This window comes from Botryllus schlosseri, chromosome 3, assembly GCF_051294905.1.
Source record: "Botryllus schlosseri isolate E-star chromosome 3, Bs_hap1, whole genome shotgun sequence".
Taxonomy (NCBI): Eukaryota; Metazoa; Chordata; class Ascidiacea; order Stolidobranchia; family Styelidae; genus Botryllus; species Botryllus schlosseri.
The window spans coordinates 1,396,203-1,899,653 of NC_137238.1; the positions used below are offsets into that span (position 1 = coordinate 1,396,203).

Consider the following 503,451-nt stretch of genomic DNA (forward strand, 5'->3'; position numbering starts at 1 on the left):
AGTTTTTCGGATTTTCCACGGATTATCCTTGATCGGCGATAATCCGAGGATTATCAACGAATACTCAAATAACTCCACTTGTACGGGTTGGAATCGAGCCATATTTGTTTTGCATCCTTTTCGAAGACAATTCGATAATTTCATGGGGTTGATCGAAAAATTTGAAATTATTTTAAAAAAATTTTACGTAATAAATTAAGAAATTTAATTGGCTCTGCGAAAGCTTAGACTTGTTAGAATTGAACCAAATTTGGTATGCAGGCTTTGTCAGGGTAACCTGACAATTTAATCAGTGAATGACTGGAATCCGGAAAAAAGTTATTTTTGAACAGCCGTAATGACCATTGACCAATGTAGTCGAAACACCATGCTTATCTAAAACAAACAAACGCAGAGTAACTCGGATTGTTTGACTAAACAGGCTTCTCCGGAATTCAAACAATCCAACGCACAAATCAAACGACCAATCGGGTGAATCGTGCCTACATAAAGTTACAAATTTACAATTACGAATTTACGCAACCGTTACTACGTGGCGGCAAATACGCTATTCTCATAGTTCAGTCAACTGCTCAACATATAGCAACTGCGACATGTAGCATCTGTATATAGTTTGTAGTTAGTTCGAGATATGATTTAGAAGTCGGTTGTATAAATGTCATTGCGGCCAAGGTCTCAGTCAGTATATGGTTACATTTGTTTAGTGTTGTGCTTTCAGGCATCTCGGTTTATTTTATGCAATTTACGGCGCTGGTAGGTAATACATCTGGAAACAATCGACAGTCAGACGAGTTTTCAGAGTTGTTGTCTCATTCCGAAGACGCGTTCATCGTCTCTTGTAGAATTGGAGTAGGCTCAGCTCTTTTAAAGGACAAAACACACAGGCTACTTTGCTACTTGACCCATAATGGATGGTGAAACTGAATACAATATGCATATGTAGCCTAAGGCTTCCCGGTTCGGCTCTGTCACGAGCCACAATACCATAGCGTGAAATCTTGGAGATGAATTGGATACAACATCAGGCATTGCCCTACGATACTGCCTGCGACGTTATAATTAGTGATCTCAATAGGTGAATAGATGAAGGCCTGAATTAGCGTTAGAATAGGCCACATGAATATAAAAATACTCTGACATAGTCAAGGGGAATGCGATGCAAATATCAATTCATGAATGACTGGTGAGGATTCGGAAGTGACTTCGTTGTCGGCTGCTACGAATACGGATTGATCGTTAACTGACTGCTGTTCAGATTCTCCTAATATATTAATTACGTCGTAGAGGACATACTAGTCGTTCCTAGTACGTATAGTAATGTAAGTGCGGCACTTTCGTATACATACCATGGCCTATGTGTAAATGTCCTGTCCGTAGCAGTCAAAGGTAGTCTCAGAATGTTCCTCACAGAACGCTGTGAGGAATGTGTCACATCGTGTTAAACTGGGTTGTTATTTATGTAAATGTATAAGTCTATAAGAGGTTTGACACGGGGAAAATGTAGATAGTATGGAATGCATACGCCTTGTGCGTCGACAGTTTTTGGACCCATAAATCACAACGTTTAAGTACACAGTGTACAGGCTCTCTCTGGCAGAAAGTAGTGTTTTTAAGGTTGCATATAATCAAAAATCAATTTAAAGCAAACGTGTTTGAAAGATGGCCCCAATTTAAAACATGTTTTTTATTTTTTTCAAGCCATGACGTCACGGACATTCAATTGTGAAGTCATAGGGGATTGACATTGGCAATTGAAAATATAGGGTAAATATCTTCTTTGACGAAATATATGTAATATTGCTAGTGAACCGACTATTTTGAGGGTTCCAACCGTCCCATATTGATATACGTCGGCTACATCGGGTCGTAATTGTCCGTAGGCTCATACAACATGTTTTTTGTGAAGTATTTACACAATTATGGCGTAATTCTAGAACTTGAAAAAACATGATTTTGTTTATTAAAGGCCGTTTTTGAAAACGCCGTTTGTTTTAAATGCAAACCTAAGTAATATGGGCAATATTGTCCGGACAGCGAAGTGGCATAACCTCTACAAGTCGACAATCGCACTTATTTGCGATGCTGTTAGTGAATCTGCACTTGTTGTGAAGATGCATCTTGCAACTTTCAATGATGTCAACAACGATCGACTGACATAAGATTGTCAAATCTTGTCCCAATCTAATTACCTGAAATAAATAGCCCGAGTAATTGCAATACTTCCGTTTCGTACTTCGACTTTCAATAAGTAAATAGGCTTTTATTACACTTTGACATTGACCTGTGTAATCGTACTATGATCAACTATGTGCTACTGACCAGATGACTATGTTCAAATGGAAATATGTAGCGGGAAAACAAAATATAATCAGCCTATGCGATTTAATTAGCGAGCAGATGGATAAAGGTTAACTATTTTTGTTGTCATTTGAATGTGACCGGCATTAACGAAATGCTTCAATATGACAGGTAACTAGAAAACTAGTTGCTAATCATCACGCGAATACTACAATCAGACAAGATATCAAACGGTTTCAATGGCAGAAGGAGGTCACGACCCACGTGGTCAGAAAATCAACCCGTCATCTGAAGGTATTGTCGCTCTTGAGGTCATATTTTCACAATTTAGCCGTAGTAGGAAATATAATTCGCATACGAATGTCCGTATTGCAGTCGCTTCTTTTGTACATATCATTTTGAACAGTATATTCATATTGAAATGAGCCCGAATATTTTCCGCGGACACTCGTCAGTGGTGGTGGTCGTCAGCAACTAATATGGAATTGGAAAGAGCATTGCATATTGCAGCAGTATAGGGACTTGACGGCATTCATGTAATAACAAAGTAGCTGACCGATTCAGGGTTGTAATGACTCGAGTCACGATTTTCTGACAACTCGACTTGACTCGAGTCATTTTCTCAAAATTCTGAAATAACTCGACTCGAGTCAATCTGTGTGTTGACTCGACTTGGACTCGAGTCATTGCGCATGACTCGAACCAAGTCATATGACTGGAGACCGACATTTCATTGTAATTTCGAGTAATAGTGAAGTAACAGCACTATTGGGATTTCGTCTATTGGTACTGGTACTTGAAAATGCGACCAGAAACTGCTAAAAATGAGGAAAATTAGTAGCCTATATTATAAAAGCGAACCATTCGATATCATAAAACAGAGTTATAAAAAAGTGGGTTTAACAAGACTTTGACTGGAAACTGAGCAGTCAACACAGTGACTTAACTCGGACTCGAGTCATAATACCATGACATCGGACTTGACACTGTTATCGAAGACTTGGCCTCGGGCTTGACTCGGTGGTGAATTGAAAATGACTCGACTTTACTCGTGTCAAAACTATAAAAGTGAGATTGACTTGTGACTTGGACCCATGTGACTTGGAGCCATGTGACTTGGTTACAACCCTGGACCGATATATATTAGGTTACCATTTCTGGCTACATAACCCTGAGGTTTGCGAATTCTTCAATCCCCAGATGTTTACTCCAACACGAAGTATATTTGGAGAGAATAAGACGTCCTTGGGGTAGCGGTTATCAATGAGTCTGCGAGTATTTTTCAGTTCACGCGTTAAGTAGCCTACTCGACAAATGAGAGAATCAGGTCATACTCATGGCATGCATTGCGTAACGATAGCTGGGCTGGACAGTGACATTAAATATCGGGATAATAATCCTAAGTCCAATTCAAGGTGACACAATCAACTGCAATATCAACAATCGTATCACGAAATATGACGTCACCAGCATGGAATGAAGTCTCAAATAAAAGAGCTTTCAATGTACAAATTTAAGGTGGTACACGAACTCCTTCTGTAGACGAAGCTTGGGCTGATGTATTTTGATAAAGGTCGACTCCAACACGCACATATGAAAGCAAGACCGGTCCCTTCCGACGACGCGGAATATGTCGTCTCGATAACGTTTTGCACATACGCGATTATTCAACAGATGTTTGCCAATGGCAGAGTTCATGGGCTTTGATCGCTCAGCATCGAGCTTGAGCGGATGGGTCAAGGGCGATCTTTTCACCGAGCGTGATGCACGTGATCTGAAAAATCTAGGGGACATGCATGCTGGTTTATGCAAACGCTGCGACGTTCTATATACGTGGCTACAATCACAATGGCACTACATTACTTCGTTGCAGTGCAGGAAGCACGTCTTTCCGTGTTGAAGGGAGCTTATCATTTTATTATAATGTACAAAATTGATCAAAAGATAAAGTTGTTGCCATATCAGCAATCTTAGCAAGTGTCAAAGTATCCTACTTATTCATGCGATTTTCATACCCTTGCAATTATAATAGCACCAGAGTGCATTTGTTTCGGTTCCTTCGCGCCATGATTCGAATTCCTGCATTCATTCTTACACTGCACAGTGCACACCTCATCTGTTGCCTTTGCTATCTACTTATTCAAACACTGGCCTCTCATCAAATCTACATACCTATCATTTTCTTTGTTTGATTTTATGTCATCTTTCGTTTACCAATGATATATATTGGCCACACACATACAATGTACATCAATACGAAATTGTGCACACATGAGAAAGCCGGTTGGCGATTGATATAAAGGCTTTGCGGTGAGTGTCTGTCACACCATCGTCAATTAAATTTGCAACTGCACTTTCTTGGTGCAAAGAACAAATATATTTATCTGTTAAGCGACACGATGGCTTACAATATTCCTACAAAGTCGATTGCGGGAGTTCTTGCTCAATGTCAGATTAATTATTTCCGTTATTATCTAACAATCCTACATCGAGATGGCACTAATCGCGTATTACCAATCTTCTTTCGAAATATGTATCCGCGATCTGAAAATAATGCATGAATACAACGTTGCGTTGAGTTTCCTTATCCAGCTCAATTTGAACAATAATTTCTGGATTCATATTGCGTTGGTAAGTGACTTCATACCTGATAATTACTAATTTACTAGGGAATATTTTCTGTGCGGAGCCTAATTGTCGTGGTGACGATAATCGTTGTGATTCAGCCGACAAATAAGTAGCCGAACGCTGTATATAACCTCGAGTTAGACAAGACGTGACGAAGTTGATCATCGATAAATAAATTCCGCCAACGATTTTTTTTTCGGCAGGCGTGTTCAACATTATAATCGCGGCGGCATTTCACATACTTTCACACTTTCACAGCCGCCAGTTTCGCTCGGACGGCACCGTATCGGCGCATCCAAAATCTCGCCCAGCCAGTCCCATATAAACTTTAATGAATTATTGCGGCAAACTCGACTCATCTGCTTTATTGCAAAATTCCATAGTATTCGTACATTTCGTAAAAATCAGGGCAGCAGCTACCCATGGGCACAAAGGCATTTCGTGACATATTCTAGAATCTAGAGCAGTGATTTCCAAACTGTGTGCTTCGAGAGATTAGTCTGCCGCCAAAGATTATCAGATGTGCCGCGTATCATTTTTTTCATAAATTTTAAAAATGAGGCATTTAGGCTAGCATATCCGACTTGAACGCGTTCAAATTGCTTCATTGCTGATGAATAACCACACGTCGTGGCCATTACAACGGAACCAATCCAATCACGGCATTGCCGATGAGTTGGGTAATTGGCACATCGCAAGTGGACTGTTTCAAAGCAAGTCTTTATTTGTTTCAAACTCCCAATGAATCAACTCATAATCAAAAAATTACTCAGCATAGCGTTGGCACACGGCCTCGACTTCATCGTACACTGCAATATATATTTTCAGAATTTGTTGTTCACGTTACGTGGGTTGATTGTCTGTCCAGCAATATTTTTTCAGAGCAACAGATGATTGATTTACGAAACTCTACGTTTTTTAAACGGTGTTTGGGTGGGTTTTTGCTGTCTTCTTCCAAATCCTATACCGGTACCATGATAGGTACAAAAGCAATCCGAATTTTATTGCGATATTGATCTTCATGACTTGATATGAAGATTGATTTATTGGTTTATTGTTTTGGCTAAAATTAGGAAAAAAAAACTATTTAAGGATTATGAAAGACTACTTGAAAATGAAATTGACGACGATATGTTTGTCAGAAATGCAAGCTGTTTCTGTCGTATAAAGAAGAATAGCCATCGCATTACCACGTATAATATTTTAAAAATGCAACTTTCTTGTAACTGTGCCAGGGATGTTTTATAATTTTTCTGGTGTGCCACATACCGAAAAAGTTTGGAAACCACTGATCTAAGTGTGTATTTGTGGGGTCATGTGATCATCACAGTCCTGATTTCATAGAGTTTTCACAGAGGACGCTGTTTCTTAATAATTGTCCATTGCTGTCTTCCATGTATACGTAGCTGCTCAGCATTTCTGGTGAATGTTCCCTGAGATCATAGGTCTTTTTGAGTAGCCTAATACCAGTTCAAAATTACAAGACAGAAATATTAATTTACGGTAGCGACATCTAGATATCCCTGATTTACAGTAGCGAGACCGCTGTTGCCATTTTCACCATAAACAAACTACGCTAGTTCTGATGTAGCTATTGTCTGCTGATAAAATACTCGTCCTGAATAGTGGTGATTTATTTTTATTCGTCACCAGTCTAAAATTATGTGTATCTTAGTACACAGTAGACGGCGCTTATGACTTCATAGATCGGCAATCGGCAAGGAGTTCTACCTGTGGCAAACAATGACTCACGGACGATTAAATTTGCTTTATGAACCCGTGACAAACCATACAAATCCAGGAAAGATGGATATAAACTGGACACTCTCTTGGTACAAGTGGGTTTGCTTATGTAGGCTATATCACGCAGAGTACCATAAATAGGTAAATCGACCGTCCTATGAAAATCCAGAAATTTAAGAACCTAGCCGAACGCAACGAACTACTGAAGTTCTAAGACCGAGAGAGTTCGGTCTGAGTGACCTCATTACCGCTGCACAGTAAATCCATTTACTTGTTCGTACTACGTTGTCTGCAGTCTGCACACTACTTACATTGAATATGTCACACCAAGTTCAAAGATAATAGGTCTGAGATTCTGAACAATTCACTATGCAAACTTGCATTTTTAGATAAGCAACGAATAATACGTGCTGGAGGAAGCGGAAGAAGAGGAGCACCAAACGAAACAGGTAGCCTAGATTTGTTTTTCCGACCCTCGCGATATTCATCAGCTGATATCAAGTAATGCTAGCGTAGCGTGCATGATACGTATAAATCTTTATGCTCACAGCATTAGCTGTACCGGCTCGTGGGTGTATCTATCGTTCATCTGCGTAATTCCTTGATTTAACTTGGTCGCAATGTTACCTCTAAGCCGCGTACGCGCGCAATTGCTCAGTGCTGACACGGTCTCTGCGCACAGAAAATCTAAGCTGCGCACAAAAATCCGAAGTGATGACCTCTTTTTTAATCGTTACGCACTGTTGTCCAAGGGACCGAGCAGTGAGTTGATGAGTGTGCGCAGACTCGTGAAAAATTAGAAAAAAAACCTATTTCTTCAATTTGACCGTTCTTCATTCACAATGATAGGCCAATAAAGTAAGCTACAAGCTGTAAAATGTCATATGATAAGTTCCTCCATTAAGCCTTCATCGACAGTGTAAACAACTCCGATACAAACGAAACGCAGGCTGCAAATAATTGATTTTGTAAACAAATATTACAATTTTGACAAAATTTTGACTTATTGTGACACGTCAAATTGCCCTAATTATCAGTTCTATCGCTTGTGTGTAAATTAGGTACGGCTGCGGTTATTGCAGGTTCACGGTTTGATGTAGGCATCAATTAATCAACTTTGCACTCAACTGTGTATAAGGTGTTGCACGAGTAAATTATTTTCATACAATATAATCGTAAAAAATCGAACTTTCCATATTTTAGGCATCACTCTCAGATATAGTTAGCAACAAAGGGCTACTTATTTTGCAGACTACTCAATTATGTGTTGCCTACTAGTAATAGGCCTACTTCCAAAAATTGGTCATGTTTTTTGAATGCTGAATGCTTCCACTATTACTCGATAGTAATCCAAAGAAAGTCAACTCACCATTGTACTTTGAATTTTGTTATGTAGAGTGTAGTTTTTGACATGTATTAGAAATCACCTCTTCTAGTTGTATTTAATAACAAATTTATGGCATCACCTGTATTTGAGTATCCACGCTGAGTAATACAAACTACTTTATACCTTAGTATGAAGTACGTTTATATATGTCAAGAGGCGTCATGCAATGTCATAGCATTGCAAACTTGGTCTGCAATTTGCATCCTTATAATACTACCCATCCCAATAAGAGTACCCTCAGACATGATTCGTACTTTAAAATATACTTCACACCATGAATACTCTATCAGATTACGGTCCACTCGTGTGATTCGAACGTATCAGTAAGTTAATTTCTTAGCGTCACGAATTTTTTCTTTCAAATATAGTATTGAACCCCTTTAACACGTGGATTCGGCACGTCCGATGCCATGACATACGATTGAATTTCAATTTCAAGTCTGGATGATTCGAGACTGAACTCAATAATGGTGAAAATGCAGCCTTTGCGCACTTTATTTTTCGAGACAAATAATTTTAAGCCATCATTCACTCTCAGTGACCGCGGGCCATACGTTTGACACCCGCATCTAAAAACTTGTCATGTATAGGAAATCAGAGAGCGCAGATTGCTGTGATATCGATTCAATCTTCGAGGAATATCATAATATGGAATACTCACTCGGAGACCAATATTTGCGGTTCCACTATGTCTCAGCATCCCTGCGCTTTTTACACTGGTCTATATTTCAGACCTACGTCAATCGAGTTCGGTGCAATGTCTCATCTTTTAAGAACGTTGCGTCTCTTCAATAAAATTATCGACGAGTATACCATATAAAAATCTGACACATAAAACACAGACTTATAATAGCCACCAGTGTTGCGAGTTGCGACAGTGTCGATGTAAGCACAACGCGATTCACGTCTGCAGTCTTTGTGATAAGAATACACAATTGATTACAATACGTTTCATATATGACTTGAAGATGAATGACTGGTATTTAGTATAGAATTCTCTCGTGCTTCGACGTCACAGTCACGAACGGTGTCTGACTGGTTCAATTGCTATAACAGGACAAGTTCAGCGAGGTCGGGATTCTAAGGAATCACCCATACCTGATGCAGCAAGTAAGTTGTTACTATTTATAGTCGATATCACGACAATGCCGAATGATTCCTTATAGTAATACACTATTGCTATGTAAATACTAGCTCTCGTATCAGCGTTGAGGAGCTCAAACAAGCTTCAAATACTTGAAGAAATCTTGGGGCCGAGACCTAAACAAGCTCTGGATTGTGTGGTGACTGTTTCACTACCATCACGACCACTCATTTATTCCCTGTTTCTGTGATTGATGGAATAAAATCATGATTCATCGAATCTGAAGATGCATTTCCCCCGTAACACGATTCATACAAATGCCCTGAAACTTCAAATTCTCTCATTATCCGTACTTTCTGAAAATTCCATCCGGTGCAACTCATCAATTTTCCAATAAGCAACTATAAACCACTATTTACCGCTGTATCGTTATTCTGACAGAACTGTTTTCACAATATTTTTGTGGTGATTTCATTCACAGATCAAAGTTGATTGAATTTATATCGTTAGAATACATCAAATCTACAGATGAGCGTTTTCTTTTTCTACAGAAGAGGCGGCATTGGCAGAAGGTGATAAAGTATCACAGAAATTCAAAAATACTACCGTGAGCGTTATTGCGGGAGACCAAAATATCGGAACGGATAACAATGGTAAGCTATGTGATATTGTGAGTAGCACGAAAAGGAATACCCACAAGAGATATGGAGTTGTAACGCAGCAATAATATACTGGCCTATGTATATTATATATACTTCTACCATCCAAATAGAAGGATAATATATATTGATCTTGGGAAGTAGGCTCCAAAGTCGATTTACCAACGGTATGATAATGTAAGTATGTCTAGCTAGGCCTATACTTAGGTGTGGCCAGTGCCATATCATGATACTGTGACGTCATATTAACTTGTCATCCTCTGTAATAGTAAAAATACGGCTTCAGATTCACCCACCTTCGCTCACATGCGCGCACAACTCTGGAAGGGTTCCTGTTTCAGCTAGGAATTTATAATCTTTTAAGCGGTAGGAAATTTATGGAAAAATATGGAAGTTGGGCTTGAGTCCGTGTATGCGCAATTGCACATTGTGCAGTACATGCAGAACAATGCTTTGGATCAGCCAATGCTACATCATTCCAGCTCCGGTGAAAATGCACGGCTGCGGGGCTCCGCCTCCAAAGCCCTGACGCAGTAAACTTGCACAGGTTTTGATCAAGCATATTGTGGTTGTGAAAATTATTACATTGGGTTGTTTATTTAAATCGGGATTCCATGCAAATCTTATTCAACCTAAAAATCCATAGATTTAATCTCTTGGGGGCATTTGAGGCATAGGCCATCCAAGGTTGAAATCTTGACTCACCCACCACAGCAGGCTGGCATGTACGGTACATCATTACCTCAGTTGGTGGAATTCGCAACTATACAATGGCCAATTGAATAATTTTAAAAATACTGTACCACCTACCGCCATAGTTGCCGGTTATTTAGGATTGATTCGTGGGTAGGATGAAATCACCAGCGGACATATATCTTTGATACCACTGTTATAGGTCTTATCATTGTGTCCTCTTAAGGACTCGTGGTGATTGCGTATGGGTATCACATTAGGCACAGACTCACAGCCTCATTGCCATTGATCACTTTTAGTAGTTTTAAAGTGAAAATCAGAATTTGGATTCCTTTAATTTTGGATATATTTCGATCACAGTCCTCTTTCATCTCATTTTGCTGCGGCACAACTGAATAGTCCCTTGGGCACAAAGGGTACTGCGGCACTCCAATTGAGCTCCAGTGGGATAGAGCATGGGCAAAGTCATACCTGAAATAAACCATTTTATGGCCATAAACAAATGTGACGGTTAGTTTGAGCTCTGAAACAAAGTTTTCAAAAATGCAAGTGCATGCTCTCCTAACTTTTTCTAGGCAAGTATTTGCCAACAATCATACCCTGTATAGCTGTTCGTAACCCACGTAAAACAACCTCAAGCCTCAACTGCCGCATACGAGTTCGATACCTTTGAAAGCGAGAGGCACGAAACCGTCGAACATAGAATCAGCCGTTAGGAAATTCAACAATATTGAATGTCTATGTTCAGTCCACTCAAGGATCAATAATCTCGAGTTCTGGCGTAATTACAAAATAAACAGCGCCTGTAGTTAATATTATTGTTATCAGTATTATTATGGCACCACAGCAATTGCGCTTGTGGCATCTGTAGACCTAATACCCCACTACAATGTATTTTGTAATGCTCAAATTTTATATTATGGAGGAATAGTCATTCATACGCGTTCACTCACTGAACTTCGTAGCTCTGGTGCGGGCATTAATCGATATCGGTTCGATGTCTATACTCTTTAGAACAGGGGCAGGCAACTTCTCCGGTCGGCGGGCCTGATGTGGGGAATTGAAGTTCTTGCGGGCCGGATTACAGAATCAATACGATTATCGCGTATTTAAATGATATTTAATGTAAACTTTAAGTTTAAAGCATAGCGACTAAAATTGAATTTATAAGCTTAATGTAGCCACTTCAATAGCTATTGAAGTCAATCAGACATCTGTGGTCGATCAAAGTCGTGTGGCCTAAAACGTTTTTGAAATCTGGTTGTATGTCGGATGTAGAAACGCTTGGTGAAGCATGCATCTGAACATCATTTATATTGGAACGCAGCCTTGTCTTGTTAAAATCCTGGTAAAAAATGTTTGCCCGGACAGAACAAGTGTAGTTTCATGACTATCTTTCTCATGTTGGCAGACTTGGGATCATGCTCTGACGCAGAACATTTGTCAATACTTTCAGATTAGAATTTCACTTTCACGGTAGAAACCCTCTTCGGGTTACTCAAAATCCTGTCCATGTCCACGCGGTAAGAGCAACACTGAGGATTGCAGATACACCAAACTAGCAGTCATTCGCGTCATGAAATTGTATTTTACTACCAGCGGAACCATTCATTTCCCTAGACTTCCTCATCAATCGACATCAATTATTATTCAAAGAAGTGATTTTTTCCTATCTCTAATGTCGTTTCTGGGGCACGGCTGAGAACGCTGTCTGACAGATTCAATTTCTATAACAGGACAAGGTCAGCGAGGTCAGCTTACCAAAGAATCACCCGAACCAAATGTTGCAAGTGAGTTTTTATTTACATAAATTAATCAATATAACGGATGTACCTATTGGTTTTCAATCAATCAATCCATTGATAAGCCATTTCTAAACATACACCAGTTATTGTAGTTTAAAATTACTTATATTATTTCAATCCAGAATATCGGAAATTTCTGTGTACATTCTCACATCCTTACTTCACAATATCACTGCAACTGCTATTTAACATCTGTATATGTCTGTATAGTGTGTGAATAGTATGGATGGTTGTATGCTACGATACTGATCAATATACAAATGTTCAAAATATTCTAATATGGATTTTTTTCGTCATGTCAAAATGTGGGGAACATGCTGGCCCCTTTCGCCGCCCCTGGCTCAGCCAATGCGTTGTAATTCAAGGTAGAATTTGAAAAACTGTGCAATATTAATAACATTCAAAAGTCAAGAATCGTTGCGAATGTATCGGGCCACCTTAAGATGAAATCATTATAAGTCATCAACATTCCAAGTGTCACGGCTAGGCTGATCAAAGTTTTGGTTGATCATGCAAGTTCACAATAAATCAAGTGGTCAATTTATTTTTGATAATAAAAGTAATTTAGAAAATTGCTACGCAGGCCAAACAAAAATTTCTCGCGCGCCACACGTTGACCACACGTGGTCTAAAATATCACCAACGTTGAGTCAAATTCACGGTCTCGTCAACCTGACCTAACCGCAAGCTATGTCCCTGCTAAAAACCAAAGTCCTAATCTGAAAATTTTAAATGACCCACTATTATGACGATATTTTTCGTAACATTCTATATCAGTGGTTCCAAACCTTTTTCAACTCATCGCTCATCATTCAAGCTTTTCACCGATTATCGCCCCCAAATACTGTGAACCGAAAATGGGCATACGAACTGTTATCACCGGTGGGTAGACTAAAAAATAGGTCAACTTTTTGGCTTGATCTCGAACTTATACACTTTTACAGCTAAATTTTCTTGAGTTGACTACAAAAAGGTCATTTCTCCGACTCGACTCCAATATAGCCCTTTTAACGCGTCATCACTCCCGTTCGCACCTTCGTTATTTTCGCCCCCTGTCGCCCCCTTTGTCCGTTTTCGCCCCCCTATCGCCCCTTCATTTCATAGTTTCCAAGTTGTTGGTAAGATACTTTTATTACTTACATTTTACAATTATTCGATAACAAATACAACAGTGGACCTATTCCTTATAATATAATAGCCATCGCAGTCACAATTTAAAGTCGATGGTATTTACGAATTACTGGAATATTTATTGACAATCAAAGTATGTGGCGTATTTCTTTTCAACAGGACATGCAACATTGGCCACAGGTGATCATATCATTCAACATTTTACCAATTCCAACATTTACGTTGCTGCTGGAGGTAAGCTTTATAGCGGTTATACATTCAGCACGATATTGACCGGCGTTAAACGTAAGTTAAGGTGGATAGGAGAATATAAAGCATATCGTGAGCGAAACTGCAGTTTAGTGTATGTAGTGATCTTCCGAATAAAGCAAAAATGCTTGTGATAACAGAAATAAGGCTACATTCGACCCCAAGAAAATAAAACAAAGACTTAAAATCAGATATAAGAAACTAAGAATGAAATGAATCGGCGGAACGAAGATATCGTGATTAGTAATCAGCGCTTCCGCCTAGATGCCGGCGCGATATCACCACGTGCCTACAGCAATCACCACAGTTACATACCAATCCATTATTTGTATTCATATATATGGAATACATTTCGTTTCAGGTCTCATGAAACATCGCTAAAACTAAATAAATATATGAGTGGCAAGTGATTTGAAATGGTATCGATGAAAAAGGACTAACGGCTATTGAGTCCTCTCATATTAAGTTGGGTTTTTCACGTAAAAGATAACATTGATATGTATGCATATTGAATACATATTAACATGTAAATCCTCGAGACCTGACTAGACTTGCGGCGAAAAGTGACGTAATTACAAATTGAAGCAAACCACCGAAACCAAGTCTATCTAGGACTCCTGTATCCGTCAAAAAGTGCGAAAGTTATTTTCGGATGACCACATTTTGTATTTAATTTTGTACCTTAAAAATACAGATACTTTTAGTTATGCATTTTGGCGGAAAAGCTTCAGAGCATCTTTTAAGTACCACGGGGTCTCACTCTGAAAAGTGGTACAGTGCCTCTCCGATTTCGACATGCGAAACGCAACATCCACATCGCCCCCTGTGGAGAGCTGGAGCCCAGGAGAGCCACTGACTTATTGGTAGAAAATCTACTATCCAAAAAACATCTCCAAGACATATTCGTAGCACGAGTGTTCCTCAGGTACGGCAAGTTACTTCCCACTATAACAGAGTATGCATAAAGCAACTGCTAGTAACTGCAATAAGCAAGAGCTAATAAGGTTTGAAACTCTGTTAGTTAGAGTATAGGAGCCCATAACGTGTTGAGTAACGTAGGAGTTGAAGCAGACATCGTTGAAGTGAAGGCATAGCATGTTTCCATGACCAAAAAGGAGGTCCAGATGAGAAAGAAATGCTGGCAATATGGCACGCTATTCAATTTTGCAAAATAATATATTGAAATATTCCTGGAGGGCTTTCTTCAACTCGATTTTTTTGCGTTTCGCGTGATTCCCCTCCAAAACCCTTTGGTTATAATAAAAAATACCACACAAGTTACATAAATGGGTCTGGACTTTTTTTCGCAATTGTGAGAGAATGGCGCCTTGAGGCCGTTAGGTTCCGTTGGTCCAGGGGTTAAAATCTGCGGAGAAGGGACTGCCACACTCTCACATTTCGGCGCTAGCCCCAACGTTCGTCCAGAACACGCCAATACCTATGAAACCTCGGTGCATCGCCGCCGGCGATTAACATTTGGACCCTAAAATCACAACACATCAGCGAAACCTTCGATATTAATATCTTCCGTCATTGGAATGTATCCTGTCCATGAAATCCGCATAAGTTGTGTTGACTACATTATGGGGCCACTGTCAGCCTTTTGAGTGGCTTGAAAAAGTGCCCAGTGGTAGAATTACACGCTCCTGGGAATTAATTTACATTGGACAGGTTAATGTGTCCCGTGCAGTATATATTTAATCAGTCTTCCGATCAATTTCGATGTGTCACTTATGAATTCTATTTATGTCATTAATTTAATAATGATCAAAGCCGCACTCCTTTATATTTCAATCATCAATCATATCTGTTGATCTATATATGAACTCAGATAGTCACGCAATTAGACGTTTTTATAAACCATGAAAATATAAAATCAAAAAATACAAAAAATATATCAGAAGATAGTTTCGCATTTGCAGAGGACGCTCATGAGTCATTACAAACTAGCTTTGGAATGTAGGTTACACATAATGTCACTTACGCTGTTTTAAATGCTGTGCGTAAATCAAATTTTTAATCATGCGGTAAAGTGTTTTCTGTTCTGACTATCTTTGCCAATGATTTTACAATCACGTATGAATAGAAGCCAGATGTAACTAATGTTTGTTTGTGGTATTCATGGTGTTTGTCGACTACTGTAGTCATTTACACCAGGCCGATATTGATCATTATTTTCCGTATCTGCCGACTCTTTGTAAGACACCGCTTACGCGGATGAGGTGGCGAGGAAGAGCCTAGGTAAACCTCCAACACTTCCGTATCGGAATTCTGAAGTCGACCTCGGTCGGACGCGAACCCGCACCCATTGGTGTTGCGGCCGCGGATTATACCACTGCGCTATTTCGCCACATATAGCTAATGTAATGGGGGTATATTTGCGCTCCTCATCGTTGATCCCGCTGTTAACGCAGCGTCTTGAAAAGATCAGAGAAAGATTAAGCCGAGCTCCAAAGTCGGCAGCAAAGACCCATAAATGGACGCAAGAAATTCGAGGGTGAATGAAAGGGTGGGAGTGCGCGAGCGTGAAAAGTCGTCCCCAAGAATAAAATCAAAGACAACGAACCTACCAAATGCATTGTCGTGGTGCACAAGACCTGTACAGGCGATAGGCGCCACTGTCGTTGTTGTGTATATAATATTAATATAATAACTAACATATCTCACAGTCAGGCGCCCTATACTAGCGGTTTTCGCCGTTCATGTTTTTTGACTAATTTATTTACTTTAACATTCGTGACAGATATCCATGTTGCGCCTCCATGTCAAAGTACAGAACATAAGTTGAATCAAGAACGACTGAGATTACAAGCGGGTAAGTTACCAAAGATTGATTTCATATTATTGTGCAATATGGACCGACTATTAGTTACGAGAAATGAATGAGAAACGAAATGCTTGCGCTAAAGCCGTAATTGATCTAGATGTGAATAACCACGACCATTACACTTTTTCTGTAGCGTAAATGTTGTTATAGCATCCATTTATGCTACTTGTTCGAATTATAGTGGAAAACGCAAATCGTTGCGATGAATAGCAATGATCGGAAAGTTCTGACGGACAATAGATTGAGTATAGACGACATGGCACGTAGGGTTGTATTAAAACAAACTTTGTTTTAAAACACTTTGTTTAAAACTGTTTTAAACAGTGCTTAAAAATGCCTTTTAAAAAATCGTGTTTTTTTGAAGTTGTAAAATTATGCCATAATTTTGTATATGCTTTACCAATAACAATAACAATTACCACACGATGTTGCCGACGTATATCGATATGGGATGGTTGGAACCCTCAAAATAGTCGGTTGAACAGCAATAGTACATATATTTCGTCAAATCTGCTCTTATATACCCTATATTTTACATTGTCAATGTTAATCCCCTATAACGTCACAATAGAATAATCGTGACGTCATGCCTTAAAAAACATTAAAAACAATAAGAAGCGTGTTTTAAATTAGGGCCTTGTTTGAAACATGTTTGTTTTAAATTGATTTTATTTTTAAATGCAACCCTAATTGCACGCATTAATGACTGCGCTACTAATTAATGTCAAAACGATAACCAAAACAGCACTACACAGTTCGATAACGGGAAACGAGACTCTTCACGAGTAAGCATTAAATGAAATACATCTGCATTTACAGCTTATGTAGTAGGTAGCTCAACTTTATTACGCATGACGATCTGAGTAGGCTACATATAACTTGCCCAGTATAACTACTAGCACCAGTGTTGTATCAATTAGCAAGGTTCTGGGTCACAAGTCAATTTTATTCTGATAGTTTTGAGCTTGATCACGGCTTTCGTTGTAGATGCAGTAGTATAGAAGATTATTCTAATAGCAATGTATCGCTGTTTATTAGATAGCTCTGTGCTTACGTTGCACAGCGCCCACCTTTACCAAAACTCTCTGGTATGATTGAAATCGAACGATTATAGTTTATGCGTTTAATTTCTCACGAATGTGTAGATCAGGGGTGACCAACCTTTTAGCCCTTCACGGCCGCATTTCGACTACTCATGTAGCCTACGGCCGCATTCGAGGGCATGGTCGTGATGAATTAGCTGGACGCCAAATGCCCATGTTAAAGTGTGCATGTCCATTGTCCATTTCTGGTGAACTCCGGACTAATCTATTCAATGATATATAGGCATATTATACCCACCCCAATCGCGAGTGGTGACTGCTCATTATACGGGATCCGCACACAGCCGCGCCAAGCGCGAATTTTTTTCATATTGACTATTGAATTTTGTCATTAATATTAGTAGTTTTACATATTACTATCAAACATTTATTTTTTCTCAGCCCATGTGATCTGATTTAGCGGTATACGGAAGGGGTGTTTCCGAAGATTTAGGGCGGATATGATAAAGTTGGCGGATCCGGGAGAATGCTAATCATATGATTAAAAGCTGCTAATCGAGACGCATTTTAGGCGGAGATAATAAAATTAGCTGATCTGGAAGAATGCTTATCGTGTGATTAAATACTGCTAATCGCGACGCTTAAAGTTGGAAAAGGTTACGCGCGATGGTTCGTCGAGGTGTTCCGAATTTTCAATCAAGTGGCGTTATCTGTTACATCATAATGCGAAAACGCGTAATTTGCTGTCAGTTGTCAATTTGTTGAATGAAACAGCAGCCTGCTGATAACGATACTACCACTGTAAGGTAGAATTATCTTTATCGCGATATGAAAGTCGTCTTCAATTAGTACGGTACAGCTAAGTATCGAATTATGGAATATTGATCTCGCTCTGCAATGGTGGTTACATGATTCGTTGATTGTTTAGTGAAGTCATTATCAATCGGCACGGTCATTATCGGTAATATTTGCGCGTAGGAATGGTACGCAGTGTTCCGGTTTGTTAAATCATGAGAATACCACTGACTTTATGCGCCGGGATCAACCGGTTTCCTTAATCCTGGGTTGACAAATCCTGACGAACGCGAAAATCGACTTTGTTGCTAATCCAACTTTATCATCTCCGCCCTTAGGGAAAGTCATAAATGATGATGCATCTTCGGGTGGGCCAATTGGTATTATTCACTTTGTTGTATGCTATTATTTCTTAACCTCCCATCAGGGATGTCAGTATAGTAGAGGAGCACACGATTCCGAGTTGATATTTCTTTATGGAACGCATCATTATCCTCTGCTGTGCGAATCTATGTACTGTGGGCTGTGATTGCAAAGGGCGCTGCTATAATAAAATCGTCACGTTGAATCGCGCGCGGCGCGAAGAAAATTTGGTGAATCATTATAATCTCTCGAAAAATCGGTAGTCAATTCGTAAATTCCAAGTGCATGTTGACGGCCGCCCACACATACTTATTGAATTACAAGTCCACGGCCGCACAAATTCCCTTCTGCGGCCGCATGCAGCCGTACGGCCGCTGGTTGGCCACCCCTGGTGTAGATGGTTAAAGTATTATACGATATCAATTCCTTTCAACGTGTCGAGGCTTCGTATTCGATCGTCCAATATTGGCTGATAATAGAAGAATGTGGCATGTAATTCAGAGTTGTCAAGCTCAACGTCGCAGGCCGGATTCAAGTATTCAGATCACTCGCGGGTCGCACCAGTCAAATGATTCCAAAATATTACCTCAAAATCCATCGATTCCATAAAATGAAATATTTATATGCTCCCTTTGTATACTGGTGCCAACCTCGCGTATGTGTTGTGATGCATACAAAATATTTAACTGTAAACGAAGGCGTTGGAATTTGGCATCGGATTCCTCTGGACCAGGGGTCACCAACCTGGTGCCCGCGAGGACCAGATGAGTGAGTGGCCCGCGAGCCTGCTCTAAAAATAGATCGAATAGCAGCATTTGCCAATCTTCGTAAGATATCACCAGTGAGCTTTTAAATATATAAATTGAGTTATTTAACTATTCTTGTTTAAATCAAACTATAACATGTGACTTAGAAATGACAATATATATATAGAAACACTTAAAATGATGATATAAAATATCCCCAATTAAAATTAGTAATATACCAACATGTAATAGAATAACAAGAGATCGAAGACGTAGAATACGGCGTAGGCTACTGCCCAATGCCCATACATGCGATATGACGGCATGCCATCCATGGTCTTCTTGAAATAGTGGGGGGCTCAGTTCTGGTAGCCCGACGTCCCGGACGATGCGAAAGTAGTAAACAACATTACTATCCGGTAGCAGATAGCGGCGACGTACTAGCAGATGCAGTATATGCTCATTACTTATTGCATCTTTTGACACAGCTCTTACACTCAACGCAGTTTATAGTACCAATGTTTCTAAGTTTCTGTAATCGATGCTGCTGTCAGGTATAATGCAATATGTCATGTCTGGATGCTGAACAGTCTGAGATTGAAATTGTACCACTGCAAAATCACCTCCACCTCAAAGCCCACAAGGCTTGCAGCAAACTTTTGGTGCCCTGTTGACACGGAAAAGTACAGTGCTGATTGCGCACTTGTGCAACAGCGATGAAGGTTGCAAGCGTGTTTGGTTGAACTTATCGTTCTGTATCAGCCTTTGCGGACACGACATTGATCAAAAAACAAACACAGAACACGCCTCACTAATGCACATTGCACATCTGCAACACTCACTCAGAGTTGCAGTGTAAGTTACATGCCAGATTACAGCGCACTAGTTGATAGCATTCAATGACAGGCCTCTCACTGACTGGTATAGAAACAGATAACACGATGTCCAGTCTAACGTATGACATGATTTGTTTTAAAATCTGAGCTTACATTTGTTATATACCAATTTATATAAACACGGTGCGAAGTATTTCGTGATTCCTTAAAAAGTATTTGTGACTAGCTGGTTGTAATGAGATGTTTTGAATTAAAAGAATCTCTTAGAAGTCTTACTGCTATGCGATACCTGCCCAATGCTATGAATATCAAAGCGGAAATTCCGTCTGACACGGGTAAACGGCGGGAGTAAATGGTAGCCCGTCGCTTCAATCAGTATCCAAAAGTAGCCCTTGGTTGCAAAAAGGTTGGTGACCCCTGCTCTGGACTTTTTGAGTCAGAACTAATACAGCAATGCGACCTGTGTAACTACTATATACTCCATGTTACATGCATGGATATTATAACGGTTTAGCATTGGCCTTTCCACATCCATGAATAACTAGTTTTTGGTAAATGCTTCCTACCCCTAACTCAATATATGCTCTTTTCCGCCGGGTGTCAATGTCAGCGACATGCCCCTGTCGATGATCAGAATCACAACTCCACCGTGGTTATAATGCGGCCTGTGAAGACATACTCGACAGTTGCTATATTGATGAAATAATTATTAGAGGTATTTCTCACTACAAATTCGAGAAATGTGCTTGATAAAATAAACACTTTTTTCAATCTATACTCAGAATTGCTTCGCAGGCCGGATGAAATCATTATGCGCGCGTATGTTTTACACTCCTGATTTCGATATACATTTACAGACGTATTTTATTAGCAGTTCTACGTGTGCGTGAGCGATACAACGCCTCCTTGCATGTATATTTAACTTAATATTTGTTATTTGATTCAAGATAAATGGCCAATTAATCGGTCTTTACCGCAGATAGCAAAATGTACTGACTTTGAATCATCACCCATACTTCGAAAATTAAATTTGACTTGAATTGTGAGTCGACTCCACTTGACTTGAGTAAACTCCAAAAAACGAGTGACTTGACTTGAGTCGAGTCATCTTCAAAAATCAATTGACTTGATTTGACTCGAGTCGAACGAGCAATGACTCGAAATGACTCGTGACACGAAGGTAGTGACTTGATACCCACACGTCGAGTCGACTCCGAGTCATGGGTTGAGACGCGAATCCGAGTCCAAGTCATAGAGTTCAAGTGATAGAGTTCACTGTTCATTATTGAGTTTAAGACGGGTTCAACTCAATTCTGTAAAACTCTTTGGAGGTATCAAAGGCGCCGCTTTCATAATATACTCATTTTTATACTCGTAACATATTTATTTAAATAGATGACATTGAGTTTCTGCACCCAATTCCAAGTATAGGTCCTGATACACCAGAATTGAATAAAGTCATATAGTGGGTCTCGAGTAATATGACTGTGTCTAGTCATTCCCAATGATCCTAGTACAAATGTACTTCGATGTCAAGTCATTACGACCCTGAGTATTACACTATTCACTGACATCAATCTAACACTTAAAGGGGCACTGCGCTCTAAAAATGATGTGGTCTTAAATTGAAGAAAAAAAATAAAGAATCATTTTGGCCGCAACCATCTCGCTGAGAACGAACTTTAGATAGTTGTCAGTCAATGTTATGTAAATATGTTTACACGCCAAGGCGGTTTAGATACGGCTTTGAACAAACGATGTTGCGATGTTGTTATGAAAAGTTGCGCGTGACGTTGGCCACCAATTCCTCTCTGGCGATATATACCGGTATGCTTTTTGATTAGGCTGAGTTGTGGGTTCAGGTTGGGTTTGCGTACCGTTGGATTACGGTTAGGGATGATGAATTTTACTACAGTACCCGAACCCTGAACACAATTTTGAATGTCATAAATTTTGTCATGTTCATGGGGAACACTGATTGGTGGTATTCGTGTTGTGGATAAGAAATTTCTGTTATCCTCAAAAAACGTCTACAGTATTGTCTTGCTCCACCCAGAATCTTCATAATAAGTTTGTTCCACTTTTTATTGAGGATACGGTATACCAATGCATTGACATTATTGCAAGCTGCAATGACAAGATGTGCCGTTACATCGTGTGAAGTTACAACGAATGACGCAACGCATACTCTTCTGTTTGCTGTGTCCATGACATGTCTGCAAGTCAAGGTACTTGGTTGGTTACTTACCATATATTTGTTTAAGCAGGTGTTCTACGATTCAAAAAAATTTACTCTCGGACAGCAAAAGAGTGGATCTTGAAAAGCATGTATGAAAAGAAGACGAACCACTATGCGAGAGAGTTTTTGAGACGTACTGTTGAGAATCGCACTGACATCAACTTCCGCAGTAACATTTCTAGAAATGTGCATCCAGTCAGCATAGCACCAGAACCAGCTCCCTCTACAGAGGAATTACTTTCGAAACGGCGTTCCCTAACATGACTGAGATATAATAATCTTTGTAATTCTTTGCCAATAATAATCTTGGTTATTCTTTGCCATTGACTTTGTATTGCAGTGCTACTTAGGCAGCTTACTAGCTCAATTAATTTCTTCCACATGTTTCCAGTTACTACTAATTGCCCCGTTGTAATACCCCAGCTATGTTCCAATTGTCTGGTATTTATTAAAAATCAAAGTAGCAATGTATGAAACACAGCAGCCACTGTTGGAATATAGAATGCAGTACACCATACGGAACTGATTTCGACTTATATTGCAGAGCCGCAGTGTTTTTAATCACAGTTCGTTTTCTGTCGGCCATTTGAAACCGACATACAGTCCATCATCACTAGGGTACTTCTGTCTTATAGCAGTGACGATGCAGGCTGGCAAGGGCATCCGGTTTTTGCTACCCAGAACTTCGCCATCCATAATCCATTCCAGTATGTGACGATAAGACACCAAGCGATATTGTCTGCAATTGGAAAATCTGAAAGTATACTGCAGCGATAAAAAATGCTGAAATCTAATAGCAGCATAGAGATGACCGAGAATATGATGCTCTCAAATTAAAAAGTGTAGGCATTTTATGGAAAGTATTCGATAATAGGTTAAGAATGCAGGAAACTGTAGTCATCTCCAACAACCATGTCACGTCACATATATATAGGTCCAATACTATACACAATACAAAATGTACTAGGACAGAGGCCTCAACCCAGCGAGATAGTGTAATGGTTATGCTTCTGGCTTCTCGAGCGGTAGGTTGTGGGTTCGATCCCCGGCCGGGTCATACCAAAGACTCGAAAATTGGTATCCGCAGCTATCCTGCTAGGCGCTCAGCAATCACGAATAGCATGGAGGAGAAAAAAAAACGGGGCCGCAGACTACATTGACCTCATGGGGCCGTATCGCAACTCCGTCGTCAAATCATCTTGATGGTGCAGGCGAAAAAGAATATCACATCCCTCTCTCTCTCTTAAACACGCGGCCTGCACGCCGCATGCTGCCCTTGAGACCATTTTGTACGGCCCGCGACAGCATTTTGGATTTGGAAGTATTCGTCAATATTTAACTACCAGCAAAAAGTAGGAAATTGGCCGACGAGCACATTTGAATTTGAGACATCTGTTCTAGGACCTACTTGTTAGAAAGTCTTCTGCCAGGACCGTGCGGTTGATTGTTGTTATTCCAGTTTTTTCTGTTCACTTTGAAAAATGTTTCAAGAATGGAGGGTTGTATATGTAGGATAAAATCGTCATGTTCTGTTATGCAAGGCGACCCTCCATTCCCCAGCAGCTCCATTATTTGTTGTATTTCCCTGCAGCAAACACACTCATTCTCGTTTGGCATGCGTGGACATTTCAAGCAGCTGCATCATTCATTGTCAAGTGTCCGAAGTTGACTCTGGTTTTCTGACGATTCCTTTGACCAATACAAATACATTGATAAATTGCATTTAAGAAACACAGTGCAATACTTACAGAGACATGAGTTTGTGCTTCTTGAGTTGCAACGAGACGGGCGAATTCCTCCTCTAAATATTGTGGTTCGAATTGATACGGCAGGCTCTCATCAAATATCGTGATATCTTCTACATCTGTGTCTTCATCAGAAGTTAATTCATCACACAGATCTTCTTCCATACCAGTAATAATTTTAACAAATTATATATTATCTACGTGTCAAAGGAATTGCATAAATGAACTGATGGAAACAAAAATTCATTTGTGAAACTGAGAACAACATGATACGATAAAAATATCACACAACAATATTTGTACAAGCCTGTCTGCATCCGTTCTCGACTTGCAAGTTGCAACTCAACGGCGCTTCTTCGAAGTACGATCCAAAACAAGCCAATGTCAATCGTGCAACCAATGCTTTCCATGAACACGATAGACAGGTTGTGTAGAGCAAAACGGAGATGAATACGGCCGTTATAGGACTGCATTCAAGTACAATTTTGTAAACATAGCTATTTTATTACAATATCCAATCACTACATGGCCGGTTTCAACTGATAACGCCACAAAAGCTATGAACCGGTGACATGGTCGACATTGCAGATCCAGTAGTAAGGAGAATTGCCTCGTGGACCTTTAGGGGCTCCGAGGGAAAGGAAGACACACTACACTTTCATTTGAAATTAGCCGAACGAAGTTTCCAGACAATTTTTCAACTATGAACAACCCTTCTGTGCAATCAGTAATACGCTGTAAAATCACTGCTTAAAATTTACAGCTGTATGAATAGCTTTGCATCAATATATAACTGCAAAGGCATCTCAATTGTCAGCATCAGTCATCTGGCAAATATTATAGAGTCATAACAAGCTTCAGACACAAATCCTCCTGACTTAACATTGTACGCTGGTTGAGCGCCGGTACCATACGCATATACGTAACGTAACTAAACCGCCCTGGCGTGAGACATAATTCCTCCATAATATCGGCTGACAACTGTCTGAAGTTCGTTCTCTAAGTGACTGCCTTATCGGGTCGAGCAAGTGCGACAATGAAGATAACAAGCAATAAATTTTGTCAACGGGTTAAGAAACGATGACGCACAGCCGCGACCGCTGGAGCGTTCTGGTCCTGTGGAAATTTCATTAAATTGAACCTCCTTTACGTTGGCGTTCTAAAGAAAATGGTTGCGGCCAAAATGTTTCTTTATTTTTTTTCTTCAATTTAAGACCACATCATTTTTAGAGCGCAGTGCCCCTTTAAAGCCAAAAATTCAAAGTAACTTAACTTTAATGGCGTTACATAAACCAGCTAAGAACTCTGCTGATATCCGAAATATAATTTTATTACCAGTAAAAATCTAACCAGACACGGAAAAAAAATCCGTGAATTGCCCGTGTGGTGAATTCTCCCTGTCGGTTGTCCAGTCTTTCACATTTAGTTAACTGATTACCTATCTTCCCTACTATATTGTGTCGCTGCTAAATTGTCCTTTCTTGCTACATTAGTTGCTGTCATACTGTTGTGCTTCGTAGTATAGGCTATTGCACTTTTCAGCTTACTAATGCATCAGATACTTTGTGTAATAAAGGTCATAGGTCTTAAGCAGAACAAGCAGAAAAAACTGATTGTGTGCCATAAAAAATAAATTCATCGTTTCCGAGCGATGTTGTCGGGTTTGTGCATTAAAGGACTGAAATCATTTTCCAGAGCAGGGATTTGTAGCCAAGACCAAGCGTCATCTGCAAAACGAGATGGGTGAAAATCGCACCATCGCAGCTCGACCTACCATGATGGTCATCGACATCAAGGGTACAAGTGCTCAAGGACATGGTGACGAGAAGTCATTATTCGGCCGTGATCTGGAAGAAATCAGTCTCGATCAAATTCACGATCCACAGGATGAGAAACCTACCAATCATGTCACTATCCTTGGGGAAGCGGGTGCCGGGAAATCCACCCTGTCCAAAATGTACAGCTTGGCTGTTGCCGATGGCAACGTTAAGACACTCAAAGATATCCAACTCGTTCATTTCATTTCTGCCGCAACGCTCCAAACTCGCAGCCCCACGACCGCGTTCAATCTATTATTCACGGAACAAATGGCACACGACCCTCAGACTGAATTGAGTCCCAGTGAACAAGAAGCTGGTGCAGAATGGTTAAAAAATAACTCGTCTAAAATATTAATAACTATCGACGGTTTGGATCAATGCCTAGAGGAATTCGGCAATGAAAAATACCCTAGACTGACCGTGACCACTCTCGCAAAAGCTAATGATATCATCGCTAACATCATGTCCGGCAAAATATGGCGTGGTGCTAGGGTTCTCACCACATCGCGGTGGAACACCTATTGGAACATAAAAACTGATCAGAAACCTGACAAAGTAGTATGTTTGAGAGGACTAGACGACAAAAACTTGAAAGAAATCGCGGTCTCCCAATCCATTGATGGGGATTCGATGTTCGCTCAACTCAAAAATACTTCGCCCAAATTGCTAGGTTTGTGTCGAAATCCAATGTTTCTGAACTACACCACAAAAATATTTCAAAACAATCGCAATACGTTACCCGATAGCCTTCCTGGTCTCATGTCAGCATTCTTTCGCGAATTTCTTGACTCATCATCCGAAAAATACTACGGTCAAATTACAAGGCTAGGTTATGACGCAATGCGAGAAAATAAATTCGTTTTCCCACACAGCTATTTGAGCAGTCGCGGAATCGATCCGAAGCTTCTGGATGACTTCTTGTCTACCGGAGCTATTCTTGAGGGTGGTCGCGACAACGTGAAGTCGTTCGACAAGTCCTCCGAGTTCTCTCACCAGACGATGCAGGTTAGTGTTTATCTAATGCAGGGGTGTCCAACCGTCTTGCTACTCACTGGCACATGCCGATTACTTCGATGAAGTAGGGCCACATTCCCGTGGACAGTCGTAATTTACCACCGGAACGCCAAATATATCCATCCATTATTATTGGCTACAGGAAGATTTGGCACCACCTACAGTTCTCGTGGTTTATTTACCATCACCGTTTCTTTGTTATATACTTTGCACATGAAATTTTCCAATTGTAGAAACAGAACGCCCCATCCGATAAACAGAGAGGCCCTTTTGGGCGGCACAACAGACACCCACGTCCAGTTTTGGCATGGTAATTTGTCAGCATTATCATCAGTCTTCTAGATCGATTTTGCGAGGTTGCGTTTCGGATAATACAAACTTCAGAGAATTCTTTACGTTTTCATCGGGTATCAAAACGGGCACATTTAGAATAAAGTACAACAACAAATTCACGACTAAACTTGGAAATAAATTTAACTATCCAACCACAAAGTTTTGGACAATCACACTAAGAAATAATGTGGCGAGATAGCGCAGTGGTATCATCCGCGGCTGCAACACCAATGGGTGCGGGTTCGACTCCGACCGAGGTCGACTTCCGTATTCCGATACCTAAGTGTTGGAGGTTTACCTAGGCTCCTCCTCGCCACCTCATCCGCGTCAGCGGTGTCTTACAAAAAGCCTAGAGGTGGGCCGTGCTATAAGTCGACAGTTACGGAAAATATGAAGAATATCGGCCTGGTGTAAATGACCATAGTATTCGTAAAACACCATGAATATCCCAAAAACAAGCAAACAAACACTAAGAAATATATAACTAAAAGCCCGTAGTTTAACCATCCACACTTACGGCGATGGTGGTGACCTACAATTAAACCGTAGTTCGTCAGCACCCAAGCCCCACAAAAACTTTGGGTTCGGGCCTCCATAGGGGATCACCAGAACTTTTTGTGTCGAAGCAGCCCAGTTATCTACAACAGGTCATTTCAACAGTTACTTTAGTGCAGTGGTTCTTAACCTTGCCCCCAGCGCCCCCCAGGGGGCGCTGGCGATTTTGAAGGGGGCGGAAGCGCTCAGGGGGCGATATGGGGGGCGCTGGGCTCAGGGGGGCGCTGGAGAAAAATGGCTTCGCAGTAGATGATGTGGTGATAGGACATATCCTTGATGAGTATTCAGAGCAAACTAACACCGAAAATATAGCCTTCAAAATACATATAGGTTTAATTGTCCATGGGCGCCTAGATGACTGACACCGAATGTTCCTGTCTTGGCAATCTGAACCCAAGAAGACGAATTCCATCTGGCAGGGAAAAATTATATGTCAGTGAAGAAATACCAATCTGAAATCGTGTGCGTCTTTTAGTTTAGTACGATTGGGCGACAGGGATATTCCTGTTGGGCGATATCCCCGTTGAGCGATTCTATATTTTTTGATATTGCAGACAGGGGGTCACAAAATAACATCATGCAACGAAGTCATACCAACGGGTTCGCCCGCCCGAATATGTTTAATTATTAGTAACGGGCCTTACAGTTTCCAAGAAACCTCAGAATGTTCGCTTCAAGTTTTGATGAGTCTGCGCACACTCCACAACTCACTGCGCTGAACCTTGGACAACAGTGTGTAACGACTAAAAAAAGGTAATAACTTCGTATTTGTTGTGCGCAACGTAGATTTTCTGTGCGCAGAGACCGTGTTAGCACTGCGCACGTGCGCAGCTTAGAGGGAACATTGCACCTCACGCAGCTCTACCGGTAAATGTGTTTACGTGAGCAGAGAGAGGATAAAAATTGATTGCAATTCCCGATGATATTGACCAATTTAATCATTAATTAGTGAAATTTTTCGCGCTTCGCGAGACTAGGCGAGAATAGCTGCCGCAGTAAATGGACACCCAATGTAGATACCTAATAGGCTATCAGCAAATAGCGGACAGCCTAATGGGGGTCTGGTAGGGAAGTTCCCCGGAAGTTTGGTTTATCACCCTCTGGGGGCCCTGGACCAACGTTTTTTGTTTGGAGGGGGGCTGACCAAGTGCTGTTACGGCCCTGGTAACGAATAATTGTACCTGCGGGCACGCCGAATATGTTTAATTATTAATTACGTGCCCTTTATTTTCCTATACAACAGCTCACTCAGTGCTACTGGTAAATATGATTACGTGGGCTGAGAGGATAAAAAGTTTATAGCGTCTTATTTATGTAATTACCACCTATTCATTCATGCATTATAGAAAATTTTGGTACCTAGGGCGACCAGGCCACACAAACTTTGCTGACCATCAAAATCACGATATGGGATTCCTGGGGGTGAAGCCCTCAGAGTTTCAGTTTATCACGCTATGGGTGCGCAAGGCAATCGTTTTAGGGGGGTTGACGAAGTGCTGTTACGACCCTCCCTCATACTCAAAAAGATTTCCTCTATAACCTACAAATTTCTCATTAGTGTGTGTTGTCTCGTACGTGTACTGTATAACTGTTTATTTATGAATTGCGTTGCTACTATAGTACCGTATGTCCGTATACTTCATAGTTTGTTATTGTTGCCATTGGTACAATGCGAATTTCATGGTCTGTGATTTTGATTGTTGCGTCATACTTTGCCTTTTTGGTTTTGCTTTTAAATCTGTTTAAATCCCTTAGTGCAGTGGTTCTCAACCTTTTTCACCTCGCGGACCGGTAAAATTTCGAAACATATTAGACGGACCGGTGAACCTTAAAAAATTGAGATCAACCCCAAATGTAATGTATCCAGTCGTTTTTCTGCAAGTATGGTAGTAGAGCAGGGGTGGCCAACCTTTTTGCTATTCAGGGCCGCATTTCGATTACTTATACGGCCCACGGCCACATTCCAGGACATAGTCGCAATGAAACAACTGGACACCATACCCCTGTTAAACTGTGCAGTGTGCATGTCCAAGTCCATGCCCATTTCTGATGAACTCCGGACTAATCTACTTTTTTATATCGTCTTAATATAGTCATCGAAATCGCTACATCGTGGTAATATTATGAATAACAACTGGGATCGGTTCTGGGCGCACAATGCGCGAATTTTTTTCAGATTTACGACTGAATTTCGTCATTAATATTCGGATAGTTTCACATATTACTATAAAATATATTTATCCTTTCTCAACCAAAGTGATCAGATCCTTCGGTAGAGTTGAAGGAGGGAGTGTTTTCGAAAATTTAGAGCAAATGGATGCATCTTCGGGTGAACCAATTGTTAGTATAGACACTTTGGTCCGTGTTGGTGTTTGTTGGCCTCCCAACTGGATTGTCAGTATAGTGGAAATAGTGGAATCTCCCAAATGTACCAGAAATCAATTTCTTTCGTCAGGAGCGCACGATTTCAGATTGTTATATCTATATGGGGTGCATCATTTTCCTCCGCTGTTCCCATCTTTACTGTGGGGCTCAGATTGCAACGGGCGCTACGACTACTTCATCAAATAACTTTCAGTTGCGAGGAGAGTATAATTTCATTACCCGAAAAAATCGTATTTTGCTACTCGACTCGAATCATTAAAATAATTACTCGATTCAGATTCGAGTACTCGAATCATTCTGCCCAGCCCTAGTCATCTCATCGCACTCGTTGTCGAAGGCGAATTTGTATTTGAAGTCGTAGTAGAAGCCGCCGCTAATTGGCGTTCGTATGCGTGTATTGTTCATATCAATTCTTTGTAGTCGTAACTTTATCGTTTATTATGGTTGGTGGATAATTTGGGTGGGTATTGGTGGGGGAGTGATAGAGGCTGGGAAGGGTTGGGATTATGAGATGGGACGGGAGGTTAGGATGCTTGGGATAGGTTGTGGGGGAAATGGTTGGGTTATGTGGGTCGATAAATACAATTTATCATGCACTATCGGATAGCTTTCATCATTGTCGGAGCTTGCGATCCGTCGTATACATTGCGCATGAATTCGTCGAGTTTAGCGTCGATAGCCATTTGCAGGTCTGTATATATTGTTCCAGATCTTGTATTCGATTTGATAATTCACTTACATTAATCAACGTTAGTTTCCTGGCTTAAGCAGGGACCCTTTATGAAGTTATTACTGTATAGGTCACACTTTACAAAACATTTGTGTTTACCTTTCGGCATTGTTTGTCAACCCCGTTATATCTAGATATGCAAAAATAATTCTTGGATATGGCGAACAAAAACACGTGCGTTTCAAATAATTCAAACGAACGTATTCAACAACAACAACAACAGCAAGATGTTATCGAGCGTTGCCAATGTAAAATAACATGACGTCATATCAAAGTTTTATCAGGTTATTCTTTATCACATTCTGTTAATCCAAGGACGAACCTTACGCATCGCTATTTATATACAACATTATCAGGGTATTGATTCAGTTATCATTGAGAATTTTTTTAATATTCAACGTACCTAAATTTTCATTTTGGTGCAAATTAATTCAGCTTTAATGTATGTTTAAATACAAAGGAGTACTGAAAAACTGTATATCCAATTTCTTTGAATGGATCGCGGCACAATCGTTACGCGAGAACCGTTCCAAGAAAGCTTAGTGTAACTATCCCCGTGTGGACACTCTAACTATGACGCGAGGAAAAGAATTGAAATCAAATATCCTTTTCATGCACAATGTATCGATGAATTTTTAACATGGTCAATTTACATATTAAGGAGTTTTGCTGCGCGTTGCACGTCCCGAACCTGACGAAAGAAGAAGTGAGGGAATTTGTCGCAACTCAACTGAGCGACAGTAGAATGGAAATGACAAGACAGCTTCTGTACGGGTTGATTTTGGATGACAAAGTTACGAAACCCATGACTAATTACCTTGCAGGTATGTGTATTAGGGATGGTGTGAACGTGAGGTCCACGTTCGCGTTCTTAGTGTGAACCTCAGAAATTTAGAGGATCGCGTTCACAATCGAACCTTGGCACGCTCTGCACTCTGAACCTTATTCATATATTGCAATTTTCATTTTTGCATGGTTACTATAATTAAAGGTCGGCGCGTCTGCCCAGACTTCCTCGCGGCCAACTTCGTTCAACATCGTCGCGATATCGCGAACCCAAGAATAAAGGCGGAATGCCCCCAGGTTTAGAACAACTATCTTTGAATAAGGCATCCAATCGGCCTAAACCGACTCTATGGATATACCGTTATCTTTTAATTGCGATTATAATTAGACTGATTTTGGTAAATGAATGTTTTAATTGTTTATTTTTAATCGCAGTTTCCGCGCGGTTGGTAGTTCCCATATTAAAACCAATATAATAATAATAATAATTGGTACGATTACAGCCCAGCACCAGTGACAGAAAACGAACAAGTAAAAATTCTGTGGGATGTACCAGTTATAACTGACCGCGAAATCAGGAGCAACCGCCCGGATATAATCGTCAAACTAAAAAAGAAAAGAGAATGCTTATTCATTGAACTGGCTGTCCCAGCTGATCACAACCTACTGCAAAAAGAATCAGAAAAACACTCCAAATACGCAGACCTCAAAATGGAATGTGAGAAAATGTGGCGATGCAAAATAAACATTGTACCGATAGTCATTGGTGCTACAGGGGTCGTGAGCAAAAAACTCATGAGGCATATCCAACAAATTCCGGGTAACGTTCGATTCGACATGATCCAGAAGATCACATTATTGGGCACTGTGCACATTCTTCGGAAGGCCTTGAATGCACCACTGGACTAAAATTACAGTTGTGAATCACAGCATAATTTCTGTAATTTCGATTCTTCATCTTCAATCATCTCTACCTCTGCTCTGTAACCCTTGCCAATTCTTCATCTGCTGCAATTCTGTAATCTGACCTCTCCGTGTATTGCATAGGAATAACAATTTGAATGTATTACTGAAATTTTAAAAATTTACTCCAATCTCGCCATTTTCCTTTGGGGGCAGGTTGCTCCCCGGATTATGTGTGTATCTACCAGTTTTACTGTGAATAAAGAATATAATAATAATAATAATCCCCAGAAAAAAAGGTGGTCGAGGACTACAAGAAATTGAACAAACTTTCAAAACAGAAATCATCGGCTTGTCACAGTACATCAACAACAGCGAAAACATTTACTGCATACTCATTGCACAGGAAGACAAACAGCGCAAAACAAAATCTCTGAGCTATCGTCACGACAAGTACGTCAGAGAAGTCAACATGGAAACAGCTAATCTGTACACTGCTGAAAACACTGTTGCCAAACCCACAACAATAGCAAAAGCAGCACGAGTTCAGTACAAAAATGCAATGCTCAAAATGAGAGAAACGATATGGGAATCGATGCCTCTTCATGGACAGCACAAGAAGTTAACTTCACAGCCCCATGTAGACGAGCTTTCATGGACCTGGCTATCCAGCTCAGGCCTGAAACCGGCAAGCGAAGGATTCATTTTCGCAGCACAAGACCAATCGCTTCCTACAAAATACTATCGCAAAAGAATTCTGAAGCAAAACACGGACGGCAAATGCAGAATGTGCCACAACCAAAATGAAACTGTAGCACATCTCATGTCCGGCTGTGGTGCACTTGCAGCTACCGAATACACATTGAGACACAATAGGATTGGTCACTACATTCATCTTGAATTATGCAAACATTTTAACATCACCACTTCGACAAAAAATTGGTACGATTACAGCCCAGCACCAGTGACAGAAAACGAACAAGTAAAAATTCTGTGGGATGTACCAGTTATAACTGACCGCGAAATCAGGAGCAACCGCCCGGATATAATCGTCAAACTAAAAAAGAAAAGAGAATGCTTATTCATTGAACTGGCTGTCCCAGCTGATCACAACCTACTGCAAAAAGAATCAGAAAAACACTCCAAATACGCAGACCTCAAAATGGAATGTGAGAAAATGTGGCGATGCAAAATAAACATTGTACCGATAGTCATTGGTGCTACAGGGGTCGTGAGCAAAAAACTCATGAGGCATATCCATCAAATCCCGGGTAACGTTCGATTCGACATGATCCAGAAGATCACATTATTGGGCACTGTGCACATTCTTCGGAAGGCCTTGAATGCACCACTGGACTAAAATTACACTTGTGAATCACAGCATAATTTCTGTAATTTCGATTTTTCATCTTCAATCATCTCTACCTCTGCTCTGTAACCCTTGCCAATTCTTCATCTGCTGCAATTCTGTAATCTGAATTCTCCGTGTATTGCATAGGAATAAGAATTTGAATGTATTACTGAAATTTTAAAAATATACTCCAATCTCGCCATTTTCCTTTGGGGGCAGGTTGCTCCCCGGATTATGTGTGTATCTACCAGTTTTACTGTGAATAAAGAATATAATAATAATAATAATAATCATGGACCTGGCTATCCAGCTCTGGCCTGAAACCGGCAAGCGAAGGATTCATTTTCGCAGCACAAGACCAATCGCTTCCTACAAAATACTATCGGAAAAGAATTCTGAAGCAAAACACAGACGGCAAATGCAGAATGTGCCACAACCAAAATGAAACTGTAGCACATCTCATGTCCGGCTGTGGTGCACTTGCAGCTACCGAATACACATGGAGACACAATAGGATTGGTCACTACATTCATCTTGAGTTATGCAAACATTTTAACATCACCACTTCGACAAAAAATTGGTACGATTACAGCCCAGCACCAGTGACAGAAAACGAACAAGTAAAAATTCTGTGGGATGTACCAGTTATAACTGACCGCGAAATCAGGAGCAACCGCCCGGATATAATCGTCAAACTAAAAAAGAAAAGAGAATGCTTATTCATTGAACTGGCTGTCCCAGCTGATCACAACCTACTGCAAAAAGAATCAGAAAAACACTCCAAATACGCAGATCTCAAAATGGAATGTGAGAAAATGTGGCGATGCAAAATAAACATTGTACCGATAGTCATTGGTGCTACAGGGGTCGTGAGCAAAAAACTCATGAGGCATATCCAACAAATCCCGGGTAACGTTCGATTCGACATGATCCAGAAGATCACATTATTGGGCACTGTGTACATTCTTCGGAAGGCCTTGAATGCACCACTGGATTAAAATTACACTTGTGAATCACAGCATAATTTCTGTAATTTCGATTATTCATCTTCAATCATCTCTACCTCTGCTCTGTAACCCTTGCCAATTCTTCATCTGCTGCAATTCTGTAATCTGACTTCTCCGTGTATTGCATAGGAATAACAATTTGAATGTATTACTGAAATTTTAAAAATTTACTCCAATCTCGCCATTTTCCTTTGGGGGCAGGTTGCTCCCCGGATTATGAGTGTATCTACCAGTTTTACTGTGAATAAAGAATATAATAATAATATAATAATTTATAGAGCGCCGAATATAACAATATATCATTACTACACTAGGGCGCTGTACATAAAAGGCAATAAAATACAAAAGTAAACGATATGTATAAAAGAAGAAGTGCATAGTTGTAGGGCGGAATGAACACTAGGCCTACTCTAGTTCGAACGCTCGTGTGAATAAAACGGTCTTGATTTTGCGTTTGAAAACATATAGCGATTAACATAGTCTGATAGAAATTGGAAGATTGTTCCACAGAATGGCGGCCGAGGAAGAAAAGGTTCTCTCGCCGTAGGTCGATGTTCTGACTCTTGGAACGGACCAGAGCTTTTGCGACTGAGAACGTAGCGCTCTTCCGGGATTATACATTGACACTAGCTCACGAAGATACGCTGGTGCACTTCCCTCCATGCATTTGAAGACGTACAGAAGAAGCTTGTATTCAGACCTAAATTTCACGGGTAACCAATGAAGGGGTCTAAGAATCGGTGTTACGTGATCACGCTTCCTTGACCGAGTTACCAAACGAGCAGCGATGTTTTGGATCTTTTGTAGCTTGTCGATGCAATTTTGGTTTACCCCGTAAAGCAGAGCATTTCCATAGTCGAACCGTGATATCACCAGCGACAGTATTATGGCTTTGCATGCATCCTCAGATAGGTAGTTCCCGATTCGACTGATCTTGTGGATATACATGAAACAGATTTTTGATGTATAGTCGATATGTTTTTCCATTGAGAGCATGCCGTCAAAGTGAATACCTAGGTTACGTACGCAGGTCTTGGCTTGGATGGTGTCTGGTCCGAATCTGATGGTGAATTGATTGTGGTCGATGGGGCGTCTGGTTGGCGTAAAAATTATGAGTTCAGTTTTCTCTTTGTTTAACTTGAGACGATTTTGTGTCATCCAGAGCTCAATATCAATAAGACATCGCTGTAACTTGGATGACACGCTCTCCCAATCATTGCTATTTCTCATAAGACCGTAGACCTGTGTATCATCCGCGTAGCAATGGTGGAAGAAACCATGGCGACGGCAAATATCTCCGACTGGCTTCGTGTACATGAGGTAGAGCAATGGGCCGAGAACAGAACCCTGTGGTACGCCTGATTCGATTTGAATCTCTGACGAGCGGACACCATAACAATTCGTGCGCAGCGCGAAGAAATATTTCATGTAGCAAAAATCTGCCCAACAATACTATTGTCTGTGTTGAATTACGAAAAAATATGAGTTTCCTTCAAGCATTCAGAATTCCAGACATTTGGGCAGATTTTAGAATTTCCTCCCGGACGCAGTTTTAACAGTGAAATTCCGGACGTATGGCAACCCTACACTAGAAGATCATGCACCTAGACCAGGGGTTCTCAACCTGGGGGGCGGAAGGCTCTCAGGGCGGGGCGAGAAATTTTTGTCAATTTTGTCAATGTCTGTATAAATTGTGACTAAACATGTATTTCACAACCATTCTGAAGAGATGATTATTGAAGATTAAACCTAATTAGTATTCTAGAAAGCTTGCCAAACTCAAACTCCAGCAGTCGCGCTCAACGGAGTATAGGCTGACTTCAACTTCATTTGAGCAAATTTTTGATATTCTTTGAAGATTTAGAGAAATTCCTATACGTGCAAGTCATTCATTACTTTATAGCAGGGGTGGGCAAACTTTTGAGCTCGCGGGCCGCATTCAACATCTGAATCCATTCGCGGGCCGCACTATATAAAATTGAGATTTGTAAACCAAAACGCAATATTGATATTTGATTATATAGTGAGGACATGGAGATAATATATGTGCTTATTTAAAACAAGCCGAACATTGCTTTGATGATATCGTACACGCGTCAGAAACATATATTGGCGAGAGAGGCTAGCGGACCTCAATAACCAATTTGTCAAAACTATAGAGATGAAAGTCGGTTGGCCCGATTCTTAGAACAGGATTGAAAATTAAATCTGTGAGCAGCGATCTGTACATAGATTTACTAATTCCACTTTTGGTTCAGTTCCAGGACACACAATGCTGACAGCACCATAACCATGTCAGCTTCAATCACGCTTGCACTATGTGTAGATCAAATATAAATACCCTGATTCTACCCATACAGACAACGAATCTACCTAAGACACGCCCGAATCGTTTTTTACAAGCACATCACTGAAGTAATTAAAAATGGAGTGGCCAATCTGAAATCCCACTCGTGATCCAAATTATGTCAATCTCATTGCAGCTATCCCGCTGTGATATTAAGTATTTACCTTAGATCAGTGGTTTTCAAACTTTTTAAGACACGCCCCCCAACCTTATGATGCTTTCACGCCCCCAAGGGGGGGAGGGGGCGCCCACCAGTTTAAGAACCACTGTCTTAGAATTATCATGGTGAAATATACTACGAAAAAGTTAATCAAGTCCCTGCAATAATTCGATTTTTAGTACGCATTTTATCAATATTTTTTAAAAGTTTCTTTACACTCTCGCGAGCCGCACAGAACGTGTTGCGGGCCGCATGCGGCCCGCGGGCCGTAGTTTGCCCACCCCTGCTTTATAGCCTTGGCAGTAGCCCAAATCTCTGTGCGCTAGGTAGCTGTTGTTGATAGTTGGCGAACTGCACTGCCTAAAACAGACTTAGATGCAATATGGGTTGCCCGGTTTTGCCCTCAATTTGGCTATAAATCAACACAATTTATTTCATTTCCAAAACTGATCAAATTTAGCATGGCAGGACAGGACGACGCCGTGCTCTCTGTAGCATCAGGATTAGTCTCATTAGTCTCAGTGCAGCCTGCCTTGAAATTAATTGATGTCCTTTTCAATGTTTTTTTTGTTATTTTCGAACAAGTTTGGGGAAGTTTGTCAGTAATGTAAAAGACTTGACAACTGGAATGTGGGCAGCCCGTACGGCCGCATGCGGCCGTAGAAGGGAATTTGTGCGGTCGTCGATGCCTAATTCAATTAGTATGTGTTGGCAGCCGTAGACATGCAAATTGCAATTACGAATTCACTCCCGAATTTTCGAGAGATTTTATTTAATCTTGAAATTTTCTCCGCGCTCCGCCCAATTAAACAAGACTTAATGCAGTAGCGCCCTTCTTACTTTGAGCAGGAATGGGAATCGTCTAGAAATAACAATTCATTCGCGGCTCTGAAAAATTTCCGCGCTCCGCGCGACAATATTCACTCCCAGCAACTATTCATAACATTGCCACGCGCGATTTCGGTGCGTACAATAGGCCGTTGTGAAAAGTTGAATAGTCAGGAGTTCACAGGGAATGGATATGGACAGTTTACCATAGGTATTTTGCGTCCAGATCGTTCATTGCGGTTATGCACTGGAATGCGGCCTCGGGCTACATAAGTAATCGAAATGCGGCCATGGTTAGCAGGAAGGTTGCCCACCTCTGTATTAGATGACGTGCACTTTTTGACATGACGATAAATGTAAGGGGGGTTAGGGGGGCGCGATGTTTTTGATCATCTCCAGGGGGCGCCTGTCAAAAAAGGTTGAGAACCGCTGGTTTAGACAATTCGCTGCGATGCGCATAAGTAACATAAAATTCGAATTCCTCTGTTCCTCTGTTCCTTTTAGGTTCAGTGCATCACATCTTCGTATTGTTTGGGGTGGATCTTGGCCACGAATGTGCTACGTACAAATATCGAGATACGTATAATGCACAAGATAGCTCAAGTATAAAACAATTTGATCAATTTGGTGTCATATTATCACTGGTTGGGCGTTGTATATACAGTACACCGGAATTGGACTGAGTGACATTCAAATATTGCAATGCAAACCCCTGCGACCCATGACTAAGACGAGACTAATATTGTAGCCAATCGCCTCGCGAATAAAATTAACTTGTACTATATTTTGCAACCCCAGATTCGGTTTCCAAGTTTCTTGATGAAGTTTGATGAAGTCAGAATCAGGAGTATTCGTTGAAGTTGTACTTTGCTGTGTAGTAGTGTCGTAGTTGAGTATGGATGCATCTTATAATATCAGCTAGCAGTAGATTTAGTGTTTCTGACTCTCTGAAGAGACACGATCGTCCGATGAGCTATCTATTTTTAAAACTTTATTCACCAAACCTAATTACAACCATATGCTAAGCATAAAGTGTTTCCTGCGTGATATCTGATATACTGCCCATATGGAACACTTTCATCATACTTTCAACTGCGATCTCTAGTTTGCAATATTATTAATACAAAATTCTTTATAACAGATAGGAAAACGTCTATCAAGGAGTGCAGAGAAATATTGATCGAACAACTTGATGGCATGACAGAAAATGGCATCATTCGAGACATTCAAACAATCAAGCTTCTGAGTGGATGTGGAGATGGGACTATAGAGAATATGAAGCAAAAAGTACAAAGAATCGTCATCGAATATCTGCCATACCTACTACAGAATGATCGCATATTATTGGCTTCAATGATAAAAAGACTATCACCTCTCGCTGAAGTGAAATTCAATCAATTCAATTTGGATCCTTCCCTGATTCCACTCGTGAATGATTTTCTCTCTGCGGTTGACGTGTTCGAGGTAATATTATCATAATTATGGTATTCAAATCAGGTCACAATCAATTGGAATTGCATATCCACGAGATGCTCCATGACGTATCCCTCATTCGCAAATTACCGGTTTTTATAAGTATTTCAATAGGATTGTGCGCTTTCACCCTGTGAATCCATATGACGAGATAGTGTGATAGTGGTACGGTCGACAGTTTAAAAACCAAGGGTTTGCGAGTTCGAGTCCGAACGAGGTCGACTCTGGTATTCCTGCCAAAGTGTTAAAATTTTTAGGCTCCTCCGCGCCATGTTATCCACGTCTTAAAAGCCGAGAATGAAACTGACCGTGCTAAATTCCGGCTGATTAGGAATCTTAATAAAGATTATCGACTTGTTCTAAATGACCATAGCAGTCGACAACCGACTGAACTCTTTTAGTTTCATCAACCCTTTGCTAAACTACTGTTGCTGATAAGTTACACAAAAACGCAACGACACAGCCAATCAATTTAATTACCGGACTGTGACGGTGAATCGTGGTTTCTTCCCGGTTTCTCGTGATCGAATATGCAACATCGAGGAAAGGATATTTTTCGATTGAAATTTATATTTGTCCCCATCATCGTGTTTTCACAATGATTACTGAAATAAGATATATTCTAATGATCCGAACCGTCGTTTTCGTCTCACAACATTAAGAATATGACACCGTTCTATTTCCAGCTTGAATGCATGGCTATCGAGGATACATCCTTAGCGCACGAAAATATTGTTGGGTATTTGGATATTTGGCGACATTGTCCTAGCAGTGAAATCTATCTATACGAATGTAATCTGACTAAGGAAAATCTCACCATGATTGCTCAAGTCTTCCAGAATTTTAACCAGGTATTGATTCTCATATCGTTATCTATACCCTTGTAGAAGTATATATTCACCTTATCCTAATTAGCAATATCTGCATCCAATCATTGGCGGTGTCACAACCGATTCACACCAAGAAAATCACCGATTCAATGTTTAATTATAGATAACTAACATACGGATGGATGAGGGGCTCAGTCATTACACTTGAATAGGCCCAGACCTAATGATGAGTCGGCTAAAACCAGCATTATTGGTAGCCGCATACTTGGCGATACGAACCCTGAAATGCAATAAAACTAGTTTTCACTGAAAGCTAGTGTCAGTAGTTAGTATGATCGGTCGTGAGGTGCGTGGGGCTCTTATGGCGGGGTGGTGAGCGGCTGGAAAACCGGGGGTGGTGAGCGGCTCCTTATACCTTATGGCGGGGTGGTGAGCGGCTATTGTGTCTTATGGCGGGGGTGGTGAGCGGCTCTTATTTCTTATGGCGGGGGTCGTGAGCGGCTGGAAAACCGGGGGTGGTGAGCGGCTTTTATGTCTTATGGCGGTGGTCGTGAGCGGCTATTGTGTCTTATGGCGGGGCGACATGCGGCTATTGTGTCTTATGGATGCGGGATAGCTCGCACGCGGCTTCGTTGTTGGCATGTCGTACTTCGTGTTGAATATGTATCAAGTAAATAGTCATGTGATTGGTCCTTAGGTAATGTGTATATTCCAAATTACGGCGAGTACGACAATGATATATCGTTATTCTTATGGGCACGGCGATGATTCGTACTTTCGTTTATAGACTGCGGGTGGCATGTCGTACTTTCAGCAAAAAAGGTGTGAAATAGTTTGCTAAGTCTAGGAATCACTTGCAAGGTAATGTTTGGGTAATTAGATTACCACAGAGCCGGCGTAGACGGCAATTCGAATATCAACAATAACCACGCTCACAAACTAACAGTTCAAAAATGTGTGAAATAGTTTGCAAAACTCCGCGATCGCCCACAAGATAATGTCTCGGACATAACCATCTTTAGTGACTTGGTGTTACAGGCATATCGATCACTCACGCGGTGAAATTTTCGTAAGCAGTTTGGCACAGAGCTTGATTTCACTCGTAAGATTTAATAAGTAACGAATAACAGACCGCCAGTGTCGGTAACTTGAATAGCGACAAATTGTCACTTATTTCCGCTCTAACCCTAATCCTTTGTGAAGTGAACGCTTATTCAAAAGGGTGTGATATAATTTTAAAATCCGACGACCACTCACCGGATAATGCTTCAGACGCTCACAAGGTAATATTTCGGTAATTAGTTTGTCCCAGAACCGTCGCAGGCGGTGATTCGAAAACCAACAATTTGTCACTCGCCCGCGATCGCTATATGTTTCACACCTCCAGAATAGTGGCTGACTTTAGTTGCGTGATAAGATCCATGAAAATATTCAATCAATGTGTTAGTTTGTCAACTTGAAATGAAACTCACTACACAAATCAAGTCGATTCGTATCTGAATGTTTTAAATCGGTACAACTCTAATCCTTTGACAAATCCCTTAACGCGTTTTTGTTGAATCGACCGTAACCCGAATATTACTGACGCCGACTTTCAGCCGCATCGAATTATTCGCACATTCCGCACCACTGTTTCACACTTATAGAATCAATACAAGAATCAAGAATCACAAGTATGTGCATTACACAGTTATTGTCTTTATTAACTTGAAATCAAACACTTAACAAAAACACGCAACTAATCATTTGGCAACTCTAGCATTACCAAAAAATTCCAGTATTGTTGATTGGAAATCCTTGAGTCATTATTATCAAAAATGTTATAGTACCGCATCGGAATCCATTCGCGGGATGTACTAAAGGTAAATCCAGATAATCCAAAATGAAATATTTGGACTTTGACAAACATGACTACCAACTTTGATCCAGTCACATTTCAAGATCATACTTTGAAACAATCCTTGAAACTTACAACTCTATTCACGACTGAGTTTTCCGTTTATCAAATAGAGTTTCAGCAAATACTATCGCGATATTTTAATGTGTTACTACACACAATAGAATCAATCAATGAAATAGCACCTGTTGTAAATATTTCTAACTTGACAACCACGATCGACTTGTGACGCGATGAGTTAAATCGGAATATTTCAATCTATTTGTCGAAACCTTGAACAAACTATCAGGTTATTTTTTGTTGCAATCGAGTGAACGGAAATAGTATTACGTCTCAACATTTCAACATCTTCCCATACACAAAAGAGTAAAATACAAAAAACCTTGTCAAGTCAATCCGTTTGTAACTTACCCAACCAAAACAAAAAGTATCCTTACGAAAAGTAGACAAGACTACGCAAGTAATCACTACAACCAACAAACATATCAAGTTCGGTTTTAGGCATATACCACCAACTCGTCTTATTGGAATGTCAGCAACTCTTTACGGTCGTAGTTACAACCACATAAACTAATTTACCCTGCCCACACGTCATGATCATTCCTGAAATCAACACAAACTCGACCACTGACTTGAGTTAACCACAAAACGGCATCAAGTTTTTAATCCACGTATAGCTGACAGATTATTCGAATACATCGATGGAGAATATTATTGAACTCGTCGGTATTGTTACTTCAACAAATTACACCGACTGCGAAAGTTAATATGGAATGGTAAGACTTGATCACATATTTGTTGAACACAGACATGACAAAGAACATGATCGGGATTTTATAAACTAGTCATATTACTTTTCACATCTATCAATATCAGAATACAAGTCATCAAACTTTTTGTTAAATGTAACATAGCACTTTTGGAATCGGATTCGTTATAGTCGTACAAATTGTATTAAACCCAACATCAAAACAAAAGGACTTTTTTAGTTCATTGAAATCAAACCATTCGTCTTCGACTTGTGCTTTTTTAGATTGCCCGCGACAATTCGTTTCGAGTGAGTTGTAACCAAAGTCAAGATATCTTTGTGTCCACAGATATGGAAGATGAATATAGCTAACACAATCACGAATCGACGTTTCAGAGTATTTCACGGATGTAATAAACTTGTTAGTGTCACCTATCTAAAAGTACGCACGCGTTCGATTTCCATACCGACTGTTGCGATGTTTAGGATTCACTTACAATAACCACGGGTGAGGATTTAACATCAACGTCGTTACTGGTGGTATTCACAACAGAGAATCGAAACATTACACAGTGTGAAAATATATCTTTGATATCAAAGCATTATCCCAAGTATACGATTAATAGTCAACTCCGTTCACACTTTCTATAGAACGTGCTAAATGTAAAATATCAGGAGGTTGCACTCTAAGACTTTGATCATTACAAAAGTAAATTGGAATATGTTTGCTGGATGCATTCAATTCAGCTAGAAATGTCTAGTGCACAACAATCGTAATATCAAGGAAGTACTTGCTATCACTAAACGTGTTTTGTATCGTTGTTCATTTGTAGTATTTATTGAAATTGTTTTTGAACACTCAAATAATAATTCCCGACATGAAACCAAGCCGCTGAAAGTCGTTACCATAACAAAGAAACAATTTGTACGATGTTTGGCAAATGTACCCTATAGTTAGGTGTACTAGAATTATTTGTGTAACACATACACCGACAATGCAATCGAAATTTTTTCCGTTGTCATTCGCTAAAGTAAATGTCATCACAATACTCTGTCACTAAAAGACGTTACTCGGACGTGCTTGAATTCTAGGCATAGTTCTGATTTACCCAACACAAGACCCAAGGACAACCCTAGTTTCAGTCGAACACAGATATCCAAAATATCGCACACTTCGCTATTCCTAAAGCGCAAACAGCCGATATAAAATATTACTGGTTGTGTTGTTGCGGCATCATCTTCACAATATCACCCTCAATACAAATGATGTTTATGTGTAAAATGCTATTGATTTGAATCACACCCACCTGACGGAAGAGGATTTACTCAATCTTTACAAAATGGATATTGACCAACATCACATCGCCGGATTGTATCTGTTTTGCTGGATACGAGTTATGTTAGTTTAACAGTAAACAAATTTCACCCTCTTGGATTATGAACTCAATGCGTTAGCAGTCATTCAATATTTTGTTTGTGTCAACTAATAGTTACGTTGTATGATACGACTGATGACCCCCGCGACTTTTCAGACCCCAATATGAAAGATATTTACATCACACGAAATACTCCACTCGACATTCTCACACTACGAAACTAAAGAATGGTTGGTTAGACTATACAAACTGTTTTGGTATCACAAGAACTTTTTTTACACGAATGGTCACGCATCTAAATATTCAAATAATCCAACAGACAATTATAATACTTACAGAAATATCATAGTTCTTGTAACAAAGTTGTATGTGTACAATGTTTATCGTAAGTCCTACACATTCATGATATCCGACCGAGTTTGACTTTTAGAAAACATTATACCGACATCGCGACATCTTTCAAAATCAAAACCATGGTCACTGCTTGAGATACCTACCATGTCATCACAGTAATCCAGTTACTTCCACAAAAGATTATGTATTCGACTTACGTTCCACAAATCTAACGCGCAAAACAATTTACTTTGCTAACGAAAAGTGCTTAGTCATCATATGGTTGTCCTCACAACAATGCAACTAAAACATACTATCATACAAAATGGTGGTTATAGTTTGCACACCAACGGTACATCGTACAAGTAACAAGTCTCGAGAATCTGTTAATTGAAAAAAAACGTGAAAGTGTTTCTCTTGCGCCAAGTCGTTATGTTGACGAAAGCGTATATTGTGATATCACGATCAATTTGCATTCGTTGGTCACAAACTGTCACTACTCTAAATAATTCTTTTTCACTCAAACACAAAAGCATACTTGTCACCATTCGTTTTCATCAAACACGAGTTCAAGAAACTTACTTACCACGACATGAATTGTTATTTTTATGTTGAGTAAATAGGTAATAATTAATTCAAGTAACACTATATCAACATCATCGAGCTGTGCGAATAGATTTACAGGTGGTCTTGTGGTTTTAATCGAAGCATACAGCATGGTCTAATGTAGACTCTTCTCTCTTGTACAGCAACTCGCTAATCGAAATGCATGCATTCACATTTGAACAACGATCTTGTTTCGTCGCACCAAAAATATGTTCACTGTCACAATACTCTGCACATAACGTGCAAATCCTTTTCACCCTCGTAATAGTATACCAACGACCACCGACGACAACGTTTAACAATACCAACGACACTGGAAACACTGAACCCACGACACTTACCCAAGTAAAAATACATTTTCCTTTGGCTACATGACGCTCACCAGAGTAAAAAATATCATTATCACCTGGAGATCCACCGTTACCCGAACAACAAAACCATTTTCCTTTGGAGATCTATCGTTTACCCAGTGTAACAATACATTTTCACATGGTGATCCATCGTTTACCCTGAGCAACAAACCTTTTTCACTTGGAAATATATTTTTTCCCTGGGTAACAAACCTTTTTCACTTGGAAATATATTTTTTCCCTGAGTTACAAACCATTTTCACTTGGAAATATATTTTTTCCCTGAGCAACAAACCCTTTTCACTTGGAAGTATATTTTTTCCTGGAGCAACAAACGTTTTTCCACTTGGAAATATATTTTTCCCTGAGTAACAACCCCTTTTCACTTGGAAATATATTTTTACCCTGGATAACAAACCCCTTTTCACTTGGAAATCTATTTTTGCCCTGGATAACAAACCATTTTCACTGAGTACCAATACCGTTTTCACTTGGAAATATATTTTTTCTCTTGGTAACAAACCTTTTTCACTTGGAAATATACTTTTTCTCTGGTTAACAAACCTTTTTCCCTGAGAAACAAACAATTTTCACTTGGTGGTCCATCGTTTACCCGAGTAAAAATATCATTTTCTTTTGGAGATCCGGCGTTTACCCAGTGTAACAATACATTTTCACTTGGAAAAATACTTTTACCTAGAGTAACTAATCATTTTCTCCTGGGTAACAAATCCTTTTCATCTGGAAACTATCATTTACCTGAGTACCAATACCGTTTTCACTTGGAAATCTATCTTCTCCTTGGGTAACAATATCATTTTCGTTTTGAAAACTGATAACCACACCGGCCAATTTGATATTTTTGTATATTGTTACAACGGGCAGTGACAAAATATACACCAACAACGGCTCCGGTACATCTGTCTAATCAAATATTCACTTGCTCTGATGCATCCCATCAAAATCATCGGTTACTCACATACAATAACAATGAGCTGTTGTACATCGACATGTATGTTTTCGGAATTGGTGAATAAAGAGGTTTCCGATATGTCCGTGATGTCCGGGTTCGTGCTTTGGATTTTCCAGAGTCAAAATGTCTGAATAAAACACCTCCTCGACTTTGGTAACTGGTTGATACACGGATAATGGCGTTTGGAAAACGGATGAATTTATGTTCCCCATCGCGCTAACAACTCCGAGTTACTTGTGAGTTTCCTCAGGTCTGTTTACTATATTGTGTCTTTACTGATCAATACATGTCGCTCCAGTCAGCTGAAACCGGATCACTAATATGAGAAAGTGTGCGGGGGCCTGATCCGGATATTCACTCATGAACCAACGAGCAATATTCAAGTAAACATGCTACAGACCGTGTTTTGTCTCCATGAAAAATACCAATGCATACACCACCACATACAAGTAACGTCACGATTGTTCACAAGTATTCGCGTAAACGAGGTATACATACAATGTGTCGGTGTACAAACATCATGGAAAACAAATTCATGTTCTCAAGTCTCATCATGCGACGACTCTGTACATTCAATGTGGGTATAGATGACACACGGCATGATACAACGGACAGTGCGTTATGCATACCGATATATTCTCAGTCAAATATGCGAACCATACACAACCATATACCCCGATTTTCGCTGAATATCCACAACACCAACAAATCTGTACATTTCTTTTCCCTCAACCTTGACGATAGAGTTGACCTCCCAATGTACCAATCGAGTGTATGGTTCATCAGGTGTAAAATCCAAATCAAATGTCACCAAGGTATCGTTTTTCATTTTTAATATTTCCACTGCCGCATCTTGTCTGTGTCGTAAAACCACGGCGTGGGGCCAGAGGAATCTATGGACAGTTACGCGTAGTCCCATATTTACTCGTGGATATGGTTAGGTTATGACGACGTTTTCTCAATGGTCTGTGTGGGTGCACCGTTTCAATACGTAGCTGGATCAACTAGATCAAAAGTTTCCAACCGTGTTTTATAACGACCTGTAGAATTACGAGATAGCACCCTCTTGCGGTGTGATTAACACGAAATAAACCTTCAACTCGCAGAGACACACCTTGGATTACATTATCTAATCGTAATCGAACTCGAGATTCACACACACACACAGAGTCCCTGTTTACGATTTCAATCCGGAGTCACTGCTCACGATGTTTATCTGTAGTCCGGATCCGGATCAGGCCCCCGCACACTTTCTCATATTAGTGATCCGGTTTCAGCTGACTGGAGCGACATGTATTGATCAGTAAAGACACAATATAGTAAACAGACCTGAGGAAACTCACAAGTAACCCGGAGTTGTTAGCGCGATGGGGAACATAAATTCATCCGTTTTCCAAACGCCATTATCCGTCTATCAACCAGTTACCAAAGTCGAGGAGGTGTTTTATTCAGACATTTTGACTCTGGAAAATCCAAAGCACGAACCCGGACATCACGGACATATCGGAAACCTCTTTATTCACCAATTCCGAAAACATACATGTCGATGTACAACAGCTCATTGTTATTGTATGTGAGTAACCGATGATTTTGATGGGATGCATCAGAGCAAGTGAATATTTGATTAGACAAATGTACCGGAGCCGTTGTTGGTGTATATTTTGTCACTGCCCGTTGTAACAATATACAAAAATATCAAATTGGCCGGTGTGGTTATCAGTTTTCAAAACGAAAATGATATTGTTACCCAAGGAGAAGATAGATTTCCAAGTGAAAATGGTATTGGTACTCAGGTAAATGATAGTTTCCAGATGAAAAGGGTTTGTTACCCAGGAGAAAATGATTAGTTACTCTAGGTAAAAGTATTTTTCCAAGTGAAAATGTATTGTTACACTGGGTAAACGCCGGATCTCCAAAAGAAAATGATATTTTTACTCGGGTAAACGATGGACCACCAAGTGAAAATGGTTTGTTTCTCAGGGAAAAAGGTTTGTTAACCAGAGAAAAAGTATATTTCCAAGTGAAAAAGGTTTGTTACCAAGAGAAAAAATATATTTCCAAGTGAAAACGGTATTGGTACTCAGTGAAAATGGTTTGTTATCCAGGGCAAAAATAGATTTCCAAGTGAAAAGGGGTTTGTTATCCAGGGTAAAAATATATTTCCAAGTGAAAAGGGGTTGTTACTCAGGGAAAAATATAGTTCCAAGTGGAAAAAGGTTTGTTGCTCCAGGAAAAAATATACTTCCAAGTGAAAAGGGTTTGTTGCTCAGGGAAAAAATATATTTCCAAGTGAAAATGGTTTGTAACTCAGGGAAAAAATATATTTCCAAGTGAAAAAGGTTTGTTACCCAGGGAAAAAATATATTTCCAAGTGAAAAAGGTTTGTTGCTCAGGGTAAACGATGGATCACCATGTGAAAATGTATTGTTACACTGGGTAAACGATAGATCTCCAAAGGAAAATGGTTTTGTTGTTCGGGTAACGGTGGATCTCCAGGTGATAATGATATTTTTTACTCTGGTGAGCGTCATGTAGCCAAAGGAAAATGTATTTTTACTTGGGTAAGTGTCGTGGGTTCAGTGTTTCCAGTGTCGTTGGTATTGTTAAACGTTGTCGTCGGTGGTCGTTGGTATACTATTACGAGGGTGAAAAGGATTTGCACGTCTTGTGCAGAGTATTGTGACAGTGAACATATTTTTGGTGCGACGAAACAAGATCGTTGTTCAAATGTGAATGCATGCATTTCGATTAGCGAGTTGCTGTACAAGAGAGAAGAGTCTACATTAGACCATGCTGTATGCTTCGATTAAAACCACAAGACCACCTGTAAATCTATTCGCACAGCTCGATGATGTTGATATAGTGTTACTTGAATTAATTATTACCTATTTACTCAACATAAAAATAACAATTCATGTCCTGGTAAGTAAGTTTCTTGAACTCGTGTTTGATGAAAACGAATGGTGACAAGTATGCTTTTGTGTTTGAGTGAAAAAGAATTATTTAGAGTAGTGACAGTTTGTGACCAACGAATGCAAATTGATCGTGATATCACAATATACGATTTCGTCAACATAACGACTTGGCGCAAGAGAAACACTTTCACGTTTTTTTTCAATTAACAGATTCTCGAGACTTGTTACTTGCACGATGTACCGTTGGTGTGCAAACTATAACCACCATTTTGTATGATAGTATGTTTTAGTTGCATTGTTGTGAGGACAACCATATGATGACTAAGCACTTTTCGTTAGCAAAGTAAATTGTTTTGCGCGTTAGATTTGTGGAACGTAAGTCGAATACATGATCTTTTGTGGAAGTAACTGGATTACTGTGATGACATGGTAGGTATCTCAAGCAGTGACCATGGTTTTGATTTTGAAAGATGTCGCGATGTCGGTATAATGTTTTCTAAAAGTCAAACTCGGTCGGATATCATGAATGTGTAGGACTTACGATAAACATTGTACACATACAAATTTGTTACAAGAACTATGATATTTCTGTAAGTATTATAATTGTCTGTTGGATTATTTGAATATTTAGATGCGTGACCATTCGTGTAAAAAAAGTTCTTGTGATACCAAAACAGTTTGTATAGTCTAACCAACCATTCTTTAGTTTCGTAGAGTGAGAATGTCGAGTGGAGTATTTCGTGTGATGTAAATATCTTTCATATTGGGGTCTGAAAAAGTCGCGGGGGTCATCAGTCGTATCATACAACGTAACTATTAGTTGACACAAACAAAATATTGAATGACTGCTAACGCATTGAGTTCATAATCCAAGAGGGTGAAATTTGTTTACTGTTAAACTAACATAACTCGTATCCTGCAAAACAGATACAATCCGGCGATGTGATGTTGGTCAATATCCATTTTGTAAAGATTGAGTAAATCCTCTTCCGTCAGGTGGGTGTGATTCAAATCAATAGCATTTTACACATAAACATCATTTGTATTGAGGGTGATATTGTGAAGATGATGCCGCAACAACACAACCAGTAATATTTTATATCGGCTGTTTGCGCTTTAGGAATAGCGAAGTGTGCGATATTTTGGATATCTGTGTTCGACTGAAACTAGGGTTGTCCTTGGGTCTTGTGTTGGGTAAATCAGAACTATGCCTAGAATTCAAGCACGTCCGAGTAACGTCTTTTAGTGACAGAGTATTGTGATGACATTTACTTTAGCGAATGACAACGGAAAAAATTTCGATTGCATTGTCGGTGTATGTGTTACACAAATAATTCTAGTACACCTAACTATAGGGTACATTTGCCAAACATCGTACAAATTGTTTCTTTGTTATGGTAACGACTTTCAGCGGCTTGGTTTCATGTCGGGAATTATTATTTGAGTGTTCAAAAACAATTTCAATCAATACTACAAATGAACAACGATACAAAACACGTTTAGTGATAGCAAGTACTTCCTTGATATTACGATTGTTGTGCACTAGACATTTCTAGCTGAATTGAATGCATCCAGCAAACATATTCCAATTTACTTTTGTAATGATCAAAGTCTTAGAGTGCAACCTCGTGATATTTTACATTTAGCACGTTCTATAGAAAGTGTGAACGGAGTTGACTATTAATCGTATACTTGGGATAATGCTTTGATATCAAAGATATATTTTCACACTGTGTAATGTTTCGATTCTCTGTTGTGAATACCACCAGTAACGACGTTGATGTTAAATCCTCACCCGTGGTTATTGTAAGTGAATCCTAAACATCGCAACAGTCGGTATGGAAATCGAACGCGTGCGTACTTTTAGATAGGTGACACTAACAAGTTTATTACATCCGTGAAATACTCTGAAACGTCGATTCGTGATTGTGTTAGCTATATTCATCTTCCATATCTGTGGACACAAAGATATCTTGACTTTGGTTACAACTCACTCGAAACGAATTGTCGCGGGCAATCTAAAAAAGCACAAGTCGAAGACGAATGGTTTGATTTCAATGAACTAAAAAAGTCCTTTTGTTTTGATGTTGGGTTTAATACAATTTGTACGACTATAACGAATCCGATTCCAAAAGTGCTATGTTACATTTAACAAAAAGTTTGATGACTTGTATTCTGATATTGATAGATGTGAAAAGTAATATGACTAGTTTATAAAATCCCGATCATGTTCTTTGTCATGTCTGTGTTCAACAAATATGTGATCAAGTCTTACCATTCCATATTAACTTTCGCAGTCGGTGTAATTTGTTGAAGTAACAATACCGACGAGTTCAATAATATTCTCCATCGATGTATTCGAATAATCTGTCAGCTATACGTGGATTAAAAACTTGATGCCGTTTTGTGGTTAACTCAAGTCAGTGGTCGAGTTTGTGTTGATTTCAGGAATGATCATGACGTGTGGGCAGGGTAAATTAGTTTATGTGGTTGTAACTACGACCGTAAAGAGTTGCTGACATTCCAATAAGACGAGTTGGTGGTATATGCCTAAAACCGAACTTGATATGTTTGTTGGTTGTAGTGATTACTTGCGTAGTCTTGTCTACTTTTCGTAAGGATACTTTTTGTTTTGGTTGGGTAAGTTACAAACGGATTGACTTGACAAGGTTTTTTGTATTTTACTCTTTTGTGTATGGGAAGATGTTGAAATGTTGAGACGTAATACTATTTCCGTTCACTCGATTGCAACAAAAAATAACATGATAGTTTGTTCAAGGTTTCGACAAATAGATTGAAATATTCCGATTTAACTCATCGCGTCACAAGTCGATCGTGGTTGTCAAGTTAGAAATATTTACAACAGGTGCTATTTCATTGATTGATTCTATTGTGTGTAGTAAGACATTAAAATATCGCGATAGTATTTGCTGAAACTCTATTTGATAAACGGAAAACTCAGTCGTGAATAGAGTTGTAATTTTCAAGGATTGTTTCAAAGTATGATCTTGAAATGTGACTGGATCAAAGTTGGTAGTCATGTTTGTCAAAGTCCAAATATTTCATTTTGGATTATCTGGATTTACCTTTAGTACATCCCGCGAATGGATTCCGATGCGGTACTATAACATTTTTGATAATAATGACTCAAGGATTTCCAATCAACAATACTGGAATTTTTTGGTAATGCTAGAGTTGCCAAATGATTAGTTGCGTGTTTTTGTTAAGTGTTTGATTTCAAGTTAATAAAGACAATAACTGTGTAATGCACATACTTGTGATTCTTGATTCTTGTATTGATTCTATAAGTGTGAAACAGTGGTGCGGAATGTGCGAATAATTCGATGCGGCTGAAAGTCGGCGTCAGTAATATTCGGGTTACGGTCGATTCAACAAAAACGCGTTAAGGGATTTGTCAAAGGATTAGAGTTGTACCGATTTAAAACATTCAGATACGAATCGACTTGATTTGTGTAGTGAGTTTCATTTCAAGTTGACAAACTAACACATTGATTGAATATTTTCATGGATCTTATCACGCAACTAAAGTCAGCCACTATTCTGGAGGTGTGAAACATATAGCGATCGCGGGCGAGTGACAAATTGTTGGTTTTCGAATCACCGCCTGCGACGGTTCTGGGACAAACTAATTACCGAATATTACCTTGTGAGCGTCTGAAGCATTATCCGGTGAGTGGTCGTCGGATTTTAAAATTATATCACACCCCTTTGAATAAGCGTTCACTTCACAAAGGATAAGGGTTGGAGCGGAAATAAGTGACAATTTGTCGCTATTCAAGTTACCGACACTGGCGGTCTGTTATTCGTTACTTATTAAATCTTACGAGTGAAATCAAGCTCTGTGCCAAACTGCTTACGAAAATTTCACCGCGTGAGTGATCGATATGCCTGTAACACCAAGTCACTAAAGATGGTTATGTCCGAGACATTATCTTGTGGGCGATCGCGGAGTTTTGCAAACTATTTCACACATTTTTGAAGTGTTAGTTTGTGAGCGTGGTTATTGTTGATATTCGAATTGCCGTCTACGCCGGCTCTGTGGTAATCTAATTACCCAAACATTACCTTGCAAGTGATTCCTAGACTTAGCAAACTATTTCACACCTTTTTTGCTGAAAGTACGACATGCCACCCGCAGTCTATAAACGAAAGTACGAATCATCGCCGTGCCCATAAGAATAACGATATATCATTGTCGTACTCGCCGTAATTTGGAATATACACATTACCTAAGGACCAATCACATGACTATTTACTTGATACATATTCAACACGAAGTACGACATGCCAACAACGAAGCCGCGTGCGAGCTATCCCGCATCCATAAGACACAATAGCCGCATGTCGCCCCGCCATAAGACACAATAGCCGCTCACGACCACCGCCATAAGACATAAAAGCCGCTCACCACCCCCGGTTTTCCAGCCGCTCACGACCCCCGCCATAAGAAATAAGAGCCGCTCACCACCCCCGCCATAAGACACAATAGCCGCTCACCACCCCGCCATAAGGTATAAGGAGCCGCTCACCACCCCCGGTTTTCCAGCCGCTCACCACCCCGCCATAAGAGCCCCACGCACCTCACGACCGATCATACTAACTACTAGTGTCGCGCTCTTTACGAAAATACAAATTAAAATGTGGTCAGGGCAATGGAACAACTCCCAAGTAGCCGTAAAACTCGATTCATCTGAACAATTGGAGCGCAGTATGACAATGAACAAGAAAATGGCTGATTCCATCGCGCGATTTTCTGACTTTGACGGCAATTTCAGGGGGATTCCATTTCCCTGGCCAGATTTCAATCTCCATTTTTGTAATCAGTGCGACCCTAGCTTTCGATTAAGACCAGTTATATCACATTTGAGCGTTCGAATCTCCCAGATATAGGAATAACAATTATGCTGCAACTCCCACCGTGAAACATCGAAATATCAATCAACTGTAACCCCACCAACAAAAATTGGCGACGTCATAGTGGCACGAAATCGACGTTCAGCACATAGCATCTGTCCTGGTCGGTATATACTCCCGTGTCACAAAGTGATGTGATGTAATAAACCCCTGGCTATTAAGATATACACTCGGTCATCGAGAATCAACATTGCATGACTAGTCGTGATACATTCTGATTCGAAGGAATGTAGACCTTCATAATAAAACGTTTGTCTCCTTTGTTAGCTACAATTCTACGGGATTGATATGTCCGATGTAAATGCAGAAGTTTTGAAGAATGAAATTTTTTCTCCGTAGTTATTGCGATCATTCCTCAATAGATAACAATTCACAATATGAAAATGTATTTGAATGTAACATGAATCTTGCTATTCCTTATTATATAGGCTTACCATATTTTGGAAATCAAAAAAGAGGACACTTTTTCAGAAATTTGCAACTTGCAAAACCGGAGTGGAATTCTCAAAATTCGGTTAATTTTTCCCACATTGTGATCGGTTGACTAAAAAAAAAAAAAAAAAAAGTCATCTTTTCGCTCAGAGCTAAATTCACCGTTTTTCAACCGTCGGAGCTTCACTTCTGTGCCAATATGTGGCATATCACTCGCAATTTGCTCTAAATCTGCTCTAAATCCTAAAAAAGAGGACAAAATCTCAAAAAAGAGGACAAAAGGGCGTCCTCCGAGGACACTTTCAAAAAAGTCAAAAAAGAGGACGTATGGTAAGCCTATTATTATATAGTTTCGGCTTTGTAATTCATATGCATTGCATATGCATACCAATAAATAGAGAAGAGCTTTCGCGGACTGTTTCCTATAAAGTAACAATTGATCCTATTTCTCCACAACTAAATTCCATTGGTCCAACATTTTTATTTGTCCATATTGTTATCAGGACAATCAGTGACAATAAATTGCGTGGAGCGTGAAGAAAAAATCCCAATGTGAATGAATTTTCCTGGAAATATACTCTACTTTATGCAGATGTGCGCAGTAACGTCGAACCTAATTCGTGTTTTTGCTATCAATGAGGCAATTAAGTAGTAGGATGGGATTCGTTTGTTACCGTCCAATCACAGAAGGCCACGTCGCCTTAATTGCCACGCCTACATTGCCACATCATCCGCCCATTTATTTAGAATGTAAACACTCTCATAATATAATTTGCGTCGGACTATGCCTGGTTTATGATGTCATCACAGAGGAATTAGGCGACTGCAATGCTTTGTGAATTTCAATACCGATTTTCCATGTGTATTTAGCAATATGTATTGAATACCTTTGCGATTTTGAGCGCTGCGACTTGATAATATCAATCCCTACGCTTCTGATGTATGATTTTTTTTTGTGTTAAGGACCTTGGTAACATTCAGAGTCTGCAACGATTGTTTGGATATACATTATAGCAATACCCCACCAAACTATAGGCGGTTATATTACTCTATTGGCCAGAGATAACTCATCCGTCCATATTTTTAAACTTGATTTTATGTATACAAGTTACGGTCTCTGCAGCCTCAACATTTTACGACTTATTTTCATTAGACGCAGGCAAGCGGTTCTCCAGTTCGGAGCTACGAAAACAAGTCACTTGCATGTGCGCGTTCCGAATAGTCTTGTAGAATTTTCTAAAGCCGTAACAGCTAAGTAGCATATACGCGAATCCCAAGGCGAAAATAATCGAACAATAATTTTCTAAAGTCGTAACAGCTCAGTAGCATATACGCGAATCCCAAGCGAAAATAATCGAACGAACTATAGCCGCAGGCGTGCGATTCGCGGGACTTTAATTATACAAACACTTCCGATGCCTGTACGTGAACCCCGGCGTTATAACGATTAGATCTAATTAGCGCGTTCTGAAGCCGTAAATTTAGTCAACATCATTGAGATAACCCTGATTTAAAGATGATGATCGAGTGTGACAATAGCACTCGTCAAGGTTATACTAACATACCCTTAAACTACTCTCTACTTCACAAAATATAAAGTTAACGATTCCTAACTCGCAGTTACGAAGCAAAAGTCGATATTGCTTTGTGATGATTTTGATGTTGTTCCATACCGATTGGGAAGATAGCACACCTAATTTCGTAACTAACTACATAATCCCTAGTAACGTAGTAAGACGCATAACGGAATTTACGCAAAATCGGTATTGCTCTGCGATAATTTTGATCACTATGTTTTGATAATGACTTGCTTCCAAGAAATAAATCACATTCATTATACGTTAGATGATACTTTTCCTTGATATTCTATCATGTGTATTTAGGACTAATGCGACATCACTATGTTTACGGCAGGTCTGATTTGAACACACTAATTTTGCGTATCACACCACAAACTGCGAGAGCCTTCAAAGTTGATAAGTAAACAAGTATTTGCACTCCATCATAATACTAAAGTAGCTTTTCGCGTATTTGTACCTAATACTAAAGTGTTTATGATTTCAAATTGCTTCAACTTCATGACATTTTCAGTATTAAACAGAAATATAGACCTAGAATACTAACTTTTATTCGTAAATAGCTACTTCCTATACCTTAATTTAATGGATTTATCTGAGATCATTCCTTTACTTAATCTCTCCAAAATGTGCATTATACAAGTACGTCACCATCGAAACCCTCTCGCTATAACTATCTGGCAGTATAATTGCATTTAAGACATTATGGCAATGTACCATGTCAAATTTTGTTACGCATTTCATGATTAAACAACTTTAAAACCAACGTAGTTCTATACCGACATTTGCGTGAATCTGTTTTGCGGGAGCGTAGCACATACCTATGCGTAGTCAACTTTAATGGCGGAATTACAGATGCAATTAAGTTTCAACACTTTTACAACGATTCTTGCTTCCTATAACTTCCCACTCGAGGCCCTCGTTATTAGACTATGATCTCAGCCTGAGCTATGTCTTGAAGCCTACGGGACTCTGCTAATTGTTTCGATTTATTCTGCCCGTTTTAATTTAAGACAAGGAAGCCCATTTCACTCAATGTATCGATGCCTACGGTACTCTACAAAATTTCTTGAATAATTCTCCCTATGTTAATTTACGATAAGAAAGACAATTTGACTCCTGAAGTCCGAAATACTTGTTCGCTTGAGCTCAGCCGCAGCGCCTGGAGTGGAATTTTATAGTTCTTGTAAAAAGTTGTTTGTGCACAATATATGTTTAAGGTAGGTCCTACGCATTCATGATTTAGTCCGAGTTTGTATTTTAGTACTACAATTTTATCGCGGAGCGCAACAAGATAAATCGTATGAATTTGTAAACTACTTATTCATGACATAGTAATAATTCTACTTGTGTACTTTTTCATATTTTGCAGCAATTTTAGTAGTACTTAAATAAAATTCGGAATATAAACTAATCGAAAAATTCGGTAACCAATTTCGCATAGGCTATGCATACAAATGAGGAAAGTTACATCAACGCGTGTTAACTAATTGAATTATGTAGCTTGTAATTCATGCAAGTTTCGAAACTTCTACACTGAATCCTTTAAAGTAGATAGAATCGAAAAAACTAATCGAAAATATTCACGAAGTTTGGATGCGACATATTTGGGTTTTTTAAAATCATTCATACCCATGATTCGAAATACTTTAACTAACTTATGTTTTCGACATAAGATAAGCGTGAAATGTACAAATTTCTATGTTGCGCAAATACCACAAACTTTGCTTGCTTTCAGACCCGGCAACTAAATGCAAGACAGAATTTACGCAAAAGTTGCTATTCTGAAAATTTTGTCAAGGTAATAGTTTAAAAGTTTACACTTGAGCACTACGAAATGTTCAAGTACTTTATCTTTACACGACGTTTTTTGTAAAATGAATACCAATATTATTGAAAAAATAAAAAATAAAAAGAGCGAATAATTACATTTTATCCCGGAACGCAACAAGAAAAATCGTATGAATTTGTAAACTAATAAACATTAATAATTCTACTTGTACACTTTTCCACACTTTATAACACTTTAAGTAGTACTTAACAGTTTCAGTTTTAAATAAAATACGGAATATAAACTAATCGAAAAATTCGGTTACCAATTTCGCGTAGGCAATGCATACAAATGAGGAAAGTTACATCAACGCGTGTTAACTAGTTGTATCGAGTTATCGAATGACTTTTTTTTCTTTACATCAAAATAACTAGAGTGTGTAACTACATTAAAAACGTATCTAAATGAGCTCCAGGTCATTGTGATTATGCAGCATACCAAATTTCATCACACATTTCATGATGGAACAACTTTAAAACTAACGCAGTTCTATAGCAACTTTTGCCTAAATCTGTTTTCGGTAGCATGTACATATCCATAGTCAGCTTTAATAACAGAATTACCATGCTAATATGTGACTCCTCACCTTGAAACTTGGTACGTAGTTGTAGGACATTGTGATTATGCAGCATACCAAATTTCTTCACGCATTTCATAATGGAACAACTTTAAAACTAACGCGGCTCTACATCGACTTTTTGCGTACATCTGTTTTGCGGGAGCGTATAGCACGTACCTATACATAGTCAACTTTAATAACGGAATTACCATGCTTAACATTGAATCCCAACTCTAAACTTGATTCGTAGTTGTAGGACATTGTGGCAATGCACCATGCTAAATTTCATCGCACATCTAATGATGGATCACCTTTAAAACTAATGCAGTCGAATACCGACTTTTAAGCATATCTGTTTTGCGTGAACATAGCATATACCTATGCATAGTCAATTTTAATAGCAGAATTACCGTGTTAAACATTGAATTCCCACCTTGAAAGTTGGTACGCGATTATAGGACACTATAACGATGCACCATACCAAATCCCATCACACATTTCATGATGGAACAACTTTAAAACTAACGCGGCTCTACATCGACTTTTTGCGTATATCTGTTTTGCGGGGGCGTATAGCACGTACTCATACATAGCTAACTTTAATAACGGAATTACCATGCTTAACATTGAATCCCAACTCTAAACTTGATACGTAGTTGTAGGACATTATGGCAATGAACCATGCTAAATTTCATCACATATCTAATGATGGAACACCTTTGAAACTATCGCAGTCGAATACCGACTTTTACACATATCTGTTTTTCGTGAACATAGCATATACCCATACATAGTCAATTTTAATAACAGAATTAGCATGCTAAACCTTAAATTCTCACCTTGAACGTTGGTACCCAGTTGTAGGACATAATAACAATGCACCATACCAAATTTCGTCAGGCATTTCATGATGTAACACTTTCAAAACCAACGCAGTTCTATACAGGCTTTTGGCTAAATCTGTTTTTCCGTAGCGTAGCACGTACCTATACATAGTCAACTTTAATATCAATACATGTTTATCGTAAGTCCTACACAGTCATGATATCCGGCCGAGTTTGACTTTTAGAAAACATTATACCGACATCGCGACATCTTACAAAATTGAAACCGCGGTGACTGCTTGAGAGACCTACCAGTGATATCGCGGTAATCTAGTTACTTCCACAAAATAGTATGTATTCAACTTACTTTCCACAAATCTAACGCGCAAAACAATTTACTTTGCTAACGAAAAGTGCTGAGTCATCATATCATTATCCACCCAACAATACACCTAAAACATACTATCGTACAAAATGGTCGCTAACCTCTTTGTGCACCAGCTGTAAATCTCACAAGCAACAAGTTTCAAGATTCCAGTTATTGAAAAAATGTTAAAGTGTTTCTCCTGCGCCAAGTCGTTATGTTGACGAAAGCGTATATTGTAATATCATGATCGATTTGCATTCGTTGGTCACAAACTGTCACTACTCTAAATAATTATTTTTCACTCAAACACAACAGCATACTTGTCGCCATTCGTTTGCATCAAGCACGAGTTCAATAAACTTACTTAATACGACATGAATTGGTATTTTTATGTTGTGTAAATAGGTAATAATTAATTTTAGTAACACTATACCAACATCATCGAGTTGTGCGAATAGATTTACATGTGGTGTTATGGTTTTAATCGAAGTACACTGCACGATCTAATGTAGAGTCATCTCTATTGTATAGCAACTCGGTAATCGAAATGCATGCATTAACATTTAAACAGCGATCGTGTTTCGTCACGCGAAAAATACGTTCACTACCGCGATACTCTGCACAGGGCGTGCAAATCCTTTTCACACTCGTAATAGTATACCAACGGCTACCTGCGACAACGTTTAACAATACCAACGACACTAAACATACGATACCTACCCAATCTGCAAATTGTTTCGATTTATTCTGTCCGTTTCAATTTAAGATAAGGAAGCCCATTTCACTCAATGTATCGATGCCTACGGTACTCTACAAAATTTTCTGATTAATTCTCCCTATGCTTATTTATCACAAGAAAGATGATTTGACACCTAAAGTACGAAATACTTTTACGCTTGAGCTAAGCCGCAGCGCCTGAAGTGGAATTTTACGGGGTATGTGGACTCATTTCGTAGGGCTCTATGCCATAGGAGCATACTTTACGCTCCAATTCGATTCCCACACATTCCATATAATTACTAACAGAACCATTGAGTACCAGCCTTGACATTTTCCGTAGTACTAGATGGCATGTATACAATTTCACGACATCCGACATTACGACGAAGACTATCAAAATATCGAAAGAAGCCCTCTATTCTTTTCTGAAATAATCAAGGTTTTATCAGGACTTCCCTTCATATAAACTCCAGCAGAATCACTAATAACCTCTCAAGTGTACTCAATTTACTCTAATTTGATACTCGTGTACCAAATCCCTATTTTCCGCAAGTATGATAGAGGCTATCGCTCGATACTCAACGATTCGTAATTTTGCTGGAATACAAGTACAATTAGTTTAAAGTAGTTTGAGGTTACGTTTGTATCACCTTGACAAGTGCTATTATCAAAAAATGCTTTTGCTAAACTCTTACCCTTTCACTAAACTTCTACACGGAATCTTGTAAAGTAGATAGAAAAGGAAAACTATTAACATAAGGTATGTGAGAAGCACGCAAATTTCGATTGCATACAAATGCCACAAACTGCGCTAACTTCCAGAGTTGTTAAGTATAGAAGTACTCGTACGTCTTGAGAATACCCAAGTAGGTTTTTTGCCTACATGTACCAAATACTCTCTAGTCCTTATGATATTGGAGTACATCAACTTCATGATAGCTACAGTATTAAACAGAAATAGACCTAGAGTACTAACGTTTTTGTGCAGTGAGAGTTCGCAAATTATCGAAGTATTTTTGTTATTTTTATTGCGATAAGTCATTCTGCAGCGCAAAAATGCGTCGTAGGATATAGATGAAACTAGCACCACTCATCAAGACCGCTGATAACAGTACATTTCAACATTTAGTTGCAGTAAATTTCGAGTAAAGTACAAGAAGTGATGATTTCCGAGTGAGTTAAAAAGTAAGTATTGCAGGTATAGTTTACCTGAAAACCGAATACTCTGAAATAGAAGTAGATGCAGTGTAAATAGTTAATCACTTGATTAAGTATAGCGAAAGCAGATAAAACCTATACTTGAGTACTACAAAATACACGAGTACTTCGCTATCGACTCCCTCCACGTAATAAGTGACTACGGTTTAAGACTGCTTTTACCGATACTCGTCAGTTTCCGTTTTAGATAGAATTCGGAAACCAAATAATTTCATAAACATAAGCTAATTAAATGAATTTACTCGAATGTACTATGCCGCGCTGATAAGATTAATTATAATATACTTATCATGTTAGAGCGATTTTTCTAGCGTAGAAAATCTTTAAAATGTAGTAAGCAGGCCAAAATGAAGATATTCGTTGAGCTGAATAAACATAAAAAATACTCTAGACTACTTTATCGGTACTTTACAGTTTCAGTTTTAGATAAAATTTGTCCATTTCACTCCTCGCTATCTAAACATGTTTAGAATATATTATTTGCGATGATACGAACCCGTAAAGTACTCAAGTAGCTTTTCGTTGGATATAGATGAAACTGACACCACTCACCAAGACCACTGGCCCACCGACAAAAAGTACATTTCAACATTTTAGTAACAGTAAAGTCCTACTAAAGTACAAGAAGTCATGATTTCCGAGTGAGTTAAAAAGTAAGTATTGAAGGTATAGTTTGCTCGAAAACCGAAAAACTCTGAAATAGAAGTAGATGCAGTGTAAATAGTCAATCACTTCATTTAGTATAGCGCAAGCAGGCCAAACCTATACTTGAGTACTCCAAAATATACAAGTACTCCCTCCACGTAAAAAAGCGACTAGGGTTTAGACTACTTTATCGGTACTTGACAGTTTCAGTTTTAGATCAAATTTGGTGAGACTTTAAATTTTGAAGTAGTTTGAGCTTACGTTTGTATCACCTTGACAAGTATCATTATCAGACATGAAAATGATACTATCACCTAATACAGAAGTTAACACACGTCAATGTGCTTCGGAATTCACGAGAAATTGCTTACTAAGAGAAGTATATTCTTGTATACACAATAGTGGAGAGAATCTTTAAAATGTAGTAAGCAGGTCGATGGGTATTCATTGAGTTGTATAAGCATAAAAAACATTCCCGCGCGCTCCTAAACCTAACACTTCCTACCCTACCACCTTATACTAAGACGCGCGCGGGAATGTTTTTTATGCTTATACAACTCAATGAATACCCATCGACCTGCTTACTACATTTTAAAGATTCTCTCTACTATTATGTATACAAGAATATACTTCTCTTAGTAAGCAATTTCTCGTGAATTCCGAAGCACATTGACGTGTGTTAACTTCTGTATTAGGTGATATTATCATTTTCATGTCTGATAATGATACTTGTCAAGGTGATACAAACGTAAGCTCAAACTACTTTAAAATTTAAAGTCTCACCAAATTTGATCTAAAACTGAAACTGTCAAGTACCGATAAAGTAGTCTAAACCCTAGTCGCTTTTTACGTGGAGGGAGTACTTGTATATTTTGGAGTACTCAAGTATAGGTTTGGCCTGCTTGCGCTATACTAAATGAAGTGATTGACTATTTACACTGCATCTACTTCTATTTCAGAGTTTTTCGGTTTTCGAGCAAACTATACCTTCAATACTTACTTTTTAACTCACTCGGAAATCATGACTTCTTGTACTTTAGTAGGACTTTACTGTTACTAAAATGTTGAAATGTACTTTTTGTCGGTGGGCCAGTGGTCTTGGTGAGTGGTGTCAGTTTCATCTATATCCAACGAAAAGCTACTTGAGTACTTTACGGGTTCGTATCATCGCAAATAATATATTCTAAACATGTTTAGATAGCGAGGAGTGAAATGGACAAATTTTATCTAAAACTGAAACTGTAAAGTACCGATAAAGTAGTCTAGAGTATTTTTTATGTTTATTCAGCTCAACGAATATCTTCATATTGGCCTGCTTACTACATTTTAAAGATTTTCTACGCTAGAAAAATCGCTCTAACATGATAAGTATATTATAATTAATCTTATCAGCGCGGCATAGTACATTCGAGTAAATTCATTTAATTAGCTTATGTTTATGAAATTATTTGGTTTCCGAATTCTATCTAAAACGGAAACTGACGAGTATCGGTAAAAGCAGTCTTAAACCGTAGTCACTTATTACGTGGAGGGAGTCGATAGCGAACTACTCGTGTATTTTGTAGTACTCAAGTATAGGTTTTATCTGCTTGCGCTATACTTAATCAAGTGATTAACTATTTACACTGCATCTACTTCTATTTCAGAGTATTCGGTTTTCAGGTAAACTATACCTGCAATACTTACTTTTTAACTCACTCGGAAATCATCACTTCTTGTACTTTACTCGAAATTTACTGCAACTAAATGTTGAAATGTACTGTCATCAGCGGTCTTGATGAGTGGTGCTAGTTTCATCTATATCCTTCGACGCATTTTTGCGCTGCAGAATGACTTATCGCAATAAAAATAACAAAAATACTTCGATAATTTGCGAACTCTCACTGCACAAAAACGTTAGTACTCTAGGTCTATTTCTGTTTAATACTGTAGCTATCATGAAGTTGATGTACTCCAATATCATAAGGACTAGAGAGTATTTGGTACATGTAGGCAAAAAACCTACTTGGGTATTCTCAAGACGTACGAGTACTTCTATACTTAACAACTCTGGAAGTTAGCGCAGTTTGTGGAATTTGTATGCAATCGAAATTTGCGTGCTTCTCACATACCTTATGTTAATAGTTTTCCTTTTCTATCTACTTTACAAGATTCAGTGTAGAAGTTTAGTGAAAGTGTAAGAGTTTAGCAAAAGCATTTTTTGATAATAGCACTTGTCAAGGTGATACAAACGTAACCTCAAACTACTTTAAACTAATTGTACTTGTATTCCAGCAAAATTACGAATCGTTGAGTATCGAGCGATAGCCTCTATCATACTTGCGGAAAATAGGGATTTGGTACACGAGTATCAAATTAGAGTAAATTGAGTACACTTGAGAGGTTATTAGTGATTCTGCTGGAGTTTATATGAAGGGAAGTCCTGATAAAACCTTGATTATTTCAGAAAAGAATAGAGGGCTTCTTTCGATATTTTGATAGTCTTCGTCGTAATGTCGGATGTCGTGAAATTGTATACATGCCATCTAGTACTACGGAAAATGTCAAGGCTGGTACTCAATGGTTCTGTTAGTAATTATATGGAATGTGTGGGAATCGAATTGGAGCGTAAAGTATGCTCCTATGGCATAGAGCCCTACGAAATGAGTCCACATACCCCGTAAAATTCCACTCCAGGCGCTGCGGCTTAGCTCAAGCGTAAAAGTATTTCGTACTTTAGGTGTCAAATCATCTTTTTTGTGATAAATAAGCATAGGGAGAATTAATCAGAAAATTACCGTAGGCATCGATACATTGAGTGAAATGGGCTTCCTTATCTTAAATTGAAACGGACAGAATAAATCGAAACAATTTGCAGATTGGGTAGGTATCGTATGTTTAGTGTCGTTGGTATTGTTAAACGTTGTCGCAGGTAGCCGTTGGTATACTATTACGAGTGTGAAAAGGATTTGCACGCCCTGTGCAGAGTATCGCGGTAGTGAACGTATTTTTCGCGTGACGAAACACGATCGCTGTTTAAATGTTAATGCATGCATTTCGATTACCGAGTTGCTATACAATAGAGATGACTCTACATTAGATCGTGCAGTGTACTTCGATTAAAACCATAACACCACATGTAAATCTATTCGCACAACTCGATGATGTTGGTATAGTGTTACTAAAATTAATTATTACCTATTTACAGAGGTGGTCAAAGTAGTCAAGAAAACTACTCAAGTAGAAGTAGAAGTAGCGACGAAAAAATCTACTCAAGTACGAGTAGAAGTACTTTTTCAATAAGCCCCCTAAAACTACTTGAAGTAGAAGTAAAATTGACTGACGTTAAATCTACTTTTAAGTAAGTAAGTAGTTTTGAAAACAGTCATAATTCGTACGCATGGACTGTCAAAAGCTGCGAATTCAGCTATGCTGTAGGTGCAGAGAGCTTGATTCGTATTGATGCATTCCAGGAGGTATCAATTTTCGACAGCATAAGCATTGTTTCGCGCCATGGGATGAAAATTATAGTATTGATATGAGAATGCAATACTAACCCTTTGTTTACTAGAAGACCCCGTTAGATATGGCACCCCACCCCATATTATAAGGCCCAAGTTCAGGCGAAGAGCAATACGTAGAAGTTGTATCGGATACGGTTTCATCACTTTTCGCGATTAGGAAATAACAAATATTGTGCATCGTAAAAGTTATATTTAGTGTATACCTTTTATTTCGGAAAATAGAGGCATTGCTACACTTGCTTTTAAGGTTCAACATGTTTGTTCTGCAGACAAAAGAACTGAAAATAATTAGAACTCAAAGTATGATACTCGCAATTGAAAGTGAAACACAAATACCACTTTTAAACAGCAGAAAATATATTTCATGTAATTTGTCCATAAAGCTTCAAAGGTGATCTTCTGAAACAGGTGTAGCGTTAAACAGCTGGATATTCGAGATTAGCAAGACACGTAATGTGCTGCTAGATTACGATGTGATTGGTAACTGCTAGATTGCGAATCGGTAGTTTCAAACGTCATGATGGGCCATATTTACTGTGATGAAATATTTAATATGGGCGACAATGAGGTGTGAGAGGAACCAAGCAATCCGGTACCTGAATTATATTCACTGATACTTTCATGAAAACATATTTGTCATTCCACCACTACTATGCGCGAATCACAACAAAATTATAGGATTTACTTGACTTTTATGAAAATTGAATGTTGATACTCCGTGAAAACAGCCCCGAAATTCCTCAGGCTATCTTTCACATTAGGGGTAATAAACTACTTCTACTTGACAAACTGAAAATAGCGAAAAGTAAGTAAGTAGATCACAAAATTTTACGAAGTAGAAGTAAAAGTAGAGAAAATCAGATCTACTTGAGTAAGTATCAGAAGTAGAGGAAAACTACTTGAGTACTTCCAAAAAGTAGAAGTACTTCGTTACTGACCACCTCTGCCTATTTACACAACATAAAAATACCAATTCATGTCGTAGTAAGTAAGTTTATTGAACTCGTGCTTGATGAAAACGAATGGCGACAAGTATGCTGTTGTGTTTGAGTGAAAAATAATTATTTAGAGTAGTGACAGTTTGTGACCAACGAATGCAAATCGATCATGATATTACAATATACGCTTTCGTCAACATAACGACTTGGCGCAGGAGAAACACTTTAACATTTTTTCAATAACTGGAATCTTGAAACTTGTTGCTTGTGAGATTTACAGCTGGTGCACAAAGAGGTTAGCGACCATTTTGTACGATAGTATGTTTTAGGTGTATTGTTGGGTGGATAATGATATGATGACTCAGTACTTTTCGTTAGCAAAGTAAATTGTTTTGCGCGTTAGATTTGTGGAAAGTAAGTTGAATACATACTATTTTGTGGAAGTAACTAGATTACCGCGATATCACTGGTAGGTCTCTCAAGCAGTCACCGCGGTTTCAATTTTGTAAGATGTCGCGATGTCGGTATAATGTTTTCTAAAAGTCAAACTCGGCCGGATATCATGACTGTGTAGGACTTACGATAAACATGTATTGATATTAAAGTTGACTATGTATAGGTACGTGCTACGCTACGGAAAAACAGATTTAGCCAAAAGCCTGTATAGAACTGCGTTGGTTTTGAAAGTGTTACATCATGAAATGCCTGACGAAATTTGGTATGGTGCATTGTTATTATGTCCTACAACTGGGTACCAACGTTCAAGGTGAGAATTTAAGGTTTAGCATGCTAATTCTGTTATTAAAATTGACTATGTATGGGTATATGCTATGTTCACGAAAAACAGATATGTGTAAAAGTCGGTATTCGACTGCGATAGTTTCAAAGGTGTTCCATCATTAGATATGTGATGAAATTTAGCATGGTTCATTGCCATAATGTCCTACAACTACGTATCAAGTTTAGAGTTGGGATTCAATGTTAAGCATGGTAATTCCGTTATTAAAGTTAGCTATGTATGAGTACGTGCTATACGCCCCCGCAAAACAGATATACGCAAAAAGTCGATGTAGAGCCGCGTTAGTTTTAAAGTTGTTCCATCATGAAATGTGTGATGGGATTTGGTATGGTGCATCGTTATAGTGTCCTATAATCGCGTACCAACTTTCAAGGTGGGAATTCAATGTTTAACACGGTAATTCTGCTATTAAAATTGACTATGCATCAGACATGGGGTGATTACTTTATGAATGTAATCGATTGCGATTACGATTACTTCGGAATCACGCGATTACGATTACGATTACGATTACAGCAAAATCAGGAAGTAGTCGATTACGATTACGATTACATTGAAAAAGTAATCACGATTACTCACGATTACATTTGTTTTGCTTAGGACTATAATCTTAAATGATATATGGGAAGACAATACAAGGATTGTGATGAAAAGGCTTAATGAGATATCAACTTTCTTCATACATCTTGCGTCATTTGCTTATTACGTCATAATATATCAATTGCCAACTTTATAGTGGATGATTTATCGCATCCAACGATTTGCATTATTGCCAGGTCTTTACCTGCCGCACCCCAAATTCCTTAATAGAGTGGGGAGCGTGCTCAAACGGGACTCATAAGTATTTCGTAAACCAACATAAATTATAGAGTATTTTCGAGAATTCAATTAATTCTTGTAAATGTTTTTCGAGCTTTGCGATTCAAATATTTCTAGTACAGGGGTCATCAACGCGGACCAAATGAGTCGCCCGCGGTCGCTGTAGTAGTGGTGGCTTTTGGGGTGGGCGAGGTGGGCGGTCGCCAGGGGGGGCTGGTCGAAGGGCTCCCCTATTTGGATTATGCGCTTTTTTCAAGGATAATAACGGATAAACATGGAAATCCGTGTAAGGCAAGAATAGGATTCCGTACAGATGTGTCAATCAGCATCAAATCTCTGCATTTGTTAGAAAAGTACCATATCCCGATAATCATCACGTCTCTGCATGTGGTAGAATTACTTAGTTTTAATGTCGTCTATCTTTGCACACATGAAAAAATAGACATGGCCGAATCCAGCACCTGGCCAAACCTTGATAGATAGATAATAATAACAGATACGAAAGAGGGGTCTGGGGGGCGAAGCCCCCCATAAGTTACGGATAGATACTTATAGGGGCCCCGGTAAGTCTCGCTCAGCCCCCCCCCCGTTCGTATGGCCACCACTGCGCTGTAGCAATGCAATGTAATAACAATGCAAATGTCACCCGGCGCATCCACAAATGAATAAAGCCATGACAATATGTGTGTGCGTTTCACAAAAGATATTCTTTTAGTCTGCTACGTTTGGGCGAGTATAATATCTTGTGATTATACAACGGACTGGAGGTCGCGAATTAACAAGATACAGTAATTATAACAACATACCCGATGCTATGAATATGAATTACGTGCCCCAGCTTTACAGGTAAATCTGACACTCGGGGCTCAGAGAGGTTATAAATGAATAGTAATATAATGCAATTACCATTATTATTGACGAAATTCACTTTTGAAAATTGACCAACGGTTGGACAGGGGAATTGCTGTTTTGGCTGAATTGCTGATTCTAGCTACCTACAACCCACGCTAACATGTCAGGCTAAATAAGCGGATGGCTATGGCGGCAGGTCCAAATGCTAAGTAACGAACTGTGAAATAACGATTGACGCCCGTTTCAAGTAGTTATATGAGAATAAGATATGGTTAACATAAAAATTCTGCCTTCAACTTAATACATATACAGCGAACTGATGTTACGAGAAACGGCTAAGCACGGCTCGGTTATGATATATATCAGCAGCTGTTTATTTGTAATGCTTCGTTGTGGAAACTGCAATGTCTTATTCGACGAGTACAGAATTCCGAATCTTCGTCAGGTGCACGTGCGTAAGTAGGCCTCCTGCTCGCCAAGCAGCAATGGTAAACTGCGTTTAACTAAGCATACAACCAAACATTAATACATAATAAGTTACTATTTGAAACTATAGGCAGAGTGGTGATCAATATCCTGCTGCGAGGTAGCGGCTTCTGTAGTGTATTGATAACCTGATATACACCACGGGAGGTATTCTTACAATCACACTACAATGTCCATCGCATGTCTGTTTACTATGTGTGGATACTTGTTGCGCAATGACGAGCGGAGCTAATACTTCTGACGTAATAATGAGTCAGTGGCGTTTGAAAACAGACGTTTGTGCTATCGCTAACGTGGTATATTATCTCATTCTTGTTCACGAATATTCAGTTTATATCATAGTCCTTGTACAAACAAAAAGTAATCGTTCTTTCACAAACTAATCGATTAGATATGGGAAGTAGTCGATTACGATTACGATTACTTCGGATTTTTTTCGAATGTAATCGATTGCGATTACGATTACTTCAAAATGCTGTAATCGTCGTAATCGATTACGATTACTAATCGCGATTACCCCATGTCTGCTATGCATAGGTATATGCTATGTTCACGCAAAACAGATATGCTTAAAAGTCGGTATTCGACTGCATTAGTTTTAAAGGTGATCCATCATTAGATGTGCGATGAAATTTAGCATGGTGCATTGCCACAATGTCCTACAACTACGAATCAAGTTTAGAGTTGGGATTCAATGTTAAGCATGGTAATTCCGTTATTAAAGTTGACTATGTATAGGTACGTGCTATACGCTCCCGCAAAACAGATATACGCAAAAAGTCGATGTAGAGCCGCGTTAGTTTTAAAGTTGTTCCATCATGAAATGTGTGATGGGATTTGGTATGGTGCATTGGTATAGTGTCCTATAATCGCGTACCAACTTTCAAGGTGGGAATTCAATGTTTAACACGGTAATTCTGCTATTAAAATTGACTATGCATAGGTATATGCTATGTTCACGCAAAACAGATATGCTTAAAAGTCGGTATTCGACTGCATTAGTTTTAAAGGTGATCCATCATTAGATGTGCGATGAAATTTAGCATGGTGCATTGCCACAATGTCCTACAACTACGAATCAAGTTTAGAGTTGGGATTCAATGTTAAGCATGGTAATTCCGTTATTAAAGTTAACTATGTATAGGTACGTGCTATACGCTCCCGCAAAACAGATGTACGCAAAAAGTCGATGTAGAGCCGCGTTAGTTTTAAAGTTGTTCCATTATGAAATGCGTGAAGAAATTTGGTATGCTGAATAATCACAATGTCCTACAACTACGTACCAAGTGTCAAGGTGAGGAGTCACATATTAGCATGGTAATTCTGTTATTAAAGCTGACTATGGATATGTACATGCTACCGAAAACAGATTTAGGCAAAAGTTGCTATAGAACTGCGTTAGTTTTAAAGTTGTTCCATCATGAAATGTGTGATGAAATTTGGTAGGCTGCATAATCACAATGACCTGGAGCTCATTTAGATACGTTTTTAATGTAGTTACACACCCTAGTTATTTTGATGTAAAGAAAAAAATCATTCGATAACTCGATACAACTAGTTAACACGCGTTGATGTAACTTTCCTCATTTGTATGCATAGCCTACGCGAAATTGGTAACCGAATTTTTCGATTAGTTTATATTCCGTATTTTATTTAAAACTGAAACTGTTAAGTACTACTTAAAGTGTTATAAAGTGTGAAAAAGTGTACAAGTAGAATTATTATTATGTCATGAATAAGTAGTTTACAAATTCATACGATTTTTCTTGTTGCGTTCCGGGATAAAATGTAATTTTTCGCTCTTTTTATTTTTTATTTTTTCAATAATATTAGTATTCATTTTCCAAAAAACGTCGTGTAAAGATAAAGTACTTGAACATTTCGTAGTGCTCAAGTGTAAGTTTTTAAACTATTACCTTGACAAAATTTTCAGAATAGCAACTTTTGCGTAAATTCTGTCTTGCATTTAGTTGCCGGCTCTGAAAGCAAGCAAAGTTTGTGGTATTTGCGCAACATAGAAATTTGTACATTTCACGCTTATCTTATATCGAAAACATAAGTTAGTTAAAGTATTTCGAATCATGGGTATGAATGATTTTAAAAAACCCAAATATGTCGCATCCAAACTTCGTGAATATTTTCGATTAGTTTTTTCTACTTTAAAGGATTCAATGTAGAAGTTTCGAAACTTGCATGAATTACAAGCTACATAATTCAATTAGTTAACACGCGTTGATGTAACTTTCCTCATTTGTATGCATAGCCTATGCGAAATTGGTTACCGAATTTTTCGATTAGTTTATATTCCGAATTTTATTTAAGTACTACTAAAATTGCTGCAAAATATGAAAAAGTACACAAGTAGAATTATTACTATGTCATGAATAAGTAGTTTACAAATTCATACGATTTATCTTGTTGCGCTCCGCGATAAAATTGTAGTACTAAAATACAAACTCGGACTAAATCATGAATGCGTAGGACCTACCTTAAACATATATTGTGCACAAACAACTTTTTACAAGAACTATAAAATTCCACTCCAGGCGCTGCGGCTGAGCTCAAGCGAACAAGTATTTCGGACTTCAGGAGTCAAATTGTCTTTCTTATCGTAAATTAACATAGGGAGAATTATTCAAGAAATTTTGTAGAGTACCGTAGGCATCGATACATTGAGTGAAATGGGCTTCCTTGTCTTAAATTAAAACGGGCAGAATAAATCGAAACAATTAGCAGAGTCCCGTAGGCTTCAAGACATAGCTCAGGCTGAGATCATAGTCTAATAACGAGGGCCTCGAGTGGGAAGTTATAGGAAGCAAGAATCGTTGTAAAAGTGTTGAAACTTAATTGCATCTGTAATTCCGCCATTAAAGTTGACTACGCATAGGTATGTGCTACGCTCCCGCAAAACAGATTCACGCAAATGTCGGTATAGAACTACGTTGGTTTTAAAGTTGTTTAATCATGAAATGCGTAACAAAATTTGACATGGTACATTGCCATAATGTCTTAAATGCAATTATACTGCCAGATAGTTATAGCGAGAGGGTTTCGATGGTGACGTACTTGTATAATGCACATTTTGGAGAGATTAAGTAAAGGAATGATCTCAGATAAATCCATTAAATTAAGGTATAGGAAGTAGCTATTTACGAATAAAAGTTAGTATTCTAGGTCTATATTTCTGTTTAATACTGAAAATGTCATGAAGTTGAAGCAATTTGAAATCATAAACACTTTAGTATTAGGTACATATACGCGAAAAGCTACTTTAGTATTATGATGGAGTGCAAATACTTGTTTACTTATCAACTTTGAAGGCTTGCGCAGTTTGTGGTGTGATACGCAAAATTAGTGTGTTCAAATCAGACCTGCCGTAAACATAGTGATGTCGCATTAGTCCTAAATACACATGATAGAATATCAAGGAAAAGTATCATCTAACGTATAATGAATGTGATTTATTTCTCGGAAGCAAGTCATTATCAAAACATAGTGATCAAAATTATCGCAGAGCAATACCGATTTTGCGTAAATTCCGTTATGCGTCTTACTACGTTACTGGGGATTATGTAGTTAGTTACGAAATTAGGTGTGCTATCTTCCCAATCGGTATGGAACAACATCAAAATCATCACAAAGCAATATCGACTTTTGCTTCGTAACTGCGAGTTAGGAATCGTTAACTTTATATTTTGTGAAGTAGAGAGTAGTTTAAGGGTATGTTAGTATAACCTTGACGAGTGCTATTGTCACACTCGATCATCATCTTTAAATCAGGGTTATCTCAATGATGTTGACTAAATTTACGGCTTCAGAACGCGCTAATTAGATCTAATCGTTATAACGCCGGGGTTCACGTACAGGCATCGGAAGTGTTTCTATAATTAAAGTCCCGCGAATCGCACGCCTGCGGCTATAGTTCGTTCGATTATTTTCGCTTGGGATTCGCGTATATGCTACTGAGCTGTTACGACTTTAGAAAATTATTGTTCGATTATTTTCGCCTTGGGATTCGCGTATATGCTACTTAGCTGTTACGGCTTTAGAAAATTCTACAAGACTATTCGGAACGCGCACATGCAAGTGACTTGTTTTCGTAGCTCCGAACTGGAGAATCGCTTGCCTGCGTCCAATGAAAATAAGTCGTAAAATGTTGAGGCTGCAGAGACCGTAACTTGTATACATAAAATCAAGTTTAAAAATATGGACGGATGAGTTATCTCTGGCCAATAGAGTAATATAACCGCCTATAGTTTGGTGGGGTATTGCTATAATGTATATCCAAACAATCGTTGCAGACTCTGAATGTTACCAAGGTCCTTAACACAAAAAAAAAATCATACATCAGAAGCGTAGGGATTGATATTATCAAGTCGCAGCGCTCAAAATCGCAAAGGTATTCAATACATATTGCTAAATACACATGGAAAATCGGTATTGAAATTCACAAAGCATTGCAGTCGCCTAATTCCTCTGTGATGACATCATAAACCAGGCATAGTCCGACGCAAATTATATTATGAGAGTGTTTACATTCTAAATAAATGGGCGGATGATGTGGCAATGTAGGCGTGGCAATTAAGGCGACGTGGCCTTCTGTGATTGGACGGTAACAAACGAATCCCATCCGACTACTCAATTATTCTTTCACAGCCGCCGAGTCTGACCATAACCGATGCCAAAATGTCAGCCGACGCTTACCGCGAAATCGCATTTACACTCAAGTCTATGGGATGCAAAAATATAATCTTTCAACAATGTGATTTGACAAGATCGAAGCTCTCTGAATTCTACACTGGGTGTAAAGATAGCAATATATCAGTAAGTTTATTTACTCAAGCAACGATGGACAGATTTTGGATCAGGGATGCTCATTAGGGTGATCGCCAATTCATTCCCGGCTGATCGTAATACAATTTCGATGGAAATTGTGTTGTTGTGCGGACTGATCTGGTAAATCATACATGTGATAATTAAAGATTTGTGTGTGCGACTCTAGCACGTAACTCGAGCTAGAGCTTATTACGATAGGAATCACCGAAGTTGGACAATATTTCAGGAGCATCTCTCTCATTTGCGGCTTTTCCACTGTTTAGGTCAATGCATCAAAGTAGTGTAACTTGCTACGTAAATGACTTTCTAATCAATATCAACTTACAAAGTCGTAATAACAGATAATATGTCAGGTTCAAATTGAGATATTTTGGCTAAAATAATGCTTGAGACAAACAAAATACGGTATTTCATCCTGAAGAATCGAGGGTTTATTTTCGATTTCCAAAAGTGATTAATTCTGGATCCTAAGCCCAGCTTGTGCGGCATTGAAGCTCCATCACTGTGATCAAAACGGTCCGGTATGAAAATCGCAATCATAATATCTTCGTATATTGCGCTTTGAATGTGCTGCTACTTGGATGAGGAAACGGAGCAATGCTGTATCCTGTAAATACGCTAAGTATTCGATGCTCATTAGTCACCCACCTGCGTCACTCAACGTACGATGAATCACGTTACTGTGGGGTAGACACCATTACGTGTATGTGATGTACAAATGCATACCGTGTTGGGAGTTGGGAATGGAGACTGCGCTGGAACTGGTCGCTCTTATAACTTATTCCACAGCGTTTCGATATTTTATATTTACACAAGATATCTCTAGTTAGAGACGAACTAATAACAACAGGGTAACAACCCCGGCACGCGCTCAGTGTTACTGGTTTTAGGAGAACTTTGTCCCTTTGCTGACGCGAAAGCTTCGCTAGAAATATCTGTACCAATGAGTGCGCCTGTACTGAGGAGGTCTTTGAAAACTTGGTTCAAGGACATATGTCGCTCCGTATCAAACTCTGGAAACGGAACATTAACCCAAACGCGATTGTTCTCACTCTTAACACGTACCCGTGTTACAAGCTAACGAACCAATTAACACACAGTAGTAGTGTAATTAAGGGGCGGTGATGTGCTAATATAATAAATAAACAAAGAATTTGTGATTCGTAATATATAATAAACAATTAAACACTTCCGGAGTCGTAAATGTTGCATTTTGGAGTCACAAACACTGCATTTTGACATGCTAAAAGCGGTCGATATCGTTTCGCAAAATATAAAAGATAAACAAAGATTTCGTGATTCGTAAAATATAATAAACAATTAAACACTTCCTGAATTGGAAATGCTGCATTTTGGAGTCACAAACACTGCATTTTGACGGGTGTGACACGCCGATATCGTTTCGTAAAATATAATAAGTAAGCCGACACAGGAAATTCACTAAAGCGCGCTTCGTGCAGGCTGATTTTGAAAAACAGATGTTTGCGGTTGCGTTTTGACATGTGTGACCCACTAAATACGTCCGTTTCAGAAATTCGGAAACGCGGCCCGTTGTGCAAGAGGATTTCGAGCGCGCGCGACCTATATTTCGAATGACCTGCGCACTGAATTGTTTCCTGTCCAGCTGCATGTCTTGCGCTACAGTATACTGAACTATCGTATCGATTATTACGACCTGAGCCAGAAACAATCGCTCAGCGCCAAACTGACTCACTGTGTTAAGTATATCACAAATCACAGATGTATACATTTAATGTGTTTATTAGTCACCCGCAATCAAGCTCTTTACAAATGCACGGCTACAGTATACTGGACTATCGTTTCGATTATTACGAACTGAGCCAGAATCAATCGCTCAGCGTCAAACTGACTCTGTATAACAATATTACGCATGTGCGGTATTTCAGAATGGAATGATGTCATTATCAGTAAATATTTCACAAACTTAATCGTTTACACCAGTGATTCCCAACCGCGGCCCTCAGCAAGCCTTTTTGCGGCCCCCACAAAAATATTGAGAAATCTATTTAAGAAAAAAAAAATATATTTATAAAATAATCTTGCTTGGCTTGAAGTCAGGAGTTTTCAGTTAGGATTGCAGGAAAGTTGTGAGTAGACTGCTAAGATTACGTCACTGCTGTTTCAATGCAATGTGCCCTAACTTTCCAGTTGAACGAGCAGTATCTATAGATATAGGTATTGACACGACCGTAACTGCCGCACCCCAAGCCCCCAATTAGGGGGGAGCGAGCTCGGAGGGGGCCCAAAATTATTTAGTGAATTAGCATAAATTATAGAGTATTTTATGAAATTTTATGCAACTTTTTCAAATTATTTTCGCGCCGCGCGCGATTTCAAGTTTCCAAGTACCTTAATTATTGGGTACTCCTCCAACAAGATAAAATACGCAAGATCTATAGAAGTGCGCATATCGGCATTGGCCATTACCGCGCCACGACGCACGAAGACATATAAAGTTTTAGCCCATGTAACATGCGACTCCAAGAAGTGTGCCAGAACGATCAGCAGCGAGAAAACCCTGACCGAAAAGGACTGCCCTTACGCTGTCGGAAAACTTCGTTATGTATATACAAAATACATATAGGTATAATTGACCATAGGCGCCTAAATGACTGGCGCCGAATGTTCCTGTCTTGGCAATCTGAACCTCACGAGACAAATAGGCTACCACCCCACAGGGAAGAATTATATGCCAGTGAAGAACTACCAATTTGAAATCGTGTGCATCTTTTAGTTTAGTACGTTTGGGCGATTCTATATTTTTTGATATAGCAGACTGGAGGTCACGAAATAACATCATGTAACGAAGTCTTAGCAACGGGCTCCGCCCATCCGAATATCTTTAATTATTATTTACGGGCCCTACAATTTCCAAGACACCTCACTCAGCTCAACCGATAAATCTGATAACGTGAGCAGAGAGGACACGTAATTGATAGCAATATATATGCAATTCCCGATCTTATTGGCCTATTTTATTTTGAATTATCGAACATTTTCGTGCTTCACTCTGGCTCACTAAACGGTGATCCTGATTTCGTGGCAGAAGCGAACAACGGGACGGGGGTTTGGTTTATCGCCCTATGGGAGCTCAAGACCTAATAAGTGTTTGGGGGGCCTGACGAAATGCTGTTTCGTTCCTGCCAACGGGTATACGCCCGAAGATGTTTAATTAATATTGAGTGGTCCTACCTTTTCGAACACAACTCACTCGGCTCAACCGGTCAATATGATTACGTGAGCAGAGAGAGGATAAAAATTGATACCAATATATATGCAATTGCCGATTATATTGACCGATTCAAACATGAATTATATAAATTTTTCGAGCTTCGCGCAATTAGTCGAGAGTAGCTGCCTAAAACGGACATCCGATTTAGATGATAAATAGCGGTAAACAGCCGTCTATAGCCTGAGGGGAGTCTTGGGGGCTTCGAAGTTCGGTTTTTCACCCTTATGGGGGCCCAAGAGCGAAGTTTTTTTAGGGGGGCTGACGAAGTGCTGTCACGGCTCTGGGTATTGATAACTAATTTACAGATAGATGTGCAACAAGTGACTCACGATTGAAAACGCCGAGATGCGTACTGCTTAGCCGGCAAAAAGCAACATAATTGGTAGTCCTATAGCTCGCGACCGAAGGGTCCGAATAATTTGATATGTCGGTGTTTATCGAAAGCAAGTGTCGCACTGATTCCAATAATACGAATTGAAATCTCGCCAGGGCAATAAAACTACTCTGAAATAGCCACCAAATGTTGATTGTTATGAACAACGGGAGCGTGGCAACACAATGGCCAATGGCGTCAAGCGAATGATCGGAACAATGCCAATTTTCATATTTTGGTGACTATTTTGGGCTCCTTTCACTGCCCTGGTATTCGTGCGGCCCCGACCGTACTCAGAAATTCTAAATTTGGCCCTGCCACCGAAAAAGGTTGGGAACCACTGGTTTACACGATTCAAAGCTAAAGTTGAAACAGCAATATCAAGGTTTGAAACCTTGCAACTCGATCAGTGATTTTTTTATTTAACTGTAAAATAAGTTTATATTCTGTAAGACACAGAAATTATTGCTCGGCCAATGTGAATTTGAGATTACCAAATTGTATATTGAGTTTACGAGATTTGAATTTTTGACTAGTGATAGATTGAAAAATATCTCACAAGAGAATCCATGTGTTATAATGCAGGATATCGTGATACAAACAAATTCAATACGGAATACCTATTAACCAATTGGTCCGCAACCCGAGATTCGAGTGTTCGATCAGCGCTCGATAAAAATTATTTTCATGTATACCACCTCTTGCGTTGTGGTGAAGGGCGTTATGATATGAGCAAACTTTTAATAAACACCATTATCACCACCCCGATTGGGAAAAAACTTGTCTCGTATGTATGAAAAGTGCTTGACTGGGAATTTATCTATTTCTCACAATCCCGCCACTGTTTTTGAGGACTGGTGTTATATGATTATTAAATAATATTTCACAAACTCAAGTCACTGTTTTTGAGGACTGGTATTATATGATTATTAAATAATATTTCACAAACTCAAGCCTCATCGTAAGACTTGAGAGAAATCACGTATTCGCTTGACGATAACACGCATGCGACAAAAAACATCACCGCGATTTTGTAAACTGATCATACTAATCAAGATATTTACCATCGCGGGAACTGAGAATTAAATTACCACAAGTGAATCCGAATATTACACCGTAAAATATTTTGAATGTCGGCAACTCTTTACGACATAGTTATTACCACATTAACTAAATTAACAGCTACCCCGTCATGTTCATTCTCGAAATCAACGCAAACATGATCACTGACTTGAGTTAACCACAAAACAGCATCAAATTTTAAATTCTGCTTGTAGCTGTCGGATTATTCGCATTCGTCGATAGAGAATATTACTGAACTCGTAGGTATGCTATTTCAACGAACTTTCGTTTTATTCCAACCGCGAAAAATAACGTCTAATCGTAAGACTTGAATCAAATCACACATTCGTTTGATGATAACACACATACACCCAAACATTATCGTGATTTTGTAAACTGGTCATACTAATCAATGCATTTGTCAATATTAAAATACAAGTCGTCAGACCATTTTGTTTAAAGTATCATTTTGTAAGCTTATCATGCTAATCAACGCATTTGTCAATATTAAAATATAATTCATCACACCATTTTGTTTAAAGTATCATTTTGTAAGCTTATCATGCTAATCAATGCATTTGTCAATATTAAAATACAAGTCGTCAGACCATTTTGTTTAAAGTATCATTTTGTAAGCTTATCATGCTAATCAACGCATTTGTCAATATTAAAATATAAGTCATCAGACCCTTTTGTTTAAAGTATCATTTCAAATTGTAGAAATAGATTTGTTGTTGTCTATGTCATTCATACAAAATTACATTTCTGCGAGACCGAGGCAAAGTATTTTTTTTTATTTGGACAAAACAAATCATTCATCTTCGACGTGTGGTCTTAAATCACATTCGACAATTCATCACGAATGCGTTGTAACGAAGTTACGAAACAGTTGCACAGCAAAATTTTTGAAAACATTGTTATTACCATCTCTATTTGTGAATCTATCTAACACAATTGCGAGTCGATGTTTCCAAGTACACGGCCGCGTATTAAAATAGCTAGAATTTTCAATGTAAAATTACGTGTGTGTTCGAATTTCATAATGAAATATTCTTGATTGGGAATTAATCCATTACTCACCTCTGTATGTATTACAGAATGCTATAATGTGCTTGCTAAGATTTTACAAATCGGTCAGTTGTAATCGCCATGATCAAATGTAAAGCAACAATATGGTTAATGTTGAATTTACAGACCAACACAAAACATATTTTAATAATTTTCGTTGGCAAGTCGTTATTGATACATTTAACAATCGGTTCAATATTTTATTATTAGAGTGTGTGGCGAGAATTAAAACACTTACGCACATTTCTGGGTTTCAAGATATCACACTATGTGAATTGACATACCGCTCTAAATGTAAAATATCGCGAGGTTACACTCTAAGACAGTGGTTTCCAACCTTTTTCCACCCACGTACCATTTCCAGGTTTTATGCAGTGCTCGCGTACCACCTACATCCACCATTTATGACGTCACAATCACGTATTTGACCTATGCGAGGTGTTATAAGAAATTCTATTAAACTAGGCATTATCAGCCAGGGTTGATGTTGAGATGCATGGAATTGTTTTTTCACCACCAGTCACAAGAAGAACAACAACTTAATGAAATAAAAACAAGCAACATAAGCTCATTATTAATGCAGGGGTGGCCAACCTTTTTGCTATTCACAGCCGCATTTTGAGTAGTCATGTAGCCCACGGCCGCATTCCAGGACATAGTTCGTAATGAACAAACTAGATGACAAATACCCATTTTAAACTGTACATGTCCATTTTCGGTGAGCTCCAGACTAACCTGTTTATTCATATCGGCGTACGTACCGAAATCACGAGTGGTCATGTTATGAATGATATCTCCGGTATAAAGTTGATGGACGGCGTGTTTTCGAAAATTTAGGGCATCAGTTATAAATGATGATGTATCTTCGGGTGGACCAAATGTAATAAGTCACTTTGTTGAATACTGCTATTTCCTGACCTCCCATCAGGATTGGGGGAGGGGTATATTGGAAAGATATTGAAATCGCCCAAACGCAACATAGAAATAAATTTCTTTCGTGAGAAGGACACGATTCCAAGTTGGTATTTTTATCTGGGGCGCATCAGTTTTCGTTGCTGTTCACATCTGTACTGTGGTGCTCAGGTTGCAAAGGGCGCTACTACATTAATATCGAAAAAAATGAAGTAGAAGAAAATTTCAAGGTTAATCAAAATCTCCTAAAAATTTGGGAGTAAATTCGTGAATTCAATTCTCATGTCGACGGCCGCCAACACATACAAATTGAAATACGTGTCCACGGCCGCACAAATTTCCTTCTACTGCCGCAGGTTGGCCACCCCTGGTCTATTTTTCGACATGCCGGTACGAGAGAAGGGTGCCGTAATTGAAACCACGATATATTACATATTAATCGTGCTAGGTCGTTGTTGTTCATTTCTGTGAATAGATATTGTTCGTACAAGTTCATTGATACCTTGTTATTTGATATTTATTATATCGAAGACGTCAAAATCGTATATCAAACACCGTAGATAATTATGTTGCAAAATGCACTGTGTCGGCAATTCGCGCGTCATTGACCACAATCAGATAACGTTCTGTATGTTTCGTTCTAGCCGCCTTCGGGCATAGTTGTTTCATTATGTCAATAGCTAGTGTCCATACAAGTCCACACATATCTTCATATCTGATATTAGTTACATCTAAGCTGATCAAAAGCTATGTGATAGGCCGCGTGACAAAAATATCCGCCGAAGCATCATTTCGCAGACACGCGCGTTCCTCATACCCGCCATATACACTGTCGTTTAGTTGGTTTTATTCGTCATAACCAGCTGTAGTTTGTTGCTATGAATAGCGATTGTCAGTTTCTGTTTATATTGTGCTAAAGCAACTATACTAGTTAGTTCTATACCGCTCAAGGTTTCATTTGAAAACCGGGAAGCGAATTCCGTCAGACTACCATACCAGCCTCAAGCACACGGCTGAATACCCGTCACATAACGTGAAATATATCGTGTTCTAATAGGCATACACCTTCATAGATTGTGTCTGTGAATTGTTGTTGTCTATATGATTCTAAATAACGGCAAATGGTAAAGTATAATTCGGAATACATACAATATTACTCAGCGATTATACCTACGCAAAAGCGTGCGTCTGGGTATACAAAGAGCTGTCGTACATCGATATATATCTTACGTTGTAGTAATGATAAGCATTTGCAGTAAATCATTATGGTAAGGACTGTAAATATCCGTCTACGAACACTAAAATGACTAATATAGGGTCACAACAGTTAGAGTTATGCAGGGTTGCCATCGACATGGACCAAAAAATAAGGACAGTCGAAAAATTAAATTAGCATAAAAAGGCGTTTTTGTACATACTTTGTATTTATACAAGCCGTGGGATATCACATTCCATACCTTTCACCAGAAACAATCTGCTCCAGCCACTCCCCGTAATTAGAAAGTGCTTCATGGATCTCGCGACATCTCAGTTCTAGGTTTACCTTTATTGATGGCCAAAACAGCACTTTGTCAGCCCCCCCTAAAAAAACTTTGGTCTTGCCCCCCTGGCGTGATAAACCAAACTTCTTCATCTCGTTAGAGGCGTCAACCAAGATGGAAAAACGCCGTACACCAAGTTGAGACAAAATCATTTTTGAGCGTATGGAGCAAAAACTCCAGTAACAATGCTTGTAGTCTTGGTCCTGGCCGAAGAAAACTTATTTGCAATGTTGGAATCGGGGAATTGTGCTTTGAACAATTGCGATGTGCAATCGTTGGTGAGGAATGATCGCTGGTGTTTGGCAATATGGCATGCCCAGGTACCCTTTGCAGCAGCTGCCTTGTAGTCTGAGGTTGTTGGTGCTGATCGACTTGAGGAAAAATTATTCATCGACTGCATAGCTCAAATTAATCATCATGACACACTTATTGTGTTTTGGGGTATCAATGTAAGTTGAAGTCGCGGTCTTTCCTATGGCCTCCAGGTTAATGTCTGAACTGTAGATATTGCTATGTGCGAAACACTCGCCCTTCGTTAGATACCTTTGAATTCTCTCTCATAATCGTCACGAAAAACGTTTTTACGCCTGTTTATTTCAACTATTCAGATTTAGCCTTATTTGTAGCTAAAACTATATGCGCAAGTGCAATATAATTTAGATAAATTTATCAATGATTTATAGCTTTACTACTTTTTAACCAATGTGTCGACTGCACCGCGCCTTTTTTCACTACGCAATAAATGCGGCTTTCCCCACAGCTTGAGCTTATTCTGCTGTAGACCAAACAGCAGTAACTTGACATTGATGTTTACTGTTAAAATGGCGTCCGCTGAGGTAGCTTGGTACAGCCGAAAGAGCTGTACCACCACCCACTGCCCTAGCCATCTCACCTCTTAGAAGTCAAATCTTGTGGTGTGCGTGGCGAGATAGCGCAGTGGTGTAATCCGCGACTGCAACACCAATGGGTGCGGGTCCGGGCTGTGGAGTCGGTAAATTTTACCACCGACTCCGGCTCCGACTCCGACTCCACACATTTTCAATATACCGACTCCGACTCCGACTCCGACTCCTGAGTCTTTAAATGTACCGACTCCGACTCCGACTCCGACTCCTGGGTCTTTAAACGTACCGACTCCGACTCCGACTCCCGACTCCGACTCCAGCATTATTACCAATTTATATGCCACATCATTGTCCGTTGAAAGACTATCATACAACCATTAAACATATGTAAACATATGATTAACTGTGGCATGCTAAATTCTTTCATTGTGGCACAGCTCGAATTATCCACTATGCAATTAAATTGAAATAAAGATTTGATAAATATCCTTCCTTATTCAAGTTATTATAAAATGGACTCTCTAATATCCTGAAATGTATGAATCATTCAAATATGGCAGATAGGCTATCCAGTCCTGTATAATAAAAATGTAGATCAAAAATTCAAGTGTATCTCTTGTGTATGACTCAGCAACTAATAAAGAAATTGAACTTACCAATTTTGTCATTGCACACTATCCTGATTACAAGCACAAACACTCTTACTACTAATAATAGACATTGGTCATAAATGGAATTTAGTTAAGTAGTCAAAGACCATAGCCTATGTCTAGTCTACATGTATTTAATCAAGTATTCAAGGATTGGGACTTGTAGTCTTTCTTAATCATTTGTTCGACCCAAACAGCTAAGCTACACTACAAATATTTTTAATTTTGTCAAGTGGGAAGCATCGTTTGGTGATATTTACATAATTTTTACAATTTCACAAAACCAGCCGATGCATTTTCTCTGTCACAGTATCATGGTATAATTCCAAAAATTGCATCAATTTTGACTGCATCGCGAAAACGCATCTTGTGATTTTCTTCTCCTCTGCAACTGAGTTGTAATTTGCAAGTAATGTCTAATTTTATCTATATCAGGGGTGGGCAACTTTTTGGGCGAAAGGGATACCTGAGATTTACGAACCATTGCGCGGGCAACTGGAATGTTGATAACCTTTTTTTAGTCGTCGATAGGAGCGAACCGAATTAGGTAACATTGCAAACAAGACTTTACGCTCTAAAATTTATAACAATATGTCATGCAACAGTGCAGTGCGCAATCAGGCCCTGGTCGCGCCAAGCGCGAATTTTTTTTGAAAGATAACGACTGAATTAGGCTATAGCTATATCAATAAATATGTCGCTAACATACATTGGGTGTCGCATCTGCATACCACTGGGCTCATTTGGCAAGGACGGGATTACTCGACGTTTAGACATAGCAAAATCGACGGTATCAGTGAACATGCCTCTATCATTTTGTGCAAATGTTTTGTCAACGACCTCGCTGCGAGTGCACAAGCGAAGCCGTATCTCCTAATTGCGAATATAGTTAGACTCAATTCTGTGAATAATATGTATTTATAATTTTTAGAAGGGGGCTCAAATGCAAGAAATCTAGTGACAATGAATCGTGCGAAGTACCGGGAAAAAGTTCAAGTCAAATAAATCTGCTATGAAATATTCTACTTCATGGTCATATACGAAGATCTGGAATAAATGTGGCTGACCCCTGGATACGTCAATGCGTCAGAACTGTTGTTTTAGTCATCATCAAATTTCGCGGTCATGCTAATCAAATTTTGGTTGGCCTTGCAATTGTACCTCATGTCATAAATAATTTCGAGAATTACCTCGCAGGCCACACCTAACCTACTCGTGTGCCAAATTTGGCCTGCGGGTCACGGGCTGGCCGCACCTGATCTGTATGGTTAATAATAACAGTGATTGGTGGTACCTAAAAATTATATTGAAAATTCTTTGAAAGCAAATGTTTTCATGATAGAGAAGTTGGAGTCGGAGTCGAAGTCATAGTCATTCTCACAAACTCCGACTCCGACTCCAGTCAGTATTTTCCCACCGACTCCGACTCCGACTCCGACTCCAGCTATTATAGTTTTCACGACTCCGACTCCGACTCCGACTCCATCAAGCGAAAATTACCCCGACTCCGACTCCGACTCCACCGACTCCGACTCCGAATCCACAGCCCTGGTGCGGGTTCGAGTCCGACCGAGGTCGACTTCCGAATTCCGATACCTAAGTGTTGGAGGTTTACCTAGGCTCCTCCTCGCCACCTCATCCGCGTCAGCGGTGTCTTACAAAAGCCTAGAGGTGGGCCGTGCTATAAGTCGGCAGTTACGGGAAATAAGAAGAATATCGGCCTGGTGTAAATGACCATAGTAGTTGACAAACACCATGAATACCCCAAAACAAACAAACAAATCTTGTGGTGTATGTCACGAGAGTTCCTTTCATTCATGATTTAATAAAATCTCGACGAAAAAGCATACTTTAGAATATTATGCAACACAGATACCATAGAAAAACGACCGAAGTTCTGTAGCGGTTGAAAATAAGACAAAATAAGGACGCAAGTCGAAAATAAGGACATTTCTTAGAAATAAGGACAGTCGAGTTTTCTAAGACGTGACCCTTCAAAATAAGGACAAATCTTAGAAATAAGGACGGTATGGCAACCCTGGTTATAAGCCTTCGAAGTTACCATACGCGCGCGAATCATGCACCATGACTCACTCTCTCGGCGGTCTGCCGCGAGCTGACTAAAACGCTCGGCATTGTTTTGATTAGAAATTAGCGCCTGCTAGACGTAGACCGTCGACTCAGGGCTCTCTAGAACGATGAATTCTGAGCATATACAATACACCAGACTGTATGGTCGTCGAATACCTATACTAAGGTTCATAAGGTCCGCAATTTAGCATTTCTGTTTCCAACCAACGTTTTCACGGCTTGCTCTTGATATAAGTGGCCAGACACAGAGCTCGAAATGATTTGAGTGGCGCAATCGGATCCGCGTTGAAATTCTGAATCGAACGCTACCTTGTTTACCGGGCTCCAATCCCATTAAGGCACAGTTTTTCGATTTTGAAAATTGAAGTAAAATCTTTCGAAAATTGCAGCCGTTGCCATTCGGTTAATGCGATGGCTGCATTTGTTTATTTTCCACTAGCTGGTCGATGCGTGGCATACGTTTGCTCACAGCGCATCGAAAGTCATGCATGAGCGCAACAAGTCGGTTTCTTTTGTTCGCCGTACCTTACCACGACGATGACGGCGGCTTCAGAAAACTCAAAATCAACCCCAACTGAACTAATAACTCCCTTCGGTCGAAAAAAAGCAGAATCCACTCGCGTACCACCTGGAAGACCTTCGCGTACCACTAGTGGTACGCGTACCACAGGTTGGGAACCACTGCTCTAAGACTTTGATCATTACAAAAGTAAATTGGGATATGTTTGCTAGATGCATCGAATTCAACTAGAAGTGTCTAGTGCATAACACTCGTAATATCAGCCATTCACACGGCCAAAGGGTCACATTATCGGCAACGTTGGAAACAAGACTTATGTTACTATGTTTTAAAAATGATTACAAATATGTCATGAAAACAAATGGACAGTGGTCATTCATCGCGCGAAATGCGTTCAAAGTTGATGAATGAATTTGATCAATAAATATGAATTGTTACGGAAGACAACACCATTCGAGCAATCTCGCGTCAAATAAGTAATATATTTGTACGTCATAACAAGGTTCTTTGAATACGCATAGTTTCACGTTCGCGAAATGTCATCACAGTTAAAATCAGTAAAATCTGATGCAACGTCCTGTTGCATCGTGCTGTCAGAGGGTCAACGTAAAATTGTGATTCGAGTCCGACATACAAAATATGACGTGTAGTTGGGAGGAAACTGTACGTTGAGAAGCGTCTCTGTTGTAACTTCTTGGTTTTATGACGTATCGAACTTCTACGTTTAAACAAGAGATAGTTCTGGTTAGAGGTGAACTATCTGATGAGCCCTGCGCAGGCGCACCTGATGCCAATTCTTCAGGTGGAATAGGACCTTTCACAGCGAAACTAGCTAAAGTACCTATCTGGCCATGCACATTAATTAGGGTTACCATATTTTGGAAATCTGATAAGATGATTCTCTTTCATAATTTTCAAACTTTAAAATCCGGAGGAAAATCCTAAATGATGGTAATTTTTTCCCACTTCGTTGTCGATTGACTGAAGAAAAAAGTTAAACTTTCTAGCTCAACTCTCGAAAAATCCTTTATCTTTAACATTATCAGGTGCGTGACTAAAAAAGGCCAACTTTCCGGCCCAACTTCCCGAAATAACCGCCGGACCGTTCTTATATTGCTGACTTATTGTATGTCAGTCGAATGTGGCCCTGTATTTAACCAAAATTATCAAAGAAGAGGACAAAATCTCAAAAATGAGGACATTTGAGCGTCTTCCGAGGACACTTTTAAAAAAGTCTACAAAGAGGACAAATCCTCTTAAAAGAGGACGTATAGCAACCCTAACATTAATCAAAGTCTAACCAACGAAGCAAGCCAGGCCCAAGCTAGCCTAACCATATTCTGATATTGTGGTAAGCTTGTATTCTTCTCATATCCGCTAGTTAGCCTAGTATATTAATTCAGACGTCATCCACATGTGAAATATGGTTCAAACGTTAGTGGAGTTGTGATCATATGCAAAAATATTCACGATAAATGGTATTTCCCGTTATAATATGATATCGATAAAATCATTTACGATTAGCATTATCGGTCCAATGCAATTGCTACTTTGCTACATTACAGATTTCGGAACTGCGCATATTTGATAATACGATGCCTTCCGACGCATATTCCGAACTGGCAGCTGTTGTTCAAGCTTCGAAGTGCGCATTTGTCTCATTCGGGAATTGCGATTTGTCAAATCTCAAATTGGAATGCTTCGGGAAGGGATGCAAGGAAAATCAAGTTTCAGTAGGGCGAAATATGGTCCTTTACATTTGTAAATGCTTGTGTATCATATGGACGACACGAGATGCAATCAGTAGCGTTTACATTCCGATATGCTAAGAAATATGGTATATTTCATGTTAACAGAATACTACGATTGAATCGGCAACATATGTGTTACTGAGGAGGTCGAAATTCCAAGTTGTGAAAGGAAACAAGCTCATGAGTTATCCTCGCTTCATCCAATAGTTTATTCCACAACATGCTAGGGTGTTTTTGTGTCATCGATGATATGAATTCTGATTTTCGATGTACTTATGCTGGAACGAATGACTTGCATTTCATAACTAATTCCCAAAACACATATTACATAAAAGATTTTGTTGACTATAGTTGAGGATACGTCGAATGCTTTGGTCGGCGTTTAAATCTTAGCCCGCATCAGAACGATCTCCTTAAAAATTAAATAGAACCTGGCACCTTTCGTGCTGGGCAGTACGATTCGGTTACTCGAATACGAGTCCGAATCAGTCATCATGGTTCAGGCCGAGTGTTGCGTGCAGATAAATTCGATTATTGAAATTATATTCTCTTCACTCCAATACATATTTTATCAACAGAAAAAATATAGCTTGGTATCCGAAACAAGTTGCATACACCTATAAGCATGTTCGTTTACACGAAATAAGAGTAAGGAATCGACTCGCGGCATCTTCCAAACACGGTATGAAACAGCCATGGTCCGTTAGAGATATGTCGCTTGACTTGAAAGTAAGGCTTATATGCCTGTGACCGCAAAAACTACACATTTTTCAGCTTTCCTGGTCATCAGTAATCTTGTTGTAATGTCGTGATCAGTGGCACTTCAAACACTCGACTCCACTCGTTACCTAATATTCGATTTGGCTTCTTCATTATCGCAGCACAGTAAAGGGATGGAGATAATTTTACGGATAGCTGTCATTAATATATACTTCCTTATCGCTAGGGCCATTTTTATATGACCTTGAAAAATCCATAATATGACTTTATTTTTCGGAAAATATGACTTTATATGACTTTATTTGAAAATAGTGTATTTTTACATGCGAACAACGTCACTCACGGAACTAAAGAGTAAAACATACGCAACATAACACATCCATTTTTATTTGAAGCCACTGTTGTAGTACAGTTTCATGTAGTGCGGAATGTTAGAGTCTTTGAAGTTACGATTTGGACGTAAAATGACTGTAGTAAGGAAAATGAGCGCTCCACAGACGCTGATGTGGGTTGACACTTCTGCAGTTTTGCATAAAGCGATGGTGAAATGTCTCGTCTTTGTAGCCCCATAATTTGTTTCACATCGATTTTGTCCAATTGCTTCTTGATGTAATTTTTGAGCTCAAGCGGATCTTTTCCGAAATCAGGGGCATTTAGATCAGCATGGGCGTTCACGAAGGCTATAACTTTCCATTACAACATCACATCTGTTTGACGGTGTACGTAGGCTATAATTTTCCATTTTCAGTATTAAGTTTGAAATATTGTTATAGTGGAGGCAAATTGACTGAATAGTCAACTTTGGATCGTTGACTGAATTTTTGATGCCATTTACAATAACTTCACCTTCCTACGTCTTGGCATAATATTGAGCAGCATTCGACCAGCTACCCCAACGAGTAACTGCCGTAGTTTCTTAGTGCATGATTGCTTCACCGCTTAAATTGGTACTTTTTATTTAAACTATACCAAAAATATGACTTTATAACTTTTTATGACCTAACCAGCAAAATATGACTTTATATGACTTTATAACTTTCTTAATATACCCCATAGGCATGCGGTTTTTGCGTTAAAATTGATTCCACGACTTACTGATGCATAGAAAAAAATATGACTTTAATGACTTTAAATGGCCCTACTTATCGCCCTCAATACAGTAATTGTGTAAAATATTTATTTGTTTTAGTTACAAAAGCTCGGTATCCGTGAAAATTCAATGAAAGAGGATGGATATGAAATACTCTCTGACGTTCTGAAACTGTCAGGCTGCAAAGAGTTGGTGTTCGACCGCTGTTGTCTCACCAAGACAAAGTTGCAAGGAGTATCGAATGGATGCCAGATTCAAAACATTCAGGTGCGTCATATATTTTTTTTGTTGTTGATATTTTTTTAATTGGCGATTAAAACGCACGTGGTGTAGTTCGCCATTTCCAAAAATCTTTTTACATCGAGGGATGGCGGTGCGTCCTATGAACAATCCGTCATACTTTATCTGTCATATCACCGAACGATTCGAAATCTTTGGTCATCTTACTCCTCATGAAACACGTCGCTTGATAAAACTGCTAGCGGTTGATTCAATCTTTATCAATACTCCTGAGATGTAATTCCAATACTGTGGGTTTTAAGTATTTTTAAACACTTAAATCGCTGCATATTTTTGAAAATAATTCCCGGTAGAATTTGGGATGAATTGATTTTCATGCAATCGAAATTTAAATCATTCAAATTGCTTTATCCGGGTTCAAATTCCCATTTTTAAAATCCTCCACACCAAATTTTGTAATGTAGAAAGAAAATAACTTGTACTTATGTATCGAAGACTCAACACTAAATTTTGTAGACATAAACGTGTGTGTACTCAACTACTAAACACTCCAAACAATATTTATAAAGTACAACGAAAAGTACTTTTATTTATCTATTCTAACTCTGCATTAAATTTTCTAAAGTAGATATAAAACTGCTTGTACTCACTATACTAATCACACTACACCCGATTCTGTAAAGTAGAAAAACGACTTGTAATTGATTATTGAACACTTTGGACTCAATTTTGTGAAGTAGGAAGAAAACTTCATTTACCAATCCCCTACGCGCTATAGTCCGGATTTCGGAATGTAGTGCATTGTGCAGGGATGTTTGGGTATTGCTGGGTAAAAGTAGAGCTATCCAGAGTATTTGGTTTAGGTGACTGGTTACGTAACCTGGAAGTCATATCCTGTACGTATGAGAAACCCTTACCAGGTGGGTGTATTATACATGATATGGCATGTCTCCGTTACCGATTTCTCTATGTTGACACGCCCTAGACATCGGGTACTACGGTTTTTGAAAAGCTGGGACTTTTCCAGTGCATTTGGTACCTTACTCAAAAATTTTGGTTTGTAGAAATGAAAAAAAAAAAATTAATAAAAATATGGTTATCACCTAAAATTTCCAGATATTTTCCGAGTGGTAAGTATTGTCGGAAAATCTGCCAGAACATCAGAAGTCGAGATGTAGGCCTACGGTATTTTGTGTAAATTTTCAGTTTCAAACATCAAAACATGTTCTGGAGAGTTTTCTGATGGGGATATGTTAATTTTGGTCACGCTTCAGTGATTTTCAATATCTCGATCAAGTTCAAGTCCTAATTCAGACGGCATATGAGTCATAAACAGGTTTACTATGCCTGCAAATGGTTGAATATGACAAGAAAAAGCATATCGCGTTGTTTTATGCCATAAATCGGACTATAGGGGCCGACTGAGTCTTGATCATGAACCTGACCTCGATGACTACTCACTGACCACGCCCATTTGTAAATATTATATGTGTTTTCCGTTTTTCTATATCTGACGAACCGAGCGATTTACAACCATGGTTCACGGCTTGTTTGAAACCAGGCAACAGTGGCTACGCACTGAAGCATCATATTCATCTCTCTGACGCCATCCTGAGGGTCAGCCTTGAAAATTGAGAGAGAGAGAGATTTTTGGGGAGAAAGTTTGTTTATTTAAACTTATTAAAAAACCTCAGACATGTCATAGGGTGTCGATCAAAGGTGGAATCGGTAGAGGGCTATACTCCGCCCACTTTTAAACTGGAACGGACAAGATTCAAGTCCTGGTGGGGTCACGGTGAGAATTTGAAAGGTGATGGTCAATTTTGCAAAATATGACCCCACCTCATAAGGGTACCACAGATATTACTCAATACATACGAATATATTTCAGACGTTGATCCAAGTAGGTTTTCCAATGAATGTCCTCGATTCTCTCGAATTCTGATTTAATACATGACGTAAGTTGAGACAGGGTGTAATCATTGATTGCCACCTGTGGCGAGATAAATACACATGATTGAGACATCCATGGTACTGCTGCAATATGTATGTGATAGTTGGTTAATTTCTTGCGACAAAATATTTTCGTCCGGCCTTGCGCGATATCCTGTACGTGTCAAAGATCACTGTATTGACCGTCGCTTTTTGGTGAACACCTTCGATACTGATATGTTCAATTGTCGAAATGATCGGCTACTACTCTGCTTCAGTCCTTGCAAGCTGAGTAGACAATAGTAGATATGCGATACCAATGTGACGTGCAGAAGAAAACAATACACTCTGGTTGAGATCGCGTGCGTGCGACATGTTCTATGGAGCGGCGTTGCATAAAACTGTTTGTCTCCACGTTCTCCATGTCATACATACCCGTAAAACGTAGCATATAAATACTAGAAATGCATTATTTTTATTGTGTGAGTCTTTGGTCGCGACTTGCCACTTAAACGATCACGCGGTTTTAAAAGTTCCAGAACTAATGTTATATATGTTGTACCAACATCTAAGGCAGTGACTCCCAAACTGTGTGATGTCGCATATTCTCAGCTGTGATGCTAGTCTTTTAGGGACTTTGGCAGCAACATTGTATAATATTGAATACCTTACATGCATACAAGGAGATAAGACTATAAATCAGGTTAATATCTTCAGCAGGCTGATATATAAGCAGATTTGGCCATTTTTATGAAACTAATCGCGACAATGCCGATGAATGGGTTGATATCTACATCATCACTAGGTAGCTGGATGAACCTTTTTAATTTGATTCATATGGACTCATGAACTGGAAATCATGCCACAAATCATGAGCGCAGCGTTTGCAAGTCCATACTTACACTTCAACAATAGTTCTCAGGATTTGCTGCAAACAGATGTAGGTCGGTACTCGGTACTTAATCCATTGGAAAGCCTCATTGATTTATGAAACGCCCCGACTGTTCAAATGCTTTCTCCACGTAAAGTTTTGGATGTATCCTTCCAATTCATGATCCATAATGCATGCAATCAAACTTTATCATTTACACCTTATTTGGTGTGTAAACATCTAGTTTTGACTGAAATTAAAAGCAACGGAGAGACATTGCTCGAAAATAAAAGAAATGCGACAATGTTTGTTAAAAATTAAACATCGGTTCAATCGTATATACATGTTTGCAAAAACAAGCATGGCCAACGCGTCAACACGTGAATAGATTTTAAGCTATACTTTCTTGTAAGTGTAATGCGAGAGTCAAATAATATCTCTAACGTACCACAAGCCGAAAAAGTTTAACCCTCATACTAATAACAATGATGTTGCGCGATGCTCGTTATGGCGATCTTGATATGAATGTAGATCGTGAATCCATTGATGGCAGATCGCTGGAGCTATATAGCAGAGAGCGCTGTCATGCGCATGATAAGTTACAATGGACGGAGCATGTCATAGTCAATGTTCCGTCTAAGGTGCGCCCGTCCATTAATGCGCAATGCTGGCACGGTCTCTGCGCAAATAAAATCTAAGTTGCGCACAAAAAATTCGAAGTGATGACCTTTTTTTAGTCATCACGCACTGTTGTCCAAGGGCCTGCGAAGTGAGTTGGTGAGTGTGCGCAGTATTGTCACAAATTAGAGGGAACATTGGTGATAGTGACACTCAATTAAATATATTAGTAAAGACAAAACAAACAGTTTAAAGCGACAGTGATAAATCAATGAAATAAATAAATCGAAATCAGCTAAATAGTTGGCACTGCAGCATCAGATGTTCGGGTTCGCATGAAAGCGATCTTTATTACAGGTTCGCTCGCTCAAACTCGATCTTAGCTTTAAGAGGTTTCGAAGGAACTTTTGCACCGACATTAACACACCGATCTCCATATTTGAAGATCCAAACGGTGCTTTCATCAACATCTTCCGACTATAGACACAGACATTATGTGTTTTCCCTCTTCGATCCCGACTCCACAGCCCTGATGCTAACGGATTCCTAACGATATTTTCCATAGATAGGCCTGCACACCGACACACTTATTTTTCGCAGTTTTAGATCCGTACATTCTTAGCGAAAAGAAGGTGTATGCACAAGCACACTCCAAAAGGTGGTGCACGAAAACAGAACAAATCCCCGTTGCCTATGTACGTGACCAGAACTCACCCCATTTATAAGGTGTACATTGAAAATTTCAGCCCACCGATTAGAATTGGAATGGGTGTAATTTCCGTATTAACTGCAGTCAGTTCCTACTACTCCTTCGATACGCCATACTTGTGCAAATAAACAACAGATCCGACCTTGATTGCGTCAATTCTTTATGAATTGCACCGTAATAACTAGTGCGTTTTTTTTTTGACATTTCAAAAATAGTCAAAATTTTGTCAAAATTGTAGCGTTAGGTCAAAAATGTCAAAATTGTTTACAAAGTCAAAATTATTTTGCAACCTGCATTTCGTATGTACCGTAGATTTTGCACTGTCGGTGAACTTGTCATTTGACATTTTACAGCTTGTATCCTATTTTATAGGCCTACCGTTGTAGACTGCGCGTTGTATGCTCATTGTGAATCATAAACACAAGCAAATATAGGTTGACACGGTGTTATGCTCAACGTACCGCAATATCCTAACTAAAGCAAGACTGCGTGGGCATTGCATGATTCTTATATCAAGAAGCGCATGATGAAAATTATTATGTAGACACCATTGAGAGAATGAACCAACACGGTTTGTCACCAGCAGTGTACGCACAATATCAGTGTTGTTAGCCAACAACTGCTGCTGTTGAACGTTCTTTCTCCATTCATGGCAAGCTACTTAGTAAAAACAGACACTTTCTACCCGAGAATGTATGGAAGTATCTTTCGTTGTACCAAAAGAAATTGCATTTATTTCTACGATAATACGTGATGTAACTACTGGAATTCCTCATAGGGCAATGCAAACATTTGTCAGTTTTTCAGTCAAAAAAGTTTTTTCAGGCCGAACTACTTCGTAAGGACAGACAGCCCCAACCATAAATGAAGATAAGTAGTACAATTCTAACATTATATGAAAACACACCTAATTGGCACATTGCACACGTTTGCTCAATATTAAGTTTTTTGAGGTAAAAAAAGTCCAAATTTTGATTTTTTTCACTTCAAAATCTTCCGTTTTATACGAGAAAAAGATCGATCTATCTATACCATAAATAGAAGGATATTTCGTGAAATAATGAAGAACAGAGAATCCGACAAGGAAGAAACAAAATTCAGTGAAAACAATCCTCGAAGAAGATTGTCGTGTAATATCGAGAAATCGTCTTCTCCTGATTTTCATAAAACACTCTTGAACCGTCGAACGTTGCGTCACTGTCTTTCAGTAAGAACTTGTGGCAGTATCCTGAAATCAAACCGAATATTCACAACGCAATCAATAGGCACATAGGCTAATACAATTTCAAACTGGAATGTTGATAACTAAGGGTGGATTGCACAGATGTCGATTAATCCCTAATCGCCGATTAAACGTCAGTAATCGGCTGGCTTCCGTGACACAGATGCCGATCTGCAACTAATCGGTGAATTTTAATCGGCCAAATGTTATCCGCCGAGAGAGGTGTCTAGAAAGTTAATCGGCTGTGTGCTTCGCGTTGACTGCGGTCCGGGCTGGCTATAGGTACACTAGTATTTGGTATTGAGATGGTGTTAACTGGATGCTCTGACGTGCAGTTGCGGTATTACCTGAAAATATTGTACTCAGACACTACTACAACTGTTGGCGCATATTATGGGCGTGGGCCTACCACAGCCGATAGTACCTTATGCTATGATTACCGGTATGACATTTTTTACAGACTGTACACTGTACAGAATTCGATAGTATACTTTGGTAATAAAATAGGAGGACGGAAAATTGCAACAGACAAGAAGAGTTTAGAATAATTGAATTGATAGAAGAATATATTGAAAACAAGGAAGACAAAAAGACTGATGGCAAAACAAAAGATGCGGCCTGAGATGTAATGAGTTAGAAATATGCAGCTATGAATAGTAGTCCTGCGCGTGCAGCCGTACAACTGGCCAAATCCAGAATGTATTGAAAAATTTGAAACGAAAAGCAAAAAAGACATATGCATCACAACACGTCGAACGGGCCAAAACTGGCCCACCTCCAGTTGACGAACTCCTTGGAAAAGGTTTTTGATAGGTAATTTTACTGGCAATTCTTTAAAATTCGCAGTAGGAGATGTATTGTTTCCATCGGTGTGTATCGTGACTCTCTGCGTGCTTCATACTCACGTTTTAACGCTCGTTTTGAACTGAATAGACAAATTTTGATGATCATGAAAACATGGATTTATTGTCTTTTTGTAATTCCCAACAAACTAACCATAGCCAGAGACTGCTGCACGTCATCAGCTATACGAAAACGACACATGGGGAACACTGCTCGGCAAATTCCTAATCTGAAATTGATTTTTATAGCACTGGTATATTTATTATCACTTTTCAGACCTTATTCCATCTCAAATTGAATGTTTGAAACATCGGTATGACTACGATTGCGTATTCGATAGTCACATGAACAATGGTGAGTGCATTTAGGACATCAACTTTTTTAATATGTTACAACCAACGGCAGAGGAACTTGCATCCAATTTTAACTTGCAACAGTCTGGCTTTGCTACTGTGCGTGTGCAGGTGCCTGAGCAGTATCGTTGGCCATTATTATTGTTAGGCTTGCAACTTGACTTGAAGATTTGACTTCGAGTCAGGATTTCTCATACCGTATATCATATTGAAGCAGTGACTCGAGTCAAATCCATTCATCCTATTACAACTCGAGTCAAGTCATGATTTTAGTCCTCCATGCTTCCTATGTTTCGCGGGGTTAAGATAAACCGTGAAAAAATCATTTGAAAGTAACTTATCTAATGTATTTCTAACTAACATTTTTAAATAATATGTTTATTCAGATGCATATTCCGAAGATTCAGTTTGCACCTTCATCGTCGACGAGGATGTGAACACAGAGGCTGGTTCTTCATGTCACAACAGCGATGGTAAGTTGAGGTACTAATTTGAAATCCATATGAATAGTGTTGGTACTAACATAGCCACACGAATACTTCAAATAGAACATTGCGGGTTGTTCTGATTGACATTAACATTGCTCTATTGAATTTGAACTCTATTGAATCAATACAACTGTTGTTAACCATAGTTTTCTTGCAGCAAATGAAATTGCTGCCTTTTCGTTGCTGATGGCGATGTGACGCTTCCTTCAGTTCCCTCGACAGACTTCAGGATGGAACACCAGACCGGTAAGTGTTAGCATACAAAGATGGTGATGCAACCCACAGTTTATTCATTACTACATTCAGATATGCAAGATGAAACAGAGAACACAAAAAGCTCAACGGCAATTGTCTTGAAAAAGAGAGCCAGGTGTGTTGCTGAAAAATCATATTTTAACTATAATGTTGGTGATCAAAATGTGGTGTTCAGAAATGAGCGTCCTGGAAATGGCAAAGAAGCAGCATGATATCAGAATGAAATATTTTGAATTACAGATGCATATCAAGTACCAGAAACTGGAAATGGAAAAAGAACTGCAAAATTGAGAAAATACAGCAACAAATCGAAATAGCACAAAAACCAGACTTGGACAACTAGTTAATTGGCTGTATAATTAGAATAGTAAGTGCAAAATGCCAGTAATATATTTCTAACTTAATTTATGGTTTTGCTGAAAATTCTACAGTACAACTCTAGAATACTTAGTAGAGTTGTGCAGATTTCCAAATTTTGATATAATTGAAAAATGACTACTGTGTCTATAATTCTATTCTAATTTGGAAAAATATGCAGCCATAATTATCATCATAGTCTAATAATTTTGAAAATCTGATTTTCTAGTTGTCCAATTCTGACTACAGCATAGGTTACTGGATCTCGTAATAAAAATAATCGACGAGGAATTGAATGTGTGGTTATTGGTGTTCAAACACGAGATGAAATACTCAAGACATTGTAGAGAAGTGGTTTTGAACTATCTGTCTGCGCTGAAGTCGTGCTCGGTTGTGCCTTCACGTTATCGGTGTCGCTAACCTCCAGGGTATATTCCAATGGATTTGCTCGGTCTTTGACCAATCTTCTTGGCACTCTCTGTTCTGCTAGGCTATCTAACATCTGGAGGGTAGCAAGAACATTGAGGTATGGATCCATTGTTATTCTCAGTCGATATTACACTATATTAATGTAGCTCTCTATAAAACAGGTTGTATTGAATTTTATGGTTGACCAAATTCTTGATAAACTGAAGTGGGGTTTGGCTGTCAACAAACAAGATTACTCAACTGGGTAACAGCAGATAACTTTGCATTGCAAAATTGTAACATAAATGCTTACTGTTGGTACAGCACTTGAGCACATGTATGCATATGACTTATTATATGATAACATCGTCACATTGCTCAACAGTTAGATCCTTGCAATGGCTGAAATTTACTTCTACACTCCCGCAGAGCCAATTGTCATTGGTATGGAGAAATCAAAATGGTACGGTATGCAAATGTGTGTGTATGAGCTCAATTTGTATATCTTCACATTGGTAAAGCGGCTATCATGACTAATGCACCAATAAACGGAAAATATAGTTCTATCTGAAAAGTATCTATCTAGATCTAGATCCCTGAGTAATGAGATAAATGTCCTGCAATATACGAAATTTGTAGTAGAGTTTCTGGCACAGCAATACCGGTATAAGACGAAGATTTTGGTACGCTATTCCTACAATACCTCTTTTCATAACCTCAAAACGTTTGTTCTAACGTTCATAACCTTACACTGTGCAGTAGCAACAGCTTAGTTAGCTGCTATACGCACATGACATCAACTAAATATACATATCTATGAAGAGCTCATCTCTCCGTTATGACGACACACTTCATATCGCCACCGAACGAAAACAGCTGATTGCTAACGTACGTCATTTGCGTCGATTTGCGTCAGTAATCCGCGATAAGATAACTCACAGGCGAATCCGTATCTGTACCACAGAGTCACCAGGTGACCTTGCTCGCTGATTAAATTATCGCCGATTAAGGCAATCGGTGATTACTTTTCAATCGGCATCTGTGCAATCCACCCTAAATGAAAAACAACAAAAATGGAAATCGTAATGAAGTTTATATTTTCAAAAAGTACTGGCAAAAAAAATGATGTTTCACTTGATACGATATTGCTAGCATTTTGCTAAAGGTAACTCCAATGACTGAATGCATTTCTAAGATTCTGAACCTTTTAATTTGTGTGTTTTCGGCTACATCAATTCTAGTAGTAAGTGGAATCATACCAGCTTCAATTATAGAGTGCGATCACAATCTTTATTTATTATAATATAAATTCTGATGCTTGTTGAGGACATAGATTCAAATTAATCATCGTAGTTGGCTTCTAACTTGCGATCCTGTTTGATGTATATATGTCAGGGGTGGCCAACCTTTTCATCCAAAGGGCCACATTCGATTGACCAGCTATTGCGCGGGCCACTAGCCGCGCCAAGCGAGAAAATTTTTCGAAGTTCATAGGTCAATAATATTGTCACTTGACTATATTGCGGGCCTGCTGTATATCGCTGCGCTCAGTTTGCAAGGACTGGACTATTCGACGCCTGGACATATCGATATCGAAAGCTTCGATCAACATGCGTCAATCATTTTGTGCCTAGGTTTCATAGTCGACGTTCTTTCTGCGAGCGCAAACATAGGTCGCATATGTTGAACGACACTTTGTCTCGTAATCGCGAATATAGTTAGACTCAATCTGATACATTAGGCGTTATTTCATTTTCACAAAGGGGTAACAATACTAAAATCAAGAAATCGCGTGACAACATGTTGCGCGAAGCGTGTAGAAAATTTTTACTTTTGATAAATCAATCGCAAATTATTCTGCTTTATTGTACTGTACGAAGATTTACCAAAATGTGACTGGCTCATGGATCTGCCAATGCGTCGAAACTGATATTTTAGTCTTCACATCTCAAGTGTTGCGGCCAGACTATTCAAATTTTTGGTTGGCATTTCAAGTTCACAATCTGTGCAATCCATTTTTGATAATATTACTAATTTCGGAAATTACCTCGCGGGCAACCGGTTGGCCAGCCCTGATGTATATCATCTTTCAGAAATGGTCAGTGATGATGAACCTATTTTTTGAAATTAATTTTGCCTACTCTCAGTTCTTACTCAAGTATAGTTATGTTTTCAAATTACTTGAAGTTGCTTCTGGCACGCGTTATTTTGCAAAGTAGAAAGTAGTTTTGTAGCGTTTCGATTACATTGCGCGATATTTTTATTGTATTCGAACAGGCATATCACATTGAAAGCAACTAGGAAGTTACAAAGCATATTTGTAATGAATGCGACGCGAATTCCAACGGAATGATTTCGTGAAAGTCGTTACATGTCTGCCAATCCACGCCCGTACGCGAGTTTAATTATATCATAGACATATCGCTGGCGATAAAAATCTTGAAACCATACACTTGAGCTACTACTTGAGCACGGATCTCAATGCGAGCCCTAAGCGTGACACACCTTAATCAACCAATGAACAAGTCAAACCCAATCTCTAATCTCTAATGTGCATATCATTAACATTGCATTCCTACCCAAACCGTCGATAAGTATAGATAACTATAAATTAAACTTTTATGTGTCCTGAGGTCACAAATGATGAACTTTTGTGTCCTGATTTCAAAATTCACAAAACCTAATACTGTTTAAACAAAAAGCTCCGCACAAGAAAAATTCAGCGATCTAGAAAACCGATTAGAGCAGTGGTTCCCAACCTTTTTTTAGACACGCCCCCCTTTATGATAGTCAAAATTTTCGCCGATAATATCGAAACGATATCACACTTTGAAATAATTATCGGTGTCGGCCATTGGAGCTGAAAAGTTATCGGCAATTTTCAGGACGTCACAACATGGCGGTGGGAAGTCAGAAAACTATAATCCTTGACTGCTAGACTGAAAATATTGATATATTTAATAGCTTAGACTTTAAAGGTGTCCAGATGCAGCCTTCCTAGTTTATTTCATTTTCAGGTATAACAATGGATGTGAAGATGTTCAAATAAATGCTCTGAAGCTTTAAAAATGTGCATATGTATATTGAACTTCTATTGAAAAACGGTTGAATGTATTGGCTGTATGACGAAATATAGCAGGGGTAGCTAACACGTGGCCAGCCAGCCGCACGCGTAAGCCTAATTTGTCGAAAGGATGAGATATGGACATTGGACACTATAGCCTAATCCAGGTTTGTAATATTGTAGCAGATAAATTGACACATAAATATAATTATCAATGTGTCATAGTACTAAAATTTTCCAATCGCCGAACAGTCCATTGGTGTTACAGCCGTCTTTAACCGGCGATAATAACATCGACTACGGGACCCAAGATGCAACTGACCATATATTAAAGGGACAACAGAATGCTAATGCTTGTAATAAAGCCTTGATTTGAGAGCAAAATACAATGCTACGACATTTTGATCTATTACTACCTCCCTGGACAAGCGAATAATAATGTGTAGCTTACATAGTTATGACCATGTCAAGCCGAGTCACTCGGAGTCAACTCGAGTCATTCTCATATTGTCACCGAGTCAGTCCGAGTGACTCACAATTTTTAGTCTCGAATCGTAATAAGGATCATGTTTTATTGTCATAATTAGGCTATCGACGTAATAGCAAATCTTCCATTGCATGGTAGCATTTCAAAGTGATATGATATAGTGGAGTTTGATCAGTAGTTTCGTGTTTTGGGGTCAAATTTAGAGTGATTTGTAACTTTCAAATCTGATAAAATGAAATGTAGCTCTTAAATATTGTCAAGTAATTGGAAATTCAAATTTCGACGCGGGCTGCGCAAGTTGTACTCGCAGTTCGCATATTTGAGAACCCTGGCTTAGAGCATGCGGATTACTACTTAAAAATCCAATGCTGTTGTAAATACGGAAGAGAATATGTAGCTTTGGCATGGCGTTACTGGTATATTGCGAAGTAATCGGAAAAATATACGTGACAAGATCGTGCTTACGACTCTAGACCTCAAACTAAGAATTCCTCCCCGTGCAGGTCTGCAGACTAAGTTCGCATTTAAATTACGACGGAGTGACCTATATGCTGAACCATACCACCGCGTACACGCAGTCTGACATAATGCATATTCTTTACTCGGACAACGGTCACTAAATGTCGCTAAATATTCACCACAATAATTATATGTCAATGCGAGCGCCGGAATAGGCGTGCTAATTGTGCTATCGCCAAGCGCGCACCGATCCCGAAAAAACTCTTAGAATCTAACCGTAACGCAACAGTAGTTATTATGATCGCTCAACCGGTGGCAGGGGGGCAACTCTAAACGGCGGACCGCGGAACAGCGGAACATGTAATACTAAACGGCGGACCGAGCGGAACTGCGGACCGGGCGGACCATAACAAAATAGCTCAATACTAAACGGCGGAACGAGCGGACCGCGGAACTAGCGGAACTTGCAAAACTAAACGGCGGACCGAGCGGAACTGCGGACCGGGCGGACCATAACAAAATAGCTCAATACTAAACGGCGGAACGAGCGGACCGCGGAACTAGCGGAACTTACAATACTAAGCGGCGGACCGAGCGGAACTGCGGACCGAGCGGACTACTACAAAGACCACAATGTAAACAACGGACCGCGGATCAGGCGTAACTCGCAAATGTCGCAATGCTCCTAATTTCTGAAAGGGTGCCTTTCATTTTGGCAATAAGGAGCATACCGAACATGAGGACATCTTGTCTAGGGTAACTATGGGGTGTCTTCAAGTGTGGCAACGTAGTACCAACACACCCCAAGCATACTCCAGACTTGCTGTTCAGGTTGCAATGCATTACGAACACACCTCAAACATGATGTCCGGGATGTAACACAGTACGAACACACCCCAGACATGATGTCCTGGTTGCAATGCAGTACTCTACTAGACACATCACAGACATGGTATATATCAACTATATCTCTGATCGATGGGAGATTTCTCTGTCTGTTTCTACTTGAGTAGTAAATATAATGAAAAGTAACTAGCTAACTCTGATGCTCTCTTGTCGATGGATGTTTCCATCACGACGGTGATGGTGCTCTTAGTCTATCTAGCTAAATAAGGAAAGTACTTATTATTTTGGAACATGCCAGTAGGTTTTCATCTGCTCACTCTTCTAGTGGTTACGATTCTGGACTATATCCAAATTAACCGATTAATTTAAAGTTGAAATACGAACTGTTTACTTTCTGACATGTAGAGAGTAGTATTTTGCTCGAACACGATAATTTGGCAAGGGAAAGTTATAACAACTTTCTATATAAATCCCAGAAGGATTTCATCATCATCATCATTGGTTTATTGGCAATTTTATCAGTTCAATACACCACAAAAATGTGATACAATGAAAAGAGGAAGGTGTCGAAGCGACTTGGAGTAGTCTATGGAATGAGACACCAGCCTTGGCCTAGGCCAGGGGCGGGCAACTTCTCCAGGCGGCGGGCCGGATATAGAAAAATTAAGTACTTGGCGGGCCGGATTTCTGAATCGCTACATTATTCGCCCATTTATCCACATACACAAGGAATATATCGTATTTAATGGATGCATTTTAACGACAGCAATGTCACTTCAAAGCAATTTGTCGCCGATAATGACGAAGACAATGTGGATTTGAGAATAGCATTGTCATACAGGCGCCGCCATGTCTCCTTCTATCTGATCAATCAACACACGAGTCACGATGCAATCCTTTATTAAGATTTCAAGAAATTCGATAACCCTGGTACCCCTAATTTACCAAGATATCAATTCATTATGGTGGAGTAGGTGACGAGATAGCGTCGTTGTTCAACTGTGTGGCCTGATTAATCTCGATATTGAATTCATGCGGTCCGCGTCCTCTACGAAATTTGAAAAGTGGCCTGCGACCCGTTTTGAGTTGGCGACCCCTGGTATAAGCGGTGTCCTACTAGGATTACCATACGTCCTCTTTTAAGAGGATTTTTCCTCTTTTTTGACTTTTTTGAAAGTGTCCTCGGAGGACGCCCAAATGTCCTCTTTTTGGATATTTTGTCCTCTTTTTTATTTGAATTTTGGTCAAATATATGGCAAAGTCGACTGAGATACAGTGAATTAGCACTGAAGTAACGCTCCAGCGGCTATTTCAGAAGTTGAGCCGGTAAGTTGACCTTTTTTTAGTCAACCAACTGATAATGTGAAAGGAAAAACTGTATTTTGGGCGCTGAGCAAGAAAGTTGACCTTTCATTTTTTTAGTCAACCGACCACGAAGTGGGAAAAATTTACCATTTTTCAGGATTTTCCTCCGGTTTTGCGAGTCTGAAAAGTTTTAAAAAAGTGTCCTCTTTTCAGATTTCCAAGATATAGTAACCCTACTTCTTACAAAAGCCTAGAAGTGTGCCGTGCTACAAGTCGGCGGTTACGGAATGAAAAATAAGAAATATCAGTCTGGTGTAAATTATCATTGTAATCGACAAACACAATGATTACCACAAACGCAATTATGGTTGAGTACATCGTAAATGCCGATAATGCAAGTCTCGCTTCGACGAACTTCAGCGTAAGCTCCACTCTTGCACGCTGCGCATACATGTTGTATATCATAACATTCAGTCACTAAAATTGTAGGTAGTAAGCAAGTAGTGGGAAAGCTCGGCCGACTGGGGCCGCGGGCCACATTATCATGTAAAACGGAAAACTCTCCGCGGGCCGGACAAAATCCCTTCGCGGGCCGGATCCGGCCCGCGGGCCGTATGTTGCCCACCCTTGGCCTAGGCGATGTAAAGAGGAGGAATGCACCCTGAATGAAAAGTAAAGAAGATAGTATAGAAAAAAGCAAGCGACGAAATGAAAACGACGGGTCAGACAACAGATTACACAAACACAAATCGTGGACAATGTAATAGCAGACTAAGATGAATATGCTTGTCTCAAAGATTATAAGCCATGCAGGTGTAAGTATACGAACTGAACGTAAAGTGAAACTGCGAACGGCTCATTAAATCATTGCTTGAAGGTGTGGAAACCCGAGGTTTCCAGAATGTTCTGTATTTGCCGTTTAGAATATTGTTGCGCGTGGTATGGCTGGAGACCGCGTGTTGAGTGGGTTGAGTGGAGAGTTGGCTGAGAGCGTGACTGAAGATGGATGCGAGTGAGTATGTCTCTGTGTTTGGTAGCGTAAAGTATTAGTAGTCTGGGGCAGCAGCGTGAAGTAGTGGTGGTATTCGGCAGTTAGGGCGTGAACTAGTAGGTAGTTGGTCTTGTATTGGCGGGCTTGAGTTGGACGTACCGGTCAGAATCTCTGCGCGGATGGTTGGTTGGGGCACGGCCTAGTCACTGACGGTGCTGCGCGAGCACCTAGGGAGTGATGTTGCCCCGTTGGTAGTCCGTACTCGCTTGTAGATGGCAAGACTGCTGCTGGGCTAGGTTTAGGCTGATGGGTATATGTGTGCTTGGGCGTGAGGCTTGTGTGGAGTTTTGTTTCAGTTTCCTGTGCAGTGTGTATCGTATAGGAGTTATAGATCGTCTGGGTTCCGTTATATGTGTCCGTGAGTATCGTTGTTATGAGTTTCTTGTGTCGTATTAATATACTCTTATAACCGCATAGACTTGTGGTGTTGTCGGTTGTGTCGAGATTGTAAGTGTCATTTTGAGCAGGCGGCAGTCGCAAAGAGACGAGGTCCCGAGCCCAGTAACACACCCGCGATCCCGTTAGTGCTACCGGTATACGCCGTAACGGGGTCGCTACAAATTTGGCGAGCACGCCAGGACCTTGTTTATCTTTGTGATTGCCGCTGCTGTGCATGTGCATGTGTATTATGTCGACTATCGAGTGCCGGTTTATCGTATGAGAGACGAAGAAATTTGAACGAACGTTTGGAAAAGCAATTTTGTTATTGTGTCTTGCGGTGGCCGAGTGTTCAGTGTATTCGTTTATGACGTGAACAATGGGAACGAGCGTTCGTACTGGTTTGGCTACTACGAAGTACGAAGCGGAGGCCAATTATAGTGAGTGGATTGGCTGTGAAGAACTGCAACCAGCGCTTGGAGTACTTGAGCGGGACTTGAAGATACGACTGAGCCTGGGGTTATGTGCTGGCGGAGTGCAGTATAGCGGCGAATAGCTGAAAATAACTGGACAATTGACGTTGATTGCGGAAGCTTCAGTAAATGTGTATGCTGGATTGCTGGATGAGCGGAGTATCGGGTCGTAACTGATAGCCCTGGCGTGGGCCGTGTCGAAGCGCAGGGTTGGCTCAGGCACTGATGGCTGATGACGGTGACAAGCTCGTCAGTGTGTGTCGGCGGCGGAGAATCGGGCGTCTCCTTCCGGGAACCTTAATTCGTTGATGGTGGGCTCGCATTCAACCGATGGCAGCTTGGACGGGGGCCATGGCAAGCTGTGGAATGCAGTCGGAACTAGCGCGACGGACTTTGATGTCGTGGAGCAGTCTGTGAGGTGGAGCGTATTCCTGTTATTGGAAGCTGTTTGTGGACTTGGGCGTACTGTTTTGGAATTGGGCAATTAGTGATTTCGATTTTGTTTGAGAAAATCTCAATCAAAATAGGCCGGGGTAGTGTGGAAACCCGAGGTTTCCAGAATGTTCTGTATTTGCCGTTTAGAATATTGTTGCGCGTGGTATGGCTGGAGACCGCGTGTTGAGTGGGTTGAGTGGAGAGTTGGCTGAGAGCGTGACTGAAGATGGATGCGAGTGAGTATGTCTCTGTGTTTGGTAGCGTAAAGTATTAGTAGTCTGGGGCAGCAGCGTGAAGTAGTGGTGGTATTCGGCAGTTAGGGCGTGAACTAGTAGGTAGTTGGTCTTGTATTGGCGGGCTTGAGTTGGACGTACCGGTCAGAATCTCTGCGCGGATGGTTGGTTGGGGCACGGCCTAGTCACTGACGGTGCTGCGCGAGCACCTAGGGAGTGATGTTGCCCCGTTGGTAGTCCGTACTCGCTTGTAGATGGCAAGACTGCTGCTGGGCTAGGTTTAGGCTGATGGGTATATGTGTGCTTGGGCGTGAGGCTTGTGTGGAGTTTTGTTTCAGTTTCCTGTGCAGTGTGTATCGTATAGGAGTTATAGATCGTCTGGGTTCCGTTATATGTGTCCGTGAGTATCGTTGTTATGAGTTTCTTGTGTCGTATTAATATACTCTTATAACCGCATAGACTTGTGGTGTTGTCGGTTGTGTCGAGATTGTAAGTGTCGTTTGAGCAGGCGACAGTCGCAAAGAGACGAGGTCCCGAGCCCAGTAATACACCCCGCGATCCCGTTATTGCTACTGGCTTGCGCCGTAACGGGGTCGCTACAAAGGTATAAAAGATTATGGATGTCACCTAGCTACTACGCTGGTTAACTTCTTTTATGAAAATGACTTAATTTTCCCGCGGGGCATCAGATGAAGTACCTTTGATCTGTGTATTCTGGGTCTGGTGTAAACTGTTTACCACTGCTCCCGCAGCCCAAGATAATAAGAGGATAATCGTTGGGTTATATTTTTCACCTGAAGTCACACACAATGTACAATGCGATAACACACAATACGATGTAATGAACAGATAGGAGGATGTTGAACGACACGCATGCAGTTGCGATCCTTTTAATCTAGCATACACCTCGGTCTAGAGCAGTGGTTCCCAACGTGGGCGATATGTCGGTCCAGGGGGCCAAAATAGCCAAGGGGGCGATAGAGGGGCGAAAACGGACGAAGGGGGCGATAGGGGGGACGATGGCGCGTTGAAATGGCTATATTGGCGTCCATGACGGTAACTGTCACACCCAAACCTTAAATTGGGATGTGGGGCCCGAGCTCGAAGGAGGCCCACAATTTTTTCCTGAATTAACAATAATTATAGAGCATTATTTTAAAAATTTAGGCAACTTTTTCACAAAGTTTCGCGCTGGCGCGATTCCGTATCGCATATTTCTTGCTTATCGGATACCCTTCCTCCAAGAAATAATACGCATGAGTTATAGAAATGGGCATCTCGGCGTCAGCCATTGTCACACCATGACGCACCAAGACATACGAAGTTTCAGGCCATGTAACGATGTAATATGCGACTCCGAGAAGTGTGCCAGAACGAGAAAACCTTGGCGGAAAAGGACTGCCTTATTTATGCTGACCGACTTCGATATATATACAATATACATATATATTTAATTGTCCATAGACGCCTAAATGGCTGGCGCCAAATGGTCCTGTTCTGGCAATCAGAACCCCACAAAAATGCCATTTCGCAGAGAAAAATTAATTGCCAGTGCAGAAATGCCAATTTGAAATCGTGTGCGTCTTTTAGTCTAGTACGTATGGGCGATTTGAATATCTTTTGACATAGCAGACAGGCCACGTAATGTCATTACGTAACGAAGTCATTATACCCACGGGTCCGCCCGAATATGTTCAATTATTATTTACGGGCCCTACATTTTCCAAGACACCTCACTCAGCTTTACCGGTAAATCTGAATACATGAGCAGAGAGAGGACAAAAAATTGACAGCAATATATATGCAATTCCCGATCATATGGACCGAATCAATCATGAATGATAGAAATTTTTCTCGCTTTGCGCGAATCAAGTCGACTGACTAAAGAGTCCAACAATTTGTGCTGAGAAGTAGCGGTAAAGAGGTATCGGGGGAGTTTGGTCTGAGGGGTGCAGAAGTTTGCTTTATCGCCCTATGGAGGGGGGGTCAAGGCCAACTGGCCAACGTATTGGGGTGGGGGCTGACGAAGTGCTGTTACGGTCCTTTGGAATCAAGTCGGAGAAATCATCTTTTTTGTTAGTCAGCTCACCCAAATTTAGCTGGAAAAGTGTAATTTCGAGGTCGAGCCGAAAAGTTGACCTTTTTTCTTAGTCAACTCGCCGGTGATTTCAGTCTGCATGCACATTTTTCGGTTCCCAATATTTGGGGGGCGATGATCGGTGTGGAGTTTGAAAAGGGGGCGATGAGTCGAAAACGGTTGGGAACCACTGGACTCTAGAGTGCCCGATGTCGCAGTCGATCTTGATCTCGATGAGGCCGCGGCCCTTTCTACTAGTTCAGTGGTTCCCAACCTTTTTCGACCCATCGCCCCCTTTTCCAGCTCAAGACCCGATCATCGCTCCCCAAATTTTGTATACCGAAAAATGGGCATACAAACTGTAATCACCGGCGGGTTGACTAAAAAAAAAGGTCAGCCGTTTTTACGCGTCATCGCCCCATTCGCAATTTTCGCCCCCTTTGTCCATTTTCGCCCCCTTCGTCATTTTCGACCCCCTAGACCGCCAATTCGCCCACGTTGGGAACCACTGTACTAGTTATTTCCATTCCGTGCGAGCGCTTTCTTCCGTCGGGTCTTTTACTGGGCTTTTTTGTCGCCGTAAGAACGGCAACGGCGGGGGAAGAGGTACCTAGATAAACCTCCGACGGGACTCGTACCGGGTCCGCCAGATTGGTGAGCGCTTATCGTTACCACTACGCTATCTCCCCCGTCCATTCGACAACTTCCTATCTTTTCATTGTCTCGCAGTGTTGTAGTCTTTTGAAATGATGGAATTGTTAATAAAAGTTCTATTATAGAACTGACACTGTGGTCCGGTGATAACAGATTATAATGTCATAACCATTAAAAGTTTACAGCATTATAGAAATAAAGTTGAATAAAGTACAAAACGACATGGACTAAAGTAAAATTGTGTCGTAATTCATAACTAGACGTTGAAGAATTACATTACTTGACAATAAGCTTCAACAAAGTCCAGAAAAAGATAACTTGAGAAAATTACGAGATGCGCCTGAACCGCGGTCCGCCGGTTACATTGCAAATTTTATAATAGTCCGCCGGTCCGCAGTTCCGTTCCGTCCGCCGTTTAGTATTACATGTCCCGCTGTTCCGCGGTCCGCCGTTTAGTATTGAGCTATTTTGTTATGGTCCGCTCGGTCCGCAGTTCCGCTCGGTCCGCTGTTTAGTATTACATGTTCCGATGTTCCGCGGTCCACCGTTTAGTATTGAGCTATTTTGTTATGGTCCGCTCGGTCCGCAGTTCCGCTTGGTCCGCCGTTTAGTATCGCAAGTTCCGCTAGTTCCGCAGTCCGCTCGTTCCGCCGTTTAGAGTTGCCCGTGGCAGGGGCTCTTATGGGCCCGCTGGTGATTCGCCGCGAAACTCGTGTTGGTGATTCGCCCTTTTGGACCCCCCCTATCGCTGGTGAGTCGCCATGTGTTCTTATGGGTGCGGTCGTGATTCGCCCTTCCAGGTATAGCTCGTGGCGGTGATTCGCCGTGAAAACTCGTGGTGGTGATCCGCCTTTTTTGATATAGGCTGTGGCGGTGATTCGCCTGTCATGTATTCTTACGTGGTCTCTGGTGATTCGCTATGTGTTCTTATGGGTGCGACGGTGATTCGCCTGGAAACTCATGGTGGTGACTCGCCTTTTTAGACCCCCCTCTCGGCGGTGAGTCGCCATGTGTTCTTATGGGTGCGGTCGTGATTCGCACTTTCAGGTATAGGCCGTGGCGGTGATTCGCCGTGAAAACTCGTGGTGGTGATTCGCCTTTTTTGATATAGGCTGTGGCGGTGATTCGCCTGTCATGTATTCTTACGGGGTCTCTGCTGATTCACCATGTGTTCTTATGGGCGTGGCGTTGATTCGTACTTTCGAGTATAGGCAATAGGCATCTCTCGCGCGGTGTTGAATATGTATCAGGTATGGTAAATAGTCACGTGATTGGTCCTTACTTAATGTGTATATCGCAAATTATTATATATGACCAAGTTGAAGTAATCCCAACGTTTACGGTGAGTGCGACAATGATATATCGTTATTCTTATGGACGCGGCGGTGATTCGTACTTACGGTTATAGACTGTGGGTGGTATGTCGTACTTTGAGCAAAAAAGGTGTGAAATAGTTTGCTAAATCTAGGAATCACTTCCAAGGTAATATTTTGGTAATTAGTTTACCACAGAGCCGGCGTAGACGGCGATTCGAATACCAATAATAGCCGCGTTCACATACTAACACTCCAAAAAGGTGTGAAATATTTGTAAAATCCTACGACCACTCACAAGATAACGCATCAGAATAGCCATCTCTCGTGGTTTGATGTTACAAAGGTAGGAATTACGCACAAGTAATATTTTGGTAATTAGTTTGCCACAGAGCCGGCGTAGACGGCGATTCGAATACTAACAATAGCCGCGTTCACATACTAACACTCCAGAAAGGTGTGAAATATTTGTAAAATCCTACGATCACTCACAAGATAACACATCAGAATAGCCATCTCTCGCGGTTAGATGTTACAAAGGTAGGAATTACACACAAGTAATATTTTGGTAATTAGTTTGCCACAGAGCCGGCGTAGACGGCGATTCGAATACTAACAATAGCCGCGTTCACATACTAACACTCCAGAAAGGTGTGAAATATTTGTAAAATCCTACCATCACTCACAAGATAACACATCAGAATAGCCATCTCTCGCGGTTAGATGTTACAAAGGTAGGAATTACACACAAGTAATATTTTGGTAATTAGTTTGCCACAGAGCCGGCGTAGACGGCGATTCGGATATCAACAATAGTCGCGTTCACAAACTAACACTTCAAAAATGTGTGAAATAGTTTGCAAAACCCCGCGATCGCTGACAAGATAATGTCTCGGGCGACATGATAACGTTACAGGTATAGGGATCGCTCACACGGTTTCACATGAAGACGCCGTAGTTTAGTCGTGACAAATGACCGATCGTGTTCTAACTCAAGTCTTTCCTCGCTGGTGATTGATTCCTACGTAACCTGAATAGTACGCCGACTTTCAAATCGGATTATTCGCACCTTCCATACCGCTGTTTCGCACCTACAGAATAGTCTGCTGTTCACAGTCGCGACAAGAATCACAAGTATACACATTTATACTTTGATCGAGTCACATTTCAATATTATACTTTGAAACAATCCTTGAAACTGACAACTCTATTCACGACTCCGTTTCCGTTTGTAAAATAGAGTTTCAGAAATACTATCACTATGACAACTCAACATTTTAACATCTTGCCATGCACAAAAGAGTAAAATACAAAAACCTTGGTAAGTCAATCCGTTTGTAGTAACTCACCAAACCAAAACAAAAAGTGTCAGTACGAAAAGTAGACAAGACTACGCGAGTAATCACGACAACCCACAAACATACCAACTCAGTTGTATCCATATCCCATCTTTTTTATTCAACTGTAATATGAAGTAATTACTACTTGGCGCGCGACTTGAGATTAACATGTCTTTTGAATATACGACATTTGAAAGTCTGACCAACGCAGTTAAGAATTCATTTCTTACGATCAAACGCCGGTGTTACATTGAAAGTTATCATACTGTAAACATAAGGATTGACACAGTGATTTGACATATGACGTATATTTTGTAATGCTCGACCATGACTTGATTATTAAATTATTCACGGTAATTAGACTCGGTGTTTTGGTAAAGGTTATTATGACAGCAACAAACTTTTCACTACCATGGTTATTAAAACATCAATTTTGCTCGTAAGTATAGTATCCATTAGAATTTTTCCATTTCCTCTCGCCAAAGTAGATGTAATTATAGTCACTAAAGAACTTACTTGGACGTGCTTGAATTCTAGACATAGTTGTGATTTACCCGACACAAGACCCAAGGACAACCCTAGTTTCAACCGAGCACACATATCCAAAATATCACACACTTCGCTATTCCTAAAGCGCAAATACCCGATACAAAATATTACTTGTTGTGTTGTTGCGGTATCATCTTCACAATATCACACACAATACGGATGATGGTTATGTGTAACATGCTGTCGACTTGAATCACACCAACCTGGAAGATTATTTACTCACTCTTTACATACCGGATATTGATCAACATCACGTCATCGGTGTGTATCGGTTTTTCTAGATACAAACTATATGTTAGTGTAGCGGAAAATAATTTAGTGTAACAAAAACAATTTTCACTCTCTTGACTCATGAAAACAACAGACGAGTCTTCCTTCCATATTTTGTTTGTGTCAACTAGTTGCTTTGTATGATACGACCGATACCCCCGCGACTTTTTCAGATCGCAATATGAAAGATATTTACATCACACAAAATACTCCACTCGATATTCCCATACTATACTAAACCGCGGAATGATTGTCCATACTCTACAAAATGTTTTGATATTGTTTTTACACGAATGGTTACGTATCTAAATATTCAAATAATCCAAAACGTAACTATGGTACTTACAGAAATATCATATAGTTGTTGTAACAAAGTTGTATGAATATACTATTGAATTGCATACTAAAGTTTTGTACCTTCAAGAAGCTCTTCAAAGTTGTATGTGTACAATGTTTATCGTGAGTCCTACACATTCATGATATCCGTCCGAGTTTGACTTTTAGAAAATATTATCACTTATTATGTCGACATACTGATGTCTTTCAAAAACCAAACCGTGGTCACTGCTTGGGAGACCTATCAATGTCATGACAGTAATCTAGTTACTTCCACCAAAGAGTATGTATTCGACTTACGTTCCACAAATCTAACGCACAAAACAATTTACTTTACTAACGAGAAGCGCCGAGCCTCACATCAAAACAACTAGAAGGTGGAACTATATTAAAAACGTCGCTAACCTTTGTGCACCAGCTGTAAATCACACAAGCAACAAGTTTCAGGATTCTGGTTATTGAAGAAACGTTAAAGTGTTTCTCCTGCGCCAAGTCGTTATGTTGACGAAAGCGTATATTGTAATATCACGATCGATTTGCATTCGTTGGTCGCAAACTGTCACTACTCCAAATAATTATTTTTCACTCAAACACAAAAGCATACTTGTCACCAATCGTTTTCATCAAGCACGAGTTCAAGAAAGTTACTTGCTACGACATGAATTCCGATTTAGTTTTGCAAATATTTTATAATTATTTTTAGTAACACTATATCAATGTCATCGAGTTGAGTGTTTACGATATTAGTGTGTATCTGTTTGTGTGTCATACTTGGGGGATCCGTATTACAATTGATTCGAATTGACTAAATGCAAGAAGGGTTGAAATGTTTCGAATCGATTCATAAGTGGTCTTCGTTGTGCTTTTTATCGGGACATACAGCACGAACTAACTGTAGACTCTTCTCTGTTGTACAGCTACTCGGTAATCGAGATACTTGCGGTCATATTTAAACAACGATCTTGTTTAGTCACACCAAAAATATGTTCACTGTCGCGATACTCTGCACAAGACGTGCAAATCCTTTTCACACTCGTAATAGTATACCAACGTCAAGCGATAACGTTTAACAATACCAACGACACTAAACATACGTTACCTACCCAAGTAAAATTACCATTTTCACCTGGAGGTCAGCCGTTACCACAGTAAAAACACCATTGTCCTTTGGAGATTTATCGTTTACTCAGAGTAACAATACATTTTCACTTAGGGGTCTATCGTTTCCTAGAGTAACAAACCCCTTTTCCTTTGGAAATCTATTTTTTCCCTGGGTAACAAACCTTTTTCACTTGGAAATCTATTTTTTGCCTGGGTAACAAACCTTTTTCACTTGGAAATATATTTTTTCCCTGAGCAACAAACCATTTTGACTTGGTGGTCCGTCGTTTACCTGAGTAAAAATATCATTTTCCTTTGGAGATCTGGCGTTTACCCAGTGTAACAATACATTTTCACTTGGAAAAATACTTTTACCTAGAGTAACTAATCATTTTCTTTTAGAAATATATTTTCTCCCTGGGTAACAAACCGTTTTCGTTTGGAAAACTATCATTTACCTGAGTACCAATACCGTTTTCACTTGGAAATCTATCTTTTCCCTGGGTAAAATACCATTTTCGTTTTGAAAACTGACAACCACACCGGACTATTTGATATTTTTGTATATTGTTACAACGGGCAGCGACAAAATATACACCAACAACGACTCCAATACATTTGTGTAATCGCATATTCACTTGTTCTGGTGCATCCCATCTAAATCCTCAGTTACCCACATGCAATGTGATTTTTACCTAAAAAATCAGAATAGTGACATTTTTAGCGTGAAAATCTTAATTTTGACCAAATTTCGACCTAACTTATGCAAATTAGGTGTTTTACCACATAATGTTGGAATTGTACTACCTATCTTCACTTCTGGTTGGATCTGTCCGTTCTTTCGAAGTGGTTTGGCCTGAAAAAAACTATTTGACTCCACAGGATAATAACCCATGCTAGAAATCTAGCCGCCAAGGCCGACTGAGTGAGAAAAATCAATTTAGTGTTTGATGTTTGACTCAAATGTACTCGGGGGCCAATTTCCTAGTTTTCTATCACCCCGCATGCCACAACGTCAATATGGGTATTCAATGTATTTTTAAGTAGATCATATTTGACGAAGTGAAATTGTCCGATTGAAGGTTAACTGAAATAGCAGACTGAGATGAGTGAAATTGTGATTTACTACTTATTTTAGCAATTTACGCGTGGCACGATTAAAAACAACATTTATAAATATTTGACTAAAATTTTCGTTGTACTAGGCAGGTAGTACGCATCATTTGGCGAAATTATGAGAAACAGTTACCATAGCCTAATCTAGGTTCAGGGCACACTATTGATAAGAATAAGCTATTGATCATGACATTGCAAAAGTCAAAATAAAACAACGTTGGATTTAACTTCACTGGTGTTGCAGCGGTTGAGCGTGCCGCTACAGTATTCGCCATCTTAAATCGGCGATAAAGCTATGGATATATGGATCAAAGATGCAACTGACTACACATTAAGGGGGCAACATAATGCTTGCGTTGATAGCGATATACTATGCCAATAGCTTATCATCTAATACGATCCCCTGGACACGCGAATAATATATATAACCATGTCACGACGTTTCGAGTAACTCGGAGTCAACTCGAGTCATTTTCATCTTCTCACCGAGTCATCCCGAGTAGTTGTGCAAAAGGTCGCGTCCAACTCCAAGTCACAATCTTCAGTCTCGAATCATAAACGATTAATGCATTATCATCATGATATGGCTATTCCATGTAGTCACAGATCTTCCACCGCATGGTAGCGTTTGAAATTGATGCCATATCGCGAATTCTGATCAGTAGTATTGAGTTTTTTGGGCAAATTTAAAGTGAATGATAACTTTTCAAATCTGACAAGAAGAAATGTTGCACTTAACTTCTGCCAAATAGTGCAAGTATAGCCTACTTGGATATCCAAACCTTTGACGTAGCTGCGAAAAATGTCCTCGCGGGCCGCGTGTTTGGGACCCAGCCTTAGAGCTTTGTCGAACAATAACAGAGAAATCTAGCGTGCACGCAGTGCGGCATGATGCTTATTCTTCGCGTCGGGTTTTCAAGGTTGCTGATTACGAATATCACATTTGTTTTACCAAATTGACTCTGGAAAATAAGATATTTATACCCCTAAAAAAGCTTCAAAACACTGTATTTACTCTTGAATATTTCACTTGGTAGGACGTTATTGTCAGATTTTTTATTTTTCTACTGCGAAAAAATAGATAAATGACTATGATGAACATTCATGTCATTCTCAGTTATTCCATCAATATTACCATGACCTGATGCGAAAACTTTGTTTGTTAAAAAATAGTTTGTCAAGCCTAAAAAATGTACTTTTGCGCAATGGTAGGCTAATATATTTTCTCCTGTACCGATCGGTCATTCTACCAAGATTAAGGAGGAGTATAAAGCTATCAAGTTTGTCTCGGGAAAGCTTTACTAAAATACTCATATGCGTCCCATCTCTTTTCACTTGTAAATATATAATTTTCCATGAAGTCAACAAATTGGGTATACCCCGTATCAATATCAAATGAGAAGCTCAAATACGGAATATTTGATGGATTTCATATTCGAATACGGACTAAGGATTATAATTTATTGTTAACAAAGGTGCTCTCTGCATGAATCCATTCTATGATGTGCATCTAAAACTTTATGGAAGATCACAAAGCACCCAACTGCAAACAGTTAGTCCTAGAATTGGTATTGCAGATGGAAACCTTGGAGCAAACATGAGCATTAAATTTCACTTCCTGCTCAGTCATCTTGATATTCTTTCTGTTATTATTGTTCATTGGAGGGAATAGAAAATGGAAGGTTCCACCAATAACAATAGAACGATATCAGTGCAGATGCGACGAGCATATTATAACAGGCAATTGTAAGAACCTTTCGAAATACTGCACTAAATTGCTTACAACCGAAAATATAGTACAATAACCAATTTTGCTTCAGGTTAAGTTATTAATATTATACTCCAACTGATTATTTTGAATTTAAAATAGGTGGTTGACATGAAACTGATACAATTAATGCAACGTTATTTGAGTATTTAGGTAAATACTTATATACAAGATTAAAGTTTATTAATGTACATGATATACGCGAAAGTCTCCAATTAAGATTAATCTACTACCTCGAAATATAATTCTGTTGCTGTATTTTAATTTAAAACAGTCTTCAGCGTATCTAAATAATTAGATTTAATTTCTGAACTTTATAGTGCGACCGAGCTGATTTTTTTTATCTAGCCCATACAACGAAAATATGAGATTTCAGTCAAAATAGCCCCATGGATCATCTCCAAAAATAGAGGCAATTTGAAAAAACTATGGTCATATTCGGAATCAGTGCTCCTCAGAACCCTCAAATCCACTCTTATTTTCTATGCCTAAAAATATGTGTTAACCAGTGTAATCAAACCAAACCGATATTTGATAAAATCAGATGAATAGTATATAATTGAAATCCGAAGCGAACGTGTTTTATGATAACGCATTATATACAATATACATTACTAACTCACACAGATATATGGAACATTCGGATGATAGGTGCAAAACGTCCGCTTGCACGTAAATACCATACTAATAGCGAAAAGAGTGTGCATTCCTACCCGTATACCACCCTTACTGCACCGGTATGAATATACGCTCATGGCGCACGGATCCTGAACCTTTCTCAGACTTACACCGCGGCATATATTGAGTACAAAATTTTATGGAAATTACATATGCACTCTTCAGTAGAGCCCGACCGATATTGGATTTCTGAGCCGATACCGATAAGACCGATATCCAGTACCTCCACCGATAACCCCGATATATTCAGCCGATATTCAAAAGATATGGAATCTAGCTCGAGGCCCATATTTAACACATCAGAGCATTTATTTCAACAACTTTACAGCCATTGATATGCTTGAACATAAAATATATGATCTAGGGGCTATAAAAATATATCAAAAGCACCAATCCAGCAGTTGCAGATTACAGTTCACGAAGCACTATTTCTCGCCCCTTTCTCCATGGAGTGAACTTCTGTGGTCTTCCATAAATGATGTATATAGTTCTAAACACAGTGAGCAATCTTTCACTTGGTACCATAATTAGTGGCACAGCAAGAATTGGAAATCTTTCACCATTTCGGTTCCACCGCTCCCTTGCAGGGGATCTTTCCTTTCAATGGTTTCACCAAATATTGATATTCTTTTGGCAGTGCACCTGGAGCCTTCAGCACATCATTAACAAATAGCTGAATAGAATGTGCAAACAACTCAAATTGTCCACGTCTGCAACTGCAACTACTCCACCCATCCCCCTTGGGCATTGAGGTGACCATGACCAGCATTTCAATAATCAATTGATCAATATTTTACGCTTTTTGGCAGTATTGGCCAATGTCATCATGGAATCAAAAATTTTCGTATCAATTATTGACTTTACTCCGCGTTTGCTTGATTTTTCTTCCCCTCTATGCTCGCATATTTCCTATCATGGTGGCCCGCATGCCTCAGTCAAACGACTTCATGGTGCATCACTGGTATAATTAGCTCTGTTGGTACCGAACCAATAGCACTATCTTCAGAGATAGGTTTCGACGCGACGCTTTTCTCTATCATCACGAGGGTCAGTCCGGCACGATTGAAGTTCTCATTTCTCATACTGATTGAAAACTTCTGCAGACAACTATCCATCCAGCTGCTCTCTGCCTTTGGTGCAGAGATGAGCGGATTTGAAATTTCTATGTCCTAATCCAATCCAAATCCGAACCTTCAAATCCATATCCAAAACCTAATCCATACCTTTTTCATATTCAAGTCCATGTCCAAACCTAATCCGATTCCAACTGGAAATTCAGAAAAAAACTAATTTATGCAATGGAGGGATTCGAAATTTTTCTTTCACAGCCAACGATTTACTTGATTCAAGATAACCTAGTAACTATAACTACATTAATAACTGATCTGAATAAAGTTTGTCGCAATTCGCCACACGACATTTCAATCTCCCAGAAAATAGGTATATCCAATCCAGATCCTAATCCGTTCTGAAAAAAATGTCTAATCCAAATCCAATCCAAATCCGACAAAATTTCACAAATCCTGTTTTTTCAAAACCTAATCCTAATCCATGCTCATCTCTGCTTTGGTGATCGATCACTGCCGGGGAATTCCCACGAAGTCAGTGGGGCATAACGGTGGTTAGTTATCTATGATATTTTTCAGATTGGCACGCCTACTGCCCTGTATGTAGTATGCACTATATGCAGGTTGGCCATCTATTTTTATAATTTACCGTCCTGACGTCTTCTATCGACTTCTCTGACTCCCTGCCACCATGTTGTGACGTCACGAAAATGGCCGATATTTTTTTACCTTCAATGGCCGATACCGATATTTCTCTCCAAGCGTGATATCGACTCGATATTATCGGCGAGCCGATAATCGGTCGGGCTCTACTCTTCAGGACCCGCAAGATTTATGACCGCGATATAATTCTGAGTTAAGTTCTCTTTTCGTGTACCACGACTACCACCATTTTCAGCCCTTTTTGTGTGAATAAACCCTCGTTTCGCTTATAGCGCAATCGAATAAAATATTCAGTTTACGCACAGAACGTGTAGTATAGCATGCCTGTTAGAAGTGGGTGTCTACTTCACCAGTTGTAAAGCAAAGGGTATCAAAGTCCACTGCATTTATTGATTCGATATACGTGCAATTCCATTGTGATTCAGCGAACCTAACTAAAATATGAGGACACTGCAAAGTGGTCGATTGTCGCTTGATTACATAAGACTCGTTGTACACATCGATGTACGCAACTCGAATTCTCCTCTGCGATTGGCAATACGGCGCAGTCAATTGTATTGGTTTCGTTTTATTGCTTTGTGCCGAGCTTGATTTAGTAGATATTAGAGCGCGGCAGGTAGTAGAAAGGGGGATTTTGTGTCGACTCAATTCAATGTCTTTTCTATGTACTTTAATAATGTAAGTATTTAAGTATTACGCAGATACTACAGCGTTCATCAGCGCGTGGGATGTAGATCCGCTGGTTAAAATACCACCCTGTCACACTCCTTCCCGCTTCACCTAGTTAGGCATACCTGATCATAATAGCATGCCGTCACATATGCAATGGTATCCACTACCCATTACCTTGTATTATATAAAGATCATAAAACAGATAATAACATGAAATGAGTTGGAGAAGCGAAAACAAATTAGAATTGGCATTATTGAAAAAGCCAAGACAACTAACAATACAATAAAACGAGGATTAATTAAGAAACACAACTGAGTGGATAATATGTCTCTGCAATGAGTAATAAAGTTGCTTTCAAGTGTAGGCAGATACAAAATATTACAGTTATTATGACAGAAATGCAACTTACAATGAAAAAAGATGCATATTAGGATACAGCACATGAAAAGTTGACTATATAGTCAATAGACCGAACCAAGAGCACCCAAATATCAACATATTACGGAAGTAGATTAGGGTTGGATTATCCGGATAACGGTTAACCGGTTAACCGGTTAACCGCAGGTATTGTCACTATCTGATATCCGGATATTTTTCTGCCGGTTAACCGGATAAAAAAGAATCGTTGCTAATGCATTTTACACGTTTTAGTAAGCTTCAATAAGTCGTATTCAGTGTTGGCGCGGCCGATTAACGATAAGCGTGTTGCCAATTAGCGAGATGCGTCTGTACACATTGCACAATGTAATGTGACGCGATCTCCTGCTGAGAAGATCGTTAAATTATGTCATTGATTGCCGCGCGCTCGGCTATCGTCTCTGGCCTGATTTATCGCGTCTTCAACAAGCCGATAGTTCCACTGGATTGAAGAATCGCATTTGCAATGGGCCATGTGCAGTGTACACACTATTCCATCGCTGGCCTGCACAATCGCATCTTCATTGGCTTGGTGCTCATGATATTATCGTTGACCTACACAATCGCATCTGCAATAGGCCTACGAACGATATAATCGCTGGCCTAACCATCTCGGACCCAGCATGCATTGACTCCTATCTCTCGATGGCTTGTTGACGATACGCCGTTAAGTGTATTCTAATTAGTGATTCTGAAAGTGACACCGCGAAACTGAATGACATCGAATGTTCGCAAAAATGTGCGTGCGTGCAAGCGTAATTGATTTCCGCTGATGATTAATTCGAAAAAAAAAATCGAAACCCCCTGATTTTATTTCAATCCCCCTACATTTTCGGCTGGCTGCGTGCCTGATCACGTGAATTAGAGCGAGGTATCATGTCGGCATCAATTCCAGTATCAGCTAGTCGTCCTTCTAGTACTCCATACCTAAACATAAGGATGGTCAAAAGGATGTAAAGGCGTTGAAGTTTCCGGCGTACGACCTGCCAACCTTTTGACTCTCTACGAAGCGCTGCTTTCTATTCAGCCCACTTCTGTGGAAGCTGAAAAAGCATTCAATGAACGTGGACTCTTTGTTACAAAATTCCGGTCCCCGCTACAGGATCCCACAATTGATGCATCTGTGCTTTAAAAAGTGGGCATTGCAGAAGCAGTGAACATTAAATTTGCGTGGTTTTTCTCGTATTCGCTCATACTGCGCGCGTAGGTAGGTACTCTACAATAACACTGTGTAATGATTTTGCGATCCGTTTTACATGCAGACCTAATGAAATCGATTGTCTCACTTAGCAGTTATTATCCGGTTAACCGGTTAGATAAATTTCAAAATATCCGGATATATCCGTTATCCGGATAGTGAAAATTATTGATATCCGAACTAACCCTAAAGTAGATACTGAGGTCAGCGGATTGCATGGATTCAGTGACAGAAAGGTTTATGTAACAGTTATGGCACAGTGTGCAGGGATTAGGTTGGAGAGATATATACTCAAGTCTAGAAAGTGGAATGATACTCTGCCTGGAAAGCTGAAGACCTAACAATATTGTGTACAGAGAACAAAACATTTGAGTGCCTGCACTGGTATAGGCATTAACAAATTATTAGAATTGACAGCAAGAGAACCAGCAAGACATTAAAATGAGAATTAGTGCAGTTTCTTAGGCTGTAGTGATACTCAGCCAGGAAAGTAATTGACCTAGCAGAGAGCAAAACGTTGTAAATAAAGCGAGCGAAACCTCCGACAAATGATACGATAAAACATTCGAATCGACAGTCTTACTAGAAGCAGAATAACTATCATGAGGGGTTAGAGAACAGAAGCCTGGGAAGTGACTATCAGAAATTACTGCATATTGGCCGAACAAATCCATGACCACAAACAAATGGACTTTTAATAGTCAATATTGATACCAAATGACACCACCCCTATTTCACCGCAACATTTAGCAAATACAGCGCTGGGGTCAACCTTATATAAGCGCTAACCAAACGCCCCGTTAGTTTTCCCATCTACTACTTCGCGGATGGAAATACGCATTAAAGCGAACGGACGCGACTTGTCACACTCTTGCTTTTTCTGTCCTTTCTTTCTCTTAGTTCCTCTTCTCTGTCGCTTCCGCTTGAGGAGAGAAACAGTCGGACACGTTTACGGATCGTGGATTCCCGGCTTAAGGGTGATTCTTCCTCCAATGGTCAACACCTTGAAAATTGAGAACAATGTTGTTGCAAAATGCATGACAATTTGAAAGTTACGTCATTCTAATTATTCCAGTTATGGCCGTGAATCGTTACAAGTGCGGTAACCATAAGAATTATTACTATACTTCAACTACAAATACAATATATTGTATAAAATAATTAACAATTCTTTTACGTTGATCGAGTCCCAAATAGATGAAATACGTCAAAGAATTTACTATTATTTTTTGTATAATTTGACAGATTCCGAAATCCTCTCCAAAGTGCACCTTTCAAAAATTTGATATCAAGACTCCTAACATTTTACAATTCGAAGTTGGATGGCTTTACCAATACAAGCGAACAGTTTGTATCGCAATTGACAATTATGTAGAGAACGCTGCGAGACATGTGAGTAGGCCTACCCTAAAACGTTTCTCTGACATGGACATTAGGGCTCTTAAAAATGACTTTTTTTCTCAAATCGTTCTGGCTACTTGATAAAATTGTTAGGTTACCTAATTCAAGCCTACACACCAAATTTAGCTCAATTCCAACCAGTAGCCGCATTGCTACAGGAGAACAAAGTTTCTATTTATTAAATAAAAAAGAATAGAAAAAATTTGAAAATTTTCTGTTCACCCCATGAAAGTGTTAGGTTATGTATAGAAACGATGTTCATCAAATTTGGTTCGATTCAAACAAGTGGAAGCGGAGTTATTGCCATCGAAAAATTTTGATAAAATAGTATTTACGGTGGGCACCACTATAATAAATAATTAAAGAATTGTGTCACGCTGTCATACTTTTTTCCGCAACCGTTGTTACACACTGCATTGTTGCTGTGTTCTGGCTCCATTGATGTTATTTCTAAATTCGACATTAATGCGTCCTAATTCTCCATTTGGTTTTGAATTCAACTCTGTTTTGCTTCTTTATCGTGCCGGTAACTCTTGATAATTGGCACGCAAAAAGTTCTTCGGGTTTCAATAACGTTTATCATGAAGGTACTTTTTAAAGCAGTATTAAAATTTTGTACCACCAACCATTACTATTTATCTTCAAAGTAGAAGCTCATAGCATGAAGCAGGGTTGTAAGACTCGAGTCGCGATTTTCTGTTGACTCGACTTGACTCAGGTCATCTTCTTACAGTATGGAAATGACTCGACTCATTGCGCATGACTTGAGACTCAGACGGCCAAGACCAACATTTCATGGTTATTTTAAAGAATAGTACAGTAAATCGCTATTGGGATTTCGTCTATTGATACTGGTATTGGAAAATGCGACCAGAAACTGCTAAAAGTAAGGAAAATTAATATTATAAATGCGACCCACTCGATATCACAAAAAAAAATATAAAAAGTTGGTTTAACAAGACTTAAATTGGAAACTGAGCAGCTAACACAATGACTTAGAATCTGACTCGAGTCATAATACCATAACTCGGAGTGGCGAGACAGCGCAGTGGTATAATCCGCGGCTGCAACACCAATGGGTGCGGGTTCGAGTCCGACCGAGGTCGACTTCCGAATTCCGATTTTTAAGTGTTGGAGGTTTACCTAGGCTCCTCCTCGCCACATCATCCGCGTCAGCGGTGTCTTACAAAAGCCTAGAGGTGGGCCGTGCTATAAGTCGGCAGTTACGGAAAATAAGAAGAATAACGGCCTGGTGTAAATGACCATAGTAGTCGACAAACACCATGAATACCCCAAAAAACAAACAAACAAAACCATAACTCGGACTCGGCCCTCTGCTCGCTGACATGGACTTGGACTTGACTCGGTGGTGAATTGAAAATGACTCGAGTCAAAACAATAAAAGTGACATTGACTTGCGATTCGGAGCCTTGTGACTTGGTTACAACCCTGGCATGAAGCCTCAATAGTTACATGAGTGGGGTGACTAGACAAAGAACACAGTCACATTTGCAGCATATCATGAATATCTCTTACAAAATGTGATCTTGTTCAAATGGAGGTTGATAAAAGCGTATTTCTCATTCTTTCCGACTCTGCTATAATCACACCAGACTGGCAACCTTCTTCATGATGCTTCTTGCTGACTGACCAACATTGTCGCCACCAACGGTACTGAGTGCAAATGTCTGATATGTCAATATAGGAACAGAATTAGTTGACTGTTCATGACCGTCCACGTTCAGAGTTGCATCTCAAAGATGCTAAAATAAGCCTAAATATAATCCAAGCAATACGATCGTCCACTTTGACTGACTGAATTTCTAAAAATAATAAACATAACACCATGATAGCTTCCACATCTTACGTTTATATATACCGTCTGCTATCGGCACAACAAAGTATTTAAAAATAACAAAACAGATTCTACATACCACATATCTTGCAAAGGCTTTTGCTTTCATTCAATTTGTCATCAAACTTCTTTAAATCCTCCTTTGTGGTGAGTGGCTTTGGAATTCTTCTAGGATTAATTCCGATATCGTTTTATCATATACAATCTATGGCGGAATAAAAGTTTCGGATAAGTTCTAAAACGAACACAATTTTCCACACAAAAGTCAATTGCCACACGAAATGTCAAATGCTACGGTCCCATTTTACAAGGTATATGGCGAGATAACGTATAGTGGTACGTTCCACTATAGCTAAACACCAATGAATTGCGGGTTCGAGCCTGACACGTCGACTCCATAATTCCTACCGAAGTGTTGGCAGTTTATCTAGGCTCCTCCTCGCCATCTGATCCGCATAGCCATAGCCATGTCTTAAAAAGCCTAGGAGCGGGCCGTGCTATAAGTGGGCAGATGGTTGCCGATCAACTCGGAACTTGGTGAATTCGGCCCTCGGGAAATTTTGTAATGAAGTGTATTAACAGCTATTAATATGAATTATTAAACTAATAATAGTATTATCAAGTGATTCGTCAATCTTGTAAGTAGGTCAGGGCATCCGTAGATCACGCAGTCTCGGCATGATTAGATTACGGATTGCGTAGCCGCGGGGAATGACGCAGCGCTCATATACCGACCACGCGCGGTCTGCTTGGAATCGATGGCGTGAGTGACGGGCCTGTGTCGTGTAAGTTTTGAGAAGATGGATCTTGTCGTTGTATATGAGATCGGAGCTGTGGAAGCTCAAGCGGCGCTTCTTCGTTTATCGATCACGACAAGCCAGTGTTCCTTATCAACAAATGTTTCGCATGATCACGTCAAAATAAATTATTTTTTGCCTTTGGAGAGACGATTCCACTCTGGGGTTAGGGTGTCTAGATAACAGGGTTGAAGGATCCCAAGATTACGAGATCTACCGCGAGCCACGACACGTTTAAATTTCCTTTTTGATACTATTCATTCATATTAAATGCATTTCTAATGCGAAGGTGTTCTAGTGTCAATTCCTCCTAGGGCCGAGTTCACCAAGTGAAGAGCGTCGCGTTATTTCACACGGTTACGCAATCTGTGATCTAATCACGCCGTGAGCCCCGTACAACATTGACAACCACTCAAAGTGCCAAGTTCGCCAGCAAACAGTCCAGTAACCAATCATGGTGACCGGTACCGTTACGAGATCTACCACGGCCGAATTCACCAAGTGCCGAGTTTGTGCGGCCGAATTCACCAAGTGCCGAGTTCACTGGTAATCGGGCACATACGGAATAATAATAAGAACCGGCCTGGTGTAAAATGACCAGTGTAGTCGAACCACCACCATGAACACCACAAACAAACAAACCTCTAACATGGAAAAGAAATTACCTTTACAGCCTTTGACAAACACAGTTAACATTGAAACCAGCAATTTAGGTCTTATTCGAAAGCAGAATAACAACTGTTTTACCTGACATATCAAATCAAATGTTGGAAAGTTCATGTAAAATAGCTCAAAATATTATCTGACTGTGACCATATTCTATCAATATGGTCTGGCTAGCCAAATGCTCTGGGCCAACATAAACAAGCCGTGTTTGGTTTCAACGATTAATAATCTTGTCACTGGATTCGAGGTATAATTGCACTCAAATATCAAATTTTGCTCCATTAATCAACATCAAATTGAAAATGTCCATTCTTGGACCAACTTTTATAAAATCAGGATGCCAGTACGAAGGCAGGTAACCTACGAATCAGTGTTCTATACAGGTATGTATCTATATGACTTATATACCTAGAAAATTCAAGCATAAATATTATGATACCGTATAGGTACCGGTAATTCAGATGTTTGAAGCGACTTGGACAATTAGATAATTTTAGTGGTCTAATTTCACTAAATTAGAGCGAAATTCCAGTAATATAATTGTAATCTAATTAGGAAAAAACGGTTTAGCTCTATAATTCTAACCTGGAAAAGTTGAGACTTTTCTATAGTTGTCTACGCCTGGTTTGAAGAAAGTCAACAGCTCAAGGCGTCATATACTACAGTCAATTCGAAATACCCAATAAGCTATATGCTACTGCATATATACCTTTTACCCGCTACCTCATTCAGTCACAATTCCTATATATTTACGGCATTTACCATACAGAAAGAGCGAACTATGCCTGGCTGCTACCTGTTGCGAGTCAAATCTTTGTCCCGCGCGATGACGTAAAATTTGAATCGCCGAAATATTCCACAAGTCACGCACCGATAATCATATTCCTAAACGTACAACACCTCACTTATTTAGTTATTCTCTGAATAAAACTATTATCCATACTCGTTGAACATACGAGATTACCGAAAGAGCGAATATATATATAATGAAGATCATATATATCAGAAGAAAACGAAACTGTTCGACCTTAGAGCAACAACAGGAATGTACAACACCGTTGACATCCTCACGCAATAAAACGAAGGGAGAACATTGTTTTCTAATGGATATAACGAAGCTACTGCATGAGATCCAACAAAACCGGATAGTAATTTATTGTTATTGAATGTAACACAAACAATATCCTTTCTACGTATTTTAGACATACCCGCAAGCGATAGAAAATTCGCATTATTAGGTTAACAACGAGATATAACGAAGTCTAACGCATGTCATGAAACAACACCGAGTTGGAATTTATTCTGATTGAATATAACCACAAGACCACCCTACTACGTATTTTAGACATTCTCCCGACACTTAGAAAATCAGAACCTAATCGAGATGATCCCGGATTATCCTTTTACGGTTTTGTGTTTGTTGGGGTGGTAGAGATTTGCTCACATTACATTTAGTGCTGCTATTAGCTTCAACATGAATGCGGGTAACAACACTCAGCAGTATCATCCTTTATGATACGATTACGAAATATTCTGACGACATAATTTTGTAGCTCCCAAATACAAGTATATTTAGTTAGGCTACTCGTTTTTGCCAAAAAGCTGCAAAACACCTTTAATGTACGAAGGACATCACTCTCGAAAGTTGTTCAGTAGCCTTCAGCGCCTTTACGATTTAGGCACGCAGTGCGCTTCAGGATAAAATACCTAGTTAAAAATATTTTATGGAAAACAACCCGAGCTATCAGTATAAGTATCAGTTTATTACTATTTTCATCATTTCAAAACACGACAAAACTGTGATACAATGAAAGGATAGGAAGATGTCAAAACTACTTGGAGTAGCTAGCGTGAAATGAGTGTTATAACGGGGAATTAGCAATCCAAAAGTACGCCAAATTCATTTTACATGATTTAATATAAACCACTGCATTCATGGAATCATGGATCGGTTGATATTTCGCGATGAGCGCAACGAAAAACGTTGTGATTAAACAGATTTTGTCGAATGTTAGTTTGCAATGAGAAGTCAGGAATAATCATATGTCCTTACTACACCATCTGCTGCGAGATCATTTTCTTCAGCCCCCCAACCGTCGCCAGAGCCCAATGCCCCCTATGTCGTCCCCTGAGTGCTTCCGCCCATTCAAAATCCAAGTCGCACCCTGGGAGGCGCTGGAGACAAGGTTAAGAACCACTGATCTAAATCATCACGAACTATATTGGTAAAATCACGCCTCCTCCAGCTTCATAAACTGCTCATCTTCGACAGTAGCCTACAATGCTCCCGGGCACGTAGAAGAGTAGCGTACGGCCAGTGTTGCTGAATACAAATTCTGTAGGCAGAATTGGGCTCTGAGCTGTCGTAAGAATTCGTCAGAAGCAACCATATACAAATGCGCGTGGCCGTGTTCGTGTAGTTTTCGCGTTATCATGAAGCAACTAACGATCCAGATTAAATGTTTAAATTCTAACCTTATCCAAGTCTATATCATGGTCTCATGCTCAATCTTCTAGAATGATTGATACTTTTGTACTCAGCGCTTCTTTGGAAATTGTATCAATCATCACACCCATCTCTGATCTGAACATATAAAGTGTCATTATCATGTTTTCATCTGCTATCACCCTAATCTAATTTGTGAATTGTTCTTATGCTCTAATTTTAATTCTAATCTAATTTATAAAATGTTTCTATGCTCCAATTTTAATTATAATCTAAGCGAAGCTTGATATACAGACGTTAACCAATCTCTTTGTTATGAGAGTCCACTGTGGTTTGATATGAACTGAACTTTTTTCTGTGTTTATTTCTCATTCAGAATTTCATTCCATTTCCAAGTTTTTCCGAATTCAGTAGCCAAATTCTAATTGTAAGTATAATCTAATTTGGAAATAACTGTGTTAATCTAATTCTAATTGTAATCTAATTTGAAAAAATTGTATAGCTCTAATTATAATTCTAATCTAATTCGGAAATGCTAAAAAATTTCTAGTTGTCCTAGTCTGCCGCGTTAGTGGCGTCTTATAAAAGCCTATGAGTGGGCCGTGCTGCAGGTATTGTTTGTTTGTTTTGCGGTATTCATGGTGTTTGTCGACTACGATGGTCATTTACACCAGGCCGACATTCTTTTTATTTTCCGTAACGGCCGACTTATAGCACGGCCCACCTCTAGGCTTTTGTAAGACACCGGTGACGCGGATGAGGTGGCGAGGAGGAGCCTAGGTAAACCTCCAACACTTGGGTATCGAAATTCCCGTGCTGCAGGTCAGCAGCTACGAAATGTAAATGACCATAGTAGTCGACAAACCCCACTAATACCTCAAATCAAACAAACAAGCGACTAAAAAGGAGCATAGAAATACGCCAACTCATATCGTCGTTAGTGCCACTGATTTAGCGCTCCATAACTGTACTCAACGGGCAAATCATCGCAATTTTGCCAATACCATTGTTCGCGAATAAATTCGTTGCTAGAATATAAACCCTATGATCCGTGATATGATTTAATGTATTATTATGTACATATGATTGATAATAAAGTATTCAAGCGAAGATATACGGACATGTGGCAAAATTTTGAAACGAGTTGACTGATGGTTAGGCCCGTGAGAGATTTTAAGATTTTAATCCTACCCGCGTAGCCATTTGAGTTTGACAACCGTGCTCTAAGCTTAATCGCCATGACGAGATAGCAAAATGGTATGATCCACGGCTGCAACACCAATTGGTTGCGGGTTCGAGTCTGACTGAGGTCGCTTCCATAATTCCCAGCCAAGTGTTAGAGGTTTATATAGGGCTAGGCTCCTCTTCATTCACCTGATCGGCGCTCGCGATTTCTTAAAAAAGCCTAGAAGTGGTTTTTGGTATGAGTGCGCTCAATATTGCAGGCCCTGAGTATTTTCCTGCATAGTGATCAATGCATATTTTTGAAATTAGATGCATCGTGGTTTTGCATTCAGAACAGTTTGCTTTACATGCAGTCGATATTCAAATCATTGATAAAAAAAGTATATATTGCACGACATTAAAAGTTGGCGATTTCGTCGATTATAACATTTGAGATTCTATATAGTTGCTGAGTGACGTGAAGACCGAGTGTCTCATTTCGATTTCCCAGAAGTGTTTATGATTACTGGCTGAGCACCGTTTAAACCAGTGGTTCCCAAACTTTTTCGGTGTGAGGGCCAAATTTAGAATTTCATAGTACGGTCGGGGCCGCACGAATACTACGGCTATGAAACGGACCCAAACAGTCATCATGGCTATTTCGGAGTAGTTTTATTGCCCTGGCGATGTTTCAAAACTGTACACTGTTTACCGCTACATACTGCTGCATTGGGTCATTTGGGTGTCCGTTGAGTGAATCAGCTTTTCTCGCCTAAACGCGCGAAGCGCGAGAAATTTCCTTAGTTTCATGACTGAATCGATCAATATGATCGGGAATTGCATGTATTGCTATCAATTTTCATCCTGTCTCTGTTCACGTATATTCTGATTTACCTGTAGAGCTGAGTGAGGTGTGTTTGAAAAGATATGGGCCCCCTCAATAGTAATTAAACATCTCCGGGGGTATACCCGTTGGCAGGAACGTATCAGCACTTCATCAGGACCCCGGGCTCCCATAGGGCGATAAACTGACTCCGCATCACGTTGTTCGCTTTTGCCACGAAATTAAAGTTGTACTGTTTAGCGAGACAGCGCGACGCGCGAATATGTCGATAATTCATGATAACATCGGTGAATAAGATCGGGAATTGCATGGTTGTCCTCTTTGCCCACGTAATCAGAGTTACCGGTAGAGCTGAGTGAGAGGTGTCTTTGAAACTGCAGACCCCAAAAAATTAAACATCTTCGGGCGGGACGACCCCTCTGTATGACTTCTTTACATGATGTTATTTCGTGACCTGGCTCCTGTCTGCTATATCAAAAAATGTACAATTGCCTAAACCTACTAAACTGAAAGATCACACGATTTCAGATTGGTATTTCTTCACTGGCATATAATTTTCTTTCCTGTGGGATGGTATTTGTCTTGTGAGGTTCAGATTGCCAAGACAAGAACATTCGGCGTCAGTCATTTAGGCGCCTATATGGACAGTTAAACCTATATGTATTTTGTATATATAACGAAGTTTTGGTATTTCGAAGTTTTTGGTCAGCATACAAGCAGTCTTTTACGGCCAGGCCTTTCTCGCTGCCAATCGTTCTGACACACTTCTTGGAGTCTTATGTTACATGGCCTACAACTTTATATGTCTTGGTGCGTTGTGGTGCGGTCATGGCCAACGCTGATATGCCCATTTCTATAAATCTTGCGTATTTTTTCTTGGGGAAGAGTACCCAATAATCAAGATATGTGGCGAATTGAAATCGCGCAATTTTTTTGACAAAGTTGCATAAATTTTCAAAAAATACTCTATTTTTAGTTGAAATCGGCCCCATACATTTGTTACTCGGACGACCGAGTTTCCAAATAATGTCAGGGAACTAGCTCGTATGTGCTTTTACAAATTTCTGTTGTGTTTGAGTGTATTCGATCAAATGAAATCTAGAACATTCTACTCGACTCAAAGATCAATTCTCGATTTGGAATCGTATCTTAATTCCGAGCCCTCGATTTCGCCCAGCCACAATTGCAATATTATCTTCCTTGAAATGATGGTGAAGCAATCGTAGCACAGTACTGTGATACTGATAGTAATTTCGATTTCATTTTCGAAGCCTAATAAAAGTCATTTTATATTATATTTGATCATTTTAGTTGCAAACGCTCGGTATCGTCGACAATTCAATGAAAGAAGATGGATATGAAATACTCGTTCACATTCTGAAGCTGTCAGATTGCAAGGAATTGCTGCTCGCAGATTGTTGTCTCACCAAGACCAAGTTGCAAGGAGTATTGAACGGATGTCGGGATCAAAATATCCAGGTGCGTCATCATGAACAATCCGTAATATCCGAGAAAACGTGTCACCCAAAGATTCGAAATTTTTCGTCATCCTACTTGGCCTCAAAAACCACGTAGCTTAAAATCGTTCACTGTTTATTCTGGCGCTTACCAATACTCGTCGGAGGTAATTCGAATATTGCAGGCGTTTAGTATTTTGCAACACAGAGAACCTTGTATATTTTTAAAATTGTTAACGACGCGACAGAGTAGATGTTATCAATAGAGGAATATTCATGACATAAATCTAACTGGCGAGGCCGTTTTAATGTTAGATGATGCGGTTCCATGCACCTGTTGTCGTGGCATGTAATTTGGGAATTCTAGACAAACTGTTGCTGGTGGAAATGCGGAAAATAATTTGAAGCTTTTGGTATGGCGTCCCTGATATACAGTGAGGTAATCGGCAGAAAAGGGCCAATGTTAAATTTAGGATTTTAGGCCGAAAATTGGACACAATTTCATACTTTTAAGTTGCTTATAAATTTGGGTGGATAGAGTTATGTCAATCACCGATTGTCCAATAGGGAGGTCAGGAAATAACAGCATGTAATAAAGTGACTAATAACAATTGGCCCACAGCATGATGTATCATTGTATATAACTTGCCCTCAGTTTTCGAAGATACCCCTTGATCAACTCTACTGGTGAATGGGATCACGTGGGCTGAGAAAGGATTCATGCTTGATAGGAATATGTGAAACTATTAACATTAATGACGAAATTCATCTGTGAATCTGAACAGCTTCTTGGAGGTACATAACTTTAATATATAATTGATTAGTATATTCATATTGAAATGAACCCGAATATTTTCGGCTGATACTCGTCAGAGGTAATCGTCAGAAACTAGTAGTGAATTCAAAAGAACAGCGTATATAATCAATCGTAACACAAAATATGACGTCACCAGCAGCATCAGTGAATCTGAAAGTTTTTCGCACTTCGCGCGATATTACCCGTTCCCATATCGTGACCACTCGCGATTTCGGTGCGTGTAGTAAGCGGATATGAAATAATCGATAAGTCCGGAGCTTAGCGGAAATGGACATGGATCTCTTAACATCAGTAGTTGGCGTCCAGCTAGTTCATCGCGACTAAGCCCTGGAATGCTGCCGTATGCTACATGATTAATCGAAATGCGGCCGTGAATAGTAAAAAGATTGGCGACCTATTGTTTACACCTTGGAAATGAATTCCAGCTAAGCTTTTCATTTAAGAGAACTGGTTTGTCATGCACTTGAAATTCAAATCATTCCAACTTTTTTTTATAATGGTGTCGAAGCATATACAATCTGCCAGCGACTTCAATACTAGATGACAATATGTAACAATATTTTAATAATCTGTAATATGTATTGTGCTGCATCCGGAAAATTTCGCGATCGGTATTTTTCGCTACATGTCGCTATATCTCCAATCGCAAAACCATGTATTCCATGGAGCCCATTGTAAAATGAAAACATATAACAAAGTTTCTGTAAGCGCTACAAACGAAACGACCGGCGGGCGGTCATATTGTCAATATATATTATAGGATAATACCCCATGGTATAAATTTAGCCGGCTGAGTGAAGAAAATCGATTTAGTGTTTGCTGCTTGACTCATATCTACTCGGGATCCAATTTCCTAGTTTTTGATCACCCCGCGGGTCACAGCGTCAATCTGGGTATTTAATGTATGTTTAAGTATGTCGTATTTGACGAGGTGAAATTTTCCGATTGAAGGTTAACCGAAATAGCTGAATGAGATTCCGCAAATATCGTGATATTGTGATTTACAATTCTTTTTTAGCAATTTATGCGTGGCACGAATCAAAACCACATTTATAAATATTTTACTAGAACTGTCATTCCTTGGCAGGGAGTACGCAACATTTGTCAAAATTATGAGAAGTAGGCACCATAGTCGAATCCACATTTTGGGTGTCATATCAATAAGTATAGGCTATTGATTGCGTCATTGCCCAATTCAAAATAAAACAGCGTTGGATTTAAATTCACTGGTGTTACAGCGGTGGAGCGTAGCACTACAGTATTCACCATCTTAAATCGGCGATAAAGGTATGGATAAAGGGATCAAAGATGCAACTGACCACTTGCGTCGATAGAGAAATACCATGTCACGAGCTTATCATCTATTACTACCCCCTTGGACACGCGAAAATTAATTTTCGCGTCCATGGTTATAACCATGTCACGGCGTTCCGAGTTACTCGGAGTCAACTCGAGTCATTTTCATCTTGTCACCTAGTCATTCCGAGTAATTCTGCGAAAGGTAGCCTCAAACTCAAAGTCACAATTTTCAGTCTCGAAGCATATAAGGTTCATGTTTTATCATCAAGATTAGGCTATTCCATGTGATTGCAGATCTTCCACCGCGTGGTAGCGTTTGAAAGTGATGCCATATACGAAGTTTGATCAGTAGTTTTATGTTTTTAGGCAAATTTAAAGTGAATGATAACTTTTCAAATCAGACAAAAAGAAATGTTGCACTTAACTGTGGCCAAGTATAGCCTAATTGGATATCCCAAATTTCACGTAGCCAAGCAAAATGTCCTCGTGGGCCGCGTGTTTGCGGATTACTATTATCAAAACCATGCTGGTGTAAATAAAGAAAAGAATTTCCAGCTTTGGAATGAGGTTACTGGTCTATTGCGAATTAATCACCGAATATGAGGCAATACAAAATTTACGATTTTAGACCGAAAAGTGAGCATTTCTCCCCAGACAGGTCTATTTTGTAAGGTTGCTGTAAAATGGAAATTATGACGGAGGGAGCTATGTCGAACAATAGCAGAGAAATCTAGCGTACACGAAGTGTGACATAATCCTCATTCTTCACGCGGAATGCGGTCACTAAATGTCGCTAAAAAGTCGCTACAAATAACGACATGTCAATGCGCGTGGGAATTTGAGTGATTTTGTGCTATCAGGAAACATCATGTCGATCCCCCCCAAAAAATCCTAAGATCGAACCTAACCTAACCCAAGCCAAACTAATCTCTACGCTAATATACTTTCTTCATTTCTGGCCTTCAATAATATCCACGACACATCGCACCCTAAATATCTTGACGATTACGTTCCGCAAAGAAAGATAACACTGGTCAACAAAATGAAGAGAAAAATGACAGAACATCTAGGTGGTGTTTCTGGGATTTTCAAGGTTGCCGATTACTAATATCACATTTGTTTTTCCAGATTGCCTCTAAAAAATAACATGTTTATACTAGGGTTACCATATTTCAGGAACCAAAATTCCGGACACTCTTTAGCGCCCACAAGTGAATTTCAAAATGAGTTATGACGTCACACTAACAAAGCTTTGCTCATAGACCAGAGGTGGTCACGGTCCGGTTCAGGAGTATGTGGCTGTGTGTTGTGTAACCGGGACCGAAAGCACTTGTTTTCAGCCCCATCTCGACCAAATAAACAATGATTTTGTGCCCACACTATGGGGTAATCGATGCAACTTCTGGGCGCGGGGGGGGGGGGGGTGTACTTGCTCTATGAATCTGGTTTCTATATGCATCTGGTCGTTTAATTATTTGAATAAATTCTGTCAATAATATTGGTCGTTCTCTATATTACTATATAGATAAGCCTACTGCTCTCCGCCCTCACGATCAGAGTTACCGGTAGTGCTGGTGGAGGACGATGAAATCGAAAATACACGGAGCGTAATTGCACATCGTTAAGTCATGTCCATGTTCTACCTATAAGATTGTTTATCAGCCTTATGCCGGTGCGCACGACGGAGCTTTATAAACACCCCACATCCAGTGGTTTCCAACCTTTTATGGTCGCGACTCCATCTGCAATTTGAAAATGTTCCGTGGCCCAGATCAAAATTTTACGAGCTGATTACTAAAAGAAGTCACTACCTTTGTCCAGACTTACTCACGGGCTATTTTGGAAGCTGATTACGTTCAACATATTCGCAAACCCCAGAATAAAGGCAAAAGACCCCCCTCCGTTTGGAACCACTTTCTCTGAATAAAGCATATGAACGGCCTTAACGATCTCTAGGAATATAGAGTTCTCCTATAATTGTGATTACTAGGGCGATTTTTTTTGACATGTCAAAAAAAGCCAAAATTAGGTCAAAATTGTAGCGTTAGGTCAAAATTTGTCAAAATTGCTTACAAAATCAAACATTTTTTGACCTCTACATTTCGTTTGTATCGTAGATTTTGCGCTGTCTGTGAACTTATCATTTGATATTTTACGGCTTGTAGCCTACTTTATAGGCCTACCGTTGTAAACGGCCCATCGTCTGCTCATTCTGAATCATAAACGGTCAAATGAAACAAATAGTGACATGGTTTTATGGTCAACGTACCGCAATATCCTAACTGAAGCAATACTGCTTGGGCATTGCATGGTTCTTACATCAAGAAGCGCAAGCTGAAAAATTGTGATATACACAACATTGTCAGAATGAAGCTACACGGTGCATCACCAGCAAGCAGTGTGCACACAACTTCAGTGTTGTCAGCTAACAACTGCTGCTGTTGAACGTTCTTTGTACATTCTTAGCAAGCTACTTAGTAAGAACAGACACTTTCTACCCGAGATAGCGCAGTGATATAATCCGCGGCTGCAACACCAATGGGTATGGGTTCGATTCCAACCGAGGTCGACTTCATAATTCCGATAGCTAAGTGTTGGAGGTTTACCTAGGCTCCTCCTCGCCATCTCATCCGCGTAAGCGGTGTCTTACAAAAAAGCCTAGAGGTGAACCGTGATATATGTTGGCAGTTACGGAAAATAATGAAGAATATCGGCCTGGTGTAAATGACCATAGTAGTTGACAAACACCATGAATACCACAAAACAAACACTTTCTACCCGAGAATGTAGGAAAGTATCTTTCGTTGTACTACAACAAATTTTAATTATTCCACCATAATACGTAATGTAACTACTGCAATTCTTCATAGGGCCAGATTTCGTTAAATCACTAGTTTTTTCATGTAAAAATCTGTCCGTTTTTGAGCCAAAAACGTTCTTTCAAGCCAATCTACTTTGTAAGGACAGACAGTTCCAACCAGAAATGAAGATAAGTAATACAATTTTAACATTATGTGCGAAAACACCTCATTTGCATACGTAAGGTCAAAATTTGGTCAAATTTCAGTTTTTTTAGGTAAAAAAAAGTCAAAATTTAGATTTTTTAGGTCAAAATCTTCCGTTTTTTAGGTAAAAAAAAATCGCCCTAGTGATTACAATTAGGCTTATTCCAGTAAATGAAGGTCGTTTTTATTTATATTTTATGGCAGTTTTTGCGAGGGTGGTAGTCTCCATATTAACATCAATAAATGTGATAGTAAATCGCGCGCAGCGCGAAGAAAAAATCATACATCAGCATAAATAGTCCCAAAATATATTGTTTTTATGCTGATTTACGAAAAAAATTATGAGCATACGTCAGAATTCCGGACATTTGGCAAATTTTAGAAATTCCTCCCGGACGCTAGTTTGAACAGTGAAATTCCGGACATGTCCGGGAAATTCCGGACGTATGGCAACCCTAGTTTATACCCCTAAAAAGCTTCAAATCACTGTATTTACCCTTGAATATTTCACTTGGTAGGAAATAAATGTTGGATTTCTCTTACTTTTATGCTGAGCATAAATATATAATAGACTAGAACACTCATGTCGTTATCAGTTATTCCATCAATATTAACATGACCTGATGCGAGAACTTCGTTAAAAAACAGTTTGTCAAGCCAAAAAATTGTTCATTTGCTCGATGGTAATATATTTTATCCTGTAACCATCGGTCATTCTGCCAAGAAGAAAGAGGTTTATTAAGCTATCAAATTTGTCCCTTGAAAGCTTACCTAGAATATTCATATGCTTCTCATCTCTTTTCACTTTTAAATGAATAATTTTCCATGAAGCCAAAAAAGTGAGTATACCAAGTATCAATATCAACATCAAGCGAGACGATCAACTCAGGAATCTTTGATGGATCTCAGATTAGAATACGGGCTAATAAGGACAATTTAATATTAAGAAAGGTGCTCCTTGCATGGAATACCTTCCAGGATGTAGCATATAAAACATTTTGTAAGATCACAAAGCACCCATGTCTGACCGAGGTCGGATCCAGAATTCCCAGCTAAGTGCTAGAGGTTTATCTAGGCTCCTCTTGTTTCACCTGATCGACGCAAGCGGTTTCTTATAAAGCCTAAAGTGGACCGTGCTATAAGTCGGTAGATACCGATTAAAAAATAAGGTTAGTCGGCCTGGTGTAAATGACCATTGTAATCGACAAACACCATTAATAAAGCAAACAAACTATACGCTGAATTTTGTCTGAAAGGTTTAAGAACTACTGTTATAAAGTTTGAACCACACCTACGGCCCTGTACCAAGGATGATGATTGTCAAGGGTCAAGGCGATCTCGATATGAATTTAGAATGCGATTCATTGACGACAGATTGCCGAAACCTTATAGCAGAGCGCGCTGTCATGCGCATCATCGATCACAATGGACGGAACTTGTTGTATTGACACTCAATTAACTATTAGTGCAGACAATACAAACAGAAAAAGCTTTAATGTTAGGCAATTAGGCATGAGATACGTGTTGAGCTCATTTTCATAGTCAGTTGACAGGAAGTCTAAAATGTTTGGAGTACACAATGGTATTGACTTTAGTCGGAAGATAGGTACACTACGGTGGCATATGTATCAGGAATCTAAATTGACACCTGCTGAATAGTATGCACTGCGGCATCGGATGTTTGGGTTTTTATGAACGCCATATTTTATGAAAGGTTTGACAGCGGTAACTATATTTCAGTCTTAAGAGCTATCGAAGAAACTTTTGCATCGACACAAACACACCAATTTCCATACTTGTGGATTTGAACAGTTATCCAACATGCCGTGGATCCTGTTCACTCTACCTCCGACTACAACCCTGGATATCCATATTACATGATAACTAACTCCATTCTACGATTGTAAATCGTATCAAGTCCGACTAGAAAACTTTGGACTCAGCGACTCGACACTAGCTTCGACTCTTGATATTTTCTTCACAGAAGTCCGACTGTGATTGCTGTACTTTGACTCATACATTTTTGTAAACCAAACAAATTATACACTTACTACATTTGAGGTGTTATTAATACCTAGAAAATCAACAAATATGTAATTTAATTAGAATAAATTGACGGTTTACTAATTGGTGACGATCTACGCGCATGGAAATGTTCAGTAACTTCAGCGACATTTTGGGTAACCGGTGACAAAATTTAGTTTGATCGAGTATCTGGAATCGAAATGTGGCAATCTACGACTCCGACTGCAGCCATATTTTCTGACCACTGCGCCAAAGCACTGAACCTAACGAATTTCTGACGACCTTCTTCATAGATTCACAGATACTGATCCGTAGTATAGCACTAGTTCAGCGGTTCTCAACCGGGGGTCCGCGAAGCAATTTCAGGGGGTCCGCGAGACCTCTAAATTTTTAAAATGGTTGATAACCTAATTTTTATTGTATTTTTTTAATTTGAGAAAGCAAGAGGCAGTTTCGCACCAAAACTGCTAAAACCTCATGACTCATATCATCATAATTAGAGCCCGACCGATATTGGATTTCTGAGCCGATACCGATAAGACCGATATCCAGTACCTCCACCGATAACCCCGATATATTCAGCCGATATTCAAAAGATATGGAATCTAGCTCGAGGCCCATATTTAACACATCAGAGCATTTATTTCAACAACTTTACAGCCATTGATATGCTTGAACATAAAATATATGATCTAGGGGCTATAAAAATATATCAAAAGCACCAATCCAGCAGTTGCAGATTACAGTTCACGAAGCACTATTTCTCGCCCCTTTCTCCATGGAGTGAACTTCTGTGGTCTTCCATAAATGATGTATATAGTTCTAAACACAGTGAGCAATCTTTCACTTGGTACCATAATTAGTGGCACAGCAAGAATTGGAAATCTTTCACCATTTCGGTTCCACCGCTCCCTTGCAGGGGATCTTTCCTTTCAATGGTTTCACCAAATATTGATATTCTTTTGGCAGTGCACCTGGAGCCTTCAGCACATCATTAACAAATAGCTGAATAGAATGTGCAAACAACTCAAATTGTCCACGTCTGCAACTGCAACTACTCCACCCATCCCCCTTGGGCATTGAGGTGACCATGACCAGCATTTCAATAATCAATTGATCAATATTTTACGCTTTTTGGCAGTATTGGCCAATGTCATCATGGAATCAAAAATTTTCGTATCAATTATTGACTTTACTCCACGTTTGCTTGATTTTTCTTCCCCTCCATGCTCGCATATTTCCTATCATGGTGGCCCGCATGCCTCAGTCAAACGACTTCATGGTGCATCACTGGTATAATTAGCTCTGTTGGTACCGAACCAATAGCACTATCTTCAGAGATAGGTTTCGACGCGACGCTTTTCTCTATCATCACGAGGGTCAGTCCGGCACGATTGAAGTTCTCATTTCTCATACTGATTGAAATCTTCTGCAGACAACTATCCATCCAGCTGCTCTCTGCCTTTGGTGATCGATCACTGCCGGGGAATTCCCACGAAGTCAGTGGGGCATAACGGTGGTTAGTTATCTATGATATTTTTCAGATTGGCACGCCTACTGCCCTGTATGTAGTATGCACTATATGCAGCTTGGCCATCTATTTTTATAATTTACCGTCCTGACGTCTTCTATCGACTTCTCTGACTCCCTGCCACCATGTTGTGACGTCACGAAAATGGCCGATATTTTTTTACCTTCAATGGCCGATACCGATATTTCTCTCCAAGCGTGATATCGACTCGATATTATCGGCGAGCCGATAATCGGTCGGGCTCTAATCATAATAATAATAATCGTCTGACATGAACTATCGCAGTGTGGAAAATCATTTTCATTGCTAATTTTTCAATAACCTGCTGATACAAACATATTGCTGTTTAGAGACGTTTTGTTGAGGTTTGTGGAAAAAATAAAAATACAGAGATAACGTCAATCAGGGTGACTTCGTATTGTTTGCGAAACCTTCTCGATGCGAAGTGTCAGTCTCATAATATTAGTGAACAGTCGTTTGAAATAAAAATGTCCGAAGTATTTCCCTAATTTGTCCCAATGCAGGGATTAAAACCTCGCCCCAAAATCCATTTTATCCGTAACCACTATTTGAACAGCTTCTTGGAGGCACAGAACTTCAATATACAATGAATAGTATTGAAATGAACCCGAGTATTTTCGACAGACACTCGTCATAAATCAGACAATGATATACCTGCCCTTAAATCTCGGCTATCACAATTGGCACATTCTTATTGCGGATCCCCTATCGACAAGGCTGGTTTTTTGATGAACAATGAGTGTTTCGTTGCTATCAAAGCATTACGTTCCGACCCTGAAATTCATATCACCAGTTATATTGGTATACAGCCTTGTCTTGTTAATGTTCAATTGTTCATGGTCGAAAATGTTTGCTCGTAAATATATATGTAAACTCGAACCTAACAAGTCGTTTCCTGACAGTCTTTCTCGGGTTGGAAAACTTGGATCCATTCTTTGGCGCATAAAATTTGTCTATACTTTTAGATTAGGATTTCACTTTGACGGTAGAAACTCTCTGCGGCTCGCGATCCGTATGTTGCCCGTCCATGCGCTAGGTGCTGGACGTGATATATGTTCTTAAAATATATGTTTCTTAATTTTGGTGCCATAAATGTTGCGATAACACCAAAAGTATCGTCGGAAGCGTTATGCGTTAATATTGCGTTAGCCTCCATCTATCTTTGCGGAAATGGTTTTCGGCACTCCTCGTTCATATCAAAATGAAGACGCGGATTTTCAAGACTCGACCTATCAAGAAATACAGCAGCAAAATTTGCTTTGAAATAATAAAAGTATACCAATTTCTACATAAATGGTATGAGGTTATTTTCAAGAAAAATCAATATTTTGCTGTTTATCACTAGCCAGTTCATATCTGCACAAGGCAGATGCAGGTTGCACCATAATAGAGCTAAAATTCAACTAAAACTTGAGGGGGTCCGCGAGGGTCCGTGACGGTCAAAAGGGGTCCGCGAAGCCAAAAAGGTTGAGAACCACTGCACTAGTTTGACAGCACATTTGAATGAAGATGACTGCGTGTGATCGAATCAGCAGAAAGTTGTAACCAAGTCTATCACAAGGTTTGGCGTCATAAGTCAATCTCTCTTTTAAAGTTTTGTCTCGAGCCAAGTCGAATCGTTTTCAATTGACCACCGAGTCAAGTACGAGTCCAGGTCAGCCACGAAAGGGTTGACTCCGAGTAATATTGTTTTGACTCGAGTCCGAGTCCAAGTCAATATGTTCAGTAGGGTTATGACTAGAAAAAAAAATTCAAAATTTTGTGTGTCCTGTAGTCACAAATGATGAGCTTTTGGGTCCTGATTTCAAACCTCACAAAAGTTAAGACTGTTTGAACAAAAACCTCCCGCACAAAATTTTTCCAGTTTTCACTGTATGGAGGATAGGCTTTCTTTTGTAGATACAGACTATATAATTTATTTATCGACTGATTTGAATTTAACTGACTCAATTCCAATTGCGAAGATTTAAAATAGTATTTTGGTACATTTTGACCGCCCAGATTGAATTATTCCTATCGTGTTCTCGCTTACAGTCAATATTAAATAATTATTAAATAATTATTAATTCCTATTTTAGATGTAGACTGTATATATCGTATAATTTCAATTTGTCTGGCACAAATCAAACTGGATGTTCGAAAAGGCGAAAGTAGAACAACTCTAGGCATTTTCAGCGGTCTAGAAAACCGCTTAGAGGAATATGATGTACAGGAAAATTTGAAAATCTCATATATCATATGTGACACCGTAGCATCTGTTGATACTAGACGGCAGAATGGGCGTTGTTTCGAAACTGCGAAATGCAATGATGAGCATGGGTTTTCATATCCCTTGCCAACATCATATTATCGATTCTTAAAGCATATATTAGAGTTCTTCGATCCAACATCTTCAAGAAATCCAACTCTCAGCTACAAATTTGGAGATGATGTGGAAAAACACTACGAAAACTAGGTGCAATCCACCAAGCACGAATTTCAGATGAAAATATTAGAAAACCAAGGATGTAAGGATGATTTTAAGTTTATCTATGGCATGGGCAGAACATTCCGTTCTTTCAAAGAAAATAGTATAGATTACTACTGATCAAATGGCATAAACTTACATCTCTACGCAATGCGAGAGGGTGCTCAAGGGTTGCGTTGCGTTCTTCCACTTCCGCAGATAGAGAATAACTCTGGAGATACTTATTTATCGCAAATGCGTGTCAGGAAGACTGGTATTCTAACCAGATGTCTAAGGATGGAATATACTAGAGCCCGACCGATTATCGGTTCGTCGATAATATCGAGACGATATCACACTTTGAAAGAATTATCGGTATCGGCCATTAACGGCAATTTGCGTGTGACGTCACAACATGGCGGAAGGAAGCCAGAAAACTATAATCTTTGATCGCTAGACTGAAAATATTGATATATTTCATATAGCTTACACTTTACAGGTGTCCAGATGCAGCCTTTCTAGTTCATTTCATGTTCAAGTATAACAATGGCTGTAAAGATGTTCAAATAGATGCCCTCTGAAGATTTGAAAATGTGCTTATGTATACATCCAACTTCTTTTGAATATCGGCTGAATGTATTGGGGTTATCGGCTAAGGTGTGAGATATTGGTTTTATTGGTATCGACCCAAAAATCCAATATCGGTCGGGCTCTAGAATATACCAAAGATCATTTGCTGCTATCTATGCGGGCGAATGTCCTGCAGCGATAAAGTGCCCCAAAACCCCATTTGAAGTCGGATATGTCCGTCGTAGATGTCCCTGGCACTAACATAATAACAGAAAGGGAGGTCAAATTGATGAATGAACTTTACAATAAGTGGAAAAGGACATATATTTGAATATTAAATTTGTAGCAAAGAATATCTTTGAATTTTAAATTTTTTCCATATTTGGACCAGTGTCGAAAATTTGATGTTAGTTTGTGCGGGACATTTTTTTCGATTTGAACAAAATGATTATGATTTTATTAATTTATACCAAAATGTTCATCAATTCCTGCTACAGGCGAAAATTTTTTTTTTTAGTCATAACCCTAATGTTCAGGCTCACGGTTCATTTTTCAGTGCAATCCGGCTCAGCTCATTTTTTCAACTCTGCTGTTACGATAGAATGGCTCACATTCATAATATAATAATTTTCCTCACTCGTAACAGTTTCAAGCCCTATTTCCGAGTATCGGGACTGATAGATGAAATACCAATAATGTGATAACTAGGGCGATTTTTTTTTGACATGTCAAAAAAAGTCAAAATTAGGTCAAAATTGTAGCGTTAGGTCAAAATTTGTCAAAATTGTTTACAAAATCAAACATTTTTTGACCTCTACATTTCGTTTGTATCGTAGATTTTGCGCTGTCTGTGAACTTATCATTTCATAATTTACAGCTTGTAGCCTACTTTATAGGCCTACCGTTGTAAACGGCCCATCGTCTGCTCATTGTGAATCATAAACGGTAAAATGAAACAAATAGTGACATGGTTTTATGGTCAACGTACCGCAATATCCTAACTGAAGCAAGACTGCTTGGGCATTGCATGGTTCTTACATCAAGAAGCGCAAGCTGAAAAATTGTGATATAGACAACATTGTCAGAATGAAGCAACACGGTGCATCACCAGAAAGCAGTGTGCACACAACTTCAGTGTTGTCAGCTAACAACTGCTGCTGTTGAACGTTCTTTCTCCATTCTTGGCAAGCTACTTAGTAAGAACAGACACTTTCTACCCGAGATAGCTCAGTGGTATAATCCGCGGCTGCAACACCAATGGGTGTGGGTTCGATTCCGACCTAGGTCGACTTCATAATTTCGATAGCTAAGTGTTGGAGGTTTACCTAGGCTCCTCCTCGCCACCTCATCCGCGTAATCGGTGTCTTACAAAAAAGCCTAGAGGTGGGCCGTGCTATATGTTGACAGTTACGGAAAATAATGAAGAATATCGGCCTGGTGTAAATGACCATAGTAGTTGACAAACACCATGAATACCACAAAACAAACAAACAAAACAAATACTTTCTACCCGAGAATGTAGGAAAGTATCTTTTGTTGTACTACAACAAATTTTAATTATTCCACCATTATACGTAATGTAACTACTGCAATTCTTCATAGGGCCAGATTTCGTTGAAATACTAGTTTTTTCATGTAAAAATTTGTCAGTTTTTGAGCCAAAAACGTTCTTTCAGGCCAATCTACTTTGTAAGGACAGACAGTTCCAACCAGAAATGAAGATAAGTAGTACAATTTTAACATTATGTGCGAAAACACCTAATTTGCATACGTGAGGTCAAAATTTGGTCAAATTTCAGTTTTTTTAGGTCAAAAAAAGTCAAAATTTAGATTTTTTAGGTCAAAATCTTCCTTTTTTTAGGTCAAAAAAAAATCGCCCTAGTGATAACTTCACTATTCTTCGAATTTACAATGAAATGTCTGTCTTGGCCATCCTAGTCTCTAGTCATATAGCTTGGTTTGATTCATGCTCGGGTCCAAGTCGAGTCAATACAAAAACTTTATGCATTTGTGCATTTGAAAAAAATGACTCCAGTCAAATCAAGTCACCAAAAAATCACGAATCGAGTCGGACTCGAGTCGAGTTATGACCAATATTCTGTCTAAGCTGAGCACGTGCGCGAATCCGCAGTGCTGACCCGGTCTCTGCGCACAGAAATCTAAGTTGCGCACAAAAAAAATCCGAAGTGATGAACTTTTTTTTAGTCGGTACGCACTGTTGTCCAAGAGTCTGCGCAGTGATTTGGTGAGTGTACACAGACTCGTCAAAAATTAGAGGGAACATTGGTCATGACTCGAGTCAATAAACCCAGGCCTATCAAATCGTAATCAGGCAGCCCAAGCTAACAAACCAACGACGCAAGCCAGGCCCAAGCCAGCCTAACCATATCTGACATTGTGGTACGCTGGTATTCTTCTCATATCCGCAATAATTATAACCTTCATCCAAGATTTGGTTTGTGGTCGGGTACGAAAATATTATTTTAAGGGATTGTATCGGCCCCCTTTTCCTCGGATATTTATTCAGACGTCATCCACATGTGAAATATGGCTCACACGTTAGGGGAGTTGTGATCATCTGCAAAGATATTCACGATAAATATTACACCACATCGTATACATGTAGGCACGAACGTCAAGCCTCAAGGTGTAAACTATCGATAGTAATATTTGAATGGGTATGAAATATACCTACAAACCAAAACCAGGGAGTTTTTTTGTTGGTCGATTATAGACATTAAAAATTCATCCGTGTGCTGTGATCCATTGAGGGAAAGGTGTTTCTGTTCACAAATATTGCCCAGGTGACGAAATAAAGTTGCGGATTTATCGAATATTGCAAAACCGGAGTGAAATTCTCAAAAATCGGTTAATTTTTCCCACTTTGTGATCGGTCGACTAAAAAAAAAAAGAAAAAAAAAAAGGTCATCTTTTCCGCTCCAATCTCAAAATGACGTTTTTTCCTCCACATCGCCAGGTGGATGACTAAAAAAAAGGTCATCTTTTCGCTCAGAGCTAAAATCACCGTTTTTCACCCGTCGGAGCTTCACTTCTGTGCTATTATGTGGAATATCACTCGCAATTTGCTCTAAATCTGCTCTAAATCCTAAAAAAGAGGACAAATCCTCTTAAAAGAGGACGTATGATATACCTAAGTTATATTATCATATCGATTACACTGGTCAACAAAATGAAAAAAATATTTTTTGGCTGAACATCTGAGAGCCGTTTCTGGGGTTTTCGAGGTTGCTGATTACGAATATCACATTAGTTTTGCCAGATTGGCTCTAGAAAAAAAGATATTTATACCCCTAAAAAGCCTAAAATCACTGTTTTTACCCTTGAAAATTTCAATTATTAGGAAGTAAATCTTAGATTTTTCGACTTTTATACTGCGCATAAATAGATAATTGATTATGATGAACACTCAGGTCGTTTTCAGTTATTCCCTCAATATTAACATGACCCAATACCAGAACTTTGTTTGTTAAAAAATGAGTTTGTCAAGCCTAAAAATTGTACTTTTGCACAATGGAAATATATTTTCTCCTGTACCAATTGGTCATTCTACCAAGATGAAAGAGTAGTATAAAGCTTTCAAGTTTGTCCCTGGAAAGCTTAACAAAAATACTCATATGCGTCTCATCTCTTTCCACTTGTAAATGGATAATTTTCCGGAAAGCCAACCAAGTGGGTATACCAAGTATCAATATCAAACGAGAAGCTTAACTCTGGAATGTTTGATGGATCTCAGATTCGAATACGGACTAAGGATTACAATTTCATATTAAGAAAGGTGCTCACTGCATGGAATCCCTTCTAGGATTTAGTAAAGAAAACTTTTTGGAAGATCACAAAGCACCCAACTACAAACAGTTGGTCCGAGAATTGGAATCTGCATATGGAAACCTTGGAGCAAACATGAGCATTAAATCTCACTTCCTGTTCAGTCATCTTCATATATTTTCTGTTAATATTGTTGATTAGAGGGAATCAGAGGTGGTCAAAGTAGTAAAGAAAGCTACTCAAGTAGAAGTAGAAGTAGCGACGAAAAAATCTACTCAAGTACGAGTAGAAGTACTTCTTCCATAAGCAACCTAAAACTACTTGAAGTAGAAGTAGAATTGACTGACTTTAAAAGTACTCAAGTAAGTAAGAAGTTGTGAAAACGATCGTAAGTCGTTCACATGGATTGTAAAAGGTGCAAATTGAGCTATGCGAAAGGTGACGAGCTTGATCAACAGGCATCCAATTTTCGATAGCATAAGCATTCGTCCACATCATGATAGGATTGATATCGAAATACGATACTAATCCTCTGTTTTCACGATTAGCACGTTTTTGAAAATAGCAGGGTACGGCGCCATCCCCGGGTGCCTTTATTTTGTACATGAAAAGCTAATGAAGCTACTTAAGCTAATGAAAAGCTAATTTAGCTAATGAAAAGCTAATGAAGCTGATGAAAAGCTAATGAAAAGCTAATGGAAAGCTAATTAAGCTAATGAAAAGCTAATGAAGCTAATGAAAGGCTAATTAAGCTAATGAAAAAGTAAGCTAATGAAAAGCAAGCTAATGAAGCTAATGAAAAGCTAATGAAAAGGTAATTAAGCTAATGAAAAGCTAATGAAGCTAATGAAAGGCTAATTAAGCTAATGAAAAAGTAAGCTAATGAAAAGCAAGCTAATGAAGCTAATGAAAAGCTAATTAAGCTAATGAAAAGCTAATGAAGCTAATGAAAAGCTAATTAAGCTAATGAAAAGCTAATGAAGCTAATGAAAACCTAATTAAGCTAATGAAAAGCTAATGAAGCTAATGAAAAGCTAATTAAGCTAATGAAAAAGTAAGCTAATGAAAAGCAAGCTAATGAAAAGCTAATTAAGCTAATGAAAAAGTACGGTAATGAAAAGTAAGCTAATAAAAAGCTAATGAAGCTAATAACTGTTATTAATTAATTATCCGGAGCCGAGATATGTCCGGTCAATGGGCGGAAAAAAGCGACCTTCGATCAACTCTGGAGGCCACATCGTTTGTCCGATCCGGATAATTTCTTCACAGGGCGTCTAGTTATCGAGAAAGGAACGCGACTAGGGGTGTTTGGACGAAAATTTTTTTGGACTTCTGCTTTCTTTCGATTTCGACCCCGTGTTAAAGTATAGGGATTCGATCGGCTCTGGAGACCCCACCGTTTGCCCGATCGGTGCGATTTCTTCACAGGACTCAAATTTAGATTTATAAGATGTTTTTTTTTTCATTCAGATTTTAATTTTGTTGTGAGTCCATCATCTGGATATTCGATTCCAAATAGGGATTTCTGAATCATGATTACAATAGTGCCTGTTCAGCAGGGTTGTAATGACTCGAGTCAGACTCGAGTCACGATTTTTTTGTGACTCGACTTGTCTCGAGTCATTTTCTTGAAATGGGAAAATGACTCGATTCGACTCGAGTCAATATTTGGATTGACTCGACTTGTACTCGAGTCATTACGCATGACTCGACCCAAGTCAATGACTCGGCTTATTTTATATGACTTGCCGATGAATAAATTTGTGAATCGTAATGGCTAGTTCAACACATCTGACGAATTCTGCCGACAACACTATTTGTCACCACTGCTTTCGTTGCACTCGTCCGATGTCAGATATGCCGCCGCAAAAGCAACAGACAAGAGACAATGATACATAGTGGCAATGCATTGTTACGAAGCCAAAGTACCGTATCTCGCCTCTTCCGGCTGGACGCATGTCAGAGAGCAGAGTTTACGATCTCACTCAGGGAGAATATACACACCCACTATGAGTTGTGTCGTGCCAACCCTGCTCTCACTATACAACCATGCAAATAGGCACATCCTCACTGTCAATTACTTGCGCGCATTAGTTGAAGCTTTGAAAAATTCTCTTTTGAAGCGTTTTGCAGGAGTGTTTTAAAATGTGAACATAATGACAACTGATGAGTCTTGGGATAGACCTATCGGTAATCCCGAACCGTTTGGTGAAACCATCTACCTCACAGCATGCGTGGTCGATCCGAAATTTGCCTTCCATTGGCGTATGGATCCAAATTGCTCAGAACAATCTCGAATTGCACTGCGGCAGAAAATAATCGAGTTGATAACGACTGAGGCTGACACTAATTCATACAATATGACCAGCCAAGGTACAAAATCATCCAGTGATGAAGAGGTAGTAGACTAGATCATCCGCAATCAAAGTAGTCAAGAATTTTCAATTATACAAGCAAACAATCGAAGCAAAGTTCAATTAGAGCCAATGCAATGACTCAGATGATCAAGTACTTGGACGAGACTGATAAGCTCATGTGTAGATTTGAAAGCGGCGATTCTTTGCATTTTTGGGCGACTCGAAAGAATGAGTATCCAATGCTCTTCAGTGTGGTTCAAAAATGCTTGTCAACTTCTACATCTAGTGCACCAGTGGAACGTGTATTCAGTACAGGCGGATTTATTCTAAGGTCATGCCGCTCTTATATATCTGAGGATCTCTTTTCCACTTTGGTATTTTTGAAGTGTAACTCATCGTTGATTTGATCTGCTGTCTGTGAAAACACACAATACCCTCTGTCCATTTGACGTTTTGTTAGGTATGTGCATTGTGCACGTGAGTAATAATGAATTGCTAATGCTGCGTGATGTTTGTACAATAGGGCTGTTCAAAAATAACTTCTTTTTTTATTTTAATCGGTGGCTACTTGATAAAATTGTTACCTTGCAGAAAAATAACATTGAATATGGCTCAATTTAAAAAAGTAGAATCAGTGATATGACAGGAGAAAATTTTGGATTTGAAAATAAATGAAGTATTTTTAGTGAGAAATTCTTTCATATAATATAATTACGTACTAGTAGTAAGCAGACTATTTTTTCATATCCAAAACATTCTACTCTAATAACTTCACTTCTTCTAGTTGGCATTGAGCCAAATTTGCTGTGAATCATATTCATACACAATGTAACAATATGATGAGATAGCCGGTAAAATTCGAAAATATCTATTTGTAATTAATCTAAAATTTTCTTTCGTAGCATTGCTTTCTACTGGTTTGAATTGAGCCCAATTTGATATTTTTTAGGCAATCTAACAATTTTAAGAAGTTGCCGGAAAATTTGAAAAAATGTTTTTGTTATTTTTCTCTCTTCTTATTTTTCTCCGATGCGGTAACTGCGAAGTAGTCTGTAATGGAAAAATGTTTCATTGTAGAATTATTTCTCTAATGCTGTAACTGCGAAATAGTCTTTAATGCAATTAGGAAAACCTTTAGTAATATCAAAAGGTAGCCTATCTGTTCTTTTGTCACTGCACAGTGCACATAGCTGCATGCACGCTTTGACAGCATGCTGGCCATTTGTAAATACCTCTACATAAACATGCATCTGTTGATTCTCTATCAACTGGTATGCTGATGTGAATTCGTTGGTTCTCTATCAGATAGTATGTAGACATGAGCTATCGTCGATGTTCTCATAATAAAACTGAATGCTTGTATTGGTGATGTATCCGACTGACAAGACATATATTTGATTTTAAGTTCTAAGATTAGTAAAGTTATCTGTAGCATCAGTAAATGAGGCCAGGACCGGTCCGTTATCTGCCTAAATAAACACGTGCCAAAACTCTGGTAGGGACAAAATGAGCATGTTTGGCAAGCAAGGAATTCGATATCACCCAAGCAGAATTGAAAACATGAGTTGAACATGACTTCAATACTGTGACTTGGACTCGACTCGAGTCATAACACTATGACTCGGACTTGACCCTTTAAACGGTGACTTGGATTCGGACTCGACTCGGTGATGAATTGAAAATGACTCGACTCGAGTCAAAACCGCAAAAGTAAGATTGACTCGTGACTCGGAACCATGTGACTTGGTTACAACCCTGCTGTTCAGATTCAGACAGACCAGTGGTTGTCAAAATTTTCAACCTCGCGGCACCCTCTGTAAATGAAAAATAGTCCGTGGCACCCTGGCATAGTGATTCGCAGTGTAGATTATACCGCTACGACCGTCTAACGTCTAAGTCCGAAATCCCTATACTTAACGAAATCTGGGAGCGATCCGAGCAAGTATAGGCGGTTTGCCATAGGGTCGCGCGTTTTGGGGTAGGCGACGTGCGGCAAAGTTTCGGCAGTTATGTCGCCCACGTTAAAGTATAGGCGAGCTCGAAAATTTTCGAAGTCTAATCTCCTTTTTAAAATGCATGGGCCACGTTAAAAGGTCTGCTCCCGCAAGGCGGGTCGAAAGGCCCGTGCTACAGCATAGTTGTTAGCTTAATTAGCTTTTCATTAGCTTACTTTTTCATTAACTTCATTAGCTTTTCATTAGTTTGCTTTTCATTAGCTTACTTTTTCATTAGCTTAATTAGCTTTTCATTAGCTTTTCATTAGCTTAATTAGCTTTTCATTAGCTTGCATGTACAAAATAAAGACACCCCTGGCAACTGTTGTTAAAGCTTCGAAGTGCGCATTTGTCACATTCGGGGATTGTGATTTGTCAAATATCAAATTGGAATGCTTCGCGAAGGGATGTAAGGAAAATCAAGTTTCAGTAAGACGAAATATGTTCTTATACATTTTGTCATGCTTGTGTATCTTCGGGACGACACGAGATGAAATCAGTAGCGTTTACATTCCGATATGCAAAGGACGACTATATTCTGAAATAATATAGGCAGGACATGGTGCATTTCAAGTTAACAGAATACTACGTTGAAATCGGCAACAAATTTGTTGCTCAGGAGGTCGAGTTTCCAAGTTGTGAAAGGAAACAATCTCATTATTTATTCTCACTTCATACAGTAGTTTATTCTAAACATGCTAGGGCGGCTTTGTGTAATCGATGATATGAATTCTGATTTTCGATGCACTATAGCCGGAACGAATGATTTGCATCCCATAACTAATTCCCAAAACATGTAATATCTAGCAGATTTTGTTGACTATAGTTGAGGATACGCCGAATGCTTTGGTCGCCGCGTTTAAAGCTTAGCCCTCATTAGAATGATATATTTTAAAATAAAATAGAACTTGGCCCCTTTCTTGCTGGGCAGTACGTTTCGGTTACTCGAATACGAGTCGGAATCAGTCATCATGCTTCAGGCCGAGTGTTGCGTGCAGATATATTCGAAATATGAAATTAACTTCTCGTCACTCCGAGACATATTTTATCAACAGAAGAAATATTGTTATAAACATAGGTATCCAAAACAGGTTGCATGAACCTAAGCATGTTCGTTTACACGACCTAAGAGTAAGGAATCGACTCTCGGCATCTTAAGAAAACGGTATAAAATAACTATGGTCCCTTAAAAAGATATTGTGTGACGTGAAACTGGGGCTAGTATGTCTGTGACCGTAGAAAGTACACACTTTCAACTTTCCTAGTCATCAGTCATCTTGTTGTAATCTCGTAATCAGTGGCACTACAAACACTTGACTAGACTCGAATTTTAATATTCGATTCGGAGTCGTATCATCCAAGCACTCGATTTCGCCCGGTCCTAATTGCATTATTCGAACTTCCGTTAAAATGATGATGAAGTACAGTCGCAGCACAGTAAAGGGATGACGATAATTTTACGGGTAGCTGTCAGTAATAAATACTTCCTTATCGCCGCTCAATACACTATTTGTGTAAAATATTTATTTACTTCAGTTGCAAAAGCTTGGTATCCGTGACAATTCAATGAAAGAAGATGGATATGAAATACTCGTTGACGTTCTGAAACTGTCAGATTGCAAAGAGTTGGTGCTCGAAAAATGTTTTCTCACCAAGAAAAAGTTGGAAAAAGTATCGAGCGGATGCCAGATTCAAAATATCCAGGTGCGTCATATTGTTGTTGTTGATTATTATAATAATTTGCGATTAAAACGCAAGGGGTTATGTTTGCCATATCCAAAAATCCTTTTAAAATCTAGGGGTGACGGTGCGTCATATGACCAATCCATAATACTCTATCTGTCATGTCACCAAGCGATTCGAAATCTTCCATTATCTTACTCCTCATGAAACATATCGCTTGATGAAACCGTTAACGGTCGATTCAATCTATAACAATACTCGGGCGATGTAATTCCAATAATGTGGTTTCAAGTATCTACAAGTATATAAATCATTACATATTTTTGAAAATAATTGCTGCAAGAATTGAGGATATCTTGATTTTCATGTAATCTAAATTCCAATTATTCAAATTGTTTTATTCGGGTTGACAATCCAATTTATAAATTATCTACAGTAAATTTTGTAAAGTAGAAAGAAAACTACTTGTACTTATGTATTAAAGACTGCCCACTAAATTTTGTAAGGTAGACATAAAATTGCTTGTACTCAACTACAAAAGACTCTACACTACATTTTGTAAAATAGACATAAAAGTGCGTGTACTCCACTACTAAACTTCTAAACTAAATTTCGTAAAGTAGAAAGAAAACTTCTTGTATTAATCTATTCAAACTCCTAACTAAACTATACCAATCACTCTACACCCGATTCATAAAAGTAGAAAACTACTTGTAATTGAATACTAAACACTTCACACTCAATTTTGTGAAGTAGGAAGAAAACTTCGTTTAGCAATATACTAAGCACTCTACTCCGGATTTTGTAAAGTAGTGCACTGTGCAGGGAATGTCTGGGTATTGCTGGAGTAGAAGCAGAGCTATCCGCAGTATTTGGTTTAGCTGACTGGATACGTAACCTGAAGGTCATGTCCTGAACGTATGAGATATTTACGAAGCCACAGATATTACTCAAGACATACAATATATTTCAGACGTTCATCCAAGTAGGTTTTGCAATGAATCTCCTCGATTCTCTCGAAACCTGATTTAATACCTGTCGTAATTCAAGACAGGATGTAATCATCGATTGCCGTCTGTGTCGAGATCAATAGGCCTACACATGGTTGAGATATTCATGGTACTGCTGCAATATGCATGTGATAGTTGCGAAATTTTTTGCTAAAACGTATTTTCGCCACGCGTCGCATAATATCCGGTACGTAACAAAGATAACCGTATTGACGGTCGCTTGTTGGTGAAAACCTACGATACTGATATGTTCAAATGTCGAAATGATCGGCTACTACTATACTTCAGTCCTTGCAAGCTGAGTAGACAATAGTATATATGCGATACCAATCCGACGTGGAGAAGAAAACAAAACACACCAATTGAGATCGCGTGCATGAGACATGTTCTATGGAGCAGTGTTGTGTGAAACTGCTGTCTACATGTTTTCCATGTCATACATGCCCGTAAAACGCAGCATGCGAATATTAGTAATGCATTCTTTTTAATGTGTGAGGCTTTGGTCGCGACTTGCCACTCAAACGATCACGCGGTTTGAAAAGTTCAAGAACTAATGTTATATATATGTTGTACCAACATCTAAGGCAGTAACTCCCAAAATGTGTGATGTTAGTGTGATACTAGTCTTTTAGGGACTTTAGCAGCAACATTGTTTAATATTGAATGCCTTGCATGCATACGAGGAGATAAAGACGAGAAATCAGGTTAATATCTTCGGCAGGCTGATATATAAGCGGATATGACCATGACCATTTGTATGAAACCAGTCGCGACAATGATGAATATGTTGAATGAATAGGTATGTCGATGAATAGGTTGATGTCCACATCATCACTAGGTAGCTATATCGGGATGAACCTCTTTAATTTGATTCATATCAACTGATGTACTGGAAATCATGCCGCAAATCATGAGCACAGCGTTTGCAAGTCCATGCTTACACAATAATTCTCAGGATTTGCTGCAAACAGATATAAGTAGGTACTTATTCCATTGAGAAGCCTTTATTGATTTATGAAACGCCTCGACTGTACAAATGCTTTCTTCACGTAAAGCTTTGGGTGTCTCCTTCCAATTCATATTCCATAATACATGCAATCAAACTTTAACTATCATTTACATCTTATTTGGTAAGTAAACAAGTTGTTTTTGTTGAAATTAAAAGTAACGTAGAGACATTACTCGGAAATAGAAGAAATGCGACAAAGTTTGTTAAAAAATTAAACATCGGTTCATTGGTATATACATGTTTGCAAAAACAAGCATGGCCAACGCGTCAACACGTGAATAGATTTTAAGTCATACTTTCTTGTAAGTGTAAGGCGATAGTCATATAATTTCTCTAACGTACCACAAGCCGAAAAAGTTTAACCCCCATACTAATAATAATGATGGTGCGCGGTGCTCGTTATGGCGATCTTGATATGAATGTAGATCGGGAATCCATTGATGGCAGATCGCTGGAGATATACAGCAGAGAGCGCTGTTATACGCATCATAGGTTACAATGGACGGAACCTGTGATAGTGACACTCAATAAAATATATTAGTAAAGACAAAACAAATAGTATAAAGCTAGAGTAGTAAATGTATGAAAAAAATAATAAGTCGAAATCAGCTGAATAGGTGGCACTGCAGCCTCAGATGTTCGGGTTCGCTTGAAAGCGATCTTTTATAATACGTTCGCTCGCTTAAACTCGATCTTAGCCTTGTTGTTGTTGATTATTATTTGATTGGCGATTATAACGCAAGTGGTTTTGTTCGCCATATCCAAAAAGACAATTATCATCTAGGGTGGGTATTGCATCACACAATATAAACTCAAATATATGGCTTTGTTGCGAGAACGAATTCCACAACGTATGGAAAAATATGCGTCTCAGTCAAAAAGTTTGTTACTGTGGGAGCGATATTCTTCCTCCGACACGTGTCCTCGAGAACTCTTCTCTGGTGTCTATAATTTCGACACGTCAATAAATAATGGGCGACACCCTATTCTTGGCGGCAGGTTGAGCAATTGGCTGAATCTGCTATTCCTAATTTGAATAGATGTGCCTTTAGTCCACAATGTCCGGTTTGTAGTCGGAACATGATCGCTTGATACCTTTTCGGTAGTCTATTCACGTCTGCTCTGTGGTAGACGGTTGGAAAACATCTCTTAAATTGTTGTGACTTATCCGATAGTGAATAGCGGTTATTCCAAAGTTCGATGCACGCCTTCCGAGTTCCGACGCGAAGCAGCGATGTCTCGTACGGATCTTAGCCTTAAGATGTCTCGAACGAACTTTTACACTGACATTAACACACCGATGAGGATCCGAACTGTGCTATCATCAGCAGCTTCCGACTGCAGACAGTATGTTGTTCCCATCTTTGACGCCGAATCCACAGCCCTGGCACTAACGCATTCTCAACGATCTTTTTCATAGAGAGGCCTACACACCGACACACGTATTGTTCGCGGTTACAGATCCGTACATTCTTAGCGAAATAAATGTGTATACACCCCCCCAAAAGTTGGTACACGAAAACAGAACTAATCGCCGTTGCGTGTGTACACGATCAGAATTCACCTAATTTTTGAGGTGTACATCGAAAATTTCAGCCCACCTATAAGATGTGGAAGGGGTGTAATTTCCATATTAACTGCAGTCAGTTCCTTTACCTCGTTTCAAACGCCATACTTTTGCCAGTAAACAACAGATCCGGCTTTGATTGCTTCCATTCTATCTGAATTGCACCGTATTACCTAGGGCGATTATGGGGTTAGGTCAGAAAATGTCAAAATTGTTTATATAGTCTAAAAGTTTTAGCAATCTGCATTTCGTTTGTTTCGTAGATTTTGCACTGTCGGTGACCTTATCATTTGGCATTTTACAGCTTGTAGCCTACTTTATAGGCCTACCGTTGCAGACGGCCCATTGTCTGCTCATTGTGAATCATAAACATTCAAATTAAGCAAATAGGTTGACATGGTCGTATGTTCAACGTACAGCAGTACCCTAACTGAAGCAAGACTGCGTGGGCATTGCATGGTTCTTATATCAAGCAGCGCATGATGAAAGATTATGATGTAGACACCACTGTGAGAATGAACTAACACGGTTTGTCACCAGCAGTTTACGCACAATTTCAGTGTTTTCAGCCAACAACTGCTGCTGTTAAACGTTCCTCTTCCATTCTTGGCAAGCTACTTAGTAGGGACTGACACTTTCTACCGGGAATGTATGAAAGTATCTTTCGTTGTACTAAAACAAAGTTTATTTATTTCTACGATAATACGTGATGTAACTACTGGAATTCTTCATAGGGCCATGTGAACATTTGCCAGTTTTTGAGTCAAAAAAGTTTTTTTCATGCCAAACTGCTTCGTAAGGACATACAGCTCCAACCAGAAAGGAAGATAAGTAGTAGCCTGCAATTCTAACATTATGTGGAAAAACTCGAATTTGCACATTGCACACGTTTGGTCAAAATTTAAGTTTTTTAAGGTCAAAAAATGCCAAAATTTTGATTTTCTACGTCAAAATCTTCCCTTTTATAGATAAAAAAGATCGATCTAGCAATATCATGAATAGGAAGATATTTCGTGAAATAATGAAGAACAGAGAATCCGACAACGAAGAAACATAATTCACTGAAGACACTCCTCGAAGAAGATTGCCGTATAATGTCGAGAGATGATCAACTCCAGATTTTCATAAAACACTCTTGAACCGTCGAAGGTTGCGTCACTGTCTTTCAGTAAAAACTTGTGGCAGTGTTCTGAAATCAAAACAAATATTCACAATCAAATTATTAGGCACAAGAGCTAATACAATTTCAAACTGAAATGTTGATACCTAAACGAAAAACAACGAAGATGGAAATCATAATGACGTATATATATTTGCGCAAAGTACTAGCATGAAAAATGATTTTTCACTTGATACGATATTGCTAGCATTTTGCAAAAGGTGACTCCAATGACTGAATGCATTTCTAAGACGTCTGAACCTTTTAATTTGTGTGTTTTCGAATACATCAATTCTAGGAGTAAGTGGAATCATACAGGCTTCAATTATAGAGTGCGACCACAATCTATATTTAATACAGGCCTACTGTAAATTCAAATTAAATCAAATTAATCACCGTAGTTGGCTTCCAACTTGCGATCCTGATTGATGTATATCATCATTCAGAAATGGTCACCGATGTCGAACTTACTTTTTGAGACTAATTTTGCCTATACTTTTACTTTTTATTCAATTAGTAATATAGCTTTCAATACAACATCCATTGTAACAAAAAATTTATTGAACTCGAAGACTTTTCGGGTGCCTCTTTTCAAGAGTTATCGGCACACTAAAGGGATTTAAACAGAGTTAAAAGCAAAACCAAAAAGGCAAAGTATGACGCAACAATCAAATCACTAACCATGAAATTCGCCTTGTACCAATGGCAACAATAGCAAACTATGAAGTATACGGACGTATACGGTACTATAGTAGCAGCACAATTTGTAAATAAACAGTTACACGCACGAAACAACACGCACTGATGAGAAATTTGTAGGTTATAGAGGAAATCTTTTTGTCTACATAAAATAGGTTTGTTCAACTGAATAATAGTAGACTCCAGCACTTTTAAATGAAACAAAGACCTACCACGCGCAATAACAGTCATGTGCAATCTCCACGAAACAACACGCACTGATGAGAAATTTGTAGGTTATAGAGGAGATCTTTTTGTCTACATAAAATAGGTTTGTTCAACTGAACAATTGTAGACTCCAGCACTTTTAAATGAAACAAAGACTTACCACGCGCAATGGCAGTCATGCGCAATGTCATCATAGTGCTGTGCGCAGGCTAGGTTTTCACTCAAATGCTAACCAATTGACGAAGCATATGCTTGGTAATCGTCATAGCAGTCTATTTTGGCAGCCAATTTGCACTGACGTGCGAGATCCATGCGATCATTTGCGCATGTTTTTGATCGAATCAATTTAGGGATAATTATTTTCTTATGCGTGTGAGAGTGTAGAGTTTGTAAGCGTTATGCAAAGGGAGATTGCAAATGTGAACGGAGGATTCATCGCCGTAATTCTTGAATAGGCAACAAAACGTTGTTGTTTCACCCAACGAAGCTGCAAAATCAATGTAAAGACATACATGCCATACACGCCTATACAGTGAATACATGGCTTACGGTCGCCACAGGCAGAAAAATATTTGCATAGGATTTAATTGGATAATTTAATTGGATACTTACTGATCGGGACTCTATACTGTAGTTCCACATTATTTAATCGTTATAATTAGTTTGATTTTTATTACCTAAAAAACGAAAGATTTAGACCCAAAGAATCAGCAATTCGACATTTTTTACCGCGAAAAACTTAATTTTGACCAAATTTCGACCACACTTATGTAAATTAGGTGTTTTCCCAAATAATGTTACAATTTTACTGCCTATCTTCATTTCTGGTTGTAACTGTCTGTCCTTTCGATGTGGTTTAGCATGAAAAAAATTTATTTGACTCCAAAACTTACAAGTTTTTGCATGAAACAACTTTATTTTGAAGAAATCTGGCCCTATGAAGAATTCCAGTAGTTACATCACGTATTACGGTCGAAATATTTAAAATTTGTTTTATTACAACGGAAGATACTTTCCTACATTATAGGGTAGAATTAGTCGGTCTTTACTAAGTAGCTTGCAAAGAATGGAGAAAGAATCTTCAACAGCAGTAGTTGTTGACTAACAACACTGAAGTTGTGCGTACACTGCTGGTGACACATCGTGTTGCTTCATTCTGACAACGGTGTCTACATCACAATTTTTCATCATGGGCTTCTTGATATAAGAACCATGCAATACCCACGCAGTTTTGCTTCAGTTATGATATTGCGGTAGGTTGAGTATAACGGGGAATTGGAATGAATGATGGTACACATCTGGAGATGGATTCTGTAGATGAGCATATTATGTCTTGAAAGGTAAAATAGGAGTTGGTTTTTTAAGGTAAACCGAAATTTCGAATGGGATTTGGTACAATGCCACGGAATTTAATTTTTCGTCAATATTCACTTAGAAAGTTGTAAAGGAGCGTATATATTGCATGACATTAAAAGGGTGCGATTTTGTCTATTATAACATTAGAGATTCTATATAGTTGCTGAGTGACGTAAAGACCGAGTGTCTCATTTCGATTTCCCAAAAGTGTTTAAATAGGCGTACTTGCTGGGTGCCGTTTACACCCTAACATTGTCTTTATCGAGTGGTCACTTGTGAAATACTAATCTTAAAAACTACATAAAGGTATGCATTATATCTGTCAAACACAGTAGACCTGCCATCTCCCCGGATTCAAGCGGACGGATTTACATGCCGATATCCTAATGGCGACTACTTTTTGAAAGAGGCAGAGATTGCTATCATTCCAGTTAACAGAATTCTACGTTGAAATCGGCCCCATACATTTGCCACTGAGAAGACCGAGTTTCCAAATAATGTCATGAAACTAGTTCATAGGTAATTTTACAAATTTCAATTGTGTTTGAGTGGATTCGATCAAGTGAAATCTAGAACATTCTAACCGACTCGAGGGCTATTATCAAAACCGTGCTGGTGTAAAGAGAGAAAAGAATTCCAGCTTTGGCATGAGGTTACTGGTCTATTGCGAATTAATCACAGAATATGAGGCAATACAAAATTTACGATTTTAGACCGAAAAGTGAGCATTTCCTCCCAGACAGATCTGTTCTGTAAGGTTGCTGTAAAATGGAAGTTATGACGGATGGAGCTATGTCGAACAATAGTAGAGAAATCTAGCGTACACGAAGTGTGACATAATGCTCATTCTTCACGCGGAATGCGGTCACTAAATGTCGCTACAAATAACGACATGTCAATGCACGTGTGAATTCGCGTGATTTTGTGCTATCAAGAAACATCATGTCGATCCCCCAAAAAAAATCCTAAATCGAACCTAACCTAACCCAAGCCAATCTAATCTCTACGCTAATATAATTTCATCATTTCTGACCTTCAATAATATTCATGACACATGGCACCGTTAATATTTTGACGATTACATTCCGAAAAGAAAGATAACACTGGTCAACCAAAATGAAGAAAAAAAATAACAGAACATCTAGGAGGTGTTTCTGGGATTTTCAAGGTTGCCGATTACGAATATCTCATTTGTTTTTCCAGATTGCCTCTAAAAAATAACATGTTTGTACCCCTAAAAAAGCTTCAAATCACTGTATTTACCCTTGAATATTTCACTTGGTAGGAAATAAATCTTGGATTTTTTTTACTTTTATGCTGAGCATAAATTTATAATGGACTAGAACACTCATGTCGTTATCAGTTATTCCATCAATATTAACATGACCTGATGCGAGAACTTCGTTAAAAAACAGTTTGTCAAGCCAAAAATTTGTTCTTTTGCTCGATGGTAATATATTTTATCCTGTAACCATCGGTCATTCTGCCAAGATGAAAGAGGTATATTAAGCTATCAAATTTGTCCCTGGAAAGCTTACCTAGAATATTCATATGCTTCTCATCTCTTTTCACTTTTAAATGAATAATTTTCTATGAAGCCAAAAAAGTGAGTATACCAAGTATCAATATCAAGCGAGACGCTCGAATCTGGAATCTTTGATGGATCTCAGATTAGAATACGGGCTAAGGATGACAATTTAATATTAAGAAAGGTGCTCCTTGCATGGAATACCTTCCAGGATGTAGCATATAAAACATTTTGTAAGATCACAAAGCACCCAACTACAAACAGTTGGTTCGAGAATTGGTATCTGCATATGGAAACCCTGGAGAAAACATGAACATTAAATTTCACTTCCTGTTCAGTCATCTTGATAGTTTCTTTGTTAATATTGTTGATTAGATCAGTGGTTCTCAACCAACGGTCCGCGGACCGGTGCCGTTCCGCAACGACATTACTGCCGGTCCGCCAGGTATATTACAATGTTATTCCTTAATTTCAAGATGCAATGTTGAAGGCTACAAGGTACAGAACAGATACGAGCTGACTCATAGCTAAGGAGCGCAGTTTGCGCGATCGTTCGTTTTCGATTCATTCATTTTGAGCAGGACCGTAACTGGGGCACTCCAAACCTCTCAATTGGAATGGGGCCGCGCTTGAAAACGGCCCACAATTATTTTGCAGATGAACATCAATCATAGCGTGTTTTTTTCTTCAACATTTTCCAATTTCTTCGCGCGATTTAGTGTCACTGAATGTCTTGCTAGTTAGGTGCCCTTCTCCGAGAATTACGCATGATTTAAAGCAGGGCGAGCAACTTCTCCAGTCGGAGGGGCGGATGCAGGAGAATTAGGTACTTGGCGGGCCGGATAGCTAAATCGATACATTATTCGCCCATTTATCCACATATACAAGAACTGAATCGCAAATCATGAATGTATTGTAACGAAAACAATGTCATTTCAAAGCCATTTCTATGCGATAATGACGAAGACAATGTGGATGTGAGAACACCATTGTCATACAGGCGCCGCACTTTCAACTTCTCTCTCATCAATCAACACATGGTGCAATCCTTAATGAAGACTTCAAGGCGTTCGATAAGCCCGGTACCCCAAATTTACCAAGATATCAATTCATTAAGGTCGAGCACATCGTTAATGCCGATAATGCAAGTCTTCCCGCTTCTACGAACTTACGCGTAAGCTCCACTCTCGCACGCATTCTCGGCAATGTCCATTCTCAGTAATGGTTTTCTCGATATTGGTATAGACCAGGGGTCACCAACACGCGGCCCGCGGGCCGCATGCGGCCCGCGACCCGAATTGAAATTTCGGTAGAATGCTTAGTAAAGCATTTTCAAATGCTGAATTTAATTTCAGTTACATATTGTTGTTGTAGTTGTTGTTGAAAGTAAGCTATTCTCCTGTGCCCAATATCGCTATCCCTTACTAGCTTATACGGCTTCGGCGATGGTAATATTATTCCATGGAGGAAAAATTTGCTGATATGGTTTGGCATAGTGCCTTGACGTGCAATGGCCCACCACTGCTAAGACCGAAACGCTTAGAAAACGACTCCGGGCTTCCCAAAAGACCAAGCTTGACGATGAGATAGTTTTCCAGCCAGTACCGTGTGTTGTTCACCTTAATATTTATGGTAACATGTGAAACTATACTAATATTATTGACGAAATTCGGTCATAAATACGAAAAAATTTGCGCGCTTCGCGCGACTACTTAACGAGCCCCGGTGCCTATTCAGAATATGACTAGTCACGATTTCCGTACGCATAGTAAGCCGATATGAGACTCCAGTTAGCTCAATACGGATATGCACTGGAATGCGCCCGTAGGCTACATACGTAATAAAAAGGCGACCGTGAATAGCAAAAAGGTTGCCCACCCCTGCTTTAGTTGCTGAAGTGTGTTGTCACTATCATGCGTAACCCATAGTTCAAAATAGAATATAAGTCATGATCTTGATATTTTTTGTTCTATATATTTGTATTTATTCAATAACATATTATTTCTTTTGTGATAACTATGCCCGTCGTCCATGTTAGAAAGCACAGGACGTAGAGTGGTTGTTAAACTGCGTTGCCCATATTGTTATCTCGATATTGAAGTCGTGCGGCCCGCGGCTTCAACGAATTTTGAAAAGTGGCCCGCGACCCCTTTTGAGTTGGCGACCCCTGGTATAGACTGAGCCTCCGTGGCCCTAGTCTGCCGAGTTATTTGCGTGTGTGCGCAGCGTGCGAGAGTGGAGCTTACGTGTAAGTTAGTAGAAGCGAGAAGATATGCATTATCGGCCTTTACGGTTTTATATCAGTACCAAGAAAACTATTACCGAGAATGGACAATGACAAGAATCTAACTTACTGAGAAGGCGTTGTTGAGAAATTTATATCTGAGAATCGACACCGAATGTGGCAAAGCCGCCATGCACAATTGTACATGCACACGACCTGTATATATGCATAACATGCCTGCATTGCATACATTGCATTGTCGGTGGTGTCCATTCTCGGTAATAGCTTTCTCGTTGATACTTTTTCGGTCTTGACCGGACACCGGGACACATTATCAACCAAGACGGGAATCTGTCCGCGAGACGGATACGGATCGCGGGCCGTATGTTGGCCGCCCCAGATTTATAGAAATAGATATTTCGTCGTCAGCCATTACCACGCCACGACGTACCAACACATAATAGAGGTTGGGCTGACATGGGACTCCGAAAGATGTGCCAACAATTCGGCAGCGTATAATCCGATTAAGTCATGAATGATGGAATATTTTCGCTATTGGCGCGATTACGCTACATAAACTCTCTGCTTACACCGAGTAGAATGAAAGTGCTCACAAGTGCAGGTGAAAACATCCACCCAAATGTGGGGTCTGGGGGCGAAGCCTCCGGAAGTTTGACTTGTCGCCCACTGGATTCCAAGTCAAACGTTTTTGGAGGTGGGCTGACGTAGTGTGATTTTTCGGTGGGATTTGCGCATCGCCGGTATAGCTGCTGTAGGATGCTTTCTTGCGGTACGCATTGTATTCGTAGTTGGCAGAGTAGCCTGCGTCTGGTGGCAGTGGGCAATGAGCAAGGTGGCACGACAATGTGGCTGTAACGCTTCTTCTCTCGATATTGTCAAAGAGAAGAATATTATTCGAGTTGGCGTGATCGGTTCCAGTGGTTCCCAACGTGGGCGATATCGCCCCCTAGTGGGTGATTTTGAGAAACAAGAGGGATAAAATACGAAAGGAGAGACTGGGGGGCAAAAATGTTAGAACGTCAAGTGAGATATATTTAATTAACGCGGCCAAAATATGGACGTAAAGAGGACTTATTCAGCATATGACGCGAAAAAAACTCCACTTAACGGAACGTAGACGCGTAAACCGGTTTTCCGAGCACCTAGTAGGAAAAATGACCCTTTGTTTTAGTCAGTTTTCATCAGTGATCAGAGTTAGGTGAATAAAGGTAAATAAATTTCCTAATTATATGCCCTCTTTTTCGGATCCTTAAATTTGGAGGGCGAAAATTAGTGTCGAACTTGATAAGAGGGAGATGAGTCGAAAAAGCTTGGGAACCACTAGGTTAAACCCACGGCCTTCGGCGCGTAAGACTGTTAACGACTCTTGGCAGTAGCACGTTTATCTGGAAATGCAATTTTACCACGACTTAGCAGACTCACTACCATAATATCACACAGATGCCGTCAGGAAGATAATTAATTACGATCAAATCCCTCTAAATGTCACTCTTTAACACCATATAACTGCAAACAGCGGTTGCATAATTTACATTTCGGCTTTATTTCAATTTTTAAAGTTCACCGGTCCACCAGACATTTTTTTGAAATTTCTACCAGTATAGCACCCTTCATATACGGGTGTGAATATACACCCATAGCGCACGGATCCTGAACCGATCTCAGAATTATACCGCGGCATAAATTGAGTACAAAATTTCAAAGCGAATTATACATGCACGAAGGAACGTATAAAGGTACGCACATGCACGCCTGTAGGCCCGTAAGATTTTTGACCGCAATATAATTCCGAGTCAAGTTTTGTTTTCGTGTACCAGCCATTTCTGCCCTTTTGGTGTGAATAAACACTCTTTTCTAATGAAATATTCAGTTTAGGCACAGAACGCTTAGTATATCATGCCTGATAAAGGTCAGTGTCTACTCTACCAATTGTAAAGCAAAAGGTATCAAGGGTCATTGCATTTATTGATTCGATATACGTGTAATTGTGATTCAACGAACCTGACTAAAATACGAGGTCACTGCAAAGTGGTAGATTGTCGCTTAATTACGCATGACTCGATCGTTGTTATCATTGAAACCTTCTCTCTTTTACGATAAATCGGTGTTTGTCCGAATAGTAACGACCGTAAGAGCATTCCAGGACTATTACTCGTGACGTTTTTCATTTCATCAGCGCTCTCCACAAATTACTCAATAATATGGGATTCGATAATTATTTACTTATGCGTGTGGTTGTTGTTGTTGTATAAGTGTAATATTGGTGCTCGACTACTAATGGTCTTTTGCACCAGATCTGTGATGCGAGTATCATATATCCTTATATGTCTTTATAACTCTCGGCCGGTTAGTAGGGCATATTCAATGAGAGAGCCCATGGTAAGAGGATTGACCAGTAATGTTTCCAAGCGGAAAGGAACGGCGTCTCTAATTTGGTCCCGCAGATACTGTCGAGGGCCTTCATACTTGGTGCAGTGAATGACGTAATGCTCAACGGTTTCAGGAACGCCGCAGTTTTCGCACTGTCCAGTATCGTAAATTCCCAATCTATGCAGATGAGAGTTCAGTTTGCAATGACCGGTTTGCAGACGGATAAGTATAGCGTAGGCTCTTCTTGGCAATGATAGCACCGGGGCATGGAAACTCGACGCTCGGAACAAATTAGGGTAAAAGGAATTCTCTGCATTGCTGAAAAACTCTGATATCCATTTGGACTCGCAATGCTCTTGAATGAGGGACTGGCATTCCCTCGCTGTAATCTCAATGGTGCTGATGGGAGTATGCTCGGATGCCGCTTGTTTTGCCAGCTTGTCAACAGTCTCGTTACCGCTGATCCCCTTGTGACTTGGGACCCAAATTAACGTGACTTTGGGCACTTTCCTTCAGACCATAATGAATTAATACATCTTAGGATATATTTTTTGCATTCGCTGGGCAGGTTAGTGAACATAGGGTAACACAGTTTGTCCTGTCCTGGAGAAGAGCTTTTTCTATGTTTGAGTACCCGTGTTAACTCTGTGAGAGAAAATGGAGAGTTAATCTCCTCGTGAACGCTGGACTCATTAAATGCTGGGACGATTATTTCGGATCTCACTAGTTCACGTCGGCGCTTAGTTGGTTCATCGATTGTGTCCCCGCTACTGATGGAGGCGAAATGTGCACCCATAGCGTCTGCTTTCATTCTGTTGTCGGTGATACCGATGCCGTCCGATTGAAGTGTGTGAATATGATTCCACGATATGTTACCGCTCATGGAGCGTATGGCTCCCCAGACCCGTGTTAATTTGGTGTTGCTGTCACATGAAGTACAGAAATCTTGCCAATGAGATTTTTTTGCTTGAAGCACAACTTTTCTTGCTTCTGCACGACGTCGCTTGAAAGCTATAACGTCTTCTGTTCGGAAGCTGCGTTTCATTTTGCAATATGCAGCTCGTTTTAGTCTAATTGCCTTGGAGCATTCCTTGGTCCACCATGGTATGCTCTGTTTTACTACTGGTCTGGTTAGAGGGATGCTGTCAGATGCTGATGATATTATTGCGTCGGTAATAGCCTCCACTGTACAGTCACCAGACTCCTCAATCATTGCGAAGTATGTGCCACTTGCTTTTCTAAATTTTTCCCACTTGGCCCTGTGGAGTGACCACGATGTGCAATGTCCTTCTGTCGAATCGGATCTGCGCACATTTACTGTCGTTGCAATAATGTAGTGGCCACTGCCCAGTAGGTGGTCCGAGACCGTTGTTGACATCTTGTGTGCTACATCTTTCGATGCAAGGGTCAAGTCCAGTAATGATGTAGATCCAGGATCTGGCATCGCAATATTCAACCTCGTTGGTTTATCTGTGTTCAACACTACCAAATCCATTGAACTAATAGCGAAGTGAAGATGGCGTCCGTTTCCATTCATACGTTGGCTTCCCCACGTAGGATGATGTGCGTTGAAATCGCCTAGCACTATAGTTTTTGTGTCGCATTTTGTAAACAACCGCTCTACCATTGAACGCGATATTTGACGGTTTGGCGGGATGTAAACGTTTATAATTGTCAATCCCGTCGTTTGTATTGCTTGTGCCTCAATGGGCCCCATATCGGATAACTCGACCTCACTGAACGATGCTTATGCGTGTGAGAGTGAAGTGTAGAGCTGTTTAGCACGTGAACGTGAGCAGAAGTTTCATATCCGGTATTTTCGAATGGGCAACACACCGTTTTCACGAATCTCAACGAACCCCCAAAATCATTGTAAATTCATACATGGCGTACTCGCCAATGCTTGCCTTACGCTCACTACAGGCAGACAATCGTTTAAAGTTATTCTTAATATAAATAAGCCGCAGCATATAATTAAATACTTGCAGATCGTTCCACATAAATCCATCGACATAATTCAGCTGCATGAAGTCTATCTGCACGCAGTGTATCTAACCAATCGCTTCCACAATAGCATATCTTATATTGATGTTAATGTAAACTTCAAGTCAAGAGTATGGATGTTCAAACCTGAATTTATCAGCTATAAATTTATAAATCCGAAAATATATAAAGCAGAACTTTATTGATGGAATGAACACTAGCAATTTTGATATCTGAAATCGGTTCATCTAACAAACTTTTTGCTCGAATTCATAATCATACGTCGAGAATCAACATCAGTGACTGTTCAGTGTTCAGTGTCTCGTAATGGGAGTAGGGCTGGGCAAAATCGAGTACCTGAGTGATTCGATTCTGAATCACGTATTATGCTTCGAGTCGAGTCGAGTATTCGAGTATCACATATTATGACGTCATAACAGAATGTAATATGTCAAAGTTCAAATATGTACCTATTATGCCACAGCAAAGAATATAATGCATGTTATCCATCACATTAAAGATGCTTTGATATTTTTTCGACCATACCGATTTCATTGCACTTCGTGACAAGGTTATGGGATGATTATGACTTCGAAAATGTGTTATTTCACGTAAGCTTTGTAGCTTTGTACTATGTTTCGTATGCTTCAATGCAGCCAATTAGTGTTTTAAGCCTTCCACGTTGGAAACTAGCATCGAAACTATAATTGTCGTTGATAAATTAACTTTCAGTAGCGAGGAGCTTGTAATTTCAGTACTCGAAAATATCGTATTTTACTACTCGACTCGAATCATTAAAATTAATACTCGATTCAGATTCGAGTACTCGAATCATTGTGCCCAGCCCTAAATGGGAGTGCAATTCTTCAACAAATATCAAAAACCATAACGTATTCTTTATGGCAGTCTAGACATAGAAATAGCCTATATAAATAGATTGATGTGGAAATTATGCAATTCATTTGATATGTCAAAACAATAATCCAACGTGTCGAGCGATACTGATATCTTGATATCTAATATAATGAAAATCTAAACCAGTGGTTCTTAACCTTTTCCTCTTCAGCGCCCCCTTTCAAAAGTTGCCTGAGTCTGACGCCCCCCTATTTTAAGGACTGTAGTAAAAACCAATGGGTAAGTGGTCGAAGTCCGCTTTTGGGTTTGGGCTTCACTATTAGACCACTCGACTAACGGTATAATATTTTATGCCGTTTTCGGGATCAAATCCAGGTTGTTATAACAACCATCGGGTAAGGACTACGGGCTCATAGCATTCGGTTCGAGATCTATGGACACATCTCGAATTCTCCTCAAATTCCCCTCCTGCGATTGGCAATACGGTGAAGAAAATTATATTGCTGGTTTTGTTTTATTGCTTTGTGTGACCAATTAATCAACTGAGACTGTGGTAGAGATTTGCTCACAATAAATTTAGTGCTGCTCTTAGATTTAACATAAATGCGGGTAACAACACTCAGCAATATCATCCTTTGTTACACGATGAAGAAATATTCTGACGATTTATTTTGTAGCTCTCAAATACAAGTACATTTAGTTACTCGTTTTGGCTAAAAAGCTTCAAAACACCTTAAGTGTACAAAGGCCATCACTCTCAAAAGCTGTAAAGTAGCCTACAATGCCATTACGATTTCGGCACGCAGTGCGCTTCAGGATACAATACCTAGTTCAAACTATTTGAGGAAGACAACTAGAGCTATCAGTATAAGTATCAGTTTATTAATATTTTTATCATTTCAAAACACCACAAAACTGTGATACAGTGAAAGGATAGGAAGGTGTCAAAACTACTTGGGAGTGTTATAACGGGGAATTAACAATCCAAAAGTACGCCAAATTCATTTTACATGACTTGAAATAAACCACTGCATTCATGGAAGCATGGGTCGGTGGATATTTCGCGATGAGCGCAACGAAAAACGTTGTGATTTGACAGATTTTGTCGAATGTTAGTTTGCAATGCGAAGTCAGGAATAATCATATGTCCTTACTACACCATCTGCTGCGATATCATTTTCTTCAGCCCCCCCCCCCCCCAACCGTCGCCAGAGCCCAATGCCCCCTATGTCGTCCCCTGAGCGCTTCCGCCCCGTCAAAATCCAAGTCGCACCCTGGGAGGCGCTGGAGACAAGGTTAAAAACCACTGATATAAATCATCACGAACTATATTGGTAAAATTACGTCTCTTCCAGCTTCATAATCTGCTCATCTTCGACAGTACAATGCTCCCAGACGCATAGAAGAGTAGCGTACGGCCAGTGTTGCTGAATACAAATTCTGTAGGAGGAATTGGGTTCTGAGCTGTCGTAAGAAGTCGTCAGAAACAACATATACAAATGCGCGTGGTTGTGTTCGTGTAGTTTTTGCGCTATCACGAAGCAACTAACGATCCAGATTAAACGTTTAAATTCTAACCTTATCCAAGTCTCTATCATGGTCTCATGCTCAATCTTCTGGAATGATAGATACTTTTGTACTCAGCGCTTCTTTGGAAATTGTATCAATCATCACACCCATCTCTAATCTGAACATATAAAGTGTCATCACCATGTTTTCATCTGCTATCACACTAATCGAATTTTTGAATTGTTCTTATGCTCTAATTTTAATTCTAATCTAATTCTAAAATGTTTCTATGCTTCAATTTTAATTCCAATCTAATTTACGAATTGTTCTTATGCTCTAATTCTAATCTAATTTATTGTTTTCCTGAAAATGCCTATTTGACCGCGGCATGTTGCAGCGAGTCCCTCTCGCACAGGGATATCCAGAGGCAAGCCTCTATCGCATCACTTACACCGTAAAGAATTAGTAGTTGTTGTGCGACGAATAATAGCCATACTGGCATATTAGCTTGTATGTTTGTTTTCTGGAACAATTGTGACGCATATCGCCGAATCATGTTATTTGTGCCATGATAATGAATGTTGCAATGTTCATTGATCTTTGCCTTTGGAACTCTTTTTGGACTACTTCCAGTCACGTATCCATTCATCATCTATATCTATCTCGTTTGCATACGACCACTTCAGTGTCTTTTGCTGACGATTTTCGAAGCTCGAGTTCAATTATTTAAACTGGGCTTTTCGTACGGCACTGCATACGCAGTGATCAGCTACTAACGATTCGATATTAGGGCTATCCAGACATGTTGCTAGGTGAAAGACTATCTCATCCTAAATATTGGCTTTGGGGACGCCCTATAGCCCTAGTTTTCCAAGCGTCTCGGTGTCGAGTGCACTGTACGTCATGGCAATATGCCTATTCATGCCAGCTGACTCTCCATCGATGGAATACTGTTGCCGTCGTTGAAGCTATTTCTGCTATAGCGAGGAATAGTGTTGTTGCGGACAGACGAATAGGTTTATTTAAAACAACAACAATAATAATTTGAAACTGAAATCAATTTACGCATTTCAAAATGCTTTATTCGCGTTCTTCCAAATTCACAGATCAGATCGATGGTCGCAAGATACGACCTCGCGGGCCGCCTGTTGATGACCCCTAGTATAGTGCAAAACGAGCAAAGCTTGATATACAGACGTTAACCAATCTCTTGGTTATGAGACTTCACTGTGATTGGATATGAACTGAAATTTTTGCTGCATTTATCATTCAGAATTTCATTCAATTTCAAAGTTTTTCCGATTTCAGTAGCCAAATTCTGATGCTAATTATTATCTAATTTTGAAAAACCTGTGATGGTCTGATTATAATTCTATTCTAATTTGGAAAAAAGACGTGTAGCTTTATTTCTAATTCTAATCTAATTTAGAAAAAATTGTACAGCTCTAATTATAATTCTAATATAATTAGGAAAAGCTTAGAAATTCTAAATTGTCCAAGTCTGCCACGTAAATGGTGTCTCATAAAAGCATGAGTGGGCCGTGAAGCAGGTCAGCAGCTACGGAATTTAAATGAAGCACATTGGCCTGATGTAAATGTCCATAGTAGTCGACAAACCCCATGAATACCTCAAATGAAACAAACAAACGATTAAAAAGAGAGCATAGAAATACGCCAACTTATATCGTCGTTAGTGCCACTGAGTTAGCGCTCCATAACTTTACTCAACAGGTAAATCATCGCGATTTTGCCAATTCCATTATTCGCAAATAAATTCGTTGCTAGAATATAAACCCAATGATCCGTGATATGATTTAATGTACTATTATGTATATATAATTGATAATAAAGTATTCAAGTGAAAATACGGACATGTGGCAAAATTTTGAAACGAGTTGACAGATGGTCAGGCCCGTGAGAGATTTGAAGATTTTAATCCCACCCGAGTAGCCATTTGAGTTTGACAACCGTGCTCTAAGCTTAATTGCAATGACGAGATAGCATAATGGTATGATCCACGGCTGCAACACCAATTGGTTGCGGGTTCGAGTCTGACCGAGGTCGCCTCCAGAATTCCCAGCCAAGTGTTAGAGGTTTATATAGGGCTAGGCTCCTCTTCATTCACCTGATCGGCGCTAGCGATTTCTTAAAAAAGCCTAGAAGTGGATTTTGCTATGAGTGCTCTCAATATTGCAGGCCCTGAGTATTTTTCTGCACAGCGATCAATGTATATTTTAAAAATTAGATGCCTCGTGGCTTTGCATTCAGGACAGTTTGTTTTACATGCAATCGAAATTTAAATCATTGGTAAACCAGAGTATATATTGCATGACATTAGGAGCCGGTGATTATGTCTATTACAACATTTGATATTCTCTATAGTAGCTGAGTGACGTAAAGACCGAGTGTCTCATTTCGATTTCCTAAAAGTGTTTATGAATACTGGCTGGGCACCGTTTAAACCCCAATACTGTCGTTATCGCGCTATAACTAGTAGATTAGTAATCATAAAAACTACATTAAGGTATGCTTTAAAGCTGCCAAACACAGTACACCTGCCGTCTCGGTGGATTCAATCGGACGGATTTACATGCCAATATCCTAATGGCGACAAATTTTTGAAAGAGGCAGAGATTGCTCTCATTCCAGTCAACAGAATTCTACGTTGAAATAGGCCCCATACATTTGTTACTCAGAAGACCGAGTTTCCAAATAATGTCAGGAAACTAGCTCATAGGTAATTTTACAAATTTCTATTGTGTTTGAGTGTATTCGATCAAATGAAATCTAGAACATTCTAATCGACTCGAGGATCAATTCTCGATTCGGAATCGTATCATTCGAGCCCTCGATGTTGCCAAGCCACAATTGCAATATTAATTTGCTTGAAATGATGGCGAAGCCATCGTAGCATAGTAATGTGATACTAATAGTCTTTTACAGTTTACTGACAGAAAATTCGATTTCATTTTCGAAGCCTAGTTTGTTTGTTTGTTTTATTACATTATTGGCGCTTATCGCACATATGGTTATTTGCGCCCAGCACATGAATTGCATTAACACAATGTCTTTGCGGTCTTGCTTTATCTTTCTGGTCATTGGCTGCCATCTTTCCAGAGTTCGGCTCTCTCTTCTTCTGGGCTTTTCAAGGCGCTGTATATACAGCGAGATCGGCGATGAGGAGCCCAGATAAACCTCCGACACATAGAAACATGGCAGAGCCGTGACTCGAACCACCAACCTAGTAAAAGTAATGTTATACGATATTTTATCATTCTAGTTGCAAAATCTCAGTATCATCGACAAATCAATGAATGAAGATGGATATGAAATGCTCGTTCACATTCTGAAGCTGTCAGATTGCAAGGAATTGATGCTCCAAGATTGTTGTCTCACCAAGACTAAGTTGCAAGGAGTATTGAACGGATGTCGGGATCAAAATATCCAGGTGCGTCATCATGAATAATCCGCAATATCCAAGAAGACATGTCCCCAACGATTCGAAATTTTTCGTCATCCTACTTCGCCTCAAAAACCATGCAGCATAAAATCGTTCACCGTTTATTCTGGCGTTTACCAATACTCGTCGGAGGTAATTCGATTACCGCAGGCGTTTAGTCTTTTGCAACACAGAGAACCTTGTATATTTTTAAAATTGCTAACGTCGTGACAGCGTAGATATTAACAATATAGGAATATTCATGACAGAAATCTAGCCGACGAGGCCGAAAGAGTGATAAAAATCGTTTTAGTGTTTGATGATGTTGTTCCATGCACCTGTTGTCATGGCTTGGAATTTGGGAATTCTAGAAAATTTGTTGCTGATGGAAATGCGGAAAATAATTTGCAGCTTTGGTAAGGCTCCCTGATCTGCTCTACTGGTGAATGGCTGAGAAAGGATTCATGCTTGATATGAATATGTGAAACTATTAACATCAATGACGAAAGTCATTAGTGAATCTGAACAACTTCTTGGAGGTACAGAACTTCAATATACAATTGATTAGTATATTCATATTGAAATGAACCCGAATATATTCGGCTGATACTCGTCAGGGGTAATCGTCAGAAACTAGTAGAGAATACAAAAGAACAGCGTATATCATCAATCATAACACAAAATATGACGTCACCAGCAGCATTGGTGAATCTGAAATTTTTCGCAATTCGCGCGATATTGCCCGTTCCCATAACGTGACCACTCGTGATTTCGGTGCGTGTAGTAAGCGGATATGAAATATTAGATAAGTCCAGAGCTCAGCGGAAATGGACATAGATCTCTTAACATCAGTAGTTGGCGTCCAGCTAGTTCATCGCGACTAAGCCCTGGAATGCTGCCGTAGGCTATGATTCATCGAAATGCGGCCGTGAATAGTAAAAAGGTTGGCGACCCCTTGTTTACACCTTGGAAATGAATTCCAGCTAAGCTTTTCATTTAAGAGAGCTCGTTTGTCATGCACTTGAAATTCAAATCATTTAAACTATTTTTTTATAATGGTGTCGAATCATATACAATCTGCCAGCGACTTCAATACTAGTTGACAATATGTAACAGTATTTTAATAATCTGTAATATGTATTGTGCTGCATCCGGAATATTTCGCGATCGGTATTTTTCGTTACATGTCGCTATATCTCCAATCGCAAAACCATGTATTCCATGGAGCCCATTGTAAAATGACAACATGTAACAAAGTTTCTGTAAGCACTGCGGCGGGCGGTCATATTGTCAATATATATTATAGGATAATACCTCATGGTATAAATCTTATAGCCGGCTGAGTGAAGAAAATCGATTTAGTGTTTGATGCTTGACTCATATTTACTCGGGATCCAATTTCCTAGTTTTTGATCACCCCGCGGGCCACAGCGTCAATCTGGGTATTTAATGTATGTTTAAGTATGTCGTATTTGACGAGGTGAAATTGTCCGATTGAAGGTTAACCGAAATAGCTGACTGAGATTCCGCAAATATCGTGACATTGTGATTTACAATTTTTTTAGCAATTTATGCGTGGCACGAATAAAAACCACATTTATAAATATTTTACTAGAACTGTCATTGTACATGGCAGGGAGTACGCAACATTTGTCAAAATTATGAGAAATAGGCACCATAGTCGAATCCAGATTTTGGGTGTCATATTAATCAGTATAGTCTATTGATTGCGTCATTGCCCAAGTCAAAATAAAACAGCGTTGGATTTAAATTCACTGGTGGTACAGCGGTGGAGCGTAGCACTACAGTATTCACCATCTTAAATCAGCGATAAAGGTATGGATAAAGGGATCAAAGATGCAACTGACCACACATTAAGGGGGCAACATAATGCTCAATCTTGTTATAACAACTTGCGTCGATAGCGAAATACCATGTCACGAGCTTATCATCTATTACTACCCCCTTGGACACGCGAATAATAATTTTCGCGTCTGTGGTTATAACCATGTCACGACGTTCCGAGTTACTCGGAGTCAACTCGAGTCATTTTCATCTTGTCAACTAGTCATTCCGAGTAATTCTGCGAAAGGTCGCCTCAAACTCAAAGTCACAATTTCCAGTCTCGAATCATATAAGGTTCATGTTTTATCATCAAGATTAGGCTATTCCATGTGATAGCAGATCTTCCATCGCGTGGTAGCGTTTGAAAGTGATGCCATATACGAAGTTTGATCAGTAGTTTTATGTTTTTGGGCAAATTTAAAGTGAATGATAACTTTTCAAATCAGACAAAAAGAAATGTTGCACTTAACTGCTGCCAAGTATAGCCTAATTGGATATCCAAAATTTTGACGTGGCCAAGCAAAATGTCCTCGTCGGCCGCGTGTTTGCGACCCAGGCTTAGAGCTTGCGGATTACTATTATCAAAACCATGCTGGTGTAAATAGAGAAAAGAATTTCCAGCTTTGGCATGAGGTTACTGGTCTATTGCGAATTAATCACAGAATATGAGGCAATACACAATTTACGATTTTAGACCGAAAAGTGAGCATTTCTCCCCAGACAGGTCTGTTCTGTAAGGTTGCTGTAAAATGGAAATTATGACGGATGGAGCTATGTCCAACAATAGTAGAGAAAGCTAGCGTACATGAAGTGTGACATAATGCTCATTCTTCACGCGGAATGCGGTCACTAAATGTCGCTAAAAAGTAGCTACAAATAACGACATGTCAATGCGCGTGTGAGTTCGCGTGTTTTGTGCTATCAAGAAACATCATGTCGATCCCCCCCAAAAAATCCTAAATCGAACCTAACCTAACCCAAGCCAAACTAATCTCTACGCTAATATACTTTCATCAATTCTGACCTTCAATAATATTCACGACACATCGCACCGTAAATATTTTTACGATTACGTTCCGCAAAGAAAGATAACACTGGTCAACAAAATGAAGAAAAAAATGACAGAACATCTAGGAGGTGTTTCTGGGATTTTCAAGGTTGCCGATTACGAATATCACATCACATTTGTTTTTCCAGATTGCCTCTAAAAAATAACATGTTTGTACCCCTAAAAAAGCTTCAAATCATTGTATTTACCCTTGAATATTTCACTTGGTAGGAAATAAATCTTTTTTTACTTTTATGCTGAGCATAAATTTATAATGGACTAGGACACTCATGTCGTTATCAGTTATTCCATCAATATTAACATGACCTGATGCGAGAACTTCGTTAAAAAACAGTTTGTCAAGCCAAAAAATTGTTCTTTTGCTCGATGGTAATATATTTTATCTTGTAACCATCGGTCACTCTGCCAAGATGAAAGAGGTATATTAAGCTATCAAATTTGTCCCTGGAAAGCTTACCTTGGATATTCATATGCTTCTCATCTCTTTTCACTTTTAAATGAATAATTTTCCATGAAGCCAAAAAAGTGAGTATATCAAGTATCAATATCAAGCGAGAAGCTCAACTCTGGAATCTTTGATGGATCTCAGATTAGAATACGGGCCAAGGATGACAATTTAATATTAAGAAAGGTGCTCCTTGCATGGAATACCTTCCAGGATGTAGCATATAAAACATTTTGGACGATCACAAAGCACCCAACTACAAACAGTTGGTTCGAGAATTGGTATCTGCATATGGAAACCTTGGACCAAACATGAACATTAAATTTCACTTCCTGTTCAGTCATCTTGATATATTCTTTGTTAATATTGTTGATTAGATCAGTGGTTCTCAACCAACGGTCCGCGGACCGGTGCCGATCCGCAACGACATTACTGCCGGTCCGCCAAGTATATTACAATGTTATTCCTTAATTTCAAGATGCAATGTTGAAGGCTACAAGTACAGAACAGATACGAGCTGACTCATAGCTAAGGAGCGCAGTTTGCGCGATCGTTCGTTTTCGATTCATTCATTTTGAGCAGGACCGTAACTGGGGCACTCCAAACCTCTCAATTGGAATGGGGCCGCGCTTGAAAACGGCCCACAATTATTTTGCAGATGAACATCAATCATAGCGTGTTTTTTTTTCAACATTTTCCAATTTCTTCGCGCGATTTAGTGTCACTGAACGTCTTGCTAGTTAGGTGCCCTTCTCCGAGAATTACGCATGATTTAAAGCAGGGCGAGCAACTTCTCCAGTCGGAGGGGCGGATGCAGGAGAATTAAGTACTTGGCGGGCCGGATAGCTGAATCGATACATTATTCGCCCATTTATCCACATATACAAAAACTGAATCGCAAATCATGAATGTATTGTAACGAAAACAATGTCATTTCAAAGCCATTTCTAGGCGATAATGACAAAGACAATGTGGATGTGAGAACACCATTGCCATACAGGCGCCGCACTTTCAACTTCTCTCTCATCAATCAACACATGGTGCAATCCTTAATGAAGACTTCAAGGCGTTCGATAAGCCCGGTACCCCAAATTTACCAAGATATCAATTCATTAAGGTCGAGCACATCGTAAATGCCGATAATGCAAGTCTTCCCGCTTCTACGAACTTACGCGTAAGCTCCACTCTCGCACGCATTCTCGGCAATGTCCATTCTCAGTAATGGTTTTCTCGATATTGGTATAGACTGAGCCTCCGTGGCCCTAGTCTGCCGAGTTATTTGCGTGTGTGCGCAGCGTGCGAGAATGGAGCTTACGTGTAAGTTAGTAGAAGCGAGAAGATATGCATTATCGGCCTTTACGGTTTTATATCAGTACCAAGAAAACTATTACCGAGAATGGACAATGACAAGATTCTAACTTACTGAGAAGGCGTTGTTGAGAAATTTGTATCTGAGAATCGACACCGAATGTGGCAAAGCCGTCATGCACAATTGCACATGCACACGACCTGTATATATGCATAACATGCCTGCATTGCATACATTGCATTCTCGGCGGTGTCCATTCTCGGTAATAGCTTTTTCGGTAATAGTTTTTCGGTCTTGACCGGACACCGGCCGGCGGGCCACATTATCAACCAAGACGGGAATCTGTCCGCGAGCCGGATACGGAACGCGGGCTGTATGTTACCCGCCCATGATTTATAGAAATAGGCATTTCGGCGTCAGCCATTACCACGCCACGACGTACCAACACATAATAAAGGCTGGGCTGACATGGGACTCCGAAAGATGTGCCAAAAATTCGGCAGCGTAAAATCCGATTAAGTCATGAATGATGGAATATTTTCGCTATTGGCGCGATTAAGCTACATAAACTCTCTGCTTACACCGAGTAGAATGAATGTGCTCACAAGTGCAGGTGAAAACATCCACCCAAATGTGGGGTCTGGGGGCGAAGCCTCCGGAAGTTTGGCTTGTCGCCCACTGGATTCCAAGTCCAATGTTTTTGGAGGTGGGCTGACGTAGTGCTTTTTCGGTCGGATTTGCGCATCGCCGGTATAGCTGCTGTAGGATGCTTTCTTGCGGTACGCATTGTATTCGTAGTTGGCAGAGTAGCCTGCGTCTGGTGGCAGTGGGCAATGAGCAAGGTAGCACGACAATGTGGCTGTAACGCTTCTTCTCTCGATATTGTCAAAGAGAAGAATATTATTCGAGTTGGCGTGATCGGTTCCAGTGGTTTCCAACGTGGGCGATATCGCCCCCTAGTGGGCGATTTTGAGAAACAAGAGGGATAAAATACGAAAGGAGAGACTGGGGGGCAAAAATGTTAGAACGTCAAGTGAGATATATTTAATTACCGCGGCCAAAATTTGCACGTAAAGAGGACTTATTCTGCATATGACGCGAAAAAAGCTCCACTTAACGGAACGTAGACGCGGAAACCGGTTTTCCGAGCACCTAGTCGGAAAAATGACCCTTTGTTTTAGTCAGTTTCCATCAGTGATCAGAGTTAGGTGAATAAAGGTAGGGGAGATGTGGTACCGATGGATCACTGGGACCGAAAATACTTAGAAAATTCTCTATGATAATTCCATGATTACACTCTGTGAACTTGTCTACAATAGCATGCTGGCAAAATCTTTCCTCACATACAAAAAAATTCGACGTGTGCGAGCTATGGGGTCTCTCACAGATGTTTTTTGTTTTGGGGGGTGTAAAGTAAATTTAGATCGACACATACATTTTTCTTTGTAACCTTCAACACGAACAAACAAGCAATCAATTTTATTGTGAAGTGTAGGGCTTGTATCAGGCTGTATATTGGCACCTATTATTTTTTTCAGTACTTTCCTTGAGATGAATTTTTTTCGATTCATGTATAAACTTCGTAGGATGGGGACCGATGATACAATAGCCAAATCGAGCAAAATAATCAAGCATACTAATCATGAAACAAATGAAACATGCCTACGTACAGAAGATATTTATGTAATAATTGCATATGATGTTTTGTCGCTATAACGAGGTATTTGGAAGTCACACAGTCGATTTTCGGGCAATATGTATGTACCCTAAAATTCATAGGTCCGAGCCTAAATCGAAACGTGATTTTATGACAACATTTGAGTTAATATTTATTCTATGTGTTGACGGTTGCGATCAAACATTCTTCTTTGGCTTTCTGTAGCTTAGATTATAATACTGAGCAAGAAAAGTTGTCACATCTGAGTTTTTTAGGAAATGTGTGTCATAGGTCCCCGGGTCGTGTGCCATTGGACCCACCCGGTGGGGACCGATGACACGTTCGAGCAACGAATTTTGAACGTCCATAAATATTTTTTGAAAAGACGGATATTCATGTGTATGTGCGCGATAGGTAGAGCTTGTATCGAAGTGCTGCGCCAGCAAAAGATCTGCCGTTTTCGGCTGAACATTTTGAGGTCAGCGATCATTTTCCAATTTTTGATCCATCGGTACCACATCTCCCCTACATAAACTTCGTAATTATATGCCCTCTTATTCGGATCCGTAAATTGTGAAGGGCGAAAATTAGTATCGAACTTGATAAGAGGGAGATGAGTCGAAAAAGTTTGGGAACCACTGAGTTAAACCCACGGCCTTCGGCGCGTAAGACTGTTAACGAATCTTGGCGGTAGCACGTTTATCTGGACAATGCAATTTTACTAGGACTTAGCAGACTCACTACCATAATATCACATGGATGCCGTCAGGAAGATAATTAATTACGATCAAATCCCTCTAAATGTCACTCTCTAACACCATATAACTGCAAACAACGGTTGCATAATTTACATTTCGGGTTTATTTCAATTTTTAAAGTTCACCGGTCCGCCAGACATTTTTTGAAATTTTACCGGTCCGCAAGGTGAAAAACGTTGAGAACCACTGGATTAGATGGAATAGAAAGGGGAAAGGTTCCAGCAATATGTTACAACAACATTAGAAGGAAATCAGTGCAGATGCGACGGGCATATTATGGCAGGCTGCTGCTGGAACCTTTCGAAAAGCTGCACTAAATTGCTTACAACCGAAAATAGTGCAAGAACCAATTTTGATTTAAGACAGGTTATTAATATTATATTACAACTGATTATTTTGAATTTAAAATAGGTGGTTGGCATGAAACTGATACAACTAATGCAACAAAATTTGAGTATTCAGATAACTACCTATATATATGATTAGAGTTTATTTTTTGTAGGCTACATGATATCCGTAAAGTCTCCAATTATGATAAATCAACTACCCCGAAATATAATTCCGTTGCTGTATTTTAATTTAAAACAGTCTTCAGCGTATCAAAATAACAAGTAAATTGAATTTATAAACTTTATATTGCGACCGAGCCGACTTTTTATCCCGCCCACACAGCGAAATTATGAGATTTTATTCCAAATAGCCCCATGGGTCGTCTCCATAAATAGGGGTCATTTGAAAAAACCAAGGTCATATTCGGAATCAGTGCCCTTCAGAAACCTCAACACCACTTTTACTTTGTCTGCCTAAAAGTATGCGTTGACCAGTGTAATCAAGCCATCCCGATATTTGATAAAGCAGATGAATAATATCTAATCCCAATCCTAAACGAACTTGTTTTATGATAACGCATTATTAGATACATTGTACATTACTAACTCACACAGATATATGGAACATTCGGATGATAGCTGGTAAACTTCCGCGCGCACGTAAAGGCCACACTAATAGCGCAAAGAGTGTGTATTCCTACCAGTATAGCACCCTTCATGTACGGGTGTGAATATAAACCCATCGCGCACGGATCCTGAACCGATCTCAGAATGATACCGCGGCATAAATTGATTACACAATTTCAAAGCGAATTATACATGCACGAGGAACGTAGAAAGGTATGCACATACACGCCTGTAGGCCGTAAGATTTTTGACCGCGATATAATCCCGAGTCAAGTTTTGTTTTCGTGTACCACCCATTTCTGCTCTTTTGGTGTGAATAAACTCGCTTTTCTAATAAAATATTCAGTTTAGGCACAGAACGCTTAGTACATCATGCCTGATAAATGTCAGTGTCTACTCTACCAATTGTAAAGCAAAAGGTATCAAAGGCCATTGCATTTATTGATTCGATATACGTGTCATTCCATTGTGATTCAACGAACCTGACTAAAATACGAGGTCACTGCAAAGTGGTCGATTGTCGCTTAATTACGCAAAACTCGTTGTTATCATTAAAACTTTCTCTCTTTGACGATAAATCGGTGTTTGTCCGAATAGTAACGACCGTAAGAGCATTCCAGGACTATTACTCGTGACGTTTTTCATTTCATCATCGCTCTCCACAAATTACTCAATAATATGGGATTCAATAATTATTTACTTATGCGTGTGAGAGTGAAGTGTAGAGCTGTTTAGCACTATATCAAAATATATTTCACGTGAGCAGAAAATTCATATCCGGTATTTTTGAATGGGCAACACACCGTTTACACGAATCTCAACGAACCACCAAAATCATTGTAAATTCATACATGGCGTACTCGCCAATGCTTGCCTTACGCTCACTACAGGCAGACAATCGTTTAAAGTTATTCCTAATATAAATAAGCCACAGCATAGAATTAAATACTTGCAGATCGGAATATTATACTATATTGTTCCACATAAATCCATCGACAATAATTCAGTTGTATGAATTCTATCCGCGCGCAGTGTATCTAACCAGTCGCTTCCACAATAGCATATCTGAAATTGATGTTTATGTAAACTTCAAGTCAAGAGTATGGATGTGCAAAACTGAATTTATCAGCTATGAATTTATAAATCCGAAAATATATAAAGCAGAACTTTATTGATTGAATGAACACTAGCAATTTTGATATCTGAAATCGGTTCATCGAACAAACTTTTTACTCGAATTCACAATCATACGTCGAGAATCTACATCAGTGACTGTTCAGTGTTCAGTGTCTCGTATAATGGGAGTGCAATTCTTCAACAAATATCAAAAACCATAACGTATTCTTTATGGCAGTCTAGTCATAGAAATAGCCTATATAAATAGATTGATGTAGAAATTATACAATTCATTTGATATGTCAAAACAATAATCCACCGTGTCGAGCGATACTGACATCTTGATATCTAATATAATGAAAATCCAAACCAGTGGTTTTTAACCTTTTCTTCTTCAGCGCCCCCTTTCAAAAGTTGCCTGAGTCTTGCGCCCCCCTATTTTAAGGAATGTAGTAAAAACCAATGGGTAAGTGGTCGAAGTCCGCTTTTGGGTTTGGACTTCACTATTAGACCACTCGACTAATTAACGGTATAATTTTTTATGCTGTTTTTGGAATCCAATCCAGGTTGTTATAACAACCATCGGGTAAGGACTACGGGCCAATAGCATTTGGTTCGAGATCGATGGACACATCTCGAATTCTCCTCTGCGATTAGCAATACGGTGAAGAAAATTATATTGCTGGATTTGTTTTATTGCTTTGTGGGACCATTTAATCAACTCAGACTGTGGTAGAGATTTGCTCACAATAAATTTAGTGCTGCTCTCAGATTCAACATGAATGCGGGTAACAACACTCAGCAATATCATCCTTCTCAATTTCATTCGATTTCCAAGTTTTTCCGAATTCAGTAGCCAAATTCTAATTGTAAGTATAATCTAATTTGGAAATAACTGTGTTAATCTAATTCTAATTGTAATCTAATTTGAAAAAATTCTATAGCTCTAATTATAATTATAATCTAATTCGGAAATGCTAAAAACTTTCTAGTTGTCCTAGTCTGCCGCGTTAGTGGCGTCTTATAAAAGCCTATAAGTGGACCGTGCTGCAGGTATTGTTTGTTTGTTTTGGGGTATTCATGGTGTTTGTCGACTACGAGGGTCATTTACACCAGGCCGACATTCTTTTTATTTTCCGTAACTGCCGACTTATAGCACGGCCCACCTCTAGACTTTTGTAAGACACCGCTGACGCGGATGAGGTAATCCTCCAACACTTGGGTATCGAAATTCCCGTGCTGCAGGACAGCAGCTACGAAATTTAAATGAAGCACATTGGCCTGGTGTAAATGACCATAGTAGTCGACAAACCCCACGAATACCTCAAATCAAACAAACAAGCGACTAAAAAGGGAGCATAGAAATACACGAACTTATATCGTCGTTAGTGCCACTGATTTAGGGCTCCATAACTGTACTCAACAATCAAATCATCACAATTTTGCCAATTCCATTGTTGGAGAATAAATTCGTTGCTAGAATATAAACCCTATGATCCGTGATATGATTTAATGCACTATTATGTATATATGATTGATAATAAAGTATTCAAGTGAAAATACGGACATGTGGCAAAATTTTGAAACGAGTTGACTGATGGTCAGGCCCGTGAGAGATTTGAAGATTTCAATCCTACCCGAGTAGCCATTTGAGTTTGACAACCGTGCTCTAAGCTTAATTGCAATGACGAGATAGCATAATGGTATGATCCACGGCTGCAACACCAATTGGTTGCGGGTTCGAGTCTGACCGAGGTCGCCTCCAGAAATTCCAGCCAAGTGTTAGAGGTTTATATAGGGCTAGGCCCCTCTTCATTCACCTGATCGGCGCTAGCGATTTCTTAAAAAAGCCTAGAAGTGGATTTTGCTCTCAATATTGCAGGCCCAGAGTATTTTTCTGCACAGCGATCAATGTATATTTTTAAAGTTAGATGCCTCGTGGCTTTGCATTCAGAACAGTTCGTTTTACATGCAATCGAAATTTAAATCATTGGTAAAACAGAGTATAAATTACACGACATTAAAAACTGTTGATTTTGTCTATTATGACATTTGAGATTCTATATAGTTGCTGAGTGACGTAAAGACCGAGTGTCTCATTTCGACTTCCCAAAAGTGTTTATGAATACTGGCTGGGCACCGTTTAAACCCTAATACTGTCGTTATCGAGTGATCACTAGTAGATTAGTAATCATAAAAACTACATTAAGGTATGCTTTAAAGCTGCCAAACACAGTGGACCTGCCGTCTCGGTGGATTCAATCGGACGGATTTGCATGCCAATATCCTAATGGCGACAACTTTTTGAAAGAGGCAGAGATTGCTATCATTCCAGTGAACAGAATTCTACGTTGAAATCGGCCCCATATATTTGTTACTGAGAAGACCGAGTTTCCAAATAATGTCAGGAAACTAGCTCATAGGTGATTTTACAAATTTCTATTGTGTTTGAGTGTATTCGATCAAATGCAATCTAGAACATTCTAATCGACTCGAGGATCAATTCTCGATTCGGAATCGTATCATTCGAGCCCTCGATGTTGCCCAGCCACAATTGCAATATTATTTTACTTGAAATGATGGCGAAGCAATCGTAGCATAGTAATGTGATACTAATAGTCTTTTACAGTTTACTGACAGAAAATTCGATTTCATTTTCGAAGTCTAATAAAAGTAATGTTTTACGATATTTTATCATTTTAGTTGAAAGAGCTCAGTATCATCGACAATTCAATGAATGAAGATGGATATGAAATACTCGTTCACATTCTGAAGCTGTTAGATTGCAAGAAATTGGTGCTCCAATATTGTTGTCTCACCAAGACTAAGTTGCAAGGAGTATTGAACGGATGTCGGGATCAAAATATCCAGGTGCGTCATCATGAACAATCCGTAATATCCAAGAAGACATGTCCCCAACGATTCGAAATTGTTCGTCATCCTGCTTCGTCTCAAAAACCATGCAGCATAAAATCGTTCACCGTTTGTTCTGGCGTTTACCAATACTCGTCGGAGGTAATTCGAATACCGAAGGCGTTTCGTATTTTGCAGCACAGAGAACCTTCTACATTTTAAAAATTGTTAACGAAGCGATAGAGTAGATATGATCAATATAGGAATATTCATGACATAAATCTAACTGGTGAGGCCGTTTTAGTGTTAGACGATGCGGTTCCATACACCTGTTGTCGTGGCATGGAATTTGGGAATTCTAGATAAACTGTTGCTGTTTCAAACGCGGAAAATAATTTGCAGCTCTGGTATGGCGTCCCTGATCTATAGCGAGGTAATTGGCTGAAAAGAGCCAATGTTAAATTTAGGATTTTAGGCCGAAAATTGGACACAATTTCATACTTTTAAGTTGTTTATCAATTTGGGTGGAGAGAGCTATGTCAATCACTGATTGTCCAATTGGGAGGTCAAGAATTAACAGCATGCAATAAAGTGACTAATAACAATTGGCTCACAGCATGATGCATCATTGTATATAACTTGCCCTCAGTTTTCGAAGATACCCCTTGATCAACTCTACTAGTGAATGGGATCACATGGGCTGAGAAAGGATTCATTCTTGATAGGAATATGTGAAACTATTACCATTAAAGACGAAATTCATTAGTGAATCTGAACAGCTTCTTGGAGGTACATAACTTCAATATACAATTGAATAGTATATTTATATTGCAATGAACCCGAATATTTTCGGCTGACACTCGTCAGGGGTAATCGTCAGCAACTAGTAGAGAATTCAAAATAACATCTTATATCAACAATCGTAACACAAAATATGACGTCACCAGCAGCATTACTGAATCGCACTTCGCTCGATCTTAACCGTTCCCATAACGTAGGCTTACCATATTTTGGAAATCAAAAAAGAGGACACTTTTTCAGAAATATCCAACTTGCAAAACCGGCGTCAAATTTTCAAAATTGGGCTAATTATTCCCACTTTGTGATCGGTTGACTAAAAAAAAAAAAAAAAGGTCATCTGTTCCGCTCAGATCTCAAAATAACGTTTTGTACTCCACTTCGCCAGGTGGATGACTAAAAAAAAAAAAAAAAAAAAAAAAGGTCTTCTTTTCGCTCAGAGCTAAAATTACCGTTTTTCACCCGTCGGAGCTTCACTTCTGGGCTAAAATGTGCCATGTCACTAGCAATTTGCTCTAAATCTGCTCTAAATCCTAAGAAAAGAGGACAAAATCTCAAAAAAGAGGACAAAAGGGCGTCCTCCGAGGACACTTTCAAAAAAGTCAAAAAAGAGGACAAATCCTCTTAAAAGAGGACGTATGGTAAGCCTACCATAACGTGACCACTCGCGATTTCGCTGCGTGTAGTAAGCGGATATGAAATAATAGATAAGTCCGGAGCTCACCGGAAATGGACATGGATCTCTTAATATCAGTATTTGGCGTCCAGCTAGCTCATCGCCACTAAGCCCTTGAATGCTGCCGTAGGCTACATGATTAATCGAAATGCGGCCGTGAATAGTAAAAAGGCTGGCGACCCCTTGTTTACACCTTGGAGATGAATTCCAGCTAAGCCTTTCATTTAAGAGAGCTCGTTTGCACTTGAAATTCAAATCATTCAAACTTTTTTTTTAAAATGGGGTCGAAGCATACACAATCTGCCAGCGACTTCAATACTAGTTGACAATATGTAACAGTATTTTAATAATCTGTAATATGTATTGTGCTGCATCCGGAATATTTCGCGATTGGTATTTTTCGTTACATGTCGCTATATCTCCAATCGCAATACCATGTATTCCATGGAGCCCACTGTAAAATGACAACATGTAACAAAGTTTCTGTAAGCACTGCGGCGGGCGGTCATATTGTCAAGGATAATACCTCATGGTATAAATCTTATAACCGCTCATGGAGCGTATTGCTCGCCAGACCCGAGTTAGTTTGGCGTTGCTGTCACAAGAAGTACAGAAATCTTGCCAATGAGATTTTTTAGCTTGCAGCACAACCTTTCTTGCTTCTGCCCGACGTCGCTTGAACGCGATAACATCTTCTGTGCGGAAGCTGCGTTTCATTTTGCAATACGCGGCTCGTTTCAGTCTGACTGCCTTCGAGCATTCCTTGGTCCACCATGGTATGCTCTGTTTCGCTACTGGTCTGGTTCTGGATCTAACTTCACTGGGGTTACAGCGGTGGAGCGTAGCACTACAGTATTCACCATCTTAAATCGGCGATAAAGATATGGATAAAGGGATCAAAGATGCAACTGACTACACATTAAGGGGGCAACATATTGCTCAATCTTGTTATAACAACTTGCGTCGATAGCGAAATACCATGTCACGAGCTTATCATCTATTACTACCCCCTTGGACACGCGAATAATAATTTTCGCGTCCATGGTTATAACCATGTCACGACGTTCCGTGTTACTCGGAGTCAACTCGAGTCATTTTCATCTTGTCACCTAGTCATTCCGAGTAATTCTGCGAAAGGCCGCCTCAAACTTAAAGTCATAATTTTCAGTCTCGAATCATATAAGGTTCATGTTTTATCATCAAGATTAGGCTATTCCATGTTATAGCAGATCTTCCACCGCGTGGTAGCGTTTGAAAGTGATGCCATATACGAAGTTTGATCAGTAGTTTTATGTTTTTGGGCAAATTTAAAATGAATGATAACTTTTCAAATCAGACAAAAAGAAATGTTGCACTTAACTGCTGCCAAGTATAGCCTAATTGGATATCCAAAATTTTGACGTGGCCAAGCAAAATGTCCTCGTCGGCCGCGTGTTTGCGACCCAGGCTTAGAGCTTGCGGATTACTATTATCAAAACCATGCTGGTGTAAATAGAGAAAAGAATTTCCAGCTTTGGCATGACGTTACTGGTCTATTGCGAATTAATCACAGAATATGAGGCAATACAAAATTTACGATTTTAGACCGAAAAGTGAGCATTTCCCCCCATACAGGTCTGTTCTGTAAGGTTGCTGTAAAATGGAAATGATGACGGATGGAGCTATGTCGAACAATAGTAGAGAAATCTAGCGTACACGAAGTGTGACATAATGCTCATTCTTCACGCGGAATGCGGTCACTAAATGTCGCTAAAAAGTCGCTACAAATAACGACATGTCAATGCGCGTGTGTCGATGTCGATGTCGATGTCGATGTCGATGTCGATGTCGATGTCGATCCCCAAAAAGAATCCTAAATCGAACCTAACCTAACCCAAGCCAAACTTATCTCTACGTTAATATACTATTATCATTTCTGACCTTCAATAATATTCACGACACATCGCACCCTAAATATTTTGACGATTACGTTCCGCAAAGAAAGATAACACTGGTCAACAAAATGAAGAAAAAATGACAGAACATCTAGGAGGTGTTTCTGAAATTTTCAAGGTTGCCGATTACGAATATCACATTTGTTTTTCCAGATTGCCTCTAAAAAAGAACATGTTCGTACACATAAAAAAGCTTCAAATCACTGTATTTACCCTTGAATATTTCACTTGGTAGGAAATAAATCTTGGATTTTTTTTACTTTTATGCTGAGCATAAATTTATAATGGACTAGAACATTCATGTCGTTATCAGTTATTCCATCAATATTAACATGACCTGATGCGAGAACTTCGTTAAAAACAGTTTGTCAAGCCAAGAATATGTTCTTTTGCTCGATGGTAATATATTTTATCCTGTAACCATCGTTCATTCTGCCAAGATGAAAGAGGTATATTAAGCTATCAATTTCATGGGTGAACAGAAAATTTTGAATTTTTTTTACTAATTTTTAAAAAATAAATAAAAAAATTTCTTCTCTTGTAGTAATGCGGCTACTGGTTGGAATTGAACCAAATTTGGTGTGTTGGCTTCAATTCGGAAATCTAACAATTTTATCAAGTAGCAACTAGAATTTGAAAGAAAAAGTCATTTTTGAACACCCCTACTGTACAGTGTACAGACATTTGTTATTCTCATGCGCATACGATGAACTATGATTGAAATTAACGGGTGTGAGTATACACTATGACACACAAGACCTGAAGAATGCTGAAGTACCTCATTCTTATACCGCGGTATAAATCGAGTGCAATATTTTAATCCAAATTTTGCATGCACGTAGGGTATATGACCTCGATATCATTATGACTCTGGTTGTGTTTTCATGTACCACGCTTTTCGGCCCCTTAGGTGTAAATACACACTATTTTCGCTAAAAGTGCACTCGAATAAAATATGCATGTTACGCACAAAACGCGTAGTGTATTTTGCCCATTAGAAATCAGTGTCTACTCTACAAGTTGTAAACCCAAATGTACGAACTGGCAGTGCATTCATCGATTCGATATCTCTATAATTCCATTGTGAGAACCTGACTAACCTGACTAAAATACGAGGTCACTGCAAATTGGTCGATTGTCGCTTCATTGCGAAACATTCCTTATTTTCAATGAAACATTCTTTCTTTGACGATATAATCAGTGTTTTTCCAAATCGTAACGACCGTAAAAGCATTTCAGCACTATTATACGCGGCATTTTTCATTTCATCGTCGATCTCCACTAATTGCATATTATATGAAATTCGATAAAATATTCATTTATGCGAGTGAGAATCTAGAGTTAGTGATCATTATGCTAAGGTGAATTGCAAAATATGGTCGGAAGTTTCATCGCCTTTATTCTTGAATAGGCAATACAACTTTGAGAAGTCCATGCGTCTGAAGTATAATTATGTGGTCGTTTCCACAACAGAATGTTTTAAATAGATAATAACACGAACATCAAGCCAAGTGTTTAGATGTGCAAATCAGAATTTATTAGCTATGAAAATTCTGTAACCGAAAATATATAAAAAGGAACGATATTTATCATGTTTCCAGCTATATTCGGATGAACTCTCGCAACTTTCGCATCTGATATCTTAAATTGGCTCAATAAACAAACGCTCTGTACGAATTCACATTCATATGACGATAATCAGCATATGGGACTCTTCAGTGCCTACTAAAAGGAGAGCACTTTTGCAATAAATATCACAAAACATAGCGAATTCTTTATTGTAGTCTGGACAGAGAGGTTGGTGTGAGATTGGTGTAGCAATTATACAATTCGTTTAATACGTCCAAACAGTAATACACCGTGTCGTGTTTAACGCAGAGCGAATGTTTGTAGTTGTATAATTGTATATCTGACTCCAAGAAGGTTGCGTTTACAATTCGCTGCGTGTTTCTTCTTTTGACGGACCGGCGTAACCGGGCCGTACGGCCTTGTTGGCTGGCGTACCACGAAGCCTGTCTATTGCACACGTATTCGATGGATCACACTGACGAATATATTTTGTTTCCGTCTCCACGACTTGTAACTTTATTGGATCACGTACGGCAATACAACGGACTTCCGAATCAGCGAAATATCATGAACCGAATGACCGTCTCTCATAGCCACGAGAGATTACATGCACACATTGTTATCTACGTTCACACGACAAAATATACGACTCACAAAGGTCTTATCGGGTCTCGGTTCAGGGAATTACGTAAGTCCACAACACTCCCTATTGAATATTATTAAAATGGCGTTATACCAATATACTCCGTTAAAAGTTCCCCCTTCCCACCAAAATAACTTGGTGTAAAAAAAACGAGTATATTGGTCAATATCTCAAACCTAAGGTCAAACAACATATGGACTGGGGCTAATCATAGGGACTGGAGACAGGAAACGATTTTATATGCAGGGGCAAAAGTAAACTAATGAAACGAAATACCATCCAAGCGTAGCAGCGTGGCAAGCGTGGCGAGCGTGGCGAGCGTGGCAAGCGTGAAACACTATTTTACATAACCATCTCGGAATGACTCGCAATATCATCGTTCCGTCATACCAACTGAAACTCAGATCAATAAGAGTTAGCATTCAACACAATCAAGAAATAAAAGACATAATATAACTAGCACCAAAAGCGGTACCATCAGCGACATTAAAGGTCACTTCGCATGTAATAATAACATGATATCATCAATACAATAAAAGAGACATAATAATGAGCCCAAAAGCGATACCATAGAGACAATCACAATCTCATTGCATGCAACAAAATACCATCATTAAACACAAATGCAGAACTAAAATATTAATAGCACAAAAGCGGGCATACACGAGCCTAACATTCTGATGTCCGCACATATTCCTACAACGCATACTTTAGCAACGAACGTCGGTGACCCCACCGTACATTCTACGACAGGAGTCACAACATGATGCAGCAATCCTGCATTTACATAACATATCACTGTATAAAGCGCAATTTAACCGCGTCTATCTTTACTCTACGCGATTCAACAATCGATGAAGCAGCAATCCTGCGTTTACACAACATATCAATGCATAAGGCACAATTTTCATCACGCATATCTTTATCCTACGCGATTTAATGCAACACGTAATCATTCAAATGTCTTGGTCTAACAATTCGTCTCCCTCTGGACGTATATCTTGGACTTGACTCGTTGAGAGTTCTGCCTTCATTACATGTTTGGGTCTTAGATTTGGATTCATGCCCATTATTATCGCGATCGACATCAACAGGTAAGCATTCAGATATACGCTCTCGAGACGCGTCACAAACACAACCCAGACAGTCGCTACCGCTGTCATCACAACTAGACGAAATTACATGTACGTCACCCGGATTTCCCGCGGAGTTTAGTACCACTCTGTCCGCATCAACGGGCGGAAACTGCCGAACAAAATCATCGAGCACGTCGTTATCTACATCAAATGGCGGAAAGTAACACCAGTCTGTTCATGCAGACTACTGAAATACAAATCAACAACATTAGGCGATCAAAAAAACACAAACATCACTTAATACCTCAAAACAACACATACACGATATTATGACAACATTAAAGGATACATTACATTGGGCATTCAGAAAACCGATAATATCACTCGCACGCAAACTAATTAGAAAGATACCGTTATGGGTATTTAAAAAAATCGAATATTCACCTGCAATCATTTTATTCTAAATTGATATGAAACTTCCTAATTCATATCACGTAGCATTTAACATTGGTATATACCAACTGAACGAGAGTGTGCCCTATTTATTGTATTACATGCAAAGCAATGTTTGCAAATATCATGCACTACCGCGGTGCATATTTTCTCAATGATATACTCAACATAAGGGTATCGTCGTATGGCAGAGGCCTAATATCTCTTCAAAAGGCTTGCAATACATCATCATTCATCACATATACATATCAAGCTATTCAGCTATTGGATGCATCATGGCATCGAATAAATAGGGTAGCCTTCTTGCCACGGGTTTACCCGCACATATCTCTTATCAAAACATTATGCTATATAAGCACCTGCGTCCTACAGCTCTAGCAGCGGAGGATTTGACTCACAGGAAATGCGACCCCTACCTGGGTTTAGAAACCAATGATTGCAAGTTACTTTAAAAAACTATACTTTGCTAATATCCCAATAACAGTAGCCAACTATAACGTCGTAGTGCAAGAGAATAACATCGATCTACCTTACATTTTCCTAATCCGTGTGATGCATGCTTGGAGCACCACTGTCCGCAAATCTGCACAACTTCTGCGATTTCAGAGTATTTTCTGACACTGCAGACGTCTTCTTCATTGTTGTCTTCTGTCTGGCGTATTGATCGTCGAAAGCACAACCCCGCTTCATTTCTTCCTGGCAATAACGTCTCGTCGTTTTCTCTGAATGGTCTTTTGGTCTTTCTCGCCGTTGTACCAGGCGAATCTTTATATTGATTTCTTCGGTCAGCCGGTCGGTCTTGATTAATTGAACGTCGGAAGGTCAACCATATAACGCAGAGCGAATGTTTGTAGTTGTATAATTGTATATCTGACTTCAAGAAGGTTGCGTTTACAATTCGCTGCGTGTTTCCTCTTTTGACGGACCGGCGTAACCGGGCCGTACGGCCTTGTTGGCTGGCGTACCACGAAGCCTGTCTATTGCACACGTATTCGATGGATCACACTGACGAATATATTTTGTTTCCGTCTCCACGACTTGTAACTTTATTGGATCACGTACGGCAATACAACGGACTTCCGAATCAGCGAAATATCATGAACCGAATGACCGTCTCTCATAGCCACGAGAGATTACATGCACACATTGTTATCTACGTTCACACGACAAAATATACGACTCACAAAGATCTTATCGGGTCTCGGTTCAGGGAATTACGTAAGTCCACAACACTCCCTATTGAATATTATTAAAATGGCGTTATACCAATATACTCCGTTAAATCGTGCGATACTGAGATCTAATATATTGAAAATGTAAATCACTGTGAATAATTATTGTAGAAATTGTATCTCCTCCAGCTGCAGAAACTGACCATCTTCGATAGTACAATGCCACCGGACGCATATTATGACGTGGCAGCCGTTGTCAAAGCCACCAAATGTACATGGGTGCATTTCGGACAATGCGATCTGTCAAAGCAGAAATTGGAATGCTTGGGGATGGGCTGCAAAGAAAGCCAGGTCTCGGTAAGTTCGTACCATTTTTACGTCATATACATTTCAATGAGAGGAAATCTAATTCGAAAACAAACATATTTCGAATTCGAAAACTAACAACGATTTACACAACGAAAGATTAATCCCATCAATATGAATACAAATGTTTGGCTAGTATTTTGATTTGATCGATATGTGTTTCAAGCCACGGAATAGTGTGTTCTGTTCAACATTGGGTGGAATGGTATTGCCGTCACGGCAAATATCAGACTCATATTTGAGCTATCAAACATATGACTGCAATTTCGTAAATACATGGTGCTTGTTGATGTTTTTGTTTATTGAAAGAGGAATTTTGCGCTTATCACCGCTTGGTCTTTTGCACCACGGTCAATAATGACGCAAGAAATGAAAAGCAGTCAATGGTGGCCTACGTACTGGATAGGACACATAATATTGAAAATAGCATTTCAGCAAAAAGTAAAAATGTCATAGCCAGAAAAAGGAAATTTCGGAGCGATGGGATAATAAAACAATAATTCGCAAATGATGGTTGCAGAATCTGAAACTTGAGGGAAGTGGGCGCAAGATGATGCAATTGGAAATACAAACAGAACGATAGAATATATAACAGTCCAACAGAGCTTTCACTTAATCCAATTAGTCAAATGAATGCAGATTATATAAAAACTACCACAAAATGATATGCAATTAATATCTCAGTCATGATGTTGTTTGTATTCCTCACGGATCACATACAATAATGATACGTTATCAATTATTATTTGTTTTCACCCAAATTGTCAAAGTCGTGGACAAAATTTGGTTTTGTTTATTCCGACACTTGAAAGACAATGCACATTTGAGTCGATGAAAAACTACCTCTTGCAAGATTTATGAAGCCGCTTTGATTAAACTTCAGGACTCAGACCGTTTACAACAGCATAAAGAATAGATTCCGCATTCGGGAAAGACTTCTATATTCGGTAATTTTATTGTGGGATTCTGAGAAATAATTTGCCGCCATTACTTTCTTTTGTAAAGGGGAATTGACTTTTGGTACAAATCCTTTACTATTGCCCAAATTATTTGTTTCAATTTTGTTCTGTGTAGAGCAGCTACTTGTTTTATAAATTTAACCTGCCATTGGTAAGTTTGTTTTCCAAGCGATGTGTCATATTGCATTCATTTAATGTATAATCATGCATATTGTATTATTTGCGACACACGATCAGAATTATTTTGCTGTCCAATACTTATTGATTTTAAAACCTCGATCCTCATGATTCAGCTGGTTGAATTGACATCACCAACATATCGAAATAGGATTATAATATTCACCTATATGTAGTGGCCCGGCCAAGGGCAAAAGAACTCGGGTCTCCTTCAGAATGGTTACTTGTTTCCGGTGACGCCATTTGTGCACACTGTCAAAATATATATTCGTAAGGTCACATCTCTATTTAGTTTCTTACAAAATGAAAATGAGAATTTTCATCTCGACTTCTCCAATGAATTGATGGTATTCAGATAATATCATAAATCTCGTCGAAAAATAATGCAGATTGTAGATTTTAAGATATATATGCTACATCGTCATTTTAGGCCCGAAGCGCTGGGTTAAATCTTGTCTAGTTTGTAAAATTTTATGCCGCGGCTACGATTTATTAAAACAGGGAAATAAAATATATAAAACTTCCTTAATTGTTTTGACAAATGATATGGGCGCACCTACGTCCAGCTTAAACACATATGCCAACGCGATAATAGAACATGGTGCAGAAGTCATGGTCAAGTTTCAAAACAAATATAGCCTTTAGCGGGGCTATATCGTTAAACATATGTTATATCTTATATAAAACATACTATGTAATATATTCGATCATCCTTCCACAAAGGGCTTTTTAACGTATGGGTTGCAACCTAAATGATTCAGTCAAAATACATATTCATATTGAAATGAACCCGAATATTTTCGGCTGACACTCGTCAGGGGTAATCGTCAGCAACTAGTAGAGAATTGGAAAGAACATTGTATATCAACAATCGTATCACAAAATAAGACGTCACCAGCATGAAATTTCGAATGAGAGAGCGTTCAATGTACTATTTTTAGGTGATACACGAACTCCTTTTGTTGACAGAGTTTTGGTTGGTGTATTTTGATAAAAGTTGATTCCAAGGCACACAAATGGAATTGTGAACGGCCTCGCCCTAGGATTCGAAATCGGTCGTCTCGATAATTATTCGCACATATCGGATTATCCAACAGATGTTTGCCGGTGGCAGAATTAATGGCCTTTGATCGATCAACTTTTATCAAAATATACCAACCAAAACTCTGTCAACAAAAGGAGTTCGTGTATCACCTAAAAATAGTACATTGAACGCTCTCTCATTCGAAATTTCATGCTGGTGACGTCATATTTTGTGATACGATTGTTGATATACAATGTTCTTTCCAATTCTCTACTAGTTGCTGACGATTACCCCTGACGAGTGTCAGCCGAAAATATTCGGGTTCATTTCAATATGAATATACTATTTAATTGTATATTGAAGTTCTCCAAGAAGCTCTTTAAATGGGAATTGCGAACAGAGGTGGTCAAAGTAGTGAAGAAAGCTACGTAATTAGAAGTAGTAGTAGCTACAAAAAATCTAATCAAATACGAGTAGAAGTACTTTTCCATTAGAAACTTAAAACTACTTGAAGTAGAAGTAGAATTGACTGACTTTAAATCTACTCAAGTAAGTAGGTAGTTGTGAAAACGATCGTCATTCGTTCTCATGAATTGTCTAAAGCAGTGTTTCTTAACCTTGCTTCGAGCGCCCCCCAAAGGGCGCTGGCGATTTTGAAGGGGCGGAACGCTCAGGGGGCGATATGGGGGGCGCTGGGATCAGGGAGGCGATATGGAGGCGCTGAAGAAAAATGGCTTCGCAGTAGCCGATATAGTAGTAGGATATATCCTTATCCACCGAAATTATGCGACGGGGTTCTCGCTCCCAGATGTTTGGTTATTCACTCTATGGGTGCGCATTGCGCAAGACAATTGGTTTTAAGGGACTAACGAAGTGCTGTTATGACCCGCCCTCATACCCATTGACTTTATTACAGTCCTTACAATCAATGTTCCCTCTAATTTTTCACGAGTCTGCGCAAACACGCCAACTCACTGCGCAGGCCCTCGGACAACAATGCGCAACCAGGCCCCCATAGGGTGATAAACTAACTGCTGGGGGCTTGGCCCCCAGACCCCCCTACAGCTCTACGCTTTTTGCTGGTAGCCTACTTATCATACCTACATTGGATGCCCGTTTAGTGGTCGTGTCGCCTGAACGCGCAATGCGCGAAAAATTTATATAACTCATGATTGAATCGGTCAATATGATAGGGATTGCATATATATTGCTATCAATTTTTATCCTCTCTCTGATCACATAATCAGATTTACCGGAAGAGCTCATCGAGTGAGGTGTTTTGGAATAGATAGGCCCTAAAAATAATAATAAAACATCTTCGGGCGTACCCGTTGGTATAATGACTTCGTTAAATGATGCTATTTCCTAGCCTCGTATCTGCTAAAGTCAAAAGACATTGAAATCGCCCAAACGTACTAAACTAAAAGACGCACACGGTTTCAAATTAGTATTTCTTTACTGGCAAATAATGTACCCTCGATATGGCATTTGTCTTGCTGTAGGACTCGAATCGCCAGGACAGGAACATTCGGCACCAGCCATTTAGGCGTCCCAGGACAATTAAACATATATATATATCGAAGTTTTCGGTCAGCACAAGGGCAGTCCTTTTCGGCTAAGGTTTTCTCGCTGCTGATCGTTCTAGCGCACCTCTCGGAGTCGAATATATTACATAGCCTATAACTTCAGCTGTCCTGGTGCGTCGTGGTACGTTAATGGCCGACGCCCAAGTGCCCATTTCTATAAATCATGCGTATTTTTTTGTTGGAAAGGGTACCCAATATTCAAGATATTCGACAATACTAAATCGCGCGTAGCGCGAAAAAAATATTTAAAAAATTCCAAAAAATGATTTATATTAATTCACGTAATAATTTTGGGCAACCTTCGTGCTCGGACCCTCCAATTGGGGGGTTTGGGGTGCGGCAGTTACGGTCCTGAGTAAATCTTACGCAATGTTCATGCCACGCGAAGAAGACTAATCGTTAGTTTCTCGCAGATTAACTTCGAGCTAGCCCACTGTTATTTATAACTTTGTTAAACCATGTTATTTCGCCATTCCTAGAAAATAATGCGCATTGAAATTATATCAGTATCGCTCACGCGTACAAGGCCATACAAAAAAATCTCTTTCGTGAGGCGCACGTGATTGCAAATTCTCATTTCTTCACGGAGCGCAATATTTAACTTTGCCGGCTGCACTTGTACCTCGGTTTCAGACTTCAGTTAATAACAACATTTTCCCCTGGCAATGTTCCCTCCAATTTTTCACGAGTTTGCGCGCCTGCGTGGTCGATTGGACAACAGTGCGCAACGACTAAAACAAATATCACTTCGGATTTTTTTGTGCGCAGCTTAGATTTTCTGTGCGCAGAGACCGTTTCAGCACTGCGCATTTGGGCACGTTCGCAGCTTAGAGGGAACATTGCTTACAATATGGGGGAGGGGCGCTCGCTGGAGCACGATATTATTTGAAAGGGGGCGCTGGAGGAAAGAAGCTTAAGAACCACTGGTCTAAAGCTGCGAATTGAGCTATGCGAAAGTTGCAGAGCTTGAGTCATATTGATGCATAGCAGGAGGTATCCAATTTCCGACACCATAACCATTCGTCCGCATCATGGAATGAGAATGAGAGTATTGATATGGAAATGCGATACTAATCCTCTGTTTGCTCGAACAGCCCATTTTAGAAAATATCATGGTATGGCGTCCTCCCCCATATTATGAGGCCCGTAGTTTAGTCGAAGAGCAATACGGAAAAGTTGTATCGTATTCGATGTAAACATTTGCGCGGTTAGTAAACGTTAATAAGAAACATGGTGGATCGCAAGGATGCCATATTGTGTAGCTTTATTTCCGAAAATTAAGAGCATCACTACACTTGCTTTTACACTTCAGCATGTATGTTCACCAGGTAGAAGAACTGAAACTAAATAAAACTTTGAACAATGATACTACGAATTGAACAAGCAATACCAATACTAGTTCAGAAAAGCGGAAAATGTATTTCATGTCTTTGTCGGTACAATTTTAACGGTTGTCTGCTAAGACTAGAGCCCACTTTTCCAGATTATGACAAGCCATGGGATGCTAGAATAAGATATGATGGGTAAATGCAAGATTGCCAAACGGTAGTTTCAAACGTTATGACGGGCCATATTTAATGTGTTGAAATATGTCATATGGGTGACAATGCGGTGCGAAAGGGGCCATACAACCTGCTACCTAAATAATATTCACTTTCGTGAAAACTTATTTGTAACTCCCATAATAACTTTGTGAAAAGCGCGACGGAAATTCTTTGTTTGACCTAAATTTTCTTAAAACTGAATGTTAGAACTCTGTGAAAACAGTCCGAGAATTCCCCAGTTTCTCTCTCTAAATGGATGGTTATACTATCTCTACTTGACAAACTGAAAATAGCGAAAAGTAAGTAAGTAGATCACAAAATATGACGAAGTAGAAGTAGAAGTAGAAGAGGAAAACTACTTGGGTGCTTCGAAAAAGTAGAAGTACTTCGTTACTGACCACCTCTGGTCGCGAATGATACAAATTTGAGTTGCTACCGCACCAGAGTAATCGGATAATATGTATGTAATATTGGCTGGACTTCCTGCGGCGAAAAATGTTCATCGGACTTGCCGCAATCACAAGTGTGCGAGTCCATTGTGTTCTATAGCCAATACGAGGTCCGTGCTGAAAAGTTGTCACGACAATCTGCCTTTATCTTGAATATGTACCGACTTTGTAAAACATAACTTGATTAGATGTGATAGTAGGATTTACCTGGAATTTAGTCAAGTTCTATTTTCGATCAAATTCACAAAAGATTTGATAAAACGTTCAACCGTGACCCGCGATATCTTATAAGTTATCGTGTATAGGCACCGGTTAAAATTGAAGAATTGACGGTGATAAGGTATTGTCAAACTCAAGAAAACCTTTGCGCGGGCTACTTTGCGAACCTTGTCATATGTTAGATTTCCTGTGCTATCCTCGAATTGCTTTATTGCGAACATTCCCAGCAAGTTACCTAATCACTAGGGCGGTTTTTGTTTTGACATGTCAAAATTTGTCAAAATTTTGTCAAAATTGTAGCGTTAGGTCAAAATTCGTCAAAATTGTTCATTGAGTCAAAATTCTTTTTGACGTCTGCATTTCGTTTGTATGGTTGATTTGGCACTGTCGGTGAACGTATCATTTGATATTTCACAGCTTTTAGCCTACTTTACAGGCCTATCGTGGTCAACGGCTAATTTCCTGCTCATTGTGAATCATAAACGGTCAAATAAAACAAATAGTAGACATGGTATTATGGTCAACGTACCGCTATATCCTAACAAAAGAAAAACTTCTTGGGCATTGCATCGTACTATATTGAGAAGCGCATGATAAAAAATTGTGATGTAGACATCATTGTCAGAATGAAGCAACACGGTGTGTCACCAGCAGTATACGCACAACTTGAGTGTTGTCAGTCAAAAACTGCTGCTGTTGAACGTCCTTGGCAAGTTTCTCAGTAAGGACATGCACTTTCTACCCAAGAATGTAGGAGAGTATCTCTCGTTGTACTACATTTTCCTTCCACCATAATACGTATTGTAACCACTGAAATTCTTCATATGGGCAGATTTCGTTAAGATATTGTTTTTTTCATGTAAAAAGTTGACTGTTTCTCAGCCAAAAACGTTATTTCAGGCCAAACTACTTCGTTAGGACAGCCAGTTCCAACCAGAAATGAAAATAAGTGGTACAATTTTAACATTATGCGGGAAAACACCTAATTTGCATACGTTAGGTCAAAATTTGGTCAAAATTCAGTTTGTTTAGGTCAAAAAAAGTCAAAATTTCAATTTTTCAGGTCAAAATATTCTTTTTTTAGGTCAAAAAAAAACGCCCTACTAATCACATATGCGAATGTTGTTGTATAATACGAATTTGTGAATTATAATCGAAGATGGCCGCATTCTTGATAGTTGGATTGCATGTTGGTTTCAGATTCCGCTCCTTGCAATTGACTGGTCCCATTCGACTGCAACTGAAGATGATGTATCATCTCTGTGCGATTTGATGACGTTTGCTGTACCGAAATTGGCTCTATTTAATTGGAACATTGATGCCGATGGGAGGCAGAGACTGCAAGATACACTTCAGCTTGGAAATTCAAAGGTCAGAGTCAGATTTCGAATGTAATATTTTCCATCCTGCTACTACTTATTCCTGATTGCTATAGCTTTGCTTATGGTTTCAATAGATCTGGAATAGACAGATTCCTTCACCCAAGTCACACGCAAGAGTCGCCAGGTATTAATGTTTCACTCCAATACGCATATCTAATACTCAACTCTTTGGAATTTGGCTAATGCGTTCCCTGTACGCGCAAAGTTCGTTAAAACATCGTTTTTTAAAGCACAGGTTTAGACCAGCGTTCACAAAGTCTGTTTTGGTACTTTGAAAATGATGAATGTATCCTTAGGTGGACGTATCTCCCTCATTTTTCGACTAGGAATATTCGAAGTCCTCTCTATTCCTAATATCACAGAGAACCTGCGATGTCACAAACTTTTTACTCAAATTGTCGACCTGTGAATGTGTATTGGACATAGTTTAGGTTTTGGCCTATTTATCTTCGTAGTAGACGCCCCATATCCATAGCCATTACTGGGACTGACTTTACAATCGAACGTTTGCATACTCCCGTTATGAATCGAAAGCTATACAAATGCCTCCCGTTTAATTGTTTCTGCCTGGGATGATGTCCAACCTTATACGGTCCTGGTTTCAGCGATCACGAATTTATTAAATAGGATAGCCGTGAAAACGAACAAATGACGTCACGCGGCTTCATCATGCTAATTCGCACATAAATGCTCACTTGACTTAAAGTTTACGGGCATGGCTGCATAAGAGATCACTACAGCAAGTTTTTGTTGCACTAAAATCGCGGGAAAGTTGCAATGCATTCGAACAAAATATGCAGTAAAATTTCCATTTATGCATAAGTTACAAAATACCAACAGTTAATGAACACTGCGCTATAAAAACAAGTGTCCTAGGTGACAGCTAGAACTCAAGCCTCATTCAATCAGTTTGTGAAGCATTATTGTATGACAATCTGTCTCCACTCTTCACTTCACTACCAACGAAAAACGGTGGTAACAGCTACCACACTATTTTAATACTGCGCCTATAAAACCTGACTGGTACATTTTCATTAGGCTAAGGTTCAATGATCAAAATTGTATTTGGGGAGAAATGATTATCGAACCGCACAAAATCCCTGTCACAAACTGTCATCTTACCAGATATCAATGTTGTCGTTTCTTACTTGCAAAATAACGAATGTACTTTCACAAAAACACAGTTCAACTAACTAATCTACTTGACCTGGAAACACCAGTTACAACCTGTTTGTTTCCGTTTGTGGCCAAAAGCCTAGCCCTACTTCCATTTCTAATTTGATTCGAGCATTGTCGTGCTTGGGGTTGTTGGATGTATGGCTTGAAAGCAAACTGTGGCGTCATAGATAACATTGAGTTGTGGCTAATCTTTCGCATAGTCTTTGTCATGCAAATATACGAGAGAACCATACAAGACATACTTTTATAGCATGTTTTTTTTAAATCACTCCTTTCGATTTTGTGCAATACGTAGTAAAAGTTAAAGTAAAAGTTGCAACAAAGTAAAGAAAAGCTGCATAAAGTTGCAATATAAAATTCATAGAAACAGCTTTAACCACCACACTACCTCAATAATGTGTGTTTAGGAAGCTTCCAGAAGCTCTAAAAACCGTTTCAAAAGTTACAAAGACTTGTATCAGAAATTACCTGAGTTGTAGTCATTAATCACAGTGTGCTTGGTGTCATTCGACAAATTCCCGCTATAGTCGAGGAATATTAAACGCTTAGTCGCAGTACATAACTTACTCAGGCTTGAGGTATTTACAACCATTAAATTTCTTCATAACCCTGAGATAGAGGATCGTTAAAAAATATCGTAATCTACCAATTGTGGTTCAGGTCCATTGCTACATAAAAAATGCTGACGTTTTAATAATACATATAATAATTTTTTGATGTTCACACGTGTCAATCGCATCCTTTGCAAGCTCATTCCTTGTATTCATTACAATTAGAGGTATCGACGATAAATGATGCATTCGATTCTCCCGTGCATACGTGGGTTAATTTATTTTTCCTGTTTTTTCAGATAAGGTATATTCAATTACCGGACGGATCACGACTGTACAAACGTGCCTGAGCAAGTTTTTTAATATAAAAAAAAAGGAAGAAAAAGCACGAATGCTTTACCGAATCGAAGAATTTTCCAAAATGAAAATATTCGACAAACTTTTCTATCTCCAGAAACCCAAAACATGTGTGACGAAAACTTTTACGAAGTAATTTCGACATATCGAGAACAGGAAATGTATTTTGTAGTATACGTTTATATTCAATATTTCGAAGTATGCCAGCAAACGTTGGTCATCAATTCTCATTTCCAACATTTCTCGTCAACCGTGCTCAAACGTCCGTTACATATTTGCTAATGAAGTATTATTCCTAATCAAGATGGGTGCAGCATATGAGGTGCAGAAAGATGACGATCACTTCCTTGCTGCTATGCTACAGTTGTCTATAACCAATCAATTGTTTAGATGCTTACAATTACTTCCGAGTTTACGCTGTAGTGTAAAGTCAATCGTTATAAAATGCCAGGTCGAAAATCACTGACTTGTGAAAATAGTGTAGCAAAACCACGAGCTGCATAATTGTGGGAGAACTCGTCACCAGCAACAAACATTTCTTTACAATTGTATGCTAGTCAGTTATTTGTAGTATTGTAGTGTTGAATATTGTTATTTTTCGGTGTTAGTTTTGATTCTACTCATAGATACCACTTGCTTCATAAATAGTAGCCGGCGCATTCCACAAAACATTGAACAGCATTGACCCTTGATGTTCGATATCGCTTCACCATCTCTTCATATTGTAATATCGCAGAACAAATGTTTTACAGGTAGGGCGTGTGGAAATTACTTGGAACTTCTTCCCAATTAACCATTAGCCTTTGTGACGCCACGAACGTAATCGGAGTATGTCTGATTGTAAGCGTATCAATAGTCACTACCATTTGAAATCTTTATCTCAAAGTATTTAGTTGATATACATGTTTAATAGGCCCGACGCAATGGCCGTAGTCACATTCATCCACCAATTCATGAGTCATGAGTTCATGTACCAAACCATCAGTTACAACGGGATTATTATTTTTCTGTGTACGTTTGTTTGATGGATAAGATTTATTTAAGGACGTGTTCTGCTGTGTTTTATTTTTACGTCCCTATTTCGGTGAATCAGTATGGATGATAGACGTATCTATTGTAAGTTCTTATTCGATATCGATTTCCGCGCGATGCGTTTGATATGACCAATGCAAAGAACAAAAATGTCACAAGGTTGGTTACTTGTGAATTGATATTATGTTAGGGCTGGCCAACCTTTTCAGCCAAAGGGCCACATTCGATTGACGAACTTCAGCGCGGGCCACTGTCCGCGCAAAGCGCGAAAATTTTTTGAAGTTCATAGGTCAATAATATTGTCACTTGACTATATTGCGGGCCTGCTGTATATCGCTGGGCTAAGTTTGCGAGGACATGGGCTATTCGGCGCATGGACATATCGATATCGAAAGCTGCGACCAACATGCGTCAATCATTTCGCGCATAGTCGACGGTCTTACTGCGAGCGCAAACGCAAGGTCGCATATGTTGAACGACACTTTGTCTCATGATCGCTAATATAGTTCGACTCAATCTGATACATTGGGTGTTCTTCAATTTTCACAAAAGGGCAACAATATTAAGAACAAGAAATCGAGTGACGACATATTGCGCTAAGCTTGTAGAAAAATTTTACCTATGATAAATCTATCGCAAAATATTCTGCTTTATTGTACTGTACGAAGATATACCAATATATGAATGGTTGATGGATCTGTAAATGAGTCGAAACTGATATTTTAGTCATCACATCTCAAGTGTTGCGGCCAGACTAATCAAATATTTGGTTGGCCTTGCAAGTTCACAGTCTGTGCAATCCGTTTTTGATGATATTAGAAATTTCGGAAATTACCTCGCGGTCCACTCAAAACCTTATCGCGGGCCACATTTGGCCCGCGGGCCACGGGTTGGCCGGCCCTGTGTTAAGCCATCGATTTTTTTGTAATAAGTTAATCGATAAGCTTTCATATTCACAATACTAGCGTCCATTATTCATTATCTTTAAAAAACGTCAGTCCTGTTAAGTCGTGAATTCGACACCTTTTAGCAGGATTCTACGACCTGAATATAACAAGAGCACTTATGATGACATAAACTTTATTAGCCTTATTTTTCCTAATTATGGGACGATAGAAGAGGAGGACCGGTTTGGTAACTTTTTATAGCGACACGTCGATATCTTTCAAGATGCACATGATAAGTGACATTACACGGGACGGGTTGCTCAAAGATTGCCTCATTTCCATCAAATGCATTGCCGCAATATTCACAGTTTTTAATATCGGTACCTTAATGACGATTTGAAAGTCATTTTTAAACTCGATAAGATTACCATTAGTTACGTCTCAAAGAGATGTCACTTCAGAGCTGATGAAAACTATTTTTCATGTGGAGCAGGAGTGTGCATGTGCATCCTGTGGCACGCCATCCAAATGCGATCTATTGAGAAAAATGTGCAAATTTTAGTGTGACGCATGAAATATGTTTCTAATTTAGCTTATTTTGTGCGTATCCAAAATGGACTAAGCAAAGAAATAAGAACATTCAAATTAATAAAGTATTCATGTGCCCACTTAGGAATCTTTTAGGAATATTTTTGATAAGAGTCATTCAGTACCGCGATTGCTTTTTGCGGTTCACGCGATATATCGCCAGGTATCGACGATTGATGTCTGTTTTCAGCTATTGATTCGTAATCTTATATGACTGGTATTGAAACTACCTGTAAATCAAATGTGCGTTTAGATTTTACCCCACGTCGTTGTTTTACTTTTTGTAGCTGACTTGTGTGGACATCTTTGGCGTAGAGTAGAGTGTTAAGGTCTGCCATAGACATAGCGTTTACTGAAACTTCATGATATACCATTCCCATATCGTAGTAGTTCCCTCGTCTCGATCTCTATATTATTAAATTATACCGAGCCAGCTCCCAATTGAAATTGACTTATAAAAATATAATACCAGAGCAAAATTACATGAATTTTCTGCGGACTTACATCATCCCAAAACACCTCTTCCGTCATATGCAAAATTCTGAAAAATCACAGTTGGATTTCTGTTTATGTTGTGAGATGTTATTATGAATTTAGAGGTGGTCGTCAAGTTATACAGTTTTACTAATTAGTGTGTAGTGAGAAATAAATGGTTAATCATCAATGTGTGGACTTTTTCGTTTTGATCTTATGGCTATTCGTAGACCAATACAAAGACAAAGCTTTGTTTACCCACTCATCACAGCAGTGCATTGGAGTGCCAATCAGTAGGTAGCCTGTACTGCAGGTATAGCGAATCAGTCAAGCCAGAGTTATTTACAAGTTCTCCCCGAAATGTTATAGGGATAGGAAATTATAAACATGAAAAAAATCAAATGACGTTGCATTAATTGAATCAGTTTTGTGTCAACCAACTATTTTAAATTCAAAATAATCAGTTGAAATGTCTTAAAGCAAAATTTTCTGTTGTAAGCAGCTTAGTGCAGCTCTTCAAAATGTTCCAGCAATAGCCTTCCATAATATGTTTATCGAATATGCATCGATATCCCTCTTCTGCTGTTTTGATGTATTGGTGGAACCTTTCTACTTTCTATTCCCTCTAATGGTCAACAGTATCAAAAATTCGTTCACGATGGCGGAACAGGGAGTGAGATTTATGCCCATGTTTGCTGCAAGGTTTCCCATTGCAGATACCAACTGTCGGACCATTCGTTTGTAGTTGGGTGCTTTATCTTTTAAAAAGTTTTATACAGGGCTTCGCAGCAGCCGTAAATTTGCATTGCTCCAGGTCCGGCTCCGGAGCTTTCTTCTATCATACATCAGCTCCGGCTCCAGCTCCGGAGCAGCATTATTACCACTGCTCCGGCTCCAGCTCCGGCTCCGGCTCTGAAAACTATCGAATGAGTCTGTCTATATCAGGGGTGAGCAACCCGCGGCCTGCGGGCCTTATGTAACCCGCGAGAAGGCTTTGAGTAGCCCGCGAGCTAATTTCCCATTATATCATCGAAATTCTGTTATATTATCGAAATTGAATTGCTCAGATTGTGAACTCGCTAGGCCAACCAAAAATATGATTAGTCTGGCCGCTGCACTTGGGATGTTGATGACTGGACTAAAATATCAGTTTCGACGCATTGGCGGATCCAGGGTCCAGTCACATTTTTAGTAAATCGTCGTATATTACAATAAACTAAAAAAGCACTTTACTCCGTGCCACAGCATTAACATTCCGATGCGGCGTTTTACCACTGGCACTGTACTCATTACCATTAGGCCATACAGCTCAATTTAATCTTTGAATGTGTGATTATTATTCAACAGTAACTGAAGTAAGGGCAAAATGGACGGATATAACGACACGATCAATAGAAATTCGATTTGTACCAAATGGCCAATGGTTAGACGTTCGATATTGGTGCACTCGTTACCAGTCCATCCGGTGTCGATCAAGTTTATTGGAATAATATTTTCCCGTTGAAATGAATCGAATAATCGAAATAAACACTCCGCCATGCCCATAACGAATTAAACTATGCAGTATGCAGTATGCACATTGCACATTTACAAGTTTACGAAACAGATGATTACAAATTGGAAATCGCGTATCAAATCAGTAGTTTGTCTCCAACATAGAATACCATGGGGTTTTGGCCTACTCTTCTGTCATCCCCTATTTAAGCTCGAAAATCCTTACTGAAGTGAATGACAATGATGCGCAGTAATGAATTGCAATTAGCATATATATATATATATCGACTTTTCAATTAGATAAAATAAAATGAAAAGGGCAAAAGAAAACAGGAAACAAAAAACATCAAGATAGTCAGTTTTAGGCTCGTATTAAGCGTCTCCAACGCAGGCGGTCGTGGGCGTCTTCAGGCGACAGCCCGCGTTGCGCTAGGTCAGTCTCCATTGTCGAACGCCATGTTTTCCGATTCCAGCCACCTCTGCGCCATGGCTCCGTCGGAATGTGATTGATGATGGCGGCGGCTGGTTGCTCGTCTTGATGCCGCACTAGATGGCCGATTAGGCGGAAGCGTCGTTCAGCTGCCAGTAGACGGCATGGGACCGTTCCTGTGAGCTCTCGCAATGCATTCGTGGATATATGCTCCGGATGGTGAATGCCGAGTGCATAGCGGAGGAGTGCGTCATAGTTAGCGTTGAGCGTCTTAGCCAGCTTCTCTGTCAGCGCGAGTGCCTCTATTCCGTAGAGAAGAACCTGCTCGACAGTGGCACGGAAGATACGGGTCTTGAGCTGGGTTGAGGCACTTGAATGGAAGAGGCTATGTAGCCGTCTTGCCACGCCCCAGGCCTTTGCTCGCCTCGCCTTGAGCGCATTTCCAGAGTCGGCGACGTCAATACCGAGGTACACAAAACTCGTTTCGTACTTGAGATCGATTTCTCCCAGTTGAATCGGTGTCGCGTTCTTCGGTAGAGCTGGTATGGCCAGAACCTCTTGGCGTTGATCTGGAGTCCAACAAGAGCGGCGGCGGCCTCTAGCTGGTTAATGAGGCGCTGTGCCGATGCGGTGTTCGGGGCAAGCAAGGCTAGGTCGTCTGCGTAGGCAAGAATACCTACGTGTATTGCCTCGCGAGTCGTACGCGTGCGCGTTCCTTGCCGTGGCCGCCATTCAAAGAAGTTCGTATTATCCGGGAAGGCCGTTCGTAGGACGAAGTCAAGGATGACCACGAACAGGAATGGTGCCAGGGTGTCACCTTGAAGCACACCAGCCGAAGTGTTGAAATCTCCGCTTGGGCCGTCATCTGTTCGGACTCGCGCTCGTGTGTCAGTGTAGAGCGCCATAATGGCGTACGTTATCACCTCAGGAATTCCGTAGAATCCGAGGATCTCTGCCATGGCTGGGCGCGAGACCGAGTCGAAGGCTTTCGCGAAATCAACGAAGACGGCCACAACATTCTTTTCGCGTGAGCGACAGGTGTCAATGATTGTGCGCAGTGCCAGGATGTGCTCTGTAGTACCGCGAGATGGTCGAAATCCATTCTGAGCATTCAGGAGCTTGGTAGAGAGTTGCTCACGTATGCGAAGGAGCAATACTCGGTCGAACAACTTGGCAGCGGTCTGCATCAGGGAGATGCCTCTGTAGTTCGCTGGGTCACTCGCAGCGCCTTTCTTGTAGATAGGGACGATTTCGCTCTCGAGCCACTCAGGGGGCACCGGGCCGCCTTCTAGGACGCCATTCATGACGTCGAGGAGCATAGGTGCAACGCCCGAGGTGTAAGCAGCTGTTGGGATGCCGTCCGTGCCGGTGGCCTTGAATTGTGGTACTCCACGCATGGCTGTCTTGAGCTCACCTAGCGTGATCAGGGCTGTATTGATCGCAAGAGGATTTGCTGCTAGTGAAGGCGGTGCAACGAGCACATCGATGTCCGGTGCAGGTGTAGATAACAGGGTCTCGAAGTGTGCAGCGAGGTCTTCCGTACAGGCCTTCACGCGGGCCCTCTTGAAGCCAACTAGTTCACCGATGGCTTTCCAGGCTGCTCTTGATCGGCCTGCTTCCAACTCGTTTTCCACGGAAAGGGCAATAGCTTCGACTCGTTCCTTGCGAGCTGCGTCGTAAACGTTTGCAAGGTACAGAGCTGCCTCGTTAGCATCGCTATGTGCGTCCAGTGTTCCAGAGGTGTACGCAGCACGTCTGAGAGTCTTAAGGTTACGGCGTGCACTGAGCACTGTTGGGTCGGATTCCCAGGCTAATTTTGGACGTGGCTTGCTACGGGCCTCGCCGAGCGTTTCACGGGCTGCATCCTTGACTGCTGCTACAAGTGGCGCAAAGGCGGTCGGTATAGTATTTTGGATCTCGAGGGCGTGGAGTGTGTGCATGGAAAAGACATTCATCTTATTTGCGTCCTTAAGATCGAACCAATTTGGTAGCGGATCCTTCGGTGTGCGCTTCGGGATGAACGGGAGGTGTTCACGAAGCGTGGCCAACACCAAGCGATGGTCACTGCTGATCGTTAGCATGCGCACCGTTCGGCAGTTCGTGAAATGGCGCCGTGCGGGAGCATTGCAGCACATATAATCCAGCCGTGTGTTGCGTTGGCGCATACCGTCAAATGTCGTCCTACGATTCGGCTTCATAGACAAGTTGGCGTTGAGAGGAATGAGGTCGCAGCGGTCGAGTAGATTAGTAAAATGCTCCGAGTTGCTGTTCTCGTTGCCAACTGGGAAGCGAACTCGCTGCGAGCGCTCGGCCAACGTGGCATTCATGTCCCCAAGCAGCATGGTTATGTCGCGCTGCGGGTAAGTTGATAGAATGCCTTCTAGTTGGTCGTAGAAAGCGAGCGTATCAGCTGGGAAGGCAGTGGTGTTCGGAGATGTTGGTCCATACGCACACACGAGGTGCAGTTTGCGGCGACGGAGTTGAATGCTGGCTGTGATAATGCGGCTGTTTATAACGTCAATCTTTGCCTCAGCGTGGAAACGCTGGGATAAGATTAGACCGACGCCTCCAACTCCGCCTTGGTTGGCAGGTGATTGGATCATGATGATGCCTGCGCCTAGGTCTTTTTCGCGGAATGGTTCAGTGAAGTGTTGGCGATGTTCTTGGATTGCCAACGCATCAAGTTTGAGGTCAGTCACAAGTGCGGCAGCTTCTTCCTGACGCCATACAGAGTTTAGAGTTCTCGTGTTCAGAGTTGGCTAATTCCATTATAATTTAACAGGGGCTGTAATGCATACCCTCAGAATTGTCCAATATTTACAAATGTTATTCTTTTTTGAATTCCAAGTTTATTAAAAAAAAAAAAATTGAAAAATGTTCAGCGGTTCAAAAGATATTGCGATTTAAAATCCTCTCGTCACTAGGTGGCGCTACTTTCAAAAATCTTTGAAATCGATATATTTCGCTTAAATGATGGTAGAGAACCAATTAAAATGTCCAATTAACCAATTCTGGGGCCAAGGAATTCAATAAAACCAACTGTTTCGCCCTAAACTCAATGAAAAAAAAGTTACGGATGAAAAAAAAAATGGGGGGGACGGGCTTGAAAATGTCTGTGGGATACGGCCTACACAAAAAAAAATTATTGTGAAATGTGCTTTTAAGGAGTATGGTTGATAAAAAGATTGATTTTAAATTTAATATTTATTCCACCATGAAATATGCATTACATAAAAATTTCATGGTCCCAACCCATATTCCTGCTCACCGTAAATACTATTATCACCAGTCAAATATATAAATAAATTTATTTGTATTGGTTTTTGAAATTTTTCAAGTAGAATCCGTGCTGAACCACCGCATCAACAATAATAGAAGCAAGTAACAAAAGACATATTTACAATAAATATGTTGAAAATGCATTTTGTCTCTTAGTATTGTCAAAAGTCAAAAATCCGAACATATTTATTGTTTCGTGTTTGGCATGCATTTTGGATCGTCGACTTGCCACATTTCAAGATTAATTGTAAATATGTCTTTTGTTACTTGCTTCTATTATTGTTGATGCGGTGGTTCAGCACGGATTCTACTTGAAAAATTTCGAAAACCAATACAAATAAATTTATTCATATATTTGACTGGTGATAATAGTATTTACGGTGAGCAGGGATATGGGTTGGGACCATGAAATTTTTATGTAATGCATATTTCATGGTGGAATAAATATTAAATTTAAAATCAAGCTTTTTATCAACCATACTCCTTAAAAGCACATTTCACAATAATTTTTTTTTGTGTAGGCCGTATCCCACAGACATTTTCAAGCCCGTCCCCCCCATTTTTTTTTTCATCCGTAACTTTTTTTTCATTGAGTTTAGGGCGAAACAGTTGGTTTTATTGAATTCCTTGGCCCCAGAATTGGTTAATTGGACATTTTAATTGGTTCTCTACCATCATTTAAGCGAAAAATATCGATTTCAAAGATTTTTGAAAGTAGCGCCACCTAGTGACGAGAGGATTTTAAATCGCAATATCTTTTGAACCCCTGAACATTTTTCAATTTTTTTTTTTTTAATGAACTTGGAATTCAAAAAAGAACAACATATATAAATATTGGACAATTCTGAGAGTATGCATTACAAATCTCAAAAAATTTGCTAAATTATAATGGAATTAGCCTACTGGATTCAAAAACTATTCGAAAGAATCCACAACATTGGCAGCTCCCGACTTTTCTAGCCTGGAAACTCCCCTAAACGAGTCTGTCAGCAGCTCGGGAAGTCATTTGAACGAGACCAGCAGTTCAATCTGTGATTCTACTCTGTCCTGCAGTTCAACCTGTGATGCCACTTGGTATTATTCGTTTGAAGTGCCATGGCATTCTTTTCCCAAAAGTCTGATGAAATGCTGCATGGATAAGGAGATTCCTTCTAATGCTGAGCGCAGGCAGATGATTCGAATCCTGGCTGATGCCATAATGAAAGTGACTCGCTATCCCCCAACAAAAGCTTTGGAGGCCATTGCTAATAAAGTTATATCAAAATATCCGGATTCGTTCTTGGACAAAACGTATGGTGTTGTCATCGGAAGTGGCCATGAATCTCTCTTGCACCAACTGCAATATCAAGTCAGCAATGAACGTAAACCGGCCAAGTCTAAGAGCACCTCTGGGAGTATTGACAATTCAAGTGGCATAAAAAGGAAAAACAATGACATCTCAGGATATGATTGCCTTAACTGGTCACCTGCTATTGATGCCGATAAAATGGAAATAGACCAGAAATGTCTTATCGAAGAAAGCAGAAAGGCTGTTCCTGACAGAGAGAGAGTGAAAATGCTAATGGAAAGCACATATCCATTGCAAAGAAAGACAATCAATCAACCTGCTGCGGTATCAACAATCAGTGAAATGTGGCCCTTTCTCTTTGAAGTTGGAGTTCATGTTCCAACATTATGGTATTCTCACTGGGACAGAAAATTCCAAGCAATTCTTAATTCGCAAGATGGACAACAACTGGCCTCGCATTCAAAAGTAAGCAAGATTATAATTCCACGATTTTATAATAAATAATTAATGAGTTAGTCACCGTAAATACTATTTTATTCAAATCCCAATTTTTCTACTGCAATAACTTCGCTTCTATACACACTATACTAGCATATTTCAAAGACAATTATATCAACGAGATACCTGGTATCTTTGCTCTCATTTTAAATAAATGCTAATTGTACTCTTCGCAGGACATTGAAAAATATGACGGTGCAGAAAGTACAGAACACGCTGTCAAGACTTTCAACTATATCCGAGATAACAAAGTCAGAATCATATGCCTCCTCTCTTGGCGTCCTCGAACTGATCTGTGCGTTCTTTGACGAACCAGCCTCTCAATTGTTCAAAAGAATGGTTAGTATTAAATTAGCCTCAAAACCTATTCTGTGAATGTCTCCAATGTAGTTCTGTTCTGTTGTTGGTAATTACTTTGTTTAAAAATCTTGTTGCTGCTTGTCCTCAGTTAAAGATTGTCACTACTCGAAAATGATATTGGAATTGCTCACACATACATATCTGTTTTCAGGAAATTGCTCAAGATTTAATGACAGATGCGCCGAACCACCCATTTTTGATTACAATCGGTAAGTATTTATGTACATAAAGTAGGGGTCACGAAGAGTATAAAACTGTGTCGCGTTCAGACTGATGACTAACTGACTGTTACTGAGTTTATTGCAAATATAAAGTCATCACGGTTTGCGCGATATCTTATGGATTTGGGCCGGGCGTATTGATTTGAGCCTCAAATTGAATTAAGTATTAAATCATTTCATGTTGAAACCAGTTCGTAGTGTAAAAATGATTGCCCACCCCTGGTATTGTCAGTAAGTGACATGCACAGAATAGCGGCATAAGTCTCGATTATGAAAAATGTGTCCGGGTTTGTATTGCACAAGTCGGTTTGATATGAATGTAAAAATGGTCTGATTTTTGGTTTCTCTGGAAATTTGTTACCTCCGCGGGTGTGCTTGGTGAGCGTGGTGTAGAGATAGGGAGTGCGAGCAAGTTGGTACCACTGATAAGACAGTCACAGGTACTCACTATCTTGTCAATAGTTATGAAAATGAAAAACTTCCCATAACTACTTTACGAAAACTGAACACTTGAAGGTCAGTAGTTCTGCCCATCACTGTTTCGTACAAGCGGAAGTAGTCAAATGCCACAACCACTAGAATATAAGTAGCTCAAGTAGGCAACATTGGAAAACCTACTTGAGTATGCCAAAATAATAGATATAGATATACTTGATTACAGACCAGCGCCTCAGGTTATCTGCACAGTCTCTATTTCATAACCTAGCCAATGGCGTTAAATGTGCTGCATACTAACAATGCATTTTTGTGTTAGTCATGGATCCTGAGAAGATAATTAACCTTATATTGATGCCTTGCTCTTCTGAAGTGCCTACTAGCACTACACTCGAGTGGTTGGATTTTTACGCTTCTTCTACTCGTAATTGAGTATAAATTTATGACAGTAGCCCTACATCTAGTTGAGTAGCAGCGCTGACTACTTTACAACTTTTGTTTATTTTCAGGCTCATCGAACTACAATGTGAAGGAGTTCGTGGTAACTGCTGAAAGATCAATGATATTCACCACGGACTCCTACGTTGCTTTGGCGTATCTGTTCGTCACATTCTATGTTTTCAACATGGAATACCCGAGCGAACTGACAGCCACGTTGGAGTTTATGCAAAGGTAAACTGAGTGAGAGTTAGACTATCAAATGTCAACCCGTAATGGCAATGACTGATTATGTTTCTTCGCTCGGCTCAGCTGCTTGCGCTCACTGCTGCGCAGTGCAAAGGCACCTTTATTGGTGATCTCACAGCTGGCAACTGGGGCGCAAAATATTAATGAATCCGGTCTTAACGAAAAGCTAGTGTAACGGTGATTTCTAAATTAATAATTAAAATGCGGTATGGGCACTAGAAATGCCTTAAAATCACCTTGAAAAATCTGACATCTGCATTATTTTAAACAATCAGAGCGCTGCAACACATTGACAATAACAATTACCTATTGAGGTGCTCTGCTTGCTTATAACAATCACAATTTAACACAAAAATGTTAACATATTGGGTACTGGTAGCCCATAGTGAATAGGCTTCAGAACTTTGTTAATACAGCAATATAGTTTTGTCTGAAGCAAATTCGCTCTTGTTGATGGCCAGCCCCCAGTTATGTTATAAGATGTATTTCATAAATTACAGAGTCTTCGCCGAGATTTCCGACGTAGGCGCGAAGTGTTCAAGAAAGAGAAAGACACTTAGAGTTCATCCAAAAGTGATGAAACTCACCAACCTCCTGCGGGAAACGGAATAGAACATGAAAATAAATGCTTTCATGCTGCAACATTTGATTCAATTACTTCCATGGAGTTGTGCGTATTACCAGGGCGCAAAGTGTTTAGCATTAAGTCAATCAATACTTTGATTGACACTAGACAGGGCTGTAAATTCAGTGCTAGCTTTACTAGTAATTTACTAGAAGGAGTAAAAATATTACTAATTTTTAGCATCAAGGTTACCAGAGTGAGTAGAAATGCTGCTTATCCTGAGTCAGAAAATTTACTAAAATTATAGTAAAAAAATTACTAATTTTTAGTATTTAACGTTACCAGGGTAAGTAAAACTGCTGCCTCGCAATTAGGAGTAAATTTACTAAAATTTTTCTAACAGTGTAGGACGGAAGTAAGTAACGTAAGTAAGACGAGATTTACAACTAATTTTGCGTTAACGAACAAACGGGGGTTTGCGCAAACACCGGGCGGCGCGTATTCAAAACGAGACCGTTCATTGCTAGTTTATTTTGAACTTGATGGAACTACGTAGTCCCAATTGCAGCGGAATGTTGATACTAGTAGGCGTTCCTTGCTATCGACTCCGGCGCGTTTAGGCCAGCCTTCCTCAGCGCTGGAATGTTCTGGCGTTCTAAACCGCAACAAGTCATCGCACATTAGGTCGCGCCAGTGTTTGAATTCGTTGGTGTTAACGTCGTCCGGGGCATTACTTTCGGCTGTCCTGGCGCGTTATGATTTCTTCGCGGTCCAATGACCGCTGTATGTAGGGCGACAGCGTGTTCTAGGCAGCATGCCGGGCAACAGACTACAGTACCCGACAGAGAAATCTGTATTATGATCATCTTGTTCAGAACAGGGTCGCGAAATTGCCGAAATAACATCTCACCTCTTGCTTACTTGCACGGTACACGTAGTGAACGCGCGTCACTCAAACCCGTGACCGCCACTCTCGCAATGCGTTCCAGGGCTCTCCCGACACTCATTCTCTGTAGTTCTTGAGATACCTCTTTACCAAGCTTGTAATTGATTCTCTTGAAATGGTATCGTTGTGTTTGCAGATTGAAATGTAACGTTAAAAACCTGTGTCATCTGAAAGACGGCCTTTCCAATCGGTTCATGAAGCCGGCTTTCTCAATAGATAGATCATTTATTAAATTCGTCTCACCAGGAAAATTTGAAACATTCAAATAATCGGTATGGACAGGGAAGGGACGATACGACCGAGTGGTCATCTAGTCAATCCCTTTCCTAGAGAGCATACCATTATATCTCACGAGACGGACGAACACAACCTCATGGATCTCGAAAAGTTATTTCTCTATTTCCTATGACTTCTGATAATGCAGATGTTCCCTTTTTTGTTCGTGAGTCTATTACGATTGACCGACTAAACGAAATGCAAATTGAAGAAATGTGAGAATGCACACATGATGACTGAAAAACTATTTTCTTGAAAGTTGACTGGTTGGTGCCTTTGAAACCTGGAGCCTTTGAAACCAATGTGGTTCGCCGTTAATGTCCATGAAAGTCCGCTGGCATTCACGATCCTCCCCAGGGACGACCGACCCAGATGGTTTGTTTGCGTGCATGATTGTTCTGCCTGCGTGGATGATTCTGGATTTCCTGGTGAGAGACAGCTGGTTGGTCTACGTCAGAGGTGGGCAACCTTTTTGGCGTCCACGGCCGCATTTCGAATACTTCGGCGCCATACGGCCGCCAGCCATATGTGAGTTGACTGAAAAAATCTCAATCTTCCGTTTTGAATCCCGAAATACCCGTTAACGTTATTTGGGTTGATAAAGTCAACCACGTTATTTGGGTTGATAAAGTCAACCATACCCATTGTCGTCGCGAATGCCGAAATCCACATTTCACGCCACTTTAGTGCAATCCACAAGCATAAAGACGCGGTATAATTGCCTACGAAGACATTTGGCCGCCCTCGGAGGACATTTTAGCTCTGTTTAAAAACCTAATTTCTACTAATCTTATCATATCTAATAAATACCAAACATATTTTGAAACGAATATATTTAAGGAAAGTCTCTAACATTGAAATCAGTGACTTCCTTGATTTTGCATACGAGATGACAAACTTGCAAAATTGGGAACCTCACCGACAAACTTGCAAAATTGGGAACCTCACGCGACACCATAAGTCTTAGTTGCGACTCTGGGTTTCCGTTCAGTAAGCGAGTTCGGTACTCGTTTTTCAGGTATTTCATTTGCGAAAAGGCAGACTCGCACACGTAAGTGCTTCCGAAAATAACAAGAGTTTCTCTAGCCAATTCTCGCAAAAGTGGATATTCATGGGCCATTTTCCACGTGTCAATCAAATTCTCCTCGCACTTGAACTTTGTCACAAGCTGCTCATCATTCTTCAATTCCAACAGCTCCATCTGAAGGTGTGGCGGTGCACTTTCCGTTTCCACCAGGTGTGGAAAGGCAACAAGTCGTAATGTATGTGATATTTTTTGGAAATCTTTGAAACGATCTGCGAAATCCTGCAACACAGTATCAAAAATCCCCGAAAATAAAGTGATCGTAATCTTTTCTACCTTTATTTCGCAGCTGTCGATGAGAGACTTAAGTTGTGTAAAATGGAAAAAATCACGCTGCTGAATATGAAGTCTAAGGAGACGACATTTGTCACGAAAATCCGATACTTTTTTGTACATGGTGCATATCGTTGCTTCTTTTCCTTGTAGGCTTCGGTTTAAAATGTTAACATGGGACAGAAAATCCACAAGAAACGCCAAATATATGACAAAGCTCTCATTTTGTAAGGGGCAGTCTTTATTTTTTGTGGAATAAAATTCCAGTATTTCTTCTCGCAACTGTAGAACACGACGAGATGTGTCTCCTTGGGACAACCAACGTACTGCGGCGTGGTAGAGAATGTCTTCTGCCGACGTTTCGCGCTCTTGCAGAAGTTCTTGAAATTGCCTATGATGAAGACCATTTGCACGAATGTACAAGATGATGCGATTGACGTCTTTCAGAGTGTCATTTAAGGCAACAGATTTGACACTCAAGGCTTCTTGGTGGATAATACAATGAAGGTTTGTGAGCTGGTTATTATCGTACTCTTTCGACACGAATTCTGAAAATCTTGTCACAAAGCCATTTGTGTTACCTATCATTGCAGGTGCTCCATCTGTACAAATACCGCGAAGATTTTTCAAGTCTAATCCATTGCGAATGCAAGCATTCTTAACAGCCCCAAATATGTCTTCACCACGAGTGTGGGTGGAGAGTGTTTCCATTGAGAGCAGATCTTCGCAGAACTCAAAATTTGGAGACAGAGAGCGAATGAAGATCAATAGTTGTGCAGAGTCCTTAATGTCAGTCGATTCGTCGATAGCCAGTGAAAATAAAGTTGCTTCCTCATTAACCTTTGTCTGTATGGAGATCGTCAACTGTTTGGCGATATCATCTTGCCGACGCTGAATTGTACGACGCGAGAGAGGAATTGGAGAATAATCAGTTTCCTTACCAGGATGAATGCACCTAACAACGTCCACGAGACATCGCTTATGTAGTTCGCCATCTGAATAAGGCTTTCCCGCCGCACCAAGATGATGTGCGACTATATAAGACGCTTCGCACAACTTATTTTTCGACTGAATGAAAGCTGATATGCAAGATGTCTGCATTTGCACACTTTTCTTCAAACTTTCGAGACGACTTTTCCTCGACTCACCCACCATTTTTGCGTACTTGTGTGACACATGACGACGAAAATGCTGCCTTGCATTATCTCCTTTAACAGTTTTGACCACTTGATTGCATATCAGACACATCATAGTATGGGCTGCCGTTTCTACCATAAAATAATCCAACTCCCATTTGATATTTAATGCCCTCTTCTCCTCTGTTACTGTTCTTTTTCGTTTTACTGACATATTGCGATGTAGACCAACTTTATAATGTAATTGGGCTATAAGGAAAAAGTTTTGTCTCAATGTATTATTCTCTTTCCGTTTGCTCAATACACCCACACCCACTCAATGTTATCCGCTTACCAAGGCTTTTATAACTACGGTTCAACCTATCGCAGTATCGCCAATAGGCCCCTCACATTTGGACCTCGCGACAAGACTGACTAAGCTTAGTCCTTGGTCCTCATACTTAACCGACATTGGCGAAGTGTGACGTAACAATGCAATAATAAAACGCTAGGCGAAGTCAGCTTTACCGGCAACCGGTAGTCATGACAAGTGACGACTGGAAATAAAATTATCCAATTCACTGAAGGCGTTACACAGACAATTACGGGTTCATGTTAATGGAAACTTTCAAGATTGTATAGAAACTCCTTCTGTCCACATACATGAGGATTCGTCAATTTCATAATGGTTGACTCCAATACATACAGATGAGAAGCAGATCTATATTTAGCAATCATTATTGTGCCCTCAACTCTCGATAAAGTGCACGATAGTCGCATATTCGTATCGCAGGAAGCCTAATAAGCAAATCTGAAATTGACGAACCCGGACGAGGACGGGGCTCGTTCACTTTCGGACCAAAAACACATTTTCCCCGTAAGGATGTAGTGAGTTTGGTCCGAAAGTGAACGAGCCCCGCAGGTCCGTCTTTTAGTGGGTAGATTGCAGTATTATATTATGTCGCTAAAAGCAGCTGGAAACGCAGTCACAGAGTATGAAGTGAAAGAGTTTACCACAGTGATTTAACAATACCCTCCCTCCATCGTCGTAATAAGTTTTATCATACATGTAACATATGATCCATCAACACACGGCCGCACAATTATGCCTCCACGGCCGCAGCCGCAAGGCCGCAGGTTGCCCACCCCTGGTCTACGTGATCGTAGATTTCCTGGCTGGAGCCTGTTGAGAAAACAGTCAATTAAGGGTGTTTATGAGGATAAAAGGGTGTTTATGAGGATAAAAATTCCATTTGTATTTTTTTAACCTCAATATTGTTGAAGATATCCAAGGCCCATATTCAGAGAGACACTTCTAACTCCTCTGTCTTGCTCAGGTCGAGTTCAACTCTATTGGAGTAGAGCAGGGGTGGGCAAACTACGGCCCGCGGGCCGCATGCGGCCCGCCACGCCGTTTTGTGCGGCCCGCGAGAGTCTAAATAAACTATTTAAAAATTTTGATAAAATGCGTACTAAAAATCGAATTAATGCAGGGATTTGATTAATTTTTTCTTATTATTTTTCAACATGATAATTCTAAGACAGTGGTTTTCAAACTGGTGGGCGCGTCCCCCTTGGGGGCGTGAAAGCATCTGGGGGCGTGAAAGCATCTGAAAGGGTCGCGAAGCTGAGCTCGACTGAAAAAATTTTCGCGCTCCGCGCGATTTTCATCCGATTCAGTGTTAGTGCTATGTAGGGTTGTAGGCTATTTAATCTGAATTACATATTTAAAAATCTCTAATCCACAGTCGTAACCTTCCACGCCATCAAAATACCCGTTAGGTTTGCTACCATCCTGGTTGCGCTTTGTGATATGACGATAAGGGACCGAGAAATCTTTGACCATCATAAGGGGGCGGGGCGTGTCTTAAAAAGTTTGAGAACCACTGATCTAAGGTAAATACTTGATATCACAGCGTGATAGCTGCAACGAGATTAACATAATTTGGATCACCAGTGAGATTTCAGATTGCCCACTTCATTTTTAATTACTTCAGTAAAGTGCTTATAAAAAACGATTCGGGCGTGTCTTAAGTACATTCGTTGTCTGTATGCGTGGAATGGGGGTATTTATATTTTATCTACACATAGTAGAAGCGTGTTTGAAGCTAACATGGTTATGATGCTGTCAGCATTTTGTGTCCTGGAACTGAGCTAAAAGTGGAATTACTAAATCTATAAACAGATCACTGCTCACAGATTTATATTTCAATCCTATTCTAAGAATCGGGCAAACCGCCTTTTATCTCTGTAGTTTTGACAAATTGGTTATTGAGGTCCGCCTGCCTATGAAATCTCGCCACTATGTTTCTGACGCGTGTACGATATCATCAAAGCAATATTTGGCTTGTTTTAAATAAGCACATATATTGTCTCCATGTCCTCACTATATAATCAGATATCAATATTGCGTTTTAGGTTATAATCCCAATTTTAATAGTGCGGCCCGCGAATGAATTCAGATGTTGAATGCGGCCCGCGAGCTCAAAAGTTTGCCCACCCCTGGAGTAGAGGTTTCGTATTCCTCCAATCATTTTCGATCTGCCCCCAGTTCTGAATCTCAACTCAACAGGGGCATTATTTGCAGCTGTGCGCTCGATCGGTATATGAACTGCCCAGATAGGTATACGGTACCTGTTTCATTCCTTTCAAATGAATAGATATTGACATCGATATGTTGGAATACTACATGAAAGTGAATGGGAACAGCCTACAGCAGGTTTACAGCAGTACCTTACAACTATTTGAGCATGAGCACCCAAATACCTCAATACGAATTTGTTGGGTATTTCAATGATATGATGTGAGTGTCAAAACAAGAGATTATTGAGCATTAACCGGAACACCCTCATTAATGCAATTGAGCCACACCAATTACGGTTTGTGCATTTTTTTAAAACTCTTGGTAATCTCGATACCTCAATTGTAACATGCAATTCAAATATTCGACATGCCACGCTATTGGCATTCAGTAATAAATTTACAAGGTAGCTGAGACGGAACATAAACGTCTGAAAGGACTTGGAGGCACGTAATGTAGACATTAGGGCTGTTGAAAAATAGCTTTTTTTCCTGAATCTTGATGGTTATGTGATTAAATCGTTAGGTTGCCTTAAAAAACGACGCACACCAAATTTTAATTGATTAGAACCAATAATAGCTGATTTCGTACAGTTTGAAAATTCAAAATTTTTTTGTCAACCCCATGAAATTGTTGTGCTGTCTTCAAAGACGATGCAAAACAAATTTGACTCAATTCCAACCAGTAGAAGCGGAGTTTTTGAGTTTTTCGATGATAATTCTTGGATTATCCACCAATAATGAATGGAACGTCAAACGTCGAGATGACGTAACTGGCAACATGATAAACCGTTTTTGTGAAAATTAGCTATTCTTGCCTGATCCTGTCTTTTTGCATGCTTCATTGGATTTTGTGTTAAGGTCTGAAAAGGCAAACGATAAGCTACATGACTGTTAACATAATGTTAACATACATGTCACGTAATACGCTACACTCACACCCTAATGAAATTTACCGAAATGCATAGATAAGTGTATATGATGAACTATTAATACTTAGCAGTACTTTGTATGTATGCGCCAAAGCAGTACTTTTTGTGTATGTATATTAAGAGCTGCCTAGCAAGCATGCATATTTCAATCGTAATTTTCTCGAAACCGCCTCTGCCACTAGTGTAGCAAACTTTCAGTGCAGCAGCACCGCTGTATATCGAATCGTTGTCGCTTGCCATGTCTATATCCAGTAGTCTGCTGGAGTTGGTTACGCCAGCCGCTGTCTTCCTTGCACGACCAATGCCATCATAATGTGCCGCAGCAATTTCGGCACTGTGCACAGACGACATGGCAACGTGTCCAGCGGAGGCTGCCGGCCATAGTGGCGACTATCTTTCTTATATGTTTGGTACGTAAGCGTGATGTCTTCTTTCTTGAAATATCCTGACTCGTATGGCAACTTGTGAAAGTTAGCCTTATACGCGCTCGATCCAACGTTGTGTCCGTCGGCAATTTTGTCAGAGTGCTTTTTTTCGCCAATGGGTTGAAACATACGAGAGGTGTCAACTGACACTGAACTTGAACACAGTCACACCATGAGACTTATTGTGTTGACCTATTGTGTACCACTTAAACTATTGCTGACCCGACGGTTATACCTATATTCGGCGCAATAACTGGTTTGCAGTACAGGCTAATGATTTTATACCCGTTAGCGGTTAGCAGTTAGTTTACTGTCGAATTGTCAGCGACAGCTTTTTCCAGAATGAAACACATGCTGAAAATGACCCAGGAAACAGGATAGTAATTTGAATCTTTTTTGGTGGATACGGTGCAATAATTATGTTCTTACCACATTTACTGTATACATAGTGAAATTTGAGTATCACATTTACTGTATACATAGTGAAATTTGAGTGGGAACTCCTTAACGAGAAACCTCATTTTCATGTATGCTCAGATAGTTAAAATTGGTCGTCCACGTAGGGTTATAAATGGTAGCTGTATAACTTTCCTGATTCTAGTAAAAAAAAATGACACAGACCTCCTTCGCAACTGGTTTGAATTTGCCATGCAGACTTTGGATGAATTCTTCCTGGTCATAGCGGTGTCATCGGATAACCATGTTTGTAACAGGAAACTCTTCCTAGAGCTTTGTGGTGGTCAGCTTCGTTCCAGTATCAAGCACCCAGTGAGGAGTGGAGAAGAGCTCTCATTTTTGACTTAACAATAACTTTGTGTACAAAAAATCGGATGAATCCTCCCACTGCTGGCCATGAGGATATTTTAGGAGTGTCGTGCGATGTCAAGCTCGATGCATACGAAAATTGTATGAATGTGAAGAAGGCCGTCCCGTCAAAACTGCTCACAAATTGACAAGATTATCTTTGAATCCTAGCGGCATTGCTCGAACGTCGCCTATACATTCTCTTGCTGTTTTCAGTGAAAGTACTGTGATTGGGATTAAGGCATATGGGCAACCCAACCCCTGCATGAAGGAGCCTCTTGATATTTTCTGGATTATTACAAACTGCGCGTTATCTGGAATCCATTGAAAATATATCAAATCTCATGTCCTGTGACAGTTTATCTTGTGTTTCTAATCAATTAATTGCATTCATTTCATGAGAATATTATATAATAAAGATAGGTATTTGTGACGTCATAGTCGCTATGATGTCATCAACTGCCTAACTTGAAAGAGTAATAGTGAGCAACAATTTTCCGTAGGTGCTGACAGCAGTCCTCTCAGATAATTTTGATTTTGCCCTCGTCACGTAACAGGCCAAAAAGAGTTATCAATCCCTAGTCTAGATATCCCTGACAGAAGCTTTGCATCGTCGACATAGATTGAGTCCCGGGAAGGCAAGAACATGTAGAATAATTATATTTGTTATTCTAAAATAGAAGCGACATGATTCGTACTCCAATACGAGATTTGTAATCCATTACGGAACACTTCCATTGACAGAGAATAATACCCTCTCCCGTTACGGATAAGGTGAGCAGTCTCTAGCACAGATATATGTTGATATATAAAATTGTATAAGTCCTATATAATGTGTCCAGTCATGCACAAGGACTGGAGTACAAGCACAAATGACTCGATCGAATTGAACAAAAATTGTAAAATTACAAGATGTCTCCAGGTATGAGTTAGTCAAATTGGACTGAATTGTTGCGAGTATGCCGATAATTTAATTCTAATCTATTTTGTAAAATGTTTCTATGCTTCATTCAATGCTCATATAATTACCATAGAAAAAGTTTTGTACGCTATCATTTTAATTCGATTTATTGCAGGGGTCTCCAACACGCGGCCCGCGACATGATTTGAGATTTCGGAAGAAAACATTTTGAAATTCTGAAATTGACGTGCAATGGCCCAAACACTTCCAATACCGAGACGCCTAGAAAACTGCTTAGGGAATTGGTTCTAAAACTGAGGGTACGTCCCCATATAAAGGAAATGACGTAGTTTATTTTTGTCCTTGATGTTTTTTAGCGGTATATACATCGACTCATGACACACATGCACACGATCTGCGCATATGCATACCATGATGCATGATGTGCATTGTGCATATGCCGCTGGATAAGGAAGTACAGATATAGCCTTAGGCTTTCTAAGTCATGCACCACCTCCATGCAGTAACGCATGAGCGCAAAGCAGGGAAGTCATGGATACCAGTGTTCATAGGCGCTGAACTCTAATTTTCCCTAGGTATGCGAGATCGATGACGTCACAAAGGGATGACGTCATAGTGCGCCAGAATTGGCAAATTAGCCGACTCGCAAGCGTTCAATATCGCCTGGCACTTGACAAAATTACGATATGATTAAGCAGGCCGCGTAGCCAGTCGGCTGCTTGCTGAATTGATTGAATCTAATTCAAATTTACCAAGGTAGCATCAGTTTATTATGGTTAAGTACATGCACCAATGCCGATAATACATCGATCGGATCAGCATCCTTGTGTAATATACTCGACACATCACGCTACCATAAGATTACCAACGCGTGCGACTGTGTAGTCAATTAGCGAGCTCGCAATCTCCGCAACATATTCGCCAACACACGCGCCGACAATCGGGAGATTTCAATCACTCCGCCTCGAGAACAAACGAATACGCATCTTCGGCGACGCCTAATAAGGTTGCAGGAATTATTTTCCCAAATAGAAAGTCTGTTCTGGACTCTATTCATTAGTGACTTTGATTTCATAGGAGTTAGAAGTTTCAATATCAAGAGCCTGCAAGACATTTTCTGATCGTTCAGTTTTAGTATTAGCGTTAGTCAAAATCAATTACGCCGCTGTCTGTTCACGGTCAGTATGTATTTCAATCAATTCCGTCCATGTTCAATGTCTGAGCCAGTCTGACAACACAATCACAGAAAAAGCGATACTTCCGGCCGACGCATAAGATATCATGTTCCTTCACAGCAGGAGATGACAATCGCAACATTTCGCGCATATATAGAAATTGACATCTTTAGTATCGAGTTCTCGGTCTTGTTGCCTCGCGTTGCGTCTTCTGACCACTCGCGTTTGATCAAATATTCAGGCGCATAGCCGAGTTGTTATGGAGTGTGTCCTATAATGGAATCCGCATCGATTTCAGGTGGTTCAAACCTTTCTCAAAACTCAAGCCTTGACTCGCATCTTCTGATGGTTATTGGTTATGTTTAAGTATTAGCGGAAATCAAGTACGCATGTACGCACAAGTCACACATTTTTGCGGACATTCGATGTCAGTAAGTTTCGTGATATCAATCTTTAATCACAACCGATAGATAGGAGCCAAAGCATGCTAGGCCGGAGACGCGATAGATAGGCCGGCAATGATATACTTCGAACCACGCAGACACAATTGTGTAGGCCAACGATGTTATCGTGCGCAGGCCAGTGATGGTATAGTGCGCACCGGGCCTATTGCAGATGCGATTCATCAAGCCAGCGGAACTAGACCTGACGGAGACGCGATAAATCAGGCCTGCGACGATTGCGCGCGGTAATCAATGACCTAATTTCGCAATCATCTCAGCGTCGAGATCGCGTTGCGTTACATAGCGCGCAAACGATTCTCGCAAATTGGAAACGCGCTTCCGGCTAATTGGCCGTGGCCGCGCGCAACACTGATAAAATACTGACAACTGAATTGTAACTGAAGGACGGAGTTTTGTTAAGCGCCTGAACGTATTGCTGCCGGTTTACTTACGTGTTCAGCAGCACTACGAAACGCTTATTTCTAAATCGATCAATTCACCAGCCAGTCAGTAACAGACCAAACCGAATTCTGGGTATGCCGCATACCCAAAAAAATTCCTAGGTATGCGCGGCATACCTAGCATACCTGAGTTCAGCGCCTATGCCAGTGTTACTAATCAGGTCTTTGGTCTGACCCGGCCGGGAATCGAACCCACGACCTACCGATCAAGAAGCCGGACGCTTAACCATTACGCTATAGGGTCGTGAAAGCATCTGAAGGGGCCGTGGAGCTGCGTTCAACTAAAAACTAATTCGCGCTAGGCGCCATTTTCCTCGAATTCATAGTTATAGCTAGTGCTCCGGAATTCATATTATAGAATTCTCTCGTCAACATTCATAACCTTCCATACCATCAAACTATCCGTTCGGATAGCCAGCATTATGACGCATGACTTACCGCAGGGCATGGTATGGAACAAGTATTTTCCATACTCCATACTTGCCTTACTCCCTCCATACCAGTGGTTCCCAACCTTTTTCGGCGTGAGGGCCAAATTTAGAATTTCAGAGTACGGCCGGGGCCGCACAAATACCAGGGCAATGAAAGGAACCCAAAATTGTCACCAAAATATGGAAATTGGTATTGTTCCGATCATTCGCTTGACGCCATTGGCCATTGTGTTGCCGCGCTCCCGTTGTTCAGAACAATCAACCTTTGCTGGCTATTTCGGAGTAGTTTTATTGCCCTGGCGAGATTTCAATTCGTATTTTTGGAATCAGTGCGACACGTGCTTTCGATAAACACCGACATATCAAATTATTCGGACGCTTGGGTCGCGAGCTATAGGAGTAGGACTACCAATTATGCTGCTTTTTGCCGGCTAAATAAGCAGTACGCATCTCGGCGTATTCAATCGTGAGTCACTTGTTGCACATCTATCCGTAAATTAGTTATCAATACCCAGGGCCGTAACAGCACTTCGTCAGCCCCCCCCAAAAAAACGTTTCTCTTGGCCCCCCAGAGGGTGATAAACCGAACTTCAAAGCCCCCAGACCCCCTCAGGCTAGATGGCTGTTTACCGCTATTTATCATCTAAATCGGGTGTCCGTTTTAGGCAGCTTCCCTCGACAAATCGCGCCAAGCGCGAAAAATTTCTATAATTCATGATTGAATCGGTCAATATAATCGGGAATTGCATATATATTGGTATCAATTTTTATCCTCTCTCTGCTCACGTAATCAGATTGACCGGTTGAGCCGAGTGAGTGTGTTTGAAAAGGTAGGACCACTCATTATAATAATTAAACATCTTCGGGAGTATACCCAGTGGCACTAACGAAACAGCACTTCGTCAGGCCCCCCAGAACACTTAGGTCTTGGGCTCCCATAGGGTCATAAACCGACCCCCGTGCCGTTGTTCGCTTCTGCCACGAAATCAGGATCCCCGTTTAGTGAGCCAGCGCGGAGCGCGAAAATTTTCGATAATTCATAATAAAATAGGTCAATAAGATCCGGAATTGCATATATATTGCTATTTAATTGCTTGTCCTCTCTGCTCACGTAATCAGATTTACCCATAGAGCTGAGTGAGGGGTCTTGGAAACTGTAGGGCCCGTAAATAATAATTAAACATATTCGGACGGGCGGAGCCGTTGGTACGACTTCGTTACATGATGTTATTTTTTATTTCGTGACCTCCAGTCTGCTGTATCAAAAATATAGAAGCGCCCAAACGTACTAAACTAAAAGATGCAAACTATTTCAAATTGGTAGTTCTTCACTGGCATATAATTCTTCCCTTCAATTATACCCTGTATGTATTTTGAATATACATAACGACGTTTTCGGTCAGCGTAAGGGCAGTTCTTTTCGGCCAAGGTTTTCTCGCTGCCGATCGTTCTGGCACACTTATTGGCGTCGCATGTTACATGGCCTAAAACTTTATATGTCTTCGTGCGGCGTGGCGCGGTAATGGCTAACGCCGATATGCCCACTTCTATAAATCTTGCGTATTTTATCTTGGTCGAAGAGTACCCAATAATTAAGGTACTTGGAAAGTTGAAATCGCGCGCAGCGCGAAAAATCTTTGAAAAAGTTGCATAAAATTTCATAAAATACTCTATAATTTTGGGCCCCCTTCGAGCTCGCTCCCCCCAATTGGGGGGCTTGGGGTGCGGCAGTTACGGTCCTGTCAATACCTCTAACCATACTTATATCTATAGGTACTGCCCGTTCAACTGGAAAGTTCGGGCACATTGCAATGGAACAGCAGTGACGTAATCTTAGCAGTCTACTCACAACTTGCGTGCAACCCTAATTGAAAACTCCAGACTCCAAGCCAAGCAAGAGTATTTTATAAATATAATTTTTTTTTCATAGATCGATTTCTCAATATTTTTGTGGGGGCCGCAAGAAGTCTAGTTGGGGGCCGCATGCGGCCCTCAGGGCCGCGGTTGGGAATCACTGCTCCATACCATACCAACATTGTTCCATACCATACTTGAAACATATTCCATACTTCCAAATACTCCAATATCACAAGTATAGTACCTTTTCTAGCACCTGTATTATTGATATTTCGGGTGTAATTATTGCTAACCAGCCATGATGCGAATCTAATTCACAGTAATAGTTTTACAGAGTCTGTTTGGTAAGGATTAGTTCACGGTGGTGAGGTGTCGACGTGTCGTGTACATCTGCAGCAGGGGTGGCCAACCTTTTCAGCCGAAGGGCCACATTTGATTGATTGACGAACTATTGCGCGGGCCACTAGCCGCGCCAAGCGCGAAAATTCATAGGTCAATGATATTGTCGCTTGACTATATTGCGGGCTTGCTGTATATCACTGGGCTCATTTTGCAAGGAATGGACTATTCGGCACCTGGACATATCAATATCGAAAGCTTCGACCAACATGCGTCAATCATTTTTAGCCTGGGTTTCATAGTCGTTCTGCGAGGGCAAACGCAAGGTCGCATATGTTGAACGACACTTTGTCTTGTTATCGCGAATATAGTTAGACTCAATCTGATACATTAGGCGTTCTTTCATTTTCAGAAAGGGGCAACAATATTAAAAGCAAGAAATCGAGCGAAAACATGTTGCGCGAAGCGTGTATAAATTTTTTACTTTTGATAAATCTATCGCAAAATTATTCTGCTTTACTGTAGTGTACGAAGATTTACCAAGATGTGACTGGATCTGCCAATGCGTCGGAACTGATATTTTATTCATCACATCTCAACTGTTGCGTCCAGACTACTCGAATTTTTGGTTGGCTTTGCAAGTTCACAATATGTGCAATCCATTTTTCTTAATATTACTAATTTCGGAAATAATATTATAATATTACTAATTTCGGGTTGGCCGGCCCTGATCTACAGCTTCCACTAGCAAAATCAAATAGTCAGCGGATTGTTATCTGGGACCCTCCACAAGAAGATCATCGCATTTCCGATACATTGGCATGAGGCACATGCCAGTTTGAAGTAAATATTTGCACAATAGTTATTAATAAAGGCTCGACCACATAATATCCCAACTCCAGGCGACCAATACTGCAGCGATCTGCGTGATGATTAGTATTTGTTTATCGTTAGCGTGGCTAGAAGTTCAAACTATATCTACCCCACTTCCTGATCTATAATCCTAATGCGAGAGCGTTTGAAAATTGACTTTTTTGATGATTCATTTGTATAATTCGTTCCCAAAATAAAAAATGAAGCACTTCAAATCACACCATCACCGCAAGAATATTAACACCGATCACACCATCACCGCAAGAATATTAACACCGAACAGGCATCAAGGGAACACCGATCATTTGATCACGTTGTTACAGAAATCGATTATGACGATGAATGTCATTCTTCAGTACCGTATAGATAGGTGGATCAACGTGACCACAGTCCAATACACTATTTACAATGCGGTCATTCTAATTTCGGAGTACGGTAATAGATTTCACTCTCAAAAAGACAATAGGCCCATTTACATGGTCAAGTCGTCTTGAAGCCAAGTCGTCTTGGAGCGACGTCATGAGACGGCTTGCCAAAGTGATCGAGTTTACATGGTCATGTTTATCTCAGCTCGAGTGATACACAGCACTGTGGGATTCAGCTCGGGAATATGCTACGGCAGTTGAGATATCTACAGAGATACTTCAACACAATTCTAGAATGACCAAATACACCGCGTTCTTTCTGATTGTGAGTTGTGCAAGTCATATTGTTGGCTGTACTCGCTTCATAAGTTGTCACGCTGACCGAATATGACCACGGGCATATTATAAAAGCAATATCATGTACTGATAGAGCTTTCATATTCATCCATTTGAAATACGTGCCGGTTTCGTGAAATATGAACATGAAATGTTGGTATGTTGCTGTAGTCTGGATTCGTTTTCAAGTACCGGTAATGTTCAAGTCGTCTCCAAGCGACTCTGCGAAACGGATTGAGCTCAAGACGGATTGAAGCCGTCTGCCTTTTTCTCTTTTTCAAAAACGAGAGAGTCGGATTGACGAGTCAGCGTCGAAGCTGACCCAAACGGCCATGTAAATGGGCTTATTGACCAATAAGATATCTTGAAATGTAAATGTGGCGGACAATGTTTCAGAATAAATGCAATTATCAATCACATTAAGCTATTAGTACGTTGCAGCATGATTGCTTGTAAAGGCTGCTGCACACTGGCTCTCGCGACACGACAAAACGAGAGAATCGCGCCTGTCTGTGACAAAACCATGCACACCGCGTCGCCAGACTACGCAACAAAGCGTCGGCGAGCGGGCTGCGCAACTCGCCGACAAAGTTGAAAAATTCCAACTTTGTCGCGAGTTGCGGGCTCAGTCGCAGTAGAAAATAAGCACGCGCTCTTATTTCGACGGTGCTGTTGCAATCTTTTCTAATCGTTCAACTTCCTAATTTAACATACTCGTGTACCAGATGCGTACTTTATCTTGGGATTGACTCAGGGCGCAGTATGATATCCAACAAGCCCAGAAAAAGAATGATTCAACCTCAAGTTGATAACTTAAAGATGGATGAACGAAATGAAGATATATTTGATAATTAAATTACTATATGTTCACAATACAAGATGAATAACAGATAACATGACCGCTAGCCCGCCAATGCCACTGACATGCTTGACATTACGAAAGTACCGGTAGGCCAAGAAGAGTAGGCCTATATTAGGGTTGTTCAGAATACCTTAAAAACATATTCTGGCTACTTTTTTTTGTAACTCGTGCCCTCCATCCGTGAGCACATTGAGCTGGAAGAATAGCAGCTGAAAATAGGGGATTCCCCTAAAATCTGAGTGTCACGATTTTACCTAGCCTAGTTAAAGTGACATATAACATGGATTTATGCAGCTGTTGCGGTTTGGAGTGCTACAGAACCCCACTATATAAGGCATTCCTAGTTCAGGATATCATTTCCATTTCCAAACTGATAGTCATTTTGTTGGATCACATATCCTACACCCCTCAAACCTACCCGGCACTGTTCATCAATTTCCTGGATCCCCATGTGCAAGAATACAACTGCAAATGTAACATCCACTCACAGCCACATAATAAACATCACAGGACATACGCTCTGCTAATGGTGTAGAACGTTTGCCCAATGTTAACATTGTCAACTGCCAGTGTCCGATAGTTTGACCACGTGTCAAGGAACTGTTTTGAAGTTTTATTGTAAGTTCGCGTGCAGGCGCTAATGACTCGACCAATTCCTCCAATCTTCCCCATTCATATTTCAGTCATTCGATAAGCATCTCATTATCCTTGCAAAATGTGGAGAGTTGCATGAGACGCTCAAGCATGTCGTAGGTTGATCCCCAACGAGTTTCAACATCTAGTATAGCCATAGACAAATTCTGTCGCTTCAACTCCTTCCGTATGTTGTTTGTGCGAAGAGTGCACACCACAGATCGTGCACGCTGTAGAAGACATTTGGTAGACTCGGGTGCCTTCTGGCCGATACATACAATCATTGACTGCGAGAGCCAACGTGCAGCACAGCGAACCTGATGTACTCCGTATGTCGACATCAGAAACTCCGTGGTGCTCGATTGGAGAAGTCCCTCAATTTTCTCTCGTCATCTTGATCGTCTCTATTTTCTTCCTGTACTTCAACCCTTGATTCTACACACGCAGTACTAATGAGTCTTCCGGCTAACAGTGCATTTGAACCATTGTCAGTGGTTATTGTATAAATTTGAGTCAAGGTAATGTCGAAGTCGTCCTGCAGAATGTTGACTATCAACTTTGATAATTCCGAGCCTGTACTGGCAGTCAGTACCTCCCTCACAGCTAAGGTCCTGATCTGTATACCCATAGAGTCTCCATATTGTACGTTCAACCCTAAGAAACTTCTTCCTAATCTTGTAGCCAAATCAAATTTTAAACACAACATTCGACCACTAATCTCCTGCTCGATTCTTTGCTTTGATTTGACAGCTCCCTCTAAAACGATGTCGCGGACTTGATGAGACGTTAGCGAAATGGGCTGACCTGATTCCCTCAGCTGTCGCACAATAGGATTAAGATTTGCGACATGCCGGATTTTTCAAACGTATTGAATGGAAGTCCATCGACGGTACATATTTGACGAGCGTATTCCTTCAATATCTGAACATTCAACTCCAAGACAACACCAATCATCGTCATGTTTTCCCTTCCATTATCATCCAGTTTCTGTTTCTTGAAAAATGACTCCATGGTGCCAGCAGACTCAGTAGATGTCTTTAGCGATCTCAACGCTTCCGAGTATTTAGCCTGGTGACAATTGAATATATGCTTTCGCATAATATTCCAATTAGGATATACAGTTGTCTTGCCCGAAACAAGTGTTCGTTTTTCCGGTTTCTTTTTCTTGCTTAAGCATAGCTTACAAGTACTAACGGTTGAAGATGGATAAATGTTCCAAAATTGCCTTATATTGACTTTACTGTTATATGGCATTTCAAAACCACGAGCAAATATTTCATGAACAACGTATATGCCAGTCTACTGCTGATCGTTTGCGAGTGAGGTAGTTGGAGTAGCCTACTTACCAATTATTGCGTCACATGGTAGATAGACTATACTCGGCGACGTCGTGTCTAGACTCAGTAGAATACCGGATCAACATTATACTGTTGTCATTATTGCATCACAAAATCATTTCATTCCAAGTGCTCCTAAAACCGTTGCACAAGCGTGTATTTGTGCCTACACAGCGTTCAATAGTTCACTCATAGCGTTCAACAGTTCACTCATAACAAAAGCAATCGTATTCCGTGAACTGCGAACAACGCTTCATGAAGCTTGCACCGATCACGATAAAATGTATAAAATACCAAAGTATGGAAAAATGTCGTTCCATACCATACCATGCTTGCATTGTTCCATATTCCATACCAAAATGTCGATCCATACCATACCCTACTTCCATACCATACCATGCCCTGGACTTACGCATTATCTGAGCTGACGAACTGGAACGGTTGTTTTGCACCGCTTTCAAAACATTCCACACATTAGTAACGGGCATTTATTGCTTGGTATACGATAGCTGCCGTTTAGTGCAATATTCGTAATGTATACATGGTTATCTTGGTTGTCTAATTATAAATTTATGCCTGCTAATGCCATTGCTGACAGGTATATTTCATAGCTGTTTACTATATCAGCATTCTACGAATACGGTAGTTTGTGTATAAGTAGAAATTTAGTAAGCATCAAACCACTTTATCATGGATTATCATCTCGATGCGATCCTGCTGCTCTACAATTTGAAGACCGTGAGAGACCGGAGTAATGAAGTGGAGCACCTATCAAGCGGAGAGTTTGTTTGTTTGGTTCTAATCTTCAGGACATTTTCAGAGGACTGGCGGAGACTTACTGCAAATAGATAAGACCTCAGTGGGCAGAATTGTTCACTAGGTCTCGAAAGCAATTGCTAAAAGAAAGCGTAATTTTATGAACTTTCCTAACACGCAACATCAAATCAATTCAGAACAGATGGCATTTCATAGCGAGCATCAGTTCCCCGGGCTAATTGGACGCATAGATGGTACACTGCATTCTCACCACCTGGACTCTGAATACGAACATGAGTGCAATCAATTGCACCTATCACATCTGGAAATGATGCGATTGCAAAAAATTCCTCCTTCACACTCCGTAGGTTGGAATGAGGCCATCGTACGAAAGTCCAGAGATTAGCAACTATGACTTTTGAAACCTGTAAATGAAAATAACTGAATTTGCAAAAGGGCATGCAATCGAACACCATCACTTCCTTACCTCCTTGATTACATTTGATACTGCCGGCTGCGAAATGCCTTCCAAATCACCAGAAATCAATTGAAAAGAACCGCTGCTTGTGAAGCGTAAGAATATCAACATTTTATGCAGTACTGGTAGAGCAACGCCTTTACTAGAATGTCTGAAGTCATTCTGAATGATCGCAATGAAGTCATGAAGGCCTTGTTTTGTGAAGCGATAGCGTGCTCTAAATTGGTCGTCAGAGGTATTTTCCATAGGGTTTTGCAAATCTGCCAGTCGACGTTTCGGTACTCTTTCATGAACTAAATCACGATCACGATAATACTCTTCCCCAGTCCACCTCATGAACTCTAAAAAGTTCATCTTTTCATCAGCAGTCGCGCAGTACAGCTACCACGATCCCAATCCCAACAAATGAGAGATTATTCCCCGTTTTTGGCGACTTAAATGTAAACAAGTCTTACCGAGCGAAGAAATTTCTTCCATGATACCATCACGGATCCACCGGTTTCATTCTCGAATTACGCTCGGCATCACAAGAGTCGTCGATGCGTGACCATAAATAATTCCCGTCTTACGAAATAGTTGTTGTGATGCGAAACCGAATATAATTCGGCGAATTATCGTTAATACGAGTTTTACATTGGTTTCGAAATACGGGCATTAGATCACCTGGTGGACCTAATGCAGAGTTATTCAGGAATCGCATAGGTTATTTATCCGTAAATGTACAAGTTGTTTGCAATTCTGCAATGGAATTCACGCACATTGTCGCGAGATGGCCAGGATCGACTCATGACAGCAGGATATTTGAATCCAGCTCACTCCCCGTGTATATGTCACGAACAAACAAACTGCATCTTGGTGACAGTGGATACCCACTGTTGCAAAATCTGATAACTCCGCTCTCAAATCCTCAAACCGTCGCAGAGAGGCGCTATTATCGCTCCCACATATCTACCCGCATTAAAATTGAAAGAGCGTTTGATGTATGGAAGCAAAGGATTTAATGCTTGATGAATCCACTGCACACCAGATTAGATAACTCGCTCGTGATAATTGTTTCTACTGCGTGCATCCGCCGACACGAAGACCTAAGTGACATTATGCAGCTCTCAGATAACGTTGCTGATGTAATAAATACACTCGGGAGCGATTTTGGGCATACGCCAGATAGTACTATTTCAGGTAGAGCCAAACGCAGAGAAATAGTGTCCAGTCATTTTACCGAACTGGAACGTGATAAGCTTTGTCAACAGAAGGAGTTTGTGTACCATCTAAGATTCCATGCTGGTGACGTCATATATTTCATGATACGATTGTAAATATACAATGCTCTCAATTCTGTAAACTAATTGCTGCCAATTACCCCGACAAGCGTCAACCGAAAAATATTTGGGTTCATTTCAATATGAATATTGAATGTAATATTCAATTGTTAATAAACAAAGAATTGCAGTCAAAATATTAGCAAAGTTGGGCAAGGTTTGGAATGGTAGGCCTATTTGAAATTCAACCAGTCACACATTGGCATATCTATTTATTTTCAAGAGGTGGAGTTCCTCCGCCATTTCTTTTCAGGAGGTAGAGTTCCTCCACAATTTTCATCTTCTTCTCTTCATTACAGCATTTTCCATTTGGAAGCGATATAGATCCATCCTCATTGAATGCTCCTTTGCATTCATTGCATGGATCTGACTGGACAAACCTGTATTGAAATAGGCTCATCAAAGATCATGCATGGCAATTGATATGCAATGGGAAAATCCTTGTCTACTGTGGCATTCAATGCAAATATAGACCTGTTGAAGCAAAGAGTTGAAACTTGAACAGTGACGTGACCTAAATGCTAGGACCCAAATGGTGTCACTGAGATATTTGCACGTGCCGAAGGCCCCAACACAAGTAACATTCGCAATATCTCTTATTCGAATTATGATGAGTTGTTTGTATAGTGAGTAATGCAATGACTGGCAAGTGGCAACACCATTGAAAGCACCATAAGCATTTGCTTGTGTGCAGGTAAAATTAGCAACAAACCTTCAAGTTTAGGATTATCCGCACACGGTCTTTTTCGCGCCTTCACAATTGGAGTAGACGCTGCTGCATGCGAGATGTTTACACTATCATCGCTAATAATGCTGCCTGAATAAACGATAAATTGAAAATGCCGAGGTTCACAGGCGTACAGTCCCTTAGAAAGTTTTCTTTCTCATTGATCCTACGGATAACCTGAGCAATTGTATCAATAGAACTTCGAACTAAGCGCTTCAACTTTCCAAGCATGGATTCAAAAGGAAAACATGAGATTTTTGTAATGAGCCATAGCGCTTAGCATCTGCAACAAGATGGATTAAGCTGTGCACGTTGTAAACTAAAGACTGCTTCCCATATATGGTTGAAAATACTTCAACAAAAATCTTGAGAAGTTGCTCTAGGTAGTCATATTCCAAACCATACATGTCATTATGTAGCAGGCATCGGATGCAAACTGACAAAAGCAGGAAATGTTTATATATTTTCATCTTTAAAATACCACGAAGGCAAACTGGGCCGGTATAGAGGAGGAATTGGCGGAATTCAGTAGCTTTCCACAACTTTGATTCAAGGAGGGATCTTGGCTTGCGACAGAATTCCTCTGATAGATGTGGCCTTAAGGCTGTATCAGACGAGGCGATGTCGGCGGAGCGCTAGTGTTTGTTTTATCATCGCTACCATCGGCCGAATCGCCGCCGATTTTAATTGACAGTGTCAATTAACTCGGCGATGAGAGAAGTGGGAGATGCGCTCATGCGTATCCATATATAAACCAGTGTCGAGACTTGAATAGCGTCACTTTTGCTCAAGCCGTTTGGCGGACGGACCTTCTGGCGAGGCATTGCGAAACGAATTACTTCGATGTAGTACTAAATTATTGAGCTGCTCCACTTATCCAGTATAGGCCGGCGTTGCAAAATCGGATGTACCCACCACCTTCAAGTAGCACCAGCACGCGCACATTCTTCTACAGCTATCATGGCAGTCAAAACTCGTGCTACTTTCAACTTTTTTGACCTACCCTTACAAATACCATACTACCATGGTTCCGTTCTGTTCGGATTTTCTGGATTATGGACAAGATTTTTAGGATTTGCATGGGTATTTGGATGAGATTGTTCGTATCCGGAAGGATTGCTCCTCAGAGCTTTGAGCAGTCGGATGGATTCGGATTCTCAGAAATCACTATCCGCCCATCACTGATCATAATACGGTAGTATGTACTTGTACACTGTACAGCAGAGGTCTCAAACTCAAATGTGCTCGCGGGCCAGTTTTCCAGTTTTAACGACGCCGCGGGCCGCAGCATTTATAGGGGTATTTTATGTCTTTCGAAGTAGGCCTTCTTTGGCGGGAATGAATTGTCCTATTGAAAGTGAGCGGGCCGCGTGTTTGAGACCTCTGCTGTACAGTGTACCTGACCTGTACAACAACATAAAACCGATTCGCAGATGTCAATCATCCCCGAGCAGGTTTAAATGCAACGGTTCAACGCCTTCTGAAACTAATCAAGTGCAACGATCTCTCACATGATAGTAGAGAATATATCGGCCGATATCGCCGGCATCGCCTCGTCTGATACGGCCTTTAAAGTCAACAGAGTATTTGAAATCTTCTGGATGTCCCTAGCATGCCAATACCTAGTTGCATCAAAGGGGATTCTTGCACATGGTGATTTTCATCTTCCATGGTTTGGAAGGTTTCGTCGGTGCGGAGGGGGGCGTCACGTTCAGGAAAGGTAATGCTGCCGTCATATTCTCCTTCTTGGATGCAACGTTCACATGAGCTGTACCATTATGCCTTTTTAATCCTTTGATAAAAGATCGAGCCTGCGAATAGCGACCTGGTATGTTTTCCTGAATTTTCATTCCGTTCATTAATAGGTCTTTCATTTTTTCTACAATTCACTACATTCTCAAATATTCGGTTCCTGATGATGGCTTTCCTGCTCCGTAAAAGATGGCCACAACAAATGGATCAAATCCTTTCAACTCCTTTACTTCTGCGAGAATTGGATAAAGAGACGACTTTGCACTTTTGAAGAGAGGTATTCCATCTATGTTAACGTCGATGGTGATTTGTGTGGTCCTGCTTCCCTGTACTGCTCTTTCTATGGCATTTTGTAGCCCTACGTAATGATATACCCCCCCCCCCCCGACAACTTTTTAATTCCGTAGTCTTCTGTTCTCGTCGTCTGCAGCAATGTCCGGGGTCCTTAGGTAAATCTGACAGAGTGTCAATGCGGAGAATCAACAGCAATTCCCGTAAAGCACAATGTGATATGTTATGTTTAGATGCCCAGTCTCTGAGTCGACTAGCAAAAGTACGAACTGTGTTACCAGTCAGCGTCTCCTCTTCTGAACTATCTGAACTAGACGAGTAATGAGTAGGCGAGGGAATTTCTTGCCTCTCGTGATTGATAGCAGCATCAGAACTGATGCCAAGACTTGAGGTAGTTGTGGCTTGAAAAACAGCCTCATTAGAATTTTCACTATCATTAAAAAAGGCTGTGATTGTGAATCATATTCGAGAGGGTTTCCACAAGGCTTCGAGCTATCACAGTGCATTTTTGTTAATTCAGATTGAATTTCATCCAAGTAATTTTCATAAGCTTGTTTTCCTTCTACCGATACGTGTTGTATCAGATTTATACATTTCAAATACGTAGCTATATAGGACATCAACTACCGAAATCAGAATATTCCCGGTAATCTTAGAGCTGGCAACCAGAGCTGAAAGTCTAATTGAACCGATATCAATCGAAACCTACTTTCGCACTGATTCCAGAAATATAAATTAAAATTTGGTTTTGGCAATATTGTAATATATATTTAGGTGTTGAGCATTTTGCGGCGCACCAATCGATATAGTGCGGATAGGTCCTAATGCGATAACACATCAGTTGTTCTCTACGCGTAACAGGCTGATTAAAGAAACATTTCGCTCATCCTAGTTAGTTACATAAATGTACCTATAATTGGAATGTTTAGCGGTTTGGAATCACAAAGTTGCGTTACCTCCGACGCCGAAACAAACACTTCTGTTATCAACTGTTAATCATTGGATTTGCTCGGACTCGGAATTTTATGGGGTTGATGTATCACGTATGCATTGTCACACTAACATGCGCACTGCGCAGCTAGAAGAAGAACTGGTGTGTTATCATTTCTATTTGTCCAAATTCGTAAATGCGAGACACAAAATACGACAACTACTGGCATCATAAAACGTGCAGGCCCTATTCACGTTTTCAACGACTGATACAACGCAAAATAGGCAAGAATGGTAGCGACGCTGGAAAATACGTTCCAATATTATCAATTCCAATGAAATTCATGAACCGCTGAGAGCCTAATGGAACTATATAGCTGTTTTGAAAATTGGTCAGTTATGTGCAAAATAGTATACGTTACTAGTAAATTCTACGATATGCGTAAGCTTCTGTGCTATATCATTTGTATTATCAAAATTGGTAAATATAGCCTACGCTACGACGGAAAGTATCTAACTACTCGAACAGGACGTATTCGCGTCACATCATTGGTACGCCGCAAAATACTCCGAGTGTCACAGGGAACACAGCTCGACTCCGCCAAGACGCTCTCAATGGTGTCACAATCGGTACGATACGTTGATCGGCATTCAGCTCAGGGACCCCTATTGTTCGCTATTCGGGACAACCTGTATATGGAATCGTGTCCTGTGCTCACACTATACGTTTTCTTATTTAATTAACTTGGAGAATCATCGCGGCTCGCCTGATATATCTTTTGAACTTCCAGGGCGATTATAGGATTTTAGTGCCCGGGCCAGATTTTCATTAATATTTTCGGAATCAGTGAAAAGTACCTTCCAATTGAGACTAGTTTGAGTAAATATTGCGCTCTGGTCGCCAGCGCGAAGATATTTCATGTGATGCACCTATTTCGTTGACAATTTTAGTGCTTACAGACTACAGCAAAATACGCGAGTGATTACAGTCTTACCAGTTGCCGTTGTAATTAGTAATTACGACGTCAACATTGCGCCGCCATTCACTAAATATAGATAGACCAGGGTTCCAGTTCCTTGGCCAGATTTAAATTGATGTTTACGTACCAACAATATAAAAATATATATAAAATAAATACTGATGGGAACTAACTACTGGGACCCATGTGGGAACCATATGGAATATCGACACATCTTCATTGACGAAAATCGCTATCTTGAATGATTTGATTACTGAAATATAATGAGTAAAAGTCGCCCTGAGTTAAAAATAGTAGATACAAACAAAGAAGTGAGAAAGGGTATGGGATATAGGTGGGATTAGTATGGTATATCCCAGCAACTCATAGGCTCCTGGCTAGGAAATCCCACATGGAGCCTATGTGGGACCCATGTTATGAGACCCTTCAATTTTGCCAACTCATCTATCCACCTAAATACCACATGGGTACTACGGGGTTGAGTCTTGGACTATATTTTCAAACTCGAAATAGTGCCAGGTGAGTACTACATAGTGTAGTTCATACACGGATGTTGTACCATGGAAATATCTGCTGCTACTATTGCTGCTGTACTTAGACGAATCATACGGTAATAAATGAAACAGAATCCAAACGAAACTCTTTAATGACCAGAAAATTGTGGAGTTTGAAGTGAATTCTCGGTTATTTTCAGTACAGCATGATTTTTGATATTAGATACGAACACAAAACTGAAGAATTTCGAGTGCTAGCTGTTTCCCGAAATATGCCCCAAGAGGCTCGAATTATCCGACGAGGCAAAAAATTCTGACCCACTCTGTGTGGAGTACCAATTGAAGCACTGCAGCAATGGAGAGAGATCCATCTGCGGCCCATTTATCGTGACATTAGACATAAGCATCGCATCATCTCTGTATTATTCAATTCGCCAGCAACTGACCGAGAAGTAGTAAAATATTATCAAATAATTAGTCATTTGAAAGCCATATGACAGGTCTTCACCATTCACCAACCCGTTTGTTTTTCAAACAACCGCTACGTCGAAGCAGCGTTGTTAATCAAGAATGGATATTTTGCTCGGGGTGTGATCACTGCGGATCATGAAACCGTGAGGAACGATGAAGGCGATACAACGTTTCTCACAAGACCGCAAAATCCGTTCCATTATAACGTCCGCAAAATCCGTTCCATTATAACGTAACGCTGCCGGCGAATTTTTCCCGGATGTTCGATTACGCACAAGTTGGTCTTCGCACCACAATGTTCGAGGAAATTGCAGGAGACGCTTTCGTGTTGATGCACTATGATGGCCGGATTAGTCGTCAACCCGGAATTCGAAGCACAAATGCACGTCTTTTGTGATATACACGTCGGCCAGGATGGAATGGGCGGAGAAATTCTACTTCCCTTAATGGTTGAGACTCCGCCCTACGATAACTTTGTGCCGGGGGTTATCCAGGACATTGCACCAAGAAATCCAGGCATTCCAGCACCTTCGCCGGACCCCACTTCAGGTGGGGAGTCGACTCACATGGCTGCCTCTGCTTCTGCGCGGTCTGATTCGGGACTTATCCCGAAGGCGGAGCCGGCCCCGTTTGTGGCGGAAGAAATTCTCGAGGCGGAGCCTGCTGTAAGTCCTCCGCCGCCCCCTGCAGATGAAGGAAACCAAAGGCCTCGCAGAACCATAAGGAGGCCGGAAAGATTGAATCTTTGATGATTCTGATAATTGTTCATATTACCGTTTTCTTTCATTGCTTGAAGTTTCGGTGGGAAGTTTTCATAATGTTGTATTTTACCGCAGGTATATTGCTTGTAGTTCCTGTATTTTGGTAATAGTAAGTTGGTAATAGTAAGTTAAGTCTTTTTTGTTGGCCACCTTATGCAATTGTGTAATTATGTTTTAATGCCGTTTTTTGTCATTCTATTTTATTTTGGCCATTTGATTAGAGTTTTTTTTCTTAGCATTGTGAGGTATTTTGTTTAGTTTGTCGCTTTTATGATTTCATTTCTAAATGCAATTTTGTAATATTCAGATAATGCTTTCACAGCATCAGTTTAAAGGTTTCTAAAACATTAGTGAGCCGTTTCAATGTTGGCGTCGAGAGAATTCGGGATAAAGCGTGTGGTTTCAGCTTGTCGGAACAGATGTTTGGTGTCAATGAAGTGAGGAATAATCGTCGTTGGAGAAGGACATGTGTAAAACTATGAAAACTTTAGGGAGCATGGCGTTGTTCGGTAACGCCATGGTCCCTGAAGTTAGAGGCAGTGTTACATAATATCACATCAATAATATAAAATAGTTGTATTCAAAGTGTTTGTGGTTGCAATGTCTGTGTATATATAGTTTATTGCCTCTCTGAGATTATACTGTTTCATGGTTTCGTCGTATATTTGCAGGAACGTATGCGTCACTATTTAAACTTCAGATAGCATGCGGTTGTTTCATGAACTCATGTCATTTGAAGTTTAACATAGCGTTGCATAACATGACGATAATTGTCGGATGAGTTGTCTTGAAAGATTTTGTGCTTCCAAGTTTTATATACAGTGTGGTGCCGGTTTTGCACTTCCTTGTTTCATGTTGTAGGTGCAATGTCCGACACCACACTGTGTCATGACGTAGCCTTCGTCGTCGAATTAGGATCGACCTACAATTCGTATCGAAATTCTCACCATATTTGTTCGCGTATTATGACGATGGTGATAGCATTAATCCTGGTCCTTTACTTTCTTTAATGTACTAATCTTCTTCCTTCAATAACACGCGTTCATACAGTTTTTATTTTGCGTTTATTTTTTATTTTTTGAACTTGCGTACGTGAGGAAGCTGCGTGAATGCGAACAGGCACTCTCACACAACCCAAATCATTCGAGAAACACGTTCAAAAAGCAGTAACATCACAATCGGCAAGACATCGAACAAGTTCACTTATACCCACATGACTGCAACACAGAACATTAATACAGAATGCCAACACCATATCAAGATATCTCGTTCAGCAGCTGCAACATCCATCGATGCCATACTTACAGGGATACCCACAAAAATTACCGGCGCTTCTTCGATATACGCCCGAGATCGAAACAGTGCTTCACGTAACACCATCAAGTGCTTCCCATGAGCACGATACAATTTTATAAGCGTCAAAATATTTTATTTTTGCCTTTGGAGAGACAGATATTAGGGTTGGAGGTGGGTTAGGGTATTCCACGATTAGGGTTGGGGAAGAGGGATATTAGGGTTGGATATGGGTTAGGGTCAAAGTTGGGGTTAGGGTATCCCAAGATTAGGGTTGGGAAGGGGGATATTAGGGTTGGGGGAGGGTATAAGAGTTGGATGTGGGTTAGGGTTAGGGTCAAAGTTGAGGTTGGGGTATCCCAAGATTAGGGGTTGGGGAAGAGGATCTTGGGGGAGGGGGAGTTGGATGTGGGTTAGGGTCGAACTTGAGGTTGGGGTTTCCCAATATTACGGTTGGGGGAGGGGGTTGGATGTGGGTTAGGTATACCCTAACCTAAACTTTGACCCCAACCTTAACCCTAACCCACATCCAACCCTAATATCCCCCTCTCCCCCAACCCTGATCTTGGGATACCCTAACCCACATCCAACCCTACTATCCCTCCCTTTTCTACCCTAATACCCCCTCACCCAACCGTAATCTTGGGATACCCTAACCCCGACTTTGACCCTAACACATATCCAACACCAATATCTCCATCCCCCAACCCTAATATCCGTGTATTCAAATGCAAAGAACTATTTTGACGTTTATAAAATATTATCGTGTTCATGGGGAAACAATTACGGGTGTCATGGGGAACACTGTTTTGATCTCGGGCGTATATCGAAGAAGCGCCAAATTACCGACCCGTCTACCCCATCCTTACAGGGGGACCCCTTCAATCCTATCCTTTCAGGGAAATAACTGCAACACACGCACACTAGGGTTGTTCAAAAAAAACTTTTTTTTCCAAATCTCACTCGCCTGGTGACTAAATCGTCAGGTTGTCCAAGAAAACGATGCACACCAAATTTGACTCAATTCGAACCAGTAACGGCCGTGCAATCTTGAATTGAAATTTTTAAATTATTATTAAAAATAAAAAAATTCTCAAATTTTTCTGTCAACCCCATGAAATTGTTGGAGTTTTTCGTTGAAATTTCTCGGATTATCCTTGATTGGTGGATAATCCGCGATTTATCAACGAAAAACTCACATAAACCCGCTTCTACTGGTAGGAATTGACTCAAATTTGTTTTGCATCGTCTTTGAAGACAGCTCAACAATTTCATGGGGTTGACAGAAAAATTTGAGAATTTTTATTTTTTTATTTTTAATAATAATTTAAAAATTTCAATTCAAGATTGCACGGCCGTTACTGGTTGGAATTGAGTCAAATTTGGTGTGCATCGTTTTCTTGGACAACCTGACGATTTAGTCACTAGGCGAGTGAGATTTGGAAAAAAAAGTTTTTTTTGAACAACCCCTAACGCACACAGATGAAGCGTCAACGAAGGACAAAAAAGCCATCCCAAACGTCAAGAGTCCAACGCTATGATTCTGATCAGCCTCGATCGTCCTCACCCGGGAGCGCCCTTTCAATGTCTTCCTTCAAAGAAAGTCACACATGCAAAAGTTCCGCCGATAAGAAAGTCAATGCAAAACAAAGTGGCTCGAGTAGTCTTCAACCAAGATAGCAAAGCACTCCTCCAAAGATGTATCTCTCTCCAGCATGTCATGACCGAAATCCAACATATCTTCAATTCTTCAGTAACACACTGCCCGTACCGTGGTCCTGGCGTGCTCGCCACTGTAGAGGCCTTTGTTCACGGTACAGGTAAGTGTTTATTCCAACAACATAGCCCAAACCGGGCGTACACACGTCAACACATCGGAAGAGCGGCAGACAGTCCGCTCGTCGAGACAGTCCAGCACGAAAGAGAGCGAGTACGGTACAGCATGCGTGACAACGATAATATTGGTCACCTACGGCAGTAGCAAGCAGGGGTGCTACAGTTGGATTGCATGTTCTAGCACAGGGCCGGCCAACCCATGGCCCGCGGGCCAAATTTGGCCCGCGAGAAGGTTTTGAGTGGCCCGCGAGATAATTTCGGTAATTTATAATATCATCAAAAATGGATTGCACAGATTGTGAACTTGCAAGACCAACCAAAAATTTGATTAGTCTGGCCGCAGCACTTAAGATGTGATGACTGAAATATCAGTTCCAACGCATTGGAAGACCCATCAGCCAGTCGTACACTACAATAAAGCAGAAATATTTGAGATAGATCTATCAAAAGTAAAAATTTCCTACAAGCTTCGCGCAACATGTTGTCACTCGATTTCTTGTTTTTAATATTGTTGCCCCTTTGTGAAAATGAAAGAACGCCTAATGTATCAGATTGAGTCTAACTATATTCGCGATTACGAGACAAAGTGTTGTTCAACATATATGCGACCTTGCGTTTGCGCTCGCAGTAAGACCGTCGACTATGAAACCTAGGCACAAAAGGATTGACGCATTTCCTATACCCAAGTGTTGGAGGTTTATCTAGGCTCCTCCTCGCCACCTCATCCGCGTAAGCGGTGTCTTACAAAAAGCCTAGAAGTGGGCCGTGCTATACGTCGACAGTTACGGAATATAAATGAAGAATATCGGCCTGGTGTAAATGACCATAGTAGTCGACAAACACCATGAATCTACCTCAAAACCAACCAACCAATTGACGCATGTTGGTCGCAGCTTTCGATATCGATATGTCCCGGCGACTAATAGCCCAGTCCTCGCAAATTTAGCCCAGCGAAATACAGCAGGCCCGCAATATAGTCAAGTGACAATATTATTGACCTATGAACTTCAAAAAAAATTCGCGCCTTGCGCGGCTAGTGGCCCGCGCAATGTTTCGTCAATCGAATGTGGCCCTTTGGCTGAAAAGGTTGGCCAGCCCTGTTCTAGCACCACGTTCTCTTTGCATGCCAAAGTGCCCTGGTTTAGTTTCCTCGTCATAACAAATTCTGCTCCGTTGCTCGGGGTTGTTTTGATAATTTCAGTGACTGATTTTGTGGCAATCCGCAACCGTTTCTAGTCGCATCACTGAGAATCATTTTTGATCGATCAACTTCGCCTTCCAATTGAAGATTCTGGGAATTCACTTCCCAGCTATCCAAATATCCCAAGAATTCTGTGGACAGCCAGTTTACCGTGGGTAGTTTGTGTTTTCGAATGGTCTTCCTGAATCCTTGGTATTTTCGAATGGTTTTCTTGAGTCCTTGAACTTTTTACCCTCATACTCAGTATTCATGCAATCGAACCAAGTATCAATTGTGATTAGGAATTTTGCCAACGCCTCACACCCTCTACTTTGAACAGCCTGAAAACAGCATAGGCTACAGCATAGGCTAATATGGGGTTGAGTGGCAAACTTCATTTAATACAATACCCACCCACAATTGAAGATAATGTTTGGGCGGCAATACGCACATTCATTTTTTCCATGTATTTGGGGATGCTCCGTCCTTCACCAGTGTTACTGTCTTTGATTTATTTTTGTTCATTTCGTTACTCTTTGCGGTGCTACTCGACTGAGAGAAGAAATTGATTCATATTATTGTTAATACTGCTTGGGTAACCCCGGCCTAGAAGAGTTCGGTCATATCGGGTCTCCCAGTCTACACCGTGTAAAATATAGCTAGGAAAATTAAAAAGAAATGTATACTATTGGACGTGAATGTTTGTGGACATTGCCTTTACTATATTTCATGGTTGACGAATAAAAGAATTCTCTCTCTCTGTGTCTCTCGCGCTGCTCTAGGTCTTTGAGGCGTCCGAACCTTGCCTTGTTCTTTTGGCGTCTTCTCGCGCCTTTACCCAATTTCTTCGGCCTGGCCCTGTAAGTGAAGCGCGTATTCATATAAACATATACAGACGTACCAATACACAGAGGGCAGATGAGCAGAGGCGGGAACAATACCTCTTATGTTCATCGGCTTCGTTACTTATCTTGACCCTGATCTGTGAAATCGTCACATAACCGTAAGTTGAATACGCGAAATCAGACATTGCCCAAACTCGCGGTTTTAACGCGAGGCTTCCGGGACCTCGTTTTTATTCTGGTCTCGCGGGTTTGCGTTCCCTGGTCTTTGAAGACTTTGGCCATTATCAATCGTGTCGCTGTACAGTGTCGCTGTACATAAGCTGTAATGTAGTGCAATGACAACAGTTTGCAGACGATTTCTTCCCACTGTCTTTAAAACGACGACAGATCTGTCGCGCACGCATCTGTCCAAACTCGATAGTGCACCCATCCCTCGGACGTGCGCGGTAACGATCGCATTTGGAGAACTACGTACGTGTTCGGGAGCGCAATCAACCATCAGTTGGCCTTGATTGACACACCTTAATCGAGCAGTCTGCAGTCACGGCTCATTTACGTAGCGTTGAGCGGATTCCGTAGTCCGTACCCAGTAATCGCAGCCATGCGTTAGATTCGATGAACAGTCGTACACGCGTCAGCACAAGCCGATAAAATAAACCCGCTCCTTGAGGATTAATGTAGCACTTTCGTTGAAACGTTCATCCGCTTGCGTTGTTTGGTGAAAGTGTTCTTGTTCACTTGCGGCGCGGCTAGGCTGCCATGAACAAATCGACAATTGCAATTGTTGCTAAGATTCTGACCTGGAATTATGTCGATGTGACGCCCCATCAAGCAAAGTCAACACTGATGGCATATAACTATGTTCACACTTACTTCGCTTAAAGTGATCTAGAAAAACAACCCTGTGATGCTCACATACAGTAGTGATTTCTGCAGCATAACTTGACATTTTTGTTCGGTTTAAAACCAAGCCTTTGTCAGTAATATCTTAAAATTGAATCAGACCAGACCTTCTTGTCACAAAATGGAGTTCATGACAATCAATCGCTTTCTCAAAAAGGCAGCCAATACTGCAATTCTGGGGCTCAGCCATCATCGCCAAGCTATCAGAACCAATTCTAATGACGCTGCAGAACAACGTGAAAAGGGGCATTATTATAGCTTCAGAACAGCGGTTCTCAACCGGGGGTCATCGAGACGTCTGAATTTGCATTGATTGATAACCTAATTTTAAATTTATAAAATCGGGGAAATCACGAGGAAGCTGTGCTTCATAACTGCCGAAACTTCCGGACCGGACCTACATCAACAGAAGTATTGCCTGACATGAGATATCACATCGCGCAAACGCGTTTTAATTTTCAATTCGCCAATCGCCCGATGAAACGGGCGTATTGCTCTTTAAAACGGGATTCACTAGCATGTAAGTCAGAGTGGCGCGTGCTTGCAAATAGAAACATATTCTCAACGGTTATTTGGCATTCTTTGCGTACACCATCGTATGCTAGGAAATGAAGCCAGTTGACGCAGTCTGGTGGCACCAACACTGGAACCAAATGGTTTATCCCTTTCCCACATTGGTATATAACCTTGAGGATTCTGCAACAGAACCTGTTCATTGGATCCCAAGCCTTCGGTTCTCTGTAAATTGGTCCATTTTTCGTTTTTACTATCGATCCAGTCGATCCTTGATGTGAAGACGACTTGGCTCACCACCTCTTCTGGCATTAAACAAGGTTGACCTGGAAATTACCAAGTCCCGATGAAAATGATTTTTTCTGGATATGGGGCATCATACTAGTCAGCAAGTAGTGTCTAAAGTTGTTTCACCGTATATTCCCTTAGTCGTTTAACTTGGCCTTCATTCGGAAGTATTGTTAGCTTCCTCAAATCATCGATTCTACTATGTGCTGCCGGGTACTATGCGTCTGCAAAAATGACATACCATTGCATCTTCAATACATCTTCAAATTTTATGGTATCTTCTGCATATTTGTCGATATCCTGTATTAAATAGTGTGCTTTCAGTCGTTTTATAGTGGTTTTCAGCAAATTTGCAATCATCAGTTGTAGCCCTATTTCAAGTTTCCTTCATTATCGAAAGTAATGTTACGGATTGCCTAGGCCAGGGCATACAAATTTCTCTTGTTAAGCATTTCCTTGATGTCAATTGATTTGTTTCCGATTATCTTCGAAAACCCCGGGTATAGATTGGCAAGAAGCCGCAAACCGGTCATTACCGATTTTCTGGTTTTCACCATCTTTCCGACCTTGGGCTTGTTCTTGTTGAACTGACTTCTCCCAACAAGTTTTATAATTGGGTTTCGTCGACCTAACATACCGGCTTCGTCACTATTGAACCTCGATAGCAGGGTAACAAAATCAGGGCAGGCACTGCCCTCAATTATTTCCATGGTGTGTCCGACTACATTTCCAACATCATACCGTTTCACGTACAATTTGAGCATGTGTCGGAAAGGAGCGTCGGGCATAAAAGCCCTGGCAATATGGCGAATTTTTAATTTGGAAAGCCGGCTTCTTCTTTCACAGATCAATGGCATCTGCATTTGCAGCATTTTTTGATATGTTGCATGATTGCTTGTTTACTTATTATATCAAATTTGAGAGACCGTAATATCCGTTCAAAGCCAGAGCTTCTTTGAATTCATCTTCCTCTGGATGCTTATTTATTCAATATCGGTTGAGTGTCGGTTGGAACTTCTTGCAGTAAAGACATGGCCTTCCGGCCTTTTCTTTATTTTGGAAGCCACAGCTATCTGTTTTGGAGTCGAGGTTTCCAGGTCTGTCCACTCACAACCAGAACCATCTGAAGCCCACGTTGACGACTGTGAGCCGCACGAGTCCACTTCGAAATAGTAAATTTTCATAAACACACAATGGCGCTGTTAAATATGAGAATATTATGTCGAAGACTAATGTTGAGAATGAAATGGAGCAAAATATTGTAAACTCACCCCCTTGATGTCCGCTGCGACCAGCCTCTCCATCGTTATATTCATAATAGAGTGTTTTTTCGTCTTTTACACATATGAGAAGTTTCACACGAATCATCTCGATCACTGCATCGCATTTTAGTAGTACTGATGATATGTAGTGATGATCCAAGCCTCTTCTGGGCACTATCTTAATTGTCAACAGTATCTGGAAGATGCTTATTGCGATTGGCTGTATTGAAACGAATTTGCTTCGGTTAAGGCTATCATATTGCATCTATCATGTATCATGCTGCCTGTTACTTCAGATTCAAGAGTGACTGATGTGTCGCATATTGATATATGGTTTTCATAAAAGGGTTGCTGTCCATACGCTGTATTCAACATTGCAACAACAGTAAGTAACAGGTAGGCAGCGTGCCGGTGTTTTTGATGCTGTAGCCGAGGAGTGGCCAACCTGCGGCCGCAGCAGAAAATTTGTGCGTTCGTGAACACGTATTTCGATAAGTATGTGTTGGCGTCCGTCGACATGAAAATTGAATTTGCGAATTTACTCCCAAATTTTTAGGAGATTTTGGTCAACCTTGCAATTTTCTTCGCGCTGCACGCGATTCTACGCGTCTTCAATTTTCGATTTTAATATAGCAGCGCCCTTTGCAGCCTGAGCACCACGGTACAGATGTAAACAGCAACGAAAAGTGATGCGCTCCATATAGAAATACCAACTTGAAATCGTGTCCTCCTCACGAAAGGAATTTGCTTCTATGATGCGTTTGGGTGATTTCGATATCGTTCCATATACCGCCAATCGTGATGGGAGATCAAGAAGTAACAAAGGGACTTATTACTAGGGCTGTACACCAGAGTTGGATCAATTGTAATTTGTAATTGTAATTGAATGTATTTAATTACATTTTTCAATGTAATTGTAATGTAATTGTAATTGAAGCATTTTTATTTTGTGTAATTGTAATTGTAATTGTAATTTGACAAAAATTTTGCTCAATTACAATTTCAATTACATTAGATTGCTATTGAGACCTGACAAGCACAACATAAAACAATTGACTTATAATGCATTCTCTTTAAACGAACGACAAGGAATATGGTGGATCCATTCGCGGAAGCCCTTGACTGCGCCCTTGCGGGCGAAGTTTATTTTTATTTTTACCGCTATGCTGGCCTCGGCTGCCATTCAATACAATTTTTAAATTATACTAACCAACCGATGTATTCGCAACACGTGACTCACGATTGAATACGCCGAGAAGCGAACTGCTGAGCCGGCTAAAAGCAGCAGAATAGATAGTCCCACAGCTGGCGATCCAAGAGTCGAAATTTGATATGTATGGTCGTAATCGAAAGCTAGTGTCGCACTGATTCCGCGATAAAAGTATATTTCCAGGCAATGGTACCATCCCAAAATAGTCGTGAAAGTCTGGGAATCGGCATTGTTCTGAACAATCGCTATGGGCGTAACTGGTAATTGTTGTAGTCATGCTGCTGAAGCGCTCTCACATTTCAGAACAGTCGGCCTCAAACGGCTATTTTGGAGCAGTTACATTGCCCTGACGAGATTTTATTTTGTATTTTCGGAATTAGTACATCAATAGCTTACGATGAAGACCAGATGCATCAAATTCGGACGCATGGATCGCCAGCTCTAGCACTATAAAGTTTGCTGGTTTTAGCCGACTTTTCAGTACGTTTGTCGGTGCATTCATCCGTGACTCACATATTGCGCATCTATCCGTGGGTTGGCAATCTACAATACGATTTCAGATCACGATGATGCATCGTTATTTCGTCTGGCTAACTAACCAGACCACTGGATATTATATAACGTCTTATCTGACAAAGCACGGTTTTGTTTTTACTCCTCATCCTAATTCCTACGTCCCTCGATAAAAATAATATTGTTTCTTTAATTATATACTATATACGCAAATCCAACACATGCATATATTATAATACTTTTTCAACGACATACTGCACCCTATCCTCAATCCTAACCCATAGGAAATTAGGTAAATAACATTTTACATTTCCAATTACGTGAGCCATAATTACCTAGCATACAAAACACGCTTACATTACGTCACAGTGACATCTTACATAGCATACTATGTAGCCTACGCACATCAACGCAATTATTACTACACAATCTGAACTAGACTTGAATTGTTGTTAAATACGACGCTACGGTTGTCAAGGACCACGGTTGAATTTATGACTATTCAATTACATGTTCAACAGCAGCAATTGTAATTGTAATGTAATTGATGCATGCAAGGAGTAATTGTAATTGTAATTGTAATGTAATTGATGCATGCAAGGAGTAATTGTAATTGTAATTGTAATTTGATATTTTTAGCATGGAGTAATTGTAATTGTAATGTAATTGAAACATTCATGAAAGTAATTGTAATTGTAATTGTAATTGAACTGAAATAATGTAATTGATCCAACTCTGCTGTACACAATGATTTGAGTACTCGAATCTGAATTGAGTATTAATTTTAATGATTCGAGTCGAGTAGTAAATGGCGATTTTTTCGAGTACTGGAAATATACCCTCCTTGCCGCTGAAAGTTGATTTATTAACGAGAATTGTAGTTTCGATACTAATTTTCACTGTTGAAGCCTTGAAATCTTGATTGGCCGTATCGTAGCATACGAAACAAACAGTACTAAGTACAAAAGTTACTGGAAATAGCACATTTCCGAAGTCGTGGGATGGAAATAGCACATTTCCGAAGTCATGGTCATCCCACAACATTGTCACCAAGTGCATTGAAATCGGTAATGTCGCAAAAATACCAAATCATCTTTAATGTGATGGATAACAGACAGTATTCTTTGTGGTCGCATAAAAGGTATATATATATTTGAAGTTTGACATATTTATTCTGTTATGTCGTCATAATCAATCACTCAGGTACTCGATTTTGCCCAGCCCTACCTATTACAATTGGTCCGTGGATACATCGTGATTTATAACTTGCCCTAAATTTTAGAAAACCCACCCTCCATTAATTTTACCGGGGAATCTGATCACATTGGCTGAGAATATGTGAAACTACGAATATTAATGACAAAATTCATTCGTGAATCTGTAAATCTTTCGCGCTTCGCGCGACCATGTCGTAATTAGGACTCTATTCATAACATGACCACTCGCGATTTTGGTGCTTCTAACCCAGGGGTGGGCAATTATTTTTCTTGGCGGGCCAAATGAGAAGCAGAAAATATGTTGGCGGGCCGAGTCAGAAATTTTAGCTGCGTTCTCGAGCGTACTGATTTTATTACTAAACTGAAAGCAATGAATTACACTAAATAGTGCTCAGAGGATGTGTTGATATTTGGGAATGAGAAAGTTATGGTTAATTATCATAAAAAAAACATATTTATTTGCCCTCATATTATGAAACAATGTTAAAACGATAACTTTGAACTCTCTTTAAACCCCTATCCGCGTCTTTCTGTCAATACAAAAAAAAATGTGTGTGGAATGGCCGAAACAGCCCATCAATGGCCGAAACAGCCCATCGTCAGCCCCCTCAGACGTTGATCTTGGACCCCAATTGTGTTTTATTTAAACCGAACTCCTGGGGCTTCGCCCCTAGACCAGACCCATCAGAATGCACGTTTTTAACACTACTTCTGAGCGAGATTTCTTGTATAGACTAATTGGCAACGTTTCATGCCCTAATCGCGCGAAACGTGGAATTTTTCCATGATTCCTGATTCAGTCGGTCAATAATTTTGGTAATTGCATATATGTTGCTATATTTATTAGCCTCTCTCAGCCCACGTACTCAGTTCTACCGATAGAGCTGACTGAGGTGCTGCCTTGGAAATATTACTTTGTTACGTGTTGTTATTTAGTGTAGTACCTCCCGTCTTCTATAGGAAAAGATGGTGAAATCGCCAAAGCGTACTAAACTAAAAGGCGCACACGAAAACGAATTTCCGGGTCAGTTTAACAACCTCTCGCGGGCCGCACAGAATAGCTTCACGGGCCGCACTTTGCCCAGGCCTGTTCTAACCTATATAGTAAGCCGATATCAATAAATAGGTTAGTCTGGAGCTCACCGAAAATGGATATGGACAGTTTGAATTGGGTATTGGGCGTCCAGTTTGTTCATTACGAACTATGTCCTGGAATGCGGCCGTAGGCTGCATGCCTTCGAAATGCGGCCGTGAATAGCAAAAAGGTTGGCCACCCCTTCTGTAGCCTAATGATATGAATGCATCGTATTGTTTTGAGATATTGGTTGTGTTTGTCCGAAGGTGTGAAATTAAAAAATCTTCGAGTAGCGTGCAGTCGCCCCTAACAAGACACCTTCCTTGCAAAGTCAATGCTATTAACCTTCAAAATTTTAACCGCTGATCATCACCAAGAAATGATTGCACGATGATTCACATCAAAGACCTCACATCGTAATAACGTACGTTACGTATCAATGTATAATTGCTCGTTTAAGATATCGCACAGCTCACCCCAATCGCCATTATATTACGGGAGATTGTTGGACTAGGTTCTATTGCCGACGTGGACGTTGTTTACGGGAATGGCAACTTCGGTCTAATGACCGCCGATTTCAGCAAATATCTTTCGCACTCAGAGGAGCTCAGAACCGTTTCAGAGGTCTCAAACTCAAATGTCCTCGCGGGCCAGTTTTGACGGGCCGCAGCATATATAGGGGTATTATATGTTTTTCCAAGTAGGCCTTATTTGACGGGATGGAATTGTCCTATTGAAAGTAAGCCGATCCAACAGGGTGACAAACACACATCGTCAAAATGTGATTTTCTCTTGTATCAATTTAGGCGTGACAGGAAAAAAAATCATCACATTTATAACTATTTGAAGAGAATTCTTGTTGTACTTGATACATATTGATTATAAGATATAGACACAATATGATGTTATCAATAAAGTTATCGCCTTTCGTTATTTCGAATTCATCATATTGATAATAGAGACTGATCTGATATCACAACATTTTTGGGTTGGGCAGTGTAATTCCAATCCAGGATTCGGGTATACTCCTGATAAATAGGCTATTAATCGCATGGTCAAATATCGTCGAAAATAGGAACAGAAAAATATATATGTTATGTTCGTGCATTTACGTTCAGTGTTGTTCAACTCCTAATATCTATAGGACTAGTAATTACCGCCAATCATTATTTCCTAGTGTGTCGTGCTTGTATATATACCCTGTGTTCTGTTGTCTCGTGGTCTTTCATTTAACTGCACTCTGGATCGTGTCGCCTGCCTTAAAGTTATTCTGCTGATAATATACTGATTTCGTATTGCTACCTCGTCGTATTGAGTTAATGTTCAAACAAGATTCAGCGATTGGTTTGTGTTAGACAATGCCGTCTCACATCCGCGTGCGGCGTTTCTTTAATGATGAGATCGCGCATTAGCTCATCAACGTAGCTCTGATCACAGCCATCTCTTGCGCATATGAAGTTGCAATCCTTGGAGATTCCGCGTAGAGTTGCAATCCAATCGGCGTACGATTGCCCCGGTTGCATTTTGCAATTGTAAAATTCGTACCTGGCTGCTTGCACATGAATGGAGTCCTTGAAGTGTGTAGACAACTTCTCAGTCAACGCGTCGAAGGTTTGCGCACTGACATCAGCAGCCCCAAACAAATTACGTAGGAGCGAGTACGTTTCAGGTCCGACCCATGAGAGTAGACACGCTCTTTTTTTCTCCATGCTGGAAATGCCGTAAATTGCTAGGTGATGGTTGAATCGTTGCAGATATTGGTCCCATTTCTCCTTTGATTTGATGAACGAATCAAACTTGGGAGCAGTAGCTTCAGATGCTGACGTACCGGGATTCAACCTCTGCGTCAATTTCTGCTCAGTGCCACTCCTCTCCTTCGACATCGATCAACTATATCGACGCGTGGGAAACCAGCTCTGGATCAACTCCAGCATCAACGGCATTCCCTTGCCGACACAGTGGGACACTGGTGCACCCTCCGCCATGGTGGGATTGACTGGGTACAAAACTTTGGTCTCTCCGAAACTCTCAGCATACCATTGCTCTTTCGTAGCGTACGGCGACAAGCCTTTGAAAGTGAAAGGTATTTGCACTGTAACCGTACAGGTGGGTTCTGAAGTTCGAGTTGGCTTAAAATTGGTGGTTCTCGACGAACACCGTGGGCAAAACATTTTTGGTCTTGATTGGAGCGATGCTTTCTCCATGACCGCTAAGGGAACGTCTGCTTTGGATGCAATTTCTTCGCAGATGGTCAAATCGCAATCATGTAATACTGTTGACATTTCTGATTCGAACGACAAATTGGTATCTTTTCAGTCCAAATTTCCCTCCGTTTTCTCTAATGTATTAGGACGATGCACCAAGACAAAGGTGACAATTCACTAGAAACCTAATGCCAAGCCCGTATTTAACAAGCCACGCCCTTTGCCTTTCGCAAGGCAAATCGCTGTTCAAACCGAATTGGATAGATTAGTCAATCAAGGTATCCTCGAACCAATCAATTACAGTGATTGGGCAGCACCAATTGTTGCCGTCACTAAATCAAATGGATCAGTACGCATTTGTGGTGACTTCAAAGCATTGAATCAACAAATCCAGATAGATCAACATCCCCTGCCCGCCTTAGATGAAATTCTTCACAAGTTACAGGGTGGTTGTATTTTCACGAAAATTGATCTTGCCGATGCTTCTTTTCAGCTAGAATTAGATGATGATGCGAAGAATTTGTGTGTCATCAACACGCAATTGGGTCTATTCCGTTATCGACGCATGTGTTTCGGAGTCGCATCTAGTCCCGCAAATTTTCAACGCTGTATTGATGCCATGATCGCCGGCTTACCCGGTGTTGCTAGTTTTATCGATGACATAATCGTTACAGGCATTGATGAACGCGACCATTTTCGCAACTTATCGCTACTCTTTGAGCGCCTCACCGAATACGGTTTCACCGTCAATTTCGCGAAATGTGAATTTTTCAAAAGTAGTATCGAGTACCTTGGTCATATAATCGACAAGGACGGCAAACGCCCCTCTCACAAATCCGTTGAAGCAATCAAACAGTTGCCTAAACCTCAGGATGTTTGTCAGCTACAGGCATTCCTGGGCAAAGTCAATTATTATCGCGCGTTTATTCCTAATTTCACGAATAAAGCCGCTGCCTTGTACCGTCTTCTTCAAAAAGACGCGGAATTCATTTGGAATACGGACTGTGACGCAGCTTTTCGCATTCTCAAAAACGACGTAATCGACGCTACGCAGTTAGCTCATTATGATGTAAACAAGCGGCTCATTTTGTCAACGGATGCTTCTCAATTCGGAATCGGCGCTGTCCTCTCAATCGAGCACAATGGCGAAGAGTGACCGATCGCGCACGCATCGAAAACACTTTCAGATTCGCAAAAATCCTACTCTAAAATAGAGAAGGAAGCTCTGTCAATCATTTACGGAGTCACTAAATTTCGTCAATTCTTGTAGGGTAGAAAATTTACGCTCGTAACGGACCACAAACCGCTTTTAGCTATTTTCTCGCCGGACAAGACAATTCCCGTGATTACAGCGCAACGCTTACAGCGATGGGCACTAACGCTCATGGCTTACCAATACGATATTCGCTATAAACCGACTAATCAGCACGGTAACGCCGACGGTTTATCTCGCCTACCAAAGGGTCCAGACCTTGAGTTTGACGAACTGGAAATTCGTGAAAACGCGGAGATCGTTCACGCTATAAATATGGCATTCGATGGCTTACCGTTAACTCGCAATGAAATTCGCGACGCGACGCTGAAGGACAAAACCATGAAACTAGTAAAATTATCTGTCACTCATGGTAATTGGAATCCAAAGTTGCACATTGATGATTTTTCTTGGTTTTCGACTCGCAAACATTCGCTTTCTTTGCACGAAGGCATAGTCATGCTCAATATTGATGGTTTTCAGCGCGTAGTAATTCCGCAGTCACTTCGCTAGCGAGTCTTATCATTGTTGCACGAAGGACATTGGGGTATCGCGAAAATGAAGCAGATGGCTCGACGTTACATCGCATGGCCTTCCATTAATCGCGACATTGAAAATCTCGATAAGAGTTGCGACGCTTGCCGTAAGGTAATGAAAGCGCCTGATCGTCAGTATCGCGAATGGCCTAAAACTTCTGAAAGCTTTGAACGAATTCACTTGGATTTCGCAGGTCCAATTAACAATAAAATGTTTCTTGTCATCGTCGATGCGCATTCGAAATATCCTTTCGTTAAAGTAATGAATGTCGGTTCTACCACAACCTTGCGTGTGGTCAACGCTTTGAGGGAAGTCTTCTCTATTGAAGGCTTGCCCGTAACAATCGTCACGCATGGCGGACCGCAATTCGCATCGAATGAATTCGATACGTTTTGTTCTAATTTGGCAATCAGCCATCTCGTATCACCGTCTTTTCACCCTGCATCAAACGGGGAAGCGGAGCGTTTCGTCCAGACTTTGAAAGCTGGATTGATAAAAAATTGCGACGGGGGAAAAGATATTAACTTCGCGCTCCAAACACTTCTCGCTACTTACCGATGTGCACCGCACCCGGGCATAGACTGGAAAACGCCTGCCGAGATTTTACATGGTCGACAGCCGCGTAATTTGTTAAGTTTGTGCTCGCCCTTCGACAAATCGAAACCCGTTACGCCTGGACAATCAGTCACTCATTTCGAGATTGGTTCCTCGGTTTACGCTCGCAGTTACCGAAGCGGATCAAAGTGGGTTGCTGGCGTGGTGACGGAAATACTGGGGCGTGTTGTGTTCATTATAAAAACAGATCATGGGTATTGGAGAAGGCACAAGAACCAACTCCAACCACGCTTGATTTCAGCTGGCAATAATACAGCCACACAGGAAGTTGTTCAGCCTCAACAGTCACAAGCTGAGCAACCATTGGTTAGGAACAGGGCACAAGGTCCTGCAGCTAGTCCTGCCCGTACGTCGGGTAGACGTTATCCTCTTAGGAATAGGAAACCCCCGGATTTCTATAGACCTACGTAAATGTGGGCATCCCTTTAACTTACAGGGGAGGACTGTTATGTTCGTGCATTGACGTTCAGTGTTGTTCAACTCCTAATTTCTATAGGACTAGTAATTACCGCCAATCATTATTTCCTCGTGTGTCGTGCTTGTATTTATACCCTGTGTTCTGTTGTCTCGTGGTCTTTCATTTAACTGCACTCTGGATCGTGTCGCCTGCCTTAAAGTTATTCTGCTGATAATATACTGATTTCGTATTGCTACCTCGTCGTATTGAGTTATTGTTCAAACAAGATCAAGAACATAACAATATAAATATAGCATGAATATATTAATGAAGGCGTACTAGTAATAGAAATGTTGGAACGCCGAACGGCCCCTCATTGGAGCGTACCACTACGGTACTCGGTAGCCTTAATAACATGTTTCAGAGACCCAATATGAAACTAATAGATTGCCACTGGTTGCCATAACTATTTGCTTAGTTAGCGAATTACCAAACTGCGACCTTCTGATCTATTTATTCCCACGACACGCGATTAGTTTGTTGTGTCCATGGTTCTAACAAATTCACGGCATTCCGAGTCCACTCGAGTCATTTTAATTTTTCCATCGAGTCAGTCCGAGTTCGAGCAATTTTTTATAAAGGTTGCGTCCGAATCCAACTCACAAATTTCAGACACGAATCGTCAAAGGGTCAGGTTTTATCATCATGAAGTGAGAATGTGGGGAAATAGTGAATCTTCCACGGCATGGTAGCGTTTGCAATTGATGTGATAGTGAAGTTTGATTATTAGTTTCAGGCTTTCAGAGCAAGGGAATTTACACTTTATAACCTGAAAAGATATATGTGACACTTATATATTGTCAAATTTGTAAAAATCTAAAATGTCGTCGCGGGTCGCACAAACTGCTTTGGCGGGCCGCGTGTTTGAGACCTCTGGTTTATGGTATAGTGATATAGAAGCGAACACATCAAGAAATATCCCTGTTGGCAAACCGTACACATATTGTAAATGGATAACAACGCTATTTAATAAAATATGCCATATCATCAATCATCGAAAAATTGCGAAACATTACTCCTCGTCAAACTGACTCAATTGATAACACGCTACGCATAATGATGGATATATTTCCTTTTCAAAACTTGGTGTCAGCATTGAAAATATTTCGCGCTCGAATCAACAATTTAGAACTTTCAATCATTGCTCTGCTCGAATAGTAAATTAACTGAAATGTGTTATAGACTTCTGTTGTTGAATAGAGATAATACTTCTAGGTTCAACTTCAACATGGATATGCTGTAGGCCTACTTCAAGCGAAACAACTAATATTATGCTACTCGTATAAGAAGCTATATGAACGTTTATCACTAAAATTATTCATTTCTGAAGATACGAGAAAGAAACATACCAACAATATGTATAATTTGGGGTTACCATACGTCCTCTCTTAAGAGGATTTGTCCTCTTTTTGGGCCATTCTGAAAGTGTCCTCGGAGGACGCCGTTTGCCCTCTTTTTTGAGGATTTTGGTCATATATATAGCGAAATCCGAATTAGATGCCGTAAATCAGCACCGAAGTGACGCTCTGGTGGATATTCCGGGAGCTGAGCGGAAAGTTGATATTTTTTTAGTCAACCACCCGACAATGTGAGCGGAAAAACTGTATTTTGGCACCGAGCGAGAAAGATGACCCACCAAGTAGGTAAAATTTACCATTTTTGAGAATTTTCCACCGGTTTTGCAAGTCTGAAAATTCTGAAAAGGTGTCATCTTTTTAGATTTCCAAAAGTTGGTAACATTAGTTTAATTGTATGTATGCATATAAATTACGATGACCGAAACGATGGCTTATAGTCCATGTCGCGGAAAGCCCGACGAACAAGCCGCTGCTTGATGCATTGGACAGATGTAAATTTGCAATTATAATTTAATTGAAAGACTACTGTCATTCAATGCCCTAGAGCAGTGATTCTCAAACTTTTTGTCTTCGCGGACCCCTCGGACCCCCTCAAGTTTTCGTTCAAAATTAGCTCAATTATCGTGCAACCGTCTTCTGTCTCGTGCGAATAATAATTGCAGGCTAATGATAAACAGCCACAAAATGACTTTTCTAGAAAATATCATTGCACTTTATGTTGAAATTGGGTAGATTTTTTTTTCATTTCGAAGCGATTTGCAGCTGTATTTATTGTCTTGAAAATTCCTGTCTTCGATTTGGTATGAACGAGTGCCGAAAATCCATTTCCACAAAGAACGTGGTGGCGAATGAAATATTAACGCGTAATGCTTTCGGTGAATGTTTTTACTGTGAGTGGTCAATGAAGTTATCACGTCCAGCCTAGTCATCTCTATCTAGCACAGTGTTTCCCAACCGGGGGGGAATTCCCCCCTTGGGGGGAATTTTTAAATTTTCAGGGGGGAATCTGGCTTTGGCATTGTATCGGAAAATACACTGGGTTCTCAAGGTTTTTAGATTTTCATTGTGTAGAACTGTTGAGTAGAAATTAATTCTTAAGAATTGTATGTTTCTTTGGCGAATTTCAAGCTAGGTGTATGTTTAAATGCCTCCCGTAGATATTACACCCCCTGATAAAGTGAGGCTAATTCGTTGGGCCCGCGACAGCCTCTCGACCAAATTACTACTATGCAGGAAAATGTCAAGCCGAAATCAGCAAGAACGCCGCTAGTGAAATTGTTTAACTTTTTAGGCCAACACATGAGCTAACGTGAAAAACACACCAAATTCATCGATTCAACTCAAGTCCATAGCAAGCGGACTTGTTGATTTATTTTTCGTCAGTGGCTACATAACCGGTCAAATTTAACTGCACTTTACCAAAGTTTAAAGTGCGGTCCGCAAACGACATAGTTCGGACATATCTGAATATGTTTGGCCATTATTTGCTCAGTCAACAAATGGTTGCGCGTTAAAAAGCATATTTTTTAGTCACAGGCAACTTTTTCATAGGGGGGAGTTTTAGCTGAAATATCGGCCAAGGGGGCACGAGACGAAAATGGTTGGGAACCACTGACTAGCATCTCACTTGAAGTTATTTAGTGGATAAAGCAGGATAAAATGGATTTCGTGGCGAGGTTTCAATTCTTTCATTGGGACAGATTAGGAAAATCATCCCCGTGTGCCTGTATATATGACGCGATGGATTAGTAAATGCCCAACAGCCAGCAAACAACACGAAACTTTCGACAATTTCTTGCTTGCGGTTATTCTAATTAATGCCGTGGTTTTCAACTGGGGTGCCGATTGGACTGCGGAGGAATGAAGCAATATCATTTGATAATTATGGTTACCGTCGACATATAAGAAAAACTAAGTAGGTTTGAGAAGTGTTGTTCTTCAGTCAGCACCACTAAATATGGAGCTGAACCAGCTTTCTGAATCTTGCTCTTATGGTACCCCGAAAAGCTGCATTGACGCAGACTATTTTTCGTTCTGAAGAGGTGCCTGTGGGTAAAAAGGTCAAGGACCCCTGAGCTAAATACATGCAAGCAATATTACCGTGATATCGACATTGAGAGCTCCCTTCCGTGACGCACGACGTGTAGCAAATTATTACGGACTTGCAGTTCTGTACGATACCGTGGTAACAAACCGTTTGACTCGACTATTTATCCAGAAAAAATTTGAATCCCTATCAACGGTATATTTGATACGATTAGTTGTCGCTGAGTCATCCAGAAGTGTTTTTTTATTTGTTTGTATGATATTGTATGCGAACTTTTCACTTGTCGCTGAATCGATAAGATCGTCCATGACAGTGCTTTTCAATCTTTTTTGAACTTCATTCGCATTTTTGTTGTAAAATAAATTTCATTCGCACACACTAATCGAAAATTGCTATGCAAAAAGAAGATGAAGATACTTAACAACATTTTTTCAGATGTGCAACAAATTGGTTACTATGTAGATTGCGCTATCAAGTGTCTCATTAAAAAGGCAACATTTTCGCTCGTTTTGATTTCATCTATTTCACTGAAACCCTTCTCGGCCAAACAAGTTTATACAAGCTTATACTAGTTTATACAAGAACGTCTACCAGTGCTTGGATGGCCAGGTCTTAAAATCTGTTCTATACTCCTATCCAAAATACAGCGTACTTTTCGCGATAGAAAAATGCTTGCTGGCAGAAATCTTTTTGAGAGCAGACACAAAGTTCCCGGAGGCTTCAGTTTGTGGAAAGGGTGAAAAAACATCATGTTTGTGTTGGAGCTTTTGCCTTATCTCTTGGTAAATAAGGTGCAAAACGATCAAGGATAGTATAGGAACATGACAGCTCGTTACTTTATGATACGTTGCTCCAGCTTTTTGTCTCGCGCGTGTATACGAGAAAAGCAAATAAACTCACGATACTGTGTGTTCTGCTCTTCATCTCAATCCAACTTAACAGTTAAATAACGGTAAGGCAGCTGTAAGACTACCACCAAAATCTGAGTTTTGTGGTATCTCGCGACCCGAGCCTCACACATGAAAACGAATTCATTTTTACTATTTCAGTTGTTTGCTACGATTTTACGGATATGTATGACATACAGAGCGGTCACACCATAATTTCACCCAACACAGCTCTACAAAGCATGTCTGACGCAACCGAATTCAAATTAGGGCAAATTAAATTGCTCTGCGTGTCGCTGTTGTAGGCTATTACTGTCTACTCAGATTGCAAGGACGGGACTATTTCGTACCGACAACGGAACATATCCATATCGGAAGGTGTGACCATCCAGCATCGGTCAATTTTAGACCGAGGTTTTGTCGCCGCTCATGTTTTTCGCACCGCATGTTATCAGCGGTTTGTTTGCCAAAACTTTACATTTTCATGTGCCCCGACGCAGAGTAAGTTGGCCCGAAATGAATGAGTCACATAGGCCTGAACTCACTAGTTCATCCCCACGATTTTCGACCATGTTCTCCAGAGAAACCAGACGGACAAATCATATCAAGAATTCTCATGGGAAAGCCATATTTTCTGCGAATCTCGCTTATTGGCTACAGTACCCAACACAGTGGATATGTAAAACGATCGCAGGATTTTTGCAATGAATTAAACAAATATTGCACACATATTAACTGATAGCTCTGGGACCGTGTCGACCCAAAATTATACCCTTTGCGTCCATACTTTAATCACCCTTGAAGGGGTAAAATTTGCGTTACAGGAATTTACCAATGTGAGTCTGTAATGATGGTATTCTATTGCCTCTCGCTAATCGAACAGTTATTACGAAAATATGATGATGGTTTAGTGAAAAAAGCAGGGAGTCAATTTGACGTAATTTTTCCAGCCTGTTGCAGGCTCAGTCGGACGATTAGTGGTGCGTCGTAAGTTAAACAAGTTTTTACAATTGCTTCGCCACTGCAAAAGTTACACTGACCTTAAATTTCCAATTAGTTTTATTTGAATTATTTCACGTCAGAAAAATTAACAATTATATTCACGATTCTCATTCCCACTTGATCTGGATTTCCATTCGCCCTATTCGCACCACCTTCGCCATTCGCACTGATTTTTTTTTTCGTTCCGCACAAGTGTGAACCGTTGAAAAGCACTGGTCCATGGTAAACGCAATAAGACGAACTAAAATCTGAAATTTACATTACCGGCAGAACTTGTTGTATGCAATCCGTCACTGGGATATTTGTTGTTTGATACGAAAACGTCAACTAAAATTCATGACAACTATAATTTATGAATGACAAATCTCTGTGTGGCTTGGCAATAATTACCAGAGACATCCATATATGTTGGTGTAGGCATTAGACCTAATAAGGAAAGACTCATGGCTTTGGAGAATTGCATTTGTGAATTTGATGGTTCAGGTTTTCATGCGGCGTTCTTGCGTCAGCTTGTCATCCGTCTGACATATTTTGCGAGACCACAAATTCTCGCCCAATACTGTATCTCTGAATATGATTGCGTCACCGAATGTAGATTGCATGCAGCTCGATAGAAATCAGAAATGCCAATCATACCGCACTGAACGAGGTAATGAATTATTTAGTAAAAATCCTGAAATATTGTTTCTATGTGTCTTCTGCGATGTGTACTTATTGGATGGTTTCAAACGGCAATGGCATTTAGCATTTCTATCGACGTATGCAGTATTCCACAAACTTGCTATTGCATCACATGGCACGTGAAAGATATCGTGCTCTAATAGGGTCGACCGCGATATTTCTTGGGGATAAAAGGGGGGTATTGGTTTCTGTTCGCGACAACATTAATAAAGTTTGTAATAAAGGAATAAAGTCGCGCAGAACAAGATTGATATCGTTGGTCGTTGATATTCTGCTCTGGTCCGAGTCCGAACCGATTTCCAGTTCTTCGTGTTTTTTTTGTCCAAAAGAGGTACGAGATAAGTAGCAATCTAAATAATTGTTACATTTCAACAGTTTTATGAAAGTATAAGTGCACTTTTCATATGAGTTTAGTACAGAATGGTGTATATTTATATCAATGCATATACGCTATTCCATATCAATATTGAATTTTATTCACTCACCGACATGCCATGTTCTACAGCACACGCTACTAAAAATAATGCTCGATTTCTTTATAGCAGAGGTCTCAGACTCAAATGTGCTCGCGGGCCAGTTTCCTACTTATTGATGGCGCCGCCGGCCACAGTAATGAGGGAATTCAATGTATTTCCAAGTAGGCCTTATTTGACGGGACCTTGCAGACTGACATTGCAAACGCATCGTAACAATCTGATTTACCATTGTGAGTTCACGCCTGGCTCGGAAAAAATAACATTTTTAGATATTTGAATAAAAGTGTTACTGTACTTGGCATAGTTTGTCAAAACAATTAGTTGTAGAGTAGACACTATATGCGAGAGTACAAATGCATCAGGACATCGCAAAAGCTGTCAACGTTGTAATTTTGCAGCTAGCGGGCACTTGACGTGCCACAATTATAGGTAGAATTTTACAAAGATTAGTCTGATATTGGAGCAGCACGGCCTTATCCAGATCTCGGGTATACTCCTGATACCTATAGGCTATTGATCATGTCATTATCAAAGACAAATTAAATCAGCGTTAGATTTACTGTCGGATATTTGAACAGATCAATAACAACTTGAATATAATGATTAGATTGATTACTGTACCATAGTAATGTCCAATCACCGAAGAATCCATTGTGTTACAGCTGTGAAGCGAGGCTACGAGTAGTTTATACTCGCACATATTTACTTGGCGATATTAACATTGACAAAGATACCCAAGATGGCACAGGATGTAGCCAATTATACATCGAGAGGGCAACGCCATGTCAATGGTTGCCATTATGACCTGCTTAGATATCTAAATAATCTACGAATATTTTACTATATTTCGTACCAGTTTGATAGTTCGCTGCGTCCGTGGTTGTACCAAGTCACGGCGTCCCGCGTCACAAAAGTCCTCCTATGATTGTATCTTTTGACGCCACTCAACTCGAGTCATTTTTATTTTATCACCAATTGATTCCAAGTTTGAGTAATGCTACAGAAGGTTGCGCACAAGTCCAAATCACAATTTTCAGTAGGCCTACGAATCAGCAACGGGTCAGTTTTAACCATCATAAACAAGTAATGTCACGTAAAATAGGCAATCTTCCACTGCGTCGTAACTTATGAAAGTGATATAATAGTAGCCTACAGTTTGATTAGTAGTTTCTGGCTTCTGGGGTACTATTATAGCGAGTTTTAATTTCTCAAATTAAAAAAAATGGTAGGTAAATATTGTAGAATACTTCGAAATCCAAAATGCCGTCGCGGGCCGCACAAAATTGTCTCGCGGGCCGCGTGTAATGTTACCTTTTCAATGTGGTCATAGGGTCGCGAACCTTGATTCCGGTAATCAGGTCCTATAACAATAGGGTTATCATATTTCGGAATCTGGAAAAGAGGAAGCCCTTTACAAATCATAAAAGCCGGATTACTGGACTAGAAAACTGCTGATTCTTGAATTTGTACTAAAAATCGTGTGTTGACTAAAAAAAGGTCACTTTTCCTACTCGACTCCAGAATTACTCACTTTTTAAGGATATACTGTTGACTAAAAAAAGGACACCTTACCGATTCCACTCCTGGAAAACCCCCTTTTTACCGGCATTGGGACTGATCTCCCATAAAGAGGTCATTTAGGCGACCTCGAAGGACATATTGTAATCTTATATACCAACCGTGTATGAACAGCTCGTGTACATTGTATTGTATATAGGCTTCTAGTTTAACATCTCTATAAATTCTACTGTAATGTAGGAATAGATCAACTATCGGAGCCCTTAGCGCACGATTGTGGTCGCTGGTAATTAGGTAACTGCGATGCGAAAATTCGGGACTGGCGTCACATGAGAGAAAGCTTGGTTTCACGTCTCTATTTACGGTAGTAGATCACAAAACGAATGCGCAATGCGCACTATGAGATTCGCTTCACGTTGACAAGCTACGTAGTTCGGTACGCTGTGCTTGTTGGGCCGCGGATATATTCGTGCTGTGAAGACATAATAAACGCGCTGCATGGTGGACGAAGTCGGTCCAAAACTCATGTCCAGTTTCCGATCGATTAAATGTTCGCCGATACTATCGTATCGATATTAAACTTTGAAAGAAACATCGGTATCGGCCACGAAAGGAAAAGTATCGGCAATTTCCATCATATTACGACATGGTAATAGGGAGTCAGAGAATTACAATCTGTGACCGTTACACTTGGAATATTGATCTGATTCTTGCAGATTACAGGCAGAAGTGATATAAGCAGTCATCGCTGATGCACAAGTGAAAGTAGAAGTAACGTCGTGAATTTTTACTCAAGTACAAGTAGAAAAGGCGATTTCCAAGAAATTACGAAAGTGAGTAGTCAAAGCCTGGACACCGAACAATGTGATGTAGAAGTAGTTTAAAATCATAACCACTTGAGTAATAAACCCGAACCAGATTATATCAAGACCAGGCATAGCAATGGCCCTAAAGCAGTTCAATGTTCATATCAACGCTCTTATGTTTTGGAAATGTGAATTTATGCTGAATATTATCTGACTATATAGGGGTAATAATAATAATAATATAATAATTCATAGAGCGCCGAATACAACAATATATCATTATTGCACTAGGGCGCTGTACATAAAAGGCAATAAAATATAAAACGATATGTATAAAAGACGAAGTGCATAGTTGTCGGGCGGAATGAACACTACTCTCGAACGCTCGTGTGAATAAAACGGTCTTGATTTTGCGTTTGAAAACATATAGCGAGTCGCATAGTCCGATAGAAATTGGAAGATTGTTTCACAGAATGGCGGCCGAGGAAGAAAAGGTTCTCTCGCCGTAGGTCGATGTTCTGACTCTTGGAACTGAAAAAAGCTTTTGCGACTACAAGTCTGTAAATACGGAATCAAAAATTGGCCTGGCGTAACATGACCAATGTAGTCGAAACACCATGCTTATCAAAAACAAACAAACGCAGAGTAACTCGTATTGTTTGACTAAACATGCTTCTCCGGAATTCAAACAATCCGACGCACAAATCAAACGACCAATCGGGTAAATCGTGCTTACATAAAGTTACTAATTTACAATTACGAATTTACGCAACCGTTACTACGTGGCGGCAAATACGCTATTCTCATAGTTCAGTCAACTGCTCAACATATAGCAACTGCGACATGTAGCATCTGTATATAGTTTGTACTTAGTTCGAGATATGATTAGAAGTCGGTTGTATAAAGTTCATTGCGGCCAAGGTCTCAGTCAGTATATGGTTGGATTTGTTAAGTGTTTTGCTGTCAGGATCTAGGTTTATTTTATGCGATTTACGGCGCTGGTATAGGTAATACAACTGGAAACAAGCGACAGTCAGACGAGTTTTTAGAGTTATTGTCTCATTCCGAAGACGCGCTCATCGTTTCTTGCATAATTGGAGTAGGCTCAGCTCTTTTAAAGGAAAAAACACAGTTATTTTGCCACTTGATCCATAATGGATGGTGAAACTGAATACAATATGCATATGTAGCCTAAGGCTTCCCGGTTCGGCTCTGTCACGAGCCACAATACCATAGCTTGAAATATTGGAGATGAATTGGATACACATCAGGCATTGCCCTACGATACTGCGTGCGAGATTATAATTAGTGATATCAATAGGTGGATAGATGAAGGCTTAAATTAGCGTCAGAATAGGCCACATGAAAAAATACGCTGACATAGACAAATCCGCTGCAAATATCAATTCATGAATGACTGGTGAGGATTCGGAAGTGGCTTCGTTGTCGGCTGCTACGAATACGGATTGATCGTTAACTGACTGCTGTTCAGATTCTCCTAATATATTAATTACGACGTAGAGGACCTACTAGTCGTTCCTAGTACGCATAGTATATATCTATGTGCGGCACTTTCGTATACATACCATGGCCTATGCGTAAATGTCCTGTCCGTAGCAGGCAAAGGTTGTCTCAGAATTTTCCTCACAGAACGCTGTGAGGAATGTGTCACATCGTGTTTAACTGGGTTGTTATACATGTAAATGTATATGTGTATCGGAGTTTTGACATGGGGGAAATGTAGATAGTATTGAATGCATACGCTTTATGCGGCGACAGATTTTGGAGCCATAAATCACAACGTTTACAGTACACAGTGTACAGGCTCTCTCTGACAGAAAGTAGTGTTTGTAAGGTTGCATTTAAATCAAAAATCAATTTAAAACAAACATGTTTGAAACAAGGCCCCAATTTAAAACATGTTTTTTTTAAGCCATGACGTCACGGATATTCAATTATGTTAGGTCATAGGGGATTGACATTGGCAATTGAAAATGTAGGGTAAAATTTCTCCTTTGACGAAATATATGTAATATTGCTAGTGAACCGACTATTTTGAGGGTTCCAGACACAATTTTGTATTATAAAGGCCGTTTTTGAAAACACCGTTTGTTTTAAATGCAACCCTAAGTGTTTGGATAGAACCAAATCTCTGATATGGGCAATATTGTGCGAAGTGCAGTGGCATAACGTCGATAATCGCACTTATTTGCGACGCTGTTGGTGAATCTGCACTCGTTGTGAAGATGCATCTTGCAACTTTCAACGGTGTAAACAACGATCGACAAACATAAGATTGTCAAATCTTGTCCCATCTAATTATCTGAAATAAAATAGTCCGAGTAATTGCAATACTTTCGTCTCATACTTCTACTTTCCATAAGTAAATAGGCTCAAAAAAGTGTGTATTACTTTTTATTGCACTTTGACATTGTCCTGTGTAATTGTACTATGATCAACTATGTGTCCTACTGACCAGATGACTATGTTCAAATAGAAATATGTAGCGGAAAAACAAAATATAATTAGGCTATGCGGTTTAATTAGCGAGCAGATGGATAAACGTTGCAGATGGATAAACGTTAACTATTTTTTGTTGTCATTCGAATGTAATCGGCATTAACGAAATGCTTCAATATGACAGGTAACAAGAAAACTAGTTGCTAATCATCAAGCGAATACTACAATCAGAGAAGATATCAAACGGTTTCAATGGCAGTAGGAGGTCATGACCCACGTGGTCAGAAAATCAACCCGTCATCTGAAGGTATTGTCGCTCTTGAGGTCTTATTGTCACAATTTAGCCGTAGTAGGAAATATAATTCGTATACGAATGTCCGTATTGCAGTCGCTTCTGTTGTACATATCATTTTGAACAGTATAGTCATACTGAAATGAACCCGAATATTTTCCGCGGACACTCGTCAGTGGTGGTGGTCGTCAGCAACTAATATGGAATTGGAAAGAGCATTGCATATTGCAGCAGTATAGGGACTTGACGGCATTCATGTAATAACAAAGTAGCTGACCGATTCAGGGTTGTAATGACTCGAGTCACGATTTTCTGACAACTCGACTTGACTCGAGTCATTTTCTCAAAATTCTGAAATAACTCGACTCGAGTCAATCTGTGTGTTGACTCGACTTGGACTCGAGTCATTGCGCATGACTCGAACCAAGTCATATGACTGGAGACCGACATTTCATTGTAATTTCGAGTAATAGTGAAGTAACCGCACTATTGGGATTTCGTCTATTGGTACTGGTACTTGAAAATGCGACCAGAAACTGCTAAAAGTGAGGAAAATTAGTATATTATAAAATCGAATCATTCGATATCATAATACAGAGTTATAAAAAAGTGGGTTTAACAAGACTTTGACTGGAAACTGAGCAGTCAACACAATGACTTAACTCGGTCTCGAGTCATAATACCATGACTCGGACTTGACACTGTTATCGAAGACTTGGCCTCGGACTTTACTCGGTGGTGAATTGAAAATGACTCGACTTTACTCGAGTCAAAACTATAAAAGTGAGATTGACTTTTGACTTGGACCCATGTGACTTGGAGTTATGTGACTTGGTTACAACCCTGGACCGATATATATTGGGTTACCATTTCTGGCTACATAACCAGGAAATCCTCTACTGAGGTTTGCGAGTTCTTCAATCCCCAGATGTTTACTCCAACTCGAAGTATATTTGGAGAGAATAAGACGTCCTTAGGGTAGCGGTTATCAATGAGTCAGCGAGTATTTTTCAGTTCACGCGTTAAGTAGCATACTCGACAAATGAGAGAATTAAGTCATACTCATGGCATGCATTGCGTAACGATAGCTGGGCTGGACAGTGACATTAAATATCGGGATAATAATCCTAAGTCCAATTCAAGGTGACACAGTCAACTGCAATATCAACAATCGTATCACGAAATATGACGTCACCAGCATGGAATGAAGTCTCAAATAAAAGAGCTTTCAATGTAAAAATTTAAGGTGGTACACGAACTCCTTCTGTATACGAAGCTTGGGCTGATGTATTTTGATAAAGGTCGACTCCAACACACACATATGAAAGCAAGACCGGCCCCTTCCGACGACGCGGAATATGTCGTCTCGATAACGTTTTGCACATACGCGATTATTCAACAGATGTTTGCCAATGGCAGAGTTTATGGGCTTTGATGGCTCAGCATCGAGCTTGAGCGGATGAGTCAAGGGCGATCTTTTCACCGAGCGTGATGCACGTGATCTGAAAAATCTAGGGGACATGCTGGTTTATGAGTTCCTGCAAACGCTGCGACGTTCTATCTACGTGGCCACAATCACAATGGCACTACATCAGACATGGGGTAATCGCGATTAGTAATCGTAATCGATTACGACGATTACAGCATTTTCGAGTAATCGTAATCGCAATCGATTACATTCGAAAAAATCCCGAAGTAATCGTAATCGTAATCGACTACTTCCCATATTTAATCGATTTCTCTGTGAAAGAACGATTACTTTTTACTTTTGCAAGGACTATGATATAAACTGAACATTCGTGAACAAGGAAGAGATATTATACTGAGTTCGTGATAGCACAAACGTCTGATTTCCAAACGCCACAGCTCATTATTACGTCAGAAGCAGCTTATTAGCTGTGCGCGTCATTGCGTAAGAAGTATTCACACTAAATAGATATTCGATGTACATTGTACATACGTCGCACATTAGTGTCGCTGTAAGAACACCCGTCGTGCTATATATCAGGTTATCAACACGTTCCACACACCACTACCTCGCAGCAGGATAATTTATCTCCACTCTGCCTAGTTTAAAATAGTGACTTATGCTTGATGTTTGGTTATGCTTATGCTCAGTTAAACGCAATTTGACCGTCGCTGCTTGGCGAGCAGTAGGCCTATCTAGTACGTACGTACAACAATATTTGAAATTTTGTACTCGTCAAATAAAACATTGCGATTTGCACGACGAAGCAGTAAAAATCAACAGCTTGTGATGTATATATATCAAAACCGAGCCGTTTTTGCCGTTTCTCGTAACGGCAGCTTGCAGTACAATATTTGTATGAAGTTGAAGGCAGAATTTTATGTTCGCTTCGTCTTATTCTCATATGACTCTACTTGAAACGGGCGCCAATCTTTACCCAACATTGGGACTTGCCGCCATGGCCATGGGCCTATATATCATGTTCGCATGGGCTGTAGCTGGAATTAGGATAAAACAGCAGTTCGTCCCCCATAGGGGTGTAATCGCAAGTTGAAGACTGAATTTCGTCAATAATTGCATTATATTACTATTGATTTTTAATCCTCTCTCGGCCCCCGATGGTCAGATTCACCTATAGAGTTTGTTTATTTGAGGTAATCTTGGTGTTTGTCGACTACAACGGTCAGTTACACCAGGCCGATTTTCTTCATTTTTGATTCCGTATCTGCCGACTTGTAGCATGGCCCATCTTCTAGGCTTATTGTAAGACACCGCTTACGCGGAAGAGGCGGCGAGGAGGAGCCTAGATAAAACTCCAACACTTGGAAAGGATTTCTGAAGTCGACCTCGGTCGGACTCGAACCCGCAACCGTGGATTATACCACAGCGCTATCTCGCCACAGAATTACCTACGTCGGCTACGTGTAGAGCTGGGGCACGTAATTCATAATTATAACCTCTGGTATCTTGTTATAATTACTTTAGTGTGTGTTGTTAATTCGTGACCTCCGGTTGTTATATAATGAAACGATATTGTAGTGGCTCAAGCGTAGCAGACTAGAAGAAAAACTTTCGTGGGACGCACAAACAAATTATCATCTCTTTATATCTGACTGCATATGTCTAGGAACTCAAGTTGTAAATTAACAGGGTCAGTGGCGACATTAACTACAATAGGACTTGAAAACATTTTCATCATGGGGAAAAAAGCATTCATTCCATCGATGCGGCTGTTGAACTTAACAATCAAGTCAAATGATCCATTGGTTTGATGGTCAGATACCTTTGTGAAACGTGTTGCGACACCACCTGCACTTAAATAAGTCTGATTTGAGCAGACTTAAATTTGAGTGACGATCCAAACGCATTTGAGTGTGAGCATACTTTTTGACGTGAGTTGAGTAACGAAATCGTTGCTGAGCAGAGAATCGCTACTCGACAGCAAAGGAATTGGTCTCCACCCTTAATTAAAAACTCCAGATTTCAATCCAAGCAAGTGTAATTTTTGAAAATCAATTTTTTTGTTTGTTCTGAATTGATTTTATAATAGTTTTTTGGATTTTCCAACGTCAAGGGGAGCCGCAAGTAGGCTAGCTCAGAGCCGCATCGAGCTCTCAGAGCCGCGGTTGGGAATCACTGATCTAGAGAGGATTTTCAAGTAAATTAGACCTCTCAAAAATACTCTATAACTTATGTTGGTTTACGAAATACTTTTTGAGTCCCCTTCGAGCTCGCTCCCAACGGTATTGAGAAATTTGGGGTGCGGTAATTATGGCATGGCAAGATTGCAAACCATTGGGCGCGATAAATTGACCCCTATAAAAATGGGCAATTGGCACATTATGACGTAACAAGCAAATGACGCATCTCTTTTAAAGGGAGTTTGTTATATCATTAGGCCTCTTCAGCGCAATCCATATATTGTCTTCCAACATAGCGTCTAAGATGCAAAATAAATGTAATCGTGAGTAATCGTGATTACTTTTCCAATGTAATCGTAATCGTAATCGACTACTTCCTGATGTTGCTGTAATCGTAATCGTAATCGTAATCGCGTCATTCATAAGTAATCGTAATCGCAATCGATTACAATCATAAAGTAATCACCCCATGTCTGCACTACATTACTTTGTTGCAGTGCAGGAAGCACGTCTTTCCGTGTGAAGGGAGCATATCATTTTATAATGTACAAAATTGACCAAAAGATAAAGTCGTTGCCATATCAGCAATCGTAGCAAGTGCCAAAGTAGCCTACTTATTCATTCGATTTTCATAGCCTTGCAATTATACCAGCACCAGAGTACATTTGTTTCGGTTCCTTCGCGCCATGATTCGAAGTCCATTGCATTCATCCTTACACTGCACAGTGCACACCTTATCTGTTGCCTTTGCTATCTACTTATTCAAACACTGACCTCTCATCAAGTCTGCATACCTATCATTTTGTTTGTTTGATTTTATGCCATCATTCGTTTACCAATGATATACATTGGCCACGCACATACAATGTACATCAGTACGAAATTGTGCACACATGAGAAAGCCGGTTGGCGATTGAAATAAAGGCTTTGCGTTGACTGTCTGTCACACCACCGTCAATGAAATTTGCTACTGCAATTTCTTGATGGAAAGAACAAATACATTTATCTGTTAAGCGTCACGGTGGCTTACAATATTCCTACAAAGTCAATTGTTGGAGTACTTGTCTCAATGTCAGATTAATTATTTCCGTTATTGTCCAACGATCCTACATCGAGATGGCACTAATCGCGTTTTACCAATCTTCTTTCGAAATATATATCCGCGATCTGAAAATAATGCATGGATACAACGTTGCGTTGAGTTTCCTTATCCAGCTCAATTTGAAAAATAATCTCTGGATTTATATTGCCTTTGTAAGTGACTTCATATCTGATAATTACTAATTTACTAGGGAATATTTTCTGTGCGGAGCCTAATCGTCGTGGTGACGATAATCGTTCTGATTCAGACGACAAATTAGTAGCCGAACGCTTTATATAACCGCGAGTCAGACAAGACTGAACGAAGTTGATTACCGATAAATAAATTCCGCCAGCGGTTTTTTTTCGGCAGGCGTGTTCAACCTTATAATCACGGCGGCATTTCACATTGTTTCACAGTTTTACAGCCGCCAGTTACGCCCGGGCGGCACCGCATCAGCGCATCCCAAATCTCGCCCAGCCAGTCCCGTATAAACTTTAATGAATACTGCGAAGCTCCGCGTCTTGAACATCTACTGTTATTATTGCTGCAACCTCGACGCATCTGCATTATTGCAAAATTCCCTAGTATTCGTACATTTCGTAAAAAAACGGGGCATCAGCTACCTATATGGACATAAAGGCATTTCGTGACATATTCTAGACTCTAGAGCAGTGATTCTCAAACTGTGTGCTTCGTGAGATTAGTTTGCCGCCAAAGATTCTCAGGTGTGCCGCGTATCATTTTTTCATACATTTTAAAAATGAGGGATTTAGGCTAGCATATCCGACTTGAACGCGTTCAAATTGCTTCATTGCTGATAAATAACCACACGTGGCCATTGCAACGGAACCAATCCAATCACGGCATTGCCGATGAGTTGAGTAATTGACACATAACATGTGGACTGTTTCAAAGCAAGTCTTTACTTGTTTCAAACTCCCAATGAATCAACTCACAATCAAAAAAATTGCTCAGCATAGCGTTGGCACACGGCCTCGACTTCATCGTACACTGCAATATAAATTCTCAGAATTTGTTGTTCGCGTTACGTGGGTTGATTGCATGTCCAGCAATAATTTTGCAGAGCAACAGATGATTGATTTACGAAACTCTACGTTTTTTAAACGGTGTTTGGGTGGGTTTTGACTGTCTTCTTCAAAATCCTATACCGGTACCATGATAGGTACAAAAGCAATCTGAATTTTATTGCGATTTTGATCTTCATGACTTGATATGAACATTTGTTTATTGGTTTATCGTTTTGGCTAAAATTAAGAAAAAAAAACTATTCAAGAATTAAGAAAGACTACTTGAAAATGAAATTGACGACGATATGTTTGTCAGAAATGCAAGCTGTTTCAGTCGTATAAAGAAGAATAGCCATCGTATTACCACGTATAATATTTTCAAAATGCAACTTTCTTGTAAGTGTGCCAGGGGTGTTTTATAATTTTTCTAGTGTGCCACATACCGAAAAAGTTTGGAGACCGCTGATCTAGAGTGTGCATTTGCGGGGGTCATGTGATCATCACAGTCCTGATTTCACAGAGGACGCTGTTTCTCAATAATTGTCCATTGCTGTCTTCCATGTATTCGTAGCTGCTCAGCATTTCTGGTGAATGTTCCCTGAGATCATAGGTCTTTTTTGAGTAATACCAGTTCAAAATTACAAGACAGAAATATTAATTTACGGTAGGGACATCTAGATATCCCTGATTTACAGTAGCGAGACCGCTGTTGCCATTTACACCATAAACAAACTGCGCTAGTTCTGATGTCGCTATTGGCTGCTGATAAAATACTCGTCCTGAATAGTGGTGATTTATTTGTCACCAGTCTAAAATTATGTGTATCTTAGTACACAGTAGACGGCGCTTATGACTTCATGGATCGACCATCGGCAAGGGGTTCTACCTGTGGCAAACAATGACTCACGGACGATTAAATTTGTTTTATGAACCCGTGACAAACTATTCAAATCCAGGAAAGATGGATATAAACTGGACACTCTCTTGGTACAACGGGGTTTGCTTATGGATATCACGCAGAGTATATTAAATAGGTAAATCGACCGTCCCATGAAAATCCAGAAATTTCTGAACCTAGCCGAACGCAGTGAACTACTGAAGTTCGCAGACCGTGAGAGTTCGGTCTGAGTGACCTCATTACCGCTGCACAGTAAATCCATTTACTTGTTCGTATTACGTTGTCTGCACACTACTTACATCGAATATGTCACACCAAGTTCAAAGATAATAGGTCTGAGATTGTGAACAATTCACCATGCAAACTTGCATTTTTAGATAAGCAGCGAACAATACGTGCTGGAGGAAGCGGAAGAAGAGGAGCATCGAACGAAACAGGTAGCCTAGATTTGTTTTTCCGACCCTCGCGATATTCATCAGCTGATATCAAGTAATGCTAGCGTAGCGTGCCTGATGCGTATAAATCTATGTGCTCACAGCATTAGCTGTACCGGCTCGTGGGTGTATCTATATCGTTCATCTGCATAATTCCGTGATTTACCTTGGTCGCAATGTTCCCTCTGAGCCGCGTACGCGCGCAATTGCTCAGTGCTGACACGGTCTCTGCGCACAGAAAATCTAAGCTGCGCACAAAACTTCCGAAGTTTTTAATCGTTACGCACTGTAGTCCAAGGGACCGAGCAGTGAGTTGATGAGTGTGCGCAGACTCGTGAAAAATTAGAGGGAACATTGTTTGATTGTACCGCCGGCTTTTACTATAGGCTATTTAGTTCTTCTGCACTAATAAAAATATCATTCGTCGGTGACTGGCATTTGCTTTTCAGAAGGAAACCAGGCGTCATCGTGCCTGGATGAAAGCGGAATATCTGCAACAGCGCAGGTCACAGGTAATGAAGTCCTATACATTACCATACCCGTTCGTTATATTATGAGTAGGTCGATTTTTTTGACCTGATATACGGAAGATTTTGACCTAAAAAATCAAAATTTTGACACTTTTTGACCTTCACAATCTTAATTTCGACCAGACTGTGACCAAATGTATGTTAATTAGGTGTTTTCCCAAATAATGGCAGAATTGTACAACTTATTTTCGTTTTTGGTTTGAACTGTCTGTCCTTACGAAGAAGTTTGATCTGAAAAAACTTTTGAGACTTGAAAACTTACAAATTTTTGCATGAAAAAAATTATTTCAGCAAAATCTGAAACTACAATTTCAGTGGTGACATTACGTATTATTGTAGAAATAATTGAAATTTGAGAACGACGAAAGATACTTTCCTTCATTCTCTGGTGGAAAGTGTCTCTATTAATAACTAGCTTGCCAAGAATGGAAAGAACGTTCAACCTTTTTTTTCAATTTGACCGTTCTTCATTCACAATGATAGGCCAATAAAGTAAGCTACACGCTGTAAAATGTCATATGATAAGTTCCTCCATATAGCCTTCATCGACAGTGTAAACAACTCCGATACAAACGAAATGCAGGTTGCAAAATAATTGATTTTGTAAACAAATATTACAATTTTGACAAAATTTTGACTTATTGTGACACGTCAAAAAAATTGCCCTAATTATCAGTTCTATCGCTTGTGTGTAAATTAGGTACGGCTGCGGTCAATGCAGGTTCACGGTTTGATGTAGGCATCAATTATTCAACTTTGCACTCAACTGTGTGTAAGGCTGAAGTCTCAAACTCAAATGAGCTTGCGGGCCAATTTCCTAGTTTTGATGACGCCGCGGGCCGCATCAGCATCAATAATGAGGATATTCAATGTATTTCCGAGTAGGCCTTTTCTGACGGGACCTTGTAGATAGGGATTCCACAGTCATCTTAGATGTATAATGTACTATTGTATATCACGCTTGACACGGAACAAATTGATATTATCAAATATTTGAAAAAAAATTGTTTTTTAGGGGGGCATAATTTTTTTCATTAATCTGTTATATGCATCATAGGAGAGTATGCATCATGCACCCCATGTGATTCCAATGAGATATCATGTTGCCCCTGACCATTTTCAACACAATTTATGATGGTACCTACATGAAAATCAGAAAGCCCATTCACATAAAATCGCGAATAGCACCAATACTATTTTCCAGTTAAATTAATTGGCCATGACAATATTCCAGAGCATATAGGCCTAATTCCACAATGCATCTCGTGCACCCTGGTGTGGTGTTTCGTACCCTGATGGGGTTTAAGGACCCTGGTTAAGAACCCCTTGAATAAAGATGTTCAATTGGCAAAAAATTCATTGGTGTAACAGCTGTAGAGCGTACTAATACCTTTCTCGTCACCGATAATAAAATGGATAAAGAGAACAAACAACACCCAACATGTAACCAACTATACGTCACGGTGATCACAGAATGCAAATGGTAGCCATACAAACCTGTTTATAGATAGCTACATATTCTACGCATAGCAAGCAACCATGTTTTGATATATTACTATTCCCCATGACAGTTTCATAGATTGTTTCTCCATAGGAATACCAAGTCACCGTTCCGAGTCGCAAATCCTTGTCTGATTTTACCGTGAGAGCTGACTCAACTCAAGTAAATTTTATTACCTCGCCCATTTTATCCCAAATCGAGTAATTTTACGAGATGGTCGCACCAAACCAAATCACAATTTTCAGTCATGAATCATCAAGGGTCATGTTTTATCATCATGAATTAGAAATGTGACGTTATCATATCTTCTACTGCATGGTAGCTTTTAAAAGTGATGTGATAGTGAAGTTTGTCGAGATTTCAGTGATCTTTATAGTAGTTTTAGGATGAACTTCAAGATCTTATATCTAAAAAAGATATATGGCATCTTGAATATATTGTTGAATACTTGAAATTCCCAAATGCCGTCGCGGGCCGCATGCGGCCCGCGGGCTGCGTGTTTGAGACATCTGGTGTAAGGTGTTGCACGAGTAAATTATTTTCGCACATTATAATGGTAAAAAATCGAACTTTCCATATTTTAGGCATCACTCTCAGATATTGTCAGCAACAAAGGGCTACTTCTTTTGCAGATTACTCAATTATGTTTTGCCTACTAATAATAGGCCTACTCCCAAAAAGTGGTCATGTTTTTTGAATGCTGAATGCTTCCACTATTACTCGATAGTAATCCCAAGAAAGTCAACTCACCATTGTGGTTTGAATTTTGTTATGTAGAGTGTAGATTTTAACATGTATTAGAAATCACCTCGTCTAGTTGTATTTAATAACAAATTTATGGCATCACCTGTAGTTGAGTATCCACGCTGAGTAATACAAACTACTTTATACCTTAGTATTAACTACGTTTATATATGTCAAGAGGCGTCATGCAATGTCATAGCATTGTAAACTTGGTCTGCAATTTGCATACTTATAATACTACCCATCCTAATAAGAGTACCCTCAAACATGATTCGTACTTTAAAATATACTTCACACCATGAATACTCTATACTCTATAGTTGACTTTCATGTGGATATTCCATTAACTTCCACGTACGTTGATTGAACGCAGTTGAGTAGGTTAGAGATTATACAATACTGCACACTACTCTTTTACGTTTTGATTTATATCTTCGCTACTTGATGATATACGTTTTATAATTTTTTTCAGGGGAAGGGAAAACATTTCGTTCAGTAATGGAGAGAAAAAGATTTTTTGAAGGTGATGATTCGATATCGCAAGACACTGATATTATTTAACAGTAGCGAGACCACTGCGATCATTTACATTACACCATACAGAAACTATGATAATTCTGACCCATCAGCTGTCCACTGATTCATTCCTCGTTTTGGATAGCGATGATGTATTGATCACTAGTCTAAGACTATCTTAGGTTGGACTTCGGGAGATTTGAAATGATATAACGCTCTTTGACTATGCGAACTAGGGGCTACGTAAACTAACTGAATGATTACGATCGTCCATGATCTGACTGAATTCACCGTCAAGAATTGTGATCCCACGATAAAACACCCAAAAGTCTTACGAAGATTGTGAGCTATGCCAAATATTTCATTCAAAACTAATGAATATCATGTTCGTCAGGCTTTCAAGCGATAGCATCACAATGCCGTGTGCCAATACTAGGTATAGGCTCACCCGTAGGACTGGCAAAAATCGAGTAAGCCTACCGGAGTGATTTGATTCTGAATCACGTATTATGTTCCGAGTCGAGTATTCGAGTATCACTCATTATGTCGTCACAACGAAATTAAGATGTCAAAGTTTAAATATGTACAGTTTTTGCCACCACAAAAATATAATGCCTGCTCTCTATCACATTAAAGATACTTTGGTATTTTGTCGACTCTACCGATTTAATTGGACTTTGTTACAATATTGTGGGAGGATCATGACTTCGGAAATATTTTTCCAGTAACGGTCGTACCTTTGTACTATATGTTTCGCATGCTGCGATCCGGCCAATCAAGGTTTCAACGCTTCTACAGTAGAAAACATCATCGAAACCATAATTATCGTTGATAAGATTAGTAGCGAGGAGCGCATAATTTCAGTACTCGAAAAAATCGTCATTTGCTACTCGACTCGAATCATTGGAATAATCACTCGATTCCGATTCGAGTGCTCGAACCATTGTGCTCAGTCCTACTCATCACAAGATCTGGTAACGCAGTGAGTGTAAAAAAAAAACTACTCCTTGGAATGGCGTATCTGAAATGAAAATATGATTATATGATTACCTCAGGAATAGTAGAGCATAGCAATTGTAACAGTGTGCACGATGCTCCTTATACAGATCAGCAATATAATCATACTATGTCGTATATTCACATCGGCGGGATAATGCTTGTAATCATGAGCTGTAGATACCTGCAAAGTGATACCGTTATAAGTAGGAAACGTTTACAAATCTCATGAATATTCAGAAGAATCTAGTCCAGTGCAATGCTCTAAATCCTTTTTCGTCATGGTACACCCTTTTAAGGTTTACTCGAAGAGTCAAAATTCTTACCCCCTAACCAATGTTCCCTCTAATTTTGTCGAGTCTGCGCACACTCACCAACTCACTGCGCAGACTCTTACACAACACTGCGAAACGACTAAAAAAAAGATCATCACTTCGGATTTTTGTGTGCGCAACTTAGATTTTCTGTGCGCAGAGACCGCGTCAGCACTGCGCATTTGCGCACGTTCGCAGCTTGGAGGGTTCATTGCCCCTAACCACATAATACACCGATTCTGTGGTAAGCCTTATTCGGGGGTGTTCAACCTTTTTGCTATTCGCGGGCGCATTTCGACCACATATGTAGTATACGACAGCAGCCCAGTGGTGAGTCCTCATGGCCGTTGTGGTGTTCTCTGCCTTCACTGTTTTCTTGAGCTATACCTTGTGGATACAGGTCTGTACATGTTGGAGCCACCATAGACTAACTATATATGACGCAACTGTCGCGCGGATCACGAACATTTTTCCAGCGTCATGAATGAACGTCGTCGATGATGTGGAAAGTTTCGCGTATTTTACTGCCAAATATATTTATCCATAACAAGCCCACGTGATCATATTAACCAGTAGATTTGTTGGAGGGGGTGTCTTCCAAACTTTGGATCAACAAATCAATGATAATGCATATTCCGATTTCGGTAATCACTTTGTTGCCTGTTGTTATTTCTCGACCTCCCATAAGGATTGTCGCTATAGCCATGATTCTGACTCGGTATTTCTATATGGAGCGCATCACTCGGCTATGATGCGTTTCGCTTTTGTACGGTGGTGCTCAGATTGAAAGGACAGTATTACATTAAAAAAAAACATTCAAGTCACCCAGAATCGCGTTACGCGTTAAGAGAACTTTTATTCGAGTTAAAATCCCACGGAGGTTGGGGAACCAATTCAAATTGCTTATAGACGGCTGCCAACACAAGCTAATATAAATATGTGTTGACGGCGGTAGAATTATAATTTCGATTTTACGGGTGCATGTGGCCGTACCGCCGCAGGATGCACACCTCTGGCTTGATCAGAATAGCAATGAGCAAGGTTGCAACTTGCTAAATGCTAAATACTAAGCAGGAGTTAAGGTTACCAGACCACCATCCGTCCTGCAATTATAGACACTGCGTCATTTATCAGCATCTGGCATGAACTACCAATTTTAAATTTTTGAGCCATCATGGCAGTTTCCTAGGGGATTTTTATATGGACCAGTGGTCGGCAAACTATGGCTCTTTTGGGTATAAGATATGGCCCTTTGCCAAATATTTATTTTTGTACTGAATTGGTCAATATTGCAGCGACTTGTTGGTAAATTTTCATGGCGACCAGAATAATTATTCTCGTGGCAGTATAAACATGTCTTTGATAGGTAGAGACAATGCCGTCTTCAGGTTTAGGGGCTCGGACCCCCTATTTTCGAAATCCTCAAATTTAAGTGACTGTCACGCCGGCGGAAAATATCACTCGCGAATTCTATGTGCCCGACTCGAAGTCTTGCACTGTGCGGTACGTTGATTAATCGAACAGCATAGCAGACATGGCGACGCCCATTTAAAAACGCAGTTTTCAAATACACATTGTCTTCCTGATCTGTGATGTGAAATGAACAGTTGTGGATGCGTCATTCACAATTACAAACTTGAATTAAAACAGCGCAATAGCTATCCACTTTCTTGATTGGTAAGTATTTAGCTCTGTGTAGTACCGGTTATTAATAGGGTTGCGTTTAAAACAAATGATTGTTTAAAACATCTGAAGCTCTTTTAAAAAATTGTGTTTTTATTTCAAGTTGTAAAATTATGCCATAATGGTGTAAATATTCTCCGAAAACATGTTAAATGAGCCTATACAAACAACTACAACCCGATTTTCCCCACGTGTACGATATGGGATGGTTGGAACCCTCAGAATAGCTATAGCACGTAGGTATTTTGTCAAAAGAGCTGTATTTACGATATATTATCAATTGTCAACGTCAATCCACAATTACGTCACAATTGAACATTCATGACGACATGGTCTAAAACAATTCAATAGAAACATGTTTTAAACAAGGACCTTGTTTTAAAGATGTTTGTTTTGTATTGATTTTGTTCTTTAAGGCAAACTTAGTTATTAGGGTGAGATATTTACAACACCCATGAATATTCAGAAGAATCTAGTCTAGTTTCTACCCAACAGCAACAAATTACTTAGTTTCGCAGACCGAGCATAATCGAAATAGAACTATATGGTTATTACCATTCCACAGTAAATTATTTACTCGTTCGAATTAGGTTGTGTGACGACTGTATAGTCTGAACATCCCACGTGCCATATAAAGTTAGAAGATATTCTCGATATTCGGGTAATTCACAATTCAAGCTTTCACTTCTCAGGTAAGCAGCAAGCATTAAGTGCTGGAGGAAGCGGAAGAAAAGAACCGGCGAACGAGACAGGTAGAATTTCATCTTTTCGCTCTGGGTATTCCGTTTTACTTGTATGAAGTATGGTCATGATCCGTTCAAGTAAATATGCTCGTAGTATTAGACGCCCTGGATGCTGGATGTATCGATAGCCTTTGTAGGCGTAATTCCGCGATTGACGTCGATCCTGTCGTCCCGGTCAGGCGATATAAGCTTCACCGAGACTATTAAAAAGCCCATACATTTATCACTGTCATTCGCCTTTCAGGTGCAGATCAGCTGTCATCGGGCTCAGAAGCCAGTGCCGGGCGTGCAACAACGCATGTGGCAGGTAATGAATTCCCATATTGCCCCCATTGGCAAGGTTATTAGACGTGTGGCTAGATAAACTCGTAAATGAGGCAAGTCTACGATTCGTGTTGACCTAAGCAGCATCTTAGTGGACAAATTTTTGTTTCCACATCCACTTGAAGTTGCTTTGACATGTTACTTAGGCTTACCATACGTCCTCTTTTAAGAGTATTTGTCCTCTTTTTTGACTTTTTGAAAAGTGTCCTCGGAGGACGCCCTTTTGTCCTCTTTTTTGAGAATTTGTCCTCTTTTTTGAAAATATAGGTCAGATATAGAGCAAATTGCGAGTGAAATGTCGCAAATTAGCACAGAAGTGACGCTGCGGCGGATATTTCGGAGTGAAAAACGGTGAATTTAGCTCTGATCGAAAAGATGACCTTTTTTTTTTTTTTTTTTTTATTCATTCACCTGGCAATGTGGAGAAAAAAACGGTATTTTGAGCTCTGAGCGTAAGTGATGACCTTTTTTTTTTTTTTTAGTCAACCGATCACAATGTGGGAAAAATTCACCGGTTTTTGAGAATTCTACTCCGGTTTTGCATCTTTCAAAGTGTCCTCTTTTTACATTTTCAAAATATGGTAAGCCTAATGTTACTGAAGATATTCCGCATGGGATTGATGCGAGGAGTTGAACTGGTTAAAGCTATTACAATACTTATTTGGCTACCATATATAACTCTTTATCATATTCGTTCATCATCTTTACAGAAGAAAGGAAAACATCCCGTTCAGTCATGGAGAGAAAACGATTGTTTGAAGGTGAAAAACATTACATCCATTCGAACAGATGAATCATGTAGTTATGCATCCGACGCGCTATGAAACTTAAAATATATACGGACGTGAAAGGCAAAACAAGTCGACAATAATTCGTTGTCCTTCGAAAATAAATCACATATGGAAAATACCAAGCCCGTTTCATTCAACATTCAAATAGTACTGTCTGGAAGCGCATATCGAACACAGGCGTGAACGTTGCGTCCACGCCGTCTTCACAGTGAACACGGTTCATGCAAAGATGCACTCGGTGACTTCATGAAAGCGTATTTTATGCTTTCTAATATTTATATACTATACAACCATCCCAAACAATCGTTAAAAGAAATCAATTATACATACGGATGATTTACAGAAATGAGTCGCCCCTATGGGGAATAGGAACGCGTGCGTCCAATCATGGTAACCCAGTTTATCATTACATGCACGTCCAATGTAACTAGCAAAAATTCATTCATTAAACATAAAATATTTTCATGCTTTACACGTGTAAGAAAAAAAATGCGCGGCCGGCCGATGAAAATCAATAGACTAGTCTTTCGTCCTAAAATTGTGTTATCCCTCCGTTCGATACGGAAACATTGTGTTTTGGTAGTGATGAAATTGTCCGTCTCAGAAAATACGATGAAACCGCTATGCAGACTCGATACCAGCGTTTGGTGGGCAGACGGCCGGTAGGAAGTTTCAACATGCGATTCTGCAAATTGAAAAAAGATCTGAGACGATAATACCCTGACCATAAATAACCGGCACATGGGAGCCTGTTCCTTAGATATTGACATATTCAGGAGCTGAAACGTCAGATACCGAATAGTCCTGTCCCTGTCACCTGTACTGGGCGCTACAAGTGCGAGCCGTGGACCAAAATGATGCGCCCTTTAAACATACTGATCTTGAATCCAGGTCGTATAACGAAATGAAACCTTCTTTTAATTTGGTCTGATAAATGTGGCGATTCGATGTTTTTGATTACCGACAATGTTTACCGTAGGTAACGACATAGTAACCTTCCACGATATAATTATTAAAAACGACGTCGACCGAAGCAAGCCCAGCTCAAAAACTGTATGAATATAGTCTTAGGCGTCCAGCAGAAGCGTGGCTCATGTTCTGTAATCAGTAATTGTGTTAACTAAACTTTCGAAAACACCACCTCCATCAACGCTAATAGTAAATTTGGTCACTTGGGCTGAGAAGGGATCATAATAGTATTAATATCCTCAAGCACCATATAATTGATATTATTCAGTCATATCGTGCGATTGACAATCTATATTCATTGTACACTGACTGCTTATAGCCAGGGGTACTGCGCTCAAAATAGGATTTGTTCTCAAGTCTTTTTCTTCAGAACCATGAACCATATTCGGAAAGCTGCTTAAATATTTTAAGACATGCGCCATCACTCACCACACTCTAATTGCAGCTATATACGTATGTCTGTATCATGGACATCACTTGTCATAGCTTCACCCGAAGAGAGATGAGATGCATTGCTGAGTAAGAGTTCTTTGACTGGACGCGACATTATCATATTTGTTTAAAAAAAAAGCTGTTTCCTAATTTTGTTGCCTCATCGTACGGTCACAGCCAAAGTTTGCTTCGGATGCGATTGAACTTATTATAATTCCATTCCCCTCCGCTTATCTTTGTAAGAGTTGATTCCGGCACCAGTTCATATCAAATTGATGGCGCAGACTTTCAAGACGCGACCACGTATTTCAACAGTTCGAGACAGGCTTCTGGCATGTAACTGCAGAGAAATTATATTCGTTAGGTGAATTCACTTTGAAACGAATGAAGACGTCTTTATCAATTATCAATTAGTATGATTTTCATTTACGGAAAAGTGCAGTTTCAACAGCTTATATTAGGTAAATTCGTTCAATGAATGGAATTGATCGAAAACTGTATCTCGTGTATTCATTTGATTCGTAATAAATTGCACAAATTTGCATCGTGCAATGGCGCAAATGCATCGATTTATTTATATCAAGTGGTAGATATTCAAACATGAAGTTGATTGATATTTATCAGCCCATTGTAGTATACATCAGCACTATCACAAAATAGCATCGATGCCACAACATACATTTCTGACGATAGACGCGAATTATTCACATAGCCCCCAACCACCATCGTATGCGTTTCGGGAAAATTATAACTAATAATAAGTAATAAATTTGTCACGTGATCACTAATCACTGCGATTTAATAATTTGTGGGCGGATCAGATTTATTTTTGTGGCCAACTGTTAATTCACTGCTATATTTGTTGTTTCAGAAAAGAACCGCCGTACCCAATCGCCTGGAAGCTCAGCAGAAATGTTGAAGAAAGATCGTCTAAATGTGAAAGCCGGTAAGGAACAATCATGTTTGCTTTGAAAACGGAAGACGTTGTTCGTCACCGCGTCGTACATATTGGCGTCGGCGGTGGCTCGTCCCCTAGGGCAACTGAGTCTGCCCATGTGCTGTAGCAATATTAGCTACAATATAGTATAGACCTATATTTACATTTGCATCTGCCCAAGACATAATACACAATACGATACAAACGACAAAATACGATGGAACAGTCAGATAAGAGTAATGGGAAACGAGAAAATACGGCGTAATGCCCGGTGACACGGAGTTCGAAATTGATTTTTGGGCGCCTTTCCTTGACGCCGTAAGAAGAGTAACACAGGTGGAGTGTTCCAGATGAAGCTATATACGCTTCGGATACTGGCAATAATAATATTGTACAGCGCAGATTACGGAAGACGTGATTTAACTCCACAGACTCCCCTATATTAAACAACATAGAGCTGAGCGGCCGGAAGTTTAGAGCTGAACCAATATATGAATATGAAAAATGAGCGAGGGGAGCCAAGCGTTATATGCCGAATGCTAATTACAGTCCATTCGTTTATTCAAATATATCCTATACTATGAGAATGCGGGTAGTAAAACCTATGATATCAATCTTGCATTATCTGGTATTGTTACATTTCAAAACATCAATGTACCCGCTTTAACATGTGGATTCGGCACGCTTCAAGGCATCCATTTGGATTCTGCATTGTGCGACACACCTAAACACTGAATTGTGAACCCGCTACTAGTGTTGTGACTGTGTCGTAAGCCGCACACAGCGCCATTCACGTCTCTAGTCTTTATGATGAAATGACGAAAATAATTGGAATAGGGTATATATTTGACTTGAAGATTGAAGTTTTGTATCTCGCATGGAATTTTGTCACACTTCGGTGCCACAGTCCTGAACGGTGTCTGACTGGATCAATTCTTATAACAGGGCAATCTCAGCGAGGTCAGGACACCAAGAATTCGCCAGAACCTGATGGTGCAAGTGAGTTCCTCCATAAATTAGTCGAAATCATGGTAATTGGAAATCTTACATGGATGAATAAATTCTACCATGTTCTTTCAAATCGAATCGAATTCAGTACGTAATACACAATTCCGAAATGTTTGAACACTGTTTTTTTTTAAAATTCAATAATATTCCAATTCCTTGAACTGGTGGATTTAGAAATACGCTTAATAATGACCCCAAGTGGTATGTGGTATCCTGGTTAAGAATCCATGGTGTAGTGCATGTGAAGAATTAAATTTCCACGGCGAACGTGCGGTACAGAACACATAGCTTTTTCTATACTGATGTCGCTGTTATGTTTTTTCCAATCTACCTTCGGCTATGGCTAAGTAATGCCCTCATACGCAGACTTGGACAACTAGATAATTTTAGTTGTCTAATTTCAATAAATTAGAGCGAAATGCAAGTAATCGAATTCTAATCTAGTTTGCGAAATGTTTCTATGCTCTAATTCCAATTCTAATTCTAATCTAATTTTCGATTTGTTGTGTTCTAATTCCAATTCTAATCTAATTTGCGAAATATTCCTATGCTCTAATTTCAATTCTAATCTAATTTATTGTTTTACTAAAAATGCCGTCTTTTCGCGGCATTTTGCAGCGAGTTAACAAGAACATCCCTCTTGCAAAGGGAATCTAGTGACAAGCCGCCATTGCATCACTTACACCGTATAGGATCATGATAGTAGGTATTGTGCAACGAATGATAGTCATGCTGGCAATATAGTCTGCAAACATCATTCCAGTTTCGATCACAAACAGAACAACAGCGAAAAAAAGTGCAATCACAGGTTTGTTCACTTTCATGCCCTCAACTACACCAACAAAGAAGATGATGGTTACTTCATATCTAACCAAAGAAAATATATTAGAGGATGAGGTGGAAAGATATTTCGCAGCAGAGAGTGTGATCTTGGACTGTGATGTTTTGAGTTACTGGAAAAGAGAAAATATTTTTCCTCATCTGCAGGCTGCTACTGTTCGAGAACTCGTAGGCATCACCCTGGGTCGATTTCTAAACGTCTAGGTCTTGGAAGTGTTCAAGCCATCGCACGTCATGGAAATATGCTTGTTCCTATCAGCTGACTCCACATCTATGGAATGCTTTTGCCATCGCCGGAGCCATTTCAGCTAGTGATGAATAGTGATATTAGGCACAGGCAAATAGATTTTTTGAAAAAACAACACTAATAATTTGAAACTGAAATCAATTTCATCAATTCAAAATCCGTTATTCCGCGTTCTTCCCAAATCACGAATCAGATCGCCGACCGCAAAATATGACCTCGTGGGCCTCATGTTGATGACCCCCTGGTATACAGAACAAAACGGACCAAGCTTGGTGTACAGACGTTCGCCATAACCATTGTCATGGTTGTGGGAATGCACTTGATATGAACTGAACTGTTGGCTGTATTTATTTCTCATTCATAATTTCATTCAATTTCCACGTTTTTGCGATTTCAGTGATTCTAATCCTATATATCTGTGTAGCTCTAATTCTAATTATAATCTAATTTTGAAAACAACGTGTAGCTGTAATTTTAATTCTAATCTAATTTGGGAAAAGTTGTGTAGCTCTAATTCTAATTCTAATCTAATTTGGAAAATCTGTAATTTTTCTAGTTGTCCAAGTCTGCTCATACGTAGCCTGCGTGAAAATTGTGATAAGTGTGAAACACTTCTTCAACTAAATCAGCTAGACGATTAGGTTTATATAACAGCGAATAAAATTATTATAAGGAAATATACCATACCGCATATCACAAATGGAATTTACGATCAATATAAATATATATCGATAATCATAAGTTACTGGGTTTTGTATTACCAACAGATTATGCAACATTAGCCGAAGGCGATCAGGTCAATCAAAGTTTTGAAAACAGCACAGTGAACGTTGTTGCAGGAGACCAATACATCACCAATGGTAAGCTACGTGAAACTTTCCAGCCTGCACGATATTGACTTTTCTGCACCGCACTTCGAGTTAACTCGGGGTAAATGAAATATATCGGGATCGACGTCACAGTTTAGCTTTTTATTCATTGATATATTTTGAGAATATAGATATCGGATATGCTTTCTTTATCATAAAAACGTCTGCAGGAACGCATAAACCTGCATGTCCCTAGATTTATCAGAACACGTGCATCACGCTCGATGAAAAGTTAACCTTAATTCATCCACTCAAGCTTGATGCTGACCGATCGAAGACCATTAATTCTGCAATCGGCAAACATCTGTTGAATAATCTGATTTGTGCGAATAATTACCGAGACGACAAATTTCGGGTTATTGGGCGGGGCCGTTCACACTTCCACTTGTGTGCCTTGGAGTCGACTTTTATCAAAATACACCAACCGAAACTCTATCAACAGAAGGAGTTCGTGTACCACCTAGGAATAGTGCAATGAACGCTCTCTCATTCGATGTTTCATGCTGGCGACGTCATATTTTGTGATACGATTGTTGATATACAATGTTCTCTCTTATTCTCTACTAGGTGCTGACGATTACCCCTGACGAGTGTCAGCCGCAAATATAGTCGCGTTAATTTCAATATGAATATACTATTGCAGTGGTTCCCAACCTTTTTCGTCTCGTGGCCCCCTTGGCCGATATTTGAAGTGATATTCCCCCCATATGAAAAATTTGCCTGTGACAAAAAAAGGTGCTTCTTAACGCACAACCATTTGTTGACTGAGCAATTGCTGGATAATCATATTCAGATATGTCCGAACTATGACGAATGCGGACCGCACTACACTGTGGTAAAGTACAGCTAAATTTGACCTGATTTTACCGTATAGCCGCTGACGAAAAATAAATCACCAAGTCCGCTTGCTATGGCCTTGAGTCGAATCGATGAACTTTATGTTTTCACATTAGCTCATATGTTGACTTGAAAAGGTAAACACTTTCGGCAGTGGCCTTGTGCTGAATTCGGCGTGACGTTTTCCTGCTTAGTAGCAATTTGGTCGGGAGGCTGTCGCGGGCCCAACGAAACCGTCTCGCGTGCATCACTTCATCAGGGGGTGTAATATCTACGGAAGGCATTTAAATATGCACCCAGCTGAAAATCCGCCAAATAAACATACAATTGTAAAGAATTAGTTTCTACATAACAGTTCTACCATAATAATCTAAAAATCTTGTGAACCCAGTTTGTTTGTTTAGTTCATGGTGTGTGTTGAATACTATGGTCATTTACACCAGGCCAATTTCCCCATTTTTTAATTCCGTAGCGGCCGACTTATAGAACGGACAACTTACAGGCTTTATAAGACACCGCTAACACGAATGAGATGGCAAGGAGGAGCCTAGATAAACCCCTGACACTTAGGTAGGGATTCTTGAGTCGATCTTGGTTGGACTCGAACCCAGAACGCATTGGTGTTGCAGCTGTAGAGTTTACCACTACGCTATCTCACCACACATTGTGAACCAAGTGTGTCTTCTGATGCAACGTCAAAGCCAGATTCCCCCTAAAAATTTCGAAATTCCCCCCAAGGGGGGGAATCCCCCCCCCCCCGGTTGGGAACCACTGTACTATTGAATCATACATGATAAACCGAGGAATGATATAAAATAATACCAAGGTACAACCTGATAGATATTAATAATTATGGCTTCATTATTTGAAAAAGTAAATTCTGTTCATATTGTAATTTTCTCAAAAATGCCGCTTGTAAAATTTTGCGAACCTTGAATCATGTTGATTATTAGTAATAATTAGGGCGTTTTTTTACCTTAAAAAAGGTAAATTTCGACCTAAAAATTTAAATTTTGACTTATTTTGACCTAACCAAAATGAATTTTGACCAAATTTTGACTTAACGTATGCAAATTAGGTGTTTTCCCACATGATGTTAAAATTGTACCACTTATCTTCATTTCTGGTTGGAACTGACTGTCCTAACGAAGTGGTCTGGCATGAAAAAACGATTTTGGCTGAGAAACATGCAACATGTTACACGGAAAAACAAATATTTCAACGAAATCTGGCCATATGAAGAATTCCAGTGGTTACAATATGTATTATGGTAGAAAAAATTAAAAAAATTTGTGGTACAACGAGAGATATTTTCCTACATTCTTGGGTAGAAAGTGCATGTCCTTACTAAGAAGCTTGCCAAGGACGTTCAACAGCAGCAGTTGTTGGCTGACAACACTCAAGATGTGCGTACACTGCTGGTGAAACACCGTGTTGCTTCATTCTGACAATGTTGTCTACATCACAATTTTTCATCAAGCGCTTCTTAATATAAAAATGATGCAATGCGCAATAAGTCTTTCTGCAGTTAGGATATTGCGGTACGTTGACCATAACACCATGTTTACCTACTTGTTTTATTTGACCGTTTATGATTCACAATGAGCAGATAATTTGCCGTTTACAACGGTAGGCCTATAACATAGGCTACAAGCTGTAAAATATCAAATGATAAGTTCACCGACAGTGCAAAATCGACGATACGAACGAAATGCTGACGTCAAAAAACTTTTGACTTTATGAAAAATTTTGACAAATTTTGACCTAACGCTACAATTTTGACAAAATTTTGCAAATTTTGACATGTCAAAAAAAAACCACCCTAGTAATAATTTATTACACGGAAATACTTTCCTCTGCTGCTGCTCTTCGTCTTCCAATAGGCTATATATACAACAGAGTCAATCTTGACACCTATGGGGCTCTCCCCGTCAACGGAGTTTGACGAATCTGCTTCTTTTAGAACTAGGTTAAGCCCATGCATTACTCATTCACAATTTGCACTTGTAACAGAAATCCATGTGACGCCACCATCTGATATCCCAGAAGATAATTTGGAGCAAGAGCGATTGCGATTAGAAGCGGGTAGGTACCTCGAATTTGATGTTAACGCGATGCAGGGCCATATCGAACTGCTGTTAACGGAATGTCATTCCCTAAAGCTGAACATCTGTTTCACGTCACAGTCTGCTTAAAAAATGTAAAAGGCAAAAGTAAATGGTTCGTTTCAAAACAGTAATTGTCAAACTGGGGTGGGATGGTGGGGAAGGGGGCGTGAACGCATCTGAAAGGCAGCGTGAAGCCGTCCAAGAGAAATGAAGTTTCTTGAACTCGAATTGAGTTTACGTTGACAGGAAAGTCCAAGTTTCAGCAACGGTAATAAGCATACTCATAGTACGATTTGAATGTCATAGCTGGTCGTAACAACCATACATCGATGTTAGAATGTGATGATACCGGACCTTGCAGCGATTAGATGATGTCTAAAAATTAACAGTGATTGGTGAATTCATGTAGGGGTTCGTAGATGCTTCTGTGTTCCTTCTGTGAAGGATCTGTACAGCCTGCGTAGAACGACACGAAGTTATCAAGAAATAAGATGTATTCGTATGAGGCAGGGGTGGCCGGCCTTTTCGGCCGATGGGCCACATATAACTGACGAAACATTGTCCAGGCCACTCTCCTCGCCATGCGCGAATATTTTTCAAAGTTTATAGGTCAATAATATTGTTCCTTGAGTGAATTGCGGGTCTGCTGTAAATCGGTCGGCTCATTTTGCAAGGACAGGATCATTCGGCATTTGGACATATCGATATCGAAAACTTCGGCGAACGTGCGTGAATCATTTTGTGCCTAGAGGTTTCATAGTCGACGGTCTTTCTGCGAGCGCCAACGCAAGGTCGCCTGTTGGACGACACTTTCTCTCGTAATTGCGAATATAGTTCCACTCACTCTGGTACATTCGGCGTTTTTTTTCATTTTCAGGACAATGTACGACAGGTAAAAATATTAAAAGCAAGAAATCGAATGACAACATATTGTGCGAAGCGTGAAAACTTTTGTTACTTGAGATAAATATACCGCAAAATATGTTACTTTATTGTAATATACGAAGATCAACCAAGAATATGACTGACCCATGAATCTGCTAATGCGTCGGAAGTGATATTTTGGTCATCAGCATCCCAAGTGTTGCCGACATACTAATCAAATTTTAGGTTGGCCTTGCAAGTTCACAATCTGAGCAATATATTTTTTCTAATGTAACTAATTTAGAAAATTACGTCGCGGGCCACCCAAAACCTTCTCGCGGGTCACGGGTTGGCCTCCCCTGGTATATGGTCATTTCATATGCCATGTATTATAAGACTTCTGTATCGAAGAAACAATGATTTAGATTTTTAATCTAAGTGTGGCAGAACGTCAAAGAATAGCCACTCCTAGTATATACTCAATTAGGACACATTTTTATAATGCCACTCTCAAGAAGGACATCTTATGGCAGCCCAAAAGTAATAATTTAATTAGTCACTTGCGGAATACCTGCGACCCGTAGACAAGAATTGTTTTTTTTCCTACATAAATGTGTCAAGTTTGGAAGGCGTGCTGCTTATGGTCAGGTACGATTGAGCCAAGCCCAAGTCAGGAAATAGAAGGTATTACACAGCAAAATCGCTAAAATATGTTTATATGTTGCGTGTTACCATTTTACATGATTGATTTTGGCAAATTATTCAACTGATAGTTACCTCCAGCTCTTATTTATGGATATGTGTATATCCTTAATTTCAGATCCATCCACTTAAACTATGCATTGGGATTGTAAACCTTCAGATTGCTCTTTAAATATAAGTATCACATTGTACTGAAGATGTAATATATAATTAATTCAGTATCATATTTGTTGTATGTTGTATATAATTTTATTATACCACTTACCGGTTAATGAAATCACAATTTCAAAATTTTCAACGATGAACACCGTGTAATAAAGGTTGCGAACTCCTGATGTAGAGCAAGCAGACAAAACTATATACTAGAAATATATAATTCCCACGTTGCTGGCCGCCGTGTTCCGTTTGTTCATGACCGTGTAAAGTTGAGAACTAATATTGTTTACAGTGAAGGGATTTTTAGCGAAGACGAAACATCATTTACTAAAGGAGATAGGTGGACATCTTACCAAAAAAGCCCGACCTACCATGATGGTTGTCGACACAAAGGGTACAAGTGCAGCAGATCATCATGCTGGAGGAAAGTCATTATTCGGCCGTGATCTGGAAGAAATCAGTCTCGATCAACTTCACGATTCAGAACATCAGATAACTACCAAGCATGTCCTGATCCTCGGAGAAGCCGGGGCCGGGAAATCCACTCTTTCCAAAATGTATAGCCTGGCTGTCGCCGAGGGCAACGTCAAGACTCTTGACAGCGTCCAACTCGTTCATTTCGTATCTGCCAATAAGCTACAACCTCGTAGCCCGACTACTGCTTTTCGTCTGTTATTCACCGAGCAAATGGCTCACGACCCTAAGACTGAACTGAGCCCTCGTGAACAAAAATATGGCGAACAATGGTTGGAAAAAAATTCTTCCATGATGTTAATAACAATTGACGGCCTCGATCAATGTTTGGAAGAATTCGGCAGTGATAAATACCCTAGAGTGATAGCGACCACCCCCGCAAAAGCCAACGACATCATCGCAAACATCATGTCCGGCAGTATATGGCGCGATGCTCGCGTTCTTACAACATCGCGCTGGAACACCTATTGGAGCATTACAGTTGATCAGGAACCTGGCAAAGTAGTAGGTCTCAGAGGACTAGACGACAAAAACTTGAAAGACATCGCGTTCACCCAATCAATTGACGGTGATCTAATGCTGTCCCAACTCGAAAATTCTTCACCTAAATTGCTGTCTTTGTGTCGAAATCCCATGTTTCTCAACTATACGACGAAATTGTTTCAAAACAACCGCAATAGCCTACCAGATAGCCTTGCTGGTCTCATGGCAGCATTCTTCCGCGAATTTCTTAGCTCTCAATCCGAAAAATACTACGGTCAAATTACAAAGCTAGGTTATGACGCAATGCTGGAAAGTAAATTCGTTTTCCCACCCAGCTATTTGAGCATCCACGGAATCGATTCAAAGCTTCTCGATGACTTCCTGTCTACCGGAGCCATACTCGAGGAGGGTCATAAGACCGTTAAGTCATTCAACAAATCATCCGAGTTCTCTCATCAAACGATGCAGGTGAGTGTTGATGTAGCATTTTAAAGCTAAATGAAATTATCTCTTTGAAATTACTTTTCGTGTGGGACTCAGTAGTCTTGCAAAAAAAGTCATGATTGCTCATAATGTATACCCTTGCTGTCGTCACATTCCCCAAGAGCAGGGGTGGTCATTCGGTCAACCTGGGGCCGTAGAATGAGAATTATGAAATTGGCCCACCCGAAAAAGCATCATCAGCAGAGGTGGTCAAAGTAGTCAAGAAAGCTACTCAAGTAGAAGTAGAAGTAGCGACGAAAAAATCTACTCAAGTACAAGTAGAAGTACTTCTTCCACAAGCAACCTCAATCTACTTGAAGTAGAAGTAGAATTGACCGACTTTAAATCTACTCAAGTAAGTAAGTAGTTGTGAAAACGATCGTAATTCGTTCGCATGGGTTGTCAAAAGGTGCAAATTGAGCTATGCGAAAAGGTGTCGAGCTTAATTCATATTGATGCATATCACGAGGTATTCAATTTTCGACAGCATAAGCATTCGTCCGCATAATGGGATGAAAATGATGATATTGATATGGAAATGCAATACTAATCCTATGTTTAATCGAACAGCACGTTTTGGAAAATATCATGGTATGGCGCACTCCCCCATATTATAAGGCCCGTAGTTTAGTCGAAGAGCAATACGGAGAAGTTGTATAGGATACGGAGTAAACACTTGGCGCGATTAGAAAATGTGAATAAAAATGCCATATTGTGTAGCTTTATTTCCAGAAATAAAAGGTATTACTACACTTGCTTTTATACTTCAACATGTATGTTATCCGGACAAAGAGCTGATATCAATTATAACTCAAAATATATGATACTGGGAATTGAAAGTGAAATATAAATACGAATTATAAAAGCGGAAATTGTATTTCATGTGTCTTTAGTCCAGAAAGTTTCAAAGGTGGCATGCTAAAACAGCTCTAAAACTAACAAAAGTTAGATTCCACTTTTCCAGATTAGGATACGCCATGGACTGCTAGATTACGATATGATAGGGAAATGCTAGATTGCTAAACATCAGTTTCAAAGGTTATGATGAGCCATATATATACTGTGATGAAATGTTTGATATGGGCAAAGGGAGACAATGCGGTGTGAACTGAACCATGCCAACCCGCTACCTAAATTATATTCACCGAAACTTTCGCGAAATCATGCTGGTTACTCCGTATCCACGGAGCGCGACGAAAATTCTGGGCTTTACTCAACTTTTATGAAAATTAAATGTTGATACTCCTTGAAAACAGCCCCGAAATTCCTCAGGCTATCTTCCTGATCGGAGGATTAAACTACTTCTACTTGACAAACTGAAAATAGCGAAAAGTAAGTAAGTAGATCACAAAAAATTACGAAGTAGAAGTAGAAGTAGTGAAAATCAGATCTACTTGAGTAAGTACCAGAAGTAGACGAAAACTACTTGAGTACTTCGAAAAAGTAGAAGTACTTCGTTACTGACCACCTCTGATCATCAGTAATAACCTGCCCTAAATTTACGAAAAAACTCCCTCGTCAACTCTACAAGTGAATCTGATCAGATGGACTGGGAAAGGATAAATATTTGATCGTAATATGTGTAACTGGTAATTTCAATGAAGAAATTCATTTAGAATTCGAATAACTCTTCAACGCGACTGGCGCGACCAAAATCGAATTCCGGTATCTATTCATAACATGCCTATTTGCGATTTCGATACGTATGCTAAATCGATAACATAGATTAGTCCGGAAATGGGCATTGGCAGTTTAACATGGTAATTTGGCGTCCAGTCAACTCATTACAACTAATCGCCAGAATGCGTCCGTAGGCTACAAGTAGTCGAAATGCGGCCGTGAACAGTAAAAGGTTGGTCACCACTGTTCCAGAGTTATGCATAAACGATGGTAATCAATATCTATTTTCGTTAAATTTCATTCCAGATCATCCCACTTTTCCATTCACTTTTTATATTAGGAAAATTTGCCGGCACGTCAGTGATGGTGCAAACAAACTTCGATCCACGGATCAAATGTCACATGGAAACTAATTTGACACTAGTTTTATCCGATCCACGAAACAACATCATCGCGAGCCAGAAATGTTGGATCCGGCTTTCCTCTCAGCCCGGAAACGTTCGAATACATTTGAAATGAAGCTTCATAAAATGCGTGTTGTAGTGTACATAAAGTGTATCATGCGCAGCATGTGCAGTGCATGAGTGTCAAGTAGCCTACCAAATATAAGGCGGTTATTCTACCATCTATCCTTGTATCTGCAAGATATAAATCTGAATGTTCAGGAGTTTTGCTGCGCGTTACACGTCCCGAATTTGCCGATAGAGGAAATAAAGGCGTTCGTTACAAACGAACTGAACGACAGTAGAATGGAACTGACAAGACAACTTCTGTACGGGTTAATTTTGGATGACAAAGTTACCGAACCGATGACCAACTACCTTGCAAGTAAGTTCATTCTGGAACCTTCTATTATAACTAAAAGCATGTCTTGGCACTTGTTCATAATCATGCACATTCTTCAAAAATCTCGCGCACAAGTCTCCGGGGTAGAGGCAAAGTACCAAAGCATCTCCTGAAAAATGAAGTTGCTTGCGTACCCCAGTTTGAGAACCCCTAAACTGCGGCACACATAACACTATATCGACTTCTGGTAAAATAGAAAAAATATCGATTACGGGAAATGATGGATTTTGATGTTAATATTTTCTTTATTCACAGTAAAACTGGTAAAGACACACATAATCCGGGAAGCAACCTGCCCCCAAAGGAAAATGGCGAGATTGGAGTAAATTGTTAAAATTTCAGTAATACACTCAAATTATTATTCCTGTGCAATACATGGAGAAGTCAGATTACAGAATTGCAGCAGATGAAGAATTGACACGGGTTACAGGGCAGAGGTAGAGATGATTGAAAATGAAGAATCGAAATTGTAGAAATAATGCTGTGATTCACAAGTGCAATTTTAGTCCAGTGGGGCATTCAAGGCCTTCCGAATAATGTGCACAGTAGGGCTCTTCAAAAATGACTTTTTTTCTCAAATCGTACTGGCTACTTGATGAAAATGTTAGGTTTCCTAATTTAAGCCTACACACAAAATTTAGTTCAATTCCAGCCAGTAACCGCTTTGCTACAGGAGAATAAAGTTTCTATTTATTATATAATAATAAATAATAAAAAATTTGAAAATTTTCTGTTCACCCCACGAAAGTGTTAGGCTGTCTCTAGAAACGATGGTGGTGCTGGTGCAACCAAGGAGATCCGGTGCTTAGGTGGCTCGGAACACACCTAATCGACAACAGAAGGCCTCACACATGGCAACCGAGGCGGCACTGGGAGGATATGAATACAATCATGAAGGAAATGGAATACAAGAGGGAGTACATCCCTCTGAAAGGAAACACAAAACTGTATAATGCGGCAATCGCACTGAAGGGAGCGATAGAGATAAGAGAGATGCAGGGCCCCAAGTGGGAGAACATTCAGCACAGAATACTAACCCCACAACAGAATGACATGAACTGGTCGGTAGCCTTCGAGTTACTGAACACAAATGAGAGCCTGTACGCGAGGGCGATCACGGATACAAGAGAGTGCGAGCTATGCCAAAAGTACAGAGAAACAACAGTACACCTGCGCACGAAGTGCGAAGAGGCCATAATACCGCTAGAACGAATCACCGAGGCATGGATCAAGGCAACAGGGCAGATCATCGAAACAAGGAACTTGAGTACCATCATACAGATGAACCCAGGGGGAGCGCTCGATGAAGACCAAGAGGCAGCCCTTGCGATAGCGATTACATCCTACAAGCAGGCTGTAAGGATGGCACGAACTAAAACAAAATTTGATGGGAAAAAAACAGGACATAAATGGATAAGCAACTCGATAAAACAAAGATTGAGACTGAGGAGCATACCTCAGAGGGAGGAAAATCTCGAGAGAATATTGGAAACTATTCGAAATGAGATCTCCTGAAAAAAAACGGGTGGCAAGACTGAAAAGAGTACGCAGAGATCAGAAAAAAAAAACAGAAACAGGAAGGAAAGAAACCCTAGCCAACGCTATGTGTTCCTAACGGGAACAGGCGTACCGCGAGAAAGGGCCAATACACCAAATGCTAAGGAGATCCGGTGCCGCTGAGGCAATAGGCTTACCGTAAATAGTAGTAAATTTTTGTAGTACATAGGCTAACCTTTTCACTTAGGTTATTTTTCTTCTCCCTCTTCCTCCTTTTCATCGTCGTTGGATTTCTGCTTCAACTTAGAGTCTTCTTCAGACTCACTACCTCTCCCTCCTGGGACTTGACTCGTCTTCGTGAGTCAAGTCTCAGGGAGTCTGTTTCTATCTCCACTAGAGCTTGACTCGTTTTCGTGAGTCAACTCTAGTTGGAGTCTCGATCGCGTGAGTCAGGACTTGTCGAGTCTTTCCTTTAGAGCAGGGGTGGGCAAACTTTTGAGTTCGCGGGCCGCATTCAACATCTGAATCCATTCGCGGACCGTACTATATAAAATTGGGATTATAAACCAAAATGCAATATTTATATTTGATTATATAGTGAGGACATTGAGATAATATACGTATGTGCTCATTTAAAACAAGCCAACATTGCTTTGGTGATATCGTACACGCGTCAGAAACATATAGTGGCGAGATCTCATAGACTGTTGGACATCAATAACAAATTTGTCAAACTTAGAGATGGAAGTCGGTTGGCCCGATTGTTAGAACATGATTGAAATTTAAATATGTGAGAAGCGATCTGTTGATTTGCTAATTCCACATTTGGTTCAGTTCCAGGACACACAATGCCGACAGCATCCATGTTAGCTTCAAACACGCTTCTACTATGTGTAGATAAAATATGAATACCCCAATTGTACGCATACAGACAACCAGTGGCGGCTCGTCCTATAGGGCAACTGGGGCATTGCCCCACCTAAAATTCTGTTCAATAACAATTTAACCATTTATAGACGCACAGCGCTCAATATATACCGAGATCACAGCGAAACCCGCGTTCTTCTTGTGCTTTCGCTTGCAAATGCCCAATTGCCCATACATAGAGAAGTCTCTGCGAAAATCGAATTCTCTTCTGTGTTTTCGCTTTGTGAATGCCTAGCCGGGGCTTGCCCCGGTAGCGCTCATAACAAGCTTTCACTATCTATTCTCTCAAAGCCGCGCACAATTAAGAAACCGTGATTTAGTCTCTCCCATTCGTAAAATGGCCGAGCAACCGGGGCAAATATGCCTGGTCGCCCCTAAGGTGTGATGTAACAATCGTATCTATATCTGAACTCGGATACCGTAATATGCGTCGAGTCGACCTTTGCTGGTATAGGTCGATTTTCATGGTGTTTCAAACCATGATAATTCTTGAAACTTGGTATGTCATGTCGTGATGGTGGTATTTAACACTGTACTAAGTTTCAGGGTTTCTACTCAAAGTTTAGGGTAGTAATTCCGTTTCCAAAGTCGAGTTTGTGCTGATCCGTCATGTATCGCAAACAGATTTTACTCAAAAGCCGGTATTGGTATCCATTGATTTTAACGATGCTCCTTAGCTAGATCCGTCATGAGCTTTTACATGGTATGTCTTGATTTTAGTATCGAACGCTGTGCCAAGTCTCAAGGTTGATACTCAATGATTAGGGCAGCAATTTCGTAATCAAGTTCGAGTATGGTAGAGATGTGCGCTGATCTGACACTTAGCCTACCTAACGCATTGCGGATTTCACGCAAAAGCCGGTGTATCTGTGTTCCATACTGAGATAGGTGATGAGATGATGATATCATGAAACAGTTTACTAACATCCTCGGTTTGCATTCAAATATTTAGTTTATTTTATATTCTCCAATGTCAATTTCACCGTGAAATTGTGGCCTTCGGGCCATTTGCTCACAATTACAACCCCTGTCAAGCGCGATAGCTGTTTCGTTTTCGATGGCGGCTAACAGCTGATCGCTTGATCAGCCTATTCCTCAGTAAATTTTACGCAAAATTCGTTGTTGGTCTGTTCGTATTAATTTTGACAGTGTACCATACCGAAAACGGTCATGAGGCTACTTCTCGATGATTTCATGTAACAGTGTACCAAGTTTTCGGCTTTCATCCACGTATTTATTCGGTAATATATTTTCCGAAGGCGATTTTGCAGCAGACATATAGACACTATAGACCGTAAGCCGTATGTGTCGTGTGTAGGGCTGGGCAAAATCGAGTACCTGAGTGATTCGATTCTGAATCACGTAATATGCTTCGAGTCGAGTCGAGTAATCGAGTATCACTCATTATGATGTCATAACAGAATGTAATATGTTCAAGTTCAGATATGTACCTTTTATGCGACCACAGAGAATATAATGCCTGTTATCCATCACATTAAAGATACTTCGGTATTTTTTCGACCATACCGATTTCATTGCACTTTGTGACAATGTTGTTGGATGATCATGATTTTGGACATGCGGTATTTCCAGTAACGTTCGTAGCTTTGTACTTTACGTTTCGTAAGTTACGATACGGCCAATCAAGGTTTCAAGGCTTCAACAGTGAAAATTAGTATCGGGACTGTAATTATCGTTGATAAATTAACTTTTAGTAGTGAGGAGCGTATAATTTCAGTACTCGAAAGAATCGTATTTTACTACTCGACTCGAATCATTAAAATTAATACTCGATTCAGATTCGAGTACTCGAATCATTGTGCCCAGCCCTAGTCGTGTGACAGTCTCCAGCCTCAAGGCCAAAATGGCCAAAATCTCCCAAGCTGTACCGGGACCGAATTTCCGAGGCTGCTATCCGTAGTTCTTCAGAATGATGTTTTGGATTCAATATGACATTTCCTTGTCCAATCTATGAGATAACAATTGCGTATGTGTCCGAACTCGTTGACCTTTCCAGTTAGGCATACGCAATCTCTCGATTTATAGTCATTTCCATTTCTGCAGATAAGTAGTCAGGTCAAGTGCGAACATGAATCGACGTGAATCGTGTTGAATCTTTGCTCCGTACGCCGTTTAGGCAGCTGCCTTTAGAGCAAAAATTAGAGCTAAAGCGACTAGGTCCGTATCAGCCTAGAAATTGCCCATTGATCCAATCGTACGCCGGAGGAAAACGCACGCCTTTTCTTCAGCGCATTTCGATAAAAATGAATGGCTTACTTATAGCGAGGATAAAAACGCCTTGTTTTGCTTTTACTGTCTTTTATTCGACAGTGCCGGTACCGGAAGCAGTGGCTCTTGTTGGAACAAAATTGGTTATCGCGATCTGAATCATTTGTCAGGGCGTGTGAAAGCGCACCAAAAATCCCAAGTGCACATGGCTAGTGCAGTTAAATATAAATTGTTTGGCGGAGTAAATGTAATGTCGCAGCTCAATGAAAGTTATCGCGTATCAGTCTGCAAGCACAATGAGCTTGTAAATAAGAATAGGCATGTTCTCTCTCGGGTGATTGATGCCATTAAATTTATTGGAGTTCATGAATTGCCCCTTCGGGGCCACGATGAGAAGGAATGCTCTCTCAATAGGGGGGTGTTTTTGGATCTAATTAAATACACGGCTTCCATGGATAGCATTTTGCGCGAACATCTCGACACCGCGACAGTAGCTAAGTGTACCTCAAAGACTATTCAAAATGATGTGCTTGATTCTATATATCACATCTATCTACAGCATTTGTTTACCGAGATTGTTGACGCTGAATTTCTATCTATTCAGTCTGACGAAACAACTGACATTACGTGTTTGTCACAACTAGTCGTGATTTTTCGGTTCACGAAATTTGGTATGCCAGTCGAACGATTCCACAGCTTTGTGGCTGTTGACGATCGCACTGCTGTAGCAATTTCTTTCGTATTAAAAAAACATTACAGCCCTATTCAGTTGAGTCGAAACTTATTGCGCAAACCAGGGATATCTAGACTACGGGATTGATAACTAGTCACGTGACCGCGTACTCTGTTGACGGAATGAGGGCATTCTTGACAAACAGGAGTTGAGGTGGAGTGTCGTTGGGCTCGTAGTTCAGTTTGCGTTCGTTGTTATTCGTTAATTCGGGGCTACATACTGATCGCCAGGCATCTGCGAGATAAGTTAAGGACATTGTACGTACATCGTAGCTAGCTGGCAACCTTCGCCTGTCTCATAAACCTTGTGCGAAGCGTCAATGACGGTCGCGTTTTGGCAGTACCGGTACTAATTCTAATTCTAATTTGGGTTTTGCGTTCATCGTTAACTTCGTCGTTACTGGTGATATAAGAGATGGACTGACCGTAGATCTTACTGAAGTGAGCTAAGATAAGTTTCCATAGTGTCAATGTTCGAGCGTTACCGTGGCTACTCAGTCGTTCAGTTTTTCACGCGCGAGCAGTACCGGTAACTACTCGAGTCGTTCAGTTTTTTCCATGCTGGAGAGGTACCGATAATTGCGGGTGGCTACTCATGTCATTACGTTTTACCATGTTGTACAGTACTGGTAGTGACTGACGGGTTTGTATACTCGTTTGTTTTTTGTCTTGACATATAGCAACTGATGCTATACTGAATATAGAGAGACGGGCCTACATAGGCGTTCGGGGCTTTAGGCCTTTAGGCTTAGAGGCTCTTAAACCTACACGCCTATATCATGTAATTTCCATTTTATTACCTTAAATTGATAGAAGTAACCTTCTTAGGCTTGAATATATCTAACGCTGACACTACGAATGACGAATGGGATATACATGGTGTGTCAAATCGCCGTACCGGATAAAAACCCAGAAAAGGTGCTACATTAGAGGAAAACTCAGTTTTACATGGACGCCTGTTTGTTTTGCCACAAGAGCAAAATTCATGCCAGAAATGGATTAGAGCGATTCCACGCAAAGATTGGATAGTCACTATATACACCAGGGTGTGTGCAAAGCATTTCTCTCTTGATGACTTCATGGAAGATACCCGTGATTGTGATACAAGCAGCACCCGCCGAAACAAACATGAATTTCAGAAATTATCAAGATCGAGTTTGAAACTGGGTGTTATTCCTCATATTTTCACGAAACTGTCGGAGTATTTGAGTGCATCCAACCCCAAATGTCGGAGTAACAAGCAAATATTTATGCATGAAAAATTGGAAAATTAGATTCTCTGAAGGAAAAAATTAAGAGTGAGACACTGCCATCCGGATATAGTTCTGTGTGCAATGTGCACTAATGATTTGCTGCAATTTCACTGGATGGAGACATCAGAGAATGAATGGAATGAATCCTCCCACTGCTGGTCATGAGGATATTTAGGAGTGTCGCGCGATGCCAAGTTCGTCCATATACGAAAATTGTATGAACTTCAAGAAGGCCTTCCCGTCAAAGCTGCTCAGAGATTGACAAAAGTATCTTTGAATCCTAGCGGTATTGCCCGAACGTCGCCTATACATTCTCCTGGTGTTTTCAGTGAGAGCACTGTGATTGGGCTTAAGGCATAGGCAGTCCCTTTATGAAGGAGCCTCTTGCAAAGTCTCTGTATTTTTACAAACTGTGCGTTATCTGGAATTCATCACGTTCCTGAAAAGTCCTAATTAAGCTTCCAGGAAGAGAAATCCATTCTACATGCCTTTACAAGAAATGGAAGGATGTGTCCAGTGTCCATCCTAGCTGAACAAAGCCATAACTATATTCAGGGAGTGGCAAAGATCGGGCAGAGTTGGGCTCACTAACGAAACCTTTATGGCTTGCGTTCAAACCATAACCACAGTCCTTGCACTGTCAAAATACCTTCAACAGCGACATGACGGGAGTATTTTCTCACCGGAAAGGTCTAGAAGACAGATCCCATTGAGGCTAGATTTGGCATGGGGCGAACTTTTTCATGTCCGTGAAACAGTAACTGCTCGCAGAAAAGAAGTTCAGCTGCTTGAGCTTACTTCAGCAGCATGGTTTGAAGAGTATTTGACCACAACTGTGTTACAACCTGCAGAAGATTATAAATGGTTGGTGAGTTTTCCGTTGAATTTTATCAAAATTGAAGAGACCGGTGTTATATATTTTGTCAGTGGATACATTGGCCGATCACTTTCTGTCCGACGAAAGTACATGGATTGCAAAAAATTGCTGATAACCGGCCGTGATGTTCCGGATTTGGATTTATGCTTCCGAGAAGAATACAAACAATAAAAAAATAGCTGATTGAGGTGGACTTGCTGAGCCTACCGAGCTATGCTTTGCAGTAACGCTTGCTGTCAAATATTTACCATCATAAGTGATTCAATCGACATGAAGCAAAAAATTGTTTTGTTGTCAAAGCCAAAGATTTGTTTTCACGGAGGCAACTCACGAGATGGTTTAGTTGTCCAGCCTAATGCGCCCTCTTTTGAATAACTGCTGTTAATCTGGTCATGCAAACTGCAACTCCAACGTCCAGACAGCTTTCAATTGCTTTGGGAAGAACGAACTTGAGCGATTCAACAGCAAACCATCTCTTGTGCCGCCAGCAAAGAAACTACGTAAAACTATGAAGCTTGCGTCAATGATTGACATGATCAGAATTGATGGTATTGCATGTCCTGTAACAGTTTATCTTGTGTTTCTAATCAATAAATTGCATGCGATTCCACGAGAATATTATAATAAAGAAAAGTATTTGTGACGTCATAGTCGCTATGACGTCATGGTCACTATGATGTCATCAACAATTTGCTATATAACTTGAAGGAGTAAAAGTGAGCAACAGTAGGTAGCGGCGGTAGGTGCAGACAGCAGACCTCATAGATAATGTGAATTTTGCCCTCATCACGTAACAGGCAAAAAAGAGTTATCAATCCCTAGTCTAGATATCTCTGGGTTTTGGCCAACAAACCACTGATAAAATGCGGTGCTAAAACATAAGTGTCGACAAAACCTTGGCAAAAAATAGCCAATGCTGGATGGCCAAACCATTCGATATGGATATGCTCCGTTGTCGGCACGGAATAGTCCCGTTCTTGCAATCTGAATAGACAGTAGTACAACTGTACCACGCAGAGGAATTTAATTCTCGAGCTCCTAGACCTTTTTGTCAGCTTTCAGAAACTCTTCCAGCAAGCATTTTTCACTCGTGAGAAATACCAAGTATTTTGTTTAGGAGTACAGAACAGATTTTACACCTGGCCATCCAAGCACTACTAGACGTTTGTGTACAAAACTTGTTTGGCCGAGAAGGGTTTTAGTCAAATAGTTGAAATCAAAACGAGCGAAAAAACTAGCCCGTTTGATGAGACACTTGATAGCTTAAGCTACGTAGTACCCAATTTGTTGCACATCTGAACAAATAAATGTTGTATTTTCATCTTCTTTTTGTATAGCAATTTTCGGTTACTTCGTGCGAATGAAACTTATTTCACAAAAAAGTGCGAATGAAGCTCAAAAAGGTTGAAAAGCACTGCTATAAGCTATAAGCTAATTCAGGATTGAAAACATGAGTTTAACATGACGTCAATGCAGTGACTTGGACTCTGACTCGAGTCATAACACTATTACTCGGACTTGACCCTTTAAACGGTGACTTGGACTCGGACTCGACTCGGTGATGAATTGAAAATGACTCGACTTGACTCGAGTCAATACCACAAAAGTAAGATTGACTCGTGACTCGGAACCATGTGACTTGGTTACAACCCTGTGTAATCGTACCAATTTTTGGTCGAAGTGATGATGTTGAAATGTTTGCATAATTCAAGTTGAATTTAGTGACCAATCCTATTGTGTCGCCATGTGTATTCGCTAGCTGCAAGTGCACCACAGCAGGGCATGAGATGTGCTACAGTTTCATTTTGGTTGTGGCACATACTGCACTTGCCGTCCGTGTTTTGCTCCAGAATTCTTTTGCGGTAGTATTTTGTAGGAAGCGATTGGTCTTGTGTTGCGAAAACGAATCCTTCGCTTGCCGGTTTCAGGCCAGAGCTGGATAGCCAGGCCCATGAAAGCTCGTCTACATGGGGCTGTGAAGTTAACTTCTTGTGCTGTCCGTGGAGAGGCATCGACTCCCACATCGTCTCTCTCATTTTGAGTGCTGCTTTTGTTATTATTGTGGGTTTGGCAACAGTGTTTTCAGCAGTTGTACAGCAGTTTTTGCCTTCTCTGGCGTACTTGTCGTGTCGGTAGCTCAGAGATTTCGTTTTGCGCTGTTTGTCTTCCTGTGCAATTAGTTTACAGTAAATGCTATCGCTGTTGTTGACGTACTGTGACAAGCCGTGAATTTCCGTTTTGAAAGTTTGTTCAATTTCTTGAAGTCCTCGACCGCCTTTTTTTCTGGGGATGTACATTGTACAGTCTCTCTCACGCAGTCTCCGGTACGCTCGCTTTGTCATAGCTTCTTTGCTGTACTGTTTCATTCTTCTTGCACTCTATCAGTCTCTTTCAGGCACTTCATCAGCTGATCATCGTTTCTGTTGCTACGGAATCATAGCTGTACCACTACCATTGGTGTCGTGACGCTGGCGCTTAATCAACTGCGCCACTCGTTTCCCACTAATTTTGGTGTAAAAACGTGCCTAAGAAAGTAACTAGTGAACTGCTACTAGTATATTGTCGTAGTCCAGACCGCGGCATGTCCGTGTGATTGAATATGGAAATTCCATAATATATGTCGTAAGCAGAACCATGACACGAATATTTGAATATCCGTTTTATGCTGACAAATTCGTTTCTCTCCCAATCCGGTCAAAGGTAGGCGAAACCCACGTGTTCGAATTAGGCAGATTTTACTGCACCTATGTATGTGTTTCAGATGATTGTATGCCGTGAATATGCTATTTACTAGGGATGGTGTGAACGTGATGCTCATGTTCGCGATCTGGGTATGAAACTCAGACATTCAGAGGTTCACGTTCACAAACGAACCTTGGTAGGTTCTGCACTGTGAACCTTTTTCACATATTCCGATTATTCATGTCATTATAACAAATTTGGTTGAAATTCCTTGCATTTCAACTGCGTGACACTCTGCGCATGGCGCTGGCAGCATAAAAAATCAACACTAAACGAACATGCATCTTGACAATCTCATCATGGTGTCCCAGTGTTGGGATCAAGTCCCTACCTTCGAGTCACGAGTCATCTCGAGTCATAGCACATTTTGACTCGAATCAAGTCAATCGATTTTCGAAGGTGACTCGAGTCAAGTCAATTAACTCGTTTTTTGAAAGTTACTCAAGTCAAGTCACGAGTAAAGTCACAATTCAAGAGAAATTGAATTTTCGAAGTATGAGTGAAGAGCTTCTTGGAGGTACAGAACTTCAATATATAATTGAATAATATATTCATATAGGTATGAACCCGAGTATTTTCGGCTGACACTCGTCAGGGGTAACCATCAACAACTATTAGAGAATTTAAAATAACATTGTTCATCAACAATCGTAACCTCATATTTTGTGATACGATTGTTGATATACAATGTTCTTTCCAATTCTCAACCAGTTGATGACGATTACCCGTGACGAGTGTTAGCCGAAAATATTCGGGTTCATTTCAATGCGAATATACTGTTCAGAAGTATGAGTGATGATTTATATATAGTCAGGGTTGCCATCGACGTCGACCCAAAACTAACGACAGTCGACAAATTAGATTAGAATGAAACAGCGTTTTTGTACATACTTTTTAGTTATACGACCCGTGGCATATCCCATTCCATACTTTTCGTCCGAAACAATATACTCCAGCAACTCCTTGTTATTAGAAAGAGCTTCATGGATCTCACGACAGCTCAGGTCAAGGTTTACCCTTACTCAGGGCAGTTCGTCACCCCCCCAAAAAACGTCGGTCCTGGCCCCTCCCCCATAGGGCGATAAACCAAACTTCTTCACCTCGTCAGAGGCGTCAACCAATATTGAAAAAAGGCCGTAAACCAAGTTTAGACAAAATAATTTTTGAGCGCATGGAGCCAAAACTCCGATAACAATGCTCGTAGTCTTGGTCCTGGCCGATGAAAACTTATTTGCGATGTTGGAATCGGGGAATATTGCTTTGAACAATTACGATGCGCAATCGTTGGTGAGGAATGATTGCTGGTGTTTGACAGTATGGGAATGCTCATTGCTCATGTACCCTCTGCAGCAGCTGCCTTGTAGTCCAGGCCTGGGCAAAGTGCGGCCCGCGAAGCTATTCTGTGCGGCCCGCGAAAGGTTCCTTGGAAATCAAAACATAAAACTTGCTTTTTGAATGACTAAAACTGGCTGTATCAAATGAGCAGGAAATTCGTTTACTTTGAAGCATGTTCAATTGTTCACGCCACGATAACGCTGCCTCCGTACCTCCGTACCCTACGAACGCATGCGTAGTCCAGTCCAGATTCAAAATAAAGGCAACGTGGCAAAGTATGAGTAGCAATTGAAGACAAAAGAAATCGCTCATTTTATATGGTTTAGTTCAAACCTTCCTTGTTACCATTGTCAAATTACGCATTATACGATATACAATTAAATAGTTTATTCAGAAGAGTGGCGCGAAGCCGAAGTTTATTGAAAAAAATTTCGCGCTTCGCGCGATATACCCCAGCTTTGAGAACCACTGTTTTAAATTCATAATCGAAGAACGTGGATAGGGGTTTTAAGAAAGCAAAAATGTATCGTATTTAACAATGTTACGATTCTTACGAATCATGACAGCAAATAGATATTTTTTAATTAACCGTCACTTTCTCATTACCTAATATCAGCACATTCACTGAGCAGCATTAATTAGGAATGTAATTTACAAATAAAATTAAAATACGCTGGAGAATATAGCTAAAATTTTCCACTCGGCCCGCCAATGTATTTATGTTTTTCATTTGGCCCGCGGAGAAAAATAATTGCCCACCCCTGTTGTAGTCTGTGGTCGTTGGTGCTGATCGACCTGTGGAAAATTATTCATCGACTGGCCCAAATTAATCATTATGACAAACTTCTTGTGTTTTGGGATATCAATGTGAGTTGAAATACCTGTCTTTTCTATGACCTCCAGGTTAATGTCAAAGTGCAAAGTGCAAAACACTCGCGCCCTTCAAGCTTCGTTAGATACATTTGAATTCTCTCTCATAATCGTCACGGAAAACGTTTTCACGCCTGTTCAATTTAATTAATCAGATTTAGCCTTATGAGTAGCTGAAACTATATGCGCAAGAGCAATATAATTTAGAATATTTTAGCAATGATTTATAGCTTTACTACATTCCAACCAATGTGTCGACTGCCGTTTTTCTCTACGCAATAACTGCTGCCCTCCCCACAGATTGAGCTTATTCTGCTGTAGACCAAACAGCAGGAATCTGGTACTGCTCTTTACTGCTAAAATGACGTGCGCTGCGGTAGCTTGGTTCAGACGAAACTGCTATACCACTCACTGCCCTAGCTATCTTACCACTTGAAAGTCAAATCTTGTGGTATGTACGTCACGAGAGTTCCTTTCATATGTTGTTGTTGTTTATTAGAAAGAAAGATTTGGCGCTTATCACCTGTTGGTCTTTTGCGCCACGACCAAGAATTGCGTAATAAAACCTTTTATATGTGATGTTATAAAATCTCGACGAAAAAGCATAATTTTGGAATATCATGCAACACAGATACCAGAGGAAAACGATCGATATTCTGTAGTGGTTGAAAATAAGACAAAATAAGGACGCAAGCCGAAAATAAGGACAATTCTTGGAAATAAAGACAGTTAAGTTTTCTAAGACATAGCCCTTCAAAACGAGGACAAATCTTAGAAATAAGGACGGTATGGCAACCCTGTTATTATTCAATACATTTTGCTCACTACGTGAAGAATAGATTAATTCGCCATTTATCTTGAATCAAATAACGAATATAAAGTTGAATACATGCAAAAAGGCGTTATATCACTCACGCACACGTTGAACTGCTAATAAAATACATGAGTAACTGCTGTTAAGCTATACATGCTACTGCTACAGTCTGTTATCATAGCTAAAAGTGAGGACCGAATACGAAGCCCCGAATAGTTGAAACAAATTGAGATCGTACAATACACTACCCACCCATCTACACATCCGTGAGAGCATAAACACATAAATTGTATTCGCTCGATATAAATCATACAAGAGGGTTGGTAAAGGTCAGCGCTACGCAATGTAAGCACCGACCTCGTCTATGAAACACAGACACGTTGCTAGTAGTTTAATCTACTACTACTATGACTACATCAGCTGATGTGATCATTTCGTTTGCGGTCAATTTATTTGTGATGAAGCAATGCAGGATGAGTGAAACGTACTATCAGTGAATGACTGGTTTCTCTCACAAGTGACTCCGGCTTATCGCGGACACTCCGTACATACAAGAGATACAGCGATTTAATCGGCACCGTTTACCTGATGACTTGAAGTTGACTTGTGAATTTTGCTTCGGGTCACGAGTCAATCGACATTTCAGAAGTGCCGAGTCAAGTCAAGTCATTTGGGTAAAGTGACTCGAGTCAAGTCAAGTCAAACGAAAAGTTGACTCGAGTCTGATACGAGTCAAGTCATGACTCGAGTCATCCCAACACTGTGGTGTTCTATATGGTGTGGATACAGGCTAATCTCATACTTGCCATTTGGCTAAAGGTAATTTGACGGTAATTTTTGACGCGCTAGCCAAGTATTAAATTGGATAAAACGGATATCAATTGAAAGATACCGCGTTACTGATTACGGAAATATAAATTGGCCTTGGAACTCCTCAAAATCAGCATTGTATGTTGCATTGTAACGGAGTTTGGTATTGTGACGCAGCCATGCGGTCTGAGAAGCGCAGGAGCAAGCGAAAATGTGAATGCCCAATCGGTGGCGCAACAATGATCAATACGCTTGAGGTTTGTCCTGATCGTCACCTGCTCCCAGACGGCATGGTTACGTCACAATACCAAACTATATTACAATTCAGCACCCGAGACTGACCACGAACAGGATAAAATTTATATTTCTGCAATCACTACCGCGGTAGCCTTCAATTAATATCCATTTTATCAAATTTCGACCGGTCAAAAATTATCTTCAAATTGTCTTCAGCGAAATAGAAAGTGTGACGTAGACCAATTTCACTGAGCCGTGAGGTTTGCTAGTTGGGTTTGAATTAGCAATGTGACGTCACGTGACATCATAGGCCCACGTTCGCGTTCACACAGAAGCTTTTAAAAATGATCAAAAAGGAGCCTGAGCCTCTCAGAGGTTCGCACCAGCACTACTATTTACCAATGTTGATATATGCAGTATTTCGCAGGAATAATGTGTTTAAAGTACTAACCCGCTTGATCCCTTTTGTCCCACCTTAATTATGGTGAAGCGTGGTACACTCTGCTCTAAGTCTGATTACATCAAGTGAAATCCGCTAATTCATCGGGAACCATTGACCTCTTGACAAAGGCGGAACCGGTGTTAAAATCAATTAATTACGTCCCTATATAGCCAATAAGCACATTAATGACTTTGAAGTATATATATTAGGAGTTGAACCGCAATATTTTGAAGAAATCGTGGGGAGTCGGGTGAAATCATGAAATCTAGGTTATCTAGTATTAGTTAAACTAAGATATGGACCATATGGGCAGTTATCGGTCAATTTTTCATTTCAAGGATTTGATGAAAGACGATCGACATGAATCTCTCGTGATGTGGAATGTGAAATTTTTCGGCTCACAATGCTTTACTGCGTAGACTGCATAAGAGATATTTACATCATGTCATGCAACCTATCTTATGGCTCATATTTTTCATATTGTCCGATCTTTCAAATGTTGTTTTTAACATGGTGATTTATTTAACAGACGGAAAAACTACAATCCAACAGTGCAGGAAAATACTAATGGATCAACTTGATGTCATGATGGAACATGGTACCATAACAGACATTCAAACAATCAAGCTCCTTAGTGAATGTGGAGATGATACTATGAATAGTGTGAAGACAAAAGTACAAAGAATCGTCATCGAGCTTCCATACTTGCTGCAGAATGATCGCATAATATTGGCTTCAATGATAAAAAGATTATCACCTCTCGCCAAAGTGAAGTTCAAGCAATTCCATTTGGAGCCATCCTTGATTCAACCCGTGAAAGGATTCCTTCCTTTTGTTGATGTTTTTGAGGTAATGTCATGATTAGGACAGCCGAATCGTGGAATTGGATCTGCATGCAATCATTCCAAATTATTCACTCGTTGACAAAATGGTTGATTTCATTTGTAATTTACTAACTAGTATAATAATATTGAAATGCACCCGAATATTTTCGGTAGACACTCGTCAGGGGTCATCGTCAGCAACTAGCAGTAAGTATTTCTTTCGGAATGTGCGATCTTTCATGCCTGCTACGGAATAATATCATAGTAATGACTTTGATCATTAGAAAAGCATTCACATTTTAGGGATGTGATTTCATTTTTACAAAGTTTCTTTGTTGTTAGATCTAATATGTGCTACACGTCGGTGGTTTGCTTCATTCCAAATAATCAGCACGGATAAGAGCCCTGATGTGCAAAATGATTCTTCAGCTCACCGAATCCTCATACAAGTTACTTCACTCTATATATGCCACTTCATCTTTGATTCAAACAACCAATGAAATCGATCCTGCTGAGGAACGAATAGATCCAATTGATTATGTGACCAAGCCCAATTTTAAAATCACTCCTTCCCTACAAACCATATCGTACGCCTTCTCAAAGTTGATAAAAACAGCTAATACGGATCTCTTGTTCCATATTGACTTGTATACATTATCGTGTATAGACACATCATGCATTCAGTGGTCGATCTTCCTGGTATTAAATTACTCTGGTTGATGTTGAAAAAATTACTATCTGTGAGCCACTAATTTAACCTTTCAGTTACAATTCTTTCCCTAATTTTGCATAGGTTGCTGGTAAGCGAGATTGATCGGTAGGATGGCGCAGCGTTAATTGGTTTACGCTGTTTTAGCAGAGGAATGATTATGGAATGTCTCCAAGAGTCTGAGCACTGTTGAGATGTGCAACATTTGTTTATAGATTTCAGTAGTTTAACTAAGCAATCTGTGCCCAAATCCAATATCATCTTTGAGCATTAGGGTTGTCCAAAATTTGGAAAATCTCAAGAATGATGGGTATCAATGTCTCATTCTATAGATTATTGATAAAAAACCGCAATGAGCCTGGAATAAGCTCACAGGAAAGTTGTTAAGATTTGTCGCAAAGCGTTTGAAAGTAGCTACCGACGAGTGGGCGTACCAGCGACCATAGAACGGCAACAAGACTAGTAATCACGAAATCACGGCTCTCGATTGGCTAATCGGCTATGCTTCAGTGATCACAACGGTAGTGGCTTGCTGATCAGTTGTTAAAGGAGTCTACTAACGGCGGTGATTCTGTAAGCGCATTGTAGGTTGGTTGGCAGATAATGATTTAAGATTGATTCAGGACATGTTGAGTGACTAGATACATGATAATGAACAAACAACAGCTACTTCACACAAACTTAAAGCATGACTGGCTTACTGTGAAGGAAACCGCCGTAGCTTACACATGTCTGTTTTGACCGATGGATAGCACAGAACATGCGGAGAAATATTGCAAAGGCGCTTATGCAAGAGGCGAACGAATTTCTTGTCTCAGAAGAGATGCATCATAGTTGAATACAAATATAAAGCTTAACAATGACACTACTTGGTCTGATCTTATTAGGCTCCAGTCGTGCTGTATAACTCAAGTCTTGAATGCTCTAAGGATTGGCTGAATCAGTTTTATGCTGTGGACTTATTAAACTCTTACAGCAAAATGAATTCACTGGTTGAATTCACTGGTAAGTGTTGTCAAAGTCGTCAATGAGGCCGTAGAAAGAGGTGTAGAGGTAAGCACAGACTATGCTGGATTGCTGGTATGACCAGCAAAAATACAGTACATCTTAGCATGTCCTGAAGAAATCTTGAATCATTACCGGCTGTAACACTACAAATCCTGGAATGTAAAACGAGCTTAAAATGCAATGAAGCAGTGCGATAGTTACATTTCTTCGTGGTTCCACCAAGCTATATGGTCGGCCAATATAACATCTTCTGAGCAGATAAGATTTTGTGCGGCATCCATCTCACGTATGGTGTGCTGTACCAGTTTGCGATGACTAATATACTTTACTTACGCCCAGTCTGACGTATTTGCAACCATAACTAGGTATTTCTTGGATTTATATCTAGTTCTCAAAGAGCACAATCATTCGCCGTTTCACCTCTGTCATGCCTGCAATTCTCTGAGGCTAAGTTAAGCTATGCAATCAAACTGTCTTTTTAATGGGCATAATAGCATAGTCTGTGCTTATACCTTTTAACTCTTTGTGCGGCATCATTGACGACTTTGACAGTCCCCAGCATATACGGCTGATTCAGCCAATCCTTAGGGCATTCAAGACTTCAAATATACCACGACTGGAACCTAATAAGATCAGACAAAGTATAGTGTCATTGTTCAGTTTTATATTTGTATTCAATGATGATGCATCCCTTCTGAAACAAGAAATTCGTTCACCACTTGCATAAGAGCCTTTGCAATATTTCTCCGCAGGTTATGTGCTATCCATCGGTCAAAACAGACATGTAGGCTACGGCGGTTTCCTTCACAGTAAGTAAGCCTGTCATGCTTAAAGTTTGTGGGAAGTAGCCGCTGTTTGTTCATCATCACGTATCTAGTCACTGAACATGTCCTGCATCAATCTTAAATCCTGATATGCCAACCAACCTACAATGCGCTTACAGAATCACCGCCGTTAGTAGACTCCTTTAACAACTGATCAGCAAGCCACTGCCGTCGTGATCATTGAAGCATAGCTGATTAGCCAATCGAGAGCCGTGATTTCGTGATTACTAGTCTTGATTCCGTTCTATGGTCGCTAGCACGCCCACTCGTCGGTAGCTACTTTCAAACGCTTTGCGACAAATCTTAACGACGTTCCTGTGAGCTTATTCCAGGCTCATTGTTGTTTTTTATCAATAATCTATAGAATGAGACATTGATACCCATCATTCTTGAGATTTTCCAAATTTTGGACAACCCTATTGAGCATAGTCTTACTTGAACCGGAGATGTGTTTTTCCGCGCTTCAGGATTCTTTTGGAACTCTTCCCAAGTGAATGGAGAATTGATATCCTGACTGTCTATTATATTCTTGTGCAATGCACACTGAATTTCCCTTTCTACCGCGCACCGAGAATGTTCGATGGTTCAGGATTACGGTCGCGACATGCTGATGCAAAGTGGCGAGCGAGCTCCTTTGCTTTGTCGATGTCCTCAATCAGTATTCCATTGGAAGAGTCAATGTTTTCGAGATAGGCATTGATCGAATAATCCTCCAAACTTGTGATGATTTCGAGTTGCTCGTAAGTCCGTTGCAAAACTTCCTCCAGAAATCTAGTTTGGTTGTGAGTATCGTTCTCATCGCTATGGCCTACTGACGTCGGAAATTAATCATTTCTCTCATGCGGAAAGTTTATTTCGTTTTTAAGTATGCCACCTCTTTAAGTCGCATAGCTTTTGAGCATTCCTTGTTTCACCAAGGAACGTTTTCCGATTTGGTGAAGGTTTGGTCATCGGGATAGTTTCAGTGGTTGCTTGAATGGTCGCGTTAGTTACTGCGTCAATAGACAATTAATCAGGCCCTCCTGAAGCGAATGAAAAATATTTGTGTGCATTATTGTCTTTAAATTTGTCCCAATCTGCATTTCGGAATGATCAAGAGCGGTGCTTTTCAACCTGTGTGGCAGTTCTCACTTGTGCGAATGAAAAAACTGAAGCGCGAATGACGAAGGTGGTGAAAATGGTGCGAATGAAAATCGTGAATAAATTTTTAAATTTTCTGACGTGGAATTATTTAAATAAAGGTAGTGAGCTCAAATGCGCCTACTTTCCTTACCATATTTTTCAAGACAGAAGGCAAAATGTCTCAATACAAACATGTGAATTTTTACCCTTTCGACAAACTGGAACCTCCGACACATCTGTGTCAGCTCTCAAAAACGGTTTCTGCCAGCAAGCATTATTCCCATGCGAAAAATATGCTGTATTTGGATAGGAATGCAGAACAGATTTTAAGACCTGGCTGGTCGTGATACAATCTGGTTCGGAGGAATGTAGACGTTCATAATGGAAATTTACCCCTGCTCTGATAGCTAACGTTTCTACTGGAACAATCTCTCCCATGTTTATATCGCTAAAAATTTATCTCACATTATATAAAGAAACAAATTTCACCACCGTGGATATTTCGGTCTTTCCTCAATGAATTGTAATTCGTAATGTTTGGTGCGTATTTGGTTACAAGTCGAGTCGTTTGTGACGCAAATGGTAACTGGTTTCGATGAAATGCTTAACAGTAGAACGACCCGAACTTTGAACTACCAAGTGGTTTTTGACGCATGTGGAATTTTTTCCGATTAAATGCATTCAGGGGAGCTAAAAATCAGCACAAAGAACAACAAACGGCATCCGAAACCATTGTTCATTGCTCGCAGCTACTTGCAATATTTTAGACACACTTTAGTGCAACACTTATAATAAATCGCCGTTTTTGAGTGTGACATATCAGTGTTGTTCTGGTGCGCATTTGGTATTTGAGCATGGTCTTTAAGAAATTGGAGTAGGTTTATCATCATTTATGGTTCTTGCTGACATATCACAATGCTCATCAACTAGGATTTGCATAATGCAATCTCGCGACTAATACTTGATTTGGTATTTTTATAGTATCGGCGTTTTGGCAAGTAGTAGATCAATCACATTCTAAGAAAACATGCATGGACCATCGTCGACTTGCTGGTACCCTTAGAAAATACTGCCTTACCACCTGGTCAATAATATCCCCATGGCTTTGTTTTGTTATAACCTTTAACCGCCACTGGTTTCATGTTTGTGTTGTTTCTGAAGGAAACAGTTACCTACGGTTGAAGTGGGCTCAATGTCTATGTGTACAACTTCGATCTCTACTACACTTGCATCTCGCCTTATCGACGAGATGATATTTTTTAAAGTGTGGCTACATGAAGCTGCTTGGCCTGGGTAGCTTAATTCAAGCAACTTCTGTCAATAGTGTCAACTGCGATTTCTTTTTTTCACCAAGCGTATACAGCCACATTCACGCAACATTGTAGAAGATGTGTCCTGTCTTATCCTTGCCTAAATATGAGACGGCCTTGTACAAATACTTGATAGCAGCAGCATGAAGCCTCTGAAATTTTACCAATTATTTTTTGGCATTTTCACCATGTAATAATTGAAAACTTCCATAAACATGCTCCTTGAGAGGGTCTGAATAACCATAATGCACTCAGTCCTAATATGCACTCAATTTACTAGATCAAGCCCCCTCTCCGATGATCGATCTCGTAGACTAGAGAAGATGCCCTTCGCCCTTGTATAACCCTGGTATATTAGAATGGACTATAAAGATGTCGGCTTGGTCTAGTGCAGGGGTTCTCAGCCCTTTCTTGGCCGTGGCCCATTTTCAAGTTTGAAAATGTGCTGTGGCCCTCATTTTATTTTGGAGCAATAATTCTGTTCAATGCGTGGTAATCGACAGCGTGGATATGCCCATTTCTCTTAAATATGCACATTTTTCTCATAATTTACTGATGTATACCTCTCGGCCCATGAAATCACACGAACCGCGACGAAAATTTTCATGTCTAATGAATATCCTCTAACAAACGACCAACGAAATAATCTTGAGCACCTTCGAGCTCCCGCGATTGGAGGTTTGGGTGCAGAAAAGACGGCCTTGGTAGATCATATGCTAACACATTGTGTATATTATGCTCGTCCGCTGCTCCATTCGCGTCGCGAAACACAATGATCAAATCCACGCATCCGCTGTGTGATTGGGATTTTAGTTCCACTATTGTGAGGAATAATATAATCATTCTGGGTCAGCTTCAATCAATTCATTGCTGAATGGGGTACTACAGAAAAGTGGCAAGCGATTCATTGAATATGCATGCTGTACAATGCACAATGTATGTCTTGTACCAAACCAACTTAAGTTGCGTTGTCAGAATATTCAATTCAGAAATTCAATAATTTTCATGTCTCTTGAATTATGTAAATTGATTTCTAGGGCGGACATTTAAAACCGACTCCAAGGATTAATGCGCTCCGCTAAATCCTTAATCCATTACGATTCGTTGCGGTGGTCCAGATACCTCCACCAGAAGTTTCTAATACTTTTTAATGACGGCTATTTTTATCTTACAATAATACGATGACTTGTCTAAGTACAGTAAATCTATACCTCTATTGCACTTCATTCCGAGATTATTGCACACCCCTCTTTCAACGGCATACGACATATGACCCTGCCGCAATACTTGGTTACTTCAGCATTACCTTCCAATTATTATATACTCGAAATAATTTTAGTTGCTGTTCGCCGTAGGTTGTCATAGCTAGTGGAAAAAGCCGCCGTTTCTCCCTCCCGATTTTGACTTGAACATGCTGACTCCTTACGTGCCTCTAAGTCGCATCAGATTCGGATGAAAAACTTTACGTAGCCTACGTATAATTGGATAATATGAATAGATTTATAGCGATTAGCATAACAAATATAACTAAACTTACATTAATTCTAAAAAATTTCAAATAGCTTTGTGGCCCACCTCAAATGCTCCTGTGGCCCACCCTTTGAGAACCCCTGGTCTAGTGGTACATTTCAATTGGCATGTCCTGTAACACGCTGAGCTTCAGTAATATAATATTACAGAGACTCGATGACTCGGAAAGAGGAAGATAGACTTCCTTACAAGGGATATTGTTGCTAATACAGTTAGACCAAGATACATAACGAGTGTCAAGAATGTGAAAATGCGATGCTTTGCGGTAAAAATCCTGTAATGTGTCAAAAAAGCCTAGGTTCTAGTACTTCTGTGTAAAACTTTTTTATTTGTACTAGACGAGTGATGAAAATCATAGGTAAGGTGGCCCACATAAATATATATTAAATTCAAGAAGTTTCAGCTGAACACTGCAGGATTTGACTGAATGCCAGCTCTTCAAAAATGAAAATGCGTCAATGTTCGTACTAGTGTTAAACTCGTTTACTAAGGCGCCCTCTGACTCTTATTCAGTGTATTTAGGTAAGTTACACCTACTAAGGTCCATGCTATTTGTCTCCTTTGCAGCTGCAAATTGCGTTGTTTGCGATGACGTGGACAAGTTAGGAACATATTTATGTATATCTCGAGGCTGTTACATCGAAATGTGTGCGCTAGCAGGTGCTAATATGATCGTATTATTGGTGTACCCTTCGTCAACAATACGTTGTACAGACGTGGACATTGCATGGTATGTCGAAATTTTCCCGGGGTATTGAGCGATAATGGCGTCAATTTGCTGTTTTTTTTTCATCCGCTATGTATAGGAGCTTATCCTGCATAACCTCGGCTATAAAGTAGAATAATGGGCACTTCTTCTCACTCATTCCCCACACATCCAGAAGTGATCACCATGAAACCAATAAATGATTTCAATGAACATGTGAAAATTTATCAACGTCAAAATACAATGACCTTTTTGACGCACCATCACATTGAAAGCTACCCCCTGCAGGGTCTACTACGTGAATTTTACGCCAAGACGGGTTGAACCAAAGGTATAGTAATTGGAACTCAATCTTTATAAATACATTGTAACTGTCTACCGTACCTTGTCGGCACAGCATTCTTCCCCAAACGACTTCTTCCGCCAACACGGCAGTGTTGGGATCAAGTCACTACCTTCGAGTCACGAGTCATTTCGAGTCATTGCACATTTTGACTCGAGTCAAGTCAAGTCAATCGATTTTCAAAGGTGACTCGAGTCAAGTCAAGTCACTCGATTTTTGGAGGTGACTCGAGTCAAGTCGAGTCAAGTCAAGTCAAGTCACGAGTCAAGTCACAATTCAAGTCAAGTTGCCTTTTCGAAGTAGGAGGCATGATAACGTCATTGCATTTTGCTAGCTGTCTGAAATACAGAATGAGTAGTCATTGATTTTGAACCGATGAACGAATATAAAGTTAAATATACATGCAAGAAGGTGGTGTATCGCTTACATAAGAACTGCTAAACCTCAGTTTATAGTTACCAGCCAAGATAGAGAATATATAGCCTACGAATTGATAAGATGCAATACATTACGCATTTACAAATCGATATGATACAATTCGAGCCTGCGCCAATGGTTGAGGACTATATAAACTATATTCGAATTCAGTTTCAATAAAACAAGAAGCTTGATTAAGGTAAAACAGAGAATAGAAATTACTTTACTATACTAGTTTACGACAACGTAAGCTGTAAGCTTCGATCACTTCGTTTGCGGTCAATGTATTTATGAGAGAACAGTGGAGGCTCAGTAAAACGCACGTTCATTAATTAATTGGTCGCTCTCACGGGTTACACAAACGTTTCGCGAACATATGCAAGATCCAGTGATTTTGATCGACACCGATTACTTGATGACTTGTAATTGACTCGTGAATTTTGCTCCGAGTCACGAGTCAATCCCCATTTCTGATAGGCCGAGTCAAGTCAAGTCAAGTCATTTTAGCAAAGTGACTCGAGTCAAGTCAAGTCATACGAAAAAGGTGACTCGAGTCTGACTCGAGTCAAGTCATGACTCGAGTCATCCCAACACTGCAACACGGTAAATAGCACTTTCTGGAAAATGATCAGAGCAGATGACCAACGATTCTGCTAGCAACCAGTCTTTTCTTCTAATACATTCTATCCATATTTCTTTCAGGGATTCATTTGGTAGGAAAGCTGCATTGTACGGGTCATTCTATCAGTTCACAAGCAATTGTATAAAGCAAAGCACACCAAATTGACCATTCTTTGTTATAACGATGATAAAAGTAGCAGGAACATAAGTGAAATTATTTTGTTTGATTCAATTGTATCTGTTACTTTGTACCCCAGATAGATAGGCTGTTAGGTAATCTTCTAAATCCAAAGCTAAAGGTAAATCTAGAAAAACAATTGTTCGAATAAATCGAACGCCTCGCACACACAGAGGTATAATTACCTCAACTACAGAATTTGCAATTTGAACAGTACCGTATTGTGCGGCATCTGGCATCAGAAAAAGATGAAAAAGACGTTCATTTCTTAACTATGCTGGGCAAAACCCATAGGCCGTTAATTATACCTTTCCCTCTAGTCCTATACCTCCTACCCACACAACAATTTTAAGCAAGGATTGAGTACCAACTAATTATTGGCTAAACTGCCCATACAGAATACAAACAGTGAGCTAAGTCGACATGCTACTACAGATACTGATGAACTGATATGGTGCAGGGACTGCAGGCATAGTCTGTTGTGATTCAGGGCTTTGGAACCGGAGCCCCGGAGCCGTGCATTTTCACTGGAGCTGGAGTCGGAGCAGGAGCTAAACATAAAATTCAGCCGGAGCTGGAGCCCGCTATTTGAGGAGTAGCTCCGGCTCCGACGTATTTCATAAGATGCTGTTCTATATGCAACAACCACATCTGCTGATCTATCATAATTGAACAGCAGGCCTGAATTTTAATGCTGTTCACAGCAATGGGATAGAGCAAGGGTCGGCAACCTACGGCCCGCGGGCCGGATCCGGCCCGGCAAGCGAAATCGTCCCGCCCACGACATAATAATTAGTTATCACAAGAATACGGCCCCACGTTTCATAATGAGTTTCAATCTGCAGTGCAGCACTGCATGAAAAGAATGAGGCATTGCTACGATATAATAGTAGCCTACATCGTATTAGTCTACTGGTATGCCATGAAACGAAGGTGGTTGAAGTAGGAGATGGAGATAGACTAGACTGCCATCAGTGCTTATCAATCGGGTGTATTTCGCAACCGAAGGTGTTCCATACTTCTTTAAAGGGTTTACCACTCTAACGGGGTGTGACAATAAAGGTGTCCTTCCTTTGCTTCAAAAACGCTTGGAACATCTCAGACGCAATGACGGAATTTTAAACTGTTCAATTATAGATAACCATAGCCTCCGTATGTTAGTCAGCCTATATCTATAGTTTAATTCTCCAGAAGGCATTTTGTGCCAAGACAACAAACCTGGATAGTGTTTTGGCCACAATGGTGAAAACTGTTAATATGATTTTTGTCTCATTAACTGAATCAGATACGCCAGTTAGTACTAGAAGCAGAGAATCAATATAGCGATGTCCTGTATAGGCCTATAACTGTCATGCAGCTATGCATACACGAGTGTATGAACTGAGAAATGAAATAGCAATTTTCCTCGAAAACACTAATATCGCCGACTCATAATCTTGTAATCGAAAATGGGTGTCTAATCTTGCTTTCCTTTTTCATTTAATGTCACATCTGAACAAATTGAATTTGTAACTTAAGGGAAAAACAACTAAATACGTGAGATGTTGAGGCGCATTCAAAACAAATCTGTGACTCTGGAAATGTCAACAGTACAAATAAAATTATGCTCACTTTCCTATACTGAAGGAGAGAAAACCTAGTACCAACACTACATTTGTAACTGTGATACGAAATTTAACTACTGAATATTCACCCGCTTTTCCGACATTCCTTCTCTACAAAATGAAATCTGACTATTCAGTAGTCCGTTTAATGTGGACGCCAATACCATTGCCTGAAAATTTCGAATGTGCCTTTCTGAAAGGCGATGCAGTTGAATTGAATGACAAATTTCATACAAAGAGCATATCGATGCATGACTTTGACGAAGAGAAATTGATCTTTATGCCAGCTTGACCAACAATGCAAAAGAAATTGCATCGATTTTTGGAAGCACGTGCGCATGTGAACAATAGTTTTGAACAATGAAATTCACGAAGAGCAAGCTATGATCACCTATTTCGGACGTCTCTTTTAAATAGGGTCTGATTCTTGTTTCATCTGACTTGTTACCAGAAGTTGAAAACCATTCACAAAGCAAGCTGCGTCAATTGTCACATTTATTCTGTGTTGTTGAAGTGTAAATACATGTGTCTTCTGAATGGTATGATTGAGATTGCAGCAATGTAGGATAATATATACCGAAGTGAGCATAAAATATAGTACTAAGAATTATTCCGGCCCGCCAAGAAGTTGTACGCCCGAAATTTGGCCCGCGACTAGCAAAAGGTTGCCGACCCCTGACATAGAGTAAAGTGCGTTCTAGTGCAGCAATGACGTTATCAACAATTTTCAAATATTCATTATGACGTCACATGCCGGCACCGCGGCACCTATGTCTTAGTTGCGACATCGGATGTTGCTGACGGCTGACAGACTCAAGATTACTATAGATAACTAACCTATGGGTAGATTTATAATCTATATAGACCAGGAATGGCCAACCTTTTCGGCTACAGGGGCACATGCAATTGACGAACGAGTGCGCGGTCCACTAGCCGCGCCAAGCGGGTAAAATTTCAAAGTTTATAAATAAACTAGGTCGATAATATTATTACTGGAGTATATTGCGGGTCTACTGTACCGTACCTATACCGCCCGCTAGGCTCAGTTTGCAAGGACACGACTGTTCGGCGTCTGGCCACATCGATGTTGAAGGTCTCCGATGATATGCAACAATCATTTTGTGCCTACATTTCACCGTCGACGATCTTTATGCGAGCGCAAACGCGAAAATACTTTCTCCCGTAATTGCGAATACAGTTACACTCAATCGGATAAATTAGGCGTTTATTATCATTTTCGGTAGGGAGTAAGCTACGAAGCAAGAATTCGCGTGACAATTAAACACGCGAAGCGTGAAGAAAAATTTCTCTACTATTTTAGTTTATTGTAATGTACGACGATTTACTGAAAATGTGACTGGACCCTTGATCTGCCAATGCGTCGGAACTGATATATTAGTCATCAACATCCCAAGTGCCGCAGCCATATTAGTCATCAACATCCCAAGTGCCGCAGCCAGACTTGTAATTTTTGGTTGGCATTGCAAGTTCACAATCTGAGCAATTCATTTTCGATAATATAATAGGAAATTACCTCGCGGGCCAAGCAAAACCCTTTCGCGGACAACATTTGGCCCGCGGGCTGACCACCCCTGATATAGACAAGCCCATTCGATAATTTCAGAGCTGGACCCGGAGCTGGAGCCGGAGCAGTGGTAATAATGCGGATCCGGAGCTAATGTACGCTAGAAGAAAGCTCCGGAGCCGGAGCTAGAGCAATTTAAATTTATGGCTGCTCCAAAGCCCTGGTGATAATACCGTCATTCATATACCTGTGACAAAATGTTCTGGTATAATGGCAATTTCACATGGCCCATTCATTACAACTGTGGCTTATCTGGACATTGCCTGTGATGGACAGGTGAAATTTAAAATAGAAAGTAATTCAAGGATAGTCCTCCCGGTCTGCTTACCGTATTCTGCCCGTCACTCACCTGTGAAATGTTCTTGGATACCGACGCTTTACCAAGGACTCTTCATCGCTACTACCATCGCTATTACTTCTTATATGACTCCGTGGATATATTTTTCTGCACCCATATAGGCGCAACAAACACTACCACCAGAACGAGAGATATCTTTGACATGTCGAACTACACAGATAACACATATATAAACACGAGAAATTGGGCTGAAACAAATCCTGAATGTTACGACAATTATTAATTCAAAGTTCCATTCGTATAAAATACTACAAACCTATTAGGATTCAAATATAATAAAACACTGGACGCTTTTTTTTATAAGCGCCTGCACTAAATCGTCCAGCTTACTACCCACAATGCAACTGCTTCTATTGATCACGCAAATTTGCTTAGCCTGAGATAGCAGTAGTTTTGGGCTTGGGAATAACGAAGAAGTGCCAAATAATGTTTTCAAGCGAATCGTGGTGTTTCCGTCGCTCGTAAGGGTGAGAGGTGAAGGTGCGGAGCTTTTTACATGCCAGTATGGGGCGAGCTTGGGACGTTCGATATGGAGCATTCGTGCGATGCAAGTCTTCATTAGGTTCATATGCTGATCCTGGCGAAGTAGAAAATTCGTATTGTGATTGGATATAAAGAGCCCGAGTGTCTCGCAGCTGTCTCGCCTGCAAATAATTAAATTTTTTATCGGTCATCATTGCTTTTATCTTTGCCTTCTTCTTTACATACGCCGTAACTCTTATCTACATGCCTCATCTCACATCTGGTACATCGCTGCGCACTACGACAATGTTTGGCCTTTTGATTAGGTTACCATATTTTTGAAATCTGAAAAGAGGAAAGTTTTTCAGAATTTTCAGACTTGCAAAACCGGAGGAGAATTCTCGAAAAACGGTAAATTTTTCCGACTTTGTGGTCGGTTGACCAAAAAACGGTCAACTTTCGCCTTTCAGCTCCCGAAATACCCGCCAGAGCTTCACTTCGGTGCTGATTCACCAATTTTGCAGTAGATATGGCCTAAATTCCCCAAAAAGAGGACAAAATCTCACGGGACAAAAAGACGTCTACTAGGCTTTGATTCTCCGTCGGATCTTCACGAAAATCGACGCACTTACTCTACGCGTTGATCACTCAAGATCTGTTTCGAATCGTCATCTGACATAAAGGTTTATATCAGTAATGACTCCACGAACCTCTGGCGTTCTCACTTTATGCAGTTCGACCGGATATTCCAATTTTTGTCAGCATCTTCAAGATTATTGCAAGCCAAAAGATTAGATAGCGGTTTGGGTTACTGCAATTTACCCAAAAAATCAACCAATGGCAAAACTTTCATTTCACTATAAGATTCATCATCATCATCATTGGTTTATTAGCAATTTTATCTGTTCAATACACCACAAAAAATGCGTTACAATGAAAAGACAGGAAGGTGTCGAAGTGACAAGGTGGGCAAACTACGGCCCGCAACACTGTTCTGTGCGGCCCGCGAGAGTCAAAATAAACTTTTTTAAATATTGATAAAATGCGTACTAAAAATCGAATTAATGCAGGGACTTGATTAAACTTCTTCTTAGTATATTTCACCATGATAATTCTAAGGCAGTGGTTCTCAAACTGGGTGGCGGGCCCCCTTGTGGGCATGAAAGCATCTGAAGGGGGGCACAGAGCTGAGCTAAACCGAAAAAAAATTTCGCGCTCGGCGCAATATACTACCAATTCATAATTGTTGCTCTGTATTTGTCTGAATTTCATATTTCAAACTATCTCATCCACGGTCGCGACCTTCCATGCCGTTACGCAATCCGTTAGGTCTGCTAGCATCATGGCTGCGTTTTGTGATGTGACGATTAGGGGGCGCGAAATCTTTCACCATCATAAGGGGGGGGGGCGTGTCTTAAAAATTGAGAACCAATGTTTGAAGGTAAACAATTCCTATGTTCTTTTTTATGCTTAATTTCTGGCGCGACAGCCGATATCAAGGCCCACGCAGTTTGAAAGTTTTCAACTGCTAAACATCACAGAAATCATAAACTAGATTGACATAATTCGGATCACGAGTGTGATTTCAGATTGGTCACGCTAGTTTTAATTATTTCGGTGATATGCTAATAAAAACGATTTGCGTGTGTTTTAGGTAGATTCGTTCTCTGTATGCGTAGAACTGGGGTTTTAATATATTATATCTAAAGCGTGTTTGACGCTAATATGGTTGTGATGCTGTCAGCATTGTGCGTCATGAAACTGAACCAAAACTGGAATTACTAAATCTATGAACAGATCGCTGCTCACAGATTTAAATTTCAATCCTGTTTTAAGAATCGGGACAACCGACTGTCATCTGTATAGTTTTGACAAATTGCTTATTGAGGTCGACCAGCCTATGAAATATCGCAACTATGTTTCTGACGCGTGTACGATATCATCAATATGCAATGTTTGTTTTGTTTTATATAAGCACATATATTATCTCCATGCCCTCACTATGTAATCAAATAACAATATTGCGTTTTGGTTTATAATTCCAATTTTATGTAGTGCGGCCCGCTAGTGGATTCAGATGTTGAATGCGGCCCGCGAGCTCAAAAGTTTGCCCACCCCTGGCTTAGGCAATGTAAAGAGGAGGCATGCACACTGAATGAAAGTAAAGAAGATAGTATAGAAAAAGAAAGCGACAAGAAATGGGGCGGCATGTCATGGGAAGCGAGATCGATAGGTCAGTCGTGGTCCGGTGATCTTGAGGATGGACTGTATTTATTTAGTAGTAATTGCTTGTATTTCGACTTGAATGTGGACATGCTCGTCGACTGTCGGATGGCCGGCGGGATCCCCCAAGTAGACGATGATTCCCGTTGTTGATTGTAACCAGGTCATACTGACCTAAGGGTTTCGTTATTTCTTTAACAACTGCAGCCAAATTAACATACGCGACCACAGCATCACTTGCCATATCTTTGAACGCAGGTCCTTCTAAAACATCGCTAGCGGAACGCTTCTGTGTGCCGCTTATGGCTAGGCATCTGATGCCGGATATATTTGTCGACGAGTTATGTCTATGATCACTACTGATATACCTACAAATATAACGACTACACCTGGTTTTGAGACGAACATCCCTTGTAGATGTCGTAGCAGTTGTACCTTCCGTTGTTTAGCATAGGTCATAGGACGTCCTTGTTCGACAACGTTCACCACTCGAATGGACCAATCATCATATTTTTGCAAATTCCATCGTTTGCGAATAATGGAGCCAACACTATCCGTGATATAATGTATAATACTATTTGCATGGTATCGATGGCATTCCAGTGATGAACAGAAGGTCTGGAGGTAATCTGTAATCATTGACTGATCCGGCCCGCGAGCGATCGGAACTTTTGAATCCAGCCGGCGACCCAAGTTATGTTTGTTGAGCACGTTCACTTCATCACGCAATCACACATCTTATTGAACAATTAGGTTCATGTGCTTCATGTACGAAGCGTCATTGTTCAACCAGTAAGAATAATAAATAACTTTTTTCAGGTTGAAGTAATGGCTATTGAGGACACATACTTGGCGCACGAAAGTCTTGTCGGGTATTTGGATATTTTTCGACAGTGTCATAGCAGCCATATCTTTCTGTATGATTGTAATCTGAACAAGGAAAAATTCTTGATGATTGCGCAAGACTGCCAGAAACTTGGCATTCAGGTACTGATAATTACATCTCCATTTCATGTACACACTGTATATTTACGCGATACAGTTTTAGGCCTAGTCAGTAAATTAGAATTGATAAATATGCAAACGTAATCGGGTTATGGTGGCACGTCCTAGTCAAGCCTGGGGGTGGTTATTACCACCAATTCGAATTCGATAAATTAATTTTAAATTAAGTAGCCCCTAATTCAGGAGCGGACAACTTCACCAGTCGGCGGGCTGGATATTGGAAAATTAAATACTTGACGGGCCGGATTGCTGAATCGATACATTATTTGCCTATTTATCCATATATATAAGGAATAAATAGTATTTGATGAATGTATTTTAACGACAGCAATGTCACATCACAGCCATTTCTCGTCGATAATGACTAATACAATGTGGATTTGAGAACAGCATTGTCATACAGGCGCCCCAATGCCTGCTTCTCTCTGAACAATTAACACACGGTACAATCATAGTTTCTTATATGCTATAGACACAAGCAAATCTCACGGTTTTGACATTGTGACGCCACAATTCTGTGTGGAAAAACGAAAGAGAAACTAAGAAGAAAGAGCCTGACAGCATTGTTGCGTCACAATTCAAAACTAGATCACAATGCGAACTACAAGGCTGGTCTTTGGGGGTTCCAGGACTATGAGCAGAATAAAATTTATATATTCGTAATCGGTACAGTGGCAGCTTTCCATTGATGCCCGATTTATCGAATTTAGTGCTCGGCAAGCCGATCAAAAATAGTCATAAAGTTCCCTTTGACCAAATGGAAAGTGTGACGTAGACCAATTTCACTGCACCGTGAGATTTACATGTGTCCACACCATATAGGACGCTATGGTACAATCCTTAATTAAGATCTCAAGGCGTTCGGTGGTTAAGCCCGGTACCCCAAATTAACCAAGATATCAATCCATTAGGATTGACTACATCGTAAATGCCGATATTGCAAGTCTTCTCGCTTCGACGTACTTACGCGTAAGCTCCACTTTCGCACGCAGCGCACACACGTATAAAAACATACAGTCACTAAAACTTGACGTTTAAGCAAGCAGTGGGGGATCTCGGCAGACTTGGGCCGTGGCCAACATTTCATATGAAACGGGAAACTGTCCGCGGGCCCGACGAAATCCCTTCGCGGGCCGTATATTGCCCGCCCCTGCTTTAAAGAGTTATATTCCCGTTTCTTCGCTATAATAGGCGTCCCTTTACCCCTGATTTGGTGTCCCCTGGTTTCAAATATATTTTGTTATCGATAGACAGCTGATCCAAATGTTGAAAACTGGCGTTTAGCACCACTTAGAAACATTTACAATATCATTGATTATGCAATTGTTATTCATTAGCCCTCACATCTGGATATATGGGATGCTACAATCTCAGCCGACACTTACCCCGAAATTGCAATTACACTCAAGTCTATCGGTTGCGAAAGGATCATCTTCAATCGCTGTAATTTGACGAGGAACAAGCTGTTGGAGTTCTGCTCCGGATGTACAGACAACGATATATCTGTAAGTTTATATTGCGTATGGCAGGGATGGGAAATTATTCCACGCTGGCCAAATGAGAATGCAAAATAGGTTGGCGGGCCTAGCAAAAAGTTTAAACCTATTTTTAGACAAATTTCGGGACAGCACAAGAAAACCCCGTTTTTGACGTGTATTCGTACCGATCAGTTAAATATAGCAATTCTAACATTTTGACCCTTGTCGCCGTACGCTTTCGCCCCCAATCGCCCCAATCTTTTCTGAAAATCGCCCAGTGACGGGCGATACCGCCAAAGTTGGGAACCACTGACCTACACTGAATCCACTCTAAACGTAGAAAGAAAACTACTTGTACTCAACTACTCTCCGAACCGATATAAGTAATAGAAAGAAAAAAATGTACTTTTTCTGAATATTCTACACTCAATTCTGACACTGAACACCAGATATTTTAAAGTAGTGCAGGGATTTCTGGGTATTGCTGGAGTAGAAGCAGAGCTTACCAAACTATTAGGTTTAATTGAATGGCTACATAACCTGGAAATCATGTCCTGGCCAGTAGCCATATGAGATCTTCCTAATCTTCCTATTACTCGAGACGAATATATTTCAGACGTTTATGCGAGTGGGTTTAGCAATGAATCTCCTCGATTTTCTCGAATGGAATTGCTGTCATTGTACGTGATAGTTGCAAAATTTCTTGCAACAAAATAATTCCATCACGCTATGCTATGCGAGATATCCTGAAGATAGCTTGTACAGATCCTTGTGTTGACCGTCGTTTGTTGGCAAAAACGGTCGATATTAATTTTTTCGTTCGTCGAAATGGTCGGCTCTCACCACACTTCAGTTCTTGCAATCTTTGTTAATAGTTGTACATATGCTGTACTAATGCGACCTACAGAAGAAAACAATGCACGCCAATTTAAATCTCGTGCGTGGGACATGTTGTATGGGGCGGTGTGAAGACTGTTGTCTCAGCGTTCTGCATGTCATACTTGTCCATAAAACGTAGAAGGCGAATATTAAAAATACATTCTTGTTGATGTGTGTGGCTTTGGTCACTGGCCAATCAAATGATCACACGGCCTGAAAAGTGGAAAAACCAATGCTGTAAATGATGTACCTAAATGTTGTACCTAAAATGTGTGCCGCCACAGATTCTCAGCTGTGATGCTAGTCCAGGGATTCCCAGCTATTTCTTGGCCGTGGCTTATTTTCGGGTTTGAAAATGTGCTGTGGCCCACCTCTTATCTTAGAGTCGTAATCCCGATCCATGCGTGTTAATCGACGGCGCCGATATGCCAATTTCTCTAAAATCTGCGCATTTTACTGTTAATACGCCGATTATATTTGAATGTAGACGTCTCGGGACATTGAATCGCGCGAAGCGCTACGAAAAGTTGAATGAATATCCTCCAACAAACGAACAACGAGATAATCTTGCGCCTCCTCGATCCCCCCTCCCAAATTTGGGATTTGGGTGCGGCAGTTACAGCCGTGGTAGAACATAGGCTAAACCTCCTGGGTATATTATGATCGTTCGCTGCTCCATTCGCGTCGCGAAAGACAACGATCAATGATCCACTGTGATTGGGGTTTTAGTTCCACTATTGTGGGGGATAATATAATCATTCTGGACCACCTTCAAATAATGCATCAATGAATGGGGTACTACAGAGAAGTGGAGAAGGAGTTTTTTAATATGCGTGCTTAACAATGTACATGGTATGTCTTGTATGAACCCAACTGGAGTTGCGATGTCAGAGTATCTAATCCAGTGATACAATCAGTTCATGTGACACTTACAATATGTACAATGATTTCCAGACCGGACATTTTAAACCGCTAAATCCTCAATCCATAACGATTCGTTGCGGCGGTGCAGTATACCTCCGCCAGAAGTTGCTAATAATTTGCAATTATGGCTATTTTTATCTTACATAAGTACCACCTGCCGAAGTACAGTAAATATATAGGCCTACATCGATTGCACTTTATTCCGAGTTTATTGCACACCCCTTTCAACGGCATACGACATATGAGCCTATCGGAGTGCTTGGTTACTTCAGCATTACCGTCCAATTATTATATACTTCAAATTATCTTAGTTGCTGTTAGCCGTAGGTTTTCATAACCAGTGGTAAGAAGCTGCCGTTTCTCCCTCCCGTTTTCTACTTGTACAATGTACATTCTGACTCCATACGTGCCACTACGTCTCATCAGACTCGGATGCAAAGGTTTATGAATATATTTTCAGCGCTTAACATAACGACTATAGCTAAACTTACATTAACTTTAAACTTTTCTAAATAGCTTTGTGGTCCACCTCAAAAGCTCCTGTGGCCCACCCTCTGAGAACCCCTGTGCTAGTCGATCAGGGATTTTGGAAGAAACACTGTATATTATTGAATATCAGGCATGCAGACATGCACAAACAAATTAGGTCCTTAGTCAATCATTCGGAAGCCTAATTGATTGACGAAACATCTGGATTTTTTAAAAGCATTTTTCACGAAAAGTTTTGGATGTCTCCTTCCAATTCTAATGCCATAAAACGTGCAATCAAACTTTTACTGTCATGCGCCTTATACATTGTTGTGTAAACCTGTTTCGTGTTGAATGAAATTGAAAGAAACCGAAAGGCACTGCTAGAAAACGACGAAACGCGACAATATATGTCAATGGCCATATGGCCATTGCAGGCTGAACGAACATTTGCACAGAATCGGATGCCACGAAATGGATTATGTGAGCTGTTCGCACAGCCTGGATCAGTGGAACATTGCCTGCTAAATGTCAGTGATACTCGACTAGTAGATAATATATCACCGAAGCTGGAAGGAACCATGGCGTTAACATTGTATTATTACAAATTCTTACTAGCCCTTTTACTGCAACGGCTATCATAGAATTTGCACTCCTGTCGAATCGAATAATTTAGAAGTCTTGTTCTTATCAAACTTTCGGCCTGGTGCACAAAGCCCACAGTAGCCGGGCAACAATAAAAAAACACTTTCTACCGGAGAATGTATCAAAGTAATTTTTTAAAATTAATTTCTATGATAATACGTGATGTAATTATTGGAATTTTTCACAGGGTCACATATCGGTAAAATAGAAAATTGTCATATCCAAATTCTTCAGTTTTTTATTAAAAAAGTTTTTTTTTCGGGCCAAACTACTTCGTAATGACAGACATTTCCTACCAGTGATGAGGATGAGTAGAACAATTCTAATATTATATGAGAAAAACACATAATAGGCGTACGTTAGGTCAAAATTTGGACTGAATTAAGTTTCTAGGTTCAACAAATGTCAAAATTTGGATTTTTCACGTCGAAATCTTCCGTCTTATAGGTAAAAAAACCGATCTAGTAATAACATACATATAAAAATATTTCGTGAAATAAAAAGAACAGAAAATTCGACAAAGAAGAAACAAAATTCTATGAAAACACTCACGAAGAAGATGGCCGTGTAATATCAAGATATCGCCTTCTCCAGATTTTCATGAAACACTCTTGAACCGTCGGAGGTTGCGTCACTGTCTTTCATTAAGAAATTGTGGCGGTAGCATCGTGAAATCAAAACGAATATTCACAATACAATTAACTGGCACACAAGCTAATCCATTTTAAAATTGGAATCTTGATACCTAAACGAAAAACAATAAAAATAGAAACCGTATTGCAGTATATATTTTCACAAAGTACTAGCATGAAAAATGATGTTTCACTTGATAAGGTATTAATAGGATTTTGCCAAAGGCGACTCCAATGACTGAATTCATCTCTAAGACGTCTGAGTTTTTTAAATTGTCCGTTTTCGGTTTATCAATTCTGGTAGTAAGTGGAATCATACTAGCTTCAATTATAGAGTACGGTCGCAACCTTTATTTAATATATTATAAATTCTGATGATTTTTGCAGACACAGATTCAAATTAATCACCGTAGTTGACTTCGAACTTGCGACCATGATTGGTGTATTTCATCATTCAGAAATGGTCAGTGATGATGAATATATTTTTTGAAATTAATTTTGCCTACTTTCAGTTCCTACTCAAGAAGTTGTGTTTTCAAATTACATCCACTTGAAGTTACTTCTGGAACATGTTATTTTGCAAAATGAAAGTAGCTATATAGTGTTTCGTTTTTATGACTTTTATCAATAAAATTTTTGAAATTGCGTCACAAAATACCCTCTGTATCTTGCAATTTCGAAACTAGTCTCACATTTGATTGACCACTGAAAGTATTTTAGACATAAAATTCGGATAATCTACTATTACTACTAAATTCACAGAAACTTCTTTTTAAGATACCATTTGGACTTACTACTTCTACTTGACATAGCTATTACTCGCGATATTTTTCATTTCATTGCCTCCCTCCACTAATTACATAATTACATGGAATTTGATAATTATTTACTTACTTATGCGTGTGAGACTGTAGTGTTTGAAAGCATTATGCAGAGAGAGATTGCAAAATGTCAGCGGAAGTTTCATCGCCGTAATTTCTGTATCGACAACACACTGTTTTCAAAAATATCAAAGAAGCCACGAATTCAATGTAAAAACATACATGGCCTACACGCCAATGCATGCCTTCCGCTCGCCACGGGAGAGCAAACATTTGCATTGGATATTATTATAAATAATCCACGGCATATCATATATATACCACGGTATTCTCTGGAGGCCTATACCAATAAATCGGAACTGTATACTTTATTGTGCTACCATAGTGTCCTATGTGGTGTCGACACAAGCAAATCTCACGGCTCAGTGAAATTGATTCACGTCACAATTTCCATTTGGCTACAGGCAATTTGACGGTCATTTTCGACCGGCTTGCCGAGCATTAAATTTGGTAAAACGGGAATAAATCGAAAGCTGACTCCGCACTGATTACGAAAATATAAATTTTATTCCGCTCGTGGCCCTGGAACTCCCACAATCAGCCTCGAATTTTTCATTGTTATGGAGATTGGCATTGGGACGCAACAATGCTGCCCCAATATTGCAATATTGAGACAAAATAGTCCACCCAGTTGAGCAGCCATGTTGATCAAACACAACATTAGTACAACAACGAGCTCACTAACATGGTTGATGGGCAAGGGTACTACGAAAGGAGTAACATTCTATCAAGGAATTAGTCTATATATAAAACATGAAATATTTAAATCATTAACTTCATTTTATTTTGAACTATGAGCTGCGCGCGATACTTGACGAGGCTTATTAGTTACCAACTAATCTATACTGGGGATAGGCAGACATGGTACTAACTGAAATACCATCTCATCATAAGGACTGATCTTGTGGGAAATCACTAGGCCGTTTTTTTAACGTCTCGGTCATGGTAGTGTCTGTGCCATTGTACGTCAAGGCAATATGCTCATTGTTTAATCAGCTTACCCACCAACGTTTTCGTGGCCGAAGTCTTTTCAGTTAGTGACGAATAGTGTTGTTGGGCACAGGTCAATAGCTTAATTTGAAGCAACTACTATAATTTGATGCTTTATCATCGCCTTCTTCCAAAACCACAAACCAGATCGTCGGCCGCATGTGGCCGCGTGTTCGTGTCTTCGTGACCCCTGACCCCCATGCTTATAGGAATGCACTGTAATTTGACATGATCTGTGCTTGATTTTGATTTATTTTTCATTCACATTTTCATACAATTTCCAAGCATTGGCGAATTCAGTAATTATAATTTTAATTCTAATCTAATTTGGGAGAAGCTGTGTAGCTTTATTTCTAATTCTAATCTAACTTGGGAAAATTGTGTAGCTCTAATTCTAATTCGTATCTAATTTTGAAAACCTGAAAATTTTCTAGTTGTCCGAGTCAGCATTCATTGATTCGATAACCGTGTAATTCCATTGTGACTCAACAAACTTGACAAAATAAGAGGTCAGTGCAGAGTGGTCGATTGTCGCTTCATTACAAAGCATTCGTTGTTTTCAATAAAACTTTCTTTCTTTGACGATATTACCAGTATTTGCGCAAAATGTCCTCGCGGGTTGCATGTTCGGGACACAGGCTTAGAGCTTGTTAATTGCTGTTATCAATATTATTGCTGGTGTAAATAAAGCAAAGAATTGTCAGCGTCGACATGACGTTACTGGTTTATTGCGAATTAATCTTCATCTCCGGTATTTTTGAATTGGCAGCACAACATTTTCATGAATATCAACGAAGCCCGAAAATCAATGTAAATGCATACATGGCCTACACACCATTGCATGCCTTACGCTCGTTGCAGGCAGGCAAACGTTTACAGCGGATCTTAATATAAATAAGCAGCAGCTGAGAATTCAATACTCACAGACGGGATTGCATAGTATATTTTCCACACAATTTTGATATCTGAAATCGGTTCATCGTACAAACGGTCTGTTCGAATTCACATCCCGTCGAGAATCAACATCTGTGACTTTTCAGTGTCTCCTGATAGGAGAGCAACTCTTCAAGAAATTTTATAAACCATAAGGTATTCTTTATTGCAGTCTTAACATAGAGGTACCCTATGTAAATAGATTGATGTAGCTATTATACAATTCATTTAATATGTCAAAACAATATTACACCGTGTCGATCGATACTAATATCCTGATATCTAATATAATGAAAATCGAAACCACTGAGAATAATATTATAAAATTTCGTCTCCTCAAGCTTCCGACACTCACTCTAAATGTCATTGGCGTTTATGAGACGGAAAACAAAACGCCAAAAGTGAGTCGATTTTTACCGCCTGATTGCGTTTCATATTGCGTGTCACGCTTTTTCGCGTTTTAGGTAACGCTGTCGTGTTTAATATTGTCACAGAGCTCGAAATGAAAACAACTAACCCTGACGTGTTCAACAATGACGCAGAACTTGAAATGAAACGAATTTTATTGCAAAAAGCACCAACTCATTTGAAACATAGGTGCAACGTGCAATGACATTACAAACGTTACGCGGACAGATGAGCAAGCGACATAATTGGATTTCTAGAATTATATAGTTGTCCAAGTCTGTCTATACCATTGGATATTCTGAATTCTCACAAACAGGCCTCATGGTATTTTTTTCAAATTCAACGTACTTTGCCGATTTGAAAGTCGTTTTTTTTCGTCCCCGATAAGTATCTTTTGAATAAATCCGACGATCGTAAATGATTTTGGATACTTAAGGTTCCAGGCATAGTAACAAGACATCAGGTCAATGACCATGTCTGGGATTCCTTGATCTTTTGTGCAGGGTATAGTGATTTCATCCACCAACACCCACTCCTGATGAACTCCCAACTCATGGATGGCGATAAGTAGGTGCGGTGGGTCCAGTTTTAGGCATTTCAACTTTAACATCATGTGCCTGAAACATAAGAATGTATAAGTCATTCAATAATGCGGTTATTATTATCTGTTGTCAGAATATCAAATCATGACCACCATTACCAAACTAGATTGCTGAGGGACTGGCTAGCAAGAATAGAACTTGGAGATCTGACTTATTTACACACAGTTAACACTAATTGATCGCACGCTAAGAGTAACATCAGTGACGGAATACTTTCACTTTTTCCGTATACTCAAGAAGGTTCTGCCTTGGGCATTAGTCACAAAGATGCACCTTGCAATTGAAAAGGTTTGTGAAATTTACGGCATTTCCTCCACTTTACTGTTGTAGCATGGCTGACTACTTGGACCACATCTGGACAGCCCTCTCACCCAAAATACTCAGCAAGATATCATGGTTCAAAATTTTTAACCAATAATTACCTGCTGGATGGCAATAGCGAGCAACTTTGATGTTGATTTTAAGCGCTTATCCGTCAATTCTTTTTGGAGGAATAGGAGACCTTTCACCTCCTTACTTTCATCTTCTTCCTGGAAAATATCATTTTAATAATGTTATGATTAGGTCACGTGCATATCTCCATGTATCTTAATGGATTACTTGGTAAATACAATTGTAATAAGTTGAAATATTAGCTACGGTTTTCTTGATTTGATCTAAATCAGAGGATCACAAACTTTTTAGACCAGCGATTCCCAACTGCGACTCTGACTCTCAGAGCCGCATGCGTCTTACATTAACTTTACTTCTACTGCTGATAGACTTCTACAGATATTTGTCGGCGACGAGCTCTTGCACATATTACTAGCGTCTAGATAACGGCTAATGGCGAAGCGTAAATAGCAGTAAGTTTTATACTAATCCGCGTAGATTACCTGGCAAACTTTTTCATGTGTAATTATGAAGAGCTACAATGTAATTCCATAGGTGGAAAATAGGCAAATTATACCGATTTCATCCATATCGCTGGGTTTAAATCAGGTTAGTTTGACACAGGGTTGTAATGACTCAAGTCCGATTCGAGTTACAATTTTCTGATGACTTGAGTCATTTTCTCAAAATACGGAAATGACTCGACTTGAGTCAATCAGTGTATTGACTCGACTTGGACTCGAGTCATTGCGCATACTCAAACCAGGTCACATGACTCGAGACTTAACCGGCTAAGACTTCATTGTAATTTTGAAGAATAGTAAAGTAATTACACCATTCGGGTTTTGTCTATTGGTATTGGTACTTGAAAATGTGACTAGAAAGTGTTAAAAGTGGGGAAAATTAGTATATTATAAATGCGAACCATTCGATATCAACAAACAGGTATAAAAATTGGGTTTAACAAGATCTCAACTGGAAACTCAGCAGTCAAAACAATGACTTGGACTCAGACTAGAGTCATAATACCACGACTCGGACTCCGTCCTCTGCTCGATGACTTGGACTTGACTCGGTGGTGAATTGAAAATGACTCGACTTGACTCGAGTCAAAACTATAAAAGTGTGATTGACATGTGACACGGTTACAACCCTGGTTTGACATGTATACCAGTTGTACTTTTCTGCCCCCTTCTTTCAAAATCATCCCTTAGGGGGTTCCACTTTGATATAAAATTCTAAATGATAGTCAAATAATGCTGCAAAAAACAGTAGGTAGGTGAATGATAAATGATCTAGTATACGGTACTGACCGTTTCTCCAGACATTGCTCCGATCATTGTATCCACGGTGGAAAGCATAGTGCGGTAGCGCTGTATGATTTCTGCTGCCGAGCACGATGTCAAAAGCTTGAATTCTTCTCGGATCTGAACATTGAAAAAGGGCATTACTATGTTATCATCAGTTATCACTCGGGCAAGTTTTTGCAACTTTTTTTACAGCTTCCGACAGCTTCGCAGATACTCATAATCTACGTACCATGGTGTTTTAAGCTGTTTGGAGGGATTTCATAGTGCAACTTTTCTTCTATTTTTATAGCCAATTTTTACTGCAACTTTTATCAAATATTGCGTAAAAATGTAAAGGAGTGATTTAGTAACCATGCCATAAACTATTTTTACTATTGTTCTACTCCCTTCAGTTTGCATAACGAAGAGCCATATGATAGGTTAGCTGCATCTCAGTGTTATCTATGACACAACTGAGAGAAGTTCAACTCCCCCTGCCAAGCACAACGTTGCCCGAATAATATGTAAATAGATCGCTTTATTTATTCTGTCGTTTAAATTTGAAATAGTTTTCCCATTTCACGAACGCCCAGGCGACACCGCTGAAAATTACATTTCCACTGCGTCCACTTCTTCTGGTATTCCCGCATTGCATAATTTTCTTGCTGTGTGCCGGGATAAAATGTAATTTTGGGCGGTTTCGTCACACCGCCAAATAGCGAAATAACAAATTTGACAGCTGTTCAGGAACTAGGTTATACAACTGAGCCTTTTGAGTATCTCGTACCTTAATAATTCAACAAAAATTTTAAATTCAACTCTTTTTACTGCAACTTTTGTCAAAATTAAATGCAATTTTCTCAGTATTTTAGTGCAACAAAAACTTGCCCTAGTTATCACGTAATCACTGAAAATGAGAGAAACTTGAGCACATTCTTTCCAAGAGTTAACATACTCACTAGTTACACATTGAAAAGATATGAAAATTTCCTTAGTATTTCTCGCACACTTTGTGTTGTCATTTCTGCCAATACATCGCGACGCGAGCGATGCAATTTTCGAAACAGAACGCTGATCTTTGCCCAGTCCGGAGAATGTTTTGTATACTTTTTCATCAGACTTGCTTCGTTCCCAAACTCTGTTTGGTCAACGCCTTGAGGAAATATTACCCAAGGGTTACGAAAACAGGGAACTGATTCAGACTATGATAGATGCTACCTTCGATTGTATATAATGGTATCTTGATCATGCTCTTTTCCCTGTGACGAATGTTTCGTATCCTCATTTTCCCGTGACGAATGTTTCGTATCTTTTGTGAGAGTTTTTTCGAGAAATGTGTCTGTAATTGAGAAACTCGTTAAATGACTATAGGTCGAGAAACTTGTAATATACACTTACCCAGTGATTACGCCCAATAAATTGCAGGCATGTATACTTTTGACAAAGCAGTCTCGAGAATTCGGAATATTCTCCTTTGGATGTCATATCACCTTGTGATAAGACATGGTATGCACTGCACTCCTCCCCAACCGCATTTATACAATGGGCAACTCGTCCATGTTGCAATGCGGATGCAACATGGGCACTGAATTTGGGTAATGTCATTTTCTTGCTGGTAGTTGCAATTCCGGATTCACGACTTCCTGGATTTGTTTGAACTTCTTCCGCCTAAAATGTGATAGTACTCAATTTATGCGAGCATTCGATGGAATATAGTTCTGCAAATGTTCACACCGAAACGCAAGTTCTTGATGTAGGCAAGACAGGCGAGTACTCCGTACTAGCTTCTCTTTCCATCTGAGTGAGTTCACTTTTCTGTAAAATATACTTCCATGTAAAGGTGAATGCAATAATTACTTTAATAATTTCTACACACATCAAGAGCTTGTGATCGAGAAGTCATTGGATGTTCAAAATCAGTATTTGGAGCATAAACATGGGATACAACATTGATCTCGCTGTGTTCGATAGACGTCAACCACTTCTGCAAGACAAGATTAGATGATAAATATCACTCCCTTTCTACAATGGAAAATTCGTAGCTACGAATATGGAAACAATATACTCACATCTCTCAGGCTCATAAAACGACGCATGATACCCACTTTGAAATTCATTTTAATAAAATCATCATCCACCAGTAATCCAAAAGCCGAGCTACATACTTCATTTTCTGAAAGAAATTGCATACTGTTTAGTCCCAAACGTATGAAATAATAATCACATCAATAGCTTTAGCAGGACAACCTTCAAAAGCACCACACCTGATCAACATTCTTGCTAATAATATACTGTGTGTCACCAATTTTGTGACTGATTTGTGGCCATGGATAGGTGAACTCAGAAAATTTGCAGAACTTAACAGCATCACTACTTTCTACGGCAAATGCATTGAATTTGGACTCGAAATGCAATACATTGAAGCGGCGGTATATGCAAAATATACTCCCCGATGCTTGTACAAACGTTTCAACGCAGTTGAATTCAGGGTAGCTGTTTTGACAAGAACCTAGACCAGTCTTTACAGTACATTACACCAGAACAGCACATAAAACAAAATAAGTACAAACAAAAAGATTTACATGGTGGTGGGAACCTTGAATCACAGGCTGACAATTCTTGATAGATATATACTTGGATGCAGAACAAGAAATTACACATATATTTTCGGCATTATCGTTACACTGCTCGTAAAATGTATAAATAAGTATGCACGTTGATACAAGTATCATATGATGCAACGTTACCGGTACAACACAAAATTGAAGAACAGCTGTAGGCTGTGCCATCTGTATCTAAAGCGTACAATCCACCAAGAAACATTGCTGCACGTTAGCAAATAATAGTCGAGCTGTATACATGTAAAACAGCGCTATTTGTCATAACCTTGTCAAAGAGAACCCACCTTAATAGCTTTCTATGATTTGCGTGATCGATATACTTAACACTTACCGTTCAATAAGTCCACGTGTCTCTGCTCTATACCGTGTCCTAGCAGAAAATCGGCCAATTTTAAATCCATGGCGTCCAACTACGAATAACGCTTGCAGCCAACTTCACTCAACGGAAAATTTTGTGAACGTTCTCACTCTTCCCGCGATTGTCACACCATCGAGCTTGCGATACCACATCGTTTGTGACGTAATATTAAGAGAAGAGGAAAATGAGGAATGAGCTCGATTGAGCTCACCTTTATGTCACTCAAGCGAAAGCAGACGTCGTTCTCTCTCTATGCCGGTGTTTACTTCACACTCACGCATCTCGAGAGATGGAAAAAAGTCATATTGTGTTTTAATGTAACGCTTGGAATTTAGAGTGTACTCATATTCGACAGTACAGCATTTCTGGGTGCCTATTAGGACGTTAGGCTGTTGCAAAAGCCATCAAATTCCAACGTCCGCGTTTCCGGTTAAATCTCATGTATTCCTAACAACACATACTCTTGGACAGCATCCGGTTACGACTAAAAAGAGTGGCGGGATAGCGTAGTGGTGTAATCCACTGCTGCAACACCTATGGGTTGCTGGTTCTAGTCTAACCGATTTCTACTCTAAAATTCCTACTTAGATGTTTCAGGTTAATCTAGGCTCCTCCTCGCCATCTTATCCACATAACAGACTTGTAAAACTAGATAATTCTAGTTGTCTAATTTCACTAAATTAGAGAGAAATGCCAGTAATCCAATTTGTAAATTATTCCTATGCTCTAATTTCAATTTTAATCTAATTTATTGTAGTCCTGATCTGAAAATGCCTTTTTGACCGCGGAATGTTTCACCGAGTCCTTATCGCACAGAGAAAACATATCCATGCCGCTATCGCATTGCTTACACCGTACAGAAATAGTAGTTATTGTGCGACGAATAATAGCCATACTGGCATAGTAGCTTGTTTGTTTGTTTGTTTTATTGAACACTTGTGACCATAGGCGCTGACTTTTATTTTTTTACGAGGTGACGGAGTCTTGTGACGTCATAATGATTCCATATCGATCACGTCATCGTCGCACGAAAACGCACTTTACTACATGCCGGTGGTGCGCGTGCAGCGTTAAACCATTCGCGTGACATTTGAATACTGGCCTTGCACTCATTAATATCAAACCATGCAGTCGAGATATTAAATGGAATCTTAAAACGATACGATCATTTGAAGTGCCTGCGCTACCAGTCCGTCCATCGGAATCTGCAGTTGCATCGATGTTATTCACGCGCAATGCCCAGTACGCACTGACCTTGTAAGTAACACACACAACTCTCGAATACTTCAAGCAGACAATAATGATGATTACGAACGCGAAATTGCGCAGCCAATCTATAATTGTCTCTTACGGTTTCTTGGTTTCTTGCTTCGCGTTGACCAGCTCGCATCGCGGCAATTGTTTGATGATTAAAACATTGGTGCATTTCTCGATTCATCGGTCAATTCGTAAATTCAATCAGCATGTCGAAGGCCGCCAACGCATACTAATTGAATTACGTGTTGACGGCCGTACAAATTTCGTTCTACGGCCGCGGGTTGGCCACCCTTGGGCTAGAATTAATTCTACTTTCGGACGCATGCCGCAATCTTACCAATAGAAATCCACTGTCTATCTAATGCCTAATAGTTTGATATTCGATAATGTTGTTCATCCAGCAATCATCAAGTTTGTAGGAATGTAGACGGTTCCCTGTTCAAACGAATCGAATAAAATCAGAATTTGTGCCACCCATAATATTGTGATGCATCACGGTAATAATGAAAGGAAGACTGAAAAATGACTTTGTACGACAATTTCGGAGTACGAATGTATCAAGTAGATAACAAGAAATATGGATGATGGCAAATAAGAAAGCGTGTAATCTAATCAGTATCGCCACGAGTCGGTTTTGAGTGTGACACAGTATTGAGTGGCTTTCGTCGCGACAATTGTTTTCTCATTATATCGGTGTTTAAGCTGCATTGCTGCACCTCCCGTTTAATGTCACTGGCAAAGCGAATCTGCGAAGAAATTATTTCCAATTTGCAGGCACACACCAACACACCCTCAAATTTCGCGCTACGAATACCTATCACGAAGCTAGCTAGCTCATGAATGGTTTTGTATACGAATATGGGTGCGCATAATTTAGATTTCAGAAAAGCAGAACGTATATTTGCGCGCTTGGTCGGCAGAGGAGACTTAGGATGGTGCTTCTCAGCACACGCTAGGCGCTTAGCCACTCGAAAAATTAGGGGGGATTTGATTTTTTTTTCAAATTTACCAATATAGCATCAATTCAATTAGGGGTCAAGTACATCTGTAAATGGCGATCATATAATCTCTTCGTATCGACGATTTTAGGCGTATGATAAGCTTGCCAGAGTCCAGGAGTGCTGTCAATTAGCGAGTCACTGATCTCTGGTGAACAATTATATACGCGCGAGTATATTATACAGTCCCGGCGACAGTTTTAGCAAATCAAAATGTCCGAACTTGATTGCACCGATTTCAAACCTTTGTCGTATTTCAGAACTAGAGACATGATACACATCGTCTAGTCCAGTGCTTCTCAACCGGGGGTCCGCGAAGCATTTTCAGGGGGTCCGCGAGACCTCCGAATTTGAGAAATGATTAATAGACGAATTTGTATTTTTTCAATTATGTAAATCACGAGACAGATTCACTTCATAACTATGGTAAAACTTCACGACCCACATAACAAAAATGGCCATCGGAAATGAAACATCCTACTATACAAACTCATTTTTATTGATAAATTGACAGCAGCCTAATGATACAAACATATATCGCTATTCGAAGATGTTTTATCGCGGTTTGCGCTAAAATAAAGTCAGACTTTATTAAGATCAATCAGGGTGACTTCGAGATGTTTATAAGTTGGCATTCTCAGTAATATAGTGAGCAGTCGCTAAAAATGGAAATTTTGATCCATTTTCTTCTGTATACATAACCAATATTCAAGTATAATTGCAAGTTGATCTGCCAGATAGGAATGACAAGGCTGGACTTTCACTAAAAAAACTGTTTCTAAATTTTTTGAGCCTTACGGTGTCGTCGGAAGCGTTACGAGTTCATATTACATTCACCACGACCTGTCTTCGAGGAAGTGGATTTTCAGCACTCGTTAACAGCAAATCAGAAGCGCGGGTTTCAAGACATGACCATAAATTTCAATAAATGCACCTGCAAAATTCGCTTTGAAATAATAAAAATTCATACAATTTCTACATAATGTATAACATTATTTATAGAATCAGTCAAATTGTTCCAGTTATCACTGCAATTTCAACATAATGTATGATAATATCTATAAGATAGGCCATTTGGTTGCTGTTCATCACTATCCCACAGTTAAATTTTGGAGACGTGATATCACGGTTGCGCGATAATTGAGCTAAATTTTAACGAAAACTTGAGGGGGTCCGCGGCGCTCCCATAACGGCCGAAAGGGGTCCGCGAGGACAAAAAGGTTGAGAACCACTGGTCTAGTCGTTACGTTTAAGTATTAGCGGGATTCAATTTCCCATGCTAAAGTCTGTTTGCGGCGATTTGATGTTATTCAGTTTCGCGGTGTCGCTTTTTAATCAATATGACATAAAACAATAACTAATCAGCGTAAGTTCGACCGCATTGTCTCGAAACCAGAGAGAGACAGGAACCAAAGCATGCTAGGCCCGAGACGCGATAGTTAGGCCATAGGCCGGGCAATGATGTCTTTCACTCCATGCCTATTGCAGATGCTATTGTGTAGGTCAGCGATAATACAGTGTGAGCTGGGCCCATTGCAGATGCGATTGTTGAAGCCTGCGAAACCAGGCTTGATCGAGACGCGATAAATCAGGCTAGCGACGATTGCCCCGCGCACGGGAATTAATGACCTAATTCTTCGCGCTAATTGACAACACGTTTCTAGCAAACCCGACGCGCGGAACACTGATTACACAACTGTTGAATTGCAACTGTTGCAATTGCAAGAGTTAGAATGATCATTTCAAAATGACGGGGTTTCGCGTTTCAAGTAGGGAAGTGCAACCCCCGAAAACCCGTGGCTACACACCTGGCACACCCGCGTATCGAAATCGAAGACGTCTCTAACGAGGTGGCATCGATTCGCCTGATTACTAATTACTGGTCACAAATCATTTGGTCATATGAGCATTTTGTACGAGGTGGTCGCCACCTCGTAAATATGGTCACGAGGTGGCTGCGCCACCTCGTAACCTCGTCAGTCGGCACCTATGCTTGTGACGCTTATCGCCCATTCATGTTATTTCGCGCCATGATAATGAATGTTGCAATGTTCATTGATCATTGCCTTTGGAACTCTTTTCGGACTACTTCCAGTCACGCGTCCATTCATCATCAATATCTATCTCGTTTGCATACGTCCTCTCCGGTGTCTTTTGTTGACGATTTTAGAAGCTCGACTTCAATTGATCAATTTGGGGTTTTCGTACGGTACTGCATACGCAGTGAGGTCAGCTACAAATGAATCGATATTCGGGACATGTTGCTAGGTGAAAGAATGTCTCATCCTAAAGATTGATTGTGGGGATGCCCAGGGCCGTTTTCTAAGCGTCTTGGTCTTGGGCTTGGCGGTGTCGGGTCCATTTTACGTCATGGCAACATGCCTATTGATAATAGCTGACTCTCCATCGATGGAATGCTGTTGCCATCGTTGAAGCCATTTCCGCTATAGCGAGGAATAGTGTTGTTGAGCAAAGACGAATAGGTTTATTTAAAATAACATCAATAATAATTTGAAATTTAATTCAATTTCCGCATTTCAAAATGCTTTATTCGCGTTGTTTCAAATTCACAGATCAGATTGCCGGCCTCAAATTGCAGCCTCGCGGGCCACTTGTTGATGACCCCTGGTATAGTGCAAAATGAGTAAAGCTTGATATACAGACGTTAAACAGTCTCTTTGTTTTGAGACTCCACTGTGATTTGATATGAACTGAACTTTTTGCTGTATTTATCATTCAGAATTTCATTCAATTTCAAAGTTTTTCCGAATTCAGTTGCCAAATTCTGATGCTAATTATTATCTAATTTGGAAATAACTGTGTGGATCTAATTCTAATTCTATTATAATCTGGAAAAAAGCTGTGTAGCTTTAATTCTAATTCTAATCTAATTTGGAAAAATTGTATAGCTCTAATTCTAATTCTAATCTAATTCGGAAAAGCTAAAAAACTCTTAGTTGTCCAAGTCCGCCGCCTTAGCGGCGTCATACAAAAGCATGAGTGGGCCGTGCAGCAGGTCAGCAGCTACGGAATTTAAATGAAGGACATTGGCCTGGTGTAAATGACCATAGTAGTCGCCAAACCCCATGGATGCCTCAAATCAAACAAACGAGCGTCTGAAAAGGGAGCACAGAAATACGCCAACTTATATCGTTGTTAGTGCCACTGATTTAGCGCTCCGTAACTCTACTCAACAGACAAATCATCGCATTTTTGCCAATTCCATTGTTCGGGAATAAAGTCGTTGCTAGAATATAAACACCATGATCCGTGATATGATTTAATGCACTATTAAGTATATATGATCGATACTAGAATATTCACGTGAAAAATAAGGACATGTGGAAAAATTTTGAACCGAGTTGACTGATGGTCCGGCTCGTGACAGATTTGAAGGTTTAAATCCGACCCGCGTCGCCATTTGAGTTTGACAACCCTGCTCCAAGCTGAATCGCCATAACAAGATAGCATAATGGTATGATCCACGGCTGCAACACCAATTGGTTGCGGGTTCGAGTCTGACCCAGGTCCACTCCAGAATTTCCAGCCAAGCGTTACAGATTTATCTAGGGCTAGGCTCCTCTTCATTCACCAGATCGGCGGTAGTTGTTTCTTAAAAAAGCCTAGAAGTGGACCGTGCTATGAGTGCTCTCAATATTGCAGGCCCTGGGTATTTTCTGCACAGCGATCAATGTATATTTTTAAAATTAAATGCCTCTTGGCTCTGCATTCAGGACAGTTTATTTTACATGCAATCGAAGTTTAAATCATTGGTAAAACAGAGTATATATTGCACAACATTAAAAGCTGGTGATTTTGTTTATTATAACATTTGAGATTCTATATAGTTGCTGAGTGACGTATAGACCGAGTGAGTGTCTCACTTCGATTTCCCAAAAGTGTTTATGAATACTGGCTGAGGCCGTACAAACCCTATTACTGTCGTTATTGAGTGATCACTAGTAAATTAGTAATCATAAAAACTGCATGAAGGTATGCTTTAAAGCTGCCAAACACTGTAGAACAGCCGTCTCCGTGGATTCAATCGGACAGATTTACATGCTTATATCCTAATGGCGACAGCATTTTGAAAGAGGCAGAGATTGCCATCATTCCAGTCATCAGAACTCTACGTCGAAATCGGCCCCACATATTTGTTACTCAGAAGACCTAGTTTCAAACAATGCCAGGGAACTAGCTCATATGTAATTTTACAAATTTCTATTGTGTTTGAGTGTATCCGATCAAATGAAATCTAAAACATTCTATTCGACTCGAGGATCAATTCTCGATTCGGAATCGTATCTTCCGAAACCTCGATGTTGCCCAGCCACAATTGCAATATTATTTTACTTGAAATGATGGCGAAGCAGTCGTAGCACAGTTATGTGATCCTAATAGTATTTTACAGTTTAATGACAGAAATTTCAATTTCATTTCCGAAGGCTAATGAAAGTAATGTTATACGAGATTTTATCATTTCAGTTGAAAGAGTTCGGTATCATCGACAATTCAATGAATGAAGATGGATATGAGATACTCGTTGACATTCTGAAGCTGTCAGATTGCAAGGAATTGGCGCTCAAAAATTGTTGTCTCACCAAGACCAAGTTGCAAGGAGTATTGAACGGATGTCGAAATCAAAATATCCAGGTGCGTCATCATGAACAATACGCAATATCCAAGAAGACATGTCCCCAACGATTCGGAATTTGTCGTCATCCTACTTCGAATCAAAAACGATGCAGCAGAAAATTGTTCACCATTTAATCTTTCGTTTACCAATACTCGTCGGAGGTAATTCGAATATTGCAGACGTTTAGTATTTTGCAACACAGACAACCTTGTATACTTCTGAAATGATTCACGACGCGACAACGTAGATATTATAAATATAGGAATATTCAGGACAGAAATCTAGCCGACGCGAATGTGAGAGTGAGAAAAATCGTTTTTCATGATGCGGTTCCATGCACCTGTTGTCATGGCTTGGAATGTGGGAATTCCAGAAACGTTTGGGCTGGTGAAAATACTTTGCAGCTTTAGTATGGCGTCCTGATCTACTGCGACGTAATTGGCAGAAAAACGGCCAAGGTAAAATTTAGGATTTTGGGCCAAAAATTGCGCACATTTTCATACTTTTAGGTTGCTTATAAGCAGAGAGCTATGTCGATCAATGATTGTCTAATTGGGAGGTCAAGAAATAACAGCATGCACCATAGTGACTTATATCAATTGGCCCATAGCATGATGTATCAATATGTATTACTTGCCCTCAGTTTTCGAACATACCCCTTGATCAACTCTGCCGGCGAATGCGATCACATGGGCTGAGAAAGGATTAATGTTTGATAGGAATACGTGAAATTATTAAGTTTAATTACGAAATTCATGAGTGAATCTGAAAGTTTCTCGCACTACGCGCGATCATATAACCGTTCCCATAACATGACCACTCGCGATTTCGGTGCGTGTAGTAACCGGATATGAGTTAATAGATAAGGTTGGAGTTCACCGGAAATGGACATGGACACTTGGACAGCTTAAAATCGGTACTTGGCGTTAATCTAGTTCATCGCGACTATGCCATCCAATGTGGCCGCATGATTAATCGGAATGAGGCCGTGAATAGCAAACAAGTTTGCCACTCCTGATTTACACCTTAGAAATGATTTCACACGTGCACTCACAATCAAAATCATTCAAAATTTTTCATCCCGTTTTAGAAGCATATACAATCTGCCAGCGACGTCAATACTAGTTGACAATATGTAACAGTATTTTAATATTCAGTAATATGTATTGTGCTGCATCCGGTATATATTGCGATCGGTATCTTTCATTACGTGTAGCTATATCTCTAGTCGCAAAACCATGTATTCCATGGAGCCCATTGTAATATGCCATCATGTAGCAGAGTTTATGTATGCGCTGTTAACGAAACGACCGGCGGACGGTCCACCGATCAAGGATAATCCCAGAATTATCAAAAGAAAACTGAAATAACTCCACTTCTATGGTTTGGAATTGAGTCAAATTTGTTTTGCATCATTTTTGAAGACAGCGCAAAAATTTCATGGGGTTGGCAAAAAAATTTGAAAAAATATTTTTGTTGCATTTTTGGGCAAATCCAAAATTTTCAAACTGTACGAAATCCGCGAATATTGGTTGGAATGAATTCAAATTTGGTGTGCGTCGTTTTTAAGGCAACCTAACGATTTAATCACGTAGCCAGCTAGATTCAGGAAAAAAGGTTCTTTTTGAACCGCGCTAATATACATCCATGGCACACGAAACCAGAACCCACCATAGACTTATATCGCGTTATAAATCGAGCACAAGATTTTTATCCAAATTTTGCATGCACGTAGGTGCGTAGGATTTATGACCGCTATATAATTCTGAGTTAGGTCCTGTTTTCGTCTACCACCCTTTTCGCCCTATGGGTGTGAATACACACTGTTTTCGCTAAAAGTGCACTTGAATAAGACACACAGTTTACTCGCAAAACGCATAGTATATCATGCATATCAGAAGAAATTTTTATAGTCTACCTGCTGTAAAGCAAAATATACGAAAGAACAGTGCATTGATTATTATTATTATTAATAATAATATACTTAAAAGCAGTTTTTGTGACGCATATTAGAAGAGACTCTTTGGGGTACAGAAATTTAATATACATTTTAATAATATATTCATTGTAAAATATATTAAAACCCGAACCTTTTCGAGTTGACACTCTTCAAGGACAATCGTCAGCAAATGGAGAATTTCAAAAACATGCATACAGCTGAATTGCATACAACCAATTATGACGTCATAGAAAAAAACAGCATGAAATACAAGCAAACCACGAGCGCAGCTAGTGGCCAATTTTTAGGTTGACTAAAAATTCCTTCTGCTGACACAAGCGGGGTCGGTGGATTTTAATATAAGTTGATTCCAGTGCAGACAGATGGAAATTAGTGCGTCCTCTACCTAATATAGAGAAACTTTCATCGCGATTGTTTTTAGCGCAAGTTGCATTGCAAATTTGGTTCAATTCCAACCGGTGGAAGCGGAGTTATTGCCGCCGAAAAATTCGGATTTGAATAAAATAGTATTTACGGTGACCGATTCTTTGTTTGTGTTCGACGGCAATAACTCCGCTTCCACTGGTTGGAATGGAACCAAATTTGGTGAGCATCGTTTCTATAGACAGCCTAACACATTCATGGGGTGAACAGAAAATTTTCCAAATTTTTCAATATTTACTTTTATATAATTAATAGAAACTTTTTTTTACTGTAGCAAAGCGGTTACTGGCTGGAATTTGACCAAATTTTGTGTGTAGGCTAAAATTAGGTAACCTAACAATTTTATCAAGTAGCCAGTACGATTTGAGAAAAAAGTCATTTTTGAAGAGCCCTAATGTATATATACATTCTCCCCAGACCGTTTGTTCGTGTTTTGTGATTTGTAGGGATTGAAATTACTGAGTTTTCTGTCCACAGAACTCTTGATGAGCGCGAATGTAAACGGATCAGCGACACAATGCGAATCATACATGGAACGCACTGGTTCCAAAATACCGATAAGCCACTTCGGGAGCTTGTGCTGAGCTGATCCAATCATAGAAAGAATTGGTCGAAGGGGCCGCTGGTTTTATGAGATTTTGTCAGTCCGTACATACGTGGCCTCTGTGCCCCGACCGGTCTGATGGAGGCGTAGACCTCAGGTGTTATGGAGCCCTTTTTCTCGAGGCTGAATAGTCGGCGCTGTATCCGTCTTTCGATCTTAGCGATGTTATCGAATTCAGCAGCGGGACCAACAACAACGGCAACGACGGTCATTTGCGTCACGACTTAACACTTGCCAATCGAATCGATATTTCGATAAGTAAATACAGTCAACTAAACATTTAGTACTGTCTCTTGGTCTTCGCAATGAATTCTCACAGGAAAGATAATATATAATCGGTAGTTAATATACTTTTCATGGTCCAGTACGGCAGCTGTAAACTGGCCTCTTTCGTTGGCGTACTTCGCACACTCGATAATAACGTGCTCTGCAGTTCCTGGAACATGCCATGTGGTAAAATCAGGGGTATCGGAGCATCCAATTTTGCTCAGATGGGAGTTGAGACGACAGTGTCTGGTTCGCAATCTGAAAATGGTGGTTTCGGCGCGGTGTGGCGTAGTTGAACGTTTCGTGTAGATGTCAGGGCAGAAATGCTTGAATTGTGCTCCAGCGGTGGTTTCGATGAAACGTTGGTTCCCGTCTTGTCTACAGTGACTCAAAATCAATAAGTTGGCCTCGCTAGAAGTAATGTATACACTTTGGTCAACGAAGTCATGTACCGCAGCCTCTTTCGCAAGTCGGTCAGCGACTTCATTCCCTTTAATACCACAGTGTTCTGGAATCCATATAACAGAAATATCGTTATGGCTTTCATGCAACAGATGGTGACTCAGTTATAATATTTGATTGGTAATAAAGTTATTTTCACCAAGATGGTTATTGGTTTTTTAACGACAGCAATGCATTCAAAGAGTCACTCCGGATAGCATTTCGTTCGATGGAATTTTCTTAAATAAATCCATATCACTCACAAAACGCGCAATATATCATGCATATGAGAAATCATTGTATACTCTACCAGTTTCAAAGCAAAATATACGAAAGAACAGTGCATTGATTGATTCGATATACGTGTAATTACATTGCTTTGTTGCGCCGATAGCAGACGATATATATAAACATAAGACCTTGGTAGCTTTCACACTTTATTTAACGTCCATTTGCGAATGATTATAACTTTATTAGTTACACGGGCTCTCGGAGCGCCGCTACTTCATCACCTACCTTCGTACCTATCTATCAAGCTACCAATGTCTTAAGTTTGTAATTACTTTGTGAGTCGAAAAAAACAAAAGGCCACTGCAATGTGATCGATTGTCGCTTAATTACGGATGAGAAAGTGTAGTGGGTACGGTAAGCGCCCACCAATTCGACGAACCGGGTTCGATTCCTATCGGAGGTTTATCTGGGCTCCTCTTCCCCCGCCGTAGCCGTTCTTACGGCGGCATAAAGCACTGTAAAAGACCCCACGAAAGATAGCACTCTCAAGGAATGGAAAGAACGAGTAGAAATGGCCCGCGGCTTCATAAAATGATCAAACACCGACACCATCGCATTGTGTCTTATCGCATTGTACATTGTGTGTGACTTGTTCAGATGAAAAATATAATTCAACCATGTTATGTTATGCTACACTCAAATTTTATTTCTTTGGCGATAAATCGGTGTTTGTCCAAATAGTACCCACCGTAAGAACTATTCGGCACTATTACTCGCGAATTTTTTTCATTCCATCATCGAATCCACAAATTTCTTTATAATATGAGATTCGATAATTATTTACTTATGCGTGTGCGAGTGTAGACCAGGGGTTGGCAACCTTTTGCTAGTCGCGGGCCAAATTTCGGGTGTACAACCTTTCGGCGGGCCGGATTTTTTCTTAGTACTATATTTTACGCTCACTTCGGTATATTATCCTACATTGCTGCAATCTCAATCATACCAATCCGAAGACACATGTATTTACACTTCAACGACACAGAATAATTGTGACAATTGACGCAGCTTGCTTAGTGAAAGGTTTTGGTAACAAGTCAGATGAAACAAGAATCAGACCCTATTCAAAATGGACGTCCGAAATACGTGATCTTAGCTTGCTCTTCGTGAATTTCATTGTTCAAAACTATTGTTGACATGCGTACGTGCTTTCAAAAATCGATGCAATTTTTTTGCATTGCTGGTCAAGCTGGGATAAAGACCAATTTCAAGAACGTAGCCTACTCTTTGTCAAAGTCATGCAGCGATATGCTCTTTGCATGAAATTTGTCATTCAATTCAACTGCATCGCATTTCAGAAAGGCCCATTTGAAATTTTCAGGCAATATAATTGGCGTCCATATTAAACAGAGTACTGAATAGTCAGAATTCATTTTGTAGACAAGGAATGTCGAAGAAGCGGGTGAATATTCAGTAGTTAAATTTCGTATCACAATTACAAATGCAGTGTTGGTACTAGGTTTTCTCTCCTCCAGTATAGAAAAGTGAGCATAATTTTCGTTGTACTGTTGACATTTCCAGAGTCACAGATTTGTTTTGAATGCGCCTCAACATCTCATGTATGTAGTTGTTTTCCCCCTGAAGTTGCAAGTTTAATTTGTTCAGATGTGACGTTAAATGTACCAGGAAAGGAAGATGAGATACCCATTTTCGATTACAAGATTATGAGTCGGCGATATTTGTATCTTCGAGGAAAGTTGCTATTTCATTTCGCAGATCATACTCTCGTGTAAGCATAGCTGCTCGACTCAATGAGCGAACATGACAGATATAGGCCTACATGACATCGCCATATTGATTCTCTGCATCTAGTAATATCTGGCGTAACTGATACAGTTGATGAGACAAAAATCAGATTTAACAGTTTTCACATCGTGGCCAAAACACTATTCAGGTTTTTTGTCTTGGCACACAATGCCTTCTGGAAAATCAAACTATAGACAGGCTAACTAACATACGGAGGCTAGTTATCTATAATTGAATAATTTGAGATTCCGTCATTGCGTCTGAGATGCTCCAAGCGCTTTTGAAGCTAAGGAAGAACACCTTTATTGTCACACCCCGTTAGAGGGATCAGCCCTTTAAAAAGGAAGAAACACCTTCGGTTGCGAGATACACCCGATTGATAAGCACTGATCCAGTCTAGTCTATCTCCATCTCCTACTTCAACCACCTTCGTTTTATGGCGTAACAATAGACCAATACGATGTAGGCTACTATTATATCGTAGCAATGCCGCATTTTTTCATGCAGCGCTGCACTGCAGATTGAAACTCATTATGAAGCCGCGGGCCGTATTCTTGTGATAACTAATTATCATGTCGCGGGCCGGACGATTTCGCTTGGCGGGCCGGATCCGGCCCGCGGGCCGTAGGTTGCCGACCCTTGGTGTAGACTGTAGAGTTTTTTTTAGCATTATGCCAAAATAATTTTCAAAATGTGTGCCGAAGTTTCATCTCCAGTATTTTTGAATGGGCAACACAACGTTTTCAGGAATCTCGACGAAACCACAAAATCATTGTACTTGTACGTACATACATACATGGCTTACTTGCCGATGCATGCCTTATGCTCGCTACAGGCACACAAACGTTTAGAGCGGATCCTGATATAAATATGCAGCGGCATATAATTGAATACTTATCTATCGGAATTGTATACTATATTGTTCCACATAATTCCTTCGTCAATAATTCAACTGTATGAAGTCTATCCGCGAGCAGTATAACTAACCCTTCCCTTCATCAATAGCTTATCTTAAATTGATATTTGAGCAAACTTCAAGTCAAGAGTATGGATGTGCAAACCGGAATTTATTAGCTACGAAATTCTATATCCGAAAAGATATAAAGCAGATCGATATTGATCGAATGAACCCTAGCAATTTTGATCTGATGTCGGTTCATCGAACCTGAACACTGATGAAAGTGCAATTCTTCAAAAAATATTACAAACCATAACGTATTCTTTATTGCAGTCTTAACATAGAGGTACCCTATATAAATAGGTTGATGTAGCAATTATACAAATCATTTACTATGTCAAAACAATAACACACGGTGTCGACCGATACTGATATCTTGATATCTAATATAATGAAAATCGATACCACTACGAATAATATTAATAAAATTTCACCTCCTCCAGCTTCAGAAACTGCTCATCTTCGACAGTACAATACTCCCGGTGCCTATTATATGACGTGGCAGCTATTGCGAAATCCACTGCTACAACACCTATGGGTTGCTGGTTCTAGTCTGACCGATTTCTACTCTAGAATTCCTACCTAGATGTTTCAGGTTAATCTAGGCTCCTCCTCGCCATCTTATCCACATAACAGACTTGTAAAACTAGATAATTCTAGTTGTCTAATATCACTAAATTAGAGAGAAATGCCAGTAATCCAATTTGTAAATTATTCCTATGCTCTAATTTCAATTTTAATCTAATTTATTGTAGTCCTGAAAATGCCTTTTTGACCGCGGCGTGTTACACCGTGTCCCTCTTGCACAGGGAAAACAGAGCCAAGCCGCTATCGCATTACTTACACCGTACAGAAATAGTAGTTATTGTGCGACGAATAATAGCCATACTGGCATAGCAGTTTGATTGTTGGTTTTATTGAACAATTGTGACGCTTATCCCCTAATCAAGTTATTTGCGCCATGATAATGAATGTTGCAATGTTCATTGATCTTTGCCTTTGGAAACTCTTTTCGGACTACTTCCAGTCACGCGTCCATTCATCATCGATATGTATCTCGTTTGTATCCGTCCTCGTCAGTGTCCTTTGTTGACGATTTTAGAAGCTCGACTTCAATTGATCAATTTGGGGTTTTCGTACGGTACTGCATACGCAGTGTGGTCAGCTACAAATGATTTGATATTGGGGCTAGACAGACATGTTGCTAGGTGAAAGACTATCTATCTCATCCTAAAGATTGATTGTGGGGACGCCCAGGGCCGTTTTCTAAGCGTCTCGGTTTTGGGCTTGGCGGTGTTGGGTCCATTGTACGTCATGGCAATATGCCTATTCATATTCATATTAGCTGACTCTCCATCGATGCAATGCTGTTGCCATCGTTGAAGCCATTTCCGCTATAGCGAGGAATAATAGTGTTGTCGCGCACAGACGAATAGGTTTATTTCAAACAGCAACAACAATAATTTGAAATTGAAATCAATTTTCGCATTTCAAAATACTTTATTCGCATTCTTTCAAATTCACAGATCAGATCGCCACCCTCAACATGCAGCCTCACGGGCCACGTGTTGATGACCCCTGGTATAGTGCAAAATGAGCAAAGCTTGATATACAGACGCTAACCAATCTCTTTGTTATGAGACTCCACTGTGATTGGATATGAACTGGACTTTTTTGCTGCATTTAACATTCAGAATTTCATTCAATTTCAAAGTTTTTCCGAATTCAGTAGCCAAATTCTGATGCTAATTCTATTCTAATTTCGAAAAAAGCCGTATATAATTCGGAAAAGCTAAAAAATTCTTAGTTGTCCAAGTCTGCCGCGTAAATGGTGTCTCATAAAAGCATGAGTGGACCGTGCAGCAAGTCAGCAGCTATGGAATTTAAATGAAGCACATTGGCCTGGTGTAAATCACCATAGTATTTGACAAACCTTATGAATACCTCAAATCAAACAAAGAAACGACTAAAAAGGGAGCATAGAAATGCGTCAACTTATATCGTCGTTAGTGTCACTGATTTAGCGCTCCATAACTGTACTCAACAGGCAAATCATCGCATTTGGCCAATTCCATTGTTCGCGAATAAAGTCGTTGCTAGAATAAAAACACTATGATCCGTGATATGATTTAATGTACTATTATGTATATATGATTGATAATAAAGTATTCAAGTGAAAAGTAAGGACAGGTGGCAAAATTTTGAACAGAGTTGACTGATAGTCCGGCCAGTGACAGATTTGAAGGTTTGAATCCGACCCGCGTCGCCATTTGAGTTTGAAAACCCTGCTCTAAGCTGAATCGCCATGACCAGATAGCATACTTGTATGATCCACGGCTGCAACACCAATTGGTTGCGGGTTCGAGTCTGACCGAGGTCGACTCCAGAATTCCCAGCCAAGTTTTAGAGGTGCTGGGCTCCTATTCTTGCGGTTTCTTAAAAAAAGCCTAGAAGTGGACCGTGCTATGAGTGCTCTCAATATTGCAGGCCCCGAGTATTTTCTGCACAACGATAAATGTATATTTTTAAAATTAAATGCCTAGTGGCTTTGCATTCAGGACAGTTAGTTTTACATCCAATCGAAATTCAAATCATTGGTAAAACAAAGTATATATTGCACGACATTAAAAGCTGGTGATTTTGTCTATTATAACATTTGAGATTCTATATCAGAAGTCTCAAACTCAAATGTGCTCGCGGGCCAATTTTCCAGTTTTGACGACGCCGCAGGCCGCAGCATCAACAGGGGTATTCCATGTCTTTCAATGTAGGCCGTGTTTGACAGGATGAAATTGTCGTATTGAAAGTGAGCCAATCCAACAGGCTGACATTCAACACTCATCACGAAAATGGGATTTACTCTTGTATCAATTTAGGCCTGGCATGAAAAAAAATTATCACATTTATAACTATTTGAATAGAAGTGTTGTTGTATCTGATGTATATTAATTATAAGATATAGACGCCATGTGAGAGGACAATTATATAATGTTATCGTAAAAGCTATCACGTTATAATTTTGCAGCTACTGTGAATATTTTGAATTTAACAGATTGATAATAGAGATTGATCTGCTATCACAGCATTTGGGGTTTAGCAGTATAGCCCAATCCAGGATCCGGGTATCCTCCTGATGAGCTCATGGTCAAATACTTTCGAATATTGGAGTAGAAAAATAACAATATAATATATTAATGAAAGTGTCATAGTTATAGAAATATCGGCGCCAAACAACATCGTTACATCGTTGGAGCGTACCACTATGGTTTACTCGGTACCTTCAAGTGGCATTAATAACATGGTTTAGCGACCCAAGATGTAACTAACAGATTGCAAATGGTTGCCATAACTAATTGCTTAGTTAGCGAAATGCCAAGCTGCAACCTTCTGATCTATTACTATTCTCATGACACGCCAATAGTTTGTTGCGTCTATGGCTCTAACCAATTCACGGATTTCCGAGTCCATCCGAATCCACTCCGGTCATTTTCATTTTGCCATCGAGTCAGCCCGAGTCTTAGTACTTCTAATAAAGGTCGCGTCCAAGTCTAACTCAAAAATTTCAGTCACGAATCGTCCAAGCATAGTGCTGTAAACTACTATCGTCTAAGGGTCAGGGTTTATCATCATCATCATGAATTGGAAATGTTCCGAAATAGGGAATCTCTACTGCATGGTCACGGATAGTGAAGTTGGATGAATAGTTTTAGGCTATCGGAGCAATTTAAGAAGGAATTTGCCCTTTACAACTTGAAAAGATATAAGTGGCACTTATATGTTGTAAAATTAATGAAAATCTGAAACGTCGTCGCGGGCCGCACGAAATGCTCTGGCGGGCCGCGTGTTTGAGACCTCTGTTCTATATAGTTGCTAAGTGACGTAAAGACCGAGTGACTCATTTCGATTTCCCAAAAGTGTTTATGGGTACTGGCTGAGTGCCGTACAAACCTTAATACTGTCGTTATCAAGTGATCACTAGTAAATTAGTAATCATAAAAACTACATAAAGGTATGCTTTAAAGCTGCCAAACACAGTAGACCTGCCGTCTCCGTGGATTCAATCGGACAGATTTACATGCCGATATATTAGTGGCGACAACTTTTTGAAAGATGCAGAGATTGTTATCATCCCAGTGAATAGAATTCTACGTCGAAATCGGCCCCATATATTTGTTACTCAGAAGACAGAGTTTCCAAATAATGTCAGGGAACTAGCTCGTAGATAATTTTACAAATATCTATGGAACATTAAACGATTCGAGGATCAATTCTCGATTCGTTTCACAATTGCAATATTATTTCACTTGAAATGATGGCGAAGCAATCGTCTCACAGTAATGTAATACTAATAGTCTTTTACAGTTTACTGACAGAAAATTCGATTTCATTTTCGAAGCCTAATAAAAGTAATGTTATACGAGATTTTATCATTTTAGTTGCAAAAGCTCAATATCATCGACAGCTCAATGAATGAAGATGGATATGAAATACTCGTTCACATTATGAAGCTGTCAGATTGCAAGGAATTGGTGCTCCAAAATTGTTGTCTCACCAAGACTAAGTTGCAAGGAGTATTGAACGGATGTCGGGATCAAAATATACAGGTGCGTCATCATGAACAATCCGTAATATCCAAGAGGACACGCCCCAAAGGATTCAGAATTGTTCGTCATCCTACTTTGCCTCAAAAACCATGCAGCATAAAATCGTTCAGAATTTATTCTATCGTTTACCAATACTCGTCGGAGGTATTGTATTGTATTGATAAGATACGACAGTGGTGCTTATAGCCTTATGAGGCTTATATAATGGCAATTTCAACAGTTCAATGCATTTTTCTTGGCGACTTTTCTTGTTCTGTCTTCCACGAATCATTCTCTCTCTTCCGTACGCATTCATTAATCGGATCTTTGCTGCCGACTTTCCAGCTCGGCTCACAGTACTTTCTGGGCTTTTTCGGTCACTGCAATCGTACTGAGGTCGGCGACTCGTTGGAGGGTATTCGAATATTGAACGCGTTTAGTATTTTGAAACACTGAGAACCTTATATATATTTTTAAAATTGGTAACGGCGCGACAATGTAGATATTATCAATATAGGAATATTGAGGACAGAAATCTAGCCGACGAGTCTAAAAGAGTGAGAAAAATAGTTCCAGTGTTTGTTGATACGGTTCCATGCACCTGTTGTCATGGCTTGGAATTCGGGAATTCCAGAAACATTGTGGCTGGTGGAAATGCAGAAAGTAATGTGCAGTTTTGGTATGTAGTCCCTGATCTACTGCGACGTAATCGGCAGAATAGGGCCAAGGTTAAATTTAGGATTTTTGGCCTAAAATTGAGCACATTTTCATACTTTTAGGTTGCTTATAAATTAGGGTGGAGAGAGCTATGTCGATCAATGATTGTCTTATTGGGAGGTCAAGAAATAACAGCATGCAATAAAGTGACTAATAACAATTGGCCCACAGCATGATGCATCTTTGTATATAACTTGCCCTCAGTTTTCGAAGATACCCCTTAGTCAACTCTACCGGTGAATGGGGTCACATTGGCTGAGAAAGGATTCATGCTTGATAGGAATATGTGAAACTATTAAAATTAATGACGAAATTCATTATTGAATCTGAACAGCTTCTTGGAGGTACATAACTTCAATATACAATTGAATAGTATATTCATATTGCAATGAACCCGAATATTTTCGGCTGACACTCGTCAGGGGTAATCGTCAGCAACTAGTATAGGGTTGCCATATTTTTGTGAAGCGAATTCCGGACACTCTTCAGCGCCCACTAGCGGATTTTAAAACGAGGTGTCACACATTGACCGTCAATATGACGTCACACTAGCAAAGCATTGCCCATCGACTGTATACCCTATATAGGAATGAAGTGGAACATAGGTCATGAATTGGGTCATCTGTAATGTGAGCTCTGGTGATTGCTACTTGCTAGGGTTTGCAATAGATTACTCCACGGGCCGGATGAAATCATCTGACGGGCCCTGCTATACAGTTAGGTCGGTACGGCTATCTGTTTATGTGTTTTAATCAGGTCCGGAACAACATTCCCCCCCTTCCGCCCAAAAAGCACTGATCTTGGGCCCACCATAGGGTAGTCGCTGTAAGTTGCTGGCCACTTACTATATGAATTTGGTCAATAATATTGATTCTTCGATATATTAGGCTACTATAAAATGCACCAGCAGGTTGTACATCCGGTGATTTCCAACCTTTTATGCTCGCGACCTCATTTCCCACTTGAAAATGTTCCGGGGCAAAGCTCGAAACTTGATAAGCTGATTACTAAAAAAAATCCGCTTGCCCAAACTTACTCACGGCCTAGGAAGCTGATTACGGCCAACATCATCGCGATCACCAGATAAAGGCGGACGACCCCAAGATTTGAAACCACTATCTGGGATTGAAGCATCCAATCGGCCTTAACCAACTCTAGGAATATACCGTTAGCTTATAATTGCGCTTACAACCAGACTTATTTCAGTAGATGATGGTTATTTATATTTATTTTGATTGCATTTTTGGCGAGGGTGGTGCCTAGAGCCCATACTAATATCATACGTTGCATTAACTCGCGCGCGGCGCGAAGAACAATTTTGAACAGCATAAATCTGCTTGAAAATAATATTGTTTATGTTGATTTACGAAAATCTTTTGAGCCTGTTTCAAGCCTTCAAAATTCCGGAGATTTAGGCATATTTTAGAAATTCCTCCCGGACGCAGATTTTTCAGTGAAATTCCGGACATGTCCGGGAAATTCCGGACTAGTAGAGAATTCAAAATAACAGCGTATATCACCACTCGTAACACAAAATTAGTGAATCTGGAAGTTTTTCGCACTTCGCGCGATCTTAACCGTTCCCATAACGTACCCACTCGCAATTTGGGTGCTGTAGTAAGCGGGTATGAAATAATATAGATAAGTCCGGAGCTCATCGGAAATGGACATGGATCTCTTAATATGGGTAGTTGGCGTCCAGCTTGTTCATCGCGACTAACCCCTGGAATGCTGCCGTAGGCTACATCATTAATCGAAATGCAGCCGTGAATAGTAAAAAGGTTGGCGACCCCTTGCAAATGAATTCCAGCTAAGCTTTTCATTTAAGAGAGCTCGTTTCTCATGCACTTGAAATTCAAATCATTCAAACTTTTTTTTATAATGGTGTCGAAGCATATACACTTATACAATCTTCCAGCGATTTCAATACCAATTGACAATATATACCAGTATTTTATTAATCTGTAATATGTATTGTGCTGCATCCGGAATATTTCGCGATCGGTATTTTTCGTTACATGTCGCTACATCTCTAATCGCAAAACCATGTATTCATAGGAACCCATTGTAAAATGCCAACATGTAACAAGGTCTTTGTAAACGCTGGTAACGAAACGACCGGCGAACGCCAATTATCAATATCTATTATAGGATAATAACTCATGGTATAAATCTAGCCGACTGAGTGAAGAAAATCGATTTAGTGTTTGATGCTTGACTCAAGTGTACTCGGGATCCAATTTCCTAGTTTTTGATCACCCCGCAGGCCACAGCGTCAATATGGGGATTCAATGTATTTTTAAGTATGTCGCATTTGACGCGGTGAAATTGTATGACTGAAGGTTAACCGAAATAGCAGACTGAGATTCCGCAAATATGGTGACATTGTGATTTACTATTTTTTTTAGCAATTTATACGTGGCACGAATAAAAACCACCTTTATGAATATTTGACTAGAACTGTCATTGTACTTGTCTGGGAGTACGCCTCATTTGTCAAAATCATGAGGAATAGGCATCATAGCCGAATCTAGATTTAGGGTATCATATTGACAAGTATAGGCTATTGATTATGTCATTGCCCAAGTCAAAATAAATTGCGTTGCATTCAACTTCACTAGTGTCACAGCGGTGGAGCGTAGCACTACGGTATTACCATCTTAAATCGGCGATAAAGATTCGGATAAAGGGTTCAAAGATGCAACTGACTACACATTAAGGTTGTAACAGAATGCTCAACCATGTGATAACAACTTGCTTCGATAGCGAAATATCATGTCACGAGCTTATCATCTATTACGAACCCCGGGACACGCGAATAATAATTTTTCCGTCCATGGTTATAACAATGTCACGACGTTCTGACTTACTCGGAGGCAACTCGAGTCATTTTCATCCTGTCACCGAGTCATTTCAAGTAACTCTACGAGAGGTCACCTGAAATTCCAAGTCACATTTTTCAGTCTCAAATCATGGATCATGCTTCATCATCATGATAAGGCTATTCCATGGAATATCAGATCTTCCACCGCATGGTACCGTTTGAAAGTGATGCCATAGAGCGAAGTTTGCTCAGTAATTTTATGATTTTTGAGCAAATTTGAAGTGAATGATAACTTCTGAAATCTGACAAAAGTAATGTTGCACATAACTAATGCCAAGTATAGCTTACTTGGAAAACCAACGTTTTCACGTGGCTGCGAAAAATGTCCTCGCGGTTCGCGTGTTTGGTACCCAGGCTTAGAGCATGCGGATTACTACTATCAAAACTATTGCTGGTGTAAATAGAGAAAAGAATTTTCAGATTTGGCATGACGTGACCGGTGTATTGCGAATTAATCGCGAAATATTCGACAATACAAAATTTAAGATATTAGACCCAAAAGTGAGCATTTCAACCCACACAGGTAAGTTCTCTAAGATTACTTGTAAAATGTAAATTATGACGGAGGGAGCTATGTAGAACAATAACAGAGAATTCGCAATTCCCGTGTGTGAGACCTCTGGCTTGGAGCATGCGAATTACTGCTAGCAAAACGATTAATTGTGCAATTGAGAAGATAATTTGTAGCTTTGGCATGACATTACTGGTTTATTGCGAATTAATGGCGAAATATGCGGCAATACAAAATATGCGATTTTAGACCGGAAAGTGAGCATTTCAGCCCACACAGGTCTCCTTTCTATTGCTGCTCGTAAAATGTAAATTATGACGGAGGGAGCTATGTCGAACAATAAGAGAGGAATCTAGCTTACACGCAGTGTGACCTAATGCTCATTCTTTACGTGGGATTTCGAGGTTGCTGATTACGAATATCGCAAATGTTTTGCCAGATTGACACCAGAAAAGAAGATATTTTAACCCCTAAAAGAGAGCTTCAAATAACTGTATTTAACCTAAAACTTTTCAATTGGTAGGAAGTAAATCTTAGAATTTTTAATTTTATACCGCACACAAATATACAATCGATTATGATGAACATCCATGTCGTTCTCAGTTATACCATCAACACTAACATGACCCGATGCGAGAACTTTGTTACAGGGTTGTGACCAAGTCACAAGGCTCCGAGCCACAAGTCAATCCCACTTTTATGGTTTTGACTCGAGTCAAGTCGAGTCATTTCAATTCACCACCGAGTCAAGTCCGAGTCCAAGTCAGCGAGCAGAGGGTCGAGTCCGAGTCATGGACTTATGACTCGAGTCCCAGTCAAAGTCATTGTAGACTGCTCAGTTTTCAGTTTAAGTCTTGGTAAACTCACTTTTTATACTTCTGTTTGGTGATATCAGATGTTTCGCATTTATAATATACCAGTTTACCTCAATTTCAGCAGTTTCTGGTCGCATATTCAAGTACCAGTACTAACAGACGAAAACCTAATAGTGTGTTGGCTTCGGAATTACAATGAAATGGCGGTCTTGGCCGTCTGAGTCTCGAGTCAACGACTTGGTTCGAGTCATGCGCAATGACTCGAGTCCAAGTCGAGTCAATACACAGATTGACTCGAGTCATTACAACCCTGCTTCGTTATAAAAAAATTGTCAAACCTAAAAAATGTACTTTTGCACAATGGTAATATAATTTATCTTGTACCAATCGGTCATTCTACCAAGATGAAAGGGGAGTATGAAGCTATCAAGTTTGTCCCTGGAAAGCAATTTAAGAGGCAATTTTCAACTTTATAACTTGAGAAGACATATGTGATTCATATATATCGTCAAATTATTAAAAACCCAAAATGTCGTCGCGGGACGCACAAAATGCTCTGGCGGGCCGCGTGTTTGAGACCTCTGTATTATATGATAATACCTCATGGTATAAATCTAGCCGACTGAGTGAAGAAAATCGATTTAGTGTTATGCTTGACTCATATGTACTCGGGATCCAATTTCCTAGTTATTGATCACCCCGCAGGCCACAGCGTCAATATGGGGATTCAACGTATTTTTAAGTATGTCGCATTTGACGAGGTGAAATTTTATGACTGATGGTTAACCGAAATAGCAGACTGAGATTCCGCAAATATCGTGACATTGTGATTTACTATTTATTTTAGCAATTTATACGTGGCACGAATTCGATAAAGGGTTCAAAGATGCAACTGACTACACATTGAGGTGGCAACAGAATGCTTAATGTTGCTATAACAACTTGCGTAGTTAGCGAAATACCATGTCACGAGCTTATCATCTATTACTATCCACCTGGACACGCGAATAATAATTTTTATGTCCATGTTATAACCATGTCACGAAGTTCCGAGTAAATCGGAGTTAACTGGAGTCATTTTCATCCTGTCCACGAGTCATTCCGAGTAATTCTGCGAAAGGTCGCCATGTTTATCATAATGGAATAGCAGATCGTCCACCGCATGGTACCGTTTGAAAGTGATGCCATATATAGCGAAATTTGATCAGTAATTTTATATTTTTCGAGCAAATTTAAAGTGAATGATAACTTCTCAAATCTGAAAAAAGGAAATGTAGCATTTCATTGTCATCAATTTCTCGGAAATCCAAAATTTCGACGCAAGCCGCACTCAATGAACTTGCGGCCCTCCTGTTTCAGACCCTGGCTTAGATCATGTATATCACTATTGGTTGCCGGCTTGACAGTAACTTAAATTAGAGGATTTTGAAAAGAGGCCCCGAGCCCCTAACCTTTAACACGCCACTGTATTAACCTCTTAAAGACATGTTTATACTGCAAAAAGAATAACTATACTGGCCGTGTAGAAGATTTAATAACAAGATACTGCAATATAGATAAATTATTCACAAATATAAAAATTTCGCAGAGAGCCATATATTATGCCCAAAAGAGCCATCCATATATGGCTAGCGAGCCATAGGTTCCCGACCACTGAACTATAGAGTATGTTTTCGAACCCGCGTACCACCCCTGCTATATGGGTGTGAATATACACCAATGGCACACGAAGCCAGAACCCACCTTAAACTTATATCGCGGTATGAATCGAGTACAACATTTTAATTCAAATTTTGCATGTACGTAGGCAAGTAGGAGTTATGACCGCGATATAATTCTGAGTTAGGTCCTGTTTTCTTCTACCACTCTTTTCGCCCTTTGGGTGTGAATGCAAACTCTTTTCGCTAAGAGGAGACTTGAATAAGATAGGAAGGTTACAAACAAAACGCGCAGTTTATCATTCATATTAGAAATCATTGTATACTCTACCAGTTGTAAGCAAAATATACGAAAGAACAGTGCATTGATTGATTCGATATGCGTGTGATTGCACTGTGAGTTAATAACCTGACAAAAATTAAAGGCCACTGCAATGTGATCGATTGTCGCTTAATTACCTATTTACGTCTATGCTCGAGCAGTATAGCTAACCCGTCGCTTCCACAATTGTATGTCTTAAATTGATATTTATCCAAACTTCAAGTCAAGAGTATCGATGTGCAAACCTGAATTTATCAGCTATGAAATTCTAAATTCGAAAATATATAAAACAGACCCATATTGATCGAATGAACCCTAGCAATTTTGATATCTGAAATCTGTTCATCAAACAACCCGTTTGTTGGAATTCACAATCATATGTCGAGAATCAACATCTATGACTTTTCAGTGCCTTGTGATGGGGGTGCAATTCTTCAAAAAAATCAGAAACCATACCGTATTCTTTATTGCAGTCTTAACATAGAGGAACCCTATATAAATAGATTGATGTAGCAATTATACAATTCGTTTATTATGTCGAAACTATAATACACCATGTCGCCCGATACTGATATCTTGATATATAATATAATGAAAAAGAATAATATTGTTAATATTTCGTCTCCTCCAGCTTCAGAAACTGCTCATGCTCATCTTCGACAGTACAATACCCCCGGTGCCTATTATGGCGTGGCGGCTGTTGCATAAGCCACCAAATGCATCGAAGTCTATTCACCGAACCCAATTCCAACGTCCGAGTTTACGGTTTAATCTTTTGTATTCTTACCAGCGCCCAACACCCGGTTACGACTAAAAAAGAGTGGCTGGATAACGTAGTGGTATAATCCACTGCTGCGTCACCTATGGGTTGCTGGTTCGTGTCCGACCAATTTTGACTCTGTAGAATTCCTACTTAAGTGCTGGAAGTTATCTACGCTCCTCCTCCCCATCTCATCCGCGTAACAGACTTGGACAACTAGATAATTATAGTTGTCTAATTTCACTAAATTAGAGCGGAATAGCAGTCATCTAATTCTAATCTAATTTATAAAATGTTTCTATGCTCTTCTTAGAATTCTAATTCTGATTTTAATCTAATTTGCGAATTTTTCTTATGCTGTAATTTCAATTCTAATCTAATTTATTGTTTTCCTGAAAATGCCTATTTGACCGCGGCATGTTTCAGCGAGTCCCTCTCGACCATGGAAATCCACAGCCAAGCCGCCATCGCATTACTTACACCGTAAAAATTAGTAGTTGTTGTGCGACGAATAATAGCCATACTGACATATAGTAGCTTGTTAGATTGTTTTCCTGAACAATTGTGACGCGTATCGCCTAATCATGTTATTTGCGCCATGATAATGAATGTTGCAATTTTCATTGATCTTTGCCTTTGGAACTGTTTTTGGACTACTTCCAGTCACGCGTCCATTCATCATCGATATCTATCTCGTTTTCATGTGTCCTAGTCAGTGTCTTTTGCTGACGATTTTCGAAGCTCGACTTCACCTGATCAATTTGGGGTTTTCGTTCGGCACTGCATACGCAGTGAGGTCAGCTACAAATGAATCGATATTGGGGACATGTTGCTAGGTGAGAGACTATCTCATCCTAAAGATTGATTGTGGGGACGCCCAGGGCCGTTTTCTAAGCGTCTTGGTCTTGGGCTTGGCGGTGTCGGGTCCATTGTACGTCATGGCAACATGCCTATTAATACCAGCTTACTCTCCATCGATGCAATGCTGTTGCCATCGTTGAAGCCATTTCCGCTATAACGAGGAATAGTGTTGTTGAGGACAGACGAATAGGTTTATTTACAACAACAACAATAATAATTTGAAATTGAAATCAATTTTCGCATTTCCAATGCTTTATTCAAGTTCTTCCAAATTCACAGATCAGGTCGCCGGCCGCAAAATGCAACCTCGCGGGCCACGTGTTGATGACCCCCGGTATAGTGCAAAATGAGCAAAGCTTGATATACAGACGTTAACCAATCTCTTTGTTATGAGACTCCACTGTGATTGGATATGAACTGAACTTTTAGCTGTATTTATTTCTCATTCAGAATTTCATTCGATTTCTAAGTTTTTCCGAATTCAGTAGCCAAATTCCAATCGTATTTGTAATCTAATTTGGAAAAATTGTATAGCTCCGATTTTAATTCTAATCTAATTCGGAAAAGCTAAACAATTTCTAGTGGTCCCAGTCTGCCGCGTAAGCGGCGTCTTATAAAAACCTATGAGTGGGCTGTGCTGCAGGTCAGCAGCTACGAAATTTAAATGAAGCACATTGGCCTGGTGTAAATGACCATAGTAGTCGACAAACACCATGAATACCACAAATCAAACAAACAAACGACTAAAAAGGGAGCATAAAAATACGCCAACCTAATCGTCACTGATTTAGCGCTCCATAACTTTACTCAACAGGCAAAGCATCGCATTTTTGCCAATTCCATTGTTCGCGAATAAAGTCGTTGCTAGAATATAAACACCATGATCCGTGATCTGATTTAATGTACTATTATGTGTATATGATCGATACTAAAATATTCAAGTGAAAAATAAAGACATGTGGCAAAATTTTGAACTGAGTTGTCTGATGGTCCGGCCCGTGACAGATTTGAAGGTTTGAATCCGACCAGCGTCGCGATTTGAGTTTGACAACCCTGCTCTAAGCTGAATCGCCATGACGAGATAGCATAATGGTATGATCCACGGCTGCAACACCAATTGGTTGCGGGTTCGATGCTGACCGAGGTCGACTCCCGAATTCCCAGCCAAGTGTTACAGATTTATCTAGGGCTATGCTCCTATTTATTCACCAGATCAGCGGTAGTGGTTTGTTAAAAAAGCCTAGAAGTGGATCGTGCTATGAGTGCTCTCAATATTGCAGGCCCTGAGTATTTTTAGCACAGCGATCAATGTATTTTTTTTTAATTAAATGCCTCTTGGCTTTGCATTCAGGACAGTTTGTTTTACATGCAATCGAAATTTAAATCATTGGTAAACCATAGTATATATTGCACGACATTAAGAGCTGGTGATTTTGTCTATTATAACATTTGAGATTCTATATAGTTGCTGAGTGACGTAAATACCGAGTGAGTGTCTCACTTCGATTTCCCAAAAGTATTTATGAATACTGGCTGAGTGCCGTACAAACCCTAATACTCTCGTTATTGAGTGATCACTAGTAACCCAGGTAGCACGACTACTTGGGTACCGGAAGGTATTAAAATGGGACGAGGTCCGGGTACCAAGTGGGGAAACCAATCGGTACCCGTACCTTTTTGGCCCCATATTACAGAGGTATTTTCTGTGGCACCATGTGGGTTACCCATTCATTTATGTGGGGATCCCACGCTTAGACCTCAATCCACCCACTACAGTCGTAACTGATCTAATCATATCCCATGAACCATCATCTATCACTTACATACCAGGGAACCCATATTAATAAGAAAAAGGCTCCCACAGTTACCTGGAACATTGGTATATTGCAAACGTACAAACGAAAATACCAAAATTGGCATATTGCAAACAAACGAAGATGACAGGCTTGCACAGTTATCTGGAACCAGACTTGGACAACTATAGCAATCGAATATAATTTGGAGCGACATTCAATTTTTAATGTGGTTTGGAAAAAAACTGTAGGACGAATCCTAATCTAATTTGGAAAAGCTGAAAATGTTTTAGTTGTCCAAGTCTGTCTGGTAAATTCACAGATTGCAAATAATAAACAAAACTAACGAAAATGTACAAATACAATAGACTAGCAGTGGTGCACAAGTCTAACAGGGCTGTTTATTAATTCTTTTTAAAATTTCAATGGCTACTTGATAAATTGTTAGTTGGCTGCATACCAAATTTGGTTCAATTCCTACCTGTAATCGCATTGCTACAGGAGAAAGTTTTGGATTGACTATATAATATCTAAATAATATTTCTTTCCAATTATTCTGTCTGCTTTATGAAACTGTTAGGTGGTCACCATAGATACCAACTATTAACTACGCTTCCAGTTCCACTGTTTCAAATGGAGCCGTATATGATGTTGAGAGTTTCTTAGCCAAATTAACAATTTGATCGAGTAGCCAGTGAAATTGTTTAAAAAAAGTCATTTTTCAAAAACGATAATGTTCAATCGTTCATACTCACTCAGAGGTGGCGCATACTTTCAAATCACAAGATGTTTCTTCGCGAGCGACCAAACAAAAATGACTAGTGACACCATAAATTGACTGGTACAATACTTGAAAATACATTCAAGAAGTTCTGCTATAGCTATTTGACATGTTTATGCTGATTTGACACACACTAAGTGGTCATTCAACACCTAGAATTGGTGTGAACGTATACCAAAACTACTTGAAATTTTCAACCACTATGAAAAACTGTTCAAGTAGAAATATCAAAAAAATTGATAATCGAATCAAGTACACATAATCCGTCGTTTTGAAAGAGTAAAATACTTGTTACTGACCACCACTGTCAGTATGTCCTAGCACCGAAGCGGCCAGATGAGTGCTCAATTTTATGAAATGATTGATATCATTCTGCGTTGCTTTTTTCTATTTCTGGTTGAAGACGATTGCAATCCTGTGTCGCTCCTGGGTATGAATTCTTCTTTGTCATGAATCTTGAACCACCGGCACGATCTCTTGAATTGGTGATCCACTTTCGCATGGCACGTTCAATATATTTTTCGGTGCAATCTTTTGTGTTGATGTTCATCTTGACTGCAGCTGTCGAAGGTAAATCAATTCATAACCGATTAAAAGACATAAAAATTACTCGGGTATTACCAAAAACCCCTTTAAAAATGATTGTGTTCTTCAGCTTAAATTTATCATTTCGTCCGAAAACGCTGCAGCGATTTGCGAATTCGTTCTGCAATAATCTCGGCATTACCCGTCTCATGAAGTCATCGGAAGTATCGCCACCAATATTAGCCAGAGTCTTCACCTGTACGAACGTACGAGTTAGTACAGATCTTTGTTTGCAAAAGCAAAAGTTTACCATCCGTTCGAAAACTCCCGGCTCCCTTGCAAAAAGCTGATCCAAATTCTGTAGTTTTTCACCGTCTTGTATTGGAAACACTGAAGGTAGTTCTGATGTCATAGACGCGTTGAAGTATGGCAGAATCAGCTCCATGAAATGTTCTATTCTCTGGATGCTACGCGACATTCGATTGACGTCCGATTGAAGATTCACCAATCTGCGACCCATGGTTTTCGATTCAGCCGATATAACTGTAGCATAAAATAATATTTTTTAATATTATGCATCTGCTGAATATCAATACAATACACACCAGGATTGTATTGATTTGTTGAGGATATAACTGAGGAGGGCACTTCTTCACCACTATCAATATCAGTGTTGTCGAGAAACCGATCAGGTTCATTGTATTGCCTGTCCGAACAGCGAGACTTGGTGAATGATGCGGGTACTTCCTCACTAGGATCATCTTCCCTGTCACCGAGGGACTGACTATGTTGCCCCTCCAAGTAGCAATACTTTTTTGCTGAAAAATGATAAAGCATTGTGCTAGCCATCAAGTTACAGAATCAGAAATTGGATAATTGATTTGATCTGTACCTGACTTCTTAGAATTATTTGGCCGCCACACAGGTGGTGGACATATGATCGGGCTATCATCATCATCGGTGTCACTGCTTGTCTCTTCTATCAATCTTCTCTTCCGAGAAGGGATCACTCTGAAACAAAAATGGGATATTGACCGACTAAGTATGCAGGGCAGACATTCCATGATAACGGTAGGAAATAACTGAAGTATGGAGTTATTAGACACAATTTTTTGACCATTAATGATGTATAAAGATGAAAACTGCCACCATCTGAAAACGCTGTGTCGATATATATTTTCAAAAGTCGAAAAAAGGAGAAAGACTTATCACCACCATTTTTTTGTTTGTTTGAAATTTGTAGACCTGTGTTATCATTAGTCATATTTTGAAGTTCCATTCCATAGAGAAGACTTTTAAGAGTATTTTGCTTTACTTCCGTTTAGCTGGAAGTGCTCCAGCAGATTCCGAAAGCTCGCAATCCGTCTGCCTCAGAGATCTTTGCAATTTCTTGTTTGCCTCTGCATAGTCATCTAGGAAATAATAAGTAATACAGTAATACGCAAGGATAGGTCTATCCAATACGCGTACGAAACATACTAGTTTCGGCCAAAATTTTAACGGCATGCAATGCCCAGGTTTTTTCAGGATCTCTGAACTTTTTCAGCAACTTGTCAATTTTGTTAGATGACATTTTCGAGGGCCAGGAGCATCGGCCATTTTTTCCAAGCCATGTCTTTGGCACGACAGCTGCCGACACCTTGTCCTTGCTGTCTAGGAATTCAACCACACAATATACTTTCTTCGACATTACGATTATGGATCTGTCAAAAACAACAAGATGCATGTTGTCAATACTGTCACAGGGAAAACCTATATATGAGGTGGGTACGACACTACCGCGTGGCAAGAAATGATTAGGTGTTGGGCCTATAATTGAAGATCAGATTTTTTAAATACTTTTAGCGCACACATATCATATGGATTGATGAATCAAAGGGAAAACCACGTACGCATCATTGACATCATTTGCATCAGGCAAGACTACCAGCTTGTGACTGATATCTGTTATACTCGCGGTATGCAGATTTGATGATAAACGGTTTACCCGTTTAATCCCAATCAAGGTCGAATCAAACGGACGGTCGAAGAATTTCTCAGAATGTCGAAATATTTGATATACTACTGAACCACTGGAGCCTCCGGAGGAATTTTGCAAAATATTCTGAATCATACATATTTTGTTATGAATATTCACACAATTGTCCCCTTCATTCAAGGAAAAGGACAGAGCATCAGATCGAAACCGACGGAATTGTCTCTGGCCCTCAGATTTGGGTCCAGAATAGTACTCTTGACAAAACTGAGGAGTCAATGCTTCATCATGCCCAGGCTCACATTCCCTCTCAGAGTTTTCTTTCTCATTAATCCTACGAAGAATTTGGGCAATTGGATTGCGCGAGCTCCGAACCAAGCCCTTCAACTTTCCAAGCATGGATTCAAAAGGAAAGCAGGATACGTTTTGTAATGACCCATAGCGCTTCGCATCAGCAACAAGATGGATTACGCTGTGAACGTTATAAACCAATGACTCCTTTCCATATATGCAGGAAAATTCTTGAACAAAAATCTTTAGAAGGCACTCGATGTAGTCATAGTCCAAACCATACGCGTTGTCATGTAGTAAGCACCGAATGCAAACCGACAAAAGCAGGAAATTTCTATATACTTTCTTTTTCAAAATTCCCTTGAGACATACTGGACCAGTATATAGGAGGAATTGGCGAAATTCCGTTGCTTTCCACAACTTTGATTCAAGGAGCGATCTTGGCTTCCGAGAAAATTCCTGTGATAAATGTGGCCTTAAACTCAACAGCGTATCGGAAATCTTCCTGATATCCCTGGCATGCAGTCTGACTGTCAACGGGCCGGGTGGAAATACCCAATAATACAGTATTTTCCGTACAACGCCCAAGCATATCAAATGCTGATAGTCCAAAACAACCTGCGACACCATGCCGATACCGAGTTCCACCAAAGGCGATTGGTGCAGATGGTGGTTTTCATCTTCCATCGTGCAGAAGGATTCGTCAGTGCGGAGTGTTGCATGAAGTTCTGGAAAGATCATTCTACCTTCAAATTCGCCTTCTTGTATGCAACGCTCACATGAGCTGTACCCACTATGCCCCTTTATTCCTTTGATAAAACTTCGTGCTTGTGAGTCACATATAACAGCATTGATTGCCACCTGATATGTCTTTTCCTGAATCGTCATTCCATTAACCATAAGATCTTGCATTTCTTCGACAAAGTCTTTTAAATATTCTGCTACTGATGATGGCTTTCCGGGTCCATAAAATATGGCCACGACAAATGGATCGAATCCTTTCAACTCTTTCACTTGAGCAAGAATGGGCCAAAGGGATGATCTTGCACTTTTGAAAAGAGGTATTCCATCCACGTTAACATCAATGGTGATTTGCTGTATGCTCCTCCTCAGTACTGCTCCTTCAATAGCCTTTTGCAGGCCTATGTAATCATATAAACCTCCTGACACATTTTTAATTTCATAGTCGTCCGTTCTCATTGTTTTCAGCAACGTTCGGGGATCCTTTGGCAAATCTGATTGAGTGTGAATGCGGAGTATCATCAGCAATTCACGAAATGCACAATGAGTTATATTATGCTTACATGCCCAGTCCCGAAGTAGTGCGGATAAATTACCAACTTTTCGACCATCAGGTGACTCCTCTTCTGAACTAGACCAGTCTGCAACATCATCCATTTGAGTAAACGTATTGGCATCAATATGTGAAGTACTGGTAACTTGAAAGACACCATCATTGGAATGATCATGACGAGTAGTGGGGTTCCATTGTGTATCATATTCATCAGGGTAACCACATCGAACTGAGCTATCACGATGCCTCTCAGCCTGTTCCAAGCTATTAGAGGGTCCTCTTGCGATCTCAGCTTGAATTTGCCCCTCAGCCTGTTCCAAGCTATCAGAGGGTCCTCTTGCCACCTCAGCTTGAATTTCACCAAGGTAAATTTCATAAGCCTGTTTTCTTCTCCGACTCCGCGTTCTTTTAGGTATATCCATTACTGATCAATCAAATATTCACGAACTATACTGTAAACAACTGTTGCAGTGAGGTTTTTGTGGCTGATCTTTCAGTTAGCAAAAAATGCAGTGAAAACATTGACACATGTTTGGTAATTCAACTCGACTTCCAAAAAGTGAAATCACTTTTTTCCAAAAGGTTAAACAAATTGAGCATCAGGTCAACACAGTGGTGTAGCCTATTCAGTCGATATTATAGGGTCATCTCAATCAATCAACCATTATCGCTAAGCTAACGATTATAGAAGCGTACACGAACATATGATTTTCAGCATCTTTCCGAACCGTGTGACTGACCCTACAGCACGCGCGATGATAACTACACCTCGATCGAAGCAGGGGCGTTCGGTCAGCTATATACCAGGTTATAAACTGGGAAGATAATAACTTCAGCGTCAGAAAACTGAGGCACTTCATCGATGGTAGGAAGACATCGCAAAGTGAATACCATAATCACCACCAATACATGTTCTCCATGAGGGGTTCTAGTTCATTACATGACTGCCCCAATTTTAATCGAGCGATTAAAATGAGGTCTATTGAATCAATAGGTCAAGTCAACTCATGCAAAATCATCATCACAAACGATGGAAAACATAAGCGGGTGGAATCAAGGCTGTAGGCTCGTGTCGCTAGGACATGCTTGGCAATATGTGATGCAGGAGCGAACTGATGATAATCAGATGTTGGTATTTCAGCATTTTGAAAACACGAATAGATTGCGATTTAATGAAAAAATAGAAAGGTACTGAAACGATATGAAGCAGTTATTAAAGCTGGACAGTCACCAATAGCTACCAATAGCCACAAGACGGTGTAAAGAAGCACCAACGTCATAATATGGCGCATTGCAATATGTACATTGTACGATAGACACTGAATATAAAGAAACAGAAGAGAAGGGAAGATAGCCTAATGAAGTGGCATGTTTCGGAATGATAGCTCAATATAACAAATTGAGACTTGAATGAGACTTGATGTCAGATTGCTCTCGAGGCTTTTAGCGAAGTCTTTCACAAACTCATCTCCACGGCGTATTTCATTATCGAATTATCGAATCAAGAGGCGAAGTCAATACTTGCATCTGTGGAAAAACACGAGTATATGAAATCAAAATAGGCTTGCGTCAGTAGGATGGAGATTGACGATATCAATGTGATCTTGAAAGGAACTTTCAGATATCACGTAAAACTACGCCAAACTGAGAAAAGGCGATATACCCTTTGAGGAAGAAGATTTTTAACAGAATCCACAGAGAACAGATTACATCAGAAAATTTGGAGGCCCAGCCTTGGTCTCGCATTCGCCATCCCAATAATATATATTGATATAATCGAATATATCCATAGTATATGTCCATGCTGGAGAAGTCTTGTAATGAACTAGAATCCCTCATACCTCACTCGCAAACGAAATATCCGACACTTTTTGTCTTGGCAATTGGAAATGATGCATGCTTTATAGATAGGTGCTAAAGCGTACTGAATGTAATGAATGAATGAATGTTCACAACCCCACGTGTAAGGTACAATCAGCAAGATATGCGCCAGAGATTAACGTATCAGTTGTGCGATATATCTGGGTGAGGAGAAAAAAGCATAAAATGGGAGCACAGCTGATTTCCACGTGAAACATCATCAATTCTGACATGTTCACGGAGAACATGTATAGGCGGTGATCGTGGTGAACACTTTTTGATGCCTTCGTAGTATTGAAAAAGTGCTAGCTAATATCGTTAGGCTAACTTTACTCTACTAGGCCTAGTCAATTATCTAATTAAGGAACAATGTAACGTTCCACAACAAGCCTGTATTCTCGTAGCAAGACAATGCAGATAAGAGAATAGAATTGTCATACAGGCGTCGCCATTTCTGCTTCTCTTTCATCAATCAAAACACCGTACAATCCTCAAGATTCCAAGGCGAGCAATAGGTCAGGTAGAGCAAAAATTACGGGTGATAATATAGGGGTAAGCCAATACATTTGAGAACTTTGATTCTCTTATGTACAAGGCAGCTTATAACAACTGACCTGCAGCTAAATAATCAGATACCATATTTTTCAAGAGAAAGAACTATTATATTGAACCGAGAAATTAGCAAATAATTGAGGCTATAATGCATATAGCTTTGGGATTACTGCTATAAAGGTATGATACGAACCATGAACCTGTTTTACGACGCACAGACTATCTTTCAGGCTTCACTACATTTCAATCAGTATCTCTCAGTTAAACTAGATCACTATCAACCTAACTGACAATTCAGTCACCTAAAAATACTGTCTGTACTTTTCTACCTGCACTGAAAGGGACTTCTTCCACGTCCCAGTGCAAAAGAGCCACGGTAGCGAGCGAGAGCGACTTGAGCTTCGAAAGACGGAAGTTCAAAGAAATTGGCGGGCTTGATTGACTATAACTTTTCATGGCTGACTGAACTCGAAAAAATAAAATTCTAGAGGATCCGGACAGTTGGTTCTATCGTTATTCTACCGATCGACGCTATAAAATTATATCACACACTCTGAGGAGTTGAGTACTCTAGCAAAGGAAATGTCAGTTCATTTCAGTGTGATAAACGGACAATTTTAAACAGTTCAAATCACATGGACAAAGTAAAGCTTGGTAGGAGTTTTAAAGTTCGATGTTAGAGCGACCAACAGGGATCGCATAATAGCTAGAAAACTTTACTACATATGGCAACACCTTCTTATTCGATTAAATAAACCAAATAACATTGATGGAAAATAAGGTTGGTTCCTGTGTGGGTAATGTATAGGAAATCTGAGCTTCTCTATAGGTGGATTTCTCATGTTTCAAGATGATTTGATTACAAAAACTCAACAGGTAAAACTCTCCCGAGTTCAAATAGATATGTGCAATTAACATTAACGAGAAGATAGACTTATTGGAATCTACCTGGGATTGGTATGGTATAACCACGCATCTATATGGATGGAAATCCCGCTTGGGTTCAATGTGGTATACATGTTACCAACCCATTTCGTTTTTCCACCCCACCTAACCACCTAAATTCCACTTCCATACCAAGTGGGTGTGCTAGCTGGGAAATTAGTAATCATAAAAACCGCATGAATGCATGCTTTAAAGCTGCCAAACACTGTAGACCTGCCGTCTCCGTGGATTCAATCGGACAGATTTACATGCCGATATCCTAATGGCGACAGCATTTTGAAAGAGGCAGAGATTGCCATCATTCCCGTCATCAGAATTCGACGTCGAAATCGGCCCCACACATTTGTTACTCAGAAGACCGAGTTTCAAATATTGCCAGGGAACTAGCTCGTAGGTAATTTTACAAATTTCTGTTGTGTTCTAGTGTATCCGATCAAATGAAATCTAGAACATTCTATTCGACTCGAGGATCAATTCTCGATTTGGAATCGCGTCTTCCGAGCCCTCGATGTCGCCCAGCCACCATTGCAATATTATTTTACTTGAAATGATGCCGAAGCAATCGTAGCAGAGTGATGTGATACTAATAGTATTTTACAGTTTAATGACAGGAATTTCAATTTCATTTTCGAAGGCTAATGAAAGTAATGTTATCCGATATTTGATCATTTTAGTTGCAAAGGCTCATTATCATCGACAATTCAATGAATGAAGATGGATATGAAATACTCGTTCACATTCTGAAGCGGTCAGATTGCAAGAAATTGGTGCTCCAAGATTGTTGTCTCACCAAGTTGCAAGGAGTATTGATCGGATGTCGGGATCAAAATATCCAGGTGCGTCATCATGAACAATCCGTAATATCCAAGAAGAAAAGGCCGAAAGAGCCGAAAAGAGCCGAAAAGGCCGAAAGAGTGATAAAAATCGTTTTAGGGTTTGTTGGTGCGGTTTCATTCACCTGTTGTCATGGATTAGAATTTGGGAATTCTAGGAAAATTGTTGGTGGTAGAAATGCGAAAAATAATTTGCAGCTTGGGTATGGCGTCCCTGATCTACTATGAGGTAATATGCAGAAACGAGCCGATGTTGCATTTAGGATTTTGGGCCGAAAATTGGGCGCACTTTCATACTTTTACGTTGCCTATAAATTAGGGTGGATAGAGCTATGTCGATTAATGATTGTCAACTTGGGAGGTCAAGAAATAACAGCATGCAACAAAGTGACTGATAAAAATTGGCCCACAGCATGATGCACCATTATGCAAAACTTGCCCTCAGTTTTTGAAGACACCCCTTGATCAACTCTACCGGTGAATGCGATCATGGGGGCTGAAAAAGAATTAATGTTTGATAGGAATATGTGAAACTATCAACAATAATGACGAAATTCATTAGTGAATCTGAAAGTTTTGCGCACTTCGCGCGATCATAACCGTTCCCGTAACATGACCAATTGACCACTCGCGATTTCGGTGCCGGTGCGTGTAGTAAGCGAATATGAACTAATAGATAAGTCTGGAGCTCACCGGAAATGGAGATGAATCTCTTAACATCGGTATTTTGCATCCTGGTAGTTCATCGCGACTATGCCATGGAATGTGGCTGCAGGCTACATGATTAATCGTAATGCAGCCGTGAATAGGAGAAGGGTTTGCAACCACTGATTCACCCCTTGGAAATGAATTCCAGCTAAGCTTTTCATTCAAGAGAGCTTGATTCTCTTGCACTCAAAATTCAAATAATTCAATTTTTTTTTCATGGTGTTGAAGCATTTACAATTTGCCAACGACGTCTAAACTAGTTGACAATACGCAACAGTATTTTAATAATCTGGAATATGTAGGCTATTGTGCTGCATCCGGAAAATTTCGCGAGCTTTATCTTTCATTACGTGTCGCTATATATCTGGCCGCAAAACCATGTATTCCATGAAGCTCATTGTAAAATGACAGCATGTAACGAAGTTTATTTAAGCGCTGTTAACGAAACGACCGGCGGACGGTCATATTATCAGTATATATTATAGGATAATAGCCCACGTTAGAAATCTAACCACCAACGCCGACTGAGTAACGAAAATCAATTTAGTGTTTGATGTTTGACTCAAATGCACTCGGGCTAATTTTCAAATTTTTGACTACCCTGCGGAACACGACGTCAATATGAGTATTCAATGTATGTTCAAGTATGTCGTATTTGACGAGGTGAAATTGTACTATTGGCCGGAATAGCAGATTGAGATTCCGCAAATATAGTGAACTTATGATTTACTACTTATTTTACCAATTTACGCGTGGCACCAATGAAAACCACATTCACAAATATTTGACTAAAATTGTCGTTGTACTAGGCAGGGAGCACGCTTCATTTGTCGCAATTATGAGAAATAGGCACCATGGCCGAATCTAGGTTTGGGGTCCCATATTGATAAGTGTAGGCCAGGGGTAGGCAAACCCCGGCACGCGTGCCATTTGTGCCACGCGAAATGATTTTTCATGGCATGCCAAATGATTTCACGCAAATGACATATTCATACCATGTTTTTGCAAAAAGTGAAACAGAAGTTTTCAAAACGTGAAATGCTCGTAGGCCAGTGGTTCCCAACCTTTTTCATCTCGTGCCTCCCTTGGCCGAAATTTGAGCCAAAATTCCCCCCTTAGGAGAAATCTGCCTGATGATTAAAAAAGGTCGTTTTTTACCGCGCAATCACCTGTTGACCGAAGAATAAGACCGGAGGTACGGAGTGTCTGTTTCTTGTAGGGCTGTAACAACACTTTGTAGACCTCCAAGAACAATGGTCTTGGTCCCAATCAAACAGATTCTGGAAGGCTTGACTCAACAGACCCCCATACTTCCATTTGTGTTTTCGGCCTATTTTGCACCAATCGCTAATATAACTGCTGTGAAAAATCAGTATGCATAAATTTGCTGGTCTCGCAATTTTTTTCTGAAGTGTGCGTATGCATTTGGCCAATAATATTGGTATTTTCATATATAGCAGGATTGGCGACACTCGAGTCGGACTCGAGTCAGCATTTTCTGATGGCTCGACTTGACTCGAGTCATTTTCTCAAAATAGGGAAACGACTCGACTCGACTAGAGACAATCTGCGTATTGACTCGACTTGGAGTCATTCTACATGATTCGAACCAAGCCATATGACTCGTGACTATAGGAGGGCCAAGACCGACATTTCAATGTAATTTCGAAGAACAGTAAAATGGCCTTCCTATTGGAATTTCGTCTATTGGTCCTGGTACTTGAAAATGCGACAATAAACTGCGCAAAGTGAGGAAAACTGTATGTTATAAATCAAAATCATTCAATATCACCAAGCAGAGTTATAAAAAGTGAATTTAACAAGACTTTAACTGAAAACTGAGCAGTCAACACTCGAGTCATAATACCATATAACTCGGACTCGACCCTATGCTCGGTGATTTGGACCGTCGGACTTGACTCAATGGTGAATTGAAAATGAATCGACTTGACTCGAGTCAAAACTATGAAAGTGAAATTGACTTGTGGCTCGGAGCCTCGTGACTTGGGTACAGCCCTGATATATACCCTGATATATCACATACACGTGATCAGATTTCCTGCTTGTGCTCATTGAAATTTAGGACACTCATTCGGTTTCGGCAACATTGCACCAAGTTTAACATGCATTTTTTCGATAGAGTAGCTGTTCACTAAAAATAAAGCAAGGCTAGCGATCTCTTTGACTTGAATTGATGACGTTGGAATATTCTGTCACTTTATGAAAATGTTGACATGAAAATATAAGATAAATACTTTCGTTAGAGGCCTTGAAGTGATAGATTCGGCACGACATTTGCTCGCTTAGAATTTATTTGATTGAGAGGCCGTTGCTGGCCTACAAAATTGTCTTGCGAACTGCAGCACATCTGAGCTAGTTCAAAAAAAAATCAAGGGCGAACTTGTATGGGAGAAAGAGATTTCAAATAGCATTCGAACATACTTTCAGCAACAAAAAAAAAAACAGCTATAAGGAGCATACGCTCTGATATAACTGGTTGCCAACATGACAGTTCGGACATGAACATTTTGGGAAATCCGTTACAATTCTAAAGTGGAATTCCTCCCTAAATATTGCAAAATTCCCCCCAAGGGGGGAATTCCTCCCCGGTTGGGAACCACTGTCGTAGGCGATCCAAAATTATTATTATTATTATTTCACATTTTACAGTGGTGCTTCTCGCCTTTTTCAGGCTATGTGCACCACGACACGAATATTTGTAATGTTCATAAGTCTTTGTCTTTGTGGCAATCTTGGGGACGACTTCTTCATTCTTTCGCACATCCAGACGTCAGTCTCTCTCGCACTCATGCGTCCCCGTCGAGGTCTTTGCTGCCGACTTCTAGGACGGCTCACTTTCAATCTGGGCTTTTCAATGCACTGCAACTGCGGTGAGGTCGGCAATGGGTAGCCCAGAGAAACCTCCGACACATAGAGCCTGATGTGTTAATTATGCTGTGGGAACCCCCACTAAATAGATAAATATATATGTTGTATTTATAAAATGTTTTAAAAATCTATGCATAGTGTACAAAAATGAGTCAACCGTATTAGCAGTTGTGAAAGAACATCAACCGAACATCGTTTGAAAACGTTTGGATTCTTTAGTCTAGGAGTGTTATTCACTGTGTAGCCTGCGGGAGTGCAACTACTGAACCGGCATTACGACGCTGGGCATCTTCACGCTATATAATACATGACCTAGATATAGAGTTTCGGACAATATCCGACCATGCGACTAACAGGCGGTCTATGCGTTGCCAAAGTGATTGGCGGCGATAAAACCTTGAAACAAAATAGCCGCTGCATCATGGACAAAACGTTAGACATTGATATGTCCACTGGCAAGGCGCCGAAGTGACCAGCGCCGAATGACCAGCGCCCGCACCCGCAGCTTGAACCGCACGTATCAAATGAGATCTGCCAAGGAAAATAATCAGCCCCGTGTCGTACCTCGCCTCAGAAACCATATAGCATAGAATCATTCACCTGTTAATCTACCGTTTACCAATACTCGTTAGACGCAATTGGAATACCACAGGCAATTAGTACTTTGCAACACAGATTACTTTGGATATGTTTAAAATTGTTAACGACGCGACAGCGTAGATATTATCAATATATGAATATTCATGACAGTAATCTAGCCGACGAGGCCGAAAGAGTGATAAAAATAGTTTTAGTGTTTGATGATGCGGTACCATGCACCTGTTGTCAAAGCGTGGAATTTTGGAATCCTAGAATGATTGTTGCTGGTGTTAATGCTGAAAATAATTTGCAAGTTTGTTATGGCATCTCTGATCTACTGTAAGGTAGTCGCCAGAAAAGGAACAATGTTAAATTTAGGATTTGGGCCGAAAATTAGGCACACTTTCGTACTTTTAGGTTGCTTATAAATTATGGTGGAGAGAGATATGCCGATCAATGATTGTCTAATTGGAAGGTCAAGAATTAACAGCATGCAACAAAGTGACTAAAAACTATTAGCCCAGAGCAAGATGCATCATTGAGTATAAAACTTGCCCTCAGTTTTCTAAGATACTTCTTGTTCAACTCTTCCAAGGGTATTCGAATATTGCATGCGTTTAGTATTTTGAAACACAGAGGACCTTTTATATTTTCAAAATTGTTCACGGCGCGACAACGTAGATATTATCAATATAGGAATATTGAGGACAGAAATCTAGCCGACGCGGCTGAAAGAGTGAGGCAAATTGTTTCAGTGTTTGATGATACGGTTCCATGCACCTGTTGTCATGGCTTGGAATTCGGGAATTCCAGAAACATTGTGGCTGGTGGAAATGCAGAAAGTAATGTGCAGGTTTGGTATGACGAAATTCATTAGTGAATCTGAACACCTTCTTGGAGGTACATAACTTCAATATATAATTGAATAGTATATTCATATTGCAATGAACCCGAATATTTTCGGCTGACACTCGTCAGGGTTGATCGTCAGCAACTAGTAGAGAATTCAAAAGAACAGCGTATATCAACACTCGTAACACAAAATATGACGTCACCAGCAGCATTAGTGAATCTGGAAGTTTTTCGTTCCCATAACGTGACCACTCGCAATTTGGGTGCGTGTAGTAAGCGGATATGAAATAATATAGATAAGTCCGGAGCTCATCGGAAATGGACATGGATCTCTCAATATTGGTAGTTGGCGTCCAGCTAGTTCATCGCGACTAAGCTCTGGAATGCTGCCGTAGGCTACATGATTAATCGATATGCAGCCGTGAATAGTAAAAAGGTTGGCGACCCCTTGGAAATGAATTCCAGCTAAGCTTTTCATTTAAGAGAGCTCGTTTCTCATGCACTTGAAATTAAAATCATTCAAACTTTTTTTTATAATGGTGTCGAAGCATACACACTTATACAATCTTCCAGCGATTTCAATACCAATTGACAATATATACCAGTATTTTAATAATCTGTAATATGTATTGTGCTGCATCCGGAATATTTCGCGATCGGTATTTTTCGTTACATGTCGCTACATCTCTAATCGCAAAACCATGTATTCCAAGGCGCCCATTGTAAAATGCCAACATGTAACAAGGTTTTTGTTATCGCTGGTAACGAAACGACCGGCGAACGGTCATATTATCAATATCTATTATAGGATAATAACTCATGGTATAAATCTAGCCGACTGAGTGAAGAAAATCGATTTAGTGTTTGATGCTTGACTCATATGTACTCGGGATCCAATTTCCTAGTTTTTGATCACCCCGCTGGCCACAGCGTCAATATGGGTATGCAATGTATTTTGAAGTATGTCGTATTTGACGAGGTGAAATTGTTCGATTGAAGGTTAACCGAAATAGCAGACTGAGATTCCACAAATATCGTGACATTGTGATTTACTATTTTTTAGCAATTTATGCGTTGCACGAATAAAAACCACATTCATAAATATTTGACTAGAACTGTCATTGTACTTGACAGGGAGTACGCATCATTTGTCAAAATTATGAGAAATAGGCAACATAGCCGAATCTAGTTTTAAGATATCATATTGATAAGTATAGGCTATTGATTACGTCATTGCCCAAGTCAAAATAAAACAGCGTTGGATTTAACTTCACTGGTGTTACAGCGGTGGAGCGTAGCACTACGGTATTCACCCTCTTAAATCGGCGATAAAGATATGGATAAAGGGGTCAAAGATGAAACTGACTACACATTCAGGGTGCAATAGAATGCTCACTGTTGTTATAATAACTTGCGTCGATAGCGAAATACCGTGTCACGAGCTCAATTCCAATCAGTCGAAGCGGAGTTATTGCCGTCGCAAAATTTTGGATTTGAATAAAATAGTATTTACGATTACCAGAGAACCCGTCCCTTGGGGAACCCGTCCCTACCAACTCGGCCCTCGGAGAACCCGGCCCTTGGAGAACCCGGCCCTCGGGAAATTTTGCATATCAAGCACGCGTGGTCTACTTGTTGTCGTATTTACGGTGTTTTTCGACTACTCTGGACCTCGGAGAATGCGGCCCGCGAATAATTTTGTATCAAAAATGCATTAAATGTGAAGCCGGCCCTCGGGAAATATTGTATTCACCGGCAACCCTAATATCCCACCTCCACCAACCCTAATATCCCACCCCCGGCAACCCTAATATCCCACCCCCGGCAACCCTAATATCCTAACCCTAACCCTAATATCCTCCCCCAACCCAAATATCCCCCTCCCCCAACCCTAATATCCCCCTACCCCAACCCTAATATCCCACCTCCGGCAACCCTAATATCCCACCTCCACCAACCCTAATATTCCACCCCCGGCAACCCTAATATCCTAACCCTAACCCTAATATCCTCCCCCTACCCTAATATCCCCCTCCCCCAACCCTAATATCCCACCTCCGGCAACCCTAATATCCCACCCCCGGCAACCCTAATATCCCCCTCCCCCAACCCTAATATCCCACCTCCGGCAACCCTAATATCCCACCCCCGGCAACCCTAATATCCCACCCCCGGCAACCCTAATATCCTCCCCCTACCCTAATATCCCCCTCCCCCAACCCTAATATCCCACCTCCGGCAACCCTAATATCCCACCCCCACCAACCCTAATATCCCACCCCCGGCAACCCTAATATCCCACCCCCGGCAACCCTAATATCCCACCCCGGCAACCCTAATATCCCATCCCCGGCAACCCTAATATCCCACCCCCGGCAACCCTAATATCCCACGCATGCCCTGACCTCCTTACAAGACCGACAAATCAGTTGATAATAACATTATTACTTTATTAATTCATATTAATACTTGTGAATACACTTAATTTCTAAATTTCCCGAGGAATATTACTTTTCATTCAGTGTGCATGCCTCTTATTTACTTCGCCTACGCTAAGGTGGGTGTCTGATCTTAATGGCTACTCCAAGTTTTTTCGACACCCTCCTATCTTTTCATTGTATCGCAGTCTTGTGATGTTTTGAAACGATGAAAATATTATTAAACCTGACTGACTGACTTCACCGAGGGCCGGGTTCTCCAAGGGCCGGGTTCTCCAAGGGACGGGTTCTCCGTAAATACGGTTGCCGATTCTTTAATCATTTATTACAATTGTGCCCACCGTAAATACTATTTTATGCAAATCCAAATTTGTCGACATCAATCACTACGCTACGGCTGGTTTGAATGGAGCCAAATTTGGTGGACATCGTTTCTATCGACAACCTTACAATTTCATGGGTGAACAGAAAATTTTGAATTTTTTTTTATTAATTCTTATATAATAAATAAAAAAACTTTCTTCTCCTGTAGCAATGCGGCCACTGGTTGGAATTGAACCAAATTTGGTGTGTAGGCTTCAATTCGGTAATCTAACAATTTTATCAAGTAGCCAGTAGAATTTGAAAGAAAAAGTCATTTTTGAACACCCCTACTGTACAGTGTACAGACATTTGCTATTCCCATGCGCATAAGATGAACTATGATTTGATATTAACGGGTGTGAGTATACACCATGGCACAAGAGACCTGAACGTACCTCATACTTATACCGCGGTATAAATCGAGTGCAATATTTTAATCCAAATTTTGCATGCACGTAGGATATATGACCTCGATCTCATTATGACTCAGGTTTTGTTTTCATGTACCACCCTTTTCGGCCCCTTAGGTGCAAATACACACTATTTTCGCTAAAAGTGCACTCGAATAAAATATGCATGTTACGCATAAAACGCGTAGTATATTATGCCCATTAGAAATCGGTGTCTACTCTACAAGTTGTAAACCCAAATGTACGAACGGGCAGTGCATTCATCGATTCGATATCTCTAAAATTCCATTGTGAGTCAACAAACCTGACTAAAATACGAGGTCACTGCAAATTGGTCGATTGTCGCTTCATTGCGAAACATTCATTATTTTCAATGAAACATTCTTTCTTTGACGATATAATCAGTGTTTTTCCAAATCGTAACGACCGTAAAAGCATTTCAGCACTATTACACGCAGCATTTTTCATTTCATCGCCGATATCCACTAATTGCATATTAATATGAAATTCGCTAAAATATTCATTTATGCGAATGAGACTCTAGAGTTAGTGATCATTATGCAAAGGTGAATTGCAGAATATGGTCGGAAGTTTCATCGCCCTTATTCTTGAATAGGCAACACAACTGTGAGAAGTCCATCCGTCTGAAGTATAATTATGCGGTCGTTTTCACAATAAAATATTTTAAATTGATAATAATACAAACATCAAGTCAAGTGTTTAGATGTGCAAATCTGAATTTATTAGCTATGAAAATTCTGTAACCGAAAATATATAAAAAGGAACGATATTTATCATGTTCCCAGCTATATTCGGATGAACTCTCGCAACTTTCGTATCTGATATCTTAAATTGGCTCATTAAACAAACGCTCTGTACGAATTCACATTCATATGACGATAATCAACATATGCGACTCGTAGCTTACATTGTCGTAAACTTGCTTACCTCAACCTTACCTCTTGTATATAATTTAAATCAAACGAATATCGTTCATACGTTTATAATTGTATATCGTTGATAAGTAGGTGGGTAGGGTATTGAACTATATCAATTTTAAACATTCTGAGGTTTCGTATGTTGTCCTCTATTTGGCTGATATTTAAAGACTGGCTACATCGCCATACTTGCGTAGTTGAGCAGTTCTGCGTATGCGTGAGCGATACAGCGCCTCTTCATTCCATTACTCCTCGCCACTTAATCCGCGTAAGCCGTGACTTGCGCAAAGTCTAGAAGTGGGCCGTGCTATAAGTCGGCAGTTGACGAATAAATATGAAGAATATTGGCCTGGTGTGAATGGCCGTAGTAGTTGACAAACACCATGAATATCTCAAAACAAACAAACAAACTATTTATTCGTTCGTCGATTCCGAATAAATGGGTACTTCATCTGTATTTAAAACAGTTAGCAAAATGTAATGACTTTGAATCATGTCCAGTACGTTGAAATTTCAACTTGACTTGACTAGTGACTTGACTAGTGACTTGACTCGTGACTTGACTTGACTTGACTTGACTTGACTTGACTTGACTTGACTTGACTTGACTTGACTTGACTTGACTTGACTTGACTTGACTTGACTTGACTTGACTTGACTTGACTTGACTTGACTTGACTTGACTTGACTTGACTTGACTTGACTTGACTTGACTTGACTTGACTTGACTTGACTTGACTTGACTTGACTTGACTTGACTTGACTTGACTTGACTTGACTTGACTTGACTTGACTTGACTTGACTTGACTTGACTTGACTTGACTTGACTTGACTTGACTTGACTTGACTTGACTTGACTTGACTTGACTTGACTTGACTTGACTTGACTTGACTTGACTTGACTTGACTTGACTTGACTTGACTTGACTTGACTTGACTTGACTTGACTTGACTTGACTTGACTTGACTTGACTTGACTTGACTTGACTTGACTTGACTTGACTTGACTTGACTTGACTTGACTTGACTTGACTTGACTTGACTTGACTTGACTTGACCCGAGTCACCTTTGAAAATCAAGTGACTTGACTTGACTCGAGTCAAAATGAATTGGCAACAAAACGTTTCCATGAATCTCGACGAAGTCACAAAATCAATGTAAATACAGGCCAATGGCACACAAAGGCAGACAAACGTTTACAGGGGATCCAAATATAAATAAGCAGTGGGACAGTATTGAATGCTTACACATCGGAATTGTATACTATATTGTTCCACATAATTCCATCGTTAATAATTCAACGGTATGAAGTGTATGCTCCAGCAGTATAGCTAACCCGTCGCTTCCACAATTGCATGTCTTAAATTGATATTTATCCAAACTTCAAGTCAAAAATATGGATGTGCGAACCTGAATCTAGTAGCTATGAAATTCTAAATCCGATATTGATCGAATGAACCCTGCAAGATTGATATCTGAAATCGGTTCATCAAACAAACGGTATGTGCGAATTCACAATCGTAATATCGAGAATCAACATCTGTGACTTTTCAGTGTCTTCTGATGGGAGTGCAATTCTTCAAAAAATATCACAAACCATAACGTATTCTTTATTGCAGTCTTACCATAGCGGTACCCTATATAAAAAGATTGATGTGGCAATTATACAATTCATTTTTTATGTCGAAACAATAATACACCGTGTCGACCGGCACTGATATCTTAATGTCTAATATAATGAAAATCGAAACCACTAAGAATAATATTGTTAAAATTTCGTCTCCACCAGCTTCAGAAACTGCCCATCTTCGACAGTACACTACTCCCGGGTTCTTATTATGACGTGGCGGAAATTGCAAAAGCCACCAAATGCGCCGAAGTGTGTGTACCGAACCCAATTCCAACGTCCACGTTTACGGTTTAATCTCTTGTATTCTTACCAACGCACACTCGGGGTCAACATCCAGTTACGACTAAAAAGAGTGGTGGGATAGCGTAGTGGTGTAATCCACTGCTGCAACACCTATGGGTTACTGGTGCGAGTGCGACCAATTTCGACTCTAGAATTCCTAATTAAGAGTTGGAGGTTTAGCTAGGCTCCTCCTCGCCATCTCATACGCGTAACAGACTTGGACAACTAGATAATTCTAGTTGTCTAATTTCACTAAATTAGAGCGAAATAGCAGTAATCGAATTCTAATCTAATTTATAAAATTTTCTATGCTCCAATTCTAATTCTAATTCTGATTCTAATCTAAATTGAGAAACGTTCTTATACTCTAATTTTAATTCTAATCTAATTCATTGTTTTCCTGAAAATGCCTATTTGACTGCGGCATGTTGCCGCGAGTCCCTCTCGTACAGGGAAGTCCAGAGCCAAGACGCCATCGCATTACTTGCACCGTACAGAAATAGTAGTTATTGTGCGACGAATAAGAGCCATACTGGCATAGTAGCTTGTTTGTTGGTTTTCTTGAACAATTGCGAGGCTTATTGAATAAGCATGTTATATGCGCCATGATAAGAAATGTTGCAATGTTCATTGATCTTTGCCTTATGAACTCTTTTCGGACTACTTCCAGTCACACACCCATTCATCATTGATATCCATCTCGTTTGCATACGACCTCGTCAGTGTCTTTTACCGACGATTTTCGAAACTCGACTTTAATTGATCAATCTGGGCTTTTCTTACGGCACTGCATACGCAGTGACGTCAGCTACTAACGATTCGATATTCGGGCAAGCCAGACATGTTGCTAGATGAAAGACTATCTCATCCTAAAGATTGGCTTTGGGGACGCCCTATAGCCCTAGTTTTCCAAGCGCCTCGGTGTCGAGTGCACTGTACGTCATGGCAATATCCCTATTCATGCCAGCTGACTCTCCATCGATGGAATGCTGTTGCCTTCGTTGAAGCTATTTCCGCTATAGCGAGGAATAGTGTTGTTTGGCACAGACGAATAGGTTCATTCAAAACTACAACAATAATAATTTGAAACTGAAATCATTTTCGCATTTCAAAATGCTTTATTCGCGTTCTTCCAAATTCACAGATCAGATCGCCGGCCGCAAAATACAACCTCGCGGGCCGCCTGTTGATGACCCCTGGTATTGTGCAAAACGAGCAAAGCTTAATATACGGACGTTAACCAATCTCTTTGTTATGAGACTCCATTGTGATTTGATATGAACTGAACTTTTTGCTGCATTTATTTCTCATTCAAATTTTCATTCGATTTCCAAGTTTTTCCGAATTCAAATTCTGATGCTAATTATAATCTAATTTGGAAAAAAGCTGTGTAGCTTTAATTCTAATTCTAATCTAATTTGGAAAAATTGTATAGCTCTAATTCTAATTCTAATCTAATTTGGAAAAAGCTGTGTAGATGTAATTCTAATTCTATTATAATCTGGAAAAAAAGCTGTGTAGATTTAATTCTAATTTTAATTTAATTTGGAAAATATGCATAGCTCTAATTATAATTCTAATATAATTTGGAAAAAGCTGTGTAGATCTAATTCTAATTCTAATCTAATTTGGAAAAAGCTGTGTAGATTTAATTCTAATTTCAATCTAATTTGGAAAAATTGTATAGCTCTAATTATAATTATAATCTAATTTGGAAAAAGCTGTGTAGATCTAATTCTAATTCTAATCTAATTTGGAAATAACTGTGTTGATCTAATTCTAATTCTATTCTAATCTGAAAAAAAGCTGTGTAGCTTTATTTCTAATTTGAATCTAATTTGGAAAAATTGTATAGCTCTAATTATAATTATAATCTAATTTGGAAAAAGCTGTGTGGATCTAATTCTAATTCTAATCTAATTTGGAAATAACTGTGTTGATCTAATTCTAATTCTATTCTAATCTGAAAAAAAGCTGTGTAGCTTTATTTCTAATTTGAATCTAATTTGGAAAAATTGTATAGCTCTAATTATAATTCTAATCTAATTTGGAAAAAGCTGTGTAGATCTAATTCTAATTCTAATCTAATTTGGAAATAACTGTATAGCTCTAATTCTAATTCTAATATAATTTGTAAAAGCTTAAAAATTCTTAGTTGTCCAAGTAAGCGGTGTCATATAAAAGCATGAGTGGGCCTTGCAGCAAGTCAGCAGCTACGGATTTTAAATGAAGCACATTGTCCCGGTGTAAATGACCATAGTATTCGACAAATCCCAAGATTACCTCAAAACAAACAAACAAGCGACTAAAAAGGGAGCATAAAAATACGCCAACTTCTATCGTCGTTACTGCCACTGATTTAGCGCTCCATAACTGTACTCAACAGGCAAATCATCGCATTTTTGCCAATTTCATTGTTCGCGAATAAAGTCGTTGCTAGAATATAAACCCTATGATCCGTGATATGTTCTAATGTACTAATATGTATGTATATAATGATAGATAATAAAGTATTCAAGTGAAAATAGGGACATGTGACAAAATCTTGAAATGAGTTGACTGATGGTCCGGCCTGTGAGAGATTTGAAGGTTTGCATCCGACCCGCGTCGCCTTTTCAGATTCACAATCCTGCTCTAAGCTGAATCGCCATGACGAGATAGCATAATGGTATGATCCACGGCTGTAACACCAATTGGTTGCGGGTTCGATGCTGACCGAGGTCCACTCCAGAATTCCCAGCCAAGTGTTACAGATTTATCTAGGGCTATGCTACTCTTTATTCACCAGATCAGCGGTAGTGGTTTCTTAAAAAAGCCTAGAAGTGGATCGTGCTATGAGTGCTCTCAATATTGCAGGCCCTGAGTATCTTCTGCACAGCGATCAATGTATATTTTTATAATTGAATGCTTCTTGGCTTTGCATTCAGGACAGTTTGTTTTACATGCAATCGAAATTTAAATCATTGGTAAAACAGAGTATATATTGCACGACATTAATATTGCGCACATTGTCTATTATAATATTTGAGATTCTATATAGTTGCTGAGTGACGTAAAGACCGAGTGAGTGTCTCACTTCGATTTCCCAAAAGTGTTTATGAATACTGGCTGAGTGCCGCAGAAACCCTATAGTACTGTCATTATTGAGTGATCATTAGTAAATTAGTAATCATAAAAACTGCATAACGGTATGCTTTAAAGTTGCCAAACACAGTAGACCTGCCGTCTCCGTGGATTCAATCGGACAGATTTACTTGCCGACATCCTGATGGCGACCACTTTTTGAAGGAGGAATAGATTGCTATTATTCCAGTTAACAGAATTCAACGTCGAAATCAGCCAACACATATTTTACTCAGAGGACCGAGTTTCCAAATAATGTCAGCCAAATAGCTCATAGGTAATTTTACAAATTTCTGTTGTGTTTGAGTGTATTCGATCAAATGAAATCTAGAACATTCTACTCGACTCGAAGATCAATTCTCGTTTCGAAATCGTATCTTCCGAGCCGTCGATTTCGCCCAGTCACAGTTGCAAGATTATGGTATTTTGAAGTCTACTGACAGTAATTTCGATTTCATTTTCGAAGCATAATAAAAGTCATTTTATCCGATATTTTATCATTTTAGTTGCAACAGCTCGGAATCGTCGACAACTCAATGAAAGAAGATGGATATGAAATACTCGTTCACATTCTGAAGCTGTCAGATTGCAAGAAATTGGTGCTCCAAGATTGTTGTCTCACCAACACCAAGTTGCAAGGAGTATTGAACGGAAGTCGGGATCAAAATATCCAGGTGCGTCATCATGAACAATACGTAATATCCAAGAAGACATGACACATATTGCACACATTGTCTATTATAATATTTGGGATTCTATATAGTTGCTGAGTGACGTAAAGACCGAGTGAGTGTCTCACTTCGATTTCCCAAAAGTGTTTATGAATACTGGCTGAGTGCCGTAGAAACCCTATAGTACTGTCTTTATTGAGTGATCATTAGTAAATTAGTAGTCATAAAAACTGCATAACGGTATGCTTTAAAGCTGCCAAAAACTGTAGACCCGTCTCCGTGGATTCACTCGGACAGATTTACATGCCGATATCCTAATGGCGACAACATTTTGAAAGAGGCAGAGATTGCTATCATTCCAGTCATCAGAATTCTACGTCGAAATCGGCCCCACATATTTGTTCCTCAGAAGGCCGAGTTTCAAATATTGCCAGGGAACTAGCTCGTAGGTAATTTTACAAATCAATATTGTGTTTGATTGTACTCGATCAAATGAAATCTAAAACATTCTATTCGACTCGAGGATCAATTCTCGATTCGGAATCGTATCTTCCTAGCCCTGGATGTCGCCCGGCCACGATTGCAATATTATTTTACTTGAAATGATGGCGAAGCAATCGTAGCAGAGTAATGTGATACTAATAGTATTTTACAGTTTATTGACAGGAATTTCAATTTCATTTTCGAAGGCTAATGAAAGTAATGTTATACGATATTTTATCATTTTAGTTGCAAAGGCTCCTTATCATCGACAATTCAATGACTGAAGATGGATATGAAATACTCGTTCACATTCTGAAACTGTCAGATTGCAAGGAATTGGCGCTCGCAAATTGTTGTCTCACCAAGACTAAGTTGCAAGGAGTGTTGAACGGATGTCGGGATCAAAATATCCAGGTGCGTCATCATGAACAATCCGTAATATCCAAGAAGACATGTCATCTTACGATTCGAAATTGTTCGTCATCCTACTTCGCCTCAAATCCATGCAGCACAAAATCGTTCATCATTTATTCTATCGTTTACCAATACTCGGCGGAGGTAATTCGAATACCGCAGGCGTTTAGTATTTGGCAACACAGATTACTTTGGACATTTTTAAAATTGTTAACGACGCGACAGCGTAGATATCATAAATATAGGAATATTCATGACATAAATCTAGCCGAAAAGGCCGAAAGGGTGATAAAATTAGTTTTAGTGTTTGTTGGTGCGGTTCCATGCACCTGTTGTCATGGATTGGAATTTGGGAATTCTAGAAAAATTGTTGCTGGTAGAAATGCAGAAAATAATTTGCAGGTTTGGTATGGCTTCTTTGATCTATTGTGAGGTAATATGCAGAAAAGGGCTGATGTTGCATTTAGGATTTTGGGCCGAAAATTGGGCACACTTTCATACTTTCACGTTGCCTATAAATTAGGGTGTATAGAGCTATGTCGATTAATGATTGTCAACTTGGGAGGTCAAGAAATAACAGCATGCAACAAAGTGACTGATAAAAATTGGCCCACAGCATGATGCACCATTATGCAAAACTTGCCCTCAGTTTTTGAAGACACCCCTTGATCAACTCTACCGGTGAATGCGATCACGGGGGCTGAAAAAGAATTAATGTTTGATAGGAATATGTGAAACTATCAACAATAATGACGAAATTCATTAGTGAATCTGAAAGTTTTTCGCACTTCGCGCGATCATAACCGTTCCCGTAACATGACCAATTGACCACTCGCGATTTCGGTGCTGGTGCGTGTAGTAAGCGAATATGAACTAATAGATAAGTCTGGAGCTCACCGGAAATGGAGATGGATCTCTTAACATCGGTATTTGGCATCCTGATAGTTCATCGCGACTATGCCATGGAATGTGGCCGCAGGCTACATGATTAACCGTAATGCAGCCGTGAATAGGAGAAGGGTTTGCAACCACTGATTCACCCCTTGGAAATGAATTCCAGCTAAGCTTTTCATTCAAGAGAGCTTGATTCTCATGCACTGAAAATTCAAATCATTCAATTTTTTTTCATCCCGGTGTTGAAGCATTTACAATTTGCCAGCGACGTCTAAACTAGTTGACAATACGCAACAGTATTTTAATAATCTGGAATATGTAGGCTATTGTGCTGCATCCGGAAAATTTCGCGAGCCTTATCTTTCATTACGTGTCGCTATATATCTGGCCGCAAAACCATGTATTCCATGAAGCTCATTGTAAAATGACAGCATGTAACGAAGTTTATTTAAGCGCTGTTAACGAAACGACCGGCGGACGGTCATATTATCAGTATATATTATAGGATAATAGCCCACGTTAGAAATCTAACCACCAACGCCGACTGAGTAACGAAAATCAATTTAGTGTTTGATGTTTGACTCAAATGCACTCGGGGGCCAATTTTCAAATTTTTGACTACCCTGCGGAACACGACGTCAATATGGGTATTCAATGTATGTTCAAGTATGTCGTATTTGACGAGGTGAAATTGTACTATTGGCCGGAATAGCAGATTGAGATTCCGCAAATATAGTGAACTTTGATTTACTACTTATTTTACCAATTTACGCGTGGCACCAATGAAAACCACATTCACAAATATTTGACTAAAATTGTCGTTCTACTAGGCAGGGAGTACGCATCATTTGTCGCAATTATGAGAAATAGGCACCATGGCCGAATCTAGGTTTTGGGTGACATATTGATAAGTGTAGGCCCGGGGTAGGCAAACCCCGGCACGCGTGCCATTTGTGCCACGCGAAATGATTTTTCATGGCATGCCAAATGATTTCACGGAAACGACATATTCATACCATGTTTTTGCAAAAAGTGAAACAGAAGTTTTCAAAACGTGAAATGCTCGTAGGCGATCCAAAATTATTATTATTATTTCACATTTTACAGTGGTGCTTCTCGCCTTTTTCAGGTATGTGCACCACGACACGAATATTTGCAATGTTCATAAGTCTTTGTCTTTGTGTTAATCTTGGGGACGACTTCTTCATTCTTTCGCACATCCAGAGGTCAGTCTCTCTCGCACCAATGCGTCCCCGTCGAGGTCTTTGCTGCCGACTTCTAGGACGGCTCACTTTCAATCTGGGCTTTTTAATGCACTGCAACTGCAGTGAGATCGGCAATGGGTAGCCCAGAGAAATCTCCGACACATAGAGCCTGATGTGTTAATTATGCTGTGGGAACCCCCAATAAATAGATAAATATATATGTTGTATTTATAAAATGTTTTAAAAATCTATGCATAGTGTACAAAAATGAGTCAACCGTATTAGCAGTTGTGAAAGAACATCAACCGAACATCGTTTGAAAACGTTTGGATTCTTTAGTCTAGGAGTGTTATTCACTGTGTAGCCTGCGGGAGTGCAACTACTGAACCGGCATTACGACGCTGGGCATCTTCACGCTATAGAATACATGACCTAGATATAGAGTTTCGGACAATATCCGACCATGCGACTAACAGGCGGTCTATGCGTTGCCAAAGTGATTGGCGGCGATAAAACCTTGAAACAAAATAGCCGCTGCATCATGGACAAAACGTTAGACCTTGATATGTCCACTGGCAAGGCGCCGAAGTGACCAGCGCCGAATGACCAGCGCCCGCACCTGCAGCTTGAGCCGCACGTATCAAATGAGATCTGCCAAGGAAAATAATCAGCCCCGTGTCCAAATGCGAATCGTGTTCGTCTCTCGGGCGTAGAGTCTGGTGTGCACGCGATTCAATATCTTGAGCAACGCCAATCCTTACCGCTTGACTGCGACCTTTGCCGACAAATATAGTGTCAGACCGACCTTAATGTGACGCCAAACCGATTTGAATGAGACTGTGGGGAGGGGGGAAACATTTTTCATCATCATCAGACCATATCATCGTAGCTACACTGATTGGCCCGTCATTTATGATTTATTGGATACGGTAACCAACATAGTGGACTTGGAAACGATCCAATCAACCACACAAGATCGATCATTGCCCAATGGCGCGACTGAAAATAAATTATGTAAATATCACGTGAGCCTACATATAAGCGATAGGTCGGGTACGGTAGTGTCCAAAATTCAATCCCTTCACGGCCAATCAAGAATTGCTGGCGTGACGAATGGCGTTGCCAGGCGTAGAAAAACGGTTGGTGGTGTTCCTTGCTGCTTGAAACGTTAAATATTAATACATTAAATGTTTGGCACGCAAGCTGGTAAAAAATCGACATTTTTTGACATTTTGGCACGCTGCACATAAAAAGTTGCCGGCACCTAGTATAGGCTATTGGTCATGTCATTGCCCAAGTCAAAATAGAACAGCGTTGGATTTTACTTCACTGGTGTCACAGCGGTGAGCGTGCCCTTGCGGCATTCGCCATCTTTAATCGGCCATAAAGCTACGGATGAAGGGATCAAAGATGCAACTGGCTGCACATTAAGGGGGCAACAGAATGCTAGATGCTGTTATAACAACTTGCGTCGATAGCAAAATACCATGTCACGAGCTTATCGTCTATTACGATCCCCTGTTCACGCGAATAATAATTTTTGCCTCCATGGTTATAAACATGTCACGACACTCCGAGTTACTCGGAGTCGACTCGAATCATTTTCATCTTGTCACCGAGTCATTCCGATTAATTCAGCGTAAGGTCGCCTCCAACTCCAAGTCACAGATTTCAGTCTCGAATCATATGCGGTTCATGTTTCATCATCAAGATTAGGCTATTCTATGTAGGCCTAATAGAAGATCTTCCACCGCATAGTAGCGTTTGAATGTGATGCCATATAGCTAACTTGGATCAGTCGTTTGATGTTTTTTGGTAAATTTAAAGGGAATGATAACTTTTCTAATCTGACAAAAAGAAATTTTGCATTGAGCTGCTTCCAAGTATCGCCTCCTTGGAAATCCAAAATTTTGACTTAGCCGAGCAAAATGTTCTCGTGGATCGCGTGTTCGGGACCCAGGCTTATATCATTCGGGTTACCGCTATCAAAAATACTGCTGGTGTAAATAGAGAAAACAATGACGTTACTGGATTATTGCAAATTAATCGCCTACGAGCAAATTTGCGTGCTTTTTGTGCTATCAAGAAACATCAAGTCGATCCCAAAAAACTCCCAAAACCCAGCCTATACTAACCGAACCCAAGTCAAACTAATCTCCATGCTAATATGCTTTCATCATTTCTGGCCTTATTCACGACACATCGCAGCGTAGATATCTTGACGATTGCGTTCTGCAACAAATTATACCACTGGTCAACAAAATAAAATAAAAATAATTCGGCAGAAAATCTAGGTGCTGTTATAGGGTTTTCAAGGTTGCCGATGACGAATACTACTTTTGTTTTGCCAGATTGACATGCCCACCAGACTTGAGTCTTTTTTCCGTGTCATTTGCTGTCATCATTCTGGAGTTCGGCTCTCTCTTCGCCTGAGCTTTTCAATACGCTGTATTTACAGCGGATCGGAGTTGAGGAGCCCAGATAGACCACATATAAACATGGCAGAGCCGATACTTGAACCACCAACCATTGGTGTCGTGACTGCAGTGTTTAACCAACTGCGCCACTCGCTTCCACGTGACATGAATATATCCTTATTGTTATGACGCGGTCACATGTTAACGTAGCTTATATAGCGTTACAACTATAGGGTTCGCTCGCATGATTCTAACAATAATGAAGACGTCATAGTTCAGCCGTAACAAATGATACATGGTGTTCTCTATTCTAACTCTAATCCTTTTAATGATGTCTGTTGATCCATGCGTAACCTGAATAATTCCGACTTTCAGCTGCATCGTATTATTCGCACGTTTCCATACCGCTGTTTCACACCTACAGAATAGTCTGCCGTTCACTGTCGCAACAAGAACCACAATTATACACATTTATACATTCATTGCATTTATTACTCTGAAATAAAACTATTCACAAAAACACGTACAATCGTATCAATAATCACCAGAATAATTCAGGTATTCATTGGTTGAAAATCCTTGCGCTCTTTTTGTCAAGAATGCCATAGTAGGATCTTCGCCCACATCTGATGTTTTACACTGTAACTGTTTCCCAGTCACGGAAAATTCATCCGGTTCCATGAATTCGATTATCTAAGGCAGTGGTTCTCAACCTTTTTTGACACGCGCCCCCCCTTGGAGATGGTCAAAAAAATCGCGCCCCCTGACCCCCCTTGCATTTATCGTCATGTCAAAAAGAGCACATCATCTAATACAGAGGTGGGCAACGTTTTTGATAATCATGACTGCATTTAGATTGCTTATGTAGCGTAAGGCCGCATTCCAGGGCATAGCCGCAATGAACGATCTGGACGCAAAATTCCTATGGTAAACTGTCCATATCCATTCCCGGTGAACTCCGGACTATTCTACTTTTCACAATGGCCTATTGTATGCGCCGAAATCGCGAGTGGCAATGTTATGAATAATTGCCGGGAGGCGCATATTGTCGCGCGGAGCGCGAAAATTTTTCAGGGCCGCGAACGAATTGTTATTTCTTGCCATTTCCCATTCCGGCTCAGATTAAGAAGGGCGCTACTGCAATAAAATCGAAAAATGAAGTCGTGTTGAATTGCACGGAGGGCGAAGAAAATTTCAAAAATTGCGGAAAATGCGGGAGTGAATTCGTAATTGCAATTTTCATGTCTACGGCCGCCAACACATCCTAATTGATCGAATGAGGCGTCGACGGCCGCTCGAATTCCCTTCTAGGACCGCAGGCTGCCCACCCCTGATCTAATAGTATACATAAGGTATATCTTACGTCAATTTTGAATCTGCATTCCAGTTGTTGAGTCTTTTACATTGCTGACAAATTTCTCCAAACTTGTTTGAAAATAACAATAAAACGTTGAACAAGACATCCATTAATTAATTTCAAGGTAGGTCACCCTGAGACTAATCCTGATGCTGGTAGTGAGTACAGAGAGCAAGGCGTCGTTCTGTCCTGCCAGGCTAAATTTGATCAGTTTTGGAAATTAATAAAATTGTGTTGATTTATAGCCTAATCGAGGGCGAAACCGTGCAACCTATGTTGCATCTAAGTCTGCCTTAGGCAGTGCAGTTCACAAGCTACTAACAACAGCTGCCCAGCGCGACAAGCTTTAGGCTACTGTCAAAGCTATGAATCAATGAATGACTTACACGTGGGAATTGCTCTCTATATCTCCAAAGAATATCAAAAATTTGCTCAAATGAAGTTGAAATCAGACTATACTCCGTTGAGCGCGGTTGCTAGAGTTTGTATTTTGCAAGCTTTCCTGAATATGGAATAATTTTCATCTCCATCAATCGTCTTCTCATAATGGATGTGAAACACATGTTCAGACATGTACAATTTATACTGACCTTGTCAATTTCTCGCGCCCCCCCCCCCCCTATACTGACTTCGTCAATTTCTCGCGCCCCCCAGGTTGAGAACCTCTGATCTAAGGTTTTAGTGGTCCGAAACCTAGTGAATCATGAAAATAAGTCTGGTGCCCCCCTATTTTAAGGGTGTAGTAAAAACCCAATGTGTAAGTGGTCGAAGTCTGCCTTCCGGTTAGGAATTCACTATTAGACCACTCGACTGATCAAGGGTATAATTTTTTTTGCTGTTTTCGGGATCAAATCCAGGTTGTTATAACAACCATCGGGTAAAAACTACGGGCTCATAGCATTTGGTTCGAGATCGATGGACACATCTCGAATTCTCCTCTACGATTGCCAATACGGTGAATAAAGTTGTATTCGTTTCGTTTTATTGCTTTGTGTGACCACTTAATCAACTGAGAATGTTGTAGAGCAGGGGTGGGCAATTATTTTCCTCCGCGGGCCAAATGAGGAAAATAAATACGTTGGCGGGCCGAGTGAAAAATTTTGGCTATATTCTCCAGCGTATTTTAATTTTATTTCTAAATCACATTGTTAATAAATGCTGCTCCTTGAATGTGTTGATATTAGAGAATGAGAAAGTGACGGTTAATTAAAAAATATCTATTTGCTGTCATGATTCGAAACAATGTTAAACATGATACATTGATACATTTTAGCTCTCTTCAAACCCCTATTCACGTTCTTCTATTAAGACTCTAAAGCAGTGGTTCTCAAATTTTTTTAGGCACGTCTCCCTTTATGATGATGAACAATTTTGAGCCCCCTTATCATGATATCACAAAATGCAACCAGAATGCTAGTAATCCCAACGGATAGTTTGATGGCATTGGGTATTATGGCTGTTGATGAGCGAATTATGAAATATCAAACTCGAACAATACACAGAGCAACAGCTATAAGCTGTAGTATATCGCGCGAAGCGCGAAGATTTTTTTCGATAAAATTGGGCTTCGTGCCACCCTTCTGATGCTTTCATGTCTCCCAGTTCGAGAACCACTGCACTGAAATGAATATGCAATAGTACAAAGCTTATATTTTCTTGGTCGCTGCCATCCGAGCAGTGTACAGCTTGAATAGCTTTTATGTTGAGAGAAGCTTGCAGTTTTTCTGAACTTCGCCCTCTCTTGACCGAGTGTTTCCGTGTTTTTTTGTCATAAGAACGACTTTAATTAAAATTCCTAATCTCGGCGACCTGCCCGGTAAAAACGGAAAGGATGGGTTTACCCCTGACTCCAGTATGCGAATATTTAGTGCTCTAAATTCTAAACCTTTGAATTTCAGTTTTCGGCTTTCTTTTTTGACATGCTCGTTGATCTTTCATGTGTGATAGATATGGCAGAGTCATGGTAATCACGAGCACTGATCGACTTGTCTTACGAAAATTCGTAACAAATTGAAACACATACCGTATAACGCGTAATGTGACAATGGCAACGAGCAAGGTTTGAAGCTTGAACTAAACTATATGGAAAGAGTAATTTTTTTTTGACTTCAATTGCTACTCATACGTTGCCACATTGCCTTTAATTTGAATATGGATTACGCATGGCAGGTACGTAGGCAGCGTAATCGTGGCATCGTAATGAACAGGCTTCAAAGTAAACGAATTTCCTGTTCATTTGATACAGCCTATGATTTTCGTCATTCAAAAAGCAAGTTTTATGTTTTGAATTCGAAAAAACCTTTCGCGGGCCACACCGAATAGCTTCGCGGGCCGCATTTGGCCCGCGGGCCGCACTTTGCCCAGGTCTGTTGTAGAGACTTGCTCACGTTACATTTAGCGCTGCTATTAAATTCAACATGAATGCGGGTAACAACACTCAGCAGTATCATCCTTTATGATACGATTACGAAATATTCTGACGACATAATTTTGTAGCTCTCAAATACAAGTATATTTAGTTACTCGTTTTTGCCAGAAAGCTGCAAAACACCTTTAATGTACAAATGACATCACTCTCGAAAGTTGATCAGTAGCCTTTAGCGCCTTTGCGATTTAGGCACGCAGTGCGCATCAGGATAAAATACCTAGTCAAAAATATTTTATGTAAAACAACCCGAGCTATCAGTATAAGTATCAATTTATTAATATTTTCATCATTTCAAAACACCACAAAACTTCGATACCATGAAAGGATAGGAAGATGTCAAAACTACTTGGAGTATAGCTAGCGTGACGGGGTTGTTATGAAGGGGAATAAGCAATCCAAAAGTACCCCAAATTCATTTTACATGATTTAAAATAAACCACTGCATTCATGGAATCATGAGTCGGTGGATATTTCGCGATGAGCGCGACTAAAAACGTTGTGATTTAACAGATTTTGTCGAATGTTAGTTTGCAATGAGAAACCAGGAATAATCATATGTCCTTACTACACCATCTGCTGCGAGACCATTTTCTTCAGCGCCTCAACCGCGTCCAGAGCCAAGTGCCCTCTATTTCGCCCCCTGAGCGTTTCCGCCCCTTCAAAATCCAAGTAGCTCCCTGGGAGGCGCTGGAGACAAGGTTAAGAACCACTGATCTAAATCATCACGAACTATATTGGTAAAATTACGTCTCCTCCAGCTTCATAAACTGCTCATCTTCGACAGTACAATGCTCCCGGACGCATAGAAGAGTAGCGTACGACCAGTGTTGCTGATTATAAATTCTGTAGACGGAATTGGGCTCTGAGCTGTCGTAAGAAGTCGTCAGAAACAACATATACAAATGCGCGTGGTCGTGTTCGTGTAGTTTTTGCGCTATCACGAAGCAACTAACGATCCAGATTACACGTTTAAATTCTAATCTTTTCCAAGTCTATATCATGGTATCATGCTCAATCTTCTAGAATGATAGATACTTTTGTACTCAGCGCTTCTTTGGAAATTGTGTCAATCATCACACCCATCTCTGATCTGAACATATAAAGTGTCATCACCATGTTTTCATCTGCTATCACACTAATCGAATTTTTGAATTGTTCTTATGCTCTAATTTTAATTCTAATCTAATTCATGAATTGTTCTTATGCTCTAATTCTAATCTAATTTATTGTTTTCCTGAAAATGCCTATTTGACCGCGGCATGTTGCAGCGAGTCCATCTCGCAAAGGGATATCCAGAGTCAAGCCGCAATTGCATTACTTACACCGTACAGAAATAGTAGTTGTTGTGCGACGAATAATAGCCATACTGGAACAATTGTGACCCTTATCGCCGAATCATGTTATTTGTGCCATGAAAATGAATGTTGCAATCTTCCTTGATCTTTGCCTTTGGAACTCTTTTTGGACTACTTCCAGTCACGTATCTATTCATCATATATCTATCTCGTTTGCATACGACCTCTTCAGTGTCTTTTGCTGACGATTTTCGAAGCTCGAGTTCAATTATTTAAACTGGGCTTTTCGTACGGCACTGCATACGCAGTGAGTTCAGCTACTAACGATTCGATATTAGGGCTATCCAGACATGTTGCTAGGTGAAAGACTATCTCATCCTAAAGATTGGCTTTGGGGACGCCCTATAGCCCTAGTTTTCCAAGCGCCTCGGTGTCGAGTGCACTGTACGTCATGGCAATATCCCTATTCATGCCAGCTGACTCTCCATCGATGGAATGCTGTTGCCTTCGTTGAAGCTATTTCCGCTATAGCGAGGAATAGTGTTGTTGAGGACAGACGAATAGGTTTATTTAATACAACAACAATAATTATTTGAAACTGAAATCAATTTTCGCATTTCAAAATGCTTTATTCGCGTTCTTCCAAATTCATAGATCAGATCGCCAGCCGCAAAATACGACTTCGCGGGCCGCCTATTGATGACCCGGGTATAGTGCAAAACGAGCGAAGCTTGATATACAGACGTTAACCAATCTCTTTGTTATGAGACTCCACTGTGGTTTGATATGAACTGAACTTTTTGCTGTATTTATTTCTCATTCAGAATTTCATTCGATTTCCAAGTAGTTTTTCCGAATTCAGTAGCCAAATTCTAATTGTAAGTATAATCTAATTTGAAAATAACTGTGTTAATCTAATTCTAATTGTGATCTAATTTGAAAAAAATTGTATAGCTCTAATTATAATTCTAATCTAATTCGGAAATGCTAAAAATTTTCTAGTTGTCCTAGTCTGCCGCGTAAGTGGCGTCTTATAAAAGCTTATGAGTGGGCCGTGCTGCAGGTATTGTTTGTTTGTTTTGGGGTATTCATGGTGTTTGTCGACTACGATGGTCATTTACACCAGGCCGAAATTCTTTTTATTTTCCGTAACTGCCGCCTTATAGCACGGCTCACCTCTAGGCTTTTGTAAGACACCGCTGACGCGGATGAGGTGGCGAGGAGGAGCCTAGGTAAACCTCCAACACTTGGGTATCGAGATTCCCGTGCTGCAGGTCAGCAGCTACGAAATTTAAATGAAGCACATTGGCCTGGTGTAAATGACCATAGTAGTCGACAAACCCCATGAATACCTCAAATCAAACAAACAAGCGACTAGAAAGGGAGCATAGAAATACGTCAACTGATATCGTCGTTAGTGCCACTGATTTAGCGCTCTATAACTGTACTCAACAGGCAAATCATCACAATTTTGCCAATTCCATTGTTCGCGAATAAATTCGTTGCTAGAATATAAACCCTATGATCCGTGATATGATTTAATGTACTATTATGTATATATGATTGATAATAAAGTATTCAAGTGAAAATACGGACATGTGGCAAAACTTTGAAACGAGTTGACAGATGGTCGGGCCCGTGAGAAATTTGAAGATTTTAATCCTACCCGAGTAGCCATTTGAGTTTGACAACCGTTCTCTAAGCTTAATTGCGATGACGAGATAGCATAATGGTATGATCCACGGCTGCAACACCAATTGGTTGCGGGTTCGAGTCTGACCGAGGTCGCCTCCAGAATTCCCAGCCAAGTGTTAGAGGTTTATATAGGGCTAGGCTCCTCTTCATTCACCAGATCGGCGCTAGCGATTTCTTAAAAAAGGCTAGAAGTGGATTTTGCTATGAGTGCTCTCAATATTGCAGGCCCTGAGTATTTTTCTGCACAGCGATCAATGTATATTTTTAAAGTTAGATGCCTCTTGGCTCTGCATTCAGAACAAGTCGTTTTACATGCAATCTAAATTCAAATCATTGGTAAAACGGAGTATATATTGCACGACATTAAAAGCTGGCGATTTCGTCTATTATAACATTTGAGATCGACCGAGACCGAGTGTCTCATTTCGATTTCCCAGAAGTGTCTATGAATACGGGCTGGGCACCGTTTAAACCCTAATATTGTCGTTATCGAGTGATCACATATTAAAATGGCTATCCGGACCACATATTAAAATGCTCCATCTCTAGGGTATTGAAAAAATCGGATACAGGTCCAAAATATGGCCCAGAAAAATGCCCGCCATTTTTGCCCCTACCTTGGCTAGGTAACGTGTCTAGCCGTTTTGAAAAGCTTATTAAATCGGCTGTTCACCGTTGCTATTACAGCGTTAACACGCATGTAGTGTACACGACGAAACCCTTGTTACCCAACTCTCGAAAAGATGTACTTCCTGCCTTTGATGCAAGTAATGTTGTTTACCAATACAAGTACCACTGTGATAGTAGGTATGTAGGATGTACATCTCAAAGATTGTTTGAACGTATTAAGCAGCATATCCCAAAATTGTTTCGGTCAAAAACTTGCGCAAATGATCGCACGGAGCTCGCACGTCAGTGCAAATTGGCTGCAAAAACAGACTGCTATGATGATTACCAAGCATATGTTTCGTCAATTGGTCAGCATAGGAGTGAAAACCTTGCCTGTGCACAGCACTATGATGACAATATGTTCACTGTCATTGCGCGTGGTAGGTCTGTGTTTCATTTAAAAGTGTTGGAGTCTACTATTATTCAGTTGAGCAAACCTATTTTATGATAACCTACAAATTTCTCATTAGTGCGTGTTGTTCCGTGCGTGTAATTGTTTATTTACAAATTGTGCTGCTACTATAGTACCGTATGTCCGTATACTTCATAGTTTGTTATTGTTGCCATTGGTACAATGCGAATTTCATGGTTTGTGATTTTGATTGTTGCGTCATACTTTGCCTTTTTGGTTTTGATTTTAAATCTGTTTAAATCCCTTTAGTGTGCCGATAACTCTTGAAAATATGATTTAATGTACTATTGTGTATATATGATTGATAATGGAGTATTCAAGTGAAAATTAAGGACAGGTGGCAAAATTTTTAACCGAGTTAGCTGATAGTCCGGCCAATGACAGATTTGGAGGTTTGAATCCGACCCGCGTTGCCATTTGAGTTTGACAACCCTGCTCTAAGCTGGGTCGCCATGGCGAGATAGCATAATGGTATGATCCACGGCTGCAACACCAATTGGTTGCGGATTCGAGTCTGACCGAGGTCGACTCCAGACTTCCCAGCCAAATTTTAGCGGTGCTAGGCTCCCTTCTTGCGGTTTCTTAAAAAAAGCCTAGAAGTGGACGTGCTATGAGTGCTCTCAATATTGCAGGCCCCGGGTATTTTCTGCACAGCGATAAATGCATATTTTTAAAATCAAATGCCTCGTGGCATTGAATTCAGGACAGTTTGTTTTACATGCAATCGAAATTCAAATCATTGGTAAAACAAAGTATATATTGCAAGACATTAAAAGCCGGTGATTTTGTCTATTATAACATTTGAGATTCTATATAGTTGCTAAGATGTAAAGACCGAGTGTCTCATTTCGATTTCCCAAAACCGTTTATGAATACTGACTGAGTGCCGTACAAACCTTAATACTGTCGTTATCGAGTGATCACTAGTAAATTATGAAAACTACATAAAGGTAAGCTTTAAAGCTGCCAAACACAGTAGACCTGCCGTCTCCGTGGATTCAGTCGGACGGATTTACATGCCGATGTATTACTGGCGACAACTTTTTGAAAGATGCAGAGATTGCTATCATCCCATTGTACAGAATTCTACGTCGAAATCGGCCCCATATATTTGTTACTCAGAAAACAGAGTTTCCAAATAATGTCAGGGAACTAGCTCATAGGTAATTTTACAAATTTCTATTGTGTTTGAGTGTATTCGATCAAATGAAATCTAGAAGCTTCTACTCGACTCGAGGATCAATTCTCGAATCGGAATCGTATCTCCTGAGCCCTCGATGTCGCTCAGTCACCATTGCAATATTATGTTACTTGAAATGATGGCAAAGCAATCGTAGCACAGTAATGTGATACAAATAGTATTTAACCATTTAATGACAGAAGTTACAATTTCATTTTCGAAGGCTAATGAAAGTAATGTTATACGATATTTTATCATTTTAGTTGCAAATGCTCGTTATCATGGACAATTCAATGAATGAAGATGGATATGAAATACTCGTTCACATTCTGAAGCGGTCAGATTGCAAGGAATTGCAACTCCAATATTGTTGTCTCACCAAGACTAAGTTGCAAGGAGTATTGAACGGATGTCGGGATCAAAATATCCAGGTGCGTCATCATGAAAAATCAGTAATATACAAGAAGACATGTCCCTAACGATTCAAAATTGTTCGTCATCCTACATCGCCTCAAAAAGTATGCAGCATAAAATCGTTCACCGTTTATCCTGGCGTTTACCAATACTCGTCTGAGATTCGAATACCGCAGGCGTTTCGTATTTTGCAACACAGAGAAGCTTGTACATTTTTGAAATAGTCAACGACGCGACAGGGTGGATATTATCAATATTGGAATATTCTTGACACAAATCTAACTGGTGAGGCCGCTTTAGTGTTAGATGATGCGGTTCCATGCACCTGTTGTCGTGGCATGGAATTTGGGAATTCTAGACAAACTGTTGCTGATGGAAATGCGGACAATAATTTGCGGCTTTGGTAAGGCGTCCCTGATCTACAGTGAAGTAATCGGCAGAAAAGGGCCAATGTTAAATTTAGGATTTCAGGCCGCAAATTGGACACAATTTCATACTTTTAAGTTGCTTATAAATTTGGGTGGAGATAGTCAATCACTGATTGTCCAATTGGGAGGTCAAGAAATAACAGCATGCAATAAAAGTGACTAATAACAATTGGCCCACAGCATGATGCATCATTATATATAACTTGCCCCCCCCCCCCGGTTCGAAGATACCCCTCGATCAACTCTACTGGTGAATGGGATCACATGGGCTGAGAAAGGATTCATGCTTAATAGGAATATGTGAAACTGTTAACATTAATGACGAAATTCATTAGTGAATCTGAACAGCTTCTTGGAGCTACATAACTTCAATATCCGATTGAATAGTATATTCATACTGAAATGAACCCGAATATTTTCGGCTGACACTCGTTAGGGGTAATCGTCAGCAACTAGTGGAGAATTCAAAAGAACAGCGTATATCAACAATCATAACACAAAATATGACGTCACCAGCAGCATTAGTGAATCTGGAAGTTTTTCGTTCCCATAACGTGACCACTCGCAATTTGGGTGCGTGTAGTAAGCGGATATGAAATAATATAGATAAGTCCGGAGCTCATCGGAAATGGACATGGATCCCTCAATATTGGTAGTTGGCGTCCAGCTAGTTCATCGCGACTAAGCCCTGGAATGCTGCCGTAGGCTACATGATTAATCGATATGCAGCCGTGAATAGTAAAAAGGTTGGCGACCCCTTGGAAATGAATTCCAGCTAAGCTTTTCATTTAAGAGAGCTCGTTTCTCATGCACTTGAAATTCAAATCATTCAAACTTTTTTTTATAATGGTGTCGAAGCATATACACTTATACAATCTTCCAGCGATTTCAATACCAATTGACAATATATATCAGTATTTTAATAATCTGTAATATGTATTGTGCTGCATCCGGAATATTTCGCGATCGGTATTTTTCGTTACATGTCGCTACATCTCTAATCGCAAAACCATGTATTCCAAGGCGCCCATTGTAAAATGCCAACATGAAACAAGGTTTTTGTTATCGCTGGCCACAGCGTCAATATGGGTATGCAATGTATTTTTAAGTATGTCGTATTTGACGAGGTGAAATTGTTCGATTGAAGGTTAACCGAAATAGCAGACTGAGATTCCACAAATATCGTGACATTGTGATTTTCTATTTTTTAGCAATTTATGCGTTGCACGAATAAAAACCACATTCATGAATATTTGACTAGAACTGTCATTGTACTTGACAGGGAGTACGCGTCATTTGTCAAAATTATGAGAAATAGGCAACATAGCCTAATCTAGTTTTAAGATATCATATTGATAAGTATAGGCTATTGATTATGTCATTGCCCAAGTCAAAATAAAACAGCGTTGGATTTAACTTCACTGGTGTTACAGCGGTGGAGCGTAGCACTACGGTATTCACCCTCTTATATCGGCGATAAAGATATGGATAAAGGGGACAAAGATGAAACTGACTACACATTCAGGGTGCAATAGAATGATCACTGTTGTTATAACAACTTGCGTCGATAGCGAAATACCGTGTCACGAGCTCAATTCCAATCAGTCGAAGCGGAGTTATTGCCGTCGCAAAATTTTGGATTTGAATAAAATAGTATTTACGGTGACCGATTCTTTAATCATTTATTACAATTGTGCCCACCGTAAATACTATTTTATGCAAATCCAAATTTGTCGACATCAATCACTACGCTACGGCTGGTTTGAATGGAGCCAAATTTGGTGGACATCGTTTCTATCGACAACCTTACAATTTCATGGGTGAACAGAAAATTTTGAATTTTTTTTTATCAATTCTTATATAATAAATAAAAAAACTTTCTTCTCCTGTAGCAATGCGGCTACTGGTTGGAATTGAACCAAATTTGGTGTGTAGGCTTCAATTCGGTAATCTAACAATTTTATCAAGTAGCCAGTAGAATTTGAAAGAAAAAGTCATTTTTGAACACCCCTACTGTACAGTGTACAGACATTTGCTATTCCCATGCGCATAAGATGAACTATGATTTGATATTAACGGGTGTGAGTATACACCATGGCACAAGAGACCTGAACGTACCTCATACTTATACCGCGGTATAAATTGAGTGCAATATTTTAATCCAAATTTTGCATGCACGTAGGATATATGACCTCGATCTCATTATGACTCATGTTTTGTTTTCATGTACCACCCTTTTCGGCCCCTTAGGTGCAAATACACACTATTTTCGCTAAAAGTGCACTCGAATAAAATATGCATGTTACGCATAAAACGCGTAGTATATTATGTCCATTAGAAATCGGTGTCTACTCTACCAGTTGTAAACCCAAATGTACGAACGGGCAGTGCATTCATCGATTCGGTATCTCTAAAATTCCATTGTGAGTCAACAAACCTGACTGAAATACGAGGTCACTGCAAATTGGTCGATTGTCGCTTCATTGCGAAACATTCATTATTTTCAATGAAACATTCTTTCTTTGACGATATAATCAGTGTTTTTCCAAATCGTAACGACCGTAAAAGCATTTCAGCACTATTACACGCGGCATTTTTCATTTCATCGCCGATATCCACTAATTGCATATTAATATGAAATTCGCTAAAATATTCATTTATGCGAATGAGAATCTAGAGTTAGTGATCATTATGCAAAGGTGAATTGCAAGATATGGTCGGAAGTTTCATCGCCCTTATTCTTAAATAGGCAACACAACTGTGAGAAGTCCATCCGTCTGAAGTATAATTATGCGGTCGTTTTCACAATAAAATATTTTAAATTGATAATAATACAAACATCAAGTCAAGTGTTTAGATGTGCAAATCTGAATTTATTAGCTATGAAAATTCTGTAACCGAAAATATATAAAAAGGAACGATATTTATCATGTTCCCAGCTATATTCGGATGAACTCTCGCAACTTTCGTATCTGATATCTTAAATTGGCTCATTAAACAAACGCTCTGTACGAATTCACATTCATATGACGATAATCAACATATGCGACTCGTAGCTTACATTGTCGTAAACTTGCTTACCTCAACCAGCCCTCTTGTATATAATTTAAACCAAACGAATATCGTTCATACGTTTATAATTGTATATCGTTGATAAGTAGGTGGGTAGGGTATTGAACTATATCAATTTTAAACATTCTGAGGTTTCGTATGTTGTCCTCTATTTTGGCTGATATTTAAAGACTGGCTACATCGCCATACTTGCGTAGTTGAGCAGTTCTGCGTATGCGTGAGCGATACAGCGCCTCTTCATTCCATTACTCCTCGCCACTTAATCCGCGTAAGCCGTGACTTGCGCAAAGTCTAGAAGTGGGCCGTGCTATAAGTCGGCAGTTGACGAATAAATATGAAGAATATTGGCCTGGTGTGAATGGCCGTAGTAGTTGACAAACACCATGAATATCTCAAAACAAACAAACAAACTATTTATTCGTTCGTCGATTCCGAATAAATGGGTACTTCATCTGTATTTAAAACAGTTAGCAAAATGTAATGACTTTGAATCATGTCCAGTACGTTGAAATTTCAACTTGACTTGACTACTGACTTGACTAGTGACTTGACTAGTGACTTGACTAGTGACTTGACTCGTGACTTGACTTGACTTGACTTGACTTGACTTGACTTGACTTGACTTGACTTGACTTGACTTGACTTGACTTGACTTGACTTGACCCGAGTCACCTTTGAAAATCAAGTGACTTGACTTGACTCGAGTCAAAATGAATTGGCAACAAAACGTTTCCATGAATCTCGACGAAGTCACAAAATCAATGTAGATACAGGCCAATGGCACACAAAGGCAGACAAACGTTTACAGGGGATCCAAATATAAATAAGCAGTGGGACAGTATTGAATGCTTACACATCGGAATTGAATACTATATTGTTCCACATAATTCCATCGTTAATAATTCAACGGTATGAAGTGTATGCTCGAGCAGTATAGCTAACCCGTCGCTTCCACAATTGCATGTCTTAAATTGATATTTATCCAAACTTCAAGTCAAAAATATGGATGTGCGAACCTGAATCTAGTAGCTGTGAAATTCTAAATCCGATATTGATCGAATGAACCCTGCAAGATTGATATCTGAAATCGGTTCATCAAACAAACGGTATGTGCGAATTCACAATCGTAATATCGAGAATCAACATCTGTGACTTTTCAGTGTCTTCTGATGGGAGTGCAATTCTTCAAAAAATATCACAAACCATAACGTATTCTTTATTGTAGTCTTACCATAGCGGTACCCTATATAAAAAGATTGATGTGGCAATTATACAATTCATTTTTTATGTCGAAACAATAATACACCGTGTCGACCGGCACTGATATCTTAAGCGTTTCGGCGTCGCGTGCATTCTACGTCATGGCAATCTGCCTATTCATACCAGCTGACTTTCCGTCGATGGAATGCTGATGCCTCCGTTGAAGCTATTTTCGCTATAGCGAGGAATAGTGTTGTTCAGGACAGACGAATAAGTTTATTTAAAACTACAACAATAATAATTTGAAACTGAAATCATTTTCGCATTTCAAAATGCTTTATTCGCGTTCTTCCAAATTCACAGATCAGATCGCCGGCCGCAAAATACAACCTCGCGGGCCGCCTGTTGATGACCCCTGGTGTTGTGCAAAACGAGCAAAGCTTGATATACAGGCGTTAACCAATCTCTTTGTTATGAGACTCCATTGTGATTTGATATGAACTGAACTTTTTGCTGCATTTATTTCTCATTCAAATTTTCATTCGATTTCCAAGTTTTTCCGAATTCAAATTCTGATGCTAATTATAATCTAATTTGGAAAAAAGCTGTGTAGCTTTAATTCTAATTCTAATCTAATTTGGAAAAATTGTATAGCTCTAATTCTAATTCTAATCTAATTTGGAAAAAGCTGTGTAGATGTAATTCTAATTCTATTATAATCTGGAAAAAAGCTGTGTAGATTTAATTCTAATTTTAATTTAATTTGGAAAATATGCATAGCTCTAATTATAATTCTAATATAATATGGAAAAAGCTGTGTGGATCTAATTCTAATTCTAATCTAATTTGGAAAAAGCTGTGTAGATTTAATTCTAATTTCAATCTAATTTGGAAAAATTGTATAGCTCTAATTATAATTATAATCTAATTTGGAAAAAGCTGTGTAGATCTAATTCTAATTCTAATCTAATTTGGAAATAACTGTGTTGATCTAATTCTAATTCTATTCTAATCTGAAAAAAAGCTGTGTAGCTTTATTTCTAATTTGAATCTAATTTGGAAAAAGCTGTGTAGATCTAATTCTAATCTAATTCGGAAATAACTGTGTTGATCTAATTCTAATTCTATTCTAATCTGAAAAAAAGCTGTGTAGCTTTATTTCTAATTTGAATCTAATTTGGAAAAATTGTATAGCTCTAATTATAATTCGAATCTAATTTGGAAAAAGCTGTGTAGATCTAATTCTAATTCTAATCTAATTTGGAAATAACTGTATAGCTCTAATTCTAATTCTAATATAATTTGTAAAAGCTTAAAAATTCTTAGTTGTCCAAGTAAGCGGTGTCATATAAAAGCATGAGTGGGCCTTGCAGCAAGTCAGCAGCTACGGATTTTAAATGAAGCACATTGGCCCGGTGTAAATGACCATAGTATTCGACAAATCCCAAGATTACCTCAAAACAAACAAACAAGCGACTAAAAAGGGAGCATAAAAATACTCCAACTTCTATCGTCGTTACTGCCACTGATTTAGCGATCCATAACTGTACTCAACAGGCAAATCATCGCATTTTTGCCAATTTCATTGTTCGCGAATAAAGTCGTTGCTAGAATATAAACCCTATGGTCCGTGATATGTTCTAATGTACTATTATGTATCTATATAATGATAGATAATAAAGTATTCAAGTGAAAATACGGACATGTGACAAAATCTTGAAATGAGTTGACTGATGGTCCGGCCTGTGAGAGATTTGAAGGTTTGAATCCGACCCGCGTCGCCTTTTCAGATTCACAATCCTGCTCTAAGCTGAATCGCCATGACGAGATAGCATAATGGTATGATCCACGGCTGTAACACCAATTGGTTGCGGGTTCGATGCTGACCGAGGTCGAATCCAGAATTCCCAGCCAAGTGTTACAGATTTATCTAGGGCTATGCTCCTCTTAATTCGCCAGATCATCGGTAGTGGTTTCTTAAAAAAGCCTAGAAGTGGATCGTGCTATGAGTGCTCTCAATATTGCAGGCCCTGAGTATCTTCTGCACAGCGATCAATGTATATTTTTATAATTGAATGCCTCTTGGCTTTGCATTCAGGACAGTTTGTTTTACATGCAATCGAAATTTAAATCATTGGTAAAACAGAGTATATATTGCACGACATTAATATTGCACACATTGTCTATTATAATATTTGGGATTCTATATAGTTGCTGAGTGACGTAAAGACCGAGTGAGTGTCTCACTTCGATTTCCCAAAAGTGTTTATGAATACTGGCTGAGTGCCGTAGAAACCCTATAGTACTGTCTTTATTGAGTGATCATTAGTAAATTAGTAATCATAAAAACTGCATAACGGTATGCTTTAAAGCTGCCAAAAACTGTAGACCCGTCTCCGTGGATTCACTCGGACAGATTTACATGCCGATATCCTAATGGCGACAACATTTTGAAAGAGGCAGAGATTGCTATCATTCCAGTCATCAGAATTCTACGTCGAAATCGGCCCCACATATTTGTTCCTCAGAAGGCCGAGTTTCAAATATTGCCAGGGAACTAGCTCGTAGGTAATTTTACAAATCAATATTGTGTTTGATTGTACTCGATCAAATGAAATCTAAAACATTCTATTCGACTCGAGGATCAATTCTCGATTCGGAATCGTATCTTCCTAGCCCTGGATGTCGCCCGGCCACGATTGCAATATTATTTTACTTGAAATGATGGCGAAGCAATTGTAGCAGAGTAATGTGATACTAATAGTATTTTACAGTTTATTGACAGGAATTTCAATTTCATTTTCGAAGGCTAATGAAAGTAATGTTATACGATATTTTATCATTTTAGTTGCAAAGGCTCCTTATCATCGACAATTCAATGACTGAAGATGGATATGAAATACTCGTTCACATTCTGAAGCTGTCAGATTGCAAGGAATTGGTGCTCGAAAATTGTTGTCTCACCAAGACTAAGTTGCAAGGAGTGTTGAACGGATGTCGGGATCAAAATATCCAGGTGCGTCATCATGAACAATCCGTAATATCCAAGAAGACATGTCATCTTACGATTCGAAATTGTTCGTCATCCTACTTCGCCTCAAAGTCATGCAGCACAAAATCGTTCATCATTTATTCTATCGTTTACCAATACTCGGCGGAGGTAATTCGAATACCGCAGGGGTTTAGTATTTTGCAACACAGATTACTTTGGACATTTTTAAAATTGTTGACGACGCGACAGCGTAGATATCATCAATATAGGAATATTCATGACATAAATCTAGCCGAAAAGGCCGAAAGAGTGATTTATCTAGGGCTAGGCTCCTCTTCATGCACCAGATCGGTGGGAGCGGTTTCTTAGAAAAAGCCTAGAAGTGGACCGTGCTATGAGTGCTCTCAATATTGCAGGCCCTGAGCATTTTCTGCACATCGATCAATATATATTTTTAAAATTAAATGGCTCTTGGCTTTGCATTCAGGACATTTGTTTTACATGAAATCGAAGTTTGAATCATTGGTAACTCAGAGTATATATTGCACGACATTAAAAGCTGGTGATTTTGTCTATTATAACATTTGAGATTCTATATAGTTTCTGAGTGACGTAAAAACCGAGTGAGTGTTTGACTTCGATTTCCCAAAAGTGTTTATGAATACTGGCTGAGTGCCGTACAAACCCTAATACTGTCGTTATTGAGTGATCACTAGTAAATTAGTAATCCTAAAACCACATATAGATATGCTTTAAAGCTGCCAAACACAGCAGACCTGCCGTCTCCTTGGATTCAATCGGACAGATTACATGCCGATATCCTAATGGCGACAACATTTTGTAAGAGGCAAAGATTGCTATCATTCCAGTCAACAGAATTCTACGTCGAAATCGGCCCCACACACGCGTCCTTGATCTACCATGAGGTAATATGCAGAAACGAGCCGATGTTGCATTTAGGATTTCGGGCCGAAAATTGGGCACACTTTCATACTTTTACGTTGCCTATAAATTAGGGTGGATAGAGCTATGTCGATCAATGATTGTCAACTTGGGAGGTCAAGAAATAACAGCATGCAACAAAGTGACTGATAAAAATTGGCCATCAGCATGATGCACCATTATGCAAAACTTGCCCTCAGTTTTTGAAGACACCCCTTGATCAACTCTACCGGTGAATGCGATCACGGGGGCTGAAAAAGAATTAATGTTTGATAGGAATATGTGAAACTATCAACAATAATGACGAAATTCATTAGTGAATCTGAAAGTTTTTCGCACTTCGCGCGATCATAACCGTTCCCGTAACATGACCAATTGACCACTCACGATTTCGGTGCCGGTGCGTGTAGTAAGCGAATATGAACTAATAGATAAGTCTGGAGCTCACCGGAAATGAAGATGAATCTCTTAACATCGGTATTTTGCATCCTGATAGTTCATCGCGACTATCCCATGGAATGTGGCCGCAGGCTACATGATTAATCGTAATGCAGCCGTGAATAGGAAAAAGGTTTGCAACCACTGATTAACCCCTTGGAAATGAATTCCAGCTAAGCTTTTCATTCAAGAGAGCTTGATTCTCATGCACTCAAAATTCGAATCATTCAATTTTTTTTCATCCCGGTGTTGAAGCATTTACAATTTGCCAGCGACGTCTAAACTAGTTGACAATACGCAACAGTATTTTAATAATCTGTAATATGTAGGCTATTGTGCTGCATCCGGAAAATTTCGCGAGCCTTATCTTTCATTACGTGTCGCTATATATCTGGCCGCAAAACCATGTATTCCATGAAGCTCATTGTAAAATGACAGCATGTAACGAAGTCTATTTAAGCGCTGTTAACGAAACGACCGGCGGACGGTCATATTATCAGTATATATTATAGGATAATAGCCCACGTTAGAAATCTAACCACCAACGCCGACTGAGTAACGAAAATCAATTTAGTGTTTGATGTTTGACTCAAATGCACTCGGGGGCCAATTTCCAAATTTTTGACTACCCTGCGGAACACGACGTCAATATGGGTATTCAATGTATGTTCAAGTATGTCGTATTTGACGAGGTGAAATTGTACTATTGGCCGGAATAGCAGATTGAGATTCCGCAAATATAGTGAACTTATGATTTACTACTTATTTTACCAATTTACGCGTGGCACCAATGAAAACCACATTCACAAATATTTGACTAAAATTGTCGTTCTACTAGGCAGGGAGTACGCATCATTTGTCGCAATTATGAGAAATAGGCACCATAACCGAATCTAGGTTTGGGGTCCCATATTGATAAGTGTAGGCCCGGGGTAGGCAAACCCCGGCACGCGTGCCATTTGTGCCACGCGAAATGATTTTTCATGGCATACCAAATGATTTCACGGAAACGACATATTCATACCATGTTTTTGCAAAAAGTGAAACAGAAGTTTTCAAAACGTGAAATGCTCGTAGGCGATCCAAAATTATTATTATTATTTCACATTTTACAGTGGTGCTTCTCGCCTTTTTCAGGCTATGTGCACCACGACACGAATATTTGTAATGTTCATAAGTCTTTGTCTTTGTGTTAATCTTGGGGACGACTTCTTCATTCTTTCGCACATCCAGAGGTCAGTCTCTCTCGCACCAATGCGTCCCCGTCGAGGTCTTTGCTGCCGACTTCTAGGACGGCTCACTTTCAATCTGAGCTTTTTAATGCACTGCAACTGCAGTGAGATCGGCAATGGGTAGCCCAGAGAAATCTCCGACGCATAGAGCCTGATGTGTTAATTATGCTGTGGGAACCCCCAATAAATAGATAAATATATATGTTGTATTTATAAAATGTTTTAAAAATCTATGCATAGTGTACAAAAATGAGTCAACCGTATTAGCAGTTGTGAAAGAACATCAACCGAACATCGTTTGAAAACGTTTGGATTCTTTAGTCTAGGAGTGTTATTCACTGTGTAGCCTGCGGGAGTGCAACTACTGAACCGGCATTACGACGCTGGGCATCTTCACGCTATAGAATACATGACCTAGATATAGAGTTTCGGACAATATCCGACCATGCGACTAACAGGCGGTCTATGCGTTGCCAAAGTGATTGGCGGCGATAAAACCTTGAAACAAAATAGCCGCTGCATCATGGACAAAACGTTAGACATTGATATGTCCACTGGCAAGGCGCCGAAGTGACCAGCGCCGAATGACCAGCGCCCGCACCTGCAGCTTGAGTCGCACGTATCAAATGAGATCTGTCAAGGAAAATAATCAGCCCCGTGTCCAAATGCGAATCGTGTTCGTCTCTCGGAAGTAGAGTCTGGTGTGCACGCGATTCAATATCTCGAGCAACGCCAATCCTTACCGCTTGACTGCGACCTTTGCCGACAAATATAGTGTCAGACCGACCTTAATGTGACGCCAAACCGATTTGAATGAGACTGTGGGGAGGGGGGAAACATTTTTCATCATCATCAGACCATATCATCGTAGCTACACTGATTGGCCCGTCATTTATGATTTATTGGATACGGTTACCAACATAGTGGACTTGGAAACGATCCAATCAACCACACAAGATCGATCATTGCCCAATGGCGCGACTGAAAATAAATTATGTAAATATCACGTGAGCCTACATAGAAGCGATAGGTCGGGTACGGTAGTGTCCAAAATTCAATCCCTTCACGGCCAATCAAGAATTGCTGGCGTGACGAATGGCGTTGCCAGGCGTAGAAAAACGGTTGGTGGTGTTCCTTGCTGCTTGAAACGTTAAATATTAATACATTAAATGTTTGGCACGCAAGCTGGTAAAAAATCGACATTTTTTGACATTTTGGCACGCTGCACATAAAAGGTTGCCGGCACCTAGTATAGGCTATTGGCCATGTCATTGCCCAAGTCAAAATAGAACAGCGTTGGATTTTACTTCACTGGTGTCACAGCGGTGGAGCGTGCCATTGCGGCATTCGCCATCTTTAATCGGCCATAAAGCTACGGATGAAGGGATCAAAGATGCAACTGGCTGCACATTAAGGGGGCAACAGAATGCTAGATGTTGTTATAACAACTTGCGTCGATAGCAAAATACCATGTCACGAGCTTATCGTCTATTACGATCCCCTGGTCACGCGAATAATAATTTTTGCCTCCATGGTTATAAACATGTCACGACACTCCGAGTTACTCGGAGTCGACTCGAATCATTTTCATCTTGTCACCGAGTCATTCCGATTAATTCAGCGTAAGGTCGCCTCCAACTCCAAGTCACAGATTTCAGTCTCGAATCATATGCGGTTCATGTTTCATCATCAAGATTAGGCTATTCTATGTAGGCCTAATAGAAGATCTTCCACCGCATAGTAGCGTTTGAATGTGATGCCATATAGCTAATGTTCTCGTGGATCGCGTGTTCGAGACCCAGGCTTATATCATTCGGGTTACCGCTATCAAAAATACTGCTGGTGTAAATAGAGAAAACAATGACGTTACTGGATTATTGCAAATTAATCGCCTACGAGCAAATTTGCGTGCTTTTTGTGCTATCAAGAAACATCAAGTCGATCCCAAAAAACTCCTAAAACCCAGCCGATACTAACCGAACCCAAGTCACACTAATCTCCATGCTAATATGCTTTCATCATTTCTGGCCTTATTCACGACACATCGCAGCGTAGATATCTTGACGATTGCGTTCTGCAACAAATTATACCACTGGTCAACAAAATAAAATAAAAATAATTCGGCAGAAAATCTAGGTGCTGTTATAGGGTTTTCAAGGTTGCCAATGACGAATACTACTTTTGTTTTGCCAGATTGACTTGCCCACCAGACTTGAGTCTTTTTTCCGTGTCATTTGCTGTCATCATTCTGGAGTTCGGCTCTCTCTTCGCCTGAACTTTTCAATACGCTGTATTTACAGCGGATCGGAGTTGAGGAGCCCAGATAGACCACATATAAACATGGCAGAGCCGATACTTGAACCACCAACCATTGGTGTCGTGACTGCAGTGTTTAACCAACTGCGCCACTCGCTTCCACGTGACATGAATATATATCCTTATTGTTATGACGCGGCCACATGTTAACGTAGCTTATATAGCGTTACAACTATAGGGTTCGCTCGCATGATTCTAACAATAATGAAGACGTCATAGTTCAGTCGTAACAAATGATACATGGTGTTCTCTATTCTAACTCTAATCCTTTTAATGCTGTCTGTTGATCCATGCGTAACCTGAATAATTCCGACTTTCAGCTGCATCGTATTATTTGCACGTTTCCATACCGCTGTTTCACACCTACAGAATAGTCTGCCGTTCACTGTCGCAACAAGAACCACAATTATACACATTTATACATTCATTGCATTTATTACTCTGAAATAAAACTATTCACAAAAACACGTACAATCGTATCAATAATCACCAGAATAATTCAGGTATTCATTGGTTGAAAATCCTTGCGCTCTTTTTGTCAAGAATGCCATAGTAGTATCTTCGCCCACATCTGATGTTTTACACTGTAACTGTTTCCCAGTCACGGAAAATTCATCCGGTTCCATGAATTCGATTATCTAAGGCAGTGGTTCTCAACCTTTTTTGACACGCGCCCCCCCTTGGAGATGGTCAAAAAAATCGCGCCCCCTGACCCCCCTTGCATTTATCGTCATGTCAAAAAGAGCACATCATCTAATACAGAGGTGGGCAACGTTTTTGATAATCATGACTGCATTTAGATTGCTTATGTAGCGTAAGGCCGCATTCCAGGGCATAGCCGCAATGAACGATCTGGACGCAAAATTCCTATGGTAAACTGTCCATATCCATCTCCGGTGAACTCCGGACTATTCTACTTTTCACAATGGCCTATTGTATGCGCCGAAATCGCGAGTGGCAATGTTATGAATGATTGCCGGGAGGCGCATATTGTCGCGCGGAGCGCGAAAATCTTTCAGGGCCGCGAACGAATTGTTATTTCTTGCCATTTCCCATTCCGGCTCAGATTAAGAAGGGCGCTACTGCAATAAAATCGAAAAATGAAGTCGTGTTGAATTGCACGGAGGGCGAAGAAAATTTCAAAAATTGCGGAAAATGCGGGAGTGAATTCGTAATTGCAATTTTCATGTCTACGGCCGCCAACACATCCTAATTGATCGAATGAGGCGTCGACGGCCGCTCGAATTCCCTTCTAGGACCGCAGGCTGCCCATTCCTGATCTAATAGTATACATAAGGTATATCTTACGTCAATTTTGAATCTGCATTCCAGTTGTTGAGTCTTTTACATTGCTGACAAATTTCTCCAAACTTGTTTGAAAATAACAATAAAACATTGAACAAGACATCCATTAATTAATTTCAAGGTAGGTCACCCTGAGACTAATCCTGATGCTGGTAGTGAGTACAGAGAGCAAGGCGTCGTTCTGTCCTGCCAGGCTAAATTTGATCAGTTTTGGAAATTAATAAAATTGTGTTGATTTATAGCCTAATCGAGGGCGAAACCGTGCAACCTATGTTGCATCTAAGTCTGCCTTAGGCATTGCAGTTCACAAGCTACTAACAACAGCTGCCCAGCGCGACAAGCTTTAGGCTACTGTCAAAGCTATGAATCAATGAATGACTTACACGTGGGAATTGCTCTCTATATCTCCAAAGAATATCAAAAATTTGCTCAAATGAAGTTGAAATCAGACTATACTCCGTTGAGCGCGGTTGCTAGAGTTTGTATTTTGCAAGCTTTCCTGAATATGGAATAATTTTCATCTCCATCAATCGTCTTCTCATAATGGATGTGAAACACATGTTCAGATATGTACAATTTATACTGACCTTGTCAATTTCTCGCGCCCCCCCCCCCCTATACTGACTTCGTCAATTTCTCGCGCCCCCCAGGTTGAGAACCTCTGATCTAAGGTTTTAGTGGTCCGAAACCTAGTGAATCATGAAAATAAGTCTGGTGCCCCCCTATTTTAAGGGTGTAGTAAAAACCCAATGTGTAAGTGGTCGAAGTCTGCCTTCCGGTTAGGAATTCACTATTAGACCACTCGACTGATCAAGGGTATAATTTTTTTTGCTGTTTTCGGGATCAAATCCAGGTTGTTATAACAACCATCGGGTAAAAACTACGGGCTCATAGCATTTGGTTCGAGATCGATGGACACATCTCGAATTCTCCTCTACGATTGCCAATACGGTGAATAAAGTTGTATTCGTTTCGTTTTATTGCTTTGTGTGACCACTTAATCAACTGAGAATGTTGTAGAGACTTGCTCACGTTACATTTAGCGCTGCTATTAAGTTCAACATGAATGCGGGAAACAACACTCAGCAGTATCATCCTTTATGATACGATTACGAAATATTCTGACGACATAATTTTGTAGCTCTCAAATACAAGTATATTTAGTTACTCGTTTTTGCCAGAAAGCTGCAAAACACCTTTAATGTACAAATGACATCACTCTCGAAAATTGATCAGTAGCCTTTAGCGCCTTTGCGATTTAGGCATGCAGTGCGCATCAGGATAAAATACCTAGTCAAAAATATTTTATGTAAAACAACCCGAGCTATCAGTATAAGTATCAATTTAATAATATTTTCATCATTTCAAAACACCACAAAACTTCGATACCATGAAAGGATAGGAAGATGTCAAAACTACTTGGAGTATAGCTAGCGTGACGGGGTTGTTATGAAGGGGAATAAGCAATCCAAAAGTACCCCAAATTCATTTTACATGATTTAAAATAAACCACTACATTCATGGAATCATGAGTCGGTGGATATTTCGCGATGAGCGCGACTAAAAACGTTGTGATTTAACAGATTTTGTCGAATGTTAGTTTGCAATGAGAAACCAGGAATAATCATATGTCCTTACTACACCATCTGCTGCGAGACCATTTTCTTCAGCGCCTCAACCGCGTCCAGAGCCAAGTGCCCTCTATTTCGCCCCCTGAGCGTTTCCGCCCCTTCAAAATCCAAGTAGCTCCCTGGGAGGCGATGGAGACAAGGTTAAGAACCACTGATCTAAATCATCACGAACTATATTGGTAAAATTACGTCTCCTCCAGCTTCATAAACTGCTCATCTTCGACAGTACAATGCTCCCGGACGCATAGAAGAGTAGCGTACGACCAGTGTTGCTGATTATAAATTCTGTAGACGGAATTGGGCTCTGAGCTGTCGTAAGAAGTCGTCAGAAACAACATATACAAATGCGCGTGGTCGTGTTCGTGTAGTTTTTGCGCTATCACGAAGCAACTAACGATCCAGATTAAACGTTTAAATTCTAATCTTTTCCAAGTCTATATCATGGTATCATGCTCAATCTTCTAGAATGATAGATACTTTTGTACTCAGCGCTTCTTTGGAAATTGTGTCAATCATCACACCCATCTCTGATCTGAACATATAAAGTGTCATCACCATGTTTTCATCTGCTATCACACTAATCGAATTTTTGAATTGTTCTTATGCTCTAATTTTAATTTTAATTCCAATCTAATTCATGAATTGTTCTTATGCTCTAATTCTAATCTAATTTATTGTTTTCCTGAAAATGCCTATTTGACCGCGGCATGTTGCAGCGAGTCCATCTCGCAAAGGGATATCCAGAGTCAAGCCGCAATTGCATTACTTACACCGTACAGAAATAGTAGTTGTTGTGCGACGAATAATAGCCATACTGGAACAATTGTGACGCTTATCGCCGAATCATGTTATTTGTGCCATGAAAATGAATGTTGCAATGTTCATTGATCTTTGCCTTTGGAACTCTTTTTGGACTACTTCCAGTCACGTATCTATTCATCATATATCTATCTCGTTTGCATACGACCTCTTCAGTGTCTTTTGCTGACGATTTTCGAAGCTCGAGTTCAATTATTTAAACTGGGCTTTTCGTACGGCACTGCATACGCAGTGAGTTCAGCTACTAACGATTCGATATTAGGGCTATCCAGACATGTTGCTAGGTGAAAGACTATCTCATCCTAAAGATTGGCTTTGGGGACGCCCTATAGCCCTAGTTTTCCAAGCGCCTCGGTGTCGAGTGCACTGTACGTCATGGCAATATCCCTATTCATGCCAGCTGACTCTCCATCGATGGAATGCTGTTGCCTTCGTTGAAGCTATTTCCGCTATAGCGAGGAATAGTGTTGTTGAGGACAGACGAATAGGTTTATTTAATACAACAACAATAATTATTTGAAACTGAAATCAATTTTCGCATTTCAAAATGCTTTATTCGCGTTCTTCCAAATTCATAGATAAGATCGCCAGCCGCAAAATACGACTTCGCGGGCCGCCTATTGATGACCCGGGTATAGTGCAAAACGAGCGAAGCTTGATATACAGACGTTAACCAATCTCTTTGTTATGAGACTCCACTGTGGTTTGATATGAATTGAACTTTTTGCTGTATTTATTTCTCATTCAGAATTTCATTCGATTTCCAAGTAGTTTTTCCGAATTCAGTAGCCAAATTCTAATTGTAAGTATAATCTAATTTGAAAATGACTGTGTTAATCTAATTCTAATTGTGATCTAATTTGAAAAAAATTGTATAGCTCAAATTATAATTCTAATCTAATTCGGAAATGCTAAAAATTTTCTAGTTGTCCTAGTCTGCCGCGTAAGTGGCGTCTTATAAAAGCTTATGAGTGGGCCGTGCTGCAGGTATTGTTTGTTTGTTTTGGGGTATTCATGGTGTTTGTCGACTACGATGGTCATTTACACCAGGCCGACATTCTTTTTATTTTCCGTAACTGCCGACTTATAGCACGGCTCACCTCTAGGCTTTTGTAAGACACCGCTGACGCGGATGAGGTGGCGAGGAGGAGCCTAGGTAAACCTCCAACACTTGGGTATCGAGATTCCCGTGCTGCAGGTCAGCAGCTACGAAATTTAAATGAAGCACATTGGCCTGGTGTAAATGACCATAGTAGTCGACAAACCCCATGAATACCTCAAATCAAACAAACAAGCGACTAGAAAGGGAGCATAGAAATACGTCAACTGATATCGTCGTTAGTGCCACTGATTTAGCGCTCCATAACTGTACTCAACAGGCAAATCATCACAATTTTGCCAATTCCATTGTTCGCGAATAAATTCGTTGCTAGAATATAAACCCTATGATCCGTGATATGATTTAATGTACTATTATGTATATATGATTGATAATAAAGTATTCAAGTGAAAATACGGACATGTGGCAAAACTTTGAAACGAGTTGACAGATGGTCGGGCCCGTGAGAAATTTGAAGATTTTAATCCTACCCGAGTAGCCATTTGAGTTTGACAACCGTTCTCTAAGCTTAATTGCGATGACGAGATAGCATAATGGTATGATCCACGGCTGCAACACCAATTGGTTGCGGGTTCGAGTCTGACCGAGGTCGCCTCCAGAATTCCCAGCCAAGTGTTAGAGGTTTATATAGGGCTAGGCTCCACTTCATTCACCAGATCGGCGCTAGCGATTTCTTAAAAAAGGCTAGAAGTGGATTTTGCTATGAGTGCTCTCAATATTGCAGGCCCTGAGTATTTTTCTGCACAGCGATCAATGTATATTTTTAAAGTTAGATGCCTCTTGGCTCTGCATTCAGAACAAGTCGTTTTACATGCAATCTAAATTCAAATCATTGGTAAAACGGAGTATATATTGCACGACATTAAAAGCTGGCGATTTCGTCTATTATAACATTTGAGATCGACCGAGACCGAGTGTCTCATTTCGATTTCCCAGAAGTGTTTATGAATACGGGCTGGGCACCGTTTAAACCCTAATATTGTCGTTATCGAGTGATCACATATTAAAATGGCTATCCGGACCACATATTAAAATGCTCCATCTCTAGGGTATTGAAAAAATCGGATACAGGTCCAAAATATGGCCCAGAAAAATGCCCGCCATTTTTGCCCCTACCTTGGCTAGGTAACGTGTCTAGCCGTTTTGAAAAGCTTATTAAATCGGCTGTTCACCGTTGCTATTACAGCGTTAACACGCATGTAGTGTGCACGACGAAACCCTTGTTACCCAACTCTCGAAAAGATGTACTTCCTGCCTTTGATGCAAGTAATGTTGTTTACCAATACAAGTACCACTGTGATAGTAGGTATGTAGGATGTACGACCACTCGCAATTTGGGTGCGTGTAGTAAGCGGATATGAAATAATATAGATAAGTCCGGAGCTCATCGGAAATGGACATGGATCTCTCAATATTGGTAGTTGGCGTCCAGCTATAGTTCATCGCGACTAAGCTCTGGAATGCTGCCGTAGGCGACATGATTAATCGATATGCAGCCGTGAATAGTAAAAAGGTTGGCGACCCCTTGGAAATGAATTCCAGCTAAGCTTTTCATTTAAGAGAGCTCGTTTCTCATGCACTTGAAATTAACATCATTCAAACTTTTTTTTATAATGGTGTCGAAGCATATACACTTATACAATCTTCCAGCGATTTCAATACCAATTGACAATATATACCAGTATTTTAATAATCTGTAATATGTATTGTGCTGCATCCGGAATATTTCGCGATCGGTATTTTTCGTTACATGTCGCTACATCTCTAATCACAAAACCATGTATTCCAAGGCGCCCATTGTAAAATGCCAACATGTAACAAGGTTTTTGTTATCGCTGGTAACGAAACGACCGGCGAACGGTCATATTATCAATATCTATTATAGGATAATAACTCATGGTATAAATCTAGCCGACTTAGTGAAGAAAATCGATTTAGTGTTTGATGCTTGACTCATATGTACTCGGGATCCAATTTCCTAGTTTTTGATCACCCCGCTGGCCACAGCGTCAATATGGGTATGCAATGTATTTTTAAGTATGTCGTATTTGACGAGGTGAAATTGTTCGATTGAAGGTTAACCGAAATAGCAGACTGAGATTCCACAAATATCGTGACATTGTGATTTACTATTTTTTAGCAATTTATGCGTTGCACGAATAAAAACCACATTCATAAATATTTGACTAGAACTGTCATTGTACTTGACAGGGAGTACGCATCATTTGTCAAAATTATGAGAAATAGGCAACATAGCCGAATCTAGTTTTAAGATATCATATTGATAAGTATAGGCTATTGATTATGTCATTGCCCAAGTCAAAATAAAACAGCGTTGGATTTAACTTCACTGGTGTTACAGCGGTGGAGAGGTAGCACTACGGTATTCACCCTCTTAAATCGGCGATAAAGATATGGATAAAGGGGTCAAAGATGAAACTGACTACACATTCAGGGTGCAATAGAATGCTCACTGTTGTTATAATAACTTGCGTCGATAGCGAAATACCGTGTCACGAGCTCAATTCCAATCAGTCGAAGCGGAGTTATTGCCGTCGTAAAATTTTGGATTTGAATAAAATAGTATTTACGGTGACCGATTCTTTAATCATTTATTACAATTGTGCCCACCGTAAATACTATTTTATGCAAATCCAAATTTGTCGACATCAATCACTACGCTACGGATGGTTTGAATGGAGCCAAATTTGGTGGACATCGTTTCTATCGACAACCTTACAATTTCATGGTTGAACAGAAAATTTTGAATTTTTTTTTATTAATTCTTATATAATAAATAAAAAAACTTTCTTCTCCTGTAGCAATGCGGCTACTGGTTGGAATTGAACCAAATTTGGTGTGTAGGCTTCAATTCGGTAATCTAACAATTTTATCAAGTAGCCAGTAGAATTTGAAAGAAAAAGTCATTTTTGAACACCCCTACTGTACAGTGTACAGACATTTGCTATTCCCATGCGCATAAGATGAACTATGATTTGATATTAACGGGTGTGAGTATACACCATGGCACAAGAGACCTGAACGTACCTCATACTTATACCGCGGTATAAATCGAGTGCAATATTTTAATCCAAATTTTGCATGCACGTAGGATATATGACCTCGATCTCATTATGACTCAGGTTTTGTTTTCATGTACCACCCTTTTCGGCCCCTTAGGTGCAAATACACACTATTTTCGCTAAAAGTGCACTCGAATAAAATATGCATGTTACGCATAAAACGCGTAGTATATTATGTCCATTAGAAATCGGTGTCTACTCTACAAGTTGTAAACCCAAATGTACGAACGGGCAGTGCATTCATCGATTCGATATCTCTAAAATTCCATTGTGAGTCAACAAACCTGACTAAAATACGAGGTCACTGCAAATTGGTCGATTGTCGCTTCATTGCGAAACATTCATTATTTTCAATGAAACATTCTTTCTTTGACGATATAATCAGTGTTTTTCCAAATCGTAACGACCGTAAAAGCATTTCAGCACTATTACACGCGGCATTTTTCATTTCATCGCCGATATCCACTAATTGCATATTAATATGAAATTCGCTAAAATATTCATTTATGCGAATGAGAATCTAGAGTTGGTGATCATTATGCAAAGGTGAATTGCAAAATATGGTCGGAAGTTTCATCGCCCTTATTCTTGAATAGGCAACACAACTGTGAGAAGTCCATCCGTCTGAAGTATAATTATGCGGTCGTTTTCACAATAAAATATTTTAAATTGATAATAATACAAACATCAAGTCAAGTGTTTAGATGTGCAAATCTGAATTTATTAGCTATGAAAATTCTGTAACCGAAAATATATAAAAAGGAACGATATTTATCATGTTCCCAGCTATATTCGGATGAACTCTCGCAACTTTCGTATCTGATATCTTAAATTGGCTCATTAAACAAACGCTCTGTACGAATTCACATTCATATGACGATAATCAACATATGCGACTCGTAGCTTACATTGTCGTAAACTTGCTTACCTCAACCAGTCCTCTTGTATATAATTTAAATCAAACGAATATCGTTCATACGTTTATAATTGTATATCGTTGATAAGTAGGTGGGTAGGGTATTGAACTATATCAATTTTAAACATTCTGAGGTTTCGTATGTTGTCCTCTATTTTGGCCGATATTTAAAGACTGGCTACATCGCCATACTTGCGTAGTTGAGCAGTTCTGCGTATGCGTGAGCGATACAGCGCCTCTTCATTCCATTACTCCTCGCCACTTAATCCGCGTAAGCCGTGACTTGCGCAAAGTCTAGAAGTGGGCCGTGCTATAAGTCGGCAGTTGACGAATAAATATGAAGAATATTGGCCTGGTGTGAATGGCCGTAGTAGTTGACAAACACCATGAATATCTCAAAACAAACAAACAAACTATTTATTCGTTCGTCGATTCCGAATAAATGGGTACTTCATCTGTATTTAAAACAGTTAGCAAAATGTAATGACTTTGAATCATGTCCAGTACGTTGAAATTTCAACTTGACTTGACTAGTGACTTGACTAGTGACTTGACTCGTGACTTGACTCGTGACTTGACTTGACTTGACTTGACTTGACTTGACTTGACTTGACTTGACTTGACTTGACTTGACTTGACTTGACCCGAGTCACCTTTGAAAATCAAGTGACTTGACTTGACTTGACTCGAGTCAAAATGAATTGGCAACAAAACGTTTCTATGAATATCGACGAAGTCACAAAATCAATGTAAATACAGGCCAATGGCACACAAAGGCAGACAAACGTTTACAGGGGATCCAAATATAAATAAGCAGTGGGACAGTATTGAATGCTTACACATCGGAATTGTATACTATATTGTTCCACATAATTCCATCGTTAATAATTCAACGGTATGAAGTGTATGCTCGAGCAGTATAGCTAACCCGTCGCTTCCACAATTGCATGTCTTAAATTGATATTTATCCAAACTTCAAGTCAAAAATATGGATGTGCGAACCTGAATCTAGTAGCTTTGAAATTCTAAATCCGATATTGATCGAATGAACCCTGCAAGATTGATATCTGAAATCGGTTCATCAAACAAACGGTATGTGCGAATTCACAATCGTAATATCGAGAATCAACATCTGTGACTTTTCAGTGTCTTCTGATGGGAGTGCAATTCTTCAAAAAATATCACAAACCATAACGTATTCTTTATTGCAGTCTTACCATAGCGGTACCCTATATAAAAAGATTGATGTGGCAATTATACAATTCATTTTTTATGTCGAAACAATAATACACCGTGTCGACCGGCACTGATATCTAAATGTCTAATATAATGAAAATCGAAACCACTAAGAATAATATTGTTAAAATTTCGTCTCCACCAGCTTCAGAAACTGCCCATCTTCGACAGTACACTACTCCCGGGTTCTTATTATGGCGTGGCGGAAATTGCAAAAGCCACCAAATGCGCCGAAGTGTGTGTACCGAACCCAATTCCAACGTCCACGTTTACGGTTTAATCTCTTGTATTCTTACCAACGCACACTCGGGGTCAACATCCAGTTACGACTAAAAAGAGTGGTGGGATAGCGTAGTGGTGTAATCCACTGCTGCAACACCTATGGGTTACTGGTGCGAGTGCGACCAATTTCGACACTAGAATTCCTAATTAAGTGTTGGAGGTTTAGCTAGGCTCCTCCTCGCCATCTCATACGCGTAACAGACTTGGACAACTAGATAATTCCTCCAAGCACCTTAAAACATCATAGTACATTGATTCTGAGCATCTAGGAAGCCATTGGAAGCTGTAAAAACAGTTGCAAAAGTTGCAAAAACTTGCCCTAATAATAACATATTATCTACATATCAAGGTGAACGGCGAGATTTGTGGAATTAAATTAAATGTAGAATAGTAACAGGATCCAATCTGATAACCCAATCCATAAACTATATTTACAGAGTTACGATAGGACATCGTGATCCGGATCGAGCATGATATATTGAGGTGCCGTTAGATGTTTGTTAGGAATATGCACAAGGAAAATAAAGGAAGTATACCACATTTACAAAGATATATAGATAAAAGGGGTAAGAAAAGAGATACAGATAAAAGGTGTTATCAGATTAGATGTTATATAATATCAATTGGTCTTGTAACTTAACCAAGTTAAGAATTGTACAGGCAAATTGAGATCCAGAAGCGTGACCCGGGGTGATATTCTCATCGATATAATATTAGGAATGCATTTAGTTTTTATCGATAAAAGTATAGTAATTTACGGAATAGTATGTCACAGAACGGCATTGATATCACAAATGGAGCGAGATTACTGGAAATATTGCGCTTCTGTTAGCGTCACCCAGCACATGACAGCAATTTAGCTAATAAATTGTGTCGTATTAGATTTCAGAGGACAGAAATCAGGATACTCTGGGCAGAGAGTAGGCAGGTTTCGCCGTTCGCAGGATCGATTCAGTTTCTAAATCTCATGACGGATCACTACAGTGTAATTAGGATGATAAATAAATGCGTAAAATCCACAGTCATAAATAGTTTTCGCTTCATTCAAGTGGTCGGATAAATGGAGATTTTAGATAGGTAAAGCAATATGATATGCAACAAATGAAACAAGCATCAAGTTATTTACGACACGCATAAGACACATGAATTGTATATCACCCTACGTAACAAAATTTCTGTTTGGCCACCTTTTTGATGCCACTAGATATATATGTTTTATGATAGTGCTAAGTTCGAAAATTCAAGTATTTTTTCGTATAATCGATACTTTCCTATACTTAACACCGTACTTGTTTTTTCTGACTTATTTATAAAAATACCTAGTTTCAAAAGAGTTAGTGTAGTACAATTTGGACCAATTGAGAATTAAATATTATTGACAAATAACTGTTTATGGTTTTATGTCAATTTCACCATTAATATATACTAATACTTTGGGTCCCACAATACATTATACGATAAGTCTTCTTTTAGGCATCAGTTCAAATTGCCAAAGAGTTTCCTTGTGGCAATTGATATCAACTAATTGTGTTTGATAAGCGTTCCTTTAAGCCAGTGGTTCCCAACCGGGGAGGAATTCCCCCCTTGGGGGGAATTTTGCAATTTTTAGGGAGGAATTCCACTTTATAATTGTAACGGATTTCCCAAATTGTTCATGTCCGAACTGTCATGTAGTCAACCAGTTATATCCGAATGTATGCTCCTCATGGCTGTTTTTTGTTTGCTGAAAGTATGTTCAAATGCTATTTGAAATCTCTTTTTCACATACAAATCCCCCCCCCCTTTTTTCAAACTAGTTCAGATATGCTGCAGTTGGCAAGACAATTTTGTAGGCCAGCGACGGCCTCTCAATCAAATATATCCTAAGCGAGCAAATGTTGTGCCGAATCTATCATAACAAGGCCTCTAGTGAAAGTATTTATCTTATATTTTCAAGTCAACATTTTCAGACAGTGACAAAATATTCCAACGTCATCGATTCAAGTCAAAGAACAGCCACCCGATCGAAAAGAGACATATTAAACTTGGTGCAATGTTGCCGAAACGTAATGGGTGTCCTAAATTTCAATGAGCTCCAGCAGGGAATCTGATCACGTGTATGTTATATATCAGGGCTCTAACTAAATCACGAGGCTCCGAGTCACAAGTCAATCTCACTTTCATAGTTTTGACTCGAGTCAAGTCTAGTCATTTTCAATTCACCATTGAGTCAAGTCTGAGTCCAAGTCACCGAGCTGAGTGTCGAGTCCGAGTCATGATATTATGACTCGAGTCCAAGTCACACCCCAGTCCACACTGTTTGGTGATATTGAATGATGATTTGGATTTATCATATACTAATTTTCCTCACTTGGAGCAGTTTCTTGTCGCATTGTCAATTACCAGGATCAATAGACGAAATTCCAATAGGGTGGTCGCTTTACTGTTCTTCGAAATTACAAAGAAATGTCGGTCTTGGCCGTCTCATAGTCTCGAGTCATATGGTTTGGTTCGAGTCATGCACAATGACTCGAGTCCAAGTCGAGTCAATACCCAGATTGTCTCGAGTCGTTTCCGTAATTTGAGAAAATGACTCGAGTCTGGTCAACCCTCCTATATATGAAAGCGCCAATATTATTGGCCAAATGCATTGGCCAACTTGAAAAAAAATCGCGAGACCAGCAAATTTATGCATACTGACTTTTCACAACAGTTATATTAGCGATTGGTGCATGGTAAGCCGAAAACACAAATGGAAGTGTGGGGGTTTGTTGAGTCAAGCGTTCCAAAATTTGGGACCAAGACCATTGTTTTTGACGGTCTTCAAAGTGTTATTACAGCGCTGCTAGAAACAAACACTCGGTACCGCCCGTCTTTTTCTCTCAAAGGGTGTTAGCGCGGTAAAAATGACCTTTTTTAATCATCGGCCAGATTTATCCTAAGGGGGGAATTTTGGCTTAAATTTCGGCCAAGGGAGGCACGAGATGAAGAAGGTTGGGAACCACTGCTTTAAGCTTTTCCCTCTCACGTTTCGGTATGCCACATGTTGAATATCGTACATTTGTTTTGCCGCGAACATATTCAGGTACCTAACCACGTATGCATAACCTATTATGCAATATGATTTGCGAAGTACAATGCAAGATTTGTGCATGTTGGTTTCAGATTCCGGAACTTACGATTGATTGGTCCCATTCGATTGCAACTGAAGATGATATATCAGCACTGTGCGACATGATGATGTTTGCTGTACAAGAAATGACTCTATGGAATTGGAACATTGATGCTAAAGGCAAGCAGAGACTACTGGATACACTTCAGCTCGAAAATTCAAAGGTCGGATTTGGCATTCGAAACTCGATATAATAGTTTCTTACTGCTACTACTTGTTATTTATTGCTGCTGTTTAGTTACCATGTATCTCCAATCTACAGCTGCTGGCCCATGGGTCCCATCTGGATTGCCAGGTATCTCGCTTGGTTCTGAGGCGCTAATCTGTTACTGCACGCATCATTAAAATATCGTTTTTGAAAGCACATGTGCACTGTGCAGCGCTGCATTCCTAACGTACTATAGGAACAATAAATATGTCACACAAGGTAACTGTGTCTTCCTCATTTGTCGACTTGTAAAATTCGTGGCGCTGGGTATTCCTCACATCACACTGGATCTGGGAGGTATGAACTTTTGGCGGAAAACGTTCTCACTCTCCAATTGTAATCACGGCTTTACTTATGAAAGTGTATTTGAGATGGTCTGGGTTTTGACATATTTATCGCCGTAGTAGAATTCCCACATCCATTGCAGATATAAAATGAAACCCAAAGCTTTTCGAGCTGACTCTCTTCAAGGGCAATCGTCAGCAAATGGAGAATTTCAAAATCATGCATCTAGCTACATGCAACCAATTATGACGTGTTAGAAACAAATAACATGAAATACAGGCAAACCGCGAGCGCAACTAGTGGCAAATTTTCAGATTGACTAGAAATTCCTTCTACTGACACAAGCGCGGTCGGTGGATTTTAATATAAATCGATTCCAGTGCAGACAGATGGAAATGAGAGCGTGTGAGTGAATAGATTAATAAAATATTTATTAAAGTTCTGTACCTCAAAGAGTCTCTTTAATTTCCATATCGATATACAGTACTGGGACTGACACGATGATCAGAAGGTCGGCGATTCCGCTTATTGTTCATACACCATGCAAATGACTTTTGCGTATACGCTTACTCGCCTTGTATTGTAACTGCCAGGGATGATCCCGAATTCTAACCGGTACACGTACGATCACGAAAGATGTCACTTGGCGTCGTCATGATGATTTTTATAAAAATGTGAATAACTAAAAGGAAATGATGTCATCCACAAACACCATATACATACATGATGGCATTGAAAATATGGTTTTAAAAAAAAAAACTTTCAAAATAATTGTTTTTGATTCTGAACATTTTAACTTCGCGGGCCGGTGAACCCTCAAAAATCTGGATTAATCGTTAATCTATAATTACAACATATGTATGCAACCAAAATGTAGTATGGGATATTTATAGGTGGTTCTATTGGACTTTCTGCAAGACGAAACTCACGATTGTGGCTGTTTAGGATTTATGATAGAAACGCGTCTCTGCTGTTTGCTATAACCTCTAATATTCTGCCAGAGGTCGAGATCTAGCGAATCTGTAATATGTATGTGTCATTAATTTTGTAAGTTAAGGCGTGGATCGAAATGCGATTTACGGTAACATTTGAGTTGATATCTTATTCTTGAAGGTGACGAAGAAACATTCTTCATTGGCTTGCTCTAGCTTAGATTATAGTGCAAAACAAAACAAAATGACAAATTCGAGTTTTTGAGCGTATGTCTCATAGGTGGCTTGGTCATGTGACTTCGGACCCACCGGGTGGGGACCGATGATACGTTCGAGCAACAAATTTTGAACGTTAATAAATAGTTTTTGAAAAGGCGGATATTCATGTAAATGCCCACGATAGCTAGAGCTTTGGATCAAAGTGTTGATCAAGCAGAAGACCTGCTATTTTCGGCTGAAGATTTGAGGACCAGAGATAATTTTAAATTTTTGATCCATCGGTACCACATCGCCCCTACATGCTGGACGTTTAGCAGTCAACATTGTTATATCCAAAATCATGGAATTCAATCTATGATGGTATGATTTTATACCAAGTGCACATCCCTGCCGTCTGATAGGGACATTGCTCGTGGATCGGGCGTCGGCGAAGTGCTAAAATAATCCGACAATACCAAGTATGGGCATTATGATGTTGACCTCGGCCGTACTTCAAACGGCAACTCACTAGTTTTACATCGTAAGGGAAAACCACGGAGTTAATCCTGATCCTATACAGTTGATGCCTATGTGATATGCGGTGTAGGAATATAAATGTTTTAGGTTTATATTGCCTTTTTATTATTTGATTGATGCTTATTTTTCGCATTGTCTTGATTACTGATTTATTCTTCATTATACATACTGGGAATTTCTTTCGCGCGAGCAGTCATTTTTTCTTCATAGGTTATTCGTCTCCAGCTTCCGAGTGGAGACGCCTACACCAAAAACCGACCGGTAATGGAACCAAGGGGACAAGCGTCTATTACAATAACACCAAATCAAGAAAATCCATAAAACGATGCAATGCAACAAAATCAGCAGCGTGGCGAACGCCAACGTAATCATAAAGAACGTTGCCTGTTGCAGTAAAAATCAATGCGCTACAGTAAATAATATTGCTGTACCAACATTTCACTACATCTCAAACTGCACCAACTTACTCATTACATGTGTATTGATTTTCTTGTATGGAGCGATCGTTTCTCACAACCAATTATTCGCATGTGGTTATAACCGTATCATAAGAGTAGAGTCATGACTGTGAAAAATGAATCATTTATTCATAATTTTTAAATTGAATAGTCGGCGGCATTCTTGCGGCAGAGCAGGAGTCATCAATTCGCCGCATGTGACCATAGTCATGTTATATTCTGCGGCCGCGTTTGTTTTAGCCGTTAAAAACACGAGAACAAAGCATATTTAAATGCTGAGAATCATTGCATTTTTGTAACCGTGATAAAAATCACAATATTATCATCTCATACGCTCATCTCCATAAGCAGTCTTCCCAATATTAACATGTCGGTAACAGCAGCGTGCTCTACATGGCAAATGTCTGATAGTAATAAGTTAGCGACGGTTTCACGTGACAACGGACCAGAAGCAAACAATGACCGAGCCACCAGCAACGTTGCCCGTGTACTTTTCTCTCATTGGGTGCTTCGTAGTGCATGAGTAATCCGAATCAAGTGTTAGACATCGAGTCGAGTGTCGGTCATCTCTGATTGGGACATCGAAACAGTGTCGATGACCTGGGAAGTTTGAATATGTACTTTTTATGCGACTACAAAAATAATGCAAGGTATACATTACATTGAAGATAATTTCGCATTCGACCAGATCGATTTAATGGCGCTTCGAAACTATAATTTCAATACACGGAAATATCGGTTTTTACTGCCTGACTCGAATCATGACTAGTGATACTTGATTCGGATTTGGGTAAACTCCAACAATTGTGCCCAACTCTAGTACTAGGTACTACTGAAGCTATTGCGTTTCTCTGTAAGACCCGTGTAGGCTAGTCCTCAATATGCTAAGTTCATTTATTATTGTATACAAGAAGAGCGTGTTGGCATACGAATGGTAGTTATTTTAGGAATGTTTGAGTTTCTGTTTGCATTACGAGTGGTATGTCTATTCTCAGTGCTGATACATGTACAGTTTGTGGTTATAGTGTTAAGTTTGTGGATTTTATAGACACTTATAATTTCACCCATGTACCCAAGAAGTATTTTTGACAACGTATCATCATTTTTACCAAATCAAGCCATCGATATACCAGGGGTGGGCAGCCCAAATCTCGCCTTCATCGACTTCTAAAAACGCGGCGCAATCATTGGTGCATCGCATGCTTTTTAGCCCGTATCGTGGTCTCTGACACGGTGTTACTCCCCATTACATGTTGCAACACATTGGAAAATACAATAGGTCAGTTGTGAAAAAATTGGTTGAAAATCAGCTCACAATTGACAATCATCAAGTTTTGCATCCTACTTTAATATAGTAAATCTCTTTGTTGTACATTCGTTCGGAGCTCATTCTGGTAGCGATTTGATGACAGGTTAATAAACTGAAACCAGTGACAACTCCCAACCTACCAACGATCCTGCAGTATCGATACATGCATACCATAAATGTTTTAGCAATGGTAATTATCGACACGAGCTTCTTGACACAATGCACAGCAGAAGATCTGAGCATTCGGAATCAATTACAAAATTTTTCGCTGCACGAATATTTCCGGAAGTCACTCAATAATGCCCGGGCTTTTTGAACCTTGTCCGACTTCATGAGGAGAAATGTCCATTTTCGGAAAACAAATTCTAACTCTAAAAACTTCACCCATTTGTTCAAAAGTAGTTAATGAATTCAAATCAGAACGTAATCTATTACGCTCTCGCCAAAAGTTACGAATAAATCCTGTACATTGCTCATCTTCTTATGCCATGCGAAGTACAGTATTGTAGTATTTTCAAAGGAGATCTTTTCCCATGTCAACTTATATTTTAGTCGTGCACTTTAAAACCGCGGTAACAGTTTATTTCGCACCATTCGTAGCTGTGTGACAATAGTGAGCGAAACGGTACACCAAGTAGGCATTTACATTGCTTTAGTTTAGGACAGTAGCATGAAGGCGTCTGAATATCGCCAATGTCATTATTTCCAGGGACATGTAAAATAATTCATTTCGATCAAATTATTTTATGCCTAAGAAATAATTTTGCCACGGAAACCAGTTTGATCAACTGGGAATGATACCTCGAATGACGTGTTGCCCACCCCTGCGTCAAACTAAAGGTGATCTCAACCCCGGCTGAATGAAAAATGTCTATTTTATTGTTTAGTTGTATGCGTATATTGATTGTAGATACCCTTAACCCCGTAGTAGTTGGACTTTATTTTGTTTCATGTAGAGCTGGGTGGAATCTTTTGTTGTCACCATTGATGGATAATTGGTTATATAAATGTACAAGTGACAACTCTAGCCCCATGCCATTACTAAAGGTAGTTTCATGAACTAATCTGGGATCGAGTTTCAATCGTAGAATGGATAATACGCTCGATGTTAAGTAAGAGCATAAATCAAGACCTTGGCTTAGTTTGAACCAGAGAAGCGACAAAAATCACTTATTCTCGTTCTGTTGTCAAGTCCTTCAACATGCGTCACGACCCTATTGTTCCGAAAGACGCCACTAACACTATTACTATATGTCCACGAAAGTGCGTTCGCACCAACTTTTATGACTTGACCGCAATTAATAGATTGGTTATTGTATTAGTCCTTTACGACATTGAATTTCCCAAATTTGTTTTATAGCGATACCCAGCTCTGCAGCTTTACTAATTTGTGTGTATTGGAAAATAAAGTGATACTAATTACCTTGCGACTTTCACATTTTGTCTTGCGTGTTTGAGAAGACTAGAATACCTAGAGATGATTAGAAATTTGGTTGCAAAAAATATCCATGGTGAATAGTTTATCAATAATCCACGCCACTTTCTATTATTTGGTGTGGCGACTCTGGCCAGGCCGGGAATTAAACCCACGACCGATCAATAGGGTTGGTCTACCATTACGCCATCTCGTGGATATCGTAGTACAAATCTCGATTAATTATTCATATTTCATTCATCGAAAAGACACATCCTGCAATTTCGATAGCATCGCCCTCTGTGAAACTTCAAATTAACCCGAAAATAAATGTCACTCTTCTTGAATACTTTTCAAACCTTTTATTATCTACTTTCACTTGAAGGTTAAATTAGTAGAATTCTCACGAAAATCCCCCTCATACTTGAGTAGCAACTTAGACTACTTTGATTAAATCCAAATGTTAATTCTACACTTCAGCAATCTTTTGATGTCAAATTACTAATTTTGTCTTCGTAATATTGCCAAAGGAAAAGTGGTTATGGGATGAACTTCAACAACGTGTGGGAATGTCGAGAACATTGAAGTTGAAAGTTGAATTGGTGTGATAAAATAAAATTTCCCAATTTTATCTGATTTGAGTGCTTTCGTGGGCTTGGATACCCCAGTCAAGAGTGATGAGCATGGGACGGACTCTAATAGGGTGCGGACCGGATTTTACACAGTTTTGAGATAGTCGGATCGGATTCAGTTTCTATTGGGGATTTTGTTTCGTATATTTTCGGATAGCTGTAACTTGTGCTTCGGATAGTTTTGGGTAGTTCTGACGTGACTTCTGATTTCAAGTAAAAAAAAAATAACTCGTCTGATCGACAACCGACACTAAACACGTTACGATAGGGCATGTAGCACTCTAAAGCTGTTCTGCCAACGGCCTATGCAAATACAAATCGGCTAACCCTAACCTTAGCCTTTGCAAAGACTACTCTGTTCAGATCTACATTTGAGATTTTTCGCAAAAGTAATTTGATTCGGATTATTCGGATTCTGGACGGATAGTCCGTCCGAGACTCGAGCAGTCGGACGGATTCGGAGTCTCTAAAATCAATATCCGTTGATCACTGTCGGGCAATGAGCCTCTATTCTATTAACTTCCATCGACTACAAATTGAAGTTATGCCCACTTTCAAGCTCCTCCTTGGTTTATTCGTACCTGCTTCTGATTAAAATCGTCGCCCGAAGAGAGATATCGGCTGCTTTTCGAAAAACTGGTCCGGGGGTTAGTACCGGTGGGTGTGGGACGAGACTATCCGACATTTCCGCTCGGTGCCGACATTTCCGCTCGGTCGAACATACTATGTGTAGGCCAACATGCGATTGTGCAAAGTTTGCTGCCAAAGATAATGTCGCGGCGATAAAACCTTTCGAGGTAATTAAGTAGAAGTATATTAGAAGCAAGTTACAGATAACTAAACACAACAGTATTCCAGGCCTGGTTTTGCCTACACAACTAAAACCACCTAATAGAAGTAGTTTAAAATCAAAACCACTTGAGGGAGTACGTCGTTCCTGACCACCTCTGAAAACCTTGGCCGAAAATGACCGGAATATTCGATGTCGGTGTCCAGAGACGCCGCGATGGTCAAATTCGAACTGTCATGTCTTCGCCATCTGAGCCCAGCGGTATATATTCGACCTGCAGAGAAAAATACCGCGCTCAGTGAAGAATGTAAATTTGGAGTGGCGTGTCGGATTTTAGATCGGTCGAGTACGTGTTAGCGATCACAATATTTTCCGCGAAACAACAACCTTCTTGTATAGTAACAAAGTAATTAATAACCACGAACCCTCCAAAAGCCCACGCGTTAGAACCTCATAAATAAATAATCCCAACCGTGTGGCTCAGCTCCTCTCGCCATATGACTCAGGATAACAAATTTCTAGCAACATTTGAAAGTACCAACTTATGTGACTAATTTCAGTCGATTCCATTTAAAATTCCGCGACTTGAGCAGCTATAAAAGAAATGCTTGCTGATTTTTATAATATATTATAATATATATACAGAAGTATTTCGTTCGCCTACAGACCTTATATACCATCTCGTTATTGAATCGTGGGATGACGCATTTGATTCGATAGTGGCGAAAGTATTATATGAACAAAAAAATGGCCACGGAAACATGACGGCAAATTCTATACATTAGTGAGAAGAGACTTGGAAATATTTGACAAGTAATTTCCAGGAAAGTTAATAATAAACCAACGGACGTCTAACTGCCTGTGTCTTTTAGTGCCTTAAAACGGACTAAAATTCAGCAATACTTGATTGCTAATGAACAGTTTTGTTTAAAATATTAAATGCTTCAAAACTATTTCATCAAAACTGTCACTGTGTCAGGGAGAGAAATATAATGAGGATATATTGTAAGCCTGTCACATACGTTGGCCTATATATAGATTGTCCGATCAATGAATAACCCGAAAAGTCTCATATTCGAAAAAAATGCCGAAGAAGCCGCATTCAAGTCACAGTCCAGCGGATATGAGCATGAATTGATTGGATTTGATCGTTTCGGTCGGATTTTGATAGGATTTGCGATCATATTATAGCTGGAAGTTTCTTATACTTCTGAATGTTCATAGAACGTCAGAATAAATTTCTACCATCATTTTATTTGTACGTAGGGAATGATTGGAATTGAGTGGGGATTTGGAATTCAATCTAAAAACCGAAGCAGGAAGTAGATTTAAAAAGAATAAATCTTCTGATCTCTGTTGTCCAAAGATAGCTTCAACTGACAAAGTAGTACATACGACTGAATTTTCAAAATTAACAGATAGAATTAGAACAACACTTACATTTGAAAAGTCGCTACTGCAATTAGATGTACCGACCTTTAATAATCCGGCACTGAAACTCAACGAACTATAGATTCAATTACGAAGCAATTTATGAATTTGTATTATATCGGAATCTGATCGGGTTCTCTACATCAATATCACCACAAACTTGAAATGTGATGGTCTTCCACAACCAAGATCCATGCCTAGCTACGCCATTGTTATAGATGATGACTCTGAGCTAGCAATGGCTACAGGACCATCACACATCAGAAGACTGCTATCACGATCCATACCAAACGATTGCAAGTATCCTCTATAGTTTTACTACAGAGGCACTAAACCTGTGACATGTGAGTGAAGTGGTTTTTAGTGGCTGACGCGGGATTAATCGAAACATCCTATATTACCAAGAAATTAAAGGCCGACATAATATATCGGGAACAATCGGGTGCAATTTAGTAGCCCGGACAGGGACCAGGCTGTCTATTTACGGCCACAGTTGTAATGTCTCGACGCGAGTCACGATTTTCGGATGACTCGAGTCATTTTCTCAAAATACAGAAAAGACTCGACTCGAGTCAATTTGTATAATAACTCGACGCATTGCGCATGACTCGAATGATATTTCATTGCAATTTTGCAGAATAGTATAGTGACCATTGGGACTCTATCTATTGGTGCCGGTACTTGCAAATGCGACTAGAAATTGCTAAAAGCAGGGGAAATTAGTATATAATAAATGCGAACCATTCGATATGACCAATGAGGTTATAGATGTGGGTCAAACAGGAATTCAACCGGGAACTGGACAGTTAACACAATGACTTGGACTCGAGTCATAATATCATGACTCGGACTTGACTCGGTGTTCAATTGAAAATGACTCGACTTGACTCGAGAGTCAAAACTACAGAAGTGAGAGTGACGTGTGACTTGATTACAACTCTGTTTACGGCGATCACGAAGCTCAGAAAGACAGACATCCTGGAATGCAAAGATAAACTCAAAAAAAATAGTCCGTATCCTGAAAAGACCTTCATTCAATCATGTTTTTGTTACGAGCAATATAGTTTCGTTTTTCTACAAAGATATACATCGCGTTCCAACAAGATGTGCCAATAATACGATGGCAATATAGCGATGATAAGAAAAAACAGTAAAACGCATTTGATTTGCTCGACGAGCCTAAGTCAGAAACCTCTTTTCGATCAAAGTATTCTTTGTCAGATTATGCCGCGACAAATTGCTTCGTCTGAGCAACTAAAAATAATATATCAACCGCTAATTATTTCGAAATAAATTATAAGAAAATAACAGACGTGGACACAACGACTAGGTTTGGGTATAGACTAGATACCAATCGCAATTGGATATTTGAGCCGATACCGATAAAACCGACAACTAGCACCGTCAGCGAAAACCGCGATATATTGAGAAATACAAATTTCAAAAACTTGAGAGCTTATCTGAAACAGCTTTACAGCCAGCGCTATGATTAGATATCAAATAAACTAGAAATGCACATCTGAACACATGCAAGTCACGAGAAATAGATCAATATTACCAGTCTAGCAGATTAGAATGAACTGATTTCCTACTACCATTCTTTGATGTCACGAAAATGGCCGCCATTTTTTACTTTTAATGGCCCACACCTGTATATTGTGTTGTATCGACACGATATTATTGGCACAGGGCCAAGATGAAATGTCGGTAGAGCAGGCTTGGTTCGTTTCGCACGACACACTTCTCCTGTAGCATTTTCGGGTCTAAAAGAAATTTGATTTGAAGTGAAATTAGAGTATAAAATAATTTCTAAAATAAGATTAGAATTAGATTACCGGAGTCTAGCAATATCAGTTAATTCTAGTTGTCAAAATCTGATCGCTCCATACGAAATCGCGAAAAGCTACGCACTTTACTACAGATGGCTAGTTTTCATGCCAATTTTTACTGCAACTCTGATCAAAGGAGTTATTTAAAAAACATGCCATAAACTCAAATGATTTAATATTCTCTTTGATTTACAATTGAACAGTATATTCATATTGAAATGAACCCGAATATTTTCGGCTGACACTCGTCAGGGGTAATCGTCAGAAACTAGTAGAGAATTGGAAATAGAATTGTATATCAACAATCGTATCACAAAATATGACGTCACCAGCATGAAATTTCGTGAATGAGAGAGCGTTCAATGTACTATTTTTAGGTGGTACACGAACTCCTTTTGTTGACAGAGTTTTGGTTGGTGTATTTTGATAAAAGTCGACTCCAAGGCACACAAATGGAATTGTGAACGACCTCGCCCAACGATTCGAAATCGGTCGTCTCGATAATTATTCGCGCACATCGGATTATCTAACAAATGTTTGCCGACGGCAGAATTAATGGCCATTGATCGATCAGCATCAATCTTAAGCGGATGAGTTAAGGGTGAGCTTTTCACTGAGCGTGATGCACGTGTTCTGGTGAATCTGGGGACATGTTGGTTTATGCGTTCCTGCAGACGTTTTGACGGTCTTCCTACGTAGCCACAATCACAGTGACACTTATATTCGTACACTACATTACTTTGTTGAAGTGCAGGGAGAACGTCTTTGCGTGTTGAAGGGAGCAGTTGTGTTGTTGTTAAAATCACATTGGTTTTGACTGTGGGTTTGCTGCATCTCACTGTTATCTGTGACACAATGGCTTGTAAGCTCGAAGTTTAACTGACCCTGCCAAGCAGGACTGTGCCCGAAAAACATGTAATTAGAGCTCTTTGTTAATTCTGTCTGTTAAATTAGAGACAGTTTCCCATTTCACGAACGACCGGGCAAGACCGCCGCAAATTACATTTCCACTTGGTCACATTTTACGGACTATTCATTATGTTAAATTCGCCAAGAGTGAGTTTTCCTGTAATGCCTTGGATCAAGCTCGCAGACCTAGGGGATTCGGCGTTTGATATTTGGCTTGTTTTAGGGGAAGGGGAGTGCTGGGATATCGCTATGATGTTTAACTTTTTGGGGAAAACTATTTCAAAATTGCGTCATTTTATTGCTGCGTACCGGGATAGAAATGTAATTTGAGGCGGTCCCGCCAGACCGGCCGTGAAATGGGAAAGTAACAAATTTGAAATATCTGCAACAAATGTCAGCGAATTTCTGTCCGGTAGGATTCAAACCTAAAGAGCATAAAACTATATGCATGATCGTGAACGACTAAATAGCGAGAAAAGAAACGGAATAATTGTTATGTTCTTGATCTTGTTCGAACAATAACTCATACGACGAGATTGCAATATGAAATCACTATATTAACAGCAGAATAACTTTAAGACAGGCGAAACGATCCAGGGTTCAGTTAAACGAAGGACCAGTAAAATGACAGAAGACAGGGTATAAATACAACGCAAGACACACGAGGAAATAATGATTGACGCTAAATACTAGTCCTATACAAATTAGAGTGAGCGATACCAACGTAAATACACGAACATAACATCAATCATACAACCTGCAAATCTTAAACTGTCAGGTATTGCAAGGGGACCTTCCGAGTATCTCATACCCTAAAAATTTACCAAAAATTATGAATGCAACTTTTTATTACAACTTTTTGTAAAATTAGGTGTAACTATCTTTCGATTTTAGTGAATTTTCTGTGAAGTTGTGATCAAGCCATAGCACTGTCACAGAGTGCAATGAAATAGGCATGGCCGGAAAAATACAACTTTATTTTTATCATGATGTGGAACGCATAAAAAAATCATATTCGAACCTTCGACATCAACCGTATTGGTATAAAGTCATAATGAGTGATACTTGAATACCAAGCGTCGTTCCCGAGTCAGAATCGAATCACTCGAGTCCTCGATTTTGACCAGCCTACTTACATATAGCGAATGATTTGAATAGACTGTGGGGGGAACACAACTTTACTACACAATTGAATAATATATTGATATTGAAATATACCCTAATATTTTCGGATGTCACGAGGTATTCCTATAAAGCAACTGCTAGCGAATTGGGCGGAACATTGTATATCAAGAATTGACTGACTTCAAATCTACTCAGGTAAGTAAGTAATTTTGAAAACAGTCTTAATTCGTTCGCATGGACTGTCAAAAGTTGCAAATTGAGATATGCGAAAGGTGCAGAGAGCTTGATTCGTATTGATACATCCCAGGAGGTATCTATTTTCGACACAATAGGCATTCTTTCGCATCAGGGGATGCAAATTATAGTATTGATATGAAAATGCGATACTAACCCTTTTTGTACTACAAAACCCCGTTTTAGAGAATATCATGGCATGGCGCCCTACCCCATATTATAAGGCTCCAAGTTTAGGCGAAGAGCATTACGGAGAAGCTGTATCGGATACGGTTTCAACACTTCGCGTGATTAGTATACGTTAATAACAAATATTGTGGATCGTAAAAGTTATATTTAAGTGTAGCTTTATTTTCGGAAAATAGAGGCATTACTACACTTATTTTTATGTTTCGACGTGTATGCTTTGCATACAAAAAAAAAACTGAAAGGAATTAGAACTCAAAGTATGATACTCGAACTTGAAAGTGAAATACAGATACAACTTCTAAAAAGCGAAATATATATGGTATGCCTTTTGTCTATACAGCTTTAAAGCTGACCTGCTAAAAGATGTGTAACGGTAAAAAAGCGGGATTTCCCAGATTAGCTGGGCACGTAATGGGCTGCTAGATTACAAAATGATAGGTAATTGCTAGATTGCAAAACGGTAGTTTCAAACGTTATGGTGGGCCAAATTTACCGTGATGAAATATTTGATAGGGGTGACAAGGCGGTGTGAGCGGAACCAAGCAATCCGGTACCTAAAATATATTCATTGATACTTTCGTGAAAACATATTTTTCACTACATAACTAACTACTGTGGTCGACACACAATAAAATTTCTGGGCTTTTACGTGACTTTTATAAATATTAAATGTTGGTACTCTGTGAAAACTGTCCCGAAATTACTCAGGCTATATTTCGTATTGGGGGACCAAGCTACTTCTATTTGACAAACAGAAAATAGCGAAAAGTAAGTAAGTAGATCACATAATAGTACGAAGTAGAAGTAGAGAAAATCAGATCTACTTGAGTAAGTATTACAAGTAAAGGATAACTACTTTAGTACTTCTAAAAAGTAGAAGTACTTCGTTACTGACAACCTCTGATATCAACCATCGTATATCACCAATCTTACCACTCTAACAAGATAAGTTAAAACAGCTGCCAGCAGGAAATTTTCAGAACCGTAATCGACGAACGAGAATAGCAACGACGAACGAATAGGATTACAGCAGACTCATTTGACATAGAAGAGGATATCGGCAAAGGAATTTTCGTCTACTGCGTGAAACATCACAAATTTAACATGACTCTAATCAGACTTGTACAAACTACGGGATTTTCGAATTAAACAACTACAACTAGAACTATTCGTCTTATTTAAAACTTGCAACTAAAACTAGATCTGCTAACTTTCTAAAATGGGAAACTAGAACTAGTCACTTTTCAAGACTCTTAACTAGTCATGTTTTAAAACTAGGAACTAGAACCGGATCTACTCTCAATATGAAATTAGCAACTAGAACTAGAACTCTCGCTTCTTAAAATTCGCATCTAGAACTGGAACTATTAACTTTTTTGAACCAGCAACTAAACCTAAAATTGTTCTCTTTCCAAAACTCCTAACTAGAACTAGTCATGTTTTACAACTCTCATCTAGAACTAGAGCTACTCACTTTTTAAAACTTGCTGCTTGAACTAGAATTTCTCACTTTTCAAAACTCGCAACTAGAACAAAAACTACCCACTTTTACAAATGCGCAACTAGAACTAAGAATACTAATTTTTTGAAACTTGCTACCAGAACTACATCCAGAATTACTCGAAAAGCCAGTGGTTTAATGAACGCCAACTAACTAGATCAGGGGTGGCCAACCTTTTCCGCCAAAGGGCCACATTTCATTGACGAACAATTTCGCGAGTCAGTAGCCGCACGAATCGGGAACATTTATCGAAGTCTACAGGTCAATTATATTTTAGGTCTGCTGTATATAGCTGGGTACAGTTCGCAAGGACTGGACTATTCGGCGCCTGGACATATCGATATCGAAAGCTTTAACCAGCATGCGTCAATCATTTTGTGACTAGGTTTCATCGACGACGGTCTTTTTGCGAGCGCCAACGCAGGGCCGCATGATGGACGACACTTTCTGTCGAAATTGCGAATATATTTCGACTGACTTCTGGTACATCAGGCGTTCTTTCATTTTCAGGAAGGGGTAACAGTGACTACCCATTGCGGGAAGCGGGAAGAAAATTTTTACTATGGATAAATCTACCGAAGAATAATCTGCTTGTAATGTAAGAAGATCGATCAAAAATGTGACTGGCTCATGGATCTGTCAATGCGTCGGAACTGATATTTTTAGTCGGTACATCGCAAGTGTTGCGGATAGACCAATCAACTTTTTGGTTGGCCTTGCTAGTTCACAATCCGGGCAATCTATTTTTGATAATATTATTAATTTCGGAAATTACCTCACGCGCCGCTCGAAACCTTCTCGCGGGCCACGGGTTGGCCACCCCTGAACTAGATTGATAGTTTGTACGAATCTAGATCGAATAATCAGACGAATATCTTACTGACGGCGATAAACACCTCTTCTGTAGAGTCTTGAAATTCAATTACCAGGATATTTTCCAGAAAGAGTTTTCTCCGACTCGATGGTCCAAATATTTAAGCCCCTGAACCAGTGTTGGGATGACTCGAGTCATGACTTGACTCGAGTCGGACTCGAGTCACCTTTTTCGCATGACTTCACTTGACTCGAGTCACTTTGCAAAAATGACTTGACTTGACTTGACTCGACGCTTCAGAAATGCAGATTAACTCGTGACTCGAAGCAAAATTTACGAGTCAATTTCAAGTCATCAAGTAATCGATGTCGACTAAATCGCCGTATCTTGTATAAGTTTGGATTTTTATCCGATCAATGATTGTGCCTTTTACCGAGCCTCCATTGTTACATCACTAATGAATTGATCGTTAACACAGTGATCGGAGCGTATAGCTTACGTTGTCGTAAATATGCTCACCTCAACCAACCCTCTTGTGTGCTTTAAATCGAACGGATATCGTCCATACGTTTGTAATGGTATGCCATAAATATATATGTGGGTAGGGTACTATTACTCCATATCATTTTTTGAACTTTCTGATGTTTCATATGTTATCCTATATTTTGGCCGATAATTATAGATCAGCGGTGGGCAGACCGGCTTCACGTGCGAGTCGCATATCAAAAATCGCTGCCTTAAAAGAGTCACAACCCAAAAATTGATATATACTAATTTATTCCGTCACAAGGAAATGCAGGGTATCGAATGAAGTATATTATTGAGTGGTATAATACGATGCGTCTCCGCCTTGGTGGAAGGTGTTTGAAATCGGGCTGATAAGACGTCTAACAGTCCGGAGCTCGGTAATCATAATACTTCGTAAATATGTCTTTATAGGGTAACTCGTGGCAATTAGGGTTTCGGTGTTTGGTTTCATAATGCCGTTTCAATTCTAGTTATGTGATCATTGGGCGATATTGACGGAAAATGCATAGTGGCTTACGTTCATTATCACCGAATGCACATTGCACACTCGTTGAACAGCCGCAATCAAAGGCTCGAAGAGTAGCATGCGGCTCGCGAGTCGCAGTTTCCCACCCCTGTTATAGAACGAGTCTATACTGCTATACTTGCGTAGTTTGACAGTTCTACGTATGCATGAGCGATAAGCGCCTTCTTGCGTGTACATTGTACAATCAACTCTTGATTCGTTCTTCAATTCAGAATAAATGGGGATTCCATCTGTATTTAAAACAGTTAGCATGATGCAATGACTTTGAATCATGTCTTGTACTTTGAAAATTCAACTTGACTCGAATTGTGACTTGACTCGTGACTTGACTTGACTTGACTCGACTTGACTCGAGTCATCTCCAAAAATCAAGTGACTTGACTTGACTCGAGTCACCTTTGAAAATCGAGTGACTTGACTTGACTCGAGTCAAAATCTGCAATGACTCGAGATGACTCGTGACTCGAAGGTAGTGACTTGATCCCAACACTGCCCTGAACACGAATTGAGGTAAAATCACCGTAACGTCATATCCGAAACGTGAATTTGGATCATTTTTATACTCTCGGCCCAAATTCCTAAATTTGAGAAGCTGATTCCTGAAAATATGGTCAGCAACGACGCCTAAACCTAGTCACGGCCTATGTATAGAACTGACGACTATGTGAGCAGTAGTTGCAAACATGTTACCACGCTGTTAAAACAAACGATCATTTATGCAATTCATAAACAAGGCAGCATCAGTGAAATGTAGGGTTGCATTTAAACAAACGTGTTTTAAACCGTGTTTTAAAATAGACTTTTACAAAAATTCTGTTTTTTTCAAGTTGTGAAATTATGCCAGAATTGCGTAAATACTTTCCAAAAAACGCGCTGTATGAGCCTATGGTCAATTACCACCCGATATATAGCCGACGTATATCGATATGGGTAGGTTGGAACCCTAAAAATAGTCGGTTCAACATTAATAGTACATATATTTCGTCAGAGGAGCTATATTTTACCCTGTATTGTCAATTGTCAATGTGATTCCACTATGACGTCACAATTGAATATTCGTGACGTCATGGCTTAAAAAATAATAAAGAACATGTTTTAAATTAGGGCCTTGTTTTGAACATGATTGTTTTAATTTAATTTTTGTTTTAAATGCAACCCTATTGAGATGGCTGGTGTTGCATCATGGCGACAAGCTCGTCTTCGCGTGGAGCTACAGTTGGCAGAGTTTGATTGGATAGCACTCGTCAACACCCACCTATCAAGACTATAATAATGTTTTGAAGTCTATTGGATAGATTTCTATCCCTATCCATTCAAAGTAGTGCTTATAGAAATGCTACGTTGCGCGAAAGCCAGCTAACGACCTATAAGTTATTCGATCACTCCGAGCATCTATGTAGGGTGTATACTGTTTATAAAATGAATCGATCGAAACAGAATAAAATAAAATACTAAATCTCTCTCATGAACCAGGAACAAAGTTGGAACTTTCTTCATGACGTCGTAAGCCCTCATTTGGTCATTCATATTATTCATGTCTCTTCCCATGCCACCTGTGACAATGTATCAGCATCTTTATGGCACTTGCGGCGAATGAGGTGTCTATTTTAAAAAATAGAATCCTGAACCTGATGATAACCAATTGCGCTTACAAATAAGGATGGCAGAATGATTCGAGTAATAATTGTAACACTGAGACTAAAGCAGTGAGAGATGTTTTTTTTCTAGTACTGAAATCACACTCTCCTTGCCACTAAAAGGTAATTCCTCGGCATAAATTGTAGTTCTGGCACTATTTCCCACTGTGGAAGCATCGAAACCTCAATTAGTCGTTTCTCAGCATACGTAACATGTAGTACAAAGCTACACACGTTACTGGAAATGACAAATTGATGATGATCAATCCCCAACATTATCACGAAGTCAAATATATAGGTGCGGTCGAAAAATTGCAAAATTATATTTAATGTGACGCAGAACCGGCGTGATATTTTTTTGTGCTCACAAAGTTACATATTTGCATTGTACACTTCTTGCATGTTGTTATGAAGTTATCATGAGCGGCACTCAAATACTGGCATTGAGGCTCACTACTCGACTCACATTCGAATGACTCAGGTACTCGATTTTTCTCAGCCATACTTACCACTTACACTTCATCGAAAATAACTTTTTACTGCCCGACCTTGACCTATGATCATGATCATGATCGAGTATCGATAACAGAAATGTCGATTTGATGAATATTCGTCGTCTAAAGCTACATATTTTGTATGCAATGATATGCCCAATGAGAGAGAGAGAGAGAGAGAATCTTTATTCGTATTCATTACATATCAACATTACACTACAAAAATGTAACAGTGAAATGCGACAAGCCAGGTAGATGGGAGGCTCGATATGACAAAGTCTTCAGAACCGAGTAACCCAGGACAGGAGCAAAATTCTGTCGATGATAAATAAAAAATAAAAAAAGGAACGAAAAGAAAAACAAAACACAGTATCATGCAAAAATTCTAAATTCAATGCAAATACAGTTTAGCGGTAGTTAGAGATAAGAGAGCGAAAACATTGTTTTTTAAATGCACAAAAGTCAAAATTTCGGAGATTAGGGGGCAGCTTATTCCAAACATTGACGCCAATAAAACTGATTGAATTTTGCACTAGACTGGTAGACTGGTGTTGCACAGACGGAGATAAGTTAGAAAAAAAATCTGGTATGTTGTTGGTGGGTATCTGAAGGTATATTGAGCGGATTATCAAATATGGTGGCAGTTCAACCTGATGATAGCTATGCATAAATTTCATTGCCTCAAATTGGAAAATGTCTTCCACTTTCAATATTCCAACGCTTCGATACATCCTATTACAATTTTCATATCTAGATTTTGGACATAAAATTCGTATGACTCGGTTTTGCAAGATTTGCAATTTCTGCAGATGTTTTTTTCGCAACAATGTACAAGGCTACCACAGTTGGAGGAAAGAAAGAACGGGAATACCCATCGTTGCTTTGAAGCTGATAACATATCTGGAAATGCAATGACATTTATTAATTTACTAATTAATATCTTCAATTGAATAACATACCGATATCGAAATAAACCCGAATATTACCGGCTGACACTCATCCGGGGTAATCGTCAGCAGCTAGTAGATAATTCAAGAGAAATGTACGTATGATAAATCGTATCAGCTAACATGAAGTTAACTGTATGACTTCTCAAATAACATCTTAAAATTCGTAAAACACAGTGTGAGTGCTAAAAAACCAAAACGGTTTTTATCTGGAAGCAAACGCAGCGTACAATGGCACCAGGATAACGCGGCTAACCTATAACGTAATTTTTGGTGATCTTTGCAGCACTGTTATGAATAAATGTGTCATAAAACGGTAGTGTGAAAGAATTGATGATATAGATTATAGACCAAACACAAAAATCATCAAGAAAAGAACTTACCTGCTGCTGCAAAGGCTTATAGATTTTGCCATACTGTGTTCTCATATTTTATGGGATGAGCAATTCAAAGACATGCTTTTCAGAGTCGGTCTAGGCACCAGATCTTCCTGGTGACGGAAAATAGTCAGAAAAAGTCTCGTTGTTATTCAAAATGAACATCTTTATATCAGTGGCTCCCATTCAGACTGCGACAACTAGATAACATTCAGCTTTTTCAAATTATATTAATATTTGAACTACCGGTAATAAATTTGTAAAAAATTGAAATTGAATTAGATTCCGAATATGAACGAACTACAATCAAAATCAAGTTCACTTCTGACCACATCAAAGTTGATTCTCATAATTACACACCTCAGCTTGACTCATCTTGCTTCATACAGTTATAATATAGCATTTTCAGGAAACCATGAGCAACATTACCATTAAATTACCGGCATTACTCTTAAATTCGTCTAGTTGAAGGACTAGAATGATCTAGTTGTACAATTCTGTACACACCCTGTGGTCCTGGAGGTTTTCTCGGGGATCATGAACAATCACAAAAAGAGATCATCACTCAGTAACTACTATAGAACTCGATTATTTTTAGTGAAGGTACAAAAGCATATACTGTATAATGTTGTGTGTTACGGTTATTCAAATGCAATACAGAACAATTATATGCGAAATCGGGTGACGTCATATTCAATGATGCGAGTGTTGATATACATTGCTCTGTTCTATCTCTACTATTTGCTGACAACTACCCCTGACGAGTGACGGCCGAAAATATTCTGGCTGATTTCGATATCAATATCTTATTCAGTTGTATGCTGCAATTCTCAACTTCCCACTTACAGTCATGTGTTTGGTAGCAGACAACGGCCAAAATAGAAAACTACTAAGAGTGTATTCATGGAAGGACAGCCCCTGCTTTCTACGCCTTCCGACAGCTTTCACGACAGCATACAGGACAGCCAGCACGCCGAAGATTGACATACTTATTTGAAATACGCACAGACTTTTAAAACGAGATCGAGCGGTAAAATTTTAGCTCCCAGTCGCATCTTCAACCCTTGTCTTTGGTCGACCGTACTGTTGTTATAGTGCACGTTGAAGTTGCCCAGAACGTGGAGAAATTTGTAAGCAGTCCTGTACAGATTACCTATCTAGTTAGTTTACAGTCAAACAACGACTGTTTTTCTGAGTAGTTCTAGTTCTAGTGGCAAGATTTGAAATGTGACACTTTTAGTGCTAGTTGCGAGTTTTGAAAACTGAGTTTTAATTCTAGATATTGATTATAAAAAGTGAGTAGTTTTAGTTCCAGTTGCGAGTAGTTTTATTCCTAGTTCTGGTTGTAAATAACACGAAACTGAGTAACTTTGGTTCTGGTAGAAAGTTTTGAATAGTGAGTAGATCGAATTCTAGGTCTAGTTGCTGGAAATGACATGTATATGAAGTCGTGATCATGAAGTGGAAAGCTACGTTAATGGAAATGACATGTATATGAAGTCGTGATCAACCTACAGCATTATCACAAAGCTCAATGAAATAAGCATGGTCGACTATATACATAATTATCTTTCATGCGATGGAAGACTGGTATGGCATCATGTATGGTCGCATGAAAGGGACATTTTATTAACTTTTCACATCATACATATTGATCCGAGATTATAACGAGTGATACTCGAAAACTCAACTCTTGATATTCGAATCAGAATCAAATCACTCTGGGACTCGATATTGCCCAGATCCAATATTTAGTAATTAGTAAGATGGTTAAAATATCAAGAAATGAAATGCGTATTCACAAGTTATCCAATACAAATCTTCAATACTTCAACCGTGGGTCCGCCGTCAGTGGAAGCAGTCTGGTAAGTGATATGCCTCAAAGGCAGGTGGATTACTGCCTGTTGAAGTGGCTGGTGTCAATTCGATGCTAGAGGGAAGAGTACAATTTTGAGAGTCAATACATTGTGTATCGTATACGTGGCAGTCAACTTACTCCAGCTGGGTGTAATTTGCATATTGTATATCTCATACGCTGTTCAGATTGAGGGTATCGATATCGACGAGAAAGAACATGGGCATCAATTGCCGTTCAGAAATGTCGCTCTCCGAAACGAAATCACAACATATTAGGCAAAAGCCTGCCCATATTGCACGTTTAAAATTTATGGAAACTGTGCGTTATGCAGCACCTATTAATTACCGAATTCATGGAGTATTCCTGAAATTGACTCAAGGCTTTACCGAACTACCAATCTAGTCGATTTGAGGTTAAATAACTGTAGCTTTTTATTGTTGCTGTTGTTGCTGATGCAGTAATTCTAGTTGCATACATTTTACACAATTCAGTTGACGAACAACTAAAAAACAGTATAGTCGTCGTTTGGCGTTAATCGTGACACTGGTGTTCTGGTTTGTTACATACTCTTGCGTCCATCGGAAACTCAGAGTCATCGCTACTAGCAGTGGTGTAGCCGGGAAGTGCAATATGTAGGATCAATATATTTATGAAAGCTAAGATACAGCTCAAAAGGCTCATCAATGACGATATCAACTGCAAAAAGTCATGCATATCGGCCAACACATATTTATAGGTAATGCTAAGGACAATAATCTGAGTACTCGAATCTGAATCGAGGATCAATTCTGATGATTTAAGTCGAGAGTGAGCAATGATTTTTGTAGCAGCCTACTGAAAATACACGCTTTTTGCCATCAACAGATAATTTAGGAACGAGAATGATAATTTCGAAACTATTTTCGTACGTGGAAGGCTTTAAACGTCGATTGATCATATCGCTGCATAAGAAACATGCAGTACAACGCGGCACACGTTACTGGAAATGACATAACTGTGAAGCCGTGAACAGCCCGCAGCATTGTCACAGAGTTCAAGTAGTTTCGTTAAAACATCACTTGAGTAGAAGCAGTCTACATACATAACTACTTGAGGACGCCGTACAAATATGCAAAATCTACTTGATTACTTGGAAAAAGTAGAAGTAATTTGTTATTGACCCTCACTGCATATGTAGCGACTCACGTTGATTGACGGTGCCCGTGTCATCCACTTAGTTTGACACAAGGACAGTCACAGGATGTAGAAGCGTTGATCCTGTCGTTGAAGTGGATATCAGGTACAGCGAGCAATAAGTGTCGGCTACATCGCTCACCAATAAATTACTAACGGACATTGTACATTGGAATAAACCATTAAAATGCGTATTTACAGCAGACTTGTACGAATTACTGGATTTTCAAAACGTGCAACTAGAACCAGAGCTAACGACATTTAAATATCGGCAACTTACTTGGTTCGATTCTGAAGCAAATCATTCCCGTTTATTGTATCGGAACCGTATCAGTTTTCGACCTGAGCATCAGTACAAGTTGGAAATGGGTGGGTCTCGACCCCTCAAACCCTTTTCCTGACTACGCCACTGTTAGTTGTGATGACTAGGAGCTAGAAATGGCTCCACGAACATCGCACAATAGAACACCGGTAGGCCTATATGACGATTTATGCTAAACGACGACATGGGTTTCCATGCTGTTAAAATTTGTATTAAGAAATATGTCAAGGTCAACATAAAACGGATCATAAGGCGCCTTGCATGAGGTAATCTTTTGAGGTTTTTCAGTTCATATCTAATGCTAACGTGCTGGATGTACTCATCTGAGTTGGAATTACTAGTGGAAGCACGAATTTCAGAAATACATATATTATTAATAAAGTATTGAGGACAAAACCAACTCACGCTCGCCACGAATTCCGTCTCCAATTGATTACCTGCGTTCGGTGCAGTCGATTTCTTTTGACATAACTGAAACAAGCCACACATTTTTGTATTTTATCACGATTCCGTTCTCATGTTTGGATATTGTGCAGTATCGTCACAGGCCGTGTCAATACAAATTAGGAGACAATACCACATGACCTGTCGTTAACATAGAAAATCGCAGTAATGTGGCTATTTTGTGAATAATTTCAACAAAATGAAAATTTTCAGGTGTTGGCAATGCTACATCGCACTAGTTTATGTCCCTAACTAATATCAATTAATTCTTGATATCTTTATCAGGCTAACACAGTAACTATGTCAAAAAATTATATAATAAAGTAGATATATCCTCCATATTCACCTGTATAGATCTTTCTGTACTCTTGCCATACCCATGAATGTTCCGTAAGCTCTGTATTGAGCCACTACTATGTCCAGCACATTGCCCTGAAAATACAATACAACTAATCATATAAACCATGGTGCTGAAATTATAAACACAATTCTAATGTGAGTAGGATAACGGATCGAATCATTTTCAAGGTAACGTTGAGTACTGATCTATGAGCTTTTCCGCTCTGACCTTAGTCTGAACTTCGTATATCGACAATCACATCAGCCGTAAATATTTGGGAAAAGCCCAGACCGAAAGTGAGCCGTGCTACAAGTCGGCAGCTGAGATAACGCTGGGGGCGCGTGCTAGTGCGGTGACTGAAGATTGACTGGGAGAAGAGAATAAAAGCCGTCCCCAAGATTACGAAAGGCAAAGACACTATGAACATTATCACAATTCATGTCGTGGCAGCACATAGCTTGAAAAAGCGATAAGCGCCACTGTGTTGTACCAATAATAATAATAATAATAATTTGGGTTTTCTTCAATATGAATATACTCTTCAATTTTATATTGAATTTCTGTATAGTCCTTGTTATTGACACATTCAGTCCTTCACAGAACTGTTACAACTCGACGGCGAGTTGGACTGGAGCAATCGCTGCGATTACTGACTGACTGAGTATAAATAACTGGCTAATAAGTCCGGACACAGTAAGTTTCCCCTTGTGTGTATTGTAGAATGTCGATCAAACAACCCACACTATATCATACCGTTAAAAAATACGCTGGTATATACTCTAAATGAGAAATTACATTAATACCGGTTTAAACTAACAGCGTTGCAAAGCCCTGCTTACACTGCGGAGACTACGGAAAGACTGAGCATGTGCCAAGGCACTTGGCCTCATGATGCGAGGCAGTCATGTGTGACGATATCACAGATACAGGCGGAAAACAACCGTGACATGTATATTCAAAGATATATTGGCTGTTACTTACCAGTATGAAACTATCAACTTCGGTAATAGTGTCATCCAACATAATGTCATCGTTCATCGCAATTTCATAGTATGACTTATTTACATGATGTTATTTCGTGACCTCCTGTCTGTTATATCAAAAAATATAGAACCGCCCAAACGTACTAAACTGAAAGATCATACGATTTCGGATCAGACATGGGGTAATCGTGATTAGTAATCTTAATCGATTACGACGATTACAGCATTTTCAAGTAATCGTAATCGCAATCGATTACATTCGAAAAAAATCCGAAGTAATCGTAATCGTAATCGACTATTTCACAAAACTAATCGATTTCTTCGTGAAAGAACGATTACTTTTTATTTGTAGAAGGACCATAACATAAACTGAACAGTGAACATTCTTGATCAATGAAGAGGGCGATAACCAGGTTATTGATGGCAGAAACGTCGGATTTTCAGATTCCACTGCCCATTATTGCATCACAAGTATTAGCTTTGCTCGTTATTGCGTAAAGAATTATTATCCACACATAGTAAGTAGATATTCGATGTGCAGTAGTAGTAGCACAGTGGTAGATGTACAGTACAGTAGTAGTGTGATTGCCTTATCCGGTTATCAATACACTCTATTGTCCTGCCTAGTAACGTATGCATTGATGTTTGGTTAGTTTGACTGTTTCTGCTTGACTAGCAGCAGGCCTATTTACGTGCACGACACAAAAATTTTAAATTTTGTACTTGTGAAATTAAATGACGATCGCCACATCGAAGCATTAAAAATAAACGGCTGCTGATGTAGATCATAACCGAGTCGTTGTGCCGTTACTATTATGTGTCTGTTTGCCGTTAGGCCTACTCGTTACGGGTAGCCTACTCGTTACGAGGAACGGCAACTTGCAATATCTGTATTGTAGGCAGAATTTTATGTTCACCTTATCTTATTCTAATATGGCCCTACTTCAAACGGACACCAAACGTTATTTCGCAATTATTTACTCAGCATTTGGATCTGCCACCATAGCCGTCCACTTATACACCTTACTAGCGTGGGTTGCAGTTAATCAGGACCCAAACAGCACTTCGTGCGCGAAACGTTAGTCTGGGCCCCCACAGGGTGATCAATCAAACTTCTTGCGCGCGTAGTCCCCCAGACCCCCCTTTTACGGCCGCGCTTTTCGCAACAACTATGGAAGACACGTTTTGATGCGATGGGAATTCGCTGTGTATGCTCTTTCAATTCGCACCAAGTGCGAAAATTTTTCAACTTCATGACTGAAATTCGTCTATAATGTTGGTAATTGCATATATTACTATTCATTTTTGATCCACACTCAGCCCCCGCGGTCAGATTTACTGGTAGAGTTGGTGCACCCCGTTCTCAATGCTAATTTAGTGTACGTTGTTAATTAGTGACCTCCCGTCTGCTATATAGTCAACAGATGTTGGAGTCACCCAAACGTAGCAGACTATAAGAAAACTAAAAAAAAACTTTCGTGAGATGTACACACAAATTGTCATTTTCTCACAAGGTGCATCATTTACCTATGTGAGTGCGACGGGTGGTTTTGTATTGTTGGGCTAGTATTGTGTAAGGACAGGGTTCTTCTTCGCGCTTATCCAGCGCGGTTATTGATAATGGATACATACACAAAGTTTCGGCCAAGGTTGTTCTTTGGTAGCACACTTCGCGGAGTCGCATGTTGGCTGAAACTGAAACTACCTATTTCTACCTATTTGTACTGTTGGGCATATTTTATTCGAGGGCATGCATTTCAAAATCTAGATATTTAGCAACTTTAAATCACGAAGCGTCAACAAAATTTTCAAATAAAGGATATCTCTCGAAAATACTCTAAAATTTGTGTTGATTTACGAAATAATTCCGTGTCCCCTTCGCACTCGTTCCCGCCAAATTAGAAGGTTTGGTTACGGCCCTGGCTAGAATGCAAATCGTGTGGAAAACATCAGCTATAAAGTTGGCCAATGGGTATATTATGACGTAAACATTACATGACGTCATGTTGTTCTCTCATGGGGCCTTTTCATCGCGATCGTTATATTGCCTTCCAACAAGTCTTCAAAGATAAGTTGTAAGAACCAAAATAAATGTAATCGTGAGTAATCGTGATTACTTTTCCAATGTAATCGTAATCGTAATCGACTACTTCCTGATTTTGCTGTAATCGTAATCGTAATCGTAATCGCGAGATTTAGAAGTAATCGTAATCGCAATCGATTACATTCATGAAGTAATCACCCCATGTCTGTTTCGGATTGGTATTTCTTTACTGGCATATAATTTTTTCCTGCGGGATGGTATTTGTCTTGTGAGGTTCAGATTGCCAAGACAGTAACATTCGGCGCCAGTCATTTAGGCGCCTATATGGACGATCAAACCTATATGTATTTTGTATATATAACGAAGTTTTCGGTCAGCATAGGGCAGTCCTTTACGGCCAAGGTTTTCTCGCTGCCAATCGTTCTGGCACACTTCTTTGAGTCGCATGTTACATGACAAAAAACTTTATATGTCTTAATGCGTCGTGGCACGGTAATGGCCAACGCCGATATGCCCATTTCTATAAATCTAGCGTATTTTTTATTGGGCGAAGAGTACCCAATAGTCAAGATATTTGGCGACTTGAAATCGCGCGCAGTGCGAATAATTTTTGAAAAAGTTGCATGAATTTTTGAAACATAGCCTGTAATTTATGCTAATTCACGAAATAATTTTGGGCCCCCTTCGAGCTCACCCCCCCCCCCAATTCGGGGGGTTTGGGGTGCGGCAGTTAAAGCCCTGCGACTACGAAGTGTGAACAATTCACCATTTTTCAGTATTTTCCTCCGGTATTGCAAAAGTGTCCTCTTTTCAGATTTCCAAAATGTGGTAATCCTAGGTATTACCTTATCGACAGAAAACTCCTGTTCAAACGAATTGAATAATATCAAAATTTTTGCTGCTGAGAAGCTGATGTAATTCAACGCCCTACAGTGCATAGTTGCAGCGTTTCCCGATCAATGTTTGCAAGGGGATGGATTTTTCAACAATGTTGGTGATTGTACTTGCATATTCTGCATATTATCCTATCTCACCATACGTGATCAGATTTGCCTGATGAAAGTGATGACTTCGAAAATCCACGGCATGTAACTGTACAGTAAATCTTACGCAATGTTCATGCCACACGGAGAAGACTATTCGTTAGTTTCTCGCAGATTAACTTCGCGCTAGCCCATTGTTATTTAGGAAAACCATGTTATTTCGCCATTCCCCGAAAAGATTGTGCTACTGAAATGATATCAGTATCGCTCACGCGGTTCCTTGGATAACAACAATTAAAAAAAGAAAAAAAGTCATCTCTACGGATTTTTTGTGCGCAGCTAAGATCTTCTGTGCGCAGAGACCGGTTCAGCACTGCGCATTTGCGCACGTGCGCAGCTTAGAGTGTGTAGTCAACCGGTCAATCATGGCATCCTGTCAATTGCATTATTCATGAAAAAAGGAAATTCTAGAATTAAAACCCTATCACAAGAGATAAAATGTACCTATTGTGTATATATGCTCAATAAGAAAGTATTCAGCAGCATGAGGTAACATATTGTAATCGGTTAACCTGTCCGACCCGTAATGGAGTCCACTCTAGCACCCAAGCAACGCAGGCTGATGGGGTGACGGCCTAGTTTACTACAGAATATTGGGATTTAACAATTTTGTCAAGAATTCAACAAAGCATTGTCAAATTTCAGGTGAAAACAGGTATGCGTCAACAGTGCACAGATCTGATCATTTCACTACGAGGTCTACTTACCCAAAGTTTCTCTTTTCTTCAATATTGGGTGAACCCACAATCTTTTCTTTTCTTTAGTTTCAGTCAAAAGTAGCAAAGTCAGCGCCAAAAGGAGCCGCTTTTTCTTTCGGTCTCTACTCATCAATACCGGCATCACGATAAACTGATTCGAGTGCAAGTACGAGTTGCCGCCGCTGTGCGCTTCCCTACGCCACGAAAAAAACGCTCGGAGATCGATTTTCGAGCGCAGCGAGGCGAAGCGTAATGAAGCGTAATGAGGCGTAAAGAGGCGCTCCAAATTATAATAAACAAACAGAGCCTTCGCCTTCAATGTAAACTAGTGTCCATCACCCTTTACGGTGATGCATTTTAGCTGAAGACGCAAATCGCTTGACCTGTCGATATAAGGTTCAGGCGCGATGCCGTCATTGCCGTGTGAATGGCCTTTGGTGTGACTTTCGACGGTGTGTCCGGAATGAAAGGCACCATGGTCGGCGTACTGTTTATCACACAGATATCTCCATATACGACATTTATGGATTGAGATTGAACACACCTATTTGTAATACTATGGCTAGCGGTAACTACCAATGGTAGTACATTGACCCGCGGTCAATTTTTAATTCGGTGATCCTTAGTGTAAATGTAAACGAATCTCTTTATACTAGTGATTCGCTAGTGTTAATTTACTCACTCGCTCACTCTTTCTTAATCACCGATTGCGTCGCGATGAACAATGGCTGGAAACGTCTACCAAGCTTGATTCCATTGTTATCCTTCATTCACGGCCGTACGAGGCACTGATAACCGTTGCTATCCTTTGAATAGGAAGTGCACACTGTACGTATACTGTCGTATTTGTACATCCCGAACGGCTGATGAACCAAGTCTAGCCAATGTATTTACCATACGTGTCAGTATAGTACGGAGGTAGTCAACTATTTTACCAAAGGGGCAGTTACAAACGTTCAAAATTTGATATGGTACCTAATAACTGTTATAAGAACCGCTATCCATATACTGTATTATTAATAATAATAATGTTAACTATCATTAAATAATTTTAGCTCATACAAATTTGATACGGTATAACTTTATACAAAATCCAGTAAAGCGGCATTAGCAAAAGCAATATAAGAATTGTATTGACTGCTCCGTTCGTCACAGCTAGTGGGAGAATTGTCATTTTTTATTTATTTATGGCTAGGTGAGGTGAGAGCGAGGCGAAGGCAGTGGTTTATTATTTATAACTCTTAGTAAGTAAACGCTTGTTTTTGCAAATAATCGATTATGAATTTGATTGTGTTGTGAAAATCTAAAAGTCAATACTGAGACGGAGACGTTGCGGGTTCTGCGCTTAAAAGGTCCGCAGTTCAGTATCCTGGTATTGTAATTATCTCCATACCATGAACACAATTAATCCATTACTGTTCCGTTATGCGTCTTATTATAACCTCAACCATACTTCTAATATGAGACTAATTTATTTCATATTTGCAGCACAATGATTTTAATACAGGCAAGTAATCGTTGATCACTAAACATACTGCAGGTAAATAAAGAAGAGTAGATAGATAACAGAACACAGGGTACAAATACGAGACACGAAGCGCAAGGACATATCGATTGTCGTTAATTACCAGTCCTGTTCAAATAAGAGACTAACTATTAAAAATGGCGTGAACCTCTCTCTACCTTTATGAAAGGTTATGTGCAGGCCGTGTTATTTTTGGCATATGCCAAAACTGCCAAAAATAAGTTATTTTTGGCATTTTTCGATTTTTATTTTTGGCAGTTTTGGCATCGTCCTCTAAATAGATAGTTTCAGCCTCGAATTAGTCACAAAAACGCTTTATTTGGGCTGGTTTGTCAAAAGGCACCGCAAAATGTGCTGCATCCACGTATAATCAGTGCCAACAAACAATAAGAAGAAAAAAATACCCAACGATTTCATAGGTTAATAATATCAAACGAAACCACAAAATATGCAGTGTCCATCGGAATCGGTGCCAATGAGCAAAAAAAAAGAAAAGCCTAACAAACACGCTCAACAGCTGTTTGTTACAGCTGTTGAATAGACTTAAATCGTTTGCACTGTAACAGTGCTTCCAAACTCATGTCAGCTAAGTTTCTCCTAAATTCATTTCTCGCCCAGCGAATCTGGGAAATATCGGCCTCAACAGTAGCCGTTGAGGGAAAGAATGTTGCCAGTCATCCACAAAAGGTTTTCAGAGCTTCGAAATCTTTGGAGGGTCGAACCGGCTTCCATGCATTATGAAAAGAGATCACTTCGCCAGTGCCATCGATCTAATCGCGGAAAGAATTTTCTTCCCGATACTTTTCCAGGAGTTTCCTGTGTTGTCTCTCAACAAATTCTATGTCGTAGCCCGACTATCATTTCTCCTTCAGTCTACAGATAGATCTTCGGAGGACTTTTGTCACTTCAGGTGGCTTTAATATTACCAACTCGCATGGAAGAGTCCTAGGAAGGTTAGCTTGTTTAAGAACATTGACGCAACAAGACTGTCTGGCAAAACGAGACTATGCAGCTCAGAATTAGCCAGACAGTTTGTTGCGTCACAATGTTCAACTTGATCACAATGCAAAAGTCGTGGTTGATTTTGGGGGTTCCAGTTTCATGAGCAGAATATAATTTATATTTTAATAATCAGTACTGCGGCAGCTGCTCATTGATACACGTTTTATCAAATTTAGCGCTCGACAAGCCGATCAAAAATGGTCGTAAAATTGCCTTTGGACAAATGACAAGTATGACGTAAACCAAATGCAGTCAGCCGTTCAATCTCGCTGTGCCCACACCATTTAGGACACCATGCTTTCACCCCTAATGGGTGGGCTGGGCCCAGATTAAGAAACCTGCCTTTCACAAACGCTCTTATCGCTTGTAACGCGGTCCTGTTAACACAACACCATGAACGAAATACACTATTTGGCAGATTGTGTTATTTTTGGCATATGCCAAAAATTGCTTATTTTTGGCATTTTCAAATTTTTATTTTTGGCAGTTTTGGCATCTGGCTGCTGAAATGCCAAAAATAACACGGCCTGGTTATGTGTGAACGCGAACGTGAACCTCATGACGTCAGGTGACGTCATATTGCTAATTCCAACCCTATATTTCAGCGAAGTGATAGCCTATATTAATGTACATGATACCTATCTCCAGCTCCGGCTCCGGAGCTTTCTTCTATCATTCATTAGCTCCGGCTCCAACTCCGGAGCCGCATTATTACCACTGCTCCGGCTCCAGCTCCGGCTCTGAAAACTTTCGAAGGTGTCTGTCTATATCTGGGGCGGGCAAGCCGCGGCCTGCGGGCCATATGTGGTCCGCGAGAAGGTTTTGACTAGCCCGCGAGCTAATTTCCCTTTATATTATCGAAATTCTGGTATATTATCGAAATTGAATTGCTCAGATTGTGAACTTGCAAGGCCAAAAAATTATGATTAGTCTAGCCGCGACACTTGGGATGTTGATGACTAAAATATCAGTTTCGACGCATTGGCAGATCCAGGGTCCCGTCACATTTTTAGTAAATCGTCGTGCATTACAATAAACTAAAATAGTAGTAAAATTTTTCTTCACGCTTCGCGTGTTTAATTGTCACACGATTTCTTTCTTTGTAGCCTACCCCCGCTTGCTTCAGCCGATTGAGTCTAACTATATTCGTAATTACGAGAGAAAATATTTTCTCGTTTGCGCTCGCAGGAAGATCGTCGGCGATGAAATGTAGGCACAAAATGATTGTCGTATATTAGCGGAAATCTTCGATATCGATATGTCCAGATGCCGAATAGTCCTGTCCTTGCAAACTGAGCCCAGCGGGCGGTATACAGTCGACCCGCAATATCCCCAAGTAATAATATTATTAGCTTCGAAAATTTTACGCGCCTGACGCGGCTGGTGGGCAGCGCACTCGTTCGTCAATTTCATGTGGCCTTTTAGCATTAAAGGTTGCCCACCCCTGGTCTATATAGATTACTAACTTATCCGTAGGTTAGTTATCTATAGTAATCTAGAGCATTGCTCTTCAACCGGGGTTGCCGTACACCCTAGGGTGTACCAGAATTTGCAAAGGGTGTATACCATTCGGATGGGGTGTACAGGGGTGTACCAGATCCGAATTACAATGAGCCGATGGCTAGCTATCATAAAGACAGGTTTATGGGTCAGTGCAGGTTGACGCACAGGTTAATGAGCAATATGGTACGGTGTTATCTCAAGTAAAGAGACGCTTAGGGGTACAGAACTTCATAACACATTTGAATAAAATATTCATATTTATTCCCGAAGCTTTTCTGCTGACCCTCGTCAAGTACACCGCTTGATTGTGATGTCATAAAGCAAATATTTTTCTTATTCACTTAGCCGTCGGCAATAGGCCAATGGTTCCGTTTGGTGTTGGAAAGTATGCAGTTAACAAACATGTGTTCAGCTAGTCATTCAGCTAGTCATTTGTCTTTTAGTGATTTTTGAGGAAACCGCCGCGATAGCTCAGACTTCGTGAATCGGTACTTCCTACCCGACGTTAATAAATACCGCAATGCACATTGCACATAAATGAAGTGACGTAGCCAGCCAGGGTCGAAACAGCTTCCATGTTGAAATCGATACCCTTTTGTTTTAAAATGCCGATTTTATGTTCAATATTTCGCCATACATTTGCAATTTAGTATTTTGTTATTAGTAGGGCGATTTTTTTTTTGAGATGTTAAAAAAAGTCAAAATTAGGTCAAAATTGTAGCGTTAGGTCAAAATTTTCAAAATTGTTTACAAAGTCCAACATTTTTTGACCTCTGAATTTCGTTTTTATCGTAGATTTTGCGCTGCCGATGAACTTATCACTTGATATTTTACAGTTTGTTGCCTACTTTATAGGCCTACCGTTGTAAACGAACCCTCGTCTGCTCATTGTGAATCATAAACGATCAAATGAAACAAATAGTGCCATGGTTTTATGGTCAACGTACCGCAATATCCTAACTGAAGCAAGACTGCTAGGACATTGCATGATTCTTATATCAAGAAGAGCAAGCTGAAAAATTGTGATATAGACAACATTGTAAGAATGAAGCAACACGGTATGTCACCAGCAGTGTGCACATAACTTCAGTGTTGTCAGCCAACAACCGCTGCTGTTTAACGTTCTTTCTCCATTCTTGGCAAGCTACCTAGTAAGGACAAACACTTTCTACCCGTGAATGTAGGAAAGTAAGCTATCTTTCGTTCGTTGTACTACAACAAATTTTAATTATTTCCACCATAATACGTAATGTAACTACTGGAATTCTTCATTGGGCTAGATTTCGGTAAAATACTAGTTTTTTCATGAGCTTTTTGGAGGTACAGAACTTGAATATACAATTCAATAGTATATTCATATTGAAATGAACCCGAATATTTTCGGCTGACACTCGTCAGGGGTAATCGTTAGCAACTAGTAGAGAATTGGAAAGAACATGGTATATCAACAATCGTATCACAAAATATGACGTCACCAGCATTTAAGAGAGAGCGTTCAATGTACTATTTTTAGGTGGTACACGAACTTCTTTTTGTTGACAGAGTTTTGGTTGGTGTATTTTGATAAAAGTCGACTCCAAGTCACACAAATGACGTCATATTTTGTGATACGATTGTTGATATACCATGTTCTTTCCAATTCTCTACTAGTTGCTGGCGATTACCCCTGACGATTGTCAGCCGAAAATATTCCGGTTCATTTCAATATGATTATGCTATTCAATAGTTTTTTCATGTAAAAATTTGCTAGTTTTTGTGCCCAGAACGTTTTTTCAGGCCAATCTATTTTGTAAGGACAGACAGTTCCAATCAGATCTGAAGATAAGTAGTACAATTTTGACGTTATGTGCGAAAACACCTAATTTGCATACGTAAAGTCAAAATTTGGTCAAATTTCAGTTTTTTTAGGTAAAAAAAAGTCAAAATGTAGATTTTTTAGGTCAAAATCTTCCGTTTTTTAGGTCAAAATAATCGACCTAGTTATTAGTGATCCAAATTAGCGACAATAGACTGTGTATAGCAGTGGTTCCCAAACTTTTCCGGTGTGAGGGTCAAATTTAGAATTTCAGAGTACGGTCGGGGCCGGACGGATACTACGGCTATGAAACGGACCCAAACAGTCATCATGGGTATTTCGGAGTAGTTTTATTGCCCTGGGGAGATTTCAAAACTGTACACTGTTTACCGCTACTTATCTGCTGCATTGGGTGTCCGTTGTGTGAATAAGCTTTTCTCTTCTAAACGCGCGAAGCGCGAGAAAGCTATATAGTTTCATGACCAAATCGGTCAATATGATCGGGAATTGCATGTATTGCTATCAATTTTCATCTTGTCTATGTTCACGTAATCTGATTTACCGGTAGAGCTGAGTGAGGTGTGTTTGTAAAGGTATCGGCCCCCTCAATAGGTATTAAACATATCCGGGGGTATACCCGTTGGCAGGAACGTAACGGCACTTCGTCAGGACCCCGGGCTCCCATAGGGTGATACACTGACCCCACATGACGTCGTTCGCTTTTGCCACGAAATTAAAGTTGTACTGTGTATTGAGACAGCGCGACGCCCGAATATTTCGATAATTCATGATAAGATCGGTGAATAAGATCGGTAATTGCGTGTTTGTCGTCTTTGCCCACGTAATCCGATTTACCGGTAGAGCTGGGTGAGAGGTGTCTTGAAACTGCAGACCCCGTAAAATTAAACATCATCGGTCGGTCAGACCCCTAGGTATGACTTCTTCACATGATGTTATTTCGTGACATCCTGATGTCTGCTATATCAAAAAAATGTAGAATTGCCCAAACCTACTAAACTGGAAGATCACACGATTTCAGATTGGTATTTCTTCACTGGCATATACATTTCTTTCCTGCGGGATGGTATTTGTCTTGTGAGGTTCAGATTGCCAAGACAAGGACATTCGGCGCCAGTCATTTAGGCACCTATATGGACAAATAAACCTATATGTATTTTGTATATATAACGAAGTTTTTGGTATTTCGAAGTTTTTGGTCAGCATGAAAGCAGTCCTTTACGGCCAAGGCTTTCTCGCTGCCGATCTTTCACACTTCTTGGAGTCACATGTTACATGGCCTAAAACTTTATATGTCTTGGTGCGTTGTGGTGCGGTCATGGCCAACGCTGATATGCCCATTTCTATAAAATATTGCGTACTTTTTCTTGGGGAGAGTATACCCAATAATCAAGATATTCGGCGAATTGAAATCGCGCCCCGCGCGAAAAATTTTTGAAGAATTTGCATAAATTTTCAAAAAATACTGTATAATTCACGAAATAATTTTGGGCCCCCTTCGAACTCGGCCCCCTCAATTGAGGGGTTTGGGGTGCGGCAGTTACGGCCCTGAATATATAGGACTACCAATTATGCTGCATTTGGCCGACTAAGCAGTATGCATCTCGGCGTATTCAACCGTAAGTCACGTGATGCACATCTAGTTATAGGGTTACCATACGCCTTTTTAAATATGATTTGTCCTCTTTTTTGATTGTTTTTAAAGTGTCCTCGGAGGACGCCCAAATGTCTTTTTTTGAGGATTTTGGTTACATATAGGGCCAAATTCGACTGATATACATTAAGTCAGCACTGTAGGAACGCTACGGCGGCTATTTCGGAGCTGGACCGAAAAGTTTTGTTTTCAGTCAACCACGTGTTAATGTGAAAGAAAAACTGTATTTTCCGGGAGTTGAGCCTCTTTTACTTTTTTAGTCAAGCGACCACGCGGGAGAGATTTTCCTCCGGTTTTGAAAGTTATCAATACCTATTTATATCTACAGCTACTGCTCGTTCACCTAGAAAGTTAGGGCACATTGCATTGAAACAGCATTGATATAACGTTAGCAGTCTACACTCACAACTTTCCTGCAATTCTAATTAAAAACCTCAGAGGTCAAATCAAGCAAGAGTATTTTATTAATATATATTTTATTTTTGTTATTAATCGATTATTTCCTAATATTATTTGGGGGCCGCACGAAGGCTATCTGGGGGCCGCACTTGGGAATCACTGGTGTATAGCGTCATACGATCTGAGGTTACTGACATATCTTGCAGCCCATGTGCTACTATCGACTGTGTGTGGTGTGGGGCAGGCCTGATACGCAGTAGGCTGGTGAGTCTGCTATCTATCATCGCTGATCTGAATTACCGCTTCTGCCGCAGTAGCTTTACCTACTCTCTCCCCAATACTGTTACATTTAGGTTGATTATCGTTCGTAATGTCATGCTGTTTTGGGGCTGACACGAAATAAATTCCAATTTGCGTGGCGGGCGGCCTAACTGGCTGCGAATAGACTCTGTGACCAAATACTATTTTATTCAAATCCAAAATGATTTACATTTAGAAAAACGATCTACACCGATTAAGCGACGCTGTTTCATATCCGTCGAGTGAGTGAAAGTTCTTAGGTTTTGATTTAGCGAGTTAATTGTCGGTGATTCAATCACATACAACTAAGGTCTTTTAGTGACTGAGTATTGTGATGACATTTACTTTGACGAATGACAATAGGAAGATTTTCAATTTCTCTGATCGTGTGTGTGTTTTACAAATAATTCTAGTACGCCTAACTATAGGACGTCATGCAAATTGTTTTTGTGATGGCAACGACTTTCAGTAGTCTGGTTAGATGATGACAATTATTTCAGGCGGTTCAAATCGGTATCACTACTATGAACGACAATACAAACAGATTTTTGTAGATTTCTGTGTAGGACATATTTCGATTTTAATACCGCTATGAGTTTTGTATATTACCCAAGTGTAGTAGAATAAGGTGCACCCAGTGAAGATATTCCAGATCGCTTCTGTGCTGATCAAAGCCTTGAAGTGTAAATCTGTAGACTTCACAACGTTTTTACATTTAGCACCTACGATATAGAGTGCGGATGTAATTGAGTATTGGTCGCACGCTTCGAACGACGCTCGATATCCAAAAGTGATATTTTAACGCTCTGTAAAGTGCATATGTTTCAAGTCCTGTCACAACTCCGACAACAAATTGTATCAATTGCTGGATTCAATAGTAACGACATGAAATTGTGATATACTGACTCGTAGTCGTTTCAATTAGCCGTCACGAATTCGACCAATAAAGCATTTTGCATCGGGTGTTGAGTGTTTGAATAACGAAATTGTTGTTTCATCTTTAGTCTTGGTTACTGGAAACAATTACAGTTGTAAAAATATTTTCTGATATCCGTAATACGCAGAGTGATTTGTACCAACACGTAATATCTTTCAAATCAAGAACATTTCAGGTGCGCTAATCTAGTTTTACAAATCAATATGTAAAAAACAATGTTTCTGAAAAGTTTGTTGGTATCGTAATAACTTTTAATATAACCCCGGTCTAATTACGTCATAATTTAATAATCAAGTCGTGATCGACTATTACAAAATCTCGTATGTCAAACCAACGTGTTAATAAGGGTGTTAACAACATGATAACTTTCAATGTAACACCGGTGTTTGATCGTAAGAAATGAATTCTTAACTACTTTGGTCAGACTTTCAAATGTCGTATATCCAAAACACATGTTAATCTCAAGTCGCGCGCCAAGTAGTAATTGCTTCATCTTACAGTTGAATAAAAAGATGGATATGGATACAACTGAGTTTGATATGATTGTGGGTTGTAGTGATTACTCGCGTAGTCTTGTCTACTTTTCGTACGGACACTTTTTGTTTTGGTTGGGTGAGTTACAAACGGGTTGACTTGACAAGGTTTATGTATTTCACTCTTTTGTGTATGGCAAGATGTTAAAATGTTGAGATGTCACAGTGATAGTATTGCTGAAACTCTATTTTACAAACGGAAACGGAATCGTGAATAGAGTTGTAATGTTTACTTGTTTCAAATCAATGTGCGTATAATTTCGAAATGGAACTGGGTGAAAGTTGGTAGTCATGTTTGTCAATCCTATTTCAATTCAGACTATGTCAAAGTCGAAATATTCCATTTTGGATTATCTGAATTTACCTTTAGTACATACTGCGAATGGATTCCGACACCGCACTATAACATTTTTGATAATAAGGACTCAAGGATTTTCAATCCACAATATCTGAATTTTTTGGTAATGCTAGAGTTGGCAAATGATTAGTTGCGTGTTTTTGTTAAGCGTTTGATTTCTCAGTATTAAATACAATGATTTTATGTGCATACTTGTGATTCTTGATTCTCATTGAGCTAGTTGGTATTGATTCTATAGGCGTGAAAACGACGGTGTGGAATGTGTGAATAATCCGACGCGGCTGAATGTTGGCGTCAGTAATATTCAGGTTACGTTCGATTCAACAAAAACGCGTCAAAAGGATTTCTCAAAAGATTAGAGTTGTACCGAATTAAAACATTCAGATACGAATTAACTTGATTTGAAGTGAGTTTCATTTCAAGTTGACAAATTGACACATTGATTGAATGTTCCTATGATTTGTATCACGCAACTAAAGTCAACTACTGTTCCGAAGTGTCAAAACATATCGCGACCACCAGAAAGTGTCAAATTGTTGGTTTACGAATCACCGTCTGCGACGGTTCTGTGACAACTAATTACGGAAATATTACCTTGTGAGCGATCGGTATGTCTGTAATACCAAATCATGAGCGATCGCTATGTCTGGAGCATTACCCTGTGAGCGGTCGTAGGATTTTAAAATTATTTCACACCACAAAAGGGTCACCGGTTCAACGCGAGTTTCGCGGCACCGGTCGAGCGGGCCCATAAGCCACAACGCTAGTTCGCGACCGATCTACTATACTACTAACGAGTATTTGCTCATCCGATTCATAGCAACGATAAGATAGAATCACTCGGCTCGTGCTCGTCATATCGACATGTGCAACGAAATCCTCTCTCGCATTTTGCGTAATAATCCATAATGATCATTATTTTCGAACCGTATACAATTAGCCAACAAGGTTGTGCTGGTGATGAAATTGCGGGTATGCTGAATACCCACAATATTCACAGGCATATTTCGCAAACCGAGGTTCGGCACTCATTGATGAAAATTATGACATATGCGTAGCAATACTCAGACGCCGAATGCAAAATCCGGAATGACCTAGCTAGACCGTTAAGGCGTGAGCTTAATAGCTTATATTCCCTTGTAAGTCTTCGTCAAATTTATTTGTAAAGCGACGGAAGTAGGGTGACATTTAAAACAAACGGTGTTTTAAAACACTTGGAACCTTTAAACCAGTGGTGCCCAATGTGGGCGATTTCGCGGTCCTGGGGGGGGGGGGCGAAAATTGCGAAGGGGGCAATAGGGGCGAAAAATGGACAAAGGGGGCGAAAACAACGGATGGGGTGATATGGGGGCGATGGCGCGTTAAAACGGCTACATGGAGTCAGGACCTAACTTCCGCACCCCAAACCGCCACTTTGGGGGGGGGGGGGGGGGGCGAACTCGAAGGGGTCAAAATTATTTTGTGAATTAATATAGATTATATAGTATTTTTTTTTTAAATTCTTCCAACTTCTTCGAAATTTTTTCGCGTAGCGCGTGATTTAGTGTTATCATATATATTGATTTGGGGGTACCCTTCCCCAAACAACAATACGCATGATTTATGGAAATGGAGACTTCGGCGCCGGCTATTACTGCGCCACGACGCTCCAAGACAAATGAAGTTATAGGCCATGTAACATACAACTCCGAGAAGTATGCCAGAACGATCAGCAGCGAGAAGAACTTGGCCGGAAAAGAATGCCCTTGTGCTGACCGAAAACTTCGATATATATACATATGTGTTTAATTGTCCATAGGCGCCCCAACGAGAATTCAGCTGTAAAAGTGTAATTTCGAGGTCGAGCCGAAAAGTTGACCTTTTTCGGTTCCCAATATTTGCGGAGCGATGATCGGTGTGGACCTTCAAAAGGGGCGATGAGTTGAATAAGGTTGGGAACCACTGCTTTAAACGATTCGGGTTTTGTTTAAAACATGTTTTTTTAATTTGATTTTTGTTTTAAATGCAACCCTAGACGGAAGATATTGATTTTAGGGGAATATTATGTCATTTGAATATATCCAATTGATACGTTTGGTGACGTTGAAAATGTCAGCAATCAGCATGTACTTCGGCACTTTATCATAATTTGGCCTTGCTAGGTATCATGTACACCGTACACACTAATATATCACTTTGATGGAGGTTGTAATAGAATTTACCGTATGGCATCAGGTGACGTCATAGGTTCAGGTTCACACAGGACATTTCAAAAAGGTTCGCGTTCACGCGAACCTGATCCTTTCAGAGGTTAACAACATCACTATAAATTACCATGCCAGCCGAAACGATTTTATTGGGATAGGCACACACTTCATTTACACCTACAATGCAGGGATATCCCTGTTACAATGCCGAACGACTAAAAAAAATCATACCATGGCAGCGGACGCCGAAATACGAATTATGATACGGCATAGCGGCGAGCATCATCTCCAGTCGTGGACCTGATATGGGAAAATGAGGTAGCCTACTTGGCGGCCGGGTTTCCCAATCGATACAATACTCGCGCATTTATCAAACTATAAAGGGAATAAATCGTATTTATTGTAAACTTCAGGTTTGATGCATGAATATAAAAACATTATTCAACAAATTCACAGCATAATTTATTTCAATAGCTATATATGTGGTCGATCAAAGTTGTCAGCAAGTTCTTCAAACTATGGCTGCATGTGCGATCTATACAAACGATTATTATGTAGGCTACTGGGAACATCGGTTAGATTGAGAGCAAAGAAGTATCCTAGACTCAAGTATTCACCATAATTTGACGTAATGAGCAAGAATACTGGGGAATTGTGGCAGTCTGTGGCCACGGGCCGCATTACCATGTAAGACTTGAAACTGTCCGCGGGCCGCTCAAAATCCCGCCGGGTCCCATGCGCGAGCCGTATGTTTCCCGCCCCTGTGGCATGTTATAATAGTCAAATTTTATTTTTGCTATAGTTAAAAATCTTCCCATTTTCCGTACGTTTTGCAGTGATGAATGTTAGCTAGCATTTTTGTGTTTTAATATATTTAGATTACTCATCGCAAATGCAGACCGCTACATCTGTATATTCTTACTGTATAGCCTACCTGTCATGGTTTGTTATTATTAGACGATATTTAAACGGATTTTGATCTCTCGTGTTTGTAGAGGCAATGATGAATGTTATAGGCTCTTTGATAATCGGATTTACCTTGGTCACTTCAGAAAGACTGCGTTTCGATTTCGAACCCCAAACCCCTGTGTATGCTATTGTACACGCCGTACCACCACAACGGTCACGACACAACTACATACCGGGCGTATGCCTGCGACATATGATGGGTTCTCGATTTTATACCCAGCCCCAACTGATCTAAAGTATCTCTATAAACGATGTTCAAAATCACAAGCAATGCAATTACCAGATTTACTGCTGAAGATATTGAAGCAGTGACACACAAAACTTTGGCATTGACTTGGAATAACGCGAATGTATTGATACAAACGGTGCTAATCCTGGTTACCCTGTCTAATCGGAAATGAATGTATTTGTACATTAGATTCAATTTACAGTCGCATGTGAGAGCCTCGATTATGTCAAACATGGAAACTGCGCCCTTCATTGCAATATGACAAACATTATTACGAGCCGAAGAAATATATTTTATTCCGCTCAATGTGACGGTAGTGACGTTTCTACCATTCGATCATGGTTCGTTTTGGATAATTCCTCTTTTGCTCAGTGCTACTGATGACTTGCGGTTATCGTAGTTAAGTCAGTCGCTCTCAACTGGGTTGCCGATTAAACTGCAGACGGGTGTCGCGATATAATTAGAATAGCAGTGTACATCAGTTGCCGTCGACATATAACATAAACTATAAGGACATCAAAATTCTAAGTAGGTGTGGGAATCGATTTTTCTTAGTGACCATCAGCAGAATCTAGGGTTGAATAGTCATATGACGTAGTCGTAGATGGATTACTTTTTTTTTATTCATCAGCACTCCAAATCATGCACTCCGTGTATCCTATGTGCAAGGGTGCTGCGGACTATTTTTTGTTTTCCGGTCCTCTATATAAAAAGTCCAGAGCCACTAAATTAAAGTTATGAAAACAATGTTACCGCGACATCCATAGCCAGAATTCCTTTACGTGTTGTACGGCATATAGCGGATTATAATGTATAAATACCATCCCGTGCCATGCCCTGGTAATAAACCACTTGACCCGACTGTATATCGGCAATAAAATTTTATGTCACTACCAACGGTACATTTGACAAGTTGATTAATGCGCGTCGGTTCGTCGCTGCGAGTCATCCTGGGGTGTTAGCCTGTTTGCATAATGCTATATGCGAACTTTTGACTAGTCGCAATATTGACAGTATCGACCATGGTAAACACAATAGGACGAACTACAATTCATCATTTACTTTACCTGCTTTACCTGCAATCCGTCACTTGGATATTTGATGTTCGATACAACGTCACCAAGAATTTATTACAACGATAATAATCAATGAATGACAAATGTCTATGTGACTTGAAAATTATTACTACAAACATCCACATTCTGGTTTAGACAATAAATGCAATAAAGCAAGACTCACATATTTGTGGAATCGCATCGGCGAATTTGATGGTTCACGTTTTGACGCGGCGTTGTTGAGTCGGCTTGCCATCTCTTTAACATATTTTACGAGACGAAACACTCTCGCCAAATACTGTATCGCTGAATAATATTGTGTCGCGATAAAATAAATATGAATGTAGATTGCCAACAGCGCGATAGAAATATCAATCGTACTGTGAAGCTTTACCACGTCATAAGTAAACGAATACGTAAGTAGGAATTCCAATTATTGTTTCTATGTGTCTTCTGCCATGTCTACGAATTGAATGTTTCAAACGGCAAAGGCATTTAGCATTTCTATTGACGTATCCCGTATTCCACAAACTTGGTATTGCGGGCATGTACCAGGGACAGTGATCTAATAGAGTCGGGGTGGTGTTTCTCTCGGATAAAAAGGGGACATTGGATTCTTTTCGAGACGCGATTAATAACGCTGGTAATAAGCAATAAGGACGCGCATATCGTTGATATCGTTGGTATTGTGATCTAGCCCGAGGCCGAACCGATTTCCAGTTCTTCATTGGGGTTTATGTCTGAAAGAGGTATAGATGAAGTAGCAATCTAGATAACTCTCATGTTTTCGCAGTATCCCGCGAATCAAATCCGCACGCTGTGTAAACGGCACATCGTATCTATCGCACGTGGACACTGCAGTGTCCGTTATGATACCGATACCGATATGAAAGTGCCAATATACGTTTGCTATAAGCTCACTTTTCATTTGAGTATAGAATCGGTTATATCAATGCACTCGCGATATTCTGAGCCAATGTTGAATTTTAATGGAAACTCGATTTCTTTATTAGGATAACTTTACCTGTTCAATGGTGTCACATCACAGGGTCACGAACCTCGGCTTCGGTAATCCGGCCCATTCCAGTTATCGTAGACCCGTACAGTATTATAAAATCCGTGTATGAAAGAGCTCGTGTACACTGTAACGAATACGCTGCTAGCGTAAGTTATACTGTAATGTAGCAACTAGGAATACACCAGCTGCGAGCGTTTACTTGCGCACAAGTTTGTGATCGCCTGTAATTCGGTCACTGCGCTTCGAAAATGATTGACTGATGTCACAATGTAAAAGAGCTTGGCATCAATTGAGGATCTGATTTCATGCCTCTACTTAATAGTATCGGTAATATCGCCAGGACGAATGCGAGTTATTAGAGTCGTTTCACGTTAGTTAGCAAGCAAGGTTAAAAGTAGCTCGGTACAGTGTCCACTGTCCATGCTTCGTCACGGATATAGTCGTGCTGTGGCGACATAGCAACGGGTTGCATGACGGACGATGTCGGGAATGAACATTGCTCAGACGAATGAATATTTCAGAAAGTTGGTCCAAGACTAATGTCTAAAGGCCGGCGGAATATAATCGGTTCGCCGATCATATCGAGTAGATATCAAACTTTGAACGAAGATTCGGTGTCGGTCATTATAAGTGACAAAGATCGAGAATTTTCGTGACGTCACAGCATGATGATAGGGATTCTGAGAGCTACAATCTGCGATTGCTAGACATGGCATAATAATCTATTTCCTATTACTTACTGGCAGAGGTGAGCAAAGCAAACATCGCTGATTCCCAACTTGAAGAAGAAGTAACGTCGTGAATTTTTACGCAGGGCAGAATAGCGATCTCCAAGAAAGTACAAAATTAGGTATTCTAGGACTGACCACCTAACACTATGAAGTAGAAGTCTAAAATCATAACCGCTTGAGTAATTTATGCAAGTCAGCAAACCCTATTTGATTACTGTGACGTAGTAGAGGTAGAAGTAATAGCCCAGCAAACACATTACGGCAAGCGGATATCCGTCGGATAACTTGCCATTTGGCCCAGATTCATCCTAGTGCCATCCGGTTGCACCGAGCGTGTCGACTCCTGGTGTTATCCAGTGGGTGACCACTGACCATCCATCAAGTCATTTCTGAGTCACAAACTGGCCACTGCAGGGACAAAGTCCGGTTGGGACCGATATCCATAGACTATCCACTGATCAACCCTCTGAATACTAGCTAGCTCCTGGACCTGCATATTTCCTTACCACAGGTTAGGCGACGCACAAATACACTTACACAAGATTGATTTTCAGGCAAAAAGCTTATATTATCGAATTGTCAACAATAAAAACTAAGCAGCAACGAGTAAAATTAACAACGGCTCTAAATCACGTCAAAATCAATCACTCACTCAAGTTCAAGACATACAATAAAGCAACAGGTGGACTCAAAAATATCACAAGCAGTCGATCAATTAATCAATCAGGCTAAAAATATGATGACTACGAAGTATGTACACTGGGAGGATTACAGAATACCACACATACACAACTTATCAGAAATACCAGAGGTTGGCAAGTTTTGAAAATCATTATAGGCAATAATAAAAACTGCAGCAAAGTAAAGCACAGCATTGAGTCAAAGCAACAATTGTCAATCAATCAAGGTAAAGAAGCATGCACACTGGAAGGATAACAGAATACGACACACGGACAAGTGTTGAAAAATTATGATAGGTCGAAGCAATAACCTAGAATTCTGCCTATGAGAATAAAACAAGACACGCACTGCATTACACATGCACATACACAAATGTATCAGAAAAACAGATGTTGACAAGTTTTGAAAATCATTATGCAAAAAGACATAGCGATACATTCAAAATTGCAATGCAGTAAAAAAGCACAGCATCGAGTCGAAGCAACAACTGTCAAATCAAGTTGCAAAATTACGTTCACTATATGAGAATACCATAGAAAAAAAAATTCAAAGTGGCAGGTTGAAGTTCTTCAATGACAGTAAAAAGACACGCACACTAGGGAAATACCTGACGTTGATATTTAAGAATTAAGATGGCAAGTTTTTAAGGTGAAGAGGTAATACGAATAGAGATACAAAAAAATAGGATGTTTTATTCTGGTCAATTGCTCATTACGACATCCTCCATGTGCAGATCTGTCACACATTGAGCAAGGTGCAGTACAACAAACAAAGCACTTCTACTTAGGTTTCGCCTACTTGTACTGCATGTTTTTTACTACTTCTACTTAGGTTTTTCAGACATAACCTGTTAGATAGCCCCTATAATGTAGCAAATAGTGAATGCAATTTAGAAATCGCACTATAATTGGAGTGCCATTACATATTTTTTGCGTACATCCTGCAATTTCGAAAGCGGCCAACTGCAGTAACCTGCAAGTGTGCGACTCGTTCTACTTTCGGAAAGTACTCAAGCAGTCACAATTTCAGATCCACCTTTACTTGAGCAGCAAGGATGACTCACTTTCACCCCTTTTTGATCGTATATACCGTGTCTAGAGCGGATGGAAATAATAATCAGCAGATTCAACTGTAACTTGTAAAAAATTCCACAGCAAGCAATGCACACTTGCAATCAACAATCTCTCTAGCTGGAAATATCTTCAATCTTCATACTGGTTCAACTTGCAACGAGGTCAAAAATTGGTATGAGGGAAATGACTTTATACTGCATTCTCTTCCTCATCTGCGTAAGACTGAGACAGGATATGGACTTGTTCTGCATTCTTGTCCTAAAATAATTAGCAAGAAAATCATTACAAGCGAACATGAAACGATCCTTCAAAATGCTGCCAATTCCGAACGCTTGCAAAATTCATTCAAACACTGACAAAGTACAGCATACTATGCATAAACGCACAAATCATGAATATTAAAATTTATGATCATTATAGAACAGTAGACACTAGGGGTGTTCAAAAAAAACTTTTTTCAAATTTGATTGGCTTAGCTGGCAAATCATTAGGTTACCTAAAATACCTTGCACAAAAATTTTGACTCATTTCAACCCGTAGATCAGGGGTGGGCAAACTACGGCCCGCGGGCCGCATGCGGCCCGCCACACCGTTCTGTGCGGCCCGCGAGAGTCTAAAGAAACTTTTTAAAAATATTGATGAAATGCATACTAAAAATCGAATTAATGCAGGGACTTGATTAAACATTTTAGTATATTTCACCATGATATTTTTAAGGAAGTGGATCTCAAACTGCTGGGCGCGCCCACCTTGAGGGGGTGAAAGCATCTTAAGAAGGGCGCGAAGCTGAGATCAACTGAAAAACTGTTCGCGCACCGCGCGATTTACATCCAATTCACCGTTGTTGTTCTGTATTTAGTCTCAATTTCATATTTAAAAATCTCTCATCCACAGTCGTAGCCTTCCATGCCATCAAACTACCCGTTAGGTTTGCTAGCATCCTGGTTGCGTTTTGTGATATGACGATGAAGGGGACACGTAATCTTTCACCATTGTACGGGGGCAAAGTTTGGTCTCTTGCAAAGTTTGAAAACCACTGTTCTAAGGTAAATAATTCCTAGATTATTTTTTATGTCTGGCGCGACAGACCGATAATAAAGCTTTCAAAGGTTCAAACTGCTAAAAATTACAGAAATCCTAAACGAGATTGACGTAATTCGGGTCACGAGTGTGATTTCAGATTGGCCACTCCAGTTTCAATTTTTTCAGTGAGGTTCTTATAAAAAACGATTCGCGCTTGTCTTAGGTAGATTCGTTCTCTGTATGCGTAGAATTAGGGTATTTATATTTTATCCATACACTGTACAAGCGTGTTTGAAGCTAACATGGTTATGATGCTGTCAGCATTGTGTATCCAGGAACTGAACCAAAAATGGAATTAACAAATCTATGAACCGATCGCTGCTGACAGATATAAATTTAAATCGTATTTTAAGAATCGGTACCACCGACTTTCATCCCTATAGTTTTGACAAATTGGTTGTTGAGGTCGACCAGCCAATGCAATCTCGCCACTGTTTCTGGCGCATGTACGATATCATCAACGAAATGCTTGGTTTGTTTTAAATGAGCATCTACATGTCCTCACTATATAATCAAATACCAATATTGTGTTTTGGTTTATAATCTCAATTTTATATAGTGCGGCCCGCGAATGGATTCAGATGTTGAATGCGGCCCGCGAGCTCAAAAGTTTGCCCACCCCTGCCGTAGATGCTGAGGTCATCCAATTCGAAAATTCCATCATTTTTCAAATAATAGTATTTACGGTGCCTAAGATGTAGGGATGCTTTTTTCCACTCATTTCCATCTTTACAGGGGCCTATGGTAGAGTTTGGATGAAGACATCGCCAGTTGACGAATAAAAGATATGACACGGTCACACGGATCAGCTGGAAATTAGTAGACTTCATTGAAATAGCTAATAGACACGTTCAAATGATGGTGATATACTTTGCAAATAAACTACTTTTCACACTAATATTAACGACCACGAAAATGAAAAAAAAACTGACACATAGGTAAAACAAGGGTAAATATATGAGTATGGTCATGGTCATAGGCGCCGAGTTACGGGGTGGCACCCCATTCAATATGCTGAAACGCAAGCCGTCTGCGATTTCAAATTTTCGTATATCTCTATTGTCTAGTCATTTCGATACGACATCAGCGCTGTCAATGAGCAAGTCCGTGATATCGCGTAAATGCCAACTATTTACCATTAACCGATACACTCGCAAATAATTGAATACGCAGCTTCGTAGGCGTCGACAAACTAATGCTTGAAACGCCCCAATAAATTGTAACCCGGGATTTCGACATGCATTTGTCGTGTTGTCAGACTAGGTTCCGACCCATTGTGCTGTATTCAGGTTGGCGAATTACTGATTAGATGCGCCAGGCGAGGCCTACAATAGAGAGAGAGAGAGAGAGAATCTTTATTCGTATACATTACATATCAACATAACACTACAAAAATGTCACAGTGAAATGCGACATGCAAGGTAGACGGGAGGCTCGATATGACAAAGTCTTCAGAGCCGAGCCACCCGGGACAGGAGAAATTTTCACAGTCGATAACTGCCCAACTTTATCAGTTGCCACTCTATTGGGAAACTCAGCGCTAATCAATTAAATATACCAGATACTCACCATTTCCAGTAGGAAATTCCCAGCAGAATGAACCTAGACGACTCTCTGTAGGAAGGGCTACTTGCTGAGACAACGTATCTGAACAGATAAATAACAGTCAGTGGCACCTCAAACACGCAATAACGGGCATGGGTTGATTAAACGCAGTCAAATAATGGTAATCTTATAGCTGGCGAACAGAGCGCAAAATTTAATAAAACAGGTCTCAATATAAAGCTACTTTCGCACTGATTCAGAAAATATAAATTAAAATCTGGTCCGGGCACTAAAACCCCCCGAAAATTGCCTTTAAAATCCGAAATCGGCATTGTTTCTAACAAAGGTAGCGGCAGTAGACAATGACAAATCAAATGTCTAGAACTGATTGTGACATCATTGAGCGCCTTGGCAAAGTCGTGCTGAATATATATTACAATGAAATTCATGAACCGCTGTGCCCAATGGAACAAACTGTTTTTTAGATCGGCCTGTTGCGTACCAAGAAATACGCGTTGATAGTAAATTTTATGATATGGTATATGTTCAGGCTTTTGTGCTATAATTTATATTTATCCAAATTTTTGAATGCGCGACGACGCATAAAATACACAAACTATTCACATTACGACTTATTCGCGCTACAGCGATTGATACGACTCGCTATACTCTGAGTCTGAGAATCACGGGGAACACGGCAAGCGACTTCGCCAGGGCGCCCAATGAGGTCACAATCAGTACGAGACATTGAACGGTCATTGTCTACCGATGTTACCATTGATAGAAACAATACCGACTTTGACCCTTCGAGGGCGATTTCCGGGCGTTCCAGTGCCCGGACCAGATTTTAATTTCATTTTTCGGAGTCAGTGCGAAAGTAGCTTTCGATTGAGACCCGTGCAATTAAATTGTTCGTTCTGGTCGCCTGCTCTAACATTAATGTTGAGTTATCAAATTGGAAGTTTCTACAGTCATCATTGCATGAGCTGAGCATAAAAAATTTCAAATAATTCATAACTTACATACGGTACCCAGCTCAGCTTTCTAGACTATATATAAGAGTTGAATAATTTTTTACAAATCAAACGGTCATAACTGCAGATTTCTTGCTGTTTTGATACCACATGGAGGAATTAAGCTCTAACCTGCATTTGGTAAATTGGTGATGCACTGTCCGTAAAATCACTACATTACTGGCAGATTTCTTCCTCCATTTTTCTTCAAGATGCTGAGATTTCTTTTCGAAATGTTTCGCCTGAGCTTCAGCAAGATCAGTATCACTGGTATCAGTGGAACATGTGCGTTTTCTTTGAATCTTCTCGTGACCACCCGAATCAGACCTTGAATCGGAATCATATTTGGTAGATCTTCATATCCGTCGTCTTTTCCCCGCATCCGATGCCGAGCTATCCAAGTTAGTATTGCAATATAGTACTGAAACCATATATATATAGGGCTGGGTAGAATTGAATATCGGTACTTCAATAATACAATTTGGAAGCCAAACATTAATATGATGATTGAAATACCAGCAACCACGACTCTTGAGTAGGGATGTCTATCACTCAATTTGGGTTACGGGTCTAATTCAAAAATTCTGATAGCTTGCGGTCAGTCAAATGTTTCTGTACCTTCCAATCCATTTCCAGTCATAAATCACAAAACAGTAACTCTTACCTTATGTTGATCAAGAAATCAGGTTTGGTTACAATAAAAGGACGTACTATAACAGTATCAACTCCAAACCTACCTACCTACCTACCTACCTACCTATACCGAACATCCGTCATAATAGCTCTTTAATACTATATAGGGATTCAATAACCAAGCGCATTTTCGTTGTGCACATACGCCACTTCTGACTATAACCGTATCATTATCATTGACTGACTACACTGCTACAACCAGTGGTTATGGTTAGGTAATCACCGAGCTAAGTGGCACACAGCAAATGTCGAAAATGCTTCTCGCCGCTGACAACAATTCACTTCTAAGAATCACGGTTCAAACTTCCCAGACGAAAATTTGAATCACGTGAACTAGGCTCGCTGCGCAATGCGCCACTGCGCATATGGATGAAAAAGGCTAATGATCTCATTCACTTCAGGCATGGCGCGACGCACGAGGAAAGCTCGTCAATCGTTGAGTGGTATTCAGTGGGGTAACATCACTTAGCTATATAACATCGGTAAAACATTATGCGGTACAAAAATTGTAATTGTCAAATTGTAAAGTTTATTACGTGCTCGAAATAAAAGTACGAAAGAGGATGTACCATTATCGAAGTCGATAATAGAGTATACCATTAACTATTCAATATACCAGCATATAATCCCTGTAAATTATATGGCGATCAAGTCAGATTCACTGTGCGCAGTCGCCATTTCTGCCGACCCATTGAACGCATTCAAGTGAAAAACGCTAAACATCTCACGGCATGACGCATGCGAAAAGTTCGTAACATCTTTCGGAATTGCGAATGTTCACCGCAGGAACAAACAGTAACACGACAGCTAATAGGGCACAGAAATGGCAATGTTTAAAAGCTTGAAATGTAGGCCCGACAGTGAATATTGACCGTTCAATGCCAGCATGCATAATCCGGTTACGTGACGTCGCTATGAAGAATCACGTCCAGTGACGATTTTCCTTCAAATTCTATTGAAATATTTTGAAATACTGAATGTGTGCAATTTGTGCATATCAGCGTCGGGAGTTAATGAGAGGTTGACTTTATAGCTGAAACAAAATGGAGCTATCCTCACACTGTCCGAATATGATATCCATTGGAATTCTGATTCGTGCTTTCAGTGGACTATCCCGAATATCGGTGTGTAAACGTGCGATTTTCTTTCGAACTGTACTCTTGAAACATTTTGAAAGGATGAAATATGTGCCCTTATCAGCAAGAACTTGAGTGGTTGACTTTTTAGCTGATACAACATGGAAATATCCGCACACTGTCAGATTATGATATCCACTGGAAATTGAATTGGGACTTTTAGTGGACTATCCGAAATGATTTTCTGTATGTATGTCCTAGGATATCCGAACCGGACATTTTCCAACGTGGATAGCCAAGTATTAGCCCACGTCTGTCCAAACGGACACTGGGACACTCGGACACTGCTTGGATAGCCCTAGGCAATTATGTGTTTGCTGGGAGGAGTATTTCGTTTACTGACCACCTCTGCTTACTGATGTCCAGATGCAGCCAATCTAGTTTATTTCACGGCCAAGCAAAGCAATGGCTGTAGCGCTGTTCATAGGAAGTTCTGAAGTTTTGGAAATGGGAGTTCAGCTAGATTAGGTATCAAGATTATATTGGCTGAATATATCGGGATGTCGGCGAAGGCACTGGTTATCGGATTTATCGGATTCGGGTAAGGCTCATGTCCATAATAATACAAAATATGACGACAAATGATAAGTAATGTGTTTCATAATATTTTGATATCTATTTACATTCAGATATTTTGCAAGCGCAGACTTGTATATTTCCTCATGGTCGATACCAACCGTTTCTCCAATGAGGTCGCATCTCTCGGTGTTACTTAGATTCAAGCAGAGTATGTCGGCTTGTTTGAGTAAACAGGCTTCAATGAAATTCAAACAATACAACGCACATATCAAACGATGAAGCGGAATGTATCGTGCCTACATAAAGTTACTTATTTACAATTACGATTTTTCGCGACTGTTAGACTGACTACAACCGTAGCGTCGTAATTAACAACAATTCAAGTATTCATGTTTCATTCATGATACGCAAATATCCGGTAATTAATAAAAGAAAAACGTTTTCGAACTATTCCAGTATGCAGTATGTCGTTGAAAAAAGTATTATATTATTGGATTTGCGTATATAGTATATAATTAAAGAAATAATATTATTTTTATCGAGGGACGTAGGAATTAGGATGAGGGGTGAAAACAAAACCGTGCTTTGTCAGATAAGACGATATATAATATCCGGTGGTCTGGTTAGTTAGCCAGACGAAGTAACGATGCAGCATCGTGATCTGAAATCGTATTGTAGATTGCCAACCCACGGATAGATGCGCAAGATGTGAGTCACGGATGAATGCACCGACAAACGTACTGCAGAGCCGGCTAAAACCAGCCAACTTTGTAGTCCTAGAGCTGGCGATTCAAGCGTCCAAATTTGATGCATCTGGTCTTTATCGTAAGCTATTGATGCACTAATTCCGAAAGTACAAATTAAAATCTCGTCAGGGCAATGTAACTGCTCCAAAATAGCCGTTTAAGGCCGACTGTTCTGAAAAGTGAGAGCGCCGCAGCAGCATGACCACAACAATGACCAATTACTCCCAGCGATTGTTCAGAACAATGCCGATTCCCAGACTTTCACGACTATTTTGGGATGGTACCATTGCCTAGAAATATACTTTTATTACGGAATCAGTGCGACACTAGCTTTTGATTAGGTCCATACATATCAAATTTCGACGCTTGGATCGTTAGCCATGGGACTATCAATTCTGCTGCTTTTAGCCGGCTCAGCAGTTCGCTTCTCGGCGTATTCAATCGTGAGTCACGTGTTGCGAATCCATCCGTTGGTTAGTAATCTAATAATTGTATACAATGGCAGCCGAGGCCAGCATAGCGGTAAAAATAAAAAACTTCGCCCGCAAGGGCGCAGTCAAGGGCTTCCGCGAATGGATCCACCAAATTCCTTGTCGATATTTAAAGAGAATGCATTATAAGTCAATTATTTTATGTTGTGCTTGTCAGGTCTCAATAGCAATTTAATGTAATTGAAATTGTAATTGAGCAAAATTTTTGTCAAATTACAATTACAATTACAATTACACAAAATAAAAATGCTTCAATTACAATTACATTACAATTACATTGAAATATGTAATTAATTACATTCAATTACATTACAAATTACAATTGATCCAACTCTGCTACGTGGTAGTGAATACGGTATTCTCACAGCTCATTCAACCGCTGGACATCTGCGACGTGCAGTGACTGTGTATAAGTTTGTGCGTCGTTGGAAATATCATTTATGAGTCGGTTGTAAAAGAACCTTGCGGTTAAGGACTTAGTCAGTAAATGGTTGCATTTGTTTAATGTGCTGTTCTCAGGCATCACAGTTTTTATGAGCAGTTTATATCGCTGGTAACTAATGCACGGGTAAAAATCGATAGGAGAGTTTTAAGAGTCGCGGACTCATAGCGAAGGGTAATCGTCTCCTGAAGAACTGCAATTGTTTCATCTCTCCAAAATATATTTAATCGAATGGTGAATTACAAGATGCTGAATACAATATGCATACGTAAGCGCACAATACCATAGTTTGTAATCTAGGAAGTGGATTGGATATAACATTTTCATAAAATGAAGACCTATTTAGATACTATCAGCTATTCCCCTGCGATACTGCCTACTAGATATTAAAATAGTGAAAATAATCGGTGCATTGCTGAAGACTTGGATTCAAGGATTACTATCAGAGACGACAAATGAGTCTAAAAGTACTCTTTCATAGTCACGGCTAATTCGATAAAAATGTCAATTGTTGAATGGTGGTGACCACTGGTTTTCAAGCTTTGTGAGCTTTGTTAGCATTGTGATTGAGGAGAGTACAGGCACATTAGAGCTTGGTATCATATGATGTTGCTTCAACTTCAGTCTCGCGAGGATACGAGAAGAGAAAATAAAGTCACGATACTCTGTGTTCGGCTCTTTAGCTCAATCTAACTCGGGAACTCATAACGGTTTAATAACGGTAAAGCAAAATTTTGACTACCACCTACATCTGAGTTTTTGTGGCATATCGCGGCCCGAGCCTCACCCATGAAAAGGAATTCGTTTTAAATATTGCAGTTGTATGCTACGATTTTACGAACATGTATGACGGACAGAACGCGCACAAATCACAATTCTACCCAAAACAGCTCTACGAAACATGTCTGATTGCAAGAACGGAACTATTACTTGCCGAGTACGGAGCATATCCATGTCGTAAGGTTTGGCCATCCAGCATCGGTTATTTTTAGACCAAAGTTTTGTCGCCGCTTATGTTTTTGGCACCGCATTTTATAAGCGTCTTGTTGGCCAAAACTTTACGTTCTCATGTAACCCAACGCAGAAGGGGTTGGCCTCGAAATGAATCTCATATGCCTGAACTCGTTCGTTGCACACCCCTACACTAGTTCAACCCAACGGTCTTCGACCATTTTCTCATGAAAAACTAGTCAGACAAATCTTATCCTAATTGTCATGATAAAGAAAGATTTCCTTCTTGTCTCGCTTATTGGCTACATTACCCATCATAGTGACCTTGGATATGTAAAGACGATCGCAGGATTTGGCAGTAAATTCAACAAATATTTGTCTACATCGTCTACATCAGTGCTCTTCGACCGGAGTTTTCGTACACCCTAGGGCAGAGGTGGGCAACATACGGCCCGCGGGCCGGATCCCGCCCGCGAAGGGATTTTGTCCGGCCCGCGGACAGTTTTTCGTCTTATATGATAATGTGGCCCGCCGGCCCCAGTCTTCCGAGATTCCCAACTACTTGCTTACATACATTTTAGTGGTTGTATGTTTTTATACATATGTATGTACAGTAGGGCTGTTCAAAAATAACTTTTTTTCCTGAATCTTGCTGGTTACTTGATTAAATCGTTAGGTTGCCTTGAAAAACGACGCATACCAAATTTGAATTCATTCCGACAAATATTCGCGGGTTACGTAGAGTTTGAAAATTTTGGATTTGCCCAGAAACGCAAAAAAAAATTTTTCTCAAATTTTTTTGCCAACCCCATGAAATTGTTGGGCTGTCTTCAAAAACTATGCAAAACAAATTTGACTCAATTCCAAGCTGTAGAACCGGAGTTATTTCAGTTTTTATTCGATAATTCTGGGATTATCCTTGATTGGTGGATAATCCAAGAATTCACACCGTAAAACTGGAATAACTCCGCTTCTACGGCTTGGAATTGAGTCAAATTTGTTTTGCATAGTTTTTGAAGACAGCCGAACAATTTCATGGGGTTGGCAAAAAAATTTGAGAAAAAATTTTTTTTGCGTTTTTGGGCAAATCCAAAATTTTCAAACTCTACGTAACCCGCGAATATTTGTCGGAATGAATTCAAATTTGGTATGCGTCGTTTTTTAAGGCAACCTAACGATTTAATCAAGTAACCAGCAAGATTCAGGAAAAAAAGTTATTTTTGAACAGCCCTAATGTACAGCGAGCGAGGGTGGAGCTTACGCGTAAGTTCGTCGAAGTGAGAAGACTTGCATTATCGGCATTTACGATGTACTGAACCCTAATGTCATTTGTGATAATAATGGTGTTTGTCGACGACAATGGTCATTTACACCAGGCCGATATTTCTTATTTTTGATTCCGTAACCGCCGACTTGTAGCACGGCGCACACTTCTAGGCTTTTGTAAGACACCGATTATGCCAGGTGTCGCCAACTGAAAACGGGTCGCGGGCCAATTTCAAATTTCAAGGCCGCGGCCCGCATGAATTTAATATCGAGATAGACAGGCCGCACAGTTTAACAACCACACTATCTCGTCACCTACTTAACCCTAATGCACTGATATCTTGGTAAATTTGGGGTACCGGGCTTATTGAACGCCTTGAAATCTTAATGAAGGATTGCACCGTGTGTTGATTGATCAGAGAGAAGCAGACATGGTGGTACCTGTATGACAGGGATGGCCAACCTGCGGCCGTAGAAGCATATTTGTGCGGCCGTGGACACGTAATTCAATTAGTAGGTGTTGGCAGCCGTCGACGTATAATTTGAATTTACGAATTGACTCCCGATTTCTTGAAAGATTTTTATTATTCTTGAAATTTTCTTCGCGCAGTGCGCGATTCAATGCGACTTTATTTTTCGATTTTAATATAGTTGCGCACTTTGCAATCAGAGCCCCACAGTACAGTTGCGAACAGATGCGCCACATATTAAAATACCAACTCGGAATCGTGTTCTCCTCACTATATCGACAATCCTGACGGGAGGTCAAGACATGCAAAGAACAGCATGCAACAAAGTGACTAATAATAATTGGCATGCCCTGACCGACCCTCCACCAACTCTACCGGTGAATCTGATCACATGGGATGAGAAATAATATGTAGAACTACTAATTTTATTGACTAAATCCATGAATGAATCCGAAAAAATTTTCGCGCTTGGCGCGACTATGAACAGCCTACATTATTTAATAGATTAGTACGAAGTTCGCCGGAAATGGACATAGACACTTTAACATGAGTATTTGGCGTCCTGCTAGTTCATTACGACTATTCCCTGGAATGCGGCCGTAGGCTACATGAGTAGTCGAAATGCGGCCGTGACTGGCAAAAAGATTGGCCACCCTTGCTATATGACAGTGCTGTTCTCAAATCCACATTGTCTTCGTCATTTTTGTGCGAGAAATGGCTTTGAAGTTGCATTGCTGTCATTAAAATACATTCATTAAATACGATTTATTTCTGGTATACGTGGATAAATGGGCGAATAATGTAGCGATTCTGCAATTCGGCCCGCCAAGTACTTAATTTTACTATATCCGGCCCGCCGACTTGGAGAAGTTGCCCGCCCCTGCCCTAGGGTGTACCAGAATTTTCAAAGGGTGTACCACTCGAATGGGGTGTACAGGGGTGTACTAGATCCGAATTACAATGAGCCGATGGCTAGCTATCACAAAGGCAGGTTTATGCGTCAGTACAGATTGACGCACAGGTTAATGAGCAATGGCAGTGCTCTTCAACCGGGTGTTTCGTATACCCCAGGGTGTACCATAATTTTTGAAGTGTGTACCAGTCGGATTGGGTGTACAGGGCTGTACCAGATCCACATTATGATGGACCGATGATACGATGACTATAGCTATCACAATAGATACGCCAGTTTACGCTTCAAAACTGGTTGACTGGATGTGTAATATCGTATAATATAATGTCATAAGCAAATGTTTCTCATCAGTTAACCTTAGGTAATGGACTTATTTCGTCCTTTTCGAGGGTTCCATACTATTACCAAGAATGCTATTACCGAGAATGGACACTACCGAGAACGGACATTAGTGAGAATGGACATTACCGAGAACGGAAATTACCGAGAATGGACATTACCGAGAATGGCCAATGCCAAGAATCTGGCTTAATGTAACGGACGTTGTCGAGAAATTTATACCTGAGAATCGATACCGAATGTGGCAACGTCTTGATGCACAAACCCGGCCTGTTCATATGCCTAACATGCCTGTATTGCTTGTATTGCATTCTCGGTAATGTCCATTCTCGGTATTGACCGGACACCCTTTTCGAGTAGAGCAGGGTGGAGTTAGAATGTGTTCAGCTTGCGACATCTGTCTGACGATTCTCGAGGAAACCACCGCTACTGCTCAGACATTTTGAATTGGTGCTTCCTGCGGCAAGCTTATGAATAGGGCAGAATACATGCTTGCGCAGCCAGGGGGTCGAGTTTGCGAACCACTGCGTTAGATGGTGGTCCAGTAACCTCGAGCCCTGATTCGTATTTAGCATTTCCTATACGTTGCAGCCTTGCTCAAATGTTCATTCTTATGTCGGCAAGGCCATGGGTGCTCAACCTGCGGACGTACGGCCTCGTTCAGCCGTAAACCCATAATTTTGCGACCTTCTACACATGTTTAAATTAGCGTGTGTTGGCGGCCGTCATTATGCAACCAATTGTTGCTGGTTCGAGTATCGGCTCAGCCATGTTTTTATGTGTCGGAGGTTTATCTAGGCTCCTCGTCGCCGTCGTAGCGTCTTGAAAAGCCTAGCTAGAAGAAGAGTGAGCCGAGCTCCAAAGTCAGCAGCAGAGTCCTGAAAGTGGACGCACGTTAGCGAGAGAGAATGAAGAGTGGAAGTGCGCGTGCAAGCGAAAGTCATCCTCATTACCCAAAGCAAAGACACTAAACTTTAAGAAATGCACTGTCGAGGCGCACAAATTCTAAACATGCGATCATCGCCACTGTCATTGATGTGTAATAGTAGAAATACTAATATTAACAATACAAACAATCCTGGTGGGTGGCCAAGAAATAACAACATGCAACTAAGTGATTAATAAAAACCAGAAGATGCATCATTAATATTGTGCCCAATATTTTCGAAGACACCGTTCATCAGCTCTATGGGTTATAATCTGATCACATGAGCTGAGAATGAATAAACTTTTGACAAGAATATGTGAAACTACCAACATTTTCGATGAAATCCACTCAAGGGGCAAAATTTTCGCGCTCCGCGCGACTGCACACAACTCTAGTACCTTTTCTTGACATTTATACTCGCGATTTCGGTAGATAAATTATATATTGTAATAAGCCTGCTGGGATGTTTTGCTTCTACAATAAGAATATTTACGCAAGGCATATCTCAAGAAATAATAGTAAAGTCACAAAACACCAACCACAAGGGCTCTCCGAGGTGTTAAGTTCCCAGTATAAAATTTCATATGAGTATTTGTCGTCCATGGGCCATGGCGACTCCTCGCTGGAATCCGGACCTATTTTATATGTAATCAAACTGCGGCTTTCTGCGTTGTCGGTGTATTATATGGTCAGGGGTGTACAAGTTTTGAGAAAATGTTAAAAGGGTGTACCACGACGAAAAAGGTTGAAGAGCACTGGTCTACATAATAACAGATAGCTCTGGCACCGTGTCGACTCAGGATTATACTCTTTGTGGTCCACACTTTATTAACTCTTGAAGGGAAAAATTTGCGTTACAGTAACTTGCAAATGCGAGTCTGTAATGATGGTGTTTACTACTACTCTCGTGCCTCGCGTTAACAGTTATCACGAAAATATGGCGACTGTTTTGCGAAATGAAGCAGATAGTCAATTTGACGTCATTTTTCCAGCCTGTCGCGGGCTCAGACGGTCTGACACACTGTATGTCTGCCGCTACATCATAGCTTCCAAACCATGCAGCATGCTTTTGGCTACGTAATAATGATTGTGCGAAAATATCAATTCACTGCGGTTTGGAGAGCTACGATTAGTGGCGCGTCATAAGTTGAACAAGTGCGTCGCAACTATAAAAGTTACACTGACCTTAAATTTCCTCTTTTTCATTCGCACTTGATCCGGATTTTCCTTCGCACCATTCGTACCACTTTCGTCATTCGCACAAGTCGAACCACAGGTTAAAAAGCACTGGTCATGAGGATTTGGAAGTGACATCGTTGTCAGCTTCTACGGTTAACCATACGGATTGTTACCTGAACGATATTCGGAATTCCCTAACATAATAACTACGATATACGACCTGGTGATCATTCCTACTACGGAGATAATGTATATATGTAAGGTATTTCATATATAAATCCAATAACCTATCCGTAAATGTCATGCCAGTGGTGTCAAAGCTAGTATCACAATGTTCCTTCCTGAATGTTCTGAGGAACGTGTCACGTCATATTTACAAGGGTTGTTATCGCGTTATATGTGTTGATGTATGTATAATGTCTATAGGTCGTTTCACAGGGGTGCAATCAGGGTACCCAAATAGGCCAAAGTCGAGGACAGAACATTTTCTCCAATAAATCGCTGTTCCACGGCAATTGTTAGAGCATGCTTGCGCTTAACAGAGACAAATCCCAGAGATTATGATCAACGAAGTTATTTCATGTCCTTGTATTGTACTCGTAGTGATCGGGTCCGAGCCTTCTAGCACTACTGCTAAAGTGGTTGTGTTCTTATAGACCACCTACGCTTTATATTCCAACATTTTTTGGGCGAAAATCACAAATATACATTTAAGGCCCCTTCCATCTGAAAGTAGTGTTTGGGTAAAAGTGATTTGGGTAATATTGTCGTAACAGCGACAGGCAGATAGATGCATCTTGCAATTATCAATGGCGTGGCTAACGATCGACAAACATAATATTACCATATCTTTTCCAAATCTAATAATCCGAAATATACTTCACCGAGAATTAAAATAC

General features: G+C 39.9%; 9 protein-coding genes and 4 long non-coding RNA genes across 19 annotated transcripts; 7 read left to right on the forward strand and 6 right to left on the reverse strand.

The window, feature by feature from the left end:
* Positions 1-2,467: 2,467 nt before the first annotated feature.
* Positions 2,468-442,857, forward strand: LOC145435464 (uncharacterized). The gene is made up of 14 exons (XM_080312744.1): positions 2,468-2,592; positions 9,113-9,166; positions 9,692-9,793; positions 12,229-12,282; positions 13,588-13,662; positions 16,421-16,492; positions 25,967-27,096; positions 31,770-31,932; positions 39,632-39,954; positions 40,650-40,814; positions 75,153-75,320; positions 188,414-188,581; positions 197,074-197,241; positions 442,657-442,857. Exons 1-14 carry the CDS (start codon positions 2,538-2,540, stop codon positions 442,855-442,857), a joined length of 2,898 nt encoding a protein of 965 aa, XP_080168870.1. The 5' UTR covers positions 2,468-2,537.
* LOC145435491 (uncharacterized) lies at positions 22,001-22,847 on the forward strand. The gene is made up of 2 exons (XR_013913862.1): positions 22,001-22,522; positions 22,591-22,847. It is a non-coding gene; the product is annotated as an uncharacterized LOC145435491 (long non-coding RNA).
* LOC145435490 (uncharacterized) lies at positions 22,955-24,590 on the reverse strand. Its single transcript, XM_080312769.1, has 3 exons — positions 24,275-24,590; positions 23,935-24,215; positions 22,955-23,265 (listed from the first exon to the last, which is right to left on the reverse strand). Exons 2-3 carry the CDS (start codon positions 24,141-24,143, stop codon positions 23,088-23,090), a joined length of 387 nt encoding a protein of 128 aa, XP_080168895.1. The 5' UTR covers positions 24,144-24,215; positions 24,275-24,590; the 3' UTR covers positions 22,955-23,087.
* Positions 88,814-134,203, forward strand: LOC145435353 (NACHT, LRR and PYD domains-containing protein 8-like). The gene is made up of 3 exons (XM_080312632.1): positions 88,814-89,380; positions 91,308-91,475; positions 133,940-134,203. The coding sequence occupies exons 1-3, from the start codon at positions 89,243-89,245 to the stop codon at positions 134,201-134,203; spliced, it is 570 nt and encodes a 189-aa protein (XP_080168758.1). The 5' UTR covers positions 88,814-89,242.
* Positions 95,631-99,162, forward strand: LOC145435517 (uncharacterized). 5 transcript variants are annotated; one of them, XR_013913870.1, is made up of 6 exons: positions 95,689-97,613; positions 97,920-97,997; positions 98,383-98,469; positions 98,642-98,730; positions 98,791-98,854; positions 98,980-99,162. It is a non-coding gene; the product is annotated as an uncharacterized LOC145435517 (long non-coding RNA). The 5 variants fall into 5 exon arrangements; XR_013913868.1 differs by lacking the exon at positions 97,920-97,997 and having other exon boundaries at positions 95,659-97,613; XR_013913866.1 differs by having other exon boundaries at positions 95,707-97,997.
* Positions 123,651-129,496, reverse strand: LOC145435521 (uncharacterized). The gene is made up of 3 exons (XR_013913874.1): positions 126,791-129,496; positions 126,393-126,544; positions 123,651-124,458 (listed from the first exon to the last, which is right to left on the reverse strand). It is a non-coding gene; the product is annotated as an uncharacterized LOC145435521 (long non-coding RNA).
* LOC145435354 (uncharacterized) lies at positions 215,086-218,992 on the forward strand. The gene is made up of 2 exons (XM_080312633.1): positions 215,086-216,641; positions 218,226-218,992. Exons 1-2 carry the CDS (start codon positions 215,982-215,984, stop codon positions 218,337-218,339), a joined length of 774 nt encoding a protein of 257 aa, XP_080168759.1. The 5' UTR covers positions 215,086-215,981; the 3' UTR covers positions 218,340-218,992.
* On the forward strand, positions 273,513-292,653 carry LOC145435513 (uncharacterized). Its single transcript, XM_080312794.1, has 8 exons — positions 273,513-275,085; positions 282,067-282,126; positions 282,573-282,635; positions 285,371-285,421; positions 289,100-289,159; positions 289,395-289,457; positions 290,185-290,235; positions 292,538-292,653. The coding sequence occupies exons 1-8, from the start codon at positions 275,031-275,033 to the stop codon at positions 292,636-292,638; spliced, it is 504 nt and encodes a 167-aa protein (XP_080168920.1). The 5' UTR covers positions 273,513-275,030; the 3' UTR covers positions 292,639-292,653.
* LOC145435355 (protein NLRC5-like) lies at positions 292,843-319,766 on the forward strand. Its single transcript, XM_080312635.1, has 7 exons — positions 292,843-292,864; positions 293,549-293,602; positions 295,466-295,558; positions 298,418-298,489; positions 300,527-301,659; positions 303,960-304,122; positions 319,435-319,766. Exons 1-7 carry the CDS (start codon positions 292,843-292,845, stop codon positions 319,764-319,766), a joined length of 1,869 nt encoding a protein of 622 aa, XP_080168761.1.
* LOC145435496 (uncharacterized) lies at positions 345,020-349,553 on the reverse strand. 3 transcript variants are annotated; one of them, XM_080312775.1, is made up of 9 exons: positions 349,188-349,553; positions 348,305-348,408; positions 348,112-348,219; positions 347,970-348,050; positions 347,634-347,903; positions 347,454-347,574; positions 347,245-347,388; positions 346,260-346,373; positions 345,020-345,104 (listed from the first exon to the last, which is right to left on the reverse strand). In XM_080312775.1, the coding sequence occupies exons 1-9, from the start codon at positions 349,255-349,257 to the stop codon at positions 345,094-345,096; spliced, it is 1,023 nt and encodes a 340-aa protein (XP_080168901.1). In that variant the 5' UTR covers positions 349,258-349,553; the 3' UTR covers positions 345,020-345,093. The 3 variants fall into 3 exon arrangements, with proteins under 3 accessions (XP_080168901.1, XP_080168900.1, XP_080168902.1); XM_080312774.1 differs by lacking the exon at positions 345,020-345,104 and having other exon boundaries at positions 345,126-346,373; XM_080312776.1 differs by lacking the exon at positions 345,020-345,104 and having other exon boundaries at positions 347,195-347,388.
* Positions 379,035-380,728, reverse strand: LOC145435501 (uncharacterized). The gene is made up of 6 exons (XM_080312780.1): positions 380,482-380,728; positions 380,318-380,414; positions 379,895-380,013; positions 379,608-379,820; positions 379,313-379,545; positions 379,035-379,258 (listed from the first exon to the last, which is right to left on the reverse strand). The coding sequence occupies exons 1-6, from the start codon at positions 380,726-380,728 to the stop codon at positions 379,058-379,060; spliced, it is 1,110 nt and encodes a 369-aa protein (XP_080168906.1). The 3' UTR covers positions 379,035-379,057.
* On the reverse strand, positions 380,853-383,501 carry LOC145435499 (uncharacterized). The gene has a single exon (XM_080312779.1). It carries the CDS (start codon positions 382,982-382,984, stop codon positions 380,858-380,860), a length of 2,127 nt encoding a protein of 708 aa, XP_080168905.1. The 5' UTR covers positions 382,985-383,501; the 3' UTR covers positions 380,853-380,857.
* Positions 442,858-487,627: 44,770 nt separating the features above from the next.
* On the reverse strand, positions 487,628-494,633 carry LOC145435505 (uncharacterized). Its single transcript, XR_013913863.1, has 3 exons — positions 492,612-494,633; positions 491,491-491,568; positions 487,628-489,096 (listed from the first exon to the last, which is right to left on the reverse strand). It is a non-coding gene; the product is annotated as an uncharacterized LOC145435505 (long non-coding RNA).
* Positions 494,634-503,451: the final 8,818 nt, after the last annotated feature.

What these genes read in the sequence shown, in the direction of transcription:
- LOC145435464 (XM_080312744.1), top strand. Translation starts at nt 2,538, where the DNA reads ATGGCAGAAGGAGGTCACGACCCACGTGGTCAGAAAATCAACCCGTCA. An exon ending in TATCGGAACGGATAACAATG is followed by an intron (nt 9,794 to 12,228) that starts GTAAGCTATGTG and finishes TTTCTATAACAG; the next exon opens with GACAAGGTCAGCGAGGTCAG. An exon ending in TCTTCCAGAATTTTAACCAG is followed by an intron (nt 40,815 to 75,152) that starts GTATTGATTCTC and finishes ATTCTTTCACAG; the next exon opens with CCGCCGAGTCTGACCATAAC.
- LOC145435490 (XM_080312769.1), bottom strand. Translation starts at nt 24,143, where the DNA reads ATGCCAAACGAGAATGAGTGTGTTTGCTGCAGGGAAATACAACAAATA. An exon ending in GGCAGAAGACTTTCTAACAA is followed by an intron (nt 23,266 to 23,934) that starts GTAGGTCCTAGA and finishes TTCCAATTGCAG; the next exon opens with ACAATATCGCTTGGTGTCTT.
- LOC145435353 (XM_080312632.1), top strand. Translation starts at nt 89,243, where the DNA reads ATGCCTTCCGACGCATATTCCGAACTGGCAGCTGTTGTTCAAGCTTCG. An exon ending in GCAAGGAAAATCAAGTTTCA is followed by an intron (nt 89,381 to 91,307) that starts GTAGGGCGAAAT and finishes TATTTGTTTTAG; the next exon opens with TTACAAAAGCTCGGTATCCG. An exon ending in GCCAGATTCAAAACATTCAG is followed by an intron (nt 91,476 to 133,939) that starts GTGCGTCATATA and finishes TGATCATTTTAG; the next exon opens with TTGCAAACGCTCGGTATCGT.
- LOC145435354 (XM_080312633.1), top strand. Translation starts at nt 215,982, where the DNA reads ATGAAATGCTGCATGGATAAGGAGATTCCTTCTAATGCTGAGCGCAGG. An exon ending in AGATTATAATTCCACGATTT is followed by an intron (nt 216,642 to 218,225) that starts TATAATAAATAA and finishes GAAAGATCAATG; the next exon opens with ATATTCACCACGGACTCCTA.
- LOC145435513 (XM_080312794.1), top strand. Translation starts at nt 275,031, where the DNA reads ATGGCAGTAGGAGGTCATGACCCACGTGGTCAGAAAATCAACCCGTCA. An exon ending in TGCAACAGCGCAGGTCACAG is followed by an intron (nt 282,636 to 285,370) that starts GTAATGAAGTCC and finishes AATTTTTTTCAG; the next exon opens with GGGAAGGGAAAACATTTCGT. An exon ending in GAGAAAAAGATTTTTTGAAG is followed by an intron (nt 285,422 to 289,099) that starts GTGATGATTCGA and finishes TTCACTTCTCAG; the next exon opens with GTAAGCAGCAAGCATTAAGT.
- LOC145435355 (XM_080312635.1), top strand. Translation starts at nt 292,843, where the DNA reads ATGGGAAACGAGAAAATACGGC. An exon ending in GCGATTGCGATTAGAAGCGG is followed by an intron (nt 298,490 to 300,526) that starts GTAGGTACCTCG and finishes TATTGTTTACAG; the next exon opens with TGAAGGGATTTTTAGCGAAG. An exon ending in TCTCTCATCAAACGATGCAG is followed by an intron (nt 301,660 to 303,959) that starts GTGAGTGTTGAT and finishes CTGAATGTTCAG; the next exon opens with GAGTTTTGCTGCGCGTTACA.
- LOC145435496 (XM_080312774.1), bottom strand. Translation starts at nt 349,257, where the DNA reads ATGGATTTAAAATTGGCCGATTTTCTGCTAGGACACGGTATAGAGCAG. An exon ending in ACACGTGGACTTATTGAACG is followed by an intron (nt 348,409 to 349,187) that starts GTAAGTGTTAAG and finishes AATTTCTTTCAG; the next exon opens with AAAATGAAGTATGTAGCTCG. An exon ending in GGCAGAAATGACAACACAAA is followed by an intron (nt 346,374 to 347,244) that starts GTGTGCGAGAAA and finishes TTCAATGTTCAG; the next exon opens with ATCCGAGAAGAATTCAAGCT.
- LOC145435501 (XM_080312780.1), bottom strand. Translation starts at nt 380,728, where the DNA reads ATGCATCTTGTTGTTTTTGACAGATCCATAATCGTAATGTCGAAGAAA. An exon ending in TAAAATTTTGGCCGAAACTA is followed by an intron (nt 380,415 to 380,481) that starts GTATGTTTCGTA and finishes ATTATTTCCTAG; the next exon opens with ATGACTATGCAGAGGCAAAC. An exon ending in CGGGAGTTTTCGAACGGATG is followed by an intron (nt 379,259 to 379,312) that starts GTAAACTTTTGC and finishes ACGTTCGTACAG; the next exon opens with GTGAAGACTCTGGCTAATAT.
- LOC145435499 (XM_080312779.1), bottom strand. Translation starts at nt 382,984, where the DNA reads ATGGATATACCTAAAAGAACGCGGAGTCGGAGAAGAAAACAGGCTTAT.